The following is a 554,790-nucleotide window of genomic DNA, read 5'->3' on the forward strand; positions in this document are numbered from 1 at the left end:
GAATCATGGGGCCCAATTTAGGCCAGCGTGGCCTTTTCTTGACCAGTCTGAGCAAATGTGCCATTCCTCATTGTAGCTATTGTAATGAAATGGTTTTGTTGGGATGTTGCCGTTGCTTGACAAGCAGAGTGTCAACGGGAGGTTTAGGTGCTGTCTATGACACACTCTCAGTGAACGCTGTGCAGGGTTTAACATCGCTAAGAAGGAATCCTGACCCTGCTTTGGTGCATACTAAAGTTGCAGAGAGGTTGAGATTTCGCAGAGCTGCAGTTTGTCAAATCTCTGACGCAACCTTTTCTTTTCCTCTGGTGCAAAATCAGGTTTTTGACTAAAACCAACTTTTTTTTTTTTTTTTTCATGTGCACATCTGCTTTCCACCCCAAATCTTGGTATTTAGATGTTGAAATACTGACAACCAAGCTGTCCTGGCTGAAAACCAAAGTTGGGTTTTTTTTTGCTAGCTGACTTTACTATGTCTCATGGGAATTACATTTTTTTAGTACCTTATGCTTCCATTTGTGTTTATGGGCCAAGCTCTGCTCCAGCTTGCAGCTTCCACGCATGCTGACTAAGAAGGTGTATGGCAAGCTGGAAGCCTTTTGCTTTCAAACTCTTACAAATTCCAGTAAGAAAAAAATACCAAAAAAAAAAAGAAGAGGAAAAAAAAAAAAAAAAAAAAAAGCTAAAGTGACGAAAAGCTGAAGCCTGGTGATATTATTTTGAGTCATGACATTTTGCCGCTCAGCTGAAATATTTCACTGAAAAATATTTTTCTCCTGTGGAAAATTCTGCTAAAGCGCAGCGCGCCCTTCAGCACTTCCTCCAGGAGATGCCTCTTCCTCCAGTTTTCAGTGGGGCCGGTTCCTGTAACCGGAGGAAAGTTCCGACTGACGCTGGCCTTTGTGGGATCGCAATAGTAGAGCTGAGTGCGCCAAAATCCCAGCCTTGGAGGCCTTTCTGAGCAGAATCTCCCGGGCTTTGTAATATTTGCCCAGCGTCCTGAAATTCGGAGCTTAACCGTGCTACGGAAAGTGTCTCTGCAGCGTTTCGGAGGCCGCAGCAGTTCCTACCGATGTGCTCGCGCGCGCGGCCGCGGCCGTTACGGGATTGCGGGCGCCCAGCACACCAGTACAGCCGGATTCCTGCTTCCCATGGTAACAGCCCATCCCTCCGGCCCTAATCCTGCCTCCGCGGGCGCCCCGAGGAGCCTCCCAGCTCTTATCGGGCAGGATCTGCCCCGAGGAAGCGCCTGCGCGCGGCTGCGTGGGGCAGGGAGCGGGGTGTCCCGCAGGCTGGGCAGGCCGGGCGCACTCGGAATGGGTCGCGGACACTTCCCGCTTTCCCTTCCGCTCAAATGGGACGGCCCTGCGCAGTCCCTGCCCTACAGTCAGTAAGTGATACCTGGAGTCTTTTTACAGCGCTGCTTGGCCTTTGCAGCCCTGGGGGTAACAGCTTACGGGCTCCTCTTTCCAGCACCGCCTGCCTCACTCGTCATATCCCCACGCTGCACCCTGAAAAGTGCCTGGGGAAAAAGAAGAGGTGCCTCCGCCTGTGCAGTATCCCAAGGACCAGCACTGAGTGCAGTTAAGCTTTTTGGCTGCTTTATGAAGGCCCTGCACGCACCCGGCCCATGGACCCTATTATAACACAGCAACACCATTTAAAAAGGTGGCATATAAGAGTCAGAAACCCCCATAAAGGAAAATGCCCCTTCTGCTCACTTGGAGCCCCAGCTTTGCTTCTTGTGCTTGCCAAAAAGCACGCGGTGCCCGGGCGGCCGCGCGGCTTACAGGGGCATCTAGTGGCTGAATAACGTACCAGGAACCACGGCAGTGATGCATTTCATGCATTTCTGAGCTCTTAAGTCAGCCCTTGCATTTTAAGCACGCTCATCTCCAGTATTAGGCCAACGCGATCAGTAGGGACACGCTGAGAAGTCAGAAACACCGCCAGTGGTCTGGTTTAAGAGGTGTCCCTTGCTCCGCTTCCTCCTCCTACTCTAAACACCAGTTTCAGGCAAAAAGCAGAACTTTGCAGGTGGCCTGGTCCTCATTCTGGTCAGCGCGTGCTCATCCTTAGCACAGTTTCGCACATCGGTGCAGCTGCCCCAGACCATAACCTGGCGCCGGAGCAGCTCGGAGGAGACCCGGATGCCTTTTCTTTCCATCTCGCGAGGACGATACGTGTAACAAACCCTCCCTGAAAGTAAAAGTGCAGCGCAGCATATTCAGGGCTGATGAACAAGGCGCTTTTGTACAGGTTAATGACTCACGTCTCTGGGATTTGTAAGAAAATGAACATAAAAGCAATTACTAGGGTGTGAATTATTTTGTTTCTTAATGGCCTGACAGTTTTGACAGTTCCTAGCTTGTAGTCTAACACAAACTGTCTTGATCTTCCAACTTTAACATGACTTTTAATTATACTTTTGTATTAGTAAAAGGACAAACAATCTATAGTCTGGTTTTCGTTTGGTCTAATGTATTTAAATAGCAAGGGTGCTTTTCCCCCACCAGGGGAAAAGTGCTGATTTGGTTGTCTATAAAGGTAACTGTGTAAACAGAGAGAAATGCCAAATGATTCAACTGCAGAGTTTCTTCTTCATTTTAATACTTTTGATTAAAACAGATACGGAACTATTCCTTCCATCTTTTCTTAAAATGTGTCGTTTGTAAATTACTGCTTTTGCTCAGATCACTATTACTTGTGCCTAATAATAATAATAATCTGTAAAACAGCACTGTATTCCTTATTTGCAGATCTGTGCCATCCCCATCAGAGCGAGCTTTTAGTGTTACTCCTTGTTTTTACCAGAGCTCTTCTCCAGGATTTCCAACAAGACTTCAGATGAGTGAGCAAACCGTGGTAAGGCATCTTGAAAAGGGGGAAAATACTTTCCCTTAAGTTAAAATAAATAAATAAATAAATGAGTTGGCATATCAAGCATAGATGCAAGTGTTCCAGGTTAAGGAGACCTCAGAGCTCTATCCAAAGACTTCAGTTTAGGGCAAATTTATTTGCTTATTCCCCAAGATACATGTCAGATGCTCTTCATGCCAAGGCCTGCAGTATGAGCTTCTTCCAGGGTCATCTTAGCACACACAGAAAATTGTATCATGAAAGCTGTGATGTGTTATGCCCAAGACCTACCCAAGTGCTTTGGTCTTTCAGGGGCGTAGGCACACTGATAAAGATGGATCTAATTTAGATGTTTGATGCTATTCCTATGACAGATCAAACCAAAACACCTGGAAATGCAGGGTGGTGCGGGGACTTCACCTCCACCTTCCCAAGTTATGCCTTAGAGCAAAGGTTTGTGGCATGTTTGAGCTGACAGACTCAATTTATAATAGTTTCATGGCTTATCTCATCGTGACATTTCCAATTTTCCAAAATCTGAGGATAAGTGCGAATGTTCTTTTTCTTTCTAAAAGGCAGGTGTGGTAACGGGTGGATAAGGGCAAGGCCACTGGTGCCCAGCAGTAAAGGGCTAGATCTGTGAAGGATTACAGAGGACTGGAAACTGTAGGGGTGGAGATCAGATACACTGAAGATGCTAAATTAGGATGTTGGAAATAAAGTGCAAATCAAATTTAAGAAGATTACAGTAAGGTCACAGTAAAAACTACCATAAACAAAGTTACAATAAAAGATTACTGTGTTTTTCCAGGTCAGGTATTTAAAAGGTAGGTTAGGGCTGCTTGTACAACACATTTTTTCCCCTTGTATATGTGCATTACAATACATCCGTTAATGCTGTCATCATATATTATTTTTTTCATAGGACCTGTTAGGAGCATCTCCTATAATATTGGGAAAAAATAAAGAAAAAAAATGAAATATGTGACCAGAGGCCTCTTGAATTGCAGAGGTACTAAATGGATCCCATACATCTGCTGTTTTTTGGTCTGTCTAGTGACAGACCACTGTTTCTCTTATGATAAAACAGCATGTTAGGGAAATACCAATCTCAATTACATTCTATTGGAAATGTTTTTGTAGAGAGAAAAAAAAAAGGTAAGATGAGAAAAGTTTTTTTTTTTTAAGTAACTTGAGAAAATCAGGGGGCAATAAATCACCACAGCAGATGGTATTCATCTGTGAATTCTGTGCAGAGCTATCAGTTTTAAAAAATTGCACAGTAGTGTGGTGTTAAAAATGCAGATATAATATCTGTACGTTCTCACTGCCTCTCTTCATGGTGCCTAGGCACATCCTTGTGCATGCCAACATCTCTAGATGCCTTCAGAGCCTACATGTCCACCCCAGCATGGTCCTTGAAGATTTGGCTCAGTGGGTTACCTGTGCATTTACTTGCTAACTTTCTTCCTTACAGTGAGGAAGTGCAACAAAACAGGTAGATGCTGTTTAATAATTTAAAAATTCAGGAAATGTTGCTTGTTTTGATCTTTCTGCCAGCTTAAAGTCCATCAGAGAAGAGTGCTTTGTGTTTAGCTTGCATGCCTTTCATCCTGGGTTTTACAGGGTTTTTGGGAGATGCATAATCTCCATTTGTGGACAAGCAGAGAGCCCGTGATACAACAGTATGTACCTCTGAAGATCATTTTGACATCAGTGAGGGCTGCTCTTGCTGTTATTCGATTCACTGTAAGTGGGAGCTGTAGGTAATTTCCACAGAGGACTATAAGGTGTTCTATAGTGGACTATAAAGGGTGTTTTAATCCAATCTTGAGTCTGCAAAATGAAGTGCAGTCACCAAGAAGGCAACCCCAGCTGATCCTTGGAGCAAGGTAGGGAGGAGCTAAACCGTAAAGTACCAGGTGAGTTCAATTAGCATGTCCCCGCTAAAGATAAACCCCAGCTTTATCTAATTTTGTTTTTGACAAGTTTTTGGAGGTGCCAGCAAAATAAAGAAGTAAGGGAAGCCAGGAAAAGGTGTGATAGTAGATGAGTTCTGAAGTATTTAAAGTTTAGGAAAATGAAGTGTTAGCTATTGTACCAGCTTGGACTTTCAACAAAGGTAAAATACTTTCTCTCCTGAATCTTCTTTCCTGTCCTCCTTATCTTGTGGGTTGCAGTGTGAGGACCTACTCAGTCAAAAACTGTGAAGTTGTGGCAGTCGGATAAGTACCCAAAGCAAGGAAACCATCTAGGCTGCAGTGAGTAACCTGAGGTCTAGATGCAAGTTCCTGCCATTTCTAAAACCTTGGGGGAAGAAATAGAATATAAAGCTTGCTTAGGAAACCATGGTTGGAGAAGCTTGCAGGCGTTTCTGCTTGTTTCTCTGGGTTTTGTTACAAGGCAGAATTGCCAATCAGCTCCAATTAGACTTATGGGAAAAAATGAGCTTTGTTGGGAGCTTTTCCATGGAGAGCAGCTCATCCCCCTAGAGATCCTCAATGTGCCTGTGGCATAGACCTGACCAGGGCACCGGGAACTGTCCCTTGCACATTGTGGGGGGAAGGAAGCGATGGAGGAGCGTGCGCGTGCTGCAGTTGCCAGCCTAATTGGGTAAACTGTCCTTATTGACTTGTAATTGGGAAAATATTTCCCCAGTTTTAGATTAAAATGGGAGATGTTGGCTTTGTGCCCCGTGACTTGTGTAGAATGGATTCAGCGAGTGGGCACAGCGTCTACAGAGAAAATAATTAAAAAATAATGTGCTGTTTTATTTGCCAGGCCTAAAATGATGATTTGTAAAGAAAGGAAAATTGATTTAAGGGTCACAGGAACAAATTGAGGGGTCAATTTTGACTTTAATTTCAACAATTAATTAAGGAACTCTTCTAGAGAGGTTTGTAAAATGAATATTGATCTCAGATCTTGGGCACTCTGCAGTCATATCTCAGTCCTGTTTAATACCCTTGCATTTTGATTTATGGATTGTGTTTAGTAATAGTGGAGGTGCCCGACGGGGCCGCTCAGCAGCGATATGTAAGTGCACATCCTGCAAGCACAAGGCTCCTTGTGCTCGTCCTTATAGCACAGGGGGAATATTTTAGTTTGAGTGTGCCTGTGATGGTGCTATAGGGTTGTACATGTATTTTGATAAACAGGGCACACCCACAGCTGTCCAGCCACATCTTGCTCTTCTGGCTTTGATAAATACTCATTTCAGCAGCATTTTGCCCTAAATTTGGGCAAAAATACATTTACACTGGAAGAAGCAGAAAAAATTAATATTCTTCAAAGGAAATGTGTCTGTGGAAGGACTATCAAGTTCATATTAGGTTTTTTGAGTTGTTTGGATGGATTTTTTTTCATGACAGAGCTGTCATTGGTTGCTGCCAGGTATCTCCAACTGCTGAAGAAGCAGCTGGAGGTAGGTTGGGATCCAGGCGAGGAGAAAGGCTCCTGCTGCTGCTCCCTGCTAAGCCTGGCCCGGACCCCCTGGCCCGCAGTGTGGACACGGGCAGGCTCAGCACCGCCGCGGCATTCCCTGCCCAAGGAGCAGGGCTTTTCTCTGCTGGCTGCTGTGTTGTCATCTCCCATGGTAACAAAAAGAAAATTCCTGAAATAACTTATGTTAAAAACAAATGAAACAGGCCAATTTTTCTCTCTCTTTTTTTTTTTTCATTTTGAGGATTGAGAACATGTGATTTTTGGTGGAGGACATAGCTTTTTTTTTTCTACCAACCTCTGCTGGGCTACACCCAGAAACTGCTGGGAAGGGGCAATCTCAAGGATTGGTTATCCTTAATACTCTGCCAGGAGCCCTCCTTCATGTAGGGCTGTTCATACAGACTACAGAGCATGGCTTTTTCTGGGCAGTCAAGTGACCTGAGTTACACCAGGGAAGCTGGTGGAACCTTGGAAAAGTTTGGCAATATGCAAACTGCCACAAAACTGTCGTGCAGCAAGTGACAACCTCAAACCAGCTGAAGTTTCTAGTCTTGGCTGGATGTAAAACAACGAACATGAGACTTAATTCTGTTGCTGCGTTCATAAGCCCTTGAAGCAAATGTAGACTCAATATAGTCATTGCTCACCCCTCATGGGAATAGAACTGGGTTAAACAGGTGAGAGGTATTTAGCATATTAAAAAAAAAAAAAAAGATGGGAATTCTAATTTCACTAGCTTAACTTTAAAAACTTGTTAATTTTAAAAAAAAAAATTCATTACTGTGTGACTGGAAAAATACCCCCAGATTACAAAATGCAGCTGATATTTAGAGTCCTGCTGTTTTATATACTACTGTATTTATAGCACCTACTAGGTAGTACACTACTTTTAAAACGTATGTAATGTTCAGAGGCACTCGGTATGGCTGATAAAAAGGGATAAAAAGGGTTAAAATGATTTTAAGGGCGTACAAACATAATATGTTAACACTATTGCATGTACAATAGCTCCCTCAGGGAAAGCAATCCCCCCGGCCTGCTTTTCCTAGCAGACCAATGGTTTCTCCCTGAGTTTTGTAGATTGCCTACGCTGTTCAACCTGGTTGACTTCCTGGCACTCAACGGGAGCCACTTAAAAGGATAAACTGAAGAGATCAATACCCCTTACATACTGTAAGTGATATAGCACCGAGTACTTGGGGGCTGTTAAAAATCCTCTGATAAAGGGCTGCTCGACAGAAGCTCCAAAATTAAACGCAAGGAGAAAAGCAATGTGGCAGCTGGTGGGGACTAAGTCCCCTTTCATTGCATGGGGGATTTATTTGCAGACTAGGTGGCTGGTTGTAATCATTCAGGCACTTTTTATTCTGGTTTTATTCCTGTTTTATACTGGTATGAGTGAGAGCAACACCAGGCTGAAAGCCTCTCAATGATCAGGCGCCAGGGAGGGGTACGGGCTTGTGTGTGTATCCATTTATGAAAACTGGGAGTCCAGGGATGAACATGCTCAGCAGTGCCTCGGTGCAGATAACTGGAAGTGAATGGGGAAAGTGTGCACTTGTGTTTCATGCTCCAAGGGTTAATAGTCTTCTGGGGCACTTAAGATGAAATCCCTTTGAGAGACCGCACGGTATCTCCTGGCTGGTCTTCGCCCCTTGCTTCATTTATCCTTCCAGTAGCTCCTTATTCCTTGGGACAGAAGGATTTTTCCTTTGCAGAGCTGGTTCTGGCTCACCTTTGTGTGTTGCCTTCATCAAGAGGCTCTGCAGCTTTCTTTCAGGATCTCTGCCGCTGTTTTTCCTGGTAGTGTGGGGAGGGCCTGAGAGTCCTGGGAGAACCATTAGCTCCTTTTGAAAAAAAATGATAAGCAGTTGGCCCTCTTCCAGTCCTCCACTGTAGAAGTTGTAATTTATCATTAAAAAGCATGCATTATTTTTGTTCCTACCTCAGCTACTTCACTCTCCACTTCCTTCAGCTTCTCCGGATGGTGCCATGGAAACCCAATGGTTTATTGTATTGTAGTGGTGGGGATTGAATGGGCAGCCAGAGGATGCTTCTCCTCTTGGTGCTGCAGTGTGAACCACTCCAGGTGGGAACTGTTCGTACCTCAGGACAGGATCCATTTATTTGAGCAGCTCAAGCTGCCGGCTACCCCTAGCCCAAAAGCTTCTCTTTCAACTCTTGAATGATACCAAGAGGGATGTTGTTAACGATCCTGAGGCCCTGGGATTGGCCTCGATGCCTTTATAGCGTAGGGATTTATACTCACATCAGCCGCTTCCTCTGCATCTGTATCTTCCTTCTCCGAGAAATGCTGCTCTGTATTAGACATTTCACTCTTATACTGAGATGTTTCTGTTACCGATTCAGTGTCCCATGTCTAGCTGATTCTGAGCTTTCCATGTAAAGATGAGATGACATACAAGGTCAAGCCTTAAACTTGCCTCCTATCATCTAACTAATCCTTGTGTCACTGTTTTGGCCGACTTCTTGCTATTGGCAGGGGAATAGAAAGGAGAACTGAAAGGGATTCATTGCTCACTACCCCTTCCTTTGCTGATGTGTAGTTTTTCTGTGTGTGTGCATGTATGTTTGGTTGGTTTTCTTTGTTTTCTAGTTATCCTAAGTATTTTTCTCAACTTGGTAGAAGCTTCTCAGCAGAATTATTTCCACAAAAGCTGTAATAGTGCCTGACTCTGTGCTGCCCCGTTGCATTTAAGAATGCTCCAAGTGATGTACTAACAATGTATAAAGCAGAAGAATGCAGCAAACTTGCTTTTTACCTTATGTTTGTTATATATTCTCTATGCATAGGTGCATGCAGCCCACGATGCTACCTTAGATTAACAGCATGATGGCCCAGTAATGTGGGAGAGCAAATTTTGTCTCTTGAGATTGTTTTGCTGGTGTAGACACCAAGGCTGAGACATTTAAATGAGAGGATGCAGATCCCTGAGGCTGAACATAAAATATTTATATGAAGAGACCATGGACCAATAAATTTCAGTTATAAATGTTTACAGCTGAAGGTAGTAATAAATAATCTTCCAAAAGCAATATTTCAATTTGCTCTTATTGTACTTGTGTTACACATTATATTTTCAGGAAACTATAATAATTATAGCAGGACACAGAATTAGCCTCATGTTTAATGAATGATTACCCAGTTTAGTTGTGATCGTTATAACATCAGGACGTAATAAAAACTGTGAAATGCGGTTTATATTGGAGAGAGATGTGACTTTTTTTTCCCATGACTACTATTTATATGTCCAACCCATGCATAATCTGTTCATTAAATTGCAACAGAAACAGGATAAGCTTTAATAATAATTAGGAGTTGTCCAATATTTTTAAATTTCCAGTTATATAACTTCTGCTGTGCAGATTTCGCATGGTCTTTAGCAGTAGAGTTAAGGGCGGGAGAGAATTTGCTCTAAATGAACTTAGAGGAAAGGTACCTTCTTCTTTAGCCTGCCTATCTCCTGTAGGGTGAGGAAAATCTTTGTTTCAGGTTGTCATCTTGTAACGAAAATGCATGGGATTGATTTTTGAAGGGAACTGATGCGTTCAGTTACATAAATGTAATGCTGTGTTCACGTGTATTTAAAGTTGATCCAGAGTTTTTTGGTGCAAGGTCTGCACCCTGTAAAGATGCATCATTCTTGATATGAAGCACGTGTCTGCCAACTAACCTCCACTTCTGCCTCGTCTTCTGGAGACTGCGGTTGCAGTGTGTCACCTAAGGACACTCCTTAGGCTCCTGTAAGCAATGTAGAGAGGAAAGGCACCTCCTTAGGTGCCTTTTAGGCTAATTTATCCCACCTGTGTCAGCCTTCTGTAGGATACATGAGCCTTCTCCTAAGGAGGCATATTGCTTGTCGACTATAGATGATCTCTGATGGACCATCTTTCACTCGATGGACAGATCTTGAGTGACAGAATTTAATGAGATGCCATCTGTCTTCTCTAATGTTTTTGCTACCCTCTAAGTGAATGTTTCCCACCTAGTTGTGCAGTGTAATTCTTCCTTTCTGTCTTTTTTTTAATTTTTCTGTCTTTCCCCAGGAGTCTGTGCCTGCTGCAAGGAAAGATGGGAGCTATCAACAGCTCATCTCAAGATGCCTGCGAAGCCCTTGGAGGTGGGTCTCGGATGTGTTCTGACCAACGTGGTATTTGGAGAACTTCACAGGTAAATGAAGCAGGCTGAGGGGTGATGCCTACTGAAGTGAGGAGCATTATCAAATGGGAGATATAACAGGCACCTGCATAACCTCATTGCAGAGGTCTCTGTGGTAGCGCTGTGGCTGCGATGGTTTAAAGATACAGGTAAGAGAAGGTCTCTAAGTGCCAAGTTATGTATTATGCAAACTCTTGCAGTTGGCAGGAGGAAACGGAGCAGTTCTAGGTCACCTGGGTACAGTGTAGAAACAGTATGGTAATAGAAACTGCAATCTTCAATGCCAAATGCAAGCTGAGGACATTTTTTTTCCACATCTAATTAGATATGCACCTGGTTATCTGACAGAACATGTGATGGGTGCATGTGGAGTAGAGGGGCGGTTAGTATGGGTGAGGTGATTAGATGACCATCTCCTAAGCGAAAGGTAGTTATAGTCTGGACACCTCATGACTAGTTTTCACCTTTATCAAACTTCAGGTGTATTTCCCAGGCCATGTCTAGGTCTGCTTGGGGTGGAGGTTTGGATTGATGAGTTTGCTTCTGATGGGGACCTGAGCAGGAATGGGGGGGCTGTGTGAAGGGTGGGAGCAGACAGCTCTGGAAGGAAGGTGGGATGTAGCTTTTCTTGCACTCTCCTTGCCCTAATGGGCTTGGAGATCTGCCTCTGTCGTCTTACAAGGAAGTACGAGAAGCTTGCCAAAACATTTCCCCCTCGTACTCCACATCTCTTGTAATAACTACCTGAGATAAATTTAGCTGAGAAACTAAACTAGTTGGTTCACCTCTGAGGGGGAAAGCTACCAATTTGCAGACTTTGATCCTCGCTGCAATGTCTGGAATGTGTAAGGAGAGGGAGATGGAGGTGTTTGAACACAGCCTGCCATTAAGGGACCTGCAAGAAGCTCTCCATCCTGTCTGTCTTGGAGAGCTTTCAGCTGTGTGATCTCAGGAGTGGCCCTTAGGTGAGCAGATGAAGACAGCAGGACAAAACTGAAAGTAAGGACGTGTCCTGCTGGAGGACACGGTGTTCCTGCACTCCTCACCAAACTGCTAAACCAGCTCTCAGATGAAGTTGTGACCCTTTACCATGAGGCTGCAGGAATATTTCAGGCAGATTCTCCGATTAGCAAAAGCACCGAGATGATTTCCAAAAGCAGCCATGGGAGCTGGAGGGAGCTCTCGTGCCCTGTGAACAAAGGCAGCTTCGCTGCTCTTGCTCTTAAAACCCGGAGTGGGGCTGGATGCTTTGGTGCTTTGGGGCCTCGGAGCGAGGTTGTGTTCTGGGCACGTGCTCTCGCCCAACGCGTCACTCCTGGTCAGCCGTGTTACAGTAGCTCTGCACAGTACAGGTACACGGGCGGGAGAACTGGCCAACTTGGAAAGAAGTCATAAAATTGCTAATAAATATTAAGATCCCCATTAATTATTGATCTGCTAGTTAAATCATGGAAGAATAATTATTAATATTTATATCATCTGTATTGGTGATGATAGATTAACCAGCGTGGCATAATTTAACAAACATTTTTAAAATAAAATATTTAACAAATAACATTCCTGCCACTTTTCCATCTTAGAAGGAGTGAGGAGTTCATGAATGTACGTGATCTTTACTGACTTTAAGAATTTTTTTGTATTTTATTTTTATGAGAGATTTATTGTAGATTTTATCCTCAGCTTGTTTCATACTGCACTACTACTACTGAGGTAGGAGGTTCTGTTTCTACTGGAAGAGAAAAAGACCTATTGCAAAACAAGGTTACAGTTACAGCACTATAAATCCATGGCGTAAGTAAATACATAAGTGCATACTACGGCTTTATTCCTTGCTAACTGATTTCTTACTGAAGTATCTATAGCACAATGATTGATGTTTTTGAAAACCATTTAGCACATATTAAACTGAGGAGTCAAAGAGGCTCCTTTCTTTTAAGGTTTTACTAGATATTTTGACCCAAACTTATGTCAGTGTCTTCTGGAAAATTGTGTGTGTTCTTGTTTTGCACAATTCCCCCTTCCTTTCCCCTCCATTGCTGTAGTTTGTGCATTACATACGTCCTTCCAGTGGCACCGCGGTTAAATATAATGTATGGAAAAATCAAAACTAGATAATACTAAATTCCATAAAAGAAATTTCTGAAGCAAAGTAAAATTTGCAGGTTTTACAAAACAGTCAAATATCTGAAGGCTTGTTTTGCCTTCTTGTCAGAAAGGATTTGCTAATAACATTTTAATCCTGAATGCTTTATTTTACTGAAAGGGGTTTTGGTGGAAAGCAGTCCACCTGATCTTCTGAGAAGCTTATGCCTGCCAAATTTGTAAGACTTGTCTGTAGGAACTCTTTCAACAGATGTTTGCTCTGTGTGATATTATCATTTTTTATCTACAGTATTTAACACTGTTTCATAGGGAAAATGACTCTTAAGCTTCCCCTGCAATAACATCATGTCAAAAATAGACTTGAGCTCTTATTATTTACACTACTGAAGTACTGAATGGCCTTGACTGAGAACAGCATGTTCTAGCTGTTATTAGACATAATGCCAAATTAGGGTGGGAGATCTTGTGCTTTAAGTAAACCAGAAAGAATATGAGCATCCTAAAACCACCATGCAGAAGTGGTGGAAGACAAGTTGCAAATCTAGGGAGTTCCCCCAAATATCTCCCCGTTTTCTGTTTTGTCTCTTCCCTCCACTGCTCTTTCTGCAGCGGTCCCCAGGTTGTGCCTTTCCCTCAGCCCATACTAGTGCCAAGCTGTCGGGCACAGCTGCCCAGATGGGCCTGGGACATGTGCCTGGTGACGAGAGGCAGAAGCCTCCTGCTTTATGGTGCTTCTGCTGCGAAAGGAGCTGATTGAGAAAGCAGACCTAAAACTGCCCCAGGTTGTACACTGTAACTCAGCTGAAGAGGAGCTGGTAGGGAGTGAGGAGGACTAAATTTATTCATTCGGTGGGTGGACATTTCTGTCTTGCAAACCATGATGACTGATCCATCATAAAAAGTTTGGCTATTAAATTGCTATTTAGCAAATACAAACTGAAACACCTCCTGTACATCTGAAATATGAGTATCTTTGCAACGTATGCAGTCGTGCTAGCCCATCTGCCAATGCTATTGCTTTAGTTATGTTTTTATGGGCACTGTAAGTGAGGAAAGTCCTTTAGGAGGCAATCGGCCATGAAGTTCAGAACAACAGAAGCTTAATTACAGATTTGTTTTATTTAAATGTCTACTATCATTTTATTTGGGAAGATAATAAATTAACTGAAAATCTGTAGGTTTTCCAGAGCATTTCAGAAAGCTTTGATGATTCTTCTAGTTTGTTATGACTTTTGATTAGTGTGTGTGCGCACTGGCTGTGCATCTGTAACTTTGTTGGTGGCTTTTTTGGGCCATTTTCCTGCATGGTTTAGGATAGATGTGCCACTGTAAGTGCTCTAGCCTTCAGCTGTTTCTGCCCTAGGCCATGTCTTAGTTGTAATGCCACTCCTTCTCTGCCATTACTGAAGAACTTGTAGGGTTTGCAGATGATATTTGCCTTGCCTGAAAGACCAGACAAAGTTTCTTTAGAAACTGCTGTTCTTTGAACTCATCCAAGTGCTTTGTCAGTAACTGGGTTCTCGATGGGACTCTGCTTGCTCTGATATATTGTAGGCTATTTCTTGGCATGGAGTAATTAAAAGTGAGGCAATTTTGCAACACGAAGCATGGAGATACTAGTTAATGAAGGCCTCTTGCTCCTGAAGTGTTGCACTTTCTGATGAACCCATCCTTGCTCCAGGCAATTGTGTTTTCTGGGGCAAATCAGGTCACAGAGATCTGCAAGCTTTCATACAGCTAATGCAATAAACTGGAGCTACAGGAGACACCTATACAGAATGGCACTCAGCGTAGCTGAACATGGGTATCCTGCAAAGTGGAAGTGGTCGTTAAGTGTCCACCTTACAGAGCTCAGGGACATTAGGCAGTCGGGCACTACGTTCATTTGCAAATAGATGCTTTTGCTTCTGCACAACCAAATAGAGAAAGGCCTGTGTCTCCTCCAAAGCAAACAGATTTGGCTAGCACAGTGTGTGCTCCACTTAAAAGCCTGCGATCTTACAAAATCCTGAGCACCCACAGAGGAACACAGGACCTCACAAAACTGTCTCGCTTCCTGCAGACAAAGTCTACTTTTCCCATACTACTGAGCCTTTTAGAAATGTACCTGAACGAATATGATGTTGTCCTGGAGTCCTTTTACTGGCAACAGTAAATATAAATGGCTATATGACATGATTAAGTGCCTCAAAGGGATGACCTATTTAGCTCCCTCTGCAGTAGGGATCATGATGATCTGTCAAAATGGAACCTCTTCTCATTTTAACGTGCATTTTGGAGCCGCTGCACTTCTAGAAGCAGTAAGTGCAGCGAGTCCGTGGAGTGCTTGGTGTTTGCCTCGGCTTGGGGATCTGTGCAAGGACATGTAGCTTCTGTAGGAGCAGTGATCCTTGCAGAGGCTTCACCCTGGACCAGTCAGAGTCCAAAAGGACAGCTGGAGAGTCCTGGGGCAGCCGGGCCCAAGGAGAGGAGGAGCTGGAGAGTTTGGGGGCAGCCGGGCCCAAGGAGAGGAGGAGCGGGAGAGCCGCGGGGCAGCCGGGCCCAAGGAGAGGAGGAGCGGGAGAGCCCCGGGGCAGCCGGGCCCAGGGAGCAGCGAGGCGCAGAGGCGACGTCGTCCTCCGTGTGCTGCAAGTGGGCCGAGAAGGTAAGAGTGCCTGGGGAGAAGAGCTATCCTGGAGAAAAGCCTCTCTCTGGCAGGTGGCCGGGCAGGGAGGGTTCCAAGCCTCGTCAGGAATCCTCCTTTATAGCTGGGGAGAAGGTGATATTGTTAGTGACAGCACAGAAAGACTGGCTGAAGTAAAATAAAGAGGTTTCCATGGTGATCCCTTCATATTGCAGTAAATTTTGTCTTGCAGTCAGCTGGGGTTTTATTATTATTATTATTTTATGTTTTCCCCCCTGCCCAGGGAAGTCTTCTTGACTCCCCCCTCATTATTAGTTGCTATTTGTGTTAAGAGATGCTGACAGACCCCAAGCCAAGTCAGGGACACGGATGTGTCTGCGATCGCCTGATAAGTTGCCACCAAGAGGTCTGATTGGGCAGGTAGTGTACAAGTGCTTTGGAAACCTTCCTGAAGGGTGTTTTAAACTGTGAATAGATGAAGAATAGTTACAAAAGGAAGTAATAGATGAAGATAATTAAGGAAAAAATAGGTTTATTCCTGTTTTACAGCTGAGGAAAGAAACATAGCCAGGCTAGGCAACTGTCCCAAAATTAGAGAGCCCACCTGTGTTAGTGGCAGGAATTGGACTTGCATTTCTTGAACTCAAGTCTCTTGACCCAGCCAGAGAACATTTCTGTTCTCTAATGGTGCAGGGTTGTCAACAGGCCTGTGAGTGCAAACCTGCTCGAGGGGTAATGCAGCTTTCCTGGCACTTGGGTGGCCGATGTGGTATCAACTCAGAGGGCAGAAGTGACGTTTCCCCCTTGGTTTGGATGCTGAGAGCAGTGAAAGTTGTCCAGTAGAAGAATTGCCTTTCTTTTCAGGAGATTTCTCTCTTGCTGTCAGAGCTGATTAGTCACTGGTTCCTTGCAAGCACAATTTCTCCCACAGTACTGAAGAAATGAGCAGCCGCAAGACATATCTGCACGTGGGTAGACCCAGAAGGGAGCTTTCCTGCTCTTTCCTGGGCTGACAACATCTTTCAATCTGTATCTGAACGGGAGAGTCGCGAAGGCAGTGCGAGACAGGCTTTGCCACCCGAGACGGCCTGCCGTGCTTCCCGTTCCATCTCGCTTTGGGTGGTGTTAACTTACATCAGGGAACATGTCCTTAATGTACTACACAACCCAAAATGTTGACCTACTTGATAACGTGGCCGCACTTAAGCATCTATTAATGAAACCATTTGGTGTACTCGGTAATTTAAGCGATAAGCAAAGCCAAGGGGTGCACAGGACAGGATATCTTGGTGGATGGAAACACTGGAACTGCTGACTACAGCTACCAGCCATAGCAGGGATCTCTCCACAGAGAAGGAAAAAAATGAACCCTATGGAGACCTTTAGTTTTGCATTTTTCTCCTGAAAGCGATTTTTCTTGCAGAGCTTGGGACATAGTGACTGCCTGTGGGAAGGGAGGTTTGGTTTCTCTCAAATGCATAAACTGCTCAGCTTTGGTAAAATGCTGGATCCTTTCCTTCCCCTTTTCCGTGTGTAAATCTGCTCCGATTCCCCGGCTGTGCCATGAGCTGGTTAAACAGGCTAATGCCCTTGGAGGCCATTGCATTGTCTGCTGGGTGACACGTTGCATGGGGGCACAAGAGGTCGGCAGGGGACACCTAGAGCAGCCTCAAAGGTGGGAGCTTTTGATGAGGTGTGTTTGCTTTTACGCTTGTTTGTGAGGGTGGGTGGGTTGGTTGGTTGGTTTGCTATCTGGAGGTAAACTGACACAGCTTCGGGGGGATTGGGAAGTGGCTCGATAGTGACTTGTCCTGGGAGGACCCAGAACTAAGAACAGGGAGTGTTCAAAGAGGAAGGACGTAAAAAGGCACTGCAAGCAAGAAAATCACCCAAGGTGCTCTTTTTTTTTTTTTTTTTTTTTTTTTTGTGTGTGTGGTATTTATGTGAACTGGGGACGTATAAGTCATAATAGGTCAATTATTAAAAGAAAAAAAAAATGGTTTGGGCAGCCCAGTATTAATTTAGGACTAGTGAGATTCTTCTTATTGTATGTAGGGCAAGGTAGGTTTGATCAGCCAGGTATTTTGCTGTTGTGCAGCTTAAAGGCAGGACTTTTAGTTCTCCTTCTCCCTGTTGCAAAGTCCTGTATCCCGTTGGCATTCATGAAGCAGGAGAGTCTCTGACCTCTGGAATTTGTCCTCTGTGGGAGGCAGGACACCTCCATCACCTGCAACAACCACCTTGTCCTCCCCACTCAGAGCCAGTGGGGCAAGTTGCACGGAATGACTGTTAATTTCCAGCATTACAGGACAGCAAAGATCAACTACTTCTAAAAAAATAAATAAAATCAAGATATCCACTGACCGACTTTGCAAAGAGAGCTTGAGGGCAGTTTTTTATTGGACTGTAAGCTGTGTTTTGGTTTTATTTTTATATATATATACACACACCAGATCAATGTTGTTCAGTGCAAGTCAAGCTGCTGTGCTCGGTTGCTCGCTCTGCTCGGTCGGGCTGTCGGCGCTTCTCCTTAGGAGCAGCGTGTGTGCCCTGCCGGCAGGAATTTGCTTTGCAAATCTACCTTTGCGTCTTCAGCTTAGATTTATTTGCTCAAGGATTTGGGAGGTAATGTGGGGGAATATTCATGTTTCTAAAAACTTCAGATTCTTGTTAACATCATACTAGCATGTCGCTCAAGGCAAGCACAGAGAATGGGTATTTTCATGGTAAGAGATGCTTTTCTTTTGCTTTGACTTTAAATAGCTTCTCGTGAAGTTACTGAATTCATCCTGGGTAAATCTCCACTGTGCTCTTTACTGTGGCCACAGATTGACCACCCAGGCTGTTCTTTGCCTTGGGTGCTACTTATCAGCACAACTGAAAAAGCTCCAAGCTTGAAGGATACTGGCAAAATTAGTCTTTGCAGCCTCTGGCATTGCAGAGGAGTTGTTTTATTTGCTCTACTGTATTGCAAGGCTCCCCGTAACTCATTGATGGGCAACAGCACGTCATCAGGTTTGGCATCCATCCACGAGAAGGCATGCTCAGAAATTGCATGAAAGTGGGCAACCACCAACTCAAAAAATGCGACATTTGCAAGAATTTGTTACTCTTTATAGTAAATGATGAAAAAAATTACAAATCCCATTTGTTAAAAACATGCAAGCACCTCATTAACTCTGATGGTAGGATATTTTTGGCTAGCCACATTGCTAAGCATGTGTTAAGCTCTGATGAAGTGCAAGAAATTACCTTTGTAACAGCAGTGGTGTCTTCTGAATGCAGTTAGCGCCTCACCAGCGCTGATAAGGTGCGAAAAATGATCTTCCCATCTACAGTTGTGTCAACTGAATGCAATTAGCACCTCTACATGTGTTTAAAATCATGACCACAGGTTATACATTTCAGCAGCCTGCCATACATTAGCACTTAATCCCATCTTTGTGAATCAAGGGAGAAAAATCACTGCAAAACCAGTGCATTGAATACAATTAAGTGGCATTAACATTCCATGAAATATTTTTAATGAACTAAATCCCATCCCAAACTGGTGAACAATGGGCCAGGGACTTTTAACAGCACCCTGACAGGAGCTGCTTGCTGGAGGGACACATCCCGTGGGGAAATGTTTACCCCCCTACTAGACCTTGTTTAAATGGTTCTGTTAAACTGGGGCAGGCAAGCTGTGACTTTTCCCTTTATTCTTAGGGCACAAGCACTTGAGAACATGAAAGTGGCTGCATTAGGCCAGACTAAAGGTCTGTCTAGTCAGCTGGCTGTCTTGGATGACCAGAAATGGTGGCATGCCAACGTTTGGCTGGTGTTTCTATCAACGTGTATCCTTCTGTTCCCTTTGCACCTCTGCTGTTGGCATCTTTAAAGGAGTTTCTCTCTGTCTTTCTTTTTGTTCTTCTGCAGCTGCAATTGCTTAAACTGCCTCTTCCGGACATTTTGCTGTCCTGAAGCACCACGTTCAGGTGGGAGCTACTTGAGCCAACAGTTCTTGTCCTCCTTGCCCTTGTAGGATAAAGCTGGTTGCATAAAGGTGAGGCATTGAGAAGAGTCCTACATAGGTTCCCTGAAATTTCACATTCTTGAGAAATATGGGTATTGTGCTAAGATTTGGACACAAATAGTGGTTTGCATTAGTTGCCGTCTATGAAGTGAAAAAGAGAGAAAAGCAATAGATATTTTTTACTTTCAATGCAGGTAGCCAAGTTCCCCTATATTGATCATTTATATATCCCTCTCAGGCTATTAATCTCTTCTCTAACTGTGCTAAAAGACATCCAGTCTCTATCTCCTTATGAAAGAGTCTCCATGTCTAAATAACTTTCGTCAGCAGTTTCCAAATTCCTCCATTTTTATGCTGTTTTTCCTTCAAGTTTGACTGACCAAAAGTCAGACTAAGTATTAGTATGACTTATATTCAGTGTTTTTTTTTTTTTTTTTTTCCTCATCCAGCACTGTGTGCAGACAAAATGGTCAGGTTCAGGCATCAAATGCTTGCTTGGATAGCCCTTCCTAATATGAGGTGGAGCTGCAAATAACCAAGTGCTGCAATCGAAAGATAATTTCATCACGAACATACTTTTACAGTGTATTTTGAACTAATGATCGTTCCAAATCGTTTTCTGTGCTAAGCTGTGTATGGTCCTGCTTGTACTAAGTCCTTTTCAAGCAGTTTTGCTGAAATCCCCAGTGATACCCCGCAAGAGCAAGCACTGCATGGGCTGAGCCTTGGGGTGGGAGCTAGACCCAGCAGCAGCAGCAGCTTCTGTATCTCACCTCTAATCATTTTTTAAAAGCCAACTATTGATTTTTTCTTCTCTCCGTTTGAGGGGGATCTGCAACAGCCGTGACGTTTTGGGGAACTTTTGTTTCCATTTGTTGTACTAAATGCGTAACTGAAGGGACAGATCCACCATCTGAGAGGTGTGACAGCAGATGCATAGGGATTTGCTCACAACTGACAGCAGACCATGCTGGTATGAGGTTGTACACAGATTATGTCTTGTTAGGCCAGAGGAACACACTATGTTTGACTTGTTTCACCTCGTACATAACACAGGACATAAAACTTCACTATGTGGTTCCTGCATGGAGCCAAAAAACTTGTGCCTGAGCCTGAGTGTGCCTTTGAGAAAGACACTTAAATCTTAGTTTAATTGATTCTTGACTGTTCTTTATTTTCTCTGTATTCTTTGTATTCTTGTGTCTCTGTTATATAGTATATTGGCACAGAGGCAGAGCCACTGAAAAGTCCTACCCCATGGTATCTGCACAAGGGGACACACATAGAGTCTCCAAGGAAAAGGGGCCATGTGAATGGCTGATCGTGAGGTACCCCGAAACCTTCTGCTGCCTTTCTCCATTGCACAGCCGAGCAAAGTCAGTTAGTCTCCAGAAACCTGATTTTCTTGATAGCAGTGGCACAACACCCAGAGATTTGGAGGGGCTGTTAAGGTTTGGGATTTCCACAACTGGAAGGGCTTTGTGTTCTTGTGAACAACTCCCCACCCCATTTTTTTCATGAAATCCATAAATATTTTTCACAAAGCAATCTTTATGCACTAAGAATAAGGGATCTTCTTTTGGCAGTGGTGGGTCTAGTGTTGAATTTCACATGCCCTAGAAATCCCCTGATTTTCTAGGGCTCTCAGGGAGCGTCACAACTTTTTTTCCAGGTACAAAATAGTGAGATATGATGTTGTACGTGGCCCTTTTTATAGTCTAACTGAAAAACTATTTCAAAGGTTACCTTTCCACACTCATATTTTAAAGCACTATTAAAGATAGTGTGTCTAGTTTGGTCTTCTAGATCACCAGTGTTAATAAAAAGGGGTCTCCTGAAGGCAGAAGGATTAGTGGTGAACCAGTCCCTGGGTCAGACCTGGCTAATCCCTTTTCTGGGATTTTTTTCTGGTGGGAGCGTTGCTCATGGGGCTGATATAAGTGCTCAGAGCATTCTTCTGTGGATGGCGGAGGCCCAGAGCTCCGTGAGCTGCACGATAGAGCCCTCCTGGCCCTTTGGACTGCGTTACGCTGACTGCCCTGCCCCTCTTTTGGGTTGTGCGTCCCCACTGTTAATTTCATTAATGGCTGCTGGCTTTGGGATCTAGGAGTTACGTTGGCTGCAGCAGATAAATCTGCCAAGGTGGAACAGCATCCAAGCAAAGCCAGGCTGTATCTTATGGGCATTATGGTCCAAGAGCCTTTTCCAGCTGAACGAGGAGAGGATTTGTGGGGAGGATAGAGTGATTCTGAATCTGTCCTCTCCCTTTCCCTCTGAAAGGTGATGCAATGTCATGGTCAATAAAGAAGATCAAGAAGAAACGAATCCAATTTAGGGAATAGTCCTAAGACTGGAGGTTAAATGGGAGCCTTTAACATTATTAACTGGAAGTGGATTTGAGATCTCTTGCCCAGTTAGGGTTAGTCTGTGCTGCAGGCTCCTGCCTCCTGCCGGAGCGCTTCGCAGTCCCGATTCCGATGCAGCGAAGAGGATATTATGCTGGCAGTCACCCATTTTGTAAATTAAATTTCACTCTCCTCAGTTGTCCTCGGCCCGTGGCCCTGCTGGCTTGCTGAAGGATTGCTGATTGCACACACTGTCACAGGCTGAGTCCAAAACTTGCGACGTCAACAAGAAGTGCTTCGGCAGCCCCTGGATCAGGCTCCACAAGAAAAAGAGGTGATTTTTCAAAAAAAAAAAAAAAAAAAAAAGCTATATGTTTCAGGGGTGGATCTGAGAACACCCATTGCCCATGGCAGAGGACTCTGACAGGTGGCTTCTAGTGGGTTGAGGACACTGGACTGAGAAAACTCATTTGGTGGTGGTGAACTGCAGGTCGTTGCATACAATATTTGGGTTATTTTGTAGTGGCAAATGCAGAACCTGTCTGAACTGTAAATTGATTGAACAGGCCTAATGGACGTGAGGGGCCAAGTGATCCCATTCAAAGCAAGGAGAGGTGATGGTGTCTGTTCTCAGCTCAGAAATCAGTCAGAGGCTTCAGTGTCTCTCCCTGAGCCAGGCTCTCTATTAGAATATGCTCATTCTGTGTGTTGAAGTCCCTGCGTGTGGAAGGGGAGAGGAAAACGTGGGTGATTAACTGGTGAGCAGAGAGTACTGCTGCGTAGGCAAGTTCTGTGCGGAGCTTCTGGCCTGAGAAGCAGAAAATCCCCCCCCAAAAAAAAAAAAAAAGCATGATGCTTGCTTATGCCTCCAGGTAACTCTTGGCAATTTTTTTTTTTTTTTCTTCAGTGATATGCTAGAGAAAAATAGTTTGCTTAGGTTACTGTATGATGCATGTATTTAGAAAATTGGTGTCTGCTTAAGCAGAGGAATGTACTCTTTCCTGATGAGGTGGTCTTGAAAAAAACAGCAGCATGTCGCTTGACCCAAGTCCTTAACTGGAACTGTCTTGGCAATTTAATGAAATTAAATGGCTGGACTATGGGGAGTTCATTAGTAAGTAATCCAAAGGCTAAGCTCTCTGAGCTAGTTCAACTCTCCAATGCTTATTTGTGTTTGCCAGATGCAGTAAAGCGAAACTCTTTAATAGGAACTGGTGGGGTTATAACATGCTCACTTCTGATCTGAAGATAATCAAACAAGTACAGGGGTGACTTCATATTTTGGTGAGACTTGCAAAAACACCTCCAAGACTGTCCCATGGCCCCCTGTGTTTAACTGGGCAAGCCTGGGTGGATTTGCAGAGGTGCTTGTGCTGCTCTGTCTCAGACTTCTTGCTTTGGCAAAGAGGAGTGGGAAACTCATTTATTTCCAGAAAGCTTTCAGAGGTGGCTGCTGTTGCCAGCAATGCAATACGAAGCCTGCAAGGGCTCCGGCTTTTTCGTCACACTGGGCCATGGATGGGATTATGATCTGTTTTATATCATGCCATTTGTCCAGGGAGACCGAGGATGTAAAGTGCCTTGAGGATTGTGGTGGGTTGTAAAAAAGGATGCTGAGTTCATGCTTATTTCCTTTCAGTGGGGATTCAGAGAAGTGTGAAGGCAAAGTGCCTTTCTTTTTCTGCATAAAGGGAACTAGAGGCCCAGAAACCAGGGGAAAGTGGTTAAGTGTCACACTATTTAATTCACCAAGTATAAGGAAGTTTTATAACTAAGCGTGCTGTGGCACTGCCAAAGGTTTGGTAGGGGAGCTCACTTTGCAGGTGCCTGAGGTAATGGAAAGAATATTCAGGTTCTAATATATCCAGATTTATTTATTAAGGTAGCGTGTCAGACCAAGCAAAGCCAGAGGCGCGCTGCTCGGCGCTGTGCAAGCACAGTCAGAGAGATGCCCAGCCCGGGAGCTCGCAGCCATGTGAGCTGTGAACCACAAGCAGACGGAGCACCAAGGCAGACGAGGGGTGCTGGGTCTGCCACTCTCTTTCATCTATGTATTTTAAATTCCGTTAGCAAGACTTTCCTGGAGGGAGGCGTCCTGAAGAGGAAAATGAGACAGGAATGTGATTAAGTGGAAGGAAACTCCTAGCCACCAGAGGAGAGGCCGTTGCTCAAAGACCAACAAAGATGGGGAGTTGCTGGCAGAGAGGGGTTAGGCACGTTGTTCTCTGCCATATTCACCTTGTCCCACGTAGGCCCAAAGTCCTTAGGGAGATTTAAGCATTGAAGGAGGGTTCTGTATGCCATGTCCCAAAAGTCTCCTCAAGCGTTAAAAGAACTGATTGAAACCTCTTGGTGTGAACTTGGTTGAACACTAATGCAATCAATGTGGTCCGTTCTCAGGCTGAATTTGAAGGATTATGGAATAGATCCACACAGGAAACCTTCCTTGGCCTGAGTTAAAGTGGTAACTTCCTAGAGGAAAATTGGATTTTTCCATTGTGAAAATCCATTTAATGAGATATTTTTTACCTTTAGAAAAGCTTTGGCGGTAGCTACCCTAAAGCTCAGCAAAAATTAACATCTGCTAGATGCTTCTTTAAACAAAATTCTGGTATAAACATTATGAAGGGGAAAAAAATATGAGTTTGAGTAGTAGGTATCTCGACTATTTTTTGATCTGTGATGGTTTCAGCAATGCAGCTTTTGTTCTGAAGTACATGAAACAGAAAAAAGAAATGGATCTTGAAAGTACAGTCACTGCCAAGCACTGGTGACTCGTATCTTTTTACCGAGGTTGCATAAACCTGTCTCGATTTGACTCAGCACTTTACTTAAATCAGCCCATCCCAGAAAGAATTCATGACCATTTTAACATCACCAAATGCAACTCCCATGTCTTAAGATTTACCGTATGGAAAAACTTGCAGTTTTTACCCAGACATAGGATATCCTATCTGGTATGGTGGCCTAACCAGCACCCAACAGGCATTAGTTAACCTGACAAAGCCTTCAGGGGTTGATAAACACGGATGGGATTTGTCTTCTCACACACCCATATAGGTGGCAAGGCCATGAAGGAAGAGCAAATGCTTTGGCCTGTGTTGTAGCAAGATCTGTCCTGTTACCCTAAGGGCAGGGGCAGCTCGCTAAGGTCCCTTGGTTCACAGGCCTTAGCTGAGGTAACTCCTCAGCTGCATGAGGAGGAGCAGCCAAGCACAGAGCTAATGGAAATTTTTTTTTTTAGAAATAGGAAAAGGACCATTTTTATTCTTAGACTCTGCTTGAGCTCTGGAGTCCCATCTGAGCAGTCTTTCAACACTTGCTGTGCTTGGCTGAGGCTTTTGTTGAAAGGTCCAGGCAGGAGAAGTTCATATGTGACCCAGGTCAGGTATCGGGGCTACTGTTGCGCCTACGAGTCTTGTTAGTGTCTCCAGTGCTTGTTCAGTGCTCTGGGGATGGCAGGAGGGATAAAAGTGGCACAGCAACGACATCTTGTGATGTGGAGCCGCTGCTGCACACGCTGGCTCCGAGGCCGGGAAAAGCTGGGCGCTCCGGAGTGCTGCAGTTTCCTCACCAGGTACGGCTGCCTGTGGCCTTGGAGAGCGCCCCTCTGCCGCGGCGCCAGTGCCGGCTGGCAGGTGGACAGGTTGCAAGGTCTCTCTGGTGTTTTCTGTGGAAACCTCTGCTCATCTGCGGGTATTTGTCGAAATAAGTACACAAGTAGCATTTCGTTTTCTTTTCCTGAGAAGTATGCGAATGCGAATATTCCATCCTATCTCTGAGGGTTTACATGACTGAAGATCTGCCTCTGAGAACGCAGCCTGGCATTTTTATCTCAAAAGACACCTGGAGTTTCTGTCTCTTCTACTTTGATAGGATCCAAAGGGCGTTGCAGATCAAAGTTACCTCACACTTTTGTCCTGAGACTCAGAATTCAGGGTTTCTTCATGGAGAGGTGGCAGCGAATGCAAAGGGCAGGTTGCTTGCTCCCCCTCAATGTCTGTGTGCAGAAGGTTGAATTTCTGCCCTTCTGCTGCACATCTGTGTCTTTAAAGTGCCAACCCAGCAAATGGATGATTTTTATGACCTCTTTTATGCTGAACAACTGCAAATTTAACAAGTTTGGGAACTGCAGTGGAGTGGTGGCTGCTGAGTTTCTCTTTGAAACTGAGTTTGTTCATGCCAGTGCAGACCTTGAAAGACTGAGGTAATGATCTGAGGTGCATGAGAAACAAAGGAAGGATTTTGTATGATACCCTGCAACATCAAAACTACTCACGAGCAGAAACCAGAAGGCTGAACTGCGGATTCCAGTCTGGCCTGTGTTGCTTTGCTTCTGTGGGCAGGACTTGCCAAAACACCTAAGGCTGCACTTAGCGGCAGAAGTCAATGGGATTTTGTTTAGATTGGCCTTAGGTAATTTTGAAAGACTTGTCCTCCCTTGTGTTGCTTTAAGCACTTGTAAATTATACTTAATTCTTAGGTGTATTATTTGGGCGAGCACAAGAATCCATCACTGTCCTTTGGATCCTGCTGCTGGGTTGGAGTATCGCTTCTTTGCAGCACCTTGACACTGGTCATAAGCCCCAGTGCTATCACCCAGGCCTTGAAGACACCAAGTGCAATACCCTTTCATGGAAGCAATATTGCCATTTGCCACATGGAACCTGGGTCAAGCTGAGAAATACCGCTACTGGCAGGGCACCCCCGCGAGGAAAATGAGAGCTGTGGTGGTTTGACGTGGTTTGGAGTGCTGACTTCTCTCTTTTATGTGGAAACTGAGGGCCCAGTGACACTCATACTGAAATTAATGGTTATAACTAGGCCACCTGTCTGCAGAACCATCCTGCCATCACACAAAGGCCATTGGGTCTTTTTTTTTTTTTTTCCTCCCATTTGTCTGTCTTTTTTTTTTTTTTTTTCTGGAATATCAGTCATTCCCGTGTTCTTCACACCTTTTATTTTATTTTTTTTCGGGAAAGAAGTAGCCTAGACAAGGTGAGAACTTGTCAGGGTCTTATCTGACTTCTTGCTTTGGAGAAACTTCTGAAATTGGCTGCTGGCAATAGGACCAGCTGTGACATTTACTCTGCTTCGTTGATGGATTTTTTTTTTTTTTCAGACTATCCTGCAGAAATAGCCTGTAGCCTTCAGTCAGCCTGCCCAAGCTTCAGGCAGATAAAAACTGTTGTCCTATAGGTCAGGGACATGCAAAGCATGGTTTGCAGGAAGCTTTTGGAAATGGAGGACTGGAGATGGCAGAGGAGGTTGATAAGTCTGTTGCAGAAAAGTCACTCTTTTTGTCCAGGAAACAGTTCTAAAGCTCAAAACATTCCAAATTAAGGCCTGGTATTTCAATCTGGAGGCACTTGTGCAGCACCTGACCTGTGGATCCACGGAAAACCTTGGTTTTCTCTGCCGCGTTGGGCTTTCCTGATAGACTACATCAAAAATGATGCACAACTCTGCCTGCTGATGGGTACCACTGATGGTGAAGTTCAGCACTCATGCCCAGCTGGCACTATTATGGCAGCATTTTGTATAAAATATTACAGAAGAATCTCAGAAAAATCTTAGCTGCCTAGTTAACTACGCAGGAAGGTTTGGAATGAAGATCAAGGTTGTCTTCTCCATGCATGCTGCTATAAAGAAAGATTTTTGCTTTCTGACATATATCCAGGTGTTTTGCTGCTGTAAGTCTTCATGATGAAGTCTGTAGAATTCGGCTTGTAACATCTGTGGAGGTCTGAAAGTAAAGGGAGCTGTACAGAAGAAATTGCCACGGCTGCAGAAAGAGAGTCACGTTCACATCTTAGGCTGCAGATCAACACTCTGAGATTTCTACTGAATTCTGTGGGACTTTCCCACCGCGGCCACCAAGGCCTAGGAGGTAACGTTGTGTAACTGAGCTGTGAAGTACTGGGTTAGGAACTGCTGCAGAGACCGCCTGAACGATTGTCGTGGTCTAAGTAGAGGGACGGCAGTAGCTACGGCTGGTATTTTGTGCAGTGGGTTGTGAGGGGAACGCTATCTCCAGAAAGCTGGTTGTATGAAGTTGTACTAGGGAGGTGCAGTAAATCAAAGGTTAGTCGTGACACCTTTTCTTTTTTTTTTTTTTTTTTTTTTTAATCCCTTTAGACAGAAAACCCTACTGCTGATGAATCAGGAAACTGTGATTCATAGTGGAAATGGCTCTTGCACTTGAAAGACTCTGATACGGTGTCTCCACTGTGCCCACACTGAAGACTAAAACCTTCTCATTGAAATTGGAAAGGACAGTTGGATTGTTCTTAGTCATCTTTAATGCCAGTGTGGATGAGAGTGGAGGTGGGTGGCAAGTGTGACTTCTTCTTGTCTTGCGCCTACAGACCTAGGTGTCTGGGGTGTTATCATTCAGGGTAGCTACAGGGCTTAGCCATGGGCTCCTCGCAGAGGTTCCTATGCTCCAGGAGACACTTGCTGCAAGCTCTTTAGACCAGAGCTGCAGCAGCAATAAATGGAGACAGGAGAGCACAAAGCCAAGCTGTGAACCGGCCTCCATGCATAGGTGGCCATGTGACAGAAAAGGGGCTCTCCTAGCAGTAGCGTGCTTGTCAAGGAGATGCCTATCTGGGTGCAGTGGAAAAAAAACATGCAGAGTAAAGTGCTCGTGAGCTATTTTAAGGTTGCATCATTCTTCGCCTTAAGAACCCTAAGAAGATAACTTAAGTGTCAAACTGCTTTGTGGATACATAGGCTCTTAAAATAGATTGTTAGGTGTTACGTTCTCTGCTAATTGATGCCCAAAACTGCGTTGTATTGACGTATATGTTATTCTATATGATGTATAGTACTGCGACTATAAAGGACAGAGAGTCCATTAAGTTGCTGATGCTGTGATTTTTATAAAGAAATGTCTTGCATCCCCACAAAACCAATGCATCCTGCCCTGGGGAGTCTTGAACCTGTTGGCAGATTTCTGTCAAATCTAATGGATTCTCCAAGTCGTGTGAGAAGAGTCTGGGGGAGGCAGCTGTCCCCTACAGACATCCCCATGGAGGGAAAGGCTCCCAGTGTGGATTTGCCTTTTATTAATTTCCAAATAATCCAGTAACATGCAAAAACAGAGAAGGGGCAACTTTATGGGTTGTGCTGCTCACTCTATGATGATTGGTGAACTATTGGTATAGCTGCATAGGAGGAGAAACCTGCACAAAATCTTTGTGCCGACACTGTCTATAAAAAGATCTTGACAACCTCTTCTGTGCAAAGCTCTCACACCTCCACTCGACAGCGAGCCTTTGATGCTGAGCAAGTGGGTCGTCCTCAGGCTACCGAAGCGTCTTTGCTTCCTCTCCTGTGCCGTTCAGCTCATGTCCTCCTTACAAACACTGCCTTGCCTCTTCCCCAGCTTCTGTCCCCCTGGGAGTTGTGGCAGAGTCCCTCCGGTGCAAGGAATCTGATTTATCCTGACATTATCACCTTCCTTTTCCCCAGGCTCTTGCTTCAGTTGGGCTCCTGAGAGAGATCTGTGTAAGACTTCTTAAATATGACATTTCCTAACTTCTTAGGGTGAAATATCAAGAACTCAGGCCATTCTGTTTTCAGCTGCTTGCACAGTACAAAAAAAATGGAGACCTTGATCAGATGAGCTCGCATCAAACCTCTCTAACATCTGGATAAATTGCTCAAGACAGCTCCACACACTTGGCCTGAAGCAGCAGAAGAATCTCAACGTTCTCATTTTAGTTGCATCAAGCTTGTTGGTTGAGGTGGATCCACTCGATACGTCCTGTGTTCTTACCTTTGGTGACTCAGGCACGATGAGGTGCTTGCGGCTGTGCGCTTTTTCTCTGGTACTGCAGGATTGCCAGGTACAGTGACTCTCTACTGCTGTAATACACCTCCCTACCTGTCCTAAACCCGTTTCACCCCTTCTTTATGATAGGGATTACTCATGGAGATTATCATTGGAGATTATACAGTGAGGGCTTTCATACTGTGGGTTCTTATCATTGCAATTTCCTCTCGTACATACTGTGTGCACATCCGTCTGCTGCTGAGGTGTCTCTCTGACTTCCTTAGAGGACAGACCTGCTTACAAGTCTATGTAGATAATCAGATTGAGGAGGGAAGGAAGAGCATATTGAGCACGGAAACTAGCCTTGGGCTAGGTCTCCCTCCTTATGTAACCAGGGGTTCAAGAGTGATCCCTTCCTTGCTCCTTAGCTCCACTTCATATTTGACTGATATAATGGAAGCATCATCTGTTGGGATAATGGGGTCACAGGAAAACAATGAAGCATGAAATTATTTTCCTGCTTTCCCAGATAAATCCCTTGTTGTAAATTAGTTCACCCATTTAACTACAGATGAATCACTGTAGATGTCTGCATACGTCTACAGTTAATAAGGAGCGAGATTACATAGGACAAGCTTTCAGACTTCTTGGGTCTCTCTTGCTGACAGCCAAGTGACGTTCTTCACAGATTGCTCCACCAAGATAGCCGGGAGACTGAGGGAATGAGCAGGGCATCAGCTACTCTGTGTGTTGGATCTGAATGGATCCCAAAGGATGGGTGATATCCAGGTGGTAAGTACCATCCAGTTCTTCCTGGGCAGAAGGAAGCTGCTGTTGGAATGGCTCTTGGGGTTAGGATAAGATCAAACCGTCCACAGGCAAACTTTCTAACAAGTCCTTCTTGAGCCTCTTGTGCCTTATGGGCAGGAGAGCATCAGGCTCTGCCAGAGGCTCAGCTGGAACCCAAAACATGGTGTTGTCCTTCAGCAGGCTGCACCATTAGCTGTGTGCTCATTAACTTCCTCAGTAAAGCCTGAAATTAAATGCATACCATAGCAAATGCCATCAGGTATAGCTAAGCCGATATGAAGATGGGAATCATTCTATTTTTCACTTCATTGTCTGTCTTTATGAATCGGAAGCACTATTTGTTTTACACAGTGGATATCAAGTCTTTCTTTTTAAAAGAGCTTGAAACAAAGAGTTTTATTCCAATGTGTGAGGATCAAGTTCTAAAAGCAGTTTGAGTTTGTGATAGGAAACTGGTTTGTGAGAAGTGCAAGAGTTGATCCTTTTGCTGCTAAGCTCAAGGTTATGTAGTGTCAGCTGTGAGAATCACTGATGTTTCTGTCCAGTCAAATATTATTTGGCCTCCCAGCAAAAATAACATAAAATGACTGCAATCCACAAGTTTTTATGAGAGGAATGGATTCGTATTTTACTGCAGCAGTGCAAGCTCTTCTGCTCCACTCTGGTTTTAATTGAGTGTCCAGGACTGTGTGGCGGTGCTGCTGAGAGAAACTCTTGCCAGCACATCTGGACCTGGGCTTTATCCTCTAGATGTACAGCTAATGGTATACACAAGAGTATATTCAAGCCATATGGCTAGTTGGAGAGCCTCGTTGTGGTATTAAATACACTTTAAGGGTACAGTAAGGTCAAGTGGTGCAAGTTTCTATTAACTTAAGTGTTGTCTGTGTCTGTCCTCTTCACAGGAGACTTGGTGCCGAAACTTTTGTCCTCCCCTGTGCACTTCCACCCCAAATCTGGGAGCTGTTGCATAGCAATGAGGCAAGGAAACCTTTCTGGAATGCCTCTTTCCCCCGTCTGTGCAGTTAGGGGTGAGCGTTTCTCAATGCGCACCTAACATGCCCGCAACTAAATTAAGCTTCCTGGGCCGGGAGCGGCCCCTGTATTTCACGATTACTCCTAATCTCTAAATGTGTCTTTGTAGGGCTGGTGTGGAAAGGCGCCAGGGGCGGAGCTGGCGTGGCTGGTTTGTGGAGCTGAACCAGAGTTAGTCCCAAAGTTATTCCTGACGTGAGAGAGTCCCGCGCCCTGACAGGAAGCCTGTGAGTGAGGAGGGGGTGTGGGGGGGACCTTCTAAGTGACACGTTCCCACTGCTTCTGTCTCCTTCTGACAAATCCACATGTTTCTGTGGGGAAGGACGGCTGTCAGACACCTGCCAGGCACTGATCTGTGCAGCCAGGCACGTCTCGCGCTCCCGGGCATCGCGCTTCAGGGAGCCCTTTGCCTTCCCTTCCCGCTCCCCGTGCTGGCTCTGCACAGCTGCTCCTTGGGCACAGTCCCCTGCCGTTGTGTGCACGTGCAGGACCCTCTGGAGCAGAGCTGGCTCGGCCGTGACGCTCCTGCACTGCAGCCTACCTGGCTTCAAACAGCTTCTGTCTCCTTGGTAGGTGTCTCATGCTCCTGTCTGCAAGATCTTCCGTCGTCTAGTGCGGAGGAGCTGCCGCCGAGCCCAGCGCCAAATTTCAGGGGGTTTCTTATCTTCAGCTGCTTCAGAAAAGGCTGGGTTTTGCACTGCTGCTGGCAAGCTGTCTTTCCCAGGTTAAAGCAATAGGAGCTCCCTTGGTGCGCGCTGCCGAGCGCTGCTGCCCCACAGACCCCACTCACGGTAATCCCCCTGGAATTTCCTAGAACTTACAGAGAAGCCTCTGCCTGGCAAAGGATGCTGAAGAAACAGAGCTGCTGTCTTCTTTTGAACTCGAAAAGCCATAAAGCTCTTCCAGGTCTAGATTAGTCCAACTAAACCAGGCGCCTGTTCTTTCTCCTCCAGCGTGGCTTTTCTTGGGGCACTCTTTGCGTTCGGCCCCTCAGAAATTGCTCTTCCTTGTTTCTGTCGATAGGCAAACTGTGCACATTCTCATGTTTGGAAAATCCCCAAGGTTAGGGAGATGAAAACATTGTCCTGCTTTATGGGGAAATAAAAGACACCAGGGATGCAAAAGGACTTTCAGGTTTAGGAACTGACTCTAAACCTTCCGAGTGCTCTTTGGTGCCCTAATCATATGCTGTCTCATAAAGTAGATACCAATGGATGTGTAGCATGGAAAATGATTTAGGAACCTCTTGTATACGTGCCTGTCAGGCAAATAAGTATTGAGGCTATCGCTTAATCCTATTTTCAAAAACACTAACAATCTATTTGCATTTTTACAAAGATGGTCCTTTTCTTAGTATCAAAAAGCAACAGCTTCATGAAAGCCTCTGCTATGAAATGAGAAGTGAATTTGTATAGACCTTTCTCCTTGTATTTCTCAGGGAAAGGGTAATTTTGCCCAAAGAAACAAAAAGGAGGGGCAATAAACTAAGACTTGTATTCTTGTCTAGAGGAATAATGTCTACCCAAACCTTTGACAGAATTAGAGCTTCACCCTGAGATTAACACTTCTGCCCTGCTGCATGTCACAGCAGTTGAAGCACCCTCAAATACAGTATTATGTTAACTAGATACTGGATGCTAAAAATTACAGCTTTCTCAAGGGGTTACCTATTCCACTGCTGCCAAGGCAAAACTGGCTAGATGAATGTCTCAATGAATGTCTCCTAGGAAGAGATCCATTCTCATGGATCATGCTTTCTGGATGGCCTAAGCTCTTCTATGGTCCACGTTTTTGCCTTGTGTTGCCTTATTTTGCCCCAGTACTTATCTGGGGCCTTGCCAGGAGTACTTGTATTGGAAAGACTGCTTTGTTTCTTTCTGATTATACTTAAACTTTAATAATCACGGGGGATTTTTAACATGGTATCAAAGACAAATTATTCAAGATTTGAGCCTGTTGTAAGAGCCAGCCTACTTCTTGCACAGAAGCTTGAGTCAGCAGTAGAGATTTAAGTGTTTTTTTCTTTTTTTCATGTTAGCCTGAGACATTTTTTGATTGGATTGAGAATATAATTAGTTCCAGAGTCACTAACTAGTGGAATATTTCTACCTAGGTTAGCAGAAATGTTTAAGTGCCTAGTCCCCTTACAGCTCCCAAAAGCCTGTAATTTGTGATCCTCACTCATGGGGGATTTGGATTCAGCTCCAAACTGCAGTGGAGATTCCACCCCACTGCCTTTGACTTCTTTTAGATCATTCCCTGCATCTTTGGTTTAGTTTGATCTAACTATAGCTTGCTGGCAAATGACAATTCGTAGTTAGATGATTTTCAAAGTCTAATTGCTTCAGCTTCTTCTTGGTACTTCGGAATTTCTTAATTGTATTAGCCAAGGTGAGGATAATTGCTGCTTTCATATCCTTGAAACTTCTCATACAAAAGAGGATTATGTAAGAACATGCTCATTCTCTCCAATAAATGATCTCTCTGTTATTAGGGAGTGTGCACAGAGGGACTGCTGGGAAGCATTCCACCAAACCATTATGTACTCGAACAAAACCTGAAACCTGCAGATACGAGACTAAATTATAGTCTGGGGCAATCATCAGAACACACTTATTTTCTGGAAGTTGTTCTTTCAGAAGACGAATAAGCCCCAAATCTACAAATAACTAGGTATTTTGCATACTGGGGATCTGTGGAATGGGCAAAAAATCGTATTTTTAGGTCCCTGGCGGTTTGGCCCTGCTACTGGTCATGATGCCAACAGGGTCCTGCTTAAAACTTCTGGTCTGTGCCAGCCTGTGCCCTTGTCTTTTGCTTTGTTCCTGAACTCCTGGGCCAGGGATCTTTTTGTTCCCTTGGTTTGCATAGCTTCAGAATCTGAAGCTGTATCCGTGGCTCCTAGACATCTGGGTATTATAACTGTGTGCTTGTACAGGAAAGCACAATAAAGTCACTCCAGCAGAGAATTAGGCATAATGCTCTCGTTTAAGCTTCAGCAATTAAATATAAACATACGCATGCACAATAAAACGTATTAGTTTCAAGAGTGCAACAACCACTTTAAGCAAAGATGATGAACTCTGTGTTTTCTAACACTTTAATCTGATAGACGAAATGTGGGAAGGAGGCACTCAGTTAGTCAGACGCTTAATCCAAGAAGCAAGTTCTACACAAATTGCTGATAAAGCTGACAAATTTCGCACCCTGTTCTGGAGAAAATATTACGTTTCATGGTTCTTCACAGATGAGGAGAAATCCTATTAAAATACTGAAAAAATATGTATACAAGTTAAACATGGATATTTAAATGATACATGTCTTTGGATGCAGGATAACAAATAAAATGAACATCTCAAGGATAATAGAAAGCACCACAGTGGTTTAATACAGGGTCCCTCATAAGAAGTAACCTTTTTTTAGTCCAGAATCAATTTCTCTTGCACTATATAATACTCAGAAATAGTCTAAGTGTTTCTTTCCATTGCTAGACAAATCCAGAGACTAAATAAGATGGAGAGTCTAATGGTGAGAGTTTGGACTGCTGCAGAACTATCAAACTTTTCAGGTAAGCTGTTTTATCACTCCAGCTCTCTGATTGAAGGTGGGCTATGCCATGAGTCTGAGGTAGCTGAACTACAGATGAGGCTTTTTTTATATTTTACTGTGGCTGGGTATATGTACACTGATAGGAGCTATGCAGAGGTTTAAATGATCACATTTCAAAATCTAACTAGTGCTTTGACTGCTGAGCTGCCAAGATGTGTAGTAGAAGAGAATTTTCCTCTCTAATATATTTGTTGTTCTTCTGCTCATGAAGCAGATTCACACCAATTTGCAACCATCCTTGTGGGTGTGCCTTTTGTGTCATAAGTTTTTTGTTATAATATTTTTAAAACCTTCTCCTGGATTCTGTGTCTTGAGGGCTAGGTAGGTCTGAAAGCCTACCCTGAAACTCTGAAACCCTAGGTAGTGATACAAATTCTTTTGTTTCAAGAAGCAAACCCAGCTCTAGGAAGAAAACCTATCTATGTTCTGTTCAGCATTACAAGCCAGGCACTGCTGAATTCCTGCATTAGTCTGCTTTCATCAGCTACAGTACTTACAGGAATGAGAAAATGGTTTGGGGCATGAATCTCATTGGTGTGGTAAAGACCTTAGCAGATGAAAAAAAATGGCTCTGTCAGCCACAAATCCAAGTGAGGTTGGTTTCCTCGAGGTTTGTTCTGTTACGTGGCACCTATAACACACTACAGAATCTTGTTGCTTTCCTATGACCTAATAGGAAACCTGTAGTCTGGAATAATTGGTCTTGGAAACTTCTTACCAACTCTTTGCTGAACTTCAGAGAGAACGATCACTTCTTCTCGACAGTTAAGTACTGGGCGGTGCTAAAATGGTCATAAGTGACCTTCTGTGGTGAACGATGACAAATGATTAGCTTGTGGGGGCTGTGTCAGTTATCAAACATCCAGAAATATCTGAGGGGGAAAATTGCCTCGAACACAGATTAGTTTACTAAAAATAGCACGAAGAATGCATCTTATGTCAGATGGTGTGAAATGATGTAAAAAACAAAACTTTTTTGAGAGCCTGTATTACAAGGGATGTATGGGATGCTGCTATAATAGTCATTTATATAGTTGCCTGCCAGCAGGTCCATATATTTGTTAGCAGCAATGAAAGTCTGTGCACTTGGAGGGGAAAAGGTTTGTCCTCAGACTGATAAAATAGGTTATCCACTTCAAATGGAAGGAGAAGCTCTCAAGGGAGAGTTATATTCCCAGTTTCTCTCTCTGCTTTTGGAAACTCTATCCGGAGTATTTCATGGATGTGCTGCAGGCAAGTGGAGGTCCTGTGATGTTTCACAGGAGTTTGTTGCCTTTGGGAGTGGGAAGATGATGCAAGGTTTCAAATTTGCCTTCCAGGATTTGGATGTGAAGTTCTTGTTGATCACAAAGAGGTGAGATGTACAGGTTTAGACACATTTTTCCTGGGGAGTGGGAAATATGAACTGGAAGGATAAAGAAAAGCTAAGAACAAAATCTGCATGGGGATGGTATAAGTGTCTCAATGGGAGATTAAGGTGGCTCATGTCCCATGTCTTGCCTTGCTGGAGGAGCAGGAGAATGGGGGGGAAGTCAACAGGATGCAGGAAAGAATCCAAGAAAACCAGGAGCCAGGGTTTTCCTACTGATTGCCAATACGACTGGTCATCTTACCTAGCTATGGTATAAAGAACATTTTTCTTCCAAAAGAAACTCTCAGGAAAAAGGATTTCCTAAATTTGTGATTCAGCTCCGAAGAGCTAGGAAATCACCACTGAAAATTAAAAGGAGATTTGAAATACTTTTCAGGCGTGAAATTATACAATTACACTGAGGAATTGTCTTTGAAATGATATTCTCAATTAAAAGCTAGCTAAATGGTCAGCAACAGGATAAGACAATTATCTGTAAATATGCACTCACCAATGTGCCAGTCTCCATAATGCAAAGGAGAAGAGAAGAAGATAGGGTTGGGCGTGAGGTCTGCGTTTTGCTACAGGAGCTCTTGCCATTGCAAATGGGAAACCTTAGGAACTCTATTTTGCTTGCAGGACAGCTGATGCTCATTCCTGTAATAACAGCTCAGAAACATGCTTTAAAAAAAATGAGGCCTTAAGCAACTTGTATAAACTAAAAGGGGCAACCATGGGACAAAATAGAAAGGTGACTCCTTAAAACTGCCACGCGCTTTCCTAGGGAGCTGCACGTGAAGCGGGGCTGGAGGTGACCTGCTGCAGCTTCCCGGCCCAAGGGCTGCTTGGGAGCAAGGGCCCCCTCTGAGCAGTGGAGATACTTGCTGACATGAGAGCTGTTCGTGTGGTTTAAATAGCTTGCAGCTGCCTTCCCTTTAGATGTTCAGAAAAACATGTGTTCTCTCTACAGCTGAGCTCCCAAGCCTGTGGCAGAAACTCTGGCCAGTTTCTTGAAGCTCAAGGTCCATAACCTTGACACTGAACTGTTGTGTGCTGAAGAACCTGTACTTGTAACTAAACTGTTACTGTGAGGAATGACTCCCTCAAAGTTCCCTTCTGCCTCCTCTTGAAGAGTGTTTTCCTTACTCCACTAGCTGGGTGTTCAGACCAGCTGCTTTGCGGATGGCTTTTCCTGCTCCGACAGCACAGCTGAGGGAGAGGAAGCGTCTTCCTACATGATATGAGGTCTCCGTTGCACTGCCAGGGTGCAGGTTTCTCTCCTGCTTCTTGTCAGCGTCAAAGGCTGATGGAAATAGCGTGTTCTGGCTTCAGCTGTCCAAAGGGTGAGCCCATATCAGCACTTCCAGAGATATCCTTGGAGGCACTGCAGCGCTTGCAATGTGACTGGAAGCTTATGGATAAGAGCGCCTAGAGTGTCCACTCGTAGCTCTGCAATTTGCAGTACACTGCAATACTTTCTGGAAGTGTTTAGATAACCTAATGGGCCCCTAATAGCATCTGAGAAGACAGGACTTGACATTCCTTAGTCAGCACTTTGAGGAGGAGAACATCTGTATTTAATTAATACCACTCTGCAGTGATGGCTGGGGAAAGCTGAGTGGAGATGAGAACAGCATTGCCCAAGTCCAGCAAGGCAGAATGAAATTACCAGTTTAACGGGGCATGAAATTATCTACTCTGTTTTTTTAAAAATTAACCATAGTTCGCAATAGAGTCTGCTGTGGCTGACAAAACTCAGTCAGGGCTGCCCGCACAAAGAGGCAGGGCAACGTTTCCCTTCACTGCACGACCCTGCTGTGTAGCTCCATGAAGGCATCCAGGGGTTTAGCAGCTCTGGACACCAAGAGAGACCAAACACTGTTCCCCTGGCAAAATTCATCTGGTGGTTCTTTCTGAAGTTTCTCTTTCTTATAGCCTGCTGTGGCAGTGCCTTTGGAAGACTGCCAAGAAAAGTGTGTTACTGAAGTGCCTTGATTTTCTTCAATGCAGAATTGTTGTGTGCTGCTTGTGGCAAACTGGAGGAAACCTCCCCTGTTCAGCCCAAGAGTTACAGGAGAATCTAGAAAATGCTGGATTTGTTTCCCGCAAATCACTACTTGCTCAGGCTTAGCGTTGGTGAATTATAGTTGCCATTAAATTGATGGATTATAATATGATAAGGGGCTGATTTTAGTTCTTCTCAGGGAAGAATTAGGTACCTACGGTCCCAGACTGCTTTGGACATGTGGAGGTGGGAAGGAGGCGAAGGTGTTTCTGCAATTTCCGAATACACTTTTGTATCTTTGTCCTTATTTTGTCCAATGCAGATGTTCAAGAACTTGTCCAAACCCTGCCTTACTGCTTCCAAGTAAAATTGTCCATGTCCAAGAAATCTTAAAATGTAGCTAATTATGTGAATACTTGAAATCGTGTTCCAAAACTGGAGAGGTTGCAAAATAGAAAAAAAAAGAATCTTCCAGCTCATCCAGTTCAATCAGCACCAAAGCCTGAATATTCAGGCTCTCATTTTTGATGACATGTGAAGTATGTATTAAGTCAAAGCATTCAGCATATCTGAGAAAGAGTTAGGTATCCTGAGGGCTTGTGTATTAAGAAAAAAAATGTTGGGGGATACATTTCAGTGAACAGGCAACTTAAAATGTTTGTGTTTTGAATTATCTGTCACTGGAGTTTGCACACTGTGCCCATTTCCAGGAGTGGGAATATTGTGTATGGGATGAGATCGAATGGGGCCAACTGTTCTGCCAGTGCAGAATTTTTGGCAAAGACAATGTATGGAAAGCTGTTACAATGGAACTGGTCCAAAATCCACCTGTTTCTTGGGTGTTTGGTGTTCACTTAAAAAAAAAAAAAAAAGTGGGTTCCCAAATAAAGCAAAAGCAGCTATTGGACTTGCAGTGCAGTGCTCAGTGGCAATGTGAGTGGTGGGCTGAGGCTCGGGACACACTCAGTATTGGCACATTAGGCCAGTTTCAGAGCACCACCTTTTGACTTCCCATCCCTTTCAAGACTGCACCTGGACAGCTAACTTGGAGTCCTTTACTTTTGCAGCTTCACCTTTGGAGGCAGTGAGGAGGATCTTCATTAGAGGCCCCTCAGAGCATAGAAATGTGCTGTTGTGTTGATGGAAGATTGGCAGCACATGCAGTGTGAATTGCCTTTGCTTCTGTGAAAGGGGGTCTTTTCTGAAGGACTGCAGTAAAGAGAGATGGTGTTTAATGTCAGAGAAGGGGACAGAATCTTTGAAGTTACAGTATAAACATAAAACACTCAGAAATATCTAGCAGTTGGCTGAAATTATAGCTGTTAATGGCTGTCTTTAAAATAATCCTGAATCTTTGGCTGAACAAGCCATCAGAGTGTTAATTTTTCTCTCATTGAAATCAATGACAGAACCATCACTAATTTTCCCAGGAGAAGATAAGAACATAAGTTCTCCATGTGCAGAGGACTTGAGCTGGATTTTGAGCAACACTTTAAAAGGGGGGAATAAAGCTATATATGTTTTTACACCAACATAACTGAGTTGCACAGAGCTGCACTGATTTCTACCTTCCGCAGGTGCGGACAGCTTGCTGGTTTGTACCTCTTTTTTTTTTCTTTCTTTCTTCTTTAATAATGTTTGACTGAAAGACTTCATTTTTATGAACAATGTCTTTGGGCAGTGATGGGACTGATCAGGGCTCTTGATCAATTTTGTCCAGAACCAGCTTGACTGTAAGTAAAGAGCTTATGACAAGTGAGTAGTATGGGGATTAACTCAGCGTTGCTGCTAGCAGTGGCTTTAAAACCAAAGGTTCGTAGATGTTGACTTACTCATCCAGAGCTTTGGGTGCTTTGTGTTAAGAGGGAACGACCAATATCGTCACAATTTCTTTTCCACAGCACTTTGATCTGATGTCTGTGATGTCCGTGGGAGTTCTGGCCTTGGCATCCTGTGCACAAGATGCTGACAAGTAGTTCCCAACAGGGTTTAAAAATAACCCCTGTGCAGATTGCATCTGTCTTCTGCCTCCTTTCCCTCTTGGGAAGCTGACTTGACTTTTTAGTGCAGGATGAATTTCACCAAAACAAATTGATATTTTGTCCTAGGGTATAAAGTTGCTTCGTGGTTGATGGTTTGATTTATGTCTTCTGGCCAATCCAAAAGTTGAAATATCAATTTATATTCTTTTTCCTTCAAATCAGCGGTGACCCATAGAGCTTTTGTGAAGCCAACACAACAAAAGAAGTCTGGGGAGAGATTTTCACAGTCGTCTACCAGGTGAGTGGGAAAACTGAGCTCTGAAAGCAATGCACCATGGATCTGTTTCGTAGGAGAAATGTTTTTGTTGTGTCAAACTCAAAAGCCGTGTTCTGTGTTAGAAGGGAAATGATTACTGTTTCCTATGCTCCCGTGGTGTCCTGCTGGTTCTGGGCCTCCTCGTTTCCCGCTCAGCATGTGTTTCCTCTTTGAGAACAAGCCTCCACCAAGCACAAGTAGTGGATTCCCATCTTCCTTAACAGCTGTCCTGGTATAATGTAAGCACGGTGATTAGATTGATTAGTTCATACTGCATTGGTGCTAAGCCTAGCTTCATGAGGCTGGGAGGACACTAATGATTTTTCAGTGTTTGGAATGGGATGGATCATTAGATGGTCACTGATAGATTTTTTTTTTTTTTTTAATTCTTTGTGAAGTAGACCATTTTTTTTTTTCCTTTTGGCCAGATTTTTCTAGAAATAACCTGTAAACACAGCATTTTATTTAGTTGTATCATTACCAGCTACATCTGAAGCGTAAAGGTCCTTAATAGAGTCTTCTAGAGGCCAGCCTAGCCTTAATTTCAAATACATATCGCTTATATATCCCAAGTATACCTCTTGTCCTTTCAGTGAAGTTTTACAATTTTCTGTGCTAACCTGTAACCTGTACAACCCTTGCAACATTTCATTTATGTCTAGTAACATACAAGATTTACACTGACCTTTCTACAGCAAAGGTGCTCCCCTTCCTTTCCCCCCAATACTGCCTTGAGTACTAGTGCTACATCCACCAATTTCTACACTGACCTTAATGCATAGGTGGTCTTAAAAAGGGGGGGGATTTCTTTTTCATACTTGATTGACTGTGCAGGATTTCTGGTTCAATCAACACAGACAAGGTAAAATAGCATGTAGGTACAAGTGAGCAAAAGAAAACACAAAACTTGCCTTGAGTATTTGCAAGTTTCTTCACCTGTGTCTGTACCTTTGCTACTCATTCAGTTTATTTATATATAATTTTTTCTCCTGATGTGTGAGTACTGCAGGCTGCAGTTAGTGCCCTGATAGACTTGTCTAGCTCAGAGCAGCTTCCGTAGTGGCGGAGTGGGCAGTGAGGTTGCTCTCCTTCAGCCCTTGTCCATAGGTGCAGGCCAAACGGAGCGGGATGGTGCTATGTCAGACTACAGCCCACCAAGGAGATCTGCTAACTCCTGGAGCTATCAGCACCTCACAGTGTCTCAGGAGACTGCATGGTTAATTTAAGCTGCTTTTCATTTGATTGCAGCCCCAGTTGAGCCCATGTTCTGTGCAGCAATTTGCTCACCCCTTTCTTTCAGAAATGCTCCTCTTCAAGGAATGCAAAACTTGATTGCAGGCGAACGTAATTTTCACTGGTGTAAGCGGCCCCACACAAGGTGATTTCTGAGGAAACTCTAGTTAAGCAGTAATATCATGGCAAATAAGTAGGCAACAGTGTCATTTATCAAGAATATTCAACTTTGGACTTAGAATTCCGAGTGTTTCTGTGCTCAGCCTTCTCCTTTTAGGCTACTAAATTATCTAGCATGTCCCTATATATAAAAGAGAGCAGAGTTTGAATGTAACAGTTTGAATGTGTGGCAACTAAGTGCCCCGCCAAGTCAGCTGGTCAAGAAGAGCTGTTGGCTGGTGACGCGCAGGAAATCTGAGCTGGAGGATGGAAGTTCATGTGCAGCCTCAAAATCCCGCCTGAACTTCCAGGCAACTGGAGAAGATATTCCCTTTCACCACGGTTTTATGCAGACTTGAGACATATCTCTAGCCCACCATAGTCTCTCACGTCTGTAACCACTTTATAGTGGTTACTCTACGGATGACCCTAGCAAAATGGGATGTGCCATCAAGTACACCCGGGGTTGGGTAGCAGGTGTGTCAATACATTAATTACAAGTATAAGGAATCATTAGGTTTTGAGTAAAAGTAGCAAATTTGGTAAGACTGGACTAGGTTTCTTGGTACAGAAACAAAGGGAGTATTTAGGGAGCTGTTTTCCTCCCTTTCCCTGCCCTCCCAGGACTGTAAATCCACATTCCTTCAGCCACACAGACAGACCGTCTAGGCAGAAGGATATGATTGTATTTTAAAGGTGTAACATACTGCTAATCCAATACTGAGGTGAAAACTGGCTACAATTTCTCTCAGCTATGTTTTTTAAAATCACTTTATATTTTATGAGAAATCCCCTTTTTCTAATTTCAAGTCTAGATGAAAGGTGGTTATGACGTTTTTATGAACCAACTGTAGAAGACTGCTGCTTCAGTTACTGTTTTAAAAATGTTTTTGAACTGTTTTTCGTATCTGAGCCATAAGCGCAGTTAAAAGTCCTAGTAAAATTACTTAATTTTTTACTTATCAGAAAATATTTCAAACTTTTATCAGCTTTATTTTTCCATGTCAAAACGTTGATGAACATAGTGTAGAAAAAGTCCAATTTTCAAATGAATGAGTATAATTTAATTCCTTATTTTGAAATGTCCAGGCTACTTCTGTTAAGCAGCTCTTAGCAAACATATGCAATTTTTTTTTTAATCAAGGCAATGTTGGCAGGTACTGTCTAAAGTGGAATTAAGGCACCTGTGGTGTCAGGCATCTTTTTGACTCAGTCCCTTTTCTTTTTCTTTTTTTTAGCTGTTTTTTTCTATGAATAAGCAAATGGGCTGGAGGGGAACCGCTCGCTCCTGGAAATCTTTTGACCTCCTGAGGGAAGGTGAATTTGGACCCTTGCTTTTTTGGGACCTCTTCGTTCACTAAGACTGAAAATTTTGGTAAGTTTAGGTAAAACACTGACATCTAGTGCCTAAAACAAAGCATCTAAACATGCAGCGAGGCTCCTGTCTTGCTCCTTCTCAGTCTCTGATGGGCACAAAATGGAACGGTTAATAATACGAAATGGGTAATAATGTTATGGATATAATATGGACATAAATGGCTCCGTCTTGATGAGAGGGAATTACTGGGTTGTGTACCTTGTATCAGCGAGGGTGACAGTCACCCGGCCAGGGTGGGTCTCCCACACTGGTTATACTGGGACCTCGGGGCAGGGCAAAAGACAAGCCACCATCTTCAATTTATCAGTAGAGCACTTTAAAAGTTAAAATACAGGATGTTAAACTTCTTGGGTTGGTTGATTTGTTGGTTGGTGAGACTGAGTGCTGCCATTAATGTTGCAGGTGGTGGATTGTACTGGGGCAAATCAATGCTGTGAACCAGAATATGGATTTAGACAGAAAATGGCCATCAAGGGCTAGGTCTGCGAGTCAGAGAACTGTCCCCTGGGGCAGGGAATGATGTTTAGGGGATAACAGTTCATCCCACCCCCCAATTTGGACAAATCCTTACAGTTACTGTCATGCTGTCTGTCATTGCTTGTAGTGTTGGTGAACAAAATACTGGAAGAAAGTTGACAACATTGATGGTTTCACTTCAGTTTTTCTAATCAACTTAGAAAGTGAAACTGGTTAGTTAGCTCCACCTGGAAATACCTGATGTCCAAAAGAGCGGGCAAAAAAAAGGGACTGGCTCCAGTTCTGCTGCCTTGTTCATGAATATCCATCAGTCATCTTAGGACCTAAAGTCCTCAAGAATTAATTCCCCAGGCTGTCTCAGCAATAACTGAATACACCAGCAAATGTGAAAGGCTTATCTCTTATTTAAATATGAACAAAGAAAAAGGGAGCCAGACCAACCAGCTTTGTTCTGCCTCTGGTTTGTTACTAACTTGGCTCAAGCAGCCAGCAGGATGAAAGAGCCTTTTGGAAACCAGTAACAGGACAAGTATAGCAGGTGTTCGCTCCCACAATTGTACTTGAATGGTTGGAAATGTGCATTCCCAAGCAGATATTTCTCCATTATTGTCTCTGAAGATGTAGCAGGACTGCATTCCTGGCGGAAAAATGCTGCTGCTGACTTGCCAGCTGTCAGTCCTTGAGAAGCTGGCACTACCATAACGGGGCCCCATCCCGAAGCACTTTGTTGGCTCAGTCCCCACCAGCAGCGCCTCTCGGGGACACATTGAAACCTGTGCTTTGCTATGGGCTTGCTGGAGGAAAGCTTGCAGGGGATTCTGTGAGAAACACCCCCTTTTTTTTTCCCCCTCTCTTCATATGTTGTTTTCCCGTAGCATTTAGTGTGAGTGTGTATGTGGGAAAAAAAGATTTGGCAGTTTAGTAAAATCTGGAGATATCTTTAGCAGGTCTCAGCTCTGAGGGGTAGATAAAGAAAGGCAGAGCTCAGTCACAAATTATTTCACCTATTATTTCCAGGTGTAAAGTTAAGCACACTCTTAAGCGTCTTGCTGGATTCGAGGTGGTCATATTCTCCCTGGAAGATGGTGACCTGAAATATAGAAGCCGGGGAAGACACCAAATGGGGTTTTGGTTACAATTTGAAAAGAGCTGCTGTTTTGAAGTGAAACATTTGCACCATGCTGAAACAAAGCAGGCGAGGGGTAGATTTGTAGGATAAACTGCTAACAAAAAATGAGCTCATGAGGATAATGCTCCTTATGATAAAGCTCTCTCCCGTTCCTCTGAGTTAAAGACTTTGTAATCATAGTCTCCATGAAGAAATTCTTTACGTAATTATGTCAAGCTCCTTCTTGGTTCCATATTATTCCTCTTAGAGGAATTAAAAATGTGTAGTTGAGATTAATAGACAGTAATCTCCATTAATAGGTTTCTGATAATGGTTTTCTAATCGTTTCTGAGTTCAAGCCTAAGGTATCTGTGGCCATCAATGCTTACTTGTTCTTGTGCCCTTGCTAGTCTTTGTTTCCTGCCTAGGTGCAGGAGACAAGGGAGAAGCTGTGATGAACACCAATCTGCAGAAACAATGCCTTAAAATGATCTCCTCTCACCCATTTTGTCTTCAAATGGGTGAGAAACGTCTTCAACATTTGCTTTAAATGACCTTCTTCTTTCTCTTTCTCTTCCTAGCAGTTGTTGCTTGAACCTGTGCTAGTTCATGCGGGCACAAACACCCTGGGTCTCACCAGGTCTTTCAGCTGCCTCCCATCCCTGCCCCAAAAAGTCTCTCCGGATCCCTCTTGGTCTCCACATCTTGGTTGTTACCAGTTGATGGACTCCTGCTAGCAGAAGGGTTGGTATTCATTGCAAAATATATTGCTCAGGATTTGATACCATGTTAAATTCCATGCCTTTTCTATTAAGCAGGCCCCCAGAATCATCTATTTCCTTCTGTTCTTGATAATCCCTATTAATGGTGTTTTCCAGCAAATACTTCCAAAGAATCTCAAGGGTTTGTAGTGGCAGTTACCAAAACCTTCAGAATTAACAGTCTTGAGAGCAGGGCCTGCAATGCAGGCCTCTGCCTCCCAGTTTTATGTCTTTAGCTGCCCTTCAAAAAGCCCTTTAGCTATAGTTATGCCCCTAGATTTGGAAAGTTTTCCTATTGCAAATAAAGAAGCATGTGCAAAGTTTGGTTAAATTGCTTTTCATCTTGCTAAGCTGATCATTAAAATGCCAACTTTTTCTGCCTTTTTTTTTTAAACCCCTTCTTTAGTCTTATTGTTCTACACAAAAGAATCCTGTTGAGCCAATTTCATGTCGAATTTCCTGGAAGGGTCCCAAGTACTCTCTCTAAAGTGGGTACAGATTTGCCTTTTCCTGAAAAGCCAGTTCCTCCCCCCTGTGCTCTTTCCCCTCCAGTAATTGCATGCAAATTCCAGCTGGACGCTGCTAATTGTGCCCTCCTGCCTCCTGAATAACAGTGGGAGGTTTAGCACCCAGCCTTGAGCACCACAAGCCCATCTGGTTTCATCTGGGGCAGGGACTTGCCCACAGCGCAGATGGGGCACAGACACATGGGGCCCTCTAACCAAGGGCAATGGTTTCTGCTGCCTTGCTCTGCAGTGAGGTCTCCGTTGGGATTAACAGCAGGCTGGGCTGGCCCATGGAAGAGCTCTGGACTTTGGATGTGTCCATTGGCCTTCCTTTTTATTGGAGGTGATGTTCCCTACTGGTGGCAAAAATGTAGTCTAGATTGCTGATATATCTCTAATATCAAATATAGTCTTTCAAATGACATTCTCTGCTCAAGTTCTTGAGGTCAAGTTCCTCAGCTGATTCAACTTGTTTATTCCCAAGGAAAGGTGAGACCATTTTTGCCAGTACTTGCTATGTCTCTGTGACTTCTTCTGTGCTGTCCCAAACTCAGTGTGCCCTCCTGCTCCCCACACATAGTACCCATGTAGGGAAGGATGAGGAATATTTCTGCAGCAGGAGGCCACAACCAGGGAAGCTGAGTATCCACTGGCATATTATTTCTAAAAAGAGCTGTGGCGTGTCCAGGTACAATAACAGCCGAAGTCAGATTCCTCTCCTGTAGACGATCTCCTTGTTGGCTTTTTGTGATGGGAGAATTGTCAGCAAAAGGTGCCTCAAATTTATTGGACACAACCCTGCAGAACTCCCTCACCTAGCTCTGCCTCCTGAGCTGACAGAAGTAGAAATACTTCTGGGCTGGGAGCCAAATTAAACGGACTATTTTTCAAAAAATAATATAACCAGTATTATTTATTCTGAGAAGATGGCTTAGGCGTTAAAATCAACTAAGAAACCAATGCAACTGCCTGAGATAATTAGAGGGCATTTGTCACTGGATTTCATGTAATCTATTAAGTGTATCTGCGGCTCTTCTTCCCACCTCTGCAGTTACAGGTCACTTGCAGTTTCCAGTCTGAATAATTGTATTTATGGGATTAGCAGAAACACAAGCTGTCCCTCAGATGAGATTTTCCACCTGATATCTAAGCTCAAGAGCAGGGATTTCTCTATCTGCCATGAGCAATCTATTTTGTATTTGTTTGCTTTTCTTGTGGCTAAAAAAAAATAGCAAATAGGTTCTAGGTATTTTTGTTTCTCTCTGACTGTTAAAATGGAAGAATTACAGAAATTCCCTACGTCAACTTGTCTTTTAGGAAACCTGCACATCTGAATTAATAACACTTAATAGCTAGTGTGTGTGGGAAGTAATTACTGTCCATAACACCTTTCTATATCAAGAGTTTTGTTGTAACCCTTGATGCAAAATCATTCTACTGGCATTATAAACTGCAGCGTAATGACTTATAATGTCACCTCTTATTGCCACAGAGGAACCTTTATATTATGACTTAGATTATGCATTCATAACCTAGACCAAAAATGAAGATGACTATAATGAAAGTAGATAGCTCGTGTGTCAAGGTGGCATTTGAGCTGTGAATCTGTTTGCAATATACACGTGTGTGTGTGGCAACATGAGGTAATTAAACCAGATTCTTATCCTGGCAGTGAAGGAGCCAAATTCCTATGGGGAAGCCCTCCCAGCCCCTTTTCCCTCTGAGGTCTCATCCAGTGGGAAGTAAGAGTCCAGGAAAAATGTCAGGAATAAATAGTGTGCTCCCAGCACCAAGGCCATCCCCTCTGCAAAGAAATGGATCTACTGGAAGTCAGCAGCTTGCATTTGGAGTTGATGTTGGTCTAGTGACTCTTGTCATATCAAGAAGATGAAGATACAGCTATGGTAAGCAAACAGGTAACAATAAATAGTGGCAATGTGCTCTCCTGGAAATGTGGTTTTCAGCAAACTGCAAATGCTTCTGCTCCATAGCTGACCTTCAGCCAACCAGAACATGTCATATAAATATATGTATATATATGTATATATATACACACACACAAATACACACACAGACATATATATTTTTATATAAAACTTTCTTTGTAAGTGCGTGAAAAGTGGAACTCTGACCTCCCTCCACTTCAGTGACTTAAGGAAAGAGGAGTTGCAGTCTGAGCAAACCCCAACTTTTTGTTTAATCCAAAAATACCTTTCCTGGTTTATTTAGGTAAGGCTGTTCCTGGCAAATCCTTGTGTGATGTTTTGTTGTTTTTTTCTTTTTTTAATGAAAGACAGTCCTTGCTGGGGTGACATGGTAGGAAGGTACTGGAGATACTCAATCTAAATCTGTTCTTTTTTTTTTTTTTCCTCCTGATAATAACTGCCCTGCTATGAAATGTGTGTAAGCAGCACAGCTTCTCAGTGTCCTCCCTCTGAAATAATGTCCAGCCAGGCATGAATAGGATAGCGACTAAGACAGTTTTCCATTAAACACTTCTCTGTTGGAGAATGTAGTATATATTCTAATAAAACACAATGCAGGAATGTTTTAGATTTAATCAACTGTGGACAGAAAAACGTCAAATACAAAATAAATATTTCTATCTGTTCATTTGGATGTTGAAATGCTTCACTTGAACTTTTTATTATAATTTAGTATCAAGTTTGTGCTTCTTCGTGCTTTAATGTTAACTGTAGGATGTTATATTGAAGAATTCATATCATTGGAAAATAGGAATATCTATATTAATGTTTAACATTACTAAAATGAAATTACCTGGTAGTTTTCAATTAGATTACTTGCTAGGGTTTTGGGGGGTGTTTGTCTGTTTGTTTTCACCTTGGGTCTTTGGTTTATCCTTGAATAGTCGTATCCTGAGAGAGGGAATTGCAGGGGCTGATGCTTTCTGCATAGCTGCACCCATGTAGGGAAGCTGAGTTGTTTTTAGGGCAGCAAAAGGCCTCAGCTTTTGCAGATCCAAAGCAGCTCCCAAATCTCACAGCCAGCTACGTCGTGAGAAGGTTTCCTTGACGGCAGCAGCCCTCGTATTGCAGCAAGGCTCTTTGCCTTGCCAAAAGGTTTCATAACGCCCGGCCGTAGCGGCGACACTCTGACACGCACGCTGATTCTGCTTGTCGTATTTCAAGTGACCCTTATAATTGATGAACATCAACCGGCAGTGAAGTTTCAGCATTAAACTTTAACTTCTCTCATTTAGGGTCTTAATTGTGCTTTGAAATATTTGATGGCTTGGCTGACCTTTTTCTGGGTGAGCTGAGAATGAGATTTGTCTGCCAGAAGAGAAGTCGCTGAGGAAACCTTGGAGCTCGGTGTTCTTTGGTTTCAGCGAGATGCCTTGGCTTTGTATCACTAGTTCAGAATCGTATCCAAGCTTTCTCTTTTCCTATAGGAAAGAAAATCTGGCCAGGCGCTGCCGCTGCAGGAGGGGATCAGCCACATCAAGGCAGGAGGTGAGCAGTGGTGCCACAGCTTGGTCTGTGAAATAACCTGGGGCAGTAACCTGCCTGGCAGAGGGGCTCAACCCAAAGGAGCCACATCCTGGGTTAGTGACCTGCTGTCTACAGCTAGTTCCCTATCTCTGCCCTTATTCCCATGGGCCTCGTGAGCCCGACTCAGCTGAAATCCCTGTGCTCTGGATCGGACCCCAGTGGGCAGACCCCATGTGCCCAAACTCCTCCTGAGCTGTAGGTGAAGTCTGCGCTCGGGGAGGAGAAGCTACAGCAGAGGCAGAGTTGGAATGGAGGGGTGGGCTGGCTCCTTTCCTTCCAGAGGGTCAAGTTCCCCCCTTGACCGTAGCGTGGGAATGACGTTACGGGCCAGGGATGCGGTGTGTTTTGAAAGAATTGAAGAAATCCCCTGTTTTTCATCTGGACTTGTTTGGTGCTGCAGTCTTGCAACATGGCTACCAGAAGATCTCCCCTCGTCCTCATGGAAGAACAGCCTAATTAGTTTAGACATCTTCCCCCTTTTACTGAAATCTTGTTAAATATAGGTGTCCCAGCCTAATATTTTATCTTGAATATATATAAACCTAGAGAGGTGGAAAAGAATCACGAAGATTAATACAGCCCATTACCTCTCCTCCATGCTTCAGAGCGTCGGGTTGAACCCAGCTGCCAAATAACTGTGTCTGCAAAAAGGTCCGTGAGGGCGCGGGATGGGATTGGGACCCGCAGCAGCCGGATGAGGAGCCGTGTGCCGTAACTGCACCCCTGCTTCGTGCTTGTGACTTCCCTGTGTGCCCTCTGCTTTTTGCGCAGCTCCAGCGTGGCCGCGGGAGCGAGCCGAGCTGCCGACCTGCAGCCTCCAGGAGCGCTTCCTCCTTTTATCCCCTCTAAAGGGAGGTGGGGGAAAGGCCAGCTAGGGGATAAAGCCTTCCTTTAGAAATGCTGTTTGGGAATTGACTGGCAAATGCCTCAATTTTGCTTGAATTGCTTGTTTAAATGGTGTGACTGCTGGGTGGGAAAATTATCTAAGGGCTTTCCTTTTTCAGTATTTCAAAATCGTTTTCCTTTGTAAAAATCTTTTTAAGTCTCTTGGCTTGAGACTACATCATTAGCTTATGCCCGTGATTGATTTGTGAAATCGGTATTCAGTAAGAGGAACTGATTACTGTACGCCCTTTTGTTCACCTATTTTCTCCTATTTTCTCTTCTCTGCTGGCATGTGGCACTGCAACAGGCTGGGGGCAATGCTGCAAAAACCTCCTTCCCGAGCAGCAACACCATTTGACTTCTTCACTTGTGATTTATCTTTTTACTGAGAGGGAGCCTGGGAAGAGTTGGTCCCTCAGCAAAACTCTGCCTGTTGTTTTTCCTACACTGACAGGAGCTGTTTCTCGTAACTTTAGCGAAGAAGAGAAGATCTGCGAGGTGGGAGGCCAGTCACCCCTGCTACTTGCTGCGGTTTGCAACATGCCCAAACTGAAAAGCACCCCCTTCTTGTGCAAGATGAAATGCTAGAGCCAGCTTGGCTTCCCAAAGCTCAGCAAGGGTGGATCACGCGTGGTCCTGCTGCCTTCTTTGCCACCATGGTTCGGGCACCACGTCAGGCACCACACGTGCTGTGCAGAGACCGCAGAAGATGCTGCAACGTCCGCTGCGGCTGCGGCATGCCGGCCGGCTCCTCCGCCGGGGCCGGTGCTCCCGGCAGGAGAGCCGTGAGAGGGCAGTGTTGCATCGCGCCAGGACCGGCCGCGCGCCAGGCAGCGCCGGCGGCAGCCCCTGGGGCTCTCCGTTGCACTTGGTCATGCTGGGCAGTGGCGTTCCTCCGTGGAAATGGTTTTGCGGCATTTTGGAGAGGTGGCCAGTGCTCGTCCAGCAATGGCTTCTCGCTCCTTGCGCTGTGCCCGTGGTTCTGACTCAAGGCCGAGCAAAGCCTGGGCCTCGCTGCCGAGCGCCTGCCGGGACAGCCTGCTTGCTGCCAGCCCGGCAGTACCATCGCACCAAACGTGCAGTATAAAGGCTCCGATTCTGGGGCGCTGGCAGTTTAAAAATGCGCAGGTTATGAAGTGCCGCCTTGCGCACGGCTGTCCAGGTAGCTGTGCTGCAGCGGGAGCGTCTCGTCGTGTTGCGTTCCAGCGCGGAGTGGTTGCGAACTGCCTTCTCCTCGTGTGCTCTCCTCTGCTCTGCCTGGGAGCTGCAAGCGCTGGAGGTGGTGGCACGTAGCCACGGGCTGCCATCACCTTCCTCCGGTGCTGTAGGACAGGCTCATCTGTGCTCCACGGGTAGCGCTCGAGGACAATTGCCTTCCTTTAGTGAAAATTCACTTCCCGGTGCCAACTGCACCACGAGCTGGGGAAGCGGGAGCTCGGGTGCTTCACCTTGCACGAGGACGGGTGACGAGGGGGCGAATCCTCCGCCTCTGAGCAGCAGCTCCCGAGGTGCTTGGCAGAGCAGCGGCAAGGGCGGAGCTCTGGGGCAGCCACCACCCCGCAGCCCCGGAGCTGGAACCGGGGCCTCAGCCCTGGAGGATACACAGCCAACATCTCCTCAACCCACCAGCAACGGGAGCCACAGGGGATGAGCTAACTGCATCTGCAGGCCTCAGCCCCAAAGAGAGGGAGGGCTGGTCTAGCGGAGCCTTAATTTACCCAAATCCATCTCGTTTGGGCACCTACTGGTTTGCTGCAGCTAATGCGTTTCCGTCATGTCTCTCTTCATCAATAGAGACAACTGTCTTCACAGGGCAACATTTTTCACCTGCTTGTCAGCTTGTCAGGTGAGAAGGGAAGCATTGCTATCTTCCCTCAAATCCCACAGCTCATCATCCATTTGTTTAAGCATCGTGTTTTTGTCAGCAATGTCATTTAAGAACCACTTGACACCGAGTCGGGCGCCACTTCTGCGTCCCCGTAGAGACACGATAGGCCGGGTCCGTGGCCGTGGAGCGAGGGGCTACGGCACTCGGGAAACGCTCTTCCCGCCGCGAGCCAGGCATATATGTTTTTTAACAAGTGCTCTCTGACTGTTAACAAACGGGCACGACGTTGAGAACGGCACTTTCCTGTGTAGTGGGAAGCGTAATCCGCGTCGTGTCACACAGCGGAGCTGAAGGCAGCCTTTAAATTCTCCTCTGTTTTACCCACAGGGACAGCGGAGACGCCCAGGGATGTTGCAAACCTAGTGCTTCGCGTTTTGAGGCATGAAGTTTGCTAACAAAGAGGAAGAAGAATTGGTCAGCAGATCCCCCGAAGGCAAAAAGCAAGTTGGTGGATAAGGGGCGGGCGGACGGAGTGTCAACATTCCCGTATGTGAAACCTGCGCGCGGCGCGGTGGGTGTCTGCTTTACTGAGACCACCAGCACTTCAGGTGTCTCTCTGCAGCCCACGTAAATATTTCCATCCTTTGGGAAAGGATATTTCATTTTTCATAAAAGCTCTACTGTGGTGCTGTTATTAAAAAAGGAGGAATAAGAAATATCGGCAAGTCAAAGTAGTTGCAGCCGCGCCAGTCATTTCCAATAACCCACCGAGTCCCTGCATCTGAGCAGCCGCTTGTTTCTCCCTGTGGTTCAGCCTAAATTGTTTATTAGAATTTTTTTGCACTATTAAAAAGCAAAACAAAAACAAAAGGAAATTGTAGCCCTTTATTTTAAGGATTGCTGCAATAAAAATTTAGATTATTCAGATTTATCAAGCATATTCTATAAGGCAGTAACCACAGCTATTTTTTCTTAATACTGCAAGACATTCACCCAGTTTTGCATCTCGTTTAGAGTCATAAATAAGCAGGCTGTTTACAAGACATTGCTACAGGGAGGAAAAATATTATAAAAATGAAAACTTGATCCAGCCAATGACTGGAATTGTAATGAAAGGCGTAAGTGGAAAGTAAACAGCAGCTTAGCATAATTCTTTGGAAATGATGTATAATAGCTTCAAAGGGATCTGAGTTTGAGATTTTCACCCACGTAGACCTGTGGAGTAGAATCGTAGCAGGCGTGAGGAACACGAGCAGAGCTGGAACATAGAAACACATTTGTGTGTGTGCAATGTTTTATTGCTGCCTCTCTCTCATCCTAGGAGACTTTCCTCCCTTCCTCATCCCGTGCCTCTGGAGGGGGAGCAAGCACTCCTGGTGCAGGGGAGCAGGATTGGACCCAAACATTTTGGCCACGTCTTCAGCAATGCAGGTCGGTGCCCTCCAGCCTTCCAGCCCACGGGTGGTTCCACTCGAGGCCAAGGAGTAAACCTGGGCTCTTCGCAAGGCACCTTCTGCAGGGCGCTTCAACCTGCCTTATGGTTTTTTCCCCTCCTAAGGCTGAGCCCGCGCGTGTTGCATCGTGCAGTTGGGTCACTCAGGCACAGCCAAGTCCTCTGGACTCAGGGAGGAGAAGGAGGCACAAGGACAAACGGCTCTGCAAGACACACAGGGAGCAGACTGGCTTCTGCCATAATCTGGCTGATTTGAAAGTACAGGGAAGCTGCCTAAAAGCACTCCTGGGCCCAACGTGGCTTTTGTGTGTCATCTCAAGGGAGCATTCCCGGTATTTTCCAACATGTAAATACTGTTTGCAGGGAATTTCTTCTTCTAACTTGGATGCTTCCCCAGCAAATTGAACTTTACACACATAATTAGCCAGGGGCTGAGCATTTCATCTTAAATTCTGAGTCTTCATTAAACCTCAGTTTGAACCTTAGGAGGGAAGTGTGCTGGGAATCCCTGCTTGCAGAGGTGGACCTAATTTGTGGCAGGATTTTATGGCGCAATGGGAACGCAGCTCCAAGCGCTGGCCAGGCGTTTCTTGTCAGCAAGCAGGCAGTTTGGCAGCAGGAGATAAATGAAGAAACCTCAGAAAAAACCCTGCATTGAGCCTGTGATTGTCCGAGCAGATGGAGAGGTGATGGGCAGTCACTTTGGCAAGACCTGGGCTGGAGTCACTGGTTATTCCAGATCTGGACTAGTTTTTTTCCTCATTCTTTCAAACAAATGTGCTGCTATAGACACGGGGGAGACGTTATGGGCTCTGGACAGGCTGCAAGCATGTAGGACCACGTCATCCTCAGGAGGAATTAGGTCCGTGGCTTTGGTCTTGGAGAGTAAATGACTGCAGCCAAGAGCATCCTCGGTGGGTCCATGCTGGACTGGAGCTAGTGCCGATCTGGAACAGCTGCCCTGGTCCATGAAAGCCAAAGTGCAGCGGAGCACGATCTCTTCTCCTGCTTGGTTTTGTTAGGATGATGGGGCCTTTGTCGGAGTCCTGAGTATCACCCCTTAAAGAAGAGATCCTGACTGCCAAGTACCCAAAAAGCACTAATGAAGGTTAAAAAAGGAAAAGGAAAGGCTTACACAGTGAATAGTACTGATTTTTTTCCTAGAGGAAAGTGCACTTTCCTCTAAAGAAATCAGTGCAAGAAGAGAGCATTCACCTCCAGGTGGCTGGATGCCAAGGTGAAGGCTGGAAAAAAGAGCAAAAGGGGAAGGAGAGGAGAGGAGCAGGGATGCCGGAGGGCACTTCCCACCACCGCTGCTGGAGAGAATTTGGGGGTTTAACAGCGACGGCCGCGGGCTTCGTGCCGTGGGGACGCATGTGGGAGCCGTTCTGCATGCAGGAGGTGCTCGGAGCCTCTGGAGCCTCCACGGGAACAACCTTCTCAAGTGGCAGCACAAGGGGCAACCCTGCTCCTACAGCGGGCCGGCCGGCTGTAGCAACCCCCACCGTCAGGCAGGCGCTGCAGCCCAGTGTGCGGATCAAGCAGGGCCGTTAATTTTCCTCCGGTTGCAGTGAGGTAAAGCTCGCACTGCCCGTAGGAGCTGAGAGAGGCACGTCTGCGAGAGCAAGAAACGAGAACCAGATGCGACGAGGAGCCAAGCCTGACCCAGAACAGGCACGTTCTGGAGCTTCGTCCCCAGGTCGAAGCTCCTTATGGCCAGGAGCGTGACCAGAGAGCTAGGAAGGAGAGGAGGATACCACAGTTTGTACCCACAAGCCCAGGCCAGACTTGGATTGGGGCTGGTAAGAAACCCCTCCTTGGGCTTTGCTTTCCTGGGGCCCCACGGGGTGAGGAGAAGCTTTGCACAGCCCTCCGTGGGCAGCAAGCGCCACGCGGGGACATGGGGCCCACGGCATCTTGTGGCTCCCTGGCAGTGCTCGCTCCAGCGTGCTTCCAAAATGGTGTAAAAATCCCCGAGTTAGGTGTCGGCGGCTGAAGGGAAAGCCATAAAAGGCTGATTTATGCTCCCAGCCACGACAGACTATTATCGCTTCTACTGGTTTTTATATAGAATATATAAAACTGTCTTGCCCTTAAACATCTAAGCCCTTTCCGAACTGCTGCAGAAGTTCCCGGGCTCAGGTGTCCAGCGGGGTCAAGTTTGACAGGTTAAAATGCCGTTTTTCAGGAGAAAATAGCTCACAATCTTCCCAAGCGGCTGCATGCACCCACTCCAGCCCTCCTCCTCCTCGAGGTCTCTCCGCTCGCCCTGTGCAGCCGTGGACTCTCCCTTTGCTCCTTTTCCCGCGTTTCGGGAGCCTCGTTGCACATCCTGCACATGGCCCGCGCCATAGATGACGGCTGCTGGGGGCAGAGGAGACTTTTCCTGCTAGAACAGAGATTTTAGGGGCCTTGCTCCAGGCATATGTGTGCACGAGAGAAAAAAAAGTAATGGCCAATTACTGCCTCATTTTTATTAATTACTGCTAGTCTTGGAAGGCATTTATGGCCTTTTTTAATTCAGCCTCTTAAGGAAAAGATTACTTTAGGAGAAAAAAAAAGGGACGGGAAGCTGGTTTTGTGAACAATTAGCAAAAGCTGTGTCAGAAAAGAGAAACCTTTAGGGAGGTGTGTTGCAGTGAATGAACTAGGGGAACAAGAACGGCTGTGTGGCTGCAAAACCCCCTGAAAAATCAGAAGTAAAGACACAGGGGCAGAGCAGGAGGCAGCCACGCTGGGGCTGTGACAGGGGCAGGGACCCCCCAGATCCACCTCAATCTGGAAACTGTATTTAATTACCGCGGAGGTGAAGTGCCTCTCAGAGCTGGAGGCAGCGCGCTGCCCAGCGGATGCCACTGTTGCTCAATATTGAATTGCAGGGAGAGGAAAAAAAAAAAAAAAAAAAAGTCAGGAAGAAACTCCTCCGGCGCGAGGAATCCGGGAGCCGGCGCGGCCTCCGGCAGCGCCTGCGGGCCGCCCTGCGCCGGTTCCCGGCCGGAGCGGCGGGGATCGCCTTGCACGGCCGGCTCTGCGGAGCGACCCGGAGCAGCGCCGCTCTGTCCGGCCCGATGCAGTCCCGCCGGGCCGGGCAGTGCAGTTAGGCGCTGTTTGCCCAGCAGCCGGCAGCGAGGGAAGTTTCCCTGTTTAAATATTTGCGGGAGCGGAGGCCCTCGCTCCGGCGGCGCATCCCGCCGCTCGTCCCCGCCGCGGCGCCGGTGCCCGGCTGCACCGCCCGGGGCCCGCGGGCAGCCCCTCTGCCCTCAGCCGCAGCAAGTCCCTGCGGGAAGGAAACCTGCAGCCGCGCGTTGGCTGCGGACTAAGGTCAAAAGATAAACCCTTGGCGGGGGGCTTTGCAATGGACTGGGGACACGGGAACTGCTGCGTGGCCGCAACATCCCCTGAAAAATCAGAAGTAAAGATACTGGGGTAGTGTTAATCTGGCGGGTGTTCTGGCTGGACACCCTCTCTTTTGGTGGCTTCCTTGAGGCGTTCGGCTCTCCCGGCGCGTTCCCAGCCCCGGCGGCCGCGGGCCCCCCGGGCCAGGCCCCGCGAGCTCCGTGCTCGCTGCTGCAGCCCTGCGGGGCAAAGTTTGGCGCGGGAGGCCTCCCTCCCGCAGCCGTGCTGCAGCCTCGGGCGCGGCTGCGGCCGGGGGCACGTTGCAAGGGGGCAGTCTGCCCCCCAAGCAGGGGGTGCGCCGAGCGCGCGGGTTCGCAGGGGAAAGGGGCCGCGGGCGAGCGGCGCGCGGGCAAGGGGCGGGCTCGGGCACCGGCACCTGCCGCCGCGCTCCGCGCATCCCCCGGCCCGCGCGGAGCCCCGCGCCGCAGGTATCGGCGCTCCGCAGGTGCGGGGCGGCCCCGCGGCGGCCCCCGCCCCGCTCCCGCCTTCCTCCCGCTCCTCCTCCTCCTCCTCCCCCCCCCGGCCCCGCCGCTGCTGCTGCTGCTGCCGCGGCCGCTCCGCGCGGCGCCCGCGCGCGCATTTCCCGCGGCGGCGGCTGGCGGGGGCAGCGGCCGCCGCGTGGGCGCCGCAGCGCGGCCGCGACTCGCGTGGGGCGATGGCGGCGGCGGCGCGGAGCTGAGCGGAGCGGAGCGGGGCGCGATGCCGGCGGCGGCCGCGGCGCTGCTCTGCTGGAGCTGCGTCCTCGCGGCCGCGGCCGCCGGGCCCCCGCGGGCCACCGCGGCCGCGCAGGCAGGTGGGTGTCGCTGTCGCTGCTATTTGCAACGCGCCGGGAGCCTCTTCTTCCCCAGGGGGGTCCCGACAAGTTCGGCGCTGTCGCTGGGGCTCCAAGCGGGGCTGCCCGCGGTTGTTGTTTGTGGGCGCGGGGGTGCTCGTGTCGCGCCGACGCTCGCTGCGGCTCTGCGGGCTTTGAGGGGGGAAGAAGAATGAAAAAAAAAAAAAGAAAGAAAATTGGAAAAAAAAAGAAAGAAAAAAGAAAACGAGAAGCGCGCGCGGGCGCTCCGGCGGGTTCTGCAACTCACGCGCGCGCGAGGAAAGTTGCAGCGCGGCTGCCCGGGGAAGTGTCACGGGGAGGTGCAAAAGCCCTCTGAAAATGCGGGTTTTCCCTTTTTTTTTCTCGTTTTCCTTCTCCTTTGCAACTTCTCGCTTCGTTTCGCAGCGCGGTGCAGCCGGGGCCGTGGCGGGGTTGGTACAAGCGACATCGCGCCGCGCTGCCCGGGCAGCGGCCGCGGCGCCTCGCGCTGTTTTTTTTCCCCCCTTTCTTGCAGTCATTTTTGCTTTACTTGTCATTTCTGCACGCGCTCGGCTCCCTATTCTTGCACTCGGGAGAAGCAGAATCCTAAACTTCTGATGCTTCCCCTTAGGTTTCCTTCTCTTTTGGCTCGAGTAGGTAAATCCCAACTGAGGGAACAGGAGCTTCCCTATTTCCCAGGCTTTCGCGGGCAGTTTTTCACAGCGGGCATGCCGCTTTTTGCTTCCCTCCTTGCTCCCTTCTGCACAGACGCTTTCTTCCACCGCCTTGATACTTTTTCCATCTCCTACTTCTTTTTTTTCCCCCTCCTTCTGCAGCCTCCTCCTGCTCCCTCTTTCCTGTTATTTCTCCCTTAGCAACCTCCCTGCTGGCACCCGCTGCCTCCTACCCGATCCGGCGGGCACGGCCGGCCGAGCGGACAAGTGCACAGATTTATGCCCCAAAGCAAATAAAAGGCCGCGGTGCAGGGGCGCTGCGCGGCTTCCCTGCTCGCAGGGCCCCTTCCCTCTTCCAGGGAAGCCGCAAAAAAAAAAAAAAAAAAAAAAAAGGAATAAAAGGGAAGAGGAGGGGGGCTCTGAATAGCAGAGTCGGGGGGGAAAGCCGTGGGTTCGGTGTCCCTGGATGGGGCCCTGCCCGCTGCCTTGGCTTGCAGCGCCTTGAGGAAGAGGATGGTAGCTCTGATCGTGCGAAGAAGGCGTCGTGCAAACTTGGTTGCCCCCGGTCTGTTGTAAATGCGTGGCTGTGTTGTTCTTTACCTCTTGTACTGTTCTTACCCTGTGCACAGGAATAGGGTGTTCGTGGTGCCCAGCCCCGGGGGCCACGGGAGCCCCGCGGCTCAGGCTGCTACCTGGAGGCTGAGGAGCTGGAACGGGACGGGCTCCGGAACGGGCCATAAATCAAGGCCCCCCTGTGATATACAGGACTGCTGAGTGGTTAAATAACTGCGGCCAGAGGAACTCGGTGCCGTTTGAAGTATTCGGCTGCTCTGAGAAATTTAATTGTTCTTTAAATGTTTTTGCACTTTTTTTTTTCTTTCATCCCCGCCACCCCCCTTGGCACCTCCTGCCCGGTCCTTGTGCCAGGGCGCCTTTTGGCGGCTAAAATTAGGCTGAGCTGCAAAGGCACCGTAAACACGGAGGGGCAGCCGCAGCCGAGCGGCTGCTCCGTGCGGAGGGGACGTCTCCCCGCTGCTCCCGTCCCCCCGTGGCCGCGGGGACACCGTGTCCCCGAGCGACTCCTACTTATTTGCATTAAGAAATGTTGTTTGTGGTATGTTTTACTTACAAAGAGATTCATTTCTATTAAGAGTAATTGGTGGGCACGTGTGTGGGTCGTGGCACCAAGAGCCGCGTTCGTCATTAATGTGCAAGCGGTGGTGATCGGCGCCCAAATGACGCGCTCGCGGGCCCGTATCCGGGGAGCCCCGCGCGTGGCCGTGGGGCGGCGGGGGGTGCCCGTGCCACGCCGCCGGCCCGGGCTCGTGGTGCTGCGCCGCTCCTGAGCGCGCCCTCGCTTTTCCCGCTGGGAATTAGCCGGAGCCCTTCCTTTAGCGGCGTGCTCCAGCTCTTCCGAGGCTCGAAGCCTGCTTGTTTTGAGATGTTCGAGTGAAAAGCAGGGGGAAGTCTGGGTTCCCCTGGCGCGCAGATTTGGCCAGGCTGTAGCTGCTGTCCCCAGGAGCCCGTGCGCGTCCCTCCCGGAGGGTTTTGGCGAGCGGCAGCGGGATCCCGCCGGAGCCGGAGCCGGAGCCGGAGCCGTGCGGCGGCCGCGGCTGTAGGTGGCAGCAGCCCCCAGGAGCTCCCTGGCAGGAGGCCCCGCGTTCCCGAGGGCTTCCCGGCTCGGGATGGGACGGGACGGGGAGCCTCAGAGTGACCCAGGGGAGTCACTGCTCCAAGGGCTCCAAACCAGCGGCTGGAGGGGCTCAGCTGACCTCAGAAAAGGCATTTTGGGGCGTTTTGGTCTGAAGCGCTGCAGGTTAAGACGAGCAGCGGGTTTCTGCCGTGGCTGCTCCTCTGGCCTGGCTGCCTGCAAGCTCAGGTGGGCGCCTCGCGCTGGCAGTTCAGGGTCGGCCGTTAATCTCACGGGCACCGCGGGGGCCAAACGGGAGGAACTGGCGGCTGCCCCCTGCTCCGTGCAGCCCGCTCGCAGCGGGGCAGGATCCAGCTGTACTAGCCCAAAGGAATACCGGAGCTGGCCGGAGAGATTCATGCCTTCAGCAGCTCCAGCCCTGATTTTTGTTGTTTATTCCCCCGTCTGGCTCAGGCGAGCAGATAGGTGCCCAACCTTGTGCTTTGGCTTTGCTGGCTTGTGCGAGGGCTGCTGCCTCTGTGAGCTGCTCTCTTCGTTGCTGCCAGGCGCATGGGGCACGTGCCAAAGCCCCTGAAATCTTTGAGCAGCTGCTGAGATGTATAAATAAAAACATTTTTTTTTTTAGCCTGCCAGAAGACCTCTTCCTGCTTCCCACTGCATAAAAGGGATGCAAGGTCTGGGACTGGTGGTTTCTGCATCACTCATGCATGGGGGTCTGTCACCGTGGCAGTTGCTTGGCCAGTAGAGTCCATTTTTCAAGCTATAAGAGCACATGCACTGCGTAAATCAGTATCTTGAGAATACAGGGTTTATAAATACATAAGAAGAGTGTAAATTTTTATCTTAAGTCTGTCAAAGTTTCCCCTCTTCACTGATGTCTGTTGTTCATTTCCATGTTGCCTCTTGCAATAGAGGTAGATGGGGAAATTAAGTAAACGGGAAAATAAGCCCCAGACTTCTAATGGATGTGGTCCTTATCAGAGCTTAGCAAAATCATGTCACCGTATATGTTGTCTTTGAGCCAGCTCTAGAGATTTCTGAATTACGAATTCTGTGCTTTGTTCGTGCTCTCTCCTGCCTTGTGCAGCTGCGTGTGCGGTAACTGGAGGGGCGTAAATAACTGGGTCTTTCTTCATCTTTTTTCCCATAAATCAGCTTTGTTGCACGTGCTGTTGTCACCCAGTGATGTAACTTCTGTAGCTCATCACCAGCTGCTCTCGTGCGTGTGTTTCTGGTGCAGAAATGGCCCGTCTGGAACCCGGACACAGCAGAGGTGCCCTGGACCCTGTGCCCTTGGCGCCTGCCGTGGGCCGGCATCTGCTTCCATAGCCGGTGCCTGCAGAGGGATGTGGGGATGGGAAAAGGGCTCTCTGGTGGTCCAGGATGCTCCAGTAGTGCCGGGCTTGGGTTGCCCCCCAAGGAATGAGTGCGTGTAGCCCTAGTGCCTACAGTGCGCTATGTAGGCAGCCTCCTTGCTGCCTGTTGCAGGGCCGGGTCTGGAGCCCGGTGCTGAAGACTGGAAACTCTCCACAGCTCCGACACTCCCGCAGCCCTGGTGGGCTGTGCTGTGTGGGCTGACTGTCCTGGGGCACGGGTGCTTCGAGCAGGATGCATCCCTCCACCTCTGGGGGTCCAACCTGCCCCCAAACGTTGCCCTTTTTCTTGCCTATTTCCCCTTCCTGTGCCCTTCCCTAGTTTGGTAATGTTAAAGATCCATGCAGGGAGAGGTAAAGTTGGAGGGAGTTTGGAGGGAAGAAGAGGGGAGGGGAAAAAGCTGCCAACAACAACAACAACAAACCCGCATTTTTTCTTGTGCACTGCAAAAACCCAGAACTTTGCCCCTTTGAGCAAGTTTTGAGAGTCTGCGGGTTGCGCGGTGGCCACTGGCCGCCTTGAAACTGCTTGTCCGCCCCACAGACTGGAATTGGGGATATTTTTGCTCATTGTCTTTGGCAGGAAGAAATGTGCAGATCTAAATTTGAGTTGCTGTTTGCTGAGGATGTGTGACAGTATTTAGAATCCAGTATTATTTTATTATCTTTTTGGAAGGATTAAATGAAGAAAAAAGGGCTCATTTATTTCTAGAGATATTTCTGTAGCATGTAAAAATATCAGCGAAGCAGCTAACGTTTTCCAGTTGTTGTTGACTTCAGATTTAGCAACCATTGTCCCTGTTGATATATTTAACGCTCTAAAAATGTACTTGCCATTAAGGAGGAAGCTGGAGTGATTGGTAGGCAGATACAATTTTTTAGTAGCTATTAATACTGTTTAGAGAATGGGCGCATCCAAGCATGTGGAAAAAGCCAGGGAATTTTCTAGGAAAAGGACAAAAGGATGTATATGGCTGCCTTCTTTTTATTTATTTTTGCTTTTGAAAGGTGCTATTTGAAAGGCACCTTTATTGCTCCCGCTCTGCGTGTGGGGTGATGAGCGCTGCCTGAATTAGCAGGTCGTGAGGGAGGGAAGCCGATACACAAACAGGGAGTGCAGCTAATTCCCCTTAGCAAATTGCCACCCGATCCCTGCTATTTCCCACCCTCCGCGAGCTGACTCAGGCGCTTGATGCCGGGAACCGGGGAATTAACACTTGGGGAACGTAAGAGTTTGCAAAGCAAAGAGCAAATAACGAGACGGCAGCGGGAGCCTCTCTAGCGGGACGCGCTCGTGTGCCTGGAGTTTTCCCTGTTGCACTGAGTGTCTCTGTGAAGCCTTGTCGTATCACGAATTAAAGTACAGCTGTTGTAGTAGTGTGGGGCCCGTTCCACCCAAAGCGTCTTCGTGGAGATGGAAAAGGAAAGGAAACCAAATTGAGTCTGTGCTGAGTGGTGCTGGCTGCCCGAGGATCTTGGCAAGCAGCTTTAACATTTAATAACATGAGTACATGAGTTTTTATTGGCATTTGCAGTCCTGTAATAACTGAAGAGAATGTCCTTCCTTCTTTGAAATATTTACGAATAGTTGTGTGTAGTGTTATTTGTTGCAGGTTCCTTCAGTTTTATCCCCAGATCTTGGAGTCCTGGGCATCTTGGGTCTTCACGTAGGAAAGGAAAATACCTCTAGCTTCAAATGTGTGCATACGAAAAAAAAAAAAAAAATCAAGTAAAGGGAGGCAGAAAACCCCAGGGCTGCTATCTTTATAATCAGTGGGTTTTACCCGGTTTCTAAGTCTTTATTCTCAGGTTGGGGTTTTTCACCATCTGGCAAATGTCACGGGTGACTTTGGAGATGGGGCAAAAACGGATTTATTGAGCGGCTCTGAGCTCCCCTCGAGTTGGTGTCGTGCCACGTGGTTACGGCGTCGAGCGTCCGGGCTGTGAAACAGGTACCAGGTCGGTGTTCTTGGCTCAGGGGAACGATCCCACCAAGCTCCTCGCTGTCAGAGCCAAGAACGTCCGTCCTGCCAAAGGCTCATAGAAATGAGGGGAAAAAAAGGCATTATAAGCAGTTGTTTTTCTCTAAGTAAAGGCTGGGGCATGTGGTTTCTGTAGAGGCTTCTCCATGGACATTTTTGGTCTTGGTGTTTTAACTGGGCTTGGTTTCTTTCCTCCCGAGTTTGGGTTTCTAATACTGTGATTGCTTATGGTTTTGTAAGTCAAGAATAGCTTAGTAATTGCTATATTACTTTGCCTGCGGTAGCAATGAGCACCTTAAACTTAATGCATCATCCATACAGAAAATAGATGTTTGGCAGGACCTGAGGCTGCTGACAGCTAATCTTCAAGAGCTTTTGGTTGACATGTAAAATAGAGACTCGTGGATGATGCTCACGTGAAAATTGATGGTCTCGGGATTATTCCGTAAAATAAAAATACTCGTGATTGGCTGCAAATGCTTTGGGATGATAAAGTTTTAACATGGAGATCTCTGCTTAGAAGACAATAATACTGTATTAATAAGGTCTAGGCCATTAACTGCTTAAATCACATATGCAAAAAAAACCTATTGTACCTAATACTTCAAAGCCTGGATCTCACCTGATCGTCAAGGTTCAGCTGATGAAACCACACATGCAAATTGCAATCAGCTCGCAAAGACTGGGGTGTTTTAATGTACTTTTAATTAGATTCTCTTCCCTCCTGGAATATGACTTAAGCAGCAAGAATGCCTAAAAGGAGCTCTCCACAGAAGAAATTAACCACAGTAAGACAACTTGCCAGTGTTTCCCATGAAGATAACGGAGGTGTTTATACAAATACACTTGCCTGCCTTGGCCTTACATGGTGATGGCTCTTAGAACTTAAAGGGCTAATAGTTTTAGCAGAAGAAACATATGGTTCAGTTCAGTGGGCATTTGCTAGCATTGCATGGTGGTCCTTTTGGGTAGATATATACCCAAAGGGACCTACTTCAGCATGTTCTGCCAATATTTGGCTTTGAGCGAGTAGGTCTCGATGATTATACTTCGCAGTGATCAATATCTATTTATTAAATATGCTTTTCTGTCGAGCACAGGCGCTATAAGGCCCAGTTTCAAAATCGGCCCGCACAATTATGCGCTCCAGTAATCGTGCATGTAATTGCTTGCACAAATGGTCAGTTAGATGTGTAGCTGTCCATTAGCAGGCAAAATTAACCAATTTTGCAAATTGGGTTTTGAATATTCATTGCAGAAAACACGGCTTTTGCCGTGGCCGTGTTGCGCGGCCCTTTTCCTTTGCGTTCCTGTCCCCTTTTCTCCAGCCGTGTTTTTCTCTCCAATTACTGCTGGTGACAGGGCTCCCAAAGTGAAAGGGAAGCGTCTTCCTCCCACTGAGACCCGATGCATATCAGGACACCTCCAATTAGGGCGCAACAAGGAGGAGCTGATGAGAACTGCTGTGTGCAGGGCGCGTTGGCGGCCCTGCCTCGCGGAACGGGCACAGAGGCACCAAGGGGTGAAATGCAGAACCCTCCGGACCACGTGCAGCTGCACAGAAGTGCTCAGTGAGCAAGGGGAACACCAAGCAGAGGAGCTGGGGCATGTGTGATGTATTTAGGCTGCAGGTGAGCCTGCAGAAATTGCTGCTTGGGCTCCTGGAGATACCACCATCCTCCACCACCATGGAGAGAAATTCTCCTCGTGGTTCCCCCGTTCGCTGCCCCTCCAGTCTGCTTCTGCAGTGTTGTAACCCAGGCTAGCGTCGCTGCCCATGGCTCACAGGCAGTCGGGAGAAGAGCGGCTTTGCAATGAAAGCCTGAAAAGCCATGGAAGAAGAGGCACGTGGACACATCGCATTGCTCTCCTGCAAGTCGGTGGCAAAGCCAAAAGGAGCAGTTGGGCCTCCCAGCTGGACGCCCAGCGTGCTGTGTGTCACTTTCCCGGGGTGTTGCTGGCCCCTGACTGTGGCAGTTGTTGGAAGGGCTCTGCAGGGTCTGTGTTTGCTGCCCGCGTCAGCTTGGAGAGCCACCAAAGCACACGCGACCTTGCTGCCGTGGAATTCATCATCTGCAAACCACCATCGAAAGTGCTACTTTTACCGCTGCAAAAACACTCGTGTTTACCATATTTCTGTACACACACACACTTTGAAGTTATTTCTTGCTCTGTGCTTGTTTGGCCTGGGATTCTGCCAAGATGTTTGTTTTCAGCGCAGGAATTCAGGACCGTAGCGGGAGAGCGGGCAGTGCAACCCGCAGCTTGCAGCAGCAGAGCAGCCCTGGCGCAGGCTTCACCCCGGCCCTCCGGCTGGGCAGCCACCGGCTGGGCACCCGCGAAGCATTTTGGGCTGGGAGAGGATAAAAGCACGCCGTGTAAATCACAATACTAATGATATTATCAGGGGGAGCGCCAAGAGCTACCCTGGCTGCGTACCGGGGGACACGCGGGTGCCGGGAGTGAGGCCTGTTCCTCGGCGATGAGGGGGCTGCGCGGGAGGCCGCGGAGCCGCGCGTGGATCTTGGCGGCGGGAATGAGCCGGGGGACTTACGAGCCCCGCGAGGGCTGGCGGGTTGTCGGCCTCCGCGCGGAGCGGCGTTGGAGCCCTCGGGGAGCGCTCGCGTGTCGGAAACGCGGGAGCCTTTTTTGTGGTAACGCCGGGCTGGTTGATTCTGGCTCGTCCCCGGCCTTTGCGGTGGAGCCGCGTCTCCAGCGCCGTGGCCGTGAGATCAAGCACGCTGCGCGGGATCTTTCACTGTTAAGGCGCTTCTGCTTCTCCATAATAACCCCAAAATAGACTGTGGATAGTTTGCATTTTTAGCAGTGTTAGCCTGCCTTTAAAAACAAGTGAGGAATGTGGGGCTTCGTGCACAGCTCTGGGTGCTGTATCGGGGTGGGGGGGATCAGACTACAAAGCACAGCGCAGGAAAATTGATTTATCATCAATTTATTGCTTGGAGCTCTAGGCAAACTCATCTCGAGACAGACGAGATCTATAAAAGCTTTTCATCTGAAACTATGGATTAAATTGGGAGGAACTGCTGATGAGAGACTAGCAGCAGCCCTTAGACCGGGCTCTTGGAGCTTTAGGGAACGGCTCTAGGTGCACCGGGGGCAGCTGGAGGCTCGATGTGGGTTTGCTCTGGCTCAGGGCATGTGATTTCCTCTCTTTTTGCCTTATTTTTTCCCTTACTGTGAATATGGCTCATGCAGGAGCAAGCCTATGTTATAATTTCCTCCCCCTGCCTTGCTTTGATATCTCTGTAATTTCCCTTTCTTTGGCAGTCCACTGGCCTGAAGGGGTTAATTTTTCAGTGTATTTTCCAAATGTGTACTCTGTTTTTTCTTTTATTATGCATGTGGGTTCTTAATCCTCCTAATAACAGGGTAGCTTGCCTTTTTCTGCAGGAGACCTCTGAAAATAAGCTGATGCATCTCAGTTGTCAGATCACTATATAAATAAATTAAAACTGTTCATATATTCCTTCCAAAGAAGCGAGTAAGTGAGACAATGCTGAAGAGCCTTTTTTTTTTCCTTTTTTTTTTTTTTGCATTGAGGGGAGGAGGAGGAATAAAGGAGAAGAAGAAAAAAAAGCTGTATTATGTCAGCGACCTGTAATAAATAGCACTGCAATGAGAAGCGACAGCCTCATTCACCTTGCATCCATGCAGAAACAACTAAAGCTCTCTTCCCGTGCCTTGGGAAAAAAAAAAAAAAGGAGAAAGAGGAGAATTAAAGGGAAGGCTTGACCTTGGCTTGCTGGCACGCGCGGGCTGCCTGCTGCGGAGGGAGCCGAGCTGGGCTCTGCCGGCGCTCTCCGGCCCGGATCGGATCCCCCATCTGTTGCCCGGCTCCTTCTTGCATCCCACGGGCTGCTGGGGGAGCCGGTGGAGCAACAGGGAGAGCATTTGGAGGGTTAAATGGTTTAATGTGTCGGGGGGGGGGGGGGGGGGAAGAGAAAAGGTTTATATAGTAGGAAGACACTTCTCTGTAATGTGTTTTTTGTTTCCTTGATTTGTCACGGTGTGTTGCAAAGCTAAGGTAATTCAGAAGCTTTCTTGCACAATCGAGTAGTTTCCAAATTAAAGGGGAAAAATGTAAAAGACCTTGGAGAGCTCACGGGAGAGGCAGCTGAGGCTCCGGCACGAGTAGGATGCCCGACTCCCCCTTCTTGCTCTTACCAAGAGCCGGGCGATGGGGAGGTTGGGGGTAAAACCATTCTCACCCGACACTGCTTGCTTTCTTGGGCAATATTTTCTCGACGTAGCTTCGTTATTGTGAATTCATTTGGTATTTGTTCTGTCAGCAGTGTCCCTAATGAAGTCATTTAGTGTTCCTTGGGATGCCGTGTGTGCTGCTAGGAGTATTTTACTACAATTTAATGTTAGTTAACAGTCGCTTGTAATAAACTGCTGTTGCTTGGGTTTCTTCTTATGTTTTTCTACTCTGTACTTTTCTTGTTCAACAGAGATAAAGATTTATGCAGATTTAGATGATATTATACTGAAAACAAAGTGGCAGTAATTTATAGCAAACAAAAGGCGAGCACACAGAGAGAACTGCTTCAAAGATGTCCCATTGCCATTAAACCTATAGTCACTGCAGCACAGTGTAACTATAGTAACTTTAATATCACTGGGCTCTAGGCAGGCTATTTTTGTTAAGCTTGGCCTGTAGGTGCCAAAATTTGGAGTGTTTGGACAGATGCAGTGTGCTGTAACAGCACAGCACAGTGCAGGTCAGGTTTTCCAAGAAACCGAGCTAAACATGAGTGGAGGAGATTCTTTATGGCAAAATGCTCTTGTTTTGTACAGTATTTTTGACAGGTCAGAAAACAGCGTGAGGTTTTTAGTCAACTAACTTTTGCTTCCAGTGCTTGGCTAGCTAGTTAGCTATTGCTTCCAGTGCTTCATCGTTAAGTGCTTGTTAATTTACTCTTAACGACTGGGCCGTGGTGGAAGGATGGGAGCCCATCCGAGGGCAATGCAACTGGCAGATGAATTCATTACGATCAGAGCAACCCTAATGAGTGTTAAACCAATTCCTAATAACGTGGCACTCAACCTGATGTTAAGCATGTTGCTAATAATTATGGGTAGACTTCTGCTTTCTCCGAGTTTAATGTTAGTTCTTCCTCCTCGTGTGTCCTCGAGGCAGCGCGAGAAGGCCTTGCTTTCCTGCGTGGATGGGCACTTCCAGCCTTTTTTATTTGCAAATAGCTTAATTACCTGTCTGTGGTCTTCACAGTTATTAGATACACCACTATGAAAGCTGGGAAGCTGACATAAACATATAGATAGCTTGTAATGGAGGGACTGCAACAGGGATCCCCAGCTACAGGGTGCCACGGAGCTGTGCAGCTCATGGGAGAGGAGAAACCATCATGCGTTCCCACACTTGAAGTTAATGCAAACTCTCTAGTTCTCGTGGCTATATGAGAACTCAAGGTGACTTTTAAACAATATTTAGCTTACATTTAGCTTATAAATGTCTATAAACGCACTCTGCTGTGATGGATTGTGCTTTTGGAGGCTGCCACCTGTGTGGTTTTTGGCCGTTTTGGGCCACAAAAAGCGTTGTGTTTCCGTCACAGCAGCGTGTTCTGGCCCTCGCCGAGGTCGGCCCCGCTGTTAATTATCGCGGTGAGTCACAAACGAGCTCCCGCCTGGGCAGCTCCATGGCCCTCGCCTCAAACGATGTCGCCCGTCCATTGCTCTGATGTGAAGCGGGAATAGAAATAGATCTCTCGCCAAAAAAGGGACAGAGAGATGGTGACGCGACCCTCGTAATTAACATACTTCATGCAAAGGTTTTTAGATTATTTCAAGCCTCCTCTCTCAGCAAAACAATTGGTGCAAAAATCAGGAACCTCAGAGAGACGAGGGGAGTCGTGTGCTCGCAGCGCTAATTGCCAACGTCATTATGTGTCAAAGAAAGGAGCCGAAATATGATTCCCAGATCTCGGAAAGGCGCTTTCTGTAAGTTGAGGTTTGGTGTGGAGCTTCTAGGTGAGTGTCTCGGGTAGCAGCGGTGTGAGCTTTGGGCGCAGGTTCAGCGCAGAGATCTGGTTGTGACTGTGTTTTCCATGAAAGTTTGGCTACAGTGGTACCCGACCACCTTTTCCCATGCGGAAAGTGAGCTGATGGGATGTCCTCTGTGCTTCAGCAAGCTCTGTAAAAATAACCCACGTCGGTCGCTCATATGTTACTGTTTCCCCGGGCTAACTTAGCAGGCAGATGGTGGTCCATATTAAGGCGTATGAGCAGGGCTTTTCCCTGGGCCAAATGATTATTCACCTGGTTTTCAATTAGCAAAACCTGCCAATTATCTTCAGTGGTTTTTCTTCTAATTACACAGCTATTAGGGCAGTGATGTGACCAACCTGGAGGCAGGAGGGAGCTTGACTGCATGGGTGCATCCTTATTATGAAAACCCATAAAAATAAGTCAAAAAGCAAGCTGCATGTGGTAAGCAAGAGGGAGAGGGTGTGTGTGCAACAGGGAGGCTTGTTTTTAGCTTGGTGGATTTCTATATTCGAAGGAGACGAACCCAGAAAGCCACAGCAGATCTTCAGAGGGTCCCATCAGTGGCTGCTTAACACCAGAGAGTGGAAACCTGCAGCCCTGGCTGATTTATGAAGTTTTTTACTTCTCATCTTGCTTCCTATCCCAGGTAATAACAGTCAAAAACACTAAAAGATAGTTCTTACCACTATAAACATCACATTTTCCCTTTGAGCCTCACACTTAAATCACGAGGCGTTCCCTCCTTCTGAACTGTTTCCTCAAGCTCCTCTGTGAATCAGAGTCTTTAATTTTCTTCTCTTTCTACATTTTCTTTTTGCCATGCGGCTGTTGGTCTTCGCTCCACTCAGTTGGTACCACAACCTGCTCTCCCATCCCCTCGAGAAGGGGAAAGGAGGCTGAGAGCATTTCAGGCTCCAACTAGCTGGTGATGAGGTTGGGCCTCCTCCGGGATGGAGATATTAATGCAGCACCATGAAGGATGAGGCCTGTCTTTGCTCTGGGTGGCTCCGCTAATGAGAGAACATAATTAATCATGATTGACTCTGCAAAGGACGAGTCATCTGGGGAGAACCCCCTGCCCTGCAGGTGGCAGGAGGATTTGAGAGGAGCAATAAATGGGAAGAAGGAGCTGCAACGGCCCCAGCTGATCTGCAGGAGGATGCTTCGGGGAGCCTCTAGCGATGGCGAGGGTTTTGCCGTGGTTAGTTATGTTTTGGTTCTGTGTTGTTGTGCAACGTGCTCAATAAGAGTATTGTGGGCATAAGAAGATCAAGTGGGTTGGACAGCAGCAGAGCAGGGACCGTGAAGGCTTTGCAGCTTGCTCAGGAAGAGCATCCTCTCCTCACATCTCCATCTCGCTTTGCCCAGCGCGACACTTGGCCCTGAAGACGTGAGCAGCTCTGCTCCCGTGTTTGCTGCTGTGTTGGGGCTCCTGGTACAGCCCTGTGGGGGCTGCGGTGGGAGCCGGGAGGTGGAGCCGCGCTGGAGGAGCTCCACGGTGCATGGAGAACGCTGTTGAGGCAGGCGACTGCGTGCGAGGAAGCGGTGGCGAGCGGGACTTTGCTGGGAAATGCAAGCTTGGGGCTGAGCTTTGCTGTGGTGGTACCTGGCACCTCTTTGTCCTTGGGAGCTGGAGTAGGGCTTGGAGAGCTGACCTGCAGCTCCAGAGGAAGTCGGGTCACCCTTAAGTTTAGCAGCTTGATCCCAGCGTTAGCTCCTGGTTGTCCATTTAGCACAAGCTGTCCAAGGAACTGGCCAAAGTGGAAGTGTGCTCAGCACTGCAGCAGGTTTAACCTGGTGTCTTTGCAGTGGATAGGTCCAACGGCTCCAGTGAGGACTGGCATCACACTGGCACCAAGGTCAAGGTCCTTCTGGATCAACAAGGTGCAATCTCAGAATTAAAGCTGGGTTGTTGCTTGAGTTTAAAAAAAACAGCTCTGACCAAAGCGTGCCAGGCTGCCCTTTTCTATCTTTGGGCCTGTAGACCATTTCCAATGGTTCAAACCCGTAAAATTTGAATTTCTGAGGAAGTGGTACCAAAACCATCAGACAGGTCAGAGGAGCTTTCTAGAAAAACTTACTTAGAACTCGCGACCTACTCTGGTTGCCATGATGTTCACCATAATAGAGCAACTAATAATCCATAATCCAGAGCAAGTCTCCACTAAGTCAAAAGCTGTTGCTTCGCTTACTTAAGTACTGATTCAGGCCCCAAATAATTATCTTTTATTTATTAGCCCATTAAGATTCCTTTAATTAGGTTTTGGTACAGTATCTTGAATCCTTTCACTTGGAAGTTTCCTTGCTCCTAATTACAAGTCACCGCCTTGGCGTGCCAGGGCTCCGCAGACTGTGTGCTGAGCTAATTAGGTAATAACGATTGAGATGCAGGGTATTTCCTTGGGATTAATGACCGTCTGGGAGGCGCTGATGGCCCAAGGTGTAGCCAAGGGCCATTAACACCAGCCTGCTATTAATTCTAAGAAAATGCCAGGTGCCAAGGTCACTATCGCTATTAGAAGCTGAGGGCAGCGAGCGGGCGGCGGAGGTGGGATTGAGGGGGAGAGAAGTGACGTTGGAAGTACAGGGGTTTGGGGAAAGCAGTGATGGGTTTTGATGGGGATCTGTGTGTTGGAGCTCTCCGTTAGCCAGCCCGCTGCTCCGCAGTGCTCACGTGTCTCTGGGCACAGCTCCATGACGGGGACGGTGGTGCTCAAGGGTGGCGCTTCCCTTGCCTAGCGCCCCGTTTCTTAGCGATGCCTCCTATTTTGTGCACCTCATAGAAAAACACCTGCTAGGCACATCACTTCAAACCCCAGCGTGCCAGCGGGATACGGGAGGAGGCGCCCGGCTGTGCGAGCGGAGGCCGGAGCGGACGGGGCTGCTGCCGAAGCGGCGCCGAGTCGGCCGCGGCGATGCCGCGCGTCGGCCGCGCTGGGAATTTCCTCCCCACCCCTGGGCGCTCATTCCTGCCATTGCACAGGGGTTATTTTTAACGCCGGGTGTTTCGGGGATCGGTTTCCCAGGGACCTCCCAGGCAGTTGTGCGGGCACAGCACGGCCTTGGCAAGCTGGCAGGGCTGCGGGGGGCGCGAGGGAGCGTCGTAATCCAGGTTTCCTCAGAAAAGCAGCATACTGTGCAACTGTACCTGCACTGGTGCATCCCTGAACTTGGGTATAAAGACAGCAAGAGGCAGAATTACGTGTGTTTTTTTTTTTCCCTTATTTTTTCCTTATTTTCCATATTCTTTTTTTTTTCTTTTTTTTTTTTTTTGCCTTATATTCCTTACTCTTATATGCACGCCGTGCACCCTGTCAGCGATAAAGTCACGTTCAGTGTTTTAGCATTGCCAAGCACAAGGGTGTGCATCGCAGGAAGGAAAGTTGGAAACCCCTCAGATCTATTAAGCTTCCTTGAGTGAAATGTATTTCTAGGTTGTGCTTGCCAAAATGGTATTAAATATTGTGTGATTACCCGAAAACCCGCCGACAGTTTATTAAAGCGCTTGTTTTTGCAGCAGTAGGGTGGTGTTCCGAAGCTGCGCCGCGTTTGCAGTGTGGTGTAGCACGTTTCGGGCTTTCAGCAGAGAGCTGAACCAAACTGCTCCCCAAGGAATGCGGGATAAAGATAAATCTTCAGGTAATTGCTGTATATATTGTAAATTAAAAGCTAGGCAGGCGTGGATTCCCATAACCGAAATTGTCCCAGTTGTTGCCTGCCTTCAGTTACAATCCTGGGGCCTCTGATAGAAAGAAATCTGGATTGCAAGTGTGTGTGTGTGTGTGTGTGTATTTTCTTTAATATTCTCAGCATCAAATGAGTAAGGCTTGTGGCTATATGTGCCTATTCTTAAATCAGAGTTTCTTTTCCTGGGCATCCTGTGGTGAAAATTCTGCATTTATTTTTACTTCATTTTTTATCTTTCTCCTTGTTTGGCTGGAGTGCAGGAGGGATGAACCTTTTGGAGATGCGACCTCCAGGTGCCTTGTTAAAATGAGACCTGATACAGTTTAAGGGCCGGTTGTGTGAGGTGGTCATTGGCTTCGGATGCCACCACCGAAGTCAGATGATGTCTTGTGTCCTCCAGCCTCTGCCTGAGCCTCTTTAATATCCTGCAGGCTTTGGAGAAAAGTTTGGAGCAGAACCAGAGACAAACGCAAGTGAAAAATCATGTTTTCCCCTTGTTTTGTAATTTTCTAGCACATCACTGTAATGTTAATAGTGATAAATAATCTGCTAAAAGCAATTATGGCCTGAATAATAATCCTAACGAATAAACAGAACGTACTGTGTAATCTTGCTCGTTTCCAGCCATCTGGCTCCGGTCTCCCTAATTGACTTAGAGCGTCGTGACGACGTCGCCGCGTTCAGCTCGGCCCGGGCTCCCGAGCAGGCGTTGTGCGTACCGAAACTGAGGCGTTCTTCAAGGGAAAAATAAATCAACACAACAAAATTATTACTAGCTCCATTACCGCAGCCTGGCTCGTGAATCCATCAGCGTTGTCTTCCTCTGAGCATAAAAACTTTATTTATAGTGATTTGATTGTGCGCGGTTTCATTATTTTCCAGTGAAAGGGAAGTTGGGAGACTTCAAATGTATCCAAGTTCCTAAATTCATGTTGACATGTCCTTTTGGGGTTGCCAGAATTTAAATATTTTCAATGCTGGTCGGATTTTAAGGTGACTCTTAAAACTGAAGTGCTCACTTTAGTCTGTTTTGATTTGTAGCTTATTTAATTTTCTTTTTTAAAGCAATTTCTTTATTTTGTTCTGGTGCTTTAGGAGGTTTTTGAGAGCTTTTGAGGAGGTTTTTTGAGCCCTCTGCGGTCTGTGTGTTTTAGTGTTTTGTTATTAGAGCTTTAGTATTAATGATGGCCAAGATGCAGTTGTCAGTGCATCTTTCAAGCCATGTGAAATACAGATTTTCTTTATCCTGCAACTTGTGCCACGTTCCTGCAGACTACATAAGGACAAGCAGGGTTGGAAAAGCTTTCAAGGAGCAAGCATTTAAGTAGAGCCAAGAGATGCTCCGTGGCATCTTTGCTCTTGGGGAGGACATGGGTTATTATTGCCTTAATTTGCTAATGAGGCAAGCGCTGGGTTTGCTCGCCCGGCCCTGACGTTCTGCTTAGCTTGCTAAAATCGATGATGCTGTTTGGACAAGTTGTAATATTCTACACGCTCTTGAGAAGGAACATGTCGGTGCCTGTAAGGAGCAAGGTGTGAGGTGAAGCTTCTGCTGGTCATTTTATGGGATATTGGTGTGACAAAGTTGTGCCTAAAATAGTTTCGGTAGTCCTGCGGAACGCACAGTGAGGTGACTGACTGCTCTGAGTTACTGATTTTCACCCACGCTACCCTGGTACCTTCTGTTTGGCCAAATACCGACCGGTCTCACATCCCCAGGCCATGGCTCAGCCGTTTCCGAGTGGGCCGCGGTGTTGGTTTTAGAGAGGGCAGTAGTGTGAAATATTGGCAAAGAGGAAATTTCTGTGAGATCTGATGAAGACCTGAGGTGTGAGGATTTAAAGTGTTTATGATGAGCTCTGCAGTCTGTTCAATATTTTTTGGGATGTTTTCCCCCCTAAAAGCGATGACTCTTGGCAATACCCAGCGTTCAGGTCTGTGTCTGGTAGCTCCCTGGGAGATGTGAAGGCCCTTCCTTGGGAGGTTTCCTTCCTGCTGCTCAGTGTGCTTTCCCCACTGTGCTTGTTTCATTGGGTACTAGCAAATAAAGCTTAGATGTAGTATGTTGGAATGCCTGCTATTGCATGCTGGGGTTTTTTGCTTTTTTTAGAAACTGGTGAATAAATGAACTCCCTTTTGTTATTCCCCACCTCCTCCGAATTCCCAGTCCCACTGGTGCATTTCTGCTCATCCGTGACCAGGAATAACTCATTACTTAGCGCGTTGGGGAAAAGTTGTTTTTCTTCATGCAGTTGCATGTTTGCAGATTGCCAGCAAAACCCAAATACCTATTACAAATACCCATTTGTTTGATTTTATTTTTCCTCTTTTCCTGGTTCCTTCCCCATGCTGCTGTGTTATTTTCCTCTTCTCTACAATGTGCAGCCGCTGCAGAAAGCGGCTGTGGGGAAGCTCCAGGCTGGACGGGCTCTGCTAATTCCCTAATCAAAGCCCACCTTGCCCTCCAGGAGGACGAGGGCCGGCGTAATTAGCAGGGCTATTTTGGATGTCGTGCGGATCCCTGTGCCAGGCTTGCCATGATGGGAATGCTAACACGTCTGCTGCACTGGGCATTTCTCCTCTTTAATCAAGGAGAAATGATTGCGCTTTCTAATAAAAATTAGATACGCTTGTTCAGGTTTATTTAAATTTTAAAATGGGGGAAGAAACAGTCCTAGGTGGTGGAGTCAGCTTGTATGCAGTCATGGCTCCTGAAGGTGTATTTTTCCAGCCATTTTCATCTGATAGATGATATACTGTTGGATTTCCTGTACCTGAGCAGTCCATAATTGTCTAAATAGGGGCCTGATTTGCCAATGGCTATTCCGAAGAAAGAGATAAACAGTTGTTAAGCTACCGACTACAGAAACTACACCTTTTGCTACGGAAAAGCAGTAATATCTGTAAAATAGGAGTAATGAGAAGATTGCTTTAATTACCGATACAGTGAGCGGCACCCTCTTACCTGGCATCGTATCTCCTTCATTGATCTCATTTCCTGGTGCTTTTAACGTGGCGCGTGTGCCGCTGATAAAAACGAGCAAATGAAAACGTGCCTGCTGCGGGGTCAAACGGCTGGGCTGGTTATGAGGTGTTTGGCTTTTAAATAATTGGTTACAGGAATACACCCAGAATTTGTGGGAGCAGCTATATGTTCTGAGCCTGCGATAATTCGAAACCCTTATTAAATTTCCCCTGGCTGTAAATCAGCACAGGGCTATGGAGCATCGTTCCGGAACTTGGCCCTCGTGCCCAGGAGGAGTTTTCCCACGGGTCTGGATTTTGTGGGATAGGGAAAGGCTTTGCTTACGCTGCCCTTGCTAGTGACACCCGGGAGCCTTTTGGTTCTGCAGCGGCTGTGGAAGCCCATCCTGAAGGGAAATCAATTGTTCTGCTGGGGACCAGGTCTTTTTCTTCAATTATTTTTTATTTTTATTTAGCCCTGGTGGTAGAAATTTAAAACTTGCCCGTGTCTCGGCGTCCGTCACTGGCGGGCTGTAATTCCGTAGAGCGGAATTGGCTCCCATTAATCACCTGTGGAACTCAGCCGCGCGGCTAATTGAATGAGACGCGCCGGGAACGGCGACCCGGTGGCTCTGCGGCTGTCAGAGCTTCTGGAGCCGCCCCCCTTCCCCTCTCCGGGACTGTTTTGTGCGTGCTGTAATCTTAATTAACACAAAAAGATGCTTTTAGAGCTTCCCTTCTTTGCCCTGGAAATAGGTGGTTGTCATTTGTGAGGATTTTAGAAGGGGCTGGACCAATGGGCTCAGAAGAGTGTTGAGATCTGTGGACCACGGATGGTGCCTCTGTGCCTTTTGATGACCCTCGGGTAGTGGTTTCCCTCACATCTAACTGAAAAAGAGCAAAAAGGGAGGTTTCCCCAAAGCGCTGGGAGCTTTGCAGATGAAATGTATCCGAACCTAACTGCTGTTTGCTGCAAAATGGAATTTAAGGCATAAGTCTTGTGGTCTTTACTTAAGTAAAATGATTTGCCCTTTGCTTGACCCAAGCAAAGACTGCAGAGTTTTGCTTTTTAGCCTTTATCTGTATTTCTGAGAGATCGAAAGGGGAGTATGTGTTTTTTCACAAATGAAGCCTCCACTGTGGCCCTCTCTTCCTTCTTATCTCATTTTTACAAGAATAAGGAAAGGGATTCTGAACAAGAACACAAATATAATAATTCAGAATCACTAACAGCACTTTTTATCCTATAGAAAACTGTGGAGAAACATCCAAAATTGTTGCACAGATCCCCACGGATGTTTGCTCCATCAAGAGGTGGTGGCAGCTTTGGCTTTTGGGGGCCGCTTGCATCCCTTGCTGCCATCCTTGGCCGCAGGACGGGGCGGTAGGACTGCGCCCTTGGCGTGCGGGCGGTGATGCGGGTGCTCCTGTGCCTTCCCTCGGTGCCTTTCGGCGTAATTGCCGTGCCCTGCTGGCTGGAATTGCCCGGCCACGTGGCAGCAAGAGCTCCCCGTGGTCCAGCACGGTGGAGGCTTCTGTTAAAATTATCCAGAGAAAAGCCCAAAATGTAAAAATAATGAATTACAAGCGACATAGCAGTTTGCTCTCCGTTTCATGTATTTGGGGCGTCTCGCTGCAGGGAAGCAGCAGCATCGTTGGTGTCTTCGCACCACGTCTATCCCGGACCTGCCCGGGTGGCAGCAAGCCCGGGATCGCCTGGGAGCCTCCAACCAAAGCCATGGAAGGGTCCAGCAGTGGTGCTGCCTGTGTCTTTTGGCATGTTGTGTAAGAAGAAGGAGTGATTATAGGAATGAGCGTTGGTATTTAGGTCAAAAACCATCAGAACTGATCTCTGAGAGACCCCCCATGGGCAGCTTGGCCAAGGGGCTCATCTACGAGGAGCGATGGTTTGTCTAACAGGTACAGTCTAGACTTGCTAACGCATAATTCACCCTGTCAAAGAAAGACTTGGCGAGAACTCAGCTGCGGGGATCCCTGTGGTGCGTCGGGAGCCGTGTCCGTAGACGGAGGATGAGGTGTTTGGTCCTCGTCAGGAGCCGTGTCCGTAGACGGAGGACGAGGTGTTTGGTCCTCGTCGGGAGCCGTGTCCGTAGACGGAGGACGAGGTGTTTGGTCCTCGCGTCGCTGCAGAGGGCGATGGGGCTGCCTCCTTCGTGCCTGCTGCTTGTGCAGTAACCCTGGCGTCACGTCCCACGCGTGTGTGTGCTTGTGTAAATGTTAGTGCAGAGCGTCGCTCGGGGAGCCGTCTGCACGCAGTGTACTGAGAGCTGGGTGTTGTATTGAGGTGCGTACCGGGGAGAAAAATGAAGGTACAGGGGTGAAAATGGGATCTCTTTTTAGCTCACTTGATTTTCCTCTGCTTCGGAGGATTCAGAAATAAGTGAATGCCAGCTCTTACTCCGCTGATGCCTTTGGATGCGAAAAGCAGTGCTATATTTAGTTTATGTTGTGCTTGGATAACGGGATAACATTCCTGTATAAAGCTGCACTTTCATTACAGATTAGGCTCCTCAGGAAGGAGTGTTTGTCACCAACTGACCGTGGGTAGATGGGTAAGAGGTGGTGGGTAGATGCTAGTGGTAATGAGCATTCAGCTCATGTATTTTCATGACCTTGAATAAATTAACGTCCATAAATCACTGGACTTGTGAATTTAAGGAACACTGGCTGCACTGTTCATTCATATTAATGACTTGTTATGATATTTCAGTTATTTTTAGAGCTGATCAGGCTTTTCACATGGATTATTTTCCCACTGAGAAAATGTTGTTTGGTTTAAAGCAAAGTTTTCCAGAAAACGGTTATGCTTCTTGGGGAGGGTTGTTTCTGTTTGTGCTTTTCCCCGTTTCTCTGGAGTGGACGTTGCTGTCTCTGTATCTACTGTCTGTGTCCTCTCTGGGGTCTCCTTGAACCTGAAACCTGGAGATGTAACGGTGAAAACAGCCACGTCTGCCCCATGACATGTGCAATCCAGGTGATGCCTTTCATACGTTCTTGGGAGCTTACATTTAATTTCCCGTGTTCCAAACTTGCCAAGTTTGAGCAAATAGCTGCAATTCTAACCCGAGGCGACTTGCTTGGAGGTGTGTATTTAATAGGAGTGCTCCAGTGCCACGAGAGGAAAATCCAGGCGCTCTCGGCAGCGTGAACCCGCAGCCCTTTGCTCCCTTGTTCGTAGCACAAGGATGTGTTTCCACATGGACCGTGGCTCGGATCGCATGTGTTTTTGTTTTTTTCCCAGTGCCTCTGTCTGAAATGAGGACTTTTATAAAAGGACAGAAGTTACTGCGGAGCTAATTTTGCTATCCAGCGTGCGGTGAGAAGAAGGTAAATAAAGTCTTAACGGCCCTCATCAGTCTGTAGGAGCCGGGATGAAAAGAGGTAATGATTGCTATCGAAATGACAAATGGATGAGCATTTGAAATGGGTTTGGCATCAAGGGAAGACGGATGAAGGCGAAGTGGCTGCTGCCTGCCTGCGTTTTGTTCTTTGAAGGATATTATGATTAAAGCGCGTTTAGCACTCTAGCTCCTCACTTGGGTCTTGATGATGTTTTGAATGAAAAGGTGCAACAGTAATAAATTGGAGCAATTAGTGACTAAACACCACTCTGTCATAGAAGAGCCGTGTGCCAACACTTAATGTGCATCCAGAGGGGAGGGAGAACCTGCCCCGGAGCCGTGGTGGTGTGAGACAAGCCGAGATCCATGGGGAAAGCTCCATGGGGGGATCTGTGCTTGGTCACTGCATGGTCTGTTGTGGTGCCCTGGCCTTCCCAGTGCAGAGAGCTCACGTTGGCATCCTTGGTGTTGGCATCCATGAGGTTAGATCATGGTCCCGATGACAGTACTGGGGTGCGAATTTGGGGGTGTGTTTGGAGAAGACTCCTGAACATGCACCTGCGTGCACCTGATTTCTGATGGGGGTCCCCTCGCCTACCCCTTGCCAGCACAAGGGATATGGCCCATAGTAGTGTCAGCGGGAAGGCTACTAGGAAAAAATAGGGTTATGTTAATCTTAACAGTAAACTTTTACGCGGAAGTGGAAACTTCTGCTTTTCAAGAAGGTGGAGGGCTTATTTATGTAAGGTAAAAAGCAAAGTTTAGCTAAGGATTGGTGAGACAGGTCGGTAAGGAGAGGAAAGTGATGAGGGCAGGGGGAGGAGCGGGATGTGGCTAGAAGGGACATGGTGCTGCTGAAAACCCGGAGGTTAAAAACCCTGTTCAAATGTATTTAAACCTCTTAAATCGTAAACAATTCTAACCTCTCAGGTTACGTTTGGTCCGAGCGTGGTGTTACACGGCCCAACGTGTTCTTTTCTGGCGCGCTGTGTGCGTTACTGACTTGCCACCCACCAGCTTTGTAGGCGACGGGGCCGGAGATGGTCTGCCCCGACCTCTCCACCTCCAGCAGCGCTGAGCAGTTGTTGAGGATCCATCCCTGCCCATGGGGCCTTCGGTGTGGGCGCTTAGCTCCTAAAAGCTCTCCGGATGAGAAGCTTTTTATGAGGCACGCCACGTATGTCGAGCGTTGGTTATAAGAAGATGCACCTTGCTGCTAAGATGCGAGTGATTAATTTGTGAGCCAGCAAGCGGTTGGGCTCTTCCAGCAATTACCATATTTGATGGATTTAAGCCCGCACTAGGGTCTTGGCTGCCTCGAGGGTTTGTTTGCAGTTCTCGGTCCGTCGCAGGCAAAGAGCTCGTGGGGTGACAATTACTATACGAGGTCTTGATGATCCTGTCATGGTTAAAAATAACGTCCGAGCAGAACGCTTTGCCCATCTGCTTGTTATGTGGGCACCAGCCCTGCACACCCTTCCTGGTGAGCAGCTTAGCTGCTTCCTGCAAGAAGTCGGGAAAACTTTCCTTTTTGCGAAAATAAAGGAGCAAGGAAACTTGCATTTTGTTATGAAATGAAATGCAAAGGTTGCTGTATAGGTTATAAGAGTGTGTGTATGTATAGCGTGTGTCTGTATGTAAAATAACTCTGCCTAGCCTGTGTTCATAGCATGTGCTCAAGAAACTTGGGTTTTCTTACTGGCGGTATTCCAGCTTGGCACCAAAGACGCTTGCTTGTTTTTATGCAAAGAAAGAGAGCGAGTGCCTGGGAATTTCCTATTCTTTCTTCAGAGCAGGGGATGAAACAGTTGGGGGTGATGGTGGGAAAAGATAAAGCAAAGAAAGTCATGGCTTCAGCTCTTTTATTTTTTTGATCAGAAATTCTGTCTTGTAAAGCCCTATGATGAAACTTCCCTGACTTTTTTTTTTAAAACTTTTATTTTTCTCAAAGCAGCATCCAGGCTGCCCCAAGCGCTTGCCCTTTCCACGTCTCAACGCGAGCATCAAAACCCCCCTCGCAGCCCTCCGCCGCGGCAGCACCAGCCAAACCCCAGAAATAGAAGTGCCCCCGCTCGCCCATCCCTCCCGGAAATTTTTGACCTGCGTCCTTGCTTGGATAAAGTTTTCATACTTTTTTCCCCCTCCTTTTTTTTCCAAATAGCTTTATTCATTCTGACGAGCGCTCGGTCCCGCTTCAATACGTCCCGCGGCCGCTGCTGCCTCGTGTCCCCGCGGAGGGGACGCTGCGCGGCTGAGCCCTTCAGCGCGGCGCTGCAAATAAAAGGTCATTCAGCCGCTGTGATTTATGGACCTCGGGTGAGGCGGCCGCTTGTCTCCTCCTCATTCCCTGCATACCTCTCCGTCCCCGTCATTTTCGGGCTTTCTTTTATTTTTAATTCTTTAAAAGTTTATTTTTTATTTGTTCACGTCAAAATGAATAATGGTAGCTGCCCCTTATAAACAAGCTGGGGAGGAAAAATAGGGAAAAATAAAGAAAAAAGGGGAAGAAAAGGCTCGAGCTCGGAGAAGGGCCGCAGTGTGCAGCAGGGGCGCGGGACAATGTGGCTCTTGTTGCGGCAGCCGGCTCGGTGCCTGCGCGTGGCCCTCGGGTCCCCTCGGGGCCTGCGCATTAACCGTCCGCATCGCGGCCCGTGCCGGTATGGTCCGCGAGGTAGATGTGCTCGTTCTGCGCTAGCTGGAAAGACTGCTCTGTTATTCTGCACTTTTGGGTAAATTCTGCCCTCTCCCTGCTCTTAAAGACACCGGGAGGTGACGGGAACGCTTTGAAATCGCGACGCCAGGAGCGCGGCTGAGGCGGCTGCTCGGGCTTTGATGGAGCCGCTCTGATTCACGTTACCTGATGATCAAACCGTAGCTGTTTCCATAACCTCTGTACCTCTGTTTTAGAAACAAAACAAAAATCCTAAGTTTTATTATAAAAAAGCAGAAAGAAGGTTGCAGTGGCAGCATCTTCTCACCTTTGACACCTTGTAGACAGCAGGGTTTGAGGCTGCGCCATTTCTCGCTTCTTTAACGGCTGCTCAAAGTTTGGTGTCTAACTTTCGATCTCACCTGGAAATAGAAATAGAAAAGGACCCGTGTGGCCCTCAGATACCAGCGCTCTGCATTGCGGGCAAAGCTCACAGGATGTATTTTGTGCTCTTCCAGGCCGGCACGGCCTTGAGTTTGATATTTACATTCAATGGGCAGGACTGGAAATCCACCCAGATGAAGGAGGCTGCAAGAAGCAGCTTCCTGGGGCAGGTTTTGCTCTGAAGCTCCTCCTTGGTGGGGGCATCATTAATAGGGCAGTTGCAAGCGACTGAGCAAGGTGATAGTCAAAGGCAAATAGAAAGTGGGAAGAGGAGGCCTGTGTGCAGGTGGGAAGTGCTGTTTTTTATTATTATTTTTATTTACTGCAGAAAATTAAATAGGGGCTACAAAAGCAACATTCTCTTGTGCTACGAGCCACAGAAAAAGGTGACATCTCCACAGAGCGTGGCTCTTGCGTGAAGGTTTGTGCTGGACGTACCACGTCTGGGGCTGCGAGGTCTGAGCGCTGCCCCTGGCTGGTGCGGGCTGTGAGTGCTCAGAGCACGGGGGTCTGGGGAAAACCTCCAAGGAAAACGGCGGGAATGCGTGCAAAAAAAAAAAAAAAAAAGAAAAAAAGGCAACAAAAAATCCCTGCAAAATATCTGGATTTGGAAGAATCGAATTCAACCACTTTTGAAGCAAAACTGGTTGAATTCTTAACACAACTCAGCCTTTCACTTTGAAGGATTGATGGAAATGGAAGAGTTCATCTTTAAATAACAGTTCTAAGTTTGGGGCCAACTTTATTTGTAACAAAGAGCTTCACTGTGGGGTTTACTAAGGGTGGCTTTTATTAAAACTCATCTTTCTGATAACTTCTTTTTTGAATGAATCACTCCATTTTGCTAGGAAACTTTCTTCAGTCAAAAGTTTTAACTGCATCAGCCCTGCAGTCCTTCCCACGTGCATGAAGATGTCGTTCCTGCCAAGGAGGAACGACACAACAGCCAGGACAGTCAAAAACTGGTTGTGAGGAGCTAGGAGACAAACTGCTGGGGCAAAGAGAGCGGAGAAAGGAGTGAGAAATTTTCAAATGGCACAATACAGAGTGAAGGCATCGGTGGATGAGATGGCTGTTATTACTGATATTTAGCAATGGATAATTATTAGCAATTATCAAGTATAGTAATGCTATTGCTGGATAATTATTAGCAATTAACGAGTATGGTAATGCTATTGCTGTAATTTGCTGTCAAGTAACAAGCACTAATCTGAGCAGAAGTGCTAACTTCTCCTTTTTGCATCAGACCCCTCCAGTGGGGATAGATGTTTTGCAGCGATATATTCTGGGTTTCCAGGGTAGCTAGGGGAGAGGGAGGGAAAAAGAGAAGGTGCAGATGAAATCAGAGTTTGGCAGAACGGAAGCCTGCAAAGAAAAGTATTATATGGAATTTGGTATTAAAAAATAAAAAAGGGAGTCAGACAGAGAAGTGAAGGAGAGGCTCTAAGCTCAGTGGCCATGTGCTCCCCAGGAGAAAGCAGAAGGGTTGGAGCGTAGTGGGAGATGGATTGTGATCCCTCAGCACTGGGCTTAACAGAACTTAAATTATATTTTGAAAGATATTCATAACTGCGGCAAATATAACAAAAAAAAAGTCAGCCAGCATCTGCTTTAAAAGCTATGAATAGCAAAGCAAAGAAGGACCTGTTAGAAACCTGTTTTTTTTTTCTATGTTGTTTTGGCTCCTGGTTTCTCCCAGACTGCCCTCTCCTACACCAGTGTTTTTCTTGGAGTTTGGGGCATGAAGGGAAATGTCTATCACATTAGGAAATGGAGGGCTTCTCATTGCAGGCCTTTTTTCCTCATGCTCCTGCCTTGGTCCTCCCTTGTTGCATAAATGTTTAATGTTTCTCCACGTTTCATGGCAGGTCTGCCTTGGACCACGCACTTGTTGCGGGCTCTGTCTTTGATTTCAAAAGCATTTCCAAAATCACAGGGACATTTTCTGGCTTTGTGTAGTTCTCTGAATTTGCGTTCTGGGAGATTTTGATGCCTTTCTACATGGAGAATCAATGGCAGTATAGAATGCCTCCCTTTCCTTGTCACTATTATTTGTCCTAGAAACTTGTTATTCATATTGTTCTGTTGGGGAAAACCTTTGAAGTTGTCACCTTCAGCCGTGATCTTCCCCAAACAGTGAAATCTCTCTTTTTTTTCCTTTCTTTTTCTTTCCCTCATACACTGTTGAATTACTATTATTACTGTGACACGTAAATGTTTTTCTGTCTTTGCACACAATTGGCAAAACCCCGAGGCAAATCCGTATCTCTCCACAGCACTTGGCTCTGCAGATACCATCTGGTGCCCAGCACCTAGGTCCTGATGCGAGTCACACCGAGGCCCCGTCGCTCCCGCAGCCCAGGGGCCTTTGGGCTGGGCGTAGAAGTAACTGGATGTGAATTTTAGGCTCTCACAGAGGTAGAGGCCCAGCCAAAATGGGAATGGGGTCCTTCGCTCGGCTCGGTGTGATGCAGTGTTGGGCACTGATTAGTGGGAGAGATGGCAGTTTGTGGAGCATCTGCTCAGTACGCTAAATTTGGGGAGGACGAGCTGGATTTTATGTGCAAACAAGCAGACTGAATGTATTTTGTCAAGTTCCGCTGTGCAAACTCGCATCAAGTTTGTAGCAGACACAGCTTTGGGCTGAATTTCTTTTGCCTGGGGCTGGCAGTGGAGCAGGGGAACGGAGAGCAGGATTGACCTCCTGGCCGGGAGCAGCCCCTACGAACTCTGCGTTTGTACTGACTGCAGTAGAGCAGACAGCAAGTACCCTGTATCCCCTGCTGCTCGGTGGGGCTTCCCAGCGCTCCGAAAACCTTCAGGAACGTGGTTGCGTGGCACTGAACCGCCTCTCCGTAGTGCACAATATGGCCTTAAAAAAACAACAGGGGAGGGGAAAAAACCTAATTGAATTCTCTCAGGTAATCTCTCAATGAAGGAACATAAGTGCTAATTACTGCTGCCGGTGACATGGAGAATTACTGAAGCATAATGCTGCTTTCTGGTTAAAAAAAAATAAATAAAGAGGAAAAGGAAAGGACTATACTTACGAAAATAAGTTATTTAACACTCAACGGGTTGCATCTCCGATAGCGTCGCAATGCACCTATTAAATTTTTAGTGCCTGATGATGATTCACAGCTTGGGTACCAAAGCTGCCGAGCAACATAACCCAAGCCACAATTATTAATTAATCAGGTGCTGGAAGTGCCCAAAGAGAGAACAGTAGGCAAATAGTAAGAGCCTCCCTGGAATACGGAGCCTTTTTTCTTTTTTTCTCTTTTTTCTGAGATAGCAAATTAGTTAAAACATGTATCATAATGTGATGTCCCTTTAGCAGATATTGCATCCATTATTCTTTCCACCCAGATTAATGCACTTATTGATGAATACCCTCATTCTTTAGACTGCTCCCAAAACTGATTTGCAATTGTAAAACAATTTAGCTCAGGAACTGTATGTACTGAAAGGAAACTTTGGGAGATACTGTAAATTATTTTGATGGCTTTGAAAGCACTGTTTATATCACCAGTCACTACACATGCCAGGATGTTGTGATTTGACTACCCGTTCTTACTGAAAGAGGAAGTATTAGATTAGTTTTAAAGCCAATAAAGAATGAGGAAAAGCTGCTTGTAGAAAATAAGATCATTGAGTTTGTAGCTAGTTTTAGTTTTCTTCCAGGACTATCAATTAAATTTCCCCCGTAAGTGGGATTGATGGGGCTCAGGAGCATCCTGCCGAGCATCTGGCTGGTTTTTACGCTCACAGTGTCCGCATGAGGCAGAGGTGCCGCCGCGCGGGCGGGCAGCACGGACACGGGGACGCCCAGCCAAGTCGTGGAGAAGCAGCTGGTGACGTTCTGGCGCGTCACTTTTAGGGAAAACACGTGCAAATTGGCCCTCGTGAGGGTTTCGCAGCAGTGCAGGGCTTCCTGCAGGAGTGGTGGGCACCGAAACCTGGTTTGAGCCACCGCGCCAGGTCAGGACGCTGTGGCTTGGCCAAGTTCGGGCCTTGCCCTTCCACAGCTCCGGAAACCACCGGTGCCCGTCTTTTCCGTAGGGCTGGTGTAGATGAAGCCCTTCCCCTTCTTCTTTTCCGTTCTTTCTTTTCTGGGATACAGGTGCCCCAGGAGGCCTGGTTCGGTGTCCATGAAGGTGGCATGGGAAGGAGGAGCGATTTGTGCTGGGGGCTGCAGGTGGCACCTGGCACGAGATGGGGGGAGCTCGCACAATGTCTCGAGCGCTCTCCCACCTCCTGCCAGAGCTGAGCTGAGGCTGGAATAAATCACTTAAAAATAAAAAGGCAGTGTGTGTATGCTGCTTATTTATCACATACATATTTAATTTAAAATGGCATCAATGAGAGGATTATTTCTGTAAAAAGAAATCTAATTTATATAGCTTCCTAATCTCCTTTTGAGTAAGAAATATTGCAGGTATTGAAGCTTATTAGTACAGTGTGGTCATTTGTGGTGTCACCCTGCTTCTGTTTAGCTCATCATTTTAAGAGTAATTAGCTTGCTTTCCTTGAGCTCTGATGCATGCGTATTTAACAGAGTGGCTTGATATCCTCTCGGCTTTGTTTTCTACCACGGAACCAAGGATGTATGTGGAAGGACAAGGGAAAAACAGGAGACTGCGGGAGAAAGGAAATACTGCTCCTAGAGAACAAGCCAGCATCTTTGCGAGGATATATTAAAGAGGAGCTAATAGCTGCAGCAGCACCGAGGCAGAACAGAGCGCTATTACCGCTCCGGCTGGAGATCACTCGGGGAGTTTATGGCCATGCCGTCCTCCCCGGGGCGCGCGCTGCCGCTCCCCGCGTCGGCAGGGCGGGAAGGGGCCGAGCGGCCGGGCGCCGCGCTCGCGCGTGCCGCTGCAGCGCGCCCACGCAGGGCCCTGCTGCCCCGCGCTGGGGTTAGGGCTGCTCTCTTGGTTTGGGGGCACCGGTATGCTGGGTTAGCCCTCCCCAAAAGTGCGGCCCTGCCTCGGGCTGCCGTTCGGTGCCAAAGGCACTTGGAGTCGTTTACCTGTTGCAGCCGATCGCAGTGATTACATCCTGCTTCAACAGGGGGCTCGGGACGTTTTTCCCTGGTACAAAGTCGATGTTAACTGCTTTTCTTAGCCTATTGCAGTCCATCCGCTGTGCTCGAGTGATCTTCTGCTTTGTGTAGCTGACAGTTAGGGATTTGGTCTGAGACCTGGAGATGGGATAGTATCGGGAATATTGATCATGCTATTGAGTGCTTGCATGAGACCGTGTTGAACAGTGCTTGTTTTGCTGCATCCTCAGTTTCCTTGGGGAGTTGTGGTCTCCTGCCTTACACCATCTCCTGGGAAGGCTGATCCATTGCTGTTTACAGGGTAATTTCTTAAATATCTTTCCCCCAGCGCTTGAGGCTTAGTTGGGAAATGCCTGTGTGGGGCTGCAGGGAGATGGGACGACACCTTAGGTGTCTCGTGACTAATTTGGGGAACCTTGCAGGAAGCGGACAGCGTTCAGAGCTGATGGCTGCCTGGGAGGTGGCTTCCCGGCCAGGTCCTGGGAATGGCGGGGTGTTCAGCACCCCTATCTGCACCATGCAGCTGTCAGTCTTGCCTTTCAGTTGCAAATGAAGATGCAAGTAACCTGCTTTTTAACATACACCCTCCCATTCACATGGTAATGCCAGGGAAGCATCCTTGACTTAGGGCTCTGACCTGTAGGGAAAATAACAGATTGTTTACACTGGTAATTGCAGTCATTTCCATATCAATAGGCCCAGCTAGACCAATCCCTTAAAATAACAAACTTATGGCAGGATGGTAGTTATCCGATCTGGTAAATGGAAGGGCTTTGTGTTTACAGTGGCTGCTACTTTGAATCGTTGGTGAATCAGGCAAAGGGAGAAAGGCAGTTTCAGATGAATCAGGTTCATAATAAGTGCCATTTAAACTGTGCATTATAAAGTCCCAGCAGGCACAGTAGATGCGAGGAATTTGATGAGGCTGAAAAAAAAAGGGGGGGGGGATTGATTGTGAAGGATTAGTCAGAAAATATTGTTCTAGGTCATTAGCAGATAAAAGTCAGCAGGGGACTGGGGAGGGCCTCTGTTTCTTAATGCTAACAGGGGTCCTGGCCTCTTGACCTCCCTGGGATGACAGTGCTGCATCCCTGTTGAGTGTCTGAAGGGCTCTTGGTGTTTGCTTGTGTCATAGGAGTACGAGGAGAAGTTGAGATGCTCCTGCTGCTCTTGGCAGTCAACAAGAGAATAGAGAGTTTGTCATCAAAACAGAAATGCCTTTTTGTTTTTCCAAAGGGATGAAGGGTAGATGTTTTATGCCCTTTGCAAAAATCCAGGGCCTGCAGTAGACAGTGACGGGGTGGCTTGTGAAGGTCACGCCTGGTACCGTTGTCTGAGCTGGGACCTGAGCAGAGGCTGTCAGCTCACAACATTAGTCCATCCAGCCCTCAGCTCGCTTGAGAGTCCTGACATGTGCAGTCACTAAGGCCGGAGTCCCTGAATTGCTGCCAGACACGTTTGCGGATGGCAGCGACATGGGATTGGGGAGCGTTGTCTGTCCACGGAGGACACCGAGGCCGCACACGAGGAGTCGGCCTGCGCTTGGCCCTTCATTACTGCCTTGATGGGACCGTCTTGTTGGAGCACGTCACGTTGGATGGAGTGTTTTACCTCTTCTTCGGCGGGCAAACTCGAAGGCCTTCATTGCGGAATTAGGAGGACGTGGAAGGGGCATTAAAAACCCTGCTATGAAAGGTTCCATAAACTACAGCTAATTAGGTAAACATCCAGCCCGTAAAGACTGCTGCTGCTTTGCACCATAAATTCAAAGTCTAAAACAGAGAGAGAAGTTTGAAAGCATTCTTGAAAATGAGTTGTTGAATAAATACAAGATTTCTTATTCAAGAAAAATTAGGATAGTTGCTTAATTTCTTTAAGAAATGTCCTTTTTTTTTTTTTCTCCCCTTGCACAAATCACTATACTGTCTTTCTGGGGGAAAAAATGTGCATGAAAATTCAATTTTAGCAATGTTTGGATGCCGCTTTCTCCGGTAAGCAGTGTGCTGGGGAGAGATTAGACCATTACACCAAAGAAGAGGCAAGCGACGCAGTTTAATAAAAATGGAGACAAGTAATGAAAAAGACAAAAACGAAAACGTAAACAAGCCACTGACCGCTGTGTAGAGCTAGTGGTGACTTACGGTGCAGAGGAGCATTAAGGAACTAGAACCTGCTCCGACAGCTTTCACGTAACCGTTCCCGGTGTTCCGGCTCCACTGCAAAGCCTTCCCGGGGTTACCACTCGTCTGCTCTCCCCTTCCTGGGATACATCCCTGTAGAAGGTAGCTGATTAGAAATAAATGGGTTTTAATAGCAAAATGCAGCTGCTAAAATACGTGTCGTGGCTGGTGTGCTGGAAAAAGGGCTATCAAAGAGGTGAGAGCATCTGCAGCTCATAAAGGACTGCGAGTTCCCATATTTTCTCCTTTTTCTCCTCAAGAAGAGGCGGCAGCAGCTACTCGTGCATTGCCCATGTGTTTGCCCAGCTTCCCTGCAGTACCAAATGCAACGCTCGGCAAAAACGCCTCAATTTCATTGTGTGTGGTCAGAGAAGGAGGGTAAGCAAGAGCAGAGCCCCCTCAGTTTGCTCAGGGCTGGCTTGGTGCACCTTTCCGTGCGTGCCTAATGGGGTTTCTTCAGTGCCCATGAATTGCACGGGTGCTAGATGTTCCTTTGCACTTCTTTTACAATTTTTTGTAGCTGGCGGGTCAGACATTAGCCCTACTAGAAGAGGGACCCCCTGAGGTACTGGTGATATGAGGGCCCTGCTGCTTGCAATTCAGTCTCCGTTTTCAGAGCCATAGAAGAAGGAGCCCCAGGAGGTGCAGCTGGAGTTGCTTGGGGTCCAGATAACCTTTAAGCCTTGGACGTGGAGCTCCCAGTACGATGGGCAGGTTTTTGTGTCTCCGAGTGCGTCGCTTTGGCACTGCCTTGTGAGAATTGCACGTTTTTTAATTTTGCTGTTAGCACAGCCAATGCTGCGGCTTTGCCCGTAGACTTGTTTTCCCTGCGGGTGGGGAGCGGGGGGAAGCCCGTGATAAAATCTTATCTGGGCTTTTCCAAGCACTGTTTGGACCAAAGGAATCTGAAACAAACCCCGTTTATCATTACGGCTCAGATTGAGCGAAGCACTGAATGCCAATATGCTGATTTTTATCTCTTGCATTGAAACAACTTGGAAATGCTGCTCGAAAGCAGTTCATCGTGCGGGAGCCACGTTTAATTCCGCAGAGACTGCGTGTCCCAGCTCCAGCTTGCTTGGACAGGGAGCTTTTTTGCTTCTTTCAGCTCAGGTAAGTGGTGCTGCTCCCTTGCAGCACCATGAGCTGTGCTTGCTACTTGAAAACATCATTATTCTTTATTAGCCCGACTTGAAAATACGAAGCCAAGGGATGGAGATTGTGTATTCATAGTACGTTTGTATAGTACAACATAGGGCAATGCAGAGTACAACAGCACAATGATGGATTTTTGCAGGAGATTTTTATGTAAACTGCATATTATGTTTTACAGGCAATCTCATAGAATTATATGGATTTATATATGTCATCAGAATAGCTGATATTAAGACTACTGACTGCTTCTGAGAGGCAACAAGTAAGGAAAAAATAAATAAAAAAGCAAGCTCACCCACCTCCGTTCTGAGAAATGTTTGGCTGGAAAGAATCCTTAAAGATTTTTCTCTCTCTCTGTCTCTCTTTCTTGTTCCTTCAGTGCCAGACCTTTCAGTACTTCTGCTTTAGGGCTTATTTTGCTCCTTTTGTAGGAAACAAATGTTTTCAACAAAAACAGAATTAGTTTTCCTCTATTTTGTTATAAAAGCTCTTTTCCAGCATGAAAAGCCAGATGGAAATTTTCTTCTGCACCAAGTACCTATGCTGTATAGCAAATTAGTATCTGGTGTACATTTTTCTGTAGATATTTATATAACCTATCAAGAGGAGAATTGGGCTATTTTTGCTGCTTTAAGCTTTGCTAATGCACACTTCCCTGCTCAGGGGTTAGAGCAGATATGTGAAACAGGCTGTGAAGCTGAGGCTTAAGAACAGTGTTATTCTGGTGTGGCGTGGGTTTTGCTGAGATACGTGGCTGTTTGGACAGAGGCAAGGGTCACCTCTTGGCTTGGAGGGCCTTCTCCGTGCAGTAGCTTCTTGGCTTTATTTCTTTAAGCTCAGCACTCGTGGGGGATGCGGCCTGGGTGGTGCTTGCGTAGCTTGCTGCAAGCCCAGCTCTCTGCTGTCTTATTCCATGTGCCTCTTCATACTCAAAAACTAGCTTGGGTTTGAACATCGTCAGGCTGGGCCTGGGCTACTTGGTCTTCTGGGATCTTCTGTTTCACCTGCTGCAATATTGCCCTGGGAAAAGGCAGTGTGGAAAACATTGCAGCCCAGGATTTTGGGAAGGAGTTGGATTTGGCCCCCTGCTTCCTGCTGTGACTCGGCTCCATCCTACTGGATGCCTCCTGGGGACTCTTCTTGCCACGTGTTGCCACCAATGCCCCTCAGCCCAAGGGGCCTGGCTTGTCTTGGCCGAGGCTTGGCTTATTTTGGGCAGATCTGCATCCTCTCTAAGCAGATAAACCCTGCCCAAGATATCAGTCGCTTGGGAGAGTCACAGAAACAGAGTTTGAGCAAATCAAGAAAAGGCATTTTTGGAGGCTGGAGCCCAACGTGCGCGGAGCAGAGTTATCCATGAGTGCACTGAGGTTGGGAAGCCTTCCCTGGGCATCCCCTCAACTGCATCCAATGTGCTGCCTGCTTCAGGGCTATATAACATGTTTGGAAAATGAAGTAAAAAAGGCTGCACTATTTTCTGGGTAACTTTGCTCTGCAGAAACCAATTTGGACTTATTTGAGCACACATTTCCAGGAGGATCCGAGTCTGAGCGCTCTAAGGTCTCTAGCAGTACATTTCCTTTTAAATACTGTAATTGGATCCCTCAAATTTCTTTAAGCACTTTATTTTAGAAATAGCTGGGGTTTTGGAATGAAGTAATATAAAGTCATTTAAAGTTATTGCAGCACTTCACAATTTTAGGAGACTTTTAGGCTGCCAAATTGGAGTTCCGGTCTCAGCATGCGCAAAGTCTCTTCCATGGTGTAACAGCAATCACGGCACTAAACTGCAAGCTCTAAATCATTGCGGGTTTCGAGAGATGGGTTAGAGCAGCGTAAAATGAGAATACAGGGTTTTATGACCTTTGGTTAATGGGACTATGAACCTGTCACTTGTGAAGTTTTACAAAACATTCCCTCAAGAAAGGAAATCACATCGCTGACATTTTATGCAAGTAGATGATATTGCTGGTGCCTCGTGGACAACCCACGCGATGTTCTGCCGAGAGCTGAATTTCACCTGTTTCGTTATTTTCCCCCCTTTTCTACTACTTCCCTTGTTACTACTTAGCCAAGAGCACGTGAAAACATGGTGTGAGTGGCCGGAGGCTCCTTCTTCTCCCCTTTTGTGTGCGTGTTGCAGTATGACTGCCGCGATCATCGCTGCTAGCTGGGCCAGAAGCATGTGTCATGCGCTGATGGAAATGGCTACTTCTGGCTTTGTAAAGACAAAAGGTCCCGTTTGTAGGTTTGATGGCCTCTGGCAACAGGCTCCTGCCACATCCGAGAAGCAGGAAGCTCTCCGCGAGGCTGATTGAGGCTCTTCCATGGTGGGGAAGGTAGAGGTGCACGTGATTGGCGTGCACCCCTGCTGAATGCCAGGATAAATGGCCTGGGTCTAATCCCGCAGGATTAGTGTAGATCACTTGTCTTAAATGAGATTTGTCTCCTTTCACGGATTTAAAACCTTGGCTTTGACCTAAACTCATGGCGATAGCTCCGTGCGTGGGCAGGAAGGGCTCTTTCCAAGAGCAAGTCCTCTACCTTTCTGAAGGCATCTGCCTTGGCATGGGATCCACCACCTATTCTACAGCAGCTGCCCTGGGTACTCCCTAGAAGGAGACTGCCTATGGCCCCTTTAGAACAGGGGGACAACTTCTAGGTGACAGACAGAGACATGGAAAGGTCCCCCTCCCACCTTCCCTTCCCAGGAAACATGAATGCATTCTTCCTCCTCCTCTCTTCCTCCTCCTTCCTGCAACATTTAGGATTGGAGCTTCCACCACTTGCTGCTCGGGCTTTTGCATGTTTCCTGGACGTTTTCCAACAAAGACGTTCCCACAAAGTTAACCCAATTTCTAGGCTAAATTAGCCCAGCAGATCCCGGCGTTGACCGAACCTCTGTCCAAATCCATTTAGTTGGGCAGAGCGTGAGCAGAGAACAGATTTCAGCCTATGCCAACTTTAATCTTTAATAACCTTGTTAGGCCCCTGACACATTAACTCGGCTCCTCCTTCAGCATAAATCGCTTGTCCAGCTTGCACTGTGGAGGGGAACAAAAAAAAAACAGTACAGGGTGTTTGTGCAAGATGAGCGTGCGCCCTTGGGCCGGGGCTGGCGGTGCCGGAGCGGTTGGGAAGCGCTATGGGAATATTCGAGCAGCCCTTTGGTGTCAGCCACGGCTGTGCTGCCAGCTGGGGAGCCCGCTTGGAAACGCAAGAGCTCGGCTGCCCGTCGGCCAAAGTGCACGGAGCTGGCGCGGGGAGCTTGGATACCCCGGGAGCGTGCACCCTCTCGTTGCCTTTATGCCTTAAAGTAAAGGCACAAAGTGTGTTGCTGTTTCTTTATCCTGCTGTTTGCCCTTTGCAGCAGCCTGTATCTTTGATGCTTGCGCACTGCTCACTTTTCCTGGTGGAAACCCCCAGCTGGCTGCAATTTTTGCAGCAAACGTAGCGCGTAGACGCGCTGCTGCGGGGCTGGGGCTGGCCGAGGGAGGTGGTGTTTCTGCTCTGCGGGACGTCCTGAGACGCTGAACGGGGCATCGCGCCCGCAAGGGGAATGCGGTTTGTCAAAACGTGCTGAAAAGCAAGGAGAAAGTAACTCGGAAGCGGAAAATCGGGTGGCATGTGTAAACAGAGTGATGCTGAGTATGACAAATACAATGCTATTAATACGAAAGCCTAAATGAAATGACAGAGCTGATGCAAAGCTAATCTGTTCTTAGTGAAAGATGCAGAAGTAATTACTTGAAACATTACCCATTGCGTATTCCTGTTGAATATTTTTTGTTTCATTGAAATACTTCTCTTTTTGCTGAAAGTGCATTTTTTTCAGTACATGCAGCACAAGTTGACATCTTTTTGGACAGCACTATTAAGGCTTCTGGAGTCTGTGTCGTTATGTGCTCCGGCTGCTACCCCTCTGCAGCCTTTGGGGACTGGATTCGTGGTTGCTTAGTTGGGCTAATGGATATGTTACCCTATGCACCTGGATAACGATGCACGTAGTGATACCTATGAAAATGTTTAAATGACAAGAAAGACATCCCTGCACGTAGACCTCAGATCCTCAGTGCAGGCGCCAAGTCCTTTCCCAGCAGCCGTGCGGGTGTTCGCTGCCCCTCCAGCAGCGAGGTGCTCCAGTGTGTGGCACTGGTGGCAGAGAACGGTTGCTCTGGCTGTTCGGGGTGCAGGATGAAGGTCCGAGAGCACTCGCCAAATCTCCTTCCAGCCCAGGGGCTGCCAGCGCGTGGTGGGAGTGAAGGAAACGGAGCAGGGCAGCTGTGTCTGGCCTCACGCAGTCCTGGTTGGGGCTGCAAACCAGGGCTCTGGCTCCGCTCGCAGCGCCCGGCCTCCCCGCCGCGGGCTCGGAGCCCACGGGCTTGCAGGGGCCAAGAGGATCGCGGAATAGGGAAACAAAAGCAGGAACCCTCGCGGGGGCAGCCAGGGGCTGGAGGAACAAAGAGCTCTGTCTCCATGCGGTGTCATTTCCAAGCATGCCGAGCAAAATCCCGGTGGCTTTCCGTAAGCGACGCTGCCTGGCTGGTGCCGCGAGCGTCCCGGGACGCAGCCCTGCAAGACCCAGCAGGAGCAAGTGGGAGTCCTGGAATAAATGGGGCTCTTCCTTAGCAGAACATCTCATGGCTTAGAGTGCTTTCAGGCTCATCTTACAAAGCACTGCTAAAAGTGTGAGGATCTAGAGTGTTTTGGAGCGTTACCCATAAAACTTGTTTGGAGAGGGTTGTGTTTGCAATTGCAGGGCTAAATACCAGCAAAGTGCAAGGCAGGTCCTCATGCTAGCTAAAGCCTAAAATTGCAAAGCATAGGAGCACGTAAACTATTAAAATCTTAAAATCAGTTCTTTTTTTTTTTTTTTTCCCCTCTATGCTTCAGCAAGCTTTTTACACAACCCCCTGGCTGATGCATGTTTGCTGGAGGTCTCTTGACACCGTGTGTGTAAGTTATAGCTGAGATACAGGTAGGCTCTACTTTGCCATTCCCCTAATACGTCTGGGAAAGTGATTTGCTTATCTGATGACAGCAAACTGCTACCCTGGCAGCATTTAAATGACAATGTCAGCTGTGCAAAGTTACCAGATAAGCAATGGGCTCATCTACAGCATTAAGGAAATCCTTGGGCGGCAAGGCTGGCTGCAGCTTCAGGCATCACAACCCACCTTCCGCAGCCCAGCCACTGCCCTGTCCACTTTTATTTGGAGTAAATGGATGTTTTCCACTGAGGAGGCGTGCTGCCTTTTTTTTTTTTTTTAACCTCTCCTTCCGAAACATTTTCCTTTTAAAATCAAACAAAAATCCAAACAAAGCTAAGTGAAGTCTAATTTGGTGAGGGGGGAAGTTTGTTGACGGACTGAATGCACTCCCCAAGTTAAAATTTAGGAAGAGATGACAGTGGGAAATGTTTAAAAAGAAGCTAAGATTTGATTCCCTATGTAGATGTATGTATATTTTTTAAAGTGCCTTGCTTTCCTGGCATCATTGGGAAAAACTACTCGGCATTTCTTACTCTGCTCAAAAAATAAGCTGCACATAACACTGCTGTATTTGGCATAGGATCTTCTCCTCCCATCACATGCTTCCTGAAGGGTCTTGGCAATGAGATGTTCGCTTAGCTATACCACATTTAATTCATTTCCAAAGAGCTCCCTTTTTCCTGTACGACAGGAGCTCTCGATGGTAAGTAGCTGGTAAATCTGCGTGCAGGGGCATGCAGACGTATACGCCAGCACGCAGATCTGCTTCCTCCACGCTGGCCCCTTTAACGCTCTCTTTCAGTTGTTGTTGTTGTGTGAAAAATCATGTAAGCATAATAGGGATAATTAGCTTTGACTATGAGCAAATCTGGCAATAAACCACATTAGCTACAGCTTTAAATCAATATCTCAGCCTGCAGTCTTGACTTAACTCGTAGGTGCGGGGAAATCTAATTAAAAGTGAAATGATCAGCTAGGCATTTGATTTTAATTGTGCATGTGTGCCTGTGTTTGGCTGCTTGGCCTGTACGGATGATTTTTTCTGAGGTAGTTGAATTTGCTGAGAGGTGCTTTGAACCTTATGCCAGTGAGCACAGAGAGAAGACACAGAAAGAGAGAGACAGCTCCTGGGTTCAAAGCCTGCTAATGACATTTTGAAAAAATACTACTTTAGCTAGTGTGTCTGGGCTGTAGTATTAGATGTCTAAGAATATTAGTTATGCGCTGGCTTAGACTTGCAGAAATCGGGAACGTATTTATAAATTTTCATTCCTGGAGCGAGAAAAATACTCCGGAAACTCAAGTTGAAGCATATAGTAATAGAGTCTTGGAAATCTGCTGCTCCTGAAAGAATAGCTGTGGGTTAACTTAAGCCATGAAAAGACATTTGTAATGCAGATTAAATCTGTCCACATGGGGAATTTGTGCAGAATTACAAATGCATGTTGAGTTCCTGCTCGGGCTTCTTCGGCAGGCGTTTCACCTTGTAGACAGGGCCTCGCTCTTGCTGAAGGCCACGTGGGTGCCAGGGACGTTGGGTGGGCGCCTTGCCGGGCGTCCCCTCGTACCTGCGCTCGTACCCGGAGAACGTGACCGCAGGGGCTCGCCGCCCGCGCGCGCCGCGCCGCCGTCAGCGCCGCCGCGCTGATTTGCTTGGACGGGGAATGTGACCTTCGCTCGCTAATAATAAACACGGGCAGAGCGAGGGAAAACACTGCAGGTCGGCCCATGCATTTTCAGGAGAACTGAGTCCACGCTTCCCTTGCCAGCCCCTGGGAATGGGGAACGGAGCTGCGAGGTGAATTCTGAAATCTCCCGAGGTGTTTCCGAGCACCCCAACGCTGTGAGCTTGCACCATACAAACCATTGCGCGTGAAACTGGTTAAACGCTTGGTAGTGACCTTGGCTTCATTGCTGTGTCCTGAAATTCTTTCAGTAGTTGCGGTTCCATTTTAAGTGCAAATGAGACGGCTGGCGAAGGAGCTCTGCGTAAGGAAGTGATGGTAGAGCACAGACTTCACCCGGAGAAAAGCTTCAATAACCTGGACATTGAGGGGCATGAGGAAGAGTTAGCTTTGAGAGTTCGTCTGCCAGAGCAACCTGCTGAGGGTGTTTCAGTGCATGGTGCACAGCATTCCCTGAAGAAACGGGATCTTGTTGCCTAAAGCCAGCTTTGGGTTGAATGCTAATGATTAATGCCTGGAGATCCCAATGGTCTTGGAAGCAATATAGTTAAATAAAAGCCAATGGGTTGGATAAAAGGTCTTAAATCAGACTAATGTTGGCAAATGTCACTTGAAAGAAGGATTTGGAAAAAAAAAAAAAAGAGTAATTTAAGAATAAATTCAAAGACAGGAAAGCAGACGTTTCCACAAACTAATAAAATCTCTGCAAATGAGAAAATGAGCCCTCTCAGATTGAAATTTAATCACAGGAAGGGTTTTATTGTAACGAGGAGAATTATAATTGCCATTAGAAGCGGAGCCTTTGCTGCCGATGAGGCCGTGCGGGGCTGCCGTAGCCCAGCTCCCACCAGGAGGGCTCTTGGGCAAATGTCACCATCCGGCCGCTTAGCTGGGACCCAGCACGGCTGGGATGGTCTTCATGACTCTTACTGTATCAGTAAATACTTTGCTGGCCAACGGGAGAGGGCTGCTATAAGCATTGTATTTCCTGTTGAAAATTAGTGGCTATTGGTATTTTGGTTGCAAGAAGAGAACCATAGGAGAAATAATGCTAAAAATCCCACCCGCACTCTGTAGTTTGGAAGCCCAAATGCTTTTGGGAGCCGGCTGACCGTGCAGTTGTATTGAGCTTTATTTAGAAACATCCACAGCCTCCTCAGGGCTCAAAGCGGCTCTCGCTTTAACAAGTCAATATTTTCTCAGCTATTCCCCTGTTGAATAGGTTGTTGTTTCTTTTCTTATTTTTGAGAGAGATGCAGCTCAGGCTGGATTTGGTTGATTGATACGTTCTGTTGCTTTTTTCTATTTGTGGTATCGAACTCCTGGAATCTCTACTGTCTTCATTAGAGTATTTTGGAAAATAAATATCCTTAGCATTTATTTTCCTTCTCTGTCCTAGTGGAAAATAAAAAAGTAGGGCCAAGAGAGGAGTATGTTGCAGTGTACTTTAAGAAATCTAGTTTGTGCGTACAGTAGCCCGGGGAGTGATACCAACTGCATTTCACGAGTTTCCCTTTTAGTATTCCATCAACGGGAAGTTAAAAAAAAAAAAAAAAACGAGCGTAATACTTGACAGCTTTTACCACATTTAGAGTTGCTGCTGAAGTGCTCAGCGGCAAAACTCTCATTCTGCTGCCGTATTTTCATCTCCTAATAATTATTTGACAGCCCCTTTTCTCCCGCTGCGTTTTAGCTGCGTCGTGCACTTCATCCGGAACTCTCCGGCGGTTGATCGCGTCCAAACGGGGAGGTTCCTCGCAGGTACCTGGATTAGCCAGCACTAGCAGGCAGCTGCAGCCGCCCTTCCACGTGGTGTAAGGCAGAAAGGAAATGATGGTGAGTGCTGTCAAAATGCACATCGCCTCCCCGCGATGGGTGCTGCGGATCCTCGCCCACGTGCAGCGATTTTCGCGTGAAGGAAGCCCAGAAAACGTGTGCGTCTCCCCATACCTTTCCACCAGCAGGATGCAGAGAGAGCCCCTGGCCTCACGTTTTGGGGGGAAAACCACATGGCCTGTGCAGGAAGGCACCTCCACCAGAAGCCTGGGAAGAGTAATAAGATGAGGTCTAAAAAAAGTACAAGTTCTGCGTTTGGCAAGAACCTGCAGTGTAGACACAGCCCCTGCTACTTCTCCGGCGTTGTGTGCCAGCAGGAGCAGTTGGCTAGCAGGAATTAAGCAAAGAAGTGTGCAAACATTTGGAAGAGACGCTGAAATTATTCAGCAGTCAGGTTTGCTACTTCAGGATTAGTTTGTAAATTTGTTCTCAGCAGGCGTCTGTGAAATAACCGTAACCCCCAAAGGTTTCGGGTCACTAGAAGGTAGCAGTTTAAACACGCTCAGCCTGGGAAGATGAGAAGTCAATCAGAGGAGGAATATGATTTAGGTAGTATTTTGTCTTGTTTCGGAAAGAGCGATTTCAGATACTGAGAAAAGGAAAGGCAGTCACTGGCGTTTTCCATTTCTGCCTAGTGCTGGTCTTGCCAGTAAGCTGTACTTCTAGGAATTCTCTAAAAACATAAATACTTGATTTTTGTATTTGGCAAAGCTGTCATTTTTTTAATTATCTCGCCTATTAAACAAAGAGCAGTGAAACATGCTTTTATGCTGTGTATTTTTACAGCGAAGTATTTAAACCAGTCCGTTGAGTAGTTTCATGCTGCATTAAGTTCAGTAAGATCTTTTTGCATGCATCATTTTTAGTGCTTTCTATATCTTCAGCCATAGGCTCTTTAATTATTATGTGGAGAAATATAAAATGAAATTTAATACGAAATAATCTTTTGGTCATTTGGCTTCATTTTATTCACCGCTTTCAAGTGACGGAGTCAGAGTTTGTTTGGAAATCATCAGGTTGCTTTCAGAGGTTTTATTTCCTTGCTGCTCAGCAGAAAGCCGGGAAGGTAGGTCCTGCATGAAGGGAAGAGGTCACATTGGGAAGAGGGAAGGTTGACCTGTGGCATCAGAGGAGCAGGTTTAATGTCACTGCTCGTAGCCGTTCGTTAAGTCGAAGCTGTAATTGCCTCCAGTGCCCTGGTTGCCCTCGGGGTTTTTGGCCTTTGGGTGCTCTGTGATCTTCACAGTGGTTTTGACCAGCATCAAACTAAGAGGCTGTTGGTAACCTTGGTTGGACCCAGCGTTGGGGGGTCTTGAGTCCGCGCGTTTGGGAGAGTTCAAAATGTTTTGCCAAAAACAGTTCTTGGTCCAGTTCTGAGTTGCAAGCTTAGGTTTGACGATTCTGCCGTGCTTTCCTTGAAGATTTTAAAATTTAAATCATCCCTTTCTGTAAATACTTTGAGATTTACATTGCTAATGCTGAATTTCCCACATCCTTTATGGATACTGAGAGTGTGCCCGTAAATTTGACAAAAGGGTAGCAAAAACTTGGATTGCTTAATGGAAAAAAAGGAGAATGAAAGATCAGGTGTGGAATTTCACTTTCAAGTAGTTCCCCTTTTTTTAAAAAAATAAACATTTTTCTGTATCCATATTTTAAATTTTCTTTAAATCCACCCTACACTCAAGACCTCTAGGCTAACACTTGCACGTATCTCTCTGATAGAGGTATCTGCTTTAGAATCCAAACAGGTGTTACATGTAGAAAACCTTTTCTTTTCATGAATTTTGGTGCCGCGGACCAAAATGCAACTGGGATCCAAATTCAGCTTCATTCTGGATTGGCAAAGCCCTGCTGTGGCCGGCAATCCTGTGCATGTCGCAGGGGAATGTAAGGCCTTTTTTTGGTTTACTTTTTGAAGAGACTCTGTGGATGTTTGTGGTTGTGACCTAGAGGGGTGCTATCCATAGGAATGTGCTATCCAGCTTTTCTGGAAGCTCAGTTCAGCTCCTCCCTTAACAACATCTCTGGCCAGTTAATGCTATGGTTGCCTAAAAATTGTTAGAGCAGAGGGAGATGTTTTATTCCCTTTTAGTGACTTTTTTTTTTTTGTAATTCAGTTCATTTAGGTGGGAAATTCCTCATTTTCTTTTATGATATGGTTAACAGAATTACCTTGCTTGATCCTCTCCAATTTCTGTTAGGACTGGGCTTAGAAACCACCGCTCTGACCTATTTCTAGCCCAAAATCCTCAGAGAAAGTCTAAAAAGCCGGCAAACGCTTTAGTGGGAAAGCGATGTGTTCAAATAAAGCTTACAGAGATAGTGCTCACCCAGCAGATGAAAATATTAAGTCTGGGGATTGTTAGGCAGAAGAATCTCTCCGAATCTCTCTCTTCTTTCTATCTGTCTGCAAGGTAACCTGATTATCACTGTAATCTCTTTTGCTCTGTCAGTTTGAAAAGACAGTATTATCCGTCATTCTGTAGGGGGGAAAAAAAACAAAACACCCAATAATTGTAGAAAAAAGCAAGTGTTCCTTATTGGAGTTTTAGTTTAAAAATGAGAGTAATATCCATACAGCCAAAAGCACACTTTATTTGTATATATATGTAAAAGAAGACAGCGCTGCCTTTGGAGAGCCAATGCAGAGCTTATGGCGAGGTTTGTGCGCCGTGCGGGTTCTGCAGATGATTTCCAGCCTGTTGGAATTTTATCCGTCCTGAGCTGTATCTCCTGAGCAGGTGCCTGCTGCCAGGGGAGGCTGGTACAGGGTGAGGGTGCCCGGGCACGTATATATTAGCACGTATATTCAGCCTCGGAAAGGGGACCTTGACCATGTCTAGCGCTAAGCCGTGAGAGTAGGAAATATTTCACTGTGCTCGCTAAGATGCTTATGGAAATAAAATTTGGTTTGGGCAGCTAATAAATGAAAGAAATCCAGTTATTTGGGGTTGGTCACTCTCTGTCTCTCCATTTATCCAGAGCAAACTGCCCGTAAGGCAGCGGTAACCTCTCTGTTGAGATAACTTGCTGTGAAAAGAACCCATTTTCTGCACCCTGAATTGGGGCTGTCTGGCGGGTTTCCGTTAGCCAAGTGCTTCTGGGCTCAGGAGCGCTCGGAGCAGGGGCGCCGTGGGGAGCCGCCGGGCTCGTCCTCCCGCGCGCCCGCAGCCGCCTGCGCGCCGGGGCGCCGGGACGCGTCCCCCTCGGACGTGGGTGAACGGGAGCCTGGCACGAGGGAGGGCTGGCTGGGAACTGCACAGCGTTTTCTCAAACGCTTAATTATAGGCATGTATCTAAATATGCTCTTCTAGTTGCTCCTAAGAAGCTGCTACAAGTGCTCCTGGCTAAGTGTGATATGCATGTGTGTGTGTATATATATATGTGTTTTTTTCTTCTTCCCCATGGTTTTCAGACACGGTACAAATGGAGCAGCGAGTCCTTAGGTCTGCCTGTGGGCTATGTGTTTTTAAAGCCATGCCTGCTCTTCCTTTACAGCAGCTCGGGAGGGCCAGAGCACACAGAGGATGATAATAATCGCAATTAAACACAATCTAACTTAGAAAGAGCTTAAAAATCAAAGGCTCCCATTCCCTCAGGGGAAGAGGGATTATAAGTAGCTCCGTTCCTGCTGGGCCGTGGATACAGCTGGAGGTCTCTGCCGGTTGCCTGTAATAGCGTCACAAATTTTCCTGGCAGGTATTGACCTCTGGAGGCAGCCGCTGGCCTCAGTGCGGAGCCCAGGCGTCCGGGGAGGTGGCCTGGTGGCTTTCAGCAGCGCCAGGGACAGGTTGGCCAAGTTTGAATGCTGAAACTAACCCGGCGATGATGCAGGTGCTTGAGCAGTGCGTGGTTTGTATCTTGCCCCGCCAAGATCATCGCGTGGGCCGTTGCGTTGCACTGGTCCTCCCGTTGCAGCGATGCACTCCGGTATATAAGGACATGCGCCCCTTCCTGGGGACATGTCCCTTTTTCTGGGCTGTTTGCCTGTGGGGACAAGAGCTACGGACGCATCTCCACTTTGGCCAAATGTTGGCAGTGGAGTTTTTCATGATTTATAAGTGAACGTACGTGTGGCCTAAATTTACCGTTTTGAAAATACCCCGCTGTGTTGCATGACCCTCGTTTCCTTCATGGAGTCCCGAGGCCTAGGAGGAAGCAAGATATAAAAGCAGTAGGTTTGGGCTCAGTGGATCCTGGCCAGGTCTCCGGTAGGACACAACCATGGTAGGAGGGTCCTGTCTCCACGGGGCATCACCAGGCCCCGCGTGGTGCTGGATTTGGCCCCAGACTTGCTGTGGGGGTGGTTTTTCGTAAGCAAAGGCACCATGGAGCTCCTGTGTGCTCCCTGTGTGCAGGGAACGTGCGTGCAGTTAAAAACTGCCCGTGGAGTTAGCTCCGTGCTCTGGAATCCAGGCGCCGCTGCAGTTTCCCTGGGATCATTAACGGGATTTGCTAATGCGCCAAGGTGAGGAACTGCTCATGGTGCCCTCTCTAAACCCCCCAGCCTCGGCTCTCGTGTCTGCCTGAACACCTTAGCTTCCTTTAGCCTGCTGGAAGCACTCGTGCTTGTTCCTGCGCCTCGCTAAGGGAAAGGGAGCAAATCCAAGGGGTTTGTCTCCTGCCTGATGCTGAATGTGATGAGGGGCGGCTGGGCGCGCTTGGAGGACAGCGGAGACGCCAGAGGTCCCGCTGCTTCGGGAGGAATGAGGCTGCAGGGAGCTGCTTGGAGCTCCTTGGTTTCTCCCCACCATGCTGGGTTTGTGCCTGCGTAGGGAGGGAAATGATGGGTCAGAAACTCTGAATATTGGTACTGTTTATAGTGACGTGGGAACCGTCAGCATTTGCAAGAAATAGAAACAACTTGAGGCTTTGCCGTGTTCTGCAGAAGCACAAAAAGTTGTTGCTGGACTCGGGTAGAGCCTGTCCCCAAGCCTGCATTGCACAGACCAGCTCCGTGTCAGCCTAGGAAGGCTCCCTCCGGGGTCAGAGGCAGCCCGAGGTTGCACGTGGGGTCTGGCGAGGTCAGGGGCTGGTCCCCCCAGCGATCTGTTTACCTGAAGAACTGACTATTTTTCCCCTAATGAAAACCCAGTTTTTATGGGAATACAATGCAGTCTTGTTGCACCGGTTATTTCTTTCTTTCTTTATTTTGGTGCAATTTGTGAAAAGCACCACTTCAGGAAAAAAGATGGTTAGATGGTTTGCATTAAGCCCTCAATGGCTCTGTGGCTTTGGAAAGCTTTCATGCCAGGAACTGGTTCTTTAATCAAGCATGCATTTTAAAGAAAACCCTGTAACCACAGGGAACGTCCCAGGGTTGCCCATAAATCTACTTGAGCTTCACGTGGCATCATTAACTGGAATAGAGTTAACGAGCTGCCCCAGGTAAGGCAGAGCAGTCCCACCAGCTCGGGATGCACCTCAGACTTTGCAGTGTCCCTTTCTCCCAGTAGGCAGCACCAGATTGATTAGCCCCTTCCCCTAATTAACCCAAATCGCTTTGTGAGGCTTGTGCCGACGTGGTTGCTGAAAGGATTTCCAGCGTGGCATTTCCTCTGGTCCTGCCAAGTTATCCTGGATGGATAAAACTCACTTAATTGCACCTATTGTTACTCGGGTTTGCATTGTCACGAGTGTCTGAATCATTTACTGCCCTATCCACAAGATTTGCTTTGTGCCCTTGGATAGCAAGGAATCCCATAAGTTTACCATGTGCTGCATGATTTGTATTGGCTGCAATTGTTCTTGACTTTAAATTTCCCATTTTTGGCTTTTGCTTGTGCGAATGCTGTGCCTGAAATGTTGGGACATGTGGAAGGTGACCTAGAAAAGCAGACCTGCCGAGCAGGGCTTTGAGGTGCCATTCTCAAGTCTGCCTCTCCCCGAGAGAAAAACTGGGGTCTGCAAATCAAAACGGTTCAAAAGGCTCAAGATCAAGTGAGGAGTAGGCAGAAGAGATGCTAGTGATTTGAAGAAATTGGCCAGCAAAAACCTTCATGCTGGTGGTAACATCAGCGGGACTCTGTTGAGGACTTGCCTGGGACTCGGTGACTTTCAGGTGCTTTCCATGACAGAGTAACTACATTAAAACAAACGAGAGATGCTAAATATTCTGTTTCTTAAGGAATCAAACTGTTAGGTACATGGAGAATGCAGTATATGGGTGCTCAGGATGGTCAAGAAAATGGAGAAATAAGGGAAGAAAGAAAAAAGACAAACTGATGCAGACTTAAAACTTTATATGTATTATTTTCTCTACAGTTTCTAGAGTTCCTGAAAGATGTGTGTGCAGGCAGGGAATCAGCAGACAGGCAGCTTTGAACTGCAAAACGGACATGCAGAGAATATTGATTGACCCCAGCTTTCCCTAACCTTGGTAATAAAATACTTCAGGGTTCAGAATTTCGAATGGGCAAAGAGTTCTTGAACGTCTCGTGCAATATATTAATCACAAACTGGCTTTGCTTCAGTGCAAGACATCAGGACTTCTCTTTCCTTTTTTATTCAAGACACGTGCGTGGAGCTTTAGTGATCTTCCTGGGTTGGAAGTCCTTCCTATGCTCCTTGTGGTCCCGATGGCATTTACTTGGTTATCTGGAGTCCTTGGAGGGGAAAAAAAAATGTCTATGTGTATATGCATATATATATATATCTCCAGTATACTGATATAACTTAACTATTTTTCTTCTCTGTGATAGCAACTTTCGTCTCTTTGCTGTCATTTATTTTTTAAGTATATGAGCTGCTTTTCTTCATAGGGAAGTCTGGAAGAACTTATGGTTCTTATGGTTGGACTCGATGATCTTGAAGGTCTTTTCCGACAATAATGATTCTGTGATCTCCTGCCAAATCACATAAACTGCAATTTGATTTGTTTCAGCACTTGTGATGGGAGATTGGTGAATGCTTTAAGTAAACTTTTGGTCTGCTCCAAGCTCTGTGGTTGGCGATATTTATACAGGGCACTGGGATGAAATTCAATGCTGGAAAGGGATTAGGCCAAGGGAATGAATACAGTATGTTGGTTAATGTAACAGCCTGGAAAAAGCCTGGTAGGAAGGTGGGTTTTGTTGTCACTCCCTTTAGTAGTTCAGCTACTTATCAATCCAGAAATCTATCCCAGATGACCTGGCAAGCAGCTGCCTGTGTCTGCTTGGAGGTGATGGCCGTGCTGGATCGGGGCCTGGATTGGGTTCCTCTCGGATGAGGATGTGGGAAGGCTGCGGCGCGGCGGGTGCCTTCGCGGCCGAGCTGCTTTGCAGGCGCTTGCGTCTCCGTAGCGCCGAGCTGCTCTCCTTGGATTTGCCTGGCAGATGTTCCCTGTTCAAGCCACACGGGTTCCCATCACCTCCCGAAAATTGACTGGAGGTGGAAATGAATATTGCAATTACAGCATTTGCTTTTGCATAAATTAGTGTCATTTTCCCTTAAATGCCTTGCTGCTGTGGGCAGTTGGAGTTTATTAAAGAAAACAGTAGTAGTGGTTCAATCCGAGGCAGCATTTGGGAACAGGGAGAAGGGAGGTTCCTGCGTCTCGACTCCGGTGCGCTCTCGCAGGGACGTGCTGCCATTGAACCAAGCCCTTGCAAGGTCGGACACGGCCTCGTCGTTGAGCGCGGCGCTTACCCAGGAAGGTCCTGCATGGGAGCTTCTCCGTCAGCTCCAGGCCATCCGGACCTGCAAAAACGGCTGGGAATTTTGATGAGCTGCTGCAATAACCTCGGAACTCAGCCTGTTTGCAAAGCACGCTCAAAAAAAGCGGGAGACAGGGTCAGAGTTGCTGCTATCGCTTGCTTTTTAAGCTGTTTTGCTGCAGGGGAAAGGAAAGGGAGCTCCCGCGTTCATTACGAACTTGAAGCTGCTAGGGTTGGACAGCACCATCCTCACAAATTATTTGATTTAAGGAGATCTTAGGCCTACAGTGTGACTTTTTTGCCAGAGGAAAACGGAGGGCACAGCTTTGCTGTTCACGGGAACCTAGCTCAAGCAAAGAGTTAAATGGGCCCATGTAAAATCCTTAATGCAGTACTAGATGTTTTCTTTAGGAATCACGAAGCATGTAACATCCTTATGTTCTCCGAAGGGTTTATTTGGCCGCCTGTTAGCATCTCGCTGTGAAACCACTGAAGGGGGAATAACCCAAATAAAAAGGAGGGGGAGGAAAAGCAAGAAGCACCAAAATGGATAACAGTAGCATAGTAGCTTTGAACCCATGAGGATTTTTATTTTCCTCTTTCCTGAGGTATGTGACAAGGGCAAATACCCTTGAAGACAACATCGTGCCAGTCAAACTGTGTGTGGGACTTGAATAATTTTGCCTAAGGCTTCCCAGTTGCTGCTGGCTTCCAGTATCCTGGAGGATGAGCCAGTTTATGTGATTTACTTGGGTCTCATGCGATCACCCAGTTTGAGACTGAGAACCTGCTTTGCCTCTGAGCGGCAACAGCAAAAAGTTGCATGGGAGCCGTTTTGAGCAAAGAGGGTAATCTGTGCATGGTATCTTTACGGATATCTTTAATCCTACAGTTTCCATTTCCAGAGAAGACAACGAGGTGCTTATTTTTCTTGTAAGCCCTTTTCCCACCATGCATGCTGTGGTTTTCGTCTTGGGTCACAAGAAACGCAGAGAAGCAGGAGCAGGGCACTGAGCAGGACTTGGTGAGGGCAAGTTCTGCCTTTATGGTGACTCTGTCCCAGATGGAGAAAATCCCTGCCCTCTCACACAAATGCCCTATATTTCTTCTATATAGGGAGGGAACCTTATATAGATGTGTTCTGTATATTACTTTGTTTTTATATCTATACCTAATATGTGTACTGTTTTGTGTCTATACCTATATATATATATATAAAGGTTTTGCATTACAGAAAACTGAAAAAGGATGCAGTGCTCTAAAAACGATGCTAACTTTATGAAGGCATTGTACATGTTTTATGGAGGAATTCCAGAAACAGGAGCAGCTGCAAGAGCCATGGGAATTTTCCAGTGATTCCTCAGTCCTCATGCTCTCTTATTTTATTTTTTTAACGTGTTTTTTTTTCCCCCTCACTCTTTGCCATGTTTTGCATTGTTCCAGTATTCTCCTTTCTCAGCTTCTCCTCCTCTCTTGGCAATAACAGCAGCGTAGTCAGATAAGGGCTCGCAGAACTGGCAGTTCTATCCAAAAACACTCAGAAGGCCTCTTCTGTTTTATTAATTCAGAGATTCAGTGTCTGGGTGCCGAAATATATATATCTTTATCTCGGTATGTGCGTGTATATGCATTTATGTATGTGTAAATATGAATACACCTGTGACACACCAAATCAAAATAGTTCCCCAGCTCATCTGCTGCTGAGCAGATACTCTCTGCATTGGCAGATTTGGGTCTTCTGGCCTTCTGGGGTTGCTGAATATTTAAAGAACGAGGATGCGATCGCGCTGGTCCAGTGTGATGTAGCTTGGGGGTCTCCCAAGGCTTGGCCAGTTCTCTCAGGGATGTCACCTACCCCTGAAAGCAGCTTTAGAGTAGTTGTGGTTGAGTTCCCTTCTTTAAAAAGGGGAAACAAAACTGAGACAATGCAAGAGATGGATGGCAACAGTCAAAAGTTTGCAATATTTAACAACTTATGTATATTTAGCATAACTGTAAGATGTCTATCTTTGGATTCTTTAGAAAGTAATATTTCTATACAAATAATGCAAGTATCCCCAGCATGCACATTTATAATTTAAGGGTGCTCCAGCTGTTGTTAATTAATAGTGATTTACGTGGGTGTAGGAAAGAATAACCACAGTAATGCAGATACCTCTGGCTTTGGTTCCCTGTTCTAGGTTTCCACAGGCTTTAGTGTGAAGATGAAGTTCTGGGCCACTCATTTGGGGGTGTTTTTGGAGAGGCCTGACCTTGTGGGAGCTGCAGCTCTCTGGTGGCTCTGCGAGTCGAAGCAGAGGTGCTCAGAGCACCCAAACTAACCACCTTCCCCTTACCCCCAAAAAGGTGTTATACAGCCCTGCTGACAGCTTAATCAGTGCCCTTTCTAGCAAGTCTGTCCATCTAAAAACTAATGGATTTCCAGCAGGATCAGATTTTCTTTCCAACTCTTTGTTTTATTGCTATTTTTTTCAGACATGATTTAATCTGCTGTAAAACCGGTCTCCGTACTTGCCATTCTTGATTATATTACTGCTTAACAAGCTGTATTAAATGCATGGAAAAAAATGCATCAGAAAATTGAGCACTGGACAGTAATGAGGAAAGCTTTCTTTTCTCTCTTTTTTTTTTTCTTTTTTTCTCTCTCTTTTTTTTTTCCCCCCCCACCTCAGTATTTCCACCGATGGAAAGTGCAGGCAGTCATGTCACTCCTGCATCATCTGCAGGCTGGGGAGAAAAGGGAAACTGGGGGTAATGACTAACAGTTGAGGGGGAGAGCGGAGGGACGCCGTGGACACCCTTGTCCCAGCTGGTAGGGTCTCAATGAGATGTGGACACTGCGCCTCACCAAGCCCCAAACCAGGCACTTTTGCCCTGTTTTTGGCCTCTTTCTGCTCTTCACGCTTACAGACTTCATGGCCTTTGCACGTCCACGGCACTTCCCTCCCATGAGGGTCCTGTTAAGCAGCCACCTTGGAGGCCAGGAGCACATCTCCAGGTGGAATCGTGGTCTGGGGGAGGTCTCCAAGAAGCGGCCGTCAGATGGGCCTGTCTGGGGCACCTCTTCCACTCTGAGGAGACACAGAGACCCACCCCCCTGCTCGCCTCCACATGGCCTGCTCGCTGCTGCCTGCTGGCCCATTCCTTCAGGGCAGCCATAGCTTCTTCAAAAAGTCCGTTAGAAAAAGAAGTTTTGAAAACTTCTTCTTAATTTTGACCCGAACTTTACAAAATAGATCGAATTACTCTTCAAATGATGGCGGGAACGTTGTAGGCGCTGAGCAACCTCATGTGTGGCCGTGCTCTGCTGTGGGGCTGGGCCTCCTTGGACCTCTCCGTATGGGGGCTGTGGAGCATCTCAGCCCTTCCCTGTCATTGTGTAAGGTGAGAGCTGGACCTTGTATTGGCCTACACAACCCTGCCAAGTGTTTAATTACCCCCAAGAGCCATTTTCTGCCCCGATGGAGGACAACACGCTGGGAGACAGCGGGGTAGGCGGCCCATCTGTGGCGTGGGCCCTGCAGGCCAGCGTGCTTTGGAGAAAAAGGGATGGTTTTGTTGTTTTTTCTTCCCTTTTTTTTTTTTTTTTTCTTTTTATAGGGGAAAAAATGGCAGGGGAACCTCCAGGGAGAACGTGTAGTTGTTTGTTCGTCAGCCTTTCTTGTGGTTGCCGCGGCGGTTTTGTTCTTCCTCCATAAAAGCCGGCTGCCCCCCCATCCGGGTCAGGCTGTCTTGGAGCGAGCCAAGAGGCTTGGGACAGAGATGTGTGCGTGTGTGGGTTTCTTCATTTTGTTTTTAATAAATAAAAATAGGTCTAGCTGAGCACAGGAGTGGCAAAAGAAGGTTTTCATGCATTTGCTTAAAAAAATGTGAATGTTTTGGGCAACATGCATGGTGAGTCGCTAGCTCAGAAGACTTTCGAGGATCAATTCCTCTCTCCCTAAGAAAAGCCATGCTGGTGGCACACGGAGGAGAGGCTGATTAAGGCAGGGATCGGAGCAGCTCCAGGGCGCTTGGAAGTGCCCGTTTCTGAAGCCCGTTTCAAGGCGCATTGCAACAGTCCTTTGACTCTCTCTGCAGTTGTCATTTAGGTCCTGTTTGCATAGAAGGCCCTTCTCTGTGCGTGTTGGCCTCCTCCTTCACCTGCTCATCTTCAAAAACAGGCCGGTGAGGTGCCTCGCGAGAGCTATTCCTGTGGTTTAGTGAGATCTGCGCCCTACGCGCGCTTGCCAGCACGCGGCGAGTTCGCAGGGGGCTTAAAAGTGCACATATGCTCACACAGCTTCCGTGGAGGCTTCACCAGCCTAAAAACTGCAGCCCTTGAAAGCTGGCAGGAGGTCGGCAAATATTTTGACGCTTTTTATCACTGCCGGGTTCGCTTGGTGTAAAGTTGCCTTATGGCTGCCACATGCAAACTGGCGTGCTGTAGACTGTGATTAAAAATGTATATGTTTGTGTCTGTGCAAAATGACCCTGGCTTTTATATTTAACTATTTTTCTTCATTAACTCTTTAACCAGGGAAGTTAATAAATAAAGGAATTATTCAAATAGAGGTGCAAGGTCATGGAACTGCATAGAGAAGCAGTGAGACATTGAGGTTGCTCTGGCTTCTCCAGCTTCTAGACTTGCAAGCGAGTTTGGTGCTGAAGTCCCTGTGCCATTTTCCAGTGTTTAAACATGAGACTCAAGCATGCTGCACAAAGTGGTATTTAAGCACCTCTCCCTGTTGCATAATTGCAGGTTCATTTAGTGTTACAGGGTAAATAGCTGCGAGGGAGGAGAGCAGTGGAGCTTGGGCTCTGTTTCAGGGCCTGTCCCAAGCACACAAGTTGGCCCAAAGTGGGGGAAGACGTGAAGTCTTGCTACAGTCTTGGGGAAAAGTGTTTTCTTCTTTGTTGAGTGGCATGGGCAGATTCATCTGTAATGTGAAGCAGGCACAACTCATGGTTGGTGTCAGTCATTTATGCTAGCGACAGCTTTGAGCTGGAGTTCCCGAGTGCATTTAACCACTCAAACAGATGACATGTTTTGAAATAGAGCAGGAAACAAATTCATAGAAGAAAAATCCACGGAGGGGTTGCTTAAGTGCAAAGAAATTGCCGATGGCTTGGGAAACCCCTTGGCACAAGCTGCTGGAGACTGGGAGAGCCCTGGGAGAAGCACTGCGGGTTTGTCCCGTGTGTGCAGTCTCATCTCCCCAGTAGCACTTGGTGTCCAGGAGGCTCCTGGTCTTGAAGGAGCCTGGCTTGGTCTACACGCTCGTGTTGTCTTATGGGCTGGTGCAGAGCACTCCGAGTGCTCGGTTGCTCCCGTGGCAGCGTAGGGCCCGGGGCCTGGTCCCTCCTGGCACATCTGCTCCATCCCACACACACGCTCCTTCTCCAGGCAGGCATCCCCACGGCAGCACCGAGCCGAGACTGGTTCTCATTTACTCGTGCTGAGGGTTTGGGCTCCAGTGACTCCACCAGGAAGAGCAAGCCTTAATTTATAGCAAAATTATGTTCTTGCCTTAAGTATACACCTGAGGGCACTTTGATTTCTGATGCGTTTTGCCCCTGAAGACTGGCTTTGCCAGAAGGGAAACCCTTTTCTTTTTTTTCCCCCTCTTTAAACGAGATGAATGAAGATGCGCTCCTCTGAGTGCGTCCCTGGTGGGTCTCCCGGGGCCTCGCACAGGGTGCAGCCAGCTGATGCTTTTCGCACGCCCTTCGGCCGCCTCTTGTGCCTGTGTTGGAGCTCCAGTGGGGACCGCTGCCCGCGGCAGGGCCGTTGGATTAACTGCTCGTGCCCCTGAGGCTTCCCCACACAAAACCCACTTTCAGCACATTCCCTCTCCGCTATCAAGGGAGTGTTTACAGCAGCTAAAACTCTTAAGTGCCTTGTCTGCGAGACGGATGGGGGTAATTAAACCAGCCCTCCGCTCCTCTCCGCTGGGCGGCTGGGAAGTGGCGAGCGGGGCTGCATTTGGCACTGGAAAACGGTGGAAATCCCCGTTCAGCACTTTGGTGGGTATCCTGGCGGCCGCGCTGCTGGGTGCCCGTCCTTGGCTTGCACTCCTGGATCCTCCTTTTTACTTTCGGCGCTGGATAAAAGTCCATCATTGTGTGCTGTAATTTAATCAATGTAAAACCTGTGTGTGTTGATGTATGAAATGACAGGGAAAGGTAGCAGGATATTATATTTTGGAATGAAAAAAAAATAGAAGAAACAACTGGTTTCTCCTGTGCTACATTTACAGATAAATAGTGCAAAACAGCATCCAGCTAAAAAGACAGGCGCAGTGATCATGGCTAGTAATCACAGTGACGCCAGGATGAGCTTTTCTAGAAGTGCTGGGAAATTGTGCAGTAAATTATGTTACATGAGATCTATTATTCCCTGTTTTAGTAAATAGGTCTCCTGCCGGGAGGCCCGGGGAGCCAGCCAGGATGCGCCGGAGCCTCGGGGCAGAGCAGCGCGGCCCGGCCGCCTGATGGGCCGTGGTGGGTTGCTCCAGGCCTGCACCAATTCCTCGGGTGCTGGGTGAGCAACGGGATGTGTAATCCCACCCCGCGTGCCAGGTGGTTATTTGGGGGGAGCCTTTACGTGGCCAGTGCTTGCCCTTGCTGCCCGCTTCTTGCATGCACAAGGCGAGAGCTGCTGCTCCTGGCCTCCTCCGGCCCTGTCCTCACACTCGGCTTCATGTATTTTTTTTTTTAGCTGGAGAAGCATGAAACGGCTATAAAAACAGCTGCACCAAGGCCATCGGGGTCTGACCTGTGGACAAAAATAGGACAGTTTATCCTGAAAGTAATAATGCAGCAAGAGCAACCAAGAAGGCAGCCCTAGTGCACTCGTACAGGGGCCACCAAGTAAATCAGGGCCAATGTGCTCCAAGGAGCGTATCCATTACCCGAATTAGCGCTTGCCAGAGCAGGGATGTGTCCCCCCGCGGTGCTGGCCGGCCCCTTGCTGGTGCTGGGAGCGGGTGAGCAGGTGATTTGTCTGCACGGATCCGTGCCTGGCGGGTCACCGGCGCCAGGCGCTCTCCAGGAGCCCAGAGATGCTACTCCGAGTGTCTCCAGGAGGTTTAATGACAACGTGACGCCGCGATCAGGATGCAGGTGACTCAGAGCTGTTGTGTCGGGTTGCACCTAGCAGGAGTCTTCCTTCCCGCAGTCGTGGTTGGCATCCTTGGCCGTGGCGTCTTCGTGGTCCTGCGCTGAAATCCGAGCCCGCCCAAGCCCCGTTTTCCCTGTGACACCCCCGTCCGCAGTGAAATCACTGCAGGTGTTCTGAGGTTTTGAGGTGTTCTGGTGTCAGAGATTGCTTTAATAAGGAGATGTTTAATAAGCACCTACGGACACAAACAAATCAAGTTCCCTGAGTCCCAACAAGGACTCTGGTTCTCAAAAAGCAGCCAATACCGACCCTTAGCCTTTTCTTGTGTTAACACACAAACCTCTCCTCTACTTTGCTGTAGCAAGGATTTCCCCTCTAATACACCTTAAACACATACTTTCTCCGTGCAACCCGAGGTAATATATTTCTTTATGTATGTATGTAATTTTTGTTTCTGGTTGTATTTAGCAGTGTCCCAATGCACAGGTGTATGAGTTCCCTGTAACGGTGCTATGCGGGAATGCAGGAGCATATATAAAAATCTTGATACAGAAGTTCACAGGCTCTCCTGTGAACTTCTAATATGAAAGGCAAAAAAAGGAAAAAGAAAAATCGTAAAATCACCCAGCCACCATCCAAAACATTTTCTAGAGGTTCTTGTTTTATCAACCACTCACTGAGTTGATAGGGGATGGAAGAACTCATGAGCTCAGTCTTTTTCCACCCATTTTTCTGGGATTTTGTGCACAAGAGAGAGCTGCTCAGAATGATGTTTAAAGAATAGGCTGGGGCAGGCGAAGCAGGAGAAGATCGTGACCGTTAACCCGACCACATGAGGAGCAAAGCTGTGAAATAGCAGCGCTTCCGAAACACCCTCCGCTTCCCCGAGCACATGCAGAGTAAATTCACTATTCGTGCGTTCCCCCCTTGAAATAATTTCAAGAATTGCCTGTGAGAAACTGATACAGTAACTGTGTAAACTCATCGAGCACAAGCATATGGGAAAGTGCATGCAAAAGATGTAAGTAATTTTGGGGGTGGGGAGGGTTATGGCTGCACTTGTACAAGAGAGCGTTTGGTGACATGTCGTCCCGCAGCTCCGCAGGTGGCGCGGAGGAAGCGACTGGCGTTTGGGAACAAGCATCTCCACATGAATTCCTTGCTCTTGGTTTTCATACCTGAAACACAGTTGGATGCAAATTTGGCATATTGCCACCTCAAACTCAGTTTTCAGTCTGTTCATCTCCGCAGGATTCAAATGGTCCTTCTGGTCCACCTCTGGACAAAATTCTGAATGAAGGGTAAGACTAGTGAGAAAAACCTGTGGGTTTTTTAAGCTTGCAGGGGGTTTTCTACAGGAGGAGGCCAGGTTGTGTTCCAAAGGAGAAGGCTTTGGCACCACCAAAAATGCTATTACAAGAGAGGGTTGAGCAGGAAAGGCTGAGCTGCATCCTCACAGGGCCCCTGAACTGAAAGCCAGCTCAGTAAAAGGCGCTGTTATCCCAAAGCCACCTTGGCCAACCCTTGTGGATGACGTGTCAGATGGGTCTCAAGGCACGCAGAAGCGGTGCCTTCGCTGCCAGGACTCGCTGTCTTTCCTTCCTTTGGGCAGGGCTTGCTGCACATCAGCGTTTTTGTTGCGGTGATTTGTTGCAGCCAGGAGCATTGCGGATTGGCTCTGTAGCACGTGATGGACTTTGCTTGAGGGGGCTGTTGAGGAGAAACGTCCGAGCTGGTCTCGTCTCTGGTGTGACGCCGGCAAGAGCAGGTTTGTGCTAGCAGGAGCAGCCAGCAACAGCTACGCTGTTTGTCCTGGCTGCGTTGTGGATACTTTCTCTTAGCTTCTTAGGGTTTTCTGTAGCTCTTCAAAAGGCTAAATTTGAGAACGGTAAAACAGTGACAATTTATGGATTCCTGGAGGTTTTCAGTGGCATCCAGTGCAGTGAAATGATGCTTAGAGGCAAATACTGGTCCCAGAGCACATCTAAATTTATCACTTTGTCACAATAGATAGTTAAATTTAAATGTGTGTCCAGCACTTGCCATTTCGCTAGGCTGCAATCAGCTTGTGTTGGTATTACCTGAGTAAATCAGAGAGCTGAATAGCACATGCATTTCTCATACAGCAAAGCAATACACATTATCCTAGGATGAAAACAGAATTGTTCAACCTCTCCCTAGCATTATTGTAACCACAGCTCAACAGCAGAGCATAAAAGATCAAATTTTGGTATATTATAGACTCCTCCAAAATGGAAACCGCATGCAATGGCAGTATCCAAGCTGATAAATTGCTGTGATTGCATACACAGTAATCTGATAATCTCTCGCTGAGATTGACCCTACTGGCTGCAGAAGGGCCATTTTCTGCAGTGATTGAGGCCAATTTGAGGTGGCTGCAGACTGTCCTGGGACGGGTGGCGAAAACCTCCATCTGATTTGCTTCTGTTTGGGAAAAACAAGTGGCTCCCCACCTTAGAGCTCAGGGAGCCCCTTGGGATCTCCTGGTACCTGGGGTTTCCCGGCGTGTGCGCATGGAGACGGCGAGGGTTCTTCCTCTTTGCCGGGGTCGTGATGAGGGAGGTGTCACCACCGCAGGACAGGGACCTTCTCGATGCGGCTGGTGCAGGGACGCGCTGCCGCCCTCGCAAGACATCCCTGCAATGTGAGATAAGAGGTAATGCGCCGCAGAGGGCTTGAAATGCACTTGTTTGGCACGTTTTTTTAAGTTCTGGAGAGAAAGCCATACAGAAATTGCCTTTCTGTTTTATATATTGAAATGGGGAAGCTCAGGGGCAGAACTCTAACTGGAGCAGTTATGAGTTGACTCTGCACTCGTAGGTATGTTCCCTTATCTTGTTATACTGCCGTTCCCAGGAATCAAATATTTAAGTTTACGTTGCACTCCTTTCGATGGCTGGAAGCATTCAGGTTTTAGATGATGCTATACATCAGGTTTATGGTTCCCTTGCTGGTTTAAAGGAAGGGGAGAACATGCTCTCATGACTCTCTCAACCAGGCCTTAAAACTCCCTGGCATTCTCTTTTAGTGGAGGACAAGATATATTCTGGTCATCTGCAAGCATACATTTTTGGTGACTGCAATTTTTGGTGCTGTCTGGAAAGCAAGACAATGTATTTTGATATAAAGAGGGTGTTTGTTGTTCTTGACTTTAGGGGAAAAAAAAAAAAAGGAAAATGGCGTTTCTGCCCTGTTTTCCTCTTCAGCAGCTGTCGTGCCATTACCCAGCAAAGGCGTTATTCCCATTTGTTCCCGGAACACCTTTCCTTTTCCATGGCTTGCTGCTCAGCGTGGCTTTGCCGTCACGCGCTGCGGCGGCTTGTTCTAGGGAACGGCGACAAAACGGAGGCGACCCCACAGTCGCGTTTCGAAGCACTGATTGCAAAAGGAGGCAGCCCTCCCTCCCTCCCAGCTGCGTTAGCGCGAGGCGTGAGCCCGAGCACGTCAGCCACTCTTTGTCCTCTCTGTCGCAGCCTGGATTTGTCACGTTCCCGCGATGCGGCCGAGCGGGAATGGTGTGCACGGCTGCAGCTGCAGCGCCTCGTCGCCCACGGGAGCCTCTTGGTGTCTCCGAGGGTGATTCTGCCGGGAGGGCCGGGAGCCAGGGTGCCCCTTGGAGAGCTGATGTGCGATGCCCGGGTGCTCTCGTGGTGCCTCTGCAGCCTGCGGTGATTTTCGTCCCCCTGTGTCCTTCTCCATGGGGAGCGCAAGGCCTTTGGCTCTCGGTGGCCCGTGTGCCAAGGTGTCCAGGGCCCCGGAGCCATCCAGCAGCCGGCAAACACCGCTGTGGCTCTCCCAGACCCACGTGTGCCCAGGGGGCTCAGCCCGAGAGCCGAAATTGGATCCAGGTCGGTGGACGGAGGACGTCGGAGGCGCCGCGTGACGCAGCCCAGCACGGCTCATTTGCCTGTGCCTTAAAATGGATGGGAGGTGTTCGCAGGCGACAGGGCAAGATGTTTTCCCTCGTTCCTCGGCTCTTGAAAAATGCATCCCGCACGGGAGCGCAGAAGGAAGCAAAGGAGAGAGCGGCTTACAAGCTGTCTAGCCAAATCTCCGCGGGAGGGATTTCCTGCCGTGCTCCAAAGCAGCCCCGTTCCAATGACCCCAAGTGGGGTTTTTCACAACGCTTGTCACGAGCGATGCAGATTCCCAGCCACGGAGAGGGGGAATTATCCCGGGCTGTGCTGCACGGGGGACCAGCAGCAGCAGCATCAGGAGGCGGCCGACGCGTTTTGGCAGATGCTGAGACTCACTCCAAGGAGTGAGGGGAAATTAATAAATGTTAATGTATGCCAGTTTAATTGAGAAGTGCTGTTTTCGCCAACTGCTGTTTAAAGAGCAGACTTAAGTATGTTTGTAAGATCAAACAAATGTTGGCTTTTTGAAAGCTGTTGCACAAATACAAGAATCGCACTGTATTTAACAAGGTTTAGAGCAGTGAAGTGCTCAGAACTAGAAATCTATGGGCAAATAACATGCCTGGGATTCAATAATGTGTGTTAAAGATAGTGTTTTCTGCTCAATAGCTGGTCAAGCTCTTGTTGGCCTTCACATCCTGGCCCGTGGTGTGTTTTGTGAGTGGCACCAGCATCGCGGCACTCAGCCACCGCGTTCACTTGGTGCAGCCAGAAGGGGTCACGTCCCGGGGCCGTTTTTGTGTTCACAGACCTTTTCCCTCCCCAGACCTTGTAAGGGCTTCGCCTCCGACTTGAGGAGCAGGAGAGGCTGGGGTGCTCTGCATGCTGCTGAGTTCAACCTTTTCAATAGAATGAGTCCTTCTAATCACCGTTGGGAGGGCAGTAATGGTCAAATGTGGGAATGTGATCTCTGGAAGCAAAACTGAGCGACTGCTGCTTTTAAAAATATTTGAGGAATCTCCCTTCACTTTCTCAGAGGAAGAGGCTGAGCCTTTCTTACCTTCTGAAGCTCAAGTGACAGACAGTAGCCACCTTGGAAGGTTCTTTTTCTTTTTAATTATTTTTGGGTGAAATCAAGGACATTTCTGTAAATTAATTACACTTGAGAAGTAAAGAGCAATGTAATTTCAGAGTTATAAACCAGAGCGGCTTTTCAAGATTGGTGGGAAAGTCTGAAGATTGCAGCCCTGCTTTTAAATGTAGTCATGGTTACTTGGCTCCTGTCTTACAGAAAAAGTTTGTGCCTAATCCAGCAGGCAGGTAGGAAAGATAAGACCTATTAACTGTGAGGAATAGCTGCAAAACCTTGAACAAGAAAGCTTCTGGAAGGAGAGCTTATTAATAAATAAACATGACTTCAGTAGGGGAGTTCACAGACAGTAATATGCATTTAAGCATCAGTGCCTCTTTCTCTGCATGCAAACTCAAAATAGGTTCATTTCTTAAAAGCCATCCTGGTCAAGGTAGGATGTCCTTGAGTTCAAAGTGAAATCCCTGCTTAAAAGCAGGAGAATAATAATCCTGAGTTCTGGCTAATTAATTCTCATGATTTCCTATGGAAGGGGCCCTTTCATTATTTCATCATTAACAAAACTAAAGCGTGGTTCCCTTCTCGACAATAATAATAAGCAGCTCTTTGTAGTCTGCCTTACAGCTCTAACCTTTCTTACGTGTAACTGGAGATTCAGATTTGTGTTACTGAGGCATAAGATGCTGATTATGTTGCCCAAGACCTTCATGAACAGGTTTTCTCTAAGTAAGAGTGAGTACTTTTTTGTTTTAAAATGCACGTGAAGGGCTTTTGTGATCTGAACAGATTAATTTCCTTTTCCTTTTCTGGCCGCTCACTAGTGCATTTAGCAAAGTTAGAGAGATGCAAAAAGCTGCTCGAGGTGTTTGTGCTGTCCTGTGTATTTCAAGTAGCCACGTTTGTGACCAAAAGATAAAACCTGAATGTGCTTCAGAGCAAAACGCGCTCTGTACGAAGACACTAATAGTGCCCAGCTAGGCCAGTCCTGTTTGAGTCAATAATCTGCTGTAATTGTTTGTTTTCCTCACAGCATCAAGAAACCTTACAAAATGTATCTTCCTCGTTTCCTTAGGTGTTTTCCAAGTACAGGTTTTAGAAGAATTACCAGGTGGAGAAGGAATCTCCCTTGCTGTCAGGAAATCCTAGCTTTTCTCTCTTTGGTTGCACGTCCGTTCTAAGTAAATATCCTGAAGCCTTCTAGACAGTCTTTCAGATGTCTTTTTCAGATGGTCTTCTAAAGTCTGTGGGCCACCCAAAACCCATAGTGCCAAAATATTAACCATGGTGCAAGGAGAGAGAAACCAGGGGCCTGCAGCAGTTTTGGTAGATGGATGTGGAGTTCCTCGTCGCACTGAGCATCAGAGTGAGGGTGGCACGAGAGCAGCTGCCACGACACAAGGAGCTCAACCACACATCTGGCTGTGGAAGAGGTTCAAAGAAAAGGATCGGAAGGCAGGAACGACACGGGATTTACATTGTTGGAGACCAAGCTTGGCCTGCGAGGAAGGAAAAGCGCGGTGGAAGGAGGAGAAGTGGCCTCTCTGGATGGTGCTCCAGGGAGCAGAGCTTGTGTGTGGAACCTCAGCAGTATTTTGGAGGTTTGGGGTAAGAAGAAAAACCAGAGCGACAACTGTTAAACTTGACTGCTGCTACCAGCTGCCTGCTGCACGCGCTCTGCTGAGAGCCGCAGCGATTATTCGTCCGCTGTATTTCTTTCCATGCGCCGCTCCTGACCCGGGAAGCAGCGCCCAAAGTCTAACGCAAAATAAAACTGAGGGGTTTTTGATTGCACCACGCAGTCAAGTGGAAAAATGAGCATTTTTAGTATCTGCCCTATCCTGACCCGCTGAACAGGCAGCAAACACGTGCTGCGGCGGTTGACCTTGCTCAGGTTCAAAGTTACCGTGAATGGCTAAAGCCCCGAGCGCGGGTTTTACCGTGGGAAGCGTTTCACGCCGCCGGTGAGCGCTGCTGTCGAGGGTCTGTCTTTGGCTTCCCCATGCTCCAGCTCTCCCGGGTTAATTTATCAAAATGACATGCAGCTCCGGGGGCAGCTCTGTGGTGTATGATTGACTAAATAATATTCTGAACTTCCAAGGCCCTTTCCAAGTTCACCGCTTTCACACCGGGTAGTTTTGTTGTTGGGATGCAGGTCACTTCCTCTCGCACTTACGCCGTCCTCTGACTGGAGAGTAGGATAAACAGTTCCTAATTATATAAACTGCAGAAACCCACTTTTTAACAGCTTTTTTAGCATGAAAGTACTATTGAGGCTGTCGTTTTGTTTCCTTTTGACACTGACGTGCGTTTTCAGATGTGATTAATGGTTTAAATTGTGCGTTTTACTAATGTTTTTTGCAGACGGTGACTTGCAGGAGTTGCTGGAGGCATCGCAGTCGCTCTGCTTTCTCTGGGAAACCTGTGCTTGCTTTGAAATTCACTGGCTGTTTTCCGCAGAAAACAGAGCCACTTTGTTTATACGTTTAAGCGCTCCTCTTGACAAGGTCATTTTAAAAGTTGTCGCGCGGTGACAACTGTAGGAGCAGCTCTTGGAGGTGGCAGGGGAGGCGCTGCCGCTCGTCTGAAGGGCAGCGCCCTGCGCTCTCGGCGTCCGCACCGCGCGCAGCTGCGAAGCTCCGAAGAGCGGGCGAAGCTGACACTAAATGTATATTTTAAGTGTAGCTGTTGCGTCGCATTAGCGTTGTTTATCCGGCGCCGACCGCCTTGCTCTGGCACACGCCACGAGCGCTGGCAAACGGCCCTGCAAAGCACAGCTCTCCGGAGGGCCGCCCCGCCGCACGGCCGGCCTTGGCTTTCCCAATCCCTTGTCACGGGCCTCTCTCGGCTTGTTCTGCTCCCTCCTTGCAGAATAACACGAGATTAATTCCCACTTGAGGGAATTCATCCCACTCCCACTCTGCGGAGCGTTGCTGTAGGGGCGAGCAGAGCCCCCGCCACCGTTTTGGGGAAGAAAACGGCGAGGAGAAGCCGCCCAGCTGCCCGGGCCCCAGGTGCGGGGAAGGCGGCCGCCTCAATGAGGCCTCTGTGCCGCATGAAGCAGCGCTCAGAGCGCGCTCCACAAAGCCGGCCTCTTCCCACGTCCCGGCCGCCGGAGCAGGAAGCGTGTCCCCTTTGGCACGCGCTCCCTGGCTGCTGTATAAAGGCCCAGCCACGTTTGCTGGAGCAGAGCAGGAGGACGGAAGAGCGGACACGGGCGCGCGGCGAAGCGAGGCCGGCATCGCTTCCGCCGCTTCCCGAGCCGCCCCCCGGCTCCTGCTGCTTTCCCTTCCCGCCTGCTGGAAGCAGCGCTGTTCATGGGGCGCCCTGTATGTGCTGAGGAGATTCCCGAAGCCTTGGCTGGTTGATCAAAACTTGGAACTCAACCCATGGCCTAATTTGGTGGCCTTGAGTGTGGGATCTGCTTAGGGATGTTAATTAAGTTGGATAAAGGAATACGGGTTATAAATGCTTGTAAAAGCATTTCCCTTGGAAATAACCCATAGTTGATAGCATTTTTCTTGAGGATTGGTCCTAAGGAGCTGTTATTTATTAGATATTTTCCTTTTAATTAAAAAAATGATTTTGCCAACCCATATCAGATTTAAGTCTGTTAAGTCCCGTACTTTCTCAGAGGCTCAGAGGGAAGTGTTACACCCTTGGAGCTGACGTATATAAGATAATATGCCTATAGGCTTTAGCCCAATGTCTCATAGCAAGAGACTGGCTTAGACACCAAGGTTTACAGTTTAATATCCCTTCCGAGATGTGCTGTCATTAACCGTGACTTTGGAACTAAATCCCATGTCTTGGTTTGTCTGCGGGACACTCTGAGGATGTTCAGTGTTTATAAGTTGGGAACCAAAACTTTGATGGCATCCAAGACTGCATTTCCTTTAATACATCAATTCTCACATCCTCGGAGTTGTGGTGAGACGAGGTGGCTGTCTCCGGCTCCTACCACGCTGCTGCCCCATGAAACATCAGGAAAAACAGAGCAGAACCTGCTTAGGATTAGTAATTGTGGAGAAAACATGATTACTTTCAATAGCAATTACTAAATTTGCTCCTGGGGAATGCAGAGTTGATCTCCGTACGAAGCCGTGGTGCCATGGCGAGTCTTGCTCAGTTGACTCTTCGAGTTGCTTGGTCTCCAGGAGAGCAGGAGCAGGACACAGAGGGTGGGAAGGTGAGCTCAGGGTAAGCAGTAGAAACCCTTGTAACAGGGCTGGCAAAATCAGGGTGATGGTGCCCGATAACGTGGGAAGAGTAAGGAGTGCTCAACCCTTAAATCTCTCATTTGTGAACCTCTTACCCATCCCGTAACAGAGCGTGCTGTAGCAGGGCCTTCCTGTCTGTGCACTTAGGCCTGTGCTCAACTTTGGACACACTCCTAAACCTCACTGATCTCCTTGAGAATTAAATACCTGCTTAAGTGTCTTGCTCAGCTGAGACCTTGGGCAAAGGGACACCTTTTTCTCCCCACAATTTCTTTGTCCTTGGACACCTCTGAGAGCAGTATTTATTCCTTTTAATTTCCCCTCCATCTCAGCAAATGCCCTGTATATATATATATGAAGAATTAGACAACCATATATATATGTACCTATATACCTACTTAAAAGTTTAAATACTATTGTTGTTTGCTGACTTGCACTTCTATGATCTGCTTGTGAACCCAAGGACTAGAAAACCCGCACTCTCACAGGTAGCTGCTTGCAGAGATTTAACATAGAAAGGTTATAAATTATATAAAAAGTCTTTGTTGTTAAACTGTGATAAACCTAGCAACAGGGAAGCAGCTGGTACTTTATTGCCTGTGAGCTCCTTTGTGTTTCCCTAAAGCTCTAGCTGAACAACAACACATTTATAATTTTTTTAAATTAAATGGGGAGTAGAAAGAGCCATGACTTCTGGTGCTGGCTTTGAAATGCAGGGCACTCCTGTGGGATTACCACTAGGTTATCCATTCACTGAAAGGCTTTCTTCGTGTTTTTATTCTCAATTTGGATGGCTCAATTGCCTTAGGAAAAGGCAGTATAAATGGATGATCCTCCCACCGCAGTGCCAGGCCCCTCCAAGGAAAAAGGATGAGCCTGGAAACAGAGATGTCCATTTAAAAACAGCTGGTGATTCCTTTTCCTGGGCCAGGAGTGGATCAAGATAGGAAAGGATTTGCCCATGGCTGCCTGCACTCAGGAGACTGCTGGGCTTGAGATACTCCCACAGACCTTGTGCAAAGTCTCCCTACAGTGGATTTATTGCAGCCCTTCTCCTACAAAGGTGTTTGTTGGTCATCTGAGGCTAGAGCTGCTTATGGATATGTGCAGGAACATTCTTCAGCCACAAACTGAGGTTTTCGTTCAGAAGAGTCTGCATAATTACCCAACTCCATCCACTTGGGTATTGAAATCATTGTTTCATTGGAATTCCCTTTTTTAAGGTCACCGTTTTCTCTCTGCGTTTTCGGTAAGCCACAGGTGTTTGCAGTGTTCCCATACGTCTCACCTTGCCTACAGCTGGAGGAAAATGGCAAGCTGCGGCTCTCAATCTGAAAGAAAATGTATTTCCAGAGGCAGGTAAATAGCTTCCAGTGAATGCAACGCAAGGTAAAAAGCCTAGTCCTGTCACCCTGCAAGGGACACAAGGGCACTTGGAAGCAGAGCTGAGACCTGGGCACACACCTGCTGTGACACGAGTGGGTGCTACAGGCGCTCGCCTTCCCTTGGACTTGCAGGGCAACTGCATGAGCTGGATGTTTTTCCAGTAAAATGATCAGAATTGAAATAGCTTGTGATCTTACCATCTAAAATACCACTAATCAAGCAATCCTTCATGTACTTCTGCTTAACTGATAATACGCTAAGGACGAGTCCGCTTTGCTACTTCGATATACACCTTTCCTGTTGGATGACAGCAGGCCAGCACCCATACATATTTTAGGAAATGCAGCCTTTTTGATAACAACATGGAAAGCTAATGTAAGGAAAAGGTCTTCTGTTGGTTATGAGAGTCACATGGATTTGAAAAGAACTCCCTAAAATGAGTATTTGATGCTGTATTTTTGGTATTCTACTGGCAAGTTCTAGAAAATACCCCGAAGTGCTCCCTGGGCAATGGGCCCTTTAAGAGGGTGGCTCACAGATGAGCCTGCAGCTGGGGGGAATTTGTTAAATTGCAGCTTATCAGGGTGCTGGGCCCTTCCAGCTGGGGCTTGTAGGTTATATGGGGCAGCTCAGTTACAGCAGGAGGTCTTCTCTGAAAGCATGAGGAGAAGTGAGCTGGAGAGAGGGCTTCGTGGTCTTGATTTGGACTTCTAAGCAGAGGAAGGAGGGACTGGTGGAGCCGCAGCTTGTGTGGAGGTAAGTCCTAGCTATCGAGGGGCTAACTTCATGAATAGGCTTTTTCAAAACATCTGAGTAAGACTTTTTTTTTGTCAGAGTTAGGACAGAGCGAGGTTGGTCATGCTCAAGTTTTATGGGTGTGTAGAGAAGAAGGCAAGTATCTCTGATGGGTTTTAAGAGCCAGTGGAGATACTGGCAAGGCTGCTTAGTCCCACAGAGCCAACTGTGCAAGGTGGCTTTGGAGGGGTTGTCTGTGTTGAAATGCATTTATGTGTTGATTGTTTGTGGATAAACATACACTTTGCCACGTATGTGGAGGTGTGGTGAAGGTCTTGTTGAGTACCTAGGTCTTGGCTAGCGCACAGGGGGTTTCTGAGTTCTGGAGCAATGTCCTGTCGCACTCTCCCTTCCCCACTTTGCTTCTGCTCTCCTGCAGAGCGTGAGGGCCCCGTGTGTTTCTGCCCTCTGCAGGGAGGGCAGGTCAGGGAGCCCCAGGATGCCGCGAGGACTTGCCTTCCCACCCTATGGCATCACCCCTGCTTAAAGCCGAGCTGCCACGAGGACGGGCAGGGCTGCTTGTTTGCTGTCCTGCTTGGGGAAATGTGTTTACTGCTTCTGTGGGTATTTGTACTGAGCAAGGTAAGGCGCCCCCAGCTTTCCTTTTGTTGGGCTAAGATCATTGTCTGCAGTCTCCCTTCCTAAAAGGGGCTCCCCAGTCACCTCACCTCCAAGCCAGCTTTGGGTTGGAAACCTGAGCAGGTTCCCATGATGTTCTTACCTGGGTGGTTGTGCAGAGGTTTCTTGATCTCTGCAGAAACCCTGCTGGAAGTATCCACCGGCTTTCTCGGGGTGTCCTTCTGAAAGAACAATTCCTCTCTACCTTGCTGTTTGCTCCTTGGTTTCTCTCTGTTCCCTCCTGTGGAGCAAACCTTTTCTTCACTTTGGTTTCTCATTCCCTGGCTGCTTTTCTTTGCTTGTTTGTTTACAGCTCCCTGTTTCTTTCTTATATTTACTTACTTCTGCCATGGATGCTCTTTTTTTTTTTCCCCATGTTTAAAATCTGCAGTGAGTCCCTGCAAGTCTCAGATCGTCCGTGTTGCCCCTCTGCTATGGTGTCCTTACTCCCGCGGTCTGAGCTCCAGCATCGTTCCTAGCTGCATCTCTAGATGCCCCTTTAATGATCATGTCCAAGACCTGCTTCCTATGGCATATTTGCTCAGTGTGCATCCCATTGATTGCGCTCTCATCTCCGTCTGCTGCAGTTCCCAAATGCTTCCTCAATGCTATCATCTTCTTTCCTCCTGTCACTTTTACTTATCTTCAAAGAAGAATTAAACAAAACCCTCAAATCTCTACCCCCTATGGACTCTGTTGCTCTCTGCACTATCCTTGGCTTGGGTCTTTGAGTGGCAGAAAAGCCACCTAAACAGCAAAATGCTGCTATTTGTCCTCATCAAAGGAATATGAGGCAGGGAAGGAACGAGTCCCAAGCAAACTCCCTTGGTGATTTTTGTTGTTCTCTGCTTTTTAACTTCTCAGTGGGGATTATTGGCTTTTTGCATTCCTGCTCAACAGCCAACAAAGCCACCTTGGTGGTTTCAGGTTTCTGTTTGACCACGACCCTCTCCATGTCTGATAGGAGCTAAAGAAACCGTAGCTGGTATCATCCATGAAACATATATCACTGTATGTCCATGCTCATTTCCAAGCGTTTTCTGTAATACAGATAATAATCTGCTATTCACAATTAGGTGTAGTTCCAATTTCTTGAATGCTCAAGCAATCATTTTCTTTGGTAATTGAGTTCCCCAAAGAATTCCGCTATTCTGATCTCCTGTGCAGACAACTAAGCATATTAATTTGAAAAGCTGCATGAATGCATGGCCAGGATAATGGCAGCAGAATAATTGCAAGGAAATCTCTTACAACAGGCTTATTTTCATCTAATAAAGCCTTTCCCGACGCTTATGCTGCATGCCATGAATATGATACGAGCTCTAAAATGTGCCTGTGTGTTCACATGTGCAAATCTATTGAACTGCACCGTTCTGTGATCTCTTCCATATAATTTTGGTAGTATTTAAAGACTTTTTAATTAATTGATCCTCCGTCTTTCTTTCATGATAAATTTTGGCTGATCAGGGGTCTGAGAGGGAACTGGACAATTCTGTCTATAGAACTGGTGCATGTGTGTTATGTATTTACAGATGTTATGGTAAAGGTGGCATTTCAGTCTTCAAAGGAGATTGAGGCTTCTTGTGCTAGATGCAGGGCAAATGTTTGGAGAGGAAGCAGGAATCTTCCTAAAGAGGGTGCAACTCTTTTCCAGAACTCTTTTCACAGTGTAATTTACTATGTTTTCTGTGTAATTTATTTCAGTTCAGCTGTTTAGGATGGCACCAAATCTCTATTATTATTATTTTCGAGTTTTCTCCCTTCTAAGGCAGCTGTCCTCAGGGAGCACCTGTGTGTGTTCAGACCCAGCGGCAGATGCCGTTTCCGTGTGAGATGTGTCTACAGAGCGGTCTCGAAAGCTCCCGTGTTACCTCGATTAATCGGTGCCGCTGCGCCGGGGCCGGCGGCGTGCTTCACCCTGGGGAGCTGCTCTCCCTGCCCTGTGCGTGGTGGTGTTCCTGCTGTCAGGTCATCTACTCGAGTCTCTGAACTGGATGCTTAAATAACAGAAGATGTGAAGTGAGACAATTAGCAGGGGTTGTTGATATGGAAACAGAGGTGTAACTTGGTCTTATACTGAGAGAGGAAAAAAATATATACATGTTATCTAGAAACACAAGTAACGTAACCATGTGTTTTCAGGGGATCTGGCCACTCATCCCTTCTGAAGTTGGCCGTTTGGGTTACGTGAATCCCAATCTTGCATGATCCCAAATGCACTTTGGGCCCATTTTCATTTCGCCCGTGTCTTGTGGTGTAAATTTAATGAGGCCTGAGGATGCACCAGCAATCCAAAAAACTTGAGTCAATGTAAAAGAAAGGAAGTGGAAGTCAGCTGCTGTAGAGGTGTAGAACTAGTCATGAAGGAAGAGCTTTTCTTTGCAGATGGTTATGGTCTTCCCCCTTTCTCCTCTTCAACTCTGTCAAAATATTGATTTGATGAAACTTGAGAATACCTTAGCCTGTAAAACATGATTATTACTTACGTAAATCTCATAAAGTCCCATTTCTGTAGTACTTTAGCCAGTTTCAGGGAAAGATCTTCGTTGCCATCTTCCCCAAGATGCTGGAATAGGAGACCTTGCTGTGATATTCCAGTCTAGTACCACAGTATGGTGAGCTGTGGCAGTACCCGGGGCTGAAAACCAAGGACAAAAAAACCTCTGGTTGACATGAATAAATAAAACCAAGGAAAATAAAGCACATAGCAGTTACCTAGGCACAACCTTGGTATTGTGTTTCCGCTCGATGGCTTGGCTTAATGTGATGTAATGGGGAGAGGCTGAATTTTGAGGCACTTTCCTGCGGCTCCTTTAGGGGAAGTCAGTCTGCATTGTTTCCCTTCCACCAGTCATAAATGTCCTTGGAAAAATCACATTTCTTACATATACAAGGAAACAATCCAACCCTATAATGTTTATTTTCTCGCTTGCTGCCTCACAGTGGTGATGGCGGCATCGGCTCCCTGCGTCCGGGTCGCCCTGTGGATGCGGGACCATAAATATTCAGCTAATACTGAAGGCAGCGGCCAAGAAACAGCCTCTGGAGGAGGAGTGCCGAGATGGGGATGCTCCACCCTGGGCAGAGGGAAGCTGCGGATGGAGGTGGCACTTGACCTCCACAAGGCTCTGAAGGTGCCTGTGCTCTTGAGCTCGGGGAGGGCGCAGGGAGGTGCCGAAACACCCCAGGTCCTTCCCATCCGACGGCGCGAGGCAGCTGTGGCCGCTGGTCCTGCTGCTTCCCCGCGCCGTCTCCTCCTCGGCCAGGAGACATCTGGGCTGCTTGGCCGCTCGCCGCCTTTGCTGTGGCTCTTCTCACCCGCCGGCTTCTGGCACTGCTCCTTCGCTCCGAGAATAAAAGCTTTCCACGTGCTGGATTTGCAAACTCGGAGAGGTCAGGGTGGGTTAAGAAAACTTTATTCCTTCCAGCCTGTCTCTAATATATGTGTTCCCAGAAAGCAGATTAATGGTGTCCTTAGGGTAGGCAGCAGTGTGTTTTTTTTTTTTGTTTGTTTGTTTTTTTTTTTTTTTTTTTAAAAAAAAGAGAGAGAAAAATCTTAGTTTTGGAAGCTCCTCAAACTATGCAGCGCAGGGATGGGCATGGCTGAGACAAACAAAAATCCCGATTGCATCTGCAAGAAGAATGAACAGGATGAACCAGGCAGGCCCCGAACGCCCTGCTGGTGTCCAGGGCCCTGCCAGCCCTTGGCACCAAACCCTTCCGTCTGCTCCTGGAAGCTGGGTTGGGTGAGGTTGGTTGTGCTTGTACAGCAAACACTAGAGGCTGAGGCTGTTCCCTACACCCGTGGAGTGGATTTGCCAAATAATCTATTTAAGCATTCACAAGTGAACCACTGTTGAATAGCTGCTTTCCAGTCTGCTGGAGGCTCGAAGGAAGCGGCAGGATGCTGGAGAAGCCTTGATCTCCAGTGTGTGCTTAGGTGTACGTGATGTGCTTGGGCACAAGGTTTGTCTTGGGCCATTTTTGATATATTCTAGGGAAGAAAAGCGAGCTTTGTCCAACCACTCTTCCCTTGGTGGCCGGTGTGCCTGGCACAGCCGCCCTGCTGGGACGTGGTGGTGGAGACTGGACTCGGGCACTGCCCTCCAAGCGCTCTGCTGATGTCCCTTAGTGAGGGATGACCATCAAAATTCATCTTCTAGTGCGTCTCCTATGACAGGGGGTGTCACCTTCTCTCCTAACAGCGGGCAGGGGTTGATTTAGGTGACTGCTTTCTCTACACTAGTATTAAGCACTGCAGGTGTGATGGGAAGAAATACAGCAGTAAAACTGAAGGACAGAGCTGGGGGAGTGGTGGTCATTACTCTCAAATCCTGAAGTTTTGCTTTGACAAAAGGGGATTTGGCGGGAATAAATCTTACAAGCTCTATGGAGATAAATCCCAGTAGCAGCCCTTTTCCTTATGGTCCTGCGTGGAGTGAAGGGTCACCCTGTCTTGGTGTCTGAGGGCCTTTTGGGCTAGAGGGAAGGAGTTTGCATTTATAGTTTTTGGTTTTTTATGAAGTTGCCCTGTGATTCCTAAGCTGTTCCCTGACATACGTCTGCCACCAAGTCACGTCCTGCTTGGGATGTAGTTGTATGTTTGTTTTTTCCAGTTTGAGGAGATAAAATGTGTCACCTCTGCCAGCATTTGCCTGCCTTATGTAGTGAGACTAGGTGTTTGGGTAAGATTTTCATATCAGAAAAGCCTTATCACTGTGGCTATATCTAAGGTAGTGTGTTGTTGTATGAGCAGCACTCCTAGCTGGACTGTCCTAGTGCTGGCAATGAAAAGATTACTCTTTTTATACAGAAATGGTATGTGTGTATGTATATAGGAGTCATCTCTTTATTGCATGTGCATTTATGCGTTTATATACGTACATGAGCTGAATTCAATATATGTGTGATTTAAAAGGAAGAAAGGTCATGCTCCTGGACACTAGTGCTCTCTAATGAGGCTTGTGGCTAGGTGACATGGTAACCTTAATTTTTAACTCTCCTTGGCTCTGCAGCTCAGCAGCAGCTTTCGCCCAGAGTTAATGCAAAGACTCTGGGCTGTGGTCTCGGCATAGACGACTAGAGCTTGGAATTTCTGGAATGCTGCAGTTAAAGGAAAGGCATATTTTAGCTGTGCGTAGCTTGAAAAGTAATAACGCCTGCAGCTATATAACCTGTTAAACATCAACATCTGCTTTCAGACTGAAAAGAAAAATCTCCTGCTCCTCTTCAGAGAGACCGCTCTGAAATGCTGAATGAAAAATGACTTTGGTGTGTGTGTGCACGCGTGCTCTGAGGAGAAATCAAAGAGCCCTTTTCCCAGCTCCTTTTCCCGGGAGAGGCGGCAGCCCGCGCTGGCTGCGAGCACGTGGTCCTCGCGCCTGCTGGAAGGACCAGTGCCTCCGGGAGCCTCGTGGTGGCACCGGCCGAGTCCCTGTGGCTCGGCCTTGCCCCGCCGTGGTAGCCGGGTGGTTGCGTTGCTGCTCTTTATACGTGTGTGAATCGGCCTTGGAAGGGGCTTTGGCAACTGTGTTGGCGTAGTCAAATTTGGGACCCTGGGAAGAAACGTGAGGCCCATTGGGATGGGGGGCAACCTTGTTCTGAAAGCTGGGCCTCTCCCTCTGCACCCCGAACCCAAGGCGACTACAGTAATTAGATGCTGCCGATTAATCCTTGTTGTTAATCTTGAGCTGGAAACGGTGAGTGTAATGATCTTGCTCAAGAATTGTTGCCTCTTCAACGATGCCATCCAGGGCTGTGTTATTAGCTGCGCATTCTCATTTTTGCTGGACGTTTCACCCTGTATCTGTATATAACTTATGCTGGGTTAATTTAGCAAGTTCCAAAACCCAGAATTGAAAATCCTGAATGAAATAGACTGGATTCCTGGTGCTCTTATCCTTCCCTTTTCCTCATGTCCTGGGGTGGCCTGGATGGGTTTCATCCTCCTTGGACTAGTCCCTGTTTTGTGTCGGGGATTTTGTTCATGTCCCCTTTTATGTCTGTCTTTGGATATGTGGGAAAAGAGGCAAACAGAGGAGGAAAACCGGAGGGGGACGGGCAAAGAGCCGGGAATGGGGTGGCCCTGCTGTGCTCCCAGCAGGGAAAGGCAGTTTTTGGCAGTGCCGCTGCGCGTCGGCTCTAGCGGCTCCCCTGGCCTCTCGCGACTAAGGAAGCAGGTTTGTGGCACTGGGTCCTTCCGTGTCCGGCCTGCTCTTGTCCCCAAGGTGGCAGCTTCCTTGCTGGCGCGTGGTCGGCTCCTGTGGGAAAGCTGGGATCGCACGAAATCTCCTTGAGCCCTGCGTAACCCCCGGGAAAGTGCAGGAAACCGCCTCGGATTTCCCATCTCACTCGTATCATCAATTAATTCCATCTCTGCCCCCATTATGCAATTAGAAATATTGCCAGTGCCCAAGCGCGTGAGCGCTGCATCTGTTAGGAGAGGCGAGGAACAAAAGAATTAATGTTGATGGTGATTTATCGTGACACGGCAAGGATGGGGAAAGCACCCAGGGCACTGAAGACCTGGCTGGAGACTTCAGCAGAACATTTGGAAGGATCTAATGATTTGGACATTGTTCTTTTTTCTCCTCCTGCTGTATTTTGGTGCTAGTGATTTTTATTTTGTTTTTTTAACCCCGGTGGCCCAAAGAGTTTTCAAGTGCCTGCATGCGCCTGTTTGCTGCTTACACATCAGCAATGGAAAATACTCCAGTGTCAGCTCTGTTTTCAGGGCAGCCCTTGGACCAGAGAGGGGGTTTCTGCTCAAATCCTGATCCGGGGGAAAAAAGTATGTCCTTAATCTTGGATGTGATACCATTGATTTCGGTGTCATCTAGTCCCATGAAATACCAGTTGCTTCAGCAATAAATTGACTGCTGAAATGTAGCAGAGACAGTGTAGGTGGATCCCTATAGGTTTTCAAGGATTAAGGAAATATTTTCTGTCTCGCTGGTGCTTGTTTCCCTGTTCCCATGGTGACAACTATTAGCGGATAGACCAGCCCTGGAGCTGTAAGTAGCAATAACCAGGTTGTCTATTATATGTTGCGTGATAGTGTAATTTAGTAATATGTTTTCAAAGGCATCTGTGACGTGTGTGTGTTTATATATATTTGTGTGTGTGTGACCAACTGGGGACACTGTAAAGTGACTGTATTTGCAGAGCCCTAGATACTGGGAAGAACCTTCTGAAAGGAAATCTCTCTAAAACTTCTTAGAAACCAGACTTTACAAATTTGCCCTTTTATCTAGTTTATAGACGTGCACACACACATGCATATATACATATATAAGTGTGCGTAAGCTTAAATCAAGCATCTAAAAAGCACAAAAGGCAGCATTTGGGGCAAGCTCATGGAAGGGAGGGTTGTTAGTGCAGCAGTTCAGGGCATGGCCCCATAAACAGCAAGGTGGTGATGGGTGGGCAGCTGCCTGGTTGGCCAAGTCGGGCAGGGCGCCCCTCGGCCCCGTTTCATTTTTTCCTTACACAAGTGTGCGTGCGGGGCATTAAAACTACATTTTCACCCGTAGCTGCTTGCCATTTGTTCTGTCATGTTAGCGGTGAAATAAATTGCTCTAATTGCCTGCAAACTTCATCAAACTCATGTTTCTTATTGCATATTTATTAAACTTCATGTCATGTCGTGCTTGGTTGGTGAAAGTGGTCTGGTGCCTGCATAACGTTATCCTCCAAAATACAGGGTGTCACACGTTTTCCTCCTCTTGAATTTTCCTTTGGGTTGTGAAGTGTTTGCATTTGTGCTCCCATGAGTCGGGCCATTTGCAGAAGCAGGGGCAGGTTTGCATCTCATGATATCCAGAGTTATCCTGAAGAACCTTGTGCCCTCGGATCCATTTACTTACAAGGGCATCTCTGCTGCTGCCTCCTCCCCATTTTCCAGCACAATTTCTTGACTCTACTACATTATTCTCCATGAACACAGAGCTGAAAATGAAAGACTTCAGAAGCACGTTGCAAAGACACCGCTACCCAGTGGTTCAAACCAATATTTTAACTGTTTTTCTGATCTTAAAATTCAGAAGTCACCTTTATTTTGCTAAACAGCTTGACTTCTGGTAAGAGGACCATGTGTTTCTGTAAGGCTGCGGTTTTAGAAGCCTCTGGGTAATACCATGAGTTCTGTACAACATTCAGCAATGTGCTTTTTTCTGCCAAAGATTTAGCAAGTAAGGTTGGGAGACGGGTGTCACAGGGGAACTTGAGCTGCTGTAATCCCAATTAGCTGTTTGCCCAAGGAGAGAGCAAGATGCCTAAGCTCTTGTGACAGTGAAGAGGAGGAAAGATATTCCTGGCGCCAGAGCATCATCTGGCTGCTTTGGAAGCTGCCTTTATTTTTGGCTTCTCTGCATTTTTTTTCCAGGTGTTTTGTATGGGGTAGGGTGTCTCCCCGCAAATTTCTTAAGCGATAAGAGCACTTCTGGACCTCTCAGGACTTTGGCAATAAGGGCATTAAAGAGGGGGTCGGGTACTCTCCTCAGGCTGGATGTGCCATGGACCCTTTTCCCTGCTCTGCTGAAAAGATTGCATAAGTTGAGACAAACTGTCTACTTAAGCTGGTGGGTTTTTCCTCTCCAAGCTTCCAGTCCCATACTGGGGAAAACTGGCATTATTCTCATGGATGTAGTCAGGGTTATGACATTTGTATCTATGCAAGGTGCTGAGTGTTTGGATGTGTCTTTATTAGAAGAAGGAGAATTTTTTTAAAAAAACTGTGTGTTTTTCAGCCCAAGTAGCAAGTGCTCTGAAGAGGGTTTATCCTTCTGTGTGAAAGGCTTTTATCTGAACACTGATGAAATGGCAGTAAGGGCTTCATGCACCATTTGTAGTCAATGGCGGCGCTGGGAGAGCCCTGGCTTGTTTACCAGAAGGGGAAGAGAAAAGGGAGAAAAGTTAAAGTATCATTTGTATTCCAACTAAAGAATGAATGTGTAAGTACTTATCAACAGGCACAGCTTTCATGTTTATTCATCCAAGGACTAGAAGCACATATTTTAGCATCTGAATGATTATAAATATGTTTACTAGCTATCAAAATCAGAGCCATTTAATTTGAGAATACCAATTCATATTCAGATGCGCCTCGCTTTTCACTACTAGTGCTAGTTATCCTGTTCAGCATTCATGGCTCTGGCATTCATCACTTGGAGCTCGCAGCATATTGAGATATAACTGAGGACCGGTGTCAAGGAGGTTAAGGGACACGGTTGTGTGTTTTGATTAGCCTTGCGTCAATGTGTCTTGTCAGGAAAATTGGATGAGGACATTATGAATATATGGAATATTATCCACTGTCTCGGAAAGGTGGCATTTTTCAATTTTTCTTGTTTCAAGTAATGTGCATGTCCAGGAAAATTACAACGCAGAGAGACAATAAATAAACTTAGCTCAATTAAAAGTGATTGATGCCTGCCTTGAATCGCGCATCTCCAGAACACCTTCGGTGCCTGGAGCAAAACTGGTGATGGTGGTGATGATGCAAAAGACCCTCGGGACCCATTTGCACAGTGCTCGTTTCCTTCCTCTGTCATCTTGCCCAGAGCCATGAAAGGCATTTGCTGGCCGGCTCTGCGGGGGTATTTTCTTGTGCTTTTTTAGTTTGGTTGTTTTTTACTGCCTGGTGAGGTGAGCGATGCAGTTGGGTGAATGGAGGGAAAGTATCAGCCCCTCTGGGCTCCTGGAGATGAGCGGGTGCGAGATCCCAGGCAGGATGTTGGAGTGGGTTTGGCGCTGGAAAACGCCTGAACTCTGCAGGGGCTTCCTGTGGGCTGGGGGATGTGTAACCTCTCTGCAGCACCCGGGTGGATAGTGGGTTTGACTTCCCTCCCCATGTGGGATAACCCACTTAAGTAGTTGCAGCTTCCCCAAGTAACCGCCAATGGATCTCCCCTGGCGTCGCAAGGAATTATGTTTGTCCAGCTGAAGTTTTCAAGCTTGCAGTGTTTTGGAGTGTTTGCAATAGGCAGAGCTGTCCTTGAAGTATTCACTTGGTTTACTTACTTTCATGCAGGTGATCCTTGGCACTTTTTGAAAATGTATTTATTCTTTAAATCTGTGTTGGTCTTGATACCCAAAGTACCAAGTTTTTTTTAGGAAAAAAAAAAAATCCCTTCCTTTGATATCACTGCTTGAAAGCCAGGTTTCAGCATTGAGTTTTGCTTGTCCCTGTCTGTCTTTATTACTCCTTTCAGAAGCAGACAGTGGCAGGGAAGTATCTAGAGGCTGCAGGGAGCTCTCCTTCCAGGCACGGAGGAGGGAGGCGAAGCCTCCTGCACAGCACGAGGCTCCAGGGAGCTGCCTGGAGCAGAGGAACATGGTGTTGGATACCTGGCGAAGGGCATGCAGTTAATAAGTGGGTGTATACCCTGCTTGGGCAGCAGTTGCTGGTGGAATAAATGAAGAGCCATCCACAGGAATTGGCGGGTCATGCTTGACCCAAACAGCAACGCGCCTGCTCGCTGGATTCAGTCGTGAACTGTTTTGCAAAGGACCTCTCTTTATATTGTGGGGGTGTGTGTGTGTGTTTTTTTAAGATTGCCCCAAATGGCAGCGTTTTAGTAGCACATGTGAAGAAAATAAATATAGGCTCATCTGGAAACTCAGAAATGGTGCTTGGCAGTTCAGCAGGAGAAGCTGTTTGGGAGCTTTCCTTGCGCACTCCTGAGAATTAGGCTTGGATATTAGTGGCAAATCTGTGCCCAGCTGTCATTTATCTTAAAAAAAAAAAAAAAAAAAAAAAAAAAAAAAAAAAAGGCAAAACGCAACAACCTCCCCAAACCAACCAAAAAAGCAATTCCCATACAACACAGCTTGACTAATGTTTAGTGGATAGTAGTTTTTCTCTCATCTGGTCAACTGAAGGCTTCTCTGAAGAAGAGATTTTAGTTTGGCCTGCTGAATCTTTACAAAGTGATTTGATGGGGGACTTAGTTTGGATTTTCTTAAATGCTGCCATGGGCTGGAACCAGTAAAATCACAGCACGGTGTTTTCTGATGTATTTGAGCCTCCTAATGGAGGTATGTAACCCAGCTCCTCAACATGGTGTTTTCTTAGCAGGCACTCTGTCTCCGGGCTGTAAAGGCAAAAGGTATCGTTCATATAACGCAGGCATATCCCCAGGATTGAATATCCTCTGGTGAGACCTGCTAATTTGAAATGATCATCTGTTTCAGGAAAACACATCTGCTTTAATGACTTTCAATATCTCTTGCTTAGCTCTTTCAGTGACTAATTCCATTTTGGTGACTAATGCCATTAATAATTTTAACCTGAATTCTTTGTAATGGCATCCTCTTGTACGAGTAGTATTGCTGACGGTTCCCTTTTTCCACTGCACTTGCAAACACAGTACATGTGTTTTTTCCCCTCTTTAAATGCATTTTCCTATGGAAATCACGTGCATACACATTTCTTTCCCAAGCAGAACAAAACTGTCCAGGGTTGAAGACTGCAGCCTCTTGTTTCAGCGCTGGAGGAGCCAAGTGTTAGCTCTTCATCTCTTCTTGCTCTTCAGGTTACACGGGTGAAATGAGAAAAGCACCCAAGGGCCTCCTGGCCTTTGAGAGAGGCTCTGCTGGTGGCCGAGCGATTCCGGCACCTCCACATGTGACCCCCCAGCAGCCTGCGGAGCGTTTGGTGACATTTAATTTCCAATTAAAATCTTGGTGGTTTTTCTGTCTGCCAACAGGTGATGTTAGTGCAGGTTTTCCTGCCCCTAGCCTGCAGGCTGCCTAGGGAATGCCGGAGCACGTTGTAAAATGAGGGATCTGCAGGGGTTTTGGCAGCGGGCGCTGCCACTGGTGCAGCTGCCACGTTTGCAAACCTGGCCCCAACGCGGCTTCGTAGCAGATTGTCTTCATCTTTTGCAGCTTTGCTGTTAGCAGGCATAGAGATGGGAATGAAATCAGGAAGGAAAATGGGAAACTGGTGGATTTAAAAGCACACTTTCAGTGGATCACTGAAGTCCAGTGGCCACCGTTGAGTATAACGTGAGTAGATCAAGCACAGAAAGAGTGAAGTAACGTTATGGCATTTCCATCAATAGTTAATAATTGTTTTTATTTTGTTCTAGTCACTTCTCTCGCTATGAATTTCAGTCTTGCCTCTTGATAAGAGAAACTGAAGACATTTGCTGAATTTCCTACCTTACTCTCAAGTTTGAGAGATCAGCTCTTCTTTTCCCTGTTATTTTTTGTATCTTTCTAATGCTCTGCAATTTAAAAATGATTTAAAAAAAAGTCAGAAAAAGCTAGCTTGCTCACTTGCAGTTGCTTATTTTGAGGGGGGGAAAAAAGTTTGGCATGGGCTCTAAAGTGCTGTATTAGTTGCAGATAGGTGGTGGAGGTCAGTGGTGAATTATAAATTCAAGAAAAAATTACCTTTTTTTTCTCTCTTGGTTGTGGTGATGCTGACCATGCTTCTGAAAGGCGCCACGTACACATGACTGTGACATTTTTGTCTTTGTGCCTTGTTCCCAAAGGGTTCCCTGCTGCAGGGGTAGTGCCCTCCAGGGCAGCGCTGTGTTCGGACGCGTTGCGGCTCCGACACGGAGCTGGCCTTCCAGGGCCTTGGGGGCAGCTTCCCGCTCGTGCTGCGTCGCTCCCAAGTTCGTGCATTCTGCTGAGAACTGAAATTTCAGAGCAGAATTGTCCATGCCTGCTTTCCTACAACGAGAAGGGGCAGCTTGTTGATCCTGTCAGAGCTGCAGTGTTTCCCGGGTAAGGTCTGTGATTTTGCGCCTGTGTTTTGTGGCACTCGTTCCCAATGTGCAAATGTTTTGTTATCTGCCTAATGAATCGCGTCCTGCAGCTTGGAGAGAGAGGTCTCCTGTTGTTTCTTTACCCACGTCGTTAGCTGCTTGTCGCTATGACTTCCAGAAATTGATGTTAGCTTTTGCTCGCTTGCTTCTCTCTTTTTTCCCTTTGCACTGGCAGTTCATCAGGCTGAATCTAGATGTTTAGCGCTTGGTGCCCTGAAAGCTGTAGGTACCGTGTTCCTGGTTGTGTGAGTTACGTGCCTAGGGTTGGTTGGAAGGTGGCAAGCCCATGATGTAACATGGCAATGGCAGAAGGACCTAGACTTGCTGCTCGAAGGCCGGGACTCACTGGGAGGCTCCTGGCAGGGGAGAGCCCTGTCTGATTGCTCTTCATCAGCTTGTCCTCTGAGAGTTGCACAGGTATTTAAGAGCTGAGCCCAACTTTATTTAGTTTTTCCTTCTCCCTTCTTGTTCTCCCCACCCAGTTAAGCACACTCCTAGCTGGGGCAGTCGCATGTGTTCCTGCAAGGCTGCAAATCCTCGTCCTGTCACTTGAGGGGTGTTCGGGCTGCTTGGATGCCTTAAGTTTGTGGCTAATGACCTCTGTAGTGGTCACACCACCAAGCGTTGTACTTGAAAGGCTAGGAGTCAATGAAGCATCCAGGCTACTCAATATATCAGTGTTTAATTGACACCCTGCAAGACTTGCTTCTGATTTATAGCCCCATAAAGGGACACTCTCTTTATGTTCTGCCAGCACAATTGGCAGGATACTCTCGGCACAGATGGCCCATTAGCCTTGGACAGCTGGTTCCCTCTCTGCTGTCACATCCCAGGACCATCTAACTAATACTGTCACACGCGCCCCACTTCACTGGGTAAGCGGGAGAGGTTCTCGTGTGCGGCTTCGTGTCGGCCTGCAGGCACATGGAAATCAATCTGCCAAAGCAGCTGCTCCAAGAGGTTTCCAAGACTTAGCACCCTCCCATGCTGCTTGTTGCTGACCTCCCTCTTGCAGCTAGCTGCATTGAGGGGAACTGGAGTTTCTTGGCTGTGATGTGCCTGTGTGTGGCCTGTGGGTGATCAGGGTGTCCTTGCATGTCCTCTACTTTGCATCTGTGTGACCGTGGCTGGTGGAGAACACACCGACGTACCAGGTACTTCTCTAAAACTGGGGTGATGGCGAGGGATCACTGGCAGGTGCCTATTTTGAAAGGCTTATCTTTAATATATAGCAAAAGAATCTGAGCATATGTGATAGACAATAAATAGTGACTGAGTGAAGTATGTAGACAGTAGCACAGATCAAAGAGTAGAGAATAAGGCAGAACTTCAAATGCTTTCTGGGAAGAAAAAAAAAAAAAAAAGTTCTCCAGTACTCAGTCAGCCAGGAAAGGTCTGAGATGGGAAGACAAAAGCTATGTTTGTTGGTAGATGAAACGTATTTTTGACATCAGAAACTTAGTTTCTCAAGATGCAACTGTTTTATCTTCCTGAAGGGTAGGATGTAGGAGGTCTGTAACTTCTTATCCTTCCATGGGAGCTTCACTGAATTCACTACAAACTCCGTGGTACAAGGCCCTTAAAGTGTGTTTTATGTGTTATGATGTGAGATACAGAGTCTAAGAAGTCATGATGGGATTAGGACTTTTTTTTTTTTTTTTTTTTACTGACACCAATTGACTAGATGAGGAAAAACTAGTGTTTTGTATTTGTATTTAGATTCATAATTAAGGAAGGTGGAAGGTGGTTGGTCATCAAATCACATTCCTGGATTGTGGAGGGGTAACAGTGAGATATGTTGTGCATAGAAGGAGAAGGACATCACAAAGCCCTCGAGGTCTTTGGCTGGTGAGCAGCTCGCTTTGCCATGGCACGAGGAGGGTTGGGAAGAGGATGCAGGTGAGATGCAAATGAAGACTCAAATGAAGGCTGTTGAGGAGGGAATCTTAATTCCAAGCCCATATAGGGGTGTTTCTGTTGTTTGGAGCCCAACACTAATACAGGTGTTACTGTTTTTCAAATTTCTTGTTACTGTTGATCATAGAATCATAGAATGCTTAGGGTTGGAAGGGACCTCTAGAGATCATCTAGTCCAACCCCCTGCACACGCAGGGTCACCTAGAGCACGTGGCACAGGACTGCGTCCAAGCGGGTTTTGAAGATCTCCAGAGAAGGAGACTCCACAACCTCTCTGGGCAGTCTGTTCCAGGGCTCTGGCACCCTCACTGTTAAGAATTTTTTCCTTAAGTTCCTATGGAATTTTTGGTGTTTCAGTTTCTGGCCATTCCCTCTAGTCCTATCAGTGGCCACCACTGAAAAGAGACCATCACCGAAGATAGATTGAAGAACCACCATCTTGATTTGGAGTGTTTTGTGACCTGGGGCTAAAGATAAATGTTTGGATTTAATGTTTCTTACAACATTATCTACTGTTACCTTGGTGGTTTGCACTGAATCCCATTGAGCCGGATAAGAACCAAGTGGAGCATTGAAGATATATATTAAGTTATAAGCACTTACTATGAAATGGAAGCAGATAATAGTAGTTCAACTCTAGTTTCAGGGAAGTCCGTGGTGTGAAGTTATCTACAGTGGTGGGAACAGATTTAGGCTATCTCTGAGTGCTTTTTTTTTTTTTTTTTTTTTTTTGGATTTCATTTATTACCTGTTTTCTTGGAGTTATATTCCATGCTTAGTGCCTCTGTAGAGCTATTGCAGAAGTTGTCCTTAATTCTTGAAAACTTCTGTGAGGTTTATAAATACAGGATTGACCTGTATTTATACCATTTATACCTCTGATACCATTATCAGATTTTGCATTCAAGTCACTTGCAGAGAGCAACAGATTGAGTTTTTTTTTTTTTTTTTTAAAAAAAGCCTTTAAATCCCATATTAGAGGCATTAAGCTGTATTTGTCCATAAGAACGCCAGTGTGCATAGCTTGCAGATACGTTACATGACTGACCAACTCCTGCTTGGTAACCATGTTTTTTAAGGCTGCTGCAGGGCCCAGTCAACTTTGAAGACTTGATGCTGGTGCAGCGCAGTCAAGTACCTCGCACTGATTCAGCATCCCGAGGGATTTGAAAATCTATAGCGAACAAATTAGCGATAATCAACAGCCTGTCTGCACATTCAGCACCAATTAGCCTGGGGATTGACGCTGGTGCTTCTCGCTCTCAGTGTCTCCTTTAACCGGGCAGCAAAACGTAAGACTAAACTGTAAAAATACGTTGCAGTCTTGGAGAGCGGGCACCTGCCAGTGGGATTTCTCAACACTGGGATGTTTCTAGACTGACTGACAGGAGGTTTAGCATAAATCCTGCAAATAAAGTGAACTTTGTGGGTTTTTTTCCCCCCATTTCACTCCTGCCTGCTTCCACAGCCTCAACAGAGGGGGAATGCTCATCAGATCTGTCGGATGTGAGCTGTAATTTCAAGTTGAGCCATTATCCAAAATTAAAGCATATGTGGCAAAGAAATTAGCAGTCTGCCACGGAAACGGGCACTCACCCTGTGTACCTGGAGGGCTGCTCTGCCTTTTGCTCTTTGCTCCAAAAGCTAACCCCCAAACTCGTTGGGCTGCTTTGCTTATTTCTGATGCTGAGATGAAATATTTTATATACAATGTGTGTACATACGTGATTCATTTTAATTACAGAATGACGTTTCTATTTGCGTGCAGGTTGGAGACAAAAGTCATTAGCAAATAGGCTTTCTTTCAGAGTACCTACTGACACGGCAGTTATGATTTCTATTCAGTTCTTCCTTTCTGGAACGTAGATGATGGCAGAGATCACAAAAGCACTTCTGGGCTTTTATTCGGAACGGAATTGTGCTGCTTGCCTCTTAACGAAGGTCAGAACGAGATGGGCATCCAAGTGCTGTAAGCCCTGTTAGGAAATAACTGCTCTTGCACAAATGCTTGCCTTGCTTTTCCAACAGAAGCAGATGAGTAGGAGACTTTGCCATTTGGTGGTTGAGGAAAAAAAACTAGAAATTTTCAAGGGCGGTTATTTTCGGAGGTTTTCTTGTTTTGAAATTACTTAATCCTTTCGTCTGACCCTCTTTGCTTTTCAAATATGATAACTCCTAAAGGAAATCCAGATACTTTGCTTAAAAAATCTGAATGAAGTGCTTCAGTATATTTAGAAGATAAAACATGTACTTGAGTATTCAAGTGAAATGTTTTGGCAGCTTTAAAATTCTACCCCCTCCCCACCCCTGCTTCCCCTACCTATCTGGCAAATTCAACTTGAAATTGTGTTTTTCAGCTAATTTTTAGTGCAGCTAAGTGGACTGATTTTGTCTGTTAGTGGCCATGGTGGTTTTTTTTGAGATTAAACTTTGCAATTTTGAGAGCGCTGTCCTGTGACAGACACTTACTTTTAAAAGAACAAGTGCATGGACAGAAATTGCTGCGCTGTCTTCATGCTATGGTGGCTGGTCTAGCAGAGAGCAGTGCGGGGCTTGGGCTTCACTTTTTTTGTTGTTTCTTTTTATTTTCTTGTTCTTTCCCTGCACGTAAAGCTGGGCTCTTCACCCAAATACTCGGCCCAAGGAACAAGAGCAACAAAAAGAAGTGAGAATCGGGAGTAGACGGGAGTGCTCATAATGACAACTTCAAATCAGGGCTCTAATTAGCGAGCGCTCCCCGGGGACTCATTAGAATTACAAAAGCTTTCTTGTGGGCTCTGCAGCGCTGGAACGGCCGCATTTTCGGCAGTACCACCTCGGAGAGAGGAGTTTTGAAGCCTTTAAGAATTTCCTCGGTTTGGAGAGCGCAAATTGCGGTGTCCCAGAAATCCTTTATGAATCGGGCCTTATGTTCACCCTTGTAAATGAGGAGGGGTTTGGGTTTCTGCGCGGCGGCCTAATAGGTACACAGTGACTGCTTAATGGGATTTACATTCGCTCAAACAAAATTAGGTTGGTAAAAGACAATGCAACATGCGGCAATGTAAATGGGGCTGACGGCAGAATTAAATGTTTGTGGAAACAGGGCAGCAGATCTATCAAGAGCTAATTAGACGGAGGGCTTGGAGACAGACTTGGGAGTAAACAGCTCCAGCAAAGAGGGAAGGGGAGCAAGAAAGGGAGAAAATAGAACCCTTGTGTCGGGTTGAAAAGGAGCCCTAAGCAAAGTTATTTAAATGCAGGGGTCTGATGGAGCCCGTCCCGTGAGAAGGTCTCGGTCTTATCTGAACCTGTTGATTAAAGCGAGTTGAATGGCAAGTGCGATAACTCCTCCTGTGCATAAAGAGGTCCTCTTTGTAGCAGTTTGCTATTCAGGGTGTCTCTCTCTGACACGCTTTTCATCACATCCTAGTGCTTCCCTTGGCTCCTAGACTGGTGTCTGTGGGAGAAGCTGCCGGCCAGGCTTGGGCAGGAATATTTCCAGCAGCGGGAGGACACCTCAAAGGTGGCCCTGGAGAAGGCAAGAGGGTTTGGGTCCTCCATGTGCCTTGCTTGTTCCCTTTGCCTCCCTTGCCTTTGGCAAACCCCTCTTCGGGTTTATTTGTGTTGCTTCTGTTTCTTTGCCCTGGACGTGGATCTTTGTGGCGCAGAGTGCGATGTCTCCGGGCTTTCCCCTGCACCTGGAGGAGGACAGTCCTGATCCCTTCCCCCAGAACAGCCCCGCGCGCTGTGCCGCTGCTCTGCTCTCGGAGGCCTGGGCTGTGAGCAGGTTTTGGACGGTGCCCGCTGCCTCCCACCGCGCATCCTTGCTGCTCCCTCACGTGATGGATGCCGCTGTCTTATCAAGGTCGGTCAGGAAGGGCCGTTTTTACATATCTCATAAATTTTAGCCAGGTGCCACCGATGCGAGATTAATGCAATGGCACTACAGCAAGCACTCAGGCTTGTCTTAATTATGCTAAGGTTGCCGGTTCACCGTTTCCCTTCATCTGTCTCCCGCTTTAGGGAACACTAAACACTATGTCATTAGATTGTCTGTTCCACAACATTGGCCCTTTGCATTTACAAAGTCATCAGCTGGCTTATGACCTAGCTTTTCTAAGAAATTAAATTAAATAAATAGTGAAAACAAAAAAATTAAGCGGGAGCGAGGCTTCCCTGGGCTGGTGCCACTCCTTGGTGCGGTCGGGTTTGAGGGACAATGTGCAGGTGGTTTCCTTGTGATGTAGACGTGTTTTTGTGAGCGTTGCAAGGCTTGCAATGGACAGGGCTGCGGTATTTTAAGGGGGTTGTGTTGTGCCTCCTGCTTAAAGGAGAAGGGGCCAAGAAAGCGAAGGCGAGTGCATTCCTCGTGCTGAATGGCACCGTGTGCGGCCGGCCCGGCGTGCCAGCGCGGCGGTCATGCTCTGAATGCCGCCGCGCGGGGCCGAGGCGCTGATGAAGAGGTAACGAGAATAATTGAATTTTTTCCAGTGTCGTACAGAGCGCCGCTGCCTGCTATGGCACCCGCACGCTCGCGTGGCGGCCAAAATCCTCCGCTCCATTGTGTGGAGGGAGAAAGGCTCCGTGCGTGGCTCGCGTTCAGATGGAGCGTTAATTCCCGTGCAGGCGCCGGCGCCGCTCGGCAGGTTTCCCAAAGCCCCCCGCTCCGGTTGGCGCTGGGGACCTTGCAGCCTCATCAGACTTGTCCCTGCCTCAGCTTCTGCGGGAGTTGGTGGGTGCTGCTGACGTTGCTGCCCTATGTTGTGTGGGGTGCTCTGCTACTGGGAAAGGCGATGAGTGAGTATCTGACTTAAAAATTAAGCCAAAAGACATGAGCTTTTGAAAGACTGGGCTAAGTCTGAATCTCGAGTTGTTTAGGAGTTTGTGGTATGGGCCAAGCCAGCCACCGCTTACTCCATCAGCTCCTCCTGGGTCTTTTGAAGGATTCCTGCTTTCCAGCCCAAACTCAACCAGGGATAAGCTGTTAAGCTCCATGGAAATGGAGCGTTTTCCCTTTTGGAGTGCTGGAGAGGAGCAGGTTTGGGGGCTGAAGATAGGAAAGTCTGAGGCAGGTGTATAATCTGGTTACAGCAGGACCAGCCAGGGTGACCTCAGGGTTTTCTTAACCCTCCTGTCCCCAACCAGACAAGTTACTCTGCACTTAGTGCACATTGTGCACCTTGCGTGTGTTTTGGGCGGCATGTTTTGGGCGCCTCCTCCCTTTCCCTGTGCTCGTGGGCCAGGGTGCAAGGGAACAAGGCCGGAGCGGGTGCAGCGAGGCAGCCTGGGCCACGTCCTGCTCGGCGTCGCCGTGTGCCCCACGTGCTGCTGCCTCTGGGCCAGCGCGCGGAGCAGGGACGTGGCGCGCGTGGGAGAGCCGCTTCCCGGAGGAAGCGAGTGCCGCCACATCCAACTCGCAGCATTCCAGCGGGATCGGGTGTGTGGCAGGGGAACGGGAGTGGTGCGTGTGCGGCCTGAGCTCAGTGACCTTCCTGGCCCTCCCGAGCTGGGAGGCCCTTGCAGCGGGGAGCGTGTGTGAAGGCAGGGGTTAGGAATGTGGAACCCGAGTGTTTGTGTGTGTGAGCTGGGACAAGGCGACCGCTCGGTGAGCGGCTGCGTGTGTCGTGGGCTGCTCTTGCAGGCTGGTAAGGGGTAAAATGCTGCTATGGGGAAAGCGATGGCTCAAATGTCCTGACATCTGTAAAATGCCTGCAAAAACCTCGTGCCTCTTCTGCTCCCTGTCTCGTGTTTTAGCGGGCACCATGTTAGGGGCCGATTCCATCACGCTAGCCAATATCCAGTCTCTAACCCTGTAGCCAAGTCCTGGTTTCTGTTTGCTCGGCCACAGCCAATGCAGAACTTGTACCCTGGGGCTGGCACTACAGCTGGTGTCGGCCGTACCAAGTCCTTGTTGGTTTACCCAGGTTAAATAATTGCCTCTTATTTTCAAGAGTTTGCATTTGCCTACAGATGCAGAAAAGGAAATGGTTTGCCTCATTTAAGCTGACCTTTTTTATTTTTTAACTTTTTTTTTTTGCATTCCTTGTTGCTTACTCCTTTAGTCAGGCAACTTTTTTTAATCTTATTTTGACATTTGTGTTGGAATTAACGTGATTGGCAGCAAGCTCCACTAAATGAGAATTTTGGAGGTGTTGCCATGCAGCTGAACGAATCTTTCCTTGCAATTTGCCTTGGCAGGGCTCGCCGGGGCCGCGTCAGCTGGATGTTATTGTGTGGGGAGATGGGTAACGGGCAGGGAAATCGCATGTGCCTGCAAATGAAACCCTTGGAGTGCCCAGGCGTTGGAGCGCAGCATCGCACAGTGCTGTGACACAGGCTTCAATGTTGATTTTCCCAGCAGAGACCTTTGATTTGACATTGAGCCCCTCAAACGCTTTGAAATGGTCATTCTTAATCATTCCCGCTGCCCAGCCTGGAAGCATCTTCTGCCTGTTACCAGAAATACTTTATCCTGTTACCTGCTTTCTTTCCCGTAGCCTTTTCCCTGGCGTTTTGCCATGACAAGCACCCTTTGCAAGGGATAACACAAAATAAAATAAGCTTGGAAATAACCTATGCTGTCTTCAGTAGTACAACTTGATACAAAAGAATAATATTGAATATGAAATCACATTACAGTGCTGTTGTAGACAACATTTTAATCCTATGTGATGCAAGGGGACTGAATATAGTTTTTGAGTGCTTTAGTTAAATTTGCAGTAAAAAAACATAAGTGGTATGCAGCAAAATATAAACTGAGGCTTTGCGTCTTTCTGTATATTTAAACAAGCCAGAAAAACAATCTTAAGAAGAGCCATTGGTTTGAAATACGAATTTTCCAAGCTGTAAATGGCTGCATTTCATCTGACTTTTCTAACCAGGAATTTGAGCTCTAATGGGTATGTTGGGTTGACTGGGTATGTTGCGTTGAGCCGATGGGCAGGAAGGAAGGGGCAGAAATTAGACGTGTAAATGACTTGAGCCCCTGAGACAAACAAAGCAAAAACCCTTTGTTGAACACATACATTTTCTTTGCTCAACTATACCTGCTGGGGAAATGCATGGAATTGCAATTGGTAATTGTAATCAGTGCTGAAAGTCACTAGGGCAACCAAGAAACCCAGAGGTTTTGGTTTACCTCATTCCTTCAGCACTCGAAAATAAGAGACGAGACTTTCTGTGCTGCCACGTCGGGGCATGTGCAGAGCAGGGACCTTCCTCCTGGGCTGCCCTGGGGCAGAAGGTCCTCCCGAGTCAGTAGCTTCGCTCCTGGGAGAAGATGATGGTGAGAGATGTGCCCTGACCATGGAGGTAGGGCTGGCTGACCCTGGGAGGGTGGGTTGCAGCTGTGGTGCTGGGAAGACCCATGTTCTTCCCTGCTCCTTTCAAGCACCTTTTGGGAAGCCTCAGTGGTACCTGAGTGGAGAAAAGCAGGAGAGATTCCTCTTCCTGCTGTGCCTGGTTTTGCAGCCTCTGGTGAGGAGGAGGGAATCCCCATGCACTCGTGTGAGGAGGAAGCAGGGGCGCTTCGGGATGGAGCTGGACTTTTGCTGGAATGTGGGTGCTCCTGTCCTGGCTGGAGGAGCAGGCAAGAGCTCCGGGGCCTGCAGGCACCGAGGAAGCCACTTGCTGGGTGGAGGGTAGACTAGGCCTCAGATTTAAAGGCAATTTAAAGCTCCATTGACTTGTAGGATAAAATGGTGATTTGAATTCATTTAATTCCTCCCCTGGCTGAGGGCGGGTGAGCCGGGGCAGGGGAGATGCTGCAGCACAAGCTCCGTCTTTGCTCAAAGCTTGAAGGCCAGCCAGCCCTGTGCTGCCTCCCAGGAAAATGTCCCTCTCCAAACACTGCAGGAGATGTTAGCCCACCTCGGAAAACATGGATTGGGACCTGTCGGAGTGAAGTGAGAATTGCTGGAGAGGATTTGCACCAGAGTTAAAATACAGTTGTAGGAGTGAAGGGACAAAGCTCCAAACCTCAGCAGTGACTCCAGAAATTCTGGGCTGTTGGATCAGTAGTTTTTCCTGCTGTGAACCAAGCTGCCCTTGTTTTTAGGAAGGAAAGGGTGATGATCAGAGGCCGGGGAAGCCTGTGTGGGAGCAGCACAGCAGCGGCTTGGAGCAGGTCATGCCTAGTGAGGCAGCCCTGGCTAAACGGGGCCTTGCTGAAGCGGCGCTCGGTGAGTGTGGCCTCGGGGGTGTCTCTTCTGCTTTTATCCACCTGCTAATGCTGCCCAAGGAAGCTGTGGTGGACATCACAGGACGTTCCTGCCGAGATTCCCTCTTGGCTTCTCCCCTGCCCCGAGGATGGACTGATTGGGGATTGTTTGCCACGGTTTTATCTCACGTGGCAGAGCAGGCTGAGCCTGTGCGCTGAGTCCCTAGGTGCGAGCGGTGTAACCTTTGCTTCTGTCATTTGTGCAGGCTTGGCTTGCAGGCGATTTATCTTGATAATGAGTTCTGTTGTGTACAAGTTTTCAGGCGAGCAATGTGAGCACAAGTCCTGTTAGTGAAGGAGGAGCGGGGGGAGGCTGAAAGCTGGGACGGGCAGAGAGGATTTCTCTGCATTTGGCAAGCTCCGGGAAGCTGTTTCATTTCAGCAGCAGCTGAGCTGTGTGCTGCTGAGGAAGAGCTGCCCTCCTCCTCCAGGACGGTTCTTGGATCACAGTGGGGAACGCTCCCGCCAAGGCCGGGCGCTTGGGTGGGTTTCCAGGAAACCTGGATTATCGCTCCGCTTTTACTGTGCTTCATGAAGCGTTCGTTGATGGGCTTATTTCCATAGCAGGCACCTCTGTTCCCGCCGGCTCTGTGGGACGCTAGCGCAGACCTTGGCACAAACGCCTGATGCTGCAGATTCCTGTTCAAGGCGCCAATCCCTCCGTGTCGGGGCTCCGCTCGGAGCCCCACGACCAGGTTTATGTGTGTGTGAGGAGACCTACCTGCCACGAGGAGACCCCAATCGGGAGCCGAACGTGCTGCTGGCAGGGCAGTGGGAATAGCAGCACTGCCGGGAGTGATCCTGTGTTTTAGGGGAGCCGCAAAGCCAGCCCCAAGCACGGGAGAGCCTTGGGCACGGGGGCATCGCCCTTGCTGTGTATATAAGCAGTGCAATAAGCAGCTGCACCTTGTGGTGAGCGTCTTGCCTCTGATTTTTATCATGTGCTGCTGAGGTGGCGTTTGGAGGGGATGGGAGACACACAAAACGCGAGGCAGGTGGGCCACTTGTGTGCAATTGCCCCTCCAATGTGGTTTGAAAAGCACGGCCTCCTCCTAAAAGACTTGAGACCAACGCCAGGCCGTAAGCAAGCTCGTGCTTGCAAGCACCTTGCTGCTTTGTGCGGGGAAGCTTTGCGCTATGCCCGCTATTCAAAACGGGTAATGGGCCGTGGCGTCCGCCAAGCGAGGACTCGCGCGGGCCCCGGTAAACGCGGCGGCTCCGGCAGCTGAACGTGACTGTGAGGAGGAGTAAAGGGGAGCGCAGCGGGGTTACACAGATGGTTTTCAAGAAGTCGTAAAAAGTTAATTAAAACATTTCTTTATTAGTTGTGTCTTAGGTGTCCCCCAAAGAATGGGGATGAAGAGATGGTCTGGGTTTTTGTTTTTTAGGAAGGTGAGGGGAAACAAAGTGGGGCCGGAGGGGCCTGTGGCTCCCGCTATAGGAGATAACGGGAGCTGGTTTCCTCCCGCAGCCCTTAGATGTCATGGGAGCCTAGGACAGGACCCACTTCAAATCAGGTTTTCCTTCCTTCTTTCCCATGAGTTGTGCTGGCTGCAAGTCTTGTGCTAGGGATGAAGGATGCTCCCTGCTCGTTGCAGAGCAGAGGTCTCCAAGCCCACAGCTCTGTGCGTGTGTGTATATATTTTAATGTAGATCCAAGCCCTGGGAATGGGAAATGATAGTCCCGAGGGACAGTGCCGGCTGTGTGCGGGTGTGCATGCCGAGCAGCTTATCAAATTAAGGGTGGGTTTGGGGCATGCCCGCAGCCCTGTGCGCGGCATGCGAAATGTGATTTATTACCCCCGCAGAATGCCATGAGGCCGCTATCCGAAACACATTAACACGCCGTTAACAGGAAGGTGGACCGGAAAGCAGAGGCGCACGAGGTCTGACCAGTTGGCCCAACATCCTGGGCAAGGCCCTAGGCGAGTGCTGGGGTGTCCAGTGTGACATGTGAGCTCCATCCTTGGCAGTCTCCTGGTAGCCTTGTCTGGCCCTACCCTTGGCAAGTTGGGCTTGTTCTGGATCTGAAAGCAAAAACCTGGTGCAGAAGTAAAAAAGCAAAAAACAGAACAAGGTAGTGAGTTAAGCACATGAAAATGTGGGGTAGAACAGTCCCTGCCGTGGAAGAGCATCATGTGCACCTGCGGTTAGTGTTGCCACTGAAGGGCTTTTGGGTTGTTTTTCCCCCTGAGGTCTGTGTTGTATGAACCTTCCAGAAGGCAAGGAGAGCGTTTGCACCAAAATCTTGGGAACTTTGCTGAATAAATGACCTAATTAAGACTGAAGAGGACTTCAGTGCTCTGAAATGCTTGCAGAGTGCTCAGTTGAGTAGGAATAGACTGAAAGAAAGAAAACATGGATTTCTTTTTCACCCTGTTTTTTTTCTCTCAGGCGAACGTTAGCGAAATGAACTGTTTCATCCTTGCAAAAATTCAGGTGCCAGTCTGCTTAGTCACAATCAAAATACTGTAAATGAAAAATTATCCCATTTAATTGGGGCTTTTTAAACAGAACAATTTAGAGCTACCTGCTTTGTTTAAACGATTTTATTAGCATAAATTAGCCCATACATTTCCCTTCTGCCACTATTGCTTTGTAGGTTGATGCACAAGGTCCTTCCTATATGTTCTAATGTATTTGTTGCACGCAGATATGCCTACCGTGGAAATAGATGGATAGGATCTGTCTCAATTATTGTGAGCAAGCCTGCCAGGAAAAGTTAGGCAGAAAGAGTGCTGGTTTCTACCTCTTTGAGGAATGGCTAGCAAGAGTCCCGTGTCAGAGACTTTGCCCCTGGCAAAAGAGCCTGGGCGATTGAGCACGGCTGCTCTTGGAGTAGCTGCAGCCGCGTTGGGTCTGCCCGGGTGGTCTGGGACAGGCTCTCAGGGGAGCACTGCTGTTAATGAACACGGGTGCGAGCAGGGTGGTTCTTCAGTGAAGATCTTCATCTAGGGTGTATTTCCTATACCCCGAAAGGGGAGATATCCTGCTGCTGGTGTCCTGCTACCAGCACCTGGTGGGACTCGATGGATTTCTGCAACCAAGATGCGAAAACTCACCCACTGCTGCTACTTGGACTAGGGTGGGAAGGGACCGCTGCTTCTGTTGTTGTTTCCCTCAACGTTGCCGAAACATTTTGGTGACTTTTTTCCCCCTACCGTTAGTACTCCCCGTTAGCACTGAGTTCAGCTCTGCTCTCCTCTTTTCCAGCTATTTTGATCTTTTCTGCTTTCTACTACCGAGGCTCAGCCTCTTGCATAGCAATAGCTGAGCTGTGAAAACACTTGAGCGGCTGCCAGGGAAGCCGAGGGACGGTCAGAAGCTGCAGGAAGCAGTGATGGCTGGTGCTGGTGGGTATTTGATGCAACCGTTTCCAGCGCTGGCTGGTGCTCTCGCTTTGCCCTGGGCTTGGAGATGACCAGCTCTCACGGAGCGTGCTCGGAGGGCTGGGCAGGAGCTGGGCAGCCTTCAGGCCCCACTCCACATAGCTCGCCTGGGCTGCTGTGTGTGCAAGGAAGGCTGGCAAGCTGATTGCAATCATCTGGAAACGGCAATTAAGTTGTCTTTATTTAGCTACGGACTTGTTCAGCTGTGGAAGAGGAGCCAGGCAGCCACAGGCTCAAGTTGTGATGGTTTTTCCTCCCTTCGTGCTGTTACCCTCAGGCTGCGTCACGTTTGAAAGGGCTCCCAGTGTGAAAAGGTCCTCGGCTCGTCAGCATGGCCTTTGGGTGCATCTTCCACCGCATGTGCTGCAGTTGTGTGGGGACATCCTTGCAGGCAACGCACGTGCCCACGCCTGGCCCTGTTGCTCCCCCTGCACCCCCGGCAGCTAACGGGGCTCGGAGGAGGCTTTTCCTTGCTCGGGGCTGTAGCTGACAGCAGGGGAGCAGAGCGGGCGGCCCCGGCTGCTGCTCGCGTGCGCTCAGGGTGCCATCTACCCTGTCTAAAGATTTATTTCTCTCGCTGTACGCCGCCTAATGCAATGAGACCACAGTGTGGAGCGCTGCCATATCCTCTTAGCGCTGAATTTACCTCACAGCAACGGGCTCCGCTGCGCCCAGGCCGCAGGCGCGGGGGAGAGCTGCGGCACCGGCTCGTGGTGCTGCACCTCGTGCGGAGCCTCCCTCGTTGCCCCCAGTCTCTGCATTGGGCCCCCTCTGAGCTCCCCGCGCGGCACTGACCGCGCTGTGCTGGTTTGGCTCCTTCTGTTTTAGCAGACTAAGCCACGGACTAGTGTTGGGCTTCCTTTGAAGGATAAAAATGTAGACCAGCTTCTACGGTTGCTAATTTATTTTTATTTCCATGGAATATTGAGCGATTACATGCTCTGCCCGTTTTGCCTGTTTCCATCAGATCAAGAACTTAGTGCTATCGCAAAACCAGTTTGAGCAATCTCTCTGCTAATGAGCAGAAATGTTCTGAGCTTAGGCATGCCAACCTGAAGGTAAATTACCCATTGCTCGTGAGGGCTTCTTTGCAAGATAGGCTGGCTTGGCAGAATTCTTTTCCTTAGAAAACAAAACAAAGAAAAAACAAAACCTTGTTCCTTGGACCCGGGTAAGAGGCTGAGTTGGGTTTGAGCCTAATGTGCCCACTGGTGTCTATTATAATCTGTTTTAAGGTACTTGTTGTCTTGGCCTCCAAAGCTCCCTGAAGCCAATGCGCACAGAGCTTCTGTTGCATGACTGTGCCTTCATTAAGGAGGGTAAATGGAGTGCTTTAATTATAAGAATGCTTGTTCAGCTTGGGGTTTTGCCCTTGGTGCTTCAGCAGACTCTTTATTAATTTTTATTCTTCTTATGTTTAGGTTGGGAAACTTGAACTTACCGCTATTTTTTCTGTAGTTGAAAGGCAAACTTTTTTCAAGTAATATCCACAAATCTTACAAATCTCTTGGTAAGAGCTAAGCCATTCAAGAAGGTTCTTGCAGTGCTGTACCCTTATTCCAGTGTAGGAAGGGAAGAAGTTGGAAACAGAGCTTCTTCTGTGCAGGAATGGACCTACCAAGCAGCCTCGATGTTGTCAGGGACCCATGAGTGGCATCTCAGACATGACAGCAGAGAAGTCCTGTTAAGGGAAGTTTCCTTCTACAAAGGAAACTACAGAAGTCCATAGCTGGAAAAGCTAAGCTTGTGTATGTGCATGTATAGGTAATAATTATATGTAGTTTATATATGGCTATACGTGGTCATTACAGATTTTATAGCATCCCTTTATTAAATGTGCAAAACATCCTTTAAGTTGCACTTACAGCTTCTACTAGGTAAGTAAATGTGGCTTAAAGCATCATTGGTTGGAAGGAGAGATTGGCTGAAGGAGAAATTGTGATGAGCTTGGCAGGATGTCAGTGGTGAATGTGGTGCAGACCTTGTTAAGGTGTTGGAGAAACATGTAGCTGAGACACTTAAGGACATGGTGTAACAGGCATGGTTTTTAACGGTTGGACTCGATGGTTTTGAAGGCATTTTCCAACCATAATGATCCTATGATTCTGAGGTGGGTGTTGTGTGAGCATCTGTGCTTGGAGAAGATTGTCCTGTTCCAGCTGACCATCACCAGGGAGCTTTTCTGAGATGGTGTGAAGATAGAAAGCAGGTTGTAGTGTGGGAGAAGGATTTCTATAAAACAGCAGCTGAGAGGATCCGTGTAGACCCTCAGGTAGGGGCAGGTTTCTGGAATGGGCTTGGACCCTCAGCATCACCTACCACAGCATGGCAGGGGCAGATGTGAAGGGCTAGGAGTCCTGCACGTCCTCCGAGTGCCAGGAGGCAACGGAAGCAGCAACAGTGCTCGAAAGACTTGTGGCTACGTCCCCCCATGCACGATGCAGTCTTGCACAATGCTTCCAGTGCCTTTTGTGCAGCTCCCCAAAAAAGGGATCTTCAGTTTAATCCCTGATCTTTTACCATTCCAGCATCTCTGCATTATCTCTGCTTAGGTTAGCCCTCAGAAGTTGTTTGTAATTCTTAACTCTGCTTGCATTAGGGGTATTAGAGAAAAGTGTTATTCCTAGCTCTGCATGAGATTTCCTTGTTTATGAAACGGTACCGGTTTGAGACATGATTATCACAAATAATTGCCAAGAAAATGCTCACTCTAAAGCCCAGACTGGCTTTCTGGTTATTGTTGGCAATGTGTTCTGCAAACTAAGATGGGCTACTTAAGACTGCAAACTGTCAGCAACAAGGCCCTGGAATTATGTGGACACAACAGTAAGATTTTTATTATCCTTAAGTGGCATTTTATTTAATCAGAGGAATGAGCAGAACAACGTGCTTTGCCCTTCAGGTCATGGGGACAGAGACTTTGGGAGTTGCTTCAATTATTGTCTCGGGTTTTAAAACCACCAGATAATATTGACCTTCTGTGTGGGCCTGTTCAGTGAGAAATGCTCAATCCTTCCTTCTTTCCAGGTCTGCCATGGAGATCCCATGGTGGAGCTGAAGGCCAGGAAGCCCCATCCTTGCTTGCAAAAGAAGCTAAGGAAGACGTATTCTTATTGCATGCAACCTTCTTGAGATGTTGCTCAGCTACTCCCAGTGCCACCGTGTTGCTCTGTTAGTGCTGTTGGTACTACTTCCCTTTGCTGGGTGGAATATGGTCCAAAACACAAAAACAACAACAAAACCCTTAAAACATATATATATATATATATATATTTAAATAAAATGATTACCACTTAAGTAGCCTCTTAGCAGTACCAAAGCACCAGACCTCGTACTAAGATGCTGAGTTTTTGCAGATTTCCCCCAACTCCAGCTGGTGCTTTATTTTGTCTTAAAGTCAATGTTGTGATGTTTTACGTCCTTAAAACAAGGATGCCAGGAACTGTGGGTTTTATGAGAATTTCATCTTTGACTACAAATATCTATATGTATTAGAGAGAACCTGGAAAATGTAAACACCGTGCTTATAAAAACAGGAGGCTCCAACTTGAACAAGCATTCATATATAATTTATTTTATACATGTATACATATATAAAATATATATATTCTGGGAGACAATTCCATGATATTTGGCTGCTGATGTAGCCAAGTTAAAGCCCAGCAAGTATAAATAAAAACAAGTTTAGATTTCACTGCGTCTGTTTACAGAAAAAGGGCTTTTGCAGTAGCAGAAATATTCTCTTGTTGTCTACAGCTATTTCCCAGAGGAAAATTCCATGAAGGAAATTCTTTTTTCTCACAAATAAACCATAGAGATGTAGCTGGATGGCCTTAAAAAAAATTCCTTTGCTATAAATAACTATTTGAATTTGCTGCAGAGAAGAAGAAAAAAAACAAAAAAACACATAGTGTCAGAAATATGGCAAATCTTGAGATGCTTGCTTTGGTTATGGGGGTAATTGAAGGCATTTAAGGATGATGCCTTTTGGCATAAAACATCTGATTTCTGCATTGAGCTGGGTGCCCCGCGCATCGCTGCCCACGTTGGTGGCAGTGAAGGATGCTGAGGGTCTTGCAGGGCTCTAGTTCAAATGCAGTTTTTTTTGGGTTCATCTCAGAGTTAAATCCTGCAAATAGCTTTGAATTGAACTGGAGGCTGTGTTAACGAGTAATGTATTAACAGAGCGGATTTTTCCTCTTTTAAAAGCACTGTCTTTGCCTCTTCACGCCTGGCTCCTGCCAGCTTGAGGCATATGTGCGTCTGTGCGCACATGAGCAACCCCTAGAAATCAAGGGCACTGCTTGTGTTTGGAGCACTTGCAGGAATGAGACCTTGGAGAAAAACCTGGGTTAGCGAAGGAACAAGTGTCTGGCTTCCGTGACCTATCCTATTACACTGGCCAAGAGCTTGTAGGCACTGTAAACTAAAAATTGAATGTTGTTAATGCAGCCTCCCCTGTGCTCGGCTCACGTAGGAGGATGCTGGATGATGCGACCCCAGTGTTGACTCGGGTTACTCTGCTCATCACAGTGGTTCATCACTAGTGCCATGTGTTGCGCCGGTATATCCTCAGTTCCCCCCTGGAAATGCTGTGGGAGATGGTGTTTAAAGCCATGCTGCAGTCTAGGTATTGTGATATCCACAGCTCTCCCTGTGCACTTGGCCAGTCCTTTTGTCCTAGAGGACCATCAAGGTTGGTCTGGCATGGTCCGAGTGAATCCATGTGGGTTGTCCTTTGCCCGGTTAGGAGCAGCTGCTGGAGCACACCCGTGCAGGACACAGGCGCAGCCCCCGGCTCCTCAATGCCCGTCACCTCACGTGAGGCGCTGCTCACCTCATGAAGGGTGAGGCCTCTTCGCAATCATCCACGATGTTCTTGATCACTGTTTTTTGTTTGTGTTTTCAGATGATTTTTCGGTTCTCAGTTTTGCTATTTTCTTGTTGTTTGGGATTGTTGAGGACGGGGGAGGTGAGGCTGTGACATGCCTGCTGAGGCCGCGTTAGCAGTCTCAAGGTTTGCGGCCTGCGCGTCTAGCTGTTGGCAGCCAGCATTAACCAGGAAGCGGGTTTAGCGGGGATTATTTCTGCCTTTTCATTCGGAGAAGTAATCTCCTTTTAAAAGTTAGTTACTAATATGCCCCATGACTATACATTCATCCCTGCCCCTAATAATGGATTTTATCATTAATACTCCGGAATTTTTGCTCGCGTTATAATCCAATCAGCAGCATATCTCCTTCTGTAAATGCAAAGTATTCAACAGAACATGACTGTCTCTGAAACTTTGCTGTTCAGGAAGATAGCCTGACCGCAGCACAGTGTGTTTAATTTCTGTGATAACATCTGATACAGCAGGAATCTGCTTTTTGCTGTGTAACTTGTGTTTTCACGTGTACAGTGTGTGCTACTTCGAAGTACTGAAATATCCTGTGTGAAATTCGAGACTGACTTGGGGGAAGTTGCATGTAGGGGGTTTCTTGGGTTACAAGAAGGTACTAATGCAGAGTAATGGGGCTTTTGGGAGAGGAAAAAGCAGACCACAGCAGAACCAGGGCCTTTTGGAAAAATGAGCCCTCTCCTGCCCCTGATTAGTCTTATCTTATAACTGCAAACTTGTCCTTGTGATATCTGTACGCCCACCACGAGCTTCTCTTGCACCTCCTCAGGGTCTCCCACAGACAACATATGAAAATTTAGCACGTAGTCATAGAATCATAGAATGCTTAAGGTTGGAAGGGACCTCTAGAGATCATCTAGTCCAACCCCCCTGCACATGCAGGGTCACCTAGAGCACGTGGCACAGGACTGCATCCAAGCGGGTTTGGAAGATCTCCAGAGAAGGAGACTCCACAACCTCTCTGGGCAGCCTGTTCCAGTGCTCTGTCACCCTCACTGTTAAGAAATTTTTCTTTAAGTTCCTGTGGAACTTTTGATGCTTCAGTTTGTGGCTGTTTCCTCTAGTTCTGTCAGTGGCCACCAGTGAAAAGAGGCCAGCACCATCCTCCTCACTGCCTCCCTTGCGGTACTTATACTGATTAGATCCCCTCTCAGCCTTCTCTTTTCCAAGCTGAACAGGCCCAGCTTCAGCTCTCTGTTGAATGGTACAAGAAGGTTATGACAGTGGCATGCAGGGCTTTTGGTGGTGGGTTTTCTGCTTCATAACTTGATATAGATGAAATGGCCTTTTATTGACTTAAAAAGGTGTTGAAGAGGTGTTGTAGCCACAGAGTCTTTCATTGAGATTTTGGTTGGACTAAGAATGTTTTGTTGTGTTTTTGTTGTAGAAGCCCCTGGTCTGGGTCTAGATTTATTGCTCTTGTGTTCACTTATGCTCAACTGAGTTTTCAATAAATGGAGATTGAAGCTAAGGCTCAAGTTTGGGAGTGGTGTTTTCTTTATTTTTCCCCTACCGCGGTGTGACTTTTTTCTCCAGTCTTGTTGTTCTGAGTGAACTGTTGAAAATAAATTTGGGATTCACCTACTGACACAACCACCTGAAACTGCTTTTCTCTCTTGATCAACTGTCATTTGGGCTTTTCTGATCTTCAAATCTTAAGATGCAGCTGGCGTAAGGGACTGTGCGACCTCAACGTAAAGCTGAGGAAGACGGAGCGTCTCGAGAGACGAGGCGGGATTGCTGATCCCTGTGTTCTCTGGCAGTTCTGAGGCGCGCGCTCAGGAGCTGTGTCCTGTTGTGTGAGGAGGGTCTCAATCATGGTTCATTAAGTGGTGATCACGGATGGGTAGATGTCACTGGGGAGAAGAAACGTCCCTGCTGCCTTTGGGCTTGACCTTCTGGTGGCTGCGCTGAGCTGAGGGAGAAGACCTAGTTAGTTCCCCGCTCCAGGCTGGAGGCAGAAGGGGAGAGAGGTCCCAGGACCTGCTTTTTGCCTCCTCATCTCCCTGCTGCTGCTTTATGCAATATTTTTTTGGCAGCAGGTTAATGCTTTGCTTTCCTTTCGCCCCAATCCCTAGCCCTCCGTGTGCTGAGCTAGCAGTTTGCGGGTGTATGTGTTTTATTTATGTCTGCAGCCTTGGTTTTATCGAGCTGCTCTCCTCTCTCAAGGCCTGCTGGCTCGCAGGAAACATTGCCCAGGTCTTAGAGAAGTCTAAAGCAGCACGTCTCTAACTAATGGATGCCTCTATGGAAAACCGATCCATTGACAGGTTTCTGGTGCCTGATGCAAGCACCAGTGGACCTTCTTCCTACGAGCACGGGCTCTGTGATCGGCACATATGCTGGGACACAACTTGGCTGCACCCTCAGCTCAACGTGAGCATCATCGAAACACCTGGAAAACTAGCCTGAGAGGTGCTGGCCAAACCTCTCTGCGCCTCCTATCAAGAGTGCTGTGCCTGGACCGTCTTGGGCTTGAGCATCTCTGCTCATACAGAATAACCCAAAAGAGGCCGGGAGCGAGCAAGAGAAGGAAATTCCCTAGTGGGTGCTGGGAACGTAAGGGGCTGAAGGCCCCTGTGCCCTCGATGCCGCAGGAAGTCGCTTTGGAGATTGCAGTTAGGTCTTGACCAGGTTGCCTAACATGAGGCTGCTCTTGCCCTTGCTTCTACCAAGCTGACGCCTCTCATCTTCTCCTTGGAGAGCTCCTTGGGTAGGCGTTGCGTTGGGCACAAGGGGGTTAAAACTCCACACAGTAAGAATGTGTAGAAGGTATAAATAAACTCGAGTATTTGGACAAAACTGTAGCTGTTCAAAATGATGATAGCTTGATTATTTGCCTTTGCATACGTATTTTTTTATAAATTCTTTGCTACCCGGTGACTGATCTGAGAGTTACATATTTAATGTATTTAATTTGGCAAAACTCTTGCAGGGCAGAATGTATTTTTGCTGGTTTGCACAATAATACGGCAAAACACTTTTCATTCCTGCCTGATTTTTTTTTTTGAACTAGAAAGGCAGCTTTCAAAGACAGAAAATTGTCATTTTGCCATGAAAGGCTGTTTTTGCTGACACAATTGGTGGTTTAGCACAGCTCTAATTTCCCTTTCTAAATATGTTGTAAGATTATAGGGTACATTCTGAAAAATATTCAGCATTTTTTCTTTTGAATTACTTAAAAATTAAAAGAGTAATTATGAATGCAGCATGTGTCTAGGCAAGATATATATTTTCCTTGCTGTTGCTCTTGTGCCTGATACTTTTTTCTATGAAACATAGATTCTAATATGATATTTTAAGTACATTAAGACAGAATAGAAAAAATAAGTGCAAAGCCAGATTTTAAGCAGGTGTAAGTCCACTTTGCTCTATTCAAGGGCATTAAAACAGCCCAATTTATCCTAGCTGGAAGCACAACCTCTAGGGTATTTCTTAGCTGCCCCAAACTTCAATATTCAACCAGAACAGAGGAAAAAATATACCTAGCTTGTAAACCAGCGATCATCTGTGCCTCCTTCCTCTCCCCAGCTCCCAGTTTTAAGCAGAATTCCAGAAAATGGGTCCAGTGACTATTTTTCTGGTGTCTTTCAACGAGTCAGTCATAATTATTATTACAGGTGCAGAGCGTGTTTTTCCTAAATTCCATTTTTGTGAATGACGAATCCTTCTTGGTATTTCTGCTGGCGTTACTTTTTCCACCAAAAAAGAAAAAAAAAAAAAAAGGTTACAGGCACTCGCCCAGCATGGGACGTACGTACCTGCCCATGATATTGAATTCAGTCTCGTTCCAGGAAATATTGCACAAGCTTTAAGTCAAGTTAGAGGTGCTGCCCCATCCATAATAACTTTATCGCGGTGGCATTAAATTAACCCTGGCGCTTGACAAATTCGTTACACATGTTTGTTTATATCAGCTTTTTATGAGCATGTTTTTTATTTGGGGAGAAATCTGTGCTTGTATTATTTTTACAGGCAAACATGTTCAGGATTGGTGCTAAATGCTTGCACGTTTTGGTGCAGATCGAAAAGTCCCCATATACAGATTTGTGTGTATGGAGTCACTATTGCAAATGTCATGTTTGCATATTTTTAAATTAAAAATCAATATACCATTACATCTTGAGAAAGACTATTTTACAGCATGTGCTGTAAAACACAAATAAAAAATGGATAAATATGGATTTCCTCATTAGTGGCTTATTTCTAGCAGGGAGGAAGGAGAGGAGAGGCCAGGCTGGTGCAGAGAGTCTGTGCTGTGGTGCAGCATGCAGGTGAACCCATGTTGCTACACATGGCACTAATTTGGATTTTACATATAGGGCTAGTTTGAATATTTACTGATTTTAGTATTATATATAGCTAGTCACTGTGTACTAAAAAGGCGTGTGTCTTTTAAGGCCACATTCAACCCTCAAAAGGCACACTTCCTGGTGAGTGAATTATTCGTTTAGAGTCAAAGTTGATAATACTGTTCTGAAATAAAGATTTCCTCTCTTTGGAGGGTGAGAATCATACTAGGCTGTGCAATTCTATTTTTTAGATTTTTAAGGACTTTTAAAGCATCTGTTTGAACTGACCTGTGGTTGTGAGTTGGCCTCTGTCTTTTCAACTACTGCTTATTTTATTGATCTTTACCAATTCTTACAGTTTTTTTTTTCAGGATCAATTTCCCTTTATGTCTGAGACCAATATAAAGAAAGAAGTAGGCGTTGGGTGTCTTGTGCAATATGCAGTTTTTAGGCTGCTCTTTGGCTATTAGAGCAACACTGGAAGGACTCTGGAGCACCCAAACCACAATGAGCGGTTGCAGATGCTGGGATAGAGGGAGAAGAGATGACAAAAAGTAATTCTGTTTTGCCTTTGCCTAACTATTTGTGTTGTCATATGAATTATTTGTGACCGAGTCCTGTGTAAACAGTGGCTAAAACACCAACCCTTGGCTAAAGGCCTCACAAGCTGGACAACCATCTCCTTGATTCCCTGAGAAAGGGGAACGAACTGGGCTGCAACTGGGGTAACCGCGATCTGGGTGATGCCTGGCCCAGAGGTGCTCTTGCACTATGAGGCTTCCTTGTCTTTTATTCCCCAAATTCCCTGACCGTCCTGCCAATACCTGGAGGTATTGGCCGACAGGGAAGGCTCAGGCAGCCTCGACAACAGCAAGCTGCTGCTCGAAGGGATATATAAATCCCGAGGAGCCTTTGCAGCAGGTGATGTGCAGACGTACAACACAAGTATTTTGCACACAAACCGGAGCAAATCTTTTTTTTATTAACTGAGTTGAACTTTAAAATTATGTCATGACCAAAAATCAATAAGGAGAAACTGATTTAAGTTCAGCCGAGTGTGAAGGGGTTTATTACCAGCGCTACATCACTCTAATGATGTACTCTTAAAAATTTGTTTGGGTGATATATTGCATCTATTATTGCTAAAAGGATAAAACTGCAAAGCCACAGTGGACGTTAATAAATCAATTTAAGGAAAAATGGGCAGGGGGCCAGGGGAAGATGGGATCCAGTTTGCAGATTCAAAGCGTTGCAGTCGCAATATTTGCAAGCGGCACCTGCAGCAGGTCCAGGGACTGGGGGCTGCTTGTGGCACTGCTTTTTTTGCCATGTTTTGCTCGTTTGCAGCGGCGGCGGCGGCATCCTCGGGAGCTGCCCTGCGACAGTGCTGTGCTGCCAAGTCGTATTTCTAAAGCTAATTTCCTCACTTAACCTCCCGGATAGATCTCCATCATCAGAAGGGCCCGCAGGGCTTGGCTGCTCAGGTTGCATGAAGCGCTGCTTGGAGATGCTCAAATGCAGAACATCTGTCTTCCCGTCGCTGCTTTCACCCGGATTTATTTTCTGAGGTGTGAGCATGTGCTGTTGTGAAAGACGCTGTATCGGTGCCCTCCTTGTGCTGATTAATACAGCGCTGAAGATAACGATGAATACTACAATATTTTGGCAAAAGTGTCAGGAAGAAGCTAAAAAGTGCTGGGTTCCCCTAGCTGCCTCAGAAAAAAACAAATTTGCAGGGAACTCTGCAAATCAAGCCCTGCATTTGTGCAGGGCCCTGCTTATTGTAGCATCTCCTGCTACTTCCAGGTTCCTTGCAAGGCGGTATGCGAGATCCCGCTTCTCCTGTGACCTCTCTTGCTCTTACAGCACCTGACAGTGAAAAATGGCATGGCTGGCCAAGGCGCCGAGGGCTTTAATTGGGCATCCTGCTCTTTAAAGCTCTCTTAGTAAGCCGGGCTTATTTATTTTTATTAGCATGCTCAGAAGTCGGGGAGAGGGTGATGTGGCTGAAACCAAGACGCACACGTCATTGCCGAGAACTTGGGAAATGCAGAGATGAAAATAAGGCAGGGATTTTATTTATTCATTTGTCATACCCATTTTGGGAATGGCTCTGTCTGCGTCATGTCCAGTGGATTCTTGGTTAGGGCAGTGCCAGTGCTGAGTCCCCTATTCCTGCTGTTTCCCAGCTAGGAAGAGCTCCAAGGTGGCAAGGTCTGAGGCAGGTTGTACATTGGGTGTCAGAACTTAACATGCAATTGTTTAAATTTTATTCTTAAGCTTGTTTCCTTCCAAGTTTTGCTGTTAAGGCATCTGGAGGGGTTGTGTCCGTGTTGCATCAGTCCTGGTACAAAATTGCACATAAACACAGGACTATGCTTGGAAATTGCTTCCATAGGGGAGAAGGTGGAGAATCTGGCTCATTCTCCCATGGGTCAATCCTGTAGAACAGACGAGAATGAGAAGTGGTGGAAATATTTTTGCTGTTTTTAATAAAGAGAAGGAAGTCAGACCCCAAGGTCTCTTGGGGATGGGTGTCTCTGTTGTTTACTGAGTGCTGGGCAATATTATGAGAGGATGCAATAAAATTAAACCAACTATTAGGAGCGTGTTGTGTTTGTTTAAAGAAAAGCAGGCACTGGAGTGACGGGGTACTTGGGCAGCGTGGGTTCAGCTTGCTTTCTGTTGTTTCCTCCAGATGCTGCCCGCGAGCGCGCACAAGGAAAGCTGATAAACGTTTCTGGTGTTTGAAGTGGTCTTGAGCACCGAGCGGGGCTGGGCTCTCTGCTTTCCCTCACTTCTTTGTGCTGCTTTGCTGGATCGAACGCTGTGAAATCAGGAGCTCGGTAGCAACTGCTGCCGACGCTCGCGTTTCGTGATTTCTGTAATCCGTTCTAACCCTGCAGAACGCGCAGGGTTGGGGAAGGGGGCAAGTTGAAATGTGTATATCCCATGGGATGGGGAAAAGTGACTGGCTCGGGGCCTGCAGTGCTCGGCTGACGTCCTGCATGAGGCAGAGAAGGAAGCGGGAAGGGGCGGCGTTCCCTATTGCAGCAGGGCCCCTACGGCCGTGTTTGAGCACGCGCTGTTATTAACGTTGTAGCTGCGCTGGTATTTTTAGCCCTGCTTTTATTACTGGAGCTGGGTGCCGAAATAAAGCGTCTTGCTACGTGTCTCTCCTTGATGCCCGTGCAGAAGGGTCGAGAACCCAACGCTAATTCCAGTCCTTTCCGCACGGGTGTGGGAGGGATCATCCTGACTCCTGCAATTTTCTCCTGTCTGCAGCAATCGCGCGGGGCTGTTGTTCTTGCAGGTTTTAATTTCTGGCGTGTGCTCGGCAGGGTGAAATTACCCTAATTGCTGCAGGCCCCTGCAGCGCGCGGTGCTGCGGGAGCAGGGTTGGCTCCCGCCGCGCCAAGGGCCGCGGTGATGCGCGTCGCGCGCGCTGCTGCATCTGCTCGCAGGCGCTTGGGCAGCTAAGCTCCTAGCCAGGGCCCTGGTAAAGCACCCTGAGTGTGTGTTGCATGGGGAAAGAACCACGGGATGGATTTTACTTGATTTAACGGTGGTAGCTGTAGGGGTGGTGTCAAGTACAGCAGTGTCTTCTCTGGAGCTCCCTGAGGTGATGACACCTCTCCCAGCCCCACCAGTGAGGACCAAACAAGGAACGTGCTAAGCAGGTCCCCAGAGGAGAGGGCAAATGCCAGAAGTGACCAGAATTGCAGAATTTTGAGGTAAAATGCCCCGTTTCTTTACACGGGCTTGGAGGGAGTCCTTGCTGTTGTGTTAGTTCAGCTTAATAATGTGAATGACGGGTCCCCAGATCCTTGGCACGGGCATGACTAAAGGAGCAGGGCGGTGTGGTGTTTCCATGCTTAAAATTACCGCTGTGCCAACACCTCCAGATATTTTGTAAGGATTTTTTTAAAAAATTGCTCCTTTTAAAAGATTTTTAAAGCAAAGATCCAAGAGGAAGAGGAAGCAATTTTATTTAATTCTCTGTTTCTGATCACCTGCTCCCTGCAGCTGTTATTTCTATACTCACCAGGGATTTGTTTACTTTTATAAAGGCAACCACTTGGTAGCAGGAGTTTTGCTTAACAAAACATAGTAGAAGCAAACGCTGCTCTCAAGCAGTGCGGAGGGGGCTGAAGGGGTTTCTCAGCTCCTCACCAGCACCGGCCTTGGCACGTGAGAAATTCAACCTTGGCACTTGAACCCCTTGCGCGATTCGCGTGCATCTGCCCTGTGCATGGTGTGACCACGGGGCAAAATATTTCCTTCCATGTGGCAGTGGGTAAATACTGAGATGCATCTTGGAAAACCTCAGAGAACCCAGCAGACTTCAAGTGGTTTTGGACGCGTTTGGGAATTGCTAAATTGCCTCAGAGCTCTCGCTTCTTGTGTCCTTACTCCTCAAGTTGTGCCGCTAAAACAGACATTAAAGGAGAAGTATCTAAGGCGGTGAGATAATCGCATCAAGTAGGACCGATAGTCGCTACGCAGTTTGCAGGACTGTTTTGTGATAAAGACTTCTCTTTTTGGTGCTTGTTTCTGCAAGGGCATATTGAGTGAGAATTAGCTGGAGCCAGCTTGGCTGGATTTATATTGGCAGGAGATAAATACTGTAGATGAGAAACATGTTTGTCTGGGCCAGAAACCTGGTATTTTGGAGAGCAGTCCAACAATATTCGTTGACGTCCAGTTTTCTTGGCGTAGATCCGTGCAGTTTCTACTTTCAAGGTACCTTTTGCTTCCTGCGGTAATTCGGCGTGTTTGCCTGATTATAGCCGTTTAGTATTAACAGGCTTCTAGGTTCAAAGTCATTAGCTGCAATGAACTTGGCGGAGATGAAGATGTATTTAACCCGCGTTCCGCCAAAATCAGGCAGTGAGAGGCAGCGTTGTCAGTCAGATCAGGCAAGTGTGCAAAAAACCCGTCATCTTTCCAACTGTCAGATTAAAACGGTGATGTTGCTGGTTACTGGCTTAAGCAAAGCTGCTGATTTTGGTTGCTCCTGAAAGGACACGTCCTCCTGTGCTCGGTGATCAGTGGGAGTGTGGATGCTGTCCTGCCGAGCTGCTGCTCCCCTTGCTGAGCTTTTCCAAAGCTCCTCCGGGCTGTTGTTAGAAGAAAAGCCTTCTCACTACACCAGCTACATCTGTTGCTTGGTTTAAGCCATAGTGCTTCATGGAGACATGCAGCTTTGCACAAAACTGTCCCCAAGCAAACCATGCTCTCATAGCCAGCAGGTGCAGTGGGGATCTGGGCTGGAGGAGGCCAGGGATTGAGCTCCTGAGTCACCTCATTTTTGGCAGCCCTTAATTGATTTTTTTTCTTTGCTGGGTGTAGACAGCTTGTGGTTTCCTTAGGCTATTTCCAGCTGGCAAACCCTGAAGTGTTTTGGAAGAAAGATTTAGTCCCTGGACTGGGAAGATCTTCATCCAAGTAAACGGGCTGGGTTCCTACCCAAAAGCACCTACAGGAGGGGTAAAAAACAAGGTTTTTAGGTGATACATTAATGATAGCCCTTGCTCCTTAAGTACAGGGATTCTCAACGGAGATATAGCAAGTCCCAGCATTGGGTGCAGCACAGCAATGAGGTCCATGGGTGACAGTCATTAAGTCCACTTATGAGGGGAAATAAAAGCGGGATGGCTGTGGACAGCATTGTAGCTTCATTTAAAGTTTTCTTTTAAGATAATCAGTGTGTAATAAAAAAGGCAGAGCTAGCTGGGCCCCGAACCTCAGGACTGTGTCAGTGTGAGTTGTGCGACTTCCCGACTTCCCTGTTCCTTGGATGTGGCTTTCGTGGGAGACTTAATGGATATTGCTTGATGGAGTGAAAACATATCTTTGGTTACACTCTCTTAGCATGTCTCTGAAAGCTTTTAATAATATCTGCTGGCCTGCCTTGGCTGTCTTGGAAAACACCTTGGGTTGACCTGCTTGGTCAACATCTGTGCAGGCTTCTCAGAGCTGCCAAGCTGGGCAATGCTGGATTTCAAACTCTGCAGGGACATAGCGATCAAATAGGCTGCCCTTGACTGCTGGAGTAACCCAGTTGCTCCTGGAATTACAAGACTAGTGGGGAAAACAAAGGGCATTTTGGGCCCATCTGCTGGGATGGGTCTGGAGCTTTGGGGTGAGTATTGGTGATGACTGGGCAATGTCTCCATATTGCAGAGGAGAGGAGTCAGTGTCAGGAGCAGGTGCTGGTAGCCCCTAACCTAATGCCACCACTCCTGTTCCAAAGAGAAGGCAAACGAGGGTATTTTTAGGAAAGGCCTGCATTAACTTGCCCTTTGGCTGTGCAAATACCTGTCACAGCGATGTCTCTAGAGCTGTCTGCTTGTCATGTCTAAGCGTGCTGCAGGCGTAGGGCCCCTTGGATGCAGTGGCAAAGCTCGTGGGTCACTTTACTTGATTGCTTCTTGTCTTGATAGTCTTCAGGTGATTTCAGTGTGCGTTTTATACTGGTGTCTGCTTGGGGTTTGGAACAGCAGCCTAAGACTAGATGTCTCAAACTCTTATTGTGATCATTGCCACCTCTCAGTTACCTCTAATCAGAGGCACTGCCAGCAGACTCCCATTAACATGACTTGTGTTGCTGTTGTGTTCTTGGGAATTAGATAAAATAAAGTTAACTAATATTGTTATGGCCAGTTTATCTGGTACCAAAGCATGGCCTTCACCGCTGTGACCGTTTTGTAGCATGGATAAAAGTGAAAATTTGCTGCGATTTTGTCTTCTGTAGCATTTTTTTTAACAGCCGTGTACTTGCATTGGAATTTAAAAACAGACCAGGATCAAAATGCACAGGATAATCTCAGCGCTAAATGGCAGGCTCCACTGTCTCCTACCTATATTCTAGTATCATCCTCAGGTAGGACTTCATATGCTGTAAAGGGGAAAAACAGCACACTCCATTGGTTTTTATCATTTTAAGGTAATTTGACCTAGTAGGAGCTGCATGTTGATTAGCTGATAATAAAGAGGGAGATTAATCAGCAGCCATTAGGTAATTAAACATTATGACAAGTGAACAGAGAAAAGAACTTGAGGAAAGTCAAGAGTCCTGGATTCTCTCTATTTTTCTATTAATATATTTTTTATTCTGTCTTTCCCTACTTGCTTATTTCTGGGCAAGTATTGTAGATGAAAGCAATTTGGACTAGAATCTTGCGGCCCTGCAAGTTGACCAAGTGCAGAAATGTGTTTATATTGCAAAAGAGCGCTGCCCTTAGCGCGCAGCCTAATTAGCACCTGCCACCATGGATTAAACGACCTGCACAATTGGCGCTTGCAGAATCGAGGGAGGCCTTTCCTGTTTCTGCGATGGCTTTTGTGGAGGGCAGCTCAGAAGACCTCACATTAGGGTGGGCGATTGCTTTTTAGGTGGGGAAACCGGTGACCACTGCTGCTCTCTTCCTTGCTGCACCCGCAGGGGTGTAGAGCAGGTTCCCTTGGTCGTGGCTGGGCTCCAAGATCTGGGCATTTCCCGAGGAAACTAATGACTTAATGTGACAGAGAATTCTGGTGTAAATAGACCAAGCAGTTAATGGCTTAGCTATGTCCTTTTTTATTGCAGTCATAGAGTCATAGAATCCTTAAGGTTGGAAGGGACCTCTAGGGATCATCCAGTCCAAGCCCCTGCACACGGAAGGTCGCACAGGGCTGTGTCCAAGCCTTTGGCTTTGTGTTTCCATGAAGGTCTTCAGAAGCGGAAGGTGCCCTTTTTGTGGCAACAGTCAAAAATGGGGAGAAAAAACGAACTTTTGACATATGTGGGTACCCAGCGCGATGTGGGGATTCCCACCAGTGTGAGGCCTGTGACTGAAGACCCTTTGTAGCTGCTGGGAAGATTCCCATCAATCCCAGCAGCTTCCTTGTTTCCCAAATAGTTTGCACATGGAAACTTAACAGCAATAATCCTGCTTTAATCCTCTGAGTGGGAGGGAACCAAACACTGGGGGAGCTGCCATGGCACCATCATTGGCACAGCCTGGGTGGCCACACGAACCCAGCATGTGGACAGCGAGGACCCCCTGCTCTGTGGCCCGAAGTTGCCCATCCTTCCTTGCCCCTGGCTTGTCTGGGATTGATCTCGGGGGCCTCTTTGGCAGCAAAGAGGGCAGCCCGTGCTTGGCTAATGGTGGCCGCGGGCCGGCGGCCTCGGTCGCGCTCCGCTCGGCGTCTCCGTGGCAACGTGCCGTGTGCGGCTCCCGCGCGGTGCCGGAAGAGCGTCGGGCGCCTCTGCGAGCGCCTCGGCCACCGGGACGTCTCGAGGGGCTGCGGGGAACGAAGGGCCCTTGGAGCGGGGCGATGAGAAGGCGGGCACGAGCGCTCGGCCCCGTGCTCAAGGGGTGCCACATGGAAAACGCCATAGAAAAGTCCTGGAAGCTCTTTTCCTACTGAAAGCAGCGTGTTTAGTGCAGGTTTAAGGCAAGCTGTGATAGTCAAAGGCCACCAGGCTTGCAGAAGGGGTAAGAGACAGCTTGTATGCTTGGAAAAATTCAGTGGCTGCCATAACCCTCCATCCTTCTGAAAGGATTGTCAAGGATTTTTCCTTTTTTCCCTTAGTGGTGACATAACAGATCCAATCCTATTTGCCTTGGGGTGCAGGTGAACTCTCCAGGGGAAGGAAACAGCAGGGAGAAGTCACCTGCGGCGAGTTTTGCACACTATTACATCTGCTGAACTATTAGTGCCTTTTTTTTTTCTTTTTTTAACTCAAGGCTTAGGCCTGCAGCTGTCTTAATGCCACCCTTTTAAAGTCTTTATTGGTTGGCAGCGATATAAAAAGTTAATAACAGATTTATAATTTTATTAGCATTTATGCTGCAAATGCAAGAGAGTTTCCTCAACCCGAATTTAATGCATCCTTAAAGTCCTTTTTATTAGCTTGTTAATTCCCGGCAGCACTGTTTTATTGGAGTGTTATTGAATGTACTGCGCTTTCTCTAGGAGAGAAACAGTGCTTTAGAGCCAGATTATGAAAAAGTGTATTTTTGTGGGGAGAAATCTTCATTTGTGCTTTCCCAAAAGTAGCCAATTCACGAGGCTTGCAAGTGCTTTTGGCAGATGCAGGTGGCAGATGCAGGTGGGACGGAGCAGCATGGCCCTTTTCTGCGGGGAGCGTGGCCTCTGTGGGACACCGACTTGCTCCTTCCCTGCTCTTTTCCATCAGGTTTTAGCAGGTTCGTGGATGAGTTTTGAATCGAGGCAGCTGTCTCAAAAGGGTCCTTTTCCCCTGTTTTTGTTTTCTTTCCCCCTTAGGGCTGCCTTCGCTGCTACAGTAATTTTGACAAATGCCCTGCGTGCAAGCACAATGTTCCAACTGACCCAAACTTTTCCACATCTGAGGGTGGAGATTTTTTCTCCCTCCTCTCTCTGCTATTATACTGAAAAGTAAGTTACTTTTGGAGCAGCTCACCTTCTTTTGCAGCTTTTAGGACCTCTTCTTCTGTCACCAGAGGCTCTTTCTAAACACACGCACCGGGTGTACCGAGGCAGCATCTGCCTTTTTTTTGATTGCTATTTTCAATATTTTTGCCTGGTAGGATTATGCCTGTGTAGCTGTTACCGTTCATTCCTATAACAGGTAAGATGGCACCGTAAATAAGTGTTTGTCTGCGCTTTTGGTTGTGCTTAACCTCCATGCACTGGAGTTAATGATTTGCTAGTAAGTGGTGAGTTACTTCCAGGCAGGGATGACTCTTATCCAAACCCCTTTTAACTCTCTCCCTTATTCTGTTTCCACCTCAACTTGCCTTATTTTCCATGGTATTTTACCATGCCGATAGGATCTCAGATTCAAAGGTCATGATGACGAGCGCTGCCTTCATCTGGCTAGGAAAGAGACTGAGCCATTCCAGACCTAAAAATGTGAATTTCTGTGGGCTGAGCAAATGTCTGAGAGCTTATTTACTGAAGCCGTTTCTTGTCTGAACATAATGCATATAACAGACCCGTGCCGTGCGTCAGCTTAGGGGAAAGGCTCACGGTTTGGCCCAAGGTGTTTTCTTTGCAAGTTTGGAAGATGCCGATTTCCGTTCCCTGGAGAAGGAAATAAAGCAACTGAGGTTGACGGAGATGCCGCGACACCTCGCCCTGGCTGTCTGCAGCCCCTAGAACTTTGTAATCTTAGCAGTTTTCTCTTAAGGAAAAGCTGAAATCTAAATAAAGTGATGCTCAGAAGAGAGGAAAGCTGAGGTCAGTTAGGTTTAGCAGATGCTGAAGAATAAGTTTGCTTGTGCTTTTTAGCTAAGATAACATGCCAGATTCTCTCTAGCCTATGGGTATTAATCCTGAGGCCTCATTTTGGGTTGAATTGTTGCCTTTCAGGAGCTTTCTCTTCCTCCCAGTCAGGCAATCGTACTAGTAACACCAGCATTTCCCATTTGGGTGGTTAAAGCTGGAGAGGAGGAATCCCCCCCTTCCTTTAAGATGATTGTGCGCTCATTAATTCACTTTAAAAGTCACTACCTGAAAGATTCACCAACAAACATAACTCTTTAATCCACAATTAACCTCTCGGCAGAGGTTTTATGTAGTGTAATACGTGTATATAGTGTAATATATGAAGGAGTTCCTGTGGCTTCTCCAGGCACGCTCAGTCGCAGGATAATCACTGTTAGGCATCCAGTGAACTCCTCAGAGTTTGTACATTAGGGAATAACTGAGGGAAACAACATCTTGCCTTGTAATTGAGTGTCATTGATTGGAAGCTGCTGAGGTTTACATCTCAAATAGGCTTTGTATGCAAGCGATACTGCTTTTAACTTTGGTGTTGTTGCTGTTACACATGCTCACTCCACGCCATGGAGCAGCCGCTGTCCTCCTAGCGTGAGGAGTGTGTGGGGTCCATGACCCAATCTGCTTTCTGGTTATATTTGGCTAACTAAGTCCTTCAGCCTCTGTTTCCAGCGTCTGGGATGCAAAAATACAGCGTGATAGGGAGAAAACAATAACCTAAATTAAATCTCCAGAAGCCCCTCAACAGCTGAAAGGGTGGCAGATATTCCCCTTGGCATCCCGATTATTGTACCAGAGCACTGGCGGAGACAGGCAGGCTTAATATTATCAATTATGGCAGGGCTTTAACTGAAATATTCAAGGAACAGCTGTGTTGTGTTTCGGCTATTGCAATCTTGATGGTGTCAGCACAGATAGATTTCTTTTGTGTTTTCTTGGCGACCGTAATAGCCAAATGAAACCCCGCTAAGTGCAGCCCTGGGGCCCAAGCTTTACCTGGGACACGCGTGCAGCTTTTGACAGGATGACAAATGCGTGTTTTATTGTGGTTTTATTTATTTACATTTGATTTGGTGAAGGAGGGGGGAGAGTGTTTTATTAAAAAGGAAGGGGAAGGAACTTCTTAAAATATTGCCCGAGGCTCAGCCTGTGCAGAAGAAGGCCGAGAGATTCGGACAGCAGACTGCATCGAGGGGGGTTGGCACCCGAGAAGTGTTTCTGTATTAATTCCAGTCTAATAGAGACCTTTATTGACAAGATTGTCCAAGAAGGTGCTTAAACCCAACCTGCCGTGCGTTTTATTTGTCGATGGCCAAGCAGGGTGGGCGGTTTCTCCCCTGGGAGCAGAGAGGTCCAAGACATCTGGTGCTGGCAGCGTGGCAGGTCGCGTGCGGAGCCGAGCTGCCCAACGAGGCCGCGTCGCTGCGTCAGGCCGGGCCCTTCGGGGCTCCGGGTGCTGTGGCTGAGGGGGTGCTCAAAAGGCAAGCGGAAAAAGGGGGTTTGTTGTCAAAAGATGCAAATTGTCTGTGTTTGGTGGCAGACTTGCCAAGGTGGGAAAGGCTAGACGTGCTGTCTTGGCAGCTCTGGCTCCGGTGGGAAAGCCTTGCAAGGGTTAGCAAACATGGATGGTGATAAATCTCGTTTCCTCGCGTTTGTCGTGAAGAAGACAGCCACGTACTCTTAAAATGCTTTCTAAGAGGATGGGGAGCAGGGGACAAAGCATCTTGTGTTGTGGGGGCCGCTGCCGTTTGGCTTTCCAGGCTCCTGTCCGTGCTGATAGTCGGGTGACCTTCAGCAGCTGCGGAATGAAGGAGTGTTGAATGAGTCTAGTTTTACGAGATAGGTATATAATACAAGTGGGTATTAACTATAATATGTCCACGGGCAGAAAGCTCACGTGAACGTGAGGCAGGTGAAACAAGATGTTTCCCCTGGAGATCTGTGCCCTTCAGGGCTTGCTGTGCTCGTCTGCTGCTCCCCTGTCTCAGGAGATGATCCAGGATGGAGACCACAGGTGGAAAGGGGAAGGAGAGGAGCGGCAGTGCCGAGAGCCCTGCAGGTTGACTGAAAAATCTGTGTTTCTTCCTGCCTTGCCCGTCTCCTGCCTTTGGAGCCCGCGGGTGCTCGCATGATTGCTGCGTCTAATTGGAAATGGAGTCCCTTGCTTTTAAAATCTTTTCATAAGACACTCGCCTGCTTCATTAAATCATTAAACGAGTTTAGCAGGTATTAGTTTTGAGCTTTATTAATTGTGACTTGTTTTTCATTATGGGATAATTGTCAGTCACAAAACATAACCGCTGCATTGTAGCTGAGCCGGCGCCGCGGGCTGCGGGAGGAAGGTCACTTGTGCAGAAACTTCCTTAATAACTTCTTGCTGGAGGTGTTTGGGGAGTCCTGGAAGGAACCGCTTGCTTTGGGCGGACAAACCAGCCGTTTAGAGGCTTCCCTACGGCTTCGGGGAGGGATTTGGTGAAGAGCACGGTGTGTTTGTGTGTTGGATGGACTGTGAATGTAACCAGGGGGGGATTGGAGAAGGCGCCCGGCTCACTTTAGGATTTGGGGGCGGTCACAATGAAAACTGCCCGTATTTTCCAGGGCTGTGCAGTTTCCTCGCTCTGCGTGGGCGCTGCGAAGCTGCTGCGAGGCCCTCGGGAAGAGGCGCCAGGAGCGCGACTTGCTCAATAGCTCCGGGCCGGCTGCTCGGGCTTGACAAGAGCGGTGCAATTTATCTTGAGCTGCTTTCCAGGGACTGCAGGGGAGCTAACGATGCATCATGTTAAAGATGCTTCCATGAAACAATTGGGCCGCGTGAAATTTCTTTTCTAATTTAGCACCAAAGAAACATGGAGCGTTTCTTCAGCAAAGACAGACCTTGGTGCACAGCCCCTGGGAAGGGGGGACACGTCCAAGCCACAAAAACAAGCTTTTAGCTGCTGCCCAGGGAATATGATGAAAGGTTTTGGAGGTTAGTCTGGAAAACATCCATCCTTCTGCTCGGAGGAAATCACCGTTGCCACCCCAACATTTGCAAGCAATAGTAAGAGATATTAGTAGCCTGTGAAAACCTGTTCTGTCATGAAAATAATTTGCCATTGCAAAGTGATAAAACCTTTTCTACAGATGATGGCTTAAAATGTATTTATAAAAAATATATTTCTGAGACTGCTGAGAAGAAAAGATACACGATCTGTTAAGGATCTTGTCGGAGAGATGACACCAGTGCGGTGATTTCGGTTGCCTGGTATTTTATCTGTTGTTTAATGGGCTAGCAGAGTAAAATATCACCCCATAATGACTCTCAAATGTGTGGGGGTTTCTTTATTGCCTTTTCCAGAGACAGAGGCTTCAATTCGGTCCTGAAGAAGCTCCTCATATAACTGGGTAATAGGCCAGTAAATCAGAGGAAACCGGCCGGCGGAGGGGTAGGAGCAGGGAGTCGAGGCGGGAGCAGTGGCAGCCTCATCTGTCCTGGGTCTGGGCTTTTTGGCTGCTTTGTTGGCATCAGGAGAAGGGGGTACCTGGTAGCTTTTAGGTAATGGGTAGTTTTAACTGATTTTAAGGGGCCCATCAGAGGCTTCACCTGGTGGTGGACTCTGTCTTTTGTCTTTGGACACGAAAATGGTTCATTTGGGTCTTCCTCTTGCTCCGACGCTCAACTGGAGAGCTCTAAAATCTGTTACCCAGAGCAAATGTTGGGATTTGGAGCCTGGCAACCTCCTTCAAAACATGTAGTGTGCCGTGTGGGCACGGAGGAGCGAGGGAAGGGCTTCCCTGGAGTCCCGTGATGATGTGGGTACCACTGGAGGTCGTAAGCTCCAAGCCGTGGGCTCCTGCAAAGAGAGCCCGTGCTGCGCTCGGATAAACGGAGCATTGCATGGAGCCAGGGAATCAATTGGCTGAGAGATTGGAGGAGCTTTATCCCTGGAAGATCTTGGAGCCGTTTCCCTCCGAAGGCAGCTGGATGTGCCTCCTCCACGGAGACGGGGCAGTCGGATTCAAGGTCGGACGTGGCGACGTGGCCGCCTTTTCCGCTGGTGCCATTAGCATGCGGAGCAGGGACGCGCCGCTCTACGGCAGCGCTCACCTCCGTGCAGAAACGCACGGGATTCCATATGCACTGCTTTCCCTGGAATTTGTTTATCTTCACAGTTGGCCACGAATAAATAAACCAGCCGTATGGTTCCCGGGAGTATACGCTCTACGCCTCAATTATTGGTGCATTATATTAGCAGCAGATGCTGCATTCCCCCAAATAAAAAGGAGGAAGATTTCCGAGCACTAAACCCACATTTTTTGCTTATGCACAGTAATTATCGCCATTCTTTCATCTCAAAGGCATCTGCCTGACGTCCCCCAGTTGCCACGTGTTGTGTTGCTGCTCGCGTCGCGTTGGCTCCCCGAGGCCGCGGTCACGGTGACTTCTGCTCAGACACCACCCAGCCTTCCTTGCTGCCAACGGCTCCTAAATAAGAGGGGGTTTGGGCAAATGAGAGTGGTTTGGGCTTCCAGCCTGTCAAGACTTCTGTTTTTATTGTTATTTTTTTCTTGTGGCTGCGTTTTGTGCGATCTACTCAAACTGATGTGACCTTGGTGCTGAGGAGCTCCCTCTCCTGAATTTCACAGGTTACCAGCTTGAGGGTTTGCAGGCTGAGGCATTTGCTGTGTTACAAAAGTGCATTGGAGCTTCAGGTGTGCTTGGAAGATGCAGCAGTTTTCCCCTCCGCTTTGCGCCTGAGCCGGCATTTGGGACTGGGAGCTTTGCTTTCAAGTATGGGCTTTGGAAGATGCACGACTGGGTCAAAACTGATGTCAAAACCCTAATCCTGGCAGTTGAGCAGAGAGGTTTTATATCTAGAGAGCTGCTGTGGGGTGGAATTGGGGAGTTTGGAAAGAAAATGCCTGGCTTCTTTTTTAATTTTTTCTTTCACCTGAAAACTTCAAGAAATCGGATGTGAGCAGGTTTCACCTGCTCAGTTGCAACTCCTCTCTAGAAGAGAGGATATGACTTTATATTTTCAGACTTTTTCCTTTTTTTTTTTTTTTTTTTTTTTTTTCTTCCCCATTTTAGGAAATTTTTGCCCCCTCGAGGAGCCAAAGGATGGCTCCATGGGTTTAAAAATGAAATGAAAATTTTAGGTGGTTCGTTTAGTTGGTGCCCTTCGACATAAGGGGAAAACCTTGTTGCTCCTAGTGATTGACAGGCCTCTGAATTAAAGGCTTCAAGACCAGGCATCTCTCTTGCTGTCTGCTTTTGCACTGCTGTGAGGACTGCATCTGTGCATGCTCCTGGGCTGCTCTTTGCAAAGCAGTGACATCTGTAGCAAGTGTCACTGGGGTGTAAATGTGGGAGCAGGGCTGGGTACAGGGAGATGGTTCGAGCTGAATGGAAATCTTTGAATACAGCTGGATCTTGACCAGTGGTGAAGCTCAGCACTTCTCTTGCAAGGCCTTAGTGTAGGAGAGACATTGCAAGTTGTCCCCACTTGGGAAGAAGAGCTGTGCCTAAATTCATACTTTTTATTCCCAGACTAACTGAACATTTACAAATATTGGAGCCACCTTGAAATCTAGAAAAACACAACCTTTGTTGTCAGTTTAATTCGGATTTTTAAGCAGCGTAGTTGTTTCTTTTTCCCCTGAAGTTCAGATTGGTAATGGTACTCCGATGCAACAATGCATTTGATTTTTCTTTCTTCAGCAATGAATAAACACATTAGGAAAATTATCTTCTACTTTGCTTTTCTACGCCTGAAATTTTCATTGATTCGTGCAGTGACAGTGTTGGAAGAATTTTTACCGGCGTTTGCACACAAAGTAATAACAGGCTGTAAGCGAGGGAGAATGAGGGAGAAGAGAGTATTCTGCAAAATCAATCCTTTCAGTCACACTTCACCCCTATTAACTGAGTCTTGAGCGCTTGCAATTGAGTATATACTTATATAATTTGCTGAATTGGTGCCTTGGAGCTTGATCCTGCCAGCACTGATATTAGCACTGGCATTTTATTGGCATGGGAAGAGCTTGGCATGGGGCTCGGGCCTGAGTTTGGGTGTGTTCGGTCATTGGGAGCTTTGTTGTGTTTTTCATGAATTTTTCTTGTGTCCTCGAATGGGTTTGGCTGGGCTCGAGGGCAGCGGTGGGGCTCTGTGTCCGTGGGGTCTGGAGTGAGGTGTGGAGGCTCGTGCGTCTTTCCTACCCCGTCACCTGGGGCTGACGTTAGCAAACCCCAAGATCCTGAGTGCTGGGTGGGATTGGTGGGGATCCAGATCTAGGAAAAAAAAGATAGGAAAGGAGGAAGAGGTGTGCAGAGCAGGAAGAAGCCTGGGAAAGGGACGAGCTCTCCCAGTGGGATTTCAGGTGCACATGAACTTTCCCGTGTGTGATATGTGCAGCCAAAGCATGTGCAAATCCACCTACCACCAAGGCTGCTTCAGAAGATGCATCCGAGGGAGCTTTGGAAGGATGCATCGTGCTGACAGCAAGGGGCTTTGCGGTGACGTCCCACTTGGGTGCCAGCGCTCACAAACAGTGTGTGGGGAGGATAAAAAGCAAGTCATTTTGGCACAGTTGTCTCCACTTCTCCCATTACCAAAAAAAAAAAAAATCACAAACAAGGTTTGCCTTAAAATAAAAAACAAGCAGCTGTACAGTGTTACTACAGAGTACCCAAAGGAAGGATCATGATGGAATCAAACTGCCATGGAGAAAAGCTGTTCTGGCTGCGGAAAAATAATCTTGGTGCTCTTCCTCCTCCAAGACAGGTATGTGGAGGACCATCGCAGCATGGCAATGAGGTGATGCTTGTCACTTGTGTGACAGGGACAAATGAGAATCCAGCCTTCACGGGGTGGGAATGACTTTTGTGAAAATTAATGACTTGATTAGAGGGAGAAATGAAGCTTCTTCAAGGGGACATGCAAATAAAGGAGGAATCACTAAAACTGTCACCCGGTGGAAAGTGAACATTACGAAAAGAGATCGGTGGGATGTTGTAAAAAGAGGAATTTGAGGTGACATTAATCATGCACCGCCAGCGTGAGCGAAGGCAAGAGCCAGAGGCCGAGCGGGCTGAGGGTGCGCGTGGCTCGGGAAGGGTCTCCGCTCCAGCGCTCTGCGAGCGTCCCCCGCCGCGCCGGCCGCGTCCCCGCGCCAGCGCGCTGGGCTGGGCGGGTGGACGGACACCGCGTTATCCTGGATGCTGCTTCCCGCTGCTTGTGCAGGTGCGTGGAGAGGACTCGCCTCCCTCAATCTGGAGGCAGCGGTGATGTAAAACGATTTCCGTAAGCACGTGCAGTTGTCCCGGGTGGAACATTTGCAGAACGTGGCGTCTGTCTTGGGCAGTTTCTGCAATCACTCGGGAGAACTAGCAGCACATCAAGGCAAAATTCAGTGAGTGTTAAACCTCACTTGGAACTTCAGCAATTTCATTGAAAACCAAATCCACGGGGGCAGCTGGTCTTGAGTTCGAGCCTAACAGTATCTGGGATGTGAACCCACTTGAAGACAGTAACCAGCTATCCCAAAGGTGATGCTTTCCTTGAGCAGGAATGTTACCTTCATCAGTGACTACAGGCATGAAAGTAGAAGATAGAAAGCCCTGGTTTGAGTCTGAAGGATTTTCTTGTTTTCTCTCCATTTTTTTCAAAGTCCAAATTGCCTATAAGGTAGGTGTGTGTATGTATACAAATATACATACACATCTTTGGTCTATTCTTTCATTTTTCCCCTGGTGTGCCACGGTCCTTCTCGGTGTGGCGTGTGTGACAGAATGGGATCCGAAGCCGTTTAGCAAATGCTGCCCCTCTTGCCCGGCACCACCGGTGGGAGGGAGACCGATGCCCAGCCAGTTCTCCTGGTGAGCTGTTGCATCCAACTGAAGCTCCTTTGGGATTTGTCGTGTTGAGATGGGGGACCTTGCAGAGTCCTACCTGCAACTGGAAGCCTAGTGTCGTACTCCAGCTGCACGTGACAAAATAAGAATAGGAAACGTGTACAGGACAGGATGGTCTCCAATTCCCCGTCTTCCGAGCTAGGTAGCAATGGCAATGTGTGAGGTGGATCTGTGCTCTCGGGCTGGTGATGCTACGGATGCTTGGGATACAGCCCTACTGCGCCGAGGGGTGTTTCTGGTCCATCTGCAGGCTCTGGCAGAAGCCCTGGAACAGTTCTTCTACCTCAAACACATTTTGACATCAGCACAGAGTAGATTTTTTATTTACTTATTTTTCAGTGTAAGAAAGATGTATGTTGCAGAAGAGGGTGACAGCTTTCCCTGAGGATGGCCGCTCTGTAGATGTGTTTTTTGGGATGTTTTTGGGCCCAATATCCTTTGCTTTGAGGTTTAACCAGTGCCTGCCAGCTCTGCCTCCTTTTGCAAGTGCCATCTCTGCTCCCTGGCAAGGAGACGGGCGCACTTGCTTTTCTCTGGATCACACTTGCATCGCATCAACCTCCAAAATATTTCTCCTCTCCTGCACACAGGTCCATGGCCAAGCGTAGCCATCTGCAGCCCCATCTCGCTTCAAGAAACCCACAGTATGTTCGGCTTTGCCACAGAAATACACGTGGTCCCCAGAGAGCATCTCCCTGAGATCTGCTCCATCCTTGCAGCAAAGCTGAACCATCAGCAGGGTCTTCTTGGTCTAGAGTTACAACTGCCCGCTTGTCCCCCTCCCAAGGAAGCTCTGAAGCCTGCGCCTTTGCTCCGCTGTTGGGCAGCGGTCGCTGCAGCTCTCTGGATATTCCCTGTCCATCTTGAAGCATAAATCTGTGGGTGCTCGTGCTGCTCCGTGTCCATCATGGGCTTTGCTGGTGGCGTGGGCAGCCCCGTGGGATTTCGTTTTGCTTTTTGCCCGCTGCTGCGTGGGTTTAACGCTCGTTGCGTTTGGACTGTGGGACTGGGGGCTCGAGTCGATGGTGCAGCCTTGGGAAGGTTGGAGTCTGGCGTATGCACCGTGTGCCCCTGCCCTTGCCGTGGTGCTCAGGCAAAGACGATGGCTACTGAGCAATTGGGGTGAAACTGGGTGAAATGGGGGCAAAATGCAACAAATTAAGGGTTTGGGTAGCGGATACAAGCCTAAAACATAGCTGTGTATTTCTGTGTGTGCAGTGCAGAAGGAAAAGAGGCAGTGATGTGTTTATAAACTTTAGGTATTGTAAAAGGTGGTTTTGCCAGCATATATAGGAAGACTGGTTTCTGAAAGTGGTTTAATGCCACAGGTTTTATTGCTGGGTTTAACCCAGTCCTACTTTCCGTGAAGGAAAACACCCGGTTCTTTCCCCACCATGATGCTCTCGTCCCCGCTACACGTTACCTGCACATGGACAAGCCCTTACCCTAAACACTTTTTAAGGATGGCTTCCGTGCTGCTGATGAGCTCTGGTCCTGGTCCCGAGGGTGTCCCCCCGGCCCGGAGGTTCATCCGCCGCCTCCCGAGCGGAGCGAGCGCTTCCAGCTTCGCAGCAGGACCTCAAGGAGAGCCAGATGATGGAGCAGATGGCAGATGACTAATTTGGCCAAGTTAGATGAGTGGAAATTGTTTGCTTTAATTGCTTGTCAAGTCCGGTACCTACATTATAGTTAAGGACCAACTATTTCCTCTCAAAATGGAACAAAACGAGGAGAGAGAACACGTGCGCATGTGTCTATGGATGCCTGCAAGGGGCAGGGGGGAAAGGCAAAGGGAGGTATCTAGACAATACAGTTTTGTATGTAGTGCTGGCAGGGAAGAAAAAAGACATTATTGGCAAAGTCTTTCGTAATAATTTCTTCCCCTTTAGTGGTGGCTGCATAATTTAGCTCCTGCAGGACACTTTGGCTTGCTGTCCTTCCTGATTGTGGTACCTGCTCCACAAGGAAACTGGAGGAGAGGCAGTGCTGGAAACGTTAACGCAAACCCCAGCCGTGACTGCGCTCAGTCCTTGAAAGGTTGTGGCATAAATCTAGCCCCTGCTTCAATGCTGCTTTGTGGTCGAGCCCTGCCTCACCTGCAACGTGCTTGGTGTAGCGTAAAGCGAGCAGATTTTGGAGAGCTTAGTGCAAGGGCGGGTGCCGCCAGCGTAATCGCACGTGCGTTGTCCTCCCTCGTGAGGATGCCATTGCTGTTAATATTTACTGTGGGGTCCCTTGTGAGACAGGGAGGGACCTTCCTTCTGCACATCCCACCTGTGGGTCTCTAGTGGCAGTTGGACTACCTCCGTTCAATATGTCCTTGCAGGTTTTTTGAGGAGGTCGGGAGGTTTTGGTGAAGCCACGTGAAACTCAGCTTGGTTGGTCAGCAAGGATGTTGCAAGGACTCGATCCCTTGGGTCCTTAGTGCTGTCAGCCCTTGCAAGGAGCAGAGACCTTGCACCACACTAGACCTGGCCATGTGGTGCCCATGGGTCCCAGCTGTGGCCCTGCGGGCTTGTATGGTGGCTGAGTGGCCCTCTCCCAGCCTGCTCCATATGGCACCGCGTGCGTTGGTGGCACTCGGCTGGATTCACCCATGACGATGGTTTCCAAGTGCAGAGCTTGTGGCTGAGCTCTTTCAATCAGGAGTGGAGAGAGAGGTCTGCAGGAGCAGAGGCATCTCTCACCTAGTGAGAAGAAAAAAGTCCTCTAGCTGGAATGCACTCTCTAAAACCACTGCCTTATAGGAAAGGGATACACCTGAAGTGGGTTTTTGGCTCCTTGTAGCTGGTGTCTGCAAGGTTAGAAGTGTAGTGAGGTTCTCCCTTAACGGGGATGTGCCTTATTGCTTGCAAATTCAGAAGGTTTGCAGCTCATTTAAGGAGAACGGTAATACAGTGGAAGGACTGATGACATCTACCCCTTCTTGTGTGTCTATATGCAGTGGAGGCCACTGCTGTGAGGGTGGTGACGGCTTCAAAACTGTGGGTAATTAGTGTGTCCGCAAGGGCCTTGAGTATTTTCTCCCTCGTGTTGGGGCAAATTGCTTGTTAGGCTCAGCAGTTAATAAGCAACGAGAAGGTCTCGTCCTGCTTTGTTTTCGTGTGCTTTGTGGTTAAGGTGAACTGGACTAAGACAGCTGTATTTAATGTGTCCCAGGTAACTCTGAAGGTAGGCGAGTTTGGAGGGGTGCTGAAAAAGGATATTAAGCAAGTTTTCCCTCCTTGCACAAGTTAGATCATCCTTTGAGCTGGGCAAATTATGAAACCAATTAGAATTCCCAGAAGCAGCATCACATCAAGTCAGATATGATTTCTTAATCCAAATTACAAACTTATCACCACTAAAGCAGGGTAAAATGATGGGGTAGAGAGCAGCGTCCAAAGGACGTTTCTTAACTTTGGTATTGCGCGGGGAGGACCCTGTGCCGGGCCGGCTGCAAGGCGCTCTCGGCCGCTCCGCGGCGTCGCGGGCGCTGCGGGAGGCCGTCCGACGGGACGCGGCGAGGCGCTTTGAAGAGGCGTTGCTCTGTGAAATATAGATGACAGCGCTCCTGTACGGCGTGACGAGGAAACGTCACTTGCTGAGCACATCCTTACACCCGTGTGCTGGGAGAGCATCCCTGGAAATACTCAGTATTTTAGTATTTGCTTTGCAGTTTGCTGGTGCGCGTCAAGGCCAGGTACCTTCATTTTAGCACGCGAGGAGGACAGGGCACGTAGGGCCCTGCAGAGCTGGGATGCGACATGACTTGGATCCAGCTCCAGATTCCGAAGGAGGGGCTGGAGCCTCCTGGTCCCGCTCCCAAGGAGCATGTCCGGCCTCTCCGGGAAGCCTGGGAGATGCTCTGGTGCCTTCAGAGACAGCGTGTGGGAAACGCTCGCAGCGTTGGCTCAAAGAGACCAGGCAACGGTGACACCCGGCAGAGTGTGCAGCAGGAGCCTCTCCATAATTACAAACACGAGCATCATTTTTTCATCACAGCGGGGATCACTTTTAACCTTGTTAGTTACATTTTGCATTAAAAAACAGCTACCACCACCCAGCAACTTAACGCATCCCTCTGTAGAAAAAAAAAAAAGGGGCTAAATGAGGTTTTTGTGAAGCCCGTGGCACGCGTGCAACGTGAAATAGCAGCGCTGCAGTGTGTGGCTTTATTAGCTGAGCTGGGCAGAATTGTTTTCTGAGCCGCGTTGATCCTCGGCGCTGATTGTGAACTGGTCCAGAAATTATTTATTAGTCCTCAGGAGCCTTCAGACAGAGCAGAGCTTATTCGGAGAGAAGCCCCGTCAATCCTGCGGGCGTCGATGCCGCTGCGCTCGCAAGGGAGCGGCGGGCAAGTGGATTTCGTGCTAGGCAGCAAGCGTTGGGGGAGGTCTTCTGGCAGTGATATGTGTGTGTCGCCCTGAAGGATTTACGTGCTTGTAAAGTATCTGCATGTTGCACCTTGTGAAGAAACGGACTCAGTCTGGGGTGCAGAGTGAGACAACTTTATTTCCAAACCGACTTCTTTTTATACTTTCTTAACACAAGTGTTGCAAAGCGCACAACCAATCAGCATCTGGCCACCTGCGCGGTTGTCTGGCTTTGTTTCTTTTCTTCTGGCAAGACACGTCGCACACGGGGCAGGGGGAGGTGTTCCTCAGTCCTCGTCTTTCTCGGCTCTGTCCCCCATCTGCTGCAAAGACTGACACCCTTGTGGTTAACTATCTGCTAACAAGGTACTATTGTCTTTGAACAAGCCTCCACATCTCACCCTTCTTTATTTGTTTTTGTTTGAACAGCCATGACTTAATTAAATGATCAATCTATCCTTAAACACATAACAAGAAACAAAGCAGGCACACTAACAATAAACGAAATATGCCAAACATCAACAGGCTGTCCTACTAGACAGGTTACAAACGGATTTACTGGACTAGATAGTATAACATGTCCTGTCAAATTTGATTGGCCAGAATTACCCATATGTAGGTTTTAGCTTGGGACAGCATCCACTGCTGTGTGGATGATGTCACGGTGGTGTGGATGATGGTGATGACTGTGTTAAAAAAGGCTTAATCCATCGAGCAGGTACCCATCTTGGCCCTGAGCCTGTAGAAACACAAGCATATCCTCTACCCCAGGTTATTAAAGAAAAAGGCCCTTCCCACTGATTTGTCTGTGGGTTTTTGATGATAACCTGGGCTTTATCCTGAACTTTGTGTTGTCTCTGTGAATCAAAATGTTGGTATATAGGGGGGCCCTCTTCTGTCCAGCGATTTAAAAAATTCAACACATAGCAAGCTTTCGCTATGCGTTCCTGTGGGGATAAGCCTACACTCCCCCTTTTTTGTTTTTGTAACATATTTTTAAGGGTGCCATGTGTGCGCTCGATAATAGCTTGGCCTGTGGGTGAATGGGGGATACCTGTGATGTGTTGGATTCCCCATTGTTGAAAGAATATTTGTGTTTTTTGCGCTATATAGGCTGGACCATTGTCAGTTTTTATAGTTTTTGGCACTCCCAATATTGCAAAGGCCATAATAAAGTGTCGACATACGTCCTTGGCCTTCTCACCTGTATGTACAGAAGCATAGATACAGGATGAGAAGGTATCAACAGAAACATGTACATATTTAAATCTGCCAAATTCAGGGATATGCGTTACATCTGATTGCCAAATTTCAAGCACAGAAAGACCGCGAGGGTTTACACCGATGGATGGTACTGGTAAAATGCGCTGGCAGTCTGGGCATGACTGTATGATTTGTCTAGCTTGTTCCTGAGTCAACTGGAACGACCTCCGTAACGCTTTTGCATTTTGGTGATAAAAGTCATGCGACAAACGTGCTTGTGCAAAGCGATCTGGCAGAACTACAGCTCCTGCAAGGCTGTCTGCTTGAGCATTACCTTCGCTAATAGGTCCAGGCAGTGAGGTGTGCGAGCGTACATGTTGGATAAAGTACGGATAAATCCTTCTGTTTAATAGCCATCTAAGCTTCCAAAGAAGCGCAAAGAGGGTCTCGTTTGAAACCTCTTTTAAAAACGAATGTTCTAACCTAGAGACTAATCCTGCAACATAGGCAGAGTCTGTTATAATGTTAACTGCAGAGGGCCATCGCGTAAAGACGCGGACGACTGCAGATAATTCCACTATTTGCGGTGAACCTGTGACAACATGTATGTCGCTCTCCCAATGCCCTTCATCATTTCTCCAGACTACAACTGCACGACCTGTCCTACCCGAGCCGTCAGTAAATACTGTAAGAGCATCAGGTATTGGCGTAAGGCTCAAATGGCAAAGAGGTAATAGAGAAAGAGAGTTGAAAGACTGTATGATTTTATGTCCTGGAAAGTGAATACTTATCTGTCCTGGATAATCTGCCAAGGCACACTGAAAAACAAAAGACTGGTGAGTCAAAAAGGTTAATTGTTTTGTATCAAGTGGTAAATAAATAATATTAGGCTCTGTGCCATCTAGAAACATCAAACGCTCTCTTCCTTTTTGAATAACCATTGCAATCATATCAATAGCGGTGGTGACAGTTTTGCCAAAATTATGAGGCAGAAACACCCACTCTAAGATTATTAATGGACATGCGTCCTGTGGTATCCATTGTGCTAATAGGCCATAAGGTTGGAAGCTAGAATAAAAAACAAAAAGACTGACAGGATAATTCTGCTTTCGTCTGTGAACAGTCTGAGTGGTTAATTTGTCCACAACTTTACCAAGCGCAGCTCGCGCGGGAGGGGTGAGCTTTCTTGAGGATGTCAAACTCGTGTCTCCTTCTAAGAGCTTAAATAGAGGATGTAATTCTTCTGTGGAAATTCCTAAGGAGGGACGGATCCAATTAATAGTTCCCCTTACGCTTCCTTTCAGCGTGATTCCCGGGAGTTCAGCTGGGCGGTGCAACCGGAGAGACAGCTAGTCTTCGTGCCCCACGTTGGGCGCCATTTGTTGCACCTTGTGAAGAAACGGACTCAGTCTGGGGTGCAGAGTGAGACAACTTTATTTCCAAACCGACTTCTTTTTATACTTTCTTAACACAAGTGTTGCAAAGCGCACAACCAATCAGCATCTGGCCACCTGCGCGGTTGTCTGGCTTTGTTTCTTTTCTTCTGGCAAGACACGTCGCACACGGGGCAGGGGGAGGTGTTCCTCAGTCCTCGTCTTTCTCGGCTCTGTCCCCCATCTGCTGCAAAGACTGACACCCTTGTGGTTAACTATCTGCTAACAAGGTACTATTGTCTTTGAACAAGCCTCCACATCTGCAGGTAGTTGAAAATAAACTTCACGTGTAATGCAGGCCAATGTTCTCCGATTTGGAAGGAAAGATGAGCTGACTCTGATCTCATGGAATCCTTTGGGGGTATTGCTGGCTGGGCAGCTCTGGGTCCAAGTCCTTTTTTTTTTTTTTTTTTTTTTTAGAAAATAAATAAAAGACGTATCTTTCAAAAGAGCATATTTTGGCTGATCTTACCAATTATGCCTCCAGTCAGTGTTTTGCTTGTATTAATACAATGAGAAGTGGGAATGGTTCCAGAAAGGCTCCCGTGCTCATGTTTTGTATTATGTAGTGCCTGTTTCAAAAACTGGAATATATTCAGATTTATTTGCTTGCAGATAAGAAGTGCCAATGAGTTTTGGTAAAGAGTGAAAAAACTAGGCAAAAAATCCTTGTCCTCGCCTTGTAGAAAGGTCTAAGCGGCGTTGCTGTTACAACAGGCAGAAAGATGCATGGACAAAACACACATGGAAAATGCTGCTTCTCCAAATGTTTTCCTCATCCACTGCTGTTGTTGCATGATGCATGGCAGTCTAATAGACCCAGCAGAGCTGTAATTCTGGAGTAGCTTTGAGTTGGGCTTTGAGATTGACAACTGAGTGCTGTAAACTTGGAGGATACCTTCGGAAAACTAGCTGTGCTGAAGTGGGGTTTCCTAACTGATCTGTAACTTCTCCATGCTGTGTTCTGAAAAGAGTTGTGGAGAAACAATGCTCCTTTTTTTCTTCTTTCACTGTTGTCTTGCTCTGATTTTGTGGTGCACCACATTAGAGATGGCTGTGAAGAGGAAGGGGGGAAACTCCTTTTTTGCTGAACGCGGCGCGCTAGCTAGCGCGTGATTCCTGTTACTATTCCCTGTATCCCTGCACACAAGCCTCGCTCCCCTGCTGACTGCTTCCCCTCTGCTCTCTCACAGTGTGCGCTGGCACCGAGAACAAGCTGAGCTCCCTATCCGACCTGGAGCAGCAGTACCGGGCGCTGCGCAAGTACTACGAGAACTGCGAGGTGGTGATGGGCAACCTGGAGATCACCAGCATTGAGCACAACAGAGACCTCTCCTTCCTGCGGGTGAGTTGCCTTCTTCCTTCCTTCCCATTTTCTGCATTTATGGAAATAGCTATGGATGGAGAACTACGGAGCCTTTCCTGTGGGTGCCCATAGCCTGCAATGGCAGAGGACACAGAAACGACACAGGTGTTAAGGGTCAATAGGGGCCATCCAGTCATGTTGGCTTCTCTGCAATGGTTACTCCAACCTCTTTTTTTGAGCAGTAGTGTTTTTTACCTGCACCTGCCTTCTCACAGGTGTCTAGGCAAAAAGTAGAGCTTAAAACCCAATAAAGCTGAGGTCTAGTTAATGTGATGAATTGTCGTCATTAAAATAGAAAAGCAAACGGAGGAGAACGTGTTTCTCCGTATTCTTGGTGAGGCAAATAAATAAACGTTGGCATATTTACACCGATAATTCAGCATTCATTAGTTAGATGTTATTACTTGTTTTATTGTCTTAAAAGTGAATTTAATGCCCAAATGAAGGTGGCAGATGGGAGATAACCGACAGAAAGGTCGTTTGTCTCTCTAAGACGTGGCGACCTTGCAGTGCACCGTGATGCTCTCCATTTTTTGGCCTGCTCCATTTTTTGCTTTACTTGTTTCCGTGGTGATAGTTGCCCTCTTTGCCACCAAATGGACCGCAAGTAGGTGGCCGATGTCCTGCTGTCCAGGGGGCGGTGGTTTCTCCATCCTGCCTTTGAGTTCATGGGAGCTTGGCTGGACAAACTCATTTGGATCTTGTGCGGGGCAAAAGGTGCCAACGTGAGGGCTCGTTGGCGAAGCTAAACGAGATGGTCCTGCTGGTGCACGTCTGGAGCCCTGCCAAGGCAGGGCCCTGAGCGTCGGTGCCTGTTTGGGTTTCGGCAGCGATGCTAAGAGCAGATCTCTGCTCCGCATTGTGGCCGCCTGCTCCGAGCAGGCGCAGGAGCCTGGGCCAGTTTGACGTAGCAGGACTGACAGTTGCACTGTGCACTTGTTTGCGTTTCTTAATAGTATCTCTGTATTCAATTTTCTAAATGAAACGCACAATTAGTATACCACAAAACAGTCATTTACAAGCACTCATGTTCTGTTAAACACATTTGGTAAATGAGAGTTAGCTTAATCCTCAGGCTTTTAACAATTTATGGCCAGGAAAATGTTGTCTTGTCACTGGGTTTTATTTAACCAATTATTTATTTCTGAAGACATGACCTAACATAGTTAACCCTAGCATCCCTGCTCGTGCCACCTCTGTCCCTACACGAGCCCTGACAGCAACATGGACCCAGCACGTGGCCCTGGCCACCCCAAGTGCCACTTTGGAAAGTGTGACTTAAAAACACTCCAAGTGGCTGCTCTTCCGCTCAAATTAAACTCTCAGCTCCCACAAAACAAACACAGAAGTGAATTAATACACAATTAATCCTTGAGCCGGGTTTGCCCAGCCGTAACCAAATATATGTGCATTAGCTATTGCCCCATTAATTTAGCAGTTATTTTCGGCGGGTTCTGTGCGAACGGTACGGTTGGAAGTAGCGGGCCATGTTTGCAAGGTGCTGCGTGGGCACAGGCTCTCGGCGCTGCTGGGAGTCGCCTCCCTCTTTGCAGCGGTTTTTTCACGTGGAATTTGTGACTGCTCTGCTGTTGATACGTGAGCTGGCACCCTGGATAGCAGGGTCCTTTCCCTGCCACCCACTGCTTGCAGAGACCTGGGACGAGGCCCCGACGGAGCCGTATTCCCCCTCTGTGTCCTGCCTGCTGCGTCCCCGCTCCTTGCAGCTCGCATGCCACGTTGTGAAGCCTTCACGTCCTTCAGGAGGGAGGAGAGCAGGCTGGAGATTGGAAGTCCGGGCTGATTAAGGAGTCTCTTTAAATTGTCTCTTAGCTCTTTGCTGTCCGTTCCCGTTGTGCTCCCCGCCAGCCGCCCAGCACGGCCTGTCTGATTCGCGTGCGTGCCGGTGATACCAACCCTTCAGCAGCACCGAGATAAAAGGGCTCTCTCTTCAATTATTCACGGAGACTCAAACCCCTGCACATGCTCAAAATCAGTAATATCCTCCTCGCTGGCCGCAGGACTTCTGCTTTAGTGCTTGGGGCAAAAGCTGCCCTCTGCCGTGCCCAGGAGACCACGGGGAGGTGGTGATGGCCCCCAATGGATCCCGGCGCTTTCTCTGCTCGCCGTGGCTCGGTCTGTGCCATCCTCTGCCCCGCTCTTTCATGGAGAACTGAGGCAGCCTGTGGAGATGTTAGTGGTAGGGGAAGGCGCTGGCCCTGTCTGCAGTCCCCTCTGAGCATCCTGGCAGCCCTGCCAGGAAAACCTGCCTTTTTCCCCTTGAAGAGTTCCGCTCCATCAGCTCCTGCCTTCCTCCCCCTAATACACGTGGGTTTAAGCCCAAATCCAGAACTCGTTGTGGTAGGTGCCGTAAAACAGCTTGTAGTGGGTGCAGATCGTTATTAAAAATAAAACAGTGCAAACCTTCTTAATTAGGTGTTGTTTCCTTCAGAAGCAGATCTTGCCTCTAGGCAAATGATACCAATTAGGCCTTCCCTTTCAAGCGCTTGATGCTGTTAATGATCTTGCTCTTGTAAACACAAACTTTCTGCCCACCTCTACTTTGGAAGTGCGAGCCTAATTGGAGTCAGGCTAAATCAAACAGGAAAGGTAAATAGCCAACAAAAACCTTAGTAGTTGCAAATACTTTTAAATTATAAATGGATTTGTTAGCTTACAAAGCAAATGAGTAGTTTTCTTGAAAACGAGAGAGAGATTATCAGGGAGTGCAGCGAGGTTCCTGGTCTGGCCTTCGCTTTAGGTAGGAGTTGCACTAAACTCCACAATTTCAGCTCTGTTCAGACACACTTGGCTCAGAGAAACCCCTGGTGCTATTGGGGCTTTTTTTTGTCCACCCGCCCTCCCAAAGCCCTTTGAGGAACAGAGATGGTTGTTGGAAGTCAGGGGAGGCACAGTCAGGTATAGATAAGTACAGGTCTATATATGGATGTGGGGAAGCAGCCTGTGATATGGAGAAACCTCTTGCACATTGCTTTGAGTGACGTTTTTGTGTTTCTATGAGTATTTAAGGAATAAATTGCCAGGGTTGGTTGGTTTTCCCTCCCCCACGCCAATCCCTTCTTATTATGGATTAAACCAAAATTCAGCATAATTGTGCACTGCGATGTCCTGACTTCGCAGTGCGGGATCCGTGGCCTTGAATTGCGCTTAAAAGCTGGGCCAAGGGCAAGGCCTCCTCACCCGGGGAGGCTGTGCAAAGTCGAGTGGGGTGAGACCTCCCTGGTGTCAGATGCCATCCCTGGGAGGTCAAATGGAGGAGTTTTCGGCTCAAACAATGAGGGTCTGGTACAAGGGAGTGCATGTGCAGGTGGCAATGTGCGGACGGTCCCATTGACTTCTGATACTCATGTCTGAGGTTAAGTAGGAGATGAATAGCGTTTGCTGAGCGCTGAACCTCTGGTACCGTTGCTTTGGTCCCTTTGGCAGTGACTAGCTCCAGCAGAGAGGAGCAGTGAAGCGCCTTGAGGTGCGAGCTGAGCACATGGACCTTGGCCTGTCAAAAGAAGAGACAGTAGCAGCACGCTGACCTTGACAAACCTGCATTTTGGGGTAGCAAGGATAATAGTGACAGCTTAATGATGCTCCTTAGCAGGAGACGATACCAAAACTGTTTTTTTTTTTTTTTTCTTTTTTAAGGGAGTTTATGTTCATACTTTAAGAAAACAACCTTAAGCCAGGACAGACAGGAAACTGTGAAAGTGTCATTCAGCTTGAACAGGGGGAGGACATGGCCGAGCAGGGTCAGATCCAAGGTCCATCTGGTCCAAGAGCTTGAATGGTGGCTTGAGCTCAACCCTGTGACTCATCTTGGTTTCTGAGGCTTTGAGATTGAGGCAGATCCTAAGTGCCAAATCAGTAGCAATAAAATATTATAACTTGTTTTATCATCCTGGATAATCGTGGTGATTATGGAAGCGCATCCCTGAAAAACTTGATCCTGTGGTCACGAGGCCCCTGGGATCACCATGGAGGACCATCTGCAAAGCGTCAACCAAGAAACCTGTCAAAACACATAGTTGTGAGCACACTGAATGAGGAAGCCCAAGATGTGGGATGTTCCTTCAAGGCCGTTTGATACTGGCATTGCTAGGTTATGGATAGGAAGATGTCTTGCGTTTGGAACGTGACTTCTGAAAACACAATCTCCCAAACCTGGATTTATTGGCTTACATTCCAGAAAGGGCCAGAAGGCAGGGAGGAATGAGAGGAATGGCAAGGCCTAAGCCATCCCCCTGCTATAAATCAAGAGCAACAACCCTGTGTAATACATATCTCAGGAACAGTAATGTCAGCTCATCCTTCAGAGTGTGGAGTGAAGGCCGAGGAAAGGAAAATCTGTAATGGCTATCAAAAAATTAATGGCTGTCTGCATAAAATCATGGAATAACATTTTCAGGAAGCAGAAGATGTTAGCAGAGTTCTTTCAAATCCATCTATCTGTGGTAAGGAGCAGTCCTGATAAAAACATGCCTTGTCAGGTCTTGGATTTCTGTCATTTTTAAGATACTGTCGTGGGGCTTGAGGAGTTGCTCCTTGAGCCAGTTCTCTCCATGAGGATATAATGAACTATTTTAGCAATAAAATTCTTATAGAGGAATAAAAGGTGGTTAAAAGGGCATTTATTTCTGGCACTGCCTAAATTTGGCCCTATCTGGGTAGCACCAAAATCGTTCTAAACTCATCATATGGAAATGTGTGGGTACAGCCTGTCAACGAGTGATGCTCTTTATGGGAATGAAAACCGGGTCATTGCAAAGGAATTGTTTTTGTACAGTCTTTTCCCACTGCTAAAAAGCTGTTTCTGTCCACTGCTGTCCCCCAGACAAATGAGAAATTTTGGTCCCCGTCCTGCCCCGCTGCTCCCAGCGGCTGCTCGGCGCCTGCTCGACCAGGGCAACAAGGTCTTGTGGGGCAGAACAAAACTCTTATGTATTTTTTCCCTCCTCTTGTTTCTTTTCTCCTAGTTGTGGAGTTTCGTTAAGCTCTGGCTGTGTAATCAATGCAGGTCAGAGCGAGCTGCCAAAGGAGAGCAGCTGGGAGCACAGGAACCTCCGGCTTTGGCCTTGCTGCCCAAGACCCTTTTGCAGCTTGAGCCTCCTTTATGGCCCTGGCTGCGGCGCTGGGACGTGATTCCCACCTCTCCAGAGCTAAGACACGACGTCCCTTTACGCCTAAGCTCAAGTTTTGCTAGGTGAAGCAGCTGGCAATTTTACCCTGCCTGCCGCCTGTAGCTATTAGCATCACTGTGAAGTGCCTGGAGCTGACAGCTCCTTAAGCAATTAAAGAAAGTTTCCCTGAGATTTGAGTGCTGCATCGAGCAATGAATTTATAGCCGATGCAGATGTTTTGCGGACCTGCCGCAGACAGCGTCCGCGGGACCTTAATTGCCAGGGCGATGAATCCCGTTGTGTTGGCGTAGCAGGGGCTTCCCAGAAGCAAAATAAGGGGGCCTTCATCTCTGCTTTTGTAGAAAGCAAGCTGCCAGTAAAAGCTGCTCTTGTTTCCTTACATAAGCATCTTCAGTTCCGTCCCCGAGACGCGTCTCGGGGTGCCACCACGGCGCGGAGGTCTCCGGGTTGACTGGTGGTGCTGCCTGGGGGCAGGGGGTTCCCCTGCTGTTTAGCTGTCACTGCGTGGGCTGTCGTGGTGCTCGATGCACCTTGGGTTTCGTTTGGGAGCTTTTTAACGGAGCCTGGGCTGTGTTGCTGCTGGAGAGCACACGGTGACGCGTGGTCCTTGACTGGGTCTCACCTCCTACCCGCTCCATGTTGAGCCCAGCAACAGTGTGGGCTCATCCCCGCGGCAGCAAAGCACCTTTTGCTGCATGATAACTTCAGCCCAAAGTGAGCATGTTCTCACTTTGCCTTAAGTATTACATGCTGCTGAACCGCAAAACTGTCTCAATTTTTTTTTTTTTGCAAGTGAGTTTTTTCCCTTCCCCTCCCTACCTGGAGTTATTTGCCAAATTTGAGATTAATACTCAGTTTACTCTGGCGAACCAAAAATTGATTTTCTTTTTTCAAAGAATAAACATATCAGTGCAGAATATTTTCTCCAACCTAATAAGGATAGATTTTTCCCATGGTGTTTTATCAAATCTGCCTCTTCTTTGCGGAATTAAAATTTGAGGAAAAACAAGTTACTCATAAAGATGCAGGTCATTTCTCCTTGTACTGAATAGAGCTCTTTGTAAGAAATATAAAAAATGAAACAAAACGAAGACACGCAGATGTTGTAATAAAATTAGTAAATTTGTATATCATTGAAGTTCATTGAAATTATTGTAAATGGTGCCGTTACATTGTTTAATTATGCACAATTAGCCCTGGAATTGCTAAATCCCTGCTGGAGCCTTTTCGCTTAGATTTACAATAGGTCGTGCTGGAGTATTTTTCTCGTTACTGTCATGGAGGCACTAATTGAACTGGACCCCGTCTCCCATCCTGACTGGCTTCACCCATGGAAGAATAATTTATTTACGTACAAATAGTCGTTCTTTGCCATATTTAGCTGCAGCCTGGAGCAAGTTTATTAGAGATGGCAGAATTTATAGTCCATTAAAGCGGTTTCCATCAAGCATCGGCTGCGCACACTGTTTGGGGCATCTGCAGCGGGATTAAGACAGATCTGGTTTTGGTGAGTCCTGAAGATGCCTTTTTGGCGGAGGGTGGGCAGAGCAGCAGTGAAATTTCATCTGCTGGGGGGTTTCTCAGCGTCGATGGCCCTAGCTGAATGTTGATACCGACGTATCCTGTGGTATGAAAGCTCTTCTGCGTGGGTTTTTTTGGGTGATCTGGCTGTTCCGAGAAGCAGTAAGGGCCACTGAATGGGAATGTCTGAAGTCTAATTAATGCAATAATTGTTTAATTTCAGTGCCACTTTGCATCGCATTAGCTTTATGCCAGACAGGTATCAAAAGTGACTCCCGTGCTGTTTCCCAAGGCGGCTGCGGCACCGGAGCTGGGCAGAGCCTGGCAGGCGATTCCGGGCGCGCGGTGTCCTTGCAAAATGAACACAGCCTGCCTGCTGAATAGGAATGAGATTAGCTGGAGCCATTAATTAGCGTGACTTTTAAAAGGAAGATGGAAAAGGAGCAATTCATTGTGTGCAGCATCGTAATTTTCCTTGTACATAAGTTTTCATTTTTGAACGTTTACTCGCTGCTGTGAGGAGAGGTTGCAAGGACGAAGATCTGCAATTGTCCCAAATGTGGCAGACCCCTGCTCCGAAGGGTGTCAGAATGCACTGCTGTCTTAGCTGGTCTCAGCAGACGTTTAGGATTTTGCTTTTCAGATGGGAAACTGTGAGCAAAATAGCGCAAGAGTCTCTGGTCATCAGAGAGAACGGGTGGCCTGGAAAGAAGCTTGGATGCAGATTGTGTGGCAAGCGAGCAGGGAGGAGGATGGAGGAGCCTTTGGGCACGGGTAGAAGGGGTTAAAGTGAGATAAAAACCTCTGGAGAAACTTTCTCTGAAAGAAACTCAGAATTTGTTGGTTTATTTTTACAGCTTTTCCCTAAAGCTTGAAGCAATCTGTTTAAACACTGATCTTTAACATTTATTTTCTTCTTCTTTTTTTTTTTTTTTTTCTTTCTTCAGTGGCTTAATTTCCATTCCTTGTCTGGTGTGTGTTAATTTTCCATGCCATCACAAGCCTAATTCTTCTCGATTTCAAACGAATATCATATAAATTAATTGCCATATGATTACCATGTAATTACATTGTGACTCATGACAGTTTAGACAAAGCATCATAGCTGCATCTTAAGGAATGATAAATGTTTGACTAATGTGTCACAAAAAATGTAAATATATTGTGATTATTGTGGCACTTTTAAGCTCATTAATTCTCTCTGTAGTGTCTGCAAGCTGTCAGTCAACCTGTAGCTAAGAACAGTCAACCCATGTGCCAAAACTTGCCTATCTGTGGCCCGTGGGACAGTTGTCCAGGTTCCCTCAGGGGGCAGCAGGGCAGGTGCCTTGGCTGGTTGAGGAAGGGGTCATGTAGGTAGGACTCTTCCAAGTAAGCTGCTGCTTTAGCAGGTCTTATCTCTGTGAGCTTCAGATACCTTTTCCTACACTCCCCACGTGTGCACAGTTTCCATCCAGCTTTGCCTTGGGGCTCTCGGTGAGTTTTTATTCTTTGGGGGATCTTCTAGCCTGACTTGGCTGCTCGCCATGAGCATCTCTGCTGCCTTTGGCCTTGGTGCTGCCCAAGCACAATGCTGATGGCCAACTCGGGAGTTTCACCACAAGCTGATGCTCTCCGTGGAGAATTGAGTGACTCCTGCCAAGTGCTGGGAGGGAGAGGGATGCTGCGACCCACACCATGGCTCTGATGTGGTGGTGAAGCACCAGTGAGGAGTGGGGGCTGTCAAGCTCTGGTGCTTGCGAGGGCTTGGGTGGAACAGGACCCCCAAAGATGCAGCTTTCCGGCTTCAGAGGTGCCTCGAGAGTCAGCCGGTGAGAAAGGGACCAACTCTATTAAGTGATCTGTAAGTGAAGTTCTATTGTCAGTTGAGTATTAAGAATATTTTCCTAATGATGTTAACTAATTTGTTGTTCAGGATGTCTTAGAATAAGTGTAGCCAGAGAAAACCTTGTTAACAGCTGGCTTAATTGATAGCAAAAACGTATATAATGATGAATTGCTTAAAACAGCCTCTTGTGTTTCAACTGCTCTGAGCTTGGTAGAGGTTTTACAAGAACATAACCACGTCTCTGTCCAGGGAGCTGCCGAATGCCAGGTAATGGATGAGGCCGTTTTGTTCGGGTTATGAATAGCTTTGCTGCTGATCTTGTCTTATCTCGGAGGATGGAGTGTCTTAGGAAGACAGTGAGATCAGAGATGCGCGCTTGGCTCTTTCATCTTCCTTCTGGGCCTATCTGTCACAGTGAAGTCAGACTTACACAGGCGGGTGGCCATGCTGAGAGCTAGATGCATCCGCCGCGGCTGGAGGCATCTCGGGTGCTTGCCGTGTCCTCCTTGACACGTCGGCCGCTCTGTGCTCAGCCCTGTCCTTGTGGCGCCATCTCGGGCCTCCTGGGCCTTGAAAGCCTCCGCGGAGCTCGGTTCAGCGTCGAGCATGTTGAGCGCAGGCTGCGGCCTACCCTTCTTGCTCTCCTTGTGTTAACTGAGGAAGACGGGCAGGACACTAAATAGAAATGCAGCGTGTGAGGTTAGGAATGGCCTCAATAATAGAGGAAGAGCGATTAGGCCCCTTAGAAAGGTAGGATGTGAGTGCTCTGTGTCCGTATCTGGAGCAGGTGGTAGAAGGTGCAAGAGCCCAGCTTTTGGAGCCCCTTAAACGCCATGTGCGATGTCTGGAAGGTTTAAAGGATGTGCCCTGGCACACATGTGGGAAAGCAAGGCCGTGAGAGGGCTGTTGTGTGGCAGGGTCTGCGCCGTCCCTGAGGGATCTCCCCTCTCTGCCAGCCTCTCGTTCGTCCCGTGTCAAAGCTGAGATCCGCGCGTGGAAACGTTTCACTTCTGGTTCTTCCCACACAGCTCTGGGCTGAAGTTTTCTCAAACTTTGTTCTTTGTTGTCAGAAAACATCGGGTCTGCTGTCCTAGGAAGGAATGGATTCTAACGTGAGGTTTTTTAATTTTATTTATTTATTTAAGCTTGGCTGGGGTCTTACAAATGGGCATTTTTACATTGCGGCTTAAAACAAGGTATTATCTGGATGACCCTTTTTCAACATAACACATTCCTGGTGGCTTAAGCATTGTTTTGGTGGAAACTTGAGGGAAACACCAGCACAGGTGGCGAGCAGGGTTTTACTCACAGGGCCCTCCTTTGTCTCTGCAAAAGCATATGTGCTTGTGCAGAGACAGTGTTCCTCCCTTAATTCTGGGGGAGATATTTTCCCATTTCAGGTATTTCCCAGTGCTTTGGAGTCTGAGGCTCTGTCTGTTGGCTCTTGGTTTTCTGCTACCTGGTTTTCAATTACAGGCACACTGTTGGTCAGTGCTTCTTGAGAGCTGTTCTTGAGGCGGGGAAGGTAGGTGGAAGCAGCAGAAATGAAGATGCCGCCTTGAGAAGCGCTCTCTCAAGAGCTTCATTTCGGAGCTAGCGTGATGGACGGAATGAGAAAGGTTGTGCTGCAGAGTAGACGTGGGAGTCAGCTCAGCCACCAGAAAACACTTGACACAGTAGGTAAGGAGGGAATTAAAAGTAAGGTGCTTACCTCAAGTACGGTGCTTTCTGCGCAAAAGCTGATGGTTGTTTAAACAGAGGAAATACAAATTATCCTGACATTGGGCTCAACAGCGCTTAGTCTAATTTTCTCAATTCCTGTAGAGAGGCAAGTGCCCTGGCGTTGGCCTTGGTGAGTGAGTGCTTTGCTTGGAGCATCGTCCCCAAATTCCCTGCTGCAAAGCAAGCCGGGCGCTGCTCCCGCGAGGATCTCTGATCCCTGTTCTGCTTGGACGCCAAGGCTCGGAGGGGCCAGGAAGAGGCTGGCCCACGCTGGTTTGCTTTCAGTGTTGGTTTTGAGTCATGATGCATTTTTTTCAGTACTCCTATTATTTTTATTTAAGGAGAGAAACAGGTTTGGAAGGCAGGTATTTTTAAGCTTACCTTGCAGATTGGTGTTTTGACGTGGAAATGGCTGGGGGTTTTGGCAGCCGGCTATGGGTGGGCTTTGCCACATGTGGTTGCTTTGAGCCGCGCCTCCCAACAGCAGCTTCCCTGGAGCACAGGGTGACCCCAGACCTTTCCTGGTCTAGTCTTGGTCCACCCTTTGGGCAGAAGCCACTGTCCTTGGCATATGCAGCCCAAACCCTGTCGCCCAACAGGGAAGTGTCTGGGCAGGGAGCCTCGCTCTCCATCTGCCACCGTGGCGACTGGAGGGACGGTCTCAACAGGGTGTTGTGGACACCTCCAGCACGGGCCATCTAGACGGCCACAGCACGACGCGCCGGGGGCCATCTGCCACAGCCCACATCTCGATTCCTCTGAACGCAGGAGGAGTTTGGGAGGGCACGATGCCACGTCTTCAGCGGGGGAGGCGGAAGGAGGTGCCCACCAGCTGCCCCGGAGCAGCAGTGAGCTCTTGTGTGCTGCCAGTTAAGACTGTTCTTGAGGTGACCACCAGGTTTGCAAAAGGGAGTAGTAGCTTCCAAACAGTTTGGTTTGGGCTTCAGTTGCTCTGAGCAACATGACCTTGAACTGGGACTTGGGGTTGCACTTAGGGTTGGTCAAGTAGCCGCAGCAGAAATAATTCCTGCTTGCTGGTGCTTTTCTTTTTTTTCTCTCTTTTTCCCCCCCTGTGCTAAAACAAGCTGCAAAAACATCTTTTAGATTGCAGTAGTAGTTAGAGTACTTTAGGAAGTAAGAACAGAAATGAAAATTGATGGTCGTAAATGTAGTGCAGGAGCTCCAGTGAAGCGCCCTGAGCAGGACCTGCTTGTCCCTCTCCATCTCTTGCTTCCTGCAGCCTTTGTTGCTATGCTATTTTTATTAGCACTTAAAAAAAAAAAAAAAAAAACTTGTTTTACCAAAAATGCTTGCTAAAGTTCCTTAAATAAATATTTTGCTCACCAAAACCTTGCTTGGGTGGAAGAACATGGGTAAATGCATGTTGGTGTTTTTTTTTTTTTTTTTTTTGCTGCTTTAAGAATGTTCGTGCTTAAGCTTTTCAGGTTTTGCAGCTGGTAGATTGTTTTGCTTTCAGTTTTTAAGTGTTCTGCACACAACCAAATCCACATGAGGATGTTGTGTGTTTTTCTTCCCCCCCCCCCCCCCCCCATCCCTTCTTTTGCTTCTTTCCAAGGCAATAAGACATCTGGCCGCCGTGCGCGTGTCTCACCAAGTCGCATCCTTTTAACCCTCCTCTTCATTTCATCTGTGAAGGGCTCCCCTGCTGAGCGACTTGAGGCCATGTGCAAACAGTGGGGAGCAACACTAGGAAATAAGCAATGCGGGCACAAAGTGGTATTAAAAAAAAAAAGAAAGACGAGACAGGAAAACCCAACCTGTTTTAACTCCAGAGGATAGAAGTTTAAAACACTTTAAACAAATTATCTTCTCCTCAGACCTTAACTACAATACTCCTCGGGAATTTTAAATGAAATTGCGTGCATAACGCATCCGAGGTCTTTTATTTTTAAAAAATGGAGAGAAAAACAACCTCTGAAGCAAATGCGAGGAAAGGAAGATAATAGCGCTTGGAAAGCAACCTCTTGGCAAAGAGGAACAAGAGCAGTGGAATAATTTAATTGCTCATCAGCTAATTATACGGTATTATAATGTTAATGTGTCTTCATCACGACAATGTAATAGGTATAGATTGAAGCATATGAAAAAGAAAGTGTTGATGCAGTAATTATAACTAAGAGCAGAGCTGTTAGAGTAATTATAACGCTTCATCAGGTAATTAACGTATTGTTCAACTTGAGGCCGAGAACAAAGAGTGAAGAAGTTAAATATTGAAGGACACGGCTTGCGCGCCCGGGGCTGCCCATAGCGCTGGCCGGGCACTCGCCTTGATTCCTGCCACCTTGCCCATTCCTAGTGCGTTGCAATCTGGAGGTCTTGCCCACAGGCATGCATGCATGTACACATATATTTTTATGTGTCTACGTGCATATGTATAAATGCAAATGTATTTCCAGGTCTTGCTTCCCTCCCTGCGAGAGCTTTGGTGGTGCCAAAGCCGGCCTGGGACTGTGCCTTGCTGAAGGGAAGCAAGGAAAGTAATTGGAGAAGCCCTGCTGGAAAACGTCCCCCAGCAGAGCTGGTATTCCTATCCTCCCCCTGCCACCGCCGGGCACCTTCTTAATTTCTTTTTGTATGAGTCGTTTGTCCGGATGGCTCGGGAGGGGAAGGCAGGGTTATTGACTGCCTTCGCTGGAGCTGTTGTGCAGTGGGCAGTAGAGCCGAGAGACGAATGCAGGCACACCGGAGGAAGAGATAATTAATATTTCAGCAGAATAAAGTGCCTCCCTAAGGACAAGGGCAGGAATAAAAGCAGAAAGAGAGATTGGCTTGACGTGTGTCAAGGCTTTAGCTGTGTTAGGTGTGCATGTGTATTTATGTTGCACTTGTGCAACAGGGAGCGAGGAGGCAGCCTGGGAAGCAAGTCTTGGAGTGGCTTCGTCAGCGGCTCGCATCGATCTGCAGAGGTGGGAATGGGTCTCGGATGTCAACGTTGCAACAACCGCGGGGTTGTGTTCCCTGCGGCAGGGAAAACTGTATGAACGTGAGCAAGCGGAACAGCTAATGCTGAGCTATTAAAAACAGCGTGACTGCAACACGGCTTGTTACATATCCATATGCATGTTTTACTATGCAGTAATTATATATATAATGTACATATAAGATTGTTCTTTGCAGGAAGAGGACTATCTGATATCAGTAGCTCTAGAATCTGCATTTATGATGGCCTGAGTGTAAGGAGGGGTGTCAGCTCTGTGCACATGCATTAAGACCAGGCCGGGATAGTTGGGCAGAGACGGAGCGTGGGCCACACTCGGCCCATCCGGAGGTGATGGGTTTGCAGATGGGTGATGGGTTTGACACCGCTCCGTGTTTCCAAACACATGGTCAGCAGTTTCCCAGAGTTTGTTGGAGTTATCTCGTGTTCGGTTGTGCCTTTCTCCTCCATTCGGGAAGAGGCCCCCGCGCTGTCGGAGGGAAGCGGAGGCGGGTGCAGAAGTGCATTGCTGACAGCAGCGGGTGCCATCTGGGCTGGCTTAAAAAAAGAAAGAAGGGCGAAGAAAGGATGCCGGGCTCGTGTGCAGGCCCACCGCTTGGGCTCCTGCAAGGAAGGAGCTGGGCAGCTCCGGATCCCACATGGAGCCTGAATCCTGGAGGGTACGAGGTAAACTCAGACACCACAGAAGCTGCCACATCCACCCTCTAATTTCTGTGGATCGTTTGGATGTGTCGGCCTGAGGCAAAGAACACACAGAAGGTGGCTTAGGATCTGCTAAGGTGCAGCCAGCGTGTGGCTGCCCATAACTGTGGTGTGTTTGTTTGTTTATTTCCCCCCGAGTTACGTGTCACTCACAAATGCAGTTACTGTATTTTACAGCAGTCGCTGAAGATCACTTGTCTCTGCGTTCCACACCTACTTCATATCTGATTAGCACAGAATTTAATTTGTGCTAATAAGCCTAAGGCAAAATTAGCTGGATACATTAATCTACTGCTTAACAGTGTTGAGACATGAAGCGCCGGTTGTGGGGGTTTGCTCTTCTCAGGCTCACTGCTGTGCAGTGACAACACAGTCCAGGCTACTAATGTGAAATATTCAGTGTGGAGGAAGCGGAGGGTCTCTGAGCGCTCTGGGGACATGAATTTTACCTTATTTTCCCTTTGACCTTCTGCTCCCGGTGCTTCTCGGCTGATGGGAGCTGCAGCGTTGGACCCGCACACCGCGCAGGGAGGCCACTGCTCCAGTGCAAGGAATACACGGGGTTAATAAAAATGCTCTGGAAGGGAAAAGGGCTTGAAGTTATTTCAGCCAGTCTATTTGTCCCAACGGCTTGCAGGGAGTGGTGGCCTCTTCTAAAGTGCATCAGAGGTTTTTTTATTAGTGTTTTCTCAAATGGGCTTTTGGGGAAAAAATATTACTTCAGATGTGCTGTAGCTTTGCCTGATTTTCAGGTTCTTGAAGGAGCTTTGCAGTATGTTCCTTTATTTATATACGCTATTAAGCGAAGAAAACACGCTGTGACCCTTGCGTACATCATGAAACGTCCCAAACTGTTTTTTCCCTGGGTTAATCCCAGTTAATCCCTGCTCCTTGCAGGCTGTTCTGGGCACCCCGAGGATGCAGCTTGGACTTCCTCCGAGTCGGATGGGTGGGAGCCACCCGCAGGGCCTCGGCTGCGAGGGAAAAAAGCCGATGCTAGCAATTTTCATCAGGCAGCATGGAAATTAATTAGCCCAATTTTATGGAAATCAGCTCATTATAAATAATTTTAGCTGGCCCATTCACAAAGCACTTTTCACATTTGAGAAAAAAAAAAAAAAAGGAAAAAGGGAAATGCAAAGCTCTGTGAATTGGATACCAAAAAAGCTCTTTCTAAACCCAAAAAGCAGCTGTGCTGCTGGCAGGGGAGGGGCAGCGCCCGCGCAGGGGCCCTGGGCTCTGCCAGGGAGCGGGTTCTTAGCAGGATGTTGTTCCCTGGCAGATGTCCCTGCTCTCCTGATGCTGCTCGTGGGCCGAGGAGGAGCAGGAGGGACTCGGCGGGGCCGCTTCTCTGGGGCTTGTTGGATTCAGTGGGTCTCTCATCACCGTGGGGTCCCTCCCTGCGTGGTTTTAAGCAGTAGTGGAGGGTGGCTTTAAACAGCATTGGCCCCTATTCCTAACCGCATCCCCCGTGATGTCCTAAAAAGGAATCGCTCCTGTAATTCAGGTTTTCTTAACAAAACGCTAGTTTAAAGGAATCATGTTGCAGCAGGTGCCGGATTGTTTTAAAACGTTGAATTAAGATATATTGGAGCTGCCAGAATGTTTTGGAGGCGAGAAAGCGCTCCCTGGCAAGTGACAGGATCTGAATTACTGCTCCTCCAGAATTTGCTTAAGCAGCTACTGTAAACAACGACTAATCAGTCTGCCTCGGTGTTTAGCGATATCCACGCGTTGATTTTAATTAGATTGGCACCTCTTTGTTAATTCCGTAGCGTTTGCTTGCTTTTAAGTTGGCGTATGTGGGTGCTGCAGGGTTGGTGGTTTACCTTTCTTGGTGAGGTGCAACCGAGTCACCCTTGGCTGCACTGAGCAGCTTGTGGGCGCTTCATCCAGGCTGAGGAAGGGGTTGGGTCTGTGCTGGATCCAGCCTCTTAAAGCTGGAAGTTGTTTTTTTCTGCCCCCTCCTTTCCCCCCACTGACCCTTTTCTTGGCTCTTTTCTGTGGTGCGCAGTGGTTATTCCTAATCTGGACCTTGGCTTTATAATGGCTTTTTGTTGTCATTGTTAATTATCCTTGGTTTGAGCTTGCTGCTCGTGGGTCCCGCGAATTTGAGCCCGCTTCCTATGGGCTAGGGGAGCTTTCCCTCTGCGGAGCCGTTCCTGCACATTAGCCAAGGGCGCCCCCGATGAAACACAGACAAGGGGCTCGTAAACTGGAAAACGAGCATTAAAACACCTCCCCAAGCTCCTGTCCTGCACAAGAAGAGGATTTGGGGATGGAGGGACACGAGCGTCCCGCTCCCTCCGCAACATCGGAGCCGGTGCAGGGTCTATGATGGGTGTGAGCGACCCGGGGCAGCCCTTGAGCGGGTGGCACCAGGTTTGTGTTGGGCAAGGTGGGTCCGCGGCACCCGGGTACCAGCACATGCGCTCCTTCCTGACAGGCGGCCGTCGTTGTCCGAGTTAAGCTGCTAAATGCAGTTAAATCTCAAGCCGAGGCTGCGAAACGTGGCCTGACACGCGGGGCCTGTGACTGACCCGCTGCTGGGGCTGGGCAGCGGAGCGAGCGCGGCCGGGATGGCCGGGGTGGGCCGAGGACGCGCGGCCGTCACCGCTTCCACAGCGCGTGCCGGTGCGTGTCCGTGAGCGCTGCGTTGAATGGCTTACCACGCAAATCCACTGCTTCACCCCTTTCAGATGCACCGCTTTGACACAAAACCTCTTGTATAGTTTTCAGCTAGCCGTTTGGGGGAATTCTGGAGATTTTCCCCAGTTTTAGGTCTCCCGCAGGCATCTTGAGTGGCTGAAGGTAGTGCAGTTGGCTGGGACCCGGCCTAACCTGCATGGGATTTTAGCTGCCTCAGGGTTTTAAAAGGAAGAGGTGAAGAAACCCTTGGAAAATTGCTTAAATCCTTGCTTAAATCAAGTTTAGTGTGCTGGAGATTGCTGCAAAATGTTCAATTTTTGCAATTATGCCCTATAAGTTACTGACATTTTCTTGCTTTTAAGGATCAAGACAAAGACCATCTACTTGGTTGCTCTTCTCTCAAACTACTTTTACTGACCCGTTTGCAAACAAAACATGGTTCTTATAACCCTCCTTTGGTCCAGGGGGTACTTTTTCATTAAAAAAAAAAAATCTTATTTTCCTTTTCCTTGCATATTTTTGTGGCTTATAGTTTTGTGGGCTGCTTTTCAAAACTGGCATCTTTTTTTGACCAGATGTATTCCTGGCAGCGTGTGTTTTCCTGTGGTTGGATATTGCATTCACCCTCCATAAAACTCCATCCCGTCAATCATTGACATTTGCCAGGATATGTTGCACTTTGAAAATAGAATAAATGACTGTTTGGGCTTGGTTGCCTTTTCAGGAAATTAGTCTAAGCAAAAGGAGTTTATATTAGTAGCTCCAGGGTTTTCCTCTTTCTTTTTTATTCAGAGTATTGCGTGAGCATTCAACGTGTAGGTGAGACGCAGACATCAGAAATGAGTGCCAAAAGTGGAGCCAGAGCGTGGGGAGGGGAAGCGGCTTTCCTTTGAAAAATTGTTTTTTCCATTATTTTTAGCACACACATCACTTGTGTTTCTGGTCAAGCTGGATTAGGGGCTTGTTTGCTTGCACTGGAGAGGCCTTTTGCAGTGCTTTTTTCTCCAGAATTTAGCAGTGGGGTGTGGGACGCTGTTTTTCCCACGACTTTTTCTGAGATTACTGTTTTAGGAATGAGTAATCCCTTGAAAGATGGCCGGAGTGCGAGAGCGCAGGATCCCAGCCATTGCCTTGGCATGGAGTCGCGGCACCCAAACACAAGCCTCCCTTCCTACAAATAACAGCATCTACATGAGAATTTAACGTGATTTATCTCAATTTGCTAGACTGCATGACTTTAATGTTCATCTTCTTCAGCATCTTTCTATATGAAAGCCCTTACAGTAGAAACCCAAGTTGATGGATGCTGGCGCTAGAGTTATCTTTGTTTTGGGTCTATAGCAAATTGCCTGTAACGGGGCTTAGGAGCGGGATTGGACTGTGTCTGTGGAAGAAGGGGGCAGGGAGAGAGTCCCCGGTGAATCCTCCTTGGCAGTCCCGGGCCCCGCGGGCGCGAGGAGCCTCTGCGTGATGCAGCGGGTGGCGCGGATCGGACGTCGCAGATGGGACCTTAGCGAGGTCGGGTTTCACCTGGCAAATGGCAGCTCTCCCAAAAGAAAGAGAAGCAAAAAAAAGCCAAAAGCAAAAAACAGGCCACCCATATCCCCACAGACTTCAAAGAACTCCAAACAGTTTTTCTTTTCTTCTTAAAGTGATTTTTCTGGAGAATGATAAAAGCGTTTGCTCAAAAATGCAGTTTAGCTCATGAAAAAGCCTTTAAGAGCTTTTTAATTATTTTTTAAGGTAGGTGGGTTTGCAGTTCTGTAAAAGCTTGTGTTTAGTCAGTGTAGGCAAGAACTCTTTGTAATGAGCTAACAAGTCTGCAAACAGAATAAAAGGCAACTGCTGCGTGTGCTCTGCCAAGTATCGAGGATTCGGGAGGCTGCGGGAAGCGGCAGCATCTGTGAGCACAGGGAGATCTGTCCCTTCTCCAAGGGCAGCGTCTCCGGGCATTAGGGTAAGATCCAGGAGCGGGATGGATAGAGCGGTGTCAGCAGCGGCTCGGCCCATCGCAACGGGCCGACGTCAGGAGTCGCGACAGCAAATCGGTACAAATGAACCTGGCTCCGCTTCTGCGTGCGGCTTGGCACGGATTGCTCTGTCCGAGCCCTCTGGAGAGGTTCGGGCCTGGGGGCCTCTGGATATTTATTAAGAGGGTGTGAGAAGCTGAAGCTTCTCCAGCTGAATTTCGTAACTTGGGGGAAGACCATGACCATGACAAGCGTGCAGGATAGGCTTAGTTACTGCGTCTTGAGTTCAAAGGTTTTTTTCTGATCAACTTTGGCTTTGAATCTGTGCCAGGCCCGTAAATCTGGTGGTGGTGGTTGTTTGGTTTTGTCTGTCTGTTTGCTTGTTTTATAGCTATGGAAGAAAAAGGATGTGAAAGCTCTAACACTGTGCTCTAACAACGCAGGTAAACAGCCTTTGAGTGCTTAGCATCAAAATGTTTGAGAGCTTTCTTCTTTTGATAGATTTAAAAAATCCAGAAAGGAAATTCATGGAGCAAATGTAGTAGCTGAGATATTTCACAGTCAGTGATGGTTCCACCTCCGCCTGTACTGGTGACCCTTGCATTGCCTGAAGTTAATGACAGCGGTGAGAGACGACTCGAGGTGCCTCTGGAAAACTGTAGGCTCTCTCTGTTGGTCTCCCTTGGTTTACGGGTAGGATAGTTTTTCTTTTTCAGACTGTGGCCCCTTTGCCAAGAAGTTGGTAGTGCGTGATGTGGGCTGTAATACGCTTTTCTTAAACGATTCAAAATGAGTATTTGCCTTGCAACAAGCTTTAGTGCTTGTTTTTCTAAAGCACGTGTGTTTTCTAGAGCAAAAAGCCTTGATGCTTTCAACCTCCTGCTGAAAATAGCTGACCTTTGTAAGGTGCAATGCTGCACGAGATCCCTGCTCTGCACAGGGACACCCTGAATTACCTCTAGTTCTCCAGGGAGACATGCAGTAGATGGACTTGTAGATCCCCGGGGAATTTGTCCAGCACTTTTGGCTCTTTAATGCCACTTTTTTTGTGCATCATCTTGTTTTCTGCACTGATTTGTCATCGTGTTGCTCTTTATCTTCACTGATCAAAACTGTAGACCAACTTGCAGCCATGTCAGCCATTCATCTCAGCCTGCGGTGGGCTATTTCAGCAAAGCTTTCAGCGTTTATTTAATGTAGAGCACGCAGGCAGGTTTCTTTGGTTCATGGGACTTAAGTACATGCTTAAGTACTATGCTAAATAAAGTGGAATTTAAGCGCTTGCTTATTTCTAATGATCGTTCCCTAATGATTTTGAGATTTCAGTCCCTGATGCGGTTAGCAAATCGCTCATGAACGATTGGATATTCTCCACACATGTTTGGTATTTTAGGGAGTTTGCCACCTCCTGTTTATCCTCCGCTTACAGGATGCGTTACCAAGTGGAGATGCGCTGAAACTCGTGTGACTGTTAAGTGTACAAATACTTTTCTGAGCATTATTCAAATGCCCTTAAAACTTGGCTCAGTGCGCGAGCGTGACTCAAACATGCTGCTGTGATTCATGAAGATGTGTGTGAATGTCTAGTTACATTTTTCAACTACGGCCACTTTGAAGGATGGAAACCACAAAACTCCGGGTTGCAAACCAGTTTCCAGAAAGTGCTGTGCAAAGGGAGCAGCTCGTTCTGAAGGGCTCCCAGTGCCACTCATCCCAGCGAGGACCTGGCAGCAAAGCCTGGCGTTGCTCTCTCCATGATACTGTTTTAATTATTTTAATCCAATTTGACACACCAAGCTTCTTCCCACTCTCACCTCTTTCTGGAATGCAGGACAGTTTGGGGCATATCTAGGAATACGTGGCCCACCCTCAGGGGCCTTTTGCCCTTCTACCCTAGGGCATGGGTGCCAAGAGGCAGCCCAGGACAGCTGGGAGAAGGTTTCATAGGCCTAATGGCCTCAAAAAATAATTAATTGCTATTAATTATTTTATCACAAAATCAATTAGCATGGTAGTGCATAGTCATTTTAATTAAGGCAGTCAGTAAAATCAGATAAACTGTAGGCATAGCAAAATTATGGCAAAACTCCAAAACTAGTCCCTGGTAAGAGATGAAGCTTCAAACAGTCCAGCAGCAAAAGCGAATTAGCTGTTGTTTTTATTAAAGCAATTGGAGCCTGCAGCAAAAACACACGAGCGGAAGCTTCTTTGCAGAGGAGCAGGAGGCTTTTGGTGTTCATGAATGAAGCGGGAAGGACTGTAGTTGTGTGTGTGTGTGTGGTTTTTTTTTTATTTATTTATTTATTGTATATACCTATCTCTTTTTGAGATGGTTTTCACTTAAATTAAAACAAGCAAATATACATGTAAAAAAAAAAATGTATTTCAGTGTTTAGGTGTTGTGCTTTGGACGCCTTTAAGGGACCTGCTCTTGAACACGTCATCTTCCTCCTAAACAAGCTCCAGAGTTGGCTCGGATGGATTGGTGCAAAATGTGGAGCAAAGGGGATTCTAGGAGGGATTCTAGGAGGGTTAACCATGGCGCGGGTGAGGAGGGGCGGTTGATCTTGCAGGAGGCGAGTTGTTTTTGCAGGGAAACAGGAGACATTGATGGAAAAGCTAATTTATTTCCTGTTGTCCGGGAGCGCGTGCCTCGCCGCGAGGCTGCCGGTGCTGCTGCTCGGGTGTTCCCGTGGGCAGGCGCTCAGGAAAGCGCCGGGCTCTCCCCGCGCCGCCGCTCTGAGCGCTCCATGTGCAGCCGGGAGGCGTCGCAGGAGGAGGGGGTTGCTCAGCGAGCAGCTTTCACCAACCCCTTGGTGAAAACTTGTGTCTTTCGAAGCTTCAGTGCTGGAAGAAGCTGCGATTGGGGCAGTTCAGTGTCCGCGCTCCCCCCTTGCTGCCATAACCAGCAAGAACCTCTGTCCCCAGCTGCTCCCTCCCTCCATGACGTGCTGTGCCGGGGTGCCCCTGACCCCACATGGTGACAGAGACGGTGCAATCCGTTAAATTTCTCGTAGCGCCAGCGCGGCTCTCTGAGCCGGGTGGACGCTGTCCCTCGGGCTCGGGTCCTTCCCAACGCGTCCACGTTTTGCCGACTGCTCCGAGCGCGCGCGGACAGCGGGTGCCAGCGGAGCCCACGGCCCCAGCGGTGCGGAGCCCACGGGTATTTTTGGGTGGAAACGTATCACGTGAAGCCTCTGCGCGTTCCTGCGGAGCCCGGCAGGACGCCGGCGTCCTCCCACGCGCCGGGAGGCGGCAGAGGGGAGCGGAGGGAAAAAGGGCATGGGCGGGTAGACGTGGCTTCAATAACTCGGTATTTCTGCTGGCCTAGTTAAATGCAAAACTGCAACGTGAACTCGTAACAAAGGGGCGTGAAAGACAACAGCAAATTTTGTCCTTCAGGGACTGCAAAGCTGCTAATGTGGAGGGTGGCCTGGACCAACCCCAGGCAGGAGGGCACCGAGCTTTCCTCCTGGCTTAGTGAGGTTGTTTTTTTTTTTGGAGGGGTGGGAGGAAGCCTTTTCTGAGAAAGATACGTCTAAAGCTTTCTCATTTTGTTTTACACTTTGCATCATGTTGTTATCGATGTCTTGTTCCATCACGTCTCGTAGCTTAATGCAAGAGGACAAGTGCAGTAAGGTGTTCAACGTGTAGGTGGAGAACCTGGAAAGATGCATTTCTCCCAGACGCAGGGCTTGGGCTTTAATAATAGACTTTGGAGAAAAAAAAAAAAGAAAAAGCTTAATTTTTTTGTAAAGGTCAGTCTGTCTGCAGGAAAGCAGCATTTCTGTGCCAGCTGCAATGCAGTGGGCATGTACAGCGACAGCGAAATGCAGAGCAAACCAAATGAGCCCTGTGTGTGCTCCTGAGCAAACAAGCGCGGCCTTGATCCTCGCGGAAACCTCCCGCTCGGAGCGGCCGCGGGGGCGCCGGGCGCTCGCTGTGGGAAAGCCGTGATCCCTCCTGGCGTGTGTGGGAGCATTGTCCCTCGTGCCGGCGTTTCAGATGTGGAACAAATCCTCGTTTTGCAGATGAGGTGATAGGCTGGCTGGGCCCATTTCATCACTTTGGTCAAGGTGGGCTCCCATGCACCACGTCAGCCTCCCGGCGTTCCCACCTTTGCTCGTGCCCAAAATGGGAACAAATCCACTCACCACTGCAGTCTGCGTGTGTTTCCCAGACAGGTTTCTGTGAATCTGGCAGAATTGGCTTTTATCCATGAAATTATTTGTTCAAAAGATGGAAGATCCTTGGGAGAAAGCAACTAGATAGAAGTATAGCTTTTTCCACACTATCAAAGCTTCATGCAGCAGAAGCTTGGAGGACCATAGCACAGTTTTCTGCACTAAATCCCATTACGACAGAGCTGAAAGACCTAGGAAAGCCTCTAGCTTTAGCACCTGGATGCACTTCACCATATCAGGGATACTGGCAAAAGGGGGGCCAGAGGTTGTCCCTGTAGCGTGAAGTCTTCTCTGGGCTTTATTTCTCTCGAAAGTCATGTTGAGTTCAAGCATGGGGCCAAAGGCAGTGCTGCGAGGAGCTGAGGTGACGTGTTAGCTGTCACATCAAGGGCAGACCACCACCTTCCCCTAGGAGCAAGGTCTAGGTCTGTTCTCCATCTCTTAGGGTTTTCAGGTGCATGACTGGGATTCATGGAAACGCTGTGAGTGTTGATGCTGCAGTGCCTTGTGCCAGGCTTACAGGTGAACCCAAGCACCAGCCTTTTCTGGTGTTTTCATAGCGTCTGGATGTAACCATGTATCTGGACGTGTCATTTGGGGCTCTTAGAGGTTGCTGGCTTGTGGACATTTCTGCTGAGCGTGTCCTATTTTTGGAAATAAACCATTCTTCTGCATTCTAGCTTCTCACGTGGTCGGTGGCATAATGACCAACACACAAGCTTGGTAAGGATTTAGTGGGTATCTGTGTTTTCGAGTTACCCGGAAAATTGCCCCGTATCACCTGTTGCTGAATACAACTTCATAAAGCTGTCTTCTTAAAGAAGCCTTCTGGTGGATCGTTTATTCCCAGGGCAGAGGGTTGTCTCCCGTCACTCATTTGCAGATCATTCGAGAGCAGCCCCGGGAGCTGAAAGCCTCCGTTCTGTGGTGGCACAGCCTCCGAGCCAGCCTTTGTAAAGCCTTCCCTATTGAAGGGGAAAGAAGCCGGAGAATTATTTTCTAAGAATAAAAATTCCTTTATGTTTTTCTGCAAACGACTTTCTGCTTTGCAGAAATGATCGCTTAGCATCTGGCAGGCTGCGTGTTGTTGTTGTTGTTGCGCGTGGCAGAGGATACAGTTTTTGTGGTTGCAAGCAATCTACTCCAAAAGCCTTTGTGTAGTCCTGGAGCCCAGGAACTTGTTAATTTTGAGTAGTCATTTTCCACATTTAGACCATTAGAGGCTCTATTTTTGGTGACCTAGTTTGAGCTCTTTAAAAAATAATCAAGCAGCATTTTTCAGATCTGATTTGTAGAGGGACCGTGGCTTGGTTTTGCAAACTTGAAGTTAGTGGGGGGGATCGAAACCGCTTTTTATCTGCCTGGTCCTTCAGTGCTAACATTTACAATTGATTTTAGTGGGCCTCTAGGCAGGTTAATCTGACAAAGAGCGTGGCTTGGCTTCACCACTTCAAGGGTTGTTGTTTGACATGCTGCTGGGAAAATAATAAAGTAGTTATGTTTAAATAACGCTTTCTGTGTGATAACCTCCAAGCGTGCTGCCGCGTGTGGCTGGGCATGATCCGCGCGCTGCTGAAGCCTGTGGATTTGCCTGCTCCCCGGTGAGTACAACGGGATTTGGGATTAAAGAGAGAGCAATTGGGGCAGGAGCCAGAACCACTTGCCTTGGGTTACTCGCTGCCTCGCATCACTTGGCATCGCCAGGCTGCTCAGCCCTGGGTGCTGGCTTATTCGGATGAGCTGGTGTGAACAGTTTCAGCAAAAGGAAGGAGGAGAAAAATACCCCCAAATAACAACTCCCTTTCGAACTTCATAGCGTGAATGGATTTTGCGTTTTTATGGCAATGGAAAGCGATGTTAAGTATTGGATGGCCTGGAGTGGTACTGCCTGCAGAACCTCATGTATTCCATGGGTTGTCCTTTGTTTTCTCTGGACATCTTTATATGTTCTGTGGCTGTTAAGCTGCTCCAGTGCCTTTTAATAACACCCATACCTCGTGCGCTCCTCGATCCGCTGGACACGAGTGAGCCATCCAGCAAAGCTCAGAGGTATTTGTCCCAAGCAGACGCGCCAAGCGAGCCTCCCAATTCCTTAAAAAAAAATCCAAACCTTTAACCTAAGGAAGGGTTAAATCAAGAGGAAGGGAAAAAGCAGCCCCTCTCTAGGAGACCAGGCAGGGTTCTTGGGGGCTTGTTGAGGTCGCTGTGAGGAAAATGAGCCCTTCCGGCGTGTTGTGGATGTGTGTCCTCAGGAGGCACGTGCAGAGCTCCAGCAAAGGCTGAGAGCCCTTGGGAGACACCCCAAGCCCTGCTGTGCCAATGGGACCCTCCAACGGGGAAGTCCAAAGTGCCCTTGTCCCACTTGGTCCAGCTGAGCATCAGAGCACGACTGCTCCGACTGAAACCTCTCACCACTGCGTGTTCTTCCCAGATAACCTATTCCGTGCCTCCATCTTCCAAGTTTAAACGTTTTTCTGGGAGGCAGAATCTGATACAGGAGACTGTAGCATTGAATCAACATCAGATTGTTTGTAATGAAGGGTATTTAGAGCTTTCGAAATCTGAGAATCATATATTTAATTTATATTTGATAAAAAAAGGAGGAGATTAGTAATTTGCTAGTTTATATTGCCATTTTCATGTTTCTGTAGCTCAAAAGTATCTTGATCCAACAAATGAGATATGGCAAATGTTGTAAATACTGTTTAATTTATTTTTTCACTGAAAAAATATGTAAATGTCTGAGAAATTATACTTTGAAAAGTGGCTACTGCAAATTAACCACATTTCATATGAATCTTACTTTGCATTTTTAATACACATAATATGTGTCCTAAATTACATGATTTGCATTATAAACCAGAACAGCTCCTATGTCGCTGTCCAACAGTTGAATAACAAGGCTTTTCTTTCCAAACTGTATAAATACATATTTACTCAAATGATGCAATTTAGGGCTCTTTTATTTATGTTTTTCTGGTCAGTCAATCACTGACATCTTTTATGCTCGACGCTTTTCGGATGCATCTGAGGACATGGAGCATTTGAGGAATGCAGGCACCAGGCGTGAGCTAGAAGGAACGGCCCTATGAGCTGTCCTGAGCACTTGGCGTTGAAGTTGGCTTCTTCTGTCTCAACTCCTGGCTTCACTAAAATGCTGTGTTATCGTGTGCTGTTTTCAACCATAGCGTGTGTAAGAGTTGCTCTAGCCCTGGTGAACTTGCCATGCTGTGTCCAGGGCTGATCTTGAGCCAGCAAAGCCCAGGATGTTCTGGTGTGGACGTGAAGAGGGAGGAGAGCGCATGGGTGGGTGAAGCTGCTTCAGAGCTTGCGTGTTCTTGCTACGGGTCTGTCCTTCAGGCCCTGTCCTTCTAACTTTCGGGCTTGTTGGCCGTGTTCAGCCAAATGGGAGAGAGGGTTTCCAAGGATTGTATGTATGGCAAGGAGGCCTTAGTAGATGAAAGGTACCCCCGATAGTGCTTCACTGAGGGGATTTGCTGCTGCTCTGACTTTCACTCCCACATTAATAGGCACCAGCAAAGCCTGGGCAAAACCAGAACTATCTTTCTCGCCTCCTCAAGCACAGCGCTGCTCTTGAACCTGCGTGTTTGTGGCGTGGTGTGCAGAAGGGTAGGGAGGAGCAGAGCTGCCGAGCAGCAAAACGCCGCGTGTCAAAAGGCACAGAGGAGGTGGGGAGAGGGAGGGAAGGGCGGCAGCAGGATACAGAGGTGCTGGGGGGCAAAGGCACTAACGTAAACACTCCTTTTGCCAGCTGAAACCCAGCAGGATGATGATAAAGTGCACAGTGTTTATTGATACCCGAAAGCCTATTTGTTGAAGAAGAAAAAAAAAAATGCATTTTAGAACTTAGTATAAACTCAGTTATCTGATTCTAGCACGGTTTAGTATTTGTTAGGAAATATATGGCTTTTTTATAGCCATTGTTCACCTTAGGGGAGAATAAAAAAAAAAAAAAGAAGGAAGAAAGCCATTTTATTTTAATAGCACTGACTTCCCAATCTCAGCACTCTGTGCTCGCAGCCTGGTTGCAGAGTGGGAAGGAGCGGTGGATATTACCATTTATCCTTTGTTACGGAACGCTCTCAGCCCTCTCCATCTCCATCAGCGGGGCCAGGCAGTAATTTAGTGCGGTGGACGCTGAGGGATATCAGCTCCCAAGCTGCTCCCATTCAGATACTTTGTCATGGTGAGCTTTCACGAAGGTAAATAAGTTGATTAAAAGGGAAGATTTGTCATGTCGGCCTTTTTGCCCACCGATAAGGCAGCACCCTTACCCTGCCTCTTTATCCTGCTCTTCTCTTTTGCACTTTCTCTTGTGCTGAGTTTTTTTTGGTGTGTGTGTGTGTAAATTAGCATCAGTAAAGACCTATATTCTTAGCTGTGCTCAGGGCTATCAAATATTATATATAGGTTGTGGAAATTATGCTGATCAGCCAAGTATCTTAGTTTGAGGAGACAAGTTCAATCTGAGCAGCAAGAGCGTTGGGTGAACACATTTACTGTCAGCTGAGAAATTCCTGCTAATGCTCTGAAAAGCAGAACCTAGGAAAGGCAGTCAGTTAATAACTACAAAAGGTGAGGACGCGCCTGGTGTAGCGTTATTTTTTTTCTGTCTCTCTTTGCACTTCCTAAACCTTATGTGACAGCTTCCATGTTTGGTAGTTTGTCTCCATGTGTTCATAAACGTGATGGATTGGGTCAGGAGTAGGGAGCCAAGGGAAGATGTTTTGGTTATGGAACAGACAGCAGATCGGCAACCTCATCATCTGTCCCTGTGTCCTGATTTTCTGTGCCTAGGATGGTCAGAGAGCTGAATGTCCCATGGTCATTTCCAGACGTGGTCATAGGTGCTTGATGAGCTTCCAGGCAGAGCTTGTGGCTCTGCTGTTTGCATTTACCCCAACCTGCAGGAAAACTCTGTTGTCCACTTGGATGTTTCAGGTGGAGTCAGGTTGGTGAGGGCCCAACGCCTTGTGATGTGCTGTGATTTGTTTTTCCACTTTTCATGGAGTAAAGCTGAGCTCTCCTGCAGAGGTCAAGTGAGAATCTGGAGGTGAGAAGTCTGGTGCCCCTTGGAAATGAATCTGTACGTTAAGGAAATGCACGCTGGTTAAAAGGACATTTGGCTGCTTTGGACTTATTTTTCATGAATAAAAAGTCTCACAGAGTTTGAATTCCACACAGTTGATAGCAAACAGCATACAACAAGAGGGCTTGGACACTTCTGTACCATTTTTCTTGTTGCCTGTTGGTGAGACGAGAAAGGGCCGAGAGGAAATGTCCGCACCGTGGTGGTCCTCTGAGATGTTGCCTCCAAAACAGAAGGCAGCCCGGGAGTTTGCATAAAGCCTGGCTTCAAAGAGGGGTTTCACACTTTCCCCGAAGATGCTGTTTGGGTGGCAGGGATGCGGAGGCAGGGATGGGGCAGAGCTGGTCCGGGCACTGGGAGCGATCGCCTGGCTCAAGGCAGAGCCTCTGGGGACGCCCCGAGGAGCTGCTGAACCTACGCTGCAGTTCAGGAGCTCCCCCAATCAGCCCTGAGCCGCCTTGTTTCTTGGAAAGGAAAATATTTCCTTCTACCCCATGTGCCACGTAATTGCTAAAATTAAAAGACGCATTCAGCGTTGCCGGTACGGTTCCAATTAATCCTGGAATAATTTTCCTAGAAGCAGAACAGCTGCCGCGAGGAAGCAGGCAGCGCGGCCGCCTTCGTGGCGCCCGCGCGCGGGGCCGCCGTCCGTCCCAGCCGGCCCGGCTCCTCGGGGGGCTTGCTGGCAAGGAGGGGAGTTGCGGAGTGTTCCTGATTCCATGCAGGAACGGAGCGTGGAGCTAATTAATTAAAACTATCGGGAGTCCCTTTGAAGCAGCCTGTGATTAAACGTAAGGATTTACTGTGGAACAATTAGGTAAATTTGGCCTCAGGTATCTCCCCTCCACGCTTCTTGGTCCCTAGGGAAGGAGGGATGAGTTTCTGCTGTAGAGTTGTGCTTTTTTTGGAGTTCTCTTTTAATTGACTCAGCTTTACCTATAAATCTCATCAAGAACAGCCAACAGAAAGGGCGTATGTTAATTCTGAGGCTTCCCATGAGTTAATGTTGACTTCAGCAGAAAAGGATAAAGTATTTTGCTTGGGTGTTGGCAGCAACAGCGTGAGAGATGGTATGAGAATGAATAGGAGGTTTTAGCCTCTGGTATCTTCCTGATCTTCATATCTCAGCTGTACCTGCAGTTTAGTGTTTTCAACAAGAGTGGCCAAGATGGGTGCAGGGAAATTTCTCCTCATGATGTGATCCCTCAGATCACTGTGTCACACAGAAGGCAGAGGATCAGCTGCCAGGGCCCATCTCCACGGTCCTTTCTGTGTCCCCTGAAGGCTGCAGTGAATCCAGTCGTTCGGGTTATCGGAGTCCCATGGAGCCGCTGGAACCATTCTGATGGTATCATGGCAAGGTGAAGCCACTGGAGAACCAGGTAGTAACTGTATCTTCAGAGAGGGAACGACTGCTGTTTCTTAGATGATCCTAAGCAGCTTTAACCTGACTTGTAAGGCGTCACCTGAGCCCAAAGGAAAAGGCAAGACTGGGAAGTACAGGTTCGCTCACATCTGTAGTATAGGATGCGCCAGCATCAGGATAGGCCCTGTTTTAAGGGATAACTAGAAAGAAATGCCTATGTGGAAGAGCAGTGTCACTTTCCTTTGCTAAACTTTAAGCGTTGACTTTCAAAGATCAGGGCAGTTTCTCTGTAACTGTTGATAATTTATGTTACACTCTTGGCTTCGAAATTTCATTCTGATTAGGAGCTCCGTTCTGCAGCATAAGAACTTAGTATTGACACAGACCTTTTGCTTTTCTGAAAAGCGCATAGCCTGAGTGTGCCGGGGAAGGATGTGGCAAAAGGAAGATATTGGAAATATTGCTGATTTGCCGTCTATAGACAGAGAGCAGAGAAGCAGAGAGAATGGTGTATTAATTGCTGTCAATACCTGGGAGCAGCTTGAATCGGAGGACAGTGCTGGCACACAAACAAGTGTCAAGTGAAATAAGAGAAGATCTGTTTTTTAGACATCGTGGGCAGGTGACATTTGCCTTCTTGCTGAAGCTCCGTTTCAGCAGTGGTCAAAGCCAAAGCCTCTTGCAGTGACAGGTCTGAGTCGTTCACAAATGCAAATGTAATTAGGGTCTGCGAGGGTTGCGGCCGGGACAGAAGCTGTCCCTGCCTTCGGGTCGCTTTAATTCAGCGTTGAATCCTCGTGGACTGGCGAGCTCCAACGGGGAGAAAGAGCTGAAGCGAATCGGACTGTCTGTACCCTGTCTAGGGCTGTGTAAGGTGAGGAGGGAGTAGAGCTAGCCGAAAATACCGGGGGATCCGTAGGCTGTGGGACCTTAGAGAGAGATTTTGTTTTGTTTCACACAGATCTACTGAACTTCAGGAAATGAACAGTATTGATGCTCGAAGGTAGCGCTGACTATACTGAATATACGCTCTCATCTACACTGTCATTCCATCTCCAGGAGTAAAATACTCTGCCCTACCTTCTTGTTTTTGCCCAGTTGGATCTCTAAAGCACTGTGTGCTGCAAGTGAATCGAATGGAAAAGTTGTTTTTTGGTTTTGTGTTATAATATTTTGGAGCCAGAATGCTTGCATCCTTAACCTGATGTTATACCTGCCTGTTTAGCCTTAAAGTCAGGCTGGATGCTGTGAGAATGAGAACTGGCTTTGCTCAACCGAGGAAAAGGCTGTCATTTTATCCAGGATTTTTCACTTTTCTCACAGCAGCATGCAGTGCGGTGAGCAACCTACCAAGGGACTGCAGTTTTAGGTACCTGAAGACAAGAAATCCTATGGGAATGAAACACCCACACAATCTTTTATTATTATTTTTATATATATATGCATATTATTTGTATGTGTGTGTTTATGTCCTGCAGATACTCTGAAATTTGTGAAGACTCCAAAGTGGCAAAACATAATTCTCCAAAATCCTAAGGCACTTTTTAGAGTTAAATTACAGTGAATGTATAATTAAAATGCTAATACTATTTGTTAAAAGAAAGATACTTAAATAATTCATTTTCCTATTGGTTATGAGGAGTGTGCTTAGGCTCAGCAATTACGTGCTAAGTAAAAACAGTGTCACCTGTAATGATCTCGGGATAATCTAACCCCTGATGGTCCCAGCTCTGAGCAGCTGAGGCTTTCTGTTATATTTTACAGACCATAAAGTAATTAATACCTGTGAAATGCCACTTCTAGCACCAGATCTGGAACATTTGGGGCTCTGGCCATCGGACTTCTCCAGCTTCAGGCTGGGGAATGCTGTTGGTTTGGAGGGTTCAGAAGACGTAATTGAAAATCAGCCATGGTTAATTTTATTTAATATTGAGTGTAGTAATAGCTCTTGAAAAGCTGTCTTTCAAGGAAGCATAATAAGGGTATTAATGAAAACAGGTGAGGAGAGAAGGCCCTTTGTTAGCTCCCTGCATTACTTTATCATTGTCAATCAGCTGGCAACTACTCCGAGATTATTCCGGGGTAGTTAATAACATTGTTTCTGTGATGACTTTAATGACTGAACCTTTCCTCCATCCTTTGCTATGACAATAACCCCTCTACTCGCTCTCCTTCACCAGCCTATTGTGGGGCGTTCAGTGCATTAAGGAACGTTATTAAATGTAGAGGTTTCCTCTAATTAAGCCGTTGGCAAAAGAGGCATTGTCCAGTAATTTGCTGGGGGATAAGTATTAGAGGAAATTATATCTCACGTAGTGAGTTATGCTTTTCCTGCCGTACTCCCACTAAAAAAAAAAAAAAATAGCAAAATGATATTAAAATAAAGCAGCGAGATTGCAAACTCAAGTATTTGGGAATTAGATGGTGCCAGAACTGCAGCTGCTGTAATTGGTCTTGCAGTGTGAAAGATGTTCTGCCCTTTGCTGTTCCTGGTCACGTTTGATTCCCCTTCCCTCTCTGATCTCCTTTCCTGCTCCCTATCTTTGCCTTTCTTAAAATTACCATTTCTTCAGGGATCTTCACAGGTAAGATTTTAAGATTTCTTATGTCAAGAGCAAACTTTTTGGCTTCTAGCCTTGCTCTGGGAAAAGAAAGAAATTATTTCCTGTGGAAATTTTCAAAGCAGGAAAAAAAACTCCCTGGAAACTCACCTGTAATTGAAAGACTTGTTGTGAACGTTGAGGAAAATGCATTTCTTTCACCTTTCCAATACAGTGTACAATAATTGTAATTTTTTTTTAAGTGTGTCTCTTTTTTACAACTGCTGGGCATAGTCAAAAAGCTCCCATATCCTATAGGGTTGTGCGTATTGTCCAATGCAGGAACCACATGGAAAAGATACTACATAGAAAAGATACTAAGAAAACCTACATAGAAGTAGGTTTTAGCTTGCAGTTCTTAACAAGTGGTGAAATGAAGGCAGAAATCTCCTGTCTTCATGGCTAGCGCCATCACTGCGGGTGAGAGGTGGTTTTCCTGATTGCTGGTTCCCTGCGTGGTAATCTCAACATCTGGAGTATCCATGTCCTTCCTGAAAAACACCGCGGTATTTGAAAATCGGATGTGTTTGCTAATTGCTCTCATTTTATAAATTATGAATCTATTCTTGAAGGAGACTTTAATAATCTATTAAAGCCTGGATAACAGCTCTTCTGCAGCTTCCAGATAAACAAAACAAAAACACATCTTTAAAAACAACGAAAAGCCTCTTCACTCTTTATCTTAATGGAAATAAACCTAATCAAAAGCCAGTGATTAATGCATCTCTCCAGGGTTTCTCTTCTGGAAGAGATTAGAGATTCACAAAGGCTGAAGCGGCTTCAGTAGTCAGGTGTGCGGCTGGGCTGAGCTCGTGTGTTTGTACATGCTCAGCTAGCTGCTAAAATCCAATATTTGGATGAAGATTCTTCCTTTCGAGAAAGAACAGGCAAGCATTCAACAAGCACTCCAATATTTACTAATTTATGTGTGCAGAGATGTCCTAGAATGCCAATAACATCAGGTCTTGACAGGAAATGCATTTAAAATCCTCATTAAAGAGCGACTGTTGCAGTCATGAAACAGCCTGAAAGCACATTTTTGAGAGAGTCTTTTCTCGGGAAAGAAAAGCAAAGCTCTCCAGAAAACTAGCTGCTCTTTCAGACTTGGACAACCCTCGCTTGCTGCTTGCAAAAAACCAGAAGCTGAGAGGGAGGACGTGGAGCTGGAGTTTGACAGGGTTGCCACATCTTCACCGCGTGCCGCTGTGTCCTGAATGCTGATGCAGAAGCAGCCTCGTGCCTTCAGAAGCGGCCTGACAGCTTCACTTGCCGTTTCGGTAGAAAGATCAGAAGAAGAAGAAAAAAAAAAAAAAACACGCCCTGTTGTTCAACTCCACCTCCATATCAGAGCTTCGGAATGTTTAATTTGTCTTCCTTCATTCCTAGGAGAGAGAATCCAGGACCATCCATCGCTCCCACAGTAAGAGGTGGAGAAATTTTAATAATGTATTTAATCTGGCTATGGACTTGCCAGTAACTCTTATCAACCAGTCTGGCTTTGTACTAAGAAAAAAGTAATTGCACAAAGCTCATCACTCATGATGCATTAAATGAACAAATGAAAAATTCCTGCGCTGTTTGATGCACACGAAGCATTTCCTGGGATCCTTGTGGTCAGCTTTTAGGAAGTGCTGTGTAATTCTGGATTAATGAGAGCAAAACCGCTGCTTTTGGCCTGTGCCTTCTCCCGTGGGACTTCGGATGGGCCCCTGACCTGGGGTTGCCCTCGTGGGACGAGCATCCTTGTGGATGTCAGATGCAATGTTGAGATTCTTCATGACTTCCTAAATACATGGCCATGCAGAGGTTTCCTCAGGATAGTAAGATGTCAGCTGTAAAGGCTGGGTTATTACAGAGGGGAGACTTTGTCTAGGTCATAACATTACTCAAGTTAAATAGCTTAGAATTTATTATATACATTTATTATACACCCTCTCTGCACTTAAGTTAGACGCTTCCTAGGCAGAGATGTTAACAGAGAAATTACGTTTCAGAAGGAAAATATTAGGAGCACCCTCAGATGTTGACATAAGCCTAATCAGCTTCTGCATTCGTATGACACTTTTTGCTGAAAAACAGGTATGAGCATGTAGTACCAGCTGATAAGTGGCTTCTTTGACAAATAAGGTTTTAAGAGATTACACATGAGCTTAAGTGTAGCTCAGTCGGTATGAAAAAATATTTGAACATCTCTTTAGAAGCTATATTTCAAAATCTGAAAGCAAAATCAATCATGTTATATTCCCATTATCTTTAGGTTGCCATTGCCATAGTATTTTGTTTAGTTTATGTTTCCCTTCCCACATTGTGTTTTCAGCAATACTTCGCAAAATGAGTCAAGATAAACAATTGAGAGGATCTCCACATTTTTATCCAGCACCATTGCTTATACATTATTTATGGGCTTCCTTTGCAAATGCCAGATTTGGACATTGATCTACAGTTTAATGGATTCTACACTGGCATTTATTTTGTCTCTAAGCCTTCCCCAGGCCCTTCTCTAACGTATCATATAATCCTGATGCTCAGCCTGATTTTCTTCAGCTATGCAAGAGCATGATTTCTATGTCAGACTAAGTAAATAAACTCAATACGCAGCTACTTCTCCCGTGTCCCTGTTGTATCAAAAGGCCCGTGTGTCGAATAACCCAGTGTGAAGACTTAACATTAAGAAGAAAAAACTTTGGTTCAGCAACTTTGGTTTCCCCAAGTTACATGGCAAAACCTTCACTCACGAATCTCCAAAGACTTTGAGGAAGGCTGCATCGACCTGGCTGCTGCTTTAAATTTGAGGGAAGTTAGTGTAATGTTCAGTCCTGCTGCTCGAGGTGCTGTTAATATTTTGTATTCATATTTACAAAGCAGGTGAGGGCGAGAGAATGATTTAAAGTCTTTACCAGTTGTTCTAGATATTGGACTCCTAGCAAAACTACCACCAAGCCTTTTCTTTCCTTTTCTTTCTCAATTCTACTTAAAACAAACCAGAAGGCAACTCTCTATGTACATACATACTTATATATATATATTTAGTAACAAATCTGAATCAAAATTGCAACTTTTTTGGATGATACATTTTCTGCAGTGCTGTGGAAACTCCAGCTATGACACAACATTTGCTTTGGATCAGGCACCAGAAAGATGTTTTTCCTGATCTACATCCTGGACTTTAGCTCTGTGCTCCAGCTGAAGCTTGTACCGCATATCCCAGCAGCTCATGATGCTCAGGAGGGGTAAATGAAAAAATAAGCCCTGGCTTTGTGGTCACCACCACGCTCACAAACATGCTTGGCTGAATTTAGTGGACATCTTCAAGGTGGTGGTTGGGACTGTCTGAAGAACTTGCTTAGGGTCAAGATAGCGTTGGCCTTGCAGTATTTCACTGTCTGGAAAACAGAAGTAGATGCAGTTTGTTTGGCTTTGCAGGGTTGAAAACAGATGATAAATGCTTACCTTTGAACTATCAGAAAAGCAAAACAGGGAATGGTGCATTCAAGTTAACCCGAGATGCACGAAGCTTCTGAAACAGCTAACGCGGCGGTAACTGTTCACGTCACTTATGTTACTCATAGCTTTGCTGGGGCCTGTTGCCTTTATTAATGTGCAAGAAAAGACTGTGCAGAAAGACTTTTCCCTTTGTTGCCCTTTAGAAATCTGACTTTCCTGCGATTTAATATAATGTGACAAAATGCAGAGTTGGGGTTGGAGGGTCAGTCTAGCTCCTTGCATCGAAATCACAGGATGTCTGTTACCCGCTGGCAGCTGGATCACGAGGAGCCTCCTGGTGCTTCATGAAATGGATATTCTCTTAAAATAGAGCTTAGGTTATTTGCAACAGGTGGGATTAGATGCATGCCCTTGGCTTATTGCCTACAGAGAGCTAGTTTGGAGCCCTCTGCCCTGTCTGTTTCTCTTGGTGGAGGCAGGAAAAACCTATCCCTCTGTGGACACTGTGGTGCCTCCTTGCAGGAGCTTCACCCCTTTCTTCCCCAGCATTGGGACCTTGGGGACACGGTGACATCTCTGATCCTCAGCTCTGTCTGGTGCACAGTGCCCTCGGATTGCTGGGAGGAACTGTGTCTGAATCCCAGCTTTGTCTCTTGGGATGTATGGATACTTTGTGCGTTTCTGGGATTTGTTGCTGATTTTTTTTTTTCATGGAATGCTCTCATTCCTTCTTGCCCTGTTACATCCCAGGTGGGAAGCGCCTGCCCCTCACGGAGCTGGAGGCTGCTCCCGTGCCCAGCGGGACAACGTGGAATTAATCCTTGGTAGCAAAGCAGCAACACAAACGTTTCAGAGACTTAGGGCCAGGTAAACAGCTTGCAAGCAGGCCGAATAATAAGCCGTGCAAACCACAAAATAGAGTTTATCAGCACCTGAGCCACGACCAAACCGTCTTTAGGAGATGCTGAGAGGACCTGGCAGCGTTTATGAGAAGCATCGGCTTCCTTAACTGGTCATTGATCTGTTGTTGTGGACGGAGTGATCGTGATCGTGCTGCTATTTTAATCCTTTTTGCTTGGATTCACTGCAAAAGGCAATTTAGGATCACAGGTAATGGTCTTGTCTCTCATTCCCCACTGAGGGGGTGTCTTCTGGCTTTGCCTTTGAGAAATCACCCCATTTTCCCTGTTTTTGGTCATTTTGAGATCCCCTTAGCCTCCTGCATCAGTCCTCGACTGCAAGGGCTTGGCCACCAACGTGGGGCAAACGGTTTCTGCTGAAAGCAATGAAATTTATAGCATAAATTAGCCAAAGTTGCAGAATATTGCTGTGTGTAAGGCTCATCTCTGCCGCAGATTTTGAGCCGGGTTACCTTTTAGTTTGGAATGCGATTTATTGTCACCTGGGGATGGTTTACTTTCAGGATTAAAAAAAATAATAATAATAGGGGGATGTTTTCCCTGTGGAGGGGAAAGCAAAGCCAGTAAGAAACTGTTTTATGGAGTAATGTGCCTGCCATAAACCCTAGGGGAAAAGATGCTTTACCTACAGGACGGGAGAGTTTATAGCGCCGTGCATTAAATCACAGTAAAATTACTAAGCACTCCTTTCCCAGCGTTTCCAGGCCGTACGAGGCAGGAGAAGGGAGACCCGTCTCATCCGAGCAGATCTAACCTGTGCTTTTTAGCTGCCACTTGCCTTTTGCTTTGCCTGGGAGACCTCCCCGTGCGCTGGCTTTTTGCTTGAAAAGAAGCACCGCTCCTCAAGGACAGGAGCACGACAAGTGCCCTCCTTCCATCTAGAAATGAATGCAGATGAGGAGTGTTCCTCTGATAACTGCATCAGGCTGGATCCTGTGACTTGGCATGGTTTAAAGCAGCTTGTGAGGCTTTACATTTGTCGAGTATTAATGCATTTTCTGTCTTTTTTTCTTCTTTTTCCCTGCTAGAAGCATGTCCTTTCTTATTTCTGCATCTGATAGCTAACACGACAAATCAAACAAGCAGGCACCTTTGGCTCTTGAATCCTCGGAAGTGTCTTCTCCTCAGCTTTGCAGCAGCCAGGCATGTGTTAGGCAGGTTTGATGAGCAGCATGGGAGTTTCAGCCTTTCCTTCAGTCAAATCTATAGGTTCATGCACACTCCCGTGCCCAAATAGCTTTGGGAAGCCCAAGCACGTATAGTTGTATTGCAGAAGTATTGGAGGAATGTCTGTCTCTGCTGTCCTGCTCTCTGGGTCCTGCAGCAGCAAGTTGCATCTCAAAAACTGGGAAGACAACAAGGAAAGGCGAGGCAAAGCTAGCCAGGAATTTCCAGCCAAAATGATGTTATAATGGAGGGAAAAAATTCCTGCAAAATCACCGGTGACAGCGAGGTTGTTTGGAGGTTGCTAAACTTCTTTTGATTTCCTCTTTGGAAGCTTTTAGCTTTGTTAAACCAAAAGCAGTTAAAATAGAGCAGTCGTAACACTGAGATCTGCTACTGCGCTCTCGTTCACGTGGGGTTAATAAAAAATAAGCACCCATGTAGAAATGGCAGACAAATAGTTTGGGTCACTCACAACGCTGTCGTTCCTTGTAAATCTGAAAGATTTTAGATTATTTCAGTCATTTTGATTTGCAGAGATTAACATAGCCATTTTTTTCCAGTGAATAACTGCTTTTACAGGGGAGAAAGCAATGTTGCAGGGCTGATGGAAACCGTGGGGCTGCAAAAGACCTTCTGGCTCTTGTCTAAATTCTTGCCAAAATGTCATTTCTGTCAGATAAACGACACCAAGTACAGCTTCTGGGTAGTGCGTGGCAGTTCACAGTAATCACCAGCAACAAAAATACAAATTCTGTCTTCTCTTCTCTACTTTTCTGCATTGGAATAGCCTGAGATTTGCCGGAGAACATCAGCATAATTTAAGTGCTATGCTGAATGAGGGCCTTTTCAGGTGGACTTTCCGTATGGCAAGAAATAAGGCGAATCCTAAAAATAGAAAATGTGATTATAAGTGACAAAAATTGGCAGGAAGGACTTGGTCAGAGGCCATTTTGGAACTGCTTTTATTTCTTTTTTTTGACATGATTCCAAGTTAAAAAGTCCCTTTAAATTAATTAGAGCAATCACAGGGCCCCTAGATTATCAGTAGAGAAATAGAAGTCATGAATATAATTTTCATATTTTCTGAACTCAAGAAGGCTGAAAAAGCCAACTTGAGGAGATCTTTACATACAATAAAAAATAAATTCCTGCCCAAACCGGCTAAGCTGAGATGTCTGAGAGCAAAGAGCTATCATGAAAGTGCCAGAAAGCTGCTGATTATAATGGAATCGGTGTCCCAGCGTATAATGCAGCTCTGCACTTAATATTGAGCTACTGAACCGTACACCTCCACCCAGCTAAACTCACTGGGTTCTCATCAAAGTCCTGGAATGACAGCGGGCTCTGTTTGGGTGCCAAGGGAGTCTTGAAATAGCTCCAGGGCTTTCCTAGTAGCTTCAGCGGGGCGCAGAGCTCTGGTGCTGAAGGGCAGGCATGTATAAACCCTCCCCTATGTATAGATTGCCCAGGAATCACCCTTCCTTATGTACATGGCCATGCTCAGTAATAACCCCTGAGCTTGGCACTCTGTTTTATGTGTCCAGGTATTTATGTATGCAGTAAATACACACGTACAAACCTCTGTTTCTACCAGAGGTCTTTTCCAGGGATCACTCTCTTGCACCGTGGTCCATCCCTCCAGTCTCAGCCCTCAATACCCTGTGCAAAACACTTATTAGCACATGAGTATCTTGTCTCAAACGTGGTATTGCCGTGGTGGATTCTCCTTGTATCATACAGAGACCTAATCACTAGGTTGAATTCTGAAAAATTCCTCTTTGATCTTCTATATTTGCTGCAAATTTCTCCTCAAGTTTAATAAAGCTGAAAAAAAATCATTACTCCCTAGCTTTTAATTTTCTACCGTTCATAATGTGTTTTGTTTCCTGTGTCTCTTGCAGTCTATCAGAGAAGTCACGGGCTACGTGCTGGTGGCTTTGAACCAGTTTGAGTACCTGCCCCTGGAGAACCTGCGCATCGTTCGTGGCACCAAGCTCTACGAAGACAGATATGCGTTGGCCATATTCCTCAACTACAGGAAGGACGGCAACTTCGGACTCAGGGAGCTCGGCTTGAAGAACTTGACTGGTAAGTGAGGCAGCAGGTTGGTCACCAGAAGGGGAAAAAGCACAGTCTTGTTGAGTAGTTGCCCAAATGTCCTCGAGTTCTGTGAAGAACAGAGGAACCAGGGGACGCTGGCAGCTGGACACACTTGAGACTGGTCAGTGCTTGATTTGATTCCTTTTTTTTTTTTTTTTTTGGTTTGCAAATGTACTCTTCCGAGTATTGATCAACGGCTGTATGTAGCTTTCAAGCCCAGAGCATATTTGAAGCAGAAATGATTATTGGAAAAGTAGACAAATTGCAAGTTTTGAGAAGTGAGCACAGGGGTCTCCTATTCAACCTTACTTGTTGCATTTACATTGTTTCAGGTGCTCTGTATTTTCTGTCAGGGAAGTGTAACTTTTGTCCCCTCCCTGCCAAAAGATGAGTGGGTTGATGAATGATGGATTTGTTTTGTTCTGTTTTCTTCCCCACTTCTGTACAGTTTTCCAGTAATCTTGTTTACTGAGGCCGTCATAGTGGTATCAGAGCTCTTCCCTAGGGTCTCTGTAGCCCTCCCATCTACTTCTTTTCTCTCTATCACTGTCATAATCCAATTTCTTCGTCCTCTTTTCCCACATTTCTTCCCATCCTTCTGATTTAGGATGTTCATTGTGGCTGTCTCTGCCTCCCCATAACTTAGAGCCATAGCATCATGCACTAATAGTATTGCCTGGTTCCTCGTACACCTTTTCTGTGGGTCTCAAAATGCTTTACAAGAAGGCATTAGGTGGGTGAAAGTGGACAGAGAGGGGACGTATGGCCAGAGGAGGGCTGAAACCTTTGCCTCTCGGTCTCAGGCCACTGCTGCTCACGGCTTTGCTTGCAGGTGGCAGGAGAGAACCCGCCTCAGCTCAGCTGAGTCTGCCTTAACAGGAGAAAATCGCAGCCGCTTCATCCAAGCAAGGTGTTTACGGAACCTCCTGATGGGATTACTTGGCTCAAAATGTATTGTTGTCTCTTGGAAGAGAAGTGCCCTAATAACATTAGCTTGCCTCCACGGGGCACTTAAAATAGCTTCTGGGTGCTGAGTATAAGCCTGTGTGTGCTCCAGAATACCCTTCGTATTTTCTCGATAGCGTGTGCTGGGGCTCACGCATCTCCCTAGCAGCTGTTCTTTGACCATTTTGTTTACTGGTTAAGTTGCACCTGGCTATTTTAACCCGCAACCTGCTGCTTTTTGCAAATGCTCTCCCAGGAGCATATTCATGCTTAATTTATTTTCCTAACGCATCCTTAGCCTTAATAGCTGCATAAAAATAACCGGGGGCTGTGGGAGTTAGTGATGTGGCAAGGCCACGATGCATGAGCTGTGTCTGAATCTTCTCCGTGTGGACCAACTGCCCCAAATTAGCATCATTTGGGCTTAATGTGAGATGGAGCAGTCCCTGTCAGCGTCCTTCCCTGCAGCCTCTGGTCTGCTGCAGGCTTCAGGAGAGGGGCTTTGCATGGTGCCTCTCTTCCAGATGTATAAACCTAACTCCTGCTGTATGTGGGAAGAGCCGCCTTCCTGGGGCTTATGTTGGCTTTGCAGAATTTAGGGGAATTCTGTGCTTCCTTGTGCAGTGTCTAGACGATGGGATCCTGATGTTATTTCTGCCCAGCTCTGTGTAATGTGGAAATACCAACAGCAACTCCTGTGCTGCAGAAATGAGGGAGCTGCTCCCACCTGTAGATTATCCTCAGCCTTAACCCAAGACAGGGCTGCAGCCTCCCATCGAGTACCACCGCGTTACGTTCAGTGCGTTGCTACCAGCTGCGCTTTTATTGTCAGAGATGTCTGTCAGGCTTTTGTATTTAAATAGAACTTTAAATGCTTGGTTTTCCTCTCCGGCACTATAAAAAAAAGACAACTGTGAAGGCACTAAATTTTATACCGCACAAGAGATGCGATGCAGCTGCTGCTTCTCACTCGTGGTATCAGAGCCTTGGAGGGAGCCCTGCTGGAGTGGCACAGGTCAGGACCGGCTCCCAATATTCCTGATACACTTGCAAAAAAAATCCTGCTTGTCACAGGGAATTTCTTGCTTGTAGGTATTAAACCAGGGCTGGTGATTGCACAGAAGTGTTGAAAGCAAACAGCCACTGAGCTCGTATTTTTCTCTAAGTGAAGGTGAATAGCAGAGATCTATCACAAATGCTGCATCTTTGAGTGGGCAGCGATAGCCTCCTCTCCCCTGCTGGCCCCAGGCACAGAGCTTCCCTTGCATGTGTCTGTGAAACCCTTGGATTTCTTAATATACTGGAATAGAATGAGTTTAGCAGGGCCCAGTTCCATAACACAGACAAGCAGGAAATTTTGCAGTTTTCTTCTTGACTTGTTTTGCAAAAATGCAGGAAAATGTTAAATTGAGGCAAGGGTGGTTCAAGTGATAAATGCATATTGTAGCCCAAAGGATTTGGTTAATGATGGGGAGGGGGGAAGAAAAAAAAAGAAATGTAGTTTGATGGGAAGGAAAACACATTGGAAAAGTTTCTTCCTTAGGTTAGAAACTGAGCAGTGTCTGTTTCCCAGTCTCCTATAGGTTGCTGTAATTTCTTTCAGGTTTTCTAAGCTTGTTTTGCAAAACAAATTTTTGAAAAACCCCTGCCCGAGCATTTCTGTAACATCATTTCTCTGATCACTACTCCAAAGTTTTTGATGTCTTTCTCAAACTCTTCCCCAAGTGCAGCTCAGATACCATCCAGGGCCTGAGCTCCTTGAGCACCCCATGTTGTGCCTCGAGCCTTTTGGTGCCAGGGATGAAGCCCCCCGTGTCACTGCTGTGGTGACAAGCCCGTGGTGACCCCGTGCGAGCGAGGCCTTTCCTCGCCCCGAACGCCTCCCACAAGTCGCGCCGGTGGCCGCGTTGCCCTCAATCGCGGTGGTGTGGGGCGTCGGGAAGAAAACGCTGTGCGCAATTTGCCTTTGGTGTCCTACACAACGGAGGGCAAGGCGGCGCGTCTCCACCTCGGAGAGGTGTTGCTAGGATACACGCAGGAGCCAGGAATTTGGTTACAACCTCCCCGCGGCACCCGCGGCCTTTGGGACGCTTGTGGGAGCCAACGTGTCCTGGGCGCCAGGTCAGCTCCTCCACGGGGTCCCAGAGACGGGACCCCCCAGGCTGAGGTCCTCAGCCTCAAGCTAGCAGAAGGCTGCTCACAGGTGGCATCAAGACATATAGTTATGTTGTGCATTCCGTCGGAAATAAATACTGATTTTGAGCCCCAAGAGGTTCATACTCACGAGTTTATTATGCTCAGTAACAAGAGCCAGGTTTTGTTTTCTCGTTTCCGTAAGGCTGAGATTTTACGCATGGTCTCTGAAGGATTCCAGTACGCTTTTGTCATGCTCAGTGATATAGCTCGTGTCCTTGATTTTTGCAACCTGCTGATCACCAGTTTATGCTCAGTTTTATTTATTTCCAGGCAGTTAGCTGTTTTCAATTGTGTCTCTAGTGTTAGAAATGTGCAAACTCATTTGGAAGGATTATGGCAAGGAATTTAAAGAGTGAGACGAGAGGGCGGCTCATAAGGATTTATTGATATTTCCCAATTGGATATTGAAAGGATTTTGCAGTGATTTGGGGTATATAACAAGGGAAAGCTGTTTTCTGGTGCTCCCCCTGCCCATTCCCCTGCCAGATATTTTTGTATGAACTGTGAAATGCAAATACTCAGTGTTAAATGGTCTAGTGCAGCATATGGAAAGTAATATGAAGAGGGTAATATGTGACACCATGCAGCAGAGCAAGCTCCCATTCTGCAGCCTCTGCTCCACCAAAGCAAGGCTTAGGATCCTGGGCAGGGGAAATGAGGTCACCTCCCCAGCTGGTGCAAATTTGCCTAGTGTTTTTGACTTCATAGGGTATCGAAATTCAAATTGCTCCTTGCCTTCTTCAGTAGATAATTTAATTCACACTTTAATTTATGAGTTTACTGAGGGAGATTCTTCAATAATGTGGGATTGGGCTTTTACCACTGAAAAGTGTTAGTTCAAATGTCACCCTAGACTGCACTCAGACGTGCTGTGTTGTCACCTGATAATACTGTGTAAAATAACATGATTCATTGCGTTTTTTTGTTACGAGTCTGCAGTGGTTCTGTCCATCTGTGCATTTTCAGTTATGAGGCAGGGATTCCTCCAGGTTCTGCGTGTGTGAAATGCCCTTTAGCTCTCGAGAATCACACAGTCGAGACGAGCCCAGAGATGCTCTGCTGACCTCAGCACTGCGCGTGCTGCAGCGCGCTGGCTCTCCCAGGCCCTGCCTATCCCTGCGTGTCTCGCTACTGATCCTCTTAGGTCAAAATAGGTGGTTTAGAAATTCAAATCCTTGTTCCTCTACCAGTATTTCTTCTTCAGCCTCCACAAAAGAAAGAAGCATTAATTTATAGGGCTGGTTCATTCTTTTTGCTGCGATCCCCTGGATTTATTGATTTTCTTAATTCCCTCTGACAGGCTACAGCTGGCAAGGAATTTGGCGCTTTTGTAAAATAATTATCATCTTGCGTGTGTGCTGCATGGGGACCGGGGCCTACTGGCGCCCCCCGCCAAGGGCAGGTGGGCCGGGAGCCAAAATGGCCCAAGTTTCCAAAGGGATCGTGGAGCAGGGAAGCTTCCGGATAGGTAGCCCGCAGCGTAGTGCCCACAGCAATGGGCCAAATGCTGCGGCGTTGCAGAGGAAGGAGCAGGCAGAGGGTAGCAGTGGTGTCTCTGAAGAGTGGCCACGCGTCCCGAAGGAGCCGGGGCGGCCTGAGGCGATAGTGCGAGCTGCTCACGCATGAGGCGGCCGCGAGCGGTGCCGGGCCCACGCGTGGGGAGGACGTGCTCCAGGCCTTTCCCTGTGCTAGGAAATTGCCGGGGGGGCTGTCTCCTCTGAAATCCTCCTCCAAAAGCGACTTGCACCAGTGTCTGAGGGCAGGAGGGGAGGCCGGGCTCGCCCGGCACATCCCAGATGTCCTCGCCGAGGTTATCGCACGTTCTGCTCCCGTCTCTGGTACGCAGCCCGCGCTTAGCGCTGCCTGTGGATGCATTTTGACAAAATATTTGCCTTTTTTTTTTTTTTTCTTAATTGAAAAACATCTGTTCCTTGACAGGGAGATTTGCTGCGAGGCGGGAGTTAGGAAAGTAAGCGGAGCAATGCTGAAAATGTCAGGGCACCATCTTTTGAAGTATTAAAAATGAAAGCGTATGGATTACCACATTGAGCAACTTTTTATGCAGCCTTCTATAAATTTTAAACCAATCAAATTGAAATGATTTGACTTAATTGAAGCAATAATTGAATCTTTTAATGCCTTAGACTGCATTTCCTTTTCCTTTGGATTTCAGGTTGAAAAAGTGTAAGATTTTAGCTTGCTTAGTCTAGGAAAGAGGCTTTCAAAACCTGGGAAATATTTAGAGGCTGCAAAAGCTGCTTCCTGTTCAAATTTCATCCAAGTATCAGTCGCAGGATTCCTCTTTTGCTGTAGGAGTGTTTCCGGTGGGATATAGCTCTACAGATTAAGTGACTCGGCTACTGGTTGTGGAGCAGATGTGTCCACGTGGAGTTTCAGACCAGCCACAGCCTCCTTGGCAGGGTAAACTGCCTTTTTTTTTTTTTTTTTCTCCTCCCCCTGAGCTTCTTGCTGCTGTGTTTGAATTTATCCCAACATACTAGCTTCAAATCACTGTAGGTGTCCCTGGAGCACAGTGTGATGGCTTCTGAGGTTGCACTGGAAGCAGAGCCATAATTCCTGTGCATCTCTGCTAATTTTTAAGCAATCTGGCTAGCTCTGGGCTCCCAATATGTCGCTTTACGCTGTCCCAGAGCAAAGCGCTGAATTCAGGAGCAAGCTGTGTCTTGGAATGGTGCCATTAGTTTGCCAGTGTTGTTTCTCATACATGAGCACGCAGTGTTTATTTATGTTTGAAGCAATGTCAAAGAGCCACACTAAAAATTTATCGCTTGGCTATATGCCAAGCACGAGACGAAGTGGCTTGATCAGGACTTGAGTGTCCATCCTTCCTTTGCCCATACAGGGCTGTGCAGACGTTCCTCGACGCTGGTGGTGGCTGCACACGTGTGTTTTCCTCCAGTTCCTGCTGGGTTAACTATTACTTGTGCTGCTGACAGTCACGCGTAAGCGCCGATGCTGCCCGGTCCCCGGTGTATTCCGCAGCGTTGTTGCAGCCTCGAGGTGACAGCGATTAAACGCTTTAGCGATGACAGGACCTGGGCTCTTCTGCTGCAAAGAAGAGAGTTGGACTTGGGGCGAGTATTGATGTCAAAAGCAAGCACCAAGTGTGCGCAGGGTGAGGGTGTAAGGGCATCCTCCTCCTCGGCGTGTGCAGCGAGAGGAGCCGGGAGGGACATTTTAATGGCTGAGCCTGCGTAAGGGTTTAATCCCAGGGGGTGCACGGGTAGCCCCACTGCAGGCCCAGGCAAGAATCCCAAGACTTAAGGACCTGCTGAGCTCAGTGGTTGTCATTTAATATGCAGAAACATTCAGCTTCCCAAATATAGATAATATTTTTGCTGTTTGAGAGATTCATTAATATCTTAACATAGCCTCCGTTTTAGTCTTCGTCCTCTTTTTCTCCTCTCCCTTGAAAAGAAGTGTTTTGTACTAGAAGCCAAGCCTTGAAGTTTGGGAAAGTAATCCAAGCTCGGCTGAGCAAATTTGACTAAAGCGATGGGATGAATGAGCCCTGGTCCCTGCTGTCCTCCTTCTGCTCCATTTCCCCCTCAGGCTGGTAGCAGCGACTGCAAGTAAACATTAATCTGTTAATTTAGCCTCTGGTATAGATGGAAAAAAAAAACCACATAGTGGCAGTTGCTGTTTTGTCAGCAGGCCTGACTGATCTCACTGCTCAGCTTCCGAGGAAGCCGCAGCGCGGCCACCCTCGTCCCAGTGGCCGCTGCCCCTCTGGAGTCAGGACTGTGTCCCCCTGCCAGCACCGGCTCCCTGCCACGAAGGTGGGAGGTTTGCCCACCTTGCAAGTCCATTTCAAAACTTTTTGTTCACAAATCCCTCGCTGGTACCAAGGCAAGCATGAGTAGTCAGTGTCGTAATCTAGAGTTTAAGGAGAGCCAACAGAGAAGGCTTATTTTGAGTTTAACTAAAATTACTCCGTAGCACAAATCCTTAAAATGAAGCAAACCCCACCTGAGCGTACTCTTAAATCCATTTACAAGTGGTATGTATTGATTTAGTCTCCTCCAGTAACTCAAGACGGGCGAAATTGATGCCTGTGCACTAAGTTAAGTGCATGCACATGGGATTTCATACCTGCTCAACTGGCTTGGCTTCAGAACTAATTTCAGTTAAACCCATGTAAGCCCTGGGTGAAGATTAGGCCTTGCTTACTTGTCCCTACTGCTTTGACTAGCAGTTACAGGAAAACTTAGGGGAAAGTAAATGTTAAATAAATTGAAGGGAGAAGGTATCTCTTGCCCTGCTGACTGTAATGCCAGGGTACTGGCACCCTACCAACCTTGGCCCTAGATTTGAACTTGATATGATACTAGCATTGCCCAAATAGCTCCATAGCAGATGTCTTTCTGCCAGGCAGCTGTTGGAAAAAGATTGTTTATTTGATCATTTTGCTCCCAAGTGCACTGTTAGCTTCTGTCTGGGCAGAGGAAGAGAAGCAGAAGACTTAAAAACTGACTGCTCTGCAGTGGTGCCTAATGCCTCCAAAAGCCAACGAGAGTGGTTAAGAGCCCTTTAGCAAATGTTTTATCCCCTCTTCCTAAAGTGTATTTTAGCTCTGCTTGGGCTTTGGCTCTGTTTGTCCTGTATAGCAGAGTTTCTTGAAGCATTTGGCTGGCAGATCTGTTTTATTTCAGCCACCTAATGGTAATGCTCAGTGCCAAGCTAACAACTTACCTTGTAAAGACTGTAGCCAAAACTCTGCTCCGCCAGCATGATGGAAAGGCATTAAAACAAACCTGAGCTAGGGCCTGGGAGGGCAGCAAGGGCTGCATTTCCCCTTGTGCACCTTGAAGATGGGATGTGTCGGTAACGACAGGGGCACGAGTTAGTGCAGGTTCATGAGTCTCCTTGGACTCGTGAACTATCAGCACTTGAGCCGGGGTAACTGTTGCTGTGGATGTTCTTCAGGTCCCCAAAAGGCTCACAGCAATGTGTTCACTCTTCTTTCTGCACAGCAGTACTAGGCATTAATGCTATCGTGATGCATAGTGGCTCAGATGGTGGGATAGCGTTAAACCGCAATAGCACTGTCTTTGTAGCTTACTCTTGGTAAACATTAAACTTTATCTTGCCTGTTGGGAGACATTCCTAAATTGGGGGGGTGGTTCATGTTTCGAGTTGATAAGTTTGCAGTTAAACGTAGCCATTCTGAGTCTGCGGAGCTGAGCTGCTGCTTCTGGATGCAAGGCTCATCAACCAGGCTTATAGCAGATTCATCCTCCTACTGATGGTAGCACTTAGGCCCAGAAACTTACAGAAGAGCAACGAGAAAGCAGCACCATGAAACAGTTCCTGCTCTAAACAGTGATTAAGACAAGGGGCCATCAGCAGGCTCAGAGAGATGGGGAAACACAAGGAGACCCAACTTGTTACGAGCTTTGCTTGGATAGCCAGGAGGGGTTTGTTTGCTGGAGCAAACATTGGGAGTGTGTAGGCCAGTATGGGTGTCCTCAGCCTGCATGGGTGTCTGCAGGTGCTCGGTACCTCCTGGGTGGGTTTCTCAGAGCTGGGGAGCGCTGCCCAGGCCCCTGCTCTCAGCCTGGGCTTTCCGTTTGCAGCAAAATGTCCTGCTCGCTGGTGTCACCAGGCCACAAGTAACAGCTTGGGTAGCGCAGGCCTGTTTCTGATAGAGGTGCTTATTCCAGAGGGAAAGTTTGGTAAATGCAGAAGGAAGCTGTGGCGGCTGAAGCTGATACTGTGTTTTCCTTGTTACTGCGTTTGCTCTATTATCTCAGCAGATCTGCGAGCGAGGTGGTAAAACAGAGCTTTTTTAATTATACATCACCCAGCAAACTGATAAAGCAAACAAAGCAGGCAGCCAAATAACACAGGCGCGAGCCACTTCAAAATAAAAATGCAGCAGGAACAATAGGGGAGTAATTCACAGCTCCCTGAGAAATTTTTTGCAGTTCAGAGGGGGTGAGATAGCAAGCAGTTATTGACGGTTTTCCTTTTATGTTTATGTCTGTCCTGTGCTTGGGAGAGCTTTCCCAAGCTTGTCTTCTTTAGCCTCGAGGTAGAGGATGTGGTCAAAAATTAAATTTCTTACGGTTGCAGTTTCAGAAACTTAAGAAAGGCACAATTATATATATTGGAGAGATTTAGCATAGGGCAGGTGCCCACGGCATGGTGTTTTTGTAGCAGAGTGCCTGGAGAAGTTAAGCTGTCGCAGCACAGGATGTAGGAACAAGCTCTGCTGTTCACCCAGACGACTGGGTGCATGCAGGTGAAGGGCTAAAATTCACTCTCACGCTTCTGCTTTCAAGGAGCTACAAGTTTACCAAGCAGGAGACCGAGAGCGTTCAGTCGCCATCGTTCCAGAGCATGGGTTGGTTCAGTTACGCATTAGAGAGGCGAAGAGAAATATCCAAAACTTATCTGAAGCACCTAAATCCTGTGACTCTACAAATTGGTCTCAAAGCTGCGGAGGACTTAACTTCTGCCTGAGTCTCAGAACTCTAAAACAAGAACAAATTCCCTTTCTATGGGTCTTCCCCGAACACAGAAACAGATTTATTCAGTCTAAATGAAAGAACGGGAAAAGGAAAATATTTCTATTCTGTTGTTTCTCTAAATATGTCCATCCATTCTTTTAGCTTACTAGCTTTCTTCTATTTTATTTCTAATATGATAGCTTTGAGTATGACCTTGAAAAGCAGCCAAAAACCTAAAAGCCCTCCCCTCTGTTTGCAGGAGACGGTGAGGGCCACATTTTAAAATGGAAAACCACCTAACTGAAATCGGTGGAGTTTAACCATCTAAATACTCTTTGGAATGGGATGCTCTCGGGAACACCAGTCCAGTTTGAGAAGGGTGGGACATGCAATCCTGAAGGTTCATATGCTATTCTGGAAAAGAGGTTTAACAGCTTTTACATACAGAGCTTTGAGAAAGTTAATTTGAAGCTGCCTCCTAGGGCCTTAGGGGGCAAATTCTGTGATGGTCTGGGAATTTCAGCTTCTGTTTAAAAATAAGATCCTTCTCTAGACATCGCAAACATGGAGGGAAAATTAAAAATACGAATCCTGAATTCTCGAAAGCTAGAATGCGCATTCAAAAAATAACACTGGGTATTTTTAACATCTCAGCATTTTTCAGTCATGACTTTTCGGGGGCTGAGTCAAGATTATGGAATGCTTGGGGCTGGCAATCCCGCATTTTTAAAAATAGCACATGTCTAGCGAAGGCCAAAAGAGCTGCGGGGCTTTGTTGTGTGCTCGCAGGGTGGGCTGATGTGACATATTTTTGCTTTGAGAAAGTCCAGGTACTTATTAGCAATTGCACGAGTCATTTCTAATTCTGTAAATATTTTGTAAATGAGCAAGTTTTATGTTGGCCTCTTTCCAGGCAGCACTATCTGTTTGTTACAGGCCACGCGTGGGAATGGAGTCATAAACAACCTCTTACTCTGTTTGGCAAAACTAGAACACTAATCACTTTTATATTAGCTTCGATAAATCCTCAAAAAGTAAATGTTGTGGATTAAAAAGATAATAATGTGCTAATCCTTTGTGTGGTCACTGACCATTTTAAGCCGTTGCGGCTCACATCTCTGCAGGATAAATCCTGGGGCTCTTCGGGAAGGCTGGGCAGTGCAGTGTGTGTGCACATCAGACCCTGGGCTTGCGAACAACACGCGCCTTTTCCTGACTATTGCAGATCCTTCCCCATCTGCTTTACCTTGAGCCTGATATCCCCTTTTGGCTTGAGAAATATGGTATCTGAGCGTGCAAGTTTCTGATGCACGTGCTGAGCTAGGAGACATGCAGGGGAAAACCTTGTTCAAATCAGTCTGCTACTAACCTGCAATACGTGTTTCCCATGGGCACATCCAGCAATGCCACAGCAGGTGCCAGTAGGGTCTGTAAACCTCGTTAGTCCCACGCTCGTTCGCTTTATGCAGCCATCAGTGTGCTTCTAATTTTTCACGTTTGGCACCGAAAGCAGTGTTTTTCCTTTGCAAAGTGAATATTGTTCTTTGCAGAGACCAGAGCGCAGGAACCACCCAGTGCGTGGAACAAGGAGTTGATTAAAGATTAAAATAGTAATGAATGTTTTAAAAGGGAGTATACTCGGGTAATTGATTAATTGGTGCAGTCTAAGCTACTTGCGGAGCATTACATTCACTCTCTATTAAATCAATCTCTGTCTTCTGTCCAAGCCTTGTGACTAAGCGCCGAAAGGCATGAACAACTTTATTAAGTCATTGAGATTGATTCTGCTCACACGTGGAGAGCTGGTCAGCCCAGGATCCCGTGTGCAGCCTGTTGCCTGCGCCGGGTCTCTCGCTCGCATTTCAGAAAGGCATTTCTCTTTGCAGAAAGGAGGAAGATGCAATTAGTAATGCTCTTACCTTCCCATAACCTGCTCCTGGGTTTCTCCTACCTTGTTGTTGTGGGCGGCTTGAAAACAGAGCCGTGATCTAATGCAGAAGGAAATGTCACAGTGACATTTTAATTAACACGCTCGTCCGCGGGAACGCGCGATGCGGCGAGGAGCCCTGGGCTGGAGACCTTCCTGCCTTGGCAACATGGGAGGGCTGGAGGACGCCCGCATCGCAATTAAAAACCCCGGAGCAACCGGGAGCCGGGATAACAGCCGAGAGCCGAGCCGTGTCAGAGGGCTCCGCGCTCCGGCCTGGCTGCTCGGGGCGAGAGTGACAAACTGCAGCGAGGAAGAAACACAGCTCTGACTCCCGGAGACGCCGCTTCACGAAGCGCTGCTGCCTCCTCATTTTAATTACCTTTTTGCTCCTTCTGAGGAATGACATTTTAGCTCCTTTGTGGGCTCAGTGGAAGAAGGGGGTACAAGGAGGCCAGTGAAGTGATTCAAGTGCTTAAAACGAATGGGAAACTTTGTGCCCTTCATGTGCTGCTCTGCCTTTTCCTCCAGGCTTTCCCAGGTCTGTGCTCTCTCCTACTTTGCTGCTGTGCCAGCCCTCTTGTGGTGCCTGACATTGAGACTAATAAGCCAGACCTCACTGCATATATAAATATTTATCTATAATGCATGTACGATGGATGTTTAAAGGTGGTAGAACAGTTACCTGCTGCTCGCATAAGACTTTAACCTGCCCAATACCCAAAGGAAGTGGGAAAGCCCTTATTCTGGGAATATTCCGTGTCCATTTGGTCTGCGATGCGTTTGCTGCAATCAGAGAGGTAACCCCTTGGTTGGACAAGCAGGGGCTGGAGGCAGGTGGGCCTGCAGAGCCGGCCCTCAGGGGAGCAGCGTCCTCTGTCCTCGCTCCTGGCGCTGGATTGTTCCTTTTTACAGAGTGAAAAGTGGAATGTGAGCGCTGGAAGCGAGGCACTAAAATACAGTAGTAGTTATCTGGATAAGTACATAAGGGTTTGTAGAGCCAAGGCCCAGACCAGTTTGTTTGCCTCTGAACCCTACAAAAACTTAGTTTATGTGGGTGAATGTCTTTTATTTTGATGTCTAAATATGACCTTTTCGGAGACTGGCTTTCCGGTAAGACTTTGGAAGATATATTGGGAGCATGAGTCTGGCTTTTTATTTCTTATAAAGAATACATTAAGCATTGACATAGCATCCGAAAACTACATCTTGACATGAAAACTCAGAGTTGAGAGTCTTTGGCACTTTAATAACATCAAGACAGAGGTTGGAGGCTGCAGATTTACTTGTATTGAGAGGGTTCCTGATCAGCAAACGTGTGGCCTGACAGCCCCTTTGTATCCAGTATCCCCAGAACTGGGAAGCAGCATCGTGCTGGCTGCTGCCGTGCGCCCTGCTGTGTGACGCCGGGGACGCCGTCATTTGCTCCGCAGCGTTCGCCTCGTGCGGGTTGTTGAGCGCGGAGGAGCCGCGTTAACGAGCAGCGCAGCCCACGGGGGCCCCTTTCCCATGCGCTCGACCCGGGAGACGTGTGAGGGACGGAGGCGTCTGGGTGTTCAGGAACAGGCCCGCGGGAGCAGCGGGTGCCCGAGGGGCTGGCCCCGCGGCGGGCGCTCCGGGATGGAAATAAACCATGTTCCCTGGCCCTGGGACAGTGGGGCTTCCACCACGATCAGCAGGAACGCGTTGGAAGGAGATGCAAACGGACTTGATTCGTGAGGCCTGGGTTCTTTCCTCGGTCTCTGAGAACTCTGCGAAGGTGCTGCTCATCAACAGTCTGGGACGCATGGGCAGTTCTGTGCATAATTGCAAATTATTAGGTCAGGTTGCTGCTGCTGTTTGTGACTATTCACTGGGAAAATACAGATCTTTGATCGTTTTCTCTTCCTCATCAGTACGGCATAAATATGTTTAATAGCATCGCAGTAAAACATCAATTTCGAGAATACTTAGTACCCACATTCAGGGTAAGCTGCTGCTTTTTCAGCGCTGCTGTTATTTTGATTTGTTTTTATAGTACGGCTGCTAGTTTTGGTTGGCTTACCTACTTCTCCACTCTCTTAATGGATCGTTGTATTGGTTTATTATTTTAATCGGGCTCTAAGCTGCACGGAAGAATGTAGAGGAGCCTGTTTTGTATACACAGGCAGTCAAATCTTTTCTTTAGGCAAAAGTCTTTAACACCCTCTCTGATAGTTTAGCACTGATTGGCGAGAGCAATTCACCAGTAAAGTATAATAAGGGAAAATGTAATAAAATGTCACTGTGCAGTGCTCATTTGCTATTGTTGGGCGGAAGAAAAGAATAGTTTTCATAAAGCTTGGGTGAATTTGGGAGTCACCTGAGCACGTTGCTCTCCAGATTTATGACTCAATAAGGCTGCCTGTGTGCTCATAGCCACTTCAGAGTACTGGGGCAATTCATCTCACCTGCGGCCTGGAGCGGTGCAGGACGCAGTCGGATACATCAGGCAATGTTTCGTGGGCACCAGAGACTGGCCTGAGCTTGCTGAGACACGGACGCTGTGGCGGGCACCCTTTTGCCACGTGCCCTTTGCAAGTTGCATCTCTTTACTGTGCCTTTTTGCAGTCAGATTTTTTGCTTATAAAAGCTACTACAAGCAAGATTCCCCCGAGGCGCCTGATACAGAGCAGGGTATTGGCCCCGCATGGGCCCTACCATCCTTCTGTTGGGCATGTTATTCATGGTGATAGCGTGTTTCCCTCCTGGTTGTCCCTCTTAGGTTCACAGTGACCACGAAGGTCTTGTGTTTGGTGGGAGAAAGCTCCTTCCTGCTGCAAGGGTTTCACAAAAGCACGCAGGTAAGGGCTACAAAACCACCCTCCTTCATTACCTTTCCTTCACTCTTGCAATTGTTCGTAGCAAAACAGAAAAGGCATTGCAATATAGCAGTGTAAAGAAAGGATAAGTATGGCTGGATCAAAGGGATTACAAATTCGCAAATGGCTCTAAACTAGCTTAATCCAATACCGTCCTGCAGCCAGCCTAATATATTTTAATGCTGGTATCTCAATGTGTGGCCTTATCTTCAAAAGAGGGACAAATGTAGCATCCCTGCTCGAGTAGACTGCTCAGATTACTGCCATGGCAATTATTTCCTGCTGCGCGTCCCCGGCGCGGGGGCCGAGCCGTGCGCGCCGTCCCAGAATAGCAATGGAGTCGCAAGGGAGAAGCGACCGCTCGTGTTGCGGCTCCGGGCACTCTTGCTTGGCGCCTTGCGCGCCGCCGGGGCACCCTGCCCTGAGCGTCACCCCAGTGTTTGGTGGTTGTTGCTGGTAGTGGAATTCACGTTCCCCCGGGCGGCCTTCTTTCCAAGCCGCTGCCACAGGGTGTGCACCGCGCGGCTTGTGTGCCGCAGCCCGGGCCCAGGGAGCACCGAGGCCTTTGGTGCTCAGAGAGGGGATTTTCTTCTGGTATTTTCTTTCCGATTCCCAGCGTTTTCCTGTGTTGACTCTAGCAAGGCTGCGGTTAGTTGCCCATCGCATTTGTGTGTACGAAGGACTTTACTTCTAAGGTTCCTTGCATTTCTCACCTTAAACTTTCCCTGTTTTTGTGTAGGTTGCTTTATGTTCTCATAGTCTTTAGGACTCGAAGGTCCTGGTTAGTGTCCCGGCATTTATACGAGCTCATTACCGCACAGCCCTCTGTGCTAACAGGTGTTTTTCTTTGGGGAAACTGGCATGAGCTGGCTCTTTATGTCGGGACCAGCTGCCCTCACCTGCCTGTGACGTGAACCCAGGGCAAACCTCCTTCCTTGCCTCCTGGCTGGGCCTCGTGCCTCGCTCGGCCTCAGCAGGGTCTTTCTGGCTGTGGTGGGGGCACCTCTCCCAGGCAGTCTGTTTTTATAATTCTGCAGCTTCAGAAGTTGCACTGCGCTTCCCAAGATGAAACACTGATTTAAAATCAAGGTGAAGGAATACTGTGCACTTTGCATTCTGCGTGAATTGCATCCTCTAGCAATCACTCCCCACAAGTTGCATGTGATGGCTGTGTTGGATGAACCAAAGGGAAGGTTTGTGTCTGAGCTCACATGCCCATGCACACACGTGTGCGCAGCCTCACAACATGGGGTTTGTATGAAGGAAGGTTTCGGAGGCCCTCAGTGCCCACCTTGCGAGGCGCATTAGCGTCCCTGGCAGTGAGCGTGGCTACCATGTGGTAATTCTTTGGGGATTTGCTCGTAAGACTCAAAAATTGAGTTAGTTATGCGGGTGCGGACTCGAGGTGAGGCGGGGTGAGGTGCCTGTTGGCATCTCCTTGCTGTCAAAACACGGCGGCTGTGTTGATCCCTCCCAAGAGCTGCCCGAGGGCTCTGTGCGCTCCGGGGAGCGCGCGGGCAGCTCGCCGCTAGCTGGGGAAAGGTTAAGCCTCCTCTGAGGGCTATTTTTAAACGTGGCAACAACTGTCCCCAGCGTTCGTAACCGCTCCAGAAATAGGCGCTGCGCGGCGAGGCCCGCTCAGAAGCCCCTCGCGGGTGCGCACGGCGCCGCGCTCGGCAGCCCCAGAGCAGCACCTTCTGGAGCGGCGGCAAAGCACAGCGGGCGCCCGGGAGGCCGCGCTGAGGCGGCGCGGGCGCCCTCGCGCAGCGCGTGCTCAGCTGGCGGCCGTGCCCTGTCGCGCGGGGCTCTTGAGGCCCGTCGCTTTTGGGCGGCTGCAGTGCGAACAGCAGCTTTGAGCTTTGCTGGTGGCGCCAGGGAAGCCCGGCGTGGCCCAGTCCAAACTGTGGCATCGGGAGCGGGGGGAATCCCTCCCTCCACCAGGGTAATGCGCTCCGAGCTCCCCCACAGAGACGACGACTCCTTGCCCCCACTTGTGCCACATCGGGGAACATGCAAGGTAAGCACCTGGGCTCAGGTCTTTGCTGTCCACTCATGACACCCACACGGAGCAGTGGGAGACGCCGGGCTGGGAGTCTTCAACCTTGGCACAGTGTCCCTGCGCCGGTCTGGTTGCAAATCTCCACATGCCACAAAGCCCCACAGTGGCTTCTGCGGAGAGGATCTGGGGGGCAGGATTTCAGCCTTGCCCTCTCACGGCTGAGCTCATGGTGAGGAGAGATGGAGCATGAAGCTCTCGGGACACTCTTTCTTGTGGAGGACCCCACACAACCCCCCCGTCACAGCGTGTATCTGGCTGCTAGAGGATGTCCCCTGCCACCACTGACCCAGTGTAGGTGCTGCCTTGAGCAGCACCCAGCCCTTGAAGGTGGGATTTTCCTCAGGCAGGAGAAGAATCTTTTATTTTAAAGCAGAATAGAAAACAAAGTGGTGTATGCAGGGCTGTCAGTTGCCAGAGACACTTCGGGTGTGCTGGCAAGGAGCAGTGCTTTGAGCAAGCACTGAAAATGTGTTTTTCTCTGCCAGAGGTTGAAGATTACAGTTGGCGGCGATTTCCTTGTCTGATAGTGCTGAACTGTGAAGTGAACGGTTCATTCTCAGCCAGCTCGGGAACGTGAGAAACCTGGGAGCTGCTTTTAGAATATCCCTGAAAGCTTAATGTGCAGCACCTAGATCACCCCGCCACGCGGAGCGCGCAGGCTCCCGCCGCGCCGCTCGCAGCGGGGAGGCAGGGGTGTCGCTTAGGAAATCTGACGGCTCGCTTGCAGTTAATTGAGCACACATTTATAATAGTAATTTAATAACAAGGTGGTGACATGTTGTTTTGTTATGCCACATGTCAGCATTCATTGCGGTGTTTGTTAACATCCCTCGCTAGCTAACACAAGTGGAAAGCTGACTTTTGAGTTAAACTGACTTCAAAGTGAAGTTACAGGAGGTGCCTGGATCTGCGTTGAAGGCATCCGTGAAACTTAATACACCTCAGCATCGAGGCCCTACTTGAGAAAAAGCAGAATATAAAATCCTGCCTTGATTTGGACTCGATGTTCACATCTTCTGTTGCGGGGAGAGACTTAAATCCCTCCTTCATGGGTATGTAATGAAGATGTGAGTGAGGGAGTGCATGATGCTTTAGAGAAAAAGTAGCTACAAATTTTAAACCTGTTAGTAAAAGCTCTAAATTAGGCAATGATTTATTTTTCTCACCTTTCCTGTTTCCTGACTTAATGAACAGTGTTTTTTGGAGAGGGGGAGGTAGAGACGAGATGGAAGTACCACCACGGAAATGAGAGGCCTGATCTTACTGCTCCTCTTAGCCTGCACAGTGATACTTCCCTGCATGAGTTATCCACGTTGAGAGGCGATGTGGCAGAATTCAGGCTAAGCTGAAGCTGCAGAGATGGTCGTGGCTCCGTCCATCTGTGGCTTTAGGGAAATGGGCAGACAGATGGGTGTTTAACTTGCTGGCGGGCCTTCCTCCAGCTCCCTTTAGACCTGTATTTGGCACACGGAGCCAGGAATAAGGATAAAGCACAAAAGGAGCTGTGGGGTTTTCTACCACGCTTCAGCAGACCTGGCTTTGAGGGAGTTGTGTAGTACAAAATATATGCTCGGTCACCATCATTTAAGCAGAAAACAGAGTTTTAACTTGCGATGGCTGGAGATGCTGTTTGCATAGTTTTGGGTGGGTCGGAGAGCCCCGTGCTGCTCTGCTCCCGTGTGTAGTGCAGACACTTTGCAGCGTGCCTCATCTCTCCCACCCCTGGTGGGGTGGATCAGGTGTTGGTGCTCGGCTGGCAAAGACCGCCCCGTTCCTGGGCATGGCAAGCACAATAAGGTACCTGAGGAGTGGATTCCATATGTTGCCCCTTTGGAAGTCATTGTATCTTCGTTACACCATAACTTTTAGCAAAATAAAAAGACTGTTTGACATGAAAAACTGCCACTCTAGAGCTGCTGGTTGCTAAAGGGAGTTCAGAATGACTGTCTTGAATGCCTCCAGCCAAAGAAATACAAAGAGCTGAAGTAAGGTGAGATGAAGAATCTGTTTTGGTTGGGTCAATATGCTACGGTATTCATTTTTAATTAGGCCAAGACTGTGAATCTCTGCCTGTCTTGCACTGATCACATATTCAAAAATCATCCAGAATATGCTAATGTGAAGCTTTTAGTATCCTTTTAAAGATACTTTTAGCATATTAAAAGCATATTCTGAGCATTAGCAAGACGTACTGTGCTGGTGGTTCACAGTCAGCTCGACCTGCAGTTTACATAGGCCATGGTGTGCTGTGTGTCTTGTAAATTATTACTATGTATATTTTTTACATTGCAAGCAGGTCACTGCTTTCCATTCCAATTAAGGCTGCGAGTTCGTTCCGCGATGTCCAGCTGCTTTAATGTGCTGCTTAATAAAATCTCAGTTCTTAACTGATTTTTTTTTTCCCAAAGCATGTGGGTGCTTCTTATGTACTTTGAGGTCTTTTCCATGCAGAAAGTGGTGACCAAGTGGGCAAGTTAATGATTTAGCCACTGCTAACCTGAATTTAACTTTTGCAGAAATTATGGCCAGAGGAATTACAGTATCCCCAGTCTCTGCGGGCTGTGTAGCCTCACTTGGTGGTTAGGACCAGTCATGCAGGGTTGCAGCAGCCTGGGGGAATCTTGGTCATTCCATCTTCTCCATTAAAAGCAGACAAGAGTTTTCCCTCCATCTTTGGGTGAGTGGTTTTCCCCTTGGACTGACCGGCCTCCCATGGCCTGCGGGGTTGGGGATCTCCCCTGCCATCTCGCTAGAATGGGTCACCTTTGTGTGAAAAATGGCAAAATGGCCTAATAATTTTAAAGATTTTACAGAGAATAAGAATTGCAGTATGCAATCATGAGGACACTTTTCATGTTGTGGTAGTTCTTGTGCAAGTAGGTCTTGTTGCATTGTATTAACGTGCTTCCTAATGCACCTACTGCTGTGCTACATATTGCAGAGTTTGCTACGAGAGCTACAAGGACAGGCAAAGTCTTATCCTGATAGCTTTTGGTCTTCACTGACTTCCACTCACTAACTCAAATTTAGTTCCCTATTTCCTAAGGGTACTGGGAGGTTAATGGGAAGAGGAGAAGACAAAGAAAAGTTGCCTGTTAGAGAAATCTGGCGTCCAGGTGCATCTCCTTGGGGTGTTTGTAGTGTGATGGTGAGAGACCCATCAGTGAGCCCCGAGGGATTCTGCTCCACCATCGTTCATGTTGTTCCTCTTCTCTATTGTACTCCTGGACTCCAGCCACCAGGTTCTGTGTCTGCTGGAATGCTTTGGGCAGGGTTATTTGAATGTGTTTTTGAGCTGTGTTAGGTTGTCCACACCTGTGAGGAGTGTTTCAAGAGCCAGCTCAGAGCAGGACACTCAAAGCTCCAGGTGTTTTGTAGAATTAAGTGATTCCGACATAAATGTAGCAATTTGCATAATTTGCTGTGTAGCCAGTTTAATGTATTATTTTTGGATCTCCCAGGCAATGTTTTAAGGCTTGTTAAATAGTAAAAGTGGGATGAAACAAATTAATGCCCATGCAGTGGGGCAGGATTTTCTAGGTCGGTACCGCTCTCATAATGGCAGGATTTTGCTTTGCTGAAGTCACTGGTGAAAATCCCCCTAGGTGCCTTTGGGTAATTCTGAAAATTGCAGCCAGGTAGCAGGGATGCAACGTATTGGTGCTGGGTGAGGTAGGGCAAGAGTGACCTTCCAGCCACATGCATCTGCCTTGGAGGTCGGTGCCCCAACCGCTTTAGAGCCAGATGGGAGAAGAAGGCCCTGTGTCCTTCTGGCACCCTCGAGGACATGTCTAAAGTAGGTCAGGTCATTTTTGCTCTCTTGACTCTTGAAGAAGCCTAAATTACTGTCTCCAGCACAGACACCAACATCTGCGCGGTGATCGCAGCGAGGAAAAGAAAGTGACTTTTTGCTGCGTTTGTAACTTTCAAGCACAGCAATTCCTTCGAGACCAAATTATATGTTAGAAGAGCATTTTTATTTCCCATTTATGGTTTTTTTTTTTTTTTTTTTTACGACCCCCCTCAACTCCTTTCCATCCTAATGAGTCTTGCTCGGTAATCATTTCCCTTTGCAGCCTTGGTCGCATGGGTCAGCCCCCTAGATATCACCCTTCAGACCACGCAGCCACGTTAGAAGAAGAATTAATATCTCGTTAGCCTCCTAATTGCAATGCAGCATCTGGGAGCTGAGGAGTTGCATATTCTGGCCGCAGCGAATGCTGCAAGGATTGGGCACAGCCTGGCAGAGTCTGCCCTTGGGAGCAGGCCCACAGATTTCCCTGTGATTACCTACATGCGACTCGCTGATGACTATGGCTGGTTTCTGAGCCTTCCTCATTCTGCATCGTCCCATTTGGATACCCACATGGAAGTGGTGGTGCCTGCCCAGGTGAGGTTCTGCACAGCGCGATATTGTGCTCTCTGCTGGTTAAGCAAAGTCATGTAACTTTGTAGGAAGGGACTAACTTGCTGGTACTAACTCACTTGGTTAGTACCAGTTTTGTTCATTAGCTCTTTTATTTTACTCTTTTTTTCCTGTTTTCTCTAACTCAACAAATGTGGCAAGGTTCCTGTATGCACATTTGTATTGGAAGTGGCTTTGCCGTGCATCACGAGAGTTGGTGATGAAGATGGAAGTCACACTAGGCATTAACGAAGATTGCAACGATTATTTCTTAGTTTTGTCTATCAATCTCTTACTGTTTTTTGTTCTAGCTGACTCATTTCTTAAAATCTGTTCATTTTCAAAATGATCCCACTGTTGCTGAAGATCCATCTTTTCTAGTGAAGCATCGTGTATTGACTTGCTCTCTGTCTCGGCAGAAGAAATGCTTACTTTTCAGCTTCCCTTTTGTAAAAAATATCTGCTTCATTTTTACATTACTAGACTTGAAAAAGAGGGGCTTTTGGTAGGGCCTGCTGTGTGAGAAGTCACTTCCAGGCTGGAAATGAAACTACTTCCAATGGGAAGGAAGTTTTAAATCAGTTATCTGTGTCCGTGTACACATGTTATTTTCTCTTAAGAAAGAGGGAGTGGAGGGAGAGGCAGACATGAATTTATCTCAATGTTTCGTGCTTATTTCTGTTGTAGTTTAAAGGAATTTTCTATAAAATTTTACATCTAAACACGTGTGCTTCAGCTTCACGTGTGTTTTATATATTATAGCCCTCATTAAGTTAAGAATAAATTATTGTTAAAGTGTGAAACATTTTTTCCGTGCTTATTTACTTCCAGTTTGGTTTCTTCAGTTTCAGTTGGCTCATTTGCAGAGAGAATGTGGCTCTTTCTGGGATTTGGTGCATATTTAGTTAAACCGAACGTCAGGACTTGGTGTGTTTTATGCGTCCCTGCTGTCCTACCCCATTGAGCACGGCACATTTTGACAGGGAAGGGGCGCAGTTCCCTCCTCAGCAGAAGGGAGTCAGTGGTTTAGGTTACGTTGAGAAGAGAGCAGTGTGGGGAGGAAATCCAAAAAAATCGTCTGCAAGGAAGGAGATGGAAGAGTGTTGAAGCGTTTCACTACCTGCTCGCTTTGAATCATGTGAGGAACTTGGTCGGCTTCATAAATATTGTTCAGATACACGCCATGGTTCAAAGCCCAGTGAAAATGATTTTCCTGTCACTCCTAGAAAGCAGCATGCACCTCCTATAGATTAGGCATTGTGCTTAATATTGCTGCTGTGTACATGCATTTTTAAGGAAGTGGTATCTTATCCGAGCTGCTGCATCCCTGTTTCAAGTTCGTCGTGTAGATCGCCCTTATTAATTGGCTGGTTTCCATGGCATTTTTTTCAGGAGACCTCAAAAAAAAATTTTTTTAAGGTTATTTTTAAATCTCAAGCTGCTAGAATTTGAGGTTTGTTTGTTGTGGGGTGGCTCCATCATCAGTTGGTTGTGTTGGACACCACAAGTCTTGTGGAAGCCGCAGCACTTTCTTGGGCTATAAAAACACTTCCATTCTTCCAAACAAAGCAAAGGAAGAGGGGAAAATCAGGCAGGTAATTAAAAGACAAGCCATCGCAAACCGAAAAACTCCCCTTAATCATCAAAGTTTTAGCTTATACAATTCTTTAAATTAAAGCCAGCACTTGCAAAGGTATAGCACCAAGGTAATTAAACTTGTTTTGTAGTTTGGTCACTTTGCCTGTTATCTTGCTGATTTGGGTGGTATTTTATTAATGATCTCTCAAGGGAAAGCTGCGGTAGCTGGGAAATTAATGAAATATTAATATCCACCAAAGTGTTGCGTATGATTCCGGCGTGGAAAAACCTGACCTGAATGCGCTCGGCGCTCACTGGGGTTGCGAGCAGGTACCTCAGCGCGTGGCCCGCGGTGCCTCGGCCTCCTGGGGTCGGGTGTTTTGGGTCAGCAAAGGACCAAGCCACGGGAGATGGAGCTTATAACAGACCCGGGAGACTGAACCTGAGGGAACAAAACCTGCTTGGAGGCCCGGGGAGGAAAAGGGGAGAAGGGCCGTAGCTGTGCACATGATTTGAAGGGGTCGAGCTGGCATCCCCTTGAGAGGAAGGAGGGAGGAAGGACTTCTTTGCAGAAGACAGGCATGTCATGTGGTGGCAGTTAAAACAGACCAAACAAGGTTAATTAAACCTGCTATTTTTTTTTCTAGGCCTCTGGCAAAGCAGCAGTTTTTCAGTCCTTCCTTCTCATTAGCTCTGTGTGCGTTTAGGTACCTTCATGTGTGTAAAACCTGGGCCGCTTAGAAGTAGCAGCGTTCAGAGGGCAGCCCAGATCTTTGAAGAACAGCGAGTCGTTTCGAGCTCCTCTGAAGCCATCCCTTTTCCTGAGTGCACAGCGTTTTCTTCGTTTAGAAGCTTTTTGATCATTTAGGAAATTAACACAGCGGCGGCTTCTGAAGCAGATTGTTCATCAAGGAACCCAATTCAGATAACAAGGCGCACTTGTTGTCTCTGCTGAAGAAGGAGCCTAAAAGCCCCATCCGTCACCCACAGCTGCCAGCTCCTTGTTGTCACCTTGTCCCCTCTTCCTGTGAGCACCACTGTGGAGTAACCACAGGGGTGGTAGGTGGGTTTCCCCCGGTTTTGGGTGTGAATTCACAGTGACAAATGGTGTTTTAGAGGGTGCTTGGGCAGGTTCTCATGCGCTTCTCAGCGTGTCGGTGGACGGAGCGGCTGCAGAATCAGCCCTGGGCAGTATCGGCGCTCGCGTGCGCCCCAGCCAAGTGCAGAGCCCGGCGCTACTGACTGGCGGTGTGGAAATGTTCTTGCAAACCAGGCATTCATAATTAAAGCAAGATCAAATACCCAGCCGTTACTCCAGTGCTAATGATGTGGAATATCTTCCTTTTCTTGTATTATTTTTTCATGTTTGTGTGTGTATTTTTGCAGCAAGCTGGAAATGATATTTTTAGTCGAGGGGGCTAATTAATAATTCATTCATGCATAATGATTAAAGTAGCTGATTAAAATGTATGTCTAGCTTCAAAAGGAATAATCTTTAGAAGTTTTAAGTGTTTATAAAGTCCATCTCGCCCCCCCTTTTTCTCTTTCCAGCCTCTCTGCAACAGCTGTTGTTAGTCCCATTCGTGGATACCAGGTAATAATTATGATAAGGCATGTGATGAGCGTAACGAAGCTGCATCTCCTGCCCACCTTAGCAAGGGCAGTGCTCGGATCATCCTGGGGAGCTGGGCAGGACTTTTACTTCAGTAAAAAGTTAAATTCTGAGCCCGCAAGATCAGCTCATCTAAAATAAATGACACTTTTTGCAGGGGGCATCAGCTCGTACTTTCTCCACTCTTGTGCAACCCTCACCTTTTTCCTTTTAGCTTAGCCCTTTCCCAGGCCTCAATGTCTTTGCAGTATTTTGTGTGTGTGACATGTTGAAGAACACTCATTATTACCCTTTCCCCTTTGGATGATCTTTTTTTTCGTCCTGATGATGGCAGGATGGCAGAATTTTCTGATGGCAGAATAGGAAATTATAGTTAATTCCCCTGATCTGGCCCTTTCTGCTACTCTCGGCTCGTATCCCCAGCTTCAAAGTACTTCAAAAAGCGTCTGGAAGTTGTTGGACAAAAGACTATTTACTTGCTAGATCGCTTAGGCCTCTGCAATTATTTCATGTCTTTCTGAACTCTGTTTCCTTATATCTGTTAATGCAGATATGCTTATTACTCGTTGTGAAGCAGTCAGATTACATGCACAGTTGGCAATGTTCAACTCCTAATAACTCATCTGTGTTTGCATTTTAAACTAAATGACCTGAAAAATCGTAGGTTAAAATGGAAGGGAGAAGGGGGGAAAACGCATTAGGAAGAAGAGAGGTTCAGGAATGCATTTAAAAGTGAGAAATCTGAATTTTCCAGCCCATCTGAAATGAGAAAAGCATCAAAAGTGTAGGGCTAGATATTCATCTGGAGTAAATTGTCTCAGTTCACTGATTCTAATGGAGCTCTGCATATTTATGTCCGCTGAGGATCTGACCCGTGGAAAATGCAGGTAGGGACCGAAGGGACGGCGGGAGAGACATTAATTTCTCCGCGGTGGCGTCAGGCCCCCGCCAGGTCAGCGGTGCCCGGCGGGGCAGTGCTGTGGGACGGTGCGCACCTCTTTTGGGGGACAGCTGGCCAAATTTCTGATGAAACAGCACGTGTTTTGGCCACACGGCAGCACTCGCTCCTGTACTGAGGTGGACGTTTCTCTGTTACCCTCATCTTGGTGTCTGTGGCGGTTCTGGTCCTTATAGGTATCAGCACACTTAAAAATTGCAAGGCTCCTCCACTGAGCGTTTGAAACGTGGCAAGAAAGAGGGTGCACGCGTGTGCGTGGGTGTGTATGGGCACAAATATAAGCACAAATATATGTTAAAATAATGCTAAGCTGACACTGCAATTACAGCGGTGAGGTAGGAATAAATTTGGGTAGATCCTGAAATTCTGGAGCAGGCCCTGTCCTGGGGTAAATAAGCAGAGCTTTAGTAGATGCAGTGGACATCTTGATGCCTGTGCTAGCAGTCCTTCTGTTCTCTCATGTATTTTCGTCTTTCCGTCATCAAACCTGTCTTCCATCCTCGGCACCTTCCTGCCCATTTGTTTTTATTACTTTGAGTCAATCCTCCTTTTTCAACCTCTCCACCCTCTTCATCTCCTCCCCTTTGCTTCTGTTCAAGCTCAGGCCATTGCCAAGCTTTCCTCCTCCCCAGGATGATCCTTCATATGGAACAGACTACTGTTGCTTGGCCTTCTTTTACTTATTAGTATTTCTGTTGCTATTTTTCAATAGTAAGTCACTATGCAAAGTAAATGGTGTCCCAAAGAGCTCCAGCTTTAGTGTGGTCCAAAGCACCAAAGGTTTCTAGCAAGTGGGGGGAAAGAAAACAAAACCTTGCACTATTTACTGCCAATATCTTTAATTGTATCAGCAAGGGGGCAGAAAAGCAGAAAATTGCAGACTAAATTGTATGAAGAGCTTGCAGAAAAGAAGGGCTAGTTAATTATTTATCTTAGATGGGTAGGACAGTGTAAAACCACAGATAACAATAATTGGGGCGACTTCATTTAGCTTCTGCTCTGTTAACACATAAGGGAACAATCTTTGTCTAATCTAAAATTTGACGCAAATAAACCGGTTCCATTAGTTTTGTGTGTGAAAGAGAGAAAACAAAAAGCGATGAGCTTGGATATTCCTGTCGAGGAGGCTGCTCCCCCGCTCGAGATTCAAGGGGTTTGCTGCTGATCTTGCCGGGGCTGCCTGTGAATCGGCCCCTTCCCCTGGCATCTGGGCGGCGTGAAGCAGCAGGGAGGCTCGTGCCGGGGCTGTGCAGCCGCCAGCAAACAGCCGAGCGCTCGGGAGGTGATTGGGGGAACTGAGGAAAAAGCGCCGTGTTTGTCGAGTCGCTGGGGAAAGCGCCGGTGTTTTTGTCCATGGCATAAATCCCGCAGCCCTCGGCTCTCGTCGGCCACCCGAGGCTGCTCGGGACATCCCGCCACCGTTTGCGTGCGGCTCCGGATCCAGAGGGTTCTGTGGAAGAATCCTTCGGAAGGGTTTTTCGGCCAGGGCTCACTCGCTAACCACCCGTTCATGGTTCTTCGCCAACGCGCAGGCTCTGGATGGGGGTCAGGCATCACGCAGTAGCAGTTGTGTTCTCCTTTATCACGGGACAGAACGAGGGAGATGTTGTGGTGAGTTACTAATTTGCTTGAGATCAGCATGAAAATGTTACAGGCCTCACAGATGGCGAAGAGGATAGCTCAGAAATGTTACGCTCTTCCTCTTGTGCCTCTAGTTGCGCGTTGAGGAGGAAGGCGGCAGCGCGGGGCTTGGCGTGGCGCTTTCTATGGAGTTGGCTAAATGCAACGTTTTGCGCCCGCGGGATTCTTCCCGTCAGTTCCATGCTAGAAACCACAATATTTTTCCAGCGCAATTCTGGTTTGCCGAGTGAGCCCCGCGCTCATCCCCTCGGCATGGCCGTGGATGGATTTGGCGTTCATTTCATCTTTCTCCTTGTTATTGGATGGGATTCTTCTGCCTGTTAACCTTTAAAGCTACGCTGCTAATTGCTTTATTGCTTAAAAAATAACATGAATTTCCCTGAGGCTGTTCCAGAAATCACTTGCTTTGTTATCAGAAGATAACAATTCAGTGAAGACATCCTTTATTTTTTTATTATTTTTTTCTTCTTTTTACCCAAAGCAGCTCTCAGGGAAGGCCATGGAGATGAGTGTGGAGGCAGCTCAGAGAGAATCATTGCTGGAAACACTGACACCTTTTTATGGCTTATTGCTCATTTGAAAATAGGAGCGGTGCCGTTGTACTAAACACTCTCATCCCTCTCCAGTGAGTTAACTGTGGTTTTCCCATCACTTGGCAGGAACATGCCTGGGAATGGGGTGACACAACATCCTCTCCCCAAAGCGTCCCCTTGATCAGATAAAAGTTTTGTGTCAATACGGGGCGATTTGATGGATTTCCCTCGTTACGGCATCGGATTGCTGTTAACAGATTTGTTAAATGAAGAAAATGAGTTTACCCCAGGTGACCCTTGGTTCTGAGCACGAGGTGTTACGCTAGAGGAAGTGCTAAAACGATCCTAATTCGGGTTAGCAAAGCACCTGATGTCACTATTTCCAAATTTCAGTTTTGCTCTTTGCGCAAACTTTTAACCGCGGGGATAATGCATTTTGGGGAAACCGCCTCAGTTTCCTTTATCAATCCTCACCCCTCTGCTCCCAGGCGGACAAGCCCAGAAAAGGACCCGCTGCTCCTTCCTTGGGAGCCTGAGGGGCAGAAAGGCTGCGCTGAAATTGCCTCCTCTCCAAGAGTTTTGGACTAAAAGGGCCTTTTCTGAGATAAAAATCCATTTGGCTGTAAACTTTGCAAATAGCTCTGGTGCAAAACGGTGCCCTTTAAATCCTGGTGCTCCTTAAAAACAGCAAGGTGGGGGAGTGCTCACATGGAGGTGGAAGTAGGGACAGGGATTTCCTCCAAAGGAGGAGTTAAAGAAAACTTATTTGACAACTAGTTATTAATTTCTAACCAGCTGGTTGTCTTTTTTTTTTTGTGCAATTTTTTTGTATATGTTTTGGGCAAAGAGGACTTTAGCCTAGGGATCAGATGATTTACAGAATGGGAAAATATTGCTATATAATAAAAGGAGGATATTGAATAAAGCCCAGATTTAATACTCACCCTAACAGCACACACTGATGGATGTAATTGCATTTTAAGCATTCTGATTGAATTTTTGATCCATATTGCATTTGTTTTGCTTGTGAATCTTTTATGAAAAAAAAAAGTGTCTGGAGATTAAAGGATTACTGCCTTCTTAAGAAGCCCAGGCAGCTGCTAAAGCATTTGAATATTCTTGCTTAAATTTGGTGGGAAAGCTATATTAATCTTGCCTGTTGTGGCAAGCGATATGTCCTAAGCCAAAATAGCCCAGGGAAAGGAGGGGATGAGACCCAAGAGGCAGTGAATGAACCCTTGGGTATTACCAAGAGCTGGAATCAAACACGTGCTGTTACAGTGGGGCAGGGGGAAGAGTTGGAATGAGCAGACTGGGGGAAGAACAGGGCTTTTCCTGGGTTTTGTAGTGCCCTTTGCAGCTAAACCGCAGGGGAACTGTCCCCGAGGGTTCCTTACCGGCTTGTAAGGGACCTGTCGAGGTGTCTGAGCGACCTGTGTGCCTGAAAGAGGACAGCAAAGTTTTTAGAGTTGCTTTGCCTGAGTTGTGCCAGCAGCATTTATCCCCCGTGTTCGAGAAGCATAAACACACTATGGCATAGATAACCCCACTTCAGAGTGTTCAGGTGGTTTCCATGTTGGTCAAAGCATCACGAGCCATTAAGAGCAAGAACAGAGCTGAGCAGCTGGGAAACACAAGCACAGACGTATGGGAGAAAAATGTTGTAAGCAGAACCGTGGATTGTGCCTGGTCCGCCCTTATCCATTAAAAACCCTGGGAGTGGTCAGGTTTGGGTGGGAATTGGGGCTTCTCTGCGTAACGGAGACCTCTGTGGTAGGTGTTCCGTGTAGCTGCCTTGGCTTTGCGTAGGTTTCATGTCCTGATGCTTTGCTCTTTGGGCTCATTTCCTATTTTCTGGTGGTGGAAGGGGAGCGGTAGCTATACCCCAAAAAGGAATGGGATGCTTTGGTTTTAACCAGAATCTTAAATGCTCTAAACCTCATGAGGACTTGGTTCCTGTGTCCTCCCCAACCAACAAGAAGAGTTTAAAATATATTTCTGCCTGTGCTCTTAGCCTCGAACCAAGCCGAGCTTGTGCTGTGAGTGTTTTTCCAGCTCTTGAAATGTATTAACAATCCTCACTTTTGAGGTTGGACACAAGCAATCGGCTCAGCAGACCTGGGGCTTTGCATGCAAAGGCCAACTTTTATTTTTAGTTTATTCGTGTGCAAAAGGTACCATTTCATGAAGGCACTGGTAGCACCTGCACAAACCCTCCTGCTTCTCTCCTACCCCTCCAGCTGCCTTCCCTGTGACCAAATGGAGCCAGCTGCTTTCATCCCCCTTTTCGCCCCTAACTGCACTTTCTTTCAGCCCAGGTAAGAAACTGTGTTTCACTGGTGCATTTGCAAAGACTGGCCAAAAGCCCCACCAAGCCTGAGGGTGCAGTTGTGGCCGGCCCTGCTCCTCTGCTCATCACTCATAATTCCCGTCTGGATTTGCCGGTGTCCGTCACTGCTTTGCCTGCAGTAATACTGCTTATGTAGCTGGAGCTTAGGATCTGTGCTTTTGTTGGAAGAAAAAAAATCCTTAAGCCTTGTGTATTCAAATGAACTCATGTAATTCATAGGAGCTAAAGGATGAAAAAATACAGGATCATAATTATTTTTGCCTGGAAAAATAAAGCCCATTAATCCTGCCATCCCCTCGTTGCCAGCAGCAGTCGCAAAAACAAATCAGTGAGGGCCTCGGGCACTCGTTTGGTAGCCAGTGTTTTGCACTGTTTCTGGCCTCTTCTCTGCTCCACCGTGGCAGTGAGGAATGGGCCAAAACGGGGGGTATCAGAGAGCGTCGCTGCATCCTGGGAACTGGGGCTGTGCCAAGGGACGAAGCTTCGGGTCCGGAGGGCAGCTCCGGGTGCGTGCGGTGCTCCCGGGAGCAGGGGAAGAGCAAGCAGTGCCTGTCGGCTTATTTTAGGTGTCCTGGTCGCTGTTCTGTGCGGGGCTGGTGGGGCTTTCAAAGCCTTTGTTTTGTCCGTAGATACGGTTACCGGAGCATCTTGCTGATGCGCAGCTTCCGTTTGCTCCTGTAATTACCTGGATCAGTGGCAACGCGCTAATAACAGCTCTTCACGTAGCGTGGCTCGGTCCTAAGTGCAGTTCCAGTAAAAAGGAAGGGGGTTTGGGGCTGAGCCTGCGCTTTCCGAGGGGGTTAGCTCAGACCCCCAGCTCTGCTGCCAAGCAATTCGTGTGGGTAGAAGCAAAAATGTGAGTCATTTTGTCCCCCCAAAGAATCTTGCCACATGAAAGCACGGAAAGAGTTTTAGATATTCGGGATATAATCAGTGGGAGTGTGTAGCATATCTGGTCTAGGATTGTTGCTCGGGTATGGTTTTAATCAAGGTTAGTTTGTCAGGACCTTGCTTTTCAAAATCACTTGGAGGGCTGTGTATCTAACACTTGGGTGATAATATGTCGTGTAGCCGTTCAGAATTAGTTTAGGTACACACATGTCATGGCAGGCGGAAACAAGAATGGATTTTCACTAGTCCTGTATGATTTGCTTCAATCCCTGCACTTGAATTGCGTTGTGATATTGCTGTAAACCTTGAGCCTTGTCCCTGCTTAGCTTCACTTGCTTATTTAAAGGAGTGCTTGTAGAAGTGTGGTTTTCAAAATTGTGGCACCGGGAACATGAATCGTTCGTCATTTAGGATTCACAGAACGTTCCCTCTTGTTGCAGCGTGCAAGTAACACCTATTCCTTGCAGAGACAGTCAGCAAAGCTCTCCCGTCAGGAAACATAAACTATTCCTTTCCAAATTGCTCGACATTCTGACCTATTTTGGGCTTCTCTTTCCATAAGGTACTTCACTTTGTAGAGGTCTGAGTTGACATTCTTTATAGCAGCCTGTTTTACTACGAGCAGGGGATATTTTGCCGCTAAAATTTGGCCAACTTCTCAATGCTTCAACTTACCTCCTTGCGTTACCAGTTACCCTTTCAGAAAACCCGGGCCCAGCTGCATAAAGAAGAGCTGTTTTGAAACCATGCCTCCAATCAGGGCTGTTAAACAGTTTGGAAATTTTTGCCTTGAGCTATTCCGATCACAGAAGAGTGCAAGGAAAACAAATTAGGCAAATAATAACTAATTTAAACTCGAATGAAGTCCAGGGAAGAAAACGTATTTTAAAAAGTGCTGCTGGTGGCTTTCAGGAGCGTTTTTGCATGATGTGTCCGTACCGTTCCCCGTTGTAGCGGGCACCTCTGACCCTCCTCGTATGAGCAAGGGGTCCGAGTCACGTGTGGCACTAATGCCCCGCCGGGCCCGCTGCTTCGCCTGCCCCCAGCTCTGCAGAGCTGCTGTCAGGAGCGGGCCCCACAAGGGTTGATAGTTGCCAAAATCTCATTCAAAGGCCTTGACACCACGTGTATAAAAAGCTATCTTAGCTGTACGTTTGTTGTTTTCCTTTGCTTGCTTGGTTTCTTATTTGCAAGTCCCGATGAGTAAAGATAGAGCAAAAATGAGCGTGTCATCTTATTTTGCCCGTCCTGTTTGTATTCTTTGTGTTGATAGATGACACGATTCGCTGATTCACTTCACGGCTGAGATTTCATGCGCCGGCAGCGCTGGGTTTTTGTTTTGCTCGGGGTTTGCTTCGTTAAAAGCTCCGGAGCTTGGGAAGCTACGTGTTTCCCCATCCCCCCGAGGTGGGTGGTTTGCGTTGCTGGATGGTGCCTCTGAATGGCCAGGGAAGTCATAGTCCCATGCTGTGAGTGAAGGTCCCTCTTGTGCCCCAGTCCCTGAGAGGGACAGTTCCTCACGGCTGCCTGGAGCTCATTCCTGTGTCCCACTTTGTCCTTTGTGCTCGTCTAGTGCCTCCTTCCACGTGCTCACCGTGGAGAGGGAGAGGAGCAGGAACCACGTCAAAGACCATGTTCTTCCTCGCTCCCCTGTCCTTTTCAAACCGTGTTTTCGGTTTGTCAGGACCGCTTGAATTCCGGTTTGCTTCCCTCGTTTCTTTGACGCCCTGCACAGCTCAGCTTTGTTGGGGAATTCCATGAGCGTGCGTGCTGTGGTTGTAGAGGCTCGTGCTGGGGACGGCCTCCACGACGTCGCTCGCTGCGTTGCTGGCTCCTTTTCTTTCATCCGGGCCAGGAAAGGAGCCCATTGACGGCGTGCCGGTCTGCAAGCAGCAGGCCCAAGGGAGCAACCAGCGGGATTTCCTGGGCCTGGTGGCTCTCCAGGTGGGCGCACTGTTCAGGCCGTGCGATAAGGCAAGGCATGAAGGCCGTCTGCTCCGGGGAGAATCCACCCTTCCCTTGGTTACCATAAATTTTACAGATAGGGTGCCCTAAAAGGCTCTCATCTGTGGGAGATTTTTCTTCTTCCTGTGGTGATTTCTTCTCTGCACTAATGTTCTTGTCACAGGGCCTGTGGGCATGGTAAGAACCACAAGGTGGGAGGCTACCAGGCTCCCCAGGCCAGTGCAGAGGCCTACTCAGCCATAGCTGACACTGGGAATCAAGCTTTTGGCACAGCATTATTGGCAAGCTTTGCAAACACCAGGAAGCCGAGCTATAAAACCACTCAGTGCTTGCAAGGAATGTGGATCGCGGGACCTTGCTGGTGTGTGTTATGGAGCTCTTGCACCAGTCGCGTGCGACTACTTGGAGATGTGGATAGTCTGCAGCAGCAGACCTGTGAAATTCCTCCTTTGTGGAGAGTTTACTCGCTTTGATGGTGAATTACAATTATCAGTACTGAATTCCTTTAGGGAGGGAAAAAGGAAGAACCAACAAAAAAGATATTTTCTTGCTTTAGACCACATGGGGCTCCAGAACTGCTGAAAGGACTTTGTGTTTTGCAGCCTGAAGTAGGGTTCTAAATTTAGGTTGCCCTTTTTTTCCAGCAAATTCAGGTTGACAAACACTTAAAAATAGCTATGTTGGAGTTCTGGTTCTTTAAGGTCACGGTGTGTGTCTGTATCCTTTCATCTTGCATTGAGCTGTATCTCCTAAGGCCTTGTTGCTGTGGAGCTTTCCACGCTTTTCCGGCCCCTGGAATGTGGTGTTTGCACAGACACGGTCAAAACCAGATGTTCTGTGGGACACGGGCCACGTCCCTCCTGCCCTGCCCTCAAGTGTAGGGTCAGGGCTCAGTGCTGGATGGAGCAGCCGTGGATGGAGGTTAAGAACCCGGGGTTGTCCTGTGACCTGGGTGGCTTCTTGTCATTCGGAAGGCTTTGGGTATTTCAAGGAAAAGTCATTTTCCTCCAAGAGCAGTGGATTCTTCACCCCGTTGAACACTGTGTATGAAAAGTGTCCCTTATCAACAGCAATTTAAGGAAACACTGAAGGAGCTGCTGACCGCTGGAAAGCAGTTGAGTGAAGTGTATCCACCACCGCTTGGTGTGAGTTGCCTCAACGGTCCTGTGCTCTGCCAGAGCCCTGGAAATTCCTTCATTTGTGTAGCACACTGTTTATTTTCCTAAAACAAGTAATCCTGATCCTGCCCGTGCCACTGGGCAGGCCCACGGGTGGTACCCGCGCCGCCTCGAGCTCCCGGCGGGGAAGCAGGGTTGGCGAGGAGCAGCCGCCTCTGGAGTTTGGGAGGGATTTCACTTGCGCTTAAATCCAAAAAATTTTTTATTGCTGAGTAATCGCAAACGTGGGGGCTGCTGCTAGAGGAGCACACAGGTTTCTGAAGCGCTAAGCTTTTCCTAACGCGGCTCATACTGCGCTCAGCTACAGTAAACAGGCGGGGGGTTGTTCAGCTTTTGTCTTTAAATACAAAATGAGGTGCAGTTTTTTGTGCCTAGGTAGTTTTTCTTTCCCTTTTTTCCTTTTTTTGGGTGGAGGAGGGGGGTCTGTTTTAGAATATTCCTGATTTTCTGAGAAGGCAACGGTGGATTTCTGGTAAACAGCAGCAAAGTTAAAACAATCAAAATATTTTGTAGGATTTAATTATAGATTAGCAAGTCAATTATGTTAGAAATTCTAGGCATATAATATGAGCAATTTCTTGTTTTGCAGGCAAACATTCTTTCTCTACCTGTCTGAAAGATGCTCCTATATTCTGAATTATATTATAGCTTTAAACCCAGTGTTTGTAAACTTAGCAGTTTGTCTTTAAAGAGCGTATCAACATAGGACTTTCCTCTCTCGCCCTCTCTTTCTTTTTTCTTTTATAGGCATGGAAATAATACTAATAAAAACATTTTAGATTTATACTGTTAGGAGCATTGGTTCGTTTCTTCTGTGAGTGCTAGGGAAAAATAGACACAAACATTAATTTCAAACTCTAGCCCTTAGGGTAGCTGCAGAATATTGTCTTTGATTGAAGAGGTTTTGAAATTCCCAAAGGGGTTTCTTTATTTTGGGGACTGAATCATTGAGGTGGGATCCTGAAAAATGTGAATCATTGTCACTCACTGTTTCTTTTTTCTTAAAGAAAAGAAAAAGAGCTCAAACCCTTCAACTAAGTAAAAGAACTGTTAAAGGCAAAAAGGAAGGGTAATACCATAAAATACAATAGCCGTAATTTAAATCCGGCTTTATAAAATGAATGCTTTCCTGTGTGTTTTCATTTCATTATCTCTTGCCATGGTAAATAATGCTGCTTTTCCATCACTGCTTGCGAGAGCGTGCTCAGAAACTGCGTGTTTGCCTATACAGAATCGCAGCCTGCTTTGAGGTGGAAATCAGCCTTTGAGAGAATCTGCAAAATGCTGGGTGTCTGTTTGGAGAGCAAGTTAAAGGGGATGGTGCTTGTTATTGAAAGTGCAGGAGGTGCCTTAATTCTCATTTTCAGCATGGGGAAATAAGTATCTCATGCGCTGCTTTGTGGTAACTGTTTCTGGAGGCCGGTGGGCTGTGCACATAAACAAGTAATCAACATATTTAAAAAAGAAAAAGGGGGGGGGGAGGGGTGTGGAAGTCTCAGTGCATTTGCCTGTAATAGTAGTTGACTCTAATCCAAACCTCATTACATGAATGTTGCATTAAAAGCAGTCACGTTTGCCTTCGTTGAGCAACGTGGGTCTGCGCGAAGCAGCTTCTCGGGGAACTGAAGAAAGCGAGAAGCCTCGCGGGGAAGCAGCCAAGGTGCGCAGGAGCTGCTTAACCAGTTGCAAGCTAATAACACCCCTTAATAATTCTGTTTCAGTGCTGCTGTTGTGTGGCAGGAGCGCCAAGGTCTGGAGACGCCGTGGTGCTGGAAGCCCTGTCCTCGGAGGAGGATACGGCACTGAAGCTCTTCCCTAGAGCCGCTGTGACACGTGGCTCCAAAGTGGAAGTGATAAATAATTAGTAGGTAGCGATAATATAGATATCTGAAGCCTTCATGAAGAGTCTTCTTCCACATCTTCAGCAGCCTCCGCTATGGGCTGTTTGTGGCCCTAGTGTAAAGAAGCCACTGCCTCTGTCTGGAGACTAGAGATTGAGTGGGAGAAAGAATTTATTTCAAGTCATTCCCACCCCATTTTTCACTGCAAGTTCTTTAATAATATACGTACACACAGCCCCTCTGATTGTGCATGGAGTGGCTCGTTGCAGCACGAGGAGCTGCAGCGGTGGTGGCCGTTGCCTGTGCCACCCGGTGTGGCCATGTGTTGTATCTGAGCAGCTGGTGCCGAGAAGGGTGTGAGGGCAGCGGCGTCACGAGGGCTCAGGGCTGCCCTGGCCTGCGCGTGGCGCGGCGGGCGAGCAGGGCGCCAAGGGGCCGCGGGCGGCGCGTGGCGCGGTGGAGAGCACACAGCGAGTCCGTGTGGAGAGGTGCTGAAAAGCCGGGTTTGGTCTGGAAGGAACTTCCTGCCTTCGTTTCCGTGGGACAGTCCTGAAAACCTGAGCTCAGCGGCACCTCCTAAACTTCTCCAGAGCTCCAGGGTAGTGACGCCGGTAGCGCTCCTGCCTCTGTATTTGCAGATGGGCTTTTCTCCACGTTTCGGGCATGAGATGCTGTCTAGTGTGCGAACTGCCGTTCTTGCCACTTCGGTAAAAACGGAGATGAGTTTAGTGGTTGCGAGAGGAAGTGTCTCTGAGTTATTAGGGCCAAGAAGGCATCATCGTGTTAGGAGCTTTTCTTGGCTGTCTGACAGCCATGCAGGCTCCTCTGCTTGCTCGGGGGCTAGTGAGGGCACGCAGGACCCTTCTGACATTGTGCCTCTCCGAAATGACAGCACCTCGCCGTGGGAAATGCGCTAAACTTCCCAAAGATGCCAAAAGTTTCCAACAAATGCCCTAGGGACAAACCATGAGAAAACAAGAATGTGTCATACGGTGCTCTGGTCCTTCATCACACAGACCATGGCAAGCTCCTTCATGACCTGTGCTGAGGTGACTTGGTAAAGGTTTTGTGGCTCCGTGTGCATTTCTAATCGATCTGGTAGCGTGCAGAAATAGTTGCTGCTTTTATAACGTGCTTAATTTCAGTCATCCTTGCTTCTGTTCTGCAGCTGCTAATATCCAGCTCATCATCACATTCCCTTGTCAAGGTTTCAAGGCAGGAGGGAGCTTTCTGACAGCACAACCTTCCTATTGCCTGGGGAAGCGTATTTTTAGCCTCCCAAGATAATACATGTTTTCTTTTTAGATTCTGCATATTTTGAGACAAGATCTTAATTAGAATTAGTTCTGAACACGATGAAAATGTATAACCTGCTCGTTTTGGATTTCCTACGCTGCAGTTTCTTGCGGGGCATTTTGCCTACTGAAAACTGGTAACTCTTGAGGCAGGAAATGCCCTTCTAATTAAGTAATGTATTACATCTAATTAAGTAATGAATTGCTCACTTTGCACGGACCTGTTTTAGAGACTGTCTTTCAGTCTCACCTGAGAACATGCTCCTCTGTTCTTCCTCAGGCCCTAGAGAATATTTAACCTTGCTGATGAGGGACGCAGCTTTGCACCGCTTTTCTGGGGACTTTGTAGTGGTACGTGGGACATGGCTAAGTGGGAGCCTCTTGGCAAAACTGCAGCTGAAACGTGTTTGGTGGCAGTAGGTGCCTCTGCCAGAGGCAAAATGCTTTTGTAAAGGAGGCAGCTTCAGCCCAACTTGCTCTTAGGAACTCCTGTCTCTCTCAAGATGGTTTTGGCAATGTCCTATTTCAGCTGTTCATTTTAAAATTACATTTGGCTTTGAATATTTTCTTTTGTAGTATTAAAAAAAAGGTTAAGGGCAAATCAAAAGGAAATATTTACATTTGCTGAAATGAGATGCCTGAAGTAATCTAAGAAAGACTTCTTTGCCAGAGGAATTCACGTTTCTAACTTTCAGCTGCAAAGACAATCGAATCGGACTGAAAAATTTCCAATCCTCTCCGAAGGGGCCTTGCAGCCTACACACAACAGTTATGAAATCCATTCCTGATTGTTTCCTCTGTACAGCTGGATTATTTTCTGCTCTAAAACAAGGGATCTTCACTTCCTGGGGTGGGAAACTAGGCCAGATAATGCTGTTGATTTAATCCCAAATCAAAATATCACTCGTAGACTTATCTCCATCCTGCAGCCGCTCAGGCCTTTGTGGTGGAGACGTTTCATTGACCAAGCTAGTTAGTGCAGAGAGCAGTAACGGGCAAATAAAATTAGCATAGCAGTTTTGGCAGTCCCTGCCTGCCGCAGGATTTGTCGGAAGGGTGTGTAAATACATACGAATGATACAAATCTCCCTTGCCTTTGGGGCAAAACTGAGGTTTGTGGAGTCGTTGGCCCTAGAGGGTATCAGGTCCGTCTGGGGCTCTCAAGCTGGGACGTCTCACGGTGCTGAAATTGGGTGTTTGTGATTGCTGTGACGGGCGCAATGTCCCTGCTGGCTCGTGCCTGCCCCCGCGTCCCCACCGCTGCTCCGAAACCAGCCGCGCTCGTGCGGGGGCACCGGCGTCTTCTCGTGGCGTGGGCACCGCGGCTCGTCCTGGCGCGCCGCCGTTTGGGCCGCCTTCTTGTTCTGGCTGGCAGCAGGGAGCACTGGAAAATGCTTCGCTTGGGCAGAACTTCTCCAGCTCGGAGAGCATCTTAACTCGGAGGGTCTGTGGTGTTTTGCAGGAAATACCGTGGAGGGCTGGGAATGCTGTGGGCCTGGAAGCTGAACTTGCTTTGCTTGGGTTCTGACAGATAAAACCCAGGCAGGGCGAATGAACTGTAGCTGGAAGTTAAGGTAAAAAGTGGTTGCAGGGAAATGTAAACAGGAACAAAATCAGGGTGCGCAGACGTGTGGTGAGCAGGGCTGCGCCGGGAGCATCGTGTCACGTGAGGGATTCCCGCAGAAGAGGAATCTCACCCCGGATAACGAGCGCCGTGAGGGCAGCCCCGGCAGCCAGAAGTGTCTGAGAGCGGCCTAGACACAGAGCAGAAGGTCGTAAAAATAACTCCGCAGGTTCGCGAGCCAGACGTGGCTGATTCCCGGGCTCGTCGTGTCACGACCACAAAGCGTCAACTGCAACTTAAGTGCCAGAGCAGGCTTTGAGGTTTGGAGGAGAAAACAGCCTGTTACTGATATGTAGCTATCGCTTTCCAATTTCACTTACGATAGCAGCTCTCTGGCACGTTGAAGTAGAGGAGGATGACAGGCGTCTTTGCTCATTTTTATTTCAACTTTATTTTGTATCGGGAAGGGAAATTTCATTATAAAACCAGGGCATAATTTCTGGGAGAAACTTAATACCCCGTGACCCTCAGTGGACTAGAAAGCTCAGTTAGAAGCAGTGATATCGAGGGAGGAAATTGAGAATGCAACATCACATCTTCCACGTGCCAAAGTGCTGGGCCAGATGGCTTCAACTCGGGTTTACAAGTACTTTCAAGAACATCTGGTTCCTTGAATGCATCAGCTGGTTCACCCCTTTCTATTCTCCAGAAAGTTACTAATTTTTGACATTGATACCTTTCTTACTCATCGTACTAAAAAAGGGATAGAACCAGGGTGCCAGAAACGGTAGAATGGTAATGTTAGAAAGTGTTTTAAGATGATTCTTTCCACCAAAAGCTTATTCTTCTTTGTACCAGAAGTACTGTGGGACTAGTACTCTGGACTAGGAACCACAAATGTCTACCAAAAATAGGATAAAGCAAGAAGCATTATAATATCTAATAGCGTAGACACAGCTCTTCCCTTTCAAACGTGCTGTCGTAGGGGAGGTTTGGGACAGATTTCAGCTCTCCCTGGGCTGAAGCTTTGCTAAATGAGCATGTATTAAGGGAGCAGTGATTGCAGCTTCCACCACTGTTTGCATTTATAGATTTAATTAAATGCTATGAAAAAAAGATAGATTGGGTTTGATTCTAAAGCTTTAGGTGTTATACTAGATAAAAGCACGATTTTGCATCCTTTGAACAATACACATTTACTAGAGGTTATGACGTTTTGCGTGTTTAGAGCAGTTGTATTTGCTCTATGAATATAGCAGAGCACTGATTAAAACCAGGAATTGATCCAACAATTTACAAAAGCTTGTGAAACTGGAGTGTATAACTGTGCTTCAACTAATCCCTTCGCTATAACAATAGCGACGTCTTAAACGAGAGACTTTTTGGCTGAGGTTCCCGAGGTGTTTCTCTATGTTGTTGTTATTTCTCCATTTGTTTTTGTTGACAACCTCTGGCACCCTGACAGATGCCTTCCCTTTGCTACCCGAGGGAGCAGACGTGTCCCCAGAGAGCTTGGCAAGACAAGAAAGTGGATCCATGGCAGGTGCTAGAGCAAAGGACGTCATGTCGGTACCAAGGTCGTCCCTCTAGTGCGAATCCTGTCTAGAAATAAGGCCTTGGCAAAGGCCACTTGCTTGTGCCTACCAAAGATGAGCATTTAAGGCCATGCATTAGCCTGCTGTCCTAAATAAAGAAATGCTTGTGCCATCTTAGGCTATATCTTTGTCAACTTTGAAATCAAATTCCTTCATGTATCTTTTTTTTTTTGAGCTTGCTTACGCTCTTTAGGTGACTGATTTTTCATTCTTCCTGGACAGCTTAAGTTGGAAAGAGACTTCGTGCAAGGGATGGAGAAATCCGAAGTGCCGACGCGTGGCGATAAATCTTGCAGCCAGCCTGGCTCTGCACGTGGGAAGCTGGCGAAGGGCCAGCACAGCAAAGCCTGCAGGAGCCCAGCAGGAGCCCCGGCTGCTTCTGGTGGCCACACAGGGTCCCCTGGGACCACCGTGGTGGGTCCCCATGCGTGCCCTGAGGCCCGTCAGAAATAGGTCTCCCCCATTCAGAAGCTGGAAACACTGCATGTTTCTGTAGATTTGCCTGCCACGAAGCAGTTGGCAGCTTGAGCAGAAGTTTTCTGTAGGTTTTGCTTGCAGACTCTGAATTCAAGGTTTATCATTAATAATGCTGACCTGTTAACGAGAGGAGCTCTACGCACGAAGGGGTGGAGGTCCCTACCCAGGTGAGGTACATTTGGTAAAGGGCCCGACGTCCAACAGGAATCAAAACAAACCAGTGCTCTTGTGGCGTAATAACACGCTACCTAGATCCTTTCTGGGATTTTCTCCTTGATTATAGGCGTTACCTGCTTCATTAATTTAAGTACTGTTATTGTATCAATCAAGGACTTTGCCAGCTGCTAATTGCCAGGCTGGGGGCTGCATCACTAAGTTATCTTGGCTAAGAAAAGGTTCAGGAATGGCAGTTATTTGGGTATTAATTCCTTTCCTGAAGACCTTAAATATTTAAAAATGACATGAGTTCGTGATATTTTTATTTGCCTAGGTGCATTTTATTGGTCTTTAAATGAGCAGCTTAAGTCTGCTTTGCAGTAATAAATAATATATTAATAATGCTTACATGTAGGCACTGAAGCATTACAGGAAATAGAAACTTGTGGGTAGAAATATTCTTAAATCACTCAGGTTCGTTTTATATTTTCTTTACATCAAAATGCTTGAAAAGGCATGTAAAATGGCAAGAGGATGTTGTTCCTTAGCTGTGCCATCGGTGAAGCAAGAATAGGTAAGATTAGTCTTTGATGTAACTATGACTTGGAATAATGTATTACCAGGATGTAGACTTGCAGTATATCACCGTAAAGGTTTTTTCAGTACCATTTTATCTTTCAGTCAGGGTAAGATGACAAATACTTTTGCAGATTGGTTTTAGCTGGGAAGCGCTAATAAAGCCATTGCCCTTGTTAAGTTTGTCTTTGGAGTGATTGAAACGTGGCTTAGCAGGAGGAGGCAGTCAAAGACATCACACGACGGCTTCGGGGATCTTTTTTTTTTCGTTTCAATTGCTATTTAAACTGCTACATGCATTTCTAGGGCTGTTTGTGAGGTTTCTTGTTTCTCTCTTGAGCAGGAATTGGCTTGCAAGGCATCCCAGTAAGCCAGTAAAAGCTGGGGAGCGCGTGGGAGCTCCAGCAGAACGGGTCCTTGAGGCATCTTTGCACGGAGAGTGAGCAAGCCCTAAGCCTGAACGTTAATTTGTGGTGTAGGGGAAAGAAGAGGGTTCATTACACTCATCTCTTACGCATTACCACTATTTAGCAGCAGCACCAAAACGATGCCTGGTGGTAAATATTTGCTGCAAGGGTTTGTCGGATTAGGCCTGGCTTTGGTTTCCTCTCTTGCTGCTGCGGTGCCACTCGAGAACAACGAACGCGTTTCCTTTCAGAAGGTAGTGACACACAGGCAGGAGATTTTTGCAGTTCACTGAGTCATAAGCACAAGGTTAAATTGCGTAGTGACTCCAGGGAAAACCAGAAATTCCTCAAGGCAGCGCGTCCTTCCGCAAACATAGAGCGAGGTTAAAAGTTAGAGGCTCCGTCTGTGTTTCTTACTGTTTTTCAAGCGTGGAGGGGAGAACACAAAAGCCAAGCTCTTTAAAACCCCGTCCCGCTTGCGACGTGCCTCCCGCCTGGCCCAGCGTGCTCTTAGGGATACGTTTGCTTGGAAGAGGCAACGGGGAGCGCGTGGGGTTTGCGCTGCCTCTCGTTGGGGTTCCTTTGGAGTTCGCCGTCTTGCTCGATCAGGCAAAGACTATTGGTTATTTAATGAATGGTTCAAAGTTACTGGCGAAAAATCTATGGTGAAACCAGCAGGTTTTCTGTATCCCTTGTGTGCGGAGCGCGGCCTACTCCGGTTTCCCTGCGTCCTGGCTACCTGCACTGAATTAATTTTGGAGCTGGTTGTTACTGAGGTGATAATAGAGAGGCGGGAGTACCTCAAAGGAGCAAGTGTTCATCCTTGAATTTACCTGTAAGGAGCAAAGCTGGGTATTAGGTGGTGATAATGACAAACTTTGCTGATAAGAAAAGCTTGCCCATGTCAACGCGTGTTGTTTTTTATCGCTTTCTGGGTTACAGTCAGTTTGTGTATCCATGCCCATAGCTCACTGATAGCCTTCCAGAGCAGCTATACCAGGGGAAATGCCTTTGCCTCTACTGGCTTCTTCTTTATTGCATTTTTAAGTTATAATTTTAATAAATCCCTGATTTAATTAACAGAGTAAGTATACAGCTGAGTTGCATGTTTAAAGGGAAAATGCGCAGGAACCCCGTAACTCACTGCAGAATACAAACATTGGAATTTTCTTCAACCTTGAGGCATTTCTAGTGCCCTGTTTATTTTTGTCTGGCAAGAAACATATGTTGGGAAAGGTTAATGATTCCTGGAAGTGAATCAAAGTCACCAGAGAAGAAAAGCATCGAAGTGGTAGCTAAAGGTGGCTGCTCCCTCGTGGTGAGGGTGTTTTTGGCACGAGGCGATACCCTCCTCTGCCTTTTTGTCGGTAAGTGCAGCAAGCACCATGGGCCCTTCCTTAGCTGCGGTTTCCTGCGCCCGCTCCGTGTGCCGAACCCGGCCCGGGTTGAGCTCGAGTCACAGCAGGGGAGACGTGATGAGAGCTGGATGGGGACAGGAGCCTCCAGGACTCCAGATTTCCAGCTTTCCAGCTGCACTTACCACTTCTGGGTGCTACTTAGGCCACTGCCACCAGGAAGGTCAAACTTGTTCGGACTTGAGCTGTCTCCTCTGTAGAGCAGAACAACTAAGAAGCGGAAGGGGGGATCTATAACTAAATCCACAATACGCGGCTCAGCGTACATTAAAAAGGAAAGGCGATGGGCAGGGTGAGCAGGCTCAGCCCACTCGGGTGACCCCTGGGCCTGCACCGGGAGCTCATCCCGGCAGCAGCGCTGGGGAGGCCGCGCCGGAGGGTCGGGGAGAGGCGGCCTGCTCGGTTTGACAGGCTTCTCATGCGACTTGTTTTTATTTAAGCGCTGGCATCACATCTCATTACCTTCTCGTGGCTGTAATTAGGAATCGTGCGGAATTAAGAGCTGTTAAATTCCCAGGGTTTCAGCTGGGGAGTTTGCTCGGAGGCCCGCGGCCGCGCAGGCTCGGACCCCCGGGTGCTGCCGCCCCCTCTTCGCCTTTGTCAAACGCAGCCTGCTTCCAGTTCTGCCCGTTAGCAGCCACCCAGCAGCTGTTCAGTAGCCTCTGAAGACCAGCAGTAGCCGGGTATGTAACTCGTGCAGCTTATTTGGGAAATGTTAGCAAAAACCACTTCCGAGGGCTTGTTCTTCCTATTAAAGATAACAGCTCATATGACAGAGCTGGTGAGTCTGGGCACTTCCCTCCCGTGTTGTCTGCGTTATTAAAAATAATAGGTTTAAGTGCGGAGGTTTAATGTGGCTTTTAACAAGCTCGGCGTGTAGCACGAGGCATTTATAAACGGAGGATTGGTGGGAGGTGACCCAGGCCCTTATTTAAGGGCAGGCAGAGGACTGGAGAGCACTTGAGGAAGGCGGCCGTGGTGTTGAAGTTAAGTGGACGGAGCAGCCCTGTGCAGATTCGTTCTTCCTGCCTTGTAAGAGGTGGTTTGCCCTGGCTCCTTCTGCTCAAAGTGGTTATATGAGCTTGAATTGAATTTGCCTTACCTGAGAACGCAGTCTGAGGAAAATCGGTCCAATTTCTGGATTTTTTTCCCTCCTATACAACCACTTGGGCTGTTGGCACTGCTTTACTATTACCTTCTCATCGACACAAGGAATATGGGCAAAGTTAATGTCAAAGAGCGCCCCGACGTCCCAGCGATACCAAACCCACATTTGGCTTGGGCACCAAAGCAGTAGGTAGGAATGACAGCAACCTCGTGACAACTGTGGAAGTATAAAGGGAAAAAACCAAAGGTAAGTTAGGACACTTGAAGCTAAAGCTGAGGGACGTCACCAGCAGCCACGCTTCATCTTCATTTTCCTCCAGCATTTTCAAGCCCTCCGGAAGAGATGGGCTGGGTTATGCAATCGCAGCAGCGGGTGTAAAACTAGATTGGTGCCAGTTGCCAGCCCGCATGCAAATGCCTGTGCTGAACCGCCCGACGCAGCTGGACTTGGCTCTGGGCACTCGGCCAGGATTATTCCCAGCTACATTATGACAGTTTTGAAAGAGAAGGCTCCTCTGAAGCCAATAATTTTTACAGCCTTTCAAAAATGGAGGAAATTACGCTAGATCCAGGTCTTAACTGTTATTTTTTTTCAAAGGAATGAAGAATTTCTGCATGTCGATGCCAATCAGGATGTACTTGAGGCACTTATGCTGCAAAACAGAAGGCCGTCCGTCTTTTTGCCAAGTGCGCCGTGGCAGATGCGCTCGGGATAGCAAGCAAGCGGCTTGAACGTGTCAGTGGTTGTATGAAAATAATTTAAAAATATAGCAGCAAGTAATGCCAGGTTTGAAGCTCCTGGGGATGCTGCAGGGAAACCCGGCAGCCTGCAGATGCCCTTAGCCCTGCTGAGCTTTCTGGTTTTGCTGCTGCTCGACTTGCAAGTGAAAATCCGCCTTGGAAAGGGTGCGGGAATGGCAGGCAAACTGTCATGCAACATTTACTCACAAGATGCCTCTTATAACGAGCAGATGCCAGGGAACAGGGACACTGAAGTCTGTCGGTTGCAGATCTCAGCAGATGGGAGAGATAAATTGAGAGCTGCCACTAGGAGACATGAAACATTACAGGTTTGATCAAAATATATAGCAAATGTCCTGCCAAGGAGAGGCGTTTAAGATGCTTGTGTCTGTCTCGGTAATGCAGAAGCGCATCAGTCAAAACACGTATCCTTCTGCTGGGTGGAGATGTGATGCAAACATCCTCTGAGGAGAGAACTTGGTAAAAGCTTCATGGGCTGTTTTTCTTTTGGGTTTGTTGCACACCGACGGTGCGAAGGGAAGGCTGCAGATAGCTGGTTTCCTCGAGGGTGCCGTTGGGCTCCGCAGGGCTCCCGTGTCAGCCGGCTGCGTGCACCGGCCGGCCCGTGCACGAGGACACCTCTGCGAGCTGCCCCGCGTGCCCTGCTTGTCAGCTGCCTGGAGACAGGGCAGGCAGCAGGTGGGACAAGTTCCTTGGGGAGCAGCAGGACAGGTTTAAGGCCCAGTGTTGCCCACCATGGCTCTGGAAGATGCAGGTGAACATGAGTGATTGGGAGTGTGTTAAATCCTGCCTCTTGCCAGCGCCGGTTCCTTCAGAAGAGCCGGAGCACCCGGAGCCGTGAGCGAGTGTGTCACGCTCTCCACAGACAGCGATGGAAACTCTTCAGGGATTCATTTCAGCGACTTAATGTATTATTCCTTTTTGCTAACAGAAATCAAAAGATGGAAAGGGCAGCAGTTCTTTCATACTGAAAGCTGTAATGTTGCCAAGTCCAGATGTCCCCTCTATAGGAAACAAGGGTCAGTGACAATGACAGAGGTTCTGTATTTCAAATACGGTGGCACCACTTCATGCCTGTACACGTGATGTACTTTTAAGCACGTGCTCTTTCCCTGTTGGGTGTTTTGCACCATTGGATACTTTTTTTAATCCGTTCCTGAAAGCTAAGAATGATGTGTGCTTTTATATAAGTTTAGAGAAAGGGCTGCTTATGGAATGCTGCAAAGGGTGTTGTAGTATCGATGATTAATAACCCCAGAATGGCAAGATAATTTGGGTTGGAAGGGTGTTCTGGAGGTCATGGGCCCAGGCGTGAGCTCAGAGCAGGAAAAGCAGTCACTCGTTGCTTTTTTTCCAGCTGAATTTTCAAACTCTCCAGAGATCCCCCTTCTCTGGTCAATCTGCTCCTGTGTGCAACCACTCCTACAAAAGCATTTCTTCCTGGTGTCTGACGGGTTTCCCTTGTGGCAGCCTGTGCCCGATGCTTGTCCTTTTGCTGTGCAAGGCTGTGCGGTCTGCAGGTGGGTGCCCCCTTCTCCTCAGCCTTCTCTTCTCCAGGCTGCACCAGCACAGGGCCCTTCCCATGCAAAGCCCTGCAGCCTTTTACCTGCCTGCTGTCCCCCCTCCAAATTGTGTTAAGAGAATAGCAAATTGAGCCCTTGGCTGCTAACCTCAGATGAGAGTTTGAGTTGGTAAAGAAGTGAAGCAATTATCATCCTCTCCTGAAAATTAATATCCCTGTATCAGAGTCAGTGTATTACATGAGCTGCTCACCTGCAAAGTCAACAGGGTTAAACAGCTTTCAGAAACTAGTGATGGGAACTGAAACCAACGAGCTGGGCAGCATCATAAACAGCTACTGCTGCATGTGCAGTTAACACCTGCAAAGGAAACGCTGCAGTTGAGGCTGATTGTGCAGCTTTGTGCCCACCCTGTTGTAATTAACATCAGATGGGTACCATGATGCTGATGGCAGGTGCATGATTAAGGAAAATAGTCGTGGTTGGAATCAATATGTCTTTTTATCCACCGGTTATTTGAGCAGAGCGGTGATTGCAGGAGCAGGATGACTTGACCACAGTGGAAGTGAAGGAGCTGATTTTGCTAGCTGTACTTGAGACTGGCCGGAGAACGGAGATGCAGGTGAGGGAAAGGATGTGTATGTGGGCTGCTGTTAGACGGAGGATGAGAGGCTTCTATGTCACCTGGACGTTGCAGAAGGTCCAAGAGGGTGGGACGTGCCGTAGTTGTTGCAAGATGCGTTAAGTGGAGCAGCCACTAAGGCACGTTGGTCTAGGTGGATTATGGAGAGATACAAAAGATATCCAAGCATTCATTGGGTGCTTATAATAAATCATTTATATCCCAGAACACTGCTGTTTCTGGAGAAAATAAGTGTGTCTTAAACTGAGTTGATATCCAGCTGTTTCTGCCCTTTCAGATTGGAAAAGGGTTTTTGTGTTGCTTGTCTCATTCAGCTGTTCCTCTAGCCTTCCGTGGTGGTTTGGATGCTTTGGCCCGTGCCCTGCACCCTTTGGATAACCACGTGGCTGCATTTGTGTGCCCCATGGCCACTTAGGGCACAAGCCACAGCGGGCCCCAACAGCTTGACACCAGGGTACACCCTGACATACAGTTCCCCAAGAACAGGGCTGTCAGCGGGGCTGTAAATCTGCCCGGTTTACCAGGAAGGGGGAATAATTTGCTGTGTTGTTTCCTTTCAAAGCGTGCCTTGCTAAAGGGTTTGATGTGTGTATTTTCATCCGACTGTGAGAAGGAATAACTCAGGTTGCCTACGGAGACAGCAATAATCTGAGCAGATACAGTGCAAACGTCTGCCTTGAGTTGGCTAATAGGGCTGAACCTGTTTGTGAAACAAATACTCAATTTGGGGCGATCCTTAAGGAGAGGGTTGACCCGAGGCAGCTGTTAGTGAGGTAGGTAGAGGATTCCTAAGGGCTTCGTGCATCCGTCCTCATCCACGTCGGTGGTGGAATGATGGAAAGGTGCCTGTCAAGTTCAGTGAAATGTAATCAAAAGGGCTCTGTTCTTATTTACACACTAAAATCGGCAGCTACATTTTGGTGCTACAGTGGTTTTCTTAGTTCTTACAGAGCAATTGCAAGTGGAGAGCCACAGCTGGCACGTAACACTGACTGCTTTTGATAGAAATAAAGAATATCTTACTGTTAGCATCAAGCCTCGAGCCTGACTTCCAGCTAATGGCCCAAATAATCTTTACTCGAAATGGTGTAATTGAGATGGAAGGCTGTCTGGGGCTCCTAGCTGGTACACAGATTCCACATCCATGAGCTTTAGAGCATGGTCATTGAGCTGAAATGGAGAAGGTTAAAGCTCTCATTTTCATTATCAAACTCCCCCCATCTCCCAATACAAATGTGACATTTCAATTTTACACAGTCCAACTCTTCTTAAATCATCTGTATAAAAACTTCAGATCTTGATTGATGATGGATGAGCTATTGTCTCGTAAAGCACCCAGTTCTCATTACCCTTAAGGCATAACTTATTAATGATGAACCTGAAGTGCTTTCCCAGTGGGTCATCAGCAAGCGACTGCTCTAAGAGCGCAAGCCCAGCCTTGGTTTGGTAGGAAATTTCCAGGCCAAAGCCACTTTGAGGTAATGCATGCGGCATCTTGAGTGAAATACGGCCGTGTTTTGAGAGCGATGTAATACCTGACAGCAGATCCTGTCATCGGGGTGATGATGGGGAAGATGCAGCAAAGTCAGCATACAAAGATGCAGCAGCTCAAGTGAAGGCTGACCTTGAAAATTAAGGCCAGGTATCAGCAATGTGTGTGATGTAACATGAACGTGCCAGGTACACGTTACGTGGGGTGGTGTAGAAGACAGCTTAGTTAGGAGAGCATCACCTGAGGAGCTGTAAGATGTCCTCTCTTTCGCTTTTGAGGTGGTTGCAGTGGACATTGCAACCTTTTTTTTTTCCTGATTGCCTCATTCCCCTTTCTGTGCCCTCTGTAAATCCACAGGACTCCCTGTGTATGAGCACACACGAGTTATTTGCGCTTCAGGAGACGCTGTGGAGTGTGCACCTCCTGCTAACTTAGTCCACATTAGAAATGGGATAGCGTAGACCAGGAGGGAATAGCCTGTACACAAGAAAAGGCCAGCTGAAGAAAATGCCCTTTTAACAGATGCATGCAGAAACGTTATTTCCATCTGCAGTCTAGAATGGCAGTAGATACGTAAAGCTAGTGGCCTTTTGCTTTATTACAGTGATCATCATAATATTTCAGTGGCCCTGCTCAAACTCTCCATTGCATTAGAATGACTGTTATGAATTTAGCCACTTCTTGAAGCTTGCAGGCCAGGTGTAAGCTGTGTGACATACCTGTTCTGGCACATGATGGAGAGGAAAAGATGCGCTCGGGTGCTTCATTTTTATGTTGTTTTTATTGTATGATTGGTTACAAGATGTCAGTGGTGAGAGTCCTGCTTCATCACTGGGCTAGTGGAAGTCCAAAAATAGCAGAAATGACAACTAGCATGTTTCCGGTTTTGACTACATGGATAAAAAGCTAGAATTTCAGTAACATGCAGGTGTATCTTTTTGCATGAAATAGCAAAGTGGGAGCCGTGCTTCAACCCTGCTTTGGTGGCTCTGTGCCCTTGCCTGGGTGGAAGCCCGGCAGGAACATCTGCTCACCGCGTGGCAGCGGCAGATCGAGCTGATGCTCTGCTGCCCGCCCTGGGCTGTCTCGGTAGGAACTAGGGAACATCTCACTTCATCTCCTACCCCAGTCTCTGAAAGAGTTCAGTGAAAAAGCCTTTGGGTGTTGCACATGGGAAAAGAAGTTTGGTTTCTGCCTGGCTTCCTTTGCTAGCTCATCCCTATAGTCAGAAACCTCTGCCTTTCCCCTCCTGTTTATTGTTTAACTTTATGTCTCACTTTCAGAGCAGTAAATTAGAATGAGATGATGACTTTACGATGATGAGTTCATTATCCGGTAGCTCTATTGTATATTGATTACATTTGTGCTTCATTTGCTTGACACGTAGCAGCGTTTATTAGGTCTTTGTAGGCATTGTTTGTGCTAAGGGAGGGCCCAAAAGTGCAAAATGTGTTTGGGTTAGTTAGGTCGGTGGAGCCAAGCAAGCTCTGCAGATTTAGAGCAAGCTGGAAGGGGAAGGCAGCAGTGAAATGAATGTGGATCCGACAGAACAGTGACACAAAGGTGCTTTAGAGATGACTCAACTTTGAACTCGCATTTATTTTAGTATCTATAAAAGTCCGGCCTTGATATTATTACTGATATTATTAGGGCCTCAGTGCATGACTAGACTGGTAGTTGTTACCAGACTGGTAAACTTTAATCAGCTCCCAAGTCAGGGCAGATCAAGATACTGCATCAAGTTTTGGGGTAAGATAGAGAGTGCAATGCTTGCTATTCACTGATTAGGGAAGTTAGAGCATTTTCCATGTTTGCTTCTAGTGAATCCCAGTGAAGGCTGGCAGGTTTTTACCCCGACGGTAACAAGAGGCCAGGTTCTGTTTACTTTTAAGCTGAAAAATTTCATTCTCCACAAATTGAAACTAGTGGAATGGCTCCTCGAGAGAGATGCTACCCGATATCCAAGAATGCATCAAAGTTCCTGGGGGAAAGAAGACAATTTGATAGGTATTGTCAAAAATGAATGCTCTAAAAAAGTATATTATGCCAGTGGCAGGTGCTCAGATGTACAGACCGATAGGGACACTGTTTGGAACAATGTGGGAGTGTTTCAATGGAAATGAATGTGGATTTTTCAGTATTTCACAGCTTGTTAGACTTTATTTTTAATGAAGATTTGGGCCATAGCAGATTAACCAATCCTGTATAGCAGGGTCAAAATAGAGGAACGGTGACTAATCATGTTTGCCAGTGTTTTTGTAAGTCCCACTTCTCCAGAGCAGAATTGCTAACAGATGCTGTGTGGGGTTTTTCAGGGATCATAAGAATATCATACAGACAAATCATTGCTATGCCTCTAATCTGGACTCTTTACCATTATTGTTTTCATTTTTAAGCCCCTTTTCAATGAAAAGCTTTAAACCATCGGTTTCTAAGAACTAGACATTAGTCCTCTGAACTGATTAATATGATAGAAAAATGTTTCTGCAGATGATCCGTTATTTAATACGTTCCTTACATGGGGGCTACCTTCTTCATGTGCTGTGGCCTGTAAACTCTAAAATGTTGAGAGAAAAGTGCAGTAATTCCTTCCTTGCTGTTTGTCAATGCCTGCAATCCCACTCCAGCTTTTAAAGGTTTTCTTTGGAGAGGAAGACTATCAAACAGCCTTAATCACTGGCACAATAATAGAGATTTACTCTTAATGCCTCTTTAAGGAGGATGACACTCCTGGCTGTATAGCACCACTTAATGTCATTCTAAGGTACCATTAGTAACTAACCTTCAAAATTTCTTTGCCGAGGCTTGAATCTATGACACTAAGTGGTGCATGGGGTTTTAGCTGCATCACTCCTATTAACTTTAATGAAAGTCATATGGCTTTGGAAATACTAGAGGCAGGTTAAGAAGCAAGAAAGGGAAATAGTGGGATTTAACAGGAGTTTAGAGGGTAAAAAGAAGTCACAGCTCCAAAGGAAGTCCCGATGATCCTTCCAACTACCGAAAGATCATTTTTATTTTGAGATTAGCCATATGGAGTCTGTAGAGATGGGGAAATGAGCCAGTTTGGTTAAACTAGCCAACAGAAACGTGCACTGAAAAAAGGGAACAATTTGATGCTAGTAAATTTCTCAACTTACCCGATTCTCAAAATTTCCTCCAACAAAGTGTCCCAGCCTGCAGGTTTCCAGGTAGGGAGTATAACCAGCTCATCCACCTGCTCCCAAAGCAGCTCACTTGGACCAGCAGCTGCCAGCTGAGCACTTCAGAGGTGGGTTTGGATCATAACCTAGGGAGGAGGTTGAACAAAACAATTCACAGCACAAACCTGATCTCGTTTCTCTGTTACTGTATGTCAAGCACGTAAAAAAACACGGTTTCTTTATTGAAGTTCTTAGAATATTTGTGACTAAGCTTGATATAAAGGGAGTCTGCAGGAGCTTTAGGAAAATCTGAAGGTTGATAGTGATTCACTGATCTAAAAAAGTGTGTGAGCCCCTGCAGAAGAGATTAGAATATGGAGCTTGTTACGGCAGTGCGGTGTGATGGCAAAGAAATGCTCTTGCAGGCCTTGGGACAGCTGCAGCTCGCTTGCTTACTGCTGCATCAGAAAATTCCTACCCCCAGGAAACTCAGCAGCTTATTGAATCTGTTCTAATGTTCATACATTAATGAAATACAGCATAGTGTGATTGATTGCTTGTGTTTTTAAAGTCAATACCGTCCTGAAAGGTATTCTATTCATGAAGAGCAGTACAGTTAGTTACTGGCTTACACTGGAACAACAGATTAACCCAATAACTCACCCAGCGCCTGTCAGATCCCCTTGTCTGGTGTGAAGACACAGTAATCCGTGGTATCTTCATCGGGGTTCTTCTGTGTAAATAAATGGGTTGCCGTTTACAAATACTATAAGCTGCTTTGCCCTCCAATTTCCAGCGTGTTAGGTGAGCTTGCGGTGAGAATTTCTGCATTTTAGTGTCATGCCCTCTCTCTCCCCAGCACGCAGAGCAGCAGCCCACCCAGCTGGCTCTGCATCTTAGGTCTTACGTGTCTGCTCTTGTCTTTCGCTGCAGAAATCCTGAACGGCGGCGTGTATGTTGGCCAGAACAAATTCCTGTGCTTCGCAGACACCATCCATTGGCAGGACATTGTGCGGAACCCCTGGGCCTCCAACTTCACCTTGGTCCCGATGAACGGCAGCTCGGGCTGTAAGTACCACTCTCCGTCCTCGTCTTGTCATCAGCACAGCATGCACGTGGCCTCAGGCATTCCCCTTGTAGGGAGAACAACGTGACTGCAACATACCCAATGTTTCTCTGTTCTCATCATGTTTTCCCCTTTTTAATGCACCATTTTTCAAACTTGGAGCATCTGTATGCCTTGACTGCGCTCAGCTTGACCCATTTCTGCAGTTCCCTTCCCTAGGGTTATTCACCTTCAGTAGCACTTGGGTAATTCACACACCAGCAGTGAATGAAGACTTTAGTGACTGGTGGTAGTAGTGGTGCCAAGTGTTGAGGCAGAATATTCCATAAAACAGGCAAGTGCTTTGGGAATGAATACCAGGCCATTAACAGCCCCCTCAGGACGTCTCAGCACCGATATTCAGGATGAGGCTAGGAAGAAGTTTGTGTCTGTAGCAGGTCCACCACCGCAGCAGACTATTGCTGGGGATGTTCTGCATGTCACTTGAGCGTCCCTGAAGATCCCCCTCAAGGATGTGTGAAGGACCTCTTGCCTCCTCACCTCCCACAGCAGGCCAGAAAAAACTTCAGTCCTTCAGCTGCAAGTTATAAATACGGAATTAAAACTCGGGTTAGAGAGTCATCATTTGTAAGGGACAAACCATGCCTAGCCCTGGATAGGATAGGGTTGGTGTAAGGCTGGTTTGCATATTTGCCTCGCCAGCCCCTCCGCCTGGCCGCACTGGAGCTGGGGCTCGACTCCTCTGCCTGCAAACTGTGCACAGTTCCTCTTGTGTTATTTGCATGTTAAAAAAGAAGAAAAAATCATTGCTGGTGAGTTATCAGTTCTAAGCAGATAAAACTTTTGAAGATAAGGAGATGCCTGCGTTCTTTTATCAATGATGATTTCAGCAAGAAAAAGACCCCGTAGTTATTTTGTTTTGTTCTGTTACTGTTTTTCTTTTCTTTTTTTTTTTCGTAACCTTTGACAGTTCTTCCAGACAAATGCTTCTGCAATACTAAGGCAATAAGCTCTTTTAGAAAAGCAGCCAACATCAATACTATCTTTCTGAGCTAGTGATTTTGCTGGTGACTCCGGTGGGATCAGAGCGAGATGAGTGCTGAATACTTGTGGAATCACGACCTGAAGTTAATGCAAGCGAATGTTGCTTCCTACGCCAGGATGAAAGAATATATGTACCTACGCCCTGTTTTCTTATTTTTTCTTTTCATTCCTTTTGAAGTGCTTTGGAACATAGGGAAGGAACATAACAAATGATACTGTTTGTTCCTAGCAAACCTGGGTGCAAGTCTAAACAGTGTTATTTCAATGGTGATTGACACTTATATGATATGCCAGTTTCGTTAAGAATTGGGCTCTTTTTTACCCCCATTTGAGATTGAACAGAACCTAGCTGGCCTGTCTTTAGTTTCATAAACACGAGTCTCCTTCTGCAAAAACTTGGATTTTGTTTCAGTTTTATTCCTGTGAAATTCTCGATATAATTAGCAAATCCAAACCAGGTTTTGTCTTCACAACTTACACAGCTAAGAATCTAAACCCCATTACACAGAAAGTTAGGAAATGGCTAAAATGATTTAATCAAAGCGTTGAGGCTTTCAGGGACAGCTGAGAAAAATGACAGCTGCTTTCCCTTGCTGAAATCTTGTTCAACAGTCAGGTGCACGAATCTTTAAAAATAACTAAAATTAAATAGCTTTCTGGGCCTGTATGTGTGCTTATAACATACATACACATATGTGTTTAAAGACTTCAAAAAGAAAAAAAATCCCTCAAAGGATTGAGGGAACCTTACTATTTACCTGTTAAGAGATAAAGTGCATCCACTGCACATCTATATATGTGGTAGTTTAAAAAACAATTAAGACAATGTATTTGTACTGGTACAGAAAGTACTTGGAGAAATGAGCTTTAAGTTCTAACTGCTGAATAGAAAACTGTATAGAGCATCATTAAAGAAGATATATTCCTCTTTACACTGCTGAAATTTGGCTCCTGTCACTTTTCATAGCCAGCTAGGCAATGTGCCTGCTGGCCAGGCTAATTTTCCACTGTTGCAAAAGGTGCTTAGTGTATCCCAAAGTCTCTGGTACTTTTCTGCAGAGGCTCCGTGGTAGATTGAGAGTCAGACTTTTTTGGATCCAGCCTAAAACTTTCCTATTTATTTTGCCCAAATGTGTTAAATTGCCTGAAGTTGGGTGCCTCTATCAAATGCAAACCCTGATTAAGCCCATTGGAACTGAGCAGGTGGGAGCTAGGCAGCATAAGCTAAGTGCAAGAGACCCTCTGGACTTTGTGTATTAGAAGATCTTGAGGGAACTGAGAGGCAGAGCAAGAAGACACAATATATTGGAAATATATTCCTGGAAATAATCTCAGTCCCCTGCCTCTCCACTTGTTTCATGTTTTGGATCTGCTGTCGCTGTGGTGCTACCCAACACTTCCACTTGTGCTAGGGAGAGTCAGATCTGGCTAGTGAACTTGGCAGAGCTTTTCTGGTTCCCTCCCGTGCAGGTTCTCCCTGTCACATCCGTGTTAGGAAGCCAGGTGAGAAGCCATAAGCACTGTGATAGAAATGCTGCAGACGCGTCCTAAAAACCACTTCTCTCTTTTTGGGGAAACGCTTTCTACACGTGGCTTTGTGCTGCGATCGAACGCATGCAGAAAAACTTGTTTTAGCACCTTTCAGTTACCCAGTGTTGCGCTGAGATGGATGTGGCCGGGGGCCGCCCGCGCAGAGCTCGTGTGGCTGCAGGAACGGAGTCAACACACGTTGTGTCAGGGGTACCCGCAGCTCCACTCTCTGAGGACAGGTATCTCTGGGCATTTTTGAAATGGTAGCAGTATTCACTGTTTGTAGTGCCTCGTAGATGGAGCTTTTTAAATTAACTGTGGATGGAAAGTAGCTTTCTCTTTTGCTGACATCAGAATTTTCTACCTGAGGTCTTCAAGCTGAACACCTAGCAGTGGGAGTATCAAAGATGCTTCAGTTAAAGAGCAAAGTCTCCCGTTAGGTTTGTACCATTGAATTCATTTCTACAGCTCTGAAGATCTCTCTTCTCTCCTTCCCCAACCGACCCATGAACTCAAGCAGATGTGCCTTTGTCATTCCATGGGTGCTGTGCTTGGCATCCTCATCCTTTAGCGCATCCAGCAGCTGGAGTCGGTCCTTCCAGTCCAGAGACAGGGGCCTGTTCTGTGGAGCTAGAAGCCCATGTCACGTTTCAGCACCAGAACCAGGATCAGGCTTCTTGTTTCCATCTGCTCCAGGCAGGTGGGAGTCCTCCCCTCCCAGCAGCTGTAGGAAAGGTTCGGCACTCGGAACACTGGGCCACTCTGCTTGGTGTCCCTCATGTCCCTGGTGTCCCCTGACTTGGCTGTTGGCAGGAGCGATGCTCGAGAGCCCTGGCAGGTTCTGACGAGGGCTCTAGTCTTAAATGTGGATTTTCAGTGGAGCTTTACTTGGAGATTTCATTTCACAGGAGAGCCTGAAGGGTTTGAATTATGGCGTTGGGGTCATCGTGCATAGCTAATAGCACAGATTTAAATAAATCAATAATGTATTTCAAAAAATACTGAAGCTCATGATGGAGCTGGTGGCTCTTTGGATAATAAAGATTAAAAGATTACTTTTCATTTTCCCATTAAAAAAATACTGCTCTGCTTACACGTTATTTGGGAAAAATGTAGAAGTTCTTGTTAACACGTGCCAAGCTCCAACCAAAACCGGTGAAGATTAGACAGGCTTTAATATTCCCCCAAACTGGAACTTCTGTTCTGATTATAAAGTGAACTGAGGTTTTTGCAAAATTTTCTCTTGGTTAGAACTGGCTTTTTTGACAGACTGTTTTTCTGTCATCCGTATGTTTGATTGCCCAGGATTTTGGAACACTTTCCCTGGAATATTAACAAGCGTCGGCGCGGTGGTGGTCCACGAGGAAGCCCACCCCGATGGCGATGTAATTGCTCACTTGCAGCTACTTCTGGAGAGCCCCAATTAGTTGCTGCTTAATGTATTTTCCATGCGGTTTATTAACATTGAAACGTAGAGACAAATCTAATTAAATGTTTAGCATTTAGCTGGCGCATTGCATTTTAATTAAAGGAACAGAAAATAGAGGGGCCGGACGTGCAGTTCCTTGGGCTGGCGGCTCTCCTTGGTTATGTCCAGGTTGTGGTTGACATTCCTGGGAAGCAGATGCGTTTGGAGGCCGTAGCTGGATTGAACATACCCCGCTCTGTCGGGTGGATGTTCGGCTCATTCGAGTGAGCAATGGCTCCATTCCTCCTCCTTTTTCTTTCTTTGCCCCTTCTTTTCCACAGTTAACAACAGTGCAGGAAGGTACTTTGGTTTTTTGAAGGGATTCTCCTCTAAAATATTGCAGGAATGGGGACTATTTGGTAGAAACTTAGCCAAAACGTCCCTTTATGGCAAATGCCCCGTACTTAGTCAGTAGATGAGCCATGCGGATGTACAAACACCCATCGCAAGGCACACGCTGTGTATTTTACAGGGCGTTTCTGTGAACGTTCTGTGGACGCCGGGCGCCAGCGAATGCGTTTTGCCTCGGTGGCTGCTCGGGGCTGCTCCTGGGAGCTGGGGTGGGTGTTTGTGCTCGGCGCCGAGGGCGGCCGTCGCAGCAGCGCTGCAGGGCAGCCGGCCCCTTGATTCCGTGTCCGGCGGTGGCCTGGTGATCCGCACGGAGCACAGTAACTCGCTCCATGCGCTGTCGGCGCGGGCCTGGAGGGGATCACTCTTACACGTGGCGGCTTATCTGGGAATTTATGCCTGGGTCAAACTGTCAGGCATGGAGTCCTGAAGGAATTATGTGATCCTTAGGGAAACCAGGCTGCTTCAGCAGCCCCGGGCGGCTCGTCCCAGCCTTGCAGCAGCTCTGGGCCCTGTTGTGGTTAAGTGCTGAAAATGCTGCGTGCAGCTTTCGACCAACCTTGAGTGTCTCCCTTCTGGTGCGCCTCCAAACTGGAAACTACCTGCAGGGAAAATAGCAGCCCCGCAAGCAAAAGCTGAAGACATTTGTTACTGTGCAGTTTGTTAAATTAGAACCTTTCACTGAGGTCATTTCTTGGAGTTCAATTAACATTTTAAACGTGCGTTTGGAGAGCTGAGCACAGGGCCTCTGTGGAGAGGTGCGCTGGGTGCAGAGCGTGTTGCTGCAGCGAGGCACCGCTGGGGCAGAAACTGGCCTGGGAGATAAAAAGCAGCAAATAACCCATCTTGGGAAGCCTCCTTCCGAGTGGAGCGCGCTTCGTGTTTGCAGTGTTGTGTTTTACCAGCAGTTACGGCGCTCTCGGTCGGAAAGAAATTCAAGGCAGAGCTGAGTGTAGCCAGCCCGCAGATCCTGCCCGCTGCTTTTGTTCTGTGTGCCCGAAGGTTGCTCTGCCTGCAGTTCAAGCTGCTCTAGGCAGGAGAGAATTTCTTTATTACCTAGGATTGAGAGAAAAACACATTATCAGAAGGCACTTATTTTAAAGCCTAGTTTTTGCCAAGCTCATGGACCTGAAAACGGAGGAAAAGTAAACGGTGTGAAGAGTCTGCTGCACTCCAGGCTTTTAGTACATGAAAGCTAGTGGTGGAGGGAACTTCCTTTACATTAGTAGAGCAAGGCAAATTGCCTGAAGTTCCCTGGAATTGTTTTCCTCAGCTTGGAACGCGTGTTTTGAATGAAGGGAATCAGTTAAGGTGCCTGATAAATGCTTTTGACCAGCATTTTTGGGAGGGATTTGTGAATCGGTGGATGCCCTTGAAGCTGATTTGGAACAAAGGTGGCTATGGCGTTAAGGGGAGACACGGTGCCTCTAACCACCAGGTAAAAACTAAGCAATGAGCACAAGGATGCCTGGCTGCTAGAGGAGGTAGTGCCATGAGGGCCAGGATTGCTGTCTCCTTGGGCTAGGATTCAAAGCAGCTTCCATGCGTCAAAACCTTCCTTCTGGTCTTCACTTAGGAGCTTGGAAAACACCAGAAAAGCCGCTGTGAGTGAAGTGTTCCTGCAGGGTTGTGATATTTGGAATCCTTGCAGAATAAGATCCCCAGGCCAGAGTTTCCCAGTGGTTTTATGTAAATTGCATCCCACAGAACCATTCCTGCACGCCGGATTCCTCGTGCTCCGCGATGCTGCAGCACGTCCACAGGAAACACCTCCGCTCACCAGGAGCCGAAAATTAGCCTCCAAATTACAGCCTGGCGTTTGTTTGCATGGTATTTTCATGGGATATTTATGCATAGCAAACAGTGCATGGAAATGCCAACGTATGAGCCCGAGCATTGTTTTCAAGCAGAGAAAGGGCTTCTGTTGTGCCATAATGGTTTTGTAATAATCCCTTCTTTGCAGAACAGCCAGAGATACATTTTGGATAAGCAATTACAGTTAAATAAGCATGTTGTGATACTTACCCAAAGTTAGTCTAAAACTAGACGCCAAATGTCATGGCAACTGGGATTGACTTTCTGAAATTTCCATTTAATTCAGTTGAAAGTTTATTAAAACTTTAACGCGTCTAACTGCGCGCAGTCAGGCTCTAGGAATATTAAATGGCATCAAGAAAAAGTGAAACGGTTTTTAAAAGACACTTCAATTCCAGTTTTTCATTTCCTTTCTCTGAGGTTATTACTTTGCTTAAAAAATGAAAACCGCCTGCCCCTCTCTTCTAACTTTATTACCACTTTGGCAGCATTACAGGAACATTATCACGGGACATTATTTTGACTTATGTGGTATTGACTTAGTTGATCCGTCGGAGGGGTGGAGGAGTTGGTATTAAACAAGCCCGGGAACGCCCCCGGCCTTGGCATTTACCTTTCAGCGCGTCTCGGAGTTTGCAGAGCACCTCCCGTGAAGATGGTGTGCAGCCGCGCGGGGATTTCTGTCCCGGGCTGCACGTTGTGTCCAAGGGAGGAGCTGGTTGGGTTCTCAGCCACGCTGATGCACCGGCACCCGCCGCTCGTGCTTGTGTTGTCCAAGCTGTGTGAGCAGGGACGGGGTGGCACCATGCGGAGCATTTCCCGAGGCAGGAAACCCGGGCACCCGCTTGCCTTGCTCGGCGCCGCAGCTAAAAGCGGGGACAATTAATAGCTCCTACTTGCTTAAGCAGTGTAAAGTTTCAGACTGTGTCAGAAGTGGAGGTTTTTATTCTGTGTGGGTGACTAAACCTCCAATGAATGCTTCAAGTCCTAGCGCCGAACCAGCGCCGTCTGCTTCAGGCGGAGGCAAATAACTGGTGTCTTCATCTCCCCGCTCCATCCCTTCCTGCAGGCCTCCCTGCACCCGGAGACATTTTTCCGTAGCTGCTGAATCGCAGCGTCGCGGTGAGCTCCCTATCAGCGTGCAGCTGCCAATGAGAAACATGAATTCGGTGGCGCGAGCCCGGCCGACACGCTCTCCTTGGCTCTTCATTTACTCTTCTACCTCCAGCGGCCGCTCTCTGCTCCTATCAGAGCTGCCCACCACGCTCTGCAATGCCCGAGCCCGCCCCAGGCCCATCCCATGTTACTCACAGAAACGTATCCCCTCTCGCTGTCACTCTTCCCTGTTTTCTTCAGCGCGGGTTCAGTGTTATCTCCGCTCCCTTCCTGCTCGCTGCTGTCTCTTTCCTCTCCCGTCTTTCCGCATGGTTCCCCTGGCCTGTTCTCATTTCATGCACTTGCCAGCTGCCAGTGCCCGACTGCCGCTCCGTTGGGAGCATCCCTGCCCGTGTCTGCAGGGAAGATGAGCAGATAGAGGTGCTGGATGCAGCGGGCGCGGGACGTGCAGGCAGTGCTTGGAGGGGCTTTGCTTTTATGGGTGCTGTGGTGCTGGTAGGGCAGTGCTGGAAAATGGGACGTTCGCTGAGGAGAACTCACCTGAGATCAGGGCAAGCCATGCGGTTTATCTGCCCCCTACATTTCTATATCCAATAATACTTGCAATGAAAAGGAGAAGAGTCCTAGGTGATTCCCTAGGAGTCTTCCTCGAGTTCCCCTTCCCGTGGCGAGACACGTCCCTGCTACCGCAAAGAAAGGAAATCCTGGAAAGCGCCAGCCTCTCTGTTAGGTAATTAGCTCTCCAGTCAATAGACGGGATCTGAAGACTAGCACAGGGCTGGTAGGAAACGCAAAATGGTTTTTCCTTAACAAAGGAGAGTGAATGAATGAACGTGTGACAATAGGAATTGTCAGACAAGGACAGGGAAGGCATCAGCACAGCCCGATTAAGGCAGAGCCGTCCCTCCCGACAACAGGATCTTTAATTCCTGTTAATGTCCTGCTGGAGTGGTTGAATTATATTTTGATTTTGCAATAGAATGTGTGTCTCATGTGTAAATCTGAGGAATGCTGGTTGCTTAGAAAAACATCGGGCAACCTTATTTAAACCTTATTCCGTGTCTAGACAATGGGAAAATAAAAAACTCTTCTTGCAGAGTGTGCTGGAAACACCATAGGCTGTTTATATCTGGAAAGACCTGTGTAGCATCTCTGGCATTTTTACAGGAGTTAACTTTTGGGTTAAGGATGAGTTTATAAGTAGCTTGTGGAAGCTAATAAATGATTTATGGGTATTTTGATAGTTAATTATTTTAGACTGTTAGACAAGTAAGGAAGCTGCTTATAATCATGGGTCGTAGCCATCAAAGCCCCTTCCTCCTGCTGTGTTTATTCACGTTTCTGTATCAGTGTGTTACAGACACACTTACATTTATTAATGGCTTATTAACCTGCTAAAAACCATCTAAAAGGCACACTTGGTGCGAAGTGGGCCAAGCAGTCCTGATGAACTCTCAGAGGTGAAACTTTTCTCCATTTGGAAGCTTTGAGCTTTTCCAACTAGTGGGAAGTGTTCTCAGGTCTTACTGATTGTCCCCAGCACTTTAGGATGCTCAGTGTCTTTTGATCTCAAGGCCCAGTGGTAGAAATCACAGGGAGGAATGAAATTCTACTACCTTATTCACTTTGTTGCATGAAAACAAAAGGGAGGAACTCTTCTACAGTTTCATGGTTTGACACTTCTTCATTAACTATTTCCTTTAGAACTTCCTTCTGTGTGTTAGAGGGCTTTTGGTGTGTTTTAGACACCCAAAGAATAAAATAAAAAGGAATAATCTATTTTATGCAAAGAATCATTTAATAAATCTTCACTCAAGTCTGTGCTTGACTCACTGCGATCTAAAAATCACATCTTTCACCAACCTGCTTGTGGTGGCTGCTGTAACACGTAACTGGGAAGCCTTCCAGAAGAAAGGTGTAGGGAAACAGCTGTGAGGAGCACTGCAATTATTTCAAGGACCTCATCGTTCTTGGGGCCGTACATTTATTATCTCTTAAGACTGACATTTAGATCTAACCCAGAGAACAGTTCTTCACATGGATGTTCCTTATGTTCCCAGCTGCTCGCGTTGCCTTCCGTGGGATTGCTTTTATGTCAAGAGTTACCGAGCTGATCTTTAACGGGGAGCAATCTCTCCTTATTACAGTGGGAAAAACACAGGTGCAACTTGAGTGATGTGAGGGCAGAATCTGGACCGGTTCGCACTGAGAGCAAACTCACTTTGCTGCTTAGACAAACACACCGGCATAGACACACTGCTTGGAGGAGGTTTGCCTTTTGCTTTTAATTCTCAGTATATTTGACCTTCAAAAAGACTTGTAATAATGTAATCCGCAGGTGTGCTGCCTGCAAGCTTGGCTCCCTGTTTGGTCTGTGAGAAGGGGCAAAACAGCGAAGCAGAGACTTTGGGTTCCCAGTGAGAAAAGAGAGACCTGGCAGCCTTTGCTCTCTATATTGTTAAATATCTCTGTTTAAATGCGAATGATCGTCTGACACTGCCAAACGAAGTCATGTATTGGGAAGCAGGCGTGCAAGTTAAAGTACTTTAAAAAATGACTTTTGGAGATGCTGGATCCCTTTTATTTCCCGGACGAGTAGAGCTGGCTGAGTGCAGCGTAGTTGTAGACCGAGGGTCAGCTCACGTAGGATTTTCGAATACAAAGGTTTTTATTTTAAGCACAGTTTTTGCAGGAGTGCGGGAGGCCTCTGCAGTTAGAGGTCACTCAGAGGGATGCTTGAAGAGGGAAAAGCGGCAGCCAAAGCGATACCTCGTTTGGCCTCAGGAACACGTGGTTGAGCAGGGATCTCCGTGATGCTTCGTCCTGCACCACTGTGAGACTCGCAGCCCCCAAACCAGCAAACAGCCTCTCCATTCTTCCAGAGTCAGTTTGGATGTATTAGCTTTCTGCAGAGGCTACAGTGGCCTCTTAATGGTAATAATAATTGTTATGACTGATTAAAGCCGCATCGTTCACGGCAGATGGAGTCTCCTCCCTGTCAGCCGGAACGCAGCTATAATGCACTGGAGATCCGAGCAGGCAGCTGGCACAGCGTGACACCAGGCTCCGGGCTGGGGATGCCAACGTGGCCCTGGGCACGTGGGGTGCCACTGCTACCCCCGTCCTCAACAGGGCTGTCAACACTGTGCGGGAATCAGAGCAGCTTCAAAAGATCAGTGAGATTCCCAGAGGTTTCCGCTACCATGGTTTGGGCTGCCATGGTGTGTGAGGGCTGAGAGCGCTCTTTTGGGGAGAGGGGCAGCTTTTGGTGGCTTTTGTGCAGAGGTACCAAGCTTATTTACCAGGTTTTTTGGATGAAATTGTGTTCTCTCCAACACAGACGTCCCTCTTCCTTTGGAGGAATAAGAGGGTCTTATGTAGAACACACGGAGTAGCCATTATATTAATAGCACTGGAAAATGAAGTTACTGCTTAGTTCTTCTAAATTGGTCATCTTTTCTGGTGTTACAATGTTCCAGTCATTATATGTAGCAGAGAGGGAATTCAGCTATAAAGCATTAAGATAAGTACTTTAATTTTATATATGTTTGACACCAATTCTAGTTCTTTCTGGTCTTTTTATAGGCACAGTTTTCAACCTGGACAGTGCATAGGAAGCCTCCCAAGGCAGAAATGGCTTTTCTCCGGAGCAGTCTCTGGAGACTGCAGAATGAAAGAAACCCGTTTTCTAATCTCTCTCTCTTTCTGTCCTGAAGGCGGCCGATGCCACAAGTCGTGCACTGGACGATGCTGGGGACCCACGGAAAATCACTGCCAGACCTGTAAGTGTGAAAGACTCTGAGAAATAAGGGATTTGAAAAAGGTGTGAAAGGGATCCTACACCCGTTGATTGCAAAGAATCACTCTAAATTCTGCCTTTCACATGATTTAAGAAATATTTTAAGTTTTTTTTTCCATATGTTTTTTCCATTTTTTTTCTCCCTGTGTGAAATTATGTTTTACTTTCCTCCCTTGTGCTCTTTAAATCTCAAGCTAGCTTGAATTTGAGTTTAACTTCTTGGTGGCAATATAGAGCATGACTCTTGAAATTATTCCTGTGCTTGTTTGTGTTTGTTTGCTTTTGGAATGCACTGAGAAGAATCCTACGGGAATACAAAAAAACTACAAGGCAGATCTTGAGATCTTTTAATGGGGGCTTCAGAAGATGTTTGACTCAAACTCAAACATTCAGAAGATGTTTGACTCAACTCAAAAGAGAGAAAAATAATTTTTGTAAGGGATGTCCTAAGTGAAGGGTTGCTTACAATGTCTGTCCTCTTGAATTCAGAGAGCATTAAGTGAATGGAAAGGGAGAACCGTAAGGAGGAAGTTTCTTTACGTGCGTTGAGCCTATCCAACAGGCACTAAGGAGCTAGAAGAGCAGTCACAGGGTTAGCAAAATAAAAGAGGAGACAGTTTAGAGCTGTCTTTTCCTACAAGATGCCTCCCATCCCACAGGTGTGGAGGCACCTGCAATGTTTCCTATCTTGGCAGCTTCACATGGTGGAAATGTGCTGGGTTTACTGGAGTTGCTCTTCCTAGGGATTTGAGTGGTTGCTGGTGTCCTGCTGGACTCTGTGGCTGCAGAAGTCCATGCTGCAGGACCAGCTTCCCGGCTCTCAGCTGCTACAGAGTTGCTTTCAGAGGAGTTTTGCTCTCTCTGGCAGTAACGCATTAATCCACCAGATCAGTTCGCTGATCTGCAGCGATGCTCTGAAGCCAGCAGCTCAGCAGAGCTGTGCAGTGCGTTTAGTCCTGGAGTGACATCCACCTCTCTTCACGGCTGCCCTTTCAGGCTGGTGCAGTGGGGACAGGCCAAAGCGTGACTGTGGGATTAATATAAAGCTCTACAATGGCATCGGCAGTCTAACTTCCAGGAAGATGTACAGATCATACATATCTAATTTGAAATAGCCACTCTCTGCCCTCTTCCCTTTTATCAGCATCGTTCCCTGCAGCTTCTGATTACCAGGGAGAAGGAGTTAATTTTGTTGCATGCTTTGCTTTTCCTTCCCTGACCTCACGCCGCCTTGGGTAAACATCAGATTTAAAGAAAAGACTGATGTGATGCTAGGCTGGCACCAGGCCTTTCTTCATAACCTTCAGTATGCTTTTTCCAAACTTGTTTTTCTGCAGATTGTTTGTAGCAAAGAACAAGAGTATGAGCAGGGACTCGAAATACAAAAATCCAAGCGGTGCTCTGCTTTTGCTGCCTTCATTTCTGACTTAAAAACATGCCTGACTTTCAAGCTCATAAATGATATTCTTAGATACAAGCTGGAGATAGGATGAATGGTATAACAAAAACAGTATATACCTTAACCTAGTCACCTTGAAAGATGCTCATCTTTCAAACGTGCAGGAAAATGGCTCTACGGTGCTACAGCCCAAAGTCAAAATAGTTTGTTCCTAGAAACAGAACTCAGAGATGCTTGTCTGCATTTTAATAATTTCATGTTTTTTTATTGATCCACTGAAGCAAAAAATTGTAATGAGACCCCCTCCCAAGATAAGATTTAAATTATTTTCCTGGGAAAAGGATAAAAAATGAAAGATCTTAATCCCCGTCTTTCATTTCAAATTACATATGGGGAAAAAAAAACAACAGGATCCTTTTGTTTTTGCATGGATATCACCTGCCTAGCTGCTTCTTATGCTGCCTTCCAGCTATTTTTCTCTCTGTGTATTCAAATCTGTATAAAACACCACCTGCATTTAAGTCTGCCTGATGTCCCTCTAAATGTGAAATGAAAATGTATGTATGTAAGAAGGCAATTCATAGGAAATTTTAAATAAGCTGTTCCATTAAGGTGTAGAGAAGAGAAATTCAGGTTACTATATTATGTATTTAATAGTCTGTTTTTTATGAATAGAATTTTAATAAATATTAACACCAAACACTTAAAAGAGGATATTCTTTGTTTCACTCTCAGGATGGGCTAAGCTGGAAGTTGTTAAAAAGTATTTTTCAAGGGACATTTGGCATGCACTAAACAGAATGTCAACCACTTGAAAGTTAAACACACAGAGACAAAAACTTTTGGAAGTTACTATTCAAACTTAAAAATGTGTGGTTAGGTTGTTTCTGCTTTTGCTGTTGATGTCTATTAAGTTGTGCTTTTTTCCCCTTCTCATGTGAAAAGAAATCAAAACTTCCATAAATTAAATACATTATTAAAATGGTAGATTATGCACTTTTTCCTAAAGGGACTTACCTGCAAGGAAAAAAGAACAATCTAAGTTAAAATACAGCCCTAACTAAGGGAATACAAAAAGGATAAAAAGCCTCTAAATCATACAAGGAACATAAGAAATGAGCAAACGTGAAATGTTGTGTGTATGTGTATAGGAGTTTGGCCTGAGCATAACTGTATTTATACAGTCTTTGTGCAACTGATGTTGCTTAGGAAAAGAAGGTGCCGATGCAGTAAGTACCCAATTAGAGCAAAAAAAAAAGCCAAGCAGCAGCCTCGTGGGGGAGATGGAAAGAGCTGAACCAGCAGCCTCGATCAATCAGGGCAACCCAGCATTTTTGCTTCAAGCCAGCATCTTTAATTAAAATCCTTGTATTTTACTAATAACTTTGCATGTTCATAAGACTTTTCCATTGATTTCAGTTACTTCCCATTTCTTCCTTCATAGATTTATAGTGCCCTGACATAATTAAAGATTAAAGGAAACAATGAGAGAGCCTGATTAATTGCACATACACGTGGAGTACCCCTTCCACCCGCTTCCCAACATGGCTTATTGCTATCGGAAGGAAATGCTAGTAAAGGATTGGCAGCCGGTGTTGTGGTCCCCCCAAAACAGGGGGTCTTGGCCAGGGCGATGCGGGGCCCCCTGAGTGGTTGTGGACATGGCTTTGAGGTGAGGGGAATCCTAGGGGGCATGACTGAGTAAATATTTTGATGTCTTGGGCATGAAGCAAATAATTGGTTTTTGCAATGCACTCTTTTGGATATGCCTTGATTCAGAGTGAAACAAGTTGATTATATTTGGAGGGAGGTTATTGAAGATCAACTGCCATTGTTTTAAACGCATCCAGCTAGGCTGATTTTCTCTAGGGTTACCCCGTGCTAATGACAGCAGGAAGCTGAACTGCTGAGTTACGTTTATTGGGATCCGAACATTCAGACCGTTTCAGGACTTTGAGCCATGGATAGTACTGCCTTTTGCTTGTTTTGCTTCTGGGGAAAACCCTTCACTGCCACCTGTCTCTAACACAATCCTTAAATACATTGAGAGCTCAGCTTTTTTTTTTTTTGCCTTTTTTTTTTTTTTTTCCTGTTTTTGTGTAAAGTGCCACTGAAGGTATCTGACAGCTCCTCTTCAGAGCTGGCCCTTCAGTAGCAGTTACGATGCAAACGGAGCGCAGGGTGAACCGGCAGATAAATGAGGGACGCCGTGCCCTTTTCCTAGAGTGAAACGGTGACATTTCCGTTGGCATTGTTTGTTTTCCCAAGAAAAATAAACAATTAGACATGAACAGCAGCAGCTCTTGCTGTACATTTTGCAAACTGCTTGGTAACCTTATGGTCTGGGGAAAAGGCAGGTTTCCTCATCCAGACACAGGGCAGAGGCCCCTGTTAGGCTGTGGTGAAGAGGGGACCGCAGATCTCCAGAGCTGCCCCTGCAGAGAGGATGATCAATTTTTTGAGAAATAAACATGCTCTAGAATAAATTGTTGTAGTCTCTTAAAGGAATTTTTGGGGAAAAAAATGGTATTTGTAACACTACGCATGGCACAGGCCTTACTGGGAGGCTCTGGAGGAGGGTGAGTAATTTAAGAGATTTTGTCCTAATAGTGTGAGAACTTCTGAAAAGATGTCAGTAAATTGCTTAAGCCCATTGCTGTTGTCAGAGCTCGTTTCCTACGCCTGTTTAAACTGCACAGCCGAGGGAAGCACTATTATCTGCGGCAAAGCTTGAAAGAAACGTGTAATCCCCAAATATATAGATCTCAGCTCCCTGAAAAGAGCAGCTCGCGAGCTGACGAGACGGCCCTGCCTCCCGCTTTACCCAGGCGCTCTGGGTTAGTGGGGCTTGCAGGGCCGGGGCAGGGCTGCTTCCTTCTCCCAAGTGGGGGATTTGCCTCTCTCTTCTGCGCTTTTGGGGGAGGCAGCAGTGGAGGAAGCCCAGGGTCTCTTCCAACCCCCCTTTTCCAGGTTGAAATTGCATTGGCACCAGGGCAAGGAAGCGCCACTCAACAGCACCTTCGTGCATGGCTTGTGTCCACCTCTTTGTTTGTTTGTTTTGTTCTCTAGTTGCAATAGTGTAAATTGGATCGATCTGAAGCCTGTCCCTAGGCCCTCGGCCCCTAATGGGAACACCTAAACACGCTAATAAAATGTGCCATAACACAGGGCTTTTAATGAGGCGCCCCTGAGGCGACCTGCTGCTGCGCATGCCCCGGCTGGAGCCTTCTAGAAGGTTCAGGCAGCCGGTGCTGAGCACGTGCAGTGCGGGGTGGCGGGGTCCCCTGAGAGCACCCTTAGGTTATTACTGGTGGCTTATTTACGTTTTTACCTCCTAAATAAATAACCAGACTGCTGAGGTGCCTGGGCGTTACCTGAACTTTCTCCAGTAATTGGTGGTGGAGTGGATTCTTGCCGGCAGGTGCTCATACAAGGAGCCCGCCTCATGTCGGGTGGAAGTTGGAGGATTTTTTGCATTCCCTGACCTCCTGGAAAGTGTTTTCTGTGGATCAGTCAAACGCTTTGACCAAAATAATTGGTAAAGGTTAATTGTAGAAGCGTGATGTCCCAGCTGCTTATCAAAATACATCTGACAGCCCTTCCTGGCGTGCTGCGAGTGGTGTGTATAGTCTGGAAAATACTGGATTATTTTCTTCCAAGGTGAAGATAAAAGCTGTCGCCTGCGACCAGGCTGTTCAGTATTTTAATTCTTCCAAGGGGAATGGCCACCTGTGGGTTGTTTCTATGCACAAAGAAGGGTGCTTGGGGATTTCAGCATTACTTCTGTATAAAGATACCCCTGTGCATATCTTGTGTATGAAACACTGCTGTTGTGGGCCGAGATTCTTCCTCGCTAGGACTTGTGCAGAACAATACTATGAATTCACAAAAAAGTCAAAAGATTGTGAGTGTGTATGTGTATTTTTATGTATTTATGTGTAAATATTTAAAGAATGCATCTACAAAAATATCCAACTCCTCAATGAGCTTCTTAGACGTATTACTGAACTCTTCAACCAGTTACGACTGTTTCCTTTAACATATATATACTGTTTCCTTTAAAATATATATAACGCTTTGTGTGGTTTCCATCAGGGTGCAGTTGGGAAGCGCTCTCCTTTTTTCTGATGATGCTGACACGCTAATTTTTGCTGTCTCCTCCTAGTAACGAAGACAGTGTGTGCGGAGCAGTGCGATGGACGGTGCTACGGGCCCTACGTCAGTGACTGCTGCCACCGGGAATGCGCTGGAGGCTGCTCCGGGCCCAAAGACACTGATTGCTTTGTACGTCTGAGAACTCTTCTCCTTCCCAGCCGTTACAGTGCAGATTTCCTGTGCTTTAATCCATGAAATTCACCATTTCGATCCCTTTTAGTATTTTGCATATTCCCTTCCAGATCTTGTCTGCTAATTTTATCATTCAGTATTTTCATGTTACGTAAACATGACTTTTATCTATTCAGTATTATCCATTAACAGATTTATGAGATTTACAAATACAGATTAGGAACCATTAATATGCTAATCTCTCTGATTTGTATCTTTCTAAAGTTAACTTTTAGAGGTGATAGGGAATTTTTGCAAGTATTTAGCACTGCATTGGAGTATGTCTTTATTACGACTCTGTGTGCTTTTTTGTTTGGAAGTCAGGAATACAGTTTAGCATCTCTGGGAAAGGTGTTTGTATTGCTGCCAGGCTTGATTTAAAATCACCTTTTCTGCTGTTGATGCTTTTCAGTGGAGATGGAAGTAGTTTCCAATATACCCTACCTCAAATACATGTTAGATGAAGAGAGAGAAGGTGGCTAACTTTTTCCTGAAAAATAGATAAACACAGAAATGTATGCAAAAATGTGTAGCTCATCACACTGTACTGGAGAGAGAAGCTTTGCTAGTAGTTACTGTCCCTATATAGCAATAGAGGAACATTCTCAAAGCTGAGATATTGAACCCATGTTTTCCAAGTTCATCTTAGAACATGATATTGTAAGCGTGAGTGCAGTAGCACTGCAGCCTACAAGAAAATGAGTTCTATTTTCTGAGCTGTGGCAGTTATGGGAATGCATGCGCTAAAGCCCATGCTAGCATGTTTGCTCTGATTCAGTAGGGTAACACTCAGGACTATTCTCATTTACTCCTAGCCCTAGAGCAATGTAAAAGAAATTCAGCAGGGGTTCAGCAATTTTCAGGACTAGTTATTACTTGCTTACTACACGCTGGGTAAAAAGTGTAACCCTGTAGACTATAAAAAAATGTGGTTAGCTTTTAGCTAAAAGAGACATGATTTCTCCCCTCCCATGCTCCCCCTAAATAGCAGCATTTAGCAGCAAATGCTAGAAGTTTGCATGTGTATAGATGTATACAAAGTGTTAAATAGTAAAAAATCCCAATTCTTCTAGAATTCTTTCTGTAAAGTGCCATCCCTGAGTAATGTGTCCGTGATGTGTTTTGTTTTGAGTGTGCATTTGCTGGACCATCATCAGAGGGGTTGTGCATGATAGAGTACGTGCTAGGACTATGGTAGATATGGAAAATGTGTTGAGGAAACAAGCTAAATTAGTATTTATTAATAAGAAAAAGTAGAATTTATGATGCGCTGAAAAATCATTTAGCATATAACGGCAGGCTTTAATAATATCCTGTTGTAAATACAATTTTAATATTTCTAGATAAGATTCATCCATTCTCCGTGTGCTGCCATAGAATCATTAGTGTATTCAGTCCCAAAAGCAGGACAGTGGTCCTCTTCCGACTGAACTGCAGGCAAACGTGGCAAAGCCAAGTTTTAGAGATGGTCTCATCTTGAATTCAAAACCAGTCTGGATCTAAAGCTTGAAATGCACAGCAGGGCCTGAACTAATGCCCAGGGAAACCAGAGCAACGACAACTCCTATTCACAGAGAGGACTTCCCATTCAATTCTTAGAAAGGAGTAACTGGCTGTATTTATAATTCTGGAGCTGTGAGAAAGGGCTAGTTTTTGTCATTCATTCTAAAGCACCAAAAAGGCAGGATCAGAGTGGCTTACCTGCAAGCTTCTCAGGGTCACGCAGGCTAGCACGCACTGTGAGATAGTGCCTTTATCACAGCACTCCCTGTTTGTCCCTCGCAGCAGCAAACATTTCCTCTCTTGGTTACATTATTACTCTCTCCTTTCTGAAATATGACAACTAAGCTACCTCGCTCAGGCTGCCCTGGTACATCCATGATCTGCATGGAGATGAGATCGCTTAGCAAAAGCAGCAGAAGAGGGAATTTCTTTTGCAGTTTTCTGCAGCCCTACCTAGGTGGTAGGCGAAGAGGGCTTGTTAGTATGCTAACTCTTCAGCAGTGCAGAACCACCTGGCTATTTCTGAATCCTTGAAAAGGATCGGAAAGAGGTATCCCTAGACTGAAACTTTAAAAGCAACCTGGCATCCGGAAGATGAGTTAGTGGGGAAGCAGAATCCAGTAGCAATGGTTGCTTAAAATGCTGGAGGGATCCAAGCCAAGATACTGCTTTCATATTCATGTGGAATTTGACACTATTTACTGTTTGTGAATTTTATCCCTGCAGTTTTTATAAATTGTGGTTATAGCCATGGACACGATGTGTGGTAATAAGGAATGTCAAAATCAGTGCGTTTTTTTTTCCTGTTACTAATTATCAACCTTGCATAGTCAATTATTTTCCCTGCATACCATTACTCTTTTTATCCACACACTTGCCTCTTCATTTGTCAGGGCCCTGTCCTCTGTCAGCTGCGGGTGGCTGAGCTTGAATGCTAAGTGATACAAAGTCCTATTTTCTCTTCCCAGTGTGTGAAGCAACTGACCTTGTTAAACGTGCCACTTAGGGAAATGACCCCCTCCTGTGCTAGCTCAAAAGAAGCCCTTATCCCCCTGGCTTTCTAATTGGGAATTTCAGTTTTCAGCTGGACTATGGACTCACGCTGTAAGAAATCAAAAGGTTGGATGTCTAAAGAACAAGTCATTAGCATTTGTTTAGACTGACTATGATAAATAGCTGTTCACTCTTGGCAGTTGTAGATTGCCCTATCGAGTTGTGAATTAGTTGATTGCTGATAGTAACAATAGTTATGAAACAAATTACAGTTTTGTTATGTTTCTGTAGAAAGTGCGGTAACGCTGAATGGTCTTTCAGATTAAGGGGTCTCTGTGGGCTCCCTTTGATGTGCCATATATTTACTAAGGTCCTAGCAAGCTGCCAAAAATGAAGGTTAGAAAACTATGTAGCCCATTCCTCATCCTTGCTACTTCTGCTCACTTGTTTCTGAACAATCCAGACTCTGTTAAGCTAAGGGATTTGGAAACAGTAGTGTAATTTGAGTCTCTTTTGTTTCTTTTGTCTTTTTTTTTTCTTTTTTCTGCCGCGCTCTGCAGGCCTGCATGAACTTCAACGACAGCGGAGCGTGTGTCACCCAGTGCCCGCAGACGTTTGTGTACAATCCTACCACCTTCCAGTTGGAGCACAACCACAACGCCAAGTACACCTACGGAGCCTTCTGCGTCAAGAAGTGCCCACGTAAGTGCTCTTGGCTCCGGCCCTCCACGTGTGCCTGCTGCTGCCGCAACACAGGCATTTATTGCTTCAAAAGAATGACATTGAGGGGTTCAAACCCTTTCCAGATGCCCTGTGCTAGAGTGATGAGAGTGTGTGTTTTCTTCTTGTTTTATTTTGTTTTAATGGGGGGGGGGGGTGTAAAATTCACTAGCTTTCTGTTTTGCCTGACAGCCACTTGTTTCATTTATGCCTTTGATCACCACTTAAGACTTCAAAAATGTTAGACCTGTTGAAGTAATGCAAAAGCTATATTAAATACTGGCATTGTGAAAAGATAAAAGGTCCATTTTCAGAAAAATAACAGTACGCAGTTGGCATCGAGTGCTTTCATGATGCTCTTGCTCTTTCCTTAGTTTGGAGTGACAGTGGTTTGAAAAAGTTATCGTAACCATTTTCTGAGCAGGTCTGTCTTGGTGAGGGAAAACCATGCAGTAACGACAACGCAAGTCTTAAAACTCCAGAGTAAAATTGCTGTAGCAAGGGAAGGAGCCCAGATTTTTATCTTGAAAAAATGGTCAAGGATTAAAGTAAATCCTTACATACTCAAAATGCACCCTTCTGAGACACTCAGCCAGAAGACAACACAAAATTGTGTTTAGTGTTCTCATTGTCATAGACTTCAATACTGTAGTGTCAGTTAGAATACCAAATAAAGGAGGCAGTGTTCTGGCTCTACTTTCAATGCCAACAGGATTTGCAGTGGTAGTGTGCATAATTATTCCGTAGACAAATTACATATGAAAAAGAAAGGGTAACTTATAACCAGTAGAATCGTAATTTATCCTAAAGCAAAATCCAAATTTGGAATCTCTATGGGGAAGTTCAGATTGACAGTCGAATTTAGTCTGTGACTATCAAAGCCTCCTCTTCCTTGAATAAAGGTTGAGTTTGGGGCTTTTTTTTTTTTAAGCAAGATAAAATACTTTACCAAATTATTTATACCATGTGTTACTTAAGGGATGTGATTCTTTACCTTAATACTTCATTAAAGGGCATTTTTTTGTTTTAAACTTGCTTGTCATTGTTAAGCTTTCCATCAGGTAGGATCAGTCTAAATCCCCTCTGGCTATTGTTTTACAAGGCAAAAAGGAAATAATTCTCATAACCTCCTGCAGTACTGTATCCCAGATGTAGGTATTTGTGTATCTGTGAAAGAGACAGGGTAGAACATTGTGTTTTATTTTTGTATTTCTGTAGCTGTTGTTACCTCTAATATCTCTGATAATAAAACCCACCTGTTGGGGAGGGGCTTGGGGACTGACCATTCATGGTTTTTGTAGGTTAGCAGAAAGACATTCCTGATTTTCCTCTTTAAATTCTTTAGAAAGCATTGGCATGAAATGTTACTGTGGAAGTGCTGAAGCAAATAATAGTGACAGAGAAGCCAAGAACATGTGTCCAAGTGTTACTGCAGGTCACCTTCAATCAATATTTTCTTTTTTTTTCAGACAACTTTGTGGTAGATTCAAGCTCTTGTGTTCGTGCATGTCCAAGCTCCAAGATGGAGGTTGAAGAAAATGGTATAAAGATGTGCAAGCCCTGCACTGACATTTGTCCAAAAGGTAGGCAGTGGTTTAGCACAGCTTTTCTTGAATGTAGTCTACTTTGTAGAGCAAACCACTGTGTTATTTTAGGACTAAATATTCTCCAAGAATAAATTGTGGAATATTTGATACTAACAGCTTTTGGATAGCCACAGAGCTTTCAGCTGTGTAACCTGCATGTGAAGTGTATTCTTCAACAGAGGGCAATGAATATTAAGTTGCAAGGGTAATATAATCAAAAACATACTTTTGCTTTATAAAAATGAGAGAGAGTGTTCTCTCAGTTTTAGAGAAATGCAGAAGGGTTCTTTAGTATACTGTTTTAATGACCAGCATTTCCTCGAGGCATGTTAGAGCTCTCTTTTGGCCACCCAAAAGCAGTGTCTCAGCTTGTAAGTATTACATTAGGTCTCCATTTATTTCTTCTGCTCTCTAGAATAATCTCTGTTTTCACAGAATCTTCTACCTCTTTTCTAAATGTGTAAGGATAGACAGTTTTCATGCAGTTGTTTTGATAAGACTGAAATATATAAAGGTCTCTTATGGGGACTTTCGCCCTCCAGTTTGAAGGTGTTGAAAGCAACCCACTTTTTTTCCCCGCCATGTGCGCTTAGAAAACCAAGTCACCCAATATGGTTGATAAAAATCTCAGACACTTCTGCCAAAGCAGAGTAGTGATATATTGAATTCTGTGCAATTGCAGTGTGCAGCTTTTCAGTCCAGTTATATTAAAGAACTTTATTGCAATATGTAGAGTTTCGTGCATGAAAGTTTGCATCTGGTGTTTCTGTCAAGCTCTGACACTTACCAGGGAAAGGTGGGAAGTTATCGCTTGTACCTAAAGGGTACAGATGTGCTGCACGTGGTTGTTCTATGGCTTGTGAGTGGTTCAATTCACAGGTTCATCTCAGTGAAGGTGGCCCATAGGGTTAGTAGTGTTAGGAGCTCTCAGTTTCTGCAGTGAACAGTGCACACAAATGGTATGGCCAGCCTGCTCTGAGCTCAGGCATTAAAAACCTGTCACAGCTGGCTTGAGTGGGAGTTTGTGGGGTTCAGAGCTGTGTTTGGATCCAGAGTGAAACATCTCAGTGTGTTTGCCAGGATACCTTTCTGTGGCACGTACACAGCACACAAGCAAACTGTTTGCTTTAAAAATCTGCACATACTTGTTTTAGAATACAGGCAAGGAGTGTCATCTTAACATATTGCTCTTGCTTTATCTTTGGAAGAAATGAAGATTGGTATCTTGAAGGCCAGCATGTTTTGATTCAGTATTTGTTTTTTATAGTTCTTAACACAAACTCCTTGTTTTGGCAGCTTGTGATGGCATTGGAACAGGGAGTTTGGTGGCAGCCCAGACAGTGGATTCCAGCAACATTGACAAGTTCATAAACTGTACCAAGATCAATGGCAACCTTATCTTTCTTGTTACTGGGATTCATGGGTAAGTGACAACATTTTAAGACACTGTCATGGTGCCAGATAAAACAGATTGTGTCTACCTGTTAATTATGGCTGCAGGCCTCTTTCACGGAATGGAAGATCCAGGATAAATTAGTTTTTGCGTTACGTTGTGAAGGAATGCTGCTAACCTGATTCTTGTAATTTGATTTCTATGAAAAGAAAAAGGATGAGGTAGACCATCCTCGAAACAGGAAAGATAGCTGGGAATTGTGTTTGCTTTGAGATCTTTGGTACTCAGTTACAATATTTTTAAAAGTAAAATTTTTAGAAGTCTTCTAAATGCATGAATCAGATGAAACCCTTGGATTTGAATGTTGGCATGGTGTACTAACAGTGCAAAGCATTTGATGACTTCTACCGCTGCTTTTAGGCTTCATATTTTAACATACTCTTTTGGGCTCCCCGGAGCTTTTACCATTAGATGCAAGTGGCTGGCAACCTTTTGGATCTTAGCATAGCTCCCTGACAGCCTGCACGCTTGCAGCACTGTGCCGTAGTGTGGTTAACTGAACTCCGCGGAGCGAACTGAAGTGGAATGCCAGCAGCAGATTTTTCATTAGCCTTTCTGTAGGTTCAGGTATGTTTAGATAACACAGCGGTTGATGCTCAGCTGCTTGGCTCTAACGTACTAGGTGAGGTGGAAAGAAAGGGCTTGTTTCCTTGATTTGATGTGGCTGGTTTGATGGTTGTAATGCTTCTTGGCCTACATCCTGACCCAAACCATGCAGTCGGCAGTAGAAAAGTCCCTTTCCTGGGGCCCCGTGGTTCGGTGGTTCTTGGAAGGCCAGCAAGTGTGAGGGTTGACTGGGAGCTGCTCTCCTCTCATCAGGGAGTGCAGTGTGAGTGATTAGGGTAAAGCATAGGAAGGGAGAAAGGCCTTATTTCGAGTGATTGCAGGAAATGCTGCTTCCGACTTGTGGAAGCACTGGAGACGTCGTACAGGAGGTAGCACTGAGGCCTTCACGCTTCCTAACCTGCTCAAGTGACCGCCCAAGAAGCAGGCTGTAAATGAATTAAATCTCACATTACAGAAAGGATGTCAGTAAATGCAGCACAAGTGGTTGGATGACTTGGTGCATGAAGCAAAACGTAATTTTTAGTACTAGGTATCAGTTGCAATAATAATGCAAACTAATTGCAAAATTATGAGACAAGGAACTTTAACAAATCTGATCTAAATTAAAGGGAAAAGTCTTGGCAAAACCGATGTTGAATAAAACTATATTACTCTCAAAAAATCTAAAAATATGGGCTTATAAAGCAGAGAATTAAAATATTTTGTTACACTTTAACAGAACAGTATAAACTCAGGACACTTAGGCTGGAACTATGTAACACTTAGTCTCTTATTCTTAATGACAAAAATAACTCTAAACAGTCTTAAGTATCTGCTAAGTTATTCCACAGAAGCTGTATATATTATTAAAAAGAGAAGAATATTTGAGAACTGATTAAAATAACTGTATATTTCTGAGACAGCTTTTTGTTTAAGATTGCTGTTACATTTTGAAAGTAAATATTACAGAAATTATTTAAAAATAATGCTAGTAAGAACAATAATGCATGTTTATGCTTGCACTTTTAATGAACTCCTGACATGAATTCATACATTCAGAGTGAATATTAGCTTTTAAAAACAGGAACTTTCAGCATTCCAAAATCTAGGGATTTCTAGACCAGCATTATATGGGGAACTGAAAGGTGTTTTCTATCGGCAGAGAATAACTTCACTAAAAGATGCTAAGAGGGGATGTTTGTGTTTTGGCTGGTAACTCTGCAATTGCACTTGATCCTGCAATGCACCAATTGGTGTGTTATCCTTCCCCTTCCTGAGTAATTGAGCCACAGCTCTCCTTCCATTTATCATACTATTTTTACAAAATCAGGATTTTTTAGAGGCACAGTTATTTATAATAGTTTACATACCAATTTTATAACTGTGTGGTTTCTGTATGCTTCTGCCTGTGTCATGCTTGAGCCGTGGCCAAGCTGCTGAAGTCGGTGTGTGTCTTTCCGTGTGCAGATTTGGCTACAATTCTGGGATAAGATCCAGACAGTCTGAAATCAGACACGGCGCTGAGGTGTGTGTGAGGAGTAGAGCAGTATTCTGCAGCCAGCAAGGGGCACCTTCAGAGCAGGATTCAGGTGGTGGGTGTCAGGTTGGCCCTCAGGTGATGTCCTTCTCTGTGCCCTAAGGATGGAGGGAGGCCACAATGATGAGGCTCCTTAGGGACTTTAATTAGTGTCCTGAAGCAAAGCAAGGTGAAGGTTGGCCTAGGTTTTTTTGGTGAATCAGTAATATTCATTCTTTTAAAGTAGCACTCTCTGAACTGCGTGCATGGAGTCATCTTCATTAACTTGCACACCTGCTGCCTCAAACAGAGACAAAAATGCTTTGGCTGGAAAAAAGTAGCCCTAAATAGATGAGATACAGTCTTCTCTATTGCCCGTTTTCCTTAGATTGAGGTCCTAGAAAGCCAAGCCATGGCTGCCTGTGAAGCAGTGAGATACACCCAGGAGAACTGTAGTTGAAGGACTTTCATCCTCCCCTTCCTTGTCCATCCCCAGCTTGAGATGCAGCTGAAACTCTTATTCTTGGGGGCTGTGAAATTCAGCTGTGCCCATTCTGCTGAGAAATCTTGAAAAGTCTGGCTCTGCTTGTAAGAAGGGGAATAGAAGACTGTCTTGTTCTGCACTTGTGTATGTTGACAAAACGGCTATATCATACATGTTGACCATTTAAAGGGCTTAAATACATATTTTTATCTTCAGAATGCTTAGTCTTAGGGTATCATAGTATATTTGCTTATAGTGGATGTTCTCAAGGAGAATGTTCCATATGCCTTTCAATTAAAAATGTTTGCTAAATGGTGGCACTCTCAAAATTAAGGTCAGCTCCAGGTTCTTATAATTAGAGATTTTAATGTTTACTGGAGGCATTTCCGTTCTCACATTACCGACTTGGGAGACTTGGAGGGATCTGTACCCTTTATGGTCCCTGTTCAACACTTTATTAAAATTGCACCCTTCTAATGTCACATGTCAGGCACTGTTGGCATGCTGTTATATTGTTTTTGCTTATAGCTTGCTGCTTATTTTAGTAGCAGTTTGTCAGCCCTAGTTATAGGGTATTGCAACTAAGCTAATCTTGAGAAAAACAAGAACAAAAAATATGACTATCTTTTCTTTAGGGGTATCATCCATGATTGTTCAGAATCCATCAATTTTCCACAAGTATAAATATTTACTAATATATGAATGGTTTGGTCCTCAAAGATGCTGAGCACCATCATTTCCCTTGAGAATGTCTTGGGAGAAATTAGATGCAGATTCTGCAGATCAACAGTACGAAGAAAGTACAACATCCTCTGGGGCATGTGCTAACCGAAAGCAAAGCGGTGACCCTCCAAGTACTGCTTCCATGTGGTGTAGCTTTGTGAACCTGCCTTTTTTTTTTCTTTCCTATTCAGAACATGACGTTTTGTTCTTTTAATCCTCCAGGGACCCGTATCACACAATTGCTGCCATCAATCCAGAGAAATTAAATATCTTCCAAACAGTGAGAGAGATAACAGGTAACCCACGCTTCTGATGCCGTATATTCTGGACTCTTTCTCATTTTGCACTCATGGTGGACATTGTTGACTTTTTTGAAGAACATAGGATGCTTTTTTCTTTAAACTGTGCTGGAAATTCGATAGAAGCTTAATACTCCACACCTTCAATACCAGTTTTTATTCACAAGCGTGTTTACTCCCATGAGTACAGAATGCCCATTACACATGAGAGGCTTGCACGTGGGTGTTGGAAAACCTTGACCTTCCAGTTAAGTGGGAGATAGCAGCAAGGTGGGACGAGGGGCAAGCTGCAAGGGGCAACTAGGGAGGAAAATGGGGTAATGTGAGAAGCCATCGTCTTTACTTGAAAGCCTTTGAAAAAGGCCTTGGAAAAAAGACAAGCCAGTCTGTTTTTGCAGCTACTTGTATTGGTCTGACAGAAAACCAGACAGTCTATTTTTACAGCTCCTTCTTTTAGTCTGAGAGCAGATACTACTGCAAGTTTAGTTTATGTGATTTAAAAATAAAGGTATGTGTGAGGTTGTAGCTCCTCCCATCTCATGTGACATTTCAGTGGGGTCACATAGCCAGAAGTCTGTACGTGCTGACAGTCTGCATCTCGTTTACTGTTGTTTCAGCTTTTGGGGGACAGGAAGGAAGATCCTAACAAGTTTGAATTCTCATTTAATTGCTGATTATGTACAGATAGAGAAATATGAAAGAACCTGTTTGTACACCCCAAAAAAATCTTCGTCCACTGCAGTAGATCTCAGCCAGTGTTTGGCATTTGTAATGAGTTCACTCCCACTTTTTTCAGCTTTCTAAAGATGTTAATCATCTGTCAACAAGCAGAATGATGTCAGTGAGAGTGGGATTATAAAAATGAAAATAAGCTCTGAATCTCTCACTAATTAATGTCAAAGATGATTTGGCACCCAGTTATCTATAATGATTTCCATTCTTTCAGCACATCATCTAATTGACAGTCTTAGCTCTAATACGTAAATAGAACTACCCATAGGCTGAAGGATGCACTGCATTTAAGTCCTATATTTAAATAAAGTCGTGGAGAACAACGGTACTGTGTAGATGTCTGTGTAAAACAAAACAGTTTTCCTTAATACTTGTGCATAAGAGTGCTCTTCAGTGAAGAACAGTCCTCAGACACATTCACAAGTGGATGTGAGCTCTTTGTTTAAACCAAGTTCTGTTATTTTTGATGCGTCAGAATAGATTTCTCAACTTTTGTCCCATTAGGGCAAATCTTCATTCTGTCTCCTGCTCTTGCTCAGGAGAGGCTGGGAGGCCCTGCAAATTTTCAGCTTGGGTTCAGATTTGCCCTGGTTGTTGATGTTGAGAATGGGCTAGTGCAGAGGTTGTCTCTGCAACAGAGCTATAATCCTTCTTGGTTTTCCTGGAGGAGGCAGAGCTGAGCAGGCTGACAAATTCAAAGAAACTCTGCAGCATTCATTATCTACTTGCTGCTTTTTCCCAAACAAGCACGGTCTTTGGATTAAAGGCTAAGCCTGTCCTAACGCATGTGTGTGATAAAAAAGACCTAATGGATGAAATGATGGACGCTTATGTGTCTGTTTTTCTCCTTCAGGGTATTTGAACATACAGTCATGGCCTGAGAATATGACAGATTTCAGAGTGTTTTCAAATTTGGTAACTATTGGAGGAAGAGCTCTGTATAGGTAAGGTGTGCTCTCTATTTATGAAATTGTTTTGCAGGGTTATTACTGTTCTTTGGTCAGTACCATAGAATGCAATATCCTAAGTGTGATCCTAAGGCATTCATTTGTTTTCTCCATTACCAGGGAATTCGTTATTAGTATTTTTGTATACTCATTCCTTTTTTTAAATAATAATAATAATTTCTGAATATAGCAATTTTAACAAGTCAAATTTCTTGGTTCACTTTGTAGGCATTAACTTATAGTTCAAAAAGTACTTTTTATGGTAGTGTGCCAACTCATCATAATCTGCCCTCAATATGAAAATACCTTGTGAATGTGAAATTGTAACTTCAAAGGAAAAAAGATTTTAGCCCCATTATCTGGCAGGTTGTAGCATCCATTGAAAAATTCTGATTTGAAGTGCAGACTCGTGTCCATAGTGTGATGTGGTCTGAGGAAGCAGTGGAGACGCCTACAAGGGAGATCACTGAGATCCCTGAAGTACTTTGCAGATGGAGCCTGCATTAGCTTTGTGTTTCCCTTCCTGCAAGTGATGTTTTGGTCTGAAAGCTGATATAGATGAGTTGTTTTTGGAGAGAAGCAAATACAGGGAGAAATAATGGGGGAGTGCCCCAAGGTATCTGTGTGATATATGCCGCAACCCCTGATTCCCGATTATGGAAATGGAGCAAATTAGTCATGGGATTCTGCTGACATCTTAAACAACAGCCAGGCAGATTATGTATAGCTGTGAGCTTGAATTACAGCCCGGGATGCTGTTTGGAAATGGCAGTGTTTATTAAGAACAGCTGGAAAACAATTATAATCGTTTAATATAATAACTTAAAGGATGCCCAGAAACTGGATATTAGCCTCACTAATTCTCAGTCATTAAATACATGCAGTCATTTCCATATTATGCAGACAATCATTTACTGTTCTTTTGATGAGCAAAGATAACCACATGGTACAATAACAGAAAAATGAATTGTAGAAAGTGGACTAAAAGAGTTTCCTTGGAAATAGCCATTTCTTCTTATATTACTATAAATGGCATTAATTTGATGCCTGACAGAAGGCTTTGACATACTATGCAGGACTTTGTCCGCTTCTCTTTATCTTATAAACTATCAGAGTATTAATTCACTCTCCTAAAAAAGAAAAAAAAAGCCAATTTTCTTCAGTTTTTACAACAGCAGCTTATTAAAAAAGGAGTAAAATGTGTGAAATGGGACTGTGTGCGACTGTAGTAGCTCTGACCCTTTTGGCCTAGTGCTGAGCATCACAGCTTGTAGTATCACAATTCTCACAAGACTCGTAATTTTCTAGGCAATAAAACAATGTGTGTTGGCTCATATAATACTTGTATTATCATTTTTATCACACCAAAATAAAAGCAGTTTGACCAAATTTCAGTTTTGCAGAAAAGGTCATCTTGCCATTTGAAAATCATTCTAGTGGGAAATTCCCAACCAGCTGTAATAAATTCCACCTTGTGGCAATAATTCCTGTTCTCTTTTGTTTTCATGACAGCGGCCTGTCTTTGCTCATCCTAAAGCAGCAAGGCATTACCTCTTTGCAGTTTCAGTCCCTGAAGCAAATCAGTGCTGGCAACATCTACATAACCGACAACAGCAATTTGTGTTACTACCACACTGTCAACTGGACCAGCCTCTTCAGCACACCCAGTCAGAAGACGGTGATTCATCGAAACAAAAAAGCCGAGAACTGCAGTACGTACTGCTCAGTATATCTATCTTTCTTTTTCTGAGATTGCCTCCCTGGTGGAAAAAAACGCTGTAACTAGTGAAGGGATGCAGTGCAGGGAGCAGGTCAGGAACCTTGCTGCTGTCGCTTGCTTAAGCTCTGTGGCATCAGGGGCACTGTGATGGTTCGCAGAATCTTTTGTATTTGGCCCGGTCTGCCTCTGATCAGATCTGTAGGCAATTGAAGTGTTCCAACACAGGAACAAATGAAAGGTTGAGGAGAGCGAGCCCTGCTTCTTTGCACTGGTTTTAACCTCCCAGTGTTAGAAATCTGGTTTCACAAATATGAATTCTGAAGGCAATAAATAGGCAGAGAATGTTGTGTGGAACCCTTCTCTCGTGGATACGAGACTGGGGTCTTGGGCTTCTCCTGCGCTGCTTCACTGAAGCAGCCTGTCTGTTTTAGAAAGGTCAGTCTGGGGAATGTTCTTAGTCACCGAGCTCCTCCTTTCTGTCCGTGACCTATCCGGTAAGGTTACTAGCAGACTTTTAGTTGGGGCTAGTTGTCTTTCCAGAAAGCTTACGTGGCAATACCTGAAGTGAGATCACGGGATCCAAGAGCAAACTTTGCGTGCAGCTGTCGAAGCAGGTCAGTTACCCTGGAATCAGGCTGAAACCACCTGCCTTCCACACGCACACGTGCAGGATGGGAGCGTGGGTGTCCGAGCTGAGTGTGCGCGGGGCTCGCTGAAGGACGCGGGGAAAGGGCAGCAGGGATGACGAACGAGAAGCTTGTGAGCAGCACAGATCCTACGAGAGCCCACGGGACAGGCTGGACTTGCAGGCACGTTGCAAGGGGTGATTTAAGAACAGCTGGGGCTTCAGCAGCCCTTGTGCCTGTAGCCCAGTCTGACTGTATCCCCAAAGGGGTTGTGCAGGAGGGGTTCAGGAGCCGAACGAGCATCTTCCAGCTGGTTAGTCCTGGTGGAAATTAATTGCAGAGGAGTTACCCAAATGCAGTGCATGCAGTTCTCACCTAATGTATATCTAAATTCTATAATCCTATAAACTGCAATACTACATGCAGTTTATGCAGAAAACTTTCTACATAATGAACATTATTAATGCAGAATAAATGACTACAAAGTTATTTGGTAGAGATTGTGGTCTGGATGTTACATTTCACCATTCACCTTTATGTGGAAGTGAACATTCACTTATTTTCCCCAGTGCAGGTGTTTTTTTTTTTTTAATGGCTCATGTAATACAGGAGTATGCACTTAATTAGAAAAAATGCTGTTTTGTACAAACTTATTTAAATACACCTTTCAGTTTTGGAGACAACCGTGGTGTACAGTGAAAACCTTTCTAGGCAAAGGTTGTTTAAATGTGATCATTATGAATTGTATCAATTTAGCTACCAATTAACAGCTTGAATAAATGATGGCACTCATTATCAGGCTTGATGTAAAGCTAATTGAAGTCTGCGGGAGCTTTTTATTGAGTTCAAGGAGCTTTGGATCAGGCCCGTAAGTAAATAGCCAAATAACAATAATTTTTCTTTTTTTTTAGATAGCTAATTTTCCTGTGTTCCATCTGGTTTGTGGAAGCACATTGAGCCTTTCTGCTTCTAACCTGTGTGACCCCATTAATAGAGAATGAACACTTGTTCTGAAACTCTCAATGAGTCCCTATCAAAAGCAATATTGTTCGCTCCTTCCACACACAGCCATGTGAAACACTAGAGCTTCAGAGCATTTTCAATCCATTAAAATGCCAAATAATACATCTAAAATGGAAACATTTCTTTATCTCCCCTGTAATTAAAGAAGAGGTTTTGTAAGTTGTCAAAAAAATCACTCCTTTCTTGCCAAGATTCATTTATAAAAACATTGGTATGACTTAGTAATAAGCAGAATGAAATAATGATCTTTAAAAAAGAGAGAAAAGAAAAAAACTATTGTCTTTTTGCATACACTGCAGGCCCTATGTTGGCTACATAGTAGTGTCATCATGGTTTTCTTCCCTGAAAAACTCTCTGGTTGCATGTACACGAGGTTCACTGAGTATGCTTCCTGGGCTGGCTTTTAAGAGAGGGATCCTCGCTGTTTGCAGGAATATTTCAGTGTAGCACTGTGTGCCCATGAAGAAATTCTGATCCTAGAGTGTCCTAACCATTGATACCAGCAAAGAAAAACAAATGACTAGTAATAAAAACAAAGTTTCAAGTTAAAAAACAAGGCGAGCGAGCAAATAGGAAACCAGCTTTTGACCACCAGCTGTGTAAAATGGAAGGACTGACCTTGTTCTTGGGATCAGAAATGAAAAGAAAGAGATTGCCCATATTTGGCAGTGTCAGTCACCTGTCACCAGGTTGGATGAGATGAAGGGGTTTGCCAGGACCTGGCATGAAGTGCTGGAGTCTGCTCTAAATCCCCCGGCTCAGCTGGGGTCGCTCCAAAGACAACCAGCTGGATGACACAGAACTTGCTCCTGGGCAGTGAATGTGAGACAAGGAAAACCTGTTTTTTAACACGCAGCCGATGCCTCTCCTGAACTGTATGCTACAAAGACAGTGTGAGACTGAGGTATAAGCAGTATGTCTGAAATAAATGCAAAAGGAAACGCTGTGTTGTCCATGTATTGCAGAGTTTGCTATGGTGAAGAGCTGGCGTAGTTCCTTCTGCTTCCGAGAAGTTCAGTCAGTGGCAAAGGAGTGGAACTGCTGAGGAGGTTGTGGTTATGGTTAGGTAGTAATGATGAACTTGGTGTTTCTGCATTCAAGCAGAAATTGCACAGCCACCTGGAATTACTCTTATATTATATTTGCCTATGGCTGGCTTGTGCTTTAAGGCAAAAGAAGGAAAAGGAAAGTACTGTTGTCAATAAGAAACATGATTAAAAGGAAAAGGAAAACTACCTGGCCTTCCAGCCTTGCTAAGACACAGGTGTGCAGACTTTTCACACCCCAGCTTATTTGTGGCACTGTTTGGAATAAAGCAGGGCTCGGGCTGTGCAGAGCTGGAGGTGTTGCCTGGCAGAGCTGTGCGGAGGCAGCGGCAGCGCGTGCGGGTCGCGAGCGGGTTTGCTGCTGGGCCTGGAGAACATCACGGGCTGCTCGGGAAGATGGAAATGCCCTTTCTCGGGACTGAATAATGAAAATGTTCTAGGAAGGAGAAGGAACAAGTAAATGCAGAGCTGCCATCCTCAATTGTGAGAAGTTGCAATGTGCCAGTGCAAAGCAAGAGAAATGGAGACGTTTCCCTCCTGCCTCCTTGTTGCAAGGACTAGAAAAGGGAAGCCTTTAAGTGTGCCCTGAATACACTTCTGTGTTTTTCTGCCCCAAGAAGTGTTGTATAATAAGCTCAGTGGTCAAAAGCAGGGTGGCAGTGGGAGGAAGGACAGGATAAGAAGCACATGTCAAAGGAAAGCCCCCCCAACATGGAGCAGGACGAACATCTGCCAGGATGAGAGGTGCTGGAGCTGCTGTTTAAGCAGAAGAGGAGGGCACAAGCCCAGCATGCCGTTCAGATCAGAGGATGTTTGAGGTGCGTGCGCATCAAGCAGGGTCCTGTGATGAAAAGAGGTGATTTAAGGAGCAGTTAAAGAGAGAATCTCTGTAGGAAGCAGCGTGATACAATAGGCTGCTGTGACCAATAGTGGCTTCCTAAGGGGGCACACGAGGTTGCTGGCTTGGGACATTAAAGTAATGCCCTGTAGCACAGTGTGACCAGGGTTAAAACACATTGTGCAGAACAGGAAGAAGCTTCCTGCTAACTCCTCTATGAGTTAGAAGGGCTTTGTGCCTCTTAGCTGCTAGGATTCAGTATTTTCTTGAGCTGTTATGTGAGATCGTAATGGACAGTAGCTGCATTCTTCTAGCTGTGGCAGTGTAGATAAGACCTTGAGGTGTTCTGAAATTAAATTAGGGCATAGTTTTCTCCCCAAAGCATGTGGAAGAAATGCAGAAAAGTGTTGTCAGGCAGGACTATTTATTTATTTAAATTTATTTATTTAACATAAAGATGCCGGGTGACTTTTTGCATTGTCCGAGAGGAATTTCTCTTGATTTTGCTGTTGCTCCTCTGTAAATGTGTGCCATGTACATACTGTTGATGTTTCATAGGTATATTCCATGTGTGTACAAGTGTGTTCATCCTGATTGGACATACTCATTTTAAGAAATCTGAGAGCATTATATAGAATTTTACCAGCAAACATGTATTTAAATTTATTATTTGGTATTTCCCTCCATTGTTTCCAGGTGGATTAATCCCAATTAGATAAAATGTTTCAAACAGTGCAAGGGTGAATTCAAACCAAGAGCTCTACCCTTTAAAGGTGCTGAGTTTTAACTGAATCAGAGTAATGGGACCTTCCTCAAATGCTGGAGAGAAAATACTCGTTTTCTTTGGCTCATTGCTCACTTTCTCCAGTTGTCCCACGTGAAACCATGTTTTATTATTCCGTCTAGATCTTTACTCAATGAAGGATTTATATAAAATAAAACAGGGAATTAATATGATGGTTGAAACAACCTTTTCCTCCTCCTTTGTTCAATGTATTTATTTAAATTGAATTTTGGTTTTGTGACAGAGACTTTTTTTATTTTGTGTATGTAAGTGTTTAATGTAAAAGGCTCTTTGGCTCTTTAGTGCTTTTGCAATTAACAATTGAAAGGTCCCAATAAGTATTGATAATTTCCTCCAACTTTCTCCCATCATCCATAAGTTTCCTTTCATGGTGTCCTGGATTCAGCAGTAGTGTTTTGTATTTTAATTCACTAATCTTTCTATGAACTTGGCCAATTGCATTTTCAAATTCTTTAAAATTTTGGTGATGCCCCCCTGTCAAGAACTTCTGCAGCCTGAGCCTTGCTTTGAATGAAGAAGAAACCTCAGTTTTTTGAACCCTCTCAGGCGTCTGTGTCTTCAGGTGCCCATGAGGGACTTGAAAGAAGCAACAAACCGTTCTCCTTCTGCACATCTTCTTCTTGCCGTTTGTGGTTACAGAGATCTTCATTGTGTTGTTCCTCACCCATTTCTTAGGGCTGCTGCCTTCCTTACTCCTGCTACAGAAGCCTCTCCACAGTTTTGATTAAACCTGTTACACTCTCTTACCCCTTTTTCTCCTTCTACTATATCCTTCTCTATATTCTCTACAGTAGTTGAGGAAAAATCTCAACATTTGATAGCTTTTCTGGCCTCTGCCTATTGACCGGGCATTTCACAAAAGGGTTGATGTTAATGCAAAGGTTTTGTTCTTGACTTGTAGCAGTCAGCTCGCAGCCCACTGGCCTATGTACAAAGTTGGCTTTGTTCCCCCCGCCTCCTCATCCGCATTATTCCCTGTAAAGCACCTTGTCTTAAACAGATTGCCCTTGTCTACATGGTTGCTTCACAGAACTTGCTTTCTGCTCTGTGGGGCATGCCTTCCCATTACCAAATTCGTTTTATTCCAATTCTTTTTCTGTGATACACTGTGCTATAACATGTGCTGTATCTGTGTGTCCTTTAATCTACTCTCTACAATCATTCCTACCCATTGCAAAACAGCTTGTTTCAAACAAGGAAAAACTTCAATTTCTGGGCATTGTTTCTCTGATGACATTTTCAGGTGCAATGGACTTAGTAACACTTGATGTTGGCTTCTCATGGCTTCCCTAATCAGTGCTTTATTGTTAAGAGTTCGGTGCTGAATAGTTCTGGTAATTTTATTCTTAACCTGATTTGAGAATACAGTTCATCAGGTAGAGTAAGAGAAAGATCTGCTGCTCCAGAGGAACAACGATGAAGTTAGAGGGTGTGTTCCCCTCACAGAGCCTGACATTCTCTGTGTCTTCAAGGCTGTCAAGGTTGGAGGCCTTTAGCCCTCCACAAGAATGAGGAGATTAGAGGAATAATTCAAACATTCGTAACTGGAATCAAAATGGGATTTTGCCACCTCTTCTCTGAGCAAGGCTCATGCTGTGTACAAGGAGTTGGCTCTTGTCTTATGAGAGATTTTCTTGTCATTTCGTTTGAGGGGAAGTATCTGCTGTTTTGTTTGCTGGATAAAACGTTTTCCTGTGGATTTTGGGGTGTTTGCTGATGGTGTGGCCTGTGCCTGCAGCTGCTGATGGGATGGTGTGTAACGAGCTGTGCTCCAGCGACGGCTGTTGGGGCCCCGGCCCGGACCAGTGCCTCTCCTGCAAGCGCTTCCTCCGGGGGAGGACCTGCATAGACTCCTGCAACCTCTACGACGGGTAAGGCGCTTCCCTTGCACTTCTCCCTTATGATGCTCATTATGGTGTTCATTAAGCCAAAATCTGTTTAGTTGGCACTGTGACTGATCCGGAGTAAAATACGCAGTGGGATAAGTATAAACATTTCAAAATCTGAACTTAAGTGGAGAGATTTACCTAGCATTCTGCCCACTGAAGTTTCAGGTGGTATCGCAAGTTGGTTTCAGCTCTTGCATTCCTGAGCATGGAAAGAATTTGTTTCAGCTGAAGATCTCTGAAAATAAAACTCCGTTAACCCTATTTGAATATTGATACCCCTATTCAGAATACCATCAAGTTTTGTACTTTTATATAAATTAGATTTAGGCATATGATAAAAAAAAAATCTCCAAACAGGGATCTTAAAGAAGGAAACTGATTCTCTCTGTCTCTCTCTCTTTTTTTTTTTTTTTTTTTTTTTTTTTTTAATAAATACCGTGTGTTCATGCACAGCTGCAGATAATAAAAATAACTTGAGTTCTTCCCTCCTTTCCTGCTCCCGCTTGGGTACATGCACCATCTTTTCTAGGGGATGGAGCAGGGAAGACCCACACACCACAGGCAAAGCTGGCTGAGTCTGTCTTAGGACAGAAAAACCTAAACAGGTTATGTTAGTTGCAGAAGAAGTGATGGAGAGGGTATTGAAGGAACTGCCATGAGCACTTAGAGAAAATACTCTAAGCTCTTTCAGGTGAATGCATCCCAAAACCTTGTCAGAGCACAGTTTTATTTGCTTAAAAGCCACCTTCTACCCCCAAATTTTCAAGCATCAGTCAAGCAAGTGCAGAGACATTCATCCTTTATGGAGATATTGTAGCTGCACTGTTTAATGCATCAGGATGCTACTGATCCCCAAACTTGGATTTGGGGATCAATAAGGTGCCTGGTCTGAGCTCGCTGTGTAGGCTCCCTGCGATTTAATGGAAGAGAAAGATATGTTCAGATGTTACTTCTTTTCATCCCAGAAGATAGTGGGATGAATTGAGTCAGGAAGATCTCACAACTTTGTGCCAGAGATTAGCTAATGAATTCAATGGGAAGTAAAGCAGTTTAAAATTAAAAAGATAATCTTGGTGATAGTTTTCTTGCAGGTACTTGAAGCAAATGGGTGAATCTATAAAATAGGAGCCTTTTGGAGTACAGACTCCTTACTTAACAGACTTAACAAAAACAATGGAGAGAAAACTGTTACCAGTGTTTTTGTACTACTTTTCTGTCTGAGGATGATGTGTCTCATATACCACTTAGCTCCCTGAGTTTGAGCTCAGAGTGTTGATTCTACAGATATAGAAAGAGAAATGAGTAATTTCCTCCAGTAAATCAGGTCCTTCTTAAAGCATGAGGAGAAAAAATATCTCCATAGTTTGATATTGTCAAGCAGAATACCTTCTGTTTCACCTGCCTGTGAGCAATGCTGCTGATGGGCCCAATTTCCAGCTGGTGTAAAGCAGCTGATCATGACTTGATCATCAGCAGGATGCCATTAAAAGAAGTGATCTCAGCTGAAATGATTTCCACCAGGTGAAGAGCCAGCCCTTTTAGCTGTTGCAGTCTCAATTTTTGCTTTTTTCTAACCTGTCTGCAAAAATCTTTCCCTAGGGAATTTCGAGAGTTTGCAAATGGTTCTGTCTGTGTGGAGTGTGATCCCCAGTGTGAGAAGATGGAAGATAATATGATCACGTGCTATGGGCCGGTAAGAACAGCACTGGCTGCACTGGGGGCTAAGTTAAGGTTGCTGAAGTGTGCTAAAGCACAGGTATTCTCTATTTATGGGATTAGAGTGGCTGTTGAAAGGTAATGTTGACAAAAGCAGAAACTATATATATGTGTGTGTGTGTATTTATTTATATAAATATATATATATATATATATATATTCTGCATGTGGGGGCAGAATTCTGTTAAGCTGCTGCTAAGAGTAAACTCCCCTGGACCATATTCCTTAAAATGATTTTAAATGTTGCATCCTTTCATTTCCTGGACTCTGTTAATGTTTTGCTGGTGCAGATGCACAAAATTGCTTATTTCCTATATGTATGCTGCATCCTATGTTGCTTTGGCTGCTTCCATCTTTCATTTTTAAATGACAGATAGTATTCAGTTGCACTATGAGTGACTTCTTTTATCTTTGTTTTTATTCATAATAATCAATTCAGTCCTATCCTCCTACAATTTCCATTACCCTTATTCCACAGAGTGTGGAGATTTGTCTCAATCTCTCAGCAACCTTGAGCAATTGTGGGGTTTTTTTTCAACTTAGATTAGCCTTTAGTCTCTTCTGATAGTGAATTTCTTGCATCCTGAGATCGATGTTGATCATGGTTATCACCTTTACGAGAGCCAGTGAATTTTCTTTCAGAGATTGTTGGTCTTTTGTGGGACAGAGAGAAGTCATTTCTGTCTTCTGTAGTTTGCCAAGATAAAAAGCAGAAAATGAGCAATGCTGAGTTGTATTTTGAGCTTTTTATCACTGAGACAATTCGACCTGTAATTTATTTCTTATTTCTGTGGCTTAATGTGCTGCATTAAAAAGAAACACACATATGAGCATTTTTGTCTTTTGTGTTATCTGCAATGCCTTAGGAAACAAGAAGCTAAACTTGCAAATTTTCAGTCTGTGAGGGAATTTTGGGTTCGTAGCAGGTCTCACAGACCCAGCATCCTAAGACCTTTGCTGAAACTGAGCACCAGATCTGGCTGGCTCCACCAGCTTGTCTGCACAGCTTTCATATGTTTACAGAATCACAGAATGGCTGAGGTTGGGAGGGACCTCTAGAGATCACCTGGTCCAACCTGCCTGCTCCAGCAGGGACACCTGGAGCACGTGGCACAGGGTGGCATCCAGGCAGGTTTGGAAGATCTCCAGAGAAGGAGAATCCACAACTTCTCTGGGCAGTCTGTGCCAGGGCTCTGGCACCCTCACAGTCAGGAAGTTCTTCCTCGTATTGAGATGAAGCTTCCTGCATTTCATTTTGAATTCCCCAGGAGCATTGGCACGTAGTTCTTAGCAGCCTTGTCTCCCTGCAGCTCTTTAGTACTGCCGTGACCCAAACCCCAGGCAGCATGCAGTAGAAAATTCAGGGGTGCAAAGCTCATGAGTCCCACTGAGATGCCATTGCAGTTGCTTTGCAAATATGGTTCAGTATTGAACAGGGTAGAAATAAATTTCTCCAGCAGCTTAAAGGGGGCAAGTCCTTGTGGTAACTGCATCAAATGAGGCGCAGCCTGGGACCTAAAATTCCTGTGCTGCAGCAAAAGACAGAGTAACTGGAATGCACTGCTTTTCTCCCATGCTTTCCAGGGACCCGACCACTGCACAAAGTGTTTTCATTTCAAGGATGGTCCAAACTGTGTGGAAAAATGCCCTGATGGCTTACAGGGGGCAAACAGCTTCATTTTCAAGTATGCCGATGAGGATCGGGAGTGCCATCCTTGTCACCCGAACTGCACTCAAGGGTAAGTGCAAATTCTGTGAACTCGAGCCATTCTAGTCGCCGTTATGGCATGTTTTGATTTTAGGTACAGTTTGTCTTGGTAACGCATCTGCCTCATTCCAGAAGATGGTTGTGTGCAGGCAGCAGTAATGTAACTTTTCATTTTCAGGTCTGTCATTGCATTCAGGTTCCAGACATGAATGTCCAGCAACTTTTCAGAAAAAAAAAAGACTTATACTCGCTTTGAAAAGCTTGCAGCAGTGCTCTTAGATTTCCTTCTAGCTAGCAGTGCTTTATATCAAATGTTGCTCTTGACATTTGTGTGAATGTTGGCCTGTACAATGACTTTAGTATTTATTTGTTGACAAAATTTTTATCCCAGCTCCCTGGTTTTGATGGACTACCCCTGCAGCGATTCTGGGAGACAGAAAAAAGAGTTACTGCTCCCTTTTACGGATGGGAACTGAAGCAAAGGGTTTGTTTGAAATCGAAGTTTGTGGAGGAATCTGAATCTGAGCATCAGCTACCCCAAATCATCTGTTGTATTTGAAAATAAATCTATAGACCATTGGATCTGGGTCAGAATGAAGAGCTTGTGTAACAAAATAACAGTAGTCAATCAAATACACAGCTCTTGTTTTGCCTGGGACACATAAGTTAGGAAGATGCTTTTGGCGAGACAGTCAGTGATGTCCGGCATTCAAAGAAAGGGAGAGGCAGCCTGGGGAAAAATGCAAAAACTTCAGCCAATGAAATAATCCTCCACAGGAGGCTTTTATTGTTTAGAAGCTAAAATTAAACCAGTAAATTATTCAATGTAATCTTGATGTCAACAGCTGTTGCCATTCAAAATGAGACCTTTTGCTGGTTTTGCAAATCTAATTACAATAGAGCCATTAGGGAAATGAAAGTGAGATCGCAAAGACACAGCCAGGATCTGTTACAGATTTGTCTTCCGCTTAGGCCCTGTAAATCAGTTATGCAATAAGAAAAATGCTGCTACTGTAGGCAAAGAGTGTAAGAATAAACAACACAAGAAGACAAGCTTGCTGCAGGAGATCCAGACCTGCCTGTAATAGAAGTTGGAAGCGCCAGTTCTGCTCAAGCCTGACAAGCCCAGCTGCTGGCAATACATTCACTGTCCAAACCTGCATGAGATCTTCTCATTGCCTCCTCGCTTCTGGCTGCTCTCTTACCAGCTTTTGTGGCACAACTCTGTTTCTCCTGGACTAGGAGAACAGACACTTTCCCTTCCAGTTCCTCGTATGCCCCTGGGATTTGCATGTCGTCTCTTTGCTCTCACCTCCCCGGGCAGATGGGCCTGAGAAGGGAGGCCTCTACACCCCGTGGTGAAAATCTGACCTTCTGGTCTGGATACAAGCAGGAAAGGCATTAGGCAGCTGTAACTGAATTTGCTGGTGTTCGCTGCCAACCCTTAGTGATGCAGCATCCCTGGGTGCTGGCTAGTTACATTTGTCATTTTATCCCTAACCCTCCAGCTTTCCCTTGTTTTCTGTCTGCAGCCTTTGCTCCTGCTGAGTAGGTCAAAGAAGGTCTTCTGTGGTGCAATGTGCAATCCCCACAGCAATGGCAAGGTACTGGTAGTCCAGCTGCCAGAGACATCTCCTGGATTCCATGGGCGAAAGCGTGGTCATCTTCCAGATGAGCCGTCTGTTTGCCAGCAGTCAAGAACTAGTCCTCACAGAAATGCTCTTCTTATTAAAGGGTTAATATGTCTGTATTCAGGTGTTTTGTAACTCCTTCTGAAAACAGCTCCCCCCAAATCTGGGTTCTGTAGATACCTTTTCTAATGTTTCTCAAGGCTTTCTGGAATGTGCTGCGCTCTCTGCAGTTCTGGTAAACTGTGATGATCATAATGAGCGCCCCGGAGGCCTGAGTTTTATGCATTTTCCGTCTTCTTGCCAACATTGTCAGGGTCTCGCTGGATATGCCCACAGAGAGAAGAGGAATCAATTAGTCTCCTTTGCTTCCAACACTGAATTCTCCAGTTTCATATCCTTCCTTGAGAAATGAGTATGTAAATTCCCCACCAGCACCACAAACCAGGATTCTTCTTTACTGAAGAATGCATATGGGGGAAAAAACATACCTTGGTATTTGTCTCTCTTGGTATTTGATCCACAACAGAATGGCACAGAGAAGCTGTAATTGTACTCCACCTAGCACGTCTGTTGTGCTCTCTGTCAGATCAGCTGCTGGAATAAAACCGACACGCTGGCAGTACAGCCGAGGTGCTTGTCAGAAAGGGCTGAGCTGCTGCCGAGCGCGGCTCGTGTTCGGAATTATCTCTCTCCTGCAGCGCTGCTCTCTCGAAGTCAAGGTACGTGCTGAAATGGATTGCTAGTTCTCCGACTTCGTTTCTAGTCAGCACCAGCCTTTGCTGTCTCAAAGGAATGTGTCTGTCCCATATCCATGTTGCCTGTGGATGGTTTTCCCACAATTTTCTTCAAGGCACCGGCGGATGATTGCTTAACACCCTGGAACATGAGATGAGATTATTCCACTCTCCTCCTTTTATTGAAGTGTAATGGCTACTCCTGTTAATAGTTGTGTTGTTATCCAGCCCTGTTAATGGGCTTGCCTTGACCGAGAGAACTGTTGAAGAGTGACTTCCCTGGATGCAAGAGCTCTGCTCTTGGCCTTGCACCCGCGTGATAAAGCATCAGCTGCTTGAAGCCAGTTTGGAGCAGAGCTGGGGCGCAGGAGACAGCTATTGCATCTAATTCATGAGAGTTCAGAAAGCATTTGGCACCTCTTCTCGCAGAGCGATCCAAAATGGAACACTTTCACAGAAATAAAATACTAATTATATAATAGCATTTGACAATCTGCTTCTTCTCCAGGCAAGATACAAATGGGAGATCCCACTGGACACCTCCTCTCACGCCTCTTGAAAGACAGATTTTTTTTTTTTCCTGAAGGAAATGCATTACTCTTCTCCAAAACTTTTGGATTTTCTCCAAGCCAAGAGCAGAGAAGTCATGGGAGCCTTTTCAGCACATCTGTGATCCAGAAGGTCTATGAAGGCACAAGGACTCTCTTGTCCATAAAATTCAGGTGTATTTCTAGATAGATATTTTGAATCTAGGTGGTGTGATGGTGCAAATTCAATGGCAACAAACTCAGAATAAGAGAATAGTTGTTATTTTCTCATTCCAAAATCTCTTCCTATCCCCCTCTCCACTTCCTTAGCATCCTTAGGTGCAGTTCCTCTTTTCTAAACAAACCCAAGGTTTTGAATCATTTGGCTTTATCCATAGCCTTAATTTTTTATGTCATTGACAGAAATAGGGTTTTCTCTTATCTAGAGTTAATCTATTTATGCCATTTTATAATGAGTTTTGTTTCTTACCATTGGGTGAGAAAAAGTGAAGTCATGGGGATGAGAAATTTGTGAAGTCATCTGACTAGAAATGGTTTTGCTACTCCAAATCAGTGAAAAATTAAGGACTCATCTTTCTATCTTCACTTCTTAAGAGACAGTTCTTGAGAGATTTGGAAAAATGGTTGTTTCGGAAGAAAAAAATCATTGTTACTCCATTTTAAAACTGTTTTAACTCATCATTTTCTTTCAGAGGATAATTGTCTGTAATGCTAGGATGAGACCCAAGTGTAATTTTCTGTATAAGCTGTATCGGGCTATTATAAAATATTGCATATCCCATTAATAAATTGGGACATACTTATTAATGAGTTCATTTTACAGAAAGAACCTGGAAATGAAAATAGCCTGCAGACCCCAAGCAGAAGAAGGAACCCTGGGGGTGAATTGAGTACCCAAGTGATGTATGATTGTGTTGTACTTATATGTGTCAAAAAGCCTGAAACCAAAGCAGTTATTTCAGAGGAAAAATAACTGATGATTTTATGGTGACAATCAGCGTGTTAATAGAACCAAGTGTTTGTTGTCATTTCTCACATAATATTGTAATTTACAGCACGGCTGCCAGGAACTGCGCCGTGTGACTAGAGGGGTGGAAATTGCACCTGGGCAACGTTTTCTCTTTGGGCCTGGGAAATCCACTGAAGAGGATGATAGGTTTAATACAGAAATGAGTGGTGTTTCAACTCAGACGTGGGTGAGGTCCAAACAGCATGCTCTTGCTGAGTTCAGATCCTGTTCTTCAAAAGTCTGAGGGAATAAGTGCAGCCCCGTGAAATGGCTCCAAGACAACAGGCTCTTATGTTCGTCTGACAGTTATCGGCGCTCGTAATGGGCTCCCAGCCCTCTAATGTGAAGAGGGCCTGCTTTTTATTTATAGCAAAACCTGAGCTCAGCTGCTTTTGACATGCTAGGAAATGGAAGCTCTGAACAACTTTTTTTTCAGTCTCCTCCATTACTGAACTGTTTTTCTTCAAAATACTGAGAATGCCTGCAAGAAAGGTGCTGAGACTGGACAGAACTTAGACTCTGAAGCCCAAGACAACTAAAATCCAAAAAAAAAAAAAAATTAAGAATTCTCTCTCTCATGTTTCTTGAGTTGCTTTTAAATTCACCCTATACACTTCATGCATTTTCTGGCCACATGGCCATTTAATGAATCCGTTTTATGTCTGCATGTTTGCTGCTGAAGAACATTAGTGGGAAATCCCTTCAATCTCTTTTTGCATGTCCCAGCTTTTACATAAAAAGGAGAATCCAAGTTAGCAAGCAGGATCACTCTGGTATTCATGTTGTCAGGAAGGAGGAGAAGAAAGTGCAATTGAATTCACTAAATTTGTTTTAAAAGGACAAAGTGGTAGGTAACTTAGATGCAGGAAAAGCTAATGAGAGGTAAGTGATGATAAAGTGGAAAGACAATCTCATGGGAGCATATTTAAACTCCTTTAGATTTTGACAGGAGTCTCCTTTTCTCCAACCAAGCTAAAAGGAGGAAAACAAGAGAGGTGAGGATCACAGCTTAAATTCAAAATGCCTCAGCACAAGTGAGTTTTAAGCTTCTACAGGAGTAGATGATCTGTCAGTAGATGTATGGCTGAAAATCCTGTTGCTAAAATGATCTTGTTAAATGGATGGAATAAGTGGCTTGGTTTCCTTAAGATGCCAGGAGCTGAATAGATGCCTTAAGATTCAGTCCCCATGACTACCGAGCAGGACACGCAGCAGCGAGTGGTGTCAGGCTGCCTTAACCCCCAACAGCTTAACTTCACCTATCTGTTTTGAGAATCTGGACTGCTGTGTAAATGCTATAACTGACTTTCTGCTCTTGGAAAGTGTTAGGAAACTCCACAAATAGCCCTGTTTTGCAAACAGGCACTTTGCCCATGGTCGTGCTGTAGTGATGCTGCATAGAGCAATGCCGAGTTTTCCTTTGGGGAGCACCTGCTGTTTTTGCAGGTGGAGGATTTTTGACAACGTCCAAGGAATAGATGCTTGAATCAGCAGAGACGCTGTTTTGCTGTTTCTCTCCCTTGCCCAAATTGCACCTTTGAGCTTCCCTGATAAAAGTACAGTCAGCTTCCAAAATATTCCTGCAGTCACCCCAGCTAGGGAGTTAGAACAGCATGAGCAATCACATCAATTACAGGGGAAAAAAAAAAGATTTGCATTGTGGTCCTGGAGGTCTGGAGTGTTGCAAATGAGCAGCTTCTGTGCAGTAATCACTGGTTTGATGCTTCAAAGTATATCCAGAATGAGCAACTCTATTGTCAGGCCTCCCACGCATGCAGGTGAAACCTGCCTTAAGTGTTGTTCGAGCCAAGCTTTGTCCAACCTTGGAGTGCTGTTTATGTTGCTATTATTGTTCTCATCACAACTTGTTTTTGACACAGGCTGTAATTTCTGATGACTTGGGTCTCTCTTGAGAATTATAATTAAGAGCGCAGCACAAAGCGGGGATTCCAGCTTTCTAGATATGTAAATAACAGATTTCTCTCTTTCTCTCCTTGTTTTTGGTTCGGATTTGCTGCAGGTGCATAGGTCCACGTCTGGAGGACTGCATTGGCCTCATGGATAGGTACTTGCCGAGTGGTCGTTCCCTGTGTGTCCTTCCATCCTCCACGTGTGGACAAGGGCGCATGCGTGTGCATGTCCTTGTGAATGGCAAATGACGTGTTTTGTTCTGTAATTGCCTGCAGGTGTAGAGGTCCAGCTAGTCATGACTGCATTTACTATCCATGGACACGCCAGTCCACTTTACCACAACATGCTAGGTAACATCCACCACTTTTGCCTTTTTTTTTTTTTTTTTTTTTTGCTAGACAAGATCCTTCCTCAGTTACCATAGGAACGTTATACTATCCAGTTTGGCCAGAAATGCAAGTCGTGGGGAGAATATAATGTGTCCTCAACATTAAGTTGTGCCTCTGAACTTGCAAATTTACATCAGTTAAGGTGATTTATGCATTTATGTGGATTGCAAAATGCCTTTTTAAAAATGTATATATTTACTCCAGAGTTAAGGCAAATAAAAAAAGATTTGATTGATGCAAAATACCTGTTTCTTAATGGAAATTTTCTGAAAGTAAACAAGAAAAAGATCTGGTTAAATTGAAATTTACATTTTTTTCATTTTTTGTGTTTTCTATAGAACTTAAGAGGTTAAAGCTTCATTTTATTTTATATTCTTTTTGTGGAGCGAAGTAAATGTATCAGCAAAAATAAGTATCTCAGTTCCTACTACATTCACTGTCTGATAATTTTTATTTTCTGCTTTAAAAAAACCATAACTTTGCAGCAGTTGTGTTTTTCAGTAGTGATCCTCAAACCAAATTTCTGTGGGAAAAATCCCCAAAGTTTCTAGCTACATTGTATTTGCTTTTATGAAAACCCTTTATTGCCATTGATTTTGTTTATTTTCAAATTCAAACTGGTTAGTATGACTTTCAGGCTATGGAGTTACTGTCATGAGCTCAAACTAGATGAGGAATGTATCCTTTTGATCAGCTTCACCTCACTGAACATATTAGTTTTTATTTTTTTTCTTGTCATAGAAGTGAATAGGCTTAAAGTTCAGATTTAAAATTAAAAATGAGAGGAAAAAAAAAAGTGGTCCTTTATAGGTATATACATACTGTGGAGACCACAACTTTCTAGCTGTGTTGAAGGAGAACATGTTTAGATGTGAAAGGCCATACTCTAGAAGTGCTACCAGCTATTATATCCATTTCATTAAATCAGTAGCTGTTTTGACTTGATTCAGAGATCAGTGAGTAGGCAGTGGAAGAAGACTTGAGCTTTTCAAGTTTGAGTGTTTTTGGAATCTTTCCCTTTTGGGAGGTATCTAGTTTGAGCTAATTTTGAGATGTGCTCATCCGAACAGAGATGCTCAAAGCCCGCAATCAGTTTTAAAAGTCTCCACTAACTTCACCCTAAGCATAAAAGTAGAAGATGTATTATTATTTAAATGAGTTTAAAGGTGTTACTAAAATACTGAAAATGAAGGACAGGCTGAAGTTCTTTGCTTTAGTGATCAATTTTAAAATATTACGCATTTTATCGCTTAGATTTTCAGCATTAAGGAACATTAAGAGCTTTGTACTCGGATGACTTCTTATCACACGGTGGGATAATTCTGTTAAAAATTTACAGTCTGTGACCATCTGCTCCTTCCAACTTCCCTGTTGGTGCAAAAGCCACACAGACTTGTTCACACTTTAGCTCAACTGGCGCAACCACAAAACTTAATTTTGCACGGGGAATGTTCAGATAATCTGTGAGTCTCTGTGGGTGCTGCCTGATACCCACCAACCCAACGGAAAGACTCTTGTTAGACGCAGTAGATGTTAGTTTGAATCCTGTGTTTAAAAAGCAGAGGTGAAATTAGAGGTGTGAGACCTCACACATGAGGACGCAGTGGCGAGAAGCTGTTCTCTAGTGCCAGACTTCAGTTGTGCGTTAGCAGACGAGGCTTATTTTGTGTTTAATTTTATGTATGTCTCCTTGATTCAGCAGTCCACCGAGGTGGTAAAGGTAGTGAACTACCAAGGTAGTAAGGGAGGTGAAAATTAAATGTTTCAATCCACTCAAACAAGGCATTTTCTGTTCCATTCACTATGAGTGGCAGTTGGCCCTCAAGTATTTCATTTTAAATGGGGTGGAATTTTTTGCTTCTGTTTTGCTGAACTTTTTTTTTTTTTTTTTTTTTTTAAATTACTGTAGTGTATAGGTGATAAAATGCTAATCCATGTGTATTCTTTTACTTTCAAGCCAAAGAAGGAAATCTAGGACTTCTGTACTTCTACATGTATTAGATTTGTCAAATTGTATATTTTTGGTGAAAATGGTACCTTTTGAGCAAAACTGCACTGGCAAAAGTGATACTTTTTATTCATGATAGATATGTAAAACAAAATGGTACCACTTTAGATCAAACCTTCTTCATGTCCCTTTTAGTAGTTTTATCCCCTCCTTTGGCTTACAGACTTTCTAAAAAAAGAAAAAAAAAATTACCCTTTTCTGCAAACAAACGAGATAGTTCTCATCTTGTTCATCTACTTCCATTTTCATACCTGTGTTTTTCTTTCCAATTTTACAGTTTGCAAATTGTTGTTGCCACGATTCATTGGCTTGAGGGCTTTTGCAAGAGCCTAGCAGTATAGCAGAGAAATTGTCACTGTCATGTTTAATAAAGAGGAATCAGAGGTGCATCGCACAGCTTGTTTTCCAGATTTCCAGGGAAACTTCAAACAGCTTTTCTGCATGTGTTTGGTCCTGTGGAAAAGTCTTTGCTGTTGGTGTTCAGTGGCTTCCTGCATGGTTTTTTGGTTTGTTTCTTTTGGTCCCTTAACCAGAGTACTGTCCAAAATGATGGTGGAAACCCTTTTATTCCCCATTTCCAGCTCAGTGTCCCTTTGGCTATTACTTTTCCTCTGGACCACTTCACGGGTCTTTGACATGACGGGTTAGTGGTCAGGTGGCTAAGGATGCGTGTCCTTCCCCACATGAGGACCCATATGTGTTTTCAATACAGTGCTTATCCCCACGAAGGCTCGGAGCAGATTCTTAGCTGTCGAAGCAGTTCAGGCCCTGAAGAGGTGAGTGTTGTCTTGGGCAGCAAAAGCTTCTAGAGCTGTTGGGAGAAGGGAGCCCTCCTTCTGTTAGGGTTTAGCGGCAAACTGCAACTATGGTTGTTACAGCTCTTGATGGGACACAGTGTAGGTGACCTTGCGTCTCTGCGGCCTCCCTGTTCCCTCCTTCCTCCCTCTGCTACCAGGCCCCATACAGGAGATGAGGACTTGTGTGCTGAGCTGCGTCAGCCTTTGATGCCAGGCCACGGTCGGAGTTTTGACTTCAAGTATGAATTTTGAACATACTCATCCTTCCTGTGATTCATCCAACTTGAAAAGCAGCGAGATGATCACAGGCGAAGCTTCTGTTTCCCAGGTTGTAAATCCGAAGGTGCAGGGAGAAGCCCGTGGTGGATTCGGGACGGGAAGCAGGAACACAGCAGCATGTTGGGCTGAGGCAAGAGGTGCCTCTGTTGATTTACGCCCTGAGTAAATTCCATTTGCATCTGCCTTTTAGCTGAGAGAAGCTAATTAGCCAGGCCCACCGTTGTCAAGTGGTTACATAAAGCCACACGTAGATGTTAACACAAATTACAATCCTAATACTTTCTTTGTATCAACAAAGGACGTTCTCTCCACGAACATTCGCTTCTTAAACAACAAAAAAAGCTGTTTTATGTGCTGTGTGTGTACGAGAGCTAATTAACAGTAAACCCTGTATAACGCAGGCAAATCCTTTCATAGCTGTTTTGTCTCCCTGCACAGCAGGACTTCAATAGACCTTCCCAGCAGCTTAGTGGCTCTGAAAAGATGCTGCTGAAGGGAAGCCCACCTGTAATAAACTGTTGGTGTTCATTGCTCTTATGGAGCTCTGCTCCGCTGCTCAGAGGAAAGCACTCCATATAGCCTGTACTTTTATAGAATAATTATAGGCACTTCTCGAGGAGAAGAGAGGAAAATATGTATAAAATAGGAGGAGAAATGGGTCTGAGAGTTCAAACTATGCTGTGTACCTATTCTGATTGGTAGAAGATGCTACACTTGAGGTACTTCTAATGCAGCTTTCCCTGATGCTGAACCAAAACAGATTGTTGAAGAAACAGATTGTGGTTTTTGTTTTTGAGGTCTTTTTTTTTTTTTTCTCCTTAGGAGTTGACATTAGGAAAAACAGACTGATTTTGGTCCTATGCTTGTGGATTGGGCAGTGCTTACGCTTCACCCTTTTAGGAGAGATTGGCACAGAAATCCCTGTTCTGCACGAGAACGTGATGCTTCTAAACTAGATCTTTGCTGTGGTCACATTTATTGTCAAATCAATGTTTTGCTGCCTGGGGTTTTAGGAGGAGTTTGTTTGGAGTATCTGTGTGGAAAATAACTTTTACTGAAGCTAGAAACAGAGGAAAAAAAAAAAAGACGATTATACCAGATGTTGTGGGTCTTTGTGGAAAAAAAACGAGAAGCACTAGGAAATACCCTACTATTGAAAATGGATTGTTGGATTGAGTGGAAGACAACATGCAGTCCTAGCTTAGACGTCAGTGTTTTCTTCCTCAACAGACTATACAGGCTTTTTGCTGTGTGCCTTTTATAGGTTTGGTTACGCTAATGGTATGGTGCAGAAATAAGATTATGCCATGAAAAAGTGGCTTTGTTATACAGCGACAGTATACATATCTTGCTGCATTCCAGAGGGTTGCTTTTATAGCTTGAAATGTGGATTTAATTTAGACTTAATGTTGTTATGAATTATCTATTATTAAAATACAATTGTAGAGCTTTAGAAATATGTAAGTGGAAGAGTTGTTTAAACCTCAGCGAATGGTTTCTTAGTAATTCGTTAATATTTAATGTACACTAAATTAGAACTAAAGCTTGCAGTCTTACTTCCAGTTCTTTCTTATTTAGACAATATGTGACAAATATATTTCTTTTCGGAGTCCATCCAAGGCTTAATGCTGTGCATTGGGGCTTCCTCAGTGTGACCTGTCAGGTGATAAAGAGCAACAAGTTTCGCACAGAATGGGAAGCTCTTGGTGGGGCTCTTCAGGACAGATCATTGATGGTCTGTGGCTGTACCCTAAACATTTATACCAGCAAGTCTGCCTAGTTAGAGCTCTCAAGCCAAAGCTACTATCTCAAGTCTATGGTAGGAGGGGGACTGTGTTTTGGTGAGGGATAGATTATTCCTTTTAATATCTAGCAAAATAATCTTGCAGGAATGTTCCCCACGTGCTCACTTTTCACAGTCTATTTAAGACCAGGCAAATATTTCTTGGTGTGATTAAACCTAGAACAACTGTCTGTGAGAAAATGAAATGGCTCAAGTCTGAAGAAAGGCACATGCAAAGTAGGAAAATGGCAGTGCATTTCTGTGGAAGGATTAATTGTATTAATAATACTATAAGTTTTTCTTCTAGTAGTTGCTAGAAAATTGACTGAAGTACAGTCGACCTTTGGAGCAAAATTGTGTGAATTGTTTGTTCAAGCAAGTTGGAAAATAGTCCCGATAGAGGAGAAGCAAGGGGCATTTGGGCCTTCTCTCCTTGCTTTCTCAAGTCCCAGTGGGGTACAGGAGCTATGAGATAAGAGGCATGGAAAATAAGAGGGTCAACTGCCTGCCACCACAGGTGGTATTGCTTTGGGGAGGGAGAAGAGGAGGTTTGTGGCCAATAGAAGAAAATGTCTGGGATTTGAGGCTGGATCACTGTTTCCCCATATGCTTGGCCAGCTGTATTCTGTGAGTTTATTAGGTATTGGAAGAGGAGTATTGTTAACAGCTGTAAGATCCATATAAAAGGCATTACCAGCCATAAATACTGGAATGCGCTGTCAGGCCAAAATTTGGGAGGAGGAGGAACTGTTTCACTAAATGATCATTCACCTTCATGTGGGCCATACTGTACGGCGAAGCAATCATAATAAAACAGCTGTTCTAGGGTCGAGGTTACTCTGAGCAGTATCCTTACTATGGACACAAGCTGTTTTTCTAATCAAGTCGCAGCTGTGACTATCAAGATGAGAGGAGGTTGCAGTGTACAGAAATACAAAAAAAAAAAAACATTGATAGAGCTGAGAATAGAGAGTAAGGGCAGTGCTCACAAAATCTGGGTTTCTTGGCTCAACTTAGAGTCCGTGAAGAGAACTAGATTCCTCTGGTGGCTGTGGATGTGGGAGGGAAGCGAAGGGGGTGGCTCAGAGCTTCCAAGTTGACCCTTTTTCTTTGCATGGCCCCTTAGGGAAGTGCTGGTAGTGTGGCCATAATCATGAGGAGCCACATAATTGAATGGGATTGCAGTTTTTTGATACTAAACAGTGTAAGGAAAAGATTTTTTTTCCTAGTGAGAATTAAATTCCTGGGTAGTTCTTTCATGTGCGTTCTGTAGCACTCTTGAGCTTCAGCCTGGCAGCCCCTTTTTGCTCCGAGTTGCTTGCAGAGAGAAAGGAGGCCAAACCTGGGACCTACGGATGAGGCTTCCCTTAGGGATATGGAGGGTTTGGCTATTTCATAGGTTGAATAGCTCAATTAACTGGCATATAAATGACTTACAGCCACTCACTGGTTGAATTGGGCAGAAAGAGGAGCCCAGTATTTGAAGGAGCTTCCTGCTATTGGTAGCTTAAAATACACCGAGATGTTCTTTGCTGCTCTGTATTCTTTACAGTTTGACTTACCCCCAGAATGAAGTGGGTGTCTCCCTGAGTTCTGTATGGGTACCAAGTGCTTCAGAGAACAAAGCAGTGAATAACTAATTTGTCCCAGACCCGTGTCCTCAGAGACCTGCTGGTTTTCCAGGCTTTGCGCTTCCCGAGTGTTTGTGTGAGCAGACACCTATCTGCATGATTGTTTGTAAGCTGCAAATAAAAAATGGTATGTGTTAGACTGAAGAGAGCTGCGGTCTGAAAAGCTGAGGAGTTTCCATTAACACTGTTCAGAATCGTCTCGTCGTCGCTGTCAGGCTGGGGCAAAGCTGAGGGCGGCTTCGAATTGTTTCCGAACCCTCTGAGCTCGAGCTGAGCCTTCTGCTTGGAAAGTTGTACCGGATGGAAGGTGAAGGCAACTTGTTGGTGCACTTTTGCCAGAACAACTAATAGATGACAAAACTATAACATTTTCCAATGAAGAAAATGTTATAAAAATCTGCCCTAAAAGCTTTAACGCTCTTACTTGGTTTGAGCACGCCAGGAGTTATATCTTGTGTGCGCCCCAGCTCCCGAAGTCGTGGTCGCTCACTGATTTAATACAGACACTACCTGTTATTTCTCCAGCCCCCGAGCCACAAAACAGCTTTTGTGTCAGTTGCTGCTTCGTGCTACTCTCAGTATTGCCAGTTAATGAACAGACAGCAGCGCTGCCGCACAACCTCCCGTCCCGGCGCGTCGTGTCGTTCCCCTTTAAGGAAAGCAAGTTTTCCTGCCCTTAACTTCCCGTACACAGACACAGGCTGCGAGCAGGCTGCCCGGGTGCCCCTGGCCGTGTTATTGCCTCTAACGCGAGCGCCTTATGCAGGGAGGAACTTCCCGAGCCGGCGCTGGTGGCTCTGCTTTCCGAGCAGTCCATCAGCACCCGCGGCCATTCCGCTTCCAGCTGCCTGTCTCTGAAGCGAAATATTACCCCTCGCAACGTAAATGGGAAATATGGCAAGTGTATAAAGAGGATTGTTCTATTTGATGAACTGGCTTCACCTTTGGGTCCAATCTAGGGAGTTTTAACTGGCTTTCTGTCACAGATAAATCAATCTACATTATATGGGGCCTGACTAGGCATATTTTAAAGGCAACATTAATCCTTTTACTTAAAGCACAATTCTCACAGCAAAGTCGCTATGCATGTTCTTAACAGCAACCCCCCTTTTCTCGTTTGTGACAGAAGAGAAAAATCTCAGCCTAAAAATGTCAGGGATGCAAAATGTTTATGGGGAAAGAAGCCTATGAAAAAGGCCCTATGTGGATGCTGCAATCAGAGAGATGCTGTTTATTCCCAGGCAAATATATTAACCAGGGGCTGAAACTGAAAGTTGTGCCTAAAACTCCCTGCCCCTGGGTTAACTCCAGCTCATCGCCAGCAAGTCTGAGCACGGTTTGCCCATCTCTGGTCTAAGGGAGAAGCTGGTGGTTACCAGGGCATCAGCCAGCATCACTTGCAGGAGTAACGATCCTAATCTGGACCTGTGGCAGTCTAAAAACACCCTCAGATCAGGGAGAGAAGGGAGCCCAGTGCAAAGAGCAAACGTGAAGGGAGACGCAAGCCCGGAGCCCAAGCACCCAAACGCGTGGGCAGAGCCAGCTCTAGGCTCTGCTGGGGGGCTACACAGTGGAGAGAAGCTGCTCAAAACACACAGCCTGGCTTCACAGCTTAGTTTACCTGCATGTGTGGGTTAACACCAGAGACAAAAGAGCAGGTATTCTCTCTTATAGCATAGTTGCCTCCAAGGACCAAAACTTATGTCCTCTCCTTCTGTCCTCCCCTTCTTCCATGTTCTGTAGTCTATAGTATGAAACCTGTGTGCTTATGGAAGTCAGTAATTAGGCTTTAATACCTGGTGCTCGGAGCACTGAGGGAATTGTAGGTGTTCTGAGTTTTCGGCGTGGATGGGATGATGATACAAGCCCCCTCCTGAGCATCCTTGTCTGCCTTGGCATGCTAAATTTGAACTTTTTGTCTCAATTTTGGTGTGCAGGGACAGGGATTAGATACTTCTAAATATGAAAACACCGTGCACATTTAGGAAAGAAATATATATTATTCATTTCTCCTAAGGGGATACTAGAATCTCACTTTCAACTTTGTCACATATGCACACAGTTTCCAGTTTAGAAGGCAGGAGTTTTCACAGGTAGTGATTTTTATTTTTTTCTTCCTTCTCCTTCCCCACTGCCACCCTTTTCAGGCATTATTTGGCTGCCTCGGCTGCCGGAGGGGTGGGCAATGGCAAATTAATTATATGGGGGTGGAACTATGATTCAGGGTGATGTTTCTTGGACAGCTCCTTACAGGAGCATAACAATCCAGAAAAAACACCTAGTAGTGATTTTGTTTTTCATCCTCTGGGGTAGCTTTTCAGTGTGTAAATGAAGGTAGTGGCTGTATGAGCGGTTTCCCGTGGGTGGGTTCCTAGTGGAGCTGGAATCAGCTCTGCCCATATTTATGCGGGATGTTCAGGACTGACCTGGAACTCTTTGCTTTGCCGGAGCCTTCCCAAGCCCTAATGGAGAAATGGGATCACATTGCCTCTTTTTTTTTTAAAAAAAAAAAAAAAAAACTCCTCTTCGTTGGGGAAATTTTTGTCTCGGCATCAACATTGCATTGCACCTGTTGGTTTTCATGGGATTACTTTTAAGGTAGCAGTGGAGTAGCCCGAGATGGGCAAAAACAGCTAGCTGCATTCACAAACAGGACTTACTATGTGACAATAATGCAACAATAATGCAAATGGATTTAGCCCTTAATGCCACTGGAGATAAGGGGTTTGTGTGTCCAGCCGTGTACCAAGCTGAACCCTTGGTGCACAGGCAGAAAAGCTTGGATTAAAACACAACAGCAAAATGGGAGGAAGGTTTTGTCTGCGGCTACCTCTCTGATCACCACCACATTGCTGGGATCTGTGTTAAACAACCTTAATAATAATACAAAAGAAAGGTAAACAGCCTGTTAATGGAATTCACAAGGGTATTAAATATGAATTATAGCAAACACGAAGATTGTAATGAAATAGTACAGGAGACTTGAAGAGGTTATTGGAGTATGTAGAAAACAAGCTCAGGCTAATAACTGTAAGCAAAAAACCCAAGCAGGTAAGCACAGACAAAACATAAGTGCTTGGAAAATAATGGACGCGTGGCTGGAAGCAGCACTCGGACGCGGTGCTGAAGTGGCTCCATGGCAGCAGCCGGCAGAGAGGCCAAGGACTCGGCATGTGCTCCGCTGCCGGGCCGAATGCCGGGCGACTCCGGGGCTTAGCAGGGTGAGCAGGGGCTGCGCAGCAGGGAATTGCACCCGTTCAGGTCCGTGATGGTTGTGTGCCTTGGGCTTCCTGTGCAGGGAGCGACGGCAGCAGTTCACTGCTTGTGTGCAAAATAGAACGTTCTCTGCATTTTAGTTTTGTTTAGGGCTTAATTATGGGGGTTGTTTGGGCATTCTCTATTCTTCTTATGCGCCTTTCTATAGCTTAATGATCTGTTTATATGCAGATCCTGGAGTTGCAGGTAAAATAGACAGAACACTGGACCCTTGAGTTACTTACAAATATTTGACTAGCCAAAGGTTGCACTTCAGAATAATTAACCTCCTTTATGGGGCTTTTAAAGATCAGACGGGCTCGAGCAAGTAGATGAATTTCAACTCTTTAAAATGTTTGACATTAATGACTATAGTCAAAAGTTCTTGTTTGGTGATTTATTAGTTTTTTTAAAATCGTTTCAAATCACTAAAAATAATTAGAATTTCTTTTTAAAGTTGGAGAGAGTTGGCATGGTGCATCATAAACATTAATTTGAACCTTCATACTTTTAACAATAAAAGGATGCAAGCAATTTAGAACTTCATTTTATTTCCTTGACTAGCCCTTATGTCTCCTTTGGAACCGTTTACTCCTAATGGTCTATCGTGTAAATGTTTTCAGTGTACATGGTACCATAAAACTGTAATTATTTATTTTGACAGCTGTTATGATAGCTATTAATAAGCACTTCAAAGCCTGGAGGTCTCTTTCGTGTTCTGTCAGTCTATAGTTCCGTCGTATTTGTTAGAAATATGATTTTTCAGGTAACATAAAGAAAATGCATCGTTCTGTTCAAGAACGTTAGTCAGGACTAGCTTCCTAAAGTTTTTGATGCCCAGGTCTTTTCAGTGTTGCCCATGAAACAGTTTCCCATGTCAGCATCTTGGAAATCCTATGTCAGATGAAGAGGACCGGAGTTTGGGGTGGACGTATCAGGCCCTTTAACGTGAATTCTGCCCTCCAAATGCCAGAGTAATGGAACACCATGCCTGGCTGTTGATGCTGCCTGGCTGTCAGCTGGGTCAGAGCACCTCCTGCTTTGCCTTTGCCTTGGGCAGGAGCCTCCTCCTCTCCCTGATGTGTGAGGACTCCGCAACCACGGGCACTGAGCCAGACCAGGTGAAGCTCTGCAACTGCTGCCCAATTCGTGCCCATGCAGTACCTGCCTAATGCCAGCCTGCTCTGCCTTGGCAGTCTGCAAAAGCAAATTAATAATCGCAGATGGTGCTGCTCGAGATCCTGGAAAGCTAAGGGAATTAGAGACGTAGCAGAGGGACAAACGGTCTTGTGCAAAAGCGGAGCCAAGCTTGCCATTCTTCACAGGAGCTTTCTGGCTCCGTCCAGCACAGCAGCCTTTGGAGCTGGGATTTGGCTGTCCTGAAAAGCAATAGCAAAGCCAGAGGGGTGCAGCCATTAACTACTGACCCAAATATTTACTCATAGTACTAACAAACCAAGAGTGCTGAGAGGGTGCTTGCTAGTAGGAATGACTTTCTTTGTTCAAATGTTGTTGTGTGTGTGCTTTTTTTCCGTCCCCAAAACACACGAACCTGTGAGTTAATCCACTTGGAGCTAAAGAAGGAGTAAATGTAGTCGAAGTGTTTGCAGAAGAAGCTGCAGGTGCCTCTAGCCCCATTTTGCCATTGCAGATTTGCGTTTGCCATTAAAGTGCATGTTGTGTCACCTTGTCCACACAACTCCTCCCATGTGCATGGTGGTTTGAAAAACAGTAAAACTGATACATTGATTTTAAAAAAATAAAAATTAAATAGCAATATTGCATCTTAATGTGTTTCCCCTGCCTTCCTACTGGACTGACTTAGAAACTCTGGTTAATAAGACAGTTCATAAGCTTTCCTAGTAATTGTGTTTTATATGCCCAGCTATTCCTTGGTCTCTTTCCCTGCTTCCCAATAAAGTCTCTGATTCTGATTGCTAGAACTCCTCTGATTGCGGCAGGAGTTATCGGCGGCCTCTTCATCATCGTCATTCTGGGCCTGACGTTTGCTGTGTACGTTCGGCGCAAGAGCATTAAAAAGAAGAGGGCTTTGCGGAGGTTCCTGGAGACCGAGGTGAGGCCTTGTCCTTTCTCCCAGGGTAGCTTCCTTTGGGAACATGCACAGCGCTCATCTGGTTTTATACCAAGGATACTCAGGACCAGTCTGGTTACCAGTGAAGCCTGTGCAGTGTCTCAAGAACTTGCTGTTGGCTGCAGTGCCTGTATCACCTTTATGGTCCGTACTCTGTCGAGTTGTTTGGTAATAAATCCAACGTGTTGAACAAAACAAGATGGGCTTCACAGGGGATTGCAAGATGAGCTCCATGGCTGTGCCAGCAGGGAGGACGTAATGGAGCCATAGGGCACGGTCTGTATCAGCTCTTGGATTTGCCAGGAGTGGAGAGTGCGCTCTAGAAAGTGTATTAAAACCTGTGTGAAATCTTATCTATCAGCTCTTGTAAAGGTGCTTACAAGATCTCCTAAGCCTTAAAGATCAGAGGTACTTTAAAGGTGATGATACTGCGGAACTAGGGTCCCTCTACTTAAAAAAAGCTCGGGAATAGCTAGCACGGTTAGCTAGCGAGTCTTTGATAGAGCTTTATTATTAACAGTGTTTTCTGTTCTGTTTTGTTCTAAGGGTCCTGCTCCCATTTGTCTCCACTGCATAGCCTAGGAGCAAATGATTTATGAATCCCCTGTCTGTTTCCTTAGATATCTTCCTATTTGGCTGGATTTTGTGTTGCTTTTTAAATACTGTTTGGTTGTTTAGAAAACATAAGAAATACCCTGTGCTTTTAGATACATAAATCTCGTCATCATGTGAGCCCCTACTTAAAACTAAGTGATTTTATGCAAGGGTTTTTCATTGCAGTTGGAAGATACTGGCTTGGAGTCCCGGGTCTCATTCTGCATTTGGTCTGACACAAGCTCTGGCTGACAGCAGCTCCTCAGGGAGGACAGTCTCCTCCTGAACATGTGGGAAAGCTGTTAGCTGGGCTTAGAAACTGAGAATTGAGTCGGTAGCATCCTCAGCTAAACAAACCAACTGCTGCGGTGTCAGCTAAAGACTTTATTTCTGGCTGAAGGCTGTAGCAGACCTGTTCTTTCTGTGGATCCTTCTCAATAAAACTCTACAAGCATTTGGTTATCCCCACAGCACTTCCCTCCCTGCCATGGCTGTGTTGGCGGATTGCGACAGAGAAGCTGTTTTCATCCTCTGCAAACTGGACATACAGAGGTTTACTGCCCCCTGACCATTTTTCTCTTACAGCAAACTTCCCTTCTTTCACCACCTAAGCATCTAAATGGGAAGGAGGAAAGAGGAATGCCTCTATTTCACCTCACAAATTATTTCTGTGATTCCCTGGCGTGTTACTGCTTGTTTTTGTTACTTTTTTTTTTTTCCCTTCCTCTGGTCATTTCCAGCTAGTGATACTTCTACCTGAACCAAAGCAGTCGAGTCAGCTAATCAAACATCCAAGATGCCAACAGAGCCCTAGTAGCAGTGCACAAACCGCAGGGCGGTTAGCCTGGTACACAGACAGTGTGGAAATCCTGGAGTGGGTTCGAAACAGTTTGACTAGGAGTAGCACTGAGTTATCTTTGTCAACATGCAAAAACAACAGGCGTTTTTTTCAGTGTTTTACTTTGGTTTTAAAGCAGCATTGTTTTTCTGGCAGAGGTAGTACCATGTTGAGATCAGAGAACATTTTAACTGAAGGTGGTGTGGTGTTTCATTCATCAGGTTTCTTCAGACATGCTTTTTGTCTTGGGCAGATGTTTAATTGTGCCTTTTTACAGTAAATAAATAAATTCTAGGTACACTGTTAAAAAATTCTGTCTTTCAAATTGTCCTTCAAGGTGGTGTAGACGAAGTTCAGAAGAGCAGTCCCTTCCCCAAAACAGAATAAAAACAGGATGAGCCATTAAGTCAAGATTATTAAAAGAAAATATGACTGACTTGAAAGGCACTGAAAGAGGCAAAAATAGAAGTTGTTGCACTGGCAATAAATGCTGTATTTCTGCCCTGAAAATGTTTGTACTGCCTCCATTAGCAAAAATCCTTGGGTGTGTCATTGTGGCACGGGTTCAATTCCAAGTTTGTGATTCCATCCCACAATTCCCAGTGGAAGTTAGTGCATACTGAGTGAGGGTTTTCTCCATGAGGTTTCCTGGTTTGTGCTTAGCATTGCTGATGTACTTTAAAGGTGGGAGATCTCCCCCAGGCTGGCAGATCAGTAGATCTCATTGTGTTTTTCCAGTGTTGAATTGGATCTTTCTGGACCTTTTCAGGTCCAGAACCTGTTGTCGTCACATTTTCAGATATTTAACACTGTTGGATTTGCCTTGGCAGCTCGTGGAACCCTTGACCCCCAGTGGCACGGCACCGAACCAGGCACAGCTTCGTATCTTGAAGGAAACAGAGCTAAAACGCGTTAAGGTTCTTGGCTCGGGAGCCTTTGGAACGGTGTACAAGGTATGTGTGTGTCTTTGCACAGCGCCGGGCAGCCTCGTTGATGCTTCAACAGTGGGGTTTTGCATTGCAGCTGAGCAGCTCGTAGCACTCGGGTTGTGGGGTAGATGCACATCTTCAGGCTAAGCTCTTGATTTCAGCTTTAATCGGACATAAAGACATTGCTCCTTGGTGTGGTTAGTTCTGTTAATTCACTTTTAACAGGTTCTGAGAGCAGAACCTGCCCAAGAAAATCCCCATTGGTAAAAGAAATCCTGGATCTTGCCACATCCAGATCTCCATGGCATGCAGTAGTTCTTCAGGAACAGGTCAAACAGCCACCAAGCCACCTGGAGAAAAGGCAATAGCATTGATATGGGTTTGTTTGCAAACTGGGGGAAAAATGGAGGAAGTGCAGACTAGGGCCCAGCACTATAAGGCCATGGGAATCCATTTTGAAATAAGCAACTGGAAAGCACATAATGAGGTGATATGGGTAGCATGTGGTTGTCAGGAAAGCAGCAATAGATAGGACGGGTGGAAAGGCAGCCCAAGAGATGCATAGCTTGTGAATTTCAATAGTAATGTTTATTTTTTAGGCATCTTAGCTTTAAAGGTTTGGTTAGAGAAACAGTCCCCAAGTGCTTTACTCAAAATAGATTATTCTCGAGGTGTCATATTTCTGCATTATAGTATAACCTACCTGGTGCTGATACTCAAGAGCTGGAGTTAAGTGATAGCTGCAGTGGGTTTAGCATAAGAATACTACAGAAAATCCAGATTTTTGTTTAATTTTATAGGAAGCAATGAACAGCATAAAAGTTAGGTATATCACTGTACATAGGCAAACTGTGATTGCGACTAGGAAAACGAAGCAGGTGTAATAATAAATCTTTCACACTGTGCAAGTGTTTTGCTCTGGTATAAAACTAGTTTTGTGGATATTTTTATTTTATAACTCTGTGTTTTGACTTAAGAGGTTCTACAGTCCATAACAAAACCCTGCACAGTCCATAACAAAATGCAATAAAAAGAAGTGAGTCTCTGAATGAAGATGTTATCATTGTTGTCTTTTTGGTCTTATGCCATTTTTCCTTGTCATTCTAGGGTATTTGGGTCCCTGAGGGAGAAACTGTAAAGATTCCTGTGGCCATAAAGATCCTGAATGAGACCACCGGTCCCAAAGCCAACGTGGAATTTATGGATGTAAGTAGATGATCAGCTTCAGTTAGTCTTAGCGGGGGACCTCTCTGTAGAACACAGAGATTGTAAAAATAAATTTCTGCTTGGATTTTTTTTTTGTTTCCTTACATTTAAATAATAGAGGAATGTTTGTGAACAGGACCAGCATTGTCCTGATATTCAGCACTACAGTACCATGCCCTAGAAAAACTTAGTTCAGATTTTTTTTGTAGGAGCCATCTGCCTCTTGCCCTTAGTTCTCCATGAGCTGTCCATGCATGACATGGATGTATAGCCTTCTCTGTTGCAGCAGTGTTTAAAAATAAAATAAATAAATTGCAGCCTTGGCTGAGGATAGATGAGTTCTGCTTCACTGAAACTATACAGTTAGGCCTATCTCCATGATGCAGTACTCTGCCCAGTGTAGTTCACTGTTTGTAGATATTTCTTCTCCACAACTGTCAGTAAGTACTGGAGTACTGTGTTACTGAAGGGCTGGCTTTTTCGCTATGCTGATACCATGAACCTTAAAATGCCTGGAGGTTTCTTATGGATGGGCATCCTATCAGCAGAAAGCAGAATCTCTTCTGTCCTGCATACTTGATTTTTCCATGGCAGAGAAGTGAGTAAGAGTTGTCATGGTGGAGCACCGCGCCGTGGACGTGGGTCTTCGCTGGCCTAGAGCTCCCAGTTTCAGCAGTTCAGTTTCAGCTCTCTTCTACTTTAATCTCCTTCAGAACAAAGCAGTGAGAATCTGGGAGTTGTCTGCAGCAGCAAAGCACACAAGGGAGGAAAAGATTTATGAAAATACAGTGGGTTTTAAAAGCCCATTTACTTTCCTTATCTAGGATATTGTTAGTAAGAAGCAAAGATCCTAGTTTTTGCAGGTGTTCTGTGTTCTCAGAGATCATGCACTCAGAGTTCAGTTCTGTGCCCAGTTGGAGCCTCACCGGGATGGTGAACATGCAAGTCATGTGCAGTGGCAGTTTTTGACAAGTCATAGGAATTTCCACTTTTTCTAAGTCCTAAATTATTAGATTCCTCATGTGAACTTTAAAATTACAGTGCTTTTACATCTTGAAGATCTATTCAGCATGTAAGTTTAATTAGCACTAATAAGACTATAAACCAAAAGGGGATTTTACTCCCATTATATTGTCTACGCTGTCGTCTAGAAATGAGTAGATCTATGCAATTACCCTTTTAGATATTTCAGTCAAATTATTGTGTGTGAATTCTCAAGCAATTGAAATAAAACTGTATAGATCAATGTATGTTCTGTGCTCTGCACAGAGCACTGCACATTTATGCCCATGACATCAGTGATCATTGTGCACAAAAATAACAAAAAAGAAAAGCATTTCAGCTCCACTCGGAAGGAATGAATGGTGCTAAAAGGATAAGGAGGATGAGATGTTTGCTTAATGGACAAAATAATGATCAAGAGTGCTGCTAATGGTAGATCTCCAGAAAGAAAAGATCTGGTTTTCATCATTTTTCTGAAGCAAGTGTGCTGGGAGTGGGAGTCCCCTGTACTCGAGTCTGCTGTTAGCATTCAGCACTCTGGATTCTGTCCTCCAACAGAGCAAATTGGTTGTACTCTATTTAAGTCAATGCAATAATTCAGCTTGTAGCAGGATCTGATCTTATGTATTTGCAAAATAGAAAAATAATGGTATTATCTCCTTTCTTGGTGTTGAATAACCTTGCAGTGCTGTACAAATAAAACATAGAGTCTCTGTTAAAAGGCAGAGTTGCTTGCCCTCATTCAGTGGACAACATTTGCCTCTGGTGTATACATCATAACATCTGATAAATAGCTCAGAAATTAGGGAGGTTTTTGGAAAAGAGAGATTGTAACTGTGAGGTTCAGCTACATTAGGAAAGGCTCTGTGTTTAACAGTCCTCCATGGGCTTCTGACCCAGTGGTCAGAAGTTCAGCGAAAAACGAAAAATAACGTTTAGTTTTGGAGTAATAAAATATTTTGGAATGATAAAAAATTGGACCTCACCATCAGTTGGAATCAGTCACAATGAAAAGCACTAAGGCATTTTGTATTAGCACTGCATTTGATTTAAGTACAGTAGTCTGTAACAGCCTTTTCTGTGTAGGCTTGATTAGGAAGCAGATTTAATTTCATTCTTTTGAATAATTGCTCGTGTGATTGTGTAGAAATTCCTGCCATCTCACTTCCTAACCAAGTAATCTATTTTCTGAAATAAGTTTCTTAAAGGGATACTTTTTATATAATAGAAGGACTGAGATACTGTTTATGATTTTAATGCGGCTAGTCCTGCCTTTTGCAGAAAGGCCATAGTTTTAACCTGAAAAGTTATTGGGAGGAGATGAGGTAGTTTAATGTCTTTCATTGCTCTGCAGGAAGTTGTAGTGGGAAGACGTGTTATTACTCCTCCTCACTGAGCTTTGGGCCAGTATAGCTGTGTTGATAAAACTTTATATTATTAAGTGATATTATTAGGAAAATGTATGAGTTTTTATGAGACAAATCCTGTCCAAGTGTCCCGTATGCTGGTTATCAGTGGGAAGGAGGTGCTGTGATGGTGGCTCAAACCCTTGGCTTTCATGTTTTTCAAACTTGTGCAGTACAGATGTGCTCTGGTCAGCAGTTACTTCTCACTCAGTGGTCTGTGTCCTTGTACTTGCAATAAAACTTGCCTGCAGAAAGAGCTGCTGGAGACGGCAGTGGCACAGCCTGGAGGCTCTCGTTGCAACTGCTGCTGCTGGCAGGGTGCAAGGGCAAAAGTGCCCTGCGAGCTGCTGACGTTTGGCTCCATCTTGGGCTAAAAGAGTGAAGAATGAGAGTTTGGCTCCTGGGCTGTCATTGCAGCACTCTGAGCACCCACTAATGGATCTTTAATGACTCTAATGATACAGTGCATGATGTTAGCGCCCGCTATGGCCAAACACCTCCCATCAGGGGATGATGAATTGGCTGTCACCAAAAAGTACATTCCCTACATGGAATTTTTCTTCTGGGTATTGCACCAGAGTCTGTTTTCCCTGCTTTTTCCACACAAAAAGCTAGCTCTCTTTATTTTGCTCTGCTCCCCGCTCTCTTACGTAGCATTTATCACTGCAGAAGTCCCATACCCCGTGCATCACCTGAGGGCTGGCAACACCAAGAAAATACGAGGGTCCCGAGGGTCTCGGCCTTCTGAGAAGACAAGGCAAATGTGTCACACTAGAACAGGGATTTGCAATTTAAGTTGCAAAAAGGGGTTTCCCTCATCAGTCTCAAATTATTTGACTGTGTTGTGATTGCCTGATAAGTCCAAGTAGCCTTTGGCCTGATCAGACGGTTTGACATCCAACCAGATGCTCTGCTTACAGTGTAATACATTCCCAAGTCATGGCACAGTTGGGAAACATGGGAATCTAAAAAATAAAAATCTTAAAGCAAACTCGTCATGGGGAAACAGGCAATTGCTGAGGTCCCTCTCTCTACCCGTAAGCTTGGTGTTTCCAAGAAGTAATCCAAGAAGCTGTGATTTTTATCCAGGCTTTTGATCCACTTACAAGTTAAATCTATCCTCTCTGAACTTAAATGCTCCATTATCTGTTAGGAAATAATTAGAGGCTGCAAGCACAAGTCTGCGTGCACAGAGTTCGCTGGGAGTCCCTGAGCTCATTGAGATGAAGACAGTTTGACTGATGCTGGTCAGCTGATACTGGGCCAGGAGCTAATAATAGAAGCCAGGGCTGCTTAGCTAGGTGGGAAAGTTAACACGAGAAAAATTAAACTGAAGGGTTTGGAATTTATGGTTGGAAATAAATTCTACATTCTCATTTGTTTCCAGGTAAGAAGCTTCAAAAGCAGTTGGTTTGTTTTATGGTTTTATAATTAAGATCTAGGAGGCTTCTTGACTTCGTCTGGACTTAGTGTGGTTCCCTGCCATCCCTCGGAGCAGCTTCCAGGGAGCAGGAGAGCATTTGTCAAGTGGTGTGTAAAGGTAATAAATGACAACGACCTCCACCAGGCACGCAGCAAGCAAATTAAAGCTGCATAAAGGGGGTTGATACCCTCGCCTTTTCTTGCATTATGTTTGCCTGTGTGATCTAATTAACTAAATTTATAAAGCAATCAGTCTTCTTTCACTGTCAAGTGAAAGAAAGCAGCTTTTTGGAAATTATAAACCCCTTTTATAGTAAAGAGAAGTGCTCAAGACACACCAATATTTTTATTTCTGAGGTTTCAAGAATAAAAAAACCCACTCGGGTGACCAGACCAAGGAGGGGAGGTGAAGGACATGGGAGGCAGGAGGTTACCAGCTGCAATTCAGCTCCTGCTCTGCTGAAAGGCAGGAGGAGAGACCTGGGTGGCTCTAGGGGCCTTCTTTGTGCCTGCAGGTGTGTCTGGCTGCATCTGGGCGCCCAGCTGAGGGAAGGTGGGACATGACTTGTCTCCCTTAGTTCCTGCTGCTGGCATTAGACTTAGGAGGACTCTAAGCTGGAGCTTCTGGGTTCTTTTTACTGCCCCTGGACCACATTTAAAGAGCTATTGGGGCTTGCTGTGGACAGGCTTGCTGTAATGTGCAGTTCTACTGTTGATGATTTGCACTGAGGGTTCCTGTCAATAGGTGACAGGAGGAAGATTTTTGCGCCTCCATTGCATTATGCTTAATTCAACACAGAATCATCAGGCTACCTAGTGACACGTGTGACCTAGATCTTCATTAATCCCTGCAGACGCTTAGTGCAAGACTTGTTCAGAAGGCAGCGCAGTCCCACTGGGCGTCCTGGAATGGGACATCCCAGTCATTCTCCTGACCGCATGGCCTCAAACTACAGCTAAAGGGCAGCTCTAGGATCAGGTGGGGTTCTGCGTGTCGGCAGTGAGTTTTCCTTGGTCCTGCCCTGCTCTCTGTAAACATCCTCCTCTGCAGCGGGCAAAGGGGCTCCCGCAGGAGCAGCGGGACGGGGCGCCCTGCTCGTCCGGCCGCAGGTCCCCTTGCCCTTGTGCAAGCCACTTGGGAGGAAAGCCTGTTTGCCTGTCAGCCCAGGCACAGAACTGCCCGTGACTGCAATTAGCTTTCCAGCAATCAGGCTGTCCTTGAGGGGGCCGCGCGCTACAGAGCAGCCCCTGCGGAGCCGGGACCTGCCGCTGCTGAAGGGCAGCTGCTGGGGGCATGGGGAGGTGACTGCTTCAAGGCCACGTTCACTTCTTTTTCCACCTGAAGGAGTAGTTTTCTTTTCAAATATTTGCTTAGCCTAGGATTTTTTCCTTCCACAATAGGAAGGAAAAAAAAAATCTCTGAAATCGGAGAGTAGATTTCAGTTTGGTTACCAAACCACAAAATCAATTATTTGAGTATTACTGGCATAGTTATTAAGAGGAGCAGGATCCCACTGTTGTTTTTACATAACGCTGTAAGAGAGAGCTCCCCCCACGTAAGTAAATAAATAAATAACAAGCAGACCAAGAAAGGGAATGTCAAAAAGGGGCAGCAGGAGGGGCAGAAAAGTGGTGCTGGAAGAGCAGCACAAGTCAGCACATACCACTTCAATTAGGAGACTTTATCTGAGCCTCTTGGGATTTGTATCTCCATGGTGACTTTTCTTTTTCTGTTGCTGAAGAGTGGCCCTCTAGCTCTTTGCACTGTGCTACGTGTTGCCATCCTTTGCTGTATGATAGATCTGGCCCTGAGCCAGGAAGCTGTCCTCCAGCCTCATACTTTCCCAGGACCCAAGTACTTTGTTGTCTGCATCGGGACTTGGAGAGCAATCTTCATCACTCAGTGCAAGTTTCTCCTGGATATTGTCCGGCCGTGAGGTCCGGGGCTGGCGCTTCAGCCCGATAGTGCCCACAGGTGCCAGCGTTTCAGTCACACAACTGATTAATGATGATTTAAAGCAGAAGAAAAGACTCGCCTTGATATCTGTGTAGGAACAGATACTGTTGAAACAGTAGGTTGCAGCTTTGAGACTTGTGCTGAAATTCATGGAAAACAGCCTTTCTTCTACATAAGCAGAGTATAAGAGTGCTTGAAGTCTCTCTAGGGTTTTGCTGATGTCTTCAAATGCAAGGTGTAGAAATGAAACTGTGACAAAACAGGATCAGATGGGAAGTGGAGTTACCAAATAGTGTTTTATGTGTTAATTGAGAGAAGAAGCTGGCACAGTTACCCAGTTATAATGCAGACATTGGCACTGAAAACGAGGTGATTACTACTGACTTACCACTAAAAGGAACTTAAAGAAACCTCTCACTTTACGTTTTTTCCTTTGTGCCTGCAGCTCACATTTGCACTATAAAGTAGGCACACATTAATGTTTAAGATTCTAAAGGGCAATGCATATGCAAGAATGTTGCCACACTGGTAATAAATGAGGGCTTTATGAGGTCTGTCTTAATAAAAAAGGAGGTACTGTTTCTATAGCCTTATCTGTAATGCATCCCAAACAAGCCTTCAGGAGTTCCAGGTTAACGGTGAGCCCAGGGAGGTTCAAAGGAAAGACCCAAGCAGAAATGTCTCGGTATTTCACTCGGTAAAACCGTGTGCGTGTGCTGGCTGATCGTGTTTGAAGCCCTCTCGTCCATGGTTTAGCTCAGTGCTGCACCGAGGCGGGTGACCACATTCCGGGTTGCTCGTGAGTGCTGCACGGGCTGCAGCGGAGGAGGCAGCGCGCACGAGGCCCCACGGGAGCGATGCGGTTCATGGGTCCTGCGTGCTTTTACACGGCCAAAGTGCCGAGCCAACTTGAAGTTCAAGAGGAACAAGTATTTTTTTGTTGAGTGAGAATAGGAACATACTAGACAGTCCTGCACTCGCGATGAATCCCAATTTTAATTTAATATAAATGTAATGGTAAGGAAGCAGGGGCTCATGAGAGCTGAGCTTGAAGTGTCACTGTTGAAATATGTTGTTTTAAAAGTCTTCCAAGACACTGTGGTTTGAAATACTTTTCCCTTAATGCTTTGCTGTAGATAACCTTTGAAAAATTAACTGTTTTCCATAACTCTGTACTGATTGAGGCACCTCTAATACAACAGTAACTGTCAGGGACTTTAAAAAATTAAATAATTAGCATTTGTTCATATTAATCTTCTGCATGCTACTTAACATTGATAAGCAGTGGTAGGGACAATTGCCTGTCACAGAGTTGTAATGTAAAAAATAGGAGAGGGAAATCTGGTAAAAAAAATAGGAGAGGGATGGCTAGATTTTTGATCATCTTTGTAATATTTTGCTAGTTTGTTTTAGACTTCAGTGCAATAACTAGGATAGACAGAGATAGAGCAGAGGCTGTAATGTGCCTGGCAGTCCCTAGATCAGTAATTGCTGGTTTGAAGTGCTCGGCCCTCCAAAGCCGAAGTCGTAGTTCCAGGAGTGACTGCATTTGGCAGAGCAGTGTTTTGTGCATTGACTTTGCTGGTGTTGCTCAGTGTGATGTATGGCTCTGCTGGTCCTGCTGAGCCCAGAGCTCGTTCCTGTCCTGAAGGCTTTCAGTCAAGGTAGACACAACAGGTTAATGCTAAGCAGAGGAATTTTTTTTTTTTTACCCCCTTTTTATGCACAGCTCTCTGAATTTGAACACAGATCTTGTAAAGTTTTTGAGCAAATTCTTTAATGGTTATTAATAATTTGTTTTAAAATGCCTTGGAATGTTTACTTAGGCAGAAATTGTGAGATTTGTTTTGAAACAAATCTGTTTTATCTACCTACTCACTGATTCAAAAAAAGTCTTTTTCTAGTCAGTGCTGGCCACCAAAGCCTGCTAATTTAAAGAAGTTGGAGGATGCTTCGTATAAGGCAAATTAGCAGCAGAGGAGAAATTAGGGATTCTTAACTCTCAGTTACTTATAAAGTGATTAAAATTGTATCCTCAGAGATTTGCTTGCTTTATATAGAATATCAGATATTTAATTGCATAGACAAATATGCGCTGTACAAACTAGAATTAAATAGTGTTAGCTAGACCAGGGCCTGTTGTTATCTTCATGCTTTGCATGACAAATGGGATAAAAATATTTAAGGAAATACAATTATTTAGATTTTTTGGAGCTCTGTTTACAAATTGCAGCCGTGTTATATTTGCTCAATAGCAACTCCAAAAGCATTCAGTGATGAGTGTGCATAGGTAAATGCTGTGAAATGGAGCAGTATTGATGCAGTGGTAGGAGACTGCTGAGCTACGGTCAAATATCTGTTGTTTCACAGGGCAGATCATGTGCAACAGAAAAATATGTTCAAATCCAAACTGAAATATTTAAAAGAATGCATCACAATAAAATATTTTCCCAAGTGACTGAGTTGTGGAGAGCAGGCAGAAAGAGTGGGAGGAGTTGGGATTTTTTTTCTTCAGCAGTGAGCAGATGGGAAACATTCTCTCCATGTTCTGAGGATGTGAATGCTGTTTCCTGTCTGGTTTTAATATCCACAAATGTGTTTTATCACCATCACCCACCTGCCTGTATAAATGATACTGGATTCCCGATCACTTTCAAATTCACACTGAAATTGGCCTGTGTCTTGCTGGCAACTGGTAGCTGTTCCCTCCTCTCTATGTATCTAAAAAGGGCAAATTAATCTGCTTCCAAACTTCCCCTGGGCAAACAGACCTGTAGGATCTCTGGTGATGGGCAACAACTCACTGCTGCTTTGGCATTTCACTAGCACAGAACATTTCTGAGGATGACCAGAAATATGAAGAGCTTGCTGTCCATTTTAGCTTCATGGGGTGCCTCTCATAGGCACTGTATATTCTGTGGTCCTGGCAGGAGGTCATACTATGGTTATACAAGTCTTTAAAATTTTTTCAAAAAAACCCAAAACCCAAAGGAAAAAGCAAACACATGTAGCAAATAATTGGTTTGCTGGATTAACTGTGCATAACCCTAGTTTTGTTTCCTAAAAGTCATCCCAAATAAACAATTAGCACTATTAACTAGGAGGAAATACGGGCAGTGTAATATTGGCTGGGGCTAGTGCCTTGTAATCAGGGTGCACATGTCCTGTGCTTCAGAGCTTGAGAGCAAGCTTGCAATTTGTATGGCCCATCCATGTAGCTGGAGTGGGTAATTGTCTAGTACTAATTTTGGCACCATGCGTGTGACAGCCTGGGGCTTTCAGGCTCTCTAGTTGTGCTTCATTTGCCTGAAGTTTTTTCTGCAGTGTCTCTTAGAAATGGTCTTTTTCCCTATCTTTCCCAAACAGCTGCAAGGTACTGCTGGCTGTCGAAAAGCAGTTTCACCCCAGTCAACCTTTTAGCAGTTGCTGTGGGAAACACTACTCCAAGAGAAGAGGTTTGGGGGTTTCACTTGTGCAGCCCGTTTCGCTGCGTAGTGCTCTGGACGTTCTGGTTCTGAGGTGTTACGCTATAGTAACAAAGTAAATGTTTTTGTGATGGGGTAAATCATAGAAGAGAATGTAATGTAACATAATTATTATGCTCTATTCATAGAGCTGTCGCTTTACAGGTTTGTAGGAAAATAAGTATTCCCCCTTGCAATATTGCAGGTTTGTTTAGATGTTATTTCCCTATAACTATCTGTCTTGACTTCTCTATTTCCATAAGATCTTGCCTTTATGAAAGTGTGTGCGTGGCTACAAACACAAACTAATAAAAGCAGTTGTGTGTATTAATTTGAATGTGGTTTTTGCACTGGTAAAAGTCAGCTGACCATCAGTTCAGGACGGGTTGTTCTTCAAATCTTGAGGTCTTGCGGGTTTGGTTGTCACCAAGGGAGAGAGAGGATGCAGAATAAGTAGGACCATGCATTGGAGATCAAACATAGTATTTAATTTGAGGCGCATTGCTGATGTCACGATTTTAGCAGCATGAAAATATCATTATTATATTGTTACCTGTATGTTCATTACCCTAAGGCTACAAAATACCCAAATCTTACAGGAGCTCAGGGAGGGAGGTGAAACTTTGAGGCATAAGGCAGGAGAATGGCAGGTGAATATTGTTGAAGGGAAGAAAACACTGTGAGCCAGGAAAAGTGTGGAAGCTTTTGATGACTTCATGGTTAACTGACACCAGCGTGGTCAAAAAATCAATTTTTGTGTCACACCATCCAGTGAAGCCTGTTTTGTTTAAATATAATCTTCCCTTTGCAGTACTTGAGTCCTGAGTGTGAGGCTCAGTTCATGCAGTTGAATACAAATGAGTGAAATGTGGAAATGAGAAGTCTCTTTTGAATTCTCAAATGCGAGAAATGAACTGCCTGCGTTATGGGCAAAATATGTCTTTGATTAAAACAACTCTTAATGTTGATAGTACACTTGATGAAATCAGGTTTCAGGCTGCTGCTGTCCCTTTAAATTGATCCTGAAGGCGAGAAGAGCTTTGAGTGTGTGATTATAAAGTCAAGCTTTTCAGTGATATAACAAAATTTCAAAGCAACAACCTAAGACTCTTCAAAAGGAGCGAGAGCATGATAGATTTTTTTCTGTTTCACTCATTCCTGAGAACTTGCCATCTTATATCAAAACTCAAAGCAAGAGCTCCCTTCTCCTGAAAGGAATCTGCAGCCAAGGCTGAAAATGTTTATAAACTGGTCAGTGGTTGAGTTTCTTTCCCTTCGCGTTCTCCTGCAGCTGAAATGTTTGCCTTTTTAGGCAGTGGACCTTTAAAACTTGAAACATTTTGCTACTTGCATCAAAACGGTAAGGCGGGTGAACCTCTTTTAACAGGCTATTCTGAAATAATGGCTGTGTCACAAATTTTAAGTAAAGCATTTGCCCAAACACTGTAGTATCATTATACAGAGCTGTACATACTGTTAAAGTACTTACTGCTGACCCGTAAGGCAGCACTGACAGTCTGAAATCCACTGTTGCTTCTCTTGAGTGTTTTCGATTGGAAATGTTCACATGAAAGTTCTGCTGCTTGTGGAGGTCCTGAACTCTTGGCCATCTATGCATAGAACTTAGCTGAAAACAGGCTGGATTTTATTTTCTAATGATCAGAATCAAATGTTTTCAGGAAAGGCTGGCAGAAAGGCCAGTATGAGTTGCCCCCTGGCTAAATGCTTGAAAGAAAAGTCTTCAGTTAGGTTGTGGTGCACAAAGGAGCCTTCCTGCAGATTTGAGTGTCCTCCTCTGCCGTCTGGCACGGGCTCTGCTGAACTGGGAGACTTAATTAGTACAAAGTCAGCCGGGAGAAGCAAGAAGCATACGGTGTGTGGGCTTTACAAAGTGCATCTCCTACTCTTTCAGACATTTAAGCATGTGCTTAGCTCTGAGCACTTGAAGAGCCCTGTTGGGGCTGGTGCTGTTGCCCATATCCTTAATGCTTGCAGGGGAGGGACCACAGTGTTTACAGAGTGAGTCACACTTGCTCTATAAAAGCATGAAGGTACCAATTCCTGCATCAGTCGGGCCTGCTGCTGCTTTAAGGTACAGAATATTTGATGCAGCGCTTTTAGACATCGCTTACAGAAGAGAGAACGTTCACAATGTTCACATCACAGAATCACAGAAGGGTTGAGGTTGGGAGGGACCTCTAGAGATCAACTAGTCCAACCCCCCTGCTCCAGCAGGGACAACTAGAGCATGTGGCACAGGGTGGCATCCAGGCGCGTTTTGAAGATCTCCAGAGCAGGAGACTCCACAGCCTCTCTGGGTAGCCTGTTCCAGGGCTCTGTTACCCTCACAGGAAAGAACTTCTTCCTCATATGGAGGTGGAACTTCCTGTGTTTCAACTTATACCCATTACCCCTTGTTCTGTCACTGACCACCACCGAGAAGAGTTTGGCCCTATCCTCCCTGCATTCTCCCCTCAGGTACTTGAACATGTTGATCAAATCTCCTCTCAGCCTTCTCTTCTCCAGGCTGAACAGGCCCAGCTCGCTTAGTCTTTCTCCATACAATAGATGCTCCAGGCCCTTAATCATCTTTGTGGCTCTCCACTGGACCCTCTCTAGAAGCTCCACGTCCCTCTTGTCCTGGGGAGCCCAGAACTGCCCCCAGTAGTCCAGGTGCGGGCTCCCCAGAGCTGAGCAGAGGGGCAGGATCCCCTCTCTTGCAACACTCCTCCTGATACAGCCAGGAGCCCCATTGGGCTTATTGGCACATTGCTTGGGTAACTTGGTGTCAACCAGGACTCCCAAATCCCTCTCCGCGGAGCTGCTTTCCAGCAGGTCAACCCCTAATCTGTCCTGGCACCTGGGGTTATTCCTGCCCAGGTGCAGGACCCTGTACGTGTCCTTGTTGAACCTAACAAGGTTCCTCTCTACCCAACTCGCATTGTGCTGGTTTCAAGTGCTGGGAGGGAAGTGGGGCCAGCTCTGCTCCTGCAGCACGTTGCCCTGGTGTTGCCATCACGTTTGTGAGGTATCTGCTGCAGGCCTAACTTTGTTTCACATTCCTAGTTTTTATCCTTTTAATGCTTTAGGTGTAGGAATGCATCAGACAACACCACTTTTCACTTGCTTAATACAGCAGGACTTTGCGTTAGAGCTCTGGTTATGACACACTGGGACCACCAGACTCGGCACAGGCAGACGTCATGTTTCTACACAGAAAAATCTGTCACGTGAGTGTGAGTAAAGGCTTTGGACCTGAGTGTGTGTTGTTAGGCCTCCACGCAACAACCGCACGTGAAACTACCTGCTTATACGTAAGCATTTGTCTGTCTTTTCTGCTTGGGGCATGGACGTGGGTTTACAGAAAGATTTTATTTCATTTGCTCCTGAGTCCCCGTCTCTCAGGATGGTGCAGGGCCAGCAAACGGCTGTGACAGGCTGTGTAGCTCTGCGCGTGTGGCGCAAGGCGGAGCGCGTCGCGCCGCCACGGCCCTGCCGCCTCAGCGCCGGGCCTGCCCGGGCAGCGCTCGGGTGCTGCAGACTCTATTGCACAGCAGGAAAATGGGTTATATAACCTATTGCCAAGTCTCAGCTAAGACTTTTGCCTGAAAACACCCTGATAAATGCGTCTGCCTCTGATGACTACAGGGCAGTTCCTGGAAAAGCAGCTGTGGCAGTTGGTGATGCTGCTGTCCTCCCTCTGCTGCTGCCTGCTGCAAGACTCTGGTATCCCCTGTTGGGCCCTGTAGCTGCAGCTCTCCTTTCATTTTGAGAAATGGCTGAGGCATCTCAGCAGCAGCTTCCCAAAAAACACCTGCCTGCCTAGGGAAAATATAATCCCACAGGTTGGAAATACAGCAGTGCTGTAAAGTGATGGAAAGCAGCATCTGGCATAGGAAGTACAGGAGAAATTTAATAAAGACTATCATAGCCATAAGCGTAGCCATGTATGTTGTTGGGTGTACGTGTTGTGCTGTCACCCTGCTAAAGTTTCTATGCAGACTGTGCATGGGTAAGTCAGCTGTAACCTAGAAGTTTGGTAAGGTCTACTGGAGTATGTCTGCAAGGAGGCTTGCAAGCAAAACACACTCAAAATATATTGGCCTGTAATTGGATCTGCCCTGAGGCAGGTGAGGGATGAGTTCCAGGCGGGTTTCTTCGCCTTAGCCTTTGAAGCATTGCAAAATGAATGAAAAAAGCAGTGTATTCACTGCAGCATTTTTCCTGTCACCATAGCACAGTTAGTGCTTACAGAAAAATGCACAGCATAGTAAGAAGTCAGCTTTAAAGTGTTTTTATTTGCTCGGCAGTGATTAGAAAGAAACTTTTTTTGTGTGTGTGGTTTCTTATGTTTTGTTTGATTTGGGGTATTTTATGGCAAGACAGACAGAAGCTGAAGGGGAGGAAACCAAAGACTTTTCAGACCTTGTCGCTGCTTGCCAAGTTCTGATCAGATGCACATGTTCATCCGGCTTAGCTCAGGACTCTGCAACGGCACAAGTGATTAACAGGGCTGAAACCCTCCGTAGAGAGCTGAGGGGAGGTCTCTTGACTGATGTGTATGTCTGTGCTTCCCTAGAATGTCCGTGCTTCCCTTAGGGCCTGGTTTTGGCCTCGGCAGGGGTGCTGACCCAGTGCTGCTCTGCTCCTTGCGAAGCGATTCAGGGTGGGATACGTCGGCGGAGGGGATGTCTTGGTTGGATTTGTAGTTACACTGCAGCAGTGTCACTGAAATAAAAGCTGCTTCAAACATGACTGCCCAGGGTAGGCAGGTTAAGATACCCTTTTAGCTGGGATTTCAAAGCCATCTAAAGAAGGAAGGTGGATCAGAGGAGCTGTGTGAAGTGAGGGCCTAATTGTCCTCGTGGGTTTTGTGGACAGGCGCCTCGAGCTTGGATGTAACTCTGTGCTGTATCATCGCAGTGACAGGCCGCTCTTGTGAGCTGAAGGAGCTCACTAGGGCTTCCCTGCCTCTGATACGAGCACAAGGGTGTCACAAAAGATATAACTCCTGGCACAAGGACATGGTATCCCACCTTCATCCCTCCCCTCTTTCTCCTTTTCATTTCCAACTTCAGAGGATTTTTTCCCAGAGCAGAGAGATGAAGTGACCTGGAGCCCCGTTCGCACCTCTACTCTAAGCAGCATTGCTACCTGGCTGGATACCAGGCTGTGATATTCTCTTCCTCAGTTTCCTCTTCGTTAAATTGGGATGATAAGTACTATTTTCAAGATCATTCCTGTAATTCTGCCAACTGAGTGCAGAGACAAGATCTGTGGGTATAAGGCTACCAAAGATAAGGGAAATTGCAGAAGCAGGTTTTCAAGGATGCCGCCGTCAGACAGCTGACTCGGAGAGTTCGATCCCTTACCTGATGAAGTGTTTCAGAAAATGTAATTAGGAGCCAGGCAGGCTGCAGAGTGCCTAAACACCATGGAAATTGGGGCTTTAGGGTCTTCAGCATTGAAACTGATTTTAAAGCGAGGCCTGTGTTCCTTAGCTGCAGAATAGATTTAAAAAATGCCACTGAGTTTAATATTTCTGTTGCTGCTGCTCATGTGTTTTGTCTATTTAGTCTCTAGCAGAATAATTTTTTGTGTGTGTTTGCTTTATACACATAACCCTGAACTGAGTTCTCCTGCAGGAGCTAGTGCAATAAAATTAATAATTTCACTAATTGTAACAACTATGCGATGGCAGGATTTGTGGTAACTTAACATCCATTAGGGACTTCGGCATTTATTGAAAACTTTCTTGCTTTTTGTTACATTGCATGTCTTGATTCATTACAGAGCACACCATAATATTTTTTGAAAAATACCTTTTTTTTCCCAGAGCCATTGCCCCAATCCAGTGCAAGAATAGGTGCTTTCCTGTAATGCCAGAATGAGACAAATGACACTGCTTGCTTTTATTATTGTACAGAAGTGTCTTTCCTTTTGACTCAGATAGACTTATAAATGGCTTGTAGCTGGAGACTAATGGAGCACATGCTTCTAAGCTTTCCATTTGGGCCCTTGGTGAGTGAAAAGAGTATCTTGTCCATGTTCTAATCAGTCCTGATTATCGAGAAAAGTAGTTCCTGGAGCAACTCTTAACTCTGAGTGAGAGGGAACAACAAGTACTATCCCCAGTGCATCTGCAGGAGAAAAATGAATGGGTGAAAAAAAAAAAAGGAGGTAGAGTAGTTGTCGTCTTTGAAATGGGATAATGCACCTGTCAACATGCATTTATTCTGGTGGCCTTCAATGATATTTTCTGGTGACAGCAGAAGGAGGATAAGATTGCTTCAAGGAGACCCTGGACATACTCAAGAAAGAGAGAACTGTATCAATTTGAACAGGACCAAAACTTCTTTAATGAAGATCCCCTGTCTCTCTTGCAGGATTGAGTCGTCTTTGGTGCTCCTCCACCAGCCGCCCCATCTTATAGCCCTTATGGGTTTGTTTGTTTGTTTAGTTATTTTCTTTTTCCCATGCATGCCAGGAGAAGGAAGATGCTCTCTCCCCCCTCCCCAGTGGAGACCATCTGCTCTTTTCTTTTTGGGGAGAGGGGGACTCTACAATTAGTCTTGTACATCTTTTCATCGTAACGAAGAAAAGGGAAAGAAAGAGAACTATTATGCAAATACTCTGCAATTTGGTTTCAAATATCCTTTATACTGTGATGAGCAATTTTCTTTAAATACAAACTTAGCTTACTTGCCAGGACTTTTTTTCCCTTAATATAGGGAGGAAAAAAATAGTTTTATGAGTTGCAAGGAGGGGAGGGAAAGGGGACATGCTGTGTTCCTCTGCTGCCAACTTTTTCTCATCCTTTTTTTCCTTCTTCTTTCTCTGGTGTTATTATAGCTGATCTTTAAGTTGTCAGAAAGATGTTGTATCTTTTTTCTTTTTTGGAGAATGAGAGAGCGCCAAAATAGTCTCACAAAGCCTGCATTTCCCCTCAGCTCTCATTGTTCTTTGCCCAGAGCAAGTAATCTGTATTGAAATGATGGACTTAGCTCAGGGAATGAGAGAGAAGAGCTTTTTCCCTGCCTTTTTTTTTTTTTTTTGAAAGCCAGTTGCTCGCGATGGCAGCATTACCTGTGAGAACAAATGTGTGAGTTTTTTACAAGTAAAGTTGGTATTTGGTGGTACCAAGTCCTGTGGTACTTGGCCATGTATCTCTTGCAGGCTGTGGAAGATTCGTAGATAAGATTTTGGGACCAAATGCATTAACCAAGGTTGAGTCCTTCTGGTGCTTGGTATTGGACAGCTAGCTAACTGAAAACCTCTGCAAGCCTGAGGTCTGGGAAGGAGAAAGGAGAAGGAGTGTAGGAGAAAAGGAGGAGTGTTATTGCCTGTGCAATGGGTGAGAAGCTGAAGCTTGGAAAAATGAAGTGGTTCACCCAAGATCGCTTTGGGGAGGCCTTTTAAAGACCAGGAGTTGTGCTAGAAGGGTCAGATTTCTGAATCTGGGAGCTTGTGTACTGCTCCACTTGTGGCAACATCTGTTAAGTAGGAATATGCCCTGCTAGGCTGCGTCAGACGCGTTCGAAAACCCCACGTTATACCTCATGTTTCTTAATCTTTTGCAGGCTGAACTCTGTTTTGGGAAATTTTTCTTTAACATCATCTTGTAGCTTAAAAATACTAAATGCTTAAGCCTGTAAAACAGTAAGCATTAAGTCTTTGGTCCAGTAAAGCATTTCAGCACGGTGTAATCAAATCCCTTGCAGAATTAGACCTAACTGGAGACAGAACTATCTACAAGTGGCATGGTTTATGTGCATGAAAAAAAACGTTAGTTGAGGCCTGATGCATTGACCACAAACCCGAAGACAATTTCAAGAGGCTGAATTCAGGGAAATAAAACAAAAAAGAGTGTCCTTAGAAGTGTAAATTAACTCTGTCACATTTGCACCTTCAGTTCTGTGGCTGTATGTAACAAAACAGGGAATCTAAGGCAATGCTGAGTTCCTGGTGTCGGTGGAGCTCTGCAGATACTCTGACCTGTTGTTTAGGACCATATAACATGCATTGCATCGAAGCAGGTTTTTTCTAGGAGTGTCTAATGCTGGAAAAGCATGGAAATTTGTGGTGCTTAGGGGTGCTGATTTCCTTTTGATGCTTCGTGGGGAACAGGAATGCTATACATACAGCTTTGAGACATAGTGGAGTAACTGGGTCCCTTCTGTTGTTCCAGGAAGCCCTGATCATGGCCAGCATGGACCACCCGCACCTGGTGAGACTCCTTGGTGTCTGCTTGAGCCCAACCATTCAACTGGTCACTCAGCTGATGCCTCACGGCTGCCTGTTGGATTATGTTCATGAGCATAAGGATAATATTGGCTCCCAACTTCTGCTGAACTGGTGTGTCCAAATAGCCAAGGTAAGTAGTTCATGCTGCTCTTTCTCTCATTTTCATAAATAATCAGAAGAAAATGCCAAAAAATGGAAATATAGGAAAAAATATGGAAAAAATATAGAAAACATGGAAAATATGGTTGCTTCCTCTTCTTCTTTTTCCAAGGACATTGAGTAGCTTTGGAATATGTAATGCTTTGGCTGTCTAGACTATTGTAAATTGCTTGGTAGTAAGTCCAAGTTTCTTTCATGGCTGTCTTCCCAACTCACTGGGCTCATTGAGAAAGGGTAACAGCAGCAGCTGCCCTCTCTGTCCCATCCGAGCACGGATCAATTCCTCAGCCTCTCCCCCTGCTCACCGTGCAGCCCAGGGTTGGTAACTACCAATTTCACATGACTGGCTTCCAGCCTTTGTGAATCTGTATTGCCGGTTATATTCTCATACGCCATCAGTTGTCTGCCCACACACTGCTGAGAAGATAAATACTTACTTTATGTCGCTCCTGGGGGAGCCATCATGGTTCTACTGTATTTAAAGACCTATCCCCACAGTTGGGGCTGGAGGGTAATATCGCCTGTCTCTGTGGGATGTACAATCCGAGGGGCTGCATCCTGCTCGGCTTGCCGTGGCGTAATGCTCCCTGCCCACCTGCAGGTCTTCAGGAGCAAGAATTAAACCCTTACAGTTCAGCAACAGACTGTGCTTCAGCTGGGGGGGAACAACTGCCTAGATCATAAATCCCGCCCTAGCGCACAATGCTTTTTGTGTGTGCATTTGTTACTCTCAATATTTAGGTTCTGAGTACTGTACTTACAGCGTGTTATTAATAACAAGTCACAAATAGTGACAGGATCCGGGAATGTGAAGGGCCTTAGCTTGTTTCCATTTTAAAGGCTCTTTTGTGCTACCAAAATAGTGTACAATGATGTTACTATGGATGAGAATCTGGAACTCACTTTGTATTGAGAATTATGCAGAAGTTGCTAATATTTTTAAATTGTTTTGGTTAAGATTAACATCACCCAAAATATGTGCCCTCTGGTATCTGCAGCATGAAGTGAGTTTGTTACGATATCCATTAATAAATCTCGACTGGAGTTCTGATGTTGAACTTTTAATACTGGAGAGAAACCTGGAATTCTAGGAGTTGTTTTCCTCAATAAAATAGCAGCCACCAAGTAAATGTTGATTTCTTCTAAAAACTTATATATATATATATTTTTTTTTTACAAAAATTTTTAAAAAAGTTTAGCTAGCTTTGATTTTTTTGTTCAAGAGGAGGTGTTTCAGGTTTGCCATTAAGAAGCTTTTTTATCCAGCATCATGTCTGTTGTCAAACCTGCCTGAAGATAACAGGATGAGATGGAATTGCCATTGTGCTTAGTAGAAGGATTAATTGGAAGAAATGTTTAGGAGTTAACGTTCTCTAGCTGGAGGAAGGAGTGGAATAATTTAGGAGGAAAGAAATACACTGTAATAAACAAAAAGAGGGGAAAATGCATATTTCTGGTTTTGCAGCATTTTGCATGCATTGGTATCTGTGATTTTGCCATGGTAGGATGGGGAAGCAGCCAGGGCTGGGCAGTGTGTGCTGAAATACATGGATGGGGCCGCTCATACCCGGGGATTTGCATGAGCGTATCCAGAATCGTTGTCAGAGCAAGGAAGGAGAGGGAGAAAATGCATGTTCCTCTCTGCATCCTTTCTCTCAACACAGCCTCCTTCCCATCTGTTCTCTGCTCTCTTGATTGATAGTGGCTGTTATTCTGCATTTCCAAACATTTACCTAGTGCCCACCATGTAAAGATAATGCACCTGCATTTCCAGTTTGTGCATATGTGCTTGTGTCTGCCCTGCAAACCCAAGCCATGGGCTCACTGGGCTAACAGTCATGCTTGCCATGGCTCTGAGCTTCGTGTAGGCCACTGGTTTAGCCAAGCAGAATAGCCCCGATCCACAGTGAAGTCTTGTCTTACCAAGATGCGACTGGTTTGAAACGGACTCTGAGGGGTTTCAGCGCAGCGTGGGAATTGGGCTCATTTGAAAATCGCTGCCTGCTGGTTTTCTGATCGGTGCTTGATGTGGGTTTCTTGGGGAGAGGGGATGAGGCATTACAGGTGTTTGTGTTCTGGGATGTTGGGCAGCCAAGCAGTGCAGAGAAATGAAATCAGATGTGCAATATTAACTGATGAACTGTCAGGGAGAGAAGGGGAGATTCTTTGTCACAAAAGGTAGCCCGTTATTGAGGGAAAGTAGTGAAGTTTGATTAAATTCATCTTCCTCTGCATGATGATAACGGAGAGGTTAATTTTGCTTTGGCCTCACATTACAGCATGAAACTCATCCACTTGGCCACTCATGGCAGGGCCAGCAGTGAGCAAGTGTTTTCTTGCAGAAGTGCAGTACTTGGTGCAAACGAGCTCAGGGCCGCAGCAGCTCATCCAGCCATTCTCACCTGGATTCTTCATGTCTCCCTCTCTTCCTTCTCTCTCTTCTCCTGTTTTTGCTGTCACGATCAGCATGGACGTGAAGAGAATCAGTACGTAGTCACGGGGTGGCCTCTATTTTGCTGTATGTCAGTGATATTTAGTAGGGTGGCAGCTTGTTTTAGTTGAAAAGGTTACTACAAATCCGGATTACTTGCACAATGTGCTAGTATGTTGTAATCTCATCACAGAAGTAAGCTCCAAAGAGCTGAAATGTGCCTTTAACTCAGGCTCTTCATTTGCTTCTTGCCTTTGAAGACCTTGAGTGACAGAGTGTTGAGAACTCTTTCCCATTATGTATCTTTATGCAATTTATCTTAATTCTTAGGTACAATCTATCTTAATTATTATCTATTAAGTTATCACTGACGAGAGGAAAGCAGTAGGGACACATGATGGTGCTCACAGGCTGTAATGTGTAACAGTAATGTGAAGGTTGCACAGAATTCTCTGTGTTGCGGTGCATTTTCTAATGGGATGCAGGAATACTCTTTCCTTGCTAGCTCTCTGCCTATAACATTAGTTGAGGTTAGAGGAAAATGTTTTGGCAGTGACAGAGAAAGCCTCTGTGGTCACAAGACTAGGAATCCCCTTACCCCAAGAGAGGGATGATGTGCTGGAGCCTGGCAGTAGGATGGGGTACTCCTTGTCTTCCCTCATCTGTCGCGTTTAACAGTGACTGGGAATCAGCCCGCAGATAGAACGGATCCAATTTGCCTGCAAAGAGCCAGGCTGCCAGAGGAGTCGGTGTGGAAGGGGCTCTGGCACCAAGTGCAACTTCCCCACTGCGTCCCCGAGGGAAGGGTGCGTGTGTTTGTTCTCAAGCTATGACTGCTTGAGAATGCCTCCCCACATCCTGCCTCTCTAGATTTCGGGTACTGGATTGTTGTGTCTTTCTGAGGGCTACCAAAAATGTGCTTAGCAATGTAATAAGCAGCAAAACTGTTCAGTGATCTGCTTTCTCTGCTCCCGGAAACAACATCTGATATAACTTTCATTAGATGTATCTGTCTACCCTCGCCTTCCCCCTTTATTGTGAGACTTTTCCCCAGTGAGGACAGGATGGAAGGACTCAGGAATGCCTTGATTCCAAAGTTGAGGATGATTTTTTGTGAATCATTTCAAATTAAGTTGCTGCTGCGATATCGTTCTTCCCTACTGTGCTTTTCTCCTTCTGCCAATGTGCGGGCATTTATTTATCAGTGACATTGCTTCAGAGTTCGCTTGTTCCAGGCTGTTCATTTCCATATGTCTCTACTTTGGTACAAGGAGATGCAAAAAGCAGTTAGGTGCTTTGCCTGGTTGCCAACCTGCATGTGACTCTGGTTACTGAGTGTTACCTACTGCCGACTGAAAGAAAGCGTGGCTGATTTTTCCTTTTGCTTACACAGATTGTGTTGAATTTATTCTGACTGTTATATCATTGTAGGGTAATTGCGTTCTCTTTCCAGAAGCATTTGGCTTCTTATTTTATGGATGGAAGTTGTAAAAATAGAGTGGCCCCCAAGCATTCTGCAAATAAAGCATGGTTGTGAGCAGCTGTGTCTGAGGAACTTCTGTCCTCCTGCTTTGCACGACACCACTAGATCTAAAGGGTTGATCCAAAAAGGTGAATTATAACCTTGTCTCACCTGGTGTAGGCTACCTAAATGTAGTCCAGGAAGGCTTAAAAAAATTAATAAGTGTTGCAATGTTCATATTTCAAGGTATTTGATACAAGTGCTATCAGCAACAGTGCCCAAATAGTCTCCATAGAAATTTTGTGGATTTTTTTTTTTAATTTACTCTTTCTTGAATGGGAGTGAAGTCGTTCTTACAGAAACACGCTGAAGAGGAGAAGAAACACCTTGGGGTTTCTAGTCAGAGAGTGTTGGTTTCACTAAACCAACTAAAAGGTGTTTTTCTTTGAGACCAGACTCTCTGACTGTTATTTTAATAGAAAAAAAATAGCCCGAGTCCTGCTGTGAGCATTGCAGTAGGCTTTAATGCTGTGCTAGGCTGTCCTTTCAGCATGTCCACAAATGCATTTTGGCTACTGTGACTTGACATGCAAAGCCTCCAAGGTTCAGCACGGAAGTGGCACCCAGGCAGGTCCATCTACAGTTTTGCCAGTTTTCCTGGGGCAGTTTCGTTCAGCTGCTGTTGACCTGCGTGAGTTTTGCTGAGCAGGGCTTGATGGAGAGAAGCTGGTCCTGCCCCGAAGAAGATGGAACAGGGGAAGGGAAGGGAAGGGAAGGGAACGGATCTCCCTAGAGCAGAGCCGCTCGCCCGCGGTGCCCAAGCACATGTTACCCTGCTGGGGGTGAGGCCCCCTCCGCGGCTGCCAAACCTGTTTTTTTTTGCCTTCTGAACTATAATAATTCCGTTCACAGCACCGCAGCATGATAATGAGGTAAAGCCTAAGTAGGTTGATACAGTGGAATGTCATGGAAGGAAAATCAAGTACTTTGGGGGATTACTTTTTATACTGTTTTCAATATAGAAGAATTCTCAAATTACCTTAACTAAAGCCCTGCATCGCATCAGTTATCCGAGTATGCAGGCAAACAACATTTGAATACGCTCTCGAAAATAGAAAGGCAGAGCAACGAGGGGTTTGAATCACAATGAAGCCTGTGCAGGGAGCTGCGGTGGTGCTGGGGGACGTCGTGCCGGCACCCTCGCAGTCCTTGGCACCTCTCAGGGTCTCCTGCCCGCAACGGCAGCTTGCAGCGGGGTGTCTGCGGGAGCCGTCGGGGCGCTCTGCAGCCTTCCCCAGCGTCCCTGCTGCCCAGTTGTGCCTGCCTGTAAACCACGTCACATTACAGGGCTCTCCGGCCCTGCAGGTCTCGTAGCAAGAAGCAGAGCCTGCCTCTGCCCGCTCCTCAAACCTCTTTCCATGGCAGCCCTTTGAGAAGGCAGTTTTTATTATTGCCTGGGGCAGTGCTGCTCAGCTGGATGCGCATTCATAGCCTCTGCGAAATTCAAAGGATCTGTGTGATTTATGCAATGGAGAGGCTCACGCAGAAGCCTGAGCAGGGCTCACCTCACATCTCTAAATTAAACCCATCGCCGCCCGTGCTCCACACGTGCCGAGTGCGGAGGCTCTGGGCAGGGAGGCTGGAGGCACAGAAGGTGCCGCTTGGCTGCCTTGTAAGGAGAGGCCCCTCTTACTCCACCAAGACTTGATGGATTAGGGATGACTCACTGTGTTGTTGGGCTGCAGCCGGGCATGAGACGGGTAGAAGCTGCGGGAAGTGGGAGGAAATGGGGAGGACCGGACAGGTTGGGAAGAGGTGGAGAAAAGTGGCCGTGGTTCAAGGTCTTTCTTTTTCATTAAAGCTGCCTACCCCCCAGCCCGGTGACCGTTCCAGCGCAGAGTGAACAAAGGAGCTTAATGACAGTCATCTATCAGCTGTCCACATTTTAAGCTTCAAGATGTCTCTATTCCCAAAGCTCCTTGCCATGACAGGGCTAATTGTGTAATTATAATGCTAGACCAACCTCTCCTGACGTGCTCACACTGGCAAGGACCAGGGCTAAGGGCTGTGATAATTATCACTGCAAGCCAGTACATTAGCATGAATGGAGTTTCTTAATGGGGCTGCTCTATTAAGAAGTGCAGCATGAAGAAGAGTGGGATCTAAACCAAGGACTATGAAATTAAAGCCATATTGAAACAGGACTTTAATTGTATGGAGGAACAAAATCAAAATAGGTGGGGAGAACACCATTTTACCTTCCTGAATCACTCTTTTCTGCTTGTGTTCATCATGACTGTTTTTCATCCTCTCCTGGAAAGCTTGGCTGCCTGCAGATGGCAGATGGAAATTAAGGACACTTTTTCTGGTGTCCCCGGAGCAATCTGACGGAAAGAGGGTGACCATGAGTGCTGAAAGGGAAATTAGCCTGCCCGGCCCATGCCAGGGATCTGCTTTGGTACCGTGCTGGAAGGCGCAGTGAATTCTGGAGGTTCATACGAACTTGAGAAACCTTGGCATGAAATTTCAATGGAATTGAAATGTGCAAAAGAACTGCACATCCATGCTCCAGCCTTCTGAGCGTCAGAAAGGCCAAGGCAGGTCTTTACTGCCGTGGTCACCCGATTACCTTGGGCTTTTGTGAGGACTCAGGAAAATTCTTTGGTCCTCTCAGGTACCAAGATTTTTTTTCTTTTTCTTTTTTTTTTTTTTTCTTTCTTCTCTTTGTTTCTGTCCCATTTTTCCTGTTATTTCCAGGGTAGGAGGTAAATGGTAGGATTTCATCTGTAGTGTCTCATCCTCTGCGCTCTGGTGGATGTGGGCGCGTTGAGTCCTGCAGCCGCCTCTGCTGTGCAGAGCGCTCGCATCGGAGCCTGCTGCTCTTCTCTTGACTATCACTTGCTGCAGCTACTTCTGGAGATAATTCTCCAGACAAACCAGGGATTTGGATCCCATTAAAAGTAATTAATTATGGCTGTGATTGTATTTCACCAGCACACTATTAGCCGTTCCTTTCTCTCTCCCTTCTCTCACACTGTCTGTTGCCAAATTCCCACCCCTTCTCTCTGTAACACTGTCCTTTCCTTTCTTTACTTGCGTATTTCCTCTCTCCCTGTCGCACTGGTCTGTGTCAACCTGTTTTCCTTTGCTCTTTAGTGCCGCCGTCTCCCTCCCTCGCTCTCCGTCCCTGGCTGCTTGGCTCCCTCTAGCTGGTACCTGCTCCGTGCTCCGACATGAGCACGGGAGCATCGCGCCTGCAGCAGGAGTTTGTGTGTTGCCTTCTCCCCTTGCAAGGTCTGGGGAGGGCCCCTTTCCCCATTTCCCTTGTAATAAAGCATTTCTTCCTGAAGGCTTCATTACGCTGAAGGTTGTTAATCGCTCCATGGACCGTGTGTGTTGTTTCAGTTTGTGAAGGAGGGTGTTTGAATTTGAAAGGTTGCATCAGAGCGACAGAAACACAAGCCTAAGGTTAGACTTGCATAAAAATTACAGATACCTTTCTCCCAGCTTTGCATGCTGACCTCTGGAACCAGACATAAGGGTAGCTGTTTACAGTGTGTTGGGCAATTACTGTTTAAATTAAGTTTCCAAGATTATATTAGTTGTGCTCGGCACTGAGATGGCCAAATAGGCCTTTTGGGAGACACAGACAAGAAGACACATTGAGTATGAATCATATGGGCAAGCATGGAAGGGTGTCTCAGCCTTGATGGAAGGTGTTTTTTAAGCATCTAGGAGAATGGTAGATACCTAGGCCTTGAAGATCGCACTTAGGGAACTGAATTGTCTGTAGTTTCCTTTACTGTCACTATAGCTGAGGTTCGTGTTCCCTAACTTCATGTGGTAACCTGTTTGCCATGATGCCTTGATGTCTCGGGGCTGGTCATCAAGTCCTTCCGTCTGGAGGCACTGAAGGAGGGTAAAACACCTCCACCTCTGACAGTGCCCTGGCCGCATGCAGGGACCGGGAGACAAGCCTGGATAAATCCGTGACCTTAAGCTGAGGCCTGAGCTGCTAGGGCAGACGGGCTCGGTGCTGTGCTGGTGAGCTGGGCCCTGCTGAGCTGCAGGGGGGGATTAATTCTCTCCTGCTTCTCAGTGGCTGGGAGAGATTTACAGAGCGAAGCGATCGCCCTTTCTCCAGTCTTCATCTAACGCCTTCTGGATTATCCTGGTTTCCCCTTTCCCTCCTCCACAAATTCCAGTGTTCCCGAAAGCACTTCCCTCCTTCATGGTGGTTAGGAAAAGGGAAGAGAGACAGATCTTCAGCCCTTTGCAATCCACATCTGCCTTCGCAAAGGCACCAAAATGGGTCATTTATTGCATAGAGATAGACAACTTATTGTTTTGTTAAGTGAAAAATGCACTTGGGACTGGCATTTATAGGAACTCTGATAGTGGGGACCTGGCAGCTGCCGCAAGCCCTGAAGTCTGAGCTTTGCCTTCGCGCTCCAGCCCCTCATCCAGGGCCCTGACCTAGCGGGAAGGAAAAAAGCCTTTACGTTTTTCGTAGCAGTCCCCAACAGAGCGGCTTGGGAAAGTGTTATTGAAAACTACTCCTAAATCAGATTCAAGGTATTATAGGAGCACCTACTAGGGTCTGTCAGGATTTCCATTATAAGCCCATATTTTTCAGGTTTATAACTCGACCATAAAATTCTGCTCTGGATTGTGACTTGGCATAAAATGTCTCAGCCCAAAGCAATTTTTTATTATTATTATTCAAGAAATATATATATTTGACTATTTTTAAGTTGCTGGAGTTCAGAAACAAAAGCTGGATGCCTTTCTATATCCCCATAAATTAAAATGATTTTTCTTCTAGTATAATAAAACATTGAAAGAAAGGAATTTATAATGCAACTTATCCTGTTTGGATAGCTACAAAAAATGGATGACTGAGGTATGGATGTTTAAAGCTGGGACCTCCCACGTTTTTGCAAAGTAGCACAGCATGGTGTCCCCAGAAAGCAGTAACCTGCTCCGGAAGCTATTTTAAGATTCTTCGGAGAACTCTGCCAGACCATTTGTAAAACATGTGAGGCCCTAAAGCATGTGCCCATGTTTGCATAGAGCTTCCTTTTCCCCACAGGCAGATCTCCAAGTTCTCCTATGCAATCTAGTTCTTGGGCAAAAACCTGTCAGACTTTTATAGAGGGGAAAAAAAACTCTGCCCTGTTGAAAGGAGGGTGAAATGTACTGCAGAAGCCATCACAGATGAAGGCAGTGGTCCATAAACATGAGATTGAACCTAGCAGATGCCTGTTATCAGCAGAGCTACTGACCGTATCACAAATTCAGATGTATTTTAGCAAACAAAACTGTGTGCTGTCCAGGTACAGCAGTTCCTCCATCCAAGCGGGAGCTAGAAGTAGCAGTGTAGCAAAGCCTGGTGCCTCCTGTCCTGTTGGGCCTTGCTGTGTTAGAGGCCCTCGAAGGAAGTGCGGATCAGCAGTCACTTCATCTGTCTTAGCTACATCTCTGTCCGTGAGTTGGCCCTCAAGTCAGCAACTTGCGCCTTGGCCCTTGGCTAATACGGTCCTCCCAACCCCAAGTGACGTAGGAGCAGGATGTGTCACACAGGAAGGCTGCTGAACGCAGGGAGGCTCCTGAGGTGCTGGTGCCTGCAGCCCCAGCCATGACCAACGGCCCGTTGAGGAGCACCTCAGTAGGCCGGGATGGAAAGGCAGCGTGGCGGGAAGGATGTCCTTCCTGGAGACGCCGCGTGGGCTCCGCGTGCCACAGAATAGCCAGGTTAGTGTGTTTAATGGAACATGAGGGGAACAGGGCAGCTTCAAGCGGCTGCCGATACCACTTGAGGTGCCAGGCCAGCCCTGGGGCCTGCAGGGTCATCTGGCAGCCAGGTGTCATCAGTCACTGCCCTCCCTTTCTCCCTCTTCCCATCTGTTCCTGTCTAGGCTGCTTGTGCAAATTAGCTCTTCGTACGCAGCAGTTCCCCCTGCGATTCAGTCCTCTTTCTTCATCTTCTGACCTTCTTGCTTCCTTGGAATTTACCCTTGTCTACGTGCCAGGGTAGCTGGTTGCTGCTTCCGTTTTTATTTGCTTGCTGTTCGTGTTAGCAGACAGATAAACAGAAGGGATCCTATTCCACACAGTGCATGTTTTACACCTGGAGTCTTGAAAGGCATTAAGGAAAGGTGATACAAAATTACGTTATCTGTCCCATGAAAAATATTAGGCATGACAAAAAAGAGATACTGCCCTGAACTGCAGCAGTAGAGGCAGTGTTTTGAACAATTCCAGATGAAACCAATTTTTTTTGAAGACCTTTGGATTTAGTTTATGCAGCATTTCTCTTTTTTTCATTTTAATACAGAAAATTTGCTTGAACCAAGAATTCCAGCTGACTCTTTCCTCAACATTTTTACTCTGTTGTTTTCAAAATTATCTTTGTCAGAATTTCACACATATAAGGGAAGTAATTTTTAGCAAGCAACTTCTTTTTCCCAAAAAATTGTTTTGACCAGCATTTCCTAGGAGCCTGTGTTTATAACAAAATGCTACACTGTGATAGGATTTGTTTTTGTATTTAGGCTCAAGTTGCACTACTTGCGTTGTGAATTTCTTTATTTAGAGATTTTTTCCTCTGCAGCCATGTCTCCACAGTCAGCACTGAAAAAACAAATCCAAGTTGCCTTGTAGCATGATATATAGAAGCTTCGAATGTTGTCCCAGTACATGAGGAACTGCAGAGTCAGAGAGTCAGGTGATGTGTCAGTACTGAGTTTGGGGCAGATAACTTTATTTTACCAAATTTAGGGTTTGTTTCCTACCCCTCTCCCCCTTTTTTTTTTTTTTCCATAAGGCGTAGATGTGACTTACATAACGCATGAAGAATGAGGATTCAGTGTTTCTGAACTGAAAGGAATGTAGGCGAAGTTTTCTGCAGTCGGGTATTAAATTATTTTTGCACATTTTCTGCTTGGAAGGATTGCAGTGTATCAGACTTCATAATTAAATAAGAACTGGAGTGATAATTTGTGCATTCAAGAGCTCATTAGGAAGTAGACCACCTCACGAGCTTGAATATGGCCTGTGTGTTAACAGAGCTACATCACAGCCAAGAATCCTGTTCCCTAAGTGCAAGTACACACAAAATGGAGAGGCAAATGTATCCTTGACTTTTTAAAAATGCATATTTTTAAAGATTGACCCAAATCTGTGAGCTCGGAAGAAATTTGTATCTAGATTTAGCTATGAACTTTGCAGTCTTACATGAAGCTAAGAATAAGTTCAAAATACAGCAGCCGGGTTGCTCCCGCCAGAAGGCAGGTTGTCAGTACGACTCGACTGAAATCTGCTTTTACCATCTCTGGGTCGCAGCATAGTGTCCACTTCTTCCAGAAAGCTGAAATCAAGCTGGAGCAGGTGTAGTGGCCAGGATTTATGCAGGGTTCGTCGTATGGGAAGAGATTAAACGTGCCTGATGTATTTAGCTTAGCTAAATGAAGCTTTGTGTGCAAGTGTCCTCTATGAATGTAGCAGGGTTAAATACCCAAGAGGCCAAAAAGCTGTGTAGGGCAAAGGACCACACTGGCACGAGAATGAATGAGTCTTGACTGGCCATGAATAAATTTACAGTGGAGATTAGAGGACTGTTATTAAGCACTGTAGTGAGCAGGGTCTCAAACCTTCTGCTAGAAATCAGAGGGGCAAAATAACAAATGAGTTTTAAGATGGAGCTGGACAAGTTTATGAAGTAGATTGGGATTGAATGGTTGCCTTTAGGAGGCTCGATTCGATGACAGGCATACCTCCTTTCAGTTCCTTATTTTGAGCCTGAGTAATAAGGCAAGAATAAATAAGGAATGGAAGTATTAATGTGCTTTGCAGGGAGACAGCCCAGGTCTGAAACATGTAGCTCCCAGCCTGGCTTGAGGTAAAGAAGATGAAGTGTTGATTGGTGGTTTGGATTGTTTCTTGTTTTTCTGTTTTGTATTGACTCACCTTTATTCCTTCTTAATTCAAATTAAATCAGATTCTGATTCCATTAGCTAAACTGAATAATGCATTACTTTGTGAGTCTGTGTTGAAGTCATCAAGCCTATTCATGAAATGATGCTGCTGGTCTTGTGAGTAAACGCTTCAGAATCAATCGCGTGTGTTCAGCCTGCTTTACTCGAAGGAAAAAAGTGAAATTTAGACTTTTCTCTCTCTTTTTTTTTTTTTTTTTTGTTCCTTGTTGTTGCCTTGGGCTTTCTATCAGTAATTCATGGTATGTATACAGTAGGTGGAAAACACACATAATGGAATTCTTTAATGAAGACCTTATTGCTTTTAAACAGAAGTGTTCTAGTTTGTGTTAGAAATTAATGACCCATGACGTTTCCTTTGGAAAACAGGTATTTCAGGAAAATGATTGAAATACCAATGACTTTGATTTTGGCTATATTTGGAAATACTTCATTATCGATAGAAAACTTGTGTTGCTTCAGAGCTCAACCTCCTGGGTCACATTTTGTTGAAGATGGAGTTTATTCCACATTCTCATAGTCTTTTCCCTTCCTTCTTGCTTTGCAGGTCTCTCATTTCTCACAAGATGTTCACTCCTACTCTTCTTTTTGCATTTCCAGTATTCACAGAATTAATCTCATGTTTTGTCTGACAAAGTTTTTGCCACCCTCCCATTAGTTATAAATTCTTTTCTACTCTGCTTCTTACAAGTACAGCATGTTACCTCCTCCTCTGTAATTTTTCAATTTTGCTCTTACTTGACTTTCCTATGTACTGTTCTGTCTTTCTGAGACTAAAATCGTAATAATGATGTTGTACTCGGCACTGTGCTGTATATCTTGAATTGTAAGAATAATAATAATTTTTTTACATCTCATTTTAAAATCATGAATGTCAGAAGGAAAGGAAATTTAATCATGGACGCTTGGAAAAACTTGCTTTTGACTGCTCCGTGTTGGTACTGAGTCGTGATTGCTTTTGCTTTATCTCCCAAGCTGAGGTAAGCACAGATTTAATTTGTGTGATTTTCTTCATAGAAAATAGCAAACACATTTGTAGTCTTCACTGGAATAACTAAAGCAGAACAACCTACTTTTTCTGGAGCAAGTCCTCTGCTTTCGAAGCAACTCTCACACAGACAAGATGGAGGAAGAAGTTCCAGATCCCTTAGTATTTTTCCTGGACCGTTGTGGATCCTTGCTGCTCCTGCAGCGAGGCCGGGTGCCAGGCACGCGTGTGCCAGCCTGGAGGTCACCGTGTTTTGCTGCCTTCCAAGGCACTGGAGTAGCTCCCGAGCTGTCACCGTGCTTGGCTTCGAGGTAGTCACACGTAGCCCTGGTCTCTGCAGCCTGCTGCAGGTCCTCGGCCTGCACCTTGCAGGGTTATTTGGATCCTCCTCCTCAGCATCAGGGTTTAAACTGCTGCTCTGCAATGGAGAAGTCTGGCTTCACTTCAGCACTGTTCTTCCTCAGGGATCGTGGCAGAGCTAAGGGATAGTCAGCCAGTGGTTTCGTGAAACCCATTTGTTTTTGGATGAAACCATGGAAAATTATAATCAATAAGCAATCCGGAAAGCACCCTTTGGAGCCTTTGTCCAAGGCAATTTTGCACGGGGCCTGTTTTCTGTGATTGCTCTGTCTTCCAAAACAGAATTATAAAGGCTCCTTGTATGCAATAAAATCATGCCTGAGATTTGGATTTTTAAGTAGCTTGTAATTTTATCCAGTTCCCCTGATCTGTGTATTTGTAATAATCTCAGAAGTGGTTAGCATGGCTGTTTGACCTCCTCAGGAACTGGTTTTACTTTGACTTCCAGGCTTTTTCTTTAGCTGCTGAATTGAGTGAGTCTAAAAACTGATGAAAAATGGAGGAGAAAGCTCCTTTCGTGTGATAGAGCTGGCCATTTATCAGAATTTCAGTATTTTACTAGAAAACACAATTACACTTTCCAAAAAGAGCTCCAAAAAGGTAGTTAGCATGTTTAATCTTGAATAAATTCAAGAAAATTCATTTTAAATGCATACACGTGTCTCCCTATTTTCTTTATGTCCTGGCAGATATAACATGATATGTCAAGTGTATCATACAGTGACACATCTGAATCTGACATAATGTAATATTTGAAAAACTTTTGAAGATAGTTTTGGATTAGAGACTGTTTTATTGCAACCCAACTTTGATCAAGGAAATAAGCTGCTGCAATTTGCACTGAGTAGCAGCTGCCTTTAATGCTTGCTAACATTGTAAAATCTTTTTTAAGAGTTAATAACCTCTTAATTAAATTTTATCATTACTTGGTACAATACAATGTCATGTTACGATTACTGGAGTAGATGTGTCATAACAATGTAAAATAGTATTTGATTAGTTGATGAATGGGAGACAATTAAAAGAATAAATATTAAAAACGCTTAAGCATTCGTGAAAGACTAATATCAGGGCTTTCCCAGTGATGTAATATGTGCCAGAATGTTGTAATAATTATGCTCAAAGCTGTTGAGAGGAGCAGAACAACCTGCATTTGTATTTTTGGGAGGAGGCTGAAACTCTTCCATGTCGTACAGACCGGGTGCCTTATCTGGAGCCCAGAAATGCCGCCCTGCACGCTTGCAGGCTCTCTAAGCAACGTGCACAAAGCTGCAGCACATCCAGGACGTGTCGAACCAACTCTATTTACGTTGCACTGGTGAGCTGAGGGTGCATAGTAAATCCAACACACCTGGGACGCACTCATTTTGCCATGAGTATGTCCTCCAGAGCACACACATGCCCCTGTTTCTGTCCTGAAAACCTTGACAGACAGGACTCCAAGTTCATTACAAGATTTACGATAGCTTCCAGAGGCAGCTTCGATGTAGGTTATTTTGATATCCTCTTATGACTTTCTACTTAGCTGTGGGCATCAAGCTGTGGTTTTCTGGTGCCTTCATTCACCCTTCTCCATTTCTGTTGCAGTGCGTGTACGTGCCCATTTCTGTATTGTTTGATTTCTTAGTATTTTTCCAGCAAATGAAGAAAGAAACTGTACATGGTGGTCGTGAATTCATCTCCTTGGTAAGGCTGTGGCCAGTTGGGCACGCTTGAAAGTGGCCAAGAGGTCTAGACTGGAAATGAGACAAAGGAGAAGGCCCAAAGCAGGTACCTTGGGGCCAGCTGGACATGTGTGTGGAGGATGTGCCTGCTGCTCGTGCAGAGCAGGAGCTGTGCAGGAGAAACGCAGGGAAGCAGCCGGGTGAAAAGCCATCTGGCACTGGGAGCCCCTTGAACCTCCGGCTGAGGCCGCCTCTGATTTCCCAGTCGCTTTGTGCAGAGCCCGTCAGGAGGTGCTTTCTGGTTGCTCATCATTTTCACGAGTGGAAAGTAATTCAATCCATCCAGGCTGCATGCAGTGAAAAAAAAAAGATACACTTTAATCCTACATGTGAACATGATGGCCTCTGGATGAATTAAGGTGAAGAAAAGATCACTTAAATTTACAGCAGAGGCAAATTGCTTGCGGTTCGGTGAAGTGCCATTGATTTTTAAGCAGAAACCCACTTCAGGCAGTTGTTACCATTCTTTCTTTAGTGGCACTTGCTCTCGGTGTTAATTCAGAGGGCAGGGTGGTTCAAACAACAGTCAATGTGTTTCATGGTGAAAGGCAAAATGGGGGTTAGGAAGGACTGGATTGTGCTCCTGGCTTTTCCATAGCTGTTTTGAACCGGGCTTGACATGTCAATTGAACCCTTTAGCAAATGGGTTTCCAGCCCTTACTGAAAGCATTTGGAGATCCTCCAATGAAAGACACTGCACAAGTGCCAACTGTTACTGCTTGACTGCTTCAGACCCAGATAATTTCATAATTTTGTCAGACTCATCCTGGCTCGGATTTATTTATTTTATTCCAGTTAAGCTGAAGGTAGGTGCTACACTTAGTTTCTGGTTCTCAGAAAAATCATTCATCGTTGTGGTTTCCTTAAAGCCTCTGAATTGGCTTATCTTTAGAAATTTCCACTTGTCAGCTGCCACACAGTAACTGCCTGGGGCTTGTTCTAGCTTTCTTTCCTTGCACAGCATAGTTAGTGATCATGCTAGGTCTCCTTTAGATAAACCCTGAGATGTTTTATGCTGACCAGTTTTACTTCACATTTAGTGGGTTCTGGCACATACACAGTATTTCACCAAATCGAGAGGGCAGGTGACAAGTCTGAGCTATTTATCTGAGTAAATGTGGAATATGCATAAAATCCATTTGTGTTGCATGTGTTACATAGCCAGTTTCCTTCAGGTATATGCAGACACACTTTCATTTCCATCTCTGTCATTTTAAATCTCATTCTCCCGCTAGGAATATTGTGGGGCAAGTTCAAAAGTGTTTGAGCAGGTTTTGACACTCCTGAGTGTTGCAGGTGGTCAGAGTGATTAGGAACATGGATACCTATCTGTGCTGTTACACCATTTAATTTGTATCTTTGGCGCTCCAGCTGCAGATTTTCTTGTTGACATAGATTTATATAATTTCATTTATATAAAATAGCTGATGGGTGTCTGAGCTCAACAGCACGGTGCAGGTAGCTAGGAACAGCAGGTAGTTTAGCTTCAGCAGATCTGTAACACGGATTTTTTTTAAATAATAGTGCAGATTCATAATGAAAAACAGGTACACCTCTGTAATCTTCTGTGCAGCTTCTGAAGCAGAATTCCTATCTTATCACCAGCAACTTTCGCTGGTCCTTTAGGAAAAAAGGCAAAGAAAACAAAAAGGAAGGTAGTCCTTCATGTGAAACGTGCAATCTGCGGAGGAGCCAGGCCTTGCTCTGCGTGAGATAACGAGGGCAGTAATTCTGCTTGGAGACTGGGGACGTACCTGGGCACCATACAGGGCCGGATGGCCCTTCCGTTCATCCTAGTTAGCAATTAGACAAAAGCCTCATCTGAATGTTCACGCATCCAGGGCTTTTCCCATTCCATGGAGCAGATTTCCCTAGCTTGCTTCAATCTTTTGATAGTGTCTCAGCTTAGGTATAGTTATCTAATAGGAGGACTGGAACAAAAGAGTCCAAGTAAACGTTATTTAATTGAATCTGTATCTCTACACCGACATCTATCTGCAGAGCAAATTCCATTTTTCATCCGTCGCATTGCCGAAATTCATTCACCTTGGCATTTGGTCTTCTCAGATAACATCACAATTAAAGAATCAGTTCTGAAACAGAACTGGCCTTATTGGAAACTGGTAAAAGGGATGTAAAACCTTTTCATTTATCAGAAGACCGTGCAGCTTAAAAGGAACATTACAGGTGGCTTTCCAAAGCTTGCCATTTCTAATTAGGTTCAGACTTTGGCTTGTTGCATTATATTGTCATAGAAGTTTGAACTGAAATTACAGCCCTGTAGTGCCAGTACCAGGACTAATTAATCTTTTCTCTAGCGACTGGCTGTATTAATGTTGTCTAAGTATCATTATTGGCCATTGGCAAAGGTGGGTGAGCTAGAGACACTTCTCTAACATAGCTGTTGGAATTGCAGCAAAAATGGACCTTAGACTTCTGTAAAATCCTTACTCTAAGGTAACAGTGAATGTGGCTGCCACCAGCATGAGCTGGGCCCGTGAACTAGGGCTTACTTCTGATTAATGCTTCAGTCCTAGATGTTGTCTGTTGTTTTGGTGTGGCCACTCATTTCAATTCTGTATTTTATTTAGAGCTGCCTTTGTTAGAAATGATGTGAATGAAACTGGCAATCATGTTTTTTTCATAGAAACCATTCTTAAGTTCACTGAAATAAAACAGCCCACTATTTATTAAACTTCCAGGTGGAATCATAGAATAGAATCATAGAATCATTATGGTTGGAAAAGATCTTCAAGACCGTTGAGTCCAACCATAAGCCCTTCAACATGATGCCTGTTAAACCATGTCCGTAAGCACCTCCAAGGTATTTGGGGGACTGCTCAGTAGTGACTGACCAGAATAAATGACGAAATGATGTGTCAGGGATGTGGCCTTTCCTTCCGTGGTGGAAAACTCCAAGGCTGTCTTCATACGAGTGCATGTTTCAGAGTAAAATATTTCTAAAGGGCAATTTTATTTATTTGTTTTACTTTAAGATATTACCTATTCCTCTTGAAACGTAAACACTGGACACTTGGATCTCTGAACCTCTCCACTGCTGGAGGCTGTTGCGGTGCTGGAGATGGTTCCTAGGGTGGGGAATGAGGCCCTGTTCCTGGGAGCTTTGGCATGTTTGTGGGCAGGTACCTGCAAGGTGAGGGTGGAAACACGGTGCTGTTTGGGAGAGGGCAGTGGTAAGCTGAATGCAGGAAACTTGGGTATTTTCTGAAATCTTTCACCCCTAGTGGGCAATCACGTGCTGGTGTGACGGTAACGCGGGGCTGTTCGCTGTGCTGGAGAGCGGTCGTTTCAAGGAAGGTTTTGTTTGTACATCTTTCGCTCAGGCTCACTCTTACCCTCTTACAGCTTTCCTTACAGAGGGCTCTCTGCTTCACTCTTTCTGCTCTTCTCATACATCGTGGTTGCAGGGGGAAACAAAAAATCCATATTGATGGATCACAGCTCCTTGAAGATGTCCTGTAAAGCCTAAATGTCTGTCTTGGCTTAATTTGAAATAAAGGCCTAAGACAAAAAATAGTGTAAGTTCAACCCCAATAAGAGAACTTAGGAGCAGAGAGGCTTTCTATTGCTAGTGCACAGGTTGAGCTTGACTGTTCCTGTATACCCGGAGTGGAAGCTTTGGTCAGAAATGACTGCAGTCCTCAGGAGAGCAGCAGGAGGGTGTTCCCTCGGTGCAGGCCAACATGTGGTCGCACACAACTGGTCACCTCTGTGGCACGTGGCGACTGCTCACACCCGCCACAAACCACTTTGTAAGTAAGACCAGTCAGTGCCCATGTGTCCAATCCTCACTCCCGGTCAGCTGTTCAGTACTGTGTTTAGAAAACACAATGTTTTCAAATTACTAGTTTGTTTTCAAAGTACCTGGAGAGAGGCAGAATCAGTACTGGTGCTGGTCTTGCTTTAAAGTAGCAGGTTGGACTAGGTGACCTCCAGAGGTTCCTTCTAACCAGCGTTTCCGTGGTCCATTCGCCGCCTCTCAGCTTTCAGGGAAGGCCACGTGGGCCCATTTTAGCTTCCCAGAGGTGCAGCTGGTGCTTCTTGTGCCCGAGGAGCAGGATGCACCTGGAGTGCCTGCCGTGCGGTAGCCGTGTCCTGCCTTTCGTGGGGGTTTTGTGGGAATTTGTCTGGTACTAGACGGGGCAGAAATATCAGTTAGTAGATGAGTTACATCCAATAGACACTACTAATGGGTCAGAAGCGGCTATTGAATTTGTTTTCCCTATATCCTTTCAGCGGCTTGGGCACTAAAGTAGTGTGCAGTAGATCAACCTCTTCCATGTTTTGTCATGTTTTCCCTGCTTTGTCATGCACTTCAACTGTATCTGGTGCAGGCATGTCCACAAAATAACCTTTCCCAGTTCATCTCATCCGCCCTGTTCTCATAAACATATCTTAGCAGAGGGAAGATTATGCCCTGCAATTTGCATTTATTGTGTGAGTTTTAATTTACTTTCTGCTGGTATTCAGGTCACCAAAATACCCCGTTATGTTTCTTGTTCTGTTTTCTTCTGTATAAAAATAAATGTCAGGACGATCATTTGAATAATCTTTTTTTTTCCTAAAAGGGTAGGTACTTTCCTTTCTGTAGTCTCCTGTGTGCCTTCTTTCTGTTTAATGTAACCTTTCATAGATTAAAAAGGCAATGATGTTAATAGAATTGCATAATTGTCAACAGATAATGTTCTCCGTGTGAAATATAGCTACTGAGGCTTAGCTAAAGCATTTATAGGATACAAGCAAGCAGAAACAAAACAAAGATGTTCATTTTGAGGGTGACACATCTTTGCCATTGTTGGCATCCCAGTCTTGCGGATCCTCAGGGAAGTCTTCTTGTGCTGGCAGGACCAGGGCAGGCTGAAGAGCCTGGGGATAATGTAGCCTTGGCTGTTCAGTTTGCTGTTGGTCCTCAATTACTGTGGCCAGGACCGTCCAAAGTCACTGTCTGGTGACAGACTTCTGCGCACCTTTAAGTACTGAAGTGACCAGACCTTTAATGCTCGTGAGTGCCTCTGCTTGCTGGTGCTTTGAGTTTTCCTACCTTTCCCAAGAGATTCTGGGCCTGTTTTACAGAATGTGTTTGAGCATCTAAAGATATAGGTAGACATCTGTTGGGATTTGCTTTTTAAAAATCCCACTCTCTCCCTGTGTGCATCCTTAGACAGCTGAATAGTTTTTAAAATCCAGTCCTTAACTCCTGATTTTAATGAAAGATGTATGACACAAATCCCTGCTTGAAAATCTTCAAGAAACAATCAGGTCTTCTTTCAAGAGATGTCCAGAGCTTACTAGAATCAATCGATTGCATTTTTAGATATAAGTAACTTCAAGATATCTACTGATTCGTGTTCACCAAGCAGTAGCAATCAAAACTTCAGTGGGAAATACTGAGATGGGAGAGTTGTGAATGCTGTCCAACAAACCACAAGTCTGTGTTGCCACGCTGACCGGCACCAGTTCTTTCAGAGGGCAATATGGGCTCTAAGGAAAGTCAGAGCAAGAAGGGAAAAGCTGGTGTTTCTGGAGGGTTAGGGAAGGAGCGTGTCCTCCTCACAAACAGTAAGTAGAAAATTGTCAGCACAATTACTGAATGCTTTTAGTTGGAAGCCTAGGTGAATCTCTTTCTAGGTCAAAAATTATACTATAGAGCTGGGTATCTAAATGACAGTGAGTGTGAGTTAATTGCCACTGGGAAAGCAGCAATTTAATGGATAAAATAGATATTTTAGATAAAGATACTTTTAGTACTGAAGAAGCACAGATCTCAGAAAATCTGAGTTCTTGCATTTCTTGTTGACAGTCTGAGGAGGGAGGTGAGGTGGTTAATGCACTTTTCTTGTCTTCTGAGGCCGTGAACCTGTCCAAAGCATCCTGAGGAATTTAAGTTGGAAATACGAGGGCAAACAGCAGATCCCAGCAGGCAGGACTGTCACTGCACAAGCGCTCACAAGGGTGGGCTTCGAAGCCCTCGGGCTGAGCACAGGTCAGTGAAATCCATGCTCCTGTCTCGGGTGCTTCCAAAGCAGGTGGCTGAAGGATGAGGTTTGACCAGGAGCATTTTTGTGGGCAGGGGGGCCTCAAGCAGACAGGGAAGCCCTTAGGACCACGCTGGTGTTGTCTGCAGAGAGCCTAGCCCCTTTCTGTAAATAAAAGCAATCTCCAATGCAAATTTCCAGCTGTACTACAGAAGGATGGGCTACGTCTAATGGAAAGGGTGATGTTTCGCGTAAGGGAAGGTTTGTCCCCCCAGCTTGTATTAGCAGGATTTTGAATTTCAGACAAATCCCAACAATAATAATAGGAGGTTGCGTGAAGGTTAATGTTGTTTAGGCAGATGGTGAATTGCAGATTCAACCTGTTGTCACAATAATGAATGTGTTTGAAAAGACATTCATGTGGCAAATGGGAGAAAAATGAAATGAAAGGCACACATGCATGCACACAAATTTAGCATTGCTGGCTACAGTGTGTGTGTGTGTATGTATTCGTATACTTTTTTAGGGCTGCTATATTGACCCATTTACACAAATCAATATGAGAAGCAGGATTATGGATTTAAAATAATGCACTTTTAATACTGAACTGCCATAGTTCTGCCTAACAGCAATGAGGGAAGCATTTGATTTGAGTCAGGGCAGAATTTTACAACTCTATTAAATACAATTCTCCCCGTCCCGTGCAGCGGGTACATGTTTTTTATCCATCTGTTGCGCTCCGTTTTATGGTAGCATAGCAAAAGTAGCCTGGGAGGGAGATAGATCTGTCTCACTGGGGACCAGGGTCTTCAGGAAGAATCGTTTTCCATTGGTTAGGAGCAGTGTCCTGGTGGTTGCTCTTTGAAAGCTGTTATAGAAACCGATTGGCTTTAGTGATAAATGAGGTGAGGAAAGTTGTTTCTCCCCATTCAGGTATGTATTTGCTGAAAGCAATGCAGATTCTGGGCTTCGAGTTTTTATGTAGAATTTTCTGCAGGTTTGCCAAGGGGTTCCCTCTGGTTGCAAAGACACCGAAGTCAAAGCGTCTTAGTAGGATTTGGACCAGCTAGCCAAATGACTCCAGAGGTTAGCAGTGCTGATGGAGCTAAAGCACGTTCTGCTAGTTACAAAGGCCGCTCTTTTTGAGAAGCGGAGGGTTGGGATCCTTGCAGCTTTTTCTGTTCTTACCGGTTGAACGACTGGCTGCCATACCTGTGTTTTTCTGCATCTTTTAGGTGAAGGAAATATTTCAGGGTCATAATCATTTAATTTAAAAGAATCATTTGCGTGGAAAATATTCTCAGTGTCTGTACAAACCCACTGATCACTAGCAGGAGAAAAGTATTATTCATTATCAATAGAGGACAGGGAGAAACAAAAAGGAAGCCCACATACTATAAAACAGCCTTTGCACGAAATTTGACTGTATTGGATGTGCTTGTATGTCTACTATAAGTGGCAGTTCTCCATCTGGAATAATTTTAGCAGTTTATAGTGTCTTATTACTATCTATGCAGTAATTCAATGTCAAAATTAAAAAATACTCAGTCCTTCCTCCAATCATTGCTAGAAAAGCCTGCCTGTTTCCCTCCCCTTCCTTCTGAATTTGCTGGTGTGGGGTGTCATTTTCCATCATTCTCCAAACTGTATATTCAGCTCTTTTTAAATATTCATTGCTCTATTATATTTTTAACTTCCCTGTGATTATCCATTGCCTAGTTCCCTACCTGATTGGCTGCAGATGTATCCTGAGGGAAAATGCTGGACAAAACCAGCGGTGCCACTAGATAATGTCTTGAAAATGGGAAGTTGGAGGTAGCTAAGAGGGCCCCATCAGGCTCCTTTAGAGAATGACAGTTACCATAATCAGATGAGGCTGAAAAAGGAAAAAAAACTATTACATTTTTCCCCTCGTTTGCTTCTTCATCGTGGTGCTGGCGTTCTGTACACAGTCCCGCTTGCAGAAAAAATGGCACAGAGTCTCAGAATGCACTGATAAACCCTTCACTTGGGTTTCTAAGGGTTAGGTTTCTTTTGCCTAAATGTTTCTAGAATAAAATGTGTGAGTTGTAGCACTGCCTGTTAGGTGTGTTAGTGCCTGAGAGCCCCAAGTCAGGAGCCAGGACCTTTGGTGCAGGATCCTCCCTGTACAAATCCTGTGCCCCTGAGATACCCCTTAGACCAAAGGGTTTCTAACCTCGTCCTTTCCAGTTTGTTGGAGAACCAGGCAGGAATGAAGAGAAATGGCACTTGTTGCACTGCAGCTTCAGCTGTCTCTTGTCCAGCTACAAATGTTTAGCCCCAGCGCAATCCAAGCGAGCAGGGGGCTGGAGAGCCAGAGAGCAGGGTGGGTAACCTGGAATGGAATTTGGGGGCAGAAAGGGAGATTTGACATGCTCAGCGTCGCTGGGCTGCTGCACTACCCCTTTTTCTCTGAATTGCTGGCATGCTTGTGTGCCAAACGCACTTCTGCAAGCGGCCTGCTCTTGGCCAGCGCGGCCTCCTGCTTTGCCCCAGCGTCCGGGCAGTTCTCCGAGAAGCTCTTTTAGAGAGCTGCAGGTAGGTGGTTTCCTAGGATCCTTTCCTAGGCACCCTGGTGCAAGAGGCACGAACTGGAAATCCTTGTGTCAGTTGGGATGCCTGGCTTGGCTGGCAGTGCAGACTTGGGGAGCGGGGCTCTCGCTTTACACCCTGCTCTGCTTTGGCTCCCGCGGTCTGGCCTAGCGTGCGGCAAGCGGGGGAAGAGCGCGCTTAGCTCCCAGCCGTGCAGCCCGCCAACGCCGCAGAGAGGAGCCAGCCTTGTACGGAGCTTCCCGGCCTCGTTTTGAGGCAGGCGTGGGGATGTTTTCCCAAGGAAGCACTGACATCTCCTAATTGCTGTCCTCGCGGGCTGCCGCGTGTGGAGGTTACAGCAGCGAGTGGCTCAGCCGAGGCCTCGGAGAGGCCTGCGCCATGCTGCCCTTCTCGCTCTTGGTGACACCAGCTAATGGCTCGTGCCGCCAGGGTGGTGCTCAGTTAAGAGCACAAGGCATCTCGCGGCTCCAGTTGGGTCCCCGAGGGGTTAAGAGACACCTTGCTCTGCCCAGGGTGGGCAGAAATGCACAGGAAGGCATCGCTTGGTACCCGCAAGTCCTTGGCCTTGCTGTGCAGCAGAAAGAGACCTTCAAGTACTTCTCTTTCTTTCTCTATTTTAAAGGGGAAAAAAAAAGGAAAAAAGATACAGGAAAAAATCATGACTGGTTCATGCTTGCTCTCGGCCGTTCTTTTACATGTCGGGGGGGGCATAGGAATAGGCACTTTTTTACACTTCCCGTTACCTCAGCTTCATCTCATGACAGAGAAGTTGCTTCCACAGTGGAGATGTTACGGAATAATTTTTTTTGTCTTGAAGTCATGTATATATTTTTCTCTCTAAAGCAGTGCACAGGTATGTTTTTATCATATGCATAATACATAACATACACATTCGTAATACACCTTATATAATCAAGACACTGGACGACAATTTGTTGCCTCTAAAAAGCTCGCTTCCCCTCCTTCCATGCCCCATAGATATATATATGTGTGTGTGTATATATATTCATATTATATATATTTATATATATATATTATATATATTTATATATATACTTTTATATATATATATATTTGTACCTGTGCATGTTGAGAGAGGCCAAATACAAATCCTTCTGCTGTCTAGCAGTATATTCATATTTTTACTCCATTGACAGGACACAGTGATGCTATGGCACAATGTTAAGCTTTCACCTGATAAGGATGAATGCTAGTGTCGAGACTGTGAAATATGGTTGATTTCAGGTTTGTAACAGAAAAACTGCAAATAGGCTTACGTAGAGCTGTGCTTGTAAACACTTGATAGATTTTTCTAACAGATTTAATATATAGACAAAATATAAATATATGTTTATATATGAAAGGCAGGAGCGGCCTTTCTGTCTCTGGACGGCTCTATGCTGCTCCTGCAAGCTCAGGGCTCAGAGTGGCTCCCGCCACAGCTCCCTGTGCCACCCGGCTCCCGCAGGGTATGAGGGGAGGTCCCGGCCCCTGGGCAGCTCGGGGGCTGTGTTGTGTTGAAGCTCTTGAATTACAGCCTCGTTCGCCTTTTTCATTACCCAAGCACATCTCTGCCTGCTTCCTGCAGCCGGGAGGAAGGTTTATTGCTTTGACCTCCCAGAGGGAGCGCACTGACCATGATTTATAGCCCGGGGGCTGCGTGTGAGCAAGGAGGGGGCTCTGTTTCATGCGCTGGCCAGCGACCGGCTCCGCAAGCCGGCGGCAGCGGAAAGCCAGGGAATCCGCCGGCTCCCGGCCGGGCCTCGCCAGCGTTCCCAGCATTGCCAATAAGTCATTACTGGATGGAGCGGTTGTGATGTCAGGTAACTGCCCTCACCCTCGCCCGTGCTGCTAATGAGCAAACTGCCTAAAAATGCTGCATTTCCCCAGGACTATTGCTATTAATTCTAAAACACAGGGCTACACAAAGAGCTCCGCACCACGTCACCAAGTCAGAGGCGTCGTAGCGATTAGAGCGGACAGAGGTGACTTGAGCATTTCTGTTTGTTCAGACTGAAAACGCTGGAGGAGGCAGCAGCCCTGGCTGATAGAAGAGGGCTTCGGACTCGTCAGGTTCACCCCCAGCAGTGCTTGTTTGCAAGTGTCACTTTTTGCACGCTGTTTAGTGCTCTCAGTTTTGCATTGTTTGACTAATCTGATGGTCTTGAGGAGAACAGCAGAGTCAGGCAGAAACTCGCCCCATTCCCCGAGGTCAGAAATCCTGGAGCGATGCATCTGTTTGAACAGGCATTTGAATATACTGTCACTTAGTGAAGCGCTAAAGAGGAGAAGGAAGAAACAGAGGAAGAAGTAGTTTACAGTCAAATTCATAATTGAAGTCCCTTGGAAATAGTGTAAGCCTCCTGCTAAATACTGTTGAGTTGGTGAGTGTGCTGCAAAAGCAGATAGTTATTAAAAAGGAAATTACAGTCTAAATCAAAACCAAGGAACATATTATTAATTTATTTACTTGCTGCAGAGGCAGTTTTGTGGAAGGTACAGTCAGTCCCAAGGGGAGTTTTCCAGAAAGCGACTCTCTCCATCAGCTGGAGCCGCGGAGCGGAGCAGAGGCTGCGGCCGAGCAGAGGCTCCCAAGGGGAGCGTTTCCGAAAAGGGAGCTCACACCGAGAGGCGGGAGCGTGTCCTCTCCTTGGAAGAGTCCCGCGGGAGCCGAGCGTGCCAGTGCCTGAGAGCAGAGCCTGCCTCTGGGAGCCGTGGGGTTTCCTCTCCAAAGGTGTGGTAGAAAGCGGGTGCTGGGTCACCCGCCGTAGTTATGCCTCAGACTAACATATGAAAATTCCCCCTCTCTCTCCTCGTCCAAATGTTCCTGAAAAGCCTGGACAGGGCTCTGGGGGGAATGAAGGGGTGTCTCAGCACTTGGAAGGAGCAGCGGTGCTTCCTCACTCTGTGGTGCTGAGAGGCGGGATGGATGAAGCCCCCCGCTGCTGCCCTGTGAGGAGGTGTGTGCAGCCAGCAGCCTCCGCGGGGCCGTCCTGCGCCCGCCCGCGCGCTTGCGCCTTCTACGTGGGGCTCGCGTGATACTGCCTTTCCCCGAGACTCAGAGCCACGAGGCTTATTAATTTGGGGAGAATTACTGCAATCCTCGTGTGCTGCCTGCCCGCCGGCGGCGCGAGGATATCAAACCTCTCCTTTGTGTGGTGATAGTTCTCCTCTTCTGCATTGTTGCACAGCGGCTGGTTTTAATTGAAGGCCTGTGTGCCCAGAGGAATGCCAATAAGATACTTCCCTTCAAAAATCCGCAAGCCAGCAGCATCTCCGTGCGATGCTGGTTTCTTAGGCTTCCCATTGCCACAACCTGCTCTGCCAGGCAGCACGGACACAGCTCGAGCGGCCTCAGCTCCGCGCGGGCCGAGGCGACACCGTTCCGGGCTGGCACGTGGCGCTCCCACGGGATGCTCCGCGGATCCGGCAGCGCTCGCCCTGCCTGGCAGCGTGCGCTCGTGGAGCATGTGGAGCAGCTGCCCCACAGGCCTCCTGTTCTCCTCCCCGTTTCCTTTCCTTTCATTTAGCTCTCTCTTTTTTTTTTTTTTTTTTTTCCTGCTATGTGCGTTGCTTGGGAATTTTCTCCTTTTTTTCTATTTTTTTCTAGAAGAAATATTTATTTTCTCGAGGAAAAGCACCTTTTCTAGTTCACTTGCTAGTTCTAAATTACCCACGGCTTAGTAAATCAGGTTGATTTTGGTAATAAATCCCCTGGCGTGTTATCTGTTGTTTGCAGTAGTTTGTCGGCATGAACTGTCCATGTGCTGCTGCTTTGAAATCTCCTTTCTAATCGCTCAGTCAATACCACTGACCTTCCTAGTCATTTGGTGGGTAACTATAGCTTCCTGGAGAAGCCTTTTTTTTTTTTTTTTTTTTGAATCAGCAAATATTGGAGATTCCTTTCCTGCCCAAAAAATACCCACCAGCGTAGGCACCCATCTGCTCCTCCGCATCTGGGAAAATGCTGATGCTGGCACCGAAGCACCTTACGCTCTTGTTGTTTTTATCCGGCACGAGCTTCCTGTTTTCCATATGAAACGCCTACCGGGAGAGTGTTCCTTGTTGTCAGGATAACCGTATTATTCAAAGTCTTCTCCCTGCTCCGTATCATGGCAGGAACCCCCCACGCAACAGGACTCTCTCTGATCCCACTGTAGTTATTTTTTCTGTTCTCGACGGCAAACATTTGATCTTCACTTCTAAAGCTTCATGTTTTTCAGCAGTGTTATTTTTTTGGTCATTCCCAGTTTTTTGCTTTTGCGTTGTGTCCTTTGGGAGGGCTGTTTGTGTATGTGCCTATGTTGTTTGCTGCATATATTATATGTGGGGCTAAATAGAATTAATACCTTTCTTCTCTCTGTAAGAACTCTCCTCTGTTGTGCATCCCTTTAATTGCTGGTGGGCACTGATGTAGGCAGTGCCCTCCTGAAGAGGCCAGTTGTTCTGCAGGAAGTTTATACCTCTCACCAAAAGACAGTTGCCCCTTGGCTCCTGCTAAGCTGAGCAGCAATGCTGGCTTGGAGGGATATGCTGTGGGAAGGTGTGTAAACTTCCCCCTCAGGGCTGAAGGGTTTTTATTCATGGAAAGAAGGGAAGGGAAGGAGCTCTTCCTCCCCAGCACACGCTTGTACTGTGACCCATCCACTCACCCATGACTCAACCTTGAACTTTCAATCTTTTGCCCATGGAAACACTTTTCCACAGTTCTGTGCTTGTGGTAGGCAAAATTCCCAAGAAATGAGAACTATTGGGAGCTAAGCAGAGAAGATTGTAATTGCAGACATTTTCACTTGCTGATGTCTCTTGGAGGTGTCTGTTGCTTTCACATCGATGGACTTTTTGCTGTTCCTTGAAACGCTCGTATTTTAAAGAAAGACCCTTAGGAGCCATAAAGCAGAAACCCACCATCATTCAACTAGTCCAGCAAGCCCAGGACTCTAAGAGGTTCTGTCTGCAAAAGATTTCATTAGTGTTTGCCGATGTAAATGTATTGCTTATGTTCATTTTTCATAGGAGCATGCACGAGCCTACTGCACAGGTGGGGAAATTGGGTGCTGGGTTGGTAACAAGGGTGATAAACTGATACATTTGCATGTTCACAGGTTGGCTGTCGCTCCTTTGTGTCAGCAGCTCCTGCTTATCTGGAGCCCCTTTACTTGCAGTGTCTCGGGCTCTGCAGTGTTTCTCTCTCTGTAATTCAGGCAATATCAAGCTTGGCCCCCTCCAGCAGCTTAAGGATAATGTCCTGTTTTAATGGCTGCTGATGGATAGCAGCAAAATACTGGGGCTGGCTTAAACATAAAATAGTTTGTGGGGTTCACTGGTTCATGCTCAGTGTGGGACTGATGGGGTCAGCTAGTCCCAAAAATGAGGGGCAGGCTTTTTTCCCTGCTTCATGTTAGTCAAATGTGAGGGCAGTTTTGAGGGCAATTCTCTGCATATTTCCTTTGTTCCCTCCTTGCTTTTTGGTGGACATTCTGTTGATGAGGAAATGGGATTAAGTGACTACATGAAACTTTTCACCCCTGCTCATCTAACCAGGAGGGCAATCTGCAAGGGAAAGGAAGCAAAAGCATGTAAATAACCTGGATTTTCCTTTGTATCCAGGTGAAATCTCCCTTATTGCAGCTTATGCCACTTGCCTGTGAACACCCGACCTAGGGTCCTGCCCACCTCTGAGGGAAATCTGCCTCCAAACCCCTTTCTGGTGTTCATCACTGTGAGGGTGTCCTGCAGACCGATGTTCAATATCCTCTTCAGATATGTAATACAAATCCCCCCTCTCTGAATCACTTTTTTTTTTTCCATTTTTCACAATTTTGGCATTTCTTTGTGATGTGAAGTTTCCTTCAGGTAAGAATGTGCAAAAAACGGAATCCTTGTCCTGAGGCCGTACGTTTTCTGTCACCTTGCGGGGAGGAGAACCGTAATAACGTGGTGTAAATAGCCCTGGGACGCAGTCCTGATGGCGAAACTGTCCTTGGAACGTGTTCCCTGTCTCTCCCTGTCTGCAACTGCTGCTTACCACGGAGCATGAGAAAGAGAGAAGGGAGATTAACTTGGGCTATATTCCTGCTGCAAAGTGAGTGGAAAGCTGGAGGATTTGGAGGTGCTGCCGAACACCAATGCTCATCCTTTGTCTCGTGGGGTGGGGGTATCTTTGGTCTGGTCCCAGGCTGTGTGTCTGCTCCAGTGCCTTCCCCAGCGCCCAGCTCTCTGTCAGGCTGGGTTTTACAGGGGTCAGGAACAAAAAGGAAACGTTAGGTGGAGTTTGACTTTATTCTCTCTGTTTTTATGGCAAGTGAAAAATCTCGTGATGCAAAAATGCTGCTTCCCACTCATGATAAAGACATATCACAGATACGAACGTAGAATATGTGGTGGGGTTGTACATTATTTTCGTGTTAAGCGTTTGCAAGATGCCTAATTCCTCAAGGCTGGCTCTGTCTGTAGCATCACTTCCATCTCGTAAACTTGGAAAGTCAATGTCCAGGGTTATTTCCTTACCAGCCTGGCCTCCTGGCGCGGCGTCTCCAGAAGCAGTGCGGCAGGGTTTCCCTTTGGATCGTGTCCGCAGCGGCGCTCGGGTGGCTGCCGCGTTGGTTGTCCCGAAGGGAGGGCTGGCTGCTGTTAAGAGCGGCGGATCCTTGGGCAGACGGGTCTCCGGCGCTGATCGACGCCGGTAGCGTCGCGCTTGTCACGACACGACAGCAGTGGCCTGCGAGCCCGGGGTGTCTCCTGACAGGGATCGTGGCCCCAGATTGGGAGCAGTGTCGCTGGTTAATCCATTCACTTTCTGTCTCACCTTTTGCAGGCCTCGTAATCCCTCCTGGGTCTCAAATTCCCGTCTGTGAAATGCTAGTGGCAGCCCTTATCTACTTAATGTATAAGGATTGCAAAGGTGATTCATTAATTTTTTTTAGTGTTCTCTGAACTCCCTTGTGGAAGACAATATAGGATGGAGCAGTATTGTCTAGCTCAATGATCTACAGGGGATTTTAAAACTGGGTATGTTTGGAGCCTTACCCTAAAAGACAAGTCACTTCCCTGCACACAGGGAGGAGGAAAAAAAAAAAAAAAAAAGAGGAAAGTAAAAGAGAAAAAAATGTTAGAGTTTGATCCCCTGTTCATTCAGGTCATTAAAAGAGTGTCTTGAATGGTGTTTGGATCAGACTTACAAGACACATTTCCCTCTCCCCGTGTCGCTTTCTGGTCCCTCATGCAGGGGCTTTTCCCAGCGGCAGCGAACGCCCGGCTGCTGCGGGGAGAGGGCAGAGGGGGCTCCAGGCCTCGCTCCTGCAAATGGCCGAGCCTGGGGACACCCAGTGTGCTCGTATCTATGAGGGGCAGGTGGCTCGAGGGCGAGAGGCTGTTAGCAGGAGGATATTTTTAAATACATATATCCCTCCTCATCCCTTGGCTGGGGGTGGGGGGGAACAGCTTTTTTTTTTTTTTTTTTTTTTCTTTCAAGCTTAAATTTAACTTGTCAGTTGGTTGCATTGATTCAAATGTGCTCTTCCTCGGTGACCTTCATCTCTCCATGCCTGTGAGATGTGAAAGATGCTGTTGACACAAGCAGAGGCTCAAGCTCCCTCAGCTCATATCCCAGACACCGCTTGAACGTGGCGTGTTTGATGCTGCATATTTCTGTCTCGCCGATAAAGTGGCAGCAGAAGTTACTGCATCCATCTGGGGAGGGGGGCAGAGCTGCACGAAAGCCTCAGCAAACAGCGCTGCCCTCCTTCCCCTCGCCCAGCTCCCGCAGCACCAGCTTCAAGTCAGAGGGCAAAGCCGAGCGCTCTTGAGGCTTGGAAACGGCCCCCTGCACCAAAAGGCAGGGTCTGAGATGGGCAAGACAAGCCAACGAGTGCTGCGCTCGTGGTTTGCAAGGGCAAGAAGTGCTCTGAGCTCCTTCCGTCCTCGCACCCCGTTTCCCTCACGCGTGCTCGGGGCTTTTCCCTTTGGGAGGGCTGAGTGTCCCTCTGTAAGAAGCACCAAGCCCTGCTCCGGCCATTACGCTGCCCAGAACAGTCAACATATAGTTGATTTTCTTCTTGCAGAGAAGCCATGGCCAGCGAGGAGGACCCCACGTGCTGCCCTGCAAACACGGCACCGCGCATCTGACCAGGCGTTTTTTTTATTCCACCTAAATAACCACTCTGCTGGGTGAAGCACAGAAATAATTTCCCAGGGCAGCTGCTAGGAAATCGCGCTCCAAGTCTATCAGGGAATTACAGTTTAATTGCAGTCTGCAGGAGAAGGACTCTGCCCCAGCTCAGTGTTTAATGGGAAAGGCAGCTATTGAGAAATTGCTGCCCCCACTCCAATAGCTTTTACCGCTGACTTCAAGCAGCTCCAGCTCAGTTTAGCTGGCAAAGTTCACTGCTGACAGATGAAGCGCTGGAATTAAAATATGTGACAGTGCATTAAGCGAGACGCTGTAAAGGGCATTTCAAAAGCGGTCAGCGAGAGGCGGCCGGGGGCGCGGAGAGGAGAGCAGCGACCGCGCTGCCGGGCCAGGACAGGGCTGGTGGGGACGTGCCTTTTACCCCCCTCTTTGGAAAGGTGCTCTCTAATAGCAAATGTGGATGGCGTTTCTCTGTTAGTCACATAACATGCAGCTGGAGCTGAGGAAGGGGTCAGAGGGGGAGGAGAGAGGCCAGAATGAAGAACGAATGCATGCGAAAGGAAAGTGTGGGGACTTGCTGCGTTTGCATCCGTCACGGCGTGGGTGCCCTGGGCCTCGCTTGCTTGGAGCCCTTTTTGGGATGTGCCCGGGCAGCGTGAGGCCCTAACCCGCGGGCCCGGGTGCCGTTTGCTCTCCGAGATGGGTGTCTGTGTCCGAAAGGGGCAGAGTGGCCAGTTCTGAAAGCCTGCAGCAGTCCCCGTCCCGGGGCAGCTCCGCGTAGCCGCGTGGTGCTGGCAGAGCAGGGCAGCTCCTCGGGCGCTCCCGCGGGCAGCCCGCAGCAGCTGTCCTGGGGCTGGAAGTCAGCTGTGGGCCTGAGATGCTAATTGGAAGCAAGCAAGAAGAAAACACATAGGAGGAGGGCGAAAGAAAATCTCAATTTTTCTTTTTTAACTGCTGCACCTTAGTAAACACTGTTATAAATCAGGCCATGGAAGACTCCCATCTGCCAAGTTCCTGGGAGGCTGAAAACCTGCGGGTGGCTTGTAACTGTGTCATAGAGGAAATATTAGTCCATCGATACCTTGGTCTTCAGGAGGTGGTGAGCGGCTTCAAAATGTGTCTTTTTGAGAAATTGCATCTCGCTAAGCGCGGGGGTCTCACTAAGGCTGGATCCTAACTCTGTCCCCATCTACATATCTGTGAAAAGTGATGCCCAGAAGCGGGACCAGGCTGCAGAATGAGGTTTCCTACCCCTCGGGCCGCTTCATTGTTGCTCCGTAGTCGTGGCTGGTGGTAACGCGGTCAGGGAGCTCTGGGAGGTGCTGAGGGAATGGACAAGTGAGATGATGTCCTGGTGCACACCATTGGTGGTTGTAAAATGTGATGGAATCTGATGTGTATTACAAGATTCTTTAAATTTATTTCAAAAAGAAGGATAATTTTCTCCAGTGTCTTTTTCATGCTAGTTTTGCTTTAACTTACTGTTAGAGTGACCCCCGTAATGTTCCTGCTGTCCTTTTCGCTTCTTTCGGTAATGATTTAAAATAGTCATAAGTAAATAAGAAAAATGACTATTAATAAGATTAATTATTTCTTACTAATTTGTCTGATCGTGCCTGTTTCCTGGTACTGGAGGAGGTAGGAGCAGATGGGAGCAAATGAGTTTGGGTCAGGTGTAACTCTCAGCCAGAAGGTTTCTGGGCTGGATTAGGAATGGACACAAAAACTCTTTCAGTTTGTGTCCTTATCTTTTCAAATTGCGGGTTAATTCTCTGTGATTGTTTGTGTTACCTCTTCCAGGGCTCAAACAGAAAACAGTAGTTACTGAAATCTGAACCTACAAGAACATCGGTGCAGCCTAGAGTTGCTTTTTGTGTGTTTTTTTTTTTTTTTTTTTCTCAAGTCTGCTTGTTTTAGCTAATTCTGCCTGCTTGGAAATACCACATAAATGGAAAATATCACACTGTTTCTGCCACTTTCTCTCAAAATAAATAAGGATCCAGCTTTTCACATTTGGCTGTATATGTGCAGCACATTCATCTCCATCAACTGAAGCTTCCCAAATATCCCAGCTGGCGAGTACCTCTGAGGTACCATTCATATCAGTGCTTGCTTCTAATTATCCCATTGGAAAATGTAGACCTGCAGTTTCCATGTGTGCTTCAGCTGGAGATCTGTTAGGTCAGAACGTTGCTAATTACGTTCAAAACTTTGAAAATCTTATCAAATTTGCCCTGTTGCTTATGTGAATTATTGAAGATACAGATTGCAAGCAGTAGCAAGTAGTTCAGCAAGTAGTTCAGCTCCACTTGTGAAAGTATCTGAAGAAACAAACCCAAACCAGGAAAGGATTGGATCCAGGTTCAGATCTTCCTCAAAACTTTCCCCGTTGAAGAGCTGTTTAGAACTAGAATCCCTCTTAATGCTCATTAGAGAAATAGGTCTTTTCCACACAATGCTAAGCTGACATTTCCCTGAACTTTGTCAAATTACACTATAGAGACAGAGTTTGAGTTGCTTGTTAGGAAAGTTTTAAAGGCTTCATTCCTCTGCAGGTAGATGCAATGTATTTAGTTTCTGTGGTTTCAGAGCAGCATAAGAAAGGTTTGGTAGAATGAAAAATTAAATTCCTGCCAAAGGAAATGGGATCTTTACCAGAATCATACTTTAGCAATGGAGTTGTCTGGTTTGTATTTTATAGCTCTATGCTAAGATTTGCATTTACAGTATCATTATGTACAAAGTCTAGCATGGAGTTGGGATTTTCTTTTTCCCTTTCTTGTAATTGAAACAGTAGGAGTTTAATGATGGGCTGGGGAGGCTTGCTGTTTCTGAAATAATGAATTGAACTACTTTGAATGGGTAAGAAAAATATTAATAAAGTGATTATTTTAGTCTGAACTCAGTCCTGTCATAAAAGATGAAAGTATTAAAATTGCATTAGACATATTAAAAAAACAGCCCCGGAATAGTAAACACATTGCAGCTGTGGAAGCAGCCCAGCCTGGATCCAATACTCAGTTGATTACAGCAGCACATTTATTACCTTCAAAACAGTTAAGTGCTGAGAATGAACCTTATTTGGGGCTCTTTAGAAGGTGTAGAACCATCATCTTGCATCCTCTCCCTGTTCCCTGCCCTTTTTCTTCACCCAGGAACCTCAAAGGAAGGTTGCTGTCTTCCCTGCTGGCTGCCAGCGGGCAGCATCCCCGGTGCCCCGTGAGCGGTGCCCAGAGCAGCTCTGTTGCCTCGCAGGGCCAGGATTGCTGGTTTACGCAGTTAGCCAAAAAATGGGATCTTTTATGCTGTCCCGTGAACGTGCGGAGCACGACGTGTGGATATTTCCTTAATGATTTGTGACTGATTTAGGAAGACGCAGGAGCACCCTCTTTCCCCGGCGCTAGCCCCTGCCTCCTGCCTTGATTCGTGTGCCGAAGCCGTCGCGCTCCGGTTTCCTGGCGTGCCACGTGGCAAGGCCTCTCGGAGCCGTCGCTGGCCTCTTTCTGCAGGTCATCCGTCGCAGTCCTTCCCTCGGCATGGACGTCTGCTGCTGCTCAGGCAATTCCCCTGCTCCGTGGCTGGGTTTGGAGCCTGCAGGGAGCAGCTGAGCCTCCAAGCTCAGCTCGGGGTGCTGCCTCCGCTCCGTGTGGCGGCCTGTACCGCTTGTCGCGCTCATCCCGTACAAAAGCTCTGTTCACTCCCACCCTCTTCCATGGTGTTTCTCACAGCTCCTGGGACCGCATTATCCGGGCTCCTTTGCCCCTGTTAATGCTCTCAGCAGGGATGTGCCAGGCACCTTCTCTCTCCGAGCTCAGCGTGACGCTTCCAGGGCGTTCGGTGCTGGCGAGCACGGCTGCTCCTCGTGCGGTACCTGTTGTTTGCTCAACACACACCAAGGCCCCGATGTTCCCGTGCTGTGAATGTAAACACATGCATTAAATATTGCCTCGGGATTGTGTTTTCATCAGCAGAAGGCGGCTGCCCCGCGCTGGGGGCTAGGAGATATAAATTATAGATTGATAGTAGGAAAACTGCAGCATAAATTATAATAGATTTACAAGATGAACTAAACTTTTAGCGCTTTCAAGGAAAAGTTGGAGGCATTTGGGGAGGGCCTGGCTCTAGCCAAGCCTACTTGTGCTTCCGCCCTCTTGCCAAGCGTTGGGCTGCCTTGTACCCACCGCAGATCAGGGAATGCTGAGGGCTGCAGCTCCAATCCGACCGCTTTCACTTGGAGACAAATGGAAGATGAATGGGCCTGCAAACAGGGTTAAAGTCTCTCAGGCCAAAGGGCAAGCAAAAGAACTGTCTTAAGTATTTTTAATTTCAGAGTTTTAAGAGGCAACATTGGCACCTTTGGTGTCTGAACCTTTGGAGTTGGTGGAATTGTATCTGCGTTGACTGTAACTCTGGTCATGGTGAGACAAGTGCAGCTCATCGATATGGTACCTGTGTGATACTCGTATGATTTGGTGATGGACCTTTTGCAGTGCTGAGACACTGACTTCCCTGAGGGCCTGTCTGCTGGGGAACTAGTTGTACCTCTTAAAAGAAACACGAGAAAAACATGCCTGGCAAAACTGGATGCGCCTAAGGAGTTGCCAGACCTTTGCGAAGCCACCCATAAAATAAAGTCTGAGGTATATTTATGTAGCTGAGGCACTTCTCCCTTTTTGGGTGGTTATTTTAAATCTTTTAAAAAAGTAAAAGGAAGCTATTTTCATTTAAAAGAATGAAATGTGTAAAGACTGGATTTTTCTTTAAACTTTCTGGGTTTAGTCTGGTTTTCTATGGAAATTAGCCTTATTGCAACCTCAGTGCCGGTCTTCAGTTTGCCTTGCAATAACTTTTCGAAATGTTGGTTGAATTTATTCAGATTTGACAGGGGAGAAAGGGTCTCAAAGATATTAACTTTGTGTGAATTTCATAAAAATAGGCATCTAGATAGATGAGAGTGTGATTAGTACTCCTGCTAAAGGAAAGAAAGACACTGTAGGCTCAACCACATTATTAAACACCTGAGAATCCTCCTGGGAGACCACCTGCCAGAGGAAGCCAGCTCTCAGGGTGTCTCTGAGGGTCTTGCCTGTTTCTTCTCCCACTGCTTTTCACAACCCACTTGCACAGCAGCCCAGTGGTAAGTGAAACTACCCCAAGTCTTTCGTGGTGCGTGTTTTTGGGGTAGGATTGCGTGCCAAAGCAGGACCCTCGTGCAGCCCCAGCTACGTTCATGATCAACAAGGCCCCAGAGCTCTTTAGGAAAGTGATTTTGTGAGCAGTAGAGCTGCAGAGAGCTGGTATCCTATGATTTATGTCTCACGTTTGGGTTATCCGGAATTTAATGCGTTCCTAGTGCCAACTAAAGTGTCCTCCTCCCTCTTACATGAGTCTCTAGTGTCCAAGAAGGGCTGAGATCACAGTATCAGAGAAACTGCTAGGATCTTTCTCTTCTGCCCACCTATCTGCTTTCGTTAAACTGGTAGGAATGCAGAAATTTTGAGAAATTTTAGCCGCGACAGATCAGGCTGAAATTCATCAAAGGCATCAAAATTATTAGAGAAGGGCAGAAAGAGTAAGAGATATACACACGTCATGATTGCACTACCCTGATCACTTAGGAAACCAAGCTAAAAGTGCATTGGGTCACAAAAAATGTGAATATTCAAACAATTGTAAAGAACAGTCAGTTTTTTAGGTTCTTATGATACTCAAGAATTACAGCTACTGCATCCCAGTGTGTTATTGAGACCCTTAGCAGATGCAGGATGAATTTGGAAGAGCTGTTGGGACACCTCGTTGTGTGTATGCTTGACTAGAAATTAATAAATGTGTTCTAAAGTCGTGAGGATTTGGTGCTGGAGGGGCCACATGGGATGTGCGTCGCATGCGCTCACTCTGCTCAAAGCAATTCTGCTCCGGTTGCTGCTTGGAGAAGTTTGGAGAAGTTTCTGCAGAGGCAGAATGTGGCAATCCTAGGCAATAATCTTGTGGGAAAGAAATGGTTTGCTGCGTGTGCATATGTGGTCCCAGGCATGCTCAATTATCTCAGTGCTTCTAGAAGAGAAATTCTTTCTATTTCAACCCAGGCAACCTGGTGCTGTGCAATATTTATTGACCTGTCTTTTTGTGCTCTCCTTGGTGACAGCTTGACTCTCCTCGCTGTGCTCCTAAAGAGCCCATACTGTAAAGAGCTTTCTACAGGCTTTTCTGTTTGGGGTCATTTTGTACCTTTGCCTATGTTTTAATCAATGTGCTTCACTCAAGATGTAGAAACACATTAAGCCTAGTGCCAGTTGGTTTTAATTGAAGAGAAAAAAAAAAAAGCTGGCATGATTGAGTCCTTGGGGAAATGGTGAGCTTCCACAGCTGAGCCTTCAAAATGTCTGGACAGTTTAAAAGTGTGAGAGAAGTAACAGTGAATGAAGCATCCAAGAGACAAGAGGTATGGCTGAGAAATCCTAGTGGAGTGAGCGAGAAAAAGTGTGCCCAGAGATTCCTCATAGATTTGGGGCAGATCCAGGTAAGCCAGAATCAACAGGAGACTTTTGTTTTTGTTCATTGCAAAGATTAGCAGACTTTTTCCTTTACGAATCTCCTCATGCCCATGCTAAGAAGATTTCCTAGCAAAGTTGGTTCCTGCAAAACGTCTGTCTGTGTGTGTAAATCGTCAGTGCTGGAGCAGTTGTGTGAACAGGCTTGGAGATGTTGCTGCAGGAGGAAAAGAGACAAATTGCTGGGATAGGTATCAGTGGCCGGTCCCCACCAGGGCTCAGTGGCAGATTAGAGAAAGAAGCTGATTCCTGTGAAAAGGCTTTTGGCTGCTCCAGGCAATGCCGTATTCTTACTCCATAGTGAGGACTAGGGATTTGTCATGACAAATCATATAACAAGTCACAGCTGTGGCTTAGAATAGGAAGCAAAAAACATGGATTTATAGCTGGGGTGGAGGAGAAGGGAGAAAGGTCAAATGAGGAGTCTTTACTCTTCTCAAAATTAATACGTGGGATTTTGGAAGAGCACAAGGGAATTAGGTTTCCTGTGCTTTCCCAGTGGATTGCTGTTCCCTATGGTTAGAAACCTTTTCGACACACTTTGCGAATTCTGGTTAGGTGGTGCACAGGGGTAGCAGCACTGACCTAGGGCTTGAAAAACTCCGTTGGGAAAAATTCCCTTTAATTTTAATGAATCAGGAGTTGAGTCTTATGATGCTTGAAAAAGTTACTGTCCTCATCCCTCTTTGTTCCGCTCAGGTCACCCGGTTCAACTCTGCAGCTCTCAGAATTTCCACTGTGTTCACCCACCCACACGTCACATTGTGAGATGTCGGCCATGAGTCTTTTTTGTTCTTCTTGAATAAATCATGGCATCCCTGACTCCGGAGACAGCTTGACAAACGCGTAGCTTTAACTGAAGTATTTGTCATCGCTGAGATGTGAACAGAGGTTAATTACAACAGCCAGCTCTCGCTTGCTGAGAAGTTTCTCAAATTTGGGAACTGAAGCATCCTTTGCTGGAATTCACCTTAGAAGTTAATGACGTTTTGAAAGCTTGAGCCAAACTGCATTTGGGTGTTTCTGAGAGCTGGGCAAAAAGCAGAAGCAGTTTTGTTCTGCTGGGAAGGGTTCTTTTTAGGCACTTTCAACTTCAGAAATGTTTTCTCCTGCGGGTAGAGTCATCCTCTTAGAAAATCTGTGGAACCTGCTTGTAGTAAGAGTGAACCAGCACAAAACGTTAGTGCAACTTGTGATCCGTAATTATCCGAGTCGCAGGAAGCTCCGCATAGCTACAGGGTGGACTCAGCCTTCACTTTGCGCCGGTAACCTGTTACCCTTAACAAGGCAGTGTACGAGCTTTTATCGCCCTGAACGTGCAGCTCAGACCTTACATCAAGGCAGCCAGAGCCTTTTCTCTGCTGCTGCAGTAATGCCGGGAACCGATTGCAGAGGAAATAGCAAGTTTTTCTTCAGAGAAGGTCTAGATCCAGAAATAGTCCCGAGTCCCATTGAGTAAATCAGAGGTTGCCCATGGTGCTGCTAGAAGTCCTTCGTGGGTGCTCTGAGAAGCCGAGAAGGGCCCAGGCCGCGCGTCCTGCTGCCGGGCAAACTGCTCACCCAACCTGTCTTTCCGAGCACAGCGTCGCTGCCTGCTGCCGTTGTGGCCCGTCACATATCCCAGGTCTTACCGTCCGCCTCAAGAAGTGGCGAGAGGTCGCACGCCGCGTTGAGGCTCAGCCCCGTGCGCGCGGGTGCCTCAGGCGCAGCGCCACCCCGCAGGCCGCGGCGGCAGCTCTGCGAGCCCCTCATAACAGCCCCAAGTTGTAGCTGGGGGGAAATAGCTGTCTCTCGAAAACCACATTCCTGTCTCCTGTCCACCCTGCTCCAGTATTCGTCTGGATTTGTTGAATAATGGTAATGGGTTATTTAGCGGCTCTCTGCAGCCAGTATCAGCCGGCGCAGTGTTTATGTGGCTGGTCTCCCCTGCTCTGTCAGCTGTCATAAGCTTCTCAATTAGAAAAGAAAAACCCTGATGTGAAATAGGTAACTATGGTTACCTGTGATGTGGGTTTTTAAGGAGCGCTCAGAAACCTAGTGGCAACAGAGTTTGGAAGTTCAAAGCTTTAATTTATCTGAGAATTCTCTTGATTCGGAGCATCAAAAGCATTTAGAATAAATCCGGAACATTTTCTGTTGTCCTCAGCAGAAGCCATTGCAGGGGCTAACCTGCCTGCGTGCCCGAGGAGCGAGGGGTCTGGGTGCAAGGCGAAGGAGCATCCATCCCATGTCTCCATGCAGAGCCTGGTGGCCCTTGCAGCACCTACCTTGTACAAATGGTGGTTTCCTGAGGAAGCGATGCCTCTCCAGTCTGGTCGTGTTCCTACCTGCATTGAAATGGTGGTTTCTAAAGGAGGATGTATGGCGCACTGCATACTTGGGGGGCATCTCTCAAATAAAGGTGTCTGCCTCATTCAGATGCAGTCATGCTGCTGAGGGGGAAAAAAAATGTCACTGGAGTTTAATTTAATGAGAATGCAAGGTACTGCAAAAAGGTTTTAACTGGAGCAGAAGCGTTTTATAAAACACAAATAGGACCTGTTTGTCACATGTTCTCTTATAACTCATGACATAAGGTGAATACTGGGAAGCCGCCTATTCAAGTCATATTCTGGCAAATGCTGGTCTGCTGCTGAGTCAGTACTGATTTCTCAGGAAAGTTGTTACGTGGTACTGGGACTTCCCAGGACCTGGCTCTAACCCGCGCCTACTTTTTGGGGGGAATTCACGTCATCTTGCATCTTCTATGGCAGAACTTTACTTTTTAAAGATTTGAGTTAATTTATTACTATGCCTATTAACATAGGTTTGTTTCATTAGGATCCAACCTTTTACAGTAATCAGGCATTCAGGGTCATCAGATCATCAAGTCAACTTCATCCAGCTGCAAGGTGTTGTCTGCAGGTTGTTGGTAGAGAAGTCAGATAAGTACATTTATAGGTTACGGCCAAATCCCACCAGTGACTTGCAGGACTGCAAAGTCTCCTTGCGCCTCTGTTGGAAGGTGTTTGCTGGATATTGTCTTTATGCTGGTGACTGCTTTGCCTGCTGACTAGAAAGTCAGGACAGTAACACTGAACACTCCAAATGCTTACTGCAAGTACTCCTGTTTAACCAACTTGAAACAAATAGCACATAATTTATTAAGGGTGCATAAGGCTGAGACTGTTGCAGTACAGTGCGATCCAGAGCTGAGCAGGAAAAGGTCACCGGCCTTACTGTATTGTTTGAAGTGCTGGAGAATTTCTAATGTGTTTGCGCTCCGGCTGTGTTCGTTTGGAGGCGGAGAGAAGGTTGTGGTTGTTATCTGTTAATCTGGAGGTTCCTTATTAATAGGCTGCACACTTCATTGATTTTTAATTAATTTCTGCGGAGACCCAGAGCATAGTGCTGCAGCCCACAGACATCTCTGTACTTATTGCAGTCCACATCTCTATTGATTGCCTGCCTAAGGAGCAGAAGTAATCCATTTTAAATGCACTTTCTTGGAGAGAGCGAATGCACTACACAACATACTCTCCCGCCTGTAATTGTATTGGCAAGAGGTCAGCGGTCAGCGCAGGGCAAAGGCGCTAGTGCATCATTGAATATTCTGCGGGCTTCCGAGCTCGCTCTTTTGTGCAGCCCTGAAGTCTCAGACAAGCCCCGCGACCTCCCTCGCAGCTGGCTTGTAGCCGCAGAGCATTAGCAAAGCCCTGGGCACGGCCCCGCTGGGGGCTGCTCTGCAGGGCACGTTCTGCCAACCCACCCCTTGGGAGGACGGAGCTGATCGAACCACCCAGGAATCCCAGGGAGAAGAGCAGGATATAAAAAAGCCTTTTCAGAAAGGTAGTGCACTGCCACCTCCCTCTGTGGCTGCCCCTTTGGAAAGTATCAAGCAGTTCTCGCAAATGTTGGATCCGCAGGGAAGGGAAAGCTGAAGTCTCAGAGCACTCCCCGCCTCCGAGGGTAGGTCATACTTGCACAACAACCGTGTCACCAAGCTGTGATTTCCCTCAGTTAATTACAGGGGGACACACCGGTCCTTTAGAGCACTGGAGGGACAGGGCGAAGGTTCAGCCTGTGCCCCCACTGCCCGAGACGGGGGGATGCTGGTGCCAGGCAGGAGATAACGTGATGTAAGAGAGCGGCCTGGACACAGCTGATAGCTGTCTTAAGAAAACACTGTGGTAAACGTTTATTGCAAAATGCTCCAACTCCACAGCTCCCTCCAGCAGGGATTTCGTGCACAAGAATGAACTTTGTTTCTCCCCTCTGAAACAGCCTCCAGAACTGATGTGCCTGGAGATGGGACCAGAAGAACTTGGAGGCGCCCATGTTGAAATACCTGTTCTACATCCTATTAGTAATGCTACTTAGTGTATTTATATAACACCTGTCCTCGGAGGAACACGAAGTGCTCACAGGCTCTCTCTGTTCAGCACCACCTAATCTACATGTCTGCATAATTCGATGGAGCCAGGGAGACAACTCATACTTTTTTTTTTTGCAGTAGTTCAGACAAAGGAAATGTTTAATGATGACAGGGGAACAAACTCCTCTTCTCATAATGTCTTAAGCACTTCAGCACCTACCCAGAATAGATAACTTAGTTTTAAAGACCTTACAACTGTGCTGTGAACCAGTCTAGCAGAAATCTATTTATCTGTGCTTTAAAAGGATGGGAAGGCACTGCTGAGATTTTAATTTAGGGTTGCGGTAGGTCTGGGCCCCTCGAAATGTCTACTCAGTCATGTCAGTGAAGTCTTGAAATATTGTGAGCTTATGGACTTGTTTTTCTTCTCATTTCTTTATTCTCCTTTTATGAATCACATGAGATTTGGGGGTAGCCAGCGTTCTTCCTGTAACTCTATCATGCAAACTTTGTTCTCAAAGCCTCTTTCCCTTTCCTCTTACTTCCTGACTTTGTTTGTTATTCCTCAACATCTCTTTTTATATTGTGTTTTGGTCCACAGCTCAGCAATGCAGTAAATGAGGCTTTAGGGCTACAGGTACGGGATCAGTTAACCTGCAGCCCCATGATGTGGAGTAAAGACCTGGTATAAAGTCTTTTTGCTGGTTGATACTTGTTCTTTTGACAGCTAACTGCCATGTTTGTACTGCTACAGGTAGCCAGTGTCCTCTTGGAGCTGGTATGAAGCCAGTTTATTCATGTTTTGTGGTTCCACTGAATCAGCTCCCATACACGAGCAGGCAGAGTTTGTATTTTTGAGTGATCCACTGATAGAAAGATCTAGGACTAACTTGTGCACCGAAATGTCACCCCCCAACTCTTTTCATGGCAAGATTGGTTTGAGCCACTTCGGCAGTTCAAGGACAGCTTGAGGTCAAAGCACCAGCACTCCAAGATAGGACTTGTTGCGTGTGGCTAGTCTGGAACTTCCAAATTCAGTAACCTACAGGGAAGAGAAACCTTAAGAGAGAGCTTAGTAGCAGGAGATGGGAAGAAATGTGGTACTATTGTCTAGCCTTTACCAAAAAGCAAGAGATTTCCTTGCCCCATGCAAAAAAAGTAATTGATCTCCTAACTATTTAGGGAGACACAACAGCCAGGGGAGTCCAGGAGTAGGTCCCCCTTGCCAGCTTTCCCCCTCAGCTGGCCCAACTGTGGCCGTTTCCAGAGGTGTTCGGCAGATAATCCGTGCGCAAGCGGCAGATCCCCGGCCCGGAGCTGTCGGCCGCGGCTCCAGCCCCGGCTTTGCAGGAGCAGCTCCCGCCTCTGCCGCTGAGTCGGTGCCTTCCGGAGCGGCTCAGTCTTTCCCTCCCACAGCTCTGTCTGGAGTAACAGCCACCTGGATGGTTCTGGTTGCTCCTGACAACAAAGGGCATCGCTTTTCCTTGAAAGAGTCTTTAGCCTTAGGTAAAATCACACTTTTTTTTTTCCGGGGGTTAAGGGAAGGAAGGCAAAGATGGTCATTTCAAGCTTTCTGTACTGATTCCTGTTATTAAGCTAGCCTCAAGTTATTAGGATGAAAAGAGGACAATTTCCAAGGCTGGAGTTTAATGCCCATGAGATTTGAGTTGGGCTTGAAATTTTCTTCCCTCACAGACCTGTTTGATGGATCTACCATTCGCCCTGGCCCCGGTGAGGGGAAGTTATTATCGAAGAAAGGCAGCCTGCTCTTAATTTTTTGAAGCTTCCTCGGGTCAGTAAAGATCGACATTTCCTCTATTTAAGAGAGAAAATAATGTATACCATAGAAAACAGCAAACTAGGCATACTGAGAAAAAACGTTTGCTGTGCTGTCTGCTGGTTTTGCTGAAGTTCCTGGGGAAGGTAAACTTCTTTCTACTCATTTTTTTTTATTTGAATTGTTCTGCAAAGTAGAAGTCTTAGATCCTGCAAAGACGTATGTATATACTTAACCTTTAGTTAGTGATTCCACACACTTCAGTTCATCTCTGGTAAATATCCCAAAGGGGCTTTTCATTTAATGAGGATTACATACTTGCTTAAAATCTATCCTAAAAAATGAATCCTTTTTTGGGGGGCACTCAGGTAGGAGCATATAATGGAAACAACTTTCAGACAGGACTTTTTTGGTTAAAGAGTTGGACATTCCCTGGACAGCAGTTGTCATCCTTGAAAGGAATTCAGCAGTGTCTTTATGTAAGAGATGGGACTTTGAAAAAAGCAACAAATCAAATAAGAGTGTCTGAAACTGCATGCCCTGTGAGCTGTACAAATTGAGGCTGTAAAAAACTGCCCTCATGAACTGGGAGACAAGTGAGAGCTGCAGAAGCAAAGCTGCTGATAAAGTCAGAAAATCACAAATGTGACCACATCTTAAAGGCTAGAGAGCTCAAGGAGCAGGCTCATAACCTTGATGGTTATATATGAAAGCTTGATTTTGCTTTATTTAAAAAAAAAAAACTTACATCCTGTTATCTCCACTATGAATTCCCTTTGGTGATGCTGCTCTATAGATGTCCACATCAGGAGAAGTCCTAACAATTTATGAACTTAAGAGATACTTTCTGGTGTAGTGCAGCACTTTGCTAGCTCAGAAGGGTCCCATTTTGGTCTGTTGCCATCCCATGATATCTTGTTTTCTGGCCTGTCATTTTTCTTGCAAGCCTGGAACTGACGATAACTGAAGAATTTTACAGTTCTTAACCACTAGCTCCTAATCTGTTTAACAAGGTAATTTTGTCCTGTGTTATTGCTAACCAAGCCTGAGAGCAAACAGCTGGATAGAGGAGAGCCAGGTTCACCTCACCTAGTACTCCTTCTGCTCTGCTTTGTTTTCCTGGCTATTACATAGAAAATTATCAAGGCTGAACATGACGGGTAGGGGTTTCTTACTGGAGCTAAGCTCCGTGTGACAAGGTACATGGTTCCTGTCCACCTCCCTTCTTGGAGGGAAGCCATCTTGGCTGGGTCCAAGCCAATTCTTCTGCCCACAGCGTTGCTATTAATTTCCCTGGTGCTGTTGCAAGTCTTGTGTGAAATCTATAAACACGGGTAGTGCAGTCCAGGTTAGTAATTGCGTAGTCAATGACAAAAGACCTTTACGCTAATCAAAGACCTATTGAAAATCTCCATTTGCAATTTTCCCTTCCATCCCCCTCCCTCCAAATTTCTGGCAAGGGCGTTTGTATCTGAAGGGAGGATTTACACTTTCCCCGTTGCATTTGATGCTCTCTGTGTCTAGGGGAAGGGGTTGCCTAGCACGGGTCCCTGTGTCCGTGGCTCTGGTCCTGGGTTAGGGTAAGGGTTGCCCTGGGGCAGATGAAGGATTAGTCCTCCCTCTGGCACAGCTTCCTCAGGGACTTGCTCAGCTTATCTCTGGGAGAGCTGTTTGCAGCGACTGTTCGCTCTAGTCCGCATATTAGGACTTCTTAACATCCAGCAATTTAGTATTTTGATACTTCTGTGGTGTCTGCATAGCTTTAATTTGGAGTAACGAAGTCCTGAGGGGCACTTGGTGCCCCAGCCTCACAGATCACGCTGCCGGCACAGAACGGCGTCTTTCGGATGTGACTTTTAGGATCAGTTGCTAAAAGTGACGTGTGCGATGGCTTAAGGTCACTTACAGTTCTGTCTTGTAGCTCAGAGAGAATATCCTCTTGGTATTTGATCACCAGCTCGTTGGGTGGTGATGGCACCGCCTCTGAGATGCAGAGAATATTTTTTCATTATAGTACTCCATGCGTCACGTAACAAGATTCAAGATATATACACAGCACTTTTCCTGCCAGCATGGAAAATGCCTTCGGATAATGACTGTCAATGTAGTAGGTGTTTAGATAGTCTTGCTGCAGTGAATACCGTAGGCTTCTCCTTTTCAGATTGTTTTGCTTTTTATTGTATAATCTAGTTTACTGGAAAATACACACTATACATAAACACACACACCTTCTATTTTATGCACACACCATCTTTAGACTTTGTTAATGGGATAGCAGGCAAACTAAATGTGGTTCCCATGGCTTTTCCTTGAAATGTTTGCGTTTCTGCAGGTCTTGGAGCAGCAAAAGGATTTTGGTAGCTGTTGACCATACACAGGTTGCTCTTAGCTTTGCAAATAACAGGTAGAAAAAGGCCACAAAAAGCTTCTTAGACATGGGTGAAGTAAACGTGAGTATGATGGTGCACAGAAGGCTGTGGTTACCCAGCTTCTGGATAGAAAAGAAACCCAGGAGTTATTGGGTTGTTGAAATATTCAGGTTACCTATTAGAAATCTTTTGAGTTCGTAACAGAGTGTGAGATTACAGAGAATAAAATATTGTAATCATATTTAAAAAATTATAGTGATTATGTAAATTTGAAATAAACGAAAATTAATACTCAGTACAGTGAAACATCCTGAAATGCTTGGAAATTAAATATGTAAAGGATGTAAAATGAGACCAAGATGACCATTTTCCAGGTATGATGTTACAGGCCGTTCAGTGAAGGACGTTTCTGGACACCCTGCCACCCTTTCCTGTCAACCTTAGTTAGCAGTGAGAGGCAGAAGCCTTGGTGGAGGTCGTCTGTTTGGATCTAGCCACATAGAAATTCTGCTTCTTCACCTCTGCATCTGCAGGATCGCTGTATGATTTCAGTGCTGATGGTTAGATATCGCTCTGTCAGAAATCACAGTTTTGGGGGGCCCTTCCATATTCTGACAACAACAGAATATTCATCCAATCCCCTGAGCCATCGTGAGGCTCTGCCCACAAAGAGGTTTTTCCACGTTTGGCCCTCTCCGGTCCCCGCCGGAGCCGTCACGCAGGATTCTCAGGATACCTGTGTTTTATGGGGCCTCTTCTGCGGCGCTCGTGGCGGTCGCTCCTCTGTGCCACCGCGTGAGTCGCTTCCCCTGCTCGGGTGTCTTTACAGGGCAGGGCTAGTGCTAAGTCCCGGTGCCTGCGGCTTCCTGGGGCCGTTGCTCCCTGTCTCACGATTGTTTGACCCACAAGATTTATTTGTCCATTTTTCTGCAGGCTTTAATTTGATGTCAGAAGCCATTAAGCCCTCCCAGTCCTGCGGGTCTGATGTTGAGCAGCCAGCAGCATTGATTTGCCGTTGGCAGGAGGGCGCGCTGGCTTCCACCAGCAGCTCTTTTTAAAAATAATTCTGTTTGCTGCACGCCAGCGAGTCCCTGTGTCCCCTTTCAAATGCCTTCGTGTTAGCTGCAGCGAAGCCCAGCGCGTGAGAGATGAAGCAGCGTTTAAGCCAAACACCCTCCCACATATTTCCAAACCTTTTAGTAGTGTTTGCGCTGAAATTTTCACTTAAAAGCCAGAGCAGTTCCGAGCCCCACTTGATACCCATTGTAGAGACATCCACTTTCTGTGCGGAAAGGGCAACGTTCAAGCCCGATGCTCTCGGGGTGACTTTTGCACCATCCTGCTCTTGGGTCTGGGGACATCTGGGAGCATCCAAAGCTCTGGAAGGGAATCAAACCTGGCCTGTGACACAGAGTAATTTAGTCATTTTAATCATCATCTGGGACTCCATGAATTATCGTCTGTACTGTGTGTTACTGTGATCTCCTTGGTATTCAACAATGGCTTTTTTAAAATTACCATATATATTATATAGAGCTAATATACTAAGAGATACCTTAAGGGTAATTATCAAGTATGTAATTTCATCTGCAGGTCCTTATAATGATGGTTAATGTCATAAATGCTTTTTAATGAAATTATAGGCTTGTAACCCTGCCTGACTATCCTTTATATGTCATATAATTAATGAGACCAAGATTCAATGCTCATCCCTGTGTCGTGGGGCGTCATGTAAACTTCCATGCTGATGGTAGAGGGTTGGTCTTTCATCAGAGTACGAAACAGATTAAAGCCAGGCAGCTTGAATGTGTATGTGAGCTTATCTTTAAAGGCAGCTGCATGGACTTGTTAGCAAAAGGACTTCTAACAGTGTATTTATGACACTGTTTATGACAGTATGTATTTTTATGTATTTATGACAGTAGCCAATGATCTAATATGTAATTCTAATACGACATGCAAAATTTTAAGGGAGTGAGAAGGCAAGTGGATTGCAGCCTGTGGAACACAAAATTGTTTTCCTCCTACTTCACTAAGGGCAAAGTACTGAAAATTTGTGTCTAATTTCAGCATGTGGAGATGGCAAAGAAGCATCATCTCAATTTCGGGATGCTGGCCTGAAACCAGTATCTTAATATGTCTATGCTGCAGATTCCTTGTCTGAAAAAACAGGAACTGTAGACAAAGACATTTCTAGATTTAAAATTTGCTGGAGCAAGGAAGATATCTGTGTTTGTTATTTTCTTATTTTGACACCTTCCAAAGAATCACAGATTCCTAGAATCATGCAGGTTGGAAGGAACCTCAGAGGTCATCTAATCCCACCTCGTGCTCTGAGCAAGGTGATGGATGCTGAATTTCAGGCATCTGGGCTCTTTTATTACTATCGGTAATAATATGAGGAATTTTACAAGACAGCCATGACAAGTAGTCCTAAAAATTCATGTGTGACTCATTAGGTTTATTTTATTGTTCTTTGCCCTTCAGGGAATGATGTACCTGGAAGAGAGGAGACTTGTTCACCGGGACTTGGCAGCCCGGAACGTCCTGGTGAAATCACCAAACCACGTGAAGATCACTGACTTTGGCCTGGCCAGGCTTTTGGAAGGGGATGAGAAGGAGTACAATGCTGATGGAGGGAAGGTGAGTGAGTACCCCACGTTTCTGGAGGTAAATATACCACGCTTTTATGAACCTCCTGAAGCTTTAGGACAGTATCCCAAAGGGACTGTATGTAAGAAAGTATGTTCAGGGATGTAGCAAAGCCCTCTCCTCTAGCAGTCAGCTGTGTCGTGATACCAGACATAAAAGCTGTTTTGTTTTGCTCTGTGAGTTTCTACAGGTCTCTCAGTAACATCTCCTGAGCGGCTATCACACTCAGAATGAGGTTTTGCTCTTATGCTCCGTTTTGTGTCTTGTGTTGAAGATTCGTGAAGTCAGTCCAGTGAGTGATGGTTGTTCTAGTGCCTTGCCGATGGGCCTCCTTCTCCAACCAGGGTGGACCTCAGCAGTTTGCAGGCCCATTTTCCCAGACAGGTCTTTTTTCAAGAAGCAAAGAGGAGGGCTACAAGCATGTGAAAGAGTTTACATGAGCTCTGCAAAGAGTCACTGCCTGTGTGACAGTGAAAGAGCCTGTGTGTACTATTGCCTGCCTCTGAGTCTCCAGGGCCATTGTGAATGCCAGCCTACTGAAAGATGGCTTCAGGATCATTTTGAAACCAGACATTTTCTCATACTACCTTTCAGCACACCTGGGAGCTTCCACTCACTTTCATAATGTCTTCAGATTGAAGCATGACAAAACTCAGAAGACCATAAACACATATTTCTACTGGCTGCTCCCTTAACAGCTCGAAATTCTACATTTCAGCCTGTCCTGAGTCACAAAATCCCAAGGGGCTCTGCCTTTCCTGTCACTCCTTTTCCCAAATGTTCCCTTGGTTTTCCATCTACTTGCTGCCTGGTTTTTCTTTCTGCTCACTGACACACGTGTCTGGGAAAAGCAGCTGCTGCCAGTATGTGCTTTTCCCATAGACGGGCTTCTGCCTTGTTTGTGGTGCCACTGCCCTTGGCAGCTGTTGCAGGATCACGTCAGCATCACAGTGAGGCGAAGAGCTGGAAAAGAGTCACCAGTGCCTTCCCATTTGCCCCTCCTGGCAGGAAGGGGGGAGGTTTGGCAGTCTGCCCTGATTCCTTGGGTTTTCTAATTCCCTCCTCAGTCCCTCGTCTGCCTCTTCTCTGTCTCTTCCCTCCATCAGCCAGTGAATGACAGAAAATGAGCAGCTCCTTGCAAACCAGCTGTTCCCTGGCAGCTGTTCGGTGGCATCTCGGATTTGTGAGGCCACCCTCGTGGGAGTTTGGAGAACGATTTGCACATTGAAGATGTCACTTCCCTGTTCCAGAGAAGTGTTCTGTTGCATCCAGAAGGCATTTGCAGTTTAAAGTTATAATGTAAGCCTGCTGAGAGAGGTCCAGCCTGGCTGAAAGGCAAAGCCTTTTCACCGTGAGGACAGTCAAGCAGTAGCATATGTTGCCCAGAGAGGTTGTGCAGTCTCCCATCCTCAGAGGTTTTCAAGACCAGTAACTTAATAAAGCCCTGAGTAACTTGGTCTGATCTTGTCACGGACTCAGCTTTGAGTCAGAGGTCTCAACCTGCAGCCCCTTCCTGATTTACCCTATGACAGTTGATGGGGCTTTGCTGTTCCAGCTTGGAAAATCCCTGTTGAATTTGATGGGAATGAAAGCTGCAGAGCTTAGTGGAGGAGGATGAACCATCTTTGCAAGTGCTAAGCCAACCTTTAATAAAGAGTGCTATTTTTGCCATAGCTCTGCACAGGTTATGTTTATGAGTCAACTACATGGAAGGTATTTTCAAGAGGGTTTGAACGAAGACACGTCCTCTGCTTTTACACCCACCATCTGTTCAGATACTGCAGTAATGTTTCTCTTCAGGGTTTCCTCCGCTGCTAGTTCCATAGTTCCCATTAGGCAGGACCTGCACAAGGCCACGCTGGAGAACATTGGGTTACATGTCTATCCATCAGAAATCAAAGGACTGCAAAGCTGTGCTTCAGGGGCCCTGTTCAGGAGAGGGAAACACCAGGAATTTCTTCCAGTGCCGCCTGGTTTTGCAGACTATTGAGCAAAAAAGGCTCCCGGGTTCCAGCTTTTCTGCTCCACTTCAGATTCAGGGAGGTTGGATGTAGCTTTTTTATTTGTCCCATGCTTACACTGGAGAAACTAGGTGGTGGACTCGGGATACAAACTCCTAGCATGGCAAAAAAAAAAAAAAAAAAAAAAAAAAAGGTGTTTGAGGTGTTTGTTATATCTGAATCACAGCTATCTGGGTGGTATGAAAAGTTGTGCAGACAATTAATGTAGATTTCTTCCCTTGGTATGTTTTGTGAGTCCAAGCCCATCTTCATCCTGCTCGGTTGCAGAAGGCAGCAATAGCCATCTCCTGTGCTGTGGTCGTGCTGCTCTTCAGTAAGTCTGCAGCTGAGAAGGGAAACGCGGAGGAAGCTGGTGTCTGCATTTAGTTAGGATGTAGTCATATTATTTTAATATTCTATTCCTAAGCTGCACTCTCTCTCTCCTTTCCCTAGATGCCAATTAAGTGGATGGCTCTGGAGTGTATACACTACAGGAAATTTACCCATCAGAGTGATGTTTGGAGCTACGGTAAATCTTGATGTGATTCGTTTGAAAATTTGACTCATGTAATGCATTAAACCAAGTTCTGCTATTTTACACATTTTCTTTTTCTAGAGGAGTTAATTCCAGTGGTACTTCCCCTTTTTTTGAATGTGTGTCTCTAAACAGTAATTGTTACTTGTCTCCTGTGCTACCTCGCTGCTCACGAAAATACATTATCACAGTGTCCCTGCTGGGATGACTGCTGTAAGGGCTGGTTTGGTAGCAGTTTGGCTGATTATTATGACGGAAAAAGGCCCCTTTCAGCTTAGCCACAGACTCATAAAAATCTGGCCGCAGGTCATAATTTTCAGCAGTCCTTTGAAAACCTTAACTCTAAAAGCCATGAATGTCAAAAAACATTTTCAGCCTTATGGGACTTCTGGTACCTAAAGTCAGATAAAAGGGAATTTGTCATAACATGGAGTGAATACGGGAAAAGAAGGAGAGAAGGGAGGAGGAGAAAGAGATGAGCTACCTAAAACATGCATGGGTTTAATTTGGCAAATAACTTAAGAGTTGGTTAGACAGGTCTGTTCAGGAGGACTCTGCACATAAAAAAAAAACACATTTGATAAATGAGGTGTTTATTTAATGTTGTTAATTCTGTTATCCAGGCGAGCTGCGGCATCACATCTGCTGAGCTGTCTGCATGTTTATCTAGTATGGCTATTACTAATAAAATCATGTATACCTTTGTGAGTGGGATTTTCTGGCAGTGGCTGGGATTGCAGATCTCCATTTGCATTTCCTGTATCCTGTAATTTTGAAACAAAAAGGTGTGAAATCCTATTCACTACTCACTTTTACCTGTGGGTAGCAGCAAAAGATACTGTTTGCGTTGGCTGAGTACCTGCCCTCTTCTATCTAGCTAAGAAAAATACGTGATACTTAAATTAATCATATAAACCTGCTCTTTCTCCTCAAATTCTGCATCACCGCACTTAGGAAAAAAATATGCTTTCATTTATGATATTCATTTTAAAAGCAGGAAGCCCAGAATATCTGTAATCTTGAAGAGCAAAGTCAGGAAAGATTGACAAGTTGTAGTTACTGAACATCAGCCAGGAGGTGAACAAGAGTGAACTGAACGTGTGTTTTATGCATATGGTATTTTTACCTGTCACTTTTCAGATTAGCATGGCAGTTGGCATAATATAGTTAGTGATCTGGAGGCATGTTTTAAATGACCTTTGCAATAAAAATAAAAGCAAAGCAAAACACTGTTGCAAAAGCAGCATCGTCAATACTTAGGATTATGTTTGAGGACCTATTCTGTTACTTACAGTATATGGTCTTTATTTTCCCGCTCAACTGACAAAACAAGTCCTATGGCTATTCAGGAAGATCATCTTGATTTTGAAGCACAGCAATATCATAATTCAAATCCATAAGGCAATATAAGGAAAAAAATAGTACAAGTGACCGAATGACTTACAAAGCAAAGACAATGACATAACATTATTCGGTGTGGTACCTTTCTGGGAAATTGATGCTCCAAGTTAGGGAACATCTGCATTTTTCCCCTTAAAATAATAGAGTACATCAGCCATTCAGTTTTTTTCTTTTGATATGATAAAAGAGCAAGATAGATTCACTTGTTTATGCATCCATTTACTTGCCCACCATTTATTTGGCTTAGGCCTGTCTCTTGTGTTTGGGTCTCTCATGTTTGCTCTTGATGCCAATAAAAACAAAGAAATTCCATTTAAAGATTAATGCAAAACACTGTTTAACCACTTTCCATAGCTCTTTATATGACAGACCAAACTTAAGTCTTTCTAAAGGCAGTGAAAAGAGATTGGTGATCGTATTTTGGTCCAGAGCTGAGCCACAACACGGATGTGTAAGAAATCGCAAAGGACTCTAAAAAATACCTAAATATCTAAAAAAAATCTGTTTTTTTTTCTTCTTTTTTTTTTTGTCTAGGGGTCACCATCTGGGAGCTGATGACTTTTGGTGGAAAGCCATACGACGGAATCCCGACCCGCGAGATTCCTGACCTCCTAGAGAAGGGCGAGCGGTTGCCCCAGCCTCCAATCTGCACTATTGATGTTTATATGGTGATGGTGAAATGTAAGTGATTGCAGCTTGTACTATCCCCATACTCAGCACCAAATGAACATTTACATGTTTTATTTTAGAACATTTACATCTACAGTCTCCGACAGTGCTGGCTAATAGTGCACGCTGTTTCAAAACAAAAGTTTCCAAAGATTCTGTAAATTACGTTTAAACACTGCATGCACATTTTTTTTCCAATTGTAAAAGATACGAATTTAGCCATGAAGGGCTGAGTTAGCTCAGCTTCTTATTACTGTCAGGTGGTATCTCACATTCTTGCTGTGAAGTCAAAATTGTGTGATTGTTATTGTAAACCCTTGTCATTTCCATGACAATTGATTTTGATGTTAAAAAAGATAGTATTAAATGTAATTATGGTACATGGATAGTCAGCTAGTGAAGGCTGGGAGGAGAAATGCTGATTCCAAATATTGAGGAAAGAAAGCATAATGTTTTATTGTTAATAACAGCACTGAAAATTGCAATAATAATAACAAAAAGCAACCTTATGTTACTATCCTCCTATGGACAGGAGGATTTCTTTTTTTGTCATTCTTAGTCCAGTGCAATAATTTATGAATATTTTTACTTAAGTTTGCTCATGTTTTTTTCCTACACTTTTATCTTCAAGATACCTACACCAGTGACTGTATCCTCCAAGGCTAGGCTTCTAATTTAAAAAGAATTAGGAACATCTCTCTGGTGTTTCTGACTTAATTTAAGTGAGATTAACATGCAGCCATCTGATAGAGGCCTTTCCCTTTTGCTTTGTACACAAAAATACTGGGAGAAAGAAGACAGAACTGGAGGAGGTAAATACATATCTCTTGAATGAAATTCTGCTCGGAGTTGCCTGTAGTTCTTGAAGCTCATAGTGCAAACCCAGGAGTCCAACCCAGGAGCTTGTCTTTGGAATATATGTAATTTCATCTCTCTTCCTAACCCAGTCCTCTTTTGGCATCTTGAGGACTGCACTGCTTAGCAGTGGTGGAAAGTTTGAGCAGCACATGCATAATATAAAGGTTGTTGAGTTTTCGATGCATGTAGAAATCTAAGACAGTAGAGAACAAGAAGTATCCAAAGAGAGCTGTTCTCAGGTTAGTTCAGAAATTAGGGAATATCCTGGCTCCATCAGGCACTTAGGCAGGGTACTATGCAGGGGTTTTCAATATGGCTTAAGGTACTTCAGGCTGCATTTTTCAAAACAGACAGGATTTGAATCCGCAAAACTATCTGATACCTGCAACTCCCCTGGAATTACTACCAGCAATTGAGGTGGATATTTTGAAGGATTTGGTTTTCAGTTATCAATTCTCTGTTATTCTTACACGTCAATATGAAGACTACTGACGTTGTCACAAATGTTACCTTGAAAGAAATCAGTAGTCCTGCAACATGTGTTTGAAGTTCTTTACAAGCTCTAGTGGCTTTATTCCTTCTGTATTGGCTACTTCTTCAGTAAAACAGAGTGAAGGAGATAAGACCTGCTTGGTTTAGCCTCCCTGGCAAACAAGAGTGTCTATTTGGGAAGCAGCTGATAGAATCTTCCATTAGAGGAAGCTAACACTGAGATAAACTAGTTGCTCTTGGGGAGCACCCATACCGCTTGCTTGTTTTGCAGAAAATGTTAGAAGGGATTGAGAACTGTTGTTTCTAATGAACATTTCTTGGAGAATGAAGAACTAAAGAAGCCTCCTGGCATAATTACAAATAGTATCTACCGCTTTGGTTGTGGTCTGTGTTAAAGACACATTAGTGCAGAGTTACCTGCAACCCACAGGTCAGTGATCCTGCAGGTCTGTTGAACAGCTCTTTATAATCTGAGCCACAGGGGACTAGCAGATTAGTTAAAAACTGTGTATACTAGTAACTCAGTAACGAGTTGATATCTGAATGAGTAAGCAAGACACAGAACTGTTACAGGCATTGCTACTGTCACTGTCTTGGGGATGGGAAGCAGGAACTCAGAGCAGATTAAGAAGAAACTCTTGCCATGTGCAACACCCAGTCTCCTCTGATCAAGACCAGATGTTTTCCATGATAGTTGCACCTGTTTTCCTGGGCTCTTTATTTCATCTTTTCTCTACGTTTTCCAGCATGCTTTGCTTCCTTGACAGTTAAGTGGTTTCTTTCTTGTCTATGATCTGTCCCCAGGCTGGATGATTGATGCCGACAGTCGGCCTAAATTCAAGGAGCTGGCAGCTGAATTTTCTAGAATGGCACGGGACCCTCAAAGATACCTGGTTATTCAGGTAAGCAACTCTACAACATAGGGAAAAAACGAAATCTGTTCAGCCTGTATATGAGCACATTACATGGCCTTGCTTTGCAGGCTGCTGAATATTTGCATCCTGTAGTGACATTAGGGATGAGGTGTGTCCAGCAGTGAACCTGCTTTAGACCATGGGCCTTCTCGGTCTGCCGTTGCTTGGGCTAGTCAAAGGGGAATGTCCTGAAGAAACTCTTCCCTGTGCTGCCAAAGTCACAAGAAGGGATTTTGCAAAATCAGAACTTGGAAGTTTCTCAGAAAACAGGGAGTCAAGTGACACTGATGCTTTTCCTTACTGCTTCATCCTATATTCTCCTTACACAATGTGTAGGCTCAATAGAGCCAGCAGTGCTTCACAGTCTCTGTAGTAGCTACTCACAGCATCACTGTGGCACTCTGGAAATGCTAGTAGAGCAAGAGCTGTGGTTGACCTCCAGCTGAAGCTGTGTGTACCCTGAGCACAGGCTTCCCTGCAGATTGTTTTCTTTGGCTCCTACATTCCGCAGTAGCCTGGAGCTGTTTGTGTAGGCACAGGGAGTTTCATTGTTAATACTTTGCTGCTGATAACAACCACCAAAAAAACCTAAGAGTTTAGAGTTTTGGCATTGTTTCTCAAAATGTGGCTTCTGTCAGATTCTCTCCCATTGGAAAAAAAAAAGAAATGAGGAGAATTTTCTCACTTAGCCCCTTCCTTTCACCCCAAAAGTTTTCATTCGAAGAATATAATATTGTAATACTTGACTCCTTTGGGAAAGACAAGTCATGCTGCTAAGCCCCAGAGCTGTAACTGAAACTAAAGCCACACAAATTGGATCCATCACTTGGTAAGGTCCGTAGATGATGCCGGTATGCGAGCGCTGATGTGGAAGCACCAGAGACCAAAGCACGGAATTAGTTTGAGGCTGATACTGTTTTGCTACATCTGCCCCACATCATGGAGCACGAGGCAGAGAGAGGCCCAGCTGCTCCTCAGCTTCACGTCATAGCTGAAGCGCCTCCAAGTATAGTTGCTGCTGATTGTGTGTGTCCTGACTGCTTCTAGTACTTGCACTGGGCACATGCTATATATATATGTGCATATATGTGTGTGTGTATAGTATATGTGTGTGTATTTTCAGCGTATATATGTATATTTGGTACATGGCATGACAGTTCTTAGGATTTATATTGTTCTGTGGGATGCCATTCTTTCCGCATACAGTTAAGTTTAGCATCATTTCTGCAGGCTGTTAGGTGTTGGAGGCATTGGCTGCCTTTTCTCATGTTTTCTGGTACTAAGCAAAGTGCAGTCCTGACTTGCACTGCCACCTTGCAGGTGCTTTTTAAAGAAAAATATTAATCCTTGTTGTTGTTTATTGTTATCTGGTTTGATTTGTATCGCTTTCAGCACTTCTGTGTTCTGCAGAGACTTCCATACAGATGAGAGAGAAATTTAGCCCCTGAGTCCCTAAAAACACAAATGAAAACAAAGCAAATTCCCAGACCCAGCAACTTCCATGTTTTTTTCCCCCTCCGCAAGCCTGAATAACTGAGATATTTCACAAAATATATCAGGCCATGACAGAACTGGGGTCAGAAACTAAGCTTGTGTGGGAAAAAGGGGGAAGGAAGAATAAAAGCTCAATCACAAGAATGCCAAAAAATGACTTTGCTTGATTTATGCAGTTATTCCCTTTCTGTCATCATATTCCTAGTAAAAAAAAAATCAAAACAAATGATGTGAATGTGCTGCCTTAGAACAATCAAAGGCAGCATGTGAGGTCCCCACAGCCTGCCTGCCAGGACATGAAGAAGCCTGGAGCTCTCAGTTGGGAAATTAATCCATCTTCTTGCTGTTTTCTTCTCTCTACATAACCTACTTAGGGAGACGATCGTATGAAGCTTCCAAGTCCAAATGACAGCAAGTTCTTCCAAAACCTTCTTGATGAAGAAGACCTGGAAGATATGATGGATGCTGAAGAGTATCTTGTTCCTCAAGCCTTCAACATTCCTCCTCCCATCTACACTTCTAGGACAAGAATTGATTCCAACAGGGTAAGAGCGAGTTCTGATAGAAAATACTGGTTATTACAAAAGCACAGGGAGCAGTTTACCTGCACTAATCAAACACAGGCCCAAGCTGCCTCGGTCTGTACAGGCAGCCGTTGTAAGAAGGGTGACAATGTCCCTGGATTCCCTGTTTGTTGTGTTTTAGTGAATTACTAATTTATGGGTCAGCCTTGGGCGAGCAGAGGCTGGGCTTGACCTGCATCTCCGGAGTGCACAGCTGATGCTCTCAAGTCAGGCCGTGTTGCTCGCGATCATGCACCATCATGGCCAGAGAGCACACAGCTCTGATTCTCCTGTCCCTGCAATGCAGTTATCTGGACAGGGTTGGCATTGATGCAGCTGAGGCAGCTGCAATGTATAGATAATGCTGCTTTTGTGCCTCGAGCCAGATCTCAGACCCTTCACCCACTTACATGCAATGCTTTCGTGGCCTTCCTTCACAAGCATGTGTTTGGGTTGAGCACATCACGGTTTTTAGCATGTTTATCTTTACACCATCCCTGTCACGGAAGAAAATGCCATTCATTTTATAGGGGAAACTGATGCACAGACAGGGTTTATGTGGAGTTCAGCCCATGTAACCCCAACCAGCCAAATGATAGGGATATAATCTAAGCTCTTCTTCAGGGCCTGTTGCTGCTCGTGGCTTTGTTCTCCTGGCAGAGTAGAGGCCACCCTTTCTGCAAAAGGGAGATTTGGTGAAATGGCATTATGTGGATGAGCACGTGCAAAACAGTGTCACGTGCATTTATTATGTGGGGACTTCGAGTTCAGGTTGGTTTGTTTGTTTTTTCTTCCATACACTCGTTTGAGTAGAAAGTCATGTTTTGAAGTACAGTCAGTCTTATTCAGATTTTCATGTTTATTCCTGTTGGTTTAGAAATCTTTGGGATGTTTATTTTTAATCTAAGTAGTTCCAAATTCACACCCTAGGCTGAACTGAGTGCACCGGGAGGGGCCAGGGATAAGGTAAGTGAAGTTTAGCTATTGAGCTGAAATCCTGCTCCCAGCACTTCTGTAGTGTCCATAGCTTGTAAATAATCCAGATAAACAGTGGCCTGAAGCTTGAACCCATGGGTGCCTCTGACTTTGAGCCCCCTTTTTCAGGGAAGACAAGCACAGTGAAGTGAGGAGTCCCATGCAAGGGAATCATGACAAGATCAGTGTTCTTTGATGCTGGGATTCCAGTGGGATTAGAAATCTTTGGAGAAGGTCTGTGGTCTCCCTGGTTGAGCGGGATTCACCTAACCTTATTCCTGTGCCGCTGGAAACCAGCACGATGGTGAATTAGGATGTAGCCTTTTCCCTATCCCTTCCAGTGCTCTGCATTCCCCAGCCTTCAAGGGAGGAATAATGCATTATTGACCAACAAGCCACAAGAGTTAATTTTTAGTGTCGATGCTAATATGAAATAAGTTAATTTTACTCCTAGCTGTCTCTGGAGAGGTTCTGTTTTCTTTGCTGCCAGCTTCTGAGAGAAGAGCGAACCAGCAAGAACTGCCTTTGAAGCTGCTCATGTTCACACTGGTGTAAAGCAGTGTAACCCCATGTCACACAGTGGAGGTGAACCACTTACACCAACATAGCAGGGAGAGAGCAGAATCAGACCCCTAAGGTTTGCTAGATTCATCTCAGATCCCGAGTTACGACAGAAACTCTGGGGCAAATTTGAAGGAGAAGGTTTAATGGGAAAACACACCTGCCTTCTCACCAGCTCCATTTGCCCTCTGTATTCCGAGATGGCTGAGCAGGGAACTCAGCTGGAGCTCAGGGCATTCATTCCAACAAAAATCCTAGAGTAAATATTCTGAAAGAGTTATTTAAAATGTGCTGTTTGGGCAGCCAACACAGTCGCTGGGATATTCATGGAAAGCAAACAGAAGCTTTTTTACTGTTAGCATGTGAAAATTTGGGTGACTTTCGAGCTTTTTCCCTGCTGGAACTCCCCGGTGGCGGTGCTGGTGGGCACACGAGGCGCAGGGGAGCCGGGCCCCTCGGATTTGCCCGCGGAGCGGCTCCGTGGCGCTCCGGCCGCGCCGTCTCCTCAGCGCGGCGCGCGGTTCCCGCCTTGGCGCCAGGCCCTGCGCTCGTGCCGCTGGGAGCTCTGCGCTCCAATTCGTGACAGCAGCGACTCCTTCCAGTCGCTCCCTGCTGATGGGAGCGTTCCTCTGCCAGCGTAGGGCAATCTAGCACTTAAACAAATCTGGGATTACTCCTTGCCTAAAGTTTTCAGGCTCTGTGTCAAGTCTTCTGTGCCAGGTTACCTCAGAGAGGGCCGTTGGGACACAGGAGCTTGTACGCGGCTCTGAGCCCCATATTTTTGGATCTCTTCTGTCTTTATGGTGTTTTTCTAATTATTGCAGGAGCATCTTTACAGAGGGGTCATTTTTAAGAGCAGTGAAGGAGATGAGTAGAGAAGTTGCTGATGAACATCTAGCTGACTTGTAATAGCAGCTCTGGGAGTCATTGGAGACCGACTCCTCTCTCATGGCAGGATTAGTAACACTTAGAACTTTGAGGCTTGTCCATTGCCTCCGATTATCTTAAGTTTATTGTTTTTCTCTTAAGCTAAGCTGAGTTTTTCCATTGCAGCAGCACTCCTCAGTTGCAATTCCATCCCGTCGTTTTTTTTTCCAGCTTTTATATTCTGTTGTCTAGAAATACGGAGTTTCAGAAGCTCTGTGCTTCCGAGAGATAAGCTGAATCCTCAGCAGTGTGTCCATGAGCGCAGGACTTCAGCCAGTGCTCAAATGTCCTACATCCAGAGCCATTAGGTGATTCATTCCAGTATTTGTAACGAGCATGGCCTTGTGTGCGCTGAGATAATACTCATACAGCAAGCACTCTGTGTACCCCATGATGCTTTTTGCTCTAAATCCTTGCCTAATTCGCCCTGAAAACTGTCTCTGCTGTTTATTACTCATCGATGCTGTTCCTGTCATTTTATTCTGTACCCTATATATTATTGAAACAGCTGCCAGCTCTGCAGTTGAAGTTTTTAGGAAAGGGATCTAAAGCATATGTCCAGGGAGATGGTGCTGATGAGCTGATGCAGGATCTGCTACCGCAGAGGCCAGATTTTAGTTGCCTGCGTGGGTTCTGGTATCCCATCCGGAGTGCTCTGGTGCAGGAGGAGGCCTGGAAATACTTTGTGGCTGATATCTGTGTGTCTGTACGTGAGACAGTCATCCCAGAGGGAAGCTGGGCAAGACGTTATGTCTATGATTACTTTGCTCTGATTTCTACATTTAGAAAGTAGGTTTTTTGAAATCATAAAAATTCCAAAGGAGAAGGTGATAAGTGGGTTTCAGATCCATTTCAGAGGGATGTGGCAGCTTTCCTTCCATAGTTCATCACGGACAGCAGGTACTGTTTGCCCCGTGTGATTGCTGCCAGATTCAGGTGACTTCAGTAGGTGACTCCAGCAGTAGAAGATCAGCTCTGATGTCTGTACGGCCTCCTCTTTATCTGGGTCAGTTGTGTTGTTGTCACCTCTCTGCTTCTGCAATATCTTCCCGAAACTTATATGACTAAAACTGTCCTTAAATTTGATGCTTATTATTGCAGTCTGCAAGTCCTTTTTGTTTTTTTTTTTATCTTGCAGTCCCATTTCATTAACACTCTCTCCTTCTAATGAAAAGGTGATCAAAAATTATCTGCAAACCTTAGTAGTCATTTTTTCGCCTTCCTGCTAGTCCCCATTGCTTCCTTATGCAAGTGCTGCAATGAAACCTCCCATGCCAGAACAGATGAAGTTGTAAGTTAATTAGACATTGTATCAAAGGGCTTGATAACGTTTCAGAAAATTATGCTGACAGCATCTCCCCGTTAGCTCCTTTGCTTCTTCAAAAACTGCTTGACTAGTTAGGAACACTCAAACTTTTTATGAGTCTCTTCTCCGTGCCTTTCATTAAATGATAGTATTTTGTGGATTTTCCTAGATGAGGCCCATTAAGAGACTAGCAGATAGTACAACTGCTATAGTCAATTCTGGACTTTCTCCAAGTCCCCTTTGAGGGTTTTAAATCCTCCTTTTCTGCTTCTGTAGGTTTTAGTGACATATTGGGGGTGGGAGTTTCCTATCCTCTCTGCTCTGTGTTTTGTATCAAGAAAGTTTTGAGTAGCTGTTAGTGCTTGCCCAGTGTCTAGCCAAAATCCCAAATGTTCTACCTACTAATGCTCTTCTCCTAAGAAATGCTCCAGAAGGTGAGTCTGCTTCTATGCTTTGTTGGAAAAACAGATAGCACCAAGATGCTTTTTGTTCATGGAAAGCAGGAAGAGATCCCAGACTGGTACTTGCTGGGCTAATTTCATTGCTCTGGGCATACAAAGTAGAAAGAATAAAAAATACACATAAAAATACACTGTAAAATGCATTAGATAGAAAAAAAAATCAATTCTAATAATTTACATGAAAAGGAGAGCCTCTCAAAAATACATATATTTAGCGTATGGGTATTGAAATACCTTTTTCAAATGTGCTAAGTTTGCCAGAGGAAAAAAGAAGAAAATTCATGTGTAGGACTCAAACAGAATATATGATTTTCAGCTCTTGACAGAGTGGTCTTTGAAAGTGCTTTATGGCAATTAGTCTCATGCTTTATAAGGGGCCGACTGAAATCAGTGGTGTTTCTCAAGCCCTTCTCAGCCTGAATAAGATTATCAGGACCAGCTTGCTAAATTGCCTCATGCTATTGCTGGTGAAGTGCCTTAAAACAAGATTTTTTTTTAGCATGGTAGCTGTTTTCCATCACATTCAAGCTCCTGAATCCAGGCAAATGGATTTAATGAGCCTTTCTGAAAGTTTTTTTTTATGGCATTTTGCTTTGAACATATCCTTTCTACAGATAAAAGATGTATTTAAAAACAAATCAGCAGGTCACAGGACTCCCTGGCAGGACCTACTACAAGTGCTCCCTGCAAAGAAGAGGGATCGGTGGAAGGGCTGCGTGTTGCTTCGTACCCTGACATATGACACATAAATTTATCAAGCTTTAGTACAAACTGGTTTAAAATCAAGCAGCATCTGTTTAATCCATGAATAGCTGCTGGCTGTGTTAACAGTCAAGAGAGCTCACAGCTGATCCACTTTCTTTTCTCTCCTGAAAAGAAGAAAGTCAATAGATATAAAGAAAGTAAGTAATAAATATTTCCACGCTGCACTGATGAGGCATTCTTGGAAAAAAAGCAAGCTAAACAACTCTGCATAATTCAGTAGATGGAAGAAATGGCCTTAGAGTCAGGAAATAATTTTGAGAGCAGAGCGGGGGGAAGTTTTTCCTTGAGTGACTGGTTGCAAAACAGAAGCTGCTAGCGAAAAAACATCACTTTCCATGGAGTCGGTTTTCATGATTTTATTAAAATAAAAAGCCCACCTGGAAATGCAAGGGCTAAGTTTGCTGCTGTTAATCCTGCCCTGCTACATGTCATGGGTGGTGGCCAGGGGGTGTCGGGAGGGACAGAAAACGTGGTCGAAGCTATGAAAAGACTGTGGTGGGGAGTAGTGGGAGGGAGCCCAGCTGAAGTTTAGATGTAGAATGTTAGAAAATGATCATTTTATCCAAATCAGCTGGATGGTTATTTCTTTGAGAGTCTTATTGCCACCAGAAGCCCAGCCCTGCACAAAATCAACTCAGCATTTCATCAAGAAGCCTATTCTTTGCTAGAAAAGACCAAGAGTGCCCAATTACGGGTTTCTTTTCCCTCTTGCATAATAAAATGGGGAGATTATCATCAAGTTTCTATTCAGATTTGGGGGAAGGCTTTTTTATTTTATTTTTAAAACCCATCTTTGTCTGTAAGAGCTCCCTGTTCAGGCCAGCACGCTGTAATGATTACTGCTGTAAAGTCTTCACTGGAGATGTGCTCTATTTCATTCTCAATGAGGGCTGATGGCATTTTGAGAGGCTCAGAATATCCTTTGATTACTGCAGAAAGCCGAGCGGGGAGGCTGGCGATGTGGCGCGTGGCGCCCAAGGGGGCTGCAGCTCCCACTGCTGCTCATCAACTTTCTTTTGTGCCTTTTCTATTTTTTCTTTTTATTTTTTTATTTTTTATTTTTTGGTGTGCCTGCTGGGTTGCAATCACAGACCGCAACCACGCTCAGTTGTGGTCTGAGGGACAGCCTGTTTGCCACCTTTCTGAGGGGTGGAAGGGCAGCGTCTTCACAGATCTGCAGGACTGGGGTCTCCAGGAAGGGTTTTTAACCCACCGCAGCAGGAACCAGGTTTAATTCTCAGGCCAGGGGCTGCGGCCGTGCATTTCACCTGCCTTTCTGTGTCCCTGTGCTCGAAGACGGGCTTCTGGGGTCTCCTAACAGGTTGTTGGCATCACACGTTGGAGAATCTTTGATTCTCCTGTGTATGTTTAGAGCAGGTTGTGGCTGCTTGTTCAAGAGAAAGTACAGGAGATTCACCCAAAATTGTGGTATAAATGAGTGCTGGCTGGACCCAGGTCGTGGGTGATGTGCCTCTACCCACTTGGAACTAGCAGGAATGGCTTAAACCCACCCTCCTCCAAGGACACTCGAACTGAGTCGACACTCAGGCTGCCTGAAAATATTGCCTTTTCTTCCTGACACCAATGGGCTGAAAAAACCTTCTATGCAGAAAAGACTCACTCATTGTTTCCTTTGTTATTTCCTTTATTATTTATTTTTCTGCTCACTGATTTAAAGTGTCTTGTAGACCGTGCCCTGGTTTTGCAAGGAGCAATCATCAGAGACTGGAGCAAGTGCTTTGCCTCGCACAGGCGGGTGCTCCCAGTCCTTCCTACGCGTGAGGTGCCTCAGCATTCGAGTTAAAATGTTTACACGTTTTCTGAGAAAGGGTAATGCTGCAAAACGGCCTGGGAGTTCATAATTTCTAATCAAGATTCATTGATCCCCAAAGCAGCTTTACAGCCGCTGAGCTGCGGACATTGTAAATTGCTGCAAAACTACTGTCCGCAACCTGTGTATATTATTCCTACCTTTTATTTTTGTTGTTGAATAACAGGCTTCCCTCTGGCTGCAGAAATTTATGTCCTTCTTTGCCACATTAGCTCCACCGGGCCATATTTCTGCCTGTGTGCCTGAAATAGCCGACTTGGGGGCTGCCAGGACACGAGGGCTCAGCTGTGCCCTGCACCCTGTGCCCAGCTTGGCAGTGGCACCTCTCATGGATGTTCTCTAGGGCCAGACACAGAAAAGCTGATCAGAGAGTCGTCACCTGCCTGGGGACAAGCTCGGAGGCCACAGTGGCCCCATAGACATGGAACAAGCTCCAGCACATAATCCCCATAGACGTGGGACAAGCTCCAGCATATAATCCACAGGACACATGAGGCTCAAGTAACGGGACACGGCAGAGACACATTCACCCCATCGCATAGATATGAGCGGCAGGGCCCAGCATGGCTTTGATTTCATTACTGCCTAACATGTAGCCAGAAGGGTATTATGTCCCTGCTGTAAAAAAAAAAAGGAATATGTTTACCTTTGGGAGACTTTAGAGGCAAGGAATTGGAAAGTGAAATTCATGAATAGTGAAATTCATGAAGCCAATATTCACAAAGGCGTTATTTACCTCTGTTTTATCAAGGCTCATTTTACACCAGCGTCAGCTGTTACAGTAGCTGATATGTCACTGGTTTTTAATAGCAAAGTCCCTTTAAAGTGGCTTATGGGGACATTTTCTTGAGTTTGGGGTGGTTTTTTTGTTCAGGGGCGTTTGCTGTTTTTATTTTTCTCCCTGATGTCATGTTTATGCATGAAATTCAATCTTATAGTATGAAGAACGAAATCTTGAGCAATTATGGTGTAGGAGCGCTCATGGGCAGTTAAAAATGCTGGGTGCCTCCTGGATGATGCTTATAATCCAGATACAGATGGATGTGAGCAGTGTAAGGCCAACGGATGCAATGTACATTACAGTTGCAAAGAGTGATCAATGATTCTTTTTTTCCCCTTTTTTAGATGTGCAAGTTGAGGCTTTTAAAAGAGGCTTCTGTAGTGAAGCCTTTGAGCAACCAGCTCACATGCTGCAGAAGTGAAGCTGCTTTTGTCATCACAAAGTTAAGCGACAAACAAACTTGGATCACACACACAAATTAAGCTGTTTTCTATTTGCCAAGATCCAAGCATATTTTCTGCCCACATTGTGCTTCATTTACTGACCAGCAGAAGCTGGCTGGGGCTGGCAGTGCTAAAACTTCCTTGGAAGCTACGCAGCGATGACATCATGTTGCAATTAGCAGGCAAATTAAAGACATTTAAACAACTGTATCCCATTTTCAGCCCCACTGGCTGGCACCACAGCTGTTTTCTTTGCCTCCTTTTTTGGAGCAGAGGCCACAGAGTACTAACTCCTGGGGGAAAAAAAGCCTGCAGAGAGAAGTGGTTTTGGGAAGAGGCGAGCTGTAAAGGTCTGTGTTGAGCGTGTTACAGGGCAGCTATGTTTAGTACGGAGCTAAATGGGAGGCATGAAGAAAATACCATTGCTGTGATCCTAGTTGGCAGGTCACTGTCTGGCAAGGGTCTTTTCGGCAAAAATAGCAGTAAACACAGGAATGTTGGTCCATTCTCTCCTGATAACTTGGGACAGGGCTATTCTAAGAGCGCCTGTTATTATGTTGTTACAGTTGCTTAGTATGTATTTCAGTACTGGAATTGCAGACAAGAATATCTAAATACAGGGTGGTGGGTTTGTTTTTTATGGGAGGAGGGTGGCGCGAAGTATGTCCATGGATAGATAATATGGCCGTCTAAAAATGGTATTTTTTGTAAGGTGCTAATCCTGTAAAATACCTACAAGGGGAGTTGCCTAGCCCTATTTAGTAAAGTTAAGCCCATTGGCAAACAGTTTGCTTTTCCAAGTTATCTAAATTCATTCTGGGCTCTGAACTAAAAGCAGAGCTAGACAGCCCTTCCCATATTCATCCAGAAGCCAAGAGCGGTAGTTCATGCGACTGCTTCTGTGAAAATAAAAAGACATACTTTAAAAGTGAGCAGCTGTCCACAGTGTAGTATTGAATGGGAAAGGAGTAATTGTGTTCAGTTGTTGAATTTCTGTGGAGAGCATGTACATCTCATCTGAACAGCAAGGACCGAAGCTGGGGAGCTGCAGGATTCCCCATCCTGCTTTGGATGTTACTGGTAATGTTACTGTTACTGGATGTCACTGTTAACAGTGGCATTGCTCTTTTGTCACCAGTTCCTACTTCTTCTATTGCTCTTGTTGGTAATCATCGGTTTGCCTGAGCCCTCATCACTCTCTAGGGACTCTAGCTTCAGTCTTCAGTCCCTTCCCTTCTGCATCTGATGGAGCAGACAGAGTTTCCCTGAATTCAAATTTGGAGGGCAAGGAGGAGGCAGAGCAGAAGTCCTCTGCAGTGGAGCCTTTCTTAGCCCTCAGCATCCATCAGTCTTGCAGTTACCTGGTTCTCAGGTGTAACCTGCTTCATTAGAAGTTGCAGCAGAGAAGGGACCCGGGGCCAGGGGCGATGCTGCCCCCCGTGTCCTTCCCGACTCCAGGTTCCCCAGGGAGGAGCAGCTGCTGAGCGAGTCCTGTCCACGCTGGGCTGGTAGGGACAGTTCAGCTGACCAAGTTTTCCTCTGCAGTTTTGCAACCTGAAGGCTTTTTCAGAAGGTCATAACGTAGCTGAATATGGATGACTTTTCACAGGCATGCAGAAACATTTATCCGTTACAACGGCTCACACACCAAATTTCCACTTGGGAAACACAAGGTGTTAGATTGGAGCAACAAAATGGCTACAGGGATATTTCTAATATAAGCAAATCAGCATATTTTTGATCACCAGAGAGGTGTTCATTCAGGCAACCAAAATGCATTTAAAATAAATTTGTGCCTTTTCCTAAAGGTTTTTTGCCTGAAGCAGGTATCTAACTTAAACCATTTCAACCGAAAACTGCTCCTGCTTGATAAAACTGCATGCAAGTGGATATGCAAGTTTTTATGAGGAGAGATATTAGGCAGTCACCATCTTCTTGGTCTTTTGGCAATACATTTATGAAGGAAAGCTTGACTATAGTACATCCTGCTCTTGCTCTAGGAGGACGTGTGTCTGTCTTTCCTCGCAGTTTGATAGGGATGGATGTATTTCTGCAGTGGATTTTGGATGAGTAAGGTATCTTCCTAAGCAGAGCTTTCTTAGGACGGTTGGATTTCTGTCCTGAGACACAGTTTTTTCTCTACACATTTGTCTCAAGCTTAGAACTTTTTTTTACCTTGACTTCTCGCAAAATAGGAGTAAGGTGAAAACAATGAAAATCCTGAAATAACATGAGAACTAAAGGAAACATGAAGAGCTGATTTTTAAATTCAGAAAATAGACATTTTTGCATTAAAACAAGAAAAAAAAAAACTTCTGAAAAATAAAGGGTTGTTTCATTTGGATCTTCCTCCCCAAATCATTGATTCCTCTACTACGGACCTGTTGGTTTTGACCAGCAGTAACAGGTATAAACACGGCTTCCTGCGGATTGTGAGCATGAGTGTGTCTGTCCTTTCCACACAGACACCTTCCCCAAAATCAGCCACCAGGGCTGTATAGGACTTGGAGCTGTCAGCAGGCGTTACCCTTGTCCCTACCGACCCAGAGGAGACCTCTAACCCTCTGTAAGGCAAGAGGCACAGACAGCTTCTTGGCTAGACTCATGCCAGGATTGAGTTCCTTCAGTTTGGGATCTTGTTAGGAAAGCTAATTGTCGTGCATGTTTCTCCCCATTAGCTCAAACAGCTCGTGTGACGTCTTTCATTCATGTGACCTCTTACTATGTATCCATCAATCCATTTTTCTTTCCTATTAGAGTGAAATTGGACACAGCCCTCCTCCTGCCTACACCCCTATGTTAGGAGTAAGTATTTCACCCTCAACCTTCATCCTTAGGTTTTCTGCCTTCCTTCTCTATGTACGTACTGTTTCCAACCCTGTCTTCCTACATAAGTGGCCCCAAAGCCAGCAGTGAACACAGGATGTACGTAAGCAATCCAACAGTCAGGGAGCTGTAAAGTCAGCTGGAATTCATGTGCAGGCTCTATGGACCCACACCTAAACTGTCTGCCAACATTTTCTTGAAAAAGCATTCAGGTAATGGGTGCGGATGAGTGGCCGTTTTTCCTTCCTGTTACAGGTTCTGATGTGGAAATTTCTTTGCGTGTCCTTGTTGACATGCAAAAGGGTAGGTTGAGTCAGGGCACTGAGCTGAGGTACCTGCAAGCAGGCGCTTTGCCAGCCTAGGGTGCTCTTAACGGACTCGCAGCGAGTCTGGATGGCCGTGTGATTGGTGCTGTGGGAACCCCTGAAAATAGGCCCCCCAGGACTAAACGGAGACCAGATGGCAACAGAGGTAACAGAGCAGAGGTAACAGCACAGGGAAGACATGGCAGGAGGCCGCAGAAGCTGCAGCCGTGACTTGCTGTTGAATCCCCTGGTGGCCTCCTTTCTCACACATGCCTCTCCTCTCTCGCAGAACCAGTTCGTGTACCGGGACGGGGGCTACGCGGCGGAGCAGGCCGTGCCGCTGCCGTTCCGCGCCGCGGGCTGCGCGCTGCCGGAGGGCCCCGCCGCGCCGGGCGCCGCCGCGGAGCTCTTCGAGGACGCGTGCTGCAACGGCACGCTGCGGAAAGCGGCGGCCGCGCGCGCCCAGGAGGACAGCAGCACCCAGCGGTACAGCGCGGACCCCACCGTCTTCGTGCCCGAGCGGGGCGGCCGCGGCGAGCTCGACGAGGACGGCTACATGACGCCCATGCGAGACAAACCCAAAACAGGTAAAGCTCTGTCTGTCCAGGGACGCTCCTCCTCTAGTCTGACAGCGTTCGCCCTCAGCTCAGATGCTTTTCAGCAACAAAATGGCTTCATCGACCAACTCGGCGAGAGTGACGCGTTCTGACTTGGTTGATATTTCTTTGTGATGGGATTCATTTTTCTTCACTTAATTTTTCTGTTTAAAAAGTCCAGATGCCCCTGGTTGTCAAGTTTGTTTCTCTTTTTCCCCTCTTTATACTCTGGTTCTGGGAAGGAACAAAAGAGAGGAATGAGAAAACAAAAACCTAGTTTATGCGAACACAAGTATTCGTAATTTTCAAGCAAAGGATCCTGCTTTGACCAGCTGTAGTCTTTGCTTTATTTTGTTTATTGATTTTTTTTTTTGTTTTCATGGTATCGTGCTTGGTAAACGTCATGTTGAACGAACGTGTCACAGAACCAATACACAAAGCTTTTTATACCCTCAAGAAGTCTAGGGCTGAAGGTGCAAGACGTGCTTCAGAAAGAGCGTCACTGCAAGGCGAAGCTTCCCTAAATACGTGCCAGCTTAGGGCGCTACATTTCCTAGTTTCCTTCATGGCTTTTTTTTATATATTTTCTTTTTAAATAGCAACAGCAGTCGTTCTGATGTAATGGGACGTGTCATTAGTCAGTTGTTTTCAAACCTTCTCTATGGCTTCAAAGGAAATAAACTACTGTAAATACAAAGGTAGCATGTTCTGCGTGCTCCCTGTGCTCTTGTGCTGTTTCACCTTTCAGATTCAAGAATTTGAGCACCATTTTGATTTCAAACCCGTGCAAAATCTTTCCCTATTCAGCAGATTTCTTACACAAATGTTTAGTTTCAACCATGGGTGCAAAAGATTCTCATTAAGCCAGACCTGAATGTTTGCATTTAGTGGTTTTGGCTCCTTCCAGGGGAAAAGCAGAGTTGAAGGTTGTATTTTGCAATGTGACAGTGTTTTACAGGGAGCCGCACAGGCCCCGCAAGTCCATTGCCCCCTGTCTCCTTAGGCTGGAGGGCCCTCCGTGGAGTGCCCTAGGACCTGCCACTCCGGGCCAGCCAGTCTCTTTATGCCTTTCCTCCCACCGCTGGCCCCCTTCCCCTTTCTGCACAACCTCCATATGCCTTAGAGCCTCTCTACAATTCAACTACATTTTTTTTTGTGGTGTTAATCCAGAGAAAGTCATTTAAGGCAGTTGCAACTTGCTCCAGCTCCTGGTTCAGTGCTAACTTAAGGCTCTCTCATACCCTTCCCAGGGCTCGTTTGAATCATTTTTTTCATAATGCTTCGAGGCCTTTTGTCCTTCAGGGATGGAAGGTTTTTAATCAGGCAAATTGTTCTGTTAGAAATGAAGCTGTCTTAGAAGCTAGCCCTTGGGGATGGTTTTTTGTGCAGAGAGGCTTAACCAAGATTTCTGTAGAGCTTTCTGGGTGGAAGGGCTGCAGAGCAGGGCGTTTGACGGATATGCCCAAGGTTGCACCGGGAGTCAGCAGCAGAGAGGGGAGTAGCTCTGCGTGTTCAGCCCTCCGGATCGTACTGTGAGATCAGGCAAGTCGGTGGGTTTGCCTTAGCAAGGGCTGCAGTTTTAGTTGTTTTTTTTAGCTTTGAGTGTATTTTTGGTGACTCACGTGATCTCCTGGAGTCCCAGCTCTTTGCTTTAACCTTCGCTGTCTGCTTAGGTTGTAAATCCCTCGCTTTCGCGCAGTGTGTGTTCGGTGTAGTTGGCACCTGACCTCATCTGGGAGTTCCTGCAGTAGCTGAGGAAGGAGGGACAGGTGGGCATAGCCTGAGAACAGCAGAATGGCCGTTGCTGTGTGGGTGGCTGCACTCCCTGCTTGCTGATTTATTTCTCATCCTTTCTTAGATTACCTGAACCCAGTGGAAGAGAACCCCTTCGTCTCCCGACGGAAGAATGGGGATCTCCAGGCTGTGGACAACCCCGAGTACCACAACGCTCCGAACGGGCAGCCCAAAGCGGAGGATGAGTACGTGAACGAGCCGTTGTACCTCAACACTTTTGCAAACACCCTGGAAAACGCCGAGTACCTGAAGAACAATTTGCCAGAGAAAGCCAAGAAGGCCTTTGACAACCCCGATTACTGGAATCACAGCCTTCCCCCGCGCAGCACCCTCCAGCACCCGGACTACCTGCAAGAGTACAGCACAAAATACTTTTACAAACAGAACGGGCGCATCCGGCCCGTGGTGGCAGAGAATCCCGAATACCTCTCCGAGTTCTCCCTGAAGCCTGGCACTGTGCTGCCCCCGCCGCCCTACAGACACCGGAACACCGTGGTGTAGGAATGCGCCGCAGGGAGCGGGGCGGCCACCCCTGCCAGCCGCCTCGCTCCTTCTCTCTCTCTCCCCTTCCCTTTCCTTCCCTCACGAGCTTCCTCCTCTTGCCCCCTCGCTCATTTTTGATATTTCCAAGTGAAAGGATGTCTTGGAGTCACTGGCAGATTGGGTTTGGGAACCTGGAAGGAAGGAAGGAAAGAGACTGAAAGAAGGAGAGTACAACCTGGCCTTCCTCCCTTGCCGCAGATCCGGAGGGTCCGAGAAGCCAGACGATACCAGTGAAGCCAGCGAAGACAGTGTTGCCTCCTGTCGAGCGAGTGCTCCGTGATCCAACCCCGATGCTGTCGGGGGGAGTCACACAGAGTCTGTTTCTTTCGGCAGGAACAGACAAGAGTCTGTTCAGCATTCCTGGAAATCTTGATGCAGTTTCCATTGGGGGGAAAAAAAATGGACAATTTTTATATCACGTGGATAACATAATAATTGAGATTGAGAATCCAATTCCTTTCTCTAACACTTTCTACCCCAACAACTGAAAATGGCTAACCTGGCTTTTCATAATCATTCAGATCTTCATGGTGGCCTTCCAAGAAATTATGATGTGACTCTAATATCTGGCTAACCCCTTACTCTGAGCCACACCATGATTTTGTGCCACTTCCTAACAACAGAGACTTTAGCTCAAAACATTGGTGCATGACATGACCATTTTTGTACACGTGTCAATACGACGAATACTTTGAACATACAAGTCCGTTCAGAGAAAGTTAACAAAAACACATCTCCAACATGCTCTTTTTGAAGCTACAAGGCCAAGAAACCAGAATTTGTATGCAAAAAGCTTTGCTTTCATGTTTTATACCTACTGAATATAGATATACAAAAAGACCCAAACAGATTCTTCCCTCTTTTTCTTCTTTGTGCTCATGAAAGGAGTTGGGGATGCTGCCAGGCAACACTGAGGACGAGATGGAGACTGGAGAGCTCACTGTGGTTCTCGGAGCTTGCTGGTGTTCTGTGGGGTGGTGGTGGGAAGGGTCCTGTAAACTGGAAGACAGACACTGGACTGGAGAAAACGCACATAGTGGTTCACTGGAAAGTTAGTTTGCACTTAAGCTCTGATTTTATTTGAACTGTTTTCTGGATTTTGAATGAAGCAATATGGAAGCGACCAGCAAAATACAAAATAATACTTTTAAATTTTAAAAAGTGAATTATATGTAAAGGATGACTGTGGAAATGCCAAAATGAAGCAAATCAAGTCTTTGGATCAGTGTCCAGCAGTTCTGAGAGGCCAGTGCATTGACTGTGTGAGAGGATACAGCAAGAGCAACCTGCTCCTCCTGCTGCAGCGCCGAGGCCGGCGGAGCGAGCCCCGAGAGGGATCCGAGGAGGAGAACGTCTGGCTCGGCCTTGCAGCGTGACACGGAATGCTTCTTTCCTCTACAAGGAGGATTGCTCCCGCACAGAGGATGGTGCCCCTGAGGGTTTGGAAGTCAACACGCGCATGACTCGCAGAGCTGTCAGTCAGCAATGTAAATACGTATGAGTCAGTCTCCTTGCACTTCGTTCTGCTTTCATCAACCTCGGTTTTTGCGTAGACACCCTTCCCTCACCCTCCTCCTCTTTGCCAGTAGCTTCTTGCCAGAGCTGTGGATGATTTGAGCAACCCAAGGTGTTGGGAGGGAAGGAGCGAGGGGCAGCGACGCTGCTGTCCTGCTCCTGCTGTGCCAGGAGCTGTGTGGGTAGGAGCGCTTGCACGCCTGATGCCCGCGGAAAATCTGAGGCATGAAGAACCTCCGAGGGTTTCCAGCCATCCAGGCTTTCAGAGGGTGCTGGGTGGCAGTGCTGGGCGATGCAGCGGTGTTTCAGTTTATGCACTTTAGTCCTATTCAAGCAAAGACCTGGCGGGAGAAGCAGCAGAAGCAGCCAGCGCTCTGGAAATACTGTGGGCATTCCTGCAGCGCCTGCATCCCAGAGAGGCCCAGGGAGGAGGAAGCAGCGGCTCCTCCTCCTCAGCCTGCCATATGGAGCTGGTTTTTGGCATCGGCACTGTGCCGAATTGGGAAGCCACTGGTGGCATCCCCTCCCCATCCCTCTTGCTTCTAGTGCCACGCAGCAGCGCCTGCAGTGCTCAGTGCTTGAGGGCCAGCTGGGAAACACCAGCTTTCCAGCCTTGGTGTCCATCGCGGGAAGCTTTGGGAGCAGCAGGACTCGGAGTGAGGGTCTACTGGGGCAGGACACACAGGTCGGTTTGTCCTGGGCAGGTCCTCCCAATGGGGAGGGAAAGGCACACGTTAAGTTCAACGTGTTGGTGGCAAAGGCCATTGGGACAGGGATGCACAAAAGTCCAAGCGCTGGTACCAGGAGGTGGCTGCTGAGGGAGGGTGGAGGCCCCTGTGTCTCCTCTGGTCATTAAAAACCATCCCCTTGAGTAATCAGAATAGAAATATTGTGTTCCTTAACAATTTAACTTTCTAATTCTTGAAGTATTTATTCACTTTCATTGTTGACTATGGGTATGACGTGCTCTCTTCGGTAGCGTGGAAACACGGAGATCCCTGGAAGCAGCAGGAAAGCGGCAGCTCCGGCCGTGGCACTTGGGGACTTGGAAAAGCCGGCGGGTTGGGAAGCGCCCGGCTGTCCTGAGCGGCTCAGCAAGGAGGTAGCAGGAGGAGCCCGCGGTGAGGGAGAACTCGGCATCCTGCACCGGAACACGCAGGTGTCGTTTGGTCTTAGCATTTTTGTGTGTGAGTTTCTAGTCTGAGCTGGAATCGCTATGAGATTTTTTTTTTCTTTTGCCAGAAAATAGCCCTTAGATTCCCCGCGGTGCCTGCGGGTGACCTGGGCTGTGCTGGGCCCTGCTGAGACGTTGCCTCCTTCACGCCAAGAACAGCAAAAAAAGCCCTTAGATGGGTGCGTTGTCTCTGGGAGTTTTCACCTGAGCTATTTTGACAGATTTTTGCCTCTCTGCCTCAGCGTGAGAGTGGATCCATGGCCTCAATCCCCGCAGACGGAGGGCAGAGCAGTTTGGCTGCTCTAACGCGGCCGGCACAACTCAGTGGCGAGCCTGAACTCGCGCGTTAGCGTCGGGGCTCAGAGCTGCTGTTTTGGCGAAGGGAAATGGGGCACTGGGGCGAATGTGCAGCCATCGTAAGTCAAGAGAGATGAAGGCCGGGCTTTTCTAGTGAGCAATCGCGGGTTCCTGGGGAAAAGGCGGGTATTTTTCTGCACACAAGCTGTGTTTTGGTCAGCACAAAGCAGCGGATGGAAGGGCATCAGCACAAGTGTTTTGTCAAGCTCTAGTTAATTCTGTTTCCACGGTGGTACCTGTAAACTGCTGTCAGCTTTTATGGTTTTTATATGTGGGCTCCTGTTTGTAGATGTTTTCCTTTCCCTTGCCATAGCAAGCATGATGGAAGAACAGTGAATAATTTCCAAGAGCCAATTCCTGCGTCTTTACCAGCTCTTGTCCCAAGGCACAAATGAAAGAGAACAACAGCTGAGGTTTTTTTCTTTTCCTGATCTCCTTCAGGGATATATAACTTAGAGGTTACTTATCTACCTGTGGGTTATTTCAAGTAGACGTGGATGGATGCTGCATTTGATTGATTTGCTGTGACGTGTTGACTGAAAACAGACTATTTTTATGTTGCCTTTTTTCAACTCAATGCTTCTTTTTCCTACGGAATAGCTAGGATTTTTCTTTGGTTGGTTGTTCATCTGTAGCAGGGTGTTTACAGCGTGTTTGCGGGCAGGCCATCCCTCACAGGGAGATGGGAATAAGCCATGGGAATAAATCCAGGCGCGTAGCAGCAGTGGGAGCCGCCGCCTGGGTCTGCACCAGGTACCCTGTGCTCAGCCCAGGAATCTCTGAGGAAAGAAGCGTCGTGGTTTGTACTTTTGATGGAAAAGGCATTTCCTGGTGGGAAGAGTTGTATGCAATAAGCTTCCTCCGCTCATTTCTCTGGATTAATGGGAAGCCCCTTTCTCGCCGCATCCCGCAGGGAAGCCCGTGCACATCCGCCGCGTGTCGTTTTTCCCTTAGCCATGGGCCTTGGAGCTCCGTGGTGGCAAAACAGCTCATCCGCCGTCATACACAACCCTGGATCTGGGTGCTGGTTTGGGAACGGCGTTGGGAACACCGCGGTGCTCGCGGGCCCGCGACGTGGCCGGACGGAGGACGGGCTTCCCTGCGGCGCCGTCACAGCCGCCAAGGGCGTCTCCAAAGCGGAGCCCGTCCGGCGCCGGTTGAGGTCTCTGCTGAGGAGCTGGAATCACAAGCGGGATGACAGGGAAACCAAGGGCGTTATCCTGCTCAGATAGGAAACAAGAGGAGTCAGAGCTGCCTGGGGGGTTCCAGAGAGCTTTGGTGGAGTGTGGGGGCTCCTTTAGCGCTGGGAACACGTCCTGGTCCTCCCTCCCTTGTCCCGGTACAGAAGCCATGTGCTGCAGACGGGCGAGCGGGACGCGCCGAAGCCGCCCGGCCGCGAGCCCCGCAGGGAGCAAGCACTGTCCGCGTGCAGCACGCCCCGAAGACTGACCCCTTTTGGGATAACCACAGTAACAAACTGTGAACGGTATTTTTTAAGTGTAGATATGTACGTGTTCTTTTGAAGTAAGGTACTACGACATATGTAGCATAAACTGGTCCTGCTGTTAAATGGGTCGATTATTAACTGAGCAGCTGTGCGAGGGCAGCTAACGGTGAGCGCGCCGCGTCCCGCGCGCCCGGCGCCGCGGTGCAGAACACGGCCGGGCAGCACCACGGCCATGGCCACGACGGGGGCTCTTCAGTGCGTGTCGATGCTGGGGGTCGGGGCACGCACGGTGCATCGTTCATAGCGGTTCTAATCTGGTTTTGCTTCCCCTGCATTTTTTGAAATTTCCCCCAGTTTATAATGCTGAATTTCTGCAGCAGTTGCAGCCCTGGTGGAGGGGGGGGAAAAAATCTGAAGAAAAAAAAATTTCCGTGCAAACTCCCAAAATGCAGGTATCCAAAGCACACGTTTTGGCCCGCTGGTCTCCAAGCACGCACGTATCCCCGTGCCCCGCGATGATGGGGCCGAGTCCGTCCCCGCCGCCGCCACAAGGGGAGGCAGGAGGAGCCCGCGGGCGGCGCGAGGACCGCGGGACAACAGGATGGGGGAAAATGGGCCCTTCCCGGTCCCTCGAGCGTCTCCGGGCCGTGAAACGGGGCCGTGACGGGGCAGACGCGCGTGGCCGGCGCGGCGACGTGGTGCGGTCAGGGTTAGCTGCCTTCCTGAAACAAAAACCCACAAAAACTACTGTATGTTACTTTGAAAATGTGAATAGTATTTTTATAGCTTGTTAAAGACACAGCTAGTTGCGTTTGTAAATAAGGATAATGTTGCTTTTCTTCTCCTCGTGGACACCATTCTTTGGAACATACTTGTCCGTAGGGTTGATTTGTATATAGGTAATTTGCTTGTGATTCTGCCGCTCCTCCTAGCGCCTCCGCCGCCCTCGCGCCCCGGTTTCGGTTCGGAGCCCCGTTCGGGCCTCCGTGTGACTCTGTGTTTAGCACTGTCGTGGTGTGTTCAGCCTTTCTGCACTTGCTTTCGCGTAGGGTATGCCAGTTGTGCGTGGCGTAACGTCACTTTAACCTTTCCTTTCTCATCCTTTAGCCACCGAGGATTATGCACTGTTAAAATACTGACCTGGGTTAATGTTAGGTACATAATTTAGCATAATTTCCCTTCTTTCCATGGTTTTGGGTTTCTTCTTTCTCGGTTGTTTTTCTCCTCCCTTCCTTCCCTCCCCTTCCGTCTTGTCTGGAGGCTGGGGAGAAACCTGTGGACCTTCTTCTCCGTGTGGTTTCATCCCCACCATGCGCCGTCCCGAGTCCCCGCTCCGCGCCCGGGCTAGAGCTTCCCCTGTTCGTTAGGGCAACGTAGGCTGCGACCCACCGTGCATCGACCCGCGCTCATCCCAGCTGAACGATTTGAAAACGGTTCTGCCTTTTTGTTACATGAATCTGTCAGAAATATATTTTTAATTTAATATAAATGAAATTCAATAAAATACGAAACAAATGTCGCCGCCTCCGTGTGAGCTTCCTCGCACGCATCCCAGGGAACACCTCAGCCGCAGGGAGAAACAGCAAAGGCCGCTTGGATTGGGAGGCGCCTTTGGAAGCGCCTCCATCTCCCCCATGGGAACTGTTTGCTCTGGTTTTCCCTGTCGCCCTCGCCCGGGTGACCGCAGGGACGGGGCTCTGGGGGCTCCCCCTGGCACCACCGCCTCTCCCCGGAACCGCGGGAGCACGTGGGAAGTGGTTCAGACACGAGGCCTCCTTTCTAGAAAAGATTGATCTGGCTCTGAAAGGAAGATACCTGGAGGGGGTAGCAAGAGGTAGCGGTCCATAGAGGTACCTGCATCAGGCTTTAAAGCACAGAGCAGGCGGCTAGAGCAGAATGCTGATCACACGGGGCAGCTGTGGGAAGGTGGAGCGGTTTAAAAGAAAGGCCAAAAAAACCTACATTTTTCTTTTTCTTTTTTTCTTTTTCTTTTTTTTTTCCCCAATTTTTTTGGCTCCGTGTCCAGCTGGCTCCAGTGTTTCCCTGCTCGTGCAGCCGGCGCTTCAGCCCTCCGTCCCACCACGCGCCCTCAGCAAGGCCAGGCCCGAGGGGCACGAGGGCTCCTTCAGCCTCCGCTGCTGCTTCCGCCCCTTCCTCGCATGGGCCTCCGTCTCTGAGGCTGCCGCGAGGCCGGGACGCGGGGCCAGCACCCTGCAAGGCAGACGGGGCCACAGCTTTTGGATGGGTTTTGGTGGGGTTTTCACTGCATTTTACAGCACAGAATCTTTCTTTCCAGCACGTTCCCTGGTGGCTTCTAGTAGTGAAACCACCAGCACTTTGTGGACGTGGGGGCAAAGTCCCCAGCACTGCAGAGGCTGCCCCGGCCGCCTCCACCCAAGCCCGGTGGCAGCAGCAGGAGCCAGTGAGTTTTGACCCTCTTAGTGATCCCTGTACATTTTTGCTCTCAGTGGGCACTCGCTGCTCCAAGTCACCAAGTCTCAGAGTGCCCCATCAGTAACGGCTCCTTTCGGAGGAGCAAGGTCCCTCGCACCCTTAGGGCAACATCTTCTCACACAAGGGTCCAACGTCCCATACAAACAGGAGCCTCCCCAGCCGTGACTCGTGAGCCGACACGAGCACGTTGGTCTCACCTTCCTCCGGGCACCGGCGGCCTCCTGGGGACGTCTGGGCGGGCGCCTCTCGTCGGGGCTGTCCCTGGCACGGGCTGCACCGCGTCTGCAGGGAGAGCACCAGAATCTCATCCCCCTCCTGCCCCCTCGACACTGGGAAGAGGGGGAGCCTCGAGCCCGAGGATCATCCAGCCCGAGACCCCCTCGGACTGGGAAGCACCCACTGAGCAGCCAGAGGAAAACCTGCAGCTGCTCGGAAGCAGAGAGCAGCCTATTTTCTCAGCACGGGTGTAACAGTAGAAGCCAAAGCCTGTGACACTTGTGTTAGAAGAAAGCAAAAATCTATTTTCCCCCATCCCAGCCAGCCTGAAGAGGAGGCAGAGCCGACTTCTTAACTCGATCACGGGCGCCGAGCGCGGCGCGGAGAGGGCTCTGCAGCAGCCCGGGCGCGCGCTTGCGAGGAGCCGGATCTGCTGATAGCACAGGACTTGCAAAACAAGCTCCCGCTATTCCCCTCTTGACACCGCGGTTGGTGCTGAGCAGGGCAATCATATCCGAGCGTAATTGTCTAACAATTGTTCCGCACCGAGAAAATAGTTCTGATTACAGACATTAACACGTTCAGGCATTAAGCTTCCTCACTGTAATTACCCTTGAGCTTCGTCTCACAAATGAATTAATATGCTGATCGCTTGGACTAATAGAACCAGCGAAAGGGTGATGAATTGCTTCCAAATCAGATAAAATCAAGCGTGACATCATTTAATTAATTTCAAGGCTGGGGATGGGGGGATGAGAAAGGGGGTCAGTGCGATGCTGGGAAGAAGCGTCGCTCTCTCTCCCATAGCGGTTCCTTAGGAGTGAGGAATGTGCACGCAGGGAGGATGGGGAGGACGTGCGCCACAACCAGCGCCGTCGCAGGGGCTCATCCCGCCGGCCCCGTGGCACTGTGTACCTGGTGGGGTGGCGCAGGCGGCGGCTCCCGGGAAGCCGGGCAGGTAGAGGTCCAGCAGCGCCTGCAGCTTGCGCCTCACGCGGAAATCCTGCGCAAACAGCAGCCGAGGGAGAGGGGCTCGTCAGCCCGCACGGCCAGGCCTGCAGGCCCCATAGACACAGTCCTGCCCCTATGGCCACCTAAGGTCCCATCAGCCCAACACCGGCCCCAGCAAGAACGCAAGCAGTGAGGGGGTGATGAAGGCGCTGCCTCCTCACCGGGGATGCTCAGGGCTTACATCCCACCCACGCACCGCGCTGGGGGACGTGGCCCCGCCAGCGTCTCGCAGCACGGGGCTCCTGGGGATTCGCTCTGTTGGGTGACATTCACCAAATAGTTAAGGTGAAGAGAAATGGGCCATAATCGCTCTTAGTCTTAAACATACACAGTAAAAATAAATGTTTAAGAGGCCTGGCTTTTTACGAGCACAGGGCTTGGCTTTTTGCACATCCCAATAAGAATCGTTGTAAGCGCCAATTCAAGAAGATGTGTGATTATTTCCAGGAGTTGCCTCTTCTCCCACTAGGGATTCCCTCCCAATCATAGAATCATAGAATGCTTAAGGTTGGAAGGGACCTCTAGAGATCATCTAGTCCAACCCCCTGCACACGCAGGGTCACCTAGAGCACGTGGCACAGGACTGCGTCCGAGTGGGTTTGAAGATCTCCAGAGAAGGAGACTCCACAACCTCTCTGGGCAGCCTGTTCCAGTGCTCTGTCACCCTCACTGTTAAGAAATTTTTCCTTAAGTTCCTATGGAATTTTTGATGCTTCAGTTTGTGGCTGTTTCCTCTAGTTCTGTCAGTGGCCACCACTGAAAAGAGACCATGACCGTCCTCTGCACTCCCTCCCTTGAGGTACTTATAGACACTGATCAGGTCCCCTCTCAGCCTTCTCCAGGCTGAACAGGCCCAGCTCCCTCAGCCTCTCCTCATAGGGCAGATGTTCCAGGCCCCTGATCATCCTTGTAGCCCTGCGCTGGACTCTCTCCAGCAGCTCCACATCCCTCTTGTACTGTGGAGCCCAGAACTGGACACAATACTCCAGATAGGGCCTCACCAGGGCTGAGTAGAGGGGCAGGATCACCTCCCTCGACCTGCTAGAGATGCTCTTCTTAATGCAGCCCAGGATCCCATTGGCCTTCTTGGCCACGAGGGCACACTGCTGCCTCATGGTCAACTTGTCGTCCACCATGACACCCAGGTCTTTCTCTGCAGAGCTGCTCTCCAGAAGGTCGGTCCCCAGCCTGTACTGGTGTCTGGGGTTATTCCTCCCCAGGTGCAGGACCTTGCACTTGGCCTTGTTGAATTGCATGAGGTTTTTCACCGCCCAGTTGTCCTGTCTGTCCAGGTCCCTCTGGATGGCAGCGCAGCCCTCTGGGGTATCAGCTACTCCTCCCAGTTTGGTATCATCAGCAAACTTGCTGAGGGAGCACTCTGTGCCTTCATCCAGGTCATTGATGAATAAATTGAACAGGACTGGACCAAGGACTGACCCCTGGGGGACCCCACTAGCCACAGGCCTCCAACTAGACTCTGCACTGCTGATCACCACTCTCTGGGCCCTGCCATCCAGCCAGTTCCTAATCCATCTCACTGTCCACTCATCTATCCCACACTTCCGGAGCTTGCCCAGGAGGATGTTGTGAGGGACGGTGTCAAAAGCCTTGGTGAAGTCGAGATAGACGACATCCACCGCTCTCCCCTCATCTATCCAGCCGGTCATGCCATCACAGAAGGATATCCCCAGCCTCTCCAAGGTCACCCCCAGTGAGGTGAGCCACCACATGGGGCAAGCACAGTACAAAATGACCCGCCTTGGCAGTGGCTCTCGTGAGGCCAGAGCTGTCCTCCAGCCCCTCAATGCACGAAGGAGGAGCCACGGCACAATCGCGGCCTCCACAGTGCTGCTGAGCTGGCCCGAAACCCCATGGACGGCAGCAGGGCTGGGCTAGGCTTGTCCTTGTGTGACTTGGGCACATGATACCAAAAAATCATAGAATCACTATGGTTGTCAAAGAATTTTGAGATATCAAGTCCAACCCTAAGCCCCTCAACACTATACCTGCTAATCCATGTCCCTAAGGGCCTCATCTACACATTTCTTGAGCACTGCCAAGGATGATGACTCCACTACTTCCCTGGGCAGCCTGTTCCAGTGCTTGACTCCTCTTTCTGTGTAGAAATTCTTCCTAACATCTAACCTGAACTGCCCCTGGAGCAACTTGAGGCCATTTCCTCTTGTCCTACCTGTAGTTACTCTGCAGAAGAGACCAACCCTAGCCTCCTCTCAGGTAGTTGTGGAGAGCGATAAGGGCTCCCCTGAGGCCCCTCTTCTCCACACTACACAACCCCACCTCCCTCAGCTGCTCCTCATAGCGGCTGTGCTGCAGCCCCTTCACCAGCTTCGTTGCCCTCCTTCGGACCCTCTCCAGCAACTCAATGTCCTTCTTGCAGTGAGGGGCCCAAAGCTGAACACAGGATTCAAGGTGCGGCCTCAGCAGCACCAAGCACAGGGGGATGATCCCTTACCTGCTCCTGCTGGCTACACTGTTCCTGATACCAGGCATGAGGCCTTTGGCCTTCTTGGCCCACCCCCCCCCCGCCCCGGCACACTGCTTGCTCATGCTCATCTGGCCGTTGACCAACACACCCAGAGCCTTTTCTGCTGCGCAGCTCTCCAGCCACTCTGCCCCAGGCCTGTAGCGCTGCATGGGGTGGTGTGAGCAAAGTGCAGGACCCAGAACTTGGCCTCGTTGAACCTCATACAGTTGGTCTCAGTCTATCACTCCAATCCCTGTAAAGAGCCTTCCTACCCTCAAGCAGATCCACTTTTCCTCCCAGCTTGGTGTCATCTGCAAATTTGCTATGGGTGCACTCAAATCCCCTCATCCAAATCGTCGATATAGGTATTAAAGAGGACAGGCCCCAACACTGAGCCCTGGGGAACACCGCTCATGACCGGGCACCAGCTGCGTTTAACTCCACCACCACCATGCTCTGGGCCTGGCCATCCAGCCAGTTTTTCACCCAGCAAAGAGTCCACCTATCTGGGCCATGAGCAGCCAGCGTCTCCAGATGGCCATGTGAGACTGTGCCAAAAGCCTCACTGCAGTCTAAGCAGACAACACCCACAGCCTTTCTCTCATCCACTAGGCAAGTCACTTCTTTGTCATAGCTGGAGCTCAGGCTGGCGAAGCAGGATCTGCCTTCCATGAACCCATGTTGGCTGGGCTTGATCCCCTGGTTGTCACACACAGGCTGTGTGATGGCCCTCAAGGTGATCTGCTCCACAACTTCCCCTGATACCAAGGTCAGGCTGACAGGCCTGTAGTTCCCTGGCTCCCCCATTCGACCCTTCTTGTAGATGGGTGTCACACTGGCCAGTCTCCAGTCGTCTGGGTCCTCCCCTATTGATAAGGATCACTGATAGATGATGGGGAGCAGCTTGGAGAGGAGTTCAGTCAGTTCCCTCAGAACCCTCAGCTGGATCCCATCTGGCCCTTTAGACTTGTAGGTGGGCAAGTGGAGGAGCAGGTTGCTGTTTCTTCTTGAATTATTGGGGGGGGTGGCGGGGGGCAGGGAGGAGCGCGTTATTCTGCACTTTACAGTATCTTCCAGCTGAAGGGGGGCAAATACCTTGAGGAGAACCGATCTGAGCGTTAAAGATTGAGGTGAAGAAGGCATTAAGTACCTCAGCCTTACCAGCTCATCCGTGGTGACACTTTTCCCCACGTCATCCAACAAAGGATGGAGATTCTCCTTGGCCCTCCTCTTCCTGTTAATGTGTATGTATTAACTCCTTCTGTTGTCTTTCACAGCAGTGGCCAGACTGACTTCCATCCAAGCTTTTGCCTTTCTAATTTCCTCCCTACATAGCCTAGTGATGTCCCTGTACTGTTCCTGCTTCCAAAGGTGATAAACCCTCCTTTTTTTCCTACAGTCTCAGCAATAGTTGGCTACTCAGTCAGACCAGTCTTCTTCCCCTCCAACTCGTCTTTTGGTGCACAGGGACAGGCTGCTCCTGTGCTGTCAAGCTTTCCTTCTTGAGGAAAAAAAAAAAAAAAAAAAAAAACAGCCTTCCTGGACCCCTTTCTCTTCAGGGTGTTCTCCCAAGGGACTCGCCCAACCAGTGACCTAAACAGTCCAAAAGCCACCTTCCAGAAGGCCAATGTAGTTGTTTTGCTGATGCCTCTCCTGACTTAACTGAGAATGGAAAACACTATCATTTTGTGGTCACTGTGCCCAAGATGGCCTCCCACCACCACATGTCTCACCGGTCCTTCTCTGGTGGCAAAGAGCAGGTCCAGTGGGGATCTCTTACCAGCTGTGATAGGATGCGATCTTCCACATACTCCATGACCCTCCAAACTGCTTCCTGTCTGCTGTATTGTATTTCCAACAAACATCTGGTGGGTTGAAGTCCCCCACAAGAACAAGAGCTGCCGGTTGTGACACTTCTGCCAGCTGCTTGTAGAATGCCTCATCTTGTCTCTTCATCCTGCCTATAGCAGACTCCTACCAGGCTATCAGCCTTGTTGGTCTTCCCCCTTATCCTGACACATAAGCAATTTTTTCCATCACCTACTAGGGACTCAAGGCACTCCCTACGATGCGTCACTATCCCACCTCCTTCCCTTCCTTCCATGTCCCTTCTGAAGAACCTGTAGCCATCCAGCACTCCAGTCATGACTGAGGTTCCCACTGGCACCTTCCAGGCCCCTGGCTTGACTGCAAACCAAAACCACCACTTTTTATTTTCCACCAAAATCAGCCGCCCAAGCCCAAACCTATGAGACAAGTGGGCAGCAGCACCGCTGGGGATGAGTGAGTGCAGCACTGGACCATGGAGGAAACCCATGGCCTGCAGCTCTGTTGTAAGGGAAGACAGTTAAACCCAGCTCCACGTTTCCAGCTATGGACCCATGTGAGGGAGGAGAGCAAGTGTCCCTGGGCCTCAGTGTGGCCCGGTGTCCATCCTGGCATGCAGCTGAGATGTCCTTTGCATTTGTACAATATTCATGTGTTTTATTAATGTGTTTGTGCACTGCTGGTCTAGGCAGCCACAGACGTCCTCTAGCTGCGATTTCCTCCTGGTCAAGGTAACAGACCTTTTGCATTAAGTGCCTCCAAATTTCCAATCTAGCCGTGAATGTGAAATATCCGTGCTAATTGCAGCTTGCCAGCAAGGCCAGAAGTGCACAGGGGAGAGGCGGGGGTGTTTCTGAGAGCTGTTTAAAGGCAGTGGCAGCAGTGGATCCAGGGGGTTGGGCTTGCAGTAACGCAGCATCCTGCTCTCAGCCCCAGCGGAGCCAGAAATTTGGGAAGCCCAGGACAGCAGGAGCTACTGTTGATCCATGGGCCATGCAGAAGCACCTCCATGGTGCTCAGCAGCCAAGGGGAGACCCCTCGTCCCCGTTGACCAGTGGTCCCCTGACATGGAGCTGAAATCATCCCTGCACAGCACTGCTAAACACTGTTTGTGAGGCAGCAGTCCGTTAATTTAGCATGTGCCACCTGAGAAGCGGTGCTCTTTTATATGCCTTTTAATAAAGCCCGCTGTGAAACTCATGGACCTTTTCTTTCTTTTTTTTTGAAGTTCTTTGGCTTTATGCAGAAAGGCCCCATCAGTGTGAAGCGCGATATAATGCAGTTTATTACCACTAACAAGGGAATGGCCCATAACGCTGCAGAGACAAAGCCTCAAGTGAGGTATGAAGGTCATTTCTTTGCCTCCAGAAAGCTAATGTAATAGTGACTGTGCCCCAGCTCCCATTTCAGAGACAATGTGGGCTGCTTTCACTTTTATTGTAATAAATAGCAAAAAGGAAGGATTTCTTTTTTATTATTATTCCCTCTCAGATGGAGATTCATGCTGTCAGTCCTCCTCACTCTGCAGAGAATGAAGGCAAATACCTGGCCACATTTTCCAGGGCTACTTCCTGGAAATCAGGCCTTCCCATGATAGTCCAGTGACCATCAGGAAGGTTAAAAGCAACATTCAGCCATGCTAATGTTGCATTAAAACCAACTGGTCAGTGGTGGGACCAGGCTGTACATCATGGGTAGACCAGATGTGCAAGGCTGAAGAAGAAGGTGCACGTCCTAGCTGCTGTTTTTAAAAGGCCAACAATGAAATGCTCTTGTTTTAGCAGCTCTCGGTCTCCTTACCTGGGGTAGGAAGAGAGTGGTCCTAGGGGCTGCCACACACTGACAGCATCACTTATGGTTTAGAAAATCAACGTGGTCTCCCTGCCCTCTGCCAGTCAAAGCTGGGATCTAATTTTGTGGCAATTTAGTATGGAAATTGATTATATGGAAAAATCACTGCTGATCCCAGGTCCCAGCCGGCCGCCACTCCAAGGAGAGACCCACAAGACACATTGCCCAGGCAAAACCCTGATGCCACCAGTGTCACTGCCCGGCCACAGATACGTGTTTTACACCCTGGCGCTGGCGGGTGCTGCCCGTGACACCCATCCTGCCGCAGCAGGTGCCACTCACCAGAGTGCTGAGCTGGTACTGCAGGTCTGTCCTCTGCCTCGCCGCGTCGGCGGCCTCCTCCGCCGTCAGGAACTGCACTGGCGGCCGTGGCGGGGAGCAGGGACAGCGCAGCTGCAGGGTTGCAGGGAGGAGTGTGTCAGCTGCCGCCATGGCCAAGCCTCGCCTGCTTCACCGTTCCCCTCATGAGCAGGTCGTGTTCGGATGCCTCTGAATCACTGCAGAGCAGCCCCTCGTGTGGCCAAGCTGCCCCTCTGCCCTGCCAAGATGCAAGGACTGGAGCGAAAGCCCCATATCAAGGTGCAAAAACACAGGCAGCATGAGGAGGAGCAGAGGAAGGCACCGCGCAGGAGACCCTTGAGGAGCCTTCATCCAAGGACGCCTCAGGCACTTAATATTCTTCTTATTCTCCTTTTTAATCACATCTCTTTAGAAATTTTGAAGCCATGTGGGACTCGGGGCCCAAATATAGACTTTGCTGCAGCATCCAGGGAAATATGTGTCATCTCCAAACAGCGACGCAGACCCCAGAGCTTTACATGAAGGAAGCAAAGCCCAGGCCCAAAACTGCAGACAAATCCCCCCGATGCTGCAGAATTTTACTCTATGGTTGCTATTTTCTTCCTTTTTCCCCCTCCTCTTTCTCCCTAGATCTTAAGAAATCATCTGTGAGAGGCAGAGCAGCTATTACATAAGGATGTAACGTGTCTTGGTTTGGGCGTGAGACTCCCTGAGAGTGGTGGCCCCCATGCTGTAAATTGGCTTTATTTACTTGCACGTGGTATTTTGCTGACTGTTACTGGCCTGAGCCACCCAAATCCATCAGTCTAATGGAGATATATGGACAGTAAAAACATGCACCGGAAAACTACCGTCAGGTTGTACAAAATGATCAGATTTAATCAGCTGATAAATTATTCACGCCGATTGGGAGTCAAACACACTATTTGAGCCTATTTATGGATGTCCGATTAGCGCGAGCGATTTGCCACCACTTTATTATGTTTGCTCACACATTATGAAAAGCGTGTTCTGATAATGGTCTTACTTAAGCCAGTTTGCTGTGTGAGCAAACACGAGGCAGCTCCTCGCACCCCGGGCTGCTCTGCTTTGATTTTCATGCTGGCCATGGGGGAAATATTGGTGGTGAAGGTGGCGGCAACGAGGGAGCCTCGTGCAAAACAGCAGCGGAAATTTGCAGCGAAAATGAAAACAAATTGCTCTAAGTAAACCATTTGTCACAGGCTGATTACTCTGCTGCCACTCGGGGAAGGCCAATTTGTCATGCCGGAGCAGGACAGCGGCCGCCTGCTGTGGATCCCGGCCAGCAGCCCTGGCCCCTGTTGACCACAAGATATGCAGAAAAATGCAGCATTTTGCCCAAATCGTGGGCACTTGTGTGGCCAACGCTGCTCATGAGCCAAGGCAGAGGGCGGATGCAAGGGCCAAACATGTCAAAGATCAGCCCTGAAATGCAAGGCTTGGGCAAACGGCCGAGGGAATCCTGGATTCCCTCATCAAGGCCATCCCTGACTATTGAACAGGTACCAGAGGCCCCCTCCTTGCTGCTCTCTGCACTTGGGCTGCAGTTCGGAAATGAAAGAATTAACTCTGGGGCCAAATAAAAATTATCTTCTGGCAAGCAAACAACAAAACAAAAACAGCCTCAAAATGTCATTTTGGGTAAAATGCTCCATTCCATCCAACACAAAACCCTTCATCTCATTTTTCAGATTATCAGGCCTTTTTCCAAGCCTTCTCTCCCTTGAAATAGGTAGGTCAATATTTAAATAAGGAAATGCCTTTCTGAACGGAGAGCAAACAAGCAGCGACTTCTGCTTGCTGCCCACAGGCAGGAGCCACTGGGCGCTTCTGCAAGCGACTTTTCTTTGCAATAACTAATGAAAAGGGCAAAAGCGACGCCGTGAGCCCCAGGTGGTGGCGGGGGACATGGGCACCTGTCACCCATCATCACCCTCCTGGCCCCTGCCTGGTCCAGCCCCCCGGAAACCCCCCAGAACTGGGGCAGGAGGTGGGAGCAATGCTGCAAAAATGGGACAAATTTGCTGAACCTGGTGGCGATGGAAACCAGCACAGCCAGCCGTGTGGCAGGGTTTTCCTCTGCTCCTGGAAACAGCAATGTACCTTCAATATTAACGATTTCTGTTTTAACTGTAGGGGAAACCCATAAAAATAACCTTTCTTTGGGGGAAGAAAATGAGGGTTGTCACAACGAGTTGCAATCTCTCGCACACAAAAGCACCCGCTGCACCAACCGCCGGGCTGCTGCTGTTACTGCTTAGGGCTCCATGTCCTCCCAGTCTGCATGGAAATGGGTTTGCCAAGAACAGCAGGAACCACTCAAAACCACCTACAAGGCTGCAGGCAGAAAGATGGACAAAAAAAGGAAGAGAGCTTTTCACTTTGCCCAAAAATATATGCTTATATGAAAAAGCTGGCTTTGCAGAACAGGACAGATCTGCAGGTATGATGACTTCCCGCTAACTGTTCAACAGTAGTAGTAGTAATAAAGCGTTGCATTACTGATTATGGCAGCTTGATAAGCTAAATACTTGGTTTTGCAGTGCCTAGATCATCAACCTCCAGGAGCAACTGTGATGAGTCCACCAAAGAAAGGCAGGAAAGAAAGTGCAGACACTCTCTATAGCAGCCAATGCACTGGGAATTCCTAAGTAGGCCCACACCACACGCTAAATAATTTTCAGGGCCCAGCAACAAGGAAACCCAGGAAATTTAAGCCCTGGAAACACTAATTGTAAGGCAGCCGTACCTGCAAGGAGGATGGGAATTTCCTAATGCCTGTCTTTGGCCATTTGTATTACGCCTTGAGGAGCAACTTCTCCCTCAAAGGAACAAACCTAAGAGTGGTTACTGCAGATGGGAGGAAAATGTCCTACAGGAAAGCAGATAACTAAGTTTCCATAGTCCTTTAATCCCCAGTAAAGCCGCTACATCTGGTTTGCTCTTCCTGTCTCTTAGGCCAGCCCTAGAAGACCACCCATCCACAGCCAAACCCAAAGAGTAAATCTCAGCAGCAGGAAATCAACCCCCAAAAGGGATTTCTCTTTCTCTGCAGGGCCTATTAGCTAGACTGTGTTAGTCACCAACATATGCCATCAGTTTAGCTTCATCACACTAGTCACAAGCATCTGTCAAACACTCAGCACTGAATTTAACGCAAGGTGCCAGAGAGAAGTGCTCGCAATCCAAAAGGCAAGTTTGGTGTTTGCCTCCCTGGCCCAAAGAGCACCGAGACCTCCCTCTTTATCATTGCCCTAAATTTTCCAACTGATCTGAAACAAACTTGCAGCTCCTGAACGTTGTGGCTGCGTTTGAACTTCAGTGAAAAATCCATTTGCTAGCAATGAAAGTTGCCAATTAAAATCAGTCTGTTTATGCTGCTTTGGGGAGCTGAGGGAGGGAGAAAAAGGAAAAGCCAAATAATTCATTAAGTGATCTATATTGTGCCACTACAGTTGGCAATTATAATTATCCTAATAAGACTTTCCCCCTTATATAAGCCCTTCCATTCAGGGATCTCAAAACACTTTGCAACCATTAATGATGTTCGCTTCGTAACATCCCTGACCTCATTTACAGGGGAGGGAATTGAGGAAAAGAGAGAAAACAACACCATTTTCTGCAACAGATAACTTTCATTTTGTAACTGCCTGTAAAGTTTATACCTGAAACTAAATCACACTTTAAATTCAGGGTCAGCCCTGAGTTCTTGAGCTGGTAGTTCTTGAGTCACAGTGTAAGTGCAAGGAAGGAAAATGCTGGTGAGAGCTGTATGAGCAAGAAACCAATCCACTAACTTTTTGCAAAGAGCTTTGGTCCCCAAAATGTGCCACTCAGACCCACGTACAGGTTGGCCCTGTGCAGAGAGCTCCTCTGCCTCAGGCCCTTGCACAAAACCACCCTTTCCCCAGCCTGATGGGTACTCACATGCGGGACAGGGGTTATCAGTGTCCACGTCTCCAAGTCCACAGCACTTGCTTTTGGCTTCTTTTCTGAAAGCAAACAGCAAACAGAAGATACATTCAGTCTGCAAATAGGCTGAACAGGCTCCTTCCTGAGCCATGGGCCCAGCCTCAGCTCTCGGTGGGAGCTCCCTGAGGGTGGGTGATGTGCTGGAAAGGACAAACCTGGTGGCTCTCTCAAAGGCAGAGGGATTGCTGGGGAGCAAACAACCAGTACAAACTGAACCAAATACTTGAACACACCATGTCTAGGCACTGAGAAGAGGACTTGAAGCGGTAGTCACCATGGATTTCTCAAGAAGAAACCATGTCAGATCAATCTAGTTTCTTCTTGTGAGAATATGAGAGGTACTGTAAGTAGAAGAACAGATGTCATGCATCCTGACTTGTTCCTTATAGCACTCTCCAAGGTGAATTAAGGAAGCATGGGGGTCACGTTAGTTGGGAAGCAGCACTTGGAAAGCTGTTACCAACGTTTCAGCTTCCGAACAGGAGGGAGCAGACACATTCCACAAGGAGCTGCCCTGGGTCTAGGACTGCTCAATATTCTGATTAATGATCTGGAGGATGAAAGAGAGAGCACACCTATTAAGTCTGCAGGTGATGCCAACAGAGAAAAAGCAACAGATCCTTGGGAAAACAGGCCTGGAATTCAAAATGATTTAGCAAATGAGCGTTAGTCCCAAATCCAGAATGCCATTTAATAAGAATGAGCACTCACACTGCCAGCGAGTTGCATGGCACAACCCTCCTGCTCTCCCCCAGACCCCGATACAGTGCTGAGCCCGTCCGGATTTGGGAAAATTTTCTAGGAAAAGAGATGCCATCTGGAAAAAGCCTAAACTGAAGCACTGAGGGAAGATCAGAGGTGCAGAAAATACTCCTGACAAGGAAAGGACTGTAAGGATTTGAAAGGTTCAGTCCTAAAGGGAGGCAGGACCCAATAACAGCATTCAAGTGTGGTAAAAAGTGTGTGCGTTTTCCACCTCCGTGGTGGATAGGATCCTGTGTTGGATTGTCCATAGTTGCTGTTAACCTCACCATGTCTTTCCTGTCGGACTCTGGGGAGGGTCAGAGTTTCGCTCCACTGACTGGACACAGCACCTGGAAAGATCAAAGCCAGTAAGCTGCAGTTGCCCCTTACAAATATTGCCCTCAGAGTTAAGGCTGAAGGCTCGTTTGGGCCTGCCGGTGTTAGAGGAAAAGGGCCAACTGTCAGGCCCATCACAGAACCTGGACTGTTGAGGGCACTGTCCTATCCTCCACAGGGCACAAGGACACCAAGAAGGCATCACCAACAGGAAGGGCTGCCCTTCCATCACTGGCAATGTGAGAACACTAATGAGTCTGTGGAGCTGTGCTCTAATTTTAGTGTAGTTCAAGTAGAGTAAGAACTTTACTTACTAGGCTGGGGAGAAGGTGGTTGGGGCCGTCGGCTACTTCTCTTCTGCAAGAAGAAAGGAATTTTAGCATCGCAGAGCACTCAGGTGTCTGCTAGGGAGATGGCTGATCCCACAAGTTCTCCTTTGCGTTGCTCCTCCCCACCCAGTAATATGCTCCTAAAATTGAAATTAACTTTCTTGTTCACATCATTGAAATTCCCTTCACAGCCAGATAGCCAAATAATGTTAATACTGATTTTAATTCTGAAAAGCATACAAGAAAAAAACCAAAATTTTTCTCATTATTAATGGAAGAAAAAACCTACTTAGCATATCTAAATGAAAAGTGTAAGATCTATAACCTGTACAAAAGCAATCATGAAAAAGCTACAAGAAGGAATTATTCTCCCTGGGCTTTTATCAAGGTAGTTATCATAAGTTTAATGTGAAATCCACCCAGAAATCACTCAGAGAATTCAATATTCACATACTTCTGCACTGTAAATAATCCCGCTGCAATAGTAAAAGTTCTCTGTTTATGGCTCCATAATTCAGGTTGTGTCAGCAATTAGCACTCACGGTTGCAGCACTCTAATGCCCTGTTTAAGCATGAGAAGAAGCTGAGTTTTGCAGGTGGCCGGGCTGTACCAGCAATGCTGGGAGGCAGATGATGGATACCCGGGAAGCAGAGCCAGAGGCTGCTCATGTGGTGCTTCCTTAGCTCCAGGAGGAGCTGTGGTGTTTAGCAGGTGGCCTTCTTAACAAAGGGATGGCCAACTAGGCCTGGTGATCTCCGGGATGCACAACATCCTCCTTCCCCCGTCTCTCTTGCAATGCTGGTTTAAGCTCCTGCTTAACAGCAGCTTAACATGAGCGTCTTTAGGAGGCAGCTTGGTGCATGAGGGCAGGCAGGAGGCAAGCGTCACCCCTTCCCTGTCTGTCTCTGACCCTTACAGCAACTTCCCCGTGTGCCTAGATACTGGTTCTATGTACATCACGCTGAGGAATAAGGAGATCAACTGGAGACAATTCAAAATTTGTCTGAGCCCTCTGCATGAACCACAAAGTTATATTTGCTAGGGGATGAATCTTGAGGTGCTGCGTTTTTGTATGGCCAAATTTTAACCCCTTTGGCCATTTTTAAACCACAGAAGAGGAGAAAGAGTGCTTTAAAAATGACATCTTGGGGATGAGCTCAGTGATGAGGTAGATGGCCGGGTTAAGATGGGCTGCGTAGTCTACTTGAAATCTGTTGAGCCTCTTGCTGTGCAGCCTTGCAAGACACTCACTTTCCTGAGAGTTTAACCAAATCTTCTTGATCTTTAACCAAATACCCAGGGAAAACATTTCAAACACCAGCAATTCCTTAGTCTAGCACATAAAGGTATAAAAAAAGATCCAATGGCTAGGGAATGAGGCTATATAAATTGAGGCCACATTAAGCGTTATTTTCTTTTAATAGTGAGGAGTGATTAACCACTGGAACAATTGGCCTGGGGACTTGATATAATCATCTGATGTCTTTAAAAATAGACGGGGTGTCTGCCTTTTAAAAACTCTGCGCTGGCTTAAGAAAGGTTATCAGCCTAACGCAGGAATGAGCTATAGATGAAATGCTATGGGCTGTTTTATTCATGAGGTCAGTCTAAAGCCACAAGGCACCATTGTTACGAGCTGCAATTTAGGAAATGGGTCTCCCTTTGGGTCTCCCGCAACTAGCCCTCCTTTGGCAACAGATCACAAGAGCTCTGGACTATTTATTAGATTTCAGATTTTTTTTTTAAGGAACTGAACCACCACCATACGCATTTGCAATTGATTTTACAAACGACAAGGCTAGATCCTTAGCTAGAACAAATCAGTGCAGTTCCACTGAACAAAGTGGAGTTTGATCAGTTGTCACCAGATGAAAAATCTGGGTCTCTTATCGCAGCCACCTATATATTTCCCTGCTTTCCCACATTACTCACCTAAATCTTCCCTTGGTTTCCATCCAAGACCAATTGCTGCCAACAGACACCTCTCCCTCAGCATCTTCATTGCTACATCCTCGACTTCCTCGAGCGTTTCCTTGATAATTCTGTTTATCTGAATTTTGTCATGTGTACACCTTGTTTTCTGCATGTTGTGCCAACGCTTAAAGGGAATAATCAAGTCTAGAGCTAATCAGCAAATAAATAGACTTAGTGGGGTTATGGCAAGAGGATAAACAGGATTAGCGCTTCGGGAGGACAGTGCGAATGCAGATGGGCACTCCACGGGCAGGTTTCACGAGCAAGGCGAGAGTGCCATGGTAAGTAGGAGCAGGGGAGCTCTTCATGCTTTTGTTCCCAACCAGAGATCTTTAGCAAAATATAACAGCACGTCGTGGAAACAGAACGTTTTCTAAATATTTACACAGCCAGAGGATTCAATAGGAAGGGCGATAATGTTGCTTTGAGAGTTTATTCTCCTTTGCTGTAGAGCAATGCACACACTGCCCATAATTGTGCAATGATTTGGGCTGGAAGGGGGCCTTGGAGGCCTCTAGTGCAGGCCCTGCTCAGAGCAGGGCTGGCTTCAAACTCCAGTTTTGGTCCTTTGGTCTAAAAGACCTAGTACAAGACAGACATATGGGCCAAATTGCAGATGATACAAAACCGGGAGGAGTGGCCGACACTCCCGAGGGCTGCGCTGCCATTCAGAGGGACCTAGACAGGATGGAGAGTTGGGCAGAGAGGAACCTTGCAAAGTTCAGCAAGGACAAGTGCAGGGTCCTGCAGCTGGGGAGGAATAGCCCCAGGCACCAGTACAGACTGGGGGTTGACCTGCTAGAAAGCAGCTCTACGGAGAGCGATTTGGGAGTCCTGGTTGACACCAAGTTACCCACGAGGCAGCAATGTGCCCTCACGGCCAAGAAGGCCATTGGGCTCCTGGCTGCAGCAGGAGGAGCGTTGGCAGCAGGTCCAGGGAGGGGATCCTGCCCCTCTGCTCAGTTCTGGTGAGGCACCTGGAGTATTGGGGGCAGTTCTGGGCTCCCCAGGACAAGAGGGACGTGGAGCTTCTAGAGAGGGTCCAGTGTAGAGCCATGAAGATGTTTAAGGGACTGGAGCATCTATCGTATGGGGAAAGACTGAGGAAACTGGGCCTGTTTAGCTTGGAGAAAAGAAGGCTGAGAGGAGATTTGATCAACATGTTCAAGTACCTGAGGGGTGATTGTAGGGAGGATGGGGCCAAACTCTTCTCCACAGTGGCCGGTGACAGGACAAGGGGCAATGGGTGTAAATTGAAACACAGGAAGTTTAATCTCCATGTGAGGAAGAACTTCTTGACTGTGAGGGTGACAGAGCCCTGGAACAGGCTGCCCAGAGAGGTTGTGGAGTCTCCTTCTCTGGAGATCTTCCAGACTCGCCTGGATGCCACCCTGTGCCCCGTGCTCTGCGTGTCCCTGCTGGAGCAGGAGGTTGGACTAGATGATCTCTAGAGGTCCCTTCCAACCTCAGCCATTCTGGGATTCTGTGAAATTCAGCAATATTTTGCCATTCCAAAGGGCTTGCACAGGGCATGGAGCCTCTCCGGTGCTGTGCCATCAGCAGATCCCTGAGAGGAGACTGCCCTGGCAAATCAGCCCTCCCTTTCACTGCCCAGTCATGCCAGAGATGTGAAAAGCAGCAGAACGAGAAGAAAACCTGCAGCATCCAAGGGGCTTCTCTGAGCTAATGGAAAAAACGCAGACCAATAACCTGGTGTTTGAAAGAGTAATTTCAAACTGTAAATGGAAGCAGCCTTAACAGTTATGGTATTTAAGCACTGTTAAAGATGACTGCGGTTAGCACCGGGTTCTTTCCTAATGTTTTCCCATTAATAATGGGCATCTTCCTGGCAGATGCGCGGGTGGCACAGCCGCTGTCCCAGGAGCGCCACAGAGCCGTGGCCGGCCCGCACCTGAGCGCTCTTTAATTAAGGAGAGGGGACGCGGTGCTGCTCCTAGCCCGGTCCTCCGCACGCCGACAGCCTCGCCAACGGAACCAGGGGAAGAGCAGGAATGTGACCGCTGGAGGTTTCCATTTAGGAACAAACAGCGGGAATGTTACAGCACGAGTGCGTTTCTTCACATTTTGCTCCGCATGGGAATATGAGGGCAGGAGAAAGAGAAAATAAGCACTTCCCAAAGTCGCAAGTGATCATTTATCCTTGTTCCCCAGCACCTCTCGCAGAGGCAATTGCTGTGCAGTGCTTGGCATGATGCCGATGGCGCTGAAGGCCTTTGCTGCAGCAACAAAGCACCTCTCCTGAATCCATTCCACTTCTAGTTTTTAAGTTAAAAAAAGAAAATTACTTGGATTATTGTTTTTGCTTGATTTCTTAATTGAATTTCCCCTTATGAAGTAAGCAGGCCTGCAGGAAAACCAAAGGAACAAAACCAGACCGGCCTGCTGAATTCCTCCTTTTGTTTTCCAAAATAAATCCTAATTAAAAAAAAAAAAAAAAAAACCCTAACAGATGGGTCTCCAAATATCATCTGATAAAAGAGTGAGGGAGGTTGGCCTGGTTCAGATTATATGAAACAAAAAAAGCATCCCCAAGGCTCCAGAGTTCTTTCTGCCTCCCTGGCTGGCACCACCACCCAGAGGCCACGTTACCACCATTGATTTGCCCTAAGGAATGGGCCTGGTTGAACAAGCTCAGTGACATTTTTGACGTTTTCCATCAGTAGGTTTGGCTGAAGAGTGTTAGCCAGGTTTTAACAATGCCTTGGCCAGGGGCGCTTTCTGCCACCAGCTGAAGGAGGTTCAGGAAGATGAAGGAGGTGTAAGAAGAACTGTTCTGGCTACCAACGAAGACCATAGGTTGGTCTTACAGGATGGAAAATGCATCTAGATCTTTGCAGAAAGCTCTATAGGTCCTATTAAAAATTTTTAAAAAACAAAAATACAGATAGATTTGGAGAACAAAATGAAATATATTCCCACGAAAATCCCCCAAAGCTGCTATTTTACTGTGGACCAACCTCCAGGTGGAGTCACCAAGACGCACAACATGCACTTGCTCGCGGAGCTGCATGGAGCTTCCTCACGCACACTTGCTTTGGAGGTCACCTCATGCTAGGACATGCCCCGTGGCCTTTGGAAACCCTCTCGGTGCCCACTGCCATGGTGGCATTTCCCTGCCATCACCAGGTAGGCGCTTAGCTCTTTCCTCAGCTTGGCATTAAGCGAGTGCGATCGGGAGCGGCGCTCCAGAGCGCGTGTGGCATGACAGGTTCTCAAAATGGTCTAAATATATAGCTAGCCCACTGGCTGTTTACTGCAGCATGTCAGCTTGCATCTCGCCACCAGGCAGCACTTCCCCAGCTCAGAAAGGGGAAACAGAACAAGCACTACAGCTTTTTGTTGTTGTTTCTAGGGGAAAAAAATATACATGTGATGCCTGTGTGGGGACCAGGGCTGCACCTGAGCTACTAGGTGGCCCAGGCATTAAAATTAAACACTCATCTCCCAGATGGAGGGACACGCTGAAGCCAAGCAGGGAACAAAATTGCACAGGGTGCAAGTGGTGGGACTCCCCCTGACTACATCTAAGCTCTTGTGCAAGCTTTAAACTGGCTACAAATTAAAGGATATGTATATAAATATATAGAGAGATACCACCCACAGAGACTTGGGTGGGTGCAAGGTGCAGATAGGGGCACCCTGCACCCCGAGCTGGGAACTCTGCACATCATGAGCCTGCAAAGGAATTGCATGGGTAAGATCCTAAATTTCCCATATCTCTAACCCAGGAGGACTCAATGGGCAGAGAAACCTGGTAGAAACTGGAAACTCACCCCCAGGATTTGCCCTTCAGAGGAGCCTGATATCAGGTTCCCCCCGGAGCACACGTGCACATGCACTTGGGAAATTTTCAGCAGTCAGAAGTTATCGGAGGTTTTACAGGACCTAAAAATATGGCTTCTGTTAAAGGAGCCCTTTCTTTCATTTACATGCTCTATGGGAGATTAAGGAAAATTAGTTTCCTGCATTAGTCTTAAGGCCTCTGTGAACAAGAAAACATGGGAATTTGCATTGCACGTAAGTAATTTATGGTATTTGAATTTCCTGGCAATGCCTAAAAATGGCTTTAATAATCAAGATTTCTTATTTGTGTGGGATTTTTTTTTCTCTTCTCCTGAGAGGGCTGGAGGGCCCTAAGAGATCTCATTCTCTGTTCTCTTCCTGCAAATTAATTAAAGAAAAAAAGAAATAAGGAAAAAAAAAAGAAAGAAAAAACAAACCAAACAAACCCACTCCTCACAAAATAATTTCATTTCCTTCAGGCCTAGAGGACTCATGCAACCCCACTGGAGCTGTCATAGGCCCAGACCCTGGCAAAGGCCACTGCAGGTGAAAGACCCCATGTTTCTCCAACATGAGACTGTTTCACCTGGAATCTGTGTCTTTGGGTTAGATTTTTTGAGCTCTGTAGGGGGGCAAAGGGCTCCATCCTGAGCTTTTTACCAATTGCAAATGTGGGGAAATCAAATTTGCCTTGGGATCTCCTCTTGGTCATTTCTCTTTTTTTGCCTGCTGCTTGATGGAAACTGGACACAAAATAGTATACTTAATTGGAGAGTAAGCAAAAAGGCAACCCAGTGTATTGACTATGTAGTCAATTCATATATGAATATTAAATGTGTTTTTCCTCTTATTTTCACTTGGGTTTTACCAAGGGGCATTGCAGATTGGCTATTCAGTTATATTTCAATTCCATAATGGTTCTGTAGTTTAAGCCATGCATAAAAGGATGGAAAACATAGCACGCTTTCCTGAAATAAGACCCTGTGAGCATTGAGGAGTTATTTTTAATATTTCTAACACATGAAGCCTATGCTACAAGGCATTTATGTAACTCTTCTTTGTTTAGTACCACCTCCATCAGAACATAAGTATTTGCAGCTCTCTGAAAGTCTTGCAAAAGAATAAGCTACCTTGAAGACCTTATAAAATCTCTAAAAAGTTTCCAGTTATTTAAGTAAAGTATTAGAAGTGGTTTGAACTCATTAGAAAAACACACACAGTCGATTTCATTCCCACTGAAATCAACAGGGGCTTGAAACACATGAAAGCAGTAATTTGCACCAAAAATCTCTCTTCTAATGACATTAGTTTATGCAGAACCGATTGCCACAGGAGGTACTCAGCATTACCCCAGCTCTGCCTTTATAAAAGTCAACAGACTTTCACCACTGACAGCAATCACCTTGGCTGATTCCTTGGGAAAATTTGCTTTGGAAATCCTGCTTTTTGGGCAATGACGGAAAAGACCTCCCTTGGCCAATACTCTTCAGACTATATTACCACAGAGGGAATTTCAAAGTCATCCTAGACACTGTTTTTTTCCTCCTTATTCTGGCTAAGAATTCAACTTTCTTCTTTATAAAAAAATATACGTCAATAGGAGTTGGCAATGTATGTTTCCCCTCTAAGCAGAAGGGTCACTGCACTGGCTTTCCTTCTCCTAGATGCAAGGGTCTTTGCAATGGATCTGCTTCTCCTGCAGTGGCCCTTTCCCTCACACTGGCCTTGAGGTCCTGCAGGACACAGGATGCCCTTGGGTTCAGCTGGCAGCCACGTACCAGGATTAGACCTTAAAGCTGCTGACTGATTCCTTCGGAGATGTTTCCCATGCTAGCAGTCAACAAGCTCTCATTGCTACCAATGCAGTTCTTAAACACCATGCTATTCACGGGTCGGCATCAACTTCTGTGCTCGCGCTCTTGAAATTACACGCTTGAGCTCTACCCCTTAATTTGCCATGAAGTCGAAGACTTCTCCATGCATTACGCTTACAACTGGAGCCACTTGCCAGCACTGCTCAAACTGCTCAAAACAGTTTCTACTCTGGTTCCTCACAAAAAAAAAAAAAAAAAAAAAAAAAAAGGAAAGAAAAAAACAAAGCATTTATTGAAACATATTTCATTTTTCAGCTACTTTTCATGGGGGTTATCACTAGGCAGCTTTTGATTTATTTTTTTTCTCTTTTTTCAGAGGTGATGTTCACTTGCCAGGAGAGACAGGCTTACTTATGAGATTCAAGCAGTACAAGGAAATCTTTTCATGAGACTGATCTGAATTTTGATTCTCTAATAAAAGCTGAAACAGGAGACAAAATTGGTTTGATTTGATTTACTGCCTCTGAACCATACTGCGAACGAAGCCCTCCTTTTCTCCGACAGACCAGTCCCAATTTATTCCTGTGTGTTATTTATGCAGATACATTTACTGAATAGTTTATCAAGTAATTTTCAGATTGGGTTTGCTGCTTGGAGCTATTTTACGTAAATTGATCACTGACTACTGGTTTATTAACTCCTTTAGTACACATGCTGCAAGAAGGACGATCACCTAAAACACACAGTATTATTTCCGCTCCATCACGGACTCACAGAAGACATCAGACTGCTGGAAGAAAAATGAAGAGCAAATACTGAAATCCCAGAAAGATCATTCTTAATAATAATCACAGAGCCATGGTCGATTTTGTGAAAATTGCCTCCGTTGCCAGTGCACGGTAGTTTTTGCATTATGATACAGAACGCAAGGCTCAGCTCGAGATCAGGACTAACCATGCCAGGCCCTGCGAAGGAGCAGCCTGTCCCTCTGAATAATTCATAAACTCTACAGGCAAAACGTTGGGCAGGGGGATGCAGAGGAGTGAGACGACTTCTTTTCATCTGCTGATCCTCTTGCAGCTCCCACACCTGAAGTCCCAGTTGCCGGCCAGTGGGACAACCATGACCATGGAGCCCAGCCAAGACCTTGGCATGAAGGTGACCACCACAGGACCTGGAGGCCAGGTCCAAACACACAGTGCTCCTCACAGCTGTTCATTTAAAAGATGCCGTTTTAATTACTCAACTCGTAAGAAAAAGAGAAGGCAAAACACTATAGAGGTGGCTAAAAAAAATCTCAGCTTGTGACTCTGAAATATACAGTAAGGAATATTACCATAAAAAGCTCTGAGGAGATACAATGAAAACTATTACAGCTCCAGGAAAGACACATAAAGATGAGCATAACAATTACCTGCCTGACAGAGAAAAAGGGAGAAAGGTGCATAATTTAGAGTACTGCTGTTACTGGCTTTAAGACAGATATATAATGAAGAGTTTTGCAGTTACCCAGTTCTGACAGAGATGTAATGACAATCATTAGTTATCTAGCTGTAAGGAGGACACGTAATGTGTAGTATTAGTGTCACCTGTCCCTAAAAGAGAGCAAGGAAGGGGAGGTTGGAGACATGAAGAGAAATCTGCACCGTTACCTGCCTCCGGAAGACAAAAAATGTTAGAGATTTGCTGTTGCCCCTAGCTGTGTCTTATGGTTTCCAGTTCAAAGAGTGGCAATGGAGCTGGCTGGGACAAGATCAGATTTCCCACTGGCTGTGGTGATAAAATTTGCTTGTACGTGGTGCCACTATGCTGACTTTGGGCCTGGGACTAGGTGGCTGGGACGGGAGATGCCATGGGGGGACAGGTCTTCCTTCGAGAAGGAAGGAAACCACGGCCACACGCCAGCCTCGCCAGTGGCCTCCCGCAGGGCCTCTGCCCGGGCTTCTGCTGGTGGTGGAAGCCTCTGCTTCCCTTGGAGGAACACAGCAGGGTGTGAAAGATCAGGCTAATTCATAACTGACTGGACTTGCTACTCAAGGCTGAGGGGGAAAAAAAAAATTCCATTAACATTTTTTCTTGACAAAAGAAAATGGCACTTTAACAAGTGGCACTCTAACCTTTCCTAACAAAAATGTCACTTTAAGAGAAAAGCTTTGCATGCCACACACATAAACAACCCCCTCTGGTCAGCTAAACACAAACAGAGGCTTTTAAATTTACCCCTATGTAAAAATCCACTGCTACAGAAACAGATGGTGTCCACCTCAGTCTTAAAGCATCATTCTTTCTTAATATTTCCATATTATAAGCCCCATATAATCTTAAACTTGACATTAGTGACCGTGGCAGGCAGTGAATGTGCCGTGGAGGTGCTTTCTGACCAGCGATATCCTCCAAGGAGAGGATCCTGAGGTGACCTTGGAGAAGGAAGGGAGAAAAGAAAATTCAAGCGCTTGTGGAGTTTCTGAAGTGCGAGGAAAGGCTTATCTTTGGAGGTGACTGAATTAATTTGTGCACAAATGTTCCCTTTTCACCCTTGTTTTCATTTATTTCCTTCTTGGTAATGGCAACAACAATATGAAACCAGTGCATGACGGAACAATCAAATGAGATATTTGGCGCGATGGATAATTCGTACTCGGCGAGGCTCCCAAACAAAGTCTATTAACTTGGCTTTCTGCTCTGCCGATGCTTTTTTTTTTTTTTCTCTCCTTGAGAGCACAGCGAGTCCTAAAGTCCACAGAAATCTGCAGCCTATTTCCTCTCCCCAGCAACTGCCATGCCCTGTACTGTCCGCATGGACAGTCCCCACAAGAAAGCCAAAGGCAATAGTGTCTTCCATTTTTTTTCCTATTTAGAAGCAGGCAAAGGAGGAGGTCAGGAGAGAGGAGGATTTGGGACCCATGACTTGAACACACAGAGGCAATGATACACAGAGGTATTTTTTGGAAGAGACTTGACCATTACAGAGAAATAGGTATTTGACCCTGACAAGAACAGGGGAGAAAACAGACAGCAGCATCTGTGATATGGACGGACACTCTGGAGCACGGAAGAGGCTCAGGAAGTACAGGTGAAACAAATCCCAGGTGCCTGCCTGGCTTGGAGGATAATTCAGGAGCAGCACTAACCCTCCTCCCTTTAAAAATCCTTTGAAAGCAGTGGGAAGAAAGCAACAAAAGGAAAATTCCTAGAGAAAAGAAGGCACATGACTTTCTGCACCTTCAGCGTTGCTATAACTATCTTTTTAATTACTTTTGCTTCTACCTCTTCTTTTTTATTATTATTCTTGAAATTGGCTATACTAGAATACAGGCAGATTAGAGCTGGCTTCCTCAGAGAGCTATCTCAGTGGAGATTTAAATAATAACAACTCGAACCTCAAAATATTCCATTCTGGCCTCGTCGCAGAGTGCATTCAACACCTTATATTGTTATATACTTCAGAACAGAATCGTTTGCATTCTGGCAGTATTTATGTAGTAGACGTTCAGAGAGCTAAACAGGAATAAATTCATTCGCAGCGTCTACTAGAGATTAGGATAAAATATTGGTGGAGCAAGGGGCACGTTTTCCCATGTTTCCTCAGCTGGACTGCTCTGTGCTACCTATCTGAGACTGCTGCAGTAAGAGCGGCCAGTAGATGTGTCTCGAGCCTCGATCTACCCAGTACACCACAGCACTCCAGCTTGCACGATGTTGTGGCTGAGCTGTAAATCATTAAAACATTAAAGTCACCACTCCCGGCCCTTGTGGTGACTCTATTACCTACTTCTTCAACCGTCTTCTCATCAACTCTTGGGAACGTCTGCAGCTTTTGCTCCTCAAGTTTCTGCTTCAAGTAGATCGCTGTCTTCTCGTGCGGATCTGACAAGAGACGTTTCAACGATTCCTGTTGGAGACCAAGTCAGTAATAGTTAAAATAGACAGGATAGCTTTACAAAACACCTTATGGCATTAACTAACACACAGGAGAAAACCAACATTTTTATTGGGTAGAAACCCAGTATTTTCATGGGGTAAGAATTCACAGTTTGATTTTCTATTACCTTTTAATGCTTTAAAATATACCATAGCATTATTAGATTGTATGCATTGCACACACATGCACTGTTTTAGAAGGATAAATGTCACACATCCTCAGGAAATAACATTTTCTCTGAACCACACAACTGTGCTACGTGTAGTCTTCTTCCTTATGGAAGAAACCAGCGGGATGAATGCGGCTATGGTATAAGGAGACTTTTAATTGTCAGAGCTTCTTCACCTCCCAACAAGGTCTGGTGGCGTGTGAGCACAGCGGACACAACACAATCACACAGCACTCAAGGTGTCCCTTAATAACTAGTTGAGGAAGGGGCAGTACATGTGTAGCAGATATTTTAATAAATGGCTAATCAATTGTTATGGATTGTTGCAGACCAGGAGATTGTTTAAAGCCATTTAATTCTCAGAACTGTTGCATCGCATAATAGAGGAGAAGAGGGAAGAGTGTATTAGAAATACTGATTTTCATCAGCAGCTTCCACACCCCCCAGCAAGCCACTCACCACAGCCAGTGTTTACCCAGCGTATGGTCAATATACATTATCTTGGACGCTCAAGGGGATGATGAAATGCTAATAGATATGCTCCTCCATGCTACTCCTAGTACTCCTGGAAGCGCAATTCTCGTTACACATATAAAAAGCAGAACATTTACCTTGGACCTACTAGACCTATTTGCTTTAACATTTTACTTGGAGCAAGTAGTTCTACTCCATTATGCTGCGAGTTTTGTCCATCATCCACTGTGGCATTAGGGAAAAGGAAGGTCTGAACACCTGGCATTTGGCCTTGATTTTAACCTGTTCACTCTGAACTGCAGCCTCCAGATAAGGAAAGGGGCATCTGGCACAGCAAGCAAACACAAACCCCAGCTTGGGTCCCTAGTTTGAAATGACAGTGTCATTGTACAGGTCATTTCCCACCAGGAACACGGGCAACTGCAGGCTGACTGCAAGCCAGTTAAATGAGTCAAGCATGAAAAGACAGAGGACTGCAGGAAAAGATTTGACCTCTGCTGAGTACATGGCCATGGACCATATCCCTGAGCATCTCACAAATCCCCTGCACAGCTTAAAATTTTTGGCCACCTTTCCATCTCCCAACTATCTCTAGTAAATACTCACAGGCACATCTAAACTTCCCTGCTTCTTCCCCTGTCACTTTCTCATGGTCTCCTCCTTCCACCCAAGTGGCCAGTGTGGCTTGAACCCCTGAACTGGCTGCAAGGCCTCATCCTTCAGCACAGAGCCTCTGTTAATAGGGGGACAAACATCTGGCAGAAAAAACATTTAGCTGTATCAGCGAGAAGTCCAGTAGATGCCAATTTGCTTGCAAAAGTCAAGCCTCAACAAATCATAAAAATACCTGTAAAATAGCTGTGCCACTAGCAGATGGAGAATCTGAGCAGGAAAGGCCTAGCAAAGAGGCTGGCAAAAAACACAAGCCTGAAAAGAGAAAGGACTTAGGCTGAAGAATGTAAAGGGCACAAAACTTTGGAGAAAGTTGTACTCGTTCCTGGGAAGTGTCACACTACTTGCTTACTTAGAAAGAAAGTGTTTGGTAGCACATGTTTATGCTACTCAAAGAACGGTAGTTCAAAAATAAGACTCTCATTTGCCACGCCAACAGATGCAGTACGTTTCATTAGCGAGACTCCTCGGTTTTCAGCAGCGACTTTCAAAGCTGCCACCAAGAGTCCCTCTGTCCCTCTCCAGAGTCCCTTTGAATGGAGCAGCACCTGGCCATCTGAGCTGCCTCCAACGCTCTCCACTTCGAAAACAAGCTCACTTTTGAGCACTTTCTGCAGCATCCCAGGGAGGGAGGATGGTGTCTCAGCCCTAAAGCAAATGAGCTCCTCGCGGGCGCTTTGGTTCCCACAATTAGCGCACGAGACGTCCACGGTGGCGCGCGAGGAAGCAGGACGAGCAGATGGAGCAAGGCGAGACACGGATAGAGCCCCTGGGAACGGCACGCCAGGAGAGCTGCCTGCAGCTCAGTTCCCCTGTTTGGAAGCTTGCAGGAGCTGATGGAGCAGCTGGCTTGTGTTTGCGGCAGCCTGGGCAAGAGCACGGGCCACATGGCCACAAGGGACACACGGAGAGCAAAGGGCTCTGCTTCAGATGTCCACTTGCTAATGAAGAGAGCTGGCCAGTGGGTGGTTTGAGAACTGAAATAGCATAACCACCAGATCGAGAAAAGGAGAGATTTTCCACAGTAAAATAAAAAAACAGGCACACACAGACACGTTCCTATATGGTACAGGATATATGTTACATATAGGATACATGTATCCCCTGTGCTACATGATAGTAAATTCAGAGGTTCCAGAAAGGTTTACATAAATCCTGGCAATTGTCAGAGCATCATCCAGCATTTCACTGGGCACCTTTACCATAACCTCTTTAAAACAAAAGCCTATATCTTTAAGGAGAATGAAGTAGTGAACTTTTCTTTGCCTGGCACTTGTACCTTGCCAGTGATTCATGGCCCAATAACTTTTACTGTAGCATCAAAAGTGCCCAATTCATGATTACTGTCGACCACTGCAGAGACTCCATCACCTCAAACAGGGATTTCTGGCAGACAGAGGTGCAGCTGTTCGGAAGTGTGTTGTGTATTACAAGTATCTGCCAACCCCAGCTCTCAGCTTTTTGCCCACGGATGAAAGAAATTCCCCACCAAAGTCACAAAAGCCAAGCCGTGCCAACCGTGGAGGCAACAGGAAAAGGAAACACACAGCATCCTGGCCTGCCTTGGCCTTCTGCTTGCATAGGAGCAACCTTCCTAAAACAAGCACGATCACATTTGCTGCAGGCGCGTCCACGGTGTTTATAGTATTACAAACATCTGGCTAAGCACAGTGCAGCCAAAAGCAAAGCACTCCCAAAAACCTCCAGCGGGAACCACGTCTGCCTTCACGCAGGCTGTGTTCAGCTTTTAATGCGTGTTGAAAGCAGATTTAAACACATAAGTCTGTGGGAGCTACAAGATTCATTGTAAAACAGCACGGGACCGAATGGGATTGATTCAGGGAAGTCTGCAAGCTTGTCTAGACTGCAGCCAATAATGCTCGGCTCCAAGCTGCAGCTAATACCATTATGCTGGGGCTTTTTTATTATTGACCAACTCTAAAAAAAACCTCATGTATTTCAAGGGAGCCCAGCACACATTGTAAATAGGCCAGTTGTGTTACCAGGTCTGCAGCTTCCTGTTTTCAGGTGAGAACAAATCTGTTTCGCACATGCAGTAACAGTGAAAGCAACATTTTCCAACACCTCGAGAGTGAAACCATGGATGGAAAGAGGCTACCTCATAGGAGGCTCTAAAAGGAAGCCAGCAGGTTATGGCCAGAGGAGAAGAAGCCAGGTCTACTTAACTACCCTGCAGCCATCAATGCTCAAGCCCCACCAAGGTGGTTTCCACACATAGCTCTTCAAGTATTACCATTTACTTCTCTTGCTTTTTGAAAAGTTTGTCTTCTGAGTAAGTATCACCTTCTCTTGGTGACAGACAGGAGAGCAGCACTTCCCTTCAGGGACCCTGCAGCCACTGCCCAAGGCCTCTGGCTGCTCCACCTGGGTCCGAGCCTGTCCTGCCTCTCTCCAACCATGATCAAGCCCCTATGTGTCCTGATAGCCCCTCAGCTTCACTCCTCTGCCTGCCCACCTAACCCAGGAGTCCTACACAGAGCTGGTGCTTCTCCTTTTTTCATGGGGATTGGCACAAACCTGCTCAGCCCTCTCGTTTCATCCAGCAACGATCGATGCGCTTGGTCAAATAAGCAATCCCAATGTTTACAAACTACTACTGTATGTGGCAGAGGTAAAGCACATCGATCACAAAGTCAATAAGTTCATGTGAGAGGGCAGAATCTTTATGAATCCTTTTATTTTTACAGCCTTTCAATACTAAACCCTTCGCACCACATTTAAAGACTATGCCTAGCATTTTAGTGCCTGGATGCAGTGGCAATGCAAACAGCATTGGAAATGGTGCCTCTTGCTTCAGGCTTGCCTAACATAATTTGTTTTCAAGCTTGGTGCCACGAAGAAATGCTGCCAGAGTCACAGAGACCAGTTCCCCAGGGCATGTTTTGCATGGACAATGATTTTTGTCCTCCATGTGAGGAGTGTGTTACAATCCAACAGTTTCTGAACAAATTCAATTTCCTCAATTTTGCTATGGAGGGCAGTGCTTGCAGGCAGCCCACAATACCAAATGAAGATCCCAGTTCTGTGCTAGGAAAGAGCCCCAGACAGTGGATGGACACTCATGGAGAAGCTCATTCCTTCCCTGTTCCTCAATAACTGCTTCTTTTACAGTGCCTAGAGACTTCCTTCATTGCATCCTTTTTAAGGGATTCTCCTTATCTCAGGAATGACAATGTACTTCATCACCTGCCAAGAGCAGCACTACCACTGTCCTCCCAACTCCAGCTGATGAAGGAAAGCGTGGGAGGGAAAGACAGCTTTGGGTAGAAAGACTTCCAGTGTTGCTAAATTATCGACACGAGGGCCTTAAAACCATCTGCAGATGCAGGGATCTCCCTTTAATCATAAGTAACGTGATTAATGTGGTGGCATGACTAGTAATCATTACTAATTTGTAAAAGATCCCTAAGGATCTTAAAAAATAAATGGCAACAACAGCAGGTGAGCTTCTCTCCAATGGGTTCATAAACCACTAAGAGTCTTGGCAGCCAAGCACATCTTGCTGCGTGCTGGTTGGCAATGTTATGTACGGCCTTAGGGACTCAGCAACTATGGATTAAAATATTCCCTCTTCTCCCATCTTTACTGATCAGCCTATTCAAGATATTTGTAAAGAGCACCTGCACTCTCACCAAGTGTCACAGGAGGGGACAAATCAACTTCAGACATGTCGCAAGACCCCAGTTAGCCCATCTTGGGCCAGATTACTTGTTGGATGGCGATGATGGATTTGCCTTATTCTACCATATTAAAAGCCTTGAACATCAGCTATCATTTACCACATGCTGTCATATCTGACTGGCCTCCTTTCTCTCCTTCTTTTCTTTTCATTACCTAGGGAGAGATGTGAAGTTTGCACTTCTCCATGGTTTACGGTTTTACAGCAAAATGCTGTTTGAGAGGTGTATTTGTGAGGGCTGTACTTAAAAAGCCAAATGCTTATGACTGCTTCTGTTCTTGTTATGTCTGCCTCTGAAGATGCCAGATTTTTAATAACACTTCTGCACATGTATCTACTCCAGACGTAAAGCGCGTTGACAAGAAGATGGTGATAAGATAGCATTTAGTGAGTGGAAAGCTGTATTAATTTCTAGAGCCACAAAATAAAGAATGGAGATAGACTGATTCTGAGCTGTTATTAGCCTGCATCTATTACTAGAGCCACATATTGTATTGATCAACAGTTACTGAAACTGATTAACCAGTGGCTGGGTCCTAAATTTTAACCTCACTGAATTTAAAGAAAATCCTCTGGTGCTTCAAGCAGCTGATTTACCTTGCAAATCAGAGATTGGAGCCAAAGCTTTCAGGGCCAAACATGGCACTGCCCAAAAGGCGCCCTGAGATTGGTTAGGATGTCCATCAGCTGTCCCCGAGCCCTCGATATATATGTCCATTCCCAACATCATGGACCTGCTACTTCAGAAAATCCCAAGGATGCCTACAGATGACCTCACGATTCTTGAGCTTTCCCTCACCTGGGGGAAATGCCCTGGCTCAGGAATCTGCTTCCTTTCACTCACCTCCAGGTCTTTCCTGCACGGTGCCGCTACGGTGCTGATCTTCTCCAGTGTATCAGCAATGTTGGCCCCTGATTCACAGCTGCAAGGAGGAACGATATGTAAAAACAGAAAGTATTAAAAACATACACAGAGTCAAGTAAACATTTAGCTGAGGTTTTTCTATTGAGTCACATCTAGGGTCAGAAAAATAGCAAATGTTTCTTCTCTCTCTGTATTATATTGTGTCCTTCTGCATACATTTTTCTGAGACAGCCACCTCCTCCTCTTTTATCCTTGTACGTGCCCCAAGCTTCCACTACCCACCCCTTTTTTCAGCCCCTTTAAAAAAAACAGATTATTTGCTTTTGTTACAGTTTTAATGCCACAAGTAAGGAATAGAAAATGAGGCTATTAATTTCTATGTGAAATGAAGCCCGTAATGATCACTCCCCTTCACTACGCGCACCCATTTCTGCTGCTTGGACTCTGCAGCAGGACCCTCTCCCTAAGGGCCAGCCAAGCTGTTTACTAGGCTTACTCAATAACACTCCCACTCCTGCTTATTTATTTCTGAAACAATGAAGTTAACATCCATAAGAGCAGGAGGAGCTGAAGTGGTCTCATTCCTACATTTTGCTGAGGAAAGCCGTTGCCACACAGTATTTTCTATGGGATTCTCCATGGACAACCTACTGGCAACTTAAAGGGCTCTGCTCACCCAGGTTTCTGAATACAACTGCTTAGTTTAAATGCTCTCCAAGAAAAGACACCTTATACATCACATGCTAAGGTCTCTTTTGTGTGCACGTGTGTTCTTTTTTTTTTTCCCTAGAGATTTAAATATGCCTTGGAAAACATTTTGAGGATTGCTTGTATGGGACTTTATAATCAAATATGTTCATTAGATGGTCTCCAGGGTAGCAGGCAATGGGAAATACCATGGAGTATTTGCTATTAGGAGTGGAGATCTTAAAGCGCTTTTGAGAAGCCTCTCTTAAAACAGATCTTTGGCTGCTGTTAAAATTGCATCTTGTGGAAGGGTTTTTCTTTTATAAAGAGTTGGCCTCTGGGCTCTCAGTGCAGGCGGAGCCAGATTGTGCTGTTGAGGGGAGGGAAATGCAAGTACTGAGCATGGAAAGAAGGCAAGGGTAAAAGGAAGAGGCAATATTGCTGAACCTGAGGGTAGTTCAGCTGGTCCTTAAGGTCTGCAACTCCTGGCAAAACGCATTACACAAAATCTCACTAGTCACAGCTCTGCATAAAAATAACCATAAATGCATCTTTGTTGCTGCCCTCGGCCTCCAGTTTAGGTGACAGTCCCTAAACCATAATCCTGCTGCTTTGAACCGAGCTAATGCAGAGGAGAGAGACAGCGGCTGCAGCGCCCACATCCCTCCCTGCCTGTGGCACCGACGGAAAGGTGGGATGAAACGGCCACCTGAGCCCAGGGACCAGCTACAGGGGTATTTTTATGAATGTGGGGGTCAAACGCTGCATTTTGCTGCCTCCAACATCAAAGGGAAAAAACAAGTTGCAGAATTCAGCTTGCTAGATCGCAATCTGAAAAATGATGTTCAGGGTACTTATACCGTGTTTGCTCATGCAGACAAGTTGTTTCTAGTTTCTCTTTCATAGGGTCATCTGAGTTTAAGGAAATCAAGCGTTTTCCTTTCCTTTGTTTCACACATCAGCCTGAATAAGGATCAAGGATGAGCAGTCAGCAACAAGGAGCTCGAGGAGCTCATTCTGCTAGTGGGGGATTTGCATACAAGTCTTCAAAGATGTGGCCAGAAGCAGCAAATGGAAGCATAGTAATGGCTGAAAATTGCTTATTTTGCTGCTGCTTCTTTTTCTTTAAATAAATAAATAAAAGCAAAGGGCTCAAAATGACAAAAGTCCACAAAATAAGAGTAATAACCAGCCCTCTGGTGGTAACAGATGTGACTGCTTAAAAGGACACCCCGGCACCCTGTGAAGCAAAGTGTTGGCTGCTCCTGCTTGCCAACAATCCCAAGGGATCCTTGCTGGGATCATGCAGGCTCTGATCCAAGGATATCTATTTGTTTCCATAGCTCAACTGCCCCTACATTGGTCATGGCCAAGCCAAGCTCTTAGTGTGTCCCCCCAGCACTATTCCCACCTTGGAGCAAAGCCAGCTTCACCACTCCGTATCTCTGGAGCAGGGCACCAGGGCTTGACATTCCCTGGAAAGCCTCCTGACTGGCACAGGAAGGAATTGCTGGCTCAGGCCACCAGGGATGAGACTGGGAAGAGCAGCAAACAGTGACAGAGCTCAAGCAAGCTGGGCATTTGGTTTCAAATCTTCGGCCTCCGGAAAGCCAGAAGGAATTGACTGCGCCGTTAAATCATGCATTTCCCCGCAGGATGTTTGAGCCCGTTGTTTCAGATTGCTTTTCTTGCCGATGCCATTTCTTAGGAGCTTATAATAATGCTTATGTCCAAAAATGAGTTTGAATGACCTACAGCCATTCGTATCAGTGCCATTTATACTATAAGTCATGCCTACCACTGCCGAAGGTGAAGCAAACAGCTTTGCCCCAGGGAAAGTGCAGAGTAAATAAATGCTCAGATTTTACTGTAAGATTCAGACTGACTCCATAATAAAGGCCTGCACAGTAACTTCTGCTGAAGTCATCCCCTACAAACCACATACAGCCCTATATATAATTGGGTTGGTTGCATGGCCATATCTTCAGGGAGATACTGCATCGTGCATTGCCATCTTGGCCATCCTCAGCAACTGCTCACATGGGAAATGATCCCAGGGTCACACTCACTATTTCTTTAGCTGTGCTTTGTGTGGAATTTGATGGTAATCTTGTGCAGATTGCCAATTTAACTGCTCCTCTGGATCAGAGCTTAACCACTGTGCAGCCTCCTGGAGAGGAGAAAAATCAGCACCCAAGAACAGAGGGAAAAGTCAAAGCAATTCAGTCCAAACCCAAATAAAACTTGCTACTGTCCCGCCCTCATCCTCTGACCCTAAGTCCCTCTGACAGTCCAAAGGGGACATGCAGGGCAGATCAGAGACTAGAGAGATGCAATGGAGATGACGGGATGGATTTGCTCACAACCCCCCAGGAGAATTAAAGCAAGGATGTTTTGTACAAAAAGGAATGAAAACAGAACAAGAACGACCTATTTTCCTACCCCAAGGTGCAGGAGAGAAGGCAGAAGGGTGTTTTGCTGCAGGAGCATTGCAGCAGGACTGCCCAGGGCTGGGGGGAAGGCAGCAAAGGGGCATGGAAAGGACGCCTGAGCCACCCCGTGCAGCATTACAGCAGCATTAGGAAAATCCCTCATGCAAGACCAAAAAAAAGCCTCCATTCTCAAGGACATAGAAACAGCTAGAGCAGGACATTTTTATTAAAACATGTAAAATACGCATATTCAAAGAAAAAAAAATCAATAACAGGGTTACTCCAGTTACCAGAGCCTCAAGGCTATAGTTATTTAAGTACACAGAATTTACCAAGATTATTTCATTGATACAGCACTTGATCAGTAATTCAATTACCATGCAGAAGCCTACATCAAACAGCTCCACATTCGGAAGATGTCTTTGGCATACTTCCCAAAAGTGAAACTTCATGCATCTTTCATACAGCCGATATAATTAAATTTACGTGTACATGTAGCAGAACAAGCACTTTAGGTAATAGGACATAATCCTAACAGCAACTTTTCCTTCTTTTAAAAAGGAGAAAGAGAGAAAAGGTCTCTATGCTGCAAAAGGAAAGCAAGCCTGGGAGGACAGAGGACATCCCAACCAAGAAAAGAGGGAAGAAAAGGTACGGAGATGCAGGAGGAAAGGATCCAGCTCCTCTTGCCTTCCTCAACATGTGCATCCAGAGTATTGCAGCACCGTTATGTCAAGTAATAGATTTTCATCCTAGCTCTAGTAAACAGAGATTTATTTGATAAATGTTTTATTCTATCAATACTGGCAGTTAGAATTTAATGGGAACATTCTCCATCAAATTCCTTTCAGCAGAATTATATAATCTTTAATATCAGGCCTTAATCAATGGTTAACACTGCTTAAACTACATTTATCCAATGAGCTAAATCTTCCCTTTTCTTTAGCATTTATTTTCTCTCTTTTTTCCCCTGCGAGCCAAAGGGTGAGCAGAGGGTTAACAATAAAGAAAATGTGCATGTAAGGCTAATAAAGAACCTCAGTTTTAAAGGCCACACTTGATAAAAATTTATAAGGGCTAAAGCGTTCATAAATTTCACAACCTACTCCACATTTGCAGATTTATATACATAAGTGCCCAGTCATCCACATAGCTGAAGTAATTCCCTATGTACAGTCCCTGTTAGCAGATGACTTGTTCGGTATTGCCTAGGACTACAAAGATAGCTGCAATCATATCTGCTTCCAAATAATTACATGCACTAATGCAGTTGTGGAGCCAACCATTAAGAGCATCCTCTCCTCTGCCTCACTTGCACCAGTCTCTTCACCAAACACAGGCAGAGTTACAAATAAGGATGATAAAATAGGGTGATCTTCCACGCTGAGAAGCTACAGCCTTTTACATGCAAATGCCCAGGCTGTTCTGCTCACCACTGCTTCCCTCCTTTCCCTGTCTAAAAAGGGACTGCCCAAACAGGAAACTTACGTAGCTACACTAGTACTTTTAACCTATATATATTTAAGCTCATTTTCCTGCTGTAACCTGCCCAAAGGTACCACTAGCCAATGAATGTGCAGTTGTCAGGGGAACAGGCTGGATGCACACTCCACTTTTATTTTCCAGGGGCCTTTGACAATATTAAACGCAGCATTTTGGAGTCACACCTCAATATATGTCGATGCAGTGCTCTTCTCTAGGCAAATCCATTGTGGGCTGTAAAGGCAACAGAGCAAAGCTCCTAAGCATCAGATCCGAGCAGTGCCACCGTGACTCCAAACAAATGCTGACGGGTCTCATATGCAGCAGCTTCTTCAGGGGAATGTGTAAGAAATGCTGCAGAAAAGCCCATTGCTACTCATACCAAATACATATATATATATATATACACATATATATATATTCTCTAAATTTTTCTGTGAGCTTGGTAGCTGAGGTAACTCAAAGCAGAAGGGTCTTCCAGATAACAGGGAGGTAGGATTTCTAGTTAGCGAGTTTAAACCCTCCACTTTTCCTCTGTGTTCTCCTATAATCTCCAGACAAAATGCTTGGTGTGCCCCTGTGCTAGGGAGACACAGGAAATGTTGCTGGGAAGAGGAAGGATTCCAGACTGCCAAAACCTTACAACTTTTACTAAGTAAAACAAGTGAAATCATCTATTATTATGCATCTACACCTGTAGAATGGGTATAACTGATCCTCAATGGTAGGTATACATGGTAGGTATAATCCTACCATGTATGGCAGGACTTCCGCTGAAGCTCCTCAGTCTACAATAAAGACTCCTATGTGGCTAATAGGCACCATGCACTATTTACATGCCCAGAACAATTTGAGAGAGAATTACTGTAAAATTTCCTTCACATTTAATTCAGCCTTCTCTATTAAAATGCTGCTTTCAGGGAGCTCTTCCCTCTCAGCTTTTAAGTAGAGTGTTTCTTCTTCGTTGCTGTTCTAGCTACTAGAAAGGCAATTATGAGCATTAGCAGGGTTCGCAAGCATGACCCCCATGTCACTTCTGCTCTTTTATTTTGCAAGGGCTGATTCACGCTGTGCCCACGTTGCCTCCCAAGCAGCCTGGGGACACTAAAATCACAGTGAAGTGATGAGACCTGCACCTTCTTTCAAGTTCACAGGGCAAGAGCTAAGTCAGCGGCACAAGCTTGCACAGCACTGCCAGCCAACGTGGGCAACGTCCTCATTGAACTGCTGATTGCCTTTAAGTTTTTTGCTCTTGGAGAGAACTAATCACAGGCCCAAGAGGTTGCATGGTGCAGCAGGCAAAGCACTATAATGAGGAGCAGGTAATATGCGATCTAAATGGAGAATTTTATCCTTTCCATCTGCTCTCTATGTAGCCCACACTCAGCAGAAAAATGGGACATTTGAGCCCAACTTTCACCAGAAAAGATCAGAAAATGGAAAGGGTGCTATATGCACTGTCCTGTGGCTTGCAGCTCACCCTGTGCAACGCCTGGGGCAGCAAACTGGAGAAAGGAGCTTGCAGCAGCCCAGGGGTTGGAGCAGGGAACTGGAGTCGGCAAGAATTGTGCACACTGATAGGGCCTCGGTGCCACTAGGAGTGTGCAATTAAAGCTTTATTTCTCCCTTAACCAGGGAGATCTCCAGCATGGTAGGAGGAGCCTGACTGCAGCTGATAAGTGAGGGGACACAGATGGCGTCACTGATAGTGCTACCTGCCAAACCCAACCGTGGCAATAAAATATTGCCTGTGTGTTTGGGAGCGGGCAGTAGTGCAAATGGAGGTACCTGATAAGAAATCCCAGACATATGAGCTGATATTTCATCTCCTCATGCAGCAGTCGCTCAGACACATGGGTTATCCTGGGTCAAGGCAGCGCTCCTGTCCCTCAGCGCCCCAGCAGCCAACCTCTAGCAGATACCTCATCCATTGATCAGCAGGCTCTGGGCTGCTGCTGCGTGTGCAATAACCAACCCTGTGGTTGTTCCCACGCGTGAAAGTCTTTTCCAGCCATAACGACTCTATGATTAGCAGCAAAGACCACTTACAGAACCAGGAGCTCCAGGAACTCATAGGGCCGTGCTGGCTGCGTCCCCTGTTGCTCCCTGTTGCTCTGCATCCTGCGTCGTGCCGGGATCCGGGTGTCCTCCATGGCACCGCACCCCTGGGACAACACAGGGACAGGTCTGCAAAGGGTCAGCCCCCTGTGGCAGTGACTGCTGGCCTCAGCCCTGGCCCCGTGCAGCCCTGCAATGCCAACGCAGAGAGCGGCCCCCGGCCGTGCCGCCCGCTGGCACCGCCAGCTAAGGGCCAGCTACTGCCATGCGCACTGCCCGTGAGGGAGCAGGGAGGTTTTTCTCGGGGCTTCATTCTGCACCGTGTGGTCAGTTTGCAGGTATCTAAACTAACAATCCTTTGGAAAAAGCCCTTCCCATCAGGATGCGCCCACCGGCTGCAGCTGGGTGCAGAGCAGGGCGCTGCAGGAGCAGCCCCACACGTTGTGTCTGCACGAAAGGAGAAGCTAGCAGCTCACCGAGGCAAAACTCCTCAAGGCCCCCTTTACAGCTAGGGACAGATGCAGCATTCCCAAGTTTAGGCTGTGATTTACTCGAAGACTGGGCAGAACCATATGGAAAACATACTGTGTGTTTTGCAAAGACACTTATTTCAGCATTTGAAAAATTAAAACAGAAGAAAGGGAGAAAGAGGGAAGATCAATAGAGCCTAAAAGGATGAATATTCCTGCACCTTCAGGGCTGCAGCACCTGAGCACAGGGCTCTCGCACTAAGGCCTGATCCCCCCTCTCACTCGGCCCCCCTCTGCACTTGAACAGGACACAAATTTCTCAGGAAAACATTTCTGGAATTTCATTGCTAGGTACCGAACGATGAACAGATCTCAGCACCCTGCTTCCAAAAACCAGGTGACTTCCCTAAAATTATAATAATAATCTTGAATTATCAGCCCACAGCTGTGTTTGCAGAAAAATACCAAACCAAGCAATTAACGTCTGGCAAAATTAAAAGCAACTGAAAACAGACTTGCAGGTTCCAGGAAACCTCAGTACAAGAAAGTGCCGTGGGACGCGTTGTGGTGATTCCTGCCCAGCTGCCCAGACCCTTCCTCACGTCCTGCACAGCAACCAAAACTGTTTGGCTTAAGTCAAACATCCACCTTGTCACCTATTTGCAGCAGTCTCATTTAGCAATGAAAGTAATTCCATACCCTTACGGCAGGACGTGCCACCTCCAAACCTCAGTGCATCCAGGACAGGAGACGAGCTGTGACGGAGGGAAGGCACTTACGCAGCAGGCAGTGATGCTTCCTCTTCCTCCTCCTCCTCCTCCTCCCGCCCTGTTCCATGGCGACGGAGAAGCACTAAACAAAAGCCGCAGCCAAGGACGATGTGCTTGGAACTGCCAAGCAACCACCTTTATCCTGCTGCCTTTCCCCGCCACCTCCATAAAGAGCAGGAGCCGAGTCCTTGCCGGGCTTGCTGCGGTGCTGTTCCTTCCTCATGGGGCTGGAACCTGCACAGGACCAGAGATCTGTGGTTTGTTTTCATCAAATTCTCAAATTTGTTGAAATTTTCAACTCTCAGTTCTCAAAAGGTGATTCTCTGAAATCACCTCCCCGCATTTTAGCCAGTTTTGATAGTGAATGATGGATTGGTATTGAGCTCGGAAAAACGTGGAATAAACACCACAAAAATCTTCCTGAAAGAAAATAAATAAATAGGTCCCAAAGTGGCTATAAAGCTGTCCCACAAGGGAATGGGAAAAGCACTGCTTCACAAGTTTAAAACTACAACAAAAAAATACTCATCGGCAATGGAAAAAACATCCCAGTGACACATGGAGATATTCCTAATACTGGTTTCAACCGGGAAACAAAAAGCCACACTGACTTTTACTTCCACAACATCTGAATTTCACCACATCAAGAAAGTTCACTTTTTTTCCCCATCACATATTTCCAAAGGTACGTTAAGACACAACTAAAAATGAACAGAAATTGGCCAAATCTCTTCCACGCTTTTGACTTTGGTATAACCACGAAAGAATGAACATGGGACTCTGTCAAGCACCCCAGGACAAGCTCTTGGCCTCTTGTGCTTTCTAACATGGGGACATTTCTAACATTTGCTACCTTTTCAGATGAATGAACTGCTCCCTTTTATCCCAATCTCTTCTTTTAAGATCTTTATCATCTCTGAGCTGCAAATTAGCAGGACAGGATGCCACTACATGTTGCAGCACTTGAAAATAGCGTCGGCACATTTAATCCTGAGAGCTTTCTTCACTTTAAGAGGTGGCATTGGTTACAATCCAGGAAAATAACGCATGGATGGAGGAAACGGATCGATACTTTCCTAGAGCCCTGCGAGTGGCCTCATGTCATTAATCCCATCAGGCCGCCTCTCCTCGCTGTCACCCGGGAACGAGGAGCTGCAAATGCAGCTTCGTGGCTGCAGCGGCAGCGAGTCCGGCTGCAGGGACAACATTCACCGGATGACAGTGTCTCCTCTAATGGGGCCGGACAGCTAATTGATCACAGCGGTGCGTTGGAGAGGCTGCAGCAATGGAAACGCCTGTCTCTGTCACCCAGGAGTATGTGGCACTTAACAGAGATGCTCCAAAGGACAGGCCAGTGATCCTGGGGACGTGACGTCCTCTGCACAGCCTTCTGAACAGGTTTTCCCTTATTTCCAGAGCAAATGTTCAAAACCAGCCTCCATCCAGCGCAAAATCCCAGTCCTTAGCTGTGCATTTCCCCAGGCCAGTTGTTCCCTTGGGACACTTCCTTCCCAGGTCTCCTCTAGCAATTTCATTAAAAAGCTACAGACTCCCACCAGCCGGTCTTGTGCCTCCGAGATGGGGCGAAGAAGTGCCTGAACCACAGGATGCAGGGAGTGGCGTCCACGCTGCACTGCCTCACAGGCTGGGGATACTTTAGAAAGGCCACTGAATAAGTCATATACACAATGCTGTGGAACAGGGATTTTATGTTAGTCACATCTCAAAACCCACAGAAAGCAATTCTGCTTCCAGGTACCAAACGTAACCCTCCTAGCACAGGTGTCAGCACACATCCATGTACTTCTAAGGCTCTGGAATAATCCTACATCTTATGAGTCACATACCGTCACCTCTTATGAGTCAACCCTATTGTTTCTAAGCACCATCCCCAGGCTTTTTTGTGAGGCTATAAAAAGGGAAACAAGCTCCCACTGCTGCTCTTGCCCCTCCAGCTGAAATAATTGAGCCTTCACTTCAGGAAAGAGAGCTAGGTCATGAAGCACAAAATCTCTTCCTGCATTGGCCATAGTGGGGCCTTAACCAAGCTAAAGATGAACCAGAATATACATTTTGTTTTAATAAAAGTTGAACCTGCTTCCAGCAGCCGTGTCCCTTTCCAAGTGATGTAGCTCCAGATGACATGACAAGCAAGGCTGGGCAGGAAAAGCAGGCACTGGTAGGCATCAACCAATACCAACATCGACCCATCCTGATACTGACAGCCATTGATGCTTGCTCATTTCCTTACCTAGCCATAGAGATCAATATCAAAACGTAATGATAACTATCAATAGATATTGATACCAACACATACTCGTAACTATCAATACCTACCGACCACAATCCTTATCAATAGACATCAATACTTGTTATCTAAAGAGGCATTTACAGCTTTCTGTCTTGGGCTGGGGAGTTGGGTACTATCCTTAAGCGGGTGTGTTCAGGGAAGTAGTGTGGGAAGTCAGGGAAGCACCTGAAATTTCCTGTGGCAATACTCAACACTCAGAGCCAGAGAAGCTCTCCAGTCTTGCTCTGAAATGGTCACCTGTGCAGACTGTGAATTTTTCCCCCTAACTGCAATAAGGGAGCCCCTGCACTCACAGCACTCACTTTTTTTTTTTTTTTCATGTGAATAACGAAACAGTTGCAAACAAACGCTGCCTCGAGTCACGTATCTTGCCCCCTTTATTTGTTTCCTACCTGTCAGGTTATAACGACAGCTCCATTAGTTTGGGATTCTACTGAATAAACAAGTGAAGATGCCTCATTTTTTTGAATTTGCTTCATTCTCCCTGGGCTTCCCAGCACCACCATGGTCCCCCTGGGGCTCCACTGCTGACCTGGAAGCGGCTACCGTAAGGCCTGATGTTGCTGCAGTGCTGCCAATGAAGGACATCGGGATCACCGCGTTGACAATCACAACTCAGCTCCCGGAGGAGGAACAGGGCTCCCAGCAGCTTGGAAAACCCTTCGCATACGCTGCAGTCATTAGCAAACGCGCTGAGCGGTGAGGGACACCGGCATGGCTGATTTGCCAGACCAAGGTTGTCACCTGGTGACACCACGGAGGCTGCAGCCAGCTGGGGCAGCCCATGGCCAGCCAAGCTCCAGAGCGACGGGCATGGGGCCATGTCTTAAAAAGCTGATGCTCTGCAAAACCACGTGCAAACGGGGCCGCGCAGAGCGCGCCTGGCAGGAGCGCTTCCTCACGGGGAACCGGGCTGATGATGCCCTTGTAAATGACAAACCTCATTAGGAGGAACAGCTCTCACGCCTTTAACCTCGCTTCTCCTTCCCCGCTCCACCTCTTCCTGCACCTCGCTGCCACTCACTGGAATACTGAGACAAAACACTGTGGAAAAGGGACTGCTTTCCTCTCCTCTTGGCTTCTCTGGCAATTAGCTAAGCTGAAAGTCAGTGTACTTTAAATGGTATAATTGAACTCGGGGATCAGTCGGTCACTTCCTCCTGAATGAACATGAAAACATATTAGAAGGATGAATTTTGGTGCTACCCTGTGACACTGTCATAGTTCTTCAGAGCTTTATTTCATATTTTCTTGCCTTGCATTGGCTTTAAACTTCCAAAAAGCATAAAGGAGGACAGGGAAAGGGAAAAATGTAAGAATTTGGTGTCATTGCAGATTGCTTGAAAAATAAAAATACAAGTGTAATGGCATTTTTTCAGAATAAAACACACACGTTTTTCCATCATTTTCCCAGGACTACCCAAGACGTGTGGAGAACTGACACTCCAACCACCACCTTCAAAACTGAGCCATGCTTTAGCAGCAAAAAAAAACGCCATCAGTGGGCTTCAGATGAGCCCAACTGTGTTGAAAGTCTGTATATAACTGGAATTTCCATCTCTAATGGGCACACAGCTCACAGAGGACAACCTTCATCTGTCCCTGTCCGAAAGGAAAGTATGGCTTATGTGCTCCACCAGACTCAGATCTAGGTCTGAGAGGTGTTTCCCCATAGGGCTTCAAACAAATGCATTCATTTCATTCCATCTCAGTCATAATGACCTGAATACAACATGTCCTCTCCTTGCTCATCACCTGCTACCTCTCCTCATGACACAGTTCTTCAAGGCAGCAAAACTACCGCATCTCACATGTGCTTGTACCAAACTTGCAGGGGGTTGCTTTGAACCCCTGCTGGAAACACCACTGATGGAAATACCACTCCCAGCCCTCATGGTCTACATTTCTACACCAGGTAATTCCTCCTGGTACTCTCAACGGGAGCATGATGCCCAGACCACGTCTGGGTATCCCAGTCCCAGCTTGGATCAGTTCTCTTCCCTGCCAGACACTTGCTTTGTGACACTATCTCTCTGACAACAAAGCTACACAGATGTGTGTGTCTGTGTATACATGCATACATATATATATATATACATATATATGTATATGTGCATGTGTGTGTTTATATATAATTACACATGTATATTTTTATCAGTTCTCAAGAGAGGATCATTTGGCTCTACATTCTTTATCAACAAATAATAATTAACAGCTAGAGTTCATTTTGGGGACAAAAGATTTGGGATTCACTCTGGTAGCAGAGTGACTTGAAGCAATAGGGTTGTGTTGTTTGACAGTCCTGGCACATACTTCGTTCTGTGGAGAAAATGCAATCTGCTAACTGTTCAAGCGCGTACACGGACAACGCGCACTTCATCATAATTCTGTCAACAAAATGCTAACTTGCTTAAATAATTCTCCCAACAAAACAAATTAACTTAAAATCCTTTTGTTCACAAAATAGATTTAAACATTTAGGCAAGTCGTGTAAATACTACAGGCTGTTAGCTTAACATGTGCAACCCAAACATACAGCTTACCTGAATCAGCAGTTCCTGTGCACCAGGCTGGGATGGTCCTGAGTCTTTCAGCTCTTCCCTCCGGTCTAAGGTCAACCTGGAAAGATCAGTCAGCTGGCAGGCAACACAAACCACTGAACCAGGACCATGCAATTGACTTTTTTCCCTATTTTTACTTAATCACAAGTGACTGGCAAGAAGAATTTGACATAATAAACATGGCAAGCCTAAACAAATCAGTTAGTTCCTCTGAATAAGAATGGCTTCATTCTTAGATGTGAAGCCTGACACAGAATTTCCATGACAAGCCTTCAGATTAGATAGCAATTTAATGAGGGACTACAGCTAAAATACCTTAGTAGGGTTTTTATTAAGAATGCAAAACTCTAATCACCGTGCTTTTAGGTATTATGTGTCTAAAGTTCATTACACCTATGAGGAAATTTTCTTCTGCCTGTTCTGCATTGCTCCAAATTGAAGCTTAGTTTCCAGGGAATTCACTGGTCCCTCTCCCGTCTCTCCTGCGCACGGAGAAGGCCCGGCCCCACTGCAGCTGCTGGAGAGGTCAGGGATGGCTCATCCAGAGGCACCAACCCAAATTTCCATGTTTGTGAGGACTCCCCTCCTGAGAGCAAACCCCTCTGAGCTAAAACAAGCCTGTTAAACAGGTTTGCAAGGGTCCTTTCTGCTGCCGCCCAAGCCCTGCCTGTCCTGCTGCTCTGCTGCATTTTAATAACAAAGGAACACAGAGATAGCTGGGCCTGTGTCTGTAGTAATGTCAGTCAAGGAATTTGGCAGGCTGCTGGAAATACAAAACTCTTAAATCTGCTTTTTCAATATTCTTCCATTAGTATAAATAGGCTTTTTGTCTTCTTTTAGGGGGGTATTGTGGTTACTATGGAGTTCATTTCCAGGTGTGTGGAAAGTGTACAGTAACAGGAGAAAAATACCATATTAATATTTAATATAACACTTTTTATGAGCATGAAAAGAATAAAAAACCATTCAAATGCAAATGCAGCCTGCAAGAAAGGATAAAGTTTTATGTTTTTCCAGTAATGTCTTCATTTTGCTGAAGACCGCCTTGGTCTTGAGCGAGCTCAGAGCGCCAGTGTGCGTGCAGCTCCCAGTACTGAAAAGCTGCCTCTGGCCAAAGTCCTACTCTCTGTCTGAGAGGCTTTTGTGATGCTATCTCGTCACAGCAGTCTTGGAAATACAGTGGGTTTATTAATCCCTTCAGAGCCACATGCTGTAGCCCCAAAGGGACAAAGCCTCTCCTACCTTCTAAGGCTTGAATGGAGCAGCCCAAACTATGGGTTGCTCCCTACAGCTTTTCTGGGCAATATTTCTTTTTCCTCCTGTGAAATGCTTTGAATAGACCAAGGACGACGAAATGGTCTGGCCTGGGATTTTCAATGGAGTTTCTGCATGCTAGATACCCATGTCCTGAATTTCAGCGTATTCTAGGTCTCCAACCACCATGAAGCTCTTTTGATAACTAATACATTTTGTTATCTACATCTCAAGCACAGCATAATAGTTACCAACTGCAGAAGCTTTCAAGTGTCACCCAAATATCTGCAAATAAACGTAAGAGTCGGCCTAGCTAGAAGTTTCTCCAGCAAAAAAAGGTGGGAAGGAGGTAAAATGGGGTTATGTCTTAGTTGGAGTCATTTCTGCCTGTCACAGAGCTACCCTCCATCTACTGCAACATGTACAGGGCCAGACAGGCCAAGGCCATGTCACTGAATCTGCTTAAACAAGTTAACAATTAATTTTTATACATACATATATATATATATACACACACACACACACACACAAATCTGCAACATTACTCGAGCCTCCCCTTGCTTCCTCTCAGCAGGACAACCCGTGGAGGCTGCAGCACTTGCAGGAGCCTGAGATGTGACAGCAATAGTTCAGACAAGGACAGTGAGCAAGAATAGGGACAGCAAAGCAAAGGGGGAGTACAAAGCTTCTCTGCTTGTTCTTTAACTTGGATATCTCAGACTCTCCAGCACCCTAACCTGGGAAATCCCCTCTCTGAAGAAGTGCTTAGGAGGACATAAATAAATGGAAATTTATATGGAAATAAACAGCCAAATATACATGAGGAAGGGAGGGGAGGGAAAGGAGCAATTCATTATTGTGGCTCACATACCATTATGCATTCATAAATTCCAAGGCAATATATTTTTCTTCATTGCTTGGATAATAAATCATCATTCGATTACAAAAGGGGAGTACCTGGATAGAACAGCAGCCTCTCTGAAAAATACTCCTGGCAGATGAATGACAGGAAAATTTATGGTGAATTCAGTTGCCTGACTGTCCTGCCTCCAGGAGAGAAGATGGTGCCAATAACTAAACCTTTCCTGACAATTCATAGAGCAGACACTGTCCTTGATGGAGTGAGGTTTTCAGACCTCCCTTGGCTTGGTTTTCATTATCCCTCCTTTGGCAGCTTGAAGAATACCTATTAGCAGTGCAAAAGGGTTAGAAAAGAGCCATCCAAGTTGCTACTGAGCCTGAGCTAGCAGGTCTGTCTCCAGGATCTGTGAAAAATGTACAGCTGTGTTCCTGAGTTAGCTGGAGTTCTCCAATCAATCAAAGAGATCCTTCAAGGGTCACTGGTATTCATAAGAGCAGAGAGTTTTCAAGAGAATAAAAAGCTCATCCAGTCTAACAATTCTTCGCCTTTTTCTAGTTTATCTTCATTTTCATTTTCCGGGCTTTTTTTTTTTTTAGACCAACCCTCAATTTCCTTCCCCCTCTATAAACAAAGCTCTTTGCCTCTTCCTTTCAGTTTGTATTTTTGATTCATTCTTCATTTTTCTCCCAATAGACTCGCAGCTAAGTCTAAGCCTGCAGTACAGCAGAAAGTCTGGCCACCCAGGCAAACTGTCCTCAGCAGAGGAAGGGGAGCTGAAGCCAAGTGTGTGGCAGAAGGTGGCCACGTGAAGAGCTGCTCCTCGCTGCAGTATGGGCAGATACCTGGGAGCCCAGTCCATGGACCCAAAGGGAACCAACAGAAGGCTGGAGTCCCACGTTGGCAAAGGGTAATTCATCTGGCACCTGGACAGGGACATACTTCCTCCAAGAGGAGCAAGCCTTAGAAATATGTAGGTTTTAATCTGAAAATTGCCTGTTGTAAGTTTGGGGGCAAACTTTGTCCCTGGATTGAGCTTTGCGTTTTTGCACTGCCTCACCTGCCAAAAAAACACACCTGCAGTCTGAATCAGTTGGCCCTTTTAGAGGAAAAGGTCCCTTCTAACATCAGGGGAGGAAGGGATATGGGCTAGGATTTATGTCAGCAAAGATTAGACGCCTACCTCTGAATTAGACACATAGAAGCCTCCCATTCTGGTGGTAGGGAGAAATAGTGCATTCCACCACATCCTCCTAATGCAGCCATCTGAAACAGGTCAGGTGAATCATGCTCTGGGAATGCCTATTTCCTAGCAGTGCTTATAAATAAAGTCTAGATGAGTGGCTCATCTGCTGCCCACTGAGGCTAGGTAGAAGGAACCAGGTAGCTAAGTTGGAAAACATGAAGAAAAGGCCTTATTCTCCTGATAATTTCCAGTTTTTGGTGGCAATTCGAAGTTACAGAGAGGCAGAAATAAGCAAGTTTGGTGTCCCAGCTTTCTGCCTGGAGGTGCTCTGTCTCCTGTTCTCACTGGCCAGATTTAAAGAACTGCACAAGGTACTAAGTAGCAAAAAGTCAAGCTCAATCACATTCATTCTCAATCCATAGTGTTCAAAGACCTCCCAAAAGTGCCCTACACAAAGCAACTGGAACATTTTCCAGAGGAATCATCCAAGAATACCAATAGTTATAAAATACAGTTTGTCAGTGGTTAAAAGAAAAGACATTCGAGCAATAAATGCGGAATGGTTACTCCATCAATGACACGAGCACAAAGCTCTGATGGTTCACATCAGTCTTGGAAAAATCTCAGTCTTCCTGTTGTGCTGCTATAGGGGGAAATGTCCTTCAGGGACCATTTCACTCACCATTCCTGCAGTACTTGCTCCATAAGCTTAACATCCATAATTCCATTGAAACATGAGAAAGTTATGTTGACTTACCCCTGCCAAAAGCTTTGTATCAAGGCTCTGCTCAGATATGGATTTCTCCAGGCTGGTTGCACCAGCAGGCCTTTGAAAGACAGATCTCAGCCTTTACCTTGTTGCACTGTGGACAGTCCTTGAAATCTGCATTCCCTGGGTGCAAAGCCCTGTCAGAACTGAAGAGCAGCATTTTACTGCAACTGCATATAGCTCAAGGGTATATATTTCTCTGCCCTCATCCAAAGATGAAATCTCTTCTGTGGAGTAAACAAACCTTTTCTATAGCTCTCCATTACAGCATCATTTGGCAGGGTTAAGAGGCAAGTATGTTTCACACTTGATGTAGAAAAATATCTGGTTTGAGTTTTCACCTAGTCATGATTCATCATCGGATAGAGATCCCATCTCCGACGCCCTAGGGCCTCGGCTAAACACCGTAATGTAACAGATTTTATTAGCAGTTTCAGGAAGGTAATCTAACACTAGATTAGCATTAAATGGTCCAGCAAAGTAGACATATGAAGGCGTCTGTAAACATCCTCCAGTACCCTTAATAGAAAGAACATTTGGATTTTAGGTCAAGAGGATTTTATTTAGATGCTCTAAGACACTGATTTGCTTTGTATACGAACCGCCAAGTGATTAATGGTTTTGTGAGCTCTTTTGCTCATCAAAGCTAAAATAACTTGAAATATTGTATCACTCACCAATAGATGGCTGGCTAAAGCTAAATTATAAAATGATCATTGCATTTCAGTCGTTTGTTGAATACATGGCTTCCCTGATAGGAGAAATGTGATCAGGAAATAATCTCCTACTAAGAAGACAACTCGAATCCCCTTCAGGGAACAGGCTGCAAGTGTACAGCAGCAAGGATGATATATTAGCATTTCAAGAAGAGTCTGAAATCAGTACGGAGCAGGCCACCGAGGAATAGCTAAAATTGCTTTATCTTTATCTGTTAATATTTCTGGAAAAATTGCAGTATTGCAGAAAGACCAAGAACGTCACTTATATTGAATTGGATCTGTGACTGTGCTGGATCTAGTCAGAGCCTGCAATATGTGAGATCCCCCAATTAAAAGTAGGAATTTCAGTCCAGAATAGGACTCCTTTATCAATGCTACTTGTAAGTCTTGGGGTGAAGAGAGACTAAAAGGTCAATAGTTTTTAAAGGCAGACGGTATATTCTAGTGGTGCCCTGGAGACTCCTTACAGTGGCATAATTTTCTGAAGGAGCCTCTGCCATTTCCCTAACACCTCTTTGAGGGATTGAATGCCCTGAGCAACTTTGTCAAACACTGCTCCCAAAGTCTTTTCCTTTTCATGTTTAATGTTTCCTTCACATGACATCTCAGAAGTTTTGCCCATGAAAACAAACTAAATACTTGCAAAGATCTGCAGTTGCTCAGAAAATGAGCAGTTTCAGTGATTTTATATGTGAGATAAAATACTACATAATAGAGAAGTTTAGGATAGTAAACAAATGAGCTTAAGCAACTTTCTAACCAGCTCAAATGATTTATAGCTTCTTGAGCTCTTGAGACCAATTCGCAACTCTGATGACTTTCTGCTGAAGGCATAGTTAACAAAACTTGAATTCTAATCTTGGGTTTTCCCCAAAAGGATGTTTTAACTAATCAAAACAGCCAGTTGGTATTCCAACGAATGGGCAATCGAGGGCTATAAATACCTGCAACGTAGCAGACAGGCTAAAACGACACTGAGCGACCCGAAAATGGTATCAAAAACATGCACCAAACTGAGCCCGTTCATTTCTGAGGGAGAGATGCGTTCTAGTTACCCGGCCTATGTGTCTTGGAGCACCCTGGAAAAGCATCCAGGACAACCAAGGCTTTCCTACCACCCTCCTTCCTCTTCGCACATGCAGCAGCTCCCTCTGCCTCCCGCGCTCCCCACCTCTCCCTAAACAAACAGTGATTTATTATTTTGGCGCTGAAAAGATGCAGTAGCAGACGAATGGAAATGGTGAAAACTGCAGCCACTTTGCCTAGCAATTATACATGTGACAGTTCCATTTATCTATTAGTCCAGCAGCTTAATTTACATCCCCACTTAATGGTTAATTGGGGAATTGCACTTTTCTGCAAAGACAGCCAAGGTTTGACCAAGTATCTTGAAACAAAAAGCCTCTTCTAGTAAATACCTCAGCAATTAATTACACAGCCAAAACAGCCAGCAGCAAGCAAGGATAAGGAAGAGAAGGAAGAAAATCACAGTATTTCCATGTGGAAATTAAATAAGCAGCCCAGTAAGATGTAGATGAAGTTGCTGCTGTGCATAGAATACCATGATCCACCTCCCACGCCAGCAGGAGGTGTGAGGATGCAGCCCGCATTGTGTAACACCAGTATCTACATTTAAATGCTATAAGGCTGGCTGAAATGGGCTGAAAAACCCCGAAGGAGATTTAATATTTGTTCTTTTTGCTTGTACTTTCTTTCTTGCTCCTTAGAGTTCAACTGGGTTTTAAAAGTTTTTCTCTTTAGTTGGCAGGGTAGAACATTTACTAAAATAAAATCAAACCAAAAAGGAAAAAAAAAAAAAAAAAAAAAAAAAAAAAAACAGTATTTACAGGACTTTAGAAGAAGAAGATTTAAAACAATTACAAGAATGATGATGAAAATTAATCACAAGAGACGGCATGGTGAGAGGAGTAAAAAGATGATTTACAACTCTGCAGCACAGAAGCAATTCACACCCTGAGCAAAACTTTGGTCAGCCTTACACCAGGTCAGGGATTTCCTGATTGCACTTTGCTTTTGTCAGCAAACACTGACCCTCTGCAAATGCATCCGCTACTTACTGCGGAAAGCTTGGACAGGGTTTCTTGCTGGCTGGATTCCTCCAGTCCTCAGTGAAATACCCTTGTGACGAGCAGCTGCACAGCGAGCCTGGCGAGCAGCGAGCATGAGCACTTGCCTGTTGCAGGAGAGCCCATTCTGACCCAAGTAGAGCCAAAACGCGAGTTTTGGTGCATGGCATCTAGGCAAAGGGCTCTGATCCCTCCTGGCTACGGGCCCTTGCTGAGGGTATGCTTGAAAAGCCACGACGCTGGTCTCCAGGTGTCCAAGGAGTACAGTCGGTCACAAGGAACAGGGAAGAGCCTCCCACGTCAGGGCTGGCTTGATCTAATGCTGGTGACAGTCCTGCTCCCTGGGAGGTCCCCAGACCTTCTGTTCTTCATGAGACACCACGAGGCAGACACTGTGAAGGCAAACAGTGCACTGAAACATCGCCTGGGTTAGCAGGAAACGTGTTGACATGATTTCATGAAAAGGAAACTCCTGATGCAATCCAGGGAGCTGATCGCTTTTGGGCTTATCCACACTTTATACATTACTGAGAGAGAACTTCAAAATAAGAGACAGGGTCTTGAGAGGTGGCCTGGCACAAGGAGACAGCAGTAACAACACATCTCTCATTGAAAGCCCGGTAGCCACTTCTACACAAGACAAAACTTGGCCAGCTGAGAAAGTGCAGGCACCATCTGGAAGTCATACTGCAAAATCAAAGCCACCTCCTCTCCAGAACAAGAATAACAGAAGCACAACATTTTTTATTTTATGATTTCAAAATGCACGGTCCTCCAGTGTTATCCACGCTGTTCTGCTCCTGTACTAACAAAAAGGGTAACTGTTGCTAGATGGCATACGCCTTTTCTGCACGGTTCATATTCTCCCTTGTTTACCTAAGGAGATGCTGTAGCTATACAAAAATACATAATTTCCTCGCCTCCAACAGAAACTTGTAAGTTGAGATAAACATTTACAGAAAATATTGAAATCATCCCAGCCCAGATCCTCTCTCACGGATTTGACAGACATCATCTGAGATAGGATCATCTAGAACAGAATTACCAGCCAAATGTTGCCAACTAACTGGAAATAAATTCAATCTGAAATCATTCTAATATTCACATGTTTTCTTTGGAGCTGAGTATTCAAAAACAAAAATGATCATTTATTAAGTGTATTATAGACTTCCTCGGCTACAAATCACTAGGCAGCAGATACTACTTCGCATTTTGCCTTGAGAAAACTTGCAGAAAGCAGAAAATGAAACTTTTTGTGTTCCTGGGAGTGGGGGAGGCAGCTGGCTCACTCCTCATCCTCACCAACAAAACTGCCTAATCACATCACTGAGCACTGAACCTCGGCTCCAAGGGCTCTGTCTTCTGCTGCTAGTTTCTAAAAGCACAAGGAAGATCTCCCCCAAGCGGGATTTGCATCACTAATTATTATGGAATAATTAGGAACAACAGATGCAAACTTCTGAACTCACTGAGCCTGGCAAAATTCCCCGGAGCTCAGAGTTTTGGAGATGCTGAGATTTTAATTTTGATTTGTGCAGGCGCTGGGATGCTGTCACGGAGATCCAGAGGATGGTACCAGACTTACAAGAACGCACCACTGCAACACAGTTACCCTGACCTACCCAAGCAGTCAGAGTTAATGCATCACTCCTGGTGGCTTTATAATTTAATATTTTAATGGAGACTTCCCACATGTCAATAACAGGCCTTCACAGGCTAATAAATGATGTTATATTTTTCTAAAACACATTTCAAATGATTTTTAAGAGTCTTTTTTTTTTCAATGCAGTTAGAGAGTAATAGAAGATTTTTAAAAAGAACAAGGTCCTTTTGTAAGTTAAGGAAGACCTGTCAAAAGCGAGCTTTCCTATGCTTGGGAAAACTCTACTACCTTAAGCAGGTCTTACAAACAGGACCATCATTTAAAGATTTGAATGGTTGCTTTGGAATATTTACTTAGAGAAGAATTTCTAGATTGCGATGCTGGCTGACACCTATAAATGGTGTCATTATAGGTATGTCACCTATAAAAGGTGATGATGTCCAGAAAAGACCATATGAGAAATCATCACATGTCTCTTGAACAGTGCTTCCAATATGAAGATTAATTTCAGGAATCATCTTCCAACATCCGGATTGTTGCTGGATAAAATGTCACCCAGAGATCCTCCGCAGAAAAGGATGCTTTTTGGGAAGAAATGCGTACATACTTCATAAACCCTGCCTTCGATGAAACTGTGATTCTGAGTACTTAATCAGCCATTTAGTAGATCCAGGAAAAAAAAAAATATATATATATATATATATATATCTTGTATCTTGTTTACTTATTTCCTCCATTCACAAAACTTAGTATTTCTTCAAAGTACTGATATTTGACAATTTTAAGTCAGCATTTTCCCCTCTACAAGCCATACACGAATCTCTATCCATCTGAAGCCATCAGAGCTCTAGATGTTTCCTCAGGTAGAGCTCAGCTTGAGCTGAAAGACTCCAGGAAAAACACAAATTGAGCTTCTTCATGTTCACTTATTTGCTCAAGTTTTCATTTAATGAAAGAGAGGAGAGCGAAGCTTAACCCAGTGCACAACAGCCTTGTGAGTGACATTCAGTGCCTGTGGCATTCCCAGAACCCACGGGCACATGCTAGTAACTAATACACCTGTTTGAAGCACTTGGTAGTCATTAACTTCAGAAACTGGCCACCAACTGGCAGCTTGGACATAGGCCTTTAATAACCCAAAGAAAGGGCTAGACTGAGAAGAGATCCTGGCTTCCACAGCCTGGGGAACAGCCTACGAGATGCAAAGGCAGCTCCAAAAAGCCCAAATTTTGCTGGGACCAGCAGAGGTCATTCAGAGCTTTATGAAGGGGGGATTATTATGATTTAGACTGAAACCCAGATGGAGGCAGATGCACAGTGCTCCCTGGCAGCAAAATATTCAACAAAAAGAGCAGAGCACATTGACCTAAAGCCTGGTGAGACTACTTCATCCTTCAGCAGTAAAACTCTTCATGAAAGTTTATGGAAAACTAATATAGCAAACAGCAGGAGAGGGCTGTTTGGGGTGCACTCACTCAGCTGGGCTCCACACGTTTCCTTCGGCTGCCTCCATTGACAGCAGAGGGAAATTACCTTCATTCTGAAGATGAACAAGGACTCTGGCCCCAAATTCCCTCCTGGAAGATATTCCCTCTTTCCCAGGCCCAGCAGACAGTGCTGATCCTGGCTTCTCTGCATTTCTCGGGTACAGCTAATCACACAATGTAGAATTTGCAGAAACATTCCACATTCCAGTGCCTAATAACTGCATAGTTAGCTCAGATTTACAGACGTAGGCGAAAATCCCACAGGCCACCTATTCCCTTTCTGGAAGACCTTAATGCAATTCTTGCATCAATAATCCTTAAAGAAAAAAAATCACTGAGAACTAGACTGAACTATAGGATAGTCGAAAGGCTGAAAAAGAGCCAGCAAAAGTTACAGAAGTGTCACATTTTCCCCACATAGCTCTGCAGACAGACAGGCTGCAGAGTTCAGCTCGGGGAAGAGCCCCTGCAACACGCTGCACATCTGCCCAGGGCAAGCCCCAGCTGCAAGCCCTGGGTTAAGCCAAGGCTGTTTCAACCCCAGGAAAATGAGGGAGAAAACACTAAAGGAAACTGCCTAGGTTTTAATGCACACGCAGAGAGAATGAAGTGTGACTGCGGGTGTAAAGGCAATCCAAATAATGAAGAAGTTTATATAAGAAAACACAAATAATAAAATGAATAATAAAATGCAAATAATACCAGTTTTGCACTAAACTTCAGCAGCTAGCCAAAAGTCCATAGAAGTGCCCCAGGCACCGGGTGCAGAGCCCAGCGTAGCGACGGTCACGCGTGGGACAAGCCCTTCTCCCGCGGCGCTCGTGCCGCTGCGGATTCCCAAAGAACAAACCCTTTGAAAACACACTCTAAATCACTGCTCACAAAACACAAAACATCCAATTTAGCGGGGGGCTCCGTGGGCTAAGCCATGCGTGTGATCACAATCAAGGCAGATAACAGAGTCTAAGAAACTAATCTAACTTTGCGGGACTGAATGCCATCATTTCTATTTTACAATGCACAATTCTCTGCCCGGGATTTTATATGCAATTAACCTGTGAACAAGAGACAAATGACAAATATCCAAACACTTATGTTTCTATCACATTCTTTAAAGCAGCATTTAGACATTCAGGTACCTCCAAGGAAGCTCTCCGTGCCATCGCTAAATTGCAAGTTCAGATTAAAACGGTATGGTCCCAGCTGCATCTACATTTCCCCCCTCTTCACAAGGGCTGGAGGAGCAATCAGTTTTTCTGTTCAACTGCTGAACCGAAAAAAATACAGAATGAAATAGCTAGCTCAAAGTTTATTTATTTATTTGCAGAACAGGACTCCCCTACCAAATCACTTCACTCGCCACCCTGGGTTTCCTCCTGACAGACATCAAGCTTCAGTCCTTATCTCTGACCCATCTTCCAAACCATCCACATGGGGGAATTCCTCCTAATCCCCAAGGTCTGCAGGTAAAGCCCTGAGAAAACTGGGATCTTAGGAGTTTTTTTTTTTTTCCCCTACTTCTCCTGCCTGAGCATTCATTTCAGAAACACAGTTGCTACTTCCAGTGCCTGTTCCAGGAGCTGACGATAACCTTTAGGTAACATTTGCAACTTGCACATTAATGTGCCATCTATCTATCATTATATCTCCCCGCTGCATGTTTTTCTATTCATAACAATTATTCAGATTATTCCATCTTGTTTTACCAGCTTGCTCCGTGAATACAAACAAAGTGAAGGAATTAGCAATGCAGAATTTGCAACGGTGCCTCGAAACTCTTATCTCTGCCTCCTCCAGGCAGAGCTTCCTTTTTTTCCCCACCTCTGATTTGTCGACCCAGGAGAGCATCGCGTAGCTGTACATGGTACAAAGAGGCACACTGAAAACGCCTCTGAGCACCACCTTTGTTTTGCACTGTTACCATCCCCAATATCCCCCAGAAAAAAATAGGTACAAGCAATTCGAGAGGTGCCGAAGACCTCAGCTTTCAAATATTTGCATCCCTTCCTATCTCCCATTAGCCCTAGAGAACAAAACCAGGAAAACACTGAGTAAAATTCATACAAGATGACAAACCCCAGCATTTTGCTCGCCATTTCCAATGAAAATCACCGAGACAAAAGTAATAAAATTTACAACTGTGCTGCGAATACACAGACTTGGGTCTGTTCTTTCACAGAAAACAACAGTCACAGATGAAGAGATAAATATCTCGCTTGATCCAAAACCAAAAGCGCTGCTAGTTTTATTCCCACGAGATGGATAGCAGTCAGGCACTGGAGCCAACCCAGAACAGCTTATCACAATCAGGACTTGCTAGATTCAATTTGGCTCTAGCAACTGCACTGGCAATTCAACAGCCTCGAAAGGCAGTTACAAAGAATCTAATTTTTAGACAAGAATTTAATAGGAACACATATGTTAGACAAGATTTTAAGCAGATATGAAACAGCCCACGGCTCAAGAGAGCTTTCAAAGGATATCCACCGTGTTTAGGTTTCGCTCTGTGCCGCCAGGCCTGGTCCTCTTGACGCCCGGTAAAAAGCACGACAGCACACACCAAGTTTCACACACCAACCACTTGCCTCCAGGAGCCAAGACATGCAGAAAACCCCCAAATCTAACCTTGCATGGGACAGAAACCCTCTAAAAACATACTTAGAGAGCAAGACAATTACGGAAGCATCAGACACAGGGAGGGTGCCACCCACACTGCAGATTAACCTTCTTAAAAGCAACGGGCAGCTCTGCCAAGTTTGCTGGCAGGAGAGAAATACAAAACTACCCCTACACATACTTCAAGTGAAGAAGTGATAATAGAGTCGGAAGAGAAACTGCATTTCAAAACATGCTCTCCACCCACGGTAGCTAGACACAGGAAACATTGGGATGTGCTCTCTACTGGCCACTGCATATTGGGTTGTTTTATAAATGGCTGTGGGGTGGCATATCGAAAGCAGCCTGTCCCCAGTCACTCATGTTGCATATGTTACTGGTCGTACCAGTGATGAAGAAAAGTAGAATTCAAGTGTTTCCGACCCGAAGGACCCTGAGCAGTGAAGTGAAAGATGTGCTGGGTCTGGGCAGCATTACTTCCTCGTCACGCCACAGAGAACCACTTACAAGGCATGAAATACTCGAGTGACCTTGAGGCAGGACAGTGGGGGACTGATGCCCAGCGAATGCCCAGCAGCACCTCGCAATGGCTGGAGTTTATTTGGACTGCGTGTGATAGTCACCATCCCAGTTAAACACTGCAAAAGAAAAAGAAACACACACACATATATACATATATATTTTTTTTCAGCCAAGAAATCCTGGCAAGAGCAGTCACAGCAAACACACCTTCCTTTGCTTGTCTGCGTTTTGACAAAACCAAGAGCTGGGACACACACTGTGCAGCGAACGCAAGAGCCTGCAAGCCCTGAAGTGAGCATAACTAGTTAGTTTTCATCTCAAAACAGAAAACATGCCACCAGCGTCACACATACATACATATATCTTATATACATGCACACACACACAGACATCTGCTTGGCTGGGGCAGCACTGACGTTCTGGGCAAGGGAGGATGTGGCACCGGGGAAACCCATCCCCTCCCATTGGCATGGTAAGGATCTGCCTCCCAAAGGGAAGGTCAAGAAATCAGTGTCAGCCCCAGGAAAAGGGGCTGCAAAACAGTGCTTGTATGAGCAGAAACCTCTCCTAATCTCCCCAGACATCTCACAGCCCGATGCACACGGGATATTGAACTCTGCAGCATGGAGCTGGAAGGAGAAGGCGTTAGAAAACAACGGACACAGAGGACAGAGGGCTCCCAAAGCCCTGAGATGAGTAAAATGATGCTTGGAAAAGGAAATGTTTTTAATGCTGCTTTTTTGTCCTGCAGCGATAACAGAGCTTTAAACCGATCGTCTTCCATCGCACTTTTGCACTGCCTTAATTACCCAACAACTGTTCAGCCTGCCGTGTGTCGAGAGCGTAGCCCCCAAACAAATGGGTTTCTCTTCTTTTTCCAACCTAATAGAAAATAAAAAGATGCTGAAATAGATATACACTGCCACGGTGCTACTGAGGGAGAAATACCCAACCTCATTCTGTACTCTCTAGTCCACTGTCCTATTCAATTTTATGTTTTAGTTTTCTGGAGCTCTTCAGGGAACGTCTGAGCGTGCAGAATAGCGAGTTAGGGCTTCCAGTGCATAAATTTGCAGAGCCACTGCTGCTGCCTGTGCCAGCCCTAGGGCTCAATCAGCCTCCTCCAGCTGCAGGACTTGACAAAAACCTCTCTATTAGCTGCACATAAGCGTATTCTGCTCAGCACCATCCCGTGCTGTCCGGCGGCCGGGTGACTCAATAACTGATAAGATAACACATCTCCAATGGCTCATTCCGAGCCTGCCCATTCACAAAACCCAGTGCAACTTTTTTTTCCTTTTAAGCTATCTGCATGGGAAGCAGCTTATGATTAGCTGCAATGAAGAGCAGGGGCTGCACTGAAAGCTGGCAGTGCAAGAGGCCTTGGCTGCGCCGCCACAACCCGCAGCAGCCCCCACTTATTAATTCAGGCTTGCAAAGCACTTGGAAGTTGCAGAAAACCATTGCCTGAAAACGCTATTATTTTATTGAAATCAGCATCTGTTGTTTTCAGTGTGATCTATTCACTGTCACAAAACAGCCTCCACGCAGCCCTGCTGCCGGTTTACGAGGAAATTGCCGCCTCCATGGGAACAGTTGTTCCCTCCCGGCGCCGGGGTGCAGAGGTCCATACCCTGCCCTAACACCCCCTCCCAGCACAGCCGCACGGGGCCAGGAGGTGCCAACCGCAGCGCCGAGGCCTCGCGGACCCCGTGTGCCGGCACGAGCCAAGGGGCCTCGCTCGAAGCCGCCTGCAGCTGCGGCTGCCGCGTGCTCGGCTGCGGGCGGTTAACGGGATCCCTCTTGAGCGACGGGGTTTTAACGGGCTGGGAGAACGGGCTCTTAAACACAGGGCAAGTGAGGGGATTTAATTCCTGATGCCTTTACGGTGCTGGCAGGCAGCAGAGCAGCAGGATGACAACACGCGGCCCCTCTCATGCCCTGCGACACCCGGCACGTGCCCAGCTCTCGAGCAGCACCCGCCACCTCCTCCAGCATCTCCACCATAAGGGCAGCAGCTTTGTGAGCAGCCAGAGCAGGTACTGTGAGGAAACAGCATCAGTTTTTTTTTCAAGGAGTTAAAACAGGTGAGCAATGTGGGTGTTAAAAGTACTGGAAGCTTTCTAGAAGCTCTTTCAATATTTCTTAAAAATACATTTAAGATAAAAAAAAAAAACATTAACCTGGAATGGAAAAGCAGAAACAAACTCTGAGCTGCTCCACATTCATCACAAATATTTCTCAGCTACAAGAGGCATCTTCATGCTGATCACACTGGCAGTGGCCATTACATTATCACACCAAACCACCAGAATTATTATTATTATTTTATTTAATTATGTTATTACTGCAGATGCAGACAGAAATCTTAATATTCTATTGCCCGAAAGGAAGAAATTGGTTTTGTGAAGAGATCACACACATTTGGCAATATCAGAAGTTGACTGAAAATTACAGAAATAGAATGGGGGGAGCAAGGGGGAAGAGGAAGAAGAAGGTGAAACTAAGTTAGAATCAGGTTATCATACATTAATTAGAGTCAGGAAATAATTTTGGAGCTATCATACCTCCTGTCCATAAGGGTCCTCAGTACTGTGATCTCATCCAGCCTCAGACAGCCCTGCAGAAGGAGAAAATGGCTTGTAAATCCCCCCTGCATCGTGCACTCTCCCCACCCATTCCCCCCAAACTACAAGGGACTGGAAAGGGGAAGCAGCAGGGAAGAGGCTAAAAAGGGAGGAGAAAAAAAAAAAAAAGACAGGTCTGACTTTTACTGTGTAGTAAAGAATGGCTCAATTTACTCAGAGACTAAAAGAGAAATTTTCTAGGAATTTTTAAATGAATGTAATCAAAAACCTTCAAAAGGATCTCACTTTAAAAGCCCATCCGCTCCGTGGGTTTAGAAGGACGCAAAGGTACTGTAGATGCATCTTTGAAGTGTTTTTGGCCTAGTACCCTACAGAACGGCTCTTCGTGCCTTGAAGTTTGCATAAGCTTTGATGTAACATCTGAATTTCACAGTTTTTTCCTGTCTGAACCGCACAAGTGCCTGATTCCAGCCAATCAGCAGCGAAGCACCTGGGCAGTTATCCGAATTCCCGCACTCACTTCCAAGCACCTGGCAGCACCCCGGCTACACTCTCCTGCGCACAGCGGTTGCGAGCTGCTGTTATTCTGCAAGCTGAGCTGGGGGATTCACCCCTCCGCCTACTCGACCAGCTCTTCCACTCACCGCTTTGTTGAGCTTATTGATTTTGTTGTGTGCCAGAGAGCAAAGCTGACATTTCCTTATCAAAATGGACTAAACACCTGCTTTATTTCAGCACACATATATCTCTCAAGAAATAGCACCGTGACCTAGAAGAATCAGAAGCATCTTAGTCATCGACACTCTTCTTTTCTCCAAACCTCACACTGCAAAATCTTTGAGGACCACACCTGCATCAGTCAAGGGGTCTGCAGAAGTTGCACCTACTTGTAGTTTTCACGCTGACATTTCCAGGCTGCTCCTCCTGGGTGCAACTGGATCCTGGTACATGCAGCCAGACGCTGCACACTGGGAAGCTACCCGTTCTGGAGGTAGTAATCTTAGTGAAGTAAGTTTACAAGCTTCTAAATAATTTAGGAAGGTACTTGGTATAGACCCACTGCACTCCCTCAAACTCCTTCAGAAGCCATCTCTGAAAATCTGCAAGACAGTTTACAAGATTCAAACGTCCTTCTGCAAACACTGACACACCTGAGCAAATTTACTTTCAGGACTAGTTCTATTAAAGGCAACGATGCTTTCAAATTCCACACAGTGCTCTAAGGAATATCGTTTGCAGGATCAGACCTTCAAGAATCTCTTATTGCTGTAACTGAGAGGAGAGAGAGAGTCAGGAACGGTGATTCCTGTGGGGCTGCTGACCTCAGCACTGGGCATTTAACCCTGAAACAGAATAAAAAATGGGTAAGTTGTGAGGTCTAAAGCTGTCCCTCATTGCTTCTCTATCACTTGCTGAAATCACTGGGCTCCCAAGTGTGCAAGGATTGAACTTCCATGCTGAAAAGCAATCATGGGTGAGGAGAAGACAACTCAAACCTTTGTACCCTTTGTCCAGATGACTGCACAGGGCCCACAGAAGGGTCTGCACTGGTAACACCCAACGAACAAGCTTTACTCAACAGCCACCCTGTTGTTGATTAATGATGCTGAGCTGCAGCCAGCACTCGCGAATTTAAAGCAAGACTTTAATTTTCCAGAATCGCATCAATCTTGGAGGTCTCTCTTGACCACAGTAACAACAAACCACCGTGAGTCTAGTCAATCCACCCCATCCAGACCTAAACATTTCTGAGCTCCACAAGAGGAAGAGTAGGAAGTACTTTTCTATTCACCATCTCTGCAAAGAAATATGTCCAGGAAGACCTGCTTTACCTGAGCCCATCAGAGAGCTTTTTATTTTTGCAGTATCTGAATATCACAGCAGAAACAGAAAGTAATAAAACAGCATGTGCCAGAGCCTCAACTGGTGAGTATTAGCTGTCAGTGGAGGCAGGCTGATTTGCATCAATAACGCCTCGCCCAGTAGGCTCGTGCAATTCAGGCGATAATCCTCCACGCTAAATGAGGCATCATTTACAAAAATTAATAAAGGTTAAATTTAAATCAACACAAGTGAATGCCACCAGGCTTTTCCATACTACTTTGCTTGGAAACAAGGAATGAAAATACCTTCCAAGGCCCAAGCCATTCTAGCCAGCATCTGCTAATCAGAATCTATCCAACTAATTGGCAGCTCTGTTTGCTTACAGAAAAGAGGACATACAAATAAGCATTGCTTTGCCTTTCTGACAGCCTTCTGCGACTGCATCCCAGGAAGGCAGGAAAAAGGGAATACAAAACCACAGCAATGCTTTGCCAGTGAACTCTTGGCAAAAGTCTTCAGGGCTGCCTGGGCCACCAATCAACCTGCCATCTGGCCAGACAGCAGGAGCTCTGAAGCTAGCGAGAACCGTGGTGGTGACGGGCATTTTCCAATGTATATCCCACTTCCCATAAGCGACCTCTTGCCGAGTAGCCAATTACTTTTCTCACCTTCGTCCCATCCAAGTTAATAAGCTGGGCCCATACATTTTGGTGGAGCCCTCGTGGAGACCCATATGAATCCTGCAGGACATGAAGTCAAGGAAGGTCCATGCCCCACCTACTGGCCAGAATTCTATTGCAATGGTAGGTGATGATTTCTTGGGAGTTTTCACAACACTCACACCATATACATGTCCTACAAACAGCTCACAGATTCGCTCTCTTTCTGCTAGGGAGCTTTATCTATTTCACCTTCAGAGCTTGCACATAACAAGCAGTGCCACTCTATCATTTTTATAGACATGCTCTCTTGTGGGCCATTAGAATCACACAGTGGCAGTCTCTCACCTGCTTCCAGTCATGAGACTTAATTCCAGACTCATTCTCACTGGATTTACTTTATTTAAATTAAATTTACTGACTTTGATGAAGTGTTGCTCCAGATTTGCATGGAACACCAAGTGAGGAAGGCTCTGCCTGGCTTATCACACCTGGTGATTCATGCAGGTAAGTCTACTTAGGTATGAAAACATCTATTTTAAATGGCTAATTTCCACAACAAATCAAAAGCTGCTCATTTTAACACATTCAAGCTGAAAAATCACCAGCTATCTTAGCCATAACAGCAGAAGTCTCCTTCCAGGACAACACTCCTTCTTTAATATTGAAATAGTAGCAACTAGTCAAAGGCTCAGCCATGATAAACTACCTCTACTATGAAGTATTAAATGTGAAAGTGATTGAAATTAAGCACTATTCTCTTGGAAGCTTTGCAGCCTTTATGACAGGCCATCAGCAATGTCCCTCATCTTCCGCAGCCGCAGAATTTTCCCTCAGAAATAAGGGGCCACTGAGGAGTTCAACATACTGAATACTTTAAAGGTCAGGTGCTCAGCTGGCATAAATCAGTGCAGCTTTCCTGGCTCTAATAGACATGCAGTGACTTACCTTGGTGAGAACCGGATGGAAGAGCACTCCTTGTGCTAGAGATATTTTAACGTAGGGGGAAAAGGTGACCACAAAGCAGCCCGTCGGCTGGCCTGATGTCTCAGCAGTTGATGGCACAACTGATAGTTTCTCTGCCCAGGCAGGGATCCCATGGGACACCTGCCTGGCCACTGTGTTGCCCTCGCCTTGGCTGCACCAGCTGACACAGAGGCAGAAGTAGAGCGTCCGTCTGAACTCCTGAGCTCCTGAACCTTTTTACAGCCCCAGAGGTGTCTTCCATTTCAAGGTGGATTGCTGGTAAATTCAAAGTGATGGCATCAACACTTCCAGAAAATATGATCTGCCTTGTTACAGACTCTAGCTTTAAGCTATTACCATAAAGCAGCGACATTTGGCTAGCAGTTTTGTGCACCCAGCTGGCAGAACCTGATTTTTCTATAGTAGATGGTTCAGCACTTTCTGAAAATCAAGCCTTTTTAGCATGTCAAAATGAGCACCCAGGATTTAAAGCATTTAGAAGTATCAGACACTTCAAAATGTTGGCCTGTGACTATTAAGGTATACAGATGTACAAGAGGAGACAGAAGCTCCTCCTGGGAATGATTTAATCTTCAGATTAAAAGGCAAGAGCCTAGCAATATTGACTTCTTTGGCTTTTAAACAAAGTTAAAACAAACCAACAACAAACGAAAAAGACTGTGGCTAGCAGCAGCAAGGAACAAACTTCTCATTAGTGGGCTGTGTCAGATTCTTCATCTAAGAATAGTCTGTTCAGCAGCTTTTGCAAAAACACTGTCGGGTTTAATTGAGATGCCATGGTATATGCAAAATATCACATCTCACCTGTGTGGCAGCCATATATCACAGGCAAATGGCTGGATCTGATGTGGGTCTAAAAGCACCTCACAGTACTAGGTCCAAGTCCAGGGCAGAAGGTGAGGGCATTAACGGGGTTTCCACCCTTTCTCTCTGTTCTGCGGATGTCACAATAAAAAAAAAAAAAAAAAAGGCATAAGCATTAGTTAATAATAATTTACACACACACAATCATGTTTTTGTCATTCCATTTTCTAAATGCTATTCGAAGGGAGGTAACACAAGTATTCTGTTACTCCTAAAGTTGAAAACTGCTGTAGGATCTGTTATTTCTATGTTATAGTTATTAGTAAATGATGACCTCATTCGTGGGCACTGAGGTAGCACAGTAGTTGATGCTGTAAAGTAAATAAAAAACACACTTTAACTGCATCTTTCAGAAGGCATCAATACTTGACGACATCAATGTCTCTTTCGTTCAAGAAAAACTGCAGGTCATGTTGCAGTTGAACAATCCTTCACTGATATTTTCCAGTGGAAGGCTCTAATGGCCAAAAAGTAGTGGAAATTTTCATATATGTGTGGTTGGAGTGAGCTTTTGTATGAAGGACTTCAGGATGTCACATAAATATTGCAGTTTCTTACCGATTTGCGGAACAGGCACTATACACGCAAAGATCGAGGCAAGTCTCCTTGCACCAATAAAGCCTGGTGTTGTTTCTCAGCTGGATTAAAGTGGAGTCACTTGAAAAAAAGAAGCATTTTCATTCTTTAGTGCATTACTGATAAAAACAAGCATGGAAATTGTCTGTTTTGTTGCTCATCCACACCAGCTCACATCCCTACAGAACAAATACACCCATCAGTGTTTACTCCATGTTATTATGACCAAGCTGGTTAGTTGTGTGTTTACTGGGCACACCTCTATAACACTGGAGAGAGGCCCTGGCTAACCACCTAGCTAGAACTGTAATATTTCCTATGATCACTGCTGGAACACCTGCCACTTCCTAGCCTTTACTTTCCCAGTACCCCAGTGACTTCCTAAGTGATAGTTCTACACAGTTTTCAGTTAAACCAGCTTGTAAACACGGGATACAATTAACCGACAGATGAGCAGCTTCACTAGGGGAACTTCCTAGAAGAGCTGCTCTCCTTCATCCCCATCCCACCAGGTTTCCCGAAAGAAGTGCCAGTGCAGCCTATTAGCAGCAAATTTCAGCTGCAGCAGCATTTCCCCGCGCTGCTGATTGAATTATCCTCCTGTTACAAACATCCAAGTCAGCTTCACTGGAGCATTTGCACTCTCAGTAAAATCTCTAGCATCTTTAGATGTTCGGAGCTTGTGTGATGGGTGTCTCTCGGGTGAGCTGCATTTTCAAGTGTTTATCATAAATAGGGGGGAAAAAATCCATCTTCTTTTGCCACAGCCATTCCCACTGTTAGAAGTTACAAGTAGGGAGGCAAGGGAGGTAGAGGACGGGGTTATCTGAGAATATTAAATACCCGAGAAACATCCCCAATACATTTGTGCTATTACTGACCTTCAGGAACATTGTCTGTGTAAATGCTTTTGGAACACTCCTGAAGAGACACGACTTACAGTTTTCTGCAGCAATAGAACTGTGCTCAAATGATTCCCCTCTCCAACACACCAGGTGAAGCACTGTAATATAGGAGAGCAGATAGGAACTTACCAAAGGCGAGGACATTTAACGTCCCACAACAATGAAACGTTTCATAAACACATGTCCAAGTGCTTTGTTGAGTGGGAAAGAACGACCAAAATGGGGTTTAAAATGCCAGGCTGCTTCCTGGCACAGCGCTGAGCTGGCAGGCCTCCCAATTCTGTTCAGGCTGGTTCTTCATTAGGCTGTGGATACATTGTAATTAGCCATTATACAAGATGCTATCTGCTTAAATCCCTCAAGCCCCTGGTTTGGGTAGCTGGTTTGGGTAGGATCTTGATGTTTCTTCTGCCCAAACAAATGCCTATTTTGCAGGGGCTCAGAGATGTGATATCAAGTCTGTGCCCAATCCCAGGTCAGCTACACGTGCCCAGATCTCCTGTTCAGACACCCAAGCTCATTTCCACCACTGCTCATTTGGAGCAACATTACTGCAAGTCAGACACATTTTGTGGACGTGCAGTGGTGATACCCATTTGTACACACACAACGGGCAGTTCTTGTTTTATGGTTTTTGGATGTGTTGGTGAGAGGAAGAAACGACATCGACAGATGACGGGCAAGGCGTTTTGGACAGTCACCCATGCAGAGGCTTTGCACACTCGTATACTTTTCACAGTATTTTAATGCAATTGACTTCAAATTAACTCACACATGACCTTCAGGGGTACAACTCCAAGAATATTTTCCAGTTTTAATTCACCTCTAATTCATCACATTTAGAGCCGAAATATGTCGAAAGAATTATAATTACAATATTGCAGCAAAGTGTTTTCAAAAATAGCCAGATTTACTATTCTCTTCTGAGGACACGTGCAGAGAAACGAGCTCAGCAGGCACCCGGCCATTTGAAAGCTGACTACGGAGTTTATTCATCCCAGTTGCAAAAATCATAAATAGAACAGGAAGGTGAATCAGAGGATACAGTTTTACTGCTATAATTTTGCTTCCCTCTTCAGATCGGATGGCTGAGCTGAAAGAATTAAAGCCCAGACATCACACTGCATGTGTGTGTTCAACACGGCCAGGAAGGGTAACAACACACTGCGAAGCAAGGCTTTCAAGAGAGGTGTTTGGAGGCTACTGTGTCCCAAGCATAACCAAGCTAAAGAACAGCTTAGAAGAAACCTTAGCTTACAGAGTCCCTGATTTGAGTACTTAACTGCACGGCTTTATAATTTTATTTCCCCAAGGTTGTTTTCAACTAGTTGGGACATTCAATTTGACAGATCCAGCTTCTCTTTTATCTGCAGTCCCAAGAATTTGTTGAGATTATGACAAAGAATTGCTAGTTTCGTCCTGTGTCTGATTCATTCAAGAAATGGTATATAGCAAAAATCAGATTCACCAATAGGCTGTGACTGCCAGTGACTTGACAGGTAGGTTTATCACCGGCAATGGCAATTTGCAGATACAATCTGACATTTTGAAAGGCCTGTTCTCACCCTGCTGTAAATTTCTCACAGCAACTTATGTTACATTTAGGAAACAATTCAGAAAGGTCTAAAATCAACCTGACTCCAGCTGCATCAATGTCCCTTAAATCAGGGCTATTTCACATTAAGCAAAGTGGTATTTTGAGAAGGAGATGGTTTTCATAAGCCCTGCAGAAAGGCAGGGGAAAAGCAGGCTGCAGGACTTCCAGTTCTCAGGAGCAGTGGATTCCTTCTTTCTCCCCATCAACAACACTCAGAACTTGGGATAAGACAATAGCAGAAAACTGCTGCTAGTCATCTACGCAGCGGGTATTTTTCATGAGAAGCTCTCACAGAAATCCCAGCTCCAAAGTGCAAAATTTAAGCACTTTTTTTTTCTTTTTTTGCCTCTATGCTAAGCAAAAGATTTGAACAAAGGCTCTTTGCATCTGAGGTCAGTACATAAAACACAGCTTGTGGGTCTGCTTTCTGCTGCAGACCCACAAGTCCCCCAAGATGATGCTAGAAATAAATCTGCCTCTGCAAAACCCTCCAGCTTTGATAAAATAACACTTTGACCGAACTGGTATTTTGCCCACAGTGTTCTGACAAACTCCATTCCAATGACAATTAAGTGAAAATGCATCACATCTCCAACCCTCTCTGCTGCTCTTCAACCACCATAAAGAATTAAAAAAAAAAAAAAAAGATGACTGTGCCTTTTTTTGCTAAACTCTTCTGTAAGTCACGGTTTAATCTGCATTCTCACTTTATAGTACAGGTAGAAGCAGTTTTATTAACATATTTATGATTATGAAGGGCATAATATGAAAATGATCCATCACTCCTTTTTCTACCAATTCATAATATGAGAACAAGAGTTCAAGCAATACTACTAACACGTAAATGTCAAACAAATGAAAGACACCACTTTACACAGCATGTGGGCAGCTTATAGAATTTGCAATATTGCAAGAAGCCTAAACAGAGTTGAATTAAAATGCAGTTGGACAATACGGTTGTGAATATTAAAGCTCTATGAGTGTGGAGATGCCATCAGTGCAGTGAGATATTTGTGATTTTTTTCTTGACCGTGAAAAGGTGGACCTGCACCCCCATCAGTTCCCACAGCACAAAGTCCATCGTTCCATAATTAAAAAGTTGCCCAAGCCTAAGGTGAAATTATTTCATGCATGTGCAATTTTGCAGTTCATCATTTCCAAGATGCAAAATTGGACGTGGCTGGCCTGATTCCAGATTTCCTATCTTTAAATGCTAATTACACTAGATATTATTGATGGCATTACTGCTACTCCATACAGCAAACTGCATACCACTCAGTAATGAGGAATGAATGTGCAATCAAACCTTCAAAAGAGGGCGTTTTTCAATCCTTTAAACCTCAATATATTCCACAACAAACCCACAATCAGAAATACAAATTATAACTGTCACTTGAAAGTAGATGCTCTCCTGTTCTAGGCTTACCTTTGGGACCTCATGATGATGAGGGAAGGAAGGTCAGGCCAGGCTGAACAGCAGGCGTGGAAGCAGCAGTAGCAGTGCCCACTGCAGACCACAAGCAGGACCAAAAGAAGTGGCACATTGGTTCAATGAGTAACAAACTCGACTTAAGCCAGTGTGGAATAAGTGCTTCTAAATCTGCTTCTAAAATTCCTGGAGAACTCTGTGTTCCCTGAAATGCAGAAGTGAGAGACAACATGGTATATTTTCTCCTCTACCTCTGACTTTAAAAGATATCACTTAGTTCCTAACTGGTTATAAAGAGTTACACTGGAGTGCTGAAGAGATACAGGCCCTCACTACAGAGTCTGTGGCACCATCTGGTATGCGAGATGAGGGACAACTGTCCCCCCTGAATGGAAGTTGCAATAAAATGAAGAATTATTATGGTTGCTACAGAACTCCTTACATATCCTTCTCCTAAGAGGCTCCTTGGGAAAAGCAGGAGGACATCCATTTTTGTTTCACAGTGACAGACTTTGATGGAAATTCTCATCAGTTCACAATCATGGACTTGATTATGAGGTGATGAGCTTCACAGTTCACATTGGCTCCAAGACTGCAGGAACAAATGCATACAAGAAAATAAGGGTGGAGAACTGGAGGTGAGCAGTCCCTCCAACCTGCTCTATGATTAATGCCTGATACAGGACAAATCCAGCTACATCAGATGAAGCCCATCGTTACAACCACACAAAGATTTCTACAGTGCTTTAAACTAACAGCATGTTGTCCATCTTCCATCCAGCAGCAGATTTTTTTGAACTGCACTCTGGAGAAAGAGAATAACAAGTTTCCTGCAGTATCCAAGCCAAAAAACAGATCAGCAGAGACTCATGATGTTTGCATGACACCACTTTGCTTTCAATGCTTGTCACTTTGCTTTCATTGCATTATTTTTAGCATTAACATATATTTATGCACACTAAAGATTACATAAAAGTCATTCTGCAAAGATAACACACAGTAGGATTTGGAAGGGTGAAATCAAATAATCCCGTCAGCTTTGCATTTAGCACCCAGCTAAAAAAAAGGGACAAGATCTACAACATCCTTTCTTGTTTACCTACTGTAATTGCTTTTGCACTTTCTTGCGAGTGGATTTGCTGAGAAATGTTGCCCTCTCTCTATAGGTCTGCCTTTGTCCAAATAAACCAACTTCTGCGACCAGAGACAACAAAGGAAACAGAATAAAGCCAAAGGTCTCAAAATGCTTCTACTACTTGCTTCCATGTAGTAAACAACAACAAAAAACCCAGCTTTCTGATCATCTTTAAAAATCACATGCCAAACATTTTTACTGACTAAACGTGGGTCTGGATTTCAGCTCACAAAGCTCATAATTACAGTAAACATTCCAGCTGATTGAAGTATTATCACTGAAAGTAATGTAGTCAAAATGTAAATTGTCAAAAATTAACAGCCAGCCACAGAAAGCAAAAATAGTGCTAATCCTTTTCTTTAAATCTATTTTTGAACCAAAAATGAAATATTACCATGAATACTTTGGAAGAGCAAGTAAAGTGGTATTAGTGGTATTTGTAAAAGTCCAGGTAGCTGCTTGCCCTTGTACCACTTAGGGATCAGGGTGCCAGTTGGGGATCAGTGTAAAAATGAGAACATAGGAGGTTTGTTTAGCTTTTCAACAGAGGCAGCTAGGGAGAAAGAGAATATTGATAGTCCACATATCCCCAGAAATCACATAACCTGATCCAAAGCTCCTAGAAGCCTGCAGGACTCTTTTCACTGACTTTGGAGGGGTTGGATCAAATCCTTAATGCATGCTGTGGCTCCTGAGGTTGGAAATGCTTAAAGCTTACCCTGTTCACGTTTACCAACACGCTCTGCTGGGAGATGATTTATTTATTGCTTCAAAATTCTTCTTCTGTTGTTTAATACAAGTATTTTATCATTGTATGATAGAGGAGTTCACTGCAGGCAAGAGAGAAGGAAATGATGCTTCGCAACGGCGCATGAAACTCCTCTCTGATGCAGAGGCGAGACAGGGGAAGCCTTATACTGATGCCCTGAAATTAGACCTGAGGAGGAGAGGGGGCATAAAGAGAGAGGAGATGGAAAAAAATGAAAAAGAGGAAAGAAGAGAGAAGCAGTAGAGAAAACAGGTAGAGGCAGATCCAAAGTCAATGCCAGTACCAAGTTATGGTAAATCACCCTATCAAGACTACAAAGTCTGGCAGAGATTTTGCAAGTGATGAAAGCACAGGGATGTTGTGGCCTCGGGACCTTTAACCAGATGTGCCATTGATGCTCAGACTGGCACGGAGACTGGGAGTCCTTCTCTGCCTGCCTAGTGATCAGAGGATACAGGCAGTGGGCACCACAAAGCCACTTCTGTCGAGACTCAGCTTGCAGCAACGAGTTATACTGATGTCCCTCTCCTTCAGCTACCTTCAGGGGTACTTTGAGACACCACCTCTCACACTTCCCAATGGGGTCATCTAATTTACTAGATAGTGGTCTTGGCTCAGGTGAAGATGCTCTTTATCTACACTGTTAAAGCAAGCCAGAAGGTTCAAGGTAGCTGCAGCTGAGAGCATGCTAAGTGCATCTGAGGGCTCTTCTGTCTGGAAAATGGCCAGTGTGTACAGAATCACACAGATGTTTTCCTACAAAGCCATCTCAGAAACCCGCGTGTAATTCTGTGGCCAGTGTGAACATGAGGGAATTATCTAAAAACAGCCTTATGGTTTTGTTTAAGGGAAAAAGTGGAATTTTAAATAGGCCTACATGATTCATAGGGCAGTGAGAAGGCAGAAAAGTGTCTGGTTACACTTTCTTTTTGCCTTCCACAGCTTTGGCCTTGAACCTGACTACATCTTCCCAGAGAAATAAACTGCATTTGCTCCTCCTCAGCCTACTGCCCCTCAGGATTATTTCCAGGGTTTTCAAATTACACAAGTAAATAAGTTCTTCTAAGTCTCTGCATCCTCTTCCTAATTAAAACATCTCTCCGATTTATCAAAGCAGCGATATTAGTATTCTGGACTGGTTCATTTTCATTCCTTACAATCCCCTGTGCAGCCAGGGAAAGAAAAGTTAAAAAAAAAAAAAAAAAAAAAAAGAGAGGGAGAGAAAGACAGAGGCAGCTTCTATCTCTTACATCCAAAACAAATCTCTTTTAGCAGGTCTCTTCTAAGCTTCACCTATCCTTACCGGCCATCACACTATTTTACAAAGCTGTCACTGCATGCGAGATATTTGGCTTCAGGGAGAAAATGATCAAGATGAAAGAATTACTTACTCTACTTCTACTCACCTCGTGAATCATTCATGTTCTTTACCTGAATCACAGCCAGCTGCAGTATCTGACACTTTCTGGATTTAAGCCATGTACTACGTAACATTTACCCACGATCGTTCAAAACACTCTATTAACCCCTCTTCAGATGCACACGCTGGGTGCTATGACAAAGTACAGGAGAAAACAACTCATTGCACAGTTCCGCATCGTGCTAAAGTAGCATTGTTTTTACTGAAATCTACTCAGCCTTCTTTACAGGCAACCAGTGACTTTATTTTGTTTCAAAAAACACATCCAAGGATGAGATGTTAATCTTTCCCTGGATGCCAGGGACAGCAGATTTTAGATTCCCAAATGAAAACAGGTGGCAAAGGGGAATGAGGAAGCCTGTGGCAATGATCACCTAGACCAATGGTGCTTACATACCAAACAGCAACGACCAGCTAGGCAAAGGCACACTAGAAACTCCCAAAATATTGTTGGGGCTGGTTCAGGTTCATCTTGCAAATTACTCAAGCCCAGTTCATCAGAATCAGGCTGAAATTTTGTCATGTGCTGTAGATCTGACACTCCTACGTGTACCTCAGTGTCCCCACTGAACAAGCAGGTGTAGCTCCCCATACCTACAGCACTAACAAACCTTTATGTAGATCATCTCCACCAAGGCTCTGAAAACCTGCCATGCACCACCGGGTCAGCCAGGCCCGATGCCTTTTGCATCAGCAAAGGACACACTCCTCCAAGCAGCCCTTCTGACAGCACAGGTCTGATTAGAGAATCACAAGAAGAGAGTCAAGCACATATTCTGCTACCAAAACTTCTATTATGGTAATGGGATTACAGTGAGGATTGGCTCAAAGATGAAATAAAGCATTCAGTTAAAGCCATTAAAAATAGCTACTTTGCTGTCAGGTTATTAATTGTCTGTCATAATATTCTTAGAGGTGATTATAAAAAGTGTATTTCTGTGCAGTTAAAACGCCCTTCTGTCAGACACAGCTGCAAGTGAGGATGCAGCAGCAGCAGCAGGGCCATCTCTCGCAGACACTGCCATCTCTTGTTGATTGCTGGGCAGGCAGCCTCGGGGTGCAGGCAGGCACCTCCTCCCAACACAGCCAACGTTTTAAAGGTGTGACAGAGAGTTTTCAGCATCTCACTCACTGAAAGCAAATATTTTAAATTTTATATTCCTCATGAGTCATCTTACAGCTTCTTTTCCCTCTGATTAACACCCCTAATATCACAGTGAGGGCACAAGTAGATTTTATGCCTGGGTTAGTTAATTTTCGAGATTATTTTGCAAGGCATCTGGGTGTGCTGCTGAGGCATCCATGTATCTGTTGGACTTCAGCAGCCCATCACAAAGGCAGAAATGGATACTGCAAATTTGGGGCTCTAGTTCAGTGCGAATAAAAAAATTGCGTCAGGGAAACACATGAGCTGTTCCAAATTTCTTATGGATACGGTTATGGTTATGATATTTGAGAGGAAAAAAAAAAGTAATCAAGGAACATTAAAAAACAGCAGCCATTTGTACTTTGGATGAGGTTTCCATTATGTCAAGCAAAGACTATGATAAATTACATCTTCCAAAAGTAAATTCAAATAAACTCTACAGTTTCAGTTTCTGAAAGTCTAGATATTTTGGATGTAACTCATGATGTCTGGTCTGCATTGGAAGAAATGGTAAATGATAATGCCCATAACATCTTGCCATGGGCCTTAGTTGTGCAGAGATCCTTGTTCCAAATGGTTCTGAGTGGTAAAGACTAGGCCCTCTGGCAAAATGCCTAGGTTAAGGAAAAAAAAATGTTCTTTTTACAGGGGGTCCATTGCTTATCCACTTGCAAACTGCATTAGGAGGCAGTTTTTAAGAGGATGGGGAAGGAAAATGGAAGGAAAATAAAGTTTACTAACAGCAACCACTACGTACCATATTCTGCTACTTGTAGAAAGAAACAACCATAAACAATAGAACTTTTACCTCATTTGACAGCATATTTTACATCCCTTCCCTTGGCAGTCTGCCAATTTTACACCTTCCTTCTTTACAGCAGCCCTATAATAACTCCGAGGCACCCCCAGATGTCAGCCAGACTGTCAAGGTGCCTGTTTCATTTTTCAGGAGAGTTTTTCAGCATCCCGGGAGGCTCCTGCATGAGGGCAGCCCACAGCCTCTATCCAGAAGGAAAAATACATAAAAAGCCCATTCAGATACTGGCTGGCATCTGAAAGAGCCATTTACCAGTTTTTTTTACTCAAGCTGGGAAGCACAGCTAATTTTATTGCAAAGGAAAAATAATGTCTCAAAAAATGTGAATGTGCCAGCTTCTCTTTTGTGTTCCTCTGCATTCAAATCTTATCTTGGGAAGAACGCTGTACTTCTTATTGCTACATGCCGCAATTAGCTATTAAAAGTGACAGTTTTTTAGACATCTTTGTTTACATGGCCTAACCTCCTTAATACACATGTAATTCTTATCTCCTTCACACAGTAGCACTAACCTGACTGGCACTGCAGCATCCTTTCCTCAGTCCTGCAAATGTGCACTGTAGGGTCCGAATCGGTCAGAGCTGCTGGTCTCACCACACCTCAACACCACCGTAATCAAGGGACGAGCTACGATGCTTCCACGAAAAGGTGCTAGTGATTCCTGCAAAACAAAACAAAGAAGAAGAACGGGAAAGAAAAAAGCTGACAAGCAGAAGTGGTGGGATTATTCTAGCCTATGTTATTAGTTACGCCAATAATTAAATACCCCGTGGAGTTCTGCTTACTTTCTCTTTAAATATGACTAACAAATAGGAGTTTGTGAGTGTCTTCTACACAGCCTGCATTTGAGGGATTGAGAAATGAGCTTACAAGTTGAAGCTGACAGAGGTCAAACCACTTATCTAACTGAAAAGGAATATTAAGATCCATACCCTGAAGGGAGTTTGGTTACAAAAAAAAAAAAAATCTTTGGTCTGGTAGAAAGTGGCATAATGACTTCTAGTGAGTTGCCTCGAAAGCCAGAAAAAGTAAGTTGAAGAATAATTTGCAGATTTTTTATATATAAATAGCAGTGTAGTTGGTGCTGGGAGGAACCACCTGGGGAGTATAGGAGCAGGCTTCCCATGGGATTCAGCTATGGGGCTGGGGCTTTCCGAAAACTACGCCTGGCTCAGCAATCCATGTGGCTCCATGGACACATGTCCACAGAGAGGATGAGGCCCCTGTGTCGTGTGTATTTAGGGCGTCATTCCTAGGCATCCTCCGAGTGCTTCCCCAGCCCAGCTTCCTCCAAGGGGAAGCCCGTCCGCTTGCTCTCCTCCTCGGCCACAGCAGCCAGAGGTGCGAACGCCAAAGCCAAGGGTGAGAGTCACTCCAAAACCACGCTCGGAGGCCACCCAAAATGCTCCCACAGCTCTGCCCAGAAACACCATTGAATTGAATTCAGCTGGAAACTGGCTAAATTAGTCTTTGTGAATAATTTACCAGCTACATTTTGCATTAATTGTTGAATAATTTATTCACAAATACATCTTCTCCATTATGTGACCTCTGCGGCGGAGTAATGAATGCTATTTGGCACATAATTTACTGTACAATATTTATATGAAGATATTAATTCTGAGCGCATTTTGATAGTACACCATTACCTCCAAATTTGACTTTCTTAACCCTTCTCTCTTGCTATTTTAGTGATATCATGACAGACAGGAGTCAGTCAAATTTTGGAAGCAGTTACCTAGTTTGGTTCCTCATTCAAATGCATATTCCAAGATATTTCAGTTTTTTTCAGAAAAGCTACCTCTGGATGAAGTCTAGAGATTTGCTGCAATAAACACCGCACAGTGCAGGAGTGCATTAGTGGGCAGTTGGACCAAGGGAAAAGTAGGGGCATTAAGAATTTGGAGATAATTTTTTGGAAAGAATCTTCACACATCCACATCCCACTGAGATCTAACAGGAACTAAATGTTATTCTTAGGCTTTTATGAATAGCTGAAATCCTCTTTCCACCCATGCTGTACAAAGACACAGCCTGCTCTTTCTTTTAATTGCAGACACTGGACTACAATATGGACAAAAACATGCTACCTCATGAACATTATGTTAAGCAGTTGAGTTAAGCTGAAAATATCTCCTTGTACACATCAGCAGCATACACCCTGGAGACCTTACCACAACCAACCTTTGCTCTTTCCTCTTGGAAATGAACACCACGGCAACATGCCATTAGGAAATTATCCCAGAATGGTTGAGGTTGGAAGGGACCTTTGGAGATCATCTAGTCCAACCCCCCTGCCTAAGCAGGGACACATAGAGCATGTGGCACAGGGGGGCATCCAGGTGAGTTTGGAAGATCTACAGAGAGGGAGACTCCATGACCTCTCTGGGCAGCCTGTTCCAGTGCTCTGTACAGAAGTTCTACCCCAAATTATGTCGGTTTGATTTTTCCAGTCATCTCTGGCTCCAGGAGATCTGCAGTGATAGAGAAGTAGTCATGTACTATTCCCAAAGTACTGCTCTGCATGTCCAATGAAAAAACAGTTAAAATCCCTGGACAGTGCATTCCAGATACACGCTTGAAAGGATACTCAGTTCACAGATTTCCTACAAACATATTTTCCTCTAAACAAATTCTCATGACTTGTAGTCCAGCTGTTATCCTAAGGGCAAAAACAACCATGAAGCCTGGTAAATTTGAACCACTTCCATATTTAACCAAGCAAAGTGCTTGTCGAACTGGCACCAGCAGACTTGTGGTTTGCCTTGTTCAATCAATGTGGTTTGCCTAGATCAATTAACCATTTTGACAAGGAACATAATGAAAGCGATTCACTCTCTTCTACAACCCTTTCCAGTGGGGCTACACCTGGAGACTGGACAGCTTACTCTTGTTGCTGTAAGATACTCAACGGCCTAGTAAGTGAAGGAAATGCAGGAAAATCCTCATACTTGGTAATTTAATACCACCATTGCACAATGAAACACCACAGAATGTGCCTGTGGAAACGTGCGCACCCTGTGTGCATCTGGGCTCATTTCATCTCCTTAATCCAGAGAGTAAATGTTGGCTGAGACAAGACCTTAAGCCTGCAGCGATCATATATATGTACATATATATGTGTATATATATATATAAATATATATTCTCTCTTCCTTTCCTGCACCATTGCCATGCTCTGCCCTCACCCAGAAAATGGCAGCTTCCTTCCTGGCTTTTGAGCTTCTCCTGCCCCGAGTTTGAATATTTAGCTGCTTTTAAACCATAGCTAAGGGAGGTCAGAAAGAGAAGATCCCCCTCACTTGTCCTCTCTTTTTCATTTTCCCTTTTTTTTTTTTTTCCAAATGTAATTGTTTGCTGATTTTTTTCCCCCACTTTTCTGTGGGAAACAAAAATTTGTCCATCAAGGACCTAATTATCCTTCTAGAAAGAGTTTTGCCTGCATAAAGTCTACAGCTACATGGACAGACAGCTGCAAAGCAGAATACTGTCACTTGAGCTCATTCAAGACTTTTTTTTCTGGAGATCCCTTCCCATTGAACTAATAATTCCAAATATTCAGTCAAGTCCAAGATGAGAAAGTAAAATCTCTATATCTCACACAAGTTCATTATCAAGGGGCTTAGTTGCAAGAGACGATTCCTTGTTTGCTGCCCTTTCTGAAGGCAAAAGCAAGGCTAAACACTTGCAGAGCAACCTCCACTACCGCTCTTCATACACACGACAGACTGCAATTACATGATGAATCTTCGTCCTCACATAAGAGGCACCAGGTGTATTTTTCATTTATTCTCCTCCCCAGGGTGTTGTTTTGCCAGCCTTTGTTCTTGAGTTTTAATTCCTTGTGTCCATTACTCCCTTCTAAACAATTTGTCTTTTAACATGTCTGCAGAGAGTGGAAGGAGAGAAGGGACTTGCTGCTCTCCTTTTTGCGCACGGCTACAGCGTGCTCCTTCTTCATGCTCGTTCTCATGTGTCTGCTTCAATTACAGGCAGTTTTCTTTAAAATGCCACCTGTAAGTGGCCTCCCAAGGAGACATTAGATGCTCTTCCTTCCCTGCATTCTTCTCTTCATAAGCATTAAGATGGTCCATGCCTTATTAATGGTATCTCCCGGGATTTTTTGATGCTCTTCCCCCACTATAGAGACTATGTATAGTCATCCATGTTACAGATTACTTACTCTTGTTGAAATATATTTTTTTCAGAAATATAATACATGAAAGTGCATTTGTGGGAAAGCTCATACCAAGGCTACAAAACAGGTGGTACCTACATGACATATAGATACTTAGATTGTCCAGCAAAACAACAGATACATTTCAACTGACAGGGAATTAATTCTTGCAGCTACTTGACTCCATTTGCTCATGGTCATGGCTAAAAAATGATGCACTGATCATCTCAGCTTCTGGATCTGCTGGTGGGGAACATGCAAGGAAGTCCTTTACTGTGATCCCTGGCTGGATCACAAAATAGTTTTCCTTACAAACCAGAAATGACTTCAGCAGGTGGGCGGTGTTTGCTTGGCCTGGGAATTGCTGATAGTGAACAGACTCCATTCACCTAGAACATGCTAAGTTTTCTGATATTCCAAGAATTGCTCGTGATGATTGTCCTACTTGTTCTCTTTTTCAGTAAAACACCACTTTTGCCTGTATTCCCTCATCCTCTTCTCTTAGGTGGCCTGTCTGAGAAGACTCAACATGCCAGTTACACAACTGATCCTAACCTGCTGCCCAGCTGAGTATCTGATCACAATCACCACTTCTTCCTTTTCCTTGGGTATTTCTGCACATCTGCTTTTGCCTGAATTTCCTTCTTCATGTACTCTTGGAAAAGACTCTCATCATCTGCCTGTTCCTAATGTCTGGAGATCAGCAAATCCTTCCTTTCCTCAAGAAATTGCAGCCTCTTTAAAGCTCATCCAATAAATCACAGAGGAGCTGAAGGTGTTATTGCTTCTGCACAAGTGGGAAGTGCCCATTTATCCTCTCCTCTGAGAAGACAGCTGGATGCCCTGTGATTCCAAACCTCTCCTATGCAGTCTCGACACCTAACATCATTAACTGTCCTGTGTTATTCCTCTTTCTTTACTCTCACTTCTTACTCCACAAGTGTCATCTTCAATACACTTCTCAAGTCCCCCTCTTCCAACATTGCTCATCCTCACAGTAGTCACAACCAGCAGTATCTCTGCAACATCTCACTCCCTCCGTTATCAGACATCATTCCAATCTGCTTCTTTATTGGCACACATAAATCCTGGGCTGGAACCTTCATTTAGTAAACAGTCCAAACTACTTAGTCCTCTTTTTATTTTATTCTTTTTTTCTAGCTTGGTCTTTTTCAGCTTTGTTTTTTGAGGACAAGCAACCACTGGTCAAGTGTCTTCCACCCTCTGAAGGTCAGGACTCCCTTATTGCTGGTGGGATTGACACAGAAGGCATCATAGCATTCGGTGCCTATTTCTTGTGCCCACATTTGTCTATGTCCTTTCTTGTTCCTCCACAACTCCATCACCTGGGATGGTTTTGACAATTCTATCCTACATGCTCAATCTGATTTAGTTTCCATATATTTCCCCAGGGGCTTGAATTGCTGTTCATGCCCCATTTACTTCTCTTTTACAGAGAAAAGCGCTCAGTGTAAATGTAGTGTCCCCAGCCCCAGAAAGAGGAAGAGGAGCACAGAATGATTTCAAGGCTACTAGATTTCTTTGACTTGTATGTTGCTCCTGTTCATAACCCTCTTCAACGAGGATCCCTAGTGACCTGACCAGAGAGACCTACAAAATTTAGATAGCACTACTGCTCCATTTCTCTTCTTTCGAGGCTTCTTTGCATTCTCTGCTTGAAAACATTGCCCAGCCACTGCTTTTGTCACCAGTTTTCAGCAAAAAGAGGTCACACACACTCCTCCACAATAATCACACCTTCCAAACCATACAGCAAAGCAAAGGTTTTTCATTACCTTCTGGGAGATAAGTGCTTCTTAAAGTAGTGGAAGTGCAGACTTTGTCCATGTCTTAGAAGCTTTGAGAGTAGAAACACAGATCTTCAAAGTCTCAGCTGATCTTATGTGCAAATGGCACTGTTCTGCAATCCAGCGTTGCCCTCTCTTCAGGCCTAGTGAGTATGTTGCTTTGCAGGCACTGCAAGCACCTGAAGACCCATGGGACAGAGGGCACAGAGAAGCTTATTTACAAATCCGCAGATTTCCCCAGATAAAGTTCCTTAATACCAATGGGAAAAACTTGGGTGGAGTCTTAAAACAAAAACAAAACCAGCAGTTCTCCAGAGCGTTCCCACATATGGTCAATCCTCCAACACTCTTTTTGGTTGCTCTGCCAACCTCCTAAGCCAGCAGTGGGAGAAATCCTGCCTGGAACATTGCAGAGATGCTTCTCCCATAGACAGGCTTTAGAAATGTAAATGCACGTAGGAGGATCTCTGCTTCAGGCCTGCTCCTCAAAACAGAACAGCTTTTAATTAATTTCTTTTTAAGTACTGCCACAGGCTGCTCTTCAATTGATGAGAAGTGCATTCTACTCGTCTTTGCAGAACGACATTGTTAGGACACTCAACTTGACTAGGTGGTGAGGGAGGGAAAGGAAGGCGAGCTGAGCTCCTGCGGGCTAAATATGTCCTTTAAAACATAATACATTGTTTTTAACCAACCCATTTTAGTATGAGGCAAAGCCTATCTTAGCAGTCATTTTAAAATACCGAAAACTATTACTTTTTACCTCATCTCTCAGGCCCCTGAGATTCAAGATTATCCACCCAGGCAATGAGCCTTGAACCTGTATCACAATGTATTTGGTTACAATTCCATTTCTGAGCGAAGCTATATTCAAAAATCACATAAATCTTTTCAAGTAAGGAAAGATATACTGGGGAATCAGGACGGGATTGTGTCTCCTGGCCATTACTTCCATTCAGTGGATGACCTTACCCACACAAGCAATGAAAAGTCAATTCGTCACTTTAAATCAATGGCCCCAGTTTACTTAACAGAGCCTTGTTAAAGGTCCCTAGGGCTGGACTGCAACTGCAAGGGCAACGTAGGGCTGGTTAGAGCGTACGGGCAAAGCACAGGCAACTACACTCGCAGGCTCAACCGTGGTTTCCTCACCGTGGTTGACAGTGTAGTATCAAGCTGGTCACCAGATTATTTTGTAAAGGAAAATGCTTTTAGGTCACAGGATGTTCACATTAGTATATACTTTATCCAGGCTGAAATCCAGGCCTTATAATGTATAGCTCAACGATCAATATAAACTAAAAACCAAAACAAAACAAAACAACAAAAAAAACCCCACCTCCAAACACTTCCAGAGAAGCAAACTGCAATAAAAGACCCCCATCCTGGAGAGGTATAGCACTTGATTCAAACTAAGAAACACAGATGACGTGTGTGCTACCTGGCCACAGTACTTAGTAAGATCTTCTGGTAAGAGGTCTACAGAACCAGCTCCTACCTCTCAAAGAAGGATACTGATTAGTTTATTACAGAAGCATCCCACCTTCTAAAATCATGAAAATTCAGAAAGGTTCTGAACTCCTAACTAAAAAGTAAAGCAACTGTAATCACTTCCATTTTGAAATTCAAATTGGACATAACACTTGAGTACCTTGTCTATAATTATCCTTATGGAAGATTCCCATTAGTTTACAAAATTTTACATATATCAGAAAGAGAAATTACAAAATTCATGGACTAAAAACTTAAAATGTATTCACTCTGATTCAAAATAAGATTCACATTTCCAACGATTAAGATAATTAACTAGAAGAAGAGAGGGATGCGATGGATTCACCGCTGGTATTAATCAAGTTTGAATGTCTCTCCCAAGTGTCTGTTGCAGCTCATGCAGAAGATAGAAGTAATGGGAATTATTAAATGACAGTTTTCAGTTTGTGTTATACATGATGTCTGAACTATTGCCATGATTCCTTCTGCCCTTACTGTTAACAAAGCCTGCAGCTGTTATCACTACCAGTGCACATTTACATGCTTCATCATTGAATTAACTTTAAAGGAAGACAAGATGATAGCTAAAGCATAAAGCTCACTTGAAAATAACAGTGCACGTCATAAAAGCTAGTTGTAACACTAGGTTGTAAAATTGGTATGGAAATACCGCATTTTCATTCATGATTCAAAAAGCAGCCAGTAGGGCAGGAACCAAAATAACAAAAGGTACGAGGTGTAATTGTGTGACAAGGCATCTTTTACACCTCTAATAAAGGATGGAAGTTTAGCTGCTACTGAGGGGGAGGAAAAACTGATACTGCTCTGGTTGATCTTCCAGTACAAAGACAGTCAAGAAATCTGATCTGCAGATAAAAAGAGACATGAGCTTTTAGGAAGACATGCTGAAAAAAAAAAGAAAAAAAAGAAAAAGAAACCCCTTCCAGTCTAATAGCCTGAAGGCATCTTAAATAAAATGTCTCAGAATGAAAACTGATCTGTTTAATTAACGCTGAGCTCTAATCGTTAACAGTGATTACATAACAAAGACAATCTCAAGGCACAGATTCTTGCTGTAGGAAACAAGATACAGTAGGCAAAGCAATAATTAAAGAATTGCACATATTTGCTTCTGGAACAGAGTCTAGCATGTTTATGCTTGTACAAATGTGGGATCTCACCCTTCTGCTGGGGCACAGAAGAACAGTCTGAGCTGGTGAACTGCACTGGACTTCCAGCATGATCTGTGTGTTTTGCTTCCACCCCCATGGTGAAGCTAGAAGCTGCTATTTCCCATGACTTTCTCATAACTTATTCGACTTCCTAGGTTGTGGAATTATATGATTATCAGTTTCAGAGCCAGCATTTTTGAGAAGCATGAGTCACAGCATAAGGAGTAATTGTGCATGGGCCCTTCTGGAGCAACAACTAGGAGTTATCACACGAAATTAGGAAGTAATAATAAGTAAGAATAAACAAAAAGATTTAAATACTTCAAAAAGATTTAAATACTTCAAATATTATTCAAGGCTACAGATCCTGTAATTGACGAAGGTCCCATATGTGACTTGATAAAGTGGTGGGATATGATTATCATGCATACAAAAAAATTAAATATAATACTTCTGACTTGGAAGACTGAGCTGCACAGAAAAGTGAAGTGGAGACTGAGCAAGTCCCGGATGATGCCTTGCTCCTCTGGTCATGCCTAGGCATACACTAGTGACTATGGCAGCAAACAAGCTGCTGTGGCAGCCTTGCAACGATCACGCCTCTCTCTTCCCCCGAACGAGTCTCTGCGTGATTATTCGGCAACTGCAATCGCAGTGTTCTGAGCTAGTCCTGGGACACACGTGGTTGCTGACACAGCCATCTCCACTTCCAGATCTCTGCAGCGCTCTCCTCTGCTCCCATCACCTAGGTGCTGCTCTCTCTCCCTCAAGTCTGACTCTTCAGCAAACCAAAGGGATCATTTTCCTCCCTGGCTCTGATCTCTGCGATGTGCAAAGCTCACACTTCCTGCTGGTTGGCCCTCCCTAGACATCAAACATCAGCACAGTCTCTGTGAGATAACGTTATGGAGAAACTCTGCTAAGCCACTGTGCTGATACATTACCCACAAAGCAGACACTTCCACCCAACCAAATTTACCACCTCGGTTTAGCTCCCTCAATCCCCTCGTGGCTTTTGAGGAGCCTTGCTCAATTTAGATCGTTTGGGCATAACTGCTCCTCTCAGATCACTATGCAAAGCAAGGAGACAAAGGCCTGCCTTCCCTTCCCCCATGACTATATTTTCTCAATATCCCTCCCACTTTCCCCCCTCAAAAAAAAAAAAAAAAAAAAAAAAAAAAACAGAGCCTAATTTTGCCCAGTCCATCTTCTTCCCTCTGCCTGCTGCTCCACATTCACAGCACAAAAGCTTTCCTTTGTCAGATTTGTTGGCCTGTGACTGACAAGCAATTACAATAAGTAATTTCATTTCAGTGGAAGATAATAAAACGTGATACCATAACTACCCACAGAGCCTCCAAAGTATTCATGTTCACTCTAATAACCTGGTGAGATGCTGTTAATCTTGACAGAGGCTGCCCAGCAGGTGCCGGGGAGCTGAATCTTCATATTCTTTCACTGTTTGCTGATCCTTCCACAGGGAGAACTCCAAGCTGTTTAAATGCAATGGCCCTGCTCTATTTTTTAATTACATTTAGCTTATTAGAGGCACAATCAGATGCATAACTAATCCTGGAGTCTGCCTTACCTCACCAAAGAGGAAAAGGGAGGCCAGAATCATTTAGACTCTTGAAGTTGAGGATGCATGGAGCAGTTTTCCTCCAGGAGGCAAGTGGTACTGAAGGGGAAAGCACGGTGGAGCGACAAATCTGCTGCTCTCAAAAGCACATGATTTTTCTTGGCATTTCCCTTGCCTGTCCATGGATCCCTTCAACGCAAGCTGCCTTTGTATTCAGACATTCCTCCCAAAACAAAAATGTTTCGGGTGAAGATTGGTGCGGATTTGTCTTTTAGAATTGGGTTGTGCACACGTGAAGGACAGATGCTCTAGGTGCCAAAGAATCACCAGGCCCCCGCTCAGGCACACTGCAATTGCCAGCACGGGGGAAACAATATAGGCTGTTTCCTTGAGGTGCCACCAGTGGGTGCTCATCATCGCAAGAGGAGGAGTCCAGGGGAAGGAGAGGACGAGCAGTGGGAGAGGCAGTAGCTGCCCTAGAAACAGGCCGCTTCTGCACTGCTCAGTTGGGAAACTGCTGTGGCTCCCCGCGCCTTGGAGGCCCAGCAATGGCCAAAATGTGTCACGCTCTGTTCAGCTGGGCAACTCCATAGTCCTTACTCTGAGTCCTGATTTGCATCAGGAACAAGCTGGTTTCCTAACAGTAAAATGGTGATGCTTGCACCTCCTCAAAAGCCAGGTTAATAGCTTAGTAGGCAGAGGTCTCCTCTGGAGAGAACTACTTTAGGGATTAAAGTGCAAGGATGCTCCATTTAAAGGGGGGCAGCCAGGAGGGCTGCTCCCAGCCAACGGCAGAATATGTAAAACGCTAAAACTTCCACGTCCAAGTAGGAAGCATGAGCCTAGCTACAAGGTAAGTTGGCTCGTTCCTCATTAAAATCCACCCAGTTGCGGTTTGGTACCACGTTGTTCTTGTTAAAACCACAAGAGTCTGATTAAATTGTTTTCCAAGCTCTTGAGAAGCAACTGAGAAACTGGACAGCTCTGGCCTAGCACAAACAGCAGAGTATTTGTCACGCTGGTGTGCTGGAGGCTCAGAAATGCTTGGAAGGAAATTACAGCTGTAACTGTGATATGTCAGTCCCCAGCTCCCGAAGATAACACGCAGATCTCAATGTACCAGCAGGTAGGGGTCAGGATAAAATCTGATATTAGCTCTTTAGAGAGGAAGCTGTACATAGCCTGGATCTGACTCCTTCCCAAACCGAGAGGCTGGGAAGGCCTGGGTTTTACCTGTCTGCTCTCCAACAGATCCAGGCCCTGCTGACTCCCAGAGGAACTCCGTGTCTATGGTGGAGAACAGTCCCAAGAAACACATTGCACAGACATCTCAAAGTTAACTCCTTTGCTCTCCTGTCATTTCTTTATAGCCAAGTGAAGCTTTGGAAGGAAAGAAGGATCATATTTTGAAGATATTTGAGCTGTTTTTCTCCAAGTACTGTTCAAAGCAGAGCTACAAACGGTTCCTGATATAGACTAGAAATCTACTTACTTTACATCTTTAAACTTACTGCCTTTTTTTTTCCAGAGGGTTTTCTTTAGTTTGCATAGTGAAAATGGAAAAAAATGAAATCCTGTATTTCATTTTTATATTGAGAACATGGGAAATAAATAACCTTGGACTCTCCTCCAAGAAAAGAGGTGATATAAGAGCAAGCTAAGCGCCGACGACTTATCTGGGTTCAGAAGCATGGTCCAAACCAACAAGAGAGCTTCTTGCATAAAATAAAAAGGTCAACAGCATAAAGATGTGATCTCGCCTGGGGAAGAGAGCCAAGAAAACAGTTCGCTATTTAAATAGCTGATTAAACAGAATATAATTAGGGCTAACTTGGCCCCTTTCCCAGAGTTCATAAACCCACACAAGGCATCTCCCCTGGGGGCAGTGAAGCCTGACACGTGCCTGCTTTAAATCAGGCCATTTAAAGGGCTGACCTTTTTCCAGCACTGGCTTGTGCTTGCTCCTACCCTGGCGGCTCTCTGCAGCTGACCCTGCTATTGCAGCCTGCCTGCTTGTGCCTGCCTCACCTCCAGCCACAGCGTGAGGGGCAGCACAGCCAAGTTAAATAAACCCCAGAAGGAGAAGTTCCAAGATTCCTGTTGCTGCATTTCCATTTCATGGTCCCATCTGCTGGGCAACAACCTGCTTCGCATGGCTAGGGAGGGCAGGTGGGCACCAGCCCACCCTATAGACTGAAAATCCCAAACTCAGTAAAATACAAAGCTGTGTTTTCAGGGAAGCTTTGCACAGAGCTAATCCAGGTGGGTGTCTGGCTTGTTGGCACCCAGATTCCCACTACACCAGTGCCTCAATTTTGCCTTTAGCAGCCTGTTGTGCTGCCTGTTGTGCTCTTTACTGGAGCGGTACCAGTAGCCCACTGCTCTGCTAGGTCTGGAGAGCAGATTTGGAGTGTGAAATTAAATCACTTGGGCACAAGCCCACCCCAACCTGCCTCACAGCTTCCAGACAGGTGGCTCGCACTGTATTAGCCCAATGCACAGGTAGAGTTGGCTTTCCATGTCAGTACTGACCATATGGACATGCCCTGCCTCTTTGTACGGGGCCAGAGCGCTGGGAATCCCCCTTTTCAAATTAAATATTCAGATGGGAAGAGAAGCTGTGGAGTCAAAAACCAGGAGAGTCAGCAGAAGAAAGAATTGGGGGAAAGTCTGGGGTGGCTGTAACTGTTAACTACCATAAAAGAGCTGTAACTGCTATTCTCCCTGTCTTAAAAAAAAAAAAAAAAAAAAAAAAAAAACACCCCACTACAGTCTGATTCAAAAACTAGGAAGTCAATGAAAATCTTCACATTGACTACAGGGGGCTTTGGATCAGAATTTGATTTGAGAAGGGAAAGGAGAATTACAGCTATCAAGAGCTTTCAGTAATGTGAAACAGTCGCTCAAGCACAAGAGCTGGAGTTAACGAAAGAATAAATGATGGCGCATTATGTGGGGAGATGTGCTCTCACTGCACACAACCACCTGTGCAGGAGACACTTCCCTTCTGGACTGTTTGGATGCTTTTGCTTTACCTCTCATTCCTTTCAAAGCTCTCTTTTTCCTTGCTGTGAAATAATACAAATACCTAAAGGGATCTCCCAGCTATATACATGGAAAATATGTCAATTTGATAAATCCAAGAACTAGTCAAACATCATCTCTCAGTTATTTACAACACCGCAAATATTTTCAGAGCTCTTGATTAAAGTATATATAATTAGATTGATTTTAGTCTGAATTGATACTCCTCCACATACTCAGCACAGATGAATGCTTTCGCTCTCCACAAAGAGCACTGATGTCAGCCACTTTCTGAGAATGAGGTGGACACAACCCTACCGAGCAGATCAGTTCCAGTCTTCTACCAGGAGCCCTGGGAGATGTCTTGGAGTCTTCATCATCCCTAGTGCAGTGGGATGTGTGAGCTGGCAGGCCTTCAGCAAAACACACATACATACTGTGGAGCTGTCCAAGGTCAAGGAATAACTCACTGCAGCCTTACGGGGTCTGCTGGATTTATCATTTTTTCCTCCAGTCCTCCTGTATGAACTTCCCTTGAATAGAATCCTTTGCGCGTCAGGACCAGAACGACCGCATGAAAATGGCTCTTCTGGCTGGCAGTTTCACATCCCATTAACCTTCCTTCAGAGCATTGCAGCCCCAAACTGGAGAGATCAGAAGAAAGTTACATGGAGATTCCAGCCCGTTAGCTTGAAGGTAAGAAATGACATGAATTGAAAGCCAGTGCTGGCTACTGGCTATGAGAGCTAGGGGTGCCCCAGCACCTGTGAGCAGGCAGTTCCTCTGCCAACACTACTAGCAACTCTATCAGTCTGCAGCAAGGAGTGGAATTTGCCCTTCAATACCAGGAGTGTGGGGAGCAGCACGACTGCCTCTCAGCTACAACCTTGAGCTGCCAGCCTTGCTCCCCACCTCACCAAGCTCTCTTGTACTAATGACCAGCAATGCCTGTCCTTGCACGTGGCCTACTCGTGACACCCGTGTCCCCGCAAGTCTTAGCCACAGCACGCAAGGCTGCTGGAAGGAAACGTCGTGACCCAGAGACAAACCGTGCTTAGAGAAATAGCCACCTCTACCTGAAGGCATGAAAGGCACATCCTCGTTTATGGCTATGTCAGGACGCTGTGCTGTGCTACAAATCTGCTCTCCACCACGTGAGGTCAGTGACTCTGAAAATGGCAAAAGATAAATTTAGAACTGTGTAAAAATCAGCTGATCAACTACTTCAATTACATAACTGTAAAGACAGGAGACTCCTTCCACCATGCAGAACCACGAAACCTGTGGGTTACAAGGAATTTCTCTAGTTGTTTAAATATAGGAAAAAAACAGATCTCCACAATCCAAATGTTATCACCCTTCCCCACTACGTTAGCCATTGCTACTTGCTGTTATATAACGTGATTTTTTTTTTTTTTTTGGAATGACTAGCTATGCCGATTTGAATTAATGACCACTATTTTACTGCTAGTCCGCAAATTTGTTCAGATTTTTTCTCCTTCCCCTTCCTTCCACTTATTTGAATCTTTTTTTCTCAAGTGCATAATAATTAATGACAGTTTCTCTATGATCAACCTTGCCTTGTTCCCGAGCAATTTTTTTTTTTGCTCACTTCTTTCCCCTATTACACTTTATCAGGGAAGGATCTTCTTGAAACCATTACCCAGAGTTAATAACCTAAAGCCTCAAGTGTTTTTAAGAACACTTAACTCCTCCAGAGTTGCAGGAGGCTATAATTTTACTGAGGGACAGGTACTACCTTGAATACGAACAGCTTCAAATATTCCGCTCGGGACCATTCTGATTTCTGAAAGCCTCATCTCTGATGCCCTCTAGAGCGAGCAGGAGGCTCTCATGGAATCAGCCTTACTGTGCCCGACGACCATTGGGATATCATATGGCTGTACATCGTGTTTGCCAGATTTCTAATGCAACAGGACGGCGCTGAACCCAAAGAAACTATTTCTGTTTTACGCCAATGTAAAGAAACACCCTGAAAAAGAGCATTCTTGCAGATTATGCAAAAGCAACTCAGCAATTGCTGCAAAAGCTGTTGGGTTTATTCGTTCTCTCTGGTAGAGGGAATACTCTGCAGTCCTGTCACCCTGCCAGCAAACTGAGATGGGCTGGGGAGCCAGAAGAAAAATGGGGAAAAGAATTACTCCCTTCAACAAATTTCCACAGCCTCCTAGTCCAAAAAGTTTAATTTGTTGTGGTATTTTGAGGCACGGGGAGAAGGGAAATTGGCATCAGAAGCGGGAAAGAGCGCAAGGGTGTCGCCCAGCTCCCACACAAGCCCCGTGTCACAGAGCTTTGCAGAGCTTTCCTTGCGGGCGGCTCCGCAAGTCACCCGCTTCGGGGAGGGCTGCCGGCCTGCAGGCCGACCTCCCTCCGAGCCCGTTTTCAGCTTCACACACAGGAATAGAGGCAGTTGCCTCCACTCTGCCTCCTGGAGAGAGAGGGAACCCTGCTCCCGCCACAGCTACGAACACGTTTCCGCACACAGGCAACGATGGGCTGCAAAAATACACACTGAGCAAGTTTTCCCAACCGTCCCGACTTTGGCATCCGCCTGACGGTATTCCCCCTCCCGGAAAAGGGGTCTCACGGCCCAGACCAATCCTCACGTCCGTAAACGGAGAGCTTCCTCTTAGCCCTTCAACAAAATTATCTCACTCATCACATGATCCACAGTAGGAACCAGCTTGTGCCTCAGAAATCTGCAGAGTCGGCCTTTTTCTGCATGTGCAGTTTGTTTTAAGCCTCACTTATATAACACTTATTTATCACAGCCACGCAGGCCAATTCATGTATATGTATTTAGTATAAAAGCATTTGAATTAATGTTCCCAGCTTGTTTACTTTGAAGGACTGAATGCCCCCTCAGGAAGACATATTGATCTTAAAGGAGGCCATTCTCTGATGAACACTGGTTCCTGCAATATTTATGGCATCTGAAGTCTCTTCTCCACTCTTGATCTTTTGAAAAGAGATCCCGGAGGAGGGTGACAAAGCTCAGAGAGTGGAGGAGGGAGACAAAGTACAAGAGGGGTCCCTTTGCTCAGAGTACAACGTCAAAATGTAAACAGGAAGGTGATTAAGGACCACAGTTGTTTCCAAGTTAAGCATTTAAAATGTATATTAATGAGGAAGAGCGGAAAAAATCCATTGAGCCAACTTTACAAAGACTGCTAGGAAGGAAAAAAAAAAAAAAAAAAAACCTGCTGCTTTAATTAGATGTGCAAGTCAGATCTGCTAACGTAGGCTCTATCACCTGTGAGTTTGAGGCCAGCCAGAAGAACCGGCGTCAGTGGAAACATCAGAAAGTAACTTGTTCACAGCCTGGCACTTGCTGTCTTTCTAATTGCTCCATACGGACATATTTATATGAAAAAGATTAAGTACTTTTCTGCCTTTTTCTCCAGAATTCAGTTTCCGCTCCATATGGGCTGAAAGAGCGAGGCAGCAGATACCTGCTGTCCATGTGTGGTTACCAGTCACCTGCCTTCACATTTTGCTCTCATGCAGGAAGTAGAAGCTCTGGTGATGAGCAGAAAATTGGTTTCTCTCATTTCTGGAGGATGTGCTCCCATGCCCTGCAAAAGAGTAGAGCCGTCTGCATCCAGGTGAATGGAGGAGGTCTGTGAGGCTGTCAACTTTGCTTGTTTTCATTTTTGCTCCCTTCTCTCTTTAGAGAATTTATCCTGCTGAGAGTGAGGAACATCCATGTTAATGTTTGGTTCCCGAGGCTAAGGCACAGCTGAGAAAGATGAGGCCAGGGCTACACTGTAAGAGACACCACTTTCAATCAAAAGCTTTGGCTGCAGCTTGGCTTGCTAGCAAGAATTTGATGGAAGATTTGAGGAAAACAAATTATTCATAGATGTAATCTGGTGGAATCACTCGAAGAAGCAGAGAAGCAGAGATGCAAAATAAAAAAAAAAAAGAAAAAGGAGAATTTAAAGAGTATTAGCTTCAAAACAGTTCTGGAAAGCCTAGGTCTTAAACCGGTTCAGCACCAGATAAACGTCCTGCCCTTTAGCCCAGAAAGGGTGGAGATGGACTTGGCTCTCCAAACTAAAGGGGCTCCCAACGTGGGTGCCAGAAGTGACTTGTATCAACACTTACCCACAGGGACAGAGGCAGCAGATGGGACTGCACAGTTTCACAGCAAAAAATAGGAGCATTTGCTGTGTCATCATCAATATCTTTATCCTGCTCTTGATTTTTCTATACCTCTGTATCGTCTTATTTTTCTCTTGCACCTTTGCCATGCAAGACCGCAGAGATATATCTCCTTGCTCCATAGGCCAGGAGCTGCTGAAAGAAAATTTCTCCCACAGCCTCATCCAGGGGAACCGAGTGCCTAAGGCATTTCATGGCCAAGAGCAAAAAAAAAAAAAAAAAAATTACAAAGTCATTTACAAAAACGTAGTCATTTCTCTGGGTGACAGGAACCCGTGTGCAGTTCCAGCATGAGGAAAATATATCTTCAGCTATAAACCAGCTGGCAAGACTCATTAAGAAAAATCCCTCCGATTAGGCAACACAAACTGGCAGTTTTCTCGGGCGTCCTGCCCCGCATTTCCGCAGCTCCCTCTATCACTTGCCGTGGAAATAGCCTCTTCCTCTGCCAGGAAGCTCCCTCTGGCCCGCACAGAGCAATGTGCAATGAGGAACAGCAAAGACCAGCAGCTACAGAGGCAAACCTGGCGCCTGCCAAAATCCATCCCTGTGCCTGCAACGGCTGCCGCAAGGCAGGGATTTTGGCATTCGTTTTGTTTAGATGTCAAGATGAGGGAGAAGGTTGAGATGTGATGTCTAGATCTTGACATGAAAAATCAAAATGACCGCTTTGAGGTTGCAGGTTAGCTTTTTATTTAGATACTTGCTGCACCTTATCAACCAAGGGCCTCTTTTAGCTGTCTGAAAGACTTCCCTGGCTTAGTCACGTGGAAGAAGGAAGTCAGAGCACTTTGCTCACCAAAATATTTGATTTAAAGAGAGATCAGAAGACTTAACCACAGCAGTGGCTCTAGAGGACAGGTGGGAAAAGTAGCGTTTAGCACGTAGCTCAGTGTTGGAGAGCTAAATGGACATCTGAGCTCATTTCACTACATAATGTTATTAGTTATATGAAATTAGACTGTCAAATACAGCTTTATAAAATGCAAGGAGAATGGAAGAGGGCAAGAAGGAGAACGAACACACAGGGGACAAATCACTGTCATTCATAAAGGAGTGCCTGGCAGACTACGAATTAAGTTCACTCCTCAGGGCAAGCCATCCCCAGCTGTTATAAATACATTTTAATGCCCCTGTCAGCATGCTGAAGGGAAGAGGCAGCCTTCCCCAACACACTGTGTCAGGTGTTTTCCGTCACTCGGAGAGCCTGAAAGTGCCGCGCTTAGGCCGCGGCTCTGCCACGTTGCCCTCCAGCCCTAAGGCGAACAAAGGCTCCTTCGATCCCCCTTCCAACCGTGCTGCAAAGTGGCTGCTCAGGGGGCTGCTCCTGCCTTTCCTGGGGGGCCGTGGTTGGCAGGAGGGCTCTGGTCGCGCACGGAGAACCTCTCTGATCCCCCAAGGAGCTGCCGCTCCAGCTCCTGGATGGATGAGGTGAAGTCAAACCCAGAGCGAGGGCCGGGCTCCTGCCCTTCTCCAGAAGGGAGCCTGGCTCTGTTCTAGATGAGCAGCTCCCAGATGGCTGTCCTGTCAAACCACATCCTGCCTCTTAAATTCATTTTTGATTATTGTTGCCTTTCACTTCACTCTGGAACATGAGAATTTGGACCAGCTAAACCCTATGTCCATTTTCTCCCACTGGTGTTAAAGCCTCTCAGCTGCTTTTAGAGCACATCACCCAAGGGGTTTAGAGTAGAAGTGCCCTGTAGTCTGAGAACAGAAAGGAATTTTTGACCCTGGAATAGAATGGCGGAACTCAAAGGATGATGGCCCTTGGCCTTGTGCAGGCTACTAAGCTGTCTCTGCTGATAGCCAGGATCAGGGCTTGCTGTTTCCTGCCCATCGCTACCCCACAGTGTGGGGTAGGAGCTGTAAACAGGAGCAGTTAGGAATCCAGGGTGGTTAGCACACGGGAGACCAAGCATGGGGACAAAACAGAAGGTAGCTGTGAAAAGCAACCCAAAATGGAGCTCAGAAATTGCAGCAGGAGCTCACAACTCCAGACAGTGAGTGCTTCCCCAAGCCCGAGGGGTTGCTGCAAAACAGCCCCAGGCAGGTGCGAGCCTGCCCTGTTTCAGGAGATGGTCTAGGCAAGCTTCAGGTCTTTCCTTAGGCCTTGAGTCAATAGTTCAGGTTTTTTTCCTGGTATCAGGTCAGCATAGGATATAACACAGTCTTCCCTGTCCACCACAGTTTATAGAACAGTTCGACAGTTTGCAGAGTTTTGCTCTAACCAAAGCACTGCAACAGTCCCCCCTATAAACCTTTGAAAGTCAGAAAGTCACTTAAACCTTCACTGCACTCACCAGAGAAACGTAGGGCTCAGGATGACGCACAGACGCAGAGCTTGCATTAGATGCCACAACCTGCTCCTCAGCACCCAGACATTCCTGTCTTCCCTGTAGAGGATAGAAACAAGAGAGCACTGCTCTTACACGGATACTTCTGTTGATTGCTGGCACGAAGATTTGACCTCAAGGCCTTCACTGGTACAAACTGGCATCACCTGCTTGAAGTCAAAAAAAGGGGCGTATGACCGCACTGCTACAGACATGGTCCACAGTGATGCTCAGAGCAGAGATGCATCCTTTAGAACAGGAAAGGCTTTGTTTCTCTGATTTGCTTCACTCTCATTTTATTTCTAAATGGCCCCTGTTTGCCAGAAAGCGCCTCAGCAGTAGCTCACGTACAGTAACATGCTAACCTACCACAAAATGTCTCAGGAAGAAATATTTCACTCAGCTCGGTGGCCCTTAAAGGGAAGCATCTGCTGTCAGAAGCAGGTGCTCATCACCCGCTGATGCATGGGCCTGTCTGGAGCAGACTTCAGTTCAGCACGTTCTCCCTGAGAGAAGAAGATATTATCAGCGTCACTGGCGATGCACTTCTTTAAAAACCAATGTGGGATCTCATATTTCTGAGGCCACACGTGTGCCATTTACAACGCTGCAGCCGGGAGCACTGCACCACAGATTACTTAATTCATCATTTCCTAGCAGTGGAAGGCAGTTGCTAAGGCATGGAGATGTTTTTGTTGGATGAAGCTTGGTCATTATCTAGTGAGGTAAGTGCTTCAGAAATCAGAATGCTCTGCTTTCTGAAACCTTAGCAAGAAACACAACTACATCCCCAAAACTGGCACTCCCAACCCACAGCAGCATGCAGTGAGGACAAGTGTTCAAGGGAGACAGAGGTGTAAGTAGTGAGTTTCAGCATTTGTGTCATCCTCCCGAGTTTAGGGAGGCATCACTGTGATCAAACTCCTATACTATAAAAGAGACTCTCCTGTCCTCTCTCACATGCCATTTTAAAGTCGTTATAATCAAGGTTTTCTTTCCAGTAGGTCTAAAATAGCCACCATTGCTGGTGGCGTAACTGCCTAAATCATTCTAAATTGCTCCTCCATTTGCTGTGGTTATTAACTAGTAGCAGCACAATGAGACAAGGGAAAAAGTGTTCTGTTGTCTCTCAGAGAGACCTTGCCACAAGGTTGTACGAGGTGTTTTGCAAGAACCCACTGATGTGATCAGAGAAATGGCTGATAACGGTGGATTCAAATGCAAACGTCTGCTTTATTGGTGAGAGTTGGGCGAGTTGATGTCACCGATTCCAGGTCTTCAGACTAACCTAAACTTGAGATAGCCCCATTTCCAGAATGGCAGCTAGACAGTGAACTCTTTATACAGAGCATCACACGCAAAATTAACATCAGTTTGCACGGTTGTTTTTTTTCCCCAGTGCTGGTTTTGTCCTCAGAAGTGTCCAACCCACAAATGCTCAATTTTCTCCAGGAGTTTCAAGGAGGGTCTGCATGCACAGGGTGCCAGGGGCACAAACACAGTCCTTTGAAAGACCATCCATACAAAATATTATGCATGCTTTTGCTCAACACTTCAAAAATCCTGCACTCGCTTTCCAAGAGCTGCCTCCCCAGGGCTCCCACAGCCTCCTTCATCACAGCCAAAGAGATACCATCTTCACGACATCCAGCATTCTGATTTTCTAATATATAACTTCTCTCTTTCATACAGAGCTGAAGAAAACTATCACAAATCTCTGTCAGGGCTGCCTGCAACCCAAAGGTGGAGGTCGGGGCTAACATGCTCCCAGCCCCCACAGCAGCCATGTGAACTGTGCAAGACCGTATGAAGAAGAAATTAAAAAGGCTCCATTGCATTTGCAACGCAGCAGACTGCACATTAGACATGGAGGGTTAATTAGGTTACATGTCCTTAGAGGTGTGCCATCAGTCATGGCTCCCCCTCTTTTCCAATGAAATATCATCAAAAACTCAGGGGTTGGTTCTTCACTGAGGTAGTTTTGTATCGGTGAAAGTACACAATTACATCAGACCCACAGCAGTTCCCACTGAGGTGAGGAGGATAATTCTCTTTGACACAAGATCCTGTCCTTCACATGTGTGCAAACAGCCTCCAGGACGAGCTGCTCCATCACCTTACCAGGGATCAGCGTGGGGCTCACTGGCCTGTTCAGCACATCTCCCCCGAGACAGCGGTGACCACAAACTCCTGATTTCAGTGGGGAAGTATCAGAGGAAGAGGAGAAAGACAGAAATCATGATTAGGGTAACTCTGTCCTTATCTTTCAGCATATCAAAGCAGGGTTTAATAAGAGTATAATGAAAATGTTCTTGGCACATGTGCTTTTCGAGCAGCTCTGCAGCTTTTGTGCAAGAAAGACAGCTCCATCTCCTGGGATACAGCTCAGGCCCTGGGCCATTAGCACAGTCCTTGAAAGGGCTGGCTTTTCTTCCCCCTTTCCAGCACTAAAACCCCCCTGTGAACGTACACAGGGACTGCGTGGGAGCAGGCAAAGGCCATCATGTTGTTCTGCCCGTTTTTAAACCTCAGTCCCTTGCAGAGAACTGACACTGTGCTGCCAGCAACCAGCTCACAGCCTCCGGCTCAGGACAGGACAGACCCTGCTAACCCATTTCAGTAGAAGCTGATGTTTCACCTGCATTTCCCAACCTTGACAGCACCAATGCACGGCCAAGCAAGGGGGCAAGTCAGCATTTCCCAGGAATTCCTTTTTGGCCTCTGCTCAAATTGGGGCTCCCGATGGTGTTTCTCCTAGGGAACCGGAGCCTGGCAAATCCCATATCCAGCCAGGATATGGGATTTGCACCCATCCCCACCTCTGGGCTTTGATTCTTCCTCATTTAAGCTGCAGCACTCAAACTCATTTGATTCTCCAAGCTGGATACTGATATACACGACTTGCGATAAAAAAAACACTTGGTAACAGTTTGAAAAAATCTGTTCACTGAAATACCAGTTGCAACTCCAGCTCCAAAGGGGAGGTATTTGAAGGTTTAGGACATATAACTATGACAGAGCAGAACAATTTGAAGATGATACTTTGCAACAATTAGCCAAAACTACTAACAAACTCCTGAAAATAAAGCTGCAAACGCTTGCAGTGAAATAATGACAAGATAAAATTGCAGCTATTTTTATCAGAAAATATAATTGAGTTCTTATGAGGACAGTTTCTAGCAGCTTCAGCTAAGACAGGACCCATTGCAAAGGAGTGGACATAAGGCCTCAAGGTACATAAATGCTTAACTCTCACTCCAGTCAGTATCTTTGAAGATCTGGCCTGAACAAATTTGTCAAGGAAAACCTGTTGTTCAGTCCTGCAGCAGAGAAGCCACTGGGCAGAGGCTGGGCACTTCCTTTCAAGCAATGTGACAATTTACATCAGCTCTAAAGTCAAAGCTCGTGACTCCCGAAGCGTGGACTGGTTCTGCCTTTCAATATCACCAGAACCACAGTGCTACAGTGTGTCAGATCAGGATGCTAGCTCACAGAGGGACAAAGACAGAGTGCTGGAGGACATTAAAAGGCAAATCATTAAAAAAAAAAATTTTGTTACAGAGCTTTACAGTGAAGATGAGCCTATAAAAGAGGCTCGAAGGAGATTACTGCTTACCTTTACACCAAGTCTGGAAACTGGCTCGAAGTTCCCATTCTTTGGAGCAGAGATAAAAATAAAAGCTGATGCAGCTCTCAAAGCAGGTCTCTGAATCAGATGGTCAGAATAGAAAATATAAACTTATCTTCAGTTTTATCTTTTCCCTTGGGGAGTGGGTGGGTCATTCCTTTTCTCTTTCCTCCAAACAATTAAATGATGCTACAGATAGTGCCCGCCTGATACAGGTCCTCCACAGCCAGAGTGGTGTTACTCTGAACTCTGTAAAATTAAACTGTTATGTTATGTGCAACACAGTGCTATTAAGTTGTTGCAAACACGGGTCAGTGATATATCCAGGTCACCAAAATTGTCATTAAGTAGTCTTAATTACTGGCAGGAGGAGAAGAAAGTGTAAAAAAAAGTGTGAGAAACAAAATTATCACTTTCCCCAGCAGGTAACTTACGACATCTCCAACAGCTAATGAGCTGCTTGTGGTTCCTCATGCTGTAGACACATCTTCATATTAATATAGCAGTATTTAAAAGTGAGCTCCTTGTTCCTGTTGAAGAAATGAACTAGAAAGTGATGAACTAGAAAATAAAAGATCAAGCATGAGATTTTTTCACTCTCTCTCATGTCTATCACATCTCTGGCTTCTGATTTCAAAGACGCAGTCAATCCCTGATCTATGCCTGGCCGCTTTACGTGCATTTCAGTGCAGCCCATCAAATACAGAAAGAGAAAAAGAGCATTATCCAGCTGCATAGCAAGGTGAAGGACTATTTAGAAGGAACATTATTTTTTTGACAAGGAGACTGTTTCAGCTAAAGTCATTACAGAATCTACAGTAACATTTGCATGGGAAGAGTCACCCTTTAATTTCAAGGGCCTGTCCAAGATGCTTCTTTTCAGTACAGGGCGCAGTTTGCTCCAGGCTGCTTGGCCAGCAGCGTCCCCCCTTTTCAGAACTAAGACGGAGACTCCAGGAAACTGAGGTTCGCCTGGAGCTCCACACAGAGCCTGGCACAGCAGGACGAACTACAGCACATATCAACCCCGTTAACCCAAGGTTTTCCCCAAAAGCTGGCTCCAAAGAGAGATGATGTCCCAACACTCTGAACCCCAGTGCTGATGCACAGCCATGCTGGGCTACGGACAGCGCTGCGGGGAGCAACTAAAGCCATCCTGATTCTGCCGCCAATCATCTAATATCCCAAAGCACGAGGTTTAATCACCCATATCATTAGCTTAGCTTGCTTCAAAGGAAGTACTTAGGAGATACCATAAAAGCCCATCACACAAGTTCATCAACTCTAGGCTAGATACAAAGAGGAGAGATTAAAGAGACAGAGGGGGAAAAAAGCAGAAAACAAAACATGATGCAGTCACCACCTAGAAGCTGTAGGCAAAGCCAAAGGCAGCACTGTGTTTGAAAAGGTGTTTTCAGGACAAATGTTCAAACATAGATGAGGGATTTTTTTTTGCTCCAGTCTTAATAAATAATGGAAATTGCAAATAGTGTTGAGAAACAAGGAGCCATAGATATCCTTAATGCAGATAAAAATGTCTGCAACAGGAATGCCCTGTGGGCATGCGCATTTAAGCTGCAAACTGGGCACTGAGCTTGATGGCACCTTTAAACGTGGGAAAAGTGAGCGTCCCAAGGTGCACAATCCATCAGCACTCGGGCTGCCCTAGGTCCCACAGGGCTCCAAACACAGCTTATTTCCCATGGCACCAGTTAGCGCTTCAAATGCACCGACAAGAATGAAAAATGAACAAATAAATTGGATTTGCCAGCACTCCTGGTGTCAGGCAGAAGAAAGAGGACGGGAGAAGGGAGGGGAAAACCATTACTGACCTTTCTACATAGCCAGGACGCTTGCTGGGGCAGAGAGGAACCAGGATGTCTCTTTGCGTTTCCTCGGACAGGAGCGAGTTTCAAGGGGGAGGCTGGAAGCCAGTGCCAGATGCAGGGTGCGTGAGGCTCCCTGCTCATGCCATGCCACATCCACGTCCTCGCGGGCCTGCCAACGTCGCCACCTTTCCTCCTTGTGCAGGAAGGTCCAAACCCCATGGGAGTCAAATTAAGAGACAGGGCGATTTCTGTGGCTTGGACAGACGACACATGGGACAGGAGTGAAATGGCCCCACAGAGCCCCCAACACGTAGGGCAGGTTGGGAGCCCAAGGGCAGCCAGGCCACGAATTCGCCAGACCCAGATCTGCAAAGCTTCTTTAAAAAAAAAAAAAAAAGGCTTTGAAGAAAACTGCTTTCCAAAGGTGCTCCATCCCCCCGCATAAAGGCCCACAGCCATTCCTGCTCCCTCTCCCTCACCAGTCTCACCTCACAGAATGTTTTCTAAATGCACCCCACAGTGTCAAGTTAAAAAAATAAAAGAAAAAAAAAAAGGGAAAAAGAAAAAAGAAAAAGTCGTCTTTCCTCCAAAGAACAACTAAATCCCATTACCCTTCAGCTGGTCCACTCAGGCACAACGGTCACCGCCAGCCTGCAGAGCTGTCCTCACATTAGCAGCAGCGCCTCAGAGCCCGCCCAGGGAAGCTCCTCGGGGCTCGGATTCCCTTTGGCTCTTGTGCCGGCCTGTGGAAGGCCTTGTGGCGGCCATGTCGCAGCCTAGCGGCCATGTCGCGATCTCTCACCTCCGTGTGGCGGGCGCGCGAGGGCTCCCGGGGAGCTTGGCCACACAGCGCCAAGCCCCTGCTTTCCAAGGGGCCTACACATCAGCCTCACAATAGTGGCAAAACCCACCAGCACGCGACAGAAAAGCACAGAAACTCGGCCTTGAAGAGCCGATTACTTAAGCGAAAGGAAGAGCTAAGCCTTCGGAGAAGAGCGCCCTGCAAGCGCACCCAGAAAGACTTCATCCTCCCAGCTTGGCCCTAGAAGAGGAGTCAAAGCTCCCTTAACACTGCTCAGTGCTCCCTGTGACAGTTCAGTAAACAGCACAGGGAAGCCATCGCATCCCTAAAACCAGCCCTTAACATGTACCAAGTCATGTAACAAACAACAGCGACACCTCAAAACCATAACTGACTTCTCAAAGTGCCGGCTGCTATTTTTGGAAGGCAATTCCTTCCTTTGCAGTATCTTGCTTTAAAAAAAAAAAAAAAAGAAAAGAAAAAAAAAAGAAAAAGAAAAAGCAGCAGATTTTCCTCCTTTCTCTTCACATTTGTGACAGAATGATTGCAAGGTCTCAATTACTCTGTATGCAGTGTGCTAATCCCCTTGGAGATATGTGCTACAGTCACTATGAAACCAGGCACTAATGAGATGATTGAAAATAGCAATCAGGCACTAGGTGAAATGCCTAGCCGCTGGCTATTTGGGATTACTGTCTCTAAAGGACAAATTGAATTATTTTTCTCTTACATTTATTCCTAAATGCATACGAGCTTTTTATCCTTACTTCCAAAATGCATCAGCAATGTGTTCCACTTCCCAGAACTACTCTTACTGTCACAGATGAGACCACAGGTCAAAGTGACTAAAATCATAGTGACCAACAGTCTGAGGAAGAGGGTGGACTGTGAATGCAGACGGGAGAACAACCAATTCCACCAGAGTCCCCAGTTGTTCTTTTTCTTTTTTAGGAGAGGCCCTGGCCAAGACAGTGAGCACTTAGAGCAGGTCAATGGAGAAGAGAAGTTGAAGGAAGCAACAGGAACCAGATCTAACAACAGGGTAATTGACCTGGTCCTACAAGACAAAAACTCCCATACGGAAGCATTTCCCAATATGTCACTGAGAAAGGGGGGTGGGTCTGATGAAAAGCCTAAAAGTGGTCCACCTGATAAAAGCAGCAAGAAAAGAAATGGTCTTCTGGGAGAAGTTTTGAGGACAGATTACAAGTAAAGGATTCTCTATCCAAGAAGGAGTGAAAGGCAACGATTTGCTTTAGTATTTTCATCTTTTGTATATAGGCTGGTCAGTCAGAACTTTCTGGAGATGCTGTTTTCCCTGGAAGACTCCAGTTTTCAGACCAACAGCGTACCAGGATACTTCACATGGCCCCTCACAAAGTAGGGCATTGCCCATAGGAACTAGGAAGCACTTCACACCTCATCCTGTACCCACAGGCCCTTCAGTCTCTCTGTAGTTTGCCTTTTACAGGAGACAAAACTATGGCCAGTTATATAAGCATTACATTTCAATACACAAATGAGAAGCTAAAGCAACGAGACCAATTTCCCCATTAAATGGATATTGAGGCTGAAATGGAGGCCAGGGTCAGAATGTATTGTTGACAGGAATCCATTTCCAGAGGCATCAATTATTTAGGGTTGTTATAAATCATTTGCATAGTGCTGTAAATTCCGAACAGGATTGAAGAAACAGGCAGCTTCATCATTACCCGTTTCTCCTAGAACTAGAGCTGGACTGGGAAGTGGTGCCTATCTTAAACAGTACTCACTAGAGATTTTGAACTGAGGGTATTGCACCCTGAATAAAATCATCTTATAAAGTAAAGGGCAAATAAAGGTTCAAGTCCCCTCTGGTAGTTCCAGGTAACCATGTTTGACTGTGGTACCTTACAGCTGGCTTGGAGATGTCTACAGGAGGCCCAGACAGTCCTGGAGGTGTTTCTGGTGCTTCACCCTGTCATTTCAAGAGGCTTTTTCTGCACAAGGTGTCTTCTGATGGTACTTTCTGCATCTGAAGAGTCACCCCCTTGGCTCCTGGCTATGCCAAATCACACGAGCAGGGACAGCCCTGACCCAGCAGGAGTCAGTCCACCCATTTCAGCAGAGTTTCTTGTTATCTTTTTGCATCCGCACCTGATGCGGATCTTATGACAGCACAAAGTGTGGTGGTTTCACAAGGCAAGCACTGAAGTCGTTTGCTAAACAAGCGTTAATCTATACCCAGCCTAACGTCGAACACAGAGTTAAATGCTGCAGTCTACCCAACAGCAGGTCAGGTTCTGCTTATAGTATCCAAGTCCTCCCTGCAATCTGGATTCTCATCTGCTCAGTGCTGTCAGTGCAGTGGTAGGACCCACTGCCACATGCAGTAAAAATTCCACCTCCTGAACTCCAAGAGTTTCTACAGCTTGGCCATTTTCCTGAAAATCCCTCCCTTAAAGATAAAGAAACAACCAATAGATAGATGAGGCTGACATGAGAGAGCAGCAAAATCAGCATGGCTGTTTAAATCATTTGCTGCTCAGGACATATTTTCTTTGCCAGACGGTTACTTTGAGCCCTGTGGTTCACTTTCCCATTTTTCTGGGCAGAAAACCTGCTACTCTTTTCTCTGATCCTGTGAGTGCTGCTGACTCCTGTGCCTGCGCCAGGCAGTATTGCTCATTTGGGGCTAATTCCTGACAGGCTTTTACTGACTGCAAGACCCGCAGAGAGGCTTAAAGCTTTGCAAACAACCCACAAAGGCCTTGCTGAACATCAAGTCACGCTCTGGGCTCTGCCGTCTACCTGCACTGGTCTAACTGGAGCAACTCAAATGACACAAAGAGTGACACGACACTGCGATGGATCCAGCCTTGTGTCAGTGAGATCAGAGCCTGGCCTGCAGATCCAAGAGGCCATCTGGCCCAAGTGGGAGCTGTAGGCTTGATTTCTCTTCCCAGTGGCATCATGGGCAGTGTAACAGAGCAGAACCTGTCTGTTTTTAAGAAATGAAAGTTGTGATCCAACATCACAGAACCTGGCATTGACACTTCGGCCAGCAATTATTTTCCTGTGCAGACTTACCTTGAAAACGTAGCAATTTAGAGATGCACACCGATATATACTGGATCATTGAGCATGCTATATATCATGTTTCAGTGCAATTTTTAAGAATTGCAACATCAGCCAAAGTCTCCACAGAATATTAAATATATAAAAGTATTTATAAATACTTCACATTAAAATTCACTGCTAACAGTCTGCAAACTTCTTGCTGTAGTGTAACACAGCCAATAGGTTCCTCGTTTTGCACAGTTTGAGGGTGCAGTGATATTTATTTATTTAATTTCCAAATTGTGCACAAATTGTGGGCAGTAAGAGTTTTCCTTGGGGGAACATGTATGCCAGCTTGCATTCTTTTGAGTCCAAGCCCAGACTTTATTGCAGATGATGAACTGCTGGGAGAAAAAAGCTTCCCTATATATACAGGCTGTTCTTAAGACTTTTTGCACAATTCTTTGCAAAGCGACAAAAATGGATCATGCCACAAGCTCACTGCGATCATGGGCCATCAGGACTTGGTGCAGGAAATCAGAGAAGGATCAAAGATTGAGTATTGAAGAAGAAAATCTCCAAGAAGCCAAACAAGGAGGAGCAACAGGCTCTAGGTTAGGAACATCAGCATAAAGTGTGAGAAAGAGAAACTGGGGAAGGAAGGGCTCTCATGATGAAAGACGGCTAGTGAAGCCATCAAGAACTGTTCTCTTTTTCTCTGTCTTACGGCTTAATAGGAAGCCTGTCATGTATTACTTCCAGCCAGGCTGTCGGTCCATGTTGTACCTCATTCCTGTGGTCCCCTTGCCCACGCAGGGAGCCTGGGCCTTGCCCTCTCTGCCAGGAGCCTGGGCTGTTACATCAAGGGCAGCCTGCACGGGCTGCAGGGGTGGGGAGGTCTCCCTCATCAGGCAGCACATGTTCCCACCACAGAAGGACAGAAGGACAACCAGCTCTGCTTGATTCCCATGAAGGCACATGAAGACATCCTGGGTCTCTGCCGCGTGATGCCGCTCGCTCGGCTGGCTGGAGAGCCGCGGGACCAGCGCGTTTCTGAGCTTAGACACGCACTGCTTGTGAGGAGGAAAATGCACAACATGTCTTGTTTCCCTACGAACCAAAACAGATTCTAAGCACATCAGTATTCCCGGGAGAGATGCTTTGCTTTCCAAATGTTTGTAATTGCCATCCATCTACATATGCCCATGCACGTATTCCTATGGCTGTTCTGAGAGTGTCTTTTGCAGGCAGGTATAAGGCCACTCTGCCTTATATGCAGTGTCCAGAGGTGCACTTTGGGGACCCAACCCTCCAGAATATCACAGGGAACAGAATTTTGCAGAATGTTGACACAGCAACCAATTTGTTGCTAGATCATTGGCATATTCCCCTCACTGCTACCTGCCAACTGATAGCAACATTATTGGCTTTTCCTTGGGATAACCTCTTGTGTGTCCTCCAACTCGTCGGTCTCTGATCCTTGCCAGCCTTGGATCCCCAGGTTACGTATATCTGCAGCAGCTTAAATGGACCCCAAACACATTAAAAGTGAAGAAGGGAAAACAAATCCAAAGCCCATGTCATTAAACAGCATTCCAGTAGGCAGGATTTTAAGCACATTGCCCGTTTTCAGTCCTGATTAAATATGAACCTTCTAATTTTCCACAAACCTTTTGAAGCCGAGTCCATTCAAGCATGTGAGTAAGTCTGCAAGCACCAAAGTTTCTCTATTCAACTCATTCAGTGGGAACCCCTAATGCAGGGAGAAGTAAACCAATGCGCTGGATGTGCCCAGAGATTGAGAATTTTCCAGTTCGGGCTTTTGTGGCTCCCACCCATCTGCACTAGTACAATAGCTGGGCCATGCTGGGCTCCATGGCAAACTCAAAAGCAATTGGCAGAAATGGGAAAGGGATATAATTGTGTTTCTCCCAGGAAAGTGGCCATTAGGAGGGTATTATCTGAATACTGGTTATATAAACTATGGCTGAATGGGCTCTATTTACAATAAGAAAATTTGCCAGAAAGTGATCAGAACATATGCAATCCGATGAAAGGGCTGCACTTGAGCACCATGAAAAGCCAATAATCTGGGAGGAAGTGGCTGCTTGATAGCTAGGATTTTTAAGCAGGAATACTGCTGGGGGAGAGATTTTACACTGGATCAGGCCATCAGCTCCCAAATTTGTATGTAGACCCAAGCCTGTCCTGAGACCTGCAGTGACAGAGAGAAGGCTGCAGCCTACAGGAAAGGTTCTGATTTACTTCCCGCAAAGCCACCAAGTGCAGTAATCCTCCCCCAACCCTGCAAAAGGTTTACCCCAGCACATCCCCATATTTTGGCATATAACCTAGCTGTCAAGTGCTGTCCTCACACATATAGTGATCACAGCAGAGGTCACACACATTTGAAAGAAGTCTGTCCCTTTACGTCACCATTTGTGCCATTAGGCCAACACCAATAAGGACAGCACCTCCAAGAGCCCCTAGATTCACAACCTCGATATCTCTTCCGCATTTGCAACCACAAAGTGCTGGACCAGCTCCAGGCAAATCCCTCTTTTCCATCTTGCCCAGAAAGGCTGTTTGAATGGCTACAAGACACACACACGAGATTTTACCTACTATCTACCTTCATTTACACATATCATAGCAAGAACCACAGAACAGTGTTTTTCCTAAAGATAATACTTTTGAGGACGAAGTGCTCCATTTTTTAGGATTATTTTTTGTGAATTTGTAAGCACAACATCAAGCACAGAAGCATAAAACATTTGGCCTACCAAAAGGGCTTGATTTAGCTTGACAGGTTTGAGACCCCACAGGGGGAATTCTGCAGAGATCATATGCAACTCGGTGGAATCAGGGGCATACCTGAGTGCCCAAGGTTTGTGCTACTACATCTATCTCAGACTATAAATGTCCAAATGACTGCAGAGAGGCATCTTCATAGGGCAACGCAAGCTTCTCCAGTCAAAGAAACAGATCCCTAGGAATTTTTGCCATCAGTCCCTCTGTCATGGTTGTTTTTTTTTTTCCTTTCATCTCTGGAGTTAAAGCTTTCCAACTTATTCCTTGTGTGGAAACATCACTATTGATCAATCTGGCCACAGTTTCCTGAGCCTCCATGGATTCTGCTATATCCTTTGTGAGATGTAGAGATCCCAGGCATGAGTCAGCCAGGGATTCATCCAGCAGCATTTGGAGACATCCTCTAACCATCCATTTAGAGAGTGTTAGAAACTCAGCAATGGACTCACATTTTCATTAGTTTTTCCATTGTAAACCTCATATCTCACATTTAGTGGCAATGACCAGTGGGAAGTCTCAAAGATCTTTACAGGCTTTATTCTCTACCCTGCCTTGAATAGCTCTGTACCACCAGCAATGGGGAGAGACAGGCCCCTCACTTCCTGCTGTCCTAAGACAGACTTCTCACATAAGCAAAGAGGGAAGCTTTTCTTTCCATCACTTCAAGACTCCCAAACTCAGCTAGCTCAGACTAGATTTTTTTTTTTTTTTTAAAACACACCTGAAGTTAGGGAGGATAAATCCGACTGCGAGGCTCTAAGCTCTCATCAAGGTAGGAACAAGGAATGTGCTGCGATCTCAAGCATCTAGACCGGGAAGACATCCTGCAAGTCCCTGCTGAGCAGAATGCACTTAGCATTAGAATAGGATACAAAAGAAAAATTACAACCCTTGATCTCCACTGATTTCTCCTTCTCCTCCCTGTTTTTCCAGTGGTAAAAACCACAGGATCCAATGGGTGGACTCTGCAGACAATAATTCAGCAAGATTAGCCCTAAATCTGTCCTCCCAGCGCAGATATTAAACACATTTGGCCACTATCTTCATAGTGCTCACCAAACAGGAAAGACCAATTTCCTTGGAACATCAAGCCTAACCCTAATGCTGCTGTTGGTTATTTTCCTTCTCTGTTCTGCCAGGCAGATGAACACAGCATTCTCTAAACTGAAAAAGAAGCACAAAAAATGTTTGTTAGGAAATGAATACTCTTATAATTTGAGAAACAGAGCTAGGTCTGGTTTATAAATATATATTTTACATATTGCTCTTGGGAAAAAATCTTCTCTCTGTCCAATAAATACATAAGGTTGCACTTAGTCAATATTTAGATAGAGGGCCATTGAAAAAGATGGAGCATTAATGATTCAATAAAACATTTCTTTTCCTTTCAGAGATAAAGAGAAATATCTAATCTTGCAGTTGGCGGGAGGAAAGAGACTGTTTTGGTGAGGTGAAATGAGATGATGCAGCTGTTCCAATGATTTGTACTTTTTAAAGATCTGGTGCTCAAATGAGGGGAACAAAACAGAAAACAACTTTTGTAAAGCTGCTTGAAATTGTCTTTATCAGTCTTCAAAACTTCCCCTCTTTTTACAAACCCTCTTGCAGCACTCTTACTGGCAGATCTGAGAGTGCTTCTGCTCCATTTATAAGGCCAAAATCATTTTCCAGTCCACTTTTCAAAGTTTAATGAGAACAGCAAATTCTTTTCAAGTTAAGAGTAGTCACGTGCAATTTCTACAAAGATGCTGCCCAAATTAAGAACAAACAGGAAAAACAGCAGCCTTTGCAGCACAGAGCCAATTGATGAGCTGGAGAAGCTCTGGCAGGAGTAATTGCACCCTATAGCTTAATTCCTCCTCAGCTGAACCAGATATTCAGTCCTGCTTTCCTAAAATACTAGGATATGTGATTTTTACTTCTTTTCCCAAATGGAGGTAGTGGAAAAAAGTCAGCTCTGGGAGAGAAGCTACACAGCTATTCAATCCTTTCATATCTGGGTTCCCCAAAATTAAACGTAAGTCTCTCAAGAGGATGCACCAGGCTTCAAGTCAGAAACTCCTGCTGCATGGCAGATACTCACCGATCCCTTCTTGCAGCCCTCCACCAGGCCTGGGAATACCTGCTTTTTCCTCTTTATCAGAGAGGGACTGAGATAAAAGGCCAGATCTGAATAGTATAATGATTCCTACGACAGCCAGTGATACAAAGCGGGACTTAGAGTAGTACGGAGCCAAGTAACTTGTGGTGATCTGCATCTTTAGATACCTCATTTCTCTCGGAGCTTGCTCCCAGGTGAGCACGGCGCTGAATGTTATCTGCTTTCACAGCCCCTCTTCTCCATCAGGACTGCAGGAGCGGCTGGGCTAAGACAGCAGCGGCGCCTGCTTCCTTGCAGAGCACCACACGGGCACCCCTGGGCAAACGGGCAGCCCGCAACGGGATTGGGGGGCTGCCCCCGAGGATGCTGCTCTCACCTGCATGACGTTTATTCCCAAGATGAGGCACAAAAAGTAAAGAACCCAGCAACTCAGGTGGGATTCGCAGAGTTGCCAGCACAGGGGGAGGGTTAGAAAGGAAGCACAATCAGAAAAATTCAATAAAACCCCTTTTTGCTTGCAAGCAGATCACGTTTTAGGCTGTGTGAGTGAAATACAATAAGCAGAGAGCCAAAGACAATAAGCACGGAGGCGCTTTCACAGAGCCTCTTCTCAGATCAAACTTAATTTCCCACTAGCCTGTGATTACTTTGATTACTGGACTGTTACTATTGTGCTCTGATAGCCTGAGATGTAACGCTGCCAGCCCGCAGGAACGCCACGACCTCGACGCGGCGGCGTTTCTAGTAAGTGCATCGCTATTACTAGCTGGAAGCACTCTAGAAAACGGCTCCAAGCTGCCATGAGAGCCGCAGGATGCCAGCTGCAGCTCACAGGCACTAGGAGAAGCTAATGGTACAGGAAAAACCACGGCAGAAGATGGGAGTGTTTGACCAGGACTCCAAAGACCCAAGGACAGAGGCTGGCCAGCATGGGGACACCGCCAGCTCGTGGGTCTGCTATGGGTCCCAGACAGAAGCATGGGTCAAGCACCTATGCCTTCTTCATGATCCCAAGCAGCTGCAAACCATGGGCACCATCAATCTGCTCTAAACAGGGAACAAACAACAGGATGAGGCCAACACTGTAACAATTTAAAATACCTGCTGCCAACGTAGTTACTCACTGTCTCACTATAAATCTTGCCCTGACGGGTGCATATGTTAAGTTTTCCAGATTTCTTGGCTTTCCATCCTTTGTTTTGTACTCCCAAAACGATGGCAATTAAGGAGTAGTAGCTCATCAAGGTGTCCATCAGCACACTAGCCTGTAAACACTCCTAATAAACCGTATTTTATTAGCCGGACTTATTAGCCAACCTTGCACAGTATTTTTACAGCCTCTTCCGCTCATCATTGAGAAAAATAAACCCTTCACAGCTGGGCCAGAGCTGGCATCACTGCCAGCCTCCCCTGGTCTCACCTGTAACGAGGTGAGTAATTAAAGTCCTTATAGGAACAGCAGGGTTTTTTATTGCCTGCCTCAGTCCCATCCTCTGCTCTTCTGGCTGACTCAGAAGAGGAACTGTCGCAAATGCGGCTTCTAAAATAGAAGAGCAACAAAACATTTGTTGTGTTGAGTGATGGAAAAATTCAGTCTAGGCTGATTGCTGGTCCTCCTTTCCCGCTCCAGGATGCAGCAGAAACATCTAGTGGCCCCTCAAGTCTAGTGGGCCCAGATCTGCTCAGGAACATAGAAAAGCTGTCTGCAAATTGCTGAAGTAAGGGGGTAAAAAAAAAAAAAAAATAGGCCTTCACTCCATAAAGTTCTCAAGAATCAATTAGTCTAAAGCAATTGGTAGATAAGTGGTGGGTTTTTTTTTTTTGAGATTTAAGGGAACTATTAATATTTTGCTTTTATTTCCGCCATGACCTTGCTGTTCTCAACAGGTGATCAGGCAAACGAACCACAAAAAAGGTACACTGTAAAAATCTTAAGCCATTGATTCCCAGGAAAATGTTTTACTCGGTGGAAAAGCCATGCAGAGGCTGTTCTCGCATAAGAGGCAGCTTTGTAGTAGAATCTTTTTTTAAAGGTACTTGGTAAAGTCAATTATCATGATATATGGAGTAACTTTCCATGAGATAAACATAAAACCAAATGCTTGGCAGTAAACATAAACCTCCCAAGTTTTTCCTCCTTCTTCTGTCCTTTTATCTCTTTTTATTACCACATTCAGAAGTATAAATTGGTAATTTATTGAAAAATGAATGGTAACATTTACCAAAGTGGCACTATTTGCTACACATTTTACTGTGCAGACAGTTTGGTTTTAGGAACTCCTTTCTTTATGGTTTTTAACACAAACATAAACAAAAAATGATCCTCAAAAGATGACTTTAAAATATTTTCCCACTCTTCTCACTTTTTTTTTAAAAAAGAAACACTGAAATAAGCCCAGTGAAAAGAAGATTTTTTGCATAAATATTTTCTGCATGCTTATGTGGCATGCCAGCAACCTGCTCCAGCAGGCATCAAAGTGATGCTGCTAATTACGAAGTGCTGCAAGTGAACCACATTGCATAGGACTTTTGGACACTGATTGTTTGATCCTATTAATGTGATCCCCCCTCAAAAAAAAAATATATATATATATAAAACACACCACTCATTTACCTACATGTTTTTCTCTGCGGGATATTGAATGTCCTTTCTACTAATTTTTCCCCAAGGAGCATTATTACCTCCTGTTTTTTTTGAGGCTTGCCCTTATCCAAACCCCTCTGGACAGAGTTAGTTGCTGAACTGAGCAGTTAAGAGACATTCCTTGCTGCCGTTGACAAGTTTTAAGGAACTCGTTTTCCTAGTATTTTCACATATGCAAAGTTATTCATAGCTGGACTGGAAATTGTGCCTATCAATTCTCTGTGACACTACCCCTTCCAGTCTAATGCTTACATTTGTACAAAGCAAATCCCTCATTGCCCCTGCTATGTCCTGAGGCTGAATAGACAGTGATAACTTTCCACAGGACAGATAATAAAATGAAAAACGTTCAATTCCAGAAGTTATTACAAGGGGATTTTATAGAGCTGCCTATTGCTACATGCTAATATGGGTGATGGAAGGCCAAACATCTCCACCTTGCATGTCAGGGACAAGACAGCAACATCTGCGTTTCAGCAAGTGGCCCATGACAAGGCATGGGGAGATGAACCCTGTCCTTCAGCTATGCCACAGGCTCGAGACCTTTGCCCAACCAGATAGTACTTGACAAAGCTAATTTGGGATAAAAGCAAGTTCCACTTTCTGATGCAAATAGGCAGGAGGTGGGGAAGGAATCCAGACCCACACCTGGAGCAGTGAAATAAAGGTCGTGCAAAAGATGAAGACAAGGGATGACACCTTTGTTCCTACCTGCCAGCTAGAAAAGCCCCTGATGAAGACTTGTGGTAAAGCGGGCACGACACTGCACCTCAGTGGGCCAGGTCAAGGGGTTTTGCTCAGACAAATCCCAAATGGCAAGGGCTGCATATGGACAGAGCACGGGAAGCGGCTGGTCACCAACACGACACAGTCAAGCCCTTTAGCAGGTCTGTAGGACATGCAAAACCCATGAGATGTTGAAGTCAAGCTTCTAAAAGTCACAGTTCCAGCGAGCTGAAGGTCAGGCTCAATCCCAGGCAAACTGGGGTAAATGTGGTCCAACCAGGACAGCAGCAACTAGGGATAATACAGCTACCATTACTTACTGCAATGCACAAGCAGGTCTCTAATGCACCATGGGATTAATCCCCTGATCAACACAGCAAAACCACTTAGAAAAGTGGTACAGTGCCTTCAGTCTTAACGCATGGCTTTGAATATCTAACCAACCTGGCTGTTCAGCTGGTAGGTGGTTCCTCCATCCCCTTTTCTGTCACATGTAGTGGTTCTTTCTAAACAGCGGGGGAAGCCATTCTGTCAGCAGAGAGCTAATCCTGCTCTCTCAAAGAAGATGCATTAAATCAACACCTGCCACTTTCTGGTAATTCTGAACAGCCTCTGCGATGGATTTGCTTTGGCACAGACAGAGCAGGAAGGGATGGTGGCAAATGGAGGAGTTCTGCAGAATAGCCATCCCCAATGCAAAGCAGATAATGAGCACCAGAGCCAGTGTGGAAGCAATTAATTCTAATCACTTACGAGACAATAAAATTTAATTATGGGTTCTTTGAAAACTAAAAACCCAACAATTATTGTTAATAGGCCTTTCTTGATGGTAGATAGTGAACAGAATTTGTTGAGGCTCTTTTTTCCTGCAGTTAATTAAAAAAAAAAATCCATCTTTTAGTTAAGGATGCCTAGGCTTACACTACCATATGAAACAGTGCAATTGTGCTAAGCTCAGACCCACAGAACAGAAATGCAATTTTTGAGCAACTCAGCTCTTAGCTATGCTTTTACATAATCGGCATTCTCCGCTCTGCCAAGGTCTCAGATCTTTACTATCTGTTCAGAGGTACTTTCCTCTCATCTCATAACAGAGACGTCTCCAGTTTCATTTCAAGCACACCCATGCCAGTAAGAAGTGCAATTGCAAGTGGTTGCTCTGTTCTGTATTGACTTCAGAGCTGTGCTGATAGAGCCAAGACCCACATTCACGCTCCCCCTGCACTTTATACCATGAGGAACCTTTCCAAAGACAGCATGAACTGCATGCACTCAAGCCAAGTGGAGCATCTTATCCATCTTGAACTGCATGACTGGAGCGCGGGGAGGGAGCAGGACCTTCCACTGCACTCCCATATTCTCACTTTCATGCTCCTCTCACTGACTTCTCTCACAGCTGCCTACAGAACATGTCTTCTCTTGCACCTGAGGTAGCTCCCAGACCTGTCACAGGATAGAAACGTCTGCTGCTCTTTGCATCTACTCTATCCGACTTAAAAGCATTTACCAGCAAACATAAGGTCACAAATCCACAACGTGTGTGGATGCTTAAATGTTGATCCCTCTTCCATCTTGTCCTCTTTGAGTCATAGTGCCCCTTTGGGGTCTATACTGTCTCTGCCCACCCTGTGCTGGGCTCAAGTGGTTAATGGCATTGCTCTGCCACCCATAACTGATGTCCACTGTGACACGGACACAGACCTCTTACCAGCAACAATAAGGGGTTTGTCTGCTTACCTGGCCAAGTTCTGGCAGCCGGCGGCCTCGCTAACAGCAACGTGTCCTTGGTTGTTCACATGAAAGCTCCCAGGACACACTCTCCAAGACACCTTGATTTGGGGTATCCACGTAGCGCCTCAGAAGGAGATGACACGGGAATGGTGGGACTTTCATTTCAGGAACAACAGCTAAAGGCTAAGCTGCAAAACAGACCAACACTGCTGTCTTCATAGCTGCTTTCAGGGCACTACAAAGTACTTCTCTGCTTACTTTAGCGCACACTAAGTTCGCAGACCTGCTGGTAGTAAGAACACACTGTTTATTTGCCTTCAGCTGGGCACATCAATGCATTCAAAATTTCACTAAAAGCTCAGGTTTGATCTGACCAAAGGTCAGATTTTGAAAGTTTCTCTTATTTCCTATCTCCATCACACTGTTTCCCATACACTGGGAAAGGCAGCAAACGTTTCATCCTGTGTCACGTGAGACTTAGCTAAAACACAACGAAAGAGAGGACACTTCCACTGTCACAAGCAGATGATTGTAACATTTCTCTTTCTCTCTCAAAGAGGGTGAATAGCAGAGGGCCATTTTAAGCTGTAATGAGGTCTCATTACCACAAGAGATCTTGAAGGACAAGAGCTTAGCAGCATTTAGTAACGTTCAGGAAGTCAGAAAAAGAACAAGATTGGCTAGAGCTGGAAGAGGAAATGTTTATTGTAGAGAATCAGTCTCCTTTTCAAGAAAAACATCATGTGCAATCATTTACTTAGAGGCCAAAAGGGTTGTAAAATCAGCACAACAGCATTATCATGCAGTTTTGTACTGGTATAAGCATCTCTGCAGAGATTCATAGAAACCATCTCCCTAGAGTTTAAAAAATTCCATGTTTCTGGTGAAGGAATGACCTTTAATAGCAAGAAACCATAAGGAAACATTCCCTGGCGGAATGAACTGTGACAGAATTACCAGCTCAGGGCAAACCTTGCAGCTCCCTGGGCAACTGCTGGTACTTGCTACTCTTAGATAAGCCAGTGCATTTACCCAACATTGTGGTAATCCCAGAGCACTATCAGTATTTACTCCATGAACAAACACTCATCTTTTCCCCAAAGTATATTGCCATGAAGCTTGAACACAGCTTGTAACAAATGCTTTTGTCTCTCAGTTTCATCATTACAAACATCCCCAAATTAAAAGGATTTATCTCTACTGGTATCATCGCTCCACAGAACTCCATATACTTAAATTATGAGCAAAACTGAGAGTTTAGCCCAGCTAGTTAATGACAAAAATATAATGTTTCCCATTTAATTAAGAGACATTAAAAGGTTTAAATCCTCTTCAATGGTAAAGAGTGAAGCAAATGTTACAGTATAATTAAATTATTCCCTATAAATTGCATTATGTTGCATTACTCATTGAGATGTAAGGGGACCAGAAACAGAGGCTTTGGGTAATATTTGGCAGCTCACTGCTGCAGCACAGCAGATTTCAGTGTCCTGAGATGGCTATGGCAGCCCTGGCTATTTAAATGATGTTAACTGGAGGAAAAGTAAATTCAGAGAGGTGATGAATTGGATAGAGAGCCTGACCTCAATATTCAGCAGTACCTGCTGGGAAACAGAGCCTCTGCAACTTGGCACCCTTAGAAAGCTACAGAGCCAGCAGCTTCACAGCCAGCCTATGTCTGAGAAAAACAAAGGTCTCTGTTAAAATTAAGTCCACTCATATGCCCTCCCGGCTTTTGCAGATCTTGTGTACCTGTACTTTCTCCTTCATGTAGTTCTTTATTAAGTCTATTTTTTTAGACAGTGAAAAAGCACAGAATGATCTGGCAGCTCACAGACTCACCAGCAGCCATTTCTTGCCCTGAACAACATCCTCTTTCATCAGGGATTGTCACTCTCCCTAAGATTAATATGAAAAAATACATGTACGAGGCAAAATCTGCTGAAGGCAGAGATGAACATGCTACAAAGGCTACTAATAGTATTATTATTGTTCTTTACATCTGCATGGATCCCAACAGCTGTAGCTACTTGAACATCTACTCCAGCACCTTCATTATGCAAAGAAAAGGATACAGAGAAAGAAATTCAGCCAAGCAATAATTCAATGTACTCACAAGGTGAGCATGGGGGTGACTCCCCAGCTCCTTTCAGACTACGGCAGGGGCTACAGTTTCATCCTGCATCAGTCAAGAGCCGCAAGAACTTTTTCTTCTCCAGAGGAAGGGGAGGAGACACCACAAGGAGATGGAGGAGAAGCCAGCAGTGACTTGGAGGGCGGGGGGGTGATGTGTATATATAGATGTGTCTGATTGAGTTTGGAAGCACATTAGTGACACCTGCTTCGGAGGAGGGGGAGGAGGAGCACGTTCAGCACCAGCAGCAAAATGTTAACACTGCGGCATAATTACGGAGTACTCAGCACATATTCAGCCATCGTGTGTTTTGCTACTAATTTCTACTCTAATTGTACCAGAGTCTGTGGACAGAGAAGAAGCTGTGGCTCAAGTACCTGCAGCTGCTGCAATAAATGATGACACAAATGTATAGATAGATGTATAGATACATATACACTCACAATGCAAGTTTCCCTCTTAAGCAAAAACCTTTAAAAACATGTACCTTTTACTTATGACATGCCATGCCATATTTGAAACACCCCATCATTTCAGATGGGAGCACTTCACCGTGCCAGCCAGTTCTGCCAGCACAGGCATGAAAAAATGCCACCCTTTCACCATGGCCACATACCCAGCCATACCCAGGAGTGAGGAACGAGCGGCTGTGACATTCCTAGTACCCAAGGCATCAAAGCCTGTCTCTTCTCCTTTGCACCTTGTCTGGTTAACATCTCTCATTAGACTTAATATCCTTTCTGAAAATTTGAGCATTAGTTATTAAAAGAAGAAAAACACACAAGCAGACTATCCATTAGCCCTTGATTCTCTCTACTTACATATGCAGCTTCCTGCGATCCAAGGGAACTTGAGAGCACGGGCAAGGAGTCTATGTTGGCTCAAAGGGCGCTATTTTTGCTGCTGGACCTGCTCAGCCTGGCTCCCCCACCATCTATAGGCACTTTCCTGCATTAAGGCTTCACCTTATCCTTAGGATGGAGAGAGCTACCAGCTGGCAGTGCCCTCCGACTAGCATCACCAGCAGAGGGATGGGGAAACACGCTCTGCTTTAGCTTAGCCCGGGGCCTGCGCTCAGCAAGTATCAGAGAGGTTGTCCAGCCTTGGATCTTCCTGACTCCAGGCTGTGCTATGCACATACTGCAATATGGGAAGAGAGATGCATATGTTCCTTAGCTGGAGAACATTTAGAGGCAGGCACCATCTGTCTGCTGCATACGTATACAAAATGTAGTGCCTTGGGCTGTGCAGCTGCTGAACTCCTCTGCCGGGCACACAGCAAGGGGCAACGTGGCACAGCGGGATGCTGCTCCGTGGGCAGGATCTGCAGGTGTTGCTAGAGCTGAAACAGCAGCAGAGGCCTGCAGCAAAAGGGAAAGGGTCACTAATCAGTAAAGCACTGCAACACTTTCACCTCATTCTGAAAGGATTCAATTTTAATGGCCACAAGCATGGCACAAAATGCTGGACAGCAGCATACAGAAGTCTTCTGGGAGCTCCCAACTCAGAAGCTAGAGTCCTTTAACACAGAGACTGCTCCCTGAATTCAGATCAATGAACCAGAGATGAGGAAAAAAGAAAAAGAAAAAAAAAAGGAGAGAGAAAACCTGAAGGACTGAATACAACTTGGAAGCAATTCCAGCACACACACATACAGCCTCCCTCTCCCAACAAATCTGCAGGCTGCAAATGATGATGCTTGGCCAGGGTTAAAAAGCAAACAAAAAGTGGCTGCACTGTGCCTGTCACCTGCTGTTC

The 554,790-nt window shown here is 46.1% G+C and overlaps 1 protein-coding gene across 1 annotated transcript; it reads left to right on the top strand.

Moving 5' to 3' along the window:
• The first annotated feature begins 57,852 nt into the window (after positions 1–57,852).
• On the top strand, positions 57,853–431,749 carry ERBB4 (erb-b2 receptor tyrosine kinase 4). The gene is made up of 27 exons (XM_088523696.1): positions 57,853–57,946; positions 188,211–188,362; positions 227,574–227,760; positions 280,250–280,384; positions 291,420–291,485; positions 297,067–297,185; positions 300,284–300,425; positions 301,913–302,026; positions 303,326–303,452; positions 306,974–307,047; positions 308,636–308,726; positions 310,242–310,441; positions 316,526–316,658; positions 318,276–318,369; positions 319,977–320,131; positions 326,209–326,283; positions 338,017–338,149; positions 340,430–340,552; positions 341,636–341,734; positions 359,174–359,359; positions 408,587–408,742; positions 411,205–411,280; positions 413,222–413,368; positions 415,511–415,608; positions 417,489–417,659; positions 429,148–429,445; positions 431,313–431,749. Exons 1-27 carry the CDS (start codon positions 57,853–57,855, stop codon positions 431,747–431,749), a joined length of 3,882 nt encoding a protein of 1,293 aa, XP_088379822.1.
• Positions 431,750–554,790: the final 123,041 nt, after the last annotated feature.

This window comes from Tinamus guttatus, unplaced genomic scaffold (genome assembly GCF_059628265.1).
Source record: "Tinamus guttatus ecotype Peru unplaced genomic scaffold, ASM5962826v1 Tinamus_guttatus_pri_ptg000197l, whole genome shotgun sequence".
Taxonomy (NCBI): domain Eukaryota; kingdom Metazoa; phylum Chordata; class Aves; order Tinamiformes; family Tinamidae; genus Tinamus; species Tinamus guttatus.

Excerpts from the sequence above, each read along its gene's own strand:
- ERBB4 (XM_088523696.1), top strand. The coding sequence starts at position 57,853 with ATGCCGGCGGCGGCCGCGGCGCTGCTCTGCTGGAGCTGCGTCCTCGCG. Across the intron at positions 310,442-316,525 it reads CAAAAAAGCCGAGAACTGCA|CTGCTGATGGGATGGTGTGT; the intron begins GTACGTACTGCT and ends CTGTGCCTGCAG. Across the intron at positions 429,446-431,312 it reads GCGAGACAAACCCAAAACAG|ATTACCTGAACCCAGTGGAA; the intron begins GTAAAGCTCTGT and ends ATCCTTTCTTAG.